We start from the raw sequence: 572166 nt of genomic DNA, 5'->3' as shown, positions 1-572166 counted from the left end.
TATATGCAACGGAGCTTGTGCTTCAACACCACCAAGCTGTGTGACAGCATGAAGGTATTGGATGGGCGCAGACTCTACAGGGATTACATCCTTAATGTCAGCTTCACAGGTAAGAGAGCTGGAGCAGGTAAAGAGAAGGTTTTCAAGGTGGATGGAGAGTGAAAAGAAGTCAATTTTGGAGAGGAAGCTGTGGAGAAAAGAGGCAAAGATAGCAAGAAACAGGCAGGAGTGTGAGTGCTGTGCCTAGTTAACAGTCATCTCAGGGATGTTGTCCTTTTCCTCAGCCAAAGCAGGCAAACCACAGAACATAAAACGTACTGAGACAAATCCGCTTAATTGCAATGTATTGTCAGAGCCAGCCATGCTATTGACACCTATTACCCATGCGTAATTGATACGACACTACAAAGTTGCTTTGAGGAATTTGAGGAGCTGCAGTTAATCCTTCAGCCATATTCTTCTCTCTTGAACTAATGAGATTGTGTGTGTTATAATAGCTCCTATAGCAGGCTGCCTATCTGTCTGTCAGTCCACGTAGAGTTAGGAGAGAAGAGACAGGGGATTGGCTTGACTGACAGATGGCGTACAAAGGAAGCGTTATAAATAAACTGCTGTGTCTCGGGGACTGACACAGGTTTAGGGGTGCTTATTCCTCCACCAACCGTGACCAGGAGCAGACATCAAAACAGCCTAACAAACAGCGCTAACACGGCAGCTTTGCCTCAAGACGCTGGGGAGAGAGCATGAGGGATGGATGGAGGACGAAAGAATAGCATGGCATATGGAGGGAGGGGAAAGGAAGCTTACAGATAAGACTAACAGGCAGACTAGAATGAGAACAGAGAGTTTGGGGTAAGGTAAAACGGAGTAAGACAGAAAAAGAGATAAGGAGGGAAGGAACAAGGGAGCACTGAGGCAATGCTGGAGTGGGAGAGCGTGCGTCAGCAGAAGAAGAGGATTCTCTTTGAAATTCCCCATCTTCACTTCTGCTACAAATCAAAGGACTTCGAGCGATTCTGCATGAGAGGAGGGAGACAGAAAGAAGGAAAGCGAGAGAAAGAGTGCAAGTAAGCTAGAGAGGAAAGGAGAGAGAGGAAATAGTCGAGGCGATTGCAGTCGCAGCCTCCGGTTGGCACAGATGATAGCCACTCTCTTATAGGAAGCATACAGAGAGGGATGGAATAGATACGCAGATTCACACAAAGACACAAGTTTAAAAATGTGTGGAGTAAGTTGGAGAAGAGAGAAGGTGTAAATCCCACTGTGACTATCCTACATCTCTATGTCTGATCATCTTTCCCCCTTGCATTCCCCCTCCCTTCCTTTCACTACTGATGTACGTCCATGAGGCGCATGTCTTTACTCCGCAAAGTGAGTAACAACATGTAAAAGGATCTTTACAGCTCAGTGGCGATGGTGTCAGCATGGCAAACAGCTTTATGGGTTAAAAAAAATACATTCAAAGAATCTGATCGATGAGGATGTTGAATGCGGTGGTACAGTTAAACTGGGGGAACTGTTGCAGAGTTAATCCCCAGAATGACGCACTTACACTGCTGTACATATACATCTTTCCATCTACAGTATATAAGAAAAGGAGCTGAGGTGAGTTGAGGTTGAATGTGGGGTATAAATACTGCAGTATCACCATCCGCAGTGCTCTCAGTCTGAACTGTCGCAGACGGAAAACCAACACTGTTCCGCACTCTCTATCTCTCTTCCATCTCCTTCTCTCACACACACATACGTGTTCATTATACACACTGACAGCGTATGTGGTGCACTGAGGTAGTATGTTGTGTGGTTAGGAGTGTGTTTTTATGCCGCTCTCTTTATCTAGTCTCATCTTGCTAGTTGCTATGGTAATGAAGCCGACACTATTGCCAATTGTTGAAGTGATCTAGTAGATCATGGGAACTGTTCCCTACCATCCAGTAATAGACACATGGGCTCATTTGTGCATTTTTATGAGGCCTCACTACATACTTTGAACACAAAACACACATGTACGCACACGCAAGACACACAAATGCTGCAAAATAGTCTGCTTTTTTTTTTACAAAGAGGCAGCTTGAAACGCTTGTTTTTTACCATCATGAAATTGCAGACACCCCCAACCCACACACTTCTTAAAGCCATCATTCAACTCCCACCCACCCACCTCCCAGATCTGCAGCAACCATATCAGTATATACACACATGCACGCAGTCTTCTGTTCAAATAGGAGTGATATTCCCCCTTCTCTCTGTGCTTTTCTGTGCTTTTCTGTGTGTGGTGTGTGTGTTGTGTTGTGTGTGTGTGTGTGTGTGTGGTGTGTGGTGTGGGTGTGGTGTGTGTGTGTGTTTGTGTGTGTGTGTGTGGTGTGATATGTCTAGATATGTCTGTGTTAGCAGAGGCGGTGTGCCTTCAGGGTCATATTGAGCAGCGAGCTACTGCAACGTTTAGATGCAAGAGAACATCCTTCACTCGCTCATTTTCTCTTCACACTCTTTTCTTTCTCTCTGCCTCTGTCACTATCTGTTGCTCTCTGTCTTTCTGTCTCTCTTTCTCTAACTCTTCATCACTCTGTCTGATTCTCTATTTTCTTTCTCAACTAGAAAGTGTCCCACTCTCTCTTTCTCTACATTTAAAAACAGCACATCCCACTCAGACTTCACAAGGTTTCTCTCCTGCCTCCACCACCTCTCTATGCCGGTCTGTTCCTCAAGTCCTACACTTTGCTCATCCCTTCATCCATCCATCCTTCACCTTTTCTCTATTGATTCATCTGTCTAAAGGCTTTCCTCCGTCTACCTATATCTCTGCTGCCGCCACACCAGTTTCTTGCTGTTCTCTCGTGCTATCTCCTCTCTGTTTCCTCGTATTCTTCTCCCTCTTCTCCCTTGTCACTTCCCTCCTTTCTTTACCCTTATCTTGTCTCTCGGCTCAGCCTTCCTTGCAGCACCTCTTGCTTTTGGCCTGCCGTTTATTTCTTTTGTCTCCTTTATCTCACCACCTTTCTTTCAGTCAAGCCTCAGCTCTCTGCTGCTGCATGTGTCCTCCTATACATTTCTCCCCCCGTTGTTATAGACTTCCTTCTCTCCACCCTATCTGTCCTATGTTCCCTTGATGCCTGTTGGTCCGTGGCCCAGGCAGCGCCTTCGTCCCAAGCGACCAAATCTGCAGGGAGAACAAATATTGCTAATTTGATCTGTCTGTGTGTGCGTTTGTGACATGTGAACGCATCCCTGTGTCCATATCTGTAAAAGCTCAGGGATGTGTGTTTGTGTCTCTGTGGGGCACAGATGTGTAAGGTCAACATCCTTCTGGAAGAAGAAAAAGAGGGAAAAGAAAGGTTGCTCACACCATTAGTATGCAGAGCCGTTCTTAATATTATATCTTAATATTTTACGTGGAACAGGTGTGCGTTTGTGCACGGACCTACAGTATGTGCAGTGTTTACTTTGTCAAGAACGAATCAGTTTTAATTCAGGGATTCAGGTGAATTGATGCTTTGAAATACAATTATATATTCCCTAGCCAACAACTAATCAACAGCCACCTTTTGAAATTTTAGTCACACACTCACACAAAAAAGATTTGCTCTCTCTCTTTCTCGCTCTCACACTCTCTCTCTCTCTCTCTCTCTCTCTCTCTCTCTCTCCACTTTCAGATTACTTATTCCTACTTATTCCTCCCAAGCCCCTTTGCCTCCTCTCTCTCCCTGCTTTTAATACCCACAATCCCCCTTGGGCTTCGCTTTAGCCCGACATGGCCGAGAACATAATTAATTTCACAGCATCTGAATGAAAAGCCTTTTCACAATGCTTCTAATTAAGCAAGAATAATAAGGTGTTTCTCGAGTTAGCAGGAATGCTAAAAAAGTGTCTAACAAAAATTAGGTATCTTGTAGTGCTGTCGAATGATTAAAATATTTAATCACGATTAATCGCATTAATGTCACAGTTAACTCGCAATTAATTGTGATTAATCACACATTTTTATTTATTCAAAATGTTATAGCTATATATTCAACAACAACAAAACAGATACATGAGATAAAACTGTTTTCACGCATACGGGTAATTCACTTGTTTCTCGCTAAAAGTTCAAGTCATTTTAACATTATTGTGTAACCTTGCCTCTGTTTTCACCTGTTGCAGATTAACGTACATTAACATCCCATCGTCTCTTGAAAGTAGCATACCTGTAGCAAGCTTCTTTGTAGTAACTACCGATAAAAACAAACTTTGAAGAGGAGCTCCGTGCTACAGAGTGGCAATTGCTAGTTGTTGAAGCCGAGCAGACCTCTGTCAAAGCTTGGTCGTGTCAGCGGCATTTAGTAGATGTGTTGAGCCGCAAAACAGCTCCTCAACAACGCCTCCAGTGCCCCGCATGGTGCTTCTTCAGGTCAGTGGTAGCTGGTGGTTCAGTTATCCGAGAATACTGTAGGTGACTCTCAGCCGGGGCCAGAGCACCGCGAGCTGCCGGTCATTTCGGCGGAGATTACATGAAACGAGTAGTGTGCAGCGTGCCTGTTGTTTTGTTTCCGGTCTAGCTAGATCCGGTGTGATGTTGTAGTTTACTTACGTTACTAGTTGTTGTGAAAAACTACAAAGTTTGCTAGGCAAAAAAAACATTAATCTCATGATAAAAAAAATTATTCTGTTAAAATGGGTTTGCGTCAACGCCGTTAATAACGCGTTTAACTGACAGCACTATTATTTGGTAAGGCTGCGTAACAACCGCAGTTGTCATACCTAACTTTATTTGCTTTTTTGTACTGTTATTTCTTTTACATTCTGTGGCTCCAGCTGTTTGATTAATTGCATTTTGGATGAGAATGCTATAAATTCTCTTAGAACAGCAGTATATTCACAGTTGGCCTGTGCAAAGGGCACTTTGTTTTGCTGAGTATAAAAACTCCATTATTCATTGTATCTAGTGCACCTCAGCTACATAACGTGAAGGATTTGAGGAGAATGTCACTGAGAAGGCATGGTCCACCTTTGGACTTTGGTGACACCTCGCATGCATGGAAAGTCACATAAAGCTGCGAGTAGTGCTGAGGGCCAAGCCTGCTGTGGGTCTCAGCTGGACTGGACTGGGCCAGAGGGATGTACTGTCTGCACAAGGTCACACAGAATCATCAATCATCACTGTTTAAGGGCTGAGGTTGGGTTATAGTATGTGTTAATAAACCGCAAGAAAGCCCATAAGCTTCTGTTGGGAAGCAGTCACCATGTTCAATTCTTCAAATGATCAAATTGGTTCAGTTCACGGTTCATCAAAGTTACATCACACAGAAACGCGCTGTAGAAAGGTGGCTGAGGGAAAAACTTCCTTTCAGCTGCTCTACCTACAACTTGTGTGAAGAAATTCAAATGCTTTTTGCCTCCATAAGGTCAAATTGTTCACTTGTCCTGTAAAATAGCTTCACATCTACCCAATGGATTGGCACCAAATTTTGTACAGAAGTACTTTATACCCAGAGGATGAAGCCTATGACTTTGGTAGTCTTCTGAGTTTTCCTCTTGCGCCAACTATTGAATAATTTGTCGTGAAATGTTGTGATCCCCTAACTTTTAAGTTCACCTAGCACAATCATGTTTTCAAATTTTCAATATGCCCAACTACCTATTGACATTCCCATCATCCTCAGCTGTACTTTGTGTTGTGCAAATGTTCAAATGCTAACAAGCTTAGCTAAGATGGTGAAGATGTCAAACTTTATAACCGCTAAATTAAACATCAGCATGTTAGAATTGTCATTGTGGGCATGTTAGCATGCTCAAGTACAGCCTGAAATTGCTACATGCTTGTAGACACTTAGGGCCCTATCTTGCACCCACCGCAGCGCAGTGCAAAGTGTCTTTGCAAGTTTAAGGTCGACGCAGTTGTCAATTCTCCGTCCAGCACCCACGTTGTTTGAATAGCAAATGCACCTGCGCCCATCTGTGCGCCCATGGCTGGTGTGGAGGTGTGTTCAGGTGCATTCTTGGCGTATTGCTATGTTGAGGCAGCGGAAAGTTATTGCGCCACTGACCAACAAAAATCTGGTCTAAAGTCAGTAACGTAGCATTTCATTGTTATTTTACAGTGCGTTAGTAAAATGTGCCTAAGCTAGTGCACAGTGTGTGCACACTATGCTTGTTACACACACACAGGGACGTGCAGAAGCACACACACATGCAAAAGATCTAAAAAAAAATATGGAAAATGTGAAATAGTATTGTGATATGATCTGCTCACGCGCTTTCCCTTCATGTACAAGCAGATCAGTTTCTTCTCCTGAAAATCTCTTCTAGCTACCTAGCAAATCTACCATACTAGCAATGCAGCAAGGTACAAACGCTTTTAAAGTGAATGGGAGATGATACTCTGATTGGTTTATTGCATGTTACATCAATGATTAATTAAGACACTAAGTGTACAACCCTTTCCAACCATGCGACTGGCGCACAGACTCTTTTTTCTGCCTTTAAACTAGCAAAAGCGATTCCCGCCCTGAACTGAGATCATTAAAATAGGGCCCCTAGTCTTGTTTAGTCTGAACCAAAAATCTTTTGCTAAGGTTTTTAAATTGAACTCAGTGGACAGTGCTGAGGGGAGAGAGTGATGTCAATCAGCCAAGGACCTGGGCTGCCTGTCTCAGCTCTCTGCAGTTCCCCGAGGAGTCTTGGTGGCCTTCGTCGGCTCTAACTTGCACCCTCATACACTTTTCCTGATAAGCTGCTCTGTCACGTCAGCAAGGTTGCTGGTGTTGGTTATAGGGAGGAATCACCAGTCCTCTGAGTCTATTGCTTTCAAATATGATCTGTTACAGTGAAGTCAAGGACAATACAACGCCTTCAAATAGGTCTGTAGGCTAATGCCGTTAACTCTTTAGTCTGTACTACACGTAATTACCACATACAGCTAATTAGGCTTCAGCACACATCTAAGGTCCTAATAAGGTGCAGTTATGATAAATAGCTTGCGGCAAAGGGTTTCTGTGAGTGTGTATGGGTGTCTAAGAGGAGGAGGCTCGGCTTGTCTTATTGCTCACTGTTATTGGTCGACTTTATTATCTGCCAAATAGCAATATAATGGATTCATATCTCTTCTTCGTCTGAAGATATTATCACCATCTTATTGAAATCCTTTTAATTTAGCTGTCACCTAAACATTTAGGCCCAAAATCTAAAGAAGACTTGACACTTAAAATTACCTGTGACAAAGAGAGGAGAAAGATAGAGCGTTGTGCTGTCTCTGTGATTTATGGATTTCATAAACCCTAACCCCCTCTGCTGCCATCTGACACGCTATTCTTCTCTGAACACACAGAGCCTTCACAACAATAGCACAGCTATGGCCCTTGTCAGTGTAGCATGCACACACACACACACACACGCACACACGCCACTAACAGCAGGGTCAGAGCTTTGGTTCTGTCAGCACAGCCTCCCACAGCGCTCAGAGCAATACATTAACCATCCCACTGTAAAGTAAAACCTAATGGAGCTTCCACAGGCGTGTATGTGTGCGCACGTCCTCACACAAACATATCCAATCTGTATTTTTATTCCTTCCAGTGGTCCCAAGCTGTACATGTGGCCCGTGAATTCTTCAGTTACCCATTGACACAGATCTATGGAGAAGACAGCACAGTATCATCAATGTTGCTGTGCACTGAAGACCGAGAGCCTTGTTAAACGTTAAAGAGTGATACTTCATAAACCCTGTGTACGCTGCATTATCCCCAGCCACATCATCATTTGACAGGGGAGGCAGCAGCGTGTAACACTCAGCTCTGTACAGTGTGTCAGCAGCACAGAGTTGATTGCTCCACTGTAAGGACAGACGTGGTACAGTAGGAATAACGTATGCTTTGTCTGTGTCAGAACATCCAAGTGTCAGCACTGTCAGGTCCATCGCTGTCTGCAACACATCAAGAAGTTACTATTTTCCCCAGTACATAGCCACTTTTCTACTTTTTTTTTTTTCGTGGTTTCAGCATCCTGCCAATTTTTCAATCTCTTCTGTTCCCACATCCTCAGGGTAGATGGTAATCCTTTCACAACAACTTGTATACAAACCAATTTGGCAGTTTCAGCAGTGCACCTCCCTCACATAAGAGACCCAGAGGCTAATTCTATCAATGTGTGGGTAGCTATAGCACTGCCCAGAGATTCAGTCCTCTGCCTTCATGTCTATATGAGCAGTTTGTTAATGATACATTTGGTAATAAATGTTGTCAGATCAGAATTTAGAGCAGTGTTTTTGTCCTGATGTGACCTCAGGGAAGAATGGGAGGCCATTGCTGCACACAGACACGACTGAGCTTACCAGGCATTTATAGCCTCTTAGCAAATACGTTGGTAACTGGTTGGTCTTCAGTAATGAAAACACAGTTGTAATGCCCTTCACTGTCAGTTCTGGACTTTGAAGGCTTAACTGACCATGGCTTATTGTCTCTGTCCTCGCTGTTGTGTCTAAGAGGCATCAATGAGACATCAATGGGTTGATTGTTTGTGATTGTTTAGCTTTAATCTCCTCATTCCACTCGTCTTATCTCTCTCTTTTCCACTCTTTGTCTTCTCTCACCCCCTGTAGCCCCTTTCTCTCCTCCAGGCAGTGAGACAGTAGTGAAGTTTGATTCCCAAGGGGATGGCGTGGGCCGATACAACATCTTCAGCTACCAGCGCTCTGCCGATCGTTACGGTTATGTGCCAGTAGGTGATTGGGCAGAAAGTCTAACTCTGAGCAACGATCTGATTCACTGGCCCAGAGAAGTGGTGCCCACCTCGCAGTGCAGTGACCCTTGTGAACGCAATGAGATGAAGAAAATGCAGGCAGGTAGGAAACTGAATATTCAAAAAAGTTCTTTTTATCACAGTCACATACCATACCAAGCAGCAGTGCATTTTGAAAAATCTCAGACTGTCACATTCTGCTGGTCATAGGTAACTATGCATCTGAGCATGAAAATATGATGTGCGGAATTCCCCAAGGCTCCATTCTGGGCCTCTTTTGTTTAACATCTACATGCTTCCACTTACTCAGATTATGGAAAACAACAAAATAAATGACTATAGTTATGCGGATGACACACAAATTTACATGACCTTATCGCCAGGGGATTATAGTCCAATACAAAAACAGACTAAGTGCATTGAACAAATTAATGACTGGATGTGCCAGAACTTTCTTAAATTAAATGAAGAAAAAACTAAAGTGGTTGTTTTTGGAAAAAAAGAGGAACAATTAAAAGTGAGCGCTGTTCAAACAGCAATGTTAAAAACAGCAGACAAAGCCAGAAATGTTGGTGTAGTCATGGGCTCCAACTTGAATTTTACATTAAGACAATTACAAAGTCAGCCTATTACCACCTTAAGAATATATTAATGGTTAAAGGACTTATGGGTCAACAGGATTTGGAAAAACTTGTCCATGCTTTTATCTTCAGTAGACTTGACTACTGTAACGGTGTCTTTACAGGTCTCCCTAAAACATCAATCAGACAGCTGCAGCTGATTCAGAACGCTGCTGCTTGTGTCCACACTAAGACCAAGACAGTGGATCACATCACTTCAGTTCTGAAGTCTTTACACTGGCTTCCTATGATTCAAAGAATTGATTCCAAAATACTTCGGATGGTTCATAAATCACTAAACGGTTTAGGGCCAGCATACATTTCTGATCTTCTACTACACTACAAATCCCCCAGACCTCTCAGGTCATCTGGGACAGGTCTGCTTTCTGTCCCCAGAGTCAGAACCAAACAGGGGGAAGCAGCATTCAGTTTCTAAGCTCCACATCTCTTGAACAAACTACCAGAAAACTGCAGGTCCGCCGCAACTCTCAGTTCTTTTAAATCAAGACTGAAGACCTTTCTTTTTTATGTTGCCTTTCTTTTAAATGTTTGTTGACTTCTTTAATGTTTAATTTCTTATGCTGCACTGTAACTTTTATTCTTGTGTTTCATCTGTTTTTATTTTTTTAATTGTTTTATGTAAAACACTTTGAATTACCCTGTTGCTGAAATGTGCTACACAAATAAAGTTGCCTTGCCTTCATATTCTTGTTTCCCAGGTGAGTACTGCTGCTGGATCTGTACAGCCTGCGAGCCTCATGAATACCTGGCTGATGAGTTCACCTGCTCGCCGTGTGCTCCTGGCCAGTGGCCTACTGATGACCTGACAGCCTGTTACGACCTTCCTGAAGACTATATAATGTGGGAAGATGCCTGGGCCATTGGTCCAATTACCATCGCCTGTGTAGGGTGAGTGATAAAAGGTCATCAACATGATGTCTGTTTGTGACTTGTCCTGAGGGTGTGTGTGTGTGTGTGTGTGTGGTGTGTGTGTGTGTGTGTGTGTGTGTGTGTGTGTGTGTGTGTGTGTGTGTGTGTGTGTCTGTGTGTCTGTGTTTGTGTGTTGTGATGCTAATCTGCTAATGGGTATTGTTGCTTCCCGGCCCCGGCGAGTTTGAAGAAGGAAACATGGAGGACTACACATGTTTAAAATCAAAATTTTAGAAACAGGAGTCTTCTTCTTCACCCAATAAAAGAAAAATAATATTGAAAAGAGCAAAAGACTGGCTTTTTGAAGCGTGAAGGTTACCGTAGCTGTAATATATACTTGGAACTGCGTGGCGTGAGAGAGTTGATTGCAATAAATGATCTCAACGGTGGATGGGAGAAACTGCTACACATTGGACCTTTAAATAAAGTGTAAACACAAGAGTCCACAGTCTGAATTCTATTTATTTACTCTTTTTTTCCAGTAGTAAGCATGAAGCAAGGTCATGGTTAAAATTCTGGGTTTAATGCATTCAGACCAACTGTTTATGACAGCTAACATAGGCCGTGTATGTGTGTATGTATGACCTATTACGCCCCTAACACCATAATAGGCAGGATATTGAAGGTTACACAATTAGCATTTACTTTAAACATCTGTTTAACTATAACCACACACACACACACACACACACACTTTCCAAACCAACCATATCAAAGGAAATTTTCCGCTGAGAGCTGATCAATAACCAGTTGTCAACAACACACTTCCGTTTTCGGTTATGCATTTGTGATGTAGCTTTTGCATTTGTGTTGTAGCTTTTGTATTCGTGATTAACCGTCTCTACCACCATAGATTTGGGGATTTTTACACTCCAAGGACCTCTAGATACACATTTACAGTTTATTTACTTGAATACGAGAACTATGCTGCTTCCTTACTTACATGTCTTCTACATGGAGTGTCAATGGTGAGGATGCTGACTTTTTGCGTTTCTTGTTATAAAACTAGTCAACTGAAAATGTTATAAATTCAGCTTTTTCAAACAACTCATGGAACTAACAGTGGCTTACTTAGCTAGCTAGACACAGCTGATGAAATCGGCCAGTTGTTATTTCAGCAAAATCAACGGTCAATCTGCTTTTGCCTACCTTAGTCTGAAATCAAGGACCCATAGTTTAGAAAATAACTACGAAATTTGAAAGGTAAATCTGCTGCTATTAAACATAGCAGCCCATCCATCCATCCATCTTCCGCCGCTTATCCGGTATTGGGTCGCGGGGGCAACAGCTCCAGCAGGGGACCCCAAACTTCCCTTTCTTTTCCATAAAGAAAGCTTTTCCATACTTTAGCATGCACAAACTGTAACTAATATTAATGGGCCTATACTGATAATGGAAGATTTTGTGATTATTGTGATACCGGTACATTGTGTTATATTAAAAGCTGATCCTGTGACTGCTTGTCTGCTTTGCTGAATAACTTCCTCTTGTCCACAGGTTCATGTGCACCGGTCTGGTGTTCTGGGTGTTTATCCGACACAACCACACACCGTTGGTAAAAGCTTCAGGCAGAGAGCTATGTTACATCCTCCTCTTGGGAGTCTTCATGTCCTACGCCATGACTTTCCTCTTCTTGGCCAAACCATCTCCTGCCATCTGTGCCCTCCGGCGCCTTGGCCTGGGCACGTCATTCGCTGTCTGCTACTCCGCCCTGCTCACCAAAACGAACAGAATCGCCAGGATTTTTAATGGCGTGAAAGACGGAGCTGGTGCAGTGAGGCCACGCTTCATTAGCCCGTCTTCTCAGGTGAGTGATTGCAGCACCATGTCCATCCATCTGACTGATGCAGATGGATGCATAGACAGACAAACAGATCTTGATTACCTTACCTTCTTCTTTTCTCTTCTTATTCAGGTGTTCATCTGTCTGAGTTTAATCTCTGTCCAGTTAGTGATGGTGTCAGTTTGGCTGCTGCTGGAAGTTCCTGGGACACGGCGCTTCACGTTGCCAGAGCGACGACAGACTGTCATCTTAAAGTGTAACGTACGCGACTCCAGCATGCTGCTGTCACTGGGATATGACGTGCTTCTGGTCATCCTGTGTACTGTGTAAGTGTAGATAACTGGTTTGATTTGCCATGATAGTATATTTACAGTATGTTCTCCACCCCGGTGCACTATGTTTTCATGCACACTATGAAAAAAACATATCACATTTTGCTGATTTAAAATTATGCAGGGATGAATTAAGAAATAATCACAAATCAGTTTTTCATTTCAGTTTCAGAAGTTTTGTTTACATAGCAATAATCTTTTCAGTAAAGTATTTATTAGTTTTTCCTCTCTAGATGGTGTCTACCTGATCAGAAATATGATTCTCTCCCTCTAGGTATGCCTTCAAGACCAGGAAGTGCCCCGAGAACTTCAACGAGGCCAAGTTTATTGGATTCACCATGTACACCACCTGTATAATTTGGCTGGCCTTTCTTCCCATCTTCTATGTTACATCCAGTGACTACAGGGTATCTTCTTGAACACACACACGCACAATACTTGACTCTGTCTTTAAAGAGGACGTTTCATTGACCTACTTTCAGAGTCAGATTCAGATTGTCATTTCAATACATTAAAACGTGAAGGAACAAAATTCATTACCCAGGTCCAGCAGTGTACACAATACTTAACTGGCAATGTTTTAGCTAAATTAGACACTTTAATAATAAATAAAACCTAAAACCTATAACAAATAAAAATGATCAACAGAACAATATTTCCTGTTACGTAACCCTTATCCTGACCATGACTGCTATATGACTAACCTCAACCCAAAAAAATGTAATCCTAAACTCAATTGAAGTTCAACATGTAGGCAAATGTGCTCATTCACTTTCATTTCAAGAGTTAGATGAGAAGATTGATACCACTCTCATGTCCGTACTCTAACCAGAAGCTAGCTTATTTAGCTTAGCATAAAGACAGAAAAAGGGCGGGGGGGGGGAGCGAGCCAGGCTTTGTCCAAAGATAATAGAATCACCCACCAATATCTCTTAAGATTACTAATTAATATGTTCTATCTCGTTTGTTTAATCCATACAAAACATGAAGTGTACAAATGACAATTAGCCGTTTAGTTGGAGGTTATGTTTCCGCTTTTTTGTGGTTGGTCTGCTAGCTTTGATATTTCTTAAAATATACCTTTTGGGGACCATTTTTTTTGAAAGATTATTTTTTGGGGCTTTTCCCTTTATTTTAGTAACAGTGGATAGACATAAAAGGGGGAGAGAGATGGGGGATGACACGCAGCAAAGGGTTGCAGGTCGGATTTGAACCCAGGATGCTGCAGGACTCAAACTACATGAGGCAAACACTCTAACTGGGTGAGCTAGACACCGCCCCTTCTGGAGACCTTTTTTGTCCTCAAACAAAAAGGGGGGCTCCATAAAATGTAACTGTGTGAGCAGTTTTTTGGCCCCTCATTGTGATGAATACATGCACACTGGTCACAAAACAGTAACAACCCAGGTGTAGTGGCAACTTAAACAATTTCTTATCCTGCTGGCAAATGTCCCGGCTCTGCAGTGTTTGCCTGACATACAGACTCTGGCAAACTGCTGACACCTGTCCAGATTTAAAGGGAGTGAGTGTTCACCTGATCCATACAAACCTTAACACACACACACACATCTTAATCACACGCTTACACAAACACACACACACACACACACACACACACTGTGCACTGTATCAAAGGGCATAAGAGAGGAGTGCTGATGCCAAGGCTGTTCATTTGATCACTATAAAAAACATCTCTCTCTCTCTCTCTCTCTCTCTCTCTCTCTCTCTCTCTCTCTCTCTCTCTCTCTCTCTCTCTCTCTCTCTTCCCTCTCTCTCTCTCTCCCCTCTTCTCTCTGGAAATCTCAGCATTTCCCTGGCCTTGTAATCTGACTTTAAGATTAGTCAGGTAGAGGCACAACATCACCAACATGCACAACCACCCACTAATACATTGTAGACATATCCACACAAACACACTGACACACACACATACACAGAGGAAATGTTGAAGGGTTGATCACTCATGTGCTGTAAAGTGATTCTACTGTGAGTTGTTGTTTTTAACCCTGTTACACTTTTTTCTGCCACACAAAGTTGGACACAAAAATGATATGGCAGCGTCAAAGCTATATATAACACACTCTTCCAGGCCTACCTGAGATTGTATCCCTCTTGTACAACAAACCACAGAGAATTAAGTTAAAGCTACCACTCTGAAAATGTTAAGTCTGGCCTCTGTGGTCTCTGTTGATGAAGTCTTTTATTGATCCATCCTGTAATTGTTATCCTCTGAACTGTTGCAAGGTAACAGAGTCTGCCAGTAAACAGTTAATACTCTCAATTTACAGGCCTCATTGGCTCTGTGTACGTATAGTTATTGGTTAATTACTTTAGGCATTTCAGTGCTTTAAATTTATCCATTCAATTTATTGTTGTTGCATTTTCTGTTAAGCACTTTGTAATGCTCATTCAAATAGTGCCTTTGAAAAATGTTCCTTATTACAGATTATTAGCCTCAAATTAGCTCCTAATGGCAATTGCTTTTGTATTGCATTAGCATAAGATGTATCCATCAAAGTCTGGCTACTAATTACTGTCTCCTCCTCTTCTCTCTGCAGGTTCAGACCACTACCATGTGTATCTCAGTCAGTCTTAGTGGCTTTGTGGTCCTGGGCTGTATGTTTGCTCCCAAGGTCCATATCATCATGTTCCAGCCCCAGAAGAATGTGACCAGCCACAGGCTTAACCTCAATCGCTGCAGTGTCAGTGGGGCTGCCACCACATACGCATCTCATGGTAGGTTACATGCGGTTACCTCATTTTTAAAGAGACAGGGGTTTAGAGCAGCACTCTCTTGCTCTTTTCTTATTATGCCTCTGTCAAATAGGTGTTTTCAGCATTCAATAGTCAGCACAACAGACAGCTCTGCTTTCCACTTTTGCTATAGGGGATACATAATCTTTAATTATAAACTATCAATGTGTTAGTTTTCTGTAGATTTTTGTTTCTTGTTCCTATAGTACAGGTTAGTTATAATGCTATTTCTCCAAACTGTTTCTACAAAGGTTACCATCAGTGTTATCAGTTATCATAGTTATAGCTACAGTTATTATCATCATAGCATTCGCAGAGCTGTAGTGCTGAGTTCAAGGAGAGGCCAACAAAGATGCAGGCCCCTAAGAAATGGCTGGAATCTTTAAAAGATGTTGAAGGTTTTGTGACAACAGCTGATATACAGCATGTGTAACACACATTGCACCTCAAAAAATATAAAACTACAGTATTTAATTGGCTTCACAAAAGAATTCATTAAAGGGTTGGGTGCAATTCCAATTTTTTACAAATGGCATCCCAGCATCATGTATGTGATATTTTTCTTTTCATTTGCCTATAAGGGCAATGCTCTTTCTAGACCTCCATCACAATCATGAATATTTTATGATTTTTGCAACTTTTTTATGTGATTTCATGTCAAATGCAATGGCATACTTTGAGAAATATATATTGATCATTGCTCGGTCCTTCCTACGGGATTTGGCAAAAGTTCAAAATATGTCACATAGTCTGTTGCTCTGATTGGTTGTAGGTCTATCCAATTGAGTGCAGAGGCATTTTCTTTCCTAGTTCGGTTGAAACACGCCCCATAATCACAGCCCAATGGAGCAGTATCAGACGAGTCTGACGACGTCAGGCTAGCAAAAATCATCAACTGAGGAAGACCTTATAAACGATTATATGCACAAATCTAATGTCAAAGAATTAAACTAATTATCTTCTTCTTTCTCATTCTATCTTGTTTTATAGCCTCTGTCAGCGCCCACCCCGTCCCAACCGTGTGCAACGGGAGAGAAATTGTCGACTCCACTACTTCCTCTCTGTGACCACACCCAGTCCACTCATTAATTCTGCCCCAGCGACTGTTAGCCAACCCATGAACATTGTCCCCCTCAACCATCATTCCCCACCTCATTCACACACTATATACACTAAAAAAACACAAACATATACATATGTACACACACACACAAATACAAGCACAAACAAACAAACAACCTTCCTTGTGGACTAGAACTGTATTGTTTCAAAAAATGTAGAAAGTGTGTAACTATAAGTAAATTATTTTCTAGGGATGTACATACATGGAATCAACATTGTTGTAAGTAGAGAAACAAAAGAACAAAAAAAGTTTTTAGGAGGAATTTTTGGAGCCTTTGTTTTTGATAGCTTTGTTATGATGCGGTGTAAATAGACAAGCGCTTAATCATGGTAGGGGGGCGTGTGTCCCTCAGTCTGGATGCACATTTGTGGCTCTGCTTGCCTCACCTGCAATATCCCACAGACTTTTTATTCTCTTGCTTTTTTGTAGGCCTCATTGTAATAACCAATTATGTATGCATTTTTATTGTGTATCTGTACATTTGTACATTATACTACTGATGGTTCAAACAGCACAATGATGACGGTCTTGTAACCCTAAAATGAATGTGGACATAAGCATAAACTGGATGGTAAAGGATGGCTGTAAAGGACATGTACAAAAAAATCCACCCAACTCACAATTTTCTGTTTAAGAGTTCATCTATTCACATCTTAGTTGATTTTCTTTGCATCTTAGATCATTATTAAGAACCTATTGTAGCTGTTTTTGCAGGAAAAAATATGTTTGCTTTTGATACAAATGTTCATTTTTCTATTTCTAATCATGGGATCCCTTTATCTCAACGGCCATAATTCCAGACATATGTTAAGGCAACAGAATGTTCACTCCCACTCTCAAACTGCCTATTTCTTTAGATGATTGCTGTAATGAATTTCTAATAATAACTAGTGACAGGGTTGAATAGATAGAGTACATTAAATTAATTTCTTTTGCTTCAAAACTGTCAACACAGACAGTGCTGCGGTAGTTCTGTCAACACAAACTGGTGTCTTACCTGGTAATTATGAATTTGTGCTCAAATGACTCAAACACGAATGGAGGGACGCTGTCTGCTTTGCTAAACACATGTTGAATTTTTCCAACTACAGGGGAGTGGTAGCTCATGTTTTCATGCCACATAGATACAGTATTTAGTGATGTTTTGAATATGGCTATGTGCCTTACAGTATGTTTGATAGTGTTTGGTAGAGGTTTAAAAGAGGTCAGTTTTATAAATCCTTGTTTGGTAAATGTAAAAGTGACCCCAGTGTAGAGAACGTGTTTCAGGACAACACAATGTCAGTTTTATTCCCTAGCAAGCCTTCTGCCATTGATTGTTTACCTGATGTGTTGCAACAGTGAATCTGAGGAATCATTTGAAATAACTTTCTTTACACCCTCTTCTTTCTCCAGTCTGTGATTTAAAAAAACCCAACCTGAAATAGATTTTTCTGATAGACACATTGCTTAGCGGCTCCAATGAAAGAAGGAAGGAGTGGAGAAAAGCTCATATACCATTAAGATGAAGTCATTGACTCGTTCACTTATTGAAGTGTGCAGTTTACATGTCTGTGTTAAATGTGTTGACGTTGAGAGGCACAGTGGAGCAGCTGGCTATGGCGATCCCAGAGAGGCTTACGAGGGGAAGCAGAGCACACAATGTCAGCTGCTGGCACGTCTAACAAAATAACGTTAGAGTAGAACTCATATGCACAACATACAGAACATTTGTCAAAGCATCCCATCAAACTATCTGTTTGTTGCTGGAATTATCCCATGCTCTCTGCTGTGTGACAGTTATGTAGTGGGGGGAAATAAATGACAAAAAAACATGAATAAAGTTATTATGAAAAACAATTTAAATAGCCTAAATTAGTGGACAAATTTATTACTATACATCATATTCAATTTTAATGAGTGGCCTCTCATGTACGAATGTATTGCATTTAGGATGGTAGTAAATAATGAATGAACTTAACTTAAATGGTTGCATACTATAATATGCTGTTTAAAATAAAGTGTGACTGTTATACTTGATATTTCTAACAAAAGTGTGATCAGAATCACTTATTTGCTTCCCTGGATGAGTTTCTCCATGTTAAAATTAATTTCATAGGTACAAGCAGAACTGTTAGACATACATCTCTTGACCGGTCCACACCTTTGCAGCGCCGTGCTTAACAGCACCCTGAGATTATTACACTAAATGATAGATTGAAAGAATTTTAGAGTATGCGTCAAGACGAGCCGACCTACATTGGGGTGTGTGTGTTAGGTGCAGAGAGCAGGAGGAGAGAGCGATGTGGCAGAGCAGAGGGGAGCTGCTGCTGCTGGATTATGTAAAGCACTCCCACAGCCCAGAAGTCACAGCGCTTCTATGGAAGCTCAAAGCATCTCAGAGATTCTCAGTCTTTGTTAGCAGAAGGCTTAGCCATTCACTCAGTGGTCCTGCTCCCACAAGATACACCCCACATGGCAGGTTGCTATGGACAACCACTGCCACATCCGCTGCCGGAATGTCTATTTGTCTGCATGAAGAGGAGGGTGGGAGGAGGGGTGAGGAGAGGGCGAAAGAAAAGGAATAGAAAGAGGAAAACGGGTTGCTGGTTGTGATTCAAATTGGCAGTGACTGATGAGATTTGGCTCAGCAAGGCCCAGTACTCTACTCCCAGCTTTTAATGGCCACACAAATAGAGCACTTAACCCTGATTCTCCTCTCATTTGGTCCAGGGGACTAGTCTCAGACAATAGTCTCACATTCTTCCTCTGACCCTCTCTCTCTCCAAACACCTCACCCCTTCAACCTTTCCCCTGCCACCTTGTGCCCGCCTCATCTCCACTCTATGTGTGAAACTTGCTGCTGAGTTGCTCTCAGACAAGACCACCTAAAGCCAGACCAACAGATTGGTAGCCCACAATTAAACTAAAGCACACAGAGCTGGGTGCCCAGTGCAGCACATGCCAACGAGGAGGCCTTGAGGAGGTTGGAGAAGGGATAAGGGGAAGGTAGATAAAGGAGTTGGAGAGTGTATGAGGAAATAAAAATGGGACTTGCATCTAAAGAAAATGTATCACTTTTAAATACATCAACCTTCGAGATTATCATCTCATGTACCCACTAACTCTATGTGGAAGCTGATTTAATTGGCTTTACTCATGAATATCCCTTTCAACCAGCGAGCCAACCACTACGGACATTGTTCCTCTATTCAGCCTCTGCCAACTGCCATGTGCTGTATAAAGGTCTCTGTGCTGTGGCCCCCTGCTATACAACAGAATGTGTCCTTGGCCTCTCGGCTTTGAAACAAGACAAGGTGTCTACAGCGAAATTAAGCTGAGTCAAAACTGAACTCTGGAACTGGTCAATGAAAGCAATAGTTCCGTGTTTATGAAACGTGCAATAAAGAGGCTGTAATGACATCATAATAAATAACAACAAGTAAACAGCTGGTGTTGTCTACTCGTCCTTCTGTGTCCAGTCTGTCCTGCTGAGAAAAAGGGGCTCAGCGTGTCTATAAATCTCAGCTAAAATCTATACGTCGAATGCTAGTGTAGATAGATTTTTCTCTACAGCAACAGCTCCTCCACACCTTTCACACACACACGTGCACGCACGCACGCACACATACACACACACACACACACACGCTCTATTCATAGCTATGTTGGCAAATGTTGAAAGACGTCTTTAACACTCCTGCCTAATCTGTTCCCAAAGTGATGGCACTCCAATTAAATCATCTACTGAAGTGCTCACTGCCTTAGGACAATGCACTCCAGTGTGTAGGCTTAGTCTTCTCAAAAAAGACTGAAAGACAAAAATAAACAAATAGAGAGATAAAATAATGGTCTAAAGAAACAAACCGTTTGGGCGACATTTGTCTGCAGTTGTCTGTCTGTAGTTGTCTGTCTGTAGTTTCCTGTACTACGCAATCAGGATGTTGATTCGGTTCATGAAAATATTGCAGTACTCAATGTTCTCAGGTTATCCCTGCCCCTGTTTCTAATTCCTGGCTCCATCATACTGCATATAGTATACTGTAGTGCTACTTTTGCAGAACTACATGTTGATTCTCTTCTTGAACCCAGGCAATGGTTTCCCTCTGGTGGTAGGCTCAGGCCATTACACAATTAACATTCATACACAGGGACAGGGATTTCCATGCCCATTAAACTGTTAAGAAGCATGCATGGTTAATGGGCTAGCATTGTTGGAAGGAGTACTCAAATTCTTTACTCAAGTAAAAGTACCAATGCAACAATGTGAAAATCTCCCAATTCCATGTAAAAATCCTGCATTCATGATCTAATGTAAAAGAACAGACAGAAGTATTGTCAGCAAAACATGCTTTAAGTATCAAAAGTCCTATTTCAGCTGAAAAAAATGACTCTGACAGAGATATTTAGTACCTGAGTAAATGTATTTTTGAATTGTACTTTTCACCACTGTTGGCTATTACCAATTCAGTTAACGCTGGGATTCCTAATGCATGCTTGTAGGGAAGCAAATAACTATTCAAAAATGTGTTTCTCTGTTTTCCACTGCCCTCTACAGGAGAGTCCAATAAAGGCCAGAAAAGAGCTGGACAACAGATGTTTAAATATTCTTATAACAAACTTTTTTCATACATTTATATATAGTTTGAATATTAGAAAAATCCCCAAAACAAGACAATATATATGATTACTTATATACATGGGATTACTTGTTCTTCTCATTTTACTGTTTAGACAAGAAATGTCACATGCACTGAAAACCCATGCTACACTTCTTCACTTAAGCTGTGTAAAGTGATAGAACATGCACCTACTGTATATCAATTACTCAAACTATGACATTGGGTAGCTCAGTCAATGTAATCATAACAAACTGATGGTTCCATCATGCGTGTGGGTATCATAAGGTCATATAGTACCAGAAATACATGAAAACCCTAAAACAAAGTATCGGATTCTGAGCGAGAACTGGTGGTGTGAATTGTGTTTTGATCATTTTGAAAGTAATACATCATTGGACTGGAGTGCCCTCAGCTTGTAGAATATACATGTATCAAGGGCTTGCTCATGTTAGGCCACTGACATACCGCAGCTGTTATGTAAAGACAGGCCAAAGCACTGTACTTCGATAAAATGGTTTAGTAAGCAAAGTGACAGGCTTTTGAAGCATTGAATTATTTTGGACCACACAAGACACATTTGGATAGATAAATGTCTACAAGAGAAGTAAAAACCTCCAACATATACTATTACTCCCACAGTTGTGAATATGACATTTTATCAGGTAATCGTGAGCTCAATCCTGTAATATAAATCAGTTTATTCTGTCTATTTGCTATACAGATCAGAAACCATTGTGATATGTGGGGGTCTTTTTGCAGAGAACTCCATTAAAAATGTGCATCTTATTTATTAGGGAAACACTGTAAGTAAGCAGCGCTCATTACAAGTCAAAATCTTGTAATTATGAAAAATTATTTGAAAGAAAAAAAAAACGGTCAATTTAATTATAAAATATAGTATACAGTACAAAATTGGCTATCAGACTTCACAGCTCAATTGTTGGCCATTTAAATAAGGGGCAACAATATATTTATTCACTAACATTTTCAGGATGGATTACTGGATTTTTAGTTCCAAACAAAAGCCCACATTTTCAGTTCAGATTTTAACATTCAAAATTATTCAGCCATTGAAATAAGTAGCTGAAATCAATTTCTCAACCACAATGTCACTTAGATCCATCTCCAAGCCCTTTAGAGGATTTCTCAAAAGAATTGGTCAATAATCAAACTGGGTCCACATATACATAAATACATCATAATTTATTTGACATAAATGGACAGTCCACACCCCAACCTCATCCACATAACATCTTCATTTTTAATTGGTCAGCAGAATGCTTCTCCTCATTACAACAATTTTAACTAAGCAAAAGAACAAACAGATGAGAAGATAGAGCCTTTATATGGACACAATATAGCAGTTTGTGTAAACATCAGTGGGATATGAACACACACTCACCATGCTGAACCTAATGGCAAATGACACCATGGCTGTCTAAAGAAACATTCAACACTACATAGACTGAAATTAATATAAACAAATAATATCAATCAAATAGGTCCTTGTCTTACCCTGAGCTCTTCTAACAGACCTTCTGACATCAATTTGAATCAGAATATTACCAGGAAGTGTCTATCTCACGCACCTGCTTCACAGTACTATGCTTTGAGTTGGACGGCTCTGTCGTACCAAGCTTTAAGGCCACCATGTTGGTGTGACTTCTCTGAACCTGGCTCTAGGTACATGAAGCGTGGGTGTGTGCGTGTGTGTGTGTGTATATGTACACACAGGTGGTATTCCAGGTACCAGAGCTCATAAAGGGGGTGGTTGGTTAAAGGGGCCATTCAGTGGAAAATCTCTTGAGGGTGCGATCTCTCCCCTCACTTTACCACCTCTCTAGCTCCATACCAACGCTTTCGAATGAGAGGAGTTTAGCTGCACATGTTCGTAATGCTCTCCGTTACCCTAAAAATGAAAGAAAAAAACATTCAATTTTCAATAGCTTAAACAGACTTTTACTATAGTGAGATTTTCTTACTGTAAAAGTAGAGTGATACTGTGACTCGCACCTTGGATGCTATGGCTTTGAGTTTGCCAAGTAGAGAGGGTTTTGTGTACACTATTTCATCCTCCATGTCTCCCTCGTTCTCTCCCTCCATCACAGCACAGCTGTCAGCTCCTGGCATCTCACACTCCTTATTGGCAGACATCACCAACCTGGAGTACTTGTATTCCAACCTAGCAAAGAGACAAGCGGCAAAATCACTTACTGCAGGAAAAGAAACATAATGCTGTCCTTGTGCATGCTGACAAAAACTATTGTTAGAAGAAAAACCAAAACAGGAGGGATGGGATCAAACTGGAGTTTGGAGGAGAGAAAGGGACATAACAGGAAACGCTGGTGGGAAAAGAAAGAAAAGAGAAAAAAAAAAAAAAAAAGATATTCGTAAGGTAGGCATCAAGATAGAAAAGGGGAAGTGATTGGGAGTAGGGAGGGAGAAAAGTGGGAAGGAAGAGTGAGTAAGAGGAGGACGAGAGGGTATAGGGAAGGAGGAAAAAGAGAGGGATAAAGTAAAGAAGGAATACAGAAAGGAAGTAGAGGAGAAGTCAAAAGGAGAAGACAAGTAAGAAAGAAGGAAAAGGGGAAAAAAGCATGCAGGAAGAAAAAAAGAGATTTGTACCTTTTGCTCTTCTTCCAGAAGTAGCAGATGAGGATGATGAGCAGCACTGCGGTGAAAGTGCCCAGCCCTGCACCGAGCCGTACCCAGAACTCCATGCCCTCACATGGCAACGTCTCCTTTTCAGGCAAGGTCACACCTCCTATGCACAGCTTCGGTTCAGTCCACACATACAGCAGGTCCTGAGGAAGGACAGACACACATATAGCATTTAATAACATTTAATAAGCCAGACCACACACTGAATATTGTTCATACAAATATCCCTCACATACAGTGACGTCTAAGTGTTTGGAGACTTGAAAGACTTTCTTTAGACTTTCAGTTTTAAGGGTGTTTGCATTCGTACTGGCTGGAGGGATATAAAATGAGCTCGAAATTCTTTTTCCCAGTACACATGAAATAACTGTCCACACACACCTGCTGTGCTCCCTTGCAGGCTCCTTCTATCTGATGGTAGTCTCTCTCTGTGCATGTAGGACAAGCTCCTGAGCTCTCCCACAAGAAATGAAAGGTGCAGCCATCGCATGTTCCCGCAGGGCACTGACTGTAATAGCCAAAAACAAGCGGTCACTTCTACACCACACCAAAGCATAGGTAATAATTGCATGGGGTATTAGACATGGAATGGCAGAAACAGTGACGGAGATGTGGTACCTGGGAACTGAGAGCTCTCCTTTGGTGTTTTTCTCTGGGTTACAGCGAAGTGTCACCACTGCGCTCCGACCTGACTCACAAGATGAGGTCGCCTCCAGGGACCTTCGCAAATGGGGAAAAAAATAAAATAAAAATAAGACAGAACTTTAGATTACTCGATTTTTTGACAAGAAAAAAAATATCTGAAATAATAGGGGTACCTGTAGTAGAAGTTGACATCAGGGACTTTCTTGGAGGTCTGGGGGTACAACTCTGGTCTCGCCCTTATTCCATCAAGTGTACTCTCTACTGTCACTCCTGGTGATAATATACAGAGAATGATTGATTTGATTTGTGTACAATTAATGTCTTTGGTTTTCTCTTTGAACATACATTTGATATTAAAAGCCCAACCTTTTTCTTGTCATAATACCTGTATCTTTAAAAGCACTGATGGCAGTATAAAACCCACCGAATGCGGCTGTGCGCACCCACAACCACTACCACTGTCTGCATTTTATGCTCACTAACCAAGTAATGTGTCAGCCAGGTTAATGGACTGTGAGGCCAGCGCTGTGTGGAAGCCTCGTCCAGTAGCTGGGATTATTGTTGACTGACAGATGAAGGTCTTGAGAGCGTTGGCTCCCTCGCCGTTCTCCCTCTGGGAGTCCGTGATGGATAGGTCTGTTACATTGTCTGTGCATTCCGCCAAATGGCCCTTAAATGAAGAAGAAAAAAAAAGGGCAAATAGCAAGGACATTGCGTTCATACACAGATTTGTGATTGTATTTTATCTGTGTGTGTGTGTGTGTGTGTGTGTTCTCATCTCTTCACACCTTTCCTCCACACAGGCTGATATTGAAGTGATGGAAGTACTTTGTTCCTTTGGAGGTAAAGCTTGGACCGTTCATCAGTGATCCTACAGACCCAAGGAGGCCAAAGTCATAAGTCAGAGTGACATTGCCCTCTGCGTAGGTGAAGTGACAGTCACTGTAACAAAAACTGTGGTCCTGTAAAAAAAATGAAAAAACAAATACAGGTATATGAAGCTCAGCGTAACTTCTTTCAGGAAGACTTCTAAAGCTTTCTCCTCTCTCTTTTCTAAACCGAGCCGCTGATTCATGGCGTTGACTCTCAAGTTAAACCAAATTGGAATTTGCGATGAATTCCATGACCCAATCACATCATTGCATCCCTGCTTTATTAAAAAAAAAAAGAAAAAAAAGAATCTGCTTCTCTACCCCTTATAAAATTATTTACAACGAAGTCTAATCACCTAAGACGCAGTACATTTCAATCTTGTGCATTATGTGATGAATAAACTTATTTGAACCTGTCAACAAAGTCTCTACTGATTTATATGGTTGTTGTGTCATAAATAATTAAACGTTTCGCCAAAAACAACTGATGAGAATTGGATTTCTTTCCACATCACCAACAAACCTTGTCGCTCTTGCTGGCCGGGCCGCAGGGTTTGCAGGCGTCGGGACCCGGCGTAGTGTGAGGGACGAGGTACGTGTTAGTTGGACACTCTGTGCACTGGCTGGTGCGCGTGTCTATGTAGTGTCCAGGTGGGCATGGCACACACGCAGAACTAGAGGGTTGGGTGCTGAGAGCACAAGCTCGACACTCAGAGGACACCCCATCAACAGCGTTACTCACTGAGATGGAGTAGATTCGCGCCACATCGTTGACATGCCGGCGTACCTGAGAGAGACAAACAGGTAGAGATTGATGCTGCGAATAGGTGCTGTGGAATTTAAAAAGGTGATGGACTGGACATTGAGAACTTTAATATAGCAGCAAACTAATATTTTCTATGTAAATATATAGTAGTATAGTAATGGTGTCCTGCTCAGAGAATTCAGACCCACTTCCTCTGTGTGCGTTGTAATCCGGGTTTATCCAAGTTATTTGTTTGTTAGCCGGTCTAGCTGCGTGTGCATGTTAGTGCATTCGAACCCGGGCCCGCTGCGTTGAGGAGTAAACATCTACATATGGGAGCCCGCTCTCTGATAGGCTTAATTAGCTTTGTATCAAGTCATTTGGCAATGGCTTGAATGTACCGGACGTCCATAATTAGAAAAATAAAAAGTTCTACGTAAAATGTTACGCACTAAAGCTTTAAGAGGTTTATACAAAAAAAATTAAAAACTTTTTCCAGGGACTCCAACACTAACCCCTACACATGATTGGATCATAACACACAGTGCTGAACCATTATACAATATGTAGTTCTGCCCTCACTTGAAATGCCCACATTCCTGCAAAGCAGGTACTTTGAAAGGGCAAGTTAACGATTTAAGCTACACCTACAGTAAGTGAGCACAGTGATGAAGTAGTCTGTTTGATTTGTGGCCGCACCACATCAGATAGTACATTTAATACCAAACAGAAGGGAGTGTTGAGTGTACCAAGTGTGGAGTGAATTTACAAGACTAAAGGTTGTCCCAGCAGTTGTTTGAACTTGCTGAATAAACTCTGAAAACCTGTCAGGAAGTTTTCTTGTTTCTGGACATAAGACAATGAATATGAAGGTTGAACCAACAGGCAGGCCAGTTATATATATTATATATATTCTTTCAGAAATCATGTCAGGTAGGACATTACTGAATAACTGGTTTATAGTGGGTTTTTTTATAAAAAAAACAACAACTAAGAATACAAAAAAAATAAAAACACAAAACAATAATAAAGATAGTTACTAAACAATAAACATTATATTGCCAGCCCTAATGTGAATATAAGTGAAACTGGGCATACTTACATCTGAAGGTTGGTTAGTCCTCTGGAAAGCCCATGTGTAGGACACCGATGCATTCTTTGTCATGACATGTGTGTAGGTCTGTCTTTTTTTCGATTTCTCCCATGATTCCACCACTGTAGTACTCTTCCTGTTTATATCCTGAAAAAAACATGCACACGTTCACTTTCTTCACATCACCTAGAGAACAATGTGTATATAGCAGCAAACATTTGTCAGTAGCTATTCTCACCATCATAAAGTAGAGCTCGCAGTCAGCTACACACACAGTTTCAAACTCAAATTTAATGCGACCAAACTCCGTCGCAGAGTGGCTTGACATGGACGTAGGGAGCCTGGTTTCAGATTCCAACAGAGTAGGGTGGAATTAGTGACAACAAAAAGAAACAGACAGCTGAGTGACGAGAGTGATGGATACTGATAAACATCACAGTACTAACTTGAAGCCAGGAACATGGATGTTGAGGATGAGGTAATCATTATCGGAGCTTCCGGCCCCACTCTGGATATGATCACCTGCCACCTCCCAGCCTAAAAGGACAGGACACATTACTACTTAACTATTTAAAGATATACAGTATATACACTCATCAATGCATTGACTCGTCAATCACATTAAAAGAAATAGATTTAACAACAATGTAAAATGTGATTATTTCTTTTCAAGCAGACAATCAGATGGGAGAATCAATACCACTCACATGTCTTTATGGTAAAAAATAAAGCTAAAGCCAGCAGTTAGTTAGCTTCACTTAGCACAAAGACTGGAAACAGCTACAAATGTAAAACCAATTTTTTTAGTTTTACAGGGTGCTATGTGACAGTTTCTTGGGGATTAACCTCCCGGGGTGTTGTCACAATGTCATATTTACCATACAGACATGACTGGTGTAAATCTTCAACTTTTACTTTTTGCAAAACAAAGCATATAAGCATACTGTATATAGTGACATGTTGCTTTAAGAGAGGCATACACAGAGAGAAAGGCCAAGATAAAGAGAGAGAGCACTGCTAGACGTGTGCTGCCAGAAATACCCACCATTCATAGTGTCACATTTGTTGTTGCCCACATTGAAACAACTTGTCTTCATGTTTGGAGGAAGAATATTCCACCATTTAAACTCGTAACCCAAGGAGGGCTCAGTGCCTGCTGGGCACCGCGTACATGCTGCGGGATGAACACAAATAAAAACACAATGAGGAAAAACTAAAGTAACTGAATAAAAATAACAGGGAGGAATGAAAAACAACAACAAAAAAAAAAAAAAATATATATATATATATATATATATATATATATATATAATATTCTCTCTCTCAACAGAGCAGTCAGTACGTTTCAGCCCATCCGAATAGGTCCCAGGTGGGCATGGGGAGCACGTGGCGGTGTCATTGTTATAGAAACCGGGGTTACAGGGGGGACAGGGCTCCCTTTCTCCACTTGGAGGCAACGACTCAGCTCCAGTCACACCCTCCAGACAGATTTTAGGTTCAATCCACTTATATATGACCTGCGTCTGAAATTACAGAGATGGAGGGTGATGGACTAGAACAGAAACTGTGATCACAGAATGGGATTTCTGAGTATTTAAATCTATCAGTGGCCTTATTTCTCTCACCTTGCCTTCGGGGTCACATTTTGTGTGGAACTGGAAATAGTCCTTCCTGGAACATGGAGGTCTGTCCTTACACATAGCGGATCCCTGGGCTTGGAAAATTGGTGAGAAGGCAAAAATAAAACTACATTAGTAAAAGAAAATATCAATCAGTTATTTAAAAAAGCATCTGCAGATTATATTTTAGAATTTACAAAGAACCCCACAATTATTGTACCACTTTAATGCATAAAGTCAACAACATGCTGTATGATTTTGCTGTATGTATATGTTGCTATATCAAATGCAGTTGAGGAATAAAAGAATAGAACAAATAATGTACTCTTAAAGAAGAGCACTTTGGCAGGAGAGTCTGCTAATAAAACAGCAGTAAAGCAAAGGAGTCAAACAATACGCAAAAAAAGCCATATTAAATAAAATGGAGAATAAAAGATTAGGAAGCATATTGCTTTTATCCTCAGTAGCAGCATATTCCAAAACAAAATGTGTTTAACGCAAGTATTATAGGAGCTTTATAAAAAATACAAGAGAATACTCGCTACATCATTTGCCAAAATCTGCTACTCCCTTGCGATAACACAAGCCTGCCGCATTGAAATAACAAGCATGTTTCATCTTTTGAAGTTTGACTCATGTGGGTAGAAATAGGACGAGCTCCCTTTCTATCCTATGGTTGTGTTTTATGTGCTTCTAAGAGCAGCACTGATTAGGCTACAATGAACATTGCACTGCAGTTACATTGTGTGGTTCCAAAAATTCAACATGTGCACATCTTTTTTCTGTGTCAGAGTGTGTTCCTACCTGCATACTGAGTGGTAGTGTTACAGGGGGTGCAGGAGCTGGCACCGTGGCCAGCATAGGTGTCCCGAAGGCAGGGTTCACATGTGGTGGAGCCTGGGACTCGGCTGAACGTCCCTGGCTTACATGGGAAACACTCTGATGTGTAGGCGACTCCTGGCAGAAGGAAATGACAGATGGAGAAGGAAAAGGAAAATAAAAACTGAATCGTTGATTGAGTTGTCATTGATTACAGCGAGAAGTTTGGGAAAAGAGATTAAAATGTGTTATCGACCTTCTATTTGAACATTTTTCAGCAAAACAGGCTTCAACCCTTTGCTCCCCATCAGGACCCCACGTGTCCTCCAGTACAGGATGTTGGTGCCAGATTTCAGGTTCACCTAGAATACACAGGATTTAATGAAATAGTGGAGAAAAAAGGCTTCAAACTGCAACAGAAAACACTGTAATTGGAATGGTGTATACAGCATGTCAATTAAACCGACACAAAACTATGCTGCCATAACACATGCTAACATATGCTTTTAAGAACCTCCACGTATTGATCTTGCATTACAACTAATTATTTGACATATACGTACATATAGCAGCTCATTTCACAGTGTGACAACAATAAGTGATGCCAGCCTCTTAAGCATGACTTAGGCTTCTGCTTTAAATGTACGCTGTAGATACGTGGAGACCAGGACCCTACAGCGTAGCCTGACGTGCACTTCTCAAAAAATTTAACTGCACATCACGGCAAAGCAGGTTGCTCAGCTATGACTTGGTAGCGTCGCATTTCCCCCTACTCATTTCCTGGTTCTCCTTCTTCATAACATGAAATCAAGGAGAGGGTTTACTTTTCCTGCTACAGATTTCCCACTCTGTGGTCAGAAACACTTTGTTTCTCTCACTGTGACTCTAGAATCAGTACTCACTTCGAAGCTGATCAGTGTCACTCTCTCCACCACCCACCCACACCCACTCTGCTATTCTCTTAAGGAGGCCGAAGCACACACCAATGCACTATAAACTTCAGGCCACTTAAGTAGGCTACGGCAAAAAGCTCTGCGTGGAGCCTCCATGGGACCATAAATCACACTTTACTGTACTAACTGGCTTCCTGCTTGTATACACCCATTTATACCTGCTCCGCCTGAGTTCAACACATTGATTTTGAGAGACCCAGGCCAGCTGCCAAAGATGTTTCCTCCGTGTCTATGGTTTATCTTACGGCATGCAACACTTACCGTATGGGTTGCCCATTCACCATTATTGGTGAGCTTGAGCCACTTTCTATCAGCAGACTGATCCATCTCCTGACATTGGTCATTCTGGATCTAAACGCACACAAATCAGTGTCCATCAGCTGAAACGCTCACCTATTTCAAGGTAGTGTTTTATAACTACAACATACATTATATACACTGATGCACAATACAAAAATATTAACCTCTCTAGACAGAAATGTGTGTCGTTTGTGCCGGCAACTTCATTTAACAATAAAACATCTGTCTTATAAAGACAGATGTTAAATCTAAAATGTCCTTAGTTTACAGCCAAAATTTGATTAACTTTGAATCTTTTTTAGCACACCTACCTTCAATGAAGCACTAATTACAAAACTCGTCATTTAACTTGCCATAGCAAACAAAAGCACAGGTGCAACTAATAATGTTAATTATGGCTCTGTTCTATTTAGGTGCCCCAATCAGTGAGCCAGCACGCACAACACCAGGGCCCTGGAACTGGCACAGCCAAAAATAGTGTTATTGCTTTTCCTGCTATGAAAAAGGTCTATTAACAGATTCTCAAATACAACAATTTAAGTCTAGTGTAGTATAGTATGCTGTCTGATTGATGCATCGAATTAGAATGACAACTATCTGGGGCAATTTGTAATTAAATCTAGCATTTTTTTTTCCATTAGCATTGTAGCCATTACATCCTTAGGGCATTCATGACGAGTAATTTGCTTGAGATTTAACAAAAAAAATACGGAAGAACTCTACAGGCTGTCAGTGCAGTGAACACACAAACACACTATGTACGTACAAACAAACAGCATCCACTTAAACAGACAGATCAACATACAGGAAAAAGATAATCTAATGAAAGTTTAAAAACTTACAAAGAATTCAAACAGCAGATTGTTGTCTGGATACTGGTACTCAAAGCTGACAGAGCCCTTTTTCTTCAGATGAACAGCATAAATGAGGGAGACTGTGCATTCATCCCTGTTGGACTCAAGATAGTTTCCTTGAGGCACCCAGGAAGAACTACAAGGAAGAATATATCAAATTAATTATACACTTCACATCCAAATTTCTGTTTCTCTTGCAGTTTACTCACACACCTGTTGCAGGTGGGCTTGTCATCCCCGTGGGGACTGTTTTCCAGTGAGGTTGCCAGGCTACTGAATCCAGCAGGCATGGAATCCCATTGGTCGAAGCGGATACCACTGCCGAGGGAGTAGCTTCCTGCTGCACACTGGGTACACTCCTGAGCAGACATCTCAAGGAACTCCCCAGCCTTGCATGAGAAGGCTAGAGGACACAGAGAGACAAGGTACACAGGGGTGAAAAGAAGAAGAATATCACACTGAATACATTGTTTCTTAACTGCCTTTGCATTCTGCTGCAAAATTCATACACCTAATATAGAAAACACACAGACTAAGGTGACAGAAAAAAATCACTGCCATATCCTGTAAAATGTAGCCCCTGTGATCAGGGAACTTAATCTTTACATCCTGTTCCACACGGGGGGGGGGTTCTCCCATGGAGCCATAATGTCTTCTATGTTTGCCGATTGTTTGACTGTTTTAACAGTATCAGCTCTACCTGAGCTGGTCAAATGCCATTCATTGTAATGCCTTTATATATACACTTCTAAGCAACCAGTGCAAAAGGTGTGGGATTAGGCTGTGTAGCCCACTGTGTCAATGTGTGCAGCAGAAGACCAATGATAAACTCATCCGAGCAATTAGTGAAGCGGTGTTGTGACAGCAGTTCTAGAAAGGTCTAAAAAAGAACAATTGTATGACCGCCTTGTTGAATATAAGTATGCTTGTCTGCCTTCCTGGCTCTACTGTGATAAGGCACCTTTCACCACAATTGAGATGTCTGTGGGGGGGATTACCCCTCCAATCCAACTCTCAACAAAAACAAGAATTTAACACACCCTTTACTTAGCAGACCCGTTTCCATGGCACAACATTACCACTTACAAATACTAAAATAATTACATTTGTCTGTGAATGACTGTGTCCATTCAAAAGCAACAACTCTGCAGACTTACCTGTTTGGACAGATTTCCTCATAGTGACAGATGTTTGAGGAACACCAACATCTGTCACCAGTTACTGCATCTCATATTAGACACATACAATTATTGTGTGAAACAACATGACCGATTAATGATTGACCAAAAAGTAATTATGTGCCAGTATTTTCTTCAGAGTATTGGCCTGTGGTTTTCTATGTATTTGGTTGGAGGATATCCAAACTCGGTCAGCCATATCCAAACTCAGTCAGCCAGGTTGTGGTGGTGGAAATTCCATGCTACTGATAAGAAGGTGAGATACTACGTCAACATTCACTAACTCACACCACATATACTTACTGCACTCTGTGCCACGTACTGGCTCTGGTAGTCCAGTGCAGGCCCCGGGGCTCTGCGGGATTGCCACTCTCCACCGAGATCCTGTGCTGTCACACTCTGTGTACTCATAGTAGTAGTCCGTCTGACAACACACACACACAACCACACAACCACACACACCCACACCCACACACACACACAAAAATCAGTCGTCATGACAGTCTTAGACCCAAACTATGAGCAAACGTAGGTCAGAGGCAGGTCAGTAAACATCACACCACACGAGGCCTCCATCCACATCAGAGCCTCGACTCATCTCATTCTGGGTGACAATACATCAGAGCAGTCTAAATGGCTGCCGCTACTGCATTAGCAACCAGCACTGAAATTAACTTCCGTATCCAGCTGCTTGGGCCTTACAAAACATGACTGCTTGTTACGCTGCTTTATCTCTTAAGCCACGACCACTCTTCTGCCCTGGATACACAACATACCATCTCCACGGCGATGGGAATTGGGGGATTGGCAGCAGGCAGAGGCGTTTTACCAGCAGCTTTTCAAATTTTCAGCTTCATGAACACTTAAGAATTTGATAATCACACATTATAGTTTTAATCTGTGGTCTAGAGTGAACACCATTTGCTTGATGTTCTCGCCTCCACAGAGCTTTTCTCCATCTTTCTATCTACAGAGGAGGGTGGCCTAATTTCTGACAGTTTACATAATGTTGCTCCTCGAGCAAAACCAGATTTTGACACCGCAGCACATGCAGGCTGTTATTGTTAGAGGAATGAGTTCCACTGGTGTCTGTGGGTCTGGAGATAGAGCTCAGTCACACTGATGATAAGGGGGGAAAAAAGCAGAATCAAGCATAATTGTAGACCAAAGTCAATGATTTAACATTACAGCTGCAGACATAAGAAATGTACTGAGAATAGGATTGTATTGTGAACTATGTTGCACTCATTATCTTTCGGGACTCCTACAAAGAGCTAGTCAATCACTGATTTGGCAGACTTTCAATACTCATCTCAAGCCATGTTTCAGCATGAGAGTTCCACTCCTGAATGAATTTAGAGATTTAAAACAAGGTATCAGCTCTGACGGCATACGTTGTCATCCCAGAAAATGTAGCACCATATAGCACTTCACTGGAGAGCTGCAGTAATCTCTCCGCAAGTGTGAAAAGAGAGATTGAGCCAATAACTCAAAAGGAATGTTGCTCCTCTATCCTGGGACTGTCTGCTGTGTGACTGAGCTGCCAGCCTGGACTGAGGAGGTGTTGAGTTGAGCCAGACCAGAGGGAAGGAAAGGCCAGTCCATGCAGGAAACTGATAACAGCCAGAACAGCACTCAGTGCTGAAGTTCAACATACACCAGACCCCATCAGAGATTCGCGCTCCCCCATGTTATTCAAACTTGTTCTCTTTACAAGGAGAGCAATGTGAATTTTGCCTACTAACCTGCTGCAAAAGATAAGGGAATGAATTTCTAAACATCATAAATTGGCCCGGAAACGTGTCATCAATTTCTAGTCGTAAACTATCTGATATGTGGATTCTCAACTCGCTGTCAGCGTGTGCAGCCTCTGCGCGTTTTTCTTATTGCCATCCCCTGTAGTGAGCTCAATAAACAATAAAATCGGAAGCATTGAAACACGATGAAGCCTTATCGACCGAATATGGCATCTCTCACCTCGCTACACAATCGCTGTCCGTTGGCCCCGTCAATCAACCAGAGCGTGCAGAGGATGAGAGCGCAATTGGCCACAAACCAAGCCGAGGACCGCATTGTAGAGCATCAAGGGGGAGAAAAAACCACAACCTTGATCCAGGATGGATAATTGTATCTTAAACCTGAGCCAGAAATATCTCTGGTTCAGATCGACACCCGCTTCCGTCGCCTCTTGTCGGCAGATTGTAACTCTTACCACCTGCGATTATCCTCAGACGGTGCGCTCCAGGGCGGCCTCATCTTCACAATCACACTGAGCAGAATTAGAGGATTCTTCCGGTTAATCTTTTCAAAGTAAAGTTCGTGACGCATGTGTGAGGGACAGATTTGTCACCAGTTTATTTATTCTCGCCAGTTTTTTTCCCAATAATTGTAATATAATTTAGTTTGTATGTAGTCTACAACAGTGTTCATTGCCTCCAAGTGCACACTATTTTGCCACTTTATTTTGAAGATGAAAATACGTAATACGTCAAATTGTCTGGCTTTCTACTGACTTTACGCTGCTGTGCGTGTGTGCCTTTAACCACCGCTTCTGACGTTACTATGACGTCCCTCAGGAAAAAAATATATACATTTTGTTATCTTGCGCGATGTAATTTGCAAGCTATATTTAGTTGACGTGAAATATAAAAGTAAGCGCTAAAGGCAAGTTAACAACCTCTAATGAGGTCATTGTTGCATATTTGTTTAGGCTAATGTCGCAGTGAGAATAACATTGTCAAAGCACCAAACTGCATTTTGTATTCATCTTCCTCTTGAAAACACCTTCGGATGGATGCACTGTAAAGGCCATTGTTCTCAAACCCCAACCCTTGTAGTCCATGTCACCGACCGCCAGAGGGAAGCAGAGCTCTGCTACAACATCACTGCTAAATAGATGGATCACATACTGTAGCCCAGTGTGTGTTAGCTTATTAATCAGCATATAATGAGAACATTCAGTTTATATTTTCGTGCCTGAAGGGAATGATTTTCATACACATAAATGGCTTGCAACTATGGAGGTCTGGCTTGTGGAGCAGAGTTCACTCAGCTGCAAAGTGCAAAGGCTCTAGTTTTACGCCTGTCGGTAGGGTGTGAATAGATAGTTGAAATGAACGCAGACACAGATGTGCTGATGAGACTTAATTCATCCTACAGAGGAAGAGTGGGAAAGGTTGAAGCAAAAAATGTATTATTGTAAAATAGTGATTAAACTGTAAACCTTCAGAATATGAGGCCCTCTCAAGACACCCTTGCAAACATTTCAATCAAGCTTGCTGCATCAATTTATTGTTTACATCAAATAGAAGGGACTACACTGTACAATGTGCATCTAAACTGTATATTCAGGAATTCCTGTTTTGTCACAGAATACTCTTTGACATTCGAAATATGTATTTCAACATCTAATACCCTATTTATTAATGTAGTGCAGTGGTAGTTCTTTATTAGTGTAATCATGTTTTGGCATCATTGTTCTACTTACTTCTTACAGGGGATCCCACTGAATCCAATGAGTTGCTGTCTTTAAGAGCCAAAGTTCCACAAGAATACAACCAGTAGCTGGTCAGTCATTCTTTTTCTTTTCGTTTTTTGCTGCTGTCATATAAGTAAAATATTATCCAGCTTTTTCTTTTAACCAAGTTCTACCCTCATACTATAAGTTAGCTTTAAGTAGCCTATTCTATCAGAAGTAACATGTTGCAGACAATAGATATCTTCCGTAGCAATACACACAGTTATCAATTGATTTTTATTAAATTCTCTTGAAACTACATCCCTTCTAAGTTTCTAAATAGTTGTTGCAAACTATATCTCTGTTTACATCCTGAGACAAAAGAGCTCATGCATGTTTCATGATCACACCCAGGTTCAATTTGTCAGGGTGTGTTACACTCACAACATGTAGCTGCCTCAAAAAGAGAGTACTCACAAGCCCACTCTTGGACTTTATTTATTAATACATGCAGACTTTGAATGACAACAACTCTGTTACAGCCTAACAAAACTCCATTGCTCACGTTACACAAAGATGCACTCACAACAACCAACGGCTGAAGGTGAACTGGACTCATCATAGACAATAAACTCAGTTTATTTCCCAGCAAAGACTCCATGTCATTTGTAGACACAGAGCACTGTCTGTCACCCCCCCCCCCCCCCCCCCCCCCCCATATCCAAGCATGATCCAACCCATCCTACCAAAATGTTCCACCTGCTTCTCCATGTTAACCGTCTCCAGCAAAACCAACTTACTAGCATCCCACACACTGACTACAAAATCATCTGCCTGACCACTCCCACTGTCTCAGAGCCAGCTCACTTCTAGCACTTAAAATAGCAAATGACACCGATCAACCCCTCAATCAACACGTCACATTATTTCCATCTGGCCGGAGATACAAGGCTCTCAAATGGAGAAGAGCTCGTTTGAGCAGGAGTTTCTTCCCCTCTGCAATAGCAGCCCTGAACAATCTGCCTCGCTGATGATGAATGCATTCACAGAGACTTTATGTACTGACTATATTTGTATGTTGACAGGTGTATATCTGTATGTTACATGATGTGTACTGGCTGTCATTCCTCCACCTGACATGAGTGACATTATCTGATTGTTGATCTTCCCAATGTTCAGGAAGCAATCTCTGCTTTGGAGATGTCTGGTGAGCAAGAGGGTCACATTACCATTGGAAAACAGAAGAGAAATCTAGAGTGGGCAATATTAAAAAATCAATACTGTGGCAATTAATCAATCAATAGTTTATAGTATTCAGTCCTATATTTCTGGGCGCCAATGGTATTTTTCTTAAATCTCAGTCATCTCTGCACTATGACCAAACTGTTGCCTATTCATTTGAACTTGCCACCTAATAAATCAGTTGGACCAAAGGTACACCTGTAATTCATCTTTAAACAAAGTTGAACGTGGTATTTGATTTTTCTGGAAGTATAAATTCCACGCTTTTATTTTGAAATACAAAGCATTCACAAGTGTTGCTCCCCCATATACTTTATGGCCAAGACATACTGTCACATTATATATTGGCCATCCTGGGCGAGTTTAATGACCGGCTATTTAACCCCTGATGAAGCTGAGATGACGGATTGGGCGTTTGCAATGAAGATTTGAGTTTTTCCATAACCCACCTGCTACCACATATGTTGCATTTTATTGGTATATAGGTTTTCAAATAAACATCAAAACATTGTCTGCTGTACTTGTTATATAACCAATCCAAATCCTGTGAAACAATCTGACATAAGATCTGCATTTTTTGTCATAACTCCACGCTTGATGTTGTCTATGAAAAATACAGATTCACCAGTAGACCAGGCTGGATAAACTATTGATGCAAGTCTGCCTTATGTGATTATATGAATATTTGAGTAGTCATTACCCAAGGGCAGCTGGGTTTTCCTGTCTCACACATTCTGTCTGAAGGTCTCTCTCTCTCTCTCTCTCTCTGTCTCTCTCTCTTTCTCTCTGTCCTTTCTCTTTCTCATCTAAGGCCTATCACTTACGTGTTTGCCTGTAACCTGAACTCTCATATTCAACCATCTGTAATGCTCCAATAACCTTTACACTCTAGGCCACTGCTCTGTGATCAGATGGGTTCATTAATTAATGGTAGGGAAGTGTAGAGCAAGTATATTAGTAACTGACCCTAAATCAGATGGTAACCAGAGCCACTGGCACCACCCCTGCCTCCAAACTCACAACAGACCAGGGACTACCTGGTCAAGTAATGAGACACCCACCTCTGACACACTGCAACTCACACACACACACAAACACAAAGAAAACCCTGAGACTCTCACACTCACACAGACAAAGGTTGCAGGGAGGTAGATAAGGGAGTAGGAAGGGCTGAAGGAAAAATGACCCTCGCTTGTAAAGAGTGGTTGAAGAAACCTGGCTAGGGATCTATTTTCTGTGAGCGAAAGAGAGAATGTTGTGCTGACAGATTGCCCTACTGACCGTGAGATGGCCGACACAGACTGGACTTTAAAGGTTAAGTCTGGGATAAACTGATGATCCATTGATACAGCTGCTGCTGCTGCTGCTGCTGCTGCTGCTGGTTAAGTGGACAACAAATGCTGCTATGACACAACAAGACATGCTGAAATGGAGGACAGCTTTTGAGGCTATTTGTTGGAATGGATCAAGCTAAATGTATTGCCAGGATGAAGAGATGTTTTTATTTCATTTGTTACTTCAAAAGTGGGGAATGGTTGTCACATTGTTATATAGTGCATTTGCCTTCTTACCACTTAAAGGAAATTCTGTATATTCCTTACTGGTTGTTGTTCATGCTCTGCTCAAGTGTTTGCTGATGTGCAGAATGCTACTCCAGATTAACTGCCTAATGTTGCCCCACACACTGAATACCCCCAGATCCACCTGCAATTAAGGGTTATTTTACTCTCTGTTTTGGTCATTTCCGAATCCACCGACATGCATGGACTACCTTGTTCCTCTCTGGGCCACTGTTTTGGTAATTCATCTGATGTCAACACTGATCCAGCACCTTCTCAGGAGCAAAACAATTCCAGACAAAGCCCAAATACCCATGGACATCCGGCAGCAGACCCAGTTATTTCCCAACCAGAAGCCCTACCATGCAGCCCACAGGAGCAGCAGCACAAACAGCCTCAGAGGACTGTCAGCTGTATCTCTAACCACTCTACCAGAACCATAAAAGTAAATGGAACCAACTCAAACTCTATCTGCCACATGCAGGACACAGATGATGACCCATGCCTTGAGTCTCCGCCGGACTGCTATAGCCTCTCCCAGAGCTCAGAAGATGAGGAGCTGGATGTAGAGTTTAGTCCGGAGCTGGAGCTGAAATATCCTCAAATACCCAGACCCTCCATAATTATCAGACAACCTGAGGTAAGATGGCTGTGGTCAGTAAATTCTGTTTACAACTGACGCTGTCAATAATAATCAATAACGTAATTCAGTACGACAGCAATAATTTTGACAGGAGGCGATTAAATTATGGAGTAAAAAAAAAAAGAAGCAGTTGATTGTTGATTTCCTGTAATACATTGTATCACCACAAGGTGGGTATAGAAGATAAATGACTGAAATAAGTTCTTCACATGGTGGTGCAAGTAGAGACTGCTCTGTCCAGAATACTACAAAATCTTCTTATCAATAAGATGTAAAGCTCTGAAACACACACATACACACACACACACACACACACACACACACACACACACTCACACAGTTTGCAGTTCCTTAGTTCCTCAGTGACTGTAGATTAGGTGTCAGTGAAATGTGTTCTGAGCTCCTTTGTCTGGGTGTTTATGCTTATATATATGTGTGTGTGTGTGTGTGTGTGTGTGTGTGTGTGTGTGTGTGTGTGTGTGTGTGTGTGTGTGTGTGTGTGAGAGAGAGAGTTACCAGTATTTAGTGTTCACTAAACCCCCCATTCCAAGAAGAGGATGACACATTATGTAAGCTGGGCACCGCAGGCTCTGATCAATAATGCTGATCAGATATGGAAACTGCATGAGAATGAGAGGGAGGAGGGGCTGCTTTTACTAGGAATCCTGGAATTTACACTGTTGATTACTTCATCCAAAGGGAGACATTTCATCAGCAGATGTTTTGACATCTGTTGGCTTGATCGTTTTAAGCCAGAGGATTGTCACTTTTGATACAGTCTAAGTGGAGAAATGTGCAGTGAAAGCTGAACGTACGACAATTCCTCGACCGACTAAAACATTGAGCCAACTGTAACCATTATTTAACGGATTTGTCCTTTAACCTCGCACCTGCCTCACAATAAAACTGCAGCAAGCTGCTCATAGGCCACCAGTACAATACATGTAGAGGACACCTCCCAGGGTTATGAGACTTGGAATGAACACAACTGTGACCTCCTCCAACATAGCTTTTATTGTGCTGTATCAGAATGAGTTGCAAAGGAGTGTTTTTACACAATCCATATTTCGTACTTTCTGTGGAAACAAGCAAGAGGTTTCACAATGTGTACTGAAGCAAAGCAAATATTGAACATGTAAGCTTACACCAAGGGTTGCTTCCGTATTGAACTGTGATCTAGACAGCAGGATCAAAGAATTGATCCAGTGGAGCCCAGGCATGATCTGAGCATGTCTGTTGCCTATCCCTAGACACCCCATCTCCTTCACAGCTGACCCCTCACAAATCACAGCCAAAAGCTTTAGTGATTCCTGCCCTTGTGGCACTAATTAATGTCCTCTCTGTTAAAGAGCTCAAGGGACTGAATGTAAAAACGCTGTCAATTAACGAAAGGAATATTGTCAAATGGCTGTATAGTGTGTCTGAAAAGAGAAATGAGTAGGAGTTTATGAGCATGAGTAACAGAGGGTGACTTTTGGTGTATTATGTGCCAGGCCATCATGTCATTCCACAGTGTGCAATTCCTCTGACTTAATCATTGGTGTTTTTGTTGAGATATATCCAGCTAAGCAACATATGTAATGTAGCTTTGATCTCCTGGGCCTTGAGGCTTTATCTTTGTTTGTGTGTCCATATCAATGTGTGATAATACGGTTGTTGCATTTATCTTTAACCCCTCCCTTAAAGGCAGACATGTTTATGGGACACATCCAATATTCAGAGCAGGAACAGCTTGAACACACACACACACACACACACACACAGGAACAATGATTTTATGATTCAAGAAAGAATGTTTAACTATAAACAATCAAACAGGGTGACAGAGAGCAAAGAACAGGAACATTACCTTAAAGAACATCACTGTCTATCTTACATGTAACACTGGCTTCAAACTGTTTCTGACAGTCATTTCTTGTTGTGTTGCAGGCAGACATTTAGCAGGAGATAAAGGGTGATAAACACTGAATTCCAATCCCTGGGTTATTAATGTTCTTGACCATATATGGCAATATTAAGATACTATTTACATGGATACAATAATGTGTTACATCATGTATGACGAGTGCTAAGATCATTGGCTTTGCCTTTGTATTGCCCCATAATTATACCTTGCTGGGTTCGGCCTCATGCAGGCATGCACACACTGTGATGTCCACTAGATTAATGTGCTTGTTATTCAGATTCAGATGGCCTGACAGTGACTGACAGTATCCCTTTGTGTTCCCTTCCCACACTCCCCTCAGGAATCAGAATTCCAGGAAACGGCGTCTGACAGGTCGGACGGTAGGCAGGCAGAGGATGGAGGGTTATCAGGTACGGAAAACAACACAAGCTTCCTCCTCTCTTCTCTCTACGCTCCCTTCTGCACCTCTGCTGGGCACTGATTTGACAATGGAAAAAGTTCTGGCTGGAGCTGTCCTCCACTGATGGAAAAACAACTTAGATTTTTATGTGGAGGGGAACATATTTGTGAAAAGAATTGCCCTGTGTATGAGGAAATGGTTCACCCCAATGTGTCAACGTGTCTTCATGAAAGAATTTTTGTTCTATAACTTGTCTGGTCACGAGTGATTAGGGAGCCTTCTCTTTGTCGGTCTGAACAGTTATCCAGAGGAAAGGACAGACATTCCATATGTGTGTGCGTGCGTGCGTGCATGGCGTATGTGTGCGCATGTGTGCGTATGTGTTCACTCACCTTGCCAGGATGTCTGGGAGGAGCTCAGTGCTGGCAGTTACCTAGGCGATGAGTCTTGGGGCAAAGCACTGGGAGGGGTGGAGGGCTAAAAATGGGTAAAAGGCTGGAGTCAAGTGGTTGATTAAGAATGTGATTGAGTGTGTACTTTGCGTGTAGCTAAAGTTTGAATTTGAGTGTCAGGAGACTTACGGGAGAGGGGGTGTGCAGCCTTGGCATGCACAAACCAAGGCTGTCCCATCTGCAGTCTGTCTCTCTGTCTTTATTTTCCAACCCCATCTGATAATATTACAAAGAATATTATTAACATCTCTCAAAAAATACAATATAAGGGAAATGCTGCAACTAAAATGTAATTTTCAAAGTTTTACAAAGGTAAATACGCATGTATCCCATGCTTTTTATGAGGTACAGTATATTACATGTATTTAAGCTTGTGAAAGAAGGCTCTCCTCTTCTGTATTGAGGGTGGAACAACAGGCAGAATAGGTTAACCATACTACACTGTCATGAATGCTTTACTGACCCAGCACAGGTCTTTATGTGCTTTTAAAGGATTACCATCTTTAACTATGCCTCTGTTGCCAAAGCCACATGCACAAACACTGACAAAAGAAAACAAGAGAACATCTGCTACATGAGGTTGAGAGTTGTAATATCTAAACAAAGAGCACAGTAAGACTGACAACTATGGTCTCTGGATTCCAATGAGAGATTTTCAGACAATACAAGGCCACTTTTGTCCCCCCCTTCACCAAGGAAAAAATGCGAGAGATTATGATGCACCAGGGGGTAATGTAGGTACAGAACCTCCTCTGTCTCCTCTCTCTCTCTCTGACACACACACACCACACACATGCACACAATTGTCACACTGACCTTGATTTTCTGCGCTTATAGTGTGTGTGGTGTGTGTGTGTGTGTGTGTGCGTGTGCTTGTGCGTGTGCGTGTGTGTGTGTGCGTGTGCGTGTGCGTGTGCATGTGCGTGTGCTGTGTGTTGTGTGTGTGTGTGTCTGTGTGTGTGCGTGTGTGTGTGTGTGTGTGTGTGTGTGTGTGTGGTGTGTGTGTGTGTGTGTGTGTGGTTGTGTGCGTTGTTGGAAGGGCCTTCCTGCTCTCTGTGTTGGAAATCCTGCTTATTCAGCTTATTCACACAGGCGGCAGGCAGGCAGGCAGGCGCAGGCAGGGCAGGCAGGCAGGACGGCAGACCAGGGAGGCAGGCAGACAGACAGGGAGGCAGGCAGACAGGCAGGCAGACAGACAGGGAAGCAGGCAGACAGGGAGGCAGGCAGGCAGACAGACAGGCGGACAGACAGTTTATGATGAACTTGTATGAATGGCACAACCTGTAGTTTATGTCAGAGCTGCGAGGGAGTATTTGCGTTTGTTGGTACTGCATGTGTGCACATTCTCAAGAATAAAAAACTTTTTATGCCTTTTGAAATTATACAGGGAGGGATGAATTACTTGATTTGTGTATCCATGAAAAAAGTGTTCCTAGTTTGAACATGTGTATGTTGTATCAATTCCTAAGTGTCCGGCAAAGATTCATATCCCAGACACGTATAAACTTACTGTGTCTGCGGTCCGAGTGATACAATAGATATGGTATGTATTGGGCACTTTTGTCTAATCTGTGGATATTTCACCCTCACTGTATGGTAACAGAGCCATCTGCTGTCATTCCTGTTGGCAGTCATTAGGCTGAGTGGAAAGGCTCTGTACAGTAAATCTCAATAAATCTGGGTGGCTTGACCAGTAATAACAGTCTCTGCTGCGACAACGTTCAAAGACTGCAGTTAAATGACGGTAGCTTGATCTTTTTGCATATGCTCACATGTGTGACATTCAAACACATGCAAACACGGACAAACACGAAGGCATGCGTTCTGTCATTTTCTCATCTGCTACACTTCAGTGAATCATTTTGTCATTTAAATAGAAGTAATTTGTCATCAAATTCATCAAATGTGGCTGGTAGAGATGTTGTAACAGACAGCCAAGAGGGAGGAACACTGTAAAAAGTAAGAATAAAACAAGTGACAAAACCCTGTCTACTGCCCTCTTTGATTACTGTAAGAAAACAGCAATGCACCACAGAGAATGAGCCCTGTAAATGTGTTAATGTTTAATGAAAATTGAGATTTATTTGTCACAGGAATTATAGTTGCTACAGACTGTGTTGGTCTCTGCGATGTATTCCTGGCAAGGGAAATGTCTGGGTTGGTATTAAAAAGAGACACCAAGAAAGGGAATGCAGACAAGAAAATAGTGAAAGACAAAGGATATCAACAACAGTGAGAATGAAAAAGCATGGCAGTGCATCAGCTGATATAAAACCGAGACGGCTAGTGAACAAGAGATTTTTTCACAAGTGTCCTGAGAGGCTGACGCAGCACTAACCTCACAAACCTCATCCAGCCAGGCATCATGGTGCTGTGTTGTTGTGTGTGTGCGATTGTGTGTGCATCCACGCCTGCGTGCATGTGCATCTGTGCAGAAAGGGACACTGTGGTGTGAGTCATCCAGCAGTGATTGAATTAGCTTAACTTTGGCTGAACACTCACAGGGAGAAGAGGGACAGGCAGGAAAAGCAGAAGGCATTACGTTACCCCAAGAACTGGTGAACACATCTCGGAGACAGACAGGCTGACAGTGGGAGTGTCACCCAGATCGTATTAGAAATCTGCCAGCCTTATTAAGGCTACACAAACAGCCTGCACACACCCTCTTTGTAATGTGCACACTGCTCATAAAGTCACTCACATTGACCTAATTGGCTGTTTCTTCCAAAACACATGTCACAAATGTGGAATATTACTACAGTACAGTGTTTTATCTTGTGGTTTGTCTTGAGGTTACATGCTCTAGCTGTACCTGGGTCAGACATAAGGGAGAAAACAGAGTGGAAAGAATGCATTAAGCCTGTTTAGGGGCAAAGTGAGAAAGTAAAGAAAATGGTGGCTTGATGTTAAAAAAGATTAACTTTCAGCCAGTATCTCAAATTTAAACGAGGGCTCTTGAACGTACATTGCCTCAGCATATGGTGGCTCTACTGCTGCTGTAAACCCCCAGTCATTCAGAAGTAGGTCACACACGTTGGTAGTGTTTATGTACACCACAATTACATGCAATTATTTACCATCTACTCCTTTCCTGTGCCTGTGTGCTGTTAAAATAGAGGATTCTTCACAACAGCAATTAATACATTGCTTGCTTCTTTTGTATTTTCAAATTCAAATTCAATTGTATTTCATTTTGTGTCATTGAGCAACAAAGATTAACAAAAATTGAGCACAAAAATTGCTCTTCCTAAGCTCTTGAGTTAATTTAATGCAAATACCACACTTATCTGATATTTACTTACTCATATTTGCCTAGAAAAGAATACGCCTCAGACCTTATTCAACATAGATTCAACATCGTCAGTTTTAAGTCCTGCCCTCACTTACAGGAAGACCTCTCTGTCACCATGGTTTTCAGATAACTGCCATATCCTGTTTAAAGTGGGAGGCCCTTGGAGGCCTGACAAAGAAAAAAACAAGGGGCCTCACATGCAATCCTACATACACACGTGCACACAAGAACTGTGGGAAACTCTGGGACAATCACAGAAACATCTGTCCCAGATGTTAGACTTCAAATACCAGCAGCGTAAGATAGAAAGGAGGGGGCAGTGAAGCTGTCCACTTCCAGGCAGTGACACTGAGAGAGAACCCCCCCCGCCCCATTTACTGTACACACAGGAAGAGGCAACAACATGACCTTCAGGATCCAAACCTGTCCACTTTACCAAGTCTTTATTTACAGTGAAAGGATGGTTTCAGCACTGTGGACTGTGTCTATATGTTGATATGTGTCCACAGAGGTCAGTCAAGGGACATTTTAATGTTTTGAACTGACATCCCATTGTGTACAGTCACAAACTGGCTCAATGCATGTGACAAGGAGGGGAGACCAGCCAAGTTAAAGTGCCGCAAAGCAGTTTATTAGAAACGAGCACAAATATTTAGAAATTGACATGGGGTGTAGAGATTAAATGCATTAGTGGTGAGCGGAATGTATGGATGAGAGAGGAATGTGCAAGTGTTGCAGGCAGCAAAACGTTCAAACAAACCAAAACCTGGACCAAAAAACCTGTGGATCCTAGGAGAGAGAGGAAGAGACCAAAGGGCCTAGTATTTTTAGGCTTGGGGGAGGCCTAAACAGGCCCTCCTGACTTCAAGCTGCTGCAGGAGGAGACAGGTTAGTCCAGTCAACAGAAAACGTAGGTATTCGGGGTAAAAAAGCACAGTGGTTTTGAGCGGAACTTTGTGTCTTCTCTAGGGGAGTAAAACAAGGTTTCAAAACCACTATTTGGGCGGGTCTCAGCATTGTGACTCTCCTGCTCAATCTCTATAACTCAGATGTGGTTGATGGAAAGAAGAAGTATGAAACTTTAACGGAAACCACTGACAGATGCAGTATATTTTCTGATCACTGCGGAAGGTGTTTCACAAGCAGGCCGGTTGCCATAACAGTAAGGAAGTACTTTCTTCCTGTAGTGGTAAAGGTTTTAAATTTAACATGACTCAAATTGAAATAACAGTGAAAGTGAAAGTTACAAATAATATATATATAATATATATATATATATATATATATATATATAAAACAAATAGTCATGTAGATGAAGTAGTGTCTGTTATTTTGAGTTGAGTTGAGTTTTAAGTTTAAATAATAGTTCCACATTTTTGGAAAATACACTTATTTGCTTTCTTGTCAGATGTTAAATGACAAAAATGTAATTTTTACATTTAGGTTTTATGGGGATTAGAACAAACAAGATATAACATGTAAATTAGTGAGCTTCACAGCAGTGTTGCTGGTCGCCACAGAGCCAGGTTAGGTGTTTTCCCCTGTTTCCATTTTTTCTGCTAAGCGAAGCTAACGTATTCAGCATACAAACAGAGTGGTATCAATCTTCTCATCCCTTGAAAAGAGATTGCACATAAGCATAGTTCCCAAGATGTCAATATATTTCTTCAAGCCATAGAAATACTTGTAAAACATGGTGAGGATGACTGGTAAAGCTAGTGATAGTTCTTGCCCTGACTTTGGGTTTCTCAAACAGCTTTTACTACTTACATACACATCTGTTTCCTGCATGGTGGGAGCTCTAAATGTGTGTTGGTCTCTGGAGGGAGTGTCCTCTCTGTCAGTGTGACCCTCTCGTGACTCATCCTATTGTTCAGCCCAACACTCTTAGTCACCCTTCTCTTATATTATGAGAAGGTCTTTAGGAATGTTTTACTTCTGTGAGACGCACCTCCCACATGTCTTGATTTCAAACCCAATCCTTGGGCCATTTTCTGTTCTTTTTGTCATTTCCAGTAAGCTTGCTCTGGTTGGGGTGACCTCTATCTCACCCAGTAAGAGTGTTCACCCCATGTAGGCGGAGTCTTTTGCAGCAGCCCAGGTTCGAATCCGACCTGCGGCACTTAGCTGCGTCAACCCCCATCTCTCTCCCCTTTACATGTCTATCCACTGCCACTTTAATAAAGGGAACAAAAAAAAAGCTTGCTCCGGTAATTCTACAGCAACTTACCAGACTTACATCTTTATGCGACAGAGCTTGAATCCAGTGGAAGAAGAAGAATGTCCCCCTGAAATAAGCAGTGCAATGCAAACGATAACATGAAACTAGGGGGTTTCAATGTGCCGATTTAACAGAAGGGTGGTGGATAAGCAGATACACTGATCCTTCATCAATAAGCAGATTACTCTTTATCACAAAGAAAGCTTGGGATTGTCAGTCTGCTACAACAACAGACAGCAGCCTGATCTGTTGTAATCAAAGTGAAGAATGAACGATCTTCCTGAGGGAGAGCTGCGAACTTCACCCTTGAGTTTTTGAAGAAAAAGAACCAATAATTTTTGAAGGATACTATAGTACACTTATTAAAGTCCGGCTGAATTTTGGCTCAATGCACATAAAAAAAAGCGCATCTTTTCACTTGATGTCTTTGGTCTGAACATTTCACTATGTTAAAACATTATATTGCTTGAATGTAGACTTGATACTACAGAATATATAAAACATGATATTGATATAATACCTTAAAGTTACTTCAAATTGATGTATTTATTTATTTTAGCCATCTGGGTGTAGCCCAACAAGTCCTAGACATGATACTGACGTCAAGATTTGTTGCCTGTTTACACATCCAGCAGACAAAGATTAACCTTAGCTTTTATTTGTATTTTTCATGGGAAAAAGTCCATTGTCCTTTGATCCCTGTTTTTGTATCCATCAGCTTGGAGAAATAGCTTTTCTTCAGCTATAATTGCTGCACTATGTTCAAGGCAGGGCTTGCTAACTCTGACTTGCTGTTTGGTGCTGGAAACACAGTGGGTTTAACAGAGATGTTTGAATGACAACAGCTGCCACTGGTAATGTGGGTCATGAGAGCAATGAGAGTGATCTTAAAAGTTGTGGGCCATAAAACCAAAACAATGAGCTGAAAGATGCTAAAACACTCTGTAGAGCTGAAGAGGATGGCAGCAGTGTGATAACTATCTGTGGGTTTGCCACAAAGAGAGAAAGCTCTTTCACGTTACACTATATTCAAATGTGTACAGCGCTGCTTTAAGGGAAAGAAAGAGATAACATTTAAGGGGTAAAACCAATAATATGAACGCAATTCAGTTATTTCAGCTTAACCCACATGTCAAAGAAATCATATTAAAGGTTAAAACTCCAGCAACACTTTGTTTATTTAGGGTCGGAAATAAATGATATTGTAATATCACTGGAAATAGCCTCACACAACATATGTTAGCATATAAAGTACATTTATTTAATAAAACAGACAAAATACAAATGTCTTCACAGAGAAAAAAAAAACGCCCCTTGCCACAGAACATTTCAAATCTAGTGTTTATTTGTGTGCGCGTGATTGTGGGCGCGCGAGCCCTTCCATCCACACCCCGCCCAGCGCTCGAGGAGTCCCCACTCATCTACTTCAGTGATCAGATGAAGACAGAGGAGGAGGAGCATTTGCGTGACGTCACACCACCCCTCCCACCCAGCTTCAATTTACATTTTCAATGGGTCCTGGCTGAGTGAACGTGCGTGTGTGCTAGGCACAGCTATTGAGCAGTTTTCAAAATCAGAGTCTCGCAGACACACCTCAAGCATCAAGAAGTGTTCCGGACACGCACTGATGCGGCCTGAACCACTTTGTCATTTTAAACATTAAACCGTTCGAGTTGGAGAAGTCGCGTCGGGGTCGACTTTGAGGTAGGTGTGTGTATGTGTGTGTCTGGAGCTCGTTTTTTTTCTTTTTTCTTTTCGTGAGGTTGTTTCACGAGCGCACTAACAAAAGCAGCACCTCCTAACTGGGCTGTCTGCTTCCGTCGGCAGAAGCAGCAGGTTTGGTTTAAAAATTAAAAAAAAAAAAAATTAAAACCTGGAAAGTAACGAGGAAAAGAAAAGACCCGAGGAAAGAGAGAATGAGATTGCTAAAATACAAACTCTTGTTTCATTGTCTCCTTTTGTTGCGGCGCGTGACTTCAGCCGACGGGACAGTGGAGAACAAACACGTTGAGCTTGGTGTACAGCACGTACAGACCTCAGTTACGTTTTCTTTGGAGCAGATACTATTATTGGCAGTTGGTACTCTGGTAGAAAGATAGTAGAAGAAAATTAAAAAAAAAAAAATGTTATTCCTAGTGTGTCTGAGGTGTACAGAGAACATGGTATGGGTGCTTATGACATATGTGAGATTACAGTTGGCAATGTCTGGACAAAAATTTTCTAAAATATAGAGCCACTCTTGTTTTTAACCAAGTCAAGGTAATTAACGTATCCCAAAATCCCATGTTTGCCTCAGAGGGCTTACAATCTGTACAACATAAGGCTTTCTATGCTCTCATTTGTCCCCATCGTTCCTAATCCATCTAATGTAATCTTAACTCTTGAAATGAGGGCCATTTGTGAGAAAAACAACATCAGAAGAGACCATATTGAATGGATGACCTGTATCTGAGTAATACTTTGTGTATAATAGCCCAGCAATAACTGCTGCCTTCTGTGTCAAAAGCACATGGCTTTCAGTCAGAGCTGACACACTGGCCTGTGTTGTCATGAGGCGCACAGGCCAACTGTCATGTGAAGAGGTGTGAGTGCGTTTGCATGTCTTATTATTTATTTTGACGTGGCAATAAGTCTTAAACTCATGGTATTTCTTTTTTTTAACAGAGCCCTGTGCAAAAGCCTCAGAGTCACTGTCAAACTTTAACAAGACATTAAACAAACAGGGCTCAACTTTAGCCCTTGGGGATGTTTGCTGGGTGGAGGCGGAGAAGCAGCCTGGCAAACACGACTGAGCAGCTTCAACATAGTAGTAGTTTAACTCTGGTTTATCAGATGGGTTCTAGTGATAGGAGAAGTGGCAAAGGCAGGTGGTATGAATGAGTATGTTATACTGTCTAGGTGCAGAGTTTTCAAGAGTGTGTGTGAGTGTATGCAGGGAGGGGAAAGTTTCGTGCACATGTGTTAGTCATTTAGAGGGGAGTTTGCTTACATCTGTCTTCTGATCTTTGAACCCCCTCCTTCTCTCCTCTCTCTCCTGTTTCTCTTACGCTGTGGCTCTTGCTGTCTTCGTTTCCCGTAAAGGCTGAGTGTGAGTGTGAGTGTGTGTGTGTTACAACTGGAAGGCTCTCTGCTCCATTATTATTGCACTCACAGGAATTTAAATATGTGAATGAAATGTCTGAGTTTCCATTCTATAATAGCACGTGTCCATTAGTGGTTCTGGTGTGTTTCTCAGATGTGTCATTATAGCGTCTGTGTCCATGTCAAGGACTCGAGCTGACCTCAAGAAAAGCAAGGTATTTGGGTCATGAATGGGTGTGTGTCCAGGAGGAGTAACCAACCACATGTGTGTTGACAGTATTATCTCCCACAGACCCGCTGGTCTGTCTGTGGGCACAAAACTTCACTACTCAGCAGAACGTACTGATCCTTTAGATCCACACTGCACAAGACACAGTGTTGCTGTGTGTGTGCGCACGCTTGTGTGTTTCATGATCAGGCTCTGATGCTAGACATTTAGTTCAAGAGAGGTGAAAGACTACCTTGTAGTTGTAGCGAATGTTTTTAAGTCTTTTCCCCTGTAATGAGCCATGTAAACATTGAAGGTTTCAGAGGGTCTCTGTACTGAGAGTGGAGTCCTCATGGTTTTAGCAAACACATCCCCTTTCTGTTCAGTTCTAGCCTGCAGGGATACATGAGCTTAAAATTGTGAACCTATAAGGTTAGGTATTGTTTTGATTAAAAAAATAAATAAAATAAAAAAAGTCAATGCTATGGTTGTGTTTTGACACTGATGCCAAAACAGAAGAAGTATTCCATGTTTGTTTTTTTACACAAACTGCCATACAAAGCAAGCCAGTCCATTGCCAAATTAAACAGTGTACAGTTGGAACCATTGCTAACATCATAATTGCTAACATGATAATTAATTTCCTTTTTTTTAAATGAAATATTAACTTTCAGAACATTTTATTTTACACAGCAAGTGTCCTACAGTTGAGTGTGGCTTTTGTTAAAAAATATCATGAATAAAATAGGAACCATGTGGTTACATCGTCTAAACATTTCCTGAGAGGAGACCCTGAAGTCATAAACACTTTAATATTCAGTTGGTATATGCCGTATGTCAGCATGGGCATTACTGGTGGGCATTTATTAATCTTGCTAACATGGACGTGTTTTGACAGGCACTAGATGCTTTACTACCCCTCTTCATGCAGGCTGAATGAAATATTATGATGCTATTAAGACACAAGTGATGCAACAACATCCTACAACAGGACAAAGGATCTGCATACACTGTGCTGTGGTTTTGTTACCATGGTTTTAGATTATGATGTCACAATTCTGGTGTTGAGTTTCACGAGATTGTGTGTGTGTGTTGTGTGTGTGTGTGTGTGTGTGTGTGTGTGTGTGTGTGTGTGTGAAATGTACTCTTCTGAGGACTGTGTGTCTCTGCTCTTGGTTTCATCAGTATAGGAAACCTTTTTATAACAACATAGAAGAGTACCATCTCTGAAGTTATTGAAAGGATTGAGTGTGAATGTGCTGCTCTACTGTCCCTCATGTATGGTCTTCTCTCTGTGTGCTGTGTGACTCATGTAATCTGTGCATTTGTATAATTTGGATCATATAGAGATAATAAACCAGCATGCCAAGCTTTCCATGTTATATTTTTCCTAGAAAGTGTGTGTGTAAGTGGAGTTGTACAGCTCGTATTAAGTAACTGTTGTGAGAAGAAACTATGCATAAAACTACTAATACTGGTAGAAAGAGAGAGAGAGTTGGAGAGTTGATTTCTAGTTGTTGGTAACAGCTTCCAGCGACCAGACAAACTCGCCTGTTGTTCTCCCCATTAGCCTGCACCAACTGTTGATTAAGTTTTAATAGACTCACTAGTTGGTTCACTCCGCTTAGTCTCCTAATAAATGCAAATGACCGCTGAGTACTGCTGCACTGTGAAATCAATAGCCTTGGACTATCAGAGCCTCAAACACTAGCAGATTACTGACAAGCATGATTTGAGGGGTGTGTGTGTATGTGTATGTGTGTGTGTGTGTGTGTTTGTGTGTTAGTTATGAAAGTCAGACATGCACAGGCTTGGTTGTATTTAAGCAGCCTGAGGGCTTGATGTTGATTTAAGATAAGCTATGTGTTCCAAAGGCTAAAACAGAGACATGCATACACACCTACAGAGACTCAGCTTCTCCCATTGATTTTCCTGCTGTTATGCTGGTGCTTCAATCACAATAAAGCACCATTACTGGGCTGACCACTTTGTGTAGTCTTGGAGAATGGATGATACCCACAAATGCACACACTCATACTCTGCCTTCCTCCTGGCAGCTTGTTAGGTTGAAGTATAGAGAGATTTGGAGTCTCAGCGGCATGAATTGGATTAAGCTCTTTGTAAATCAGTATCAAGACATATGATCCTGTCTTATTACAAACGCAAACAGGAACACACGCCCACGGAAGAACAGAGCCACTTCTTTCTGTTACAGCCTGAAGCCGGCAGGACTTTCTGAATGTATACCCATACCGGCTTTGGAAAGTTTCACGAGACAACGAAACCACATGATTGCCTACTACCCCAACTAAAAATATGCATGTATTTTGAGTCATGTTGAGCATAAAGTAAAGAATCAGAGGGAACAAAGACTTTTCATTTTCTCTACACCTGATTACCGTGTGTGTGCGTGTGCGCGTGCGTGTGCATACCTCTGTGTCTGTCTGTCTGGCTAACTGTAGATTGTCTGGTTGCCCAAGGTAACAGTTGTTATTGGGGTTTTCTCTACTAGCATGTAAACAAAGCCAAGGAGAACCTCTCAAATCCTCCCTGGGTGTAACCCCCCTCCCCTGGCCAATGAGAATTGAGCTCCCAGCCGGGCTCAACCAGTAGACTTTGAGGAGGGGCGTGACTCTACTCCATAAGGAAAGAGCAGCAGTAAAGCACAAAGCTTTGAATCTGCAGCCATAACAAAGACTCCTCCTTTATGACTGAACAGCACTTTACACTGCTGCGCCAGACAAAACCGCTGTAGGTTTTCAACTATATGGCTCTTCCAGCACTAAGGGGACCGACTGAAACTTTAAAAGGCTGATATGTGTGTGCAGTAAATGAGCACATGTTTACATCTTAGCAAGGGGGAGCCACATGAAACATGCTTGTGCTCTGCCTATAAATTGTCTTCTTAGGGTGTGTCTATCTGTGGTGGATAAGTTACTAAGTACATTTACTCAAGTACTGTACTTACAGTACAAGTTTTAAAAATTTAAGGTAGTCCAACTTGTTCTTGAGTCTTTTCTTTTCATGCTCCTTTCTATTTCCACTCCACTACATTTCAGAGCGAAACATTGTACTTTTTACTCTACTACATGAATCTGAGAGCTTGAGGTATGTACTAGTTTCTTTACAAATTGATATTTGTGTACACGAAACACATGTTTTATTAAATACAATGTTTTAGTATAAATGAAACTACCCAACAAAATATAGGCCTACAAGTCCAGCTGAAATGATTAGCCGATTAAACAAAGAACTGTTTGGATTGTTTGCAGTTTCTAAAATGTGAGGATTGTTCAGCATCGAGGACTTTTAGTTTTAATAAGAAAAGATAAGATACTTTAGTAATCCCACGCTGGGGAAATTCCTTTGTAACAGCAGCTTAAAAGAAAAGAAATCACACACATCAGAATAACACAAATACACATTAAAAAGACAGAGGAAAAGATATACTTAATACTTTAAAGAATTCTGATGATACTTATATACGTTTACTTAAGTAACATTTTCAATGCAGGACTTTAATTTACTTTACTAACAGGATATTTTTATACAGTGTGGTAGTAGTACTTTTACTTAAGTAAAGGAACTGAATACTTCTTTCACTTCTGGTGCCCAGTGCATATGTCTCAGTCCACCTGTTCTCATCAGGCCTATACATATACATACAGGACCACTTGTCAGTGTCAGCTGTGAGAGAGTATAGACCAGCCTTTTGTATTTGACTGACAGGTGTGACCCCAAACTGTACCCCCTCACCAATTATTCAGGACATCTGTTCAGAATTTGGTGTGAGTAAGCATTTTGATTTTAACCTTTTTATAGAAAAGTGCACGTAGCGTGCACCCAAATGTTTCTGTCACTCGAAGATGTTGAGTGTACAAAAGTAGTTCTCTGGCTATGTGTCCCTACATGTATATGCTGTTGTGTGCCCCAACTAATAATCACTTTGCATGTTCATCACATTCCCACGGCATGACTCAAAAGTGGTGTCTGTGCCCCCCCCCCCCCCCCCCCCCCCCATTCATTCTGTAATCTGCCTCAGGCCCGGGGCTCGCAACAGGACCGTGCATGAGCCACCGCATGACATAACTACAGTCATTGTTGAACACAAACTGTCAACACAGGCATGTTAAAATTCAAAGGGGGAGATCCCAGATTGATATTTGTGTCTGAGTAACATCATTTTAACAATACAAGATGTCACTTACCCTTCATCCAAACACATTAGGGCAAATAAACTAACAGATCTAGATAGTTGTTTTGCAATCAACTCTTAAAAGCCAGATATAGAAGCAGTCAAACTGTCTTTACAATCAGACAAGACCAAATGCAGCCTCTGTTGTTATCCCACAAGTGTAAGACACAAAGAGAGATGGAAAGCAACACAGACAAAGATCTGAGCCATAAGAGATGTTTTCAAGCCAAGATCAGAACACTATGATTCATATCAGATGCCAGGATCACAATAAGATTTTACACATAAGCGTTGCCAAAGTGATACACGTGCTTTTTTTTTCTTCTCACTTTTTTGAAATGAAAATGACAAGAACTTGCTTGTGCAGAACATAGACATGAGAAGTAGAGTTATAAAGGTTCTTCTATTTTGGCCTGTTCTCCAGAATTCCAATGTTAGGTGCACAAAGAAGGCTTTTGTGTGATGGGGTAGTTCACACTTTAAACTTCCAATTCACGGCCTTAAGATCATGAGGAAATGAGTTTAACAAGCTGATTGTGATCGAAAATATAGCCAGAGTGATACAATAACAACAATTTCTTTTACATTAACAAGTAACAGTCAACGTTTTTTGATGATCACTTGGGCGCCTGGGTAGTTAACCTGGTAGAGCGTGCGCCCATATACAGAGACTTAGTCCTTGATGCAGCAGTCCGTGTTCAATTCTGACCTGCTGCCGTCTGCTGCATGTCTTCCACCTCTCTCTCCCCTTTCATGTCTAAAGCTGTCCTATCTAATAAAAAATAAAAAAAAGGATGGCTTAAATTTGTTTTTAAAGAAAACCCTGAATTTGCAACACCGACCATTATAGATTTCTTTTTTTAAGGCCGATTTTCACAACAGAACAGAGGAACATCAAAATATATTAATGTTTTGAGAAATATAATTTATAAAAATACAAATTAAAGATATAAAATTTAAAGTCATTTTGAAGAGAGAAAAATCTGTGTTGCCAACAGGGACATTGTAGAGCACCCTCTGGTGGACAAACTATGCAACGCCAACTCTCATATGTTTGAAGGGTGTTTTGTCCGTTTGTATTGTATTATTTAAATATTCATTTAGCAGAATTTGTCATTATAAAGAATTATGATAATAAAATGAATTTATTGGCTATTATAAATGCCGATACCGATAGTTTGGATAATGCCTAATATTGTCCGATAATATTTATCGGTCGGGCTCTACTGTGTATACACCAACACAGATTTATCTGCAATAATCTAATATCGGCTTGGAGGATTTATCAGTCCAGTTATGATATTGAAAACTTTTTACAGTGAACATTGAGGAGCCAGAGAGATGGGAACTAAGTAAAAAGAGGAGAGTTGCAGTGATAAAGATGTTTGGGTATGACTATTACTTCTGGCTGCCAGATGTATTAATGAGTTTGGGTGTTTACTTTTTTAATCCTGACACTCTAGAGCCGCCTAGTACTCCCTAAATGACATCAGGGTTTTAAACAGACACACAGGCATACAGTACAGCGTAGCTAAAACCTCTCTCACATGATGTACTGTGTTAAATCATCCTTTCATTGTGTGGGTGTTCGTGAATGGGTGCGCATCTGTGCTTTAGGAACCCTAAAACCCTGATTGTAAATTCCCGTACCCCCGCGTCTCCCTAGTGACATCATCATATTGTGGGAGCGGGGTGGGTGCTTTTGGAGGTCAGTACACAATGAGGCCCCAGAATTCCCTAGCTCCTCTTCTCCTTTGCTCCAGACCCCCACTTCAAGGCAGGAAATACAAAACAGATCACAAGCCCCAAATTCCCAGGCATACTTTTGAGGAACGATTTGCCCCCTCTTACTCTCTCTCTTTTTCTCCCTCAGATCCTGTCATAGTTCAGTCCTCTTTTTCCAAATGCTGTCAATGTTGTATTTGTGTACTTCTGTAAATATACTTCATTAAAGAGCACATTTACATTTGCTGCTCACGCTATCTTCTGTAGACCGGTTGTAACTATACATTTGAGCTATTTCCTCATTTGAAACTGAAACTGTTGCTAGCATTGTTTACAGACAGAAATGTGTGTGACCCTGACTGGTTTATGGTGTTCTTTCTTTCTTTGGCTTGCACTGGCAGGTCAGTTTTTCCTAGTGGAACTCACACATTATTTGGCTTACACACACACGCGCACTGAAAACAAATGCTGTGAGTATGTGGGCTTTTTTGTTTGAGTTGATAATTACTTTGAATGTCTTTTGTAGTTGCAAGTGACAGGAAAATGTCTGTTTGTATTGTTTGAATCTGTGCTCTGGAAAAATGTGCACATGTACGTCACTGCGCTGCCCACAGTGATTTATGTGTCGTCGCAGGGGAGGCGTGTAAAGGACCACGTACACGGGGGATGTCCAGGAAATGAGCTCATTGTCACTACTGGCTCTTGACACACTGCTTATTCTTCACTTTATCTGTCACTTTCTCTTACACACACACACACACACACACACGCTTGCCCTCCCCTATCCCCCACCCCACAGCTGTTAGTTAAAAGCTCATCTATCTGTGCTGTGGTGTTTTAATTAGGGCCTCCCCTGTTTATGGCTGAATGGCCAGTTCATTACAACCAAGGCTAGGAGATGCACATTCAAATCTGTCTGGCTTGTAACAGTGTGCGTGCGTGCGTGCGCGCGTGTTTAGTGAGTGAGAACGGGGTGTGGAGGTGGCTTTAGGGGTAATGATGCAATTTCCCCTGAGGGGTGGATCCCCCATCTGTGAATGGAATGGACAAGATCTGCCCCCCCCCCAAAAAAAATAGAGAGTTAACAAGAGGAACTATATGGGACAAGAGGGAGAGATAGGAACAATAGAGTGAATGGTAAGTTTAGTTTCTAAAAATGTTACGTAAGTGTTTCATGAAACTATACTGTGGAGTTGGAATCAAAGCCAGCTGATCTTGTGAGTGTCCATGATCAGCATACATCAAACCGGATGCTAAAATGCTGATCAGTCCTTTTGCAAAACCTGAACCCGGCTTACCTTTGTGCCATATAGTGTGGAAAACAAATCCTGGCTCGCTCATGATGGAGTGGGTGTGGTCAGCCATGTGTTCACACAACCAATGACTGTTAACGGCCCAACCCCACTCTGTGCAGAGCTCTGGTTTGTGCCTGCATCCTGGAGGAGGACAGAGGGGTCAGATGGTGAAACAGGCCACCAGCTGCTCTCCTTGCCTTCATTTTCTCTGTCATCCGAGGCTGTAGCAGGAGGAAGGCCACAGCTGACTTAAGAGAGCTAAACCATGTCATTTCTCAATTGTGTTTTTTTATTACCATCTTGGCACTAATCCCAACACAAAGTTCTCATCCTCCATGTCATTAACAATCCAGTTTTTGTAATTGTTCGTCTTTCCTGTAGTATTTCCAGTATTGCCAATTTGCTTCCTAGCAGTTAAACAAAAGAGAAGCACTGATAATGGCCAATTTAGGTTATCCATCCCAGTCCCCCATCATTAGCCTTTCTGCCCATCTGTGCTCTTCACTGTTGGGTTAGAGGAGGAAGAATGCTTTTCATGCATAGATATCCGGCTCTTTAGCTGCTAAATGCTCCACTGTGTTTAGCAGCTTGTCTGTTGTTTGTTGCAGAGCAGGTAGAAAATAGTTGGTTTATCTGAGCTTTTTTGCTGAAAATAGCTGCCTGCCGCGAAAACACAGCAATTAGCATTGTGAGAGGGAACTAAAACATTAAAGTTGTGGGCAGAAAAACAAAAAGCTTGAGCAGAAAGAAGTTATAATGCTTTGTCAAGCCGTCATTTGATCCATTGCTCCAAAATGAGTGTAAAAGGAGTGTATTTCGGTTGTTGAAAGTCTCTTCAGTGAAGACCATGGGAAGGCTTAAGATGTTAGTATTAGCAGCTCCTTCCTGTTCCTGAATGCTTTGTCACTAAATGCAGTGGGGTTGATGGCAGGACTCCATGGCACCTTAGAGAAGATGACAGTTCAGGGGGAAATTGAGAAATGAGTCAGATTATGAATGCAAGTCTTTGTCCAAGCTCATATAGCAGAGCTGGCTTCGGTGATGCAATAAGTTGGCACCCTTATACTTCTTATCATTCTATCAGCTCTACTGCAACCTGCCACTGTGGAGGTAACTTTAGCACACACACTGCAAACATGCTTATCAGACACATTCATTCAATGACTTCCTTTTTTAAAACCCTTTCCTAAACACACTTCTCGTGAAAAGCAAAGTCTGTGTGTGTGCATGATATATGAGTGCTGTATTATTGAAAAGGTTTGTGGGTAGTTTCAGACTCTATGTGGATTTAACTTTCTGTGCTACTTTTTTTTTTAGCTTTTCTTTTTGTATTTTTCATAGATGATTGATCAGATATTTCCTGTAGCTGGCTGATTAAAAAATGTGACATTTTACAGTATATGAGATCACAGTCATACGGTCATGAGGAAGACAGGGAGAGAGTGAAGGGAACAGAGGACAGCGGTCTTTAACTCCCTCTTCTCTCCTAGACTAAACTCTGACCCAGTTTTTGTCCTTTCTTTTACATTGTTCCACCAACCTTCGTCTTATTTCATCCCTGAGTGCTTGAGCATTTTGAATCCTCTAAATGCGGAACCCTTTCTCTTGGACATCTTGGAGATTCAGGTCTTTTGGAGGCTCATTAATGTGTGCGCGTGTGGTCGGCTGTTGTCTGTGGTCTAACGGTGTGTTTCCAAAACCAATAAACAAACTGTTTTTAATGGGATTCCTGGAACAGCATGCGCTGTTGTACCGAAAACACTGACACGCTTGGAGGGTTGCTTCCATAGTACACATTTTGTTGTACAATGTTGCAAATATCAACACATGCACATCCATTGGAAGTGTTGGAAGTGGCTGTTCATTACACAACTCTATCGTTCTGAATCAACATATGGCAAGACACCTGTAGAAGGACAGATTTTGGGACACAACTATGCATTTAATGCATAGTTGTGTCCCAAACTCTGGAACATGGAACTTGAAGATTGGAACATGTTAACTTCCTCTTTAGGTAGAGGACTTTTAACTGATAGTGAAACATGTTATCTTGAAATAGACTTTCAAGTAAAACCAAGACACCAAGGGACATTGGCTAAAACATGCATAAATACCAGTGATAAAGCAGACTTTAAGGGGCTCCAAGGCTTCAATTTGAGGTTGCAGGTTCCTTTTGAACTCCCTATGTCACTTCCTCTCTCCCTCGGGGCACAGAGGAAGTAGGAGCAGATGTGTTAAGCTAACGGACACTTTGACAACACTGCCAGTCTGTAAATTCCTCTACCCCCTGCTACCGGCATTAACAGAAACCCCTTTGATGTACACAAAGCACGTGTGTGCTCGCACGCAGCCCCTGATTTCAGCCAGACGCTGTTCTGCCCACCTCTGCCACCTCGCATGCACAAACACTGTCACCATGTTCTGGCTGTGTCACAAAATGCACTGTCTGGCATGTTGTGAACAACATTATAGCCAGTGATGTAGTAGCATGTAGATGAAAATGTTAACTAAACTGGCAAAATCTCTTCATTTTTAGCAACTGATTCATGAATATTTTCTTTTCCAAAGTGACCCTCAACTTTTCAAATCTAAGATAATGATTTTATGAATTTACTGTATACATGTTAAGATTTGTGTTGGCCACATGGGTGAGTCCATAAATGCATTGTTTTAAAGGTTACTAATCTGAGATTAGAAGTGATTACATATCACTGTGAGTGTAGATCATAGCCAAAGCAGTGTCTTCATTTGTCAACATATTCCACTATATCCATCAAGCGTATTTATTATGTGGTATTTCTTCCTCTTTGTTCTGCAGTATGCAGCCACAAACCATGTTTATCTTGGGCGTCTTTGTTATGTAACTGACATGGTTTTGTTCTTGGAATGCAAGAATATGGACCTCTAGTGGTCTCTTTAACTCATTACAGCAATCTTCCATGTGTATGTTTTGATTCTGAGGACACACTCCCACCCCTCCTTTGTGTCTAGCACGTGCAGGAAAATGCTTTTTTTTGTACCCTTGATGAACATGGAGTGATGTTCCAAAACATCACTCCATGTTTTTAGTTGCAGGCAGGAGAGACTTGATCACACGCACTTGAGAACATGATTGTTAATAAATCTGAGTATTACTCAGACTGTGGGAGAAGAAGTGCATGTGACTTTGCTATCTGATGTCAGCTAATATGTGTTATTGTGCTATTATACCAATTTAATGCTATTTAAAAAGACCTCTTGTCACCAATTCTATGTGGGTCTATTTTACTGACAAGATAAAATGCCATTAAGCTCCATACCGGGACGTGTGAGAATATTCATTCATCAGTGAAGAATCTTTAGGGAAATATTGGTTATAAACTCTTCTTCGCCTAGAGATGTACATCAAAGGGGAGTGGGAGGGAGCAGAGAGAGAAAGAGAGGGAGGAAGGGAGCGAGACAGTGTGAGCGTAGCTATAAAACAGACATTGAACTCCAACCAGCTCAGTCGCAGACAGTTGTGCTGGACAAAGAACCTCTCCCGTGTAAGGCTTTGCAACATACTGATAAACAGGACAGCAAGTTCTAATAGTTTTTTCTGGAAAATACATTCTGGATCAAAATAGCAGAGATGACAACAATGTTCAGATGCCCCGTCTTTCCTCATCTGCAGGGTGAGTTAAGCAGAGATTGAATGTAGTCCCTTTTTTGTTTTAAGAGTAGACTAGATAAAAAAAAATAGGCTACTCAGCTGTTTTAGACTTTACCAAATATGTGTTAAAATATCTTTTTAATCAAAGATTATTCTGTTCTCAATTCAGTTGGTTAGATAGAAACTTTTATCTCAAGATTTCTGATATTTCATTATAATTAGCATCATAATTATTCATAAATATAATTTAAATGGAGCATATTAACCGTCAGTCAGATGCAAGTTGCAAAATTTTCATAGCGCAAAGCAGACTGGGACACAGTGGCGCTCAACTGCCAAAGTTACTAACTGTGGTGTTATTGAATGTAACCTGTGATAACATGAGGCATTGGTCAGACTTCTGTGTCCCAGTTATTTCTCCGCTTTGAAATGACCCTTTGGTCTGGAGATTTCCACACACGAGCCGGTTTGTATTCTATAAATGGAAGAAATACTGTAAAATACTTGTAAAGTACAGAATACATCCAATGAGTTCATATTGAAGCAGTGTGCCTACATTTGGGGGTCATGGATAGGAGTCGCTGTGACAGAGGTCATGGAAAACAACGGATTGGACCTTTTTGGTTATGTATTAGCAACATGCAAAATATTTACATAACTATGTGCCTGAAAGATATTGACGGTACTGATTCAATTATTCATTATATTGCATACGGTTTCTGAAAGGGGAATGAAATGTTCCTCTTTACTCAGTGTGAACAATTATGTAATTCCAGCGCTGAGTCCTTCTATCACTATAGAGGATTAGGCAGACGCTCATATGACTTTTTGAAATGAGCAGCGGTGAAAGAAGTATTCATATCCTTTCCTTTAGTAAAAATACTAAAACCACACTGTAAAAAATACTCTGTTACAAGTAAAGGTCATGGATTGAAAATGTTACTTAAGTAAAAGTATGTATCATCAGGAAAATGTACTTAAAGTATTAAAAGTAGTACTCAACGCAGAAAACAAAAACAAAACTGGAAACAATTAAAACAGTCCTGTCAGTTAAGTAAGTGTTGGGTAGTTTAATTTATAATAGCATATCCTAATTTTATCAACTGTGTTTTATGTGTAAAAATCACAATTTGTAAAGTAACTAAAGCTGTCAGATGAATGCAGTGGAGAAAAAAGTACAATATTTCTCTCTGAGTAGAAGTAGAAAGTGGCATGAAAAGAAGTGACTCAAGTAAAGTACAAGTACCTCCAATTTGTACTTAAGTACAGTATTTAGGTAAATGTACTTAGTTACATTTACACCATTGGAAAGGAGAAATAATAAAAGATCCCTGAACATGTTTTCTTTGCAACACAGATTTAAATATTTCTTGTATATCTTAGTGACATAGTAGTTAAATGAAAGTGTTTCTGTTGATTCAGATCCGTGTGACCCTGGTCTATCACTCTCACCGGGAAGGCGTGTCATGGCGGAGCCCGAGTACCTGGAGGGAGACTGTGATGAGCTCATCAAACCCAAGAAGTTAAGCAACCCAGTCAAGAGCTCCCGTAACCACCAGGACCTGCACCGAGAGCTGCTCATGAACCAGAAGAGGTCAGGAGACAGACAATAACACCTTCACTACCTTTCTCCCTTTGCCTCTACTTCTTTCTTTTCTTTCCATTTTCTGGAAAAACAATTCCTAGGTTACTATTATGAGAGGGATTCTTATTTTACATTTAGCAACTAAAAGTTTTATCATGGTTTAGAGCACATAAAGAAAATCAGATTGGTGTTCAATTTTCCGCCTACGAGTGGAGAAGTTTGCCCCAATCCAAAACAGTTAGACAGAGGAAAACAACACAGATGCAGGCTAATGTAGTTTACTAATGGCAGGATGACTTAATAAAGTAGCCCTGCTACTTTGTTGTGATTGGTCGGATAGTAACCAGTGGGTCACTGTAGTCGACTTCGCTGAGTGCTGCGGTTTTATACAATATGTAAAGGTTACAGAGAAATACTGTACAGGATAAACCTGGTCTGGCTGCTGATACCGGAACTCTGGATCTGTGTGAGCATCCATGCATCAGTGTGAATGTGCATGCATTCTGGGGCCTGTGATCACCCTTTTGACATTAAATGTTTGTATTTTCTCTCATCAAACGGTGGCAGCAATTTTGTGCCCGAGCTATAAATAGCTATGTAAACACACATGCTGTTGACAGCTGTTACATCACAGCGGCGATGCTCTGTCCTAAACAGGTCAAAGAGTGAGGTTGTTTTGTCGCGTTGGTGACAGTACATTAATAAATGATGGGAGAGAGGACAACGTGGGCAGGATAAGGAGGCCATAGAAAAAATGTAATAAATAAAAAAAAATAAGAAAAAAATTCCATTCCAAATGCTGCAGAATATTGTTTCTAGTTGTCTAGACGGAAAATGTCCCAGAATAATGTGAGATAAATCTAGTCGGAATTTGGGGGTGAGGGTGGGTGGGGGGGGTATACTTGTTATGATTGGGCTTTTTATCATGCACTGAAGTATAGAAAGCTTGTCTGCATAGTGGATTAGTCACCCCGACGAAGGTGGGTGGGAGGATGGATGGATGGGCTGCATGAAGAGAAAAAAAAAATGTGTTATGTAATCAAGATTACAAAACCGTTTGTAGCTGAGGGCCTTTCTCTGCCTTTCCTAACTAAGCTGTGGTGACCCGTCCTATACACACACACACAACACACACACACACACACACACACAGAGAGGTATTTCAGATGCCAAGACTAGTGAAGCAATTAAGCAGATGGTGGTATGGATGTGTGGGATTTTTAACACACGTTCTTCCTAGTCTGCTGGAGGGTACACACACGCACACGGGAGGGGGTTATGGATGGGGGGGGTCAGTGTTTATGTAAACGTTGCCAACAATGAAAGGAGAGTGGAGGAAGCATCTTTATAGCCTGTCTTATTGCTTTCAGTGGCCTTGACCCTCTTCCCTCTGCGCGTGGTGGTGCTCGCAAAACAGCCCGACGCAGTCCTGCCTGTTACCCTCTGCTCTGCTTCAGCACATTAAGTGCTGTCATAAGACCTGCACTGTCAAGAAAATCAGGGCATTTAATTACAGCAGTGACTTGAAATAAAGTAGTGCCTTGTTATGAAATAACTCCCACTCCATCTTGGAACACCATGAACTTGGTTATGCAATCTTCAGGATTTAATAATGTATTTAATTAAGACGTTGTTGCGGAACTGCAGGCAGGTAGGCACGCTGTGTTTTCTTTGAACAGACGCAGCCTGTGCACAGGAAAATGAGTAATCACAAGGAGCGTAATCTGGATAATGTGTTTTTTTTTTTATTGAATTAATAAAGGGCAAGGAGAATGTATTTGACCAAAAGAGCCTCTGTCCTTTTACTGCTCCTGATTATTTATTGTTCTTGTGTGGCACTTTATTGGCTTCTGCCTTTTCTAGCTGCCTTCTTCTGCCTTTTCTAGCTGACTCAACCTTTCTGTTCCCTTTTGTCATAAGTAGCCCTTCTCCCAAACCTCATCCTCAGCCCCCACCCTTCTCTCTCATAATTTGGAGGAGGTTGAAGCATTACGTAATATTAGGTCTTTTCGCTCTTTTTTGCAAGACACGATCACACTTTACTGTCTCTTTTTGAATGCTGCTGCCCAAACCCAGGCAAGTGTGTAACAATCTCTATGGGTTAGTGTATTGGGAGTGTTTTGGTACTTAGGAAGGGAAAGAAATGGAGAAAAAATCAAAACTTTCCTGAAATACGGCCAACACATCTAAGCATCTACTACAGATATATACGTTGGTCATGGTCATCATCTGTTACGCTAGTCTGGCTGTCACCAGACAAAGCCAAGATCAATAGGTTTGAGATAGCGCATTGGTCTGGGGAGTCTGCTCTGTATTTTCTCTGCACAAGAGGCGTGACCAACGGGCCTAGTTCGAAGACTTTGTACGCAATTGGATAGTCCTTCAACCAATAAGACCAACAATCCAGGTGACGTAGAAGCGACAGCGGCATCAACGGGTTGCTGTGCTTCGGTGGCGTTCGGTGGCCGCTATGTTGAATATAAACAAGAAGCTGCTTGGTTGCGTCTCTCTCGTCATTGTGTTAAACACCACGTCAAGTAGATAAGCCAGTTTGTGATTGGTTCTTGCAATATTGAAAACTGATAGGAGAATTAAACGTACAGACCAAGCTGCAGGGCGAAATCAAATCAGAGGCAGAGCTTGCAGGGTTAACTCAGTCTACTGTTATGCATGAATGTGAATGTAAATCTCCCTCTGACTGAAGCCCCGTAGTGTCATCAGAGGTCGTTTATGAAGCTTTATTTTAGTAACATGCTGTCTCACTGATTCTGCACAGGGGTCTGGCTCCTCAGAACAAACCTGAGCTCCAGAAGGTTATGGAGAAGAGAAAGAGGGAGCAAATTCTCAAGGCTCAGAAGGAGGAGCAGGAGGCCCACAAGAAGAGGAGCGACCTAGAGATAGAGCTCATGAAAAGACAACAGAAACTAGAGCAGGTAAATGATTGAAAGCATACGTAGAAACTGTCATTTTAGCAATTCGATGGATGCACATTGTTACTGTATCTGATCACAAGAGGGGAAAAAGGTTATTTTACCTTGGTTTTGGACCTTAAGATTTGCAACAAGATGCGGTTTATAGATGCTATCAACAGATTATTACTTCTATATTTTGTTTAATTTCAATTTGCCAATGTCTGTGTTCTTACAGCTGGAGCTAGATCAACAGAAAAATGAAGAGGAACAAGAGAACACCCCTGAGTTTGTGAAAATGAAGAGCAACCTGCGCAGGACCAAGCAGGAGAGCGATGGGGAGGAACGGACCACCTAAAAACCAGCAGGGGTGTCTGGGTCTGGCTGATTGTGCGCGTGTTTGTTGGAACGGAGACGTCGGGAGTGTGTACAAAAGAGAGAGTGTGTTGTCTGTGGTGCACAGTGCTGACCGGACCGTGGTCCGAGATGAACTTCCTGGCTTCCCCAACCTAGCTGTTCCATCCCGCAGTGAGGAGAGAGACTTTACAGACTAAAGACCCCCCCTCTGTGTGCCTGCCACGGACTGCCAGCACTCGCCTCTGCTACCCACACCCATCCTGCAGCACACAGCACCCCCTGCAGGAGGGACCCAACACAGACATGTTACATGTTAAATGCCTTTGAATGTGGGCAAGCAAGCTTCCAGTGAGCTCTGATGAAGAAACACTCAAACACACACACACACACACACACACACACACACACACACACACACATACACACACGTTTTCATCCCATTTATTTTCCCTCTTCTCTCCTCAGCAAGCTGTCGTTTCTCTTTACTGTTATCAATGTTGTCGTTGTTGTTGTTTTTTGTTCTCATTTTCAGAATCAAATAAGGAAAAGTGAACACTGGACTCTTGAAGCTGTGTAATGTAAAAGCCAAACAAACGTGCTTTTGTTATTTATGTTTGTAGCTTTTAGCCCAAGTATAGGGTAAACACTTTTTAGTCGTTCTGTATTTTAGTTTGTTTTACAGCATAGTTTATGAAGCCAGAACAGGACAAAGGGAGTGTGTGGTTGTATGAAACACTCACGTGTGCTTTATTATAATTTTTTTTAAATTCTAAACATGCCATTTCCTCAGCTAATGCAATTTGGAGCAATAGTAGAACTCCCAGGCATGAGAGTGACCTTTTCTCTATATATTGTTGTTTTTTATAAATAAAAGTGTTACTACTAATTTAAATTTTTGTTAGGTTGGTCAATAAGAAGCCCTGAGCCCTGTCTGATCAGACTTTGTGTACTTTTATGAACAAAAGACTTACAGCTACAGGTAGAAAGCTTACACATGTAGGCAACCTGTCAACAAAATATATAATTGATTAGTAGTTCTTGAGATATTTGTGTGGCTCCTGACACAACTCTGATAAGTGTTATGGAACTTAAGCACATCAGTATTTTGTCTTTACTGACAATGGAGCCATGAATGTGCAGACAGATAACGTTAATCAGTTAATCTGAAATTAAGTGGCCATTATCTGCACAAAAATTGAACTATGTAGCCATTACCATACACACATTCCAAAATGGTTACACAATGTAAGAAACTGTGATAACTTTGGATGTTAATGTGCACATGCAGTGTTTATTTAAATACCACACACAATAGTATTATGGGTCTAACAATCTGGTGTGTGGGTCTCCAAGAGACGATAGCTATTATTCTAAAGGGAAGAATCCGATTTATAACATAACCCTGTGTTCTTCACCAGAATCTTCTTTTAAATAAACATAATGTTAACTTGTTCCATTTATTTTTCTTCATTTTGTGTGCTGCTAGACTCTGAATTTGTGGATTCATTTTCTAAACGGAACGTAAAATAACCACAAAGCAGTGCGCCTATCAATCAGATTTTATTGCTGTGATAAGATCATCTCATTTAGTCCGAAGCAGATGTTGATTTCACTCAAAAACTGCAACAGCCAAGTAGTAAGTAAGCAAGTATTTGGAACAGAAACAGGGTGAGACAGTTTGGTTTGCATTGTGTGCACATAACACACTGTGGGGAAATGATCAAACTGACACCGCCAATAAAATATTTGTTAGATGAGAGGAATATAGTGTGCTCAAATAATTGTAGTAAAACGGATAGATACAGGAAATGAGCCCATGCTTGTTCTTACATTAGTTTCTAATAATATATGTGACTGGAAAGTATATAGAAGGAACTGTAGGTAGTGAGCATTATTCAGTCTTGTGTAAAATAAACATTGATGCATCAGTAACTGAAGTGGACAGAGGTGGAAAAGTTTAAGGGAGCTAGAGATAAATATCTGAATCAGAGTAATGGTTATATGACTACAGAATCTCTTCAAAAAAAAACTAAGAAAGGGTATTAAAACTGCTGCACTCCCTAAGTGTGTCCATCCTAAAATCCATCCCTCAAAGTAAAGGTACATGTGTACATACAGTATATACAGTACTGTGCAAAAGTCTTAGGCAGGTGTGAAAAAATGCTGTAAACTAAGAATGTTTTCAAAAATATAAATTTGTTTATGTTTATTTTTGTCAGTTTACAAAATGCAAAGTGAGCAAACAAAAGAAAAATCTAAAGCACATCAATATTTGGTGGAACTACAATTTGCCTTGAAACCAGCATCCATTCTTACAGGTAAATTTGCAAAAAGTCGGCAACGTTGAGGATCGTAGACGCAGTGGTCGGCCGAGAAAACCTAGTGCAGCGGATGAAAAACACATCAAGCTTATTCCCCTTCAAAATCAGCAGATGTCCAGTAGTGACATCAGCTGAGAACTGCCAGAAACCAGTGGGACCCAGGTACACCCATCTACTGTCCGGAGAAGTCTGGCAAGTTACAGCCAAAAAGCCATGCCTCCGACATGGAAACGAGGCCAAGCAACTCAACTATGCATGAAAACACAATGGAGCTATGGTGCAGGAAAATGGCAGCAGGTGCTCTGGACTGATCTGAGTCAAAATTTGAAATATTTGGCTGTAGCAGAAGGCAGTTTGTTCGCCGAAGGGCTGGAGAGCGGTACAATAATCAATATCTGCAGGTGGAGGTTCCTCGCAAGTTTGGGGCTGCGTTTCTGCAAATGGAATTGGAGATTTCATCAGGAGTAATGGTGTCCTTAATGCTGAGAAATACAGGCAAATACTTTGTGTTGTGGTACCGCCGACTCGGGCATTGTGAACGCAGCCTTAAGTCTGATGTACAGTAAGGAAGTCAGCATCCATCATGCAATACCATCAGGGAGGCATATGATTGGCCCCAAATTTATTCTGCAGCGGGACAATGACCCCAAACATACAGCCAAGGTCATTAAGAATTATCTTCAGTGTAAAGAAGAACAAGAAGTCCTGGAAGTGATGGCATGGCCCCCACAGAGCCCTGACCTCAACATCATCGAGTGTGTCTGGGATTACATGAAGAGACAGAAGGATTTGAGGAAGTCTACACCCTCAGAGGATCTGTGGTTAGTTTTCCAAGATGTTTGGAACAACCTACCAGCCGAGTTCCTTCAAAAACTGTGTGCAAGCATACCGAGAAGAATTGATGCTGTCAGGATTCTTAGTTTACAGCATTTTTCCCTATTTGCCTAAGATTTTTGCACAGTAGTGTATGTAGTAAAGGCCAAAGGTTTGGACACACCTTCTCATTCAATGCGTTTCTTTTATTTTCATGACTATTTACATTGTAGATTCTCACTGAAGGCATCAAAACTATAAATGAACACATATGGAATTATGTACTTAACAAAAAACTGAAAAAATTGAAAACATGTATTATATTCTAGTTTCTTCAAAGTAGCCACCCTTTGCTGTGATTACTGCTTTGCACACTCTTGGCATTCTCTTGATGAGCTTCAAGAGGTAGTCAGCTCTCCCCAAACCATCTCGATTGGGTTCAGGTCCGGTGACTGTGGACCTGAACCCAATCGAGATGGTTTGGGGAGAGCTGGACCGCAGAGTGAAGGCAAAAGGGCCAACAAGTGCTGAGCATCTCTGGGAACTCCTTCAAGACTGTTGGGAAACCATTTCAGGTGACTACCTCTTGAAGCTCATCAAGAGAATGCCAAGAGTGTGCAAAGCAGTAATCACAGCAAAGATATATATATATATATATATATATATATATATATATATATATATATATATATATATATATATATATATATATATATAAATTATTAGTACTGGATAACATGGAAATAAAATTAGATATGAAAGAGTATGATATGCAATGTAACGAGATACTTCAGATATATTGAATGGGAATTGGAGGAATAGGTTTTTTTAAGGGAACTCCAATAATGTATGTGGTAGAAAACTACACTATCTCAATTATGATAAATGATAGGGTATTTTTTATTTGCAGATGGTGGGGCTTTGTGGAAAAGAGGGAAACATTTGGGTCATCAAGAAATTGACAAGGAGAAGTGTGGGGGGAGAAAAGGGGATTTTGTTTTTTCAGGATTAAAAAACAAACAAAGGTAATGTTCTTCACAAGAACAGCATTGAAGAGAATAGCGGACAATGTAGGAGTTAACTAACTCCGGGAGATGGCAGTAATGCAACACTTAGGATGCCAGCTGCGAAGAAGCTCATTGGAGGGCAGTAAAGAGCTAACTGATGCTGCCAATATCCACGAAGAAGAATTCCACCCTTCCCTCATCATCAATAAGCGACAAAAATGGCCGCATGTGGGCTATTCCGCTCCCTTTCTTCCAACTTTTTCACAGTTTTGCCTTTACTCAACCGCTCGGTACCTCTTTCACCGTTGCGGCTGGCATCTAATGCTTACTTTGGAAGAACACTAGCCACTTCAAGTCGATTCACAGCAGGTATTGTCTTGTGGATGTGTTTTAGTGTAGCATGTTAGCTCACCTTTTCGGTAGCTAGAGGGTAACGTTAACTTTAGCTAGCTAAAGAAAAGGACACCAAAGCTCACAACGCTGCTGCATGTCTGTCTGTTCTTCTGGTTGTCACCCTTTACAAAATACTTCAAACTCTTCCAGTGGAAGGCTTTTTGTATTTCTGAGTCTGTTGTGTTATCTTGCAGAACTTAAATTCACAGACAAGCACGAATGGATTCGAGTAGAAGACGACGGAATTGGGACTGTCGGTATCAGCAAGTTTGCGCAAGTAAGTTCCTTTGCCGTGCGCGCACTCACACAGACACGATCACGTACATGCGCAAGCACACAATAAAGTAAACCATTTGCTACTACCTTTTGACCTTGCTTTTTGCCTTTTGCAGGAGGCTCTGGGAGATGTAGTTTACTGTGGTCTGCCAGAGGTGGGAACACAGCTGGCTCAGCAAGGTATGAAGTTCAGGGCAGTGTGGCTCAGGCTTCAACATTACAGTACACACTTGTAAGGTGAATCTTGATCTTGTGCATCTCATTCAATGGCGATGTACAGAAAATTCAAACTGTTAGCTCTATATTTAGTTGGTACTAATAGCCTACAACAAACATGTTTTGATTTGACTCAAGCTTTCTTGATGGCTACAATACAAGGATTTAATATGATTTTCTGAAATTATCTGAGCAAAACAAACAATTATACCTCTACTCTTTTGATCAACATGCTATTGGTTGTCAGATTTTGTCAGTATCATCCCAGTTATTACTTTATAGTCGCTTGTTTATATTGCACAGGCTTAAACTCAATTTACTGCTAGCTTTTAAAATCTAATCTTGTCTCAGTTCTGGGTATTAAAAATGCCACTCAGGATGGGTTTGGGTCATTTTGCCTGTGGGTTTAGGAGAGTAAGTCTGAAAAAAATCTCAACATATTAAAGTTTTTCTAATTCAACAGGCCTTGCAAAGCATGATGTAGTATTAATAATAACCAATCAATCTGCATTTTCTGCCTCCCCCTAGAAACAAGCAACTGTTTAACTACTTTTGATTCTTTCTTTTGCTATACAATCATTATAATCTTTTGCATTTTGTTGTAGCATGCATTTAGCTTGTAGCACCTGTTTTTGGGCAGGACATGTATTGTCATCATGCCACAAAAAAACCTTCATTAATCAAGAACAACATAAGTTAGCAATATCTGTGCCTTCTGTGTAGTTGTCATACTTTAGAAGTTATATAATTTGTATTCACTTTTCTCTAACATCTACTGCCATAGATGAGTTTGGAGCTCTTGAAAGTGTGAAGGCTGCCAGTGAGCTTTATTCCCCTTTGACTGGAGAAGTTGTAGAGGTCAATACACTACTGGCAGACAACCCTGGTCTGGTGAACAAGTCTTGCTACAAAGATGGTAAGCACACATAAAAATACATAATCCAGTCCATGTAGCTCTTTCTGTTATTTGAAGAAGAAATTGGAAAGGGGAAGAAGTCAAATATACATTAGGCTATTGGAAAACTTAAACAGGAACAGAGTTGTAGGTACGGGTGGGAATCTCTGGACACCTCACAAGTCCGATTTAGAGGCCAACAATTCGGTTCTAAACCGATTATCGATGCAACAATTTTTTTTATGTACATTTCAATGGGTACATTGAAACTTCCCCCCGAAGTTTACAAATCAGAAAGCAGTGACTGAAAGAGGATGGGATGCCTGAGCCTCTGACATGGAAGATTACTGTGAGAGAACATGACTTTCATGAGCATGTTTACGGCTTAAGCATGGAATGACCACAAAATAAAAACCCAATAGACTAAAATACAAATACTGTATATATCAAAATCTAACAAATTCAGATTTGTTTATTTTTTGAATCTGAATTTGTTAGATTTTTGACATATACAGTATTTGTAGTATTATTATTATTATGTAACACTTTAAAAAAAAAAAAATCAGAATCGCTCAAATTGTTCTAGAAAGAATCCCAATGCATCTAAGAATTATTTTTTTATTTGTAGGTAGGATTATGTTTGACTATGTTACAAACTCTGTAGAGGCATTTGTGCAGTTTGTACATTGATACCAATCTACAGATTCATTGGACTGTAGACTGGTGTACCCTGTACAACCTTGTATATTTTTTTAGATTTCAAGTTGAACCATCTTTATTCTATACCTAAATAATATGTGGCTTGTGCTAAATTGGCTAAAGTATGCAAAAACACTGATGTGTTAATTTATACCATAACCTGATGTTACCTCTTCAATATAGGCTGGCTGATGAAGATGACCATAGGCAACCCTAAGGAGCTTGATGCTCTAATGGACGAAGCAGCCTATGAGAGATACATCCGCTCCATTGAGGACTAACCCAACACCTCCTAAAAAGTGCAATGCGCCCTCTCTCCTTTTTAAAACACAACTGGCAGGGACATCGACAAGTCGTGCCTGCGTCAGCGACAACTATGCTTAGCATCCACCAGGGGAGCTCAGGAGCTTCAGATTGCGGACTTGCCAGTGTTGTAGAACTGTGAACATTAGGAATCCTTTATCTACTGTTAAAGACTGACTCTAGGGGACCTGTCAATCTGGACTGACTAAACCTTCAATGTTGAGTTGTTCCAGCCTCAAATCCCCAAACAGAAGAGACTGAGACACGGTCACTAGAACGGTTTACACACATTTCAGTCAAAGAAAAACTTGAATTTCTGTTGTAGAACATTGTTAGACTTAAAAAGCACTTTGGACTTTATGGTATTAATCATGTTGGTCTACACTGCATGTATGACCGCTAAACTGTAGACATGAGACCGGTAAAATAGATAATAAACATTTCCTAAGACATTGCGTATTCTCATTTTTTATTTCCCAAAGTTTAGACTTTATATTATAAAAGTAGGTAGTATTTATAAAAAAAAAATTTAAAAAGTGAAATGTAATCCCATCAGCTCCTTCAACTTTTGCTAGGCTCACCACAATGCAGAACGTAACTGCCAGGTCAGTACACAGAAAAACAGCCACCCACACAGGTATTGAACAGGTAATACACCTAGTCAATTGCACCACTGAACAGTTTCAGTCAACTCACACACACTTACAGCCTAAAGTTAGAACCCACTATACAAATATATACAAAAATGTAGCCTCTGAACCTAAATTAAAAACAGTAGATTGAAGCCTGATACAAACTCCATCTTGATGTAAGTAGTTCAATAAATTACTGCTGTTTACATATGTAACAGTTTGTAAACAATGTAAAATAGAAATCTTTTTTTTTTTTTTAATTGACCTGCTAAGATACACCAAATGACCTCAGTTTTGTGTGTTTAAAAATGCAGACTTAAGAAAGAAGGCTGCATTGGCATCAAATATTTTGCTGACCCAGACCAATGTTTTTCACCTAGGCTGGTATAATTTGCCTGATATAAAGACAGAATTGTCTAGTAGTTACACTCTATTTACATATCATGATTTGACTCTGGAGTGGGTGGATTCAAAGGCAAAGGTATACAGTACTACCTGAGATTATACAGAATACTTGATATACAGCATTTTGCCACTCTCTGGTAAACTTGTCTCAAGACAAATGCATGTTTCTCACTCTGTCCACAGCGTTGTCATTTCCCTATCTTTGCACTTAAAGACTATTGTTATGTAACGTTTTGTAATGGTGCATTTTACAGTTAGAAACCGTCAAGTCACTTACAACCTGTAAACCTTCAGTCTTGATCTCTGGTTCACCTGAGGCACCAGGCACTATAGATAGCCTGTCGTTGGATGTTAGAGTTCGTCTGGCCCTGCCCTGAGGTGCAGGAGGCTGGGGGAGTCCATTGATTCTGCGGTGATCCCTCTCCAGCCTCTTCTCTCTCTGAACTCCCTCGTACATTACATTTGCAGTAAAGTCTCTCTCATTAAGGAAAGAAATGGTGTCAACCCTCTTGTGGCTCACGTATCCTTTTAGAACAGCATTGCAAGGATTTAAGGGGGCATCTGGACCTTTTAGCTGCTGTTTGAACTCCATGCAGGTGATAACTGGCAATAGGAACCACTTCCCTTCTGTCTCCACACCGCCACCACAGAGGCAACAAGTCACACCCTGTGCACGTGTCCACATACCGTCCATACTCTTTCCGCACCAGAGCTAAATCTTGCAGGGAACGACTCCTCCGCTCCTCCAGGTCTGTAACTATTCGCTCAGGATATGTCTGACAAAACACCACATCTAAGCATTGAGGACAACAGGGAAAGGAGATAGTATGGACCTGTACAATGCAGGTTTCAAAACAAAAGTTTTATTATTTTTAATTGTTTTTGGATTAAACATGATATATTAGGAAATGGTAGATCTGCAAGTTCAGGACACCATTTCCTAATATAGCTGCTGTAGGGGTCAAAGGTCATTGATGCATCAACGGGGTGCATGACAAAGTTCCAGTGATGCAGTCAGTCAGTAGTACTGAATATGCGGTGTTGCTGCTATATGATATCTATTTGAGTGCATTTTTTGCTTGTGTGCATGCACGTCTCACCTGTAACCAGCAATAGCCTTCTTGCCAGGGCAGGTAGAGCTATGCTATGAGGAAAAGACGCCACCACATGTCTCATGTAGTAGTTCATTCAGCCTGTCAGCCACAGCTGCCTCATGGCTGCGTTCACCAGCGAGTAGCCTGTTCACCCTTGCTGCCAGGCCTTCAGGTGGCCAAAATCACTGTTCAACCGCAGAGCCTGCAAATACCATTGGATGAATCACGCTTTGTAATAAACAGTTTTTCATAGTGTGATGTAAGCTTTTCATTATTGAGGAAGAAAGAGAAGGCTCATTCAACTTTTACATACTTCTTTCTTTTGTTAATAATAATAATAACAATAATAATGTATATTTGAATGTGTTGCAAGATGTCTGTCGTTTTCTACCTTGTATGAAGGTCTGATGGATTCCCAGGGGAGGTCAGCTGCCAGTAAGCCAAATCTCTCCATGCCAGTTTGCGTTGGAACTTTGGGGGTCGACAGTCTGCCTCTTTGGCATCCCACAATAGCCAGCGTGGGCTGAGCTGGCCAAAGTGAAGGTAGGGAGGCAGACAGCTGGTATTTGGGGCATCCGCCCTGTCTGACTCTTTTTCATATCTATACACACCTAGAACACATGGAAGAAATCATAAGATCCTGTTAGATCAATCTCATACTTCCTAACATTCCACTAAACAGTGTGGAATTAAATGTGCACACGATGTGTCTCACCATCATTGAGAAAAGCCTCTAGCCGGGCACATGCGCCTTCCTCACTGAAATCCCATGATTTCTAGATGTTAGTAAATCTGAAAGCCACAATGAACACAAGAAAGTGTTGAGGACTTCATGATGTAAAGGAGAAAAGGCCAATGAGGAGAAACAAGACAATGCTCGATGAAGCCAGTACTTACCTGTTACAAAAGAAAAGACATGTTTTGATAACAGTCAGGAGACTTGCAAATTAGTAGTCATAGGCTTTAGGTCTGTATGAAAAGGTATTTGTAAGTAAAGCCACCTCAAAAAGGCAGTGATGCTGTGTGCTTTGACAAAGATTGCCAATAATTACTCATTTCTCTGTAAACTTACAAGCTCCCTTCATAGCCACGGTGATCCCCGGTCCCTACAGCTGCACCAACTTCCAATGAGAGCGGGGTTTTCCCCAAGGCGCAAGTCCCTCCTGAACCACAGCAGTACCGGTGGTGGTGCTGATGGAGAACAGGGCAAACCTACAACCTGCTGGCCAGCTACTTTACACCGCTGTCACCTCTTCCTAGAGCGCTTTAGTTTCTGTTTGATTTAAATCAACCTCGTCCATCATTTGATCACCTTCTTCAACCGTGTCTTGCTTGGAAAATAAGCCAGACAGTCTGGAGACACAAACAGTCTGACTTGTCCCTAGTGTCTCACTTTTATATTCGTCAACATGTGTGCTTTTCTGAAGCTCTGTTTCTCGGGTTGTCTGTAGTGGGCCTGCCTTGACCCAGGCTCTAGTTTGTGGTAAGTTTTCTACATCTGCTAGCTGGGTGTGGCTGCTTCCCTGAGGCTGAGATACAGAGTTCAGTTGAACAAAGCATCTCTCATTCCGTCTGTCACAGGGTTGCTGTAGTCAGGACTGTTGGCTGGGGGTTGACAGCTAGTGATCTTTAATTTCCAGTAGAAAGAGAGCCAATGCAAGATCCAGTTCATCATCTTCAGTCAACAATTTAATGACAATCTATTATTATTACTACCAATACAATAACAATGGGGTAGAGATGACAACTTTCATTTAAGATATGTTTATACTTATTCAAACGGATTAGACCTCTTCTCAGGACTGTGTGGGTGTGTACAGACTAGGGTTGGGCGGTATACCGCGTGGTCTTAAAAATGGCAACGGTATCAGTTTCAATACTGTCATTAAAAAAATGATATTGGAAACAAGGATTACATATTAAATATAATTTATTTAAAAACAGTACTTATGTGTGGTTGTCAACACATAACAGTGTGGAGGAGAAGGGGGGGGAGATGGCAAGTCGCGCACCGAGTGACCTGGTCTTGAAGAAGAACACGACTTTTGCAGTTTGTTCCGACCTTGTGAGAAAGGAGAGGTGTTTCAGTATCAGTGTTTGGTATTCAGTTTCTGAACGGTATAGGCACAAGACAACAGTTTGGTGACGCCGCCTTCTTTAACTGTCTATGGATGAGAGTCAAGTCAGACCCTTTAACTGTTGTCACTGTCCAATGTGAGGAGAGTGCAGATTTGAGTCGCGCATGCTCTGATATTAACGGTTTACGGCATACCGCGTCATACCCATAGACAGTTAAAGAACACCCGTTGAGAGTCGAGTCAGACCCATAGAGTTACTTGTTTCCATGGGACCACCGGGAAGGAGCTATATAAAGAATATGGTCAGACCGGCTCTGGTCGAGTGCAGATGTTAGTTGCGCATGCTCAGATTTAAATGGTTTACGACATAACTGTCATACTGAAATTTGTGAAATCCATGAAATAATAAACTTTTCTCATTACAAACAATAACAGAAGCTGGGAATCATTTCAAAAACGTTTTAGCTATCTATGATGGATTGATTGCTAACGGTAGCTCAAAAAACGCCATTCAACTGACAGCCTTTGTTGTGTTTGATTGCTAACTTGTAGCCAGCAGTGTAAGAACTTCGTTAAGTACGTACAGTACATTTTTACTGTATTGACATTACAGAAGTCTCTTGTTAACATCTTTTATGCGACTTGTAGCAAAGTCACGCATGCGCAACTCACAGCTTCACTCGTCTCAAAGCGACGCATGCGCGACTCAAATCTGCAATCGACTTACATTGGGAAGAAATTGTATTTATTTGTGTGTGTGTGTGTGTATATATATATATTTCCTTTATCTTTCAAGCTACTCTATAATATTCACTGGATATAAATGAAAAAAAATCTGATGCCAAATTGTTCAATAAATATAAAATGTTTGTAAAGTTTAAAAAGAATTATAAAGAAAATTGAAAAAAAAACATTGGGGAGGGACAGCGAGCTACCTAGCTAATTAGTTAACTTCAGTTCTTTGTAGTTAACACGTTAACCATGACAACTTTGGCTTGGTTATTTAGAGTCTTTTCGCTTCTCGTACTGGTCAATGATGGCTAACAACAGAGTAAATAGGCTAGCCAGCTAGCTAGCTAAGTAAGACACAACAGACCAACTTTAAATTAACGTTAGACAAACGTCTTTTTTTCTAGATAGCTAACTATAGTTATTTCATCAGTAACTTCGAACCGCGCTTATAATTATACTTAGTTATTTAACCAACACGCACTGACCTTAGAGAAATATGCCCTGTAGATGGATGTGAGGATGGAGTGCTGGGAGCTGTTGGCCGTGGGTAGGGGCTGGATGAGGGATAGGAACTGTGTGGCTGTGAGCGGGTCTCCTGGTGCCCCAAAGCGGAAACACACATCCCAAAAGAAACCTCTGGACCCTCTCGACCCACCAGCACTTCCTGTAACGTCTTTCTCACCAAGGTTTTACTATTTTCGGCAACAGCCACTGAATGAGTCATCTTCAACAGTAAGGTGACGATAAATTATAGATACAAAATGTATATCTGGGGTTAAGTAGTAGGCCTAGCCTATATTTGAACTATTTCGCAGATAAGCGCTCCGTGTCCTAACCATAACGTTACCCATGTAGGCCTACCGGTTACCAAACCGCTGATTTTGATTTACACAGGCCATGTGTTTGTGTTTTGTAACCAGCAAAGCTAAATAATTGTAAAGGGTTAATATCGCCAGTAGAGGGTGTACCAGTCCTATAAATCTATGTAGGGAGGCTAGTGACACCCATGGCTCCTTGGCTGTTTCTTCACAGAATATATGTAACAGTTGGGATTCCCTGTTAACATTTCATTAATTTAATAATATGGTAGAGGGATATAGCCTACATATGATACATGCTACAGGAATGTCTATTTGTTTTCCTCCCTTTCTCTTCCTCTGATTCATCTTCTCATCTACAGTGTAATCACTCCTTTACCAAAATGTAGTCTATAGCCTACTAAAACGTGACATGACAAGGGCCCAGACAAGCTAAATCCAATCAAATAGAGATCTTTGGTTCAATTGAATTTATGTAAAAATGATGGTGGGGGGCATCTCCCTTAAGAAAACCATTCTATAATCTTTGGATAGCCTTCATCTTCACAGGAATGTGGTCCTTTTCAAGTCCACCCTGTGATGTGAGACTGAAAAACAAAGCCAGAAAACATTGTACCCAGTGAATTTTAAATAATGGTCTGTATTCAAACTGTAGAGGGGTTGCTAAGTAATTGATTTTTTTAAATGAGAATATATAATTGAATATACTTGGCAGGCAACAATAATGTGTGACACTTGTGGACCAAACTCTAAAATGCTTTTTAGTTGATAAGTTCCATTTTACTAAAAATTACTCAAAGTCTTATTTAGTTATTGCTAAAAATCAGGTATTTGTCTAAAGTGTGACTCAGGGCATAATGTACAAGGACACATAGTCTCAATTAATTAGGCTTTTATCTGAGAAGAAGAGAGTATGAAAGGAAGATGTGTTGAAAGCTGTGGTATGTGGCGAGAACAAGACAGAAAGAGAGAGAGAGAGAGAATCAATAGTGTTTAGACAGAGAAGTGGAGTCTAAGTGTGTGATCAATAGAGAGCAGAGAGGAGAGATTAGCTGCTTTTCTCTCTCAAACTAACACTGACAAATTGGTGAATTGGTGTATCGGCCCTTGGGCTAAACGGATTGACCTGCTGTTTCCATGTTCCAACGTGTACTGTCAATAAAGATCTGTAGTCACTGTGGCTCTCAATGAAGAGAGTGAATGAAGCATCAAAAAAGAGGAAGAAAAGGAAGGGAAATGGGAGAAGTAAAAAGCAAAGTACAGCTCAGGTGCTCAAGTGGCCTCGATCCTCCCAAAATGTCCACACCTTTTGTCTCATTAACACATACGTGCACTCACATGTGCATCCTCGTGGACACTAATATAAAACCAAAAATAACGTCTCCGCGAAAATTAATGGAAAGACAGATTAAAAACTAAGTGAGGAGAAACGGGCCACTGGTGTAGCTATGTGCAACTCATAAATCATTCTGACACACCCACGCGCATGTAGACACATGCATAGGCACACAGACATACGGTGTACACACACACACACACGTACTGTAATTAACCACAGGCTATTTACTCTCTCCTGCTGTAAATTAGACATGCAGACACAGTTATTACATTAGGGGGATCTGCCATGCAGAATACTAACAGGAGGGGGGGGGGGGGGGGGGGCACTGGTCTACACAACAAACTGCTCATACAAACATAAGCGCGCACACACACACACACAAACACACGTATACAAGAAAAAGGGTTTGGAAGAATCATAGACTGACGGGAGTGAAAATGAAGCTGCAGCACAGAGAATAGGGGCCCCCAGCTCTTTGTTCCCTGCTGCATTTCATTATCTGAAACGCCAGCCAAGACACACGACACACACACACAACGCACCTCCCCCTTCCCTAAAGCTGTCTGCCTATACTCCATGCACACAGCACAAAAAGAGAGGAAAATAGAGATACTGCGTCAGTGCAGTTGTTCATTGGCATCTGGACTCGGTCATGACAAGCATGTCTGCATGGTCATCCTGAGCAGATCAGCCCGTTCAGAAGCTGATCTGAGTTGAACACTTCCCTTCAACCTGTGCTGGCAGAAGGCACTTCCCCATATATTCTATTTTAAGCAGGACAATAGGAGATAAGGACTTGATTAAAGCAAGTATCGATACCCTGTAGCTTGTCTCCATTTAGTTCATTTGAAGTTAAGTTTTTTTTCTTCTGGCGGTCCACTTCCCTCTGTTTGTGTGTGTGTCCTCTGGTTCCCCCACCTCCCTCTATGCCCCTTGGTTTTCCCACGGTGATCGATAGCTCATTACAATCATTGACTGTGGCTCATCAGCACCTGTTAAGGTCTGGAGAAAAAGAGAGAAGGTGCATGAGCGTCTCAGAGTGTGTGTTGTTTGATGCATGCCTTTTGATAAATAGAGAAGATTGATCAGGAATAAGTCAACGGTGAAGTTTGACATTTGAATGGTTATTTTCTGATTCACACTAATAGCTGCGGGTGTGTAGTTTGTCGCTGCTTTATGGTCCGTGGTCTTGGAGAACATCTTATTATGCAACTCACGTGGGTACCATGGTTTGTTGCTATGGTGATTGCCAAGGGAGCCAGAGTATTATAGGTGTTTATCCTAGACAGGAGCAAGGCTACTCACCGTCTATCAGGACATTCAATGCTTCAATTTACCACACAGTTTGGACCACACATTGAGATCAACAAAATCACAAAGGGACAAAGAGAAGATGCAGCATAAAACACAGTCTAGAGTGGATGTGATTTAGTGGGTAGATTATTCGTATTCCTGGAAGAAAGACCTTGTTCAAACACTCAGTTGTTGGTTTAATGCGTCACTGCAGGGTTTGTAGAGGACAGTCTGTGAACAGAAAGAAGCAAACAGAGAGACGCTGAAAGATTATAAGAAACTACAAACCATGGTTAAAGGCAAGGAGATGTAGGAGGTGTAAAAAAAACCAACAACCACAAAATAAAAAAAGACAATAGTAAGACCTCAAGAAGTCCCCAGTGGATTCATTCACAGGATGTGGTCTAAGAAAAGAGGAAAATTGGAGTAAGAATGTGTAGTTTTAAGAAAAGGGGATATAAATAGAGTGAATACAATGGAGGACTGAAAGGAGAACAAGTCTCTTAGCCCATGCATAAATTACACACATCATTTACATATTCATTATGTTTTGTGTACTAATGAGAGTATTTGCTTAATAGCTCCACCACCACTGGCAGCTTTTGTTTGACACAAGAGATTTTACAGAGTAGAGAAAAGCAAGGAGGCAAGGGTCATCTTCGTAAAGTGGGTGAGGTCAATGGTACACAATCGATTTTAGTGATAATCGGATCAATCGTACTGCTGTATAGTGTTTCAACAAGCACAACCTGTACAAGGCTCTTAGAGATGTGAAATGAAGCACACATGATGGGGGTTGTAAAAGTTAATTAAAACAACACAAGCTTTATCCAAACTCAGGGCTCTCTTTGTCTTTCCCCTCTTGTCTCGGTGGAATAAGTAACTGCTGCTGTAATTACCTACAGGGCAGTCGCTCAGAGCATTCCTTCAGGTGCCAAAAAAGTCTCCCAATTGACAACAAAGACAGCCGATTTGCGGCACGCATTTAAGAAATGAAAAGTTGTACATGCGTCAATTTACAATTGTTGGAATATACAAACAGCATTTTATACACACAGAGAGGGTAAATGATTCAGAAAGTCAATGAATGAAATGAGGGGAAGAGAGAGGGATGGAAATGTAGAGACAGGGGGAAGGGCAACGGAGGGATGAGCTAGAAATGAGAGGGATGGCGGTGGCAGGTTGGCACAGTGCCATCCAGTCAGGACTTGAGCGGGGGCGGGCATGGGCATGGGCGAAGGGGTGAGGAGAATAAGAATGGAAGAGAAAGAGAAACAGACCTCCATACTGCTACCATGGTGCCACCTTGGCACAGGCACAATGCGGCGAAACGAACAGCAGAGTGGGCAGAGAAAAGGGAGATATCTGCTGACAGCAGAGCATAGAAGTGAGGAAGATGCCAGCAGACACAGGATGACTCGGATGTAGATGGATGAAGGGAAGCATAGAAGTATGTTGAGGACAGAAATGGATTACGCTATGAAATTGTAAGGTGTAACTCGTTGACGACCGTTGATCATACAAAGAAAAGTATCGATAAATCCTGCATTCTATTCATTTTTTAAATTTTCTTTCTCTCGATGCCAGCCTTTGCGTGCCAGCCAGCAGGCGCCATGCCAGCCTGCAGTCGTGGCACACCCGAAGCAATCAAAGTAGTCGGCGGAGAACTGTCTTAGTCAAATCACCTCCTGAGGATTCGCTGCTAATCGCCATTTGTTTGCTTGGACAAAGCCAAGAAGAGGTGCCCAGGCAACGGTTGCCAGCGATTCTGTGATGGCATCTTTTCAGGGGCGGCAAGGGCACGGGGAGAAAGATGGCATGCTGCCAAGCCAACATAATACACATTTGCAAACAGAAACCTCCATACGGTGAGCAGAACATTTTGGATGCCTTAAATGTTTTGGCGATGACATCGCCTCAAGGGAGAGACAAGGAACAGAGATGGCACCATGCCAAGCGCAAACAGGGAAGCATTCATGGGCGCCACCAGAAGCTGAAGAAAAGCGTATTAAATGCGGACACAAAATAGTAGCAGAAGGTCTGAACAAGAGCCAAATGCAAGTATGGTAGGAGTATGGGACAAATACCATTTCCTCGATGCCAACCCTGCTCAGTGCCAACTGCTGCACTGAAAGGAAGCTGCTGCCCATCACAAGGAGCTACAAGGGATCATACCATTCCATTATGAAGAGGAAGAGCATGTGTAAGAAGAGGAATAATGAGCTAAATGAATAAAGTATATAGAAGAAAAAAATGGGGAATTTTGTGCTTCACGAAGAACACGAGGAGTGGGTGGACAAGGATGATGAAGAGCCTCTTTCCTGCACATGCACACCTGGGACATTCTTAAAGGGATATCCCCTCAGCCTGCTGTGTGTGTTAAAGGGAGGGATGTGTTGGCATCAATTCCAGGGTGTCAAGCTGTGTTTCTCTATTGCCAGTCAGGGAGGGGGCTGCAGTCGTCAAGGGCGGGCAACTGTCTGGGCATCTCATATGCAGCTAATTAACAGCCACACACTAATTCTTACAGCCGATCATAATTAGCGATTTAATCGCTCGTCAACGCTTTACTCCCCCCTTAAATTGTGCCTCCTATTTGGACACGTGCGGATAAGCTAAGGAACGCCGGGTCCCCCCTCCCCTCCTCCTCGTCCTTCTTTCCTTCATCCTTGGCTCCAGACTCCAGTGGGATCTTAATTAAGCCTGGGCTTCATTATGCAAATGGAGTACAATAAACGACAGCAGAGGTGGAGCTGAATCCAGATTGAAACGGAACAGTGGGAGGGGAGCACTGGAAGTGGAAAATGAAGAGATGTGGAAGGTTACCAAAATCGTCTATATGATGTTGCTACGTTCCAATAATTATATATTGTTGTAACATGTATGTCTTCGGTGTACCACTACCACATGTGGTGTGTGAACCAACATTTCTTGCTCTGATGCTCCACCTGTGTTGCCTTTGGAAAAAACTCTGAAATAACACTGGATACGCAGAATGTAATTTCTCAAAGCAAATTCATAAGGGAATGGTGACAATGAACCCCTCAATATCACCGGTTGGTCGTTGTCGTGGATATGAAGAAAGATGGTAGAGATAGGAAAAGAGGAAGGAGGTATACAGAAACAGTGACAGTGGCTACAGTATGGCAGCTAATGTCATCTCAGTTTAATCATTGCATGGGATCATGGGGTTCATGAAAATTAATTTGCATATCATTAAATGGAGAGAGGTTATTTGGTGCAAGCAGCCAAAATGTGATTGGATGAAGCAAGAAAAAAAAAGGCAAATGGAGGGAGTCGTTATTAAACAGCAATGTTTTATAGTCTGCCAGCCGATTCATTTAATTTGGGCGTAATTAAAATGTGTCGGACTCAATCAATCATTCCAACTGGGATACTATCAATGTTTCAGTCTGAAAAAAGCGACTAATCAGTAGATGTGCGGTCGGACATTTTCCAATAACAGTTTAAGTGCTTTAGTCTACTGTGAGCTTGACCCATCCACTCTTTTTTTCCAATTTATCTGAAGGAGTTCAAAATATCCATTGTGGCTTCTCTGTATTGTGCCAAGACATGTCTATCGCTTACACGTGGTAGTGCCACCCTGTGTTAGTCAATAACAGGATAGCTCACACTAGTCATGTTTCCATCTCATTTTCAAGTGAATTTTAAGAAAATTAGAAGTGTTTCCCTCAACTGGTTTAGAGCGAATAAACTACACTACGCAAAGGGTAATTTTGTTGACGTTAAGCATGGTTGTAGATTGCAAACTGGCTTGCTAAATCAAAGAGTTTAGAAGCTAAATTATTTTGCTAAAAGGAGAGCGGTAGCATTGTACAAGTTGGCAACCTGTGCAGAATACAAGGTTGAGGCAGAGACATTTGGTCTCAGCGAGACAACCCTTCACCGCTGTGTATACGTGGTGTGCAGGGCCATACGATTCAAGCTGTTGAACCAATTTGTCAATTTACCCGACATGGCTGAGGCACAGGCTATAGCGCACCGCAACTCCACTACGCACCGTGTGCCACAAGTGTACGGCGCACTGGATGGGACCCATATCCCGATCCTTCCGCCATCTGATGGATACCACGACTATAGTCATGTGAGTTACATGTAAGTTACATGTGGTTACATGTGAGTTACATGTTCACTACATCACAACTTATTCGGCAAAGCAGCTTCCATCTTCCATTTTGCACGTTAACTCTTTTTCAAGAAAAAAAAGACAAGCGAGCAGGAAAAACCTTTTTCAAATTTTTCCATTAACATTTTCTGAAGCGATACTTCAAAACGCGCATAAAAATACGTTGATGGATACATGACTACTGTCTTTTTGACCTTAGCAGTAAGCTGTCAATGGTGTGTATGTATGTGCATGCATATGTGCTTTTCTCATTTGCATAAGTGATGAAATTAAACCGCACTTTCACATGCAGATCAGTTTGACAACATGGCAATCACTCCAACACACATTTACAGCCATACACACACAAACAAACGCGACGGCACACGCTTACTGCCGTGACCACCCCCATATCATGGGGAGTCTGTTGTCTGTGAGCAGAGAGTGTAAAGATTAACATAATCCAGCTAATAAGTGTGAGTAATATTCACACAGTGACGCGTGGCGTAGACACTGTCCTGCTGATGCGTATTTGTATCTCATTATAGATGTAAAGCACTGAAGGGGGTCCGACTGGGAGGGTAACAGTGTGGATGGGGGATGGTGAGGGGTCACAAAAAAAAGTGTAGGCCTTCATGTAGAGACACCAAAGAATGACAAAAAACAGAAGTAATTTTGTAAGCTATATCAGCCACCCTTTCTACAGAGGTCTAGTGATATAAAGACAGATTACACAGGGTACCTCATAACTAGGATGCAGGCGATCGGTATAGGAAGTCTTTCTGTTGTTTCCACAAAATCAGAAAGACAATTTCACTCATTTTTTTACTTGTTTACAGTACAAAGAAGGCACAGAGGTTTTGCAGCAGAATGTAGGAATTATAAATAGTGTATTTGCGCTTGCAGGCTAGCTCTGCCACATGATTGATTAGGATGGTGTGACGACCATTAAAAAGTCATTTAAAAGATGGATAGGGACCACATTTCCAAATAAAAACCACTTTATACCTGATGAAGTGCTGAACAAACTCCTTCAAAGACATTTACTGATTACTCTCGGTGTGTGAGTGAGTGTAATGTGGGAAGCACCCATTTTCTGTGTGTAGGTCTGCATCAGCTGGGGAAGATACCAAAGCAATCTTCAGGACACAGTTGAGGAGTGGGTGGTAGTGTCCGCATTTTTAAAACTAAAATTAGATCTCAAAGATTAAAAGAAGCAGCATGATGCTCATTTGGGAACAGATGTAATCTATCTGCATATGCACAATGTCACAAACAGGCCTACACACACACTGATTGAAATTATCTGATAGCACAGCGTTGCTTTGACTAAAGCCTTATCCAAAGAGGCAGAGCTGTGTCTAAATGTGCGAATGTATTTCAGCTCTGTCTCTTTAACTCGGGACTCCACCATAGCAGCATGCTTTGGGATTCATGCATAAACATGAGCTGGCCTTTCAGCTCTCTCCTCACATAACCAATCTAAATCTAAATGAGCCCCCACTACAGATACACCAGCAGGCAATGACATTACACCCCCCCCCCCCCCCAGCCCAACCCCCTACTCTACCCTACTACCCCAGCGACACATATACACCAGCAGGCAATAATTTCACGCCATCTCTCAAAGTCCCCCCCACCCCCCACCTCCTCAGCGCACACACTCGTACCCCCTTTTTGCCGCAACCCCACCAGCTGCACAGTACTCATTTGATTAAGAGGGGGAGGACAGAGAGAAGGAGAAATGGTGGGGGATCACTTTATCGGGATGACTTTCTAAGATGACTATCATCAGCTACGAAGCTATCTTAAGCCCTCTTCTGTGTTTACTTTCTATTGTTCTCCCCATGTATCTGTGTGTCTGTTCCCTACCTTCAACCCCAATCAGAACAGTTTCACAGATACAGTATATTGCCTCAGTTGTCGCATTCATGTGTAAGGGTTAAATGAATGGCTTGCCGCTACGGAACAAGGAGCAGACACCACTCTGTGCTGGAAACTCTTGGTCACATTGGACGACACATTCTTGCATTGTAGTTTTTTCTCTGGCGAGTTGTCACATCAACCACTGGAAGGTTTTACACACAAAAAGTAAATTCAACAAAATAAAATCTGTTCTGCAAACCTATGCTGTGGTCTAAAATGTTGCATATGAATATCTGAGTGTCCTAAATGTGCTGTGGTGCACAATTTTACTCCCCTTTCTCCCAGAGTCGTAAAACACATTATCATCAGAAGCAGCAGTGTAATTCATCCGAGGTCGTTAATATTCATCATATTATTTAGTCACAAAGGAAACTCATCTGGCTGAATGTCACAAATGTAATTAATGAAGTGACCCCAGAGGTCATGGCTCTTTTCACCAAACGCCTTCCACACATTGCTGTTTCTCTCTCTCTCTCACACACAAAAACACAAACACACACACACACACACACACAAAACCTGGAATATGAAACACAGATATAACAGGCAGACACATACCACATCATTCATAAAATGGCTTCTCTTGGTTAGACCAAAGGGATGAGACCAGAGCATGCACCAAAGCAGACTTTATTTAGCTCAGTGGAGTATGGGAAGGGAAAGGAAGAGAAACACACACCAGTAGGGGAAAACTTGGGAAGGAAGAATATAGAGACACACTAAACCACTGGAGCAGGACATAAGGACAGGTGCACATCACAGGTATCTTTTTGGTCATCACTATGGCAACAACATATCCAGAAAAAATAAAAGAATAGTTTTACCTACAGTAAGGATAACAGAGTCCCTTCAGCATAGAGGACCCCAATATGTACATCTTACAGTCACTAAGATCAAGAGAGTACGACAAATTAAATTTAAAATAATCAGTATACAAAAAACTGCCTTTGTGGTATTTGGAATGCACATTTCTGTACAGAAGAAAGCTCATTGGTATTGTCGTAAACATTGGTTAGTTTAAGAACAAAACATGACAAGAGTTAGTCAGTCCACATCCTTTGGAAAGTTGGCTGTGATGTCAGTCTGAGTTTAGCAAAGCTGTTTTAGCTGGACAAATGGACTAGAGACATTGCAACATAGAAAGACTGACACCATACCAGTGAAAGGTTCAGGGCTAAACTCCTTCAAATAGCTATGCAGTAGCTCCATAAGTATTGAGAAGTTAATGCCCCAAGCAGGTTTCTCTAAAACTGGAAGCTTAAAAAATATTTCTGGTATTACGAAAGCCATTTTTTTCATCTTCTGAGTAGGGGTAATTCATAGGATACTGAAAAACAAACCTGATGGAATAGAGCCCCACATGTCCATTTGTTTTCAACATAGGAGCAGTTTATCAACAGCATCACAGTTATCATTACAGTTTGTAGTCATTAAAGCCTAGTGGTAAAGCGATCAGAGCATGCATCTTTCTACAGTATCGTTAGAAACTACAGTACATTAGCAGCAAACTGGACATCCTTAAGGGCTGAAGTTCAACACTATGGTAAAAAAGAAAGAAAATAAACTGCAACATTTCTCAAGAGAAGTAAAACTCTTTAACCGCTATATTACAGACTGCCATGGCTCTAGTTTGGGGTTTTGGTTACAGTCTCCAGTGTGCTTATGAGAGGCAGAAAACAGTAGCTTAGATATAGGGACTCCTTCCTTCTTTAAAAACAGCAATACATCGTCAAGTAAACAGTAGCGCTTATTTTTGTAGGTCATTGGTTAAAGTATCATTACGTCTTTGGATTTTTGTCTTAAAGCATTAATTATTGTTTAGCTATTATTGTTATATTATCATTATTACAGTTAGAATAAGGACTGGTTGCAAATGAACACAGGAAGAAAGGTAGAGAGCAAAAGAGGAAAGGAGGGAGAAAGAGGGAAAATAAATTAAGTGTACAAAAATAACATTGATAACAGCCAAAGTTTTTCTCAGCTTTCCGCAGTAGCTCCCTATCTATAAGTGAAAAAGGGAGCCATGTCTCAATCATCCAATGAAGTCTTGAGTCAACCATACAAAAGCTAAATACTGTACATTTACCCCTCACACTATTAAACACTTTAGTTTCAATAAGGTTTTTGTCACAATCTATTACTCAGTGGTGAAAAGCTCAGATCTTTAAAATACAGATGTTTTGTTGATATCTTTAAATACTTAGTCCAAGGTTAAACCATGCCTGTTCTGTTTTAAAAACAGAAAAATACAGTATTAAGATCACATTTGAAGCAGAGCCATGTTGAGCTGTTGACCTGAGCATAGAAAGCTTTACATTAATCACATAACATTGGTCAGCCATTGGTATATTCAAATAGAACGGAAAGGCAGTAAGTCACCTTGCCAGAACATATCAAAGCTGTCATAATCTTTTCATAATCATGACACTATTATATCGAAGCAAGACAGTTTATCTCAATCCATAAGATTTATATTAAGAAACTATTACTAAACACACACAATGTAAATTTGAGTTTGGTTAAAGTTTTCATTTACAGTATAATGGTTGAGTGCTATAAAAAATAGTTTGCCCCGTTCAGGACAAACTGGCCTTCACGTTCTGTGCTATTTGGGCTGTTATCCACTAAAGGAACATAGATGGTGTACATGTACAACAGAAGACTCATCATTGGCTTGTGGAAGGTGAAGCTGCAGTCTGGCACCGTATCAGTTTATTGGTACTCGGCTTACTTTTGCCAGCTGCAGATCTCACCCATTCGCTGTACAGACGTCAGCTCTGCAGTTTGTTATTGAAAACAAACATGTTGAAACTAAATCCACAGACATGTAAAATTTTGGTTACGAGCTTTGGAATCTGAGTCAGTCTTTACAAAAGCTCTATGTGAATACCTCCATCTATTTTTCTGTCTTTTTTTTTTTCATCCACTGTTAACTGCTTTGTTTTTCTTCAAGTTTATCTTTTGGAGCTCTCTATTTACACTAAAATCTCTTTGACAATTTCTTTTCCAGCCTCTTACAGACTGGCACAACATGCTACACAGCTAGTCATTAAGCACTGTCTGGTGGAGGGCTCACTGTAAGTCTGTCATGCAGACTGAGAGGTAGACTGCAGGTCAAGCTGGGCAGTGAGGTCACATACTTGGAGAATGCTCTTTGGCCTCTGTGGCATCTGGTTGGTTTCTTATCAAGGTGGTGTTTGGTTGTAGTAAGGTGTCTGACGGATAGGGAGAGGGACTCTTTTCAACAAGAAAGAACAGACCAGGAAAGAGTTTAAGAACAATATGAAAAGAGGAAAGCTGTGGTGGAGACAACTTGGTTATGCTCTCTCCTACTTTCAGTTGAGAGTTTCTCTTTGGGCCACTGTGGCTCAGCATCTTTGGGGTGTTTAGGTTACAGGTTTGGCAGCGAAGTGGAAAAGGTATATGGTTGGAGGACAATAGCAGGTACAGGAGAGGTTTTGGGGAGAATGTAGTAGAAGGAAGCAAAGGGACCGCAATCTGCCCCTCTACGCTCTGTCTCTTTCCCCTGCCCCTGCGGACAGCTCCGACTGCTCCCTCTCAGCAGAATCAGAGCTCAGGCTCCTGGCCCTCTTCTCCTTGGCTCTGGCATTCTGGAACCACACCTGCAAAAAAGATTTGTTTGTAAAAATGTGCTATTGGCCTTAAAAGACTTAATTGTTCTGAAACTACTGTTTTTAATCTTTAATACATTCAGATCAAACTGCATTTTATCATTTATGAATATCTGAAATGTACCTGCACCACTCGGTGAGGCAGTCCCAACTCTTGGCCCAGTCTCTCACACTCATGTCTGTTGGGGGTACGGTGGCTCCTGTAGAAGTCTCTGAGTTGGAGTACTTGGTAGTGGCTCATCTGTGTCCTTTGGCGCTGCTGCTGATGTTGGTGCTGTTGCAGACTTTGCGTCTCACCCCAATATGAACTTGGTCCCCCAGATCCCTCAGGACTAGGAGACCCTTGGTAAGCCATACTGGAACCTTCCTCACACTGGTAGTCCTCATCGTCTTCATCGTAGTCATCATCCTCCTCTGGGTTATTTAGATCAGTGGTTGAAGAAAAAGAGGTCACAGGTGTCTTTATAGTTAATTCTTTGTTAGTGATGACATAGCCATGGTTTGGGATGAGGTTGGAGGAGATAGATGGGCCTGGTCTGTCCATGACAGATGACATAGCCATCCCAATCTGTCCATTGGATCCATTACTCATTGATAAGTTGTAGCCTGCTCTTTCAGCTTCTGCCCAATGGCGAGACCTCATATGGGCATCCAAAGCACTTTTCACCTTGAAGAGAGCCCTGCAGAATGGACAGCGTAGGTGGTTCAAACCCAAGCTGAAACTGGATCCTGGCCCCATTGACCGAAACTGCCCTTTTCTCTCTCTGGCTCGTGTATTCTGAAACCAGACCTATAAAAAGGAAAGACCAGCATGTTTTAAAATTTGAGATACACAAAGGCACAAATTCCTTTGCTATGCTTAGATTTCTGTCCCTCTCTCTCAAATAATTTACACATATTCAGACATAACAAACAATCATAAAATACCTGAACCACACGTCTTGTAAGGCCTACATCACGTGCAATCCCTTCCAGGACTCCTCTGGTGGGGTTAGAGTCCATGCTGTAGCGCTGATACAAGACTTCAAGCTGTTCTGGGGTGATGGTGGTTCTCTGACGCTTATCCCTTCGGTGCTCCTCCTCAATCTCTCTACTGCTTCTTTGGCCTTCAAAACTGGTCTCTGACATAAGCTTTGAACTCTGCTTAACAGGTGTCAGGGAACTTTGAGAGAGGCTGCCGAGGGTGTTAGTCGAGTGATCAGAGAGTGTGTTCTTAATTTGCATGCTATTTAAGTGTGAAATCATAGGATGTGTGGTATTAGGGTGCATCTGGGAAATAGCGCCTGAAAGCATTTGGCTGGCCATCAGGGAATGGTTGGCATGGAGCATCATGTAAGGCATAGGTCGGTCTGTGAACCCAGTGTGGAGAAATTGGACCTGGGATTGAGCTGCCAGGAGGTGCCTGGTCTGATGCTCCTGCCACAGCTGGACTGAGGGCAAGGACACTGGGCAGAGACTGCACTGGAACTGAGTCTGGGTTTGGGGTTGGAGATGGTTTTTTGGCTGGGTTTCAGTGGATAGGCCAGAGGTGGCACCAGGCAGCCGAATGTGGCTTGTTTCAGACTCTGGAGCGAGTGATGTATCAGCTGGCTTTTCAACAGCTTGATCAGAAGGAGGGCTGTGCGCATGGCCCTGGCCGGAATGAGCTGTGGGCGCAATGGGTACTGTTTTTTGTGAAGTGGAGGAAGAGCGAGGCTGGGTACTTTCTGGGGTCCCTTTTGGCTGCAGATTGGGCTCTTGTTGTGGAGGGGACCCTATTTTTATGGCCTGAACAATTTCCTTACGTTGGATGTCTGCATCTGCATTTCCATCTTTAGTTTGAACAAGAGCTGAACTCTTGTTAAGCGGTGGAGAGATTGTGTTATCTTCAGGTTTCCTAGTGAGAGGTGTTGGTTCACCTTTGGCTGTTAGATGCTCACTTTCTGTGCAGTGAGAGGAAGAATCAAGGACAGGTGAGTCAGGGTTTGTGTAATACTCATAAGTCAGATCCATGGAGTTTTCATTCTGAGATTCACTTTGTCCTTCATCCCCACAGCTGTTATTATCATCATCATCATCATCATTCTTGTAGCAGCCGTTTCTCGATCTCTGACTGTTGTCAAGCTTGTTCTTCCCCTCTAACCCATTGTCAGCCCCCCGGTCTTGATTTTTGCGGGCTCTTTGCCTAGCATTTTGGAACCATACAACAATTACTCTGTTCGGAAGCGACAACAGAGAAGACAACCTGTCATATTCTTCCTCTCTGGGGTAGGGGGTCCCCTCAAACACCCCCTGCATGGTTTCCAGCTGTTGCTCTGTGAAGCGGGTTCGGGAAGAGCGTCTGCCTCTATGGGGCTCTCCTCTCTGGAGGTCTGCTGTCTGGGCCTGTGGGGAGGGGATGGCTGGAAGGCCCGGAGACACCGAACAAGGGGAAAGTGTCAGAGGCAGGTTTTGTGCTACTTCCTCTCTGGATTCCTCCAGGGCTATGGTTGGGGGGTTATTAAAATTGTAAGGGGAATCCTTGTCCCGCTGGCGCTCTTTAAATAGGGTGTTGCGAAACCAGTGTTTGATGACTTTATGAGGCAAACCAGACAGAGCAGACATCTTGTTGATCTCTTCATCACTGGGTAGGCTGTTAATATCAAAGTGTTTCCTCAGAACAGTCAGTTGCTCCTCTGAGATTCGGGTTCGGGTTCTCTTACCTTGTTGTTCAAGTATTGTTGGGCTAACTTGGGGTTGCTGTCCTGTTTGGATAGGGCTGAGTTGGCATGGTTGACCCAACAGCGCAGGATTGAGCTGTGGAGGCTGACCTTGCAAAGCTGGACTGAGCTGTGGTTGTTGCCCTAGTAGGGCAGGGTTGAGTTGAGATTGGAGTTTTGCCAACTCAGGGTTCACACTTGAGTCTAACCAAGGTTGGGGCTGGAGACCCACAGACTGCAGGACTGGAGAGAGGAGAGGTAGGTCCATGGGAAAAGGAATGTGGGGTAGGGGAAGCTTAGGTAAAGGAAGTTGGGGCAAGGAAAGAGGAAGCATTGGTATTTTAGGCAAGGTACGGGGTATGGAGTTAGCTGTGGATGTGGTTGGAGAAGTAGCTGTAGCAGATGTGCTTGGGATGGGTGCCTCTTGTTCAAATTTGTGCGGTTGAGAAAATGCTGGAGAAGGCGGTGCAGGGGCATTTGGTGTTAGGTCTGTACCTGAAGCACATGTTTTGGTTATGGGATCTGAACAAGAGGAAATAGGTGAGGATGCAAGACTTTTAATTTGAGGCATAACTGGTTCCGGTGCTGGTTCTGATTCTGAGGATGGGACTGGGGCTGCAGCTGAAGCAGTTGAATCCCCAGATTTAGGCTGTGTGAGCGGATACATCTGGTCATACTGCATCCTGTATTCTCTAGAAAACCTCTCCAGTGCCGGAGTGGGAAACAGTATCCTATGAATGTACTCCCGGTGGCTTTTTAAAATCAAGGCATCTGAAAAAAGCTTGCCACAATCGCTACACTTTTCTCCTCTTCCACAACATCCTTTCTCTTTGTTTGCAGATTCCTGATCATTCTTTTTCTTTTGAGGCACCTGTTCTATCTCTCCATTGTCCCTTATTCCTTTGTCGTCCTTTTTACAGCCTTCCATCATTCCATCCTGTAGTCCACTGAACTCAACTTTTTCTGAGCATACCTCCATTTTGTTGGTATCAAAGCACTGTTTATCTGGAACCATACGAGTTGATATCTGCTGCTGGTGTCTGTGTCTACTTTGTATATATTGCAGTGCCAACTCATAGCCATAACTCTGCAGCAGGGCTCGGAGAGGCTCCCCATTCACAGCCGCATAGGGCACTCTGGGGGGAGGACACTGCAATCCAAGAAGTTTAAATGAAGAGGAATCAGTTTCCACCTTCTGATTCTCATTTTTAACAGTAGGAACAGGCATTTCTTCTTTTTCTTCCCCAGGACTAGAATTGCTGTGTTCTCCTTCTGACTGGTTGATGGAGGATCCACTGCAGCCAGCTTTGACCTTGGCTTCACACTGCACATTATCCTTTGGTTGGTTAACAATTGAGTTTGAACTTTGTTTTTGAGGTTGTTTCACCTCTATTTGAGGTTGGGACTCCCTTTTAACTTCTGCCTTAACCTGTTCTTTTAGGATAGAGTTAGCAGATAATAACTGACTAAGTTCTAGGCTCTTAACAGCCAATTCTGGGTTAAGATTCATGTCTCCTGACATGTAAAAGGGAAGAAGAAGTTGCTGATGCAGAGAGAGCAAGTTGTCTGGTGCCAGGGAGAAGTGTTGGTTAAGGAGATTATCTGCCCCAAAGGATAGGTGCTGCATCAATTGGGACTGGAGTAGAGCTGTGTGTTGTAACTGGGCCTGGGCCTGGGCCTGAGCCTGGACTAACTGTTGCTGCTGCTGTATTAGCATTAGCTGGTTTCTTGATGCTATAAGTTCTGCCACTCTCTTTTTAGTATGCTTACTGTCAGTATGGTTGGACAGGGTTGGCTGGGCCTCTGCTGCTAAGCCAGGGCCTAAAAGTAAAGAGGTTGAAGAGCTTACTACATCTGGCCTCTTGGTGAAGGGCGAACTCTTGGATGTTTCTCCTCTGGATGCAGCAACCTGAGTGGCAGTAGTGGAGACTGAGACTGGAGCTGCTACACTAGATGCTGGGCTCTGTGGAGCTATGTTCTGGGCAGCACGAGCTCTAGTCTGATGAAGGACAGAGCGAAGATGTATGTCCAGTGTGGAGCTCTGGCTATAGCCCACTCCACACAATCGGCAGCGGTAGGGCCTAGGATCGGGGCCACGGGGAGACTCAGGGGCAGCAACACCTGTGCCAGAGTCCTGTAGGGCTCGTCTGGCCCGGTGTAGATGGGACACAGAGTTATAGTGGACTAGAAGAATGGTTTTCTGCGTAAAGGATTCAGAGCATATTGTGCATTTATAGGGCCTGGTTGGATCCAGATAGCGATCAATTGTAGGGTTAGAGCTCTTTTTGACAGAAGAGCTGGAAGTAGGTTCAGATAGGATGTCTTTCTCTGTTAAATTCTCTTCACCTCCATCCACTTCCCCAACCGTGTCCATCTCTTTTAATTTTACTTCTTCTTCTTTTTGTTCCTCCTTTCCCTCCATACCAAGTGCCTCTTCCTCTACCTGTTCATCCTCATGCTCTCCTGCTTCTTGACCCACTTGAGGTGATAAGCTAAAATCTTGTTGAACTGAGCTCTTAGTATGCTCCATGTATTGAGTAGTGTGAGGCGGTAAGAGTGTATTCTGCCCCTGTGTGTTGTCAAGCTGTGAGTGTGTGTTCTGCATGTGTCTCTGCAGGGCCTCCTGACTACGGCATTGTCTCGAGCAGAGGGGGCACTCTGTCGCCGCCCTCATGGCATGGTACTGCCAGTGCAGTTGGAGCTTCTCCTGAGTGGGGAACGCTAGGCTGCACCTGCTGCAACGGAAACGGTAACCATGGCGATCAGGAAGGGGAGGGGGGTCACCGAGAGGGGAGGAGGGCGGGGAGGAGGGGGGGGTCTGAGTTGGGGACTGAGGAGCCAGTCTGCCATTGGGAGGGTGAGTGGTGTCTTCCAAGGGTGGGGTGAGTAGAGCTGTGACGTCTTTGGGTGCGGCTACATCTCCCTCAGTGTTCTCTACTGAAATTCCTGCAAAATGCATAAAAAAGTAAATACTAATAGTGCATTTTAAATAAAATTATACCAAGAAGACCATGTGTTTTGAACAAATTACCATGACATGTTTGTTTGGTTTGGCATTTATGATTCTTCAATTAACATCTAAATTGATTATAATTGGTCAGTTTTAATATATTTTATACCAACCTTTGTTTTTCTGTGAATCAACCGAGGCACTGGAATCAGCAGTAGCTGTACAATTTGTATTGTTATTCTTGCTTTTTTTATTTTTCTGACTATCATCTGTATGTGGTTCTGTCTGCAGCTGAGGCCGCGGTTCTTCCATGGATAGTGTGACCTGGAAGAAAGAAAATGTGATAGTCTGTCAATTTTGTTAGTTTTTTTTTTTTATTGCCAGTTACACACCTATTCGAACTGAAAAGAAATATGGGATATTACCATATTTTCTTAATCCCACATTATGAATAAAACATTTAATTGTACAGCATAATAGCAAGCAAATATCAACATGTATAAACATGAGGGCCTGCACACCCAGTCCTAATATCATAAAACATTAAAGTGTGAATCTGTAAGTATATCGTTACATCTTGCACCTGCCTGCACAGCAGTATAGACAGCAAGGCACATCAATTTAGTGTATATGTTTGAGATATGTGTGTGTCTGCCCTTCAGCTCCTGTGACACCCTCCAACATGCCCCAAGGGTTTAATAAAACTTTACTGAGCTGAATAATGAATTTATTTAAAATCATTCTTCATATAGAAAAGCTCCATCTCCACTGCTTCGAGCACTGAGAGCAAATACTATATCTATGCGAACAGCTAGCTACCCTTAGGAAAGGACAGACAGCTAAAGATGAGATTTACATGACAAGAGTTTTCTCTGCGTAACAGCTTCATAAGAGAGAAAGAGAAGAACAACCACACGCACACACACACACACACACACACACACACATACACATACACACACACACAACACACACACACACACACACACTGCAGAGAAAACTGAAGGTCAGGCTTAATCTAGAGAACGTAATTGGAAAGCAAGGTACATAATGGCCATCATCACCTCAGTCTGAATTAATGAACCTCAATTACTATCAGAGAGAGAGTGAGGAAGGGGAGGGAGGGATGCAGGACTATGGTGGGGTGTAAGGGGGGTAGAATATGAAAAAGAGAGCGAGCAGGGAGGGAAAAAGTATTGGGCAATGAACAAAAAAACTGCTTCGGAAAGAGAGAGTGAGTAAGGGAGGGGTAACATAAGAAATTGAGAGAGAGCTTGGGAGAGACAGAAAGGGAGGGGCAAGGACAGAGATTGCTGAATAGGAATGATAGGAGTCGCTGGAGGGGGGAGGGAGGGACAGCAGAGGGGAGAAAGGGTGAAAAGCAGTCAGTCAAGTGGAGGCGAAGAGCGCAAGAGACAAAGGCCACTTAGCATACGGGCCAGGGATATGGAGGATGGTGATGTGGATAGATGACCAGTCTTTGTTAGTTGGAGAGACACAGTAAAAAGCATGGGGGCCCCTTTTTAGCTTGACTGCACTTCTGGTAATAGAGGGCTACTTAAACATGCATTATAGAAAGACTGGCTTTTCCCTCACTCAGTCAAATCCTCTCTCTTCCACTCTAAAAGACGCGCATACACATACACACAGAATGCACGGCTGCATCAAAGATGATAGCGGGGAGCTACTTAAACATGCATTAAAAAAGCGCTGCCTTTCTCTCTGGTGCCTTCTTAATGGAATTGTCTCCCTACATTTCACTCTCCCCCATCCCCCATCGCTTTGCCTTCTCATTTTCTTTTGCTTCCTGACAAACGCAAATACAAACAAATACACACTTGCATACACTTACTGTGCTGATGAGCTTGTCTACACAATCCTGCGCCACACTGTGCACATGTGAGAGATGCTGTCGAAGGTGTGTGTGTGGGAGTAAAACCTGGCACAAAGGGCATTGGACAGTCTAAAAAAGTTAAAAGAAGAAAAGAGAGAGAAGTGAGAAAAAAATGGTTAAAAAGGTGTCAGATTAGAAGGCTTAAAGAAAGCACTGATGTGCTGAGTTTGTGGAATTACACTAGGACAGCATTTAATGTGTCTGTTGTTACATTTTATATTCACCTCAACATACCTAAATTATTAAATAATGATAATGTATACTTTATTAATACCGCAAGGGGAAATTACAATTTAAACTCTGTTGTTATTATTACACACAGGCCTGAATTACACACAAACATGCTCAGTACCTAAACATGCACTAATGGAGAGATGTCAGAGTGAGCGTGTTAACTGCTCACCTGCTGGTTCTCATGTTGCTGGTGTATTCTGGGGCGTTTGGTTGAGATAGCGTTTTCCACTTCCTCACATCCAGAGGATCGACGCTTGACTGAGGGCAATGAGTCCCTCTTTTCTCTTTCCTTGTCACGAGTTTCTTCTTCAAGTAAAAATACACATGAATATGGAAATGAGATTATATTTATGTAATATATTATCATGCTGTCATTTGAGTTAACTATAATATGTTGTACAATGCGTTGAATTGTTTTGCACATTGAAGCAGCCATACCTTTCTCCTCAGAGATCTGCTTCACCCCCAAGTTACAAGTGTCTTTGGTTGTGTCCAAAGGACTAGTGGTGGTCTCACTGGAAGTTTCTATATCCTCGCTGAGCTCTCCTGGGAGTGGACACAACAAATAATTACGTTACACAAACATTGTGCTTCAAACAATATGTTCCTTTAAAACCTTTAAAAAAAACAACAACAATGTCTTTGGTCCAAACTTCATTCTTCTTGCTTGCCTCCATACACTATTGATCAAGTATTGATTCTCCATTAGATTCTCCTCAGGGGTGGAGTAGACATAATATGGACTTACAAACAATCAGTTCACCTCAATAAATCTTAATCCGCACATAGACAAATCACAGGATAGACTTAGTTTACAACTGAAGTGTTGAACTACTAATTTTAGATGTTGTGCCAGTAATTCACACGCTCCAAGTGATGTGTTTTATCTTAAACAGAATGCAGACTGGTGACTAGCCTCCGCCTCCTCCATTCTTATCCAGGAGATTTGTATTGGTCCGTTGATTAGCAGGTGTTAGTTAGCTGTTGTCAGGGGTTATTGGGGATATAACAAGGATGTGTATTGACAAATCAATTTACTTGGTCAATATCTCAGCAACAGCCATTACTCATTTTCTCACTCTTTTCATCTTAATCCCCTGTCTGCTCACTGATGTCAGCAAACACATCAAATCAAATCAAATAAGGCCGCACAGTTCATATTCTCACCTGTGACACCATCAGGGCTTTTCCTGATGGTGAAAATGGCTGCCAGCTCCTCTCCGCCTAGTGGCTGCAGCTGTAGTAGCCCTTCCCTCTGCTGATGGGTTGGGGTTTGACTGTGTTTCAGTACTTGGAGTTTAGAAGAGGAGGAGTGGTTGCATAGGAGACAATGGAACAGCCACGAACCTCCATCAACCTCACCATCATACTGCTGCAAGAACTAAAAATAATGAGGTAGAAAAAGTAAATAAAGTAAAAGTAAATAATAGGTTGGAAAACAGCTTATAAATCTAGTCTGATTATCATGGATTGTTGAATACGTATTTGTTTAAAATGCTGCTTGCATGTCCTAAGACAAAGTTATTATTGAGAGTGTACTGACTCGGTAAACCCGGACGCTGGCCTCGTGGTGTGAGCTGAGGGAATGTCCTCGTAGCTTGTCCAAACTGCTGGTCACGTAGTCACACAAGTTGCATCTCAGCTGGACGGGGTTGCCCTTAGCAATAAGGGATGCCCCCTCCTGACCCCTGTCCCCACCCTCCTGGAGGTGAGAAGCCAGCTGGTACCGGGTGCGGTGTCTGTCAGTCTGGCAGTGCAAGGAGAAGTTAGCCCTCAGCGGGGTGGTGTAGCCGCACAGCATGCAGTGGCAGCCACCAGTGACCAGGGAGCACCACTCAGACTGAGGCAGAGAGCGCGGGGCGTTCAGGTGCTGTTCCACAGACTCTAAGCTGTCGGACGAAAAGCAGGAGCAGACAAGGCATTGAAACATGCCCTGGGAGAGGGGTTCAGTGGGGGACAGAGACAGGGCTGGAGGGGGAGAGGGGGAGGGGGAGGGCGAAGGAGTCAGTGTAGACCCAAGAGTGACCGGCTGATCTGTGACTTGTTGACTGGTCAGTCGCATGTTCAGGGAGAGCTCGGCACCTAAAACACAGAGGGATCTCCTGTAAGAATATCCTAATTTTTTTTTTGTAAAAGTTGGAATACACCGAGAGACACATTACTCACCTGTGTTTTGTAGGTGTTTGAGCTGCGGGCCAAGACTCCTGCAGTGAGACAGATAGTAACCTCTCTGGAGCCGTAGCATATTATGTGTGTGTTTCTCGCTGGTGGTGTGTATGCGCAGGTTGCGGGCAATGCTGGTCTCATAGTCGCACACATCACACCGCCACCGCTTACCATGAGAGTGGGTGTGTGCAGCTGGTGTGAGCTTGGCGGGCTGGGTAGTAGGCGTGGGAATAGAGAGTGGGGGCTTGTATGTGGGCTCATCCGCTGTGTGGCCGTCTGAGGAGCTGCTATTGTTGGTAATGTTGGAAGTGTGCACGTGACCATTAGAGTGTCCCCCATTTTGAACATTATTAAGGTGTTTATCCGACTGCATGTGTATGCTGAGGTTGCCTTTCGATGACGTAGCATAGTCACACACCTCACAGCGGTAGGGCTTGTAGCCACAGGCGTAAGTTTCACCACGGGCCAAGCGAGGATGGGGTTTCCCCGAACTGCAATATCCACACACACCTCGTGTTGAACCGCCACACACACACTTTCCCCCAGAGGCGCCACACACACACTGGCCTCCTGTCTCCGGATGTTTCTCTTTCATGTGGGCTTGCAGTGTATGCTGAGACTTATAGTGCCAGTTACACTTGGGGCATTTCAGTGTCTTGCAGGAGTTGCGTGAGTGCATTATGGTCATGTGACTGGTCAGTGAATTAGGAGAGAGCTCTTGGTTGAGGTTTTTAAGGATAGCTTCTTTCTGTTCTTCTTCTTTGTCTCCCTCGTCATCCACATCAGTGTCTAACTGGCTGTCATTTGGTTCTGGAGCTTTGGCACAATCTCCATTGAAAATGGAAGAGTGAGGAACCCCTGTCGGCCCATCATCCTCAGCAGGTGTACTGGCAGGCTCCGTACCTGCCAGTGGAAAAGCCGGAGTAGACTGCTGGGATTTAAAGCTCTGCGGAAACCCAGAAATCCAGCCCTGATCTCCCTTAATGTCTTTTACCTCTGTCTCGCTCAGCAGGGCAGAAGAAGAGGACGGACAAGTGAAGTGCTTTGGAGATGTGGAAAGAAAAGGGGAGGACTTTGGAGAGGTGGAAGGAGTGGGGGAGGGCTTTGGAGAGGCGGCTATTTTGCTGTCGAGTGTGCCACTGGCCTTCGCAGTGCTGGAAGAAGAGCTGTGCTGGCTCTGTTGAGGTAATAAAGAACATTTGGATTTGGTTTGGCTTTGGTTTGAGATGGCCTCCTCCTCTTCCTTCTCCTCCTCTCCGCCTCTGCTGCTAAGGGTTGCTGGGAGGCCCCCTGTAACTGACGCCTCTCCCACACCTACATGTACCTCCCCTTCTTCCTTCCTTTGCCCTGACAAATGTCCCTCCCCGAAGTTTTCCTTCATCCCCTGCTTTTGACACGCTCCATTCTCCTGCAAATGTAGGCCTCCTTCTTTCTGCTCACCTCCCTGGGTCTCTTCTCTAGCCTGGGACCCCTGTGCGCCCTCCTCCTCCTGCTGAGGCAGAGTAAGGGACTCTTTGGCAGGGGCCATGGCTGAGGTATGAGAGGATGACCCCTGCTCCGGAATGACCGCTAGGGTCTGGAGAGGAAGAGATAAAGCCTGGGGACTGAGGTCAGTATCTCTCTCCTCTCCTCCCCCTCCATCCCCTCCTCCTCCCTCACCGCTGTCCATACCAGAGGCTACAGCTGCCACACATTACTGCCCGACCTGTGTTTCAGAAAAGAGAAGAATAGAGCAGGACAGACAGAGACAGAAGAAAAGTGAAAAAGAAGAAAAAGGACAAAATGAAATACATGAGTCATGTTAATAATATTGCATAACAGTGAAGGCCATTGATTACAGTCCCTGGATAGCGTCTGTTCAATACTGCCCTCACAGTGCGCAATACAGAGGCTGGTTATTCAGGGGTTAGCCTTAGCCCTTAATGGGAAAATCAATAGCATGAGTGCTAAACTAGGTAGAGGAATGCGGGTAAAGGCTACGTAGGAGGTCTATAATATTCCTCAGGGGATAGGATTAAAAAAAGAACTGAATGCTTCTGAGCTAAAGGGCTTCCACTAAATTGCCACACTTAGATAAAAGCGGATAAAAGAACAGTTTTCAAAGCCAGTGTATCGGTCTCTACATCTTTCGTTGTGCATTGGTACAGAGATATTATGAGAGGAGACTGGATCTCTGTTTAGCACAAGCCATTTTACGACATGCAGTGCAAACACAGGGGTGGTCACAATACATTAACATCTGTATAATCTAATTTAGTCCAAAATACAAAATACATGTACGAAGCTTTTTTGAATGAATTAAACTAATTTTTGTCAAGATTTCAGACATGTGTGTTACAGTGCAGTGTATTACATTTCTCGTCTCCCTATTGTATGTGTAGCATTGGGTACACCTCCTGTAAGTCCCATTGTTTGCATACTAAATACACAAACACTGAAGCAATCATGTACATTAAAATAATTAATCTCTTTTTGCAATAAATGGAAACTTTATGTATTATGCATGTACAATCAATAATGGTGGAGTGGTTAAAAAAACAATGTAAAGCAAATTAATCTCTATTTCAAGCTTGCATTTCCTTGGCTTTTGGATACAACATTTTATCATGCATGAATGACCATAAACATTTAAGTTAATCATTAAAAATGTTCCACTACGGAGACTTTCTAAAAGATAAATCGGGCCTCTCCTCCTCCTCCTCTTCTGTTTCTAACTGACAGATGGATGCCAGATGAGACAGATACATCTCTCTTACTCTGTGTGTCCCACAATCTCATTACTGACCTTTTTTTTTTTTTTTTTTTTTTTTTAATCAAGGAGAGACCTTAATGTACCCTTTCACCTTCTCCTTCAACCACCAAACCAACCCCCTCCTGCTGAAACACCCTCTCTCTCCTGCAGCCACCCCCTCTCTGCACCTTAAAGATATATGGCTCATATCGGCACTCTGATTGTACTTTAATGTACTGTGTTTATGTCACAGGCCACAGACCCTTGCCCACTGCAGCTGTCCACTGTCCCGCTGGATAGTGCTGAGGGGCTAGCCTGCCTGCCAGCAGCTGAGAACAGTCTCTAATCTGATAAAGATTTTCATTTACACTGCAATCAATACCCTGTGTCTATCGGCAATGTAACTATTTATACAAACATTCCTGGCTCTCTATCGATCACAAGTGCAGGAAACCATCATTTTACAGCGTGTGTGGACATCTACTGTATGTGTGTTAATGTGAGTAAATCCTCTTGTGCACTGCAAACTAATTCTCATAATCTTCACCTGAAATCGTACATTTGATTTATAGAAATATGAATCCACAAAACATATTTTTTATAATCAATACAACAAAACATCCAACAACAAAGTGTGTCCCCTGAATCTCTATGTTAGGGTGTGTGTGTGTGTGTGTGTGTGTGTGTGTGTGTGTGTGTGTGTGTTGTGTGTGTTTAGAATAGAGAGAAAGGAGTGACAGGGGTGTGAGGGGGAGAGAGAAAGACACATAGAGAAGAGTTGTGTGGCTATACTTTAGGAAAATGCATTTTGTTTGTCTTTCTAGGGACCTGGACAAATAGCCTACAGTTGGACATGGACAAATACTGTTATGAACGCAACTGCTTTGCGTGAGGACCACGCATACAGCCTACGACACCAGTCTCAAGGTAATATCACTAAGTTGTATTTTGCAATATTCTGGGAACCATAATAACGGGACTACTGGAGAATACCAGACGGGCAGCGAGTTGAAGTTCACTCCCTGTCTCTGTCTGTGTTGTCAAGCCACTGACCAACACTCAGCCTCCACACTACTTCAGCCTTTGTTTACAGTGGACCGCACCGTACCACACTCCGATTTAGCGAAACCAAGATAGATCGCGTTCAGTATCCAGTAACAGGTGACTCGATGCACAAGCAGATTAACAAAAGCTCGATTTGTGCGATTTACAGGCTGCGCTAACCAAACACCCATTCCTCTCCACCGCTGGGTTGCTTCCTCCCGTGCCTTTAATATCGTAAACAAATGGAAGACTTACATTTCTGCAGCGGCTCTGGTACAAAGCTCCGTACGCTGAATAAGTAGTAGTCCAGAAAGCAATCGTATAGAGAGCCCACTCATTCCTTATGAATGATCCTCTGCGTTTTTACGGAGCCAGGAGGAAAAATGGGGAGAGGGAGAGAGCAGCGGAGTCCAAGTTGTTACCAAACAACGCTGTAATTAAAGCTACATGTAGGCTGTAGTAAACAGAAGATGGGGGACGGAGGGGTTTGTGCGAGCTCCAGAGGTAGAATGAGTTCTGATCACTGTGGGGGGAAAACACTTGGCTCTTTATTCCTGCTAATTAGTTTCCTTCAAAAAATGGCTGAGATTACGCCCAGTGCGCATGTGCGTAATTGCGCAGACACCGCTAATTAGCCCGTTTGGATCAATAGGATTCCGCGAGAGAGGGTGGGAGGGAGGAGGGAGGGGGAGAGGCTACAGGGCACCTATAGAGAGGACAAGGAGGAGAAGAAAATATTTAAAAAGTATGAGAAATCTAAGCTAAAACGTGGAATTGTTATTATAAATACAATAGTTTCGCTGTAAAAGCCCAGTTATACATTTTAGTCGGATGTTAAGACAAATCCCATGCAGCATTATCTAAAAAATGTAGAGATGAGATATCGCAGAAAAATCTCTAGTTGCACCAAAATACGGGATAATATACCACGAAGTGCACTAATGTCAAAAAAAGCAATATTCACCAAAAAGACACAAAAGGCTTTTTAGTAGAATATTGTGATGCCAGAAAATCTGCTACAAAATGCGACACTGTCACCACAAGCACATTGCAAGGCCCTGGAGGATTATTTTCGGAATGTTATATTGACATTTTGTTTGGGATAAAGCAGCCGTTAGACGCTCACATGTAAGCATTATGTCCCATACTTAAATAATATTTTTTTCATAAAATGTTCAAATTTCCGTGTGATAGCCCACTTGCTTTGAAAAAGTTATAACCATAACCGCAGGTTTTTGGCAGACACTCACGTCTAACAAAGAGATACAAAAAAAATAATGTTTAAAACAAAAGGGGGGGGGGGGGTCTACTAAATATTTTTGAATATACACATATGCATACATAAACATTGCACCATTGGCTGTCTTTGGACTGATGGTTGCAGGTCTGGGTTTTGGGCATTGGTTTGCAGGTTCATTTTCTCAGTTTGGAAAACAAAAACAATATTTAAGCATAAACTGATGTGTTTAGGTCATCACAGAAGACCTTTGGGGTTTTTCTGCTCTGGCCGTCATCCTCGCCACTCGAGTCTATTGTTATGATAATACTATTGTGAATTTCACGCTGGATGTGCAATCTGTCGATCGTCCATATTTTAGAAGGTGAAAACGGCATTTATTTGCAATATCAAATGGTATCTTTTAACTTTATGTTGATTGCCAAAGCTGACTTTTATAAATATAAATTTAGAAAGGTGTGGCCTACAATGTTAAAAAAGAATCCTATGGAAAAGCAATAAAGGAATATTATAACACAGAATATAAAATAGGCTGCAGTAGGGTTACTATCAGCTCACTGTTGCGTGAAACAACCGCATTACAAGGCCACATCGGAATAGTACATGAATATTGATGACATTTCGTTGTGTTCGTTTTGTGAAAGCTACTGGCATTTTGATTTTGTTTTGTTTTTCTTGGTTTGGTCTGATTATATTCCTTGCATTTGTGCAACTGTAAATATAGAATCGATGCATTGGCGATTAGTTACAGTATAATGTTTGTAGAACATCCAATAATTATGTTACGATTTGAAAACGTTTAAAATAATTGTCTGTCTGGCCCATGCCAAGCAAAGATTGCAGGTTATCACAAACATATATCAAGCACTGTATTGTTCTATTTATGCATTCATGGATATTTTTCTTTTGTTGTTTTGATGGCTGCAGTCAGAACGGTGACAGTCATTTTATGAGCAAAAGACAATGACAGTGATTGGTGATATAAATGTAACGTTGGTCCTAGGTGTGTGTGTGTGTGTGTGTGTGTGTGTGTGTGTGTGTGTGTGTGGTGTGGTGTGTGTGTGTGTGTAAGAGAGAGACAGAGACAATTTACCTGCTGTGCCTTTATGGGTTTGAATAATAAGAAAAATGTTAAATGTTAATTGAAGCTAAGGCAATATCTGCTGTTTATGTTTATCCTTACATGTGCATATGATTTAACACTGCAGTGTATTTTAACATATTACATTTGTGCCTTTTTGTGTAAAAAAGATACCTGTAAACAGATGTGAAGCCAGAGGAAAAAACATGATGATGAAGATGTGGTATCAATAATTGGAAACCGCCATTCATTCAGTATTCATATATTCATCATAAACAAATCATCTCAAATTTTACACTATAGTGCTGTGACGCAACAATAAAATTATTTAAAATGATCCATGATTATTTGCATCGCTGGTTCTTATACATTTTTATCTGTATTTGCAATTGCATTTTTTGGCCCCATTTAAAACAATGAAAAGGAATGTGAACACTTATCTGATATCTGCCTTCACGTGGGAGGAATGCGTCATAGACTCATATACACCGAAATACACAATCCTTTCTAAAGCAGTCCTCACATAAAGTCACATTTTTACTGAAAAGAATAGAATGCAATAACTCTCCTGAATAATCTAAATGTACGCTTTAAAAAAATCCAGCACAGATATGAGAGACGTTCTCCATTATGGACACTGCACGTTCATTTCCGTAGTGATGAATATAGATTATTTAACCAATATTAAAGTTCTCAAGTGAGTGTACATTTACATTTACAGATTACACACTTCTTGCATACACACTCCAACAATCACAGGCCGTACTGTAAAACACGCCATGCCCTCAGGTGTATGCCAGGGGTTGTTGTTTTCACTATAATATATAGTTAGCCCTTCCACCAATTTACCCTGTCAGTGTTAATGGGACAATTAGCCACCATGATACCCCCCAGGCAGAACGAGAGCCAAAAGCTCCCCAACTCCAAACTTGTCTTTATGACATTTATATGACAAAATATGGGGGAAGCTTGGGACCCATCTGACACCTTGGAGGGTCCTTAATGTCACTCCTTCCTTTGCCCCCACCCCTTTCTGCCCCAGGGTACGGCACTGAGCGTGAAGTGTAATACATCATGTACAGGAGAGGCTCGTCCAGAAGCAGGAAACTTAGTACTCTGCATCCAAAGCTTCAATGGGGCAACTCTGATTTACACACTATGTCCACTTCAGCGTGACTTAGAATGTAAACTGGCCTTTAGTAGGCCACACAAACACACGTCCAGCTGACATATTCTAACTTGACCTCTCCCTTCATTTAAACCCTTTTTGGTGTCTATAAGTCCCTCTATCTTTGTCTCTGCTTACATTCCCCCTGTCCTTCTTACATCCCCAAGGAGGCAATAACCTCCCTAGCAAGTGTTTCCCCTTGAGCCGTTGTCATAGTAACTTGTGGACTGGTCGACATGACAACCCCACCATGGTCCAGAGATAGATGATAGGCCAGAAATGGGGAGGCAAAAGGCACATGGGGGATTTGCACCCCCTTTAATTTGGTTTGCCTGAATCTAATTCAAAAAAAAAAAATCTCTTTCCAAGGGAGAGGCTTATTCAGCGTCAATCCGTGTTGCATTTATACAGGTATTTACAGACACTGCCGGCATCCAAGCGACTCCACGACTGTTACCTGGCTTTCTCTACGGCACCTGGATGGACCTTTTTTAAAAATTGTAATATTAAAAATATGAATGCCCTATGTTCACAATTCAATTTTTTAAAGAAAATTAATATACATTGTAAATGCACGAAACCTGTATGTTTTTACATTGTGCTTTTTTTTTGGCATTAAATCCAGTCTGCTATTTACGGTTACCATCAAATTCATGAAGAGCAAATGCAGATATCTGAAAAACCATGCAGCATAAAAATATCTACCTATTAAGCCCTCATTTAGACTCCATTTCCTAAATCTGAGGAAAAGAACTGTAGCCGTCCCAGCACCAATTTAGTGTCTTTGTTATCCCTCGAGTTAAACAGGTTCAGTGTTACTGCAGTTCCCTCCATCAGTCTATTACGAAACGGGCTGTCGGTGGAAGAAAATTGAAAGCTTTAATCTCCAACACAATGCAAAATTCCTAGAATATTTACTGAGTACCAAACTGTACATGTGTTAAAAGCACAAGCAAAGTTAATAGTTGACCTATTATATGCACAAATACATTTTTATTTATCCCAACTGTGCTGTTTTTATAATAGGCCCGGATGGTCAGCGCTCAGTGAGAAAAACCGTCCTTATCTCAGAATTCCTGAGCGAGATGATGAATCCCAACGAGCTCCGGGGGTGCTGCCCCTCAGCTGACCCTGATCTCTGACCCCAGTGTAGAGGGTACCAAATTAAAAGAGATACGTCCTATTACAATCGTTATGTACAATTATTAATCAGGACTATTAAATAAATATTATGTTTCAAATATATCAACTGTTTGGAGGTGCCATTGTTTTCTGTTTTCATTCTGTACAAGTGATACGGTCATGTAATTTGCTTATATATGTATATATATATATATTTATATATATATATATATATATATATAAGCAAATTATATAAATATTAAAATATATATGTAAAATATAGGTCTATATACATATTAAATGTTTATTATACATATCAAATATACATGTACATAACAATATGCATTGAGTCTAGTCAAGTATTTTAAGGTAAAAAAATATAAACATTAAATCAAGACAACTGAACGATAAATAAGTTTAAAACATTTCACTTTTCATCCTATGGACTTTATTATTATATTTGTGAAGAATCCTGTTTTAAACTTTGTTCACCAAAAACTGCAATACAACAAGTGTTTGATTAAAAATAAACATGTGTTGTTTGCCAAAATTCAATGGCATTTAACAATTTAATTACCAGAGAATTTCCTACCCCTTAACAACTGCTGAAGACTGTGTTAATGAATCACAAAACGTCTTTAGCCCATAAATTAGATTACATGTCCATAAGATTTCATTATTTTACACTTTACCTCCTAACATAATGATAGAAATACATTTGTAATTACAGACTCCTCAAGTGTGTGTATCAGGAATTTGCTCCGGCTCTGGCCTACCTCATGCCTGTTACAAAGACCTCCAAATTCACTTATGTTCAATAAATGCAATCCTGACAAACAAAACTGTTTTTTGTTTTTTTTTACCTAGTGTGCACTTTGATTATGAATTAGTCATACTTCATATCTGGATTTTTTGTTTTGGATACGTTTGATGTGTGAGCTTGTTTTTGTTGGCTGTGCCTTTTGAAAGATGAATTTCTCCTTGGGGATCAATAAAGTGTACCGTCTCATTTCATCTCATTTCATCTCATCACCTCCGCTTTGGCCTCCTGCAGGAGAACATTAATAACATTAATGTTAGATGTGGATGAGTGTACCTACAGGTAGCCAATATTTAGATCCAGTCATACTCAACCATGAGTAGAACAGACAGACAGACAGATAGACAGATAGATAGATAGTAGATAGATAGATGGACAGATAGATAGATAGACAGATATATAGGGTGGGTCGGAGGGAGGTAGATTTAATTGTTATTTATTCTATTTACAGTTCACTTTAAATGGCTTTGCAAAAAAACATGATGCCACAAAAGAACTGAGCACCAGCGCCCCTCGTTGTTCAGGGCCTGTAACTGAATGTGTGCCAAGCAGAAGAGAAAAAACAAACACAGACGGCTTCACGGGCACCGTACATTCGCGGAAGTTGGAAAAAAAATAAAAAATGATGGGCGATTTCTGTATGTGATGTAAACCCGTAGGATATTGTATTTACGTTAATTGCTATCATTTATCTTTATTCCAGGACTTTCAACATGGAAGATGAATGGGAAGAGGAGGTACGAAATACCACCAGCGTTACGTTACTGGCTTTTCCAGCGTAGCAACATTAGCTTCATGTGGCTAGCATGTTATCGTTAGTTACCGTTAGCCTGGGGGTCCTGATGGGATGAGGACTACCACTGGTTAAATTTCGCCATTATGGTAACTTTAACCTTCCAAGTAAGAGCTTCGGGGACAAACTTCCCCGCTAAACATTGGTTTGGGTTGTAGAGTTAAACTACGTGTGTGGGACTCCCTGAGATATTCATTATCTGGTCCAAATATGGTGTAAGACCCCTGGCGATGTAAAATGTTAACTACATTGTAATTACTTTATTTTATGTTTTCTTCTCTATGCTGTTTTGACTGTTGAAAAATGTAAATTACGTATTATTTGTCGGGAGTGTCGTTGTGTTGGCCTACAATCCCTCTTTTTGTCTTTTCGCTTGTTTAGGAGCAGCTTGTTGTGGTGGAGCTCTCTGGTATAATCAACAATGACTTCCTGTCCAAGTGTCGGGGCACATGCAAGATTCTTGTGAGTATCGGAAAGTAGTGCTTTGTGGTAAAGAAAGAGAAGAAGCCTGGCCATCACGCATTACATCAATAGCTGGTCCCCATCCGCAGCAGTGACTAAATAGCTTTTGTCCATGTGTTCTAGGACATTGACAGCGAGAAGCCCATGATGCAGGTTGGACAATATGTGTTTGCAGGAGAATATGAAGGTAAGACCGCAGCTAAAAATCTAAGGAAAAGCATACAGACTATGGTGTAGCTTAACTTACTTGTGCCTGCTGTTAAAACCAATTTCACTCTCCTGCTCCTTTCTCTCTTCTAAAAATAAGTGGTCATGTTGGAAACATGTCCCTTTACACCACCTCCAAAGAGTTATTTTCTAACCTGAAATGCTGACTTTTGTGGTTTCAGTAATAACGAATTGCCCAACTGCACCCTCAAATCTGCTTATTATAGAGTCAAGAACATTACTAATACCTAATTTTGCAATAGAATGTATGGAAAGAGAGGCATATTTGTTTTAATAAACATGGTTAGTCATAAGGCTGCTGACTATTTTTACCACCTCAAAAGGCCTCCGTGAACTGCTATAATAAATGTTATCATATAAAGGATGTTAAACACACATTTGACTTGCTGTCCTTGCCTCTTGTAAGATGCCTTGGGAACGTGTGTGCTGTTCGAGGAGGGACCACAGAAAGGTAAGGTTCTACATATATTTTCAATGTTTATATAAATTTTTTTCTTTCTTTCACGTATTGTCCATTATGATTTTGACACATGTCTGCAGGAAAAGAAGACAGTGTTCCAGAGCTCAAGTACATGTGCCACACTGTGAAGAAACTTATGATGCAACGAATCTTCCTCGTTGAGAAGAAAGACGGAGAAACCAGCACAGGTCAGCAAGAACAGCGACACTCCCCATGGTGCAAAATCTGTTGTGATCTAGCTCGTCTACTACAGTTATTTAACTTGTGTCTTGTGAAACCCATTCTTATACAATGTTGCTGTTTAGGAGTAGCCTGATCCAACTCTCTTTATATTATGCAGCTTTACAAATAATCCACTTTTCACAACATTGTTAAAAATCTGAAAATGGCCTTTTTGTGTTGTCCCAGCAGGAAGTGGTGATAGTGGTGAACAGATGAACACAACTTATCAGTCCGATGAAGAAGAAAATGCCAAACAACAGGGAGAGACAGAAGATGATATGGGCAACACAGATTTGGAAAACTCAGCAGTGGGCTGAGAAATGGAGGCCTTGGCATATTATGACCTCCCTATACAAGTGCAGAGACACACAAGCATTTGCAAGGCTGTAGGGGACTCCCATGTCTGAAACAGGGAAGTGTCTGTGTTAATGAAAACATCGTGTCGCCATCCTTTTCCAAAAACATGTATTGCGTCTTCTTTACCAGACCTCAAAATAAGTGAATTTCATATTTGATGTGCAACAAAATATGGCTAAATGACACCTAAAGGGAAAACAGTCTTGTACAAATTATAATTTAAATCTTTTCTTTCCACATAGGAAGGGTCTTGGGAAGGACAGTCACAGAAATGTGGCCGCAGACCTCAGCTTAGAAGCTGGACGTCCTTTCATTGTGTTTTTATGATATCATCAGTTTTTGTTTCCTGTGAAAATCATTATGCTGTTTAACCAGCAGAGGGAGAGAAATCTGCTTGAGCTGCAGGGTTATAGTCAGTCAGTTATACATTCAAAGAAGTGAATGAGGAGTACCTGACTTAAAAATACAAAGTCCCTATTTATCTGATTTATGATAAATGTACTTTGATTTGCTATGTTAAAGCCAACAAAAATAAAGTTTTTTTTTATTTTGTGAGTGGCCTCAGTCTTATTGTGTTGTTTTTGTTGTTGATGTTTTGCTTTTGTGGAATTTCTGCCAGAGATGTAGATTTGGCATTTGGTTACAGAGCAAAAGGCTGTCAATCAGGCAATCTATTTTTGTTTTAGCTTTCAAGACTGTAAATAAAATTCTACTGTAGTTTATGGGGTTTGCCTTTTGTTTATTTGAATAATACGTGACAAAGTTCTAGTTTAGGGCTGCTTCCTTGGAGCTTACCTGTCACATATACTGTGGCGTTTGTATTATGAATGAGCGAAGTTTTGTTGACTTTGAGGACGTGGCGGTTCTCGGCCAATCCAATCACCGATGCTCCCTTAAAGTGGACCAGTGAGCGAGCGACATCGCACTCGCCTTCTCAATGCCTGATTGGTCAGCTGGCGTTTTAGCACAGGAAGTGCATGGGTGTGTTTCCGAGGGGGCGGATCTTGTACTGCATCGAAGAAGTTCCCTCAAGACGCCGGTGAGTTCTCTTTATAAATTGTGGTTTAGAATACAAAAAGTAACTAAAATGTGTCTCATATAGCTGGTGTTTAAAAATACGCAATACGAAAATTACATAGTTGCTTATTTGCTTTCACTGGACGAGTGAAATTGCAGCTCAGCAGGTAAAACTAACGGGACGCTAGGTTAGCCAGTCGAATGTTAGATCCCAACCTTTGATTTCGGATGGTAACGGTAGCTAACTAATTGCAAATAACGGTCACAAACTGTTGCTACTGACTCGTTATACAAAAACGATGGCAAGATTTAGCTAAGCTGTCGCGACGTTCAAAAGTGAGACTGCAGATACTGTGCTGTGTCCTGTGTCACACGAAAGCAGCCACGTTAGCGATGGACGTCTTCAAGTTACATTGAGAGGGGCAAGGGAGAGATTTTTAAATAGTCAAAAAATAATATTTCCCTTCTAAATACTGCATTCAATTTCCTGCTCTCATAGTAACAATATCGTTACAGTCTATTTATAACAACTTGGATTGCTAGCAGGTGTTTTTTTTTGAATATTTTCTTGTGAATCACTCTAAACAAACAACAAACGAACAAACTTAGACATATCGTTAAGAATAACATTATGTTGTGAATGTTGGTTTACATTGCAAGGCAGTTGTATTATACTGCATTGGTTTTAGCTATGCTAGTTGTACCTAATGATAGATTTAAAATTTTGAAATGTTAGTTTAATAATGCATACATTGTTGCACATGAATGATAATATTTTTGAGAATTGTTGAGTTGGTGTTAATACACTAATGGGATGTGAACTTCTACAGCATACCAGAGGGTGGGACAAATAAGGGATTGCATCAGCTAGAACATATTAGCCAACAATTACCCTCTCACATTTGCTTGCACTGAGTCATGCACTTTCAACTTGTATGCACAGGGTTAAGTAGTACAGAAAAGTGCATGATAAACTAAGATAGACCTGCAATACAATGTTTTAACCAGAATGCACTGTTTGAGCAATAACCACAGCATCCTGGTGTCTTCTTTTTACTCCTAGTTCAGACAGCGTTTGCACATACTCAGGATGGAGCTGCGGCCACTTGTAATGTGCTTTGCTCTCTGTGTGGTTTACGCCACCAGCAAACCCACAGAGAAGAAGGACCGTGTTCACCATGATGAACCCCTTAGCAACCGAGAGCATGATGATGTGGAGAACTTTGACTATGACCATGAAGCCTTTCTGGGACAAGAGGAGGCAAAGACCTTTGATCAGCTCACACCAGAGGAGAGCAAGGAGAGGCTCGGGTAAGAATGCATGTCAGAAAGACTGTTCAAATCTGTTCTTATAATACCGAGAATAAACGAAGTCACTGTAGTAATGACCTAGTTTCTCCTGAAGGAGCAGTCAAGTTCATCTGAGGTGGCAAACCACCTGGATGATATAAGGGAACAAACTAATTGCCTGCCAAATTTCTTTTGTTTATCCACAGCATGTTGGTTGAACGAATAGATGAGGATAAGGATGGCTATGTGACAGCTGAGGAGATGAAGAAGTGGATCAAGCACGCTCAGAAGAGGTGGATCTATGATGACGTGGATCGACAGTGGAAGAGTCATGACCTCAATGGGGATGAGGTGGTGTCCTGGGAGGAGTACAAGAACGCCACATACGGATACATTCTTGGTATGGCTGCAGGCAATCTTCTTTTTTTTTTTATACTTGATGTATCACCTTTGTTCTGCATGGGCACGAATTTACTTTGTCACACATGCACACTCTATACAAAGTTGTGACCTCCGACTTGCAGATGATCCCGACCCCGATGATGGCTTCAGTTACAGGCAGATGATGAATCGCGATGAGAGGAGATTCAAAATGGCCGACCAAGACAATGATATGAAAGCCAACAAGGAGGAGTTTACAGCCTTCCTTCACCCTGAGGAGTACGACCACATGAAAGACATTGTAGTGCTGGTGAGTGACGGTGATACACAGGTGGGAAACAATGACACTAACACTGTTTAAAATCCCTTCTCACGGCCCTGTGGTCTCTTTTCTATCTATAGGAAACTATGGAAGACATTGACAAAAATGGAGATGGTTTAATAGACTTAGACGAGTACATAGGTAAGTTCTAGTTCATTGTCATATAAGCATCATCAATTTGTACCACACCATTTTGGGTTGCTATTGGTGGAAAACCAATGCAAATAGACAATACAAAGTTAAGGTATTGGTCAATGTTTGAGGAGCCCCTATTTAATGAGCATTTTCAACATCATCAATGCCATCTTTCTTTGTTGAAGGTGACATGTACAGCCAGGAGGGAGACTCCACAGAACCTGAGTGGGTGAAGACAGAGAAGGAACAGTTTACTGAATTCAGAGACAAAAACAAAGATGGAAAGATGGACAAGGAGGAGACCAGAGACTGGATCCTGCCCAGTGACTACGACCATGCTGACGCCGAGGCCAAGCATCTGGTCTATGAGTCGGATACAGACAAAGTACGTACTGTAGAACCGTAAATTATTTCAAATTTCATCAGAAATGCACAAGTTGAACTGCGTATGTGAAACCACAGTTTATTATTTTTAAGTTTGCTTTTGCAATGACAATATGACACTCAATGAAAGATTCATACAAATATTGCGTAATGTAAACAGTCAAATTTTAGTTTTGTGCATTTTTTTTTTTTTTTTTGTTAATTTTTTTTTTTTTACATTTTATCACAGTCAGTTAAAAACATTGCAAAGGGGATCTTAACAAAGCATGATAAATGCAAGATACAGGCTTTCATCTCAGTCATGTCTGTAGCACTTTGGGATTTGTTTTTATTTAGTAACTAAGATGAGAACATATCTTATTGTTTGCACCCAGTAACATAAGTGCAAATCACACAAGACATACCAAATTCATATGGTAACACATAATGACAACAGGTACCTCCATGTTCTTTTTCTGAATAGTCTCTTTGTACTGACCCAAATACAAGGTTTATCATGTGTTATTCTCCCTCCATCAGGATGGCCGCCTGACTAAAGCAGAAATCGTGGATAAGTACGACCTGTTCGTGGGCAGCCAGGCGACTGACTTCGGAGAGGCTCTGACTCGACACGACGAGTTCTAACATCCACCTGCCTCCAAAGACTCTGTGTTCATTTAGTGTACCGCCTTAGTCCTCCAACTGTCGATGGAGTATTTAAAAACGAGATGAGCTCGCTTAATCCAACGCCTCGGACAGTAATTTATTTGATTTGGTGAAGTGTCCCAGTGTACACACACTAACATTGCACACTAACAGTGTGTCGTCATGCTCAGTTGTGTGTAAGATTGGGATATATCGTCAGCCTTTGCTCTGCTTCCACACACCACTCTTCCCATTTTCTAGGTCAGGCAAAGAACAAACAGTGTTAGATAATCATTTGTTTTTCTTTGAAAGAATAATTTTAAGAAATAGCCATGTTTTGTTATGAAACCCTAAAAAGAACAAGTTTAAGTTTGCGGTATACAGAGTACTTTGTCGTTACGTTTCTTTTTACAATGCACTGGACTGTGAAGAGTAAAGCTGATGTCTAGCTAGTTTTGTTGTATTACAGAATTTGTTCTACTCTTGTCTAATCATGTAATCGGACCCATTCCGGAAAAGTAGTTTCTCATTCTCTTGTGCTTTGTTTTCATGGCTTTATTGATCATAATGCTGGAGTATAGGGTGTTTGGAACAAGCAGTAAATATTAAATTCCAGTGACAATAAATACTATTTGGACTAGTGCAATACAGTCAGACCAGTGGGTCCACGCTGTGTTTGCTATACCGGTCCCCAAACCATCCATGTTAACACAAGCCGTGGGTCCCACATAACGGCAGGTTGAGTGTTAGTTGAAGGAATCAAGAATTTCTGATGTAATGACTGATGGATGCTTTGTCCTCCAAGCTGCCTCCTTTTCTTTTTTTTCTCATCACCTCAATAGTGTGTGTGCGTGTGAATCTGTGTGTACATATATTACTTGTATTCTAAATGACTGATTTTCCCTTTTTTGTTTTTGTTTTCAGCTGAACAAACTAATTTGTGTGCCAAGCAAAAAACCTTTGTCCTGTTTTTTTAAGCGGTATAAAAAAAAAGCTCTTTCGTTTCAAACACGTCCCCCTTCTAAATATGTTTGTTATGCTTGTATTATCACTTCAACCATTTATAACCACTGAGAATTTTTATGGTATACTATAATGTATATGATAATGTTTTTTTACAGGCTCACTGCAGCGACCACCCTTTCACTAGTGACTTTACTGTAAATAAGTTGTTGGTCAGCAAACTGAGCACTCTAACAATCAGGTCCAGTTTTTGTGATTGAGAAGAACGTCTCAATAAAAACAAATAAAATTGGAGCTTTTAGCCTGTTGTATTTTTTTGACTTAAAGTAATGGTATCAGGTATTTTTAATAGTATCAGTTGCTATTACACGTGCTAGGGTGTTAAATCCCATTCTGTAGCCAAGCTTTTCTCATAAAGTTGTTTCTGTGGAAAGCAAAACGTACCAATACATATGTTTCTCTGTCACCCTAAAAACAATAACCAATAACTAAAATTATCTCATGTAGTAACTGTGGAAGTTAAAATTTGCCTGTGTTGCATTAGATTCCCTGTTTTTCCCAGGCTTTTTTCTTTTCAGGGAATGTTTGTTTCCTGCTTTCCTCCCATAATCAATCAAACATCGGCTATTTCCATCTACAGTATCACAACTGAATACATCTGTAGTGCTTGTCTATAGTTTTCATATCAAACAAATGATGCTTGAAGGAGCTTTTTCTTAGTCATTTACATCTCAGCATGTACGTCAGACATATTTACCATACATACCAAATAAGGTTTGATGAACCTTTATATTTTCGGCAGCTCTTCCTTTTTAATTTTCCATTTGGGAGCTTCAATGGAGCAGTTTAACTTATCCTTACTCTCCACCAAAACTTTAGACAATAACTGCTCATGTTGAAAGAAAAAAAAAACTGAGGCATCTTGTAGAGTAGGCATAACAAAACAATTATATAAAAGAAGTACACCATGTGAGAGTTTTAAACATACAGTTGTACTCCGCAGCTATTAAAGTAATTAATGCGATGACAGTGGTCAGATATTCTGCCTGCATGGAAGTTTAATCTCATAGATAGAAGTACAACAGTTTTCATTTCAAGTACATTTACTTTTTTTTAAAAATGCACAAAATCTCAGAATTTGTAGACATTCACAGACAATGTGTTTGATTCATTCAGGCTGTTCTACTTATACTAACTTTGCAGTTAATGATGTATTCTTGATGAATCCTTTCATAATTTATAAAAAAACGGACAAGTTTGATTTAAAAGAGTGTTTTTCAAATTGCATTGTGCATTTGAGGTCCCTCATTCCTTTCATATACGCAGTCTAACAACATGTGTTCTAATTGTGTAAATGTCTATGTTTACATATAGATATGTATTCTGCCTTTGCTTCATTAGTTCCTACAGCACAGCAGAACCACACTGTAGTTTTTCTTTCAATGACGTATCTGGTGTCTGTCATCCATCTTCAGTTTACCTTCTCATCGTCTGCCCCATCCCTCTCAGTTCACACAATATTATAGTGACATCACTTAGTAGTAAATGTGATAAACATAGGATTACAACGAGCCATCACCCTCAGCAGCTCTTCTTCGTCTGATGCTAAATCATCCTCCTCCTCATTGTTCTTGTCTGCATCTTCATCACCCAGAAAACCATCATCATCCACACCCCCGGCCCTGCAACCGTCCTGCTCATTTCCTGAGTTCGTCGAGGGCCTCCTGTCCCCAAATGGACTTTCGGTGTCTGCAGCCCCACCCGGCAGCTCCGATTGCTCTGTTTGGTCCAGTGATGTAGAGGGTTGGTCTACGTCTGTGCTTTGGGTCATAGATGTTCGCTCTGGTGTTACTGGAGGTGTATCTAAAGGAGAAGTATCTATAAGTACAAGTGTGGCCTTCAAAGACACATGCTCTGGGGTGGGTGGGGGCGAGGGCAGTAGGGGTGAATATGGGGGTGTCTTCACACGAGGTTTGCGGAAGGGTTTGTCAATTTCTGCTGAAGAAATTCGCGTATGACTGCATGGAATACTGGATTGAGAGGAGGGGCTGGTCACAGGGTCAGCAGGGTCATCGTTGGTGGTTGTTTCTGAAGTTTGAAAATCAGGAAAGGTGAATGGTGGAGTGTCAGTCTCACCAGGAGAACCAGGGCTAGGACTGGTGTTAGGTTGTGCCTCAGTATGGTCAAGGGATGTATCATTTGGTGAGTCAGGGTTTTCTTCGGGTGGAGCACTATTTTGAACCTTTCGTGTGGGGCTCATCTTCACAGTGGCTGGCTGAGAACTGGAGGAGATTTTGATTGGTGCAGAAACATTATTGTTGAAGATCACAGGGCTGGGCACAGTTTCATTGGGGATGAAGCTGGTGTCGGGTGCAGCGGTTGTTCTGGGTGGAAGGGGTCCTCGGCAGGGGGGGAGGTTTTGGTGGGTGTAGATCCCAGGATTGTCTGAGAAGCTGAAGGAAGGATTGCAGTTTCCATATTCTTCATTGTTGTATGGTGCTTCCTCCATGTTTGTCATGCTGCTATTGTGACTGCCCTGGAGAGCAACAACAGTCAAACAAAAAGTCAACTACTATTGTATAGCAGAGTAAAGGGGAGTGAATGATCCCGGTTTAGTGTGACATGTGTCGAAATTGCCAGGCCTTCTATCAACCTTGCAGTCTAACCTTGTAATGAGTTGGAGTAAGTTGATTACTTACAATGTGAGTAATTTACTTTCCACACTTACACTATGAGTGTATGATGAGCTTGAAGGTAGTTTTGGACCTTAAAAACAGTTTGGTAAGAAAATCCTCAAAACAAAGTCCAACTTACTTGTCGCTTTTTACCACGCGCATCTTGTGGCCTTTATCAGCGGATAGCGTTGCTCAGTTGTCATGAAGATGGTTTAGTTGTTGTCATGTGATATTCCATACTTAGGTCAGGTTACAAGAACGGAATCATCTCCATGACAACTGAGAAACTCCATCCGGTGATGAAGGTGAGGAAATGTGGTCGAAAGCATCAGAAATAGCTAATAAACGGGACCTTGTGGGGAGAATGTTTTTTCGAACTGTGTATGAACTGATCATTTACTTTCTTTAGAATTTGGACAGTTCAGACATGGGCTAATTAGGAAACCATAAGTACTTGTGAAATTGAGATCATGACTAGTGGACTGTACAGAGTTTATTAAGGACAGGACATATAAGACAATGAATGATGACTATTATAAAAGGACGAATATTAGCTTACATAGTAAACAATATACTCACCAGTTGGAACCACCGTAAACTCTGAAGGGAGAATATGCAGTAGAAAATATTTTAGAAACTTAAATTTACAGACCAACAAATTTTGGTGAGTGTAATTCTGGATTACAGAGCTTAAAAATCTCACCACATTGGGGTGTTTGCCCTGGGCCACACAGCCTCTCTGCAGTGGGTCCCTCTTTCCTTTTTGTTTCTTCTTCAGCCACATCACCATGGACAGGATACATCCAAGTGCAGTCATGAACACCATGCTCAAAAACATCGCTTTGCCCACAGTGCAGCTTATTGGATTATCTCCCAGTGGACTATTAGGGACTGCAGTGCACACAGACAGACACACAGATACATTGTTTCATTCTGCAGGCTCATCAGTTGTGAATGCCAGTGTGTGTAAAAGTGTGTCCTTACTTGATTGTCCTTCAAATAACACCTCCACCATTACAGTAGCAAAGGTGGCATCACCTGAGTCCTGGTCTATAGCCCTTACCTGCAAAGTATTTTCACTTTTTATCACATCATCACCATCTTATTGCTTTCATGCTACATAGGAAATATTTCTAAACCCTTAAAGAGAAAAAAGGGATACCAAACTTAAGCTTACATAATGTTGTTTTGTTGTGACCTACGATATGAAAAATCCCTGGTATCGTCTTTTCAATCAAACTAAATGAAAAAAAAATCGAATAATAACAAAAGGTTTTCACTGAGTCTCACCTTTAGAATGTGTTTCTGTTTTGCTTTAAGTTTATTGGTCCTAGCGATCAGAATACCCTCCTGTGTGATTTGGTAGATGTCTGTGTGATTGGATGTAGGACTGAAGGTGAAGTGGATCATGGGATTGAAACCCTGTCAATTTGTGGAGTAAAAGGAGGTGGGTAGGTGACAATGTAAATCACATACAGAACTGCTTTGAGAATTTTTGATCTGTGATTGTTTATGGCTTGTGTGTTGAGTAAAGCGTAGTGCGTACATGGGTAAAGTCTTGATCTTGTACGTGTAACATCAGCGCTTTGCTGCCATAGGTATAGACCACAGAGGCGGGGCTATTTCCGGCAGATACAAAGCCTTGATATTCAACCCTGTCAAACCGTGGATAAAACTTGTTCACAGCCAGAACTCTGACCAACACTGTAGCAACAGAATATTTTCTGGGGTCGTCGTCCTGATATGCCTGGGTGCAAGACACAGAGAGACACAAAACAGATCAGTGAGATTGGTATTGGGAGTAATCAAAGTGTGGAGTGGGTGTTTTTCAAACCTACCACGAAAATTGAGTCTTACCATGATCTGCAGATGCAGCTCTGGAGTTGTGAGTCTGTCTCCAACCCCCCGAATCAGTTTCATCACCCCTGTTTCTGCGTCCATTAGGAAACGCCCATCATCGTCTCCTAGAATGAACACAAACATAGTTACTATAGTTACAGATGTAAGCACAGCACATTTGAATAAATGCTAACTTGCGTTGATGTATGGTACCTGAGAGAATGGCGTAGCTGAGTGAAGAGTTGAGGCCTCTGTCTCCATCCACTGCATGAATGGGACCAGGAGAGAAGTCCAACACAATGTCCTGCAACATGTCACACAAACGTCGGCCCTACTTCTTGGTTGTGTTGTTAAGTTTAGCAAGAGCAAGTCAGGGGATAATATAAGGACATTATTAATGACCATTACAATAAAACACTAGTCAGTGTTGGGTGGGGCAAAGGTCATTGCCCCCTCTCAGAATGTCCCTAAAATATGTGATTGAGTGAGAAAAACTGCCCCAAGTATATATATGTATATATATATATATATATATATATATATATATATATATATATATATAATATATATATATATATATATATATATATTCGCCAATATAGGCTAATAATAAAAATTCTGTCTATAACATAAACTCACACAAACAGCGCTGTAACACACAGTAAATGCACTGATAATGGCAACACTATGCTTTTTTATTTACTCATCTTGGCACAAGGTGGTGATCATGGTATGCATTAATCTGGGCTCATTTCACATTTAAACAGCAGCTTTATGCACTAATTCATTTTTTTTTAAGTGCCCCCAAAATTTCATAAACACCCCGACTTTTTGGGCAGTGAAAGTTACCACAAAAATAATTTCCTACACTGTCACAAGGGATATGTTTGTGATCTGATATAGGGACGGTTTAGCAACTGACCTCTTCCCCCTCTGTGACTTTGACTGTGTACACAGGGCTGGTGCAGATGTGAGTATTCTCATCCTGAAAAAGTAGCATGCAGGGCAGGAACTGTGGGTACTGGTCATCTCCATCCAGAACGGTGATGGTGATGTTGCTGCTGGTATTAAAGCGCTCAGCAGTGCTCATTTCCTGAAATAATGACAAGTCAAGATTTCTTTAGAGGATAAAACCCTGGTCTGGAAGTTTGATGTAAAAACAAATAAATGCATGAACTGCCACTTCTTTTTATTACTTATTTTCATCTTCCTTTTATTGTTATTACTATTTTCTGTAAGGCATGTGCATGTATGTGTGTATGTGGTGTATGCGAGTGTGCGAGAATCTATTGAATATTTAATGTACCGTTTCAGGAGATGCAGAGCAAGTGTCTTTGTACAATGTGCAATGGCAATGAAGGCATTCTATAATATGAGGTTTGGTTCTAATATGGCTTTAGTAATCGTAAAGAGCACCAGGGAATCAAATATTTGCTTTTTTTTCTTGGGAAGGATGACAGAAACGGATTTAATAAGATAACTTTGTGGATACATTTACACTAAAACAGTTAGAAATGTAATATTTATTGCTCACAGAGGCATGGATGATGATATTAAGCAGGGTTTTGGTCTCATAGTCCAGAGGCTTGGACAGGATCACCTCTCCGCTGTTGGGGAGATCAATCTTGAAGTATTCTGCATCAGGCTGCAGAACACACACAAATACATTAACAATGGTGCTTTTTGTGGACGTGTTTTTTTCTAGTGTAAAGAGTCAAAGAGTAGAACTCACGGATGCCTGGTCAATAGAGTAAATGATCTTGTCGTTATCTGCATCTGTGGCCTGGATAGTTAACACCACAGTGTTCACTGGAGTTAGCTAGAAAACACACCGAAATTCAGGCGGAGGAACACTTTAGCACTTTATTCTTGTATGTTTGATTTATGCGTATGTGTGCTTGTGTTTGTGAGCGTGCCATACCTCGCTGATAATGAGAGACTGCACGGTGTCTTCTGCAAACACAGGAGAATTATCATTCTCATTGAGAATCTCCACCATGATCCTGTAGACACTCTACAACAACGTAAGAAAGACACTGAGGTTTGAATGTGGGATGACACACTGAAGAGTTATGGGTAAGATGAATGGAGAAATGGGTACCTGAAGTGTGTCATCCTCATAACATGACAAGTCAGCCATTAGAACAGGACCCTGAGTCTGAGAGATGTAGGAACAAAACATATGAAGATACAAAGAAGACCTTCATTCAACATGATCACCTATTTTAACACAAATCCTAAACCATGATGACCAACAGGATAACTTTGTGAACAGGCTATTACCAAGACATTGACTCAGGAAAACATCCAATTTATAATGCTTAATTCCATTTTTAAGGACATAAGGTGTAAATATGTTTGATCTGTTTCCAAAAAAGAACATAGTCTTCAAAGGCTTTTGTAATCGTTGTGCACTCCCACATTTGCCTACTCTAGAAATGTTTAACTAAGTGCCCAAAAAATAATATTGTAACATGCATCTTCTCTCATTTTATGTTAATCATTAATCTATCATTCATGTACACCAAAACATATAAAAGGCCACATAACACACTTTATATACACTTGGTGTGTCTAATAAGTGAAATTGTACATGTGGATCCTCTTGGTCACGCAAAGCTTAGTATACTTGATAAAGATGTAATGTTGAAACTATATAGCTGTACTAATGTTTTCTTTTTAAGGATAGAATGACAGAAGTAGATCAGTTGAGAGAAAGAAAGAGAGAGAGGGAGCGAGAGAAAGAGAGAGAGAGAGAGAGAGAGAATGCTAATCAGGTTGACCCTTTAATAGCTGCCATGATTTAAGTCAGCTGGCTGGGAAGAGGATGACGGTAAGAGAGATTGTGTTCGGTCCAAGAACAAGGCGGTTCATCCCTGATAGTTTGCTCTAAACTTAGATACAACTTCCTCATTGCAGCCCCAAAGTTTAACAAGCATTCCTACAGATTCAGCGAAATGGAATTGCACATATGAAATCTCTAATCCTTGCATTATATTCACATCTTTCTGATTATGAGAAAGCTCTAACACTCAGATCAGTGTTTAAGAGGGCATATCCCGAGTCCCGAATCAGTTACCTCAAAGTCAAGGACCTTTTCGGCTGATGACTTCAGCCGGATGCTTCTACCCTCCAAGAAGAACCAATCAGCATCCTTTCCAGCAAGGCTCCAGTTAACCCCCTCCATTGTGGTCTCAGCCATGAGTTCAGCAACAACTTCTCCCGAGTGGCTGTTTTCTCTGATTGTCGCATATACATCCTGACCGTCCAAACATCCACCCCACCCTGACATTCCTGTGTCAAGGCAAACATAATGCAAGGTGTAAGAAACTGTAAGAAATTTAAGTTCAATTCAACAAGTCAAACTCTGATGGGTCCAAATGTGACATGGCTGTACCTGTGGCTGTGTGCAGACACAGGACGACCAAAAGTGAGCAGACTAGAGCCCTGGCCTGAAACACACTCCATTTAAGTTCAGTGAGGGCCATTCCTGGGCTCAGTCAGACCTCAGGGATCAGTTCTTTCAAAGTAAAGAGAGAGGAATAACAAACAGGATTAGCTAAACATGGTCATCTTTTCACTTCTGCAGTATGAATGAGTGGGCTAGGCTTAGTTTTCTTCTGTGCCTTGATGACAACACGTCTTAAGAAGCATCATTAGGTTAAGACCCTCTCCTAATGTATTAATAAAGCATTGCGTGTGCCCACACACACACACACACACACACAGACAACACACACACACACACACACTGCTCTGTCCTATAATTCCTTCAAATCCCCTTAAAGTGTGTTTCTGCTTGGCTTTCCCTCGTCTGAGAGAGCAAACCAGCTGAATAGCAGCCTGCTATTCTTCTTCTCTTCATGTTTCTCTCTGGCCTGGAAACACTTAGTGTAAACCCTCTGACTTATATTCTTCCTGCATCTGCGGCTTTTTAAAGGTTGCATTTCCTACAAGCAGCAATAAGAGTTATAGGGTTACAATGACTCTCTTTGGAAGTATGTCAGTCAGTATATCAGAAACTTAGCCAAATGTGTTCACCACCAAATTCAACTTCAGTTATATTTCAAGTAAATTAAGGTGTGTGACTTAATGTCTATCATGCTCTTGTAAGTCACAGTGCACCCAGCACTGGCGTGTTTGTTTGTGTAAGTGTTTGAATGGGGTGAGGGGCCTTAATGGGATCTGGGGTCACATCCTAACAGTAACTCTGCTACAAATGTGAGGAAAATAAACACACATAACTCATATTGTGGATATATGAACACATATTGCCTATGCTGTTGACTGACCTTTGTTTGTCAAATCCTCTGCAGCTTGTCTGTCAGTCTCCATATCCTCCTGACTTGTGATGAAAGCAGCATATCTGATTCCCAAAGCCCTGAAAAGCCACAAAACGCCACTTAAAAGGCAAACTGAGGCTTTTAGGACAAAACAATAGTTGCAACAATAGATACCGTCGGCCACACACACACTAACCCCCCCACATACATTAAAAAGCAGATTTGCACCTTATGGTGTGTATCCTGGGATCAACGTCAGCTCAGAGGCTAATGCCTGAGGGCGGAGTTTACCTCGACAGGGACGAAGACTGAGCCAACCAGATTGGAGATGGAAAGAAGCCGCCGGTAAGATAAGAAACCAGGGTCACAAGTGAAATTAAGAGATTTGTCTGGTAAAAAGACAAAGCCATTTTGTCATGGAATCAAAGTACTTCAAGCTTTAGTTGCTTTATTACAAAGCAACATGAAATGTCTTTTCCTCAGTAAATTAGGTCTTCAAAGCTTGAAATATACTTTAAGTATATAGATATATGTCAGTGTATTGTTTAGGCTGGAACTTACTAAAAGAGTATGAGTATTTACTTCAGCCACAAAGCTTGTGCCTATTGGATTTGATGAATTAGCGACATGTGACAACTAATGGGCCTGACAAGGGATTACCCATCAAACATCATCTGTTCACCTTCTGAAGATTAACTTACATCCCTTCTCACACTTGTCCCAGCATGCATAGGCGCGCGCACACACACACACACACACACACACACACACACACAGTTAAAGGAGTGTGTCTAGTCTGAACATATCTTTAGGGCTTCTGTGATGAAAGCTATCGTTTGCAGAAATGTTTTGGTTAGAGCAGACTTGTCAGTGGTTTATATTGTCAGAGAAATACACAGGAGGAGCAGAAGTGTAATGTTAGCCTCAGGGGAAAGTTAACTACTGAACAGTCTGTATCTCTGAGAGAGAGAGAAAGAGAGAGAGATAGAGAGAGAGAGAGAATAGAGAAAACAAGCACTTCTCAGGTCATATTTTTAGGTTTAAAGACGGTGTTTCAAGCAGCATTTAGAGTTCTGAATTCAGAGGATGACACAATTTTTTAAAGGTTTTTATGTTGATGTAATAAGATGAACAATAGCTAAATGGATTAACATAGATTAACAGACTTGTTGAGGCTGTATTATATTGCTGCGATTGGACATGACCACTGGATGTCAGCAGAGATGTGGTTGAAAAGAAGATAGGGAATGGTTGACATATAATAGTTGGATTGTTGTGTGTGTTTTGCTTTTTCTTGTAATAATGTTACCTGAAATGGCAATCATTAGAAACTTAGCTGAACTTTTGTCAAGAACTGTTAACTGTTGTTAATTAATTAATTCTACTGAAGAAAGACATCTCACTATAGACAAATTGATTGCAGCAGGAGTAGTTTGAAGTCTAACTGTGATGAAGCGCATGGCTGTCGTCATGGTAGCAAAGCACCACCTATTTTAGTTTTTTTTAGCGTGTTCATATGCTCTGTTAATGATCACAATGTTTAAATCATCTGTTAACCTAGCCAATCCTCAAAATGGTAATGTGAATCATATATATGATATTCTGTAAATTTCTAGTTTAATAGATACAGTCATTCTGGCTGTATGGAGCCTTTTTTACTGTCTAGTCACCTGAGCCACCCCTGCATTGTAGTGTTGGTATGTCCCAAATTTGAGGGGGCTTCAGGCCTATATAGACTGACAGTTGCATTGCTTGAGATGGAGAGCTTGAGGAATACCTGAGGGAGCAAGACATAAGTCTGTTGGATGCCCTCAGTAATGACTTGTTTAAAGGTCAATAGGAAACACTTTTTATAATGTGATCGTCTTGACCCTCACGTTAGTTTTCTTTATTTTCATGAAAGTGTTTTTTTTGCTTTCCTTAAGTTAATTAAGATTTGTATCACTATTTTGCCTCATCGGCCTTGCTTGGAGTGAACAATAAATATCCCATCTTCATCACCTCATCTCGTGTTATAATAAGTGTTTACACCTGCTCACGACAGCTCAGCGACAACTACACTAACTCAGGCTTTGCTGTTTATACTCAGATGATGTAAAATATGTAGACACATATGTGCTCATATCAAACTCTCACACCGTCACACAAACATTTTTCAGTGTATTTTGTGTAATTTGACTGTGATTATGCGCGTGAATATGTAAATATTTTCATGGCCAGAAAGCAAAGTTTGCATTACCTCTCAAATATACAGTAGCAATACCAAGTAAATAAATTGAATAATGAAACACTGATTTGTGAACAAATGTCGCATTACTGTTGTGAAATTTCATAGATTCAATATGTCGTATGCTAAGGCTCTAAAGATGGTAATGTTTTCCATTTTAAGTCCACAACTTTGGTAAAGTAAAAAAAAAACTATTTGACGGATGATTGATTTTAAACAGACATTCATTGTGCCCAGAGGATGAATCCTATAATAACTTGGGTGATCCCCTGACTTTTTTTTGACTGAACATGGTTCATACAATTTTACATATGTTGTTATGAGCATGTTAGCATGCTTAGGATTCAGCTCAAAGCTCTAATGTGCCTACAGCCTCACGGAGCCTCTTCCATGGCTGCAGATGTCTTTATCTTGTTCTGAGTTGCTCAATTTGTCCTGCACATCGAACCAACCTTCTTCCACTCAAGAGCACGGCCCACTGGCTATGAAGTGGGTGTGGGAGCAACATTGTGTTCCTGTTAGTGTTTCTCTGAAAGACAATTTAACAGTAAATGGCCTCCTTCATAAAGCTTGATTCTACATCAAAAACTAAATCCCTGAACAAACATTTGCTGCATTCTTTAAGTCTATACTGCTTTATCACTGTCTTCAATCAGCCCTCTCGGCTTGGAAGTGCAATACCATCCAGAGGGATTGAGTATATGCTGAAAAACCACTGAACTGAACAGAGCAAGTCCTGTGGGAAAACTTTTAATAGTGATTATTACAGACTAACTGGCATGATTCACGGATAAGGTTTGGTAAGTGGACAGAGTGTGGGAAGACCTCAGTTAAAATCATGTGTTTAAAAATGTGTTTCCTTTAAGCCTGCATCTCAATCTGTATAGAAAACAATCCAAAGTGCCTATCCCCACCGCTTCATGCATTAGGAAACACCTAGGTGTCCTATCATCACTTTAAAAATACTTCAACAAGACAGAGAGGCATGTCTTTCTTTCTAGAACTGTCTGTGTAGCCTAGTCTTAGAGCTATTGCTTATCACTGTGGGATGCACACTGGGACTGATTCCAAAGCAGTGAAACATGACTACTTGTGTTTACACCCTCCCTCTGTCTCTTCTGTCTTCCTGTCACCCTCTGTCTCTCTTTGTCTCTCTCTGTACACACACACACACACACACACACACACACACACACACGCACACACACGCACACACAGTGCGTCTCACTATCTTTGTGGGGACCCATCATTGACACAATGCTTAACCTAATTCTAACCCTAATCCTAAAACCAAGACTTGACCTGCAAACAGCCCTTTGAATTTGTAGAGTCCAGCATTTTGGCCCCACAAAGCTGTCCAGAACCCATAAGTACTGTTTTACCAGACCCCATAGTTAAACAGGACCACACACACACACACACACACACACATATATTTGGTTGCTTCAGGATGGCTCCTCTCCAGTGTCTCCAGACCAGGTTTTAGCTAATTCCCTAAACGGGGATCTTTGGGAATCAACAACAACACTGAACAGTGATGGGTGGAGAGATGTTCCTTTTTTTTGCCTGACAAATGATGAAAAACAGGGGAAGAAAATACTTCACTCACAGCTATCCTTCAGGGACTGAAGACAGAGACAAGAGCCGGTGACCTTACGCGCGCACTGCACACTTTTCTGCATGCGTGTCTTTTCTCTCTCGCTCTCTCTCTCTCTCTCTCTCTCTCTCTCTCTCTCATTAGAAATAACAAGCATCTCAAGCAATCCTAGTCACAATCATCAAACTCTTCGCCTTTGTGATCATTGAGTAAAAGTGTTTTGTAGATATGGCCCCAGGGGGGATTCTAACTGTGTGACTGCAGAGAAGTGACGCCCTGCCTGCATCCAGATGTTTCATGTTTCCCCCGCGCGCTCTTTGGAAAAGGTCTGCTCGCAGAGGAAAGACATCTTAAACGTACAGTTCAAGGTCCATGTTACCAGATTGAGGTTAAAAAGACGACGAACACTATGTCTTTTGCGTAAAGTGGTTGGATTTTAATCCAGGCTTCCCATTGTTTTCCGTCTGGAGAATGGAGAGCAGCAAACTGAGGACGCTCATGCTGCTGGAGCTACATTTGCTCTGGGTCTTTGCGCTTTCTGTGCACGGGGACTCCAGTCCACAGCACGAGAATGGTGAGTTAGAAGACTAAACTCGTTGTTTAGTTTACACTTTAATAGTGGTGTTTATTTAGATTTTTTGATTTGATATTAGTATGGGCTACTTGAAAACAACTGAGACTTTACTTAAAAGTAGCAATAATACAAAGTGAAAGCATTGTCTAGAAATAAAAATTGGTCTCCAGCAAAAGTAGGCTGTAAGTAAAAAATGTTGCAGAACAAAGTATTACAGTAGGCAATTTAATTATTATTACAAATTAGATGTGTGCAAGCAACATTTTAACATGTTTTAACATTTTTAACAATGCAATTTATTTTAAAGATGGTCATATGTTTGTATTTAAAATATTTCTTTGAAAAGTAACTATAGCCTAATTCAGATAAATTTAGTAAAAAGGGCAAGATTTCCCTCTGTAATTTAGTGGCATAGAAGAAGACAAGTGGGCTACTCAATATTAACTGACTTTTTTTTTATATTTTGGTTTGGGGCTGTTCCCTTTTATTAAAGTGACAGTGGATAGACATGAAAGGGAGAGAGAGATGGAGGGATGACACACACCAAAAGGCCCCAGGTCGGATTTGAATCCGCGCCGCTGCAGGACTCAGCCTTCATGGGGCGAATGCTCTTACTGAGTGAGCTAGAGGCCGCACCGCAGTACTTGTGTACATGTAATTAGCTGCTTTCCACCATGATGGACTCTATACATTTATCCCATAAACAAAACTTTCTAACAGTGTAAGCTTTTAGCAGTGAAGAGCTATTTCCAGATGTATGAAGAGGCAGAGAGATCTGACTGACTGTACCATCCTGTCCTGTTGGTGTTGTGTTTGAGGTCAGTTAGGCAGCCATGTGTGGTGATGAACGGCTTCATTGGGTTGTTGTGCCTCAGTGGTAGAGCGGTTGCCTGCCAAGTGGAAGGTTGGTGTTTCGATTTCTGGCCCTCCAGTCCAATGTCAATCGGAGTGTAAATGTGTGTGAGTGTTTACCTTGTCCAGCAGCCTCGGCTACAGTTGGTGAATGGTTCCTGTACTATGCAGAAGTGCTTTGAATAGTTGTTAAACTAGAAAAGCGCTATATATATCCGTTTACAGACTCAAACTCCTCACAACCCAGAGACCGCAGTGTCATCCTCCATTAGATAGAGAAGGACCTCATGCAGAATGATGTTGATGAATACAAGTTTTTCACAAGTCTGTTTTGTCTCTATCCTAGTGATCGACCTTCTGGCAGCTCTAAACATGTCCCACCACATAAGCGGTGTGGCCAGACTGCAGAGTCCCAGCAGTGTCGTATACAAGATACGTCCCAGAGCAACCTTCCTGACTCTTCCTCGTGAATATTCCCACTTCTTGCACTCCAACCTTAAGGGCAGCATGGGGGTGCATCTGGTGGGGCATCAGGCGTCTGGCTCCAGTGCCACTCTTTTTTCTATCTCCTCTGCATCCTCACCCGTTCTCCAAATCATCTCTTCCACCCTCGATAACACTCTGCGTTTGGACTATCAGGCTGGAGGAGGAGCTCAGAGCCTTGCCAGCTTTTACTTCCCCAGGAGAAACCCTTTCTCCAGGGAGGAGTGGGTACAGTTGGCTGTGGGCCTAGAGACTAACAGGCTGGCATTTTTTGTGGACTGTCAAGAAGCTGTGGTTATACCGTTAAAAAGTGAAGAGAGAATCAACCTGAAACTACCTCAAGATGCTTTTTTCACTCTTGCCAGCACACCAGGGAAGAAAGACAGCAAATTTAGTGTAAGTTTCTTGCACATACTGCATACTTGTACATACGTACAACATATTAACACATTAACCATGTCCTTTACTAATTGACTTACTATTTGCAGTATCCTTTTAAAGAAACAATTGCAGTTACTTTAAACTCCAGTTGATATGCATTCTGTATACAACAACATTTAGAATGTGAGCATTTCTGTGTTTCTTTATGAATGCAGGGGTATTTGAAGACAGCTGAGATTTCAATGAAAGCATATCTAAGGAGGCCGTGGCTCTGTGACAATGTTACAGGTAAAGAAAGAATATCTATATCGAAACTGAGTGTTTCGATATCTAGTATATAATTATTTTCTTTGCTTGGAGGGACGAATGAAAGAAAATAATCTGAAATCTGAATCCATCTGAGCACATAAAAAGAATAAATATATAAGGACATTGCCAAAAAATACCCAAAGACCCCACAAGCACACATTTTAAAAATAAACATTTCAAAAGGTCACTGGAAGGCTATGATCAATTTCCTTTTTTCTAAATATGTGTATGCATGTTTGTGTGTCTGTACACGTGCATCCATATATCAGTTTGTATCATCATGCTGAAAAGCAGAAACTGCAGAATAGGCTACCGGGTTATTCCCTCCTTGTTTTCTTTTGCTTTGTTCTTTCATTTCATTACTGACCCTAATAATTTCTTATATTTTGAGTACTCTGGAAGACATTTTTTGTCAGTGAAGAGTTTTCCTGTCATAACTGGTTATATAAACTATGAAATAACTGATAAAAATGTATTTTGCAATGCTGTCTATAATTCCAAACATAGATACGCCTAAAAGTAGTGGGACCACTGTGCAATAGATCATATCTTTTTGCCCTCAGGCAGAACTTTCCCCAAACAGTCTGATTATTATTCCTCAGTGTGGGTCTTCATTTTGACATAATTTCCCCAGGATGTTTGTTTAGGCTGGACATTTGCTCTTTTATTTATTCAAGAATTATTCAGGAATCTTTTCTCCCACCAACTGCTACTGTCCTCCTCCAGATGTTCTGCCTCCGTCTAAGTATGCAGATAGCCATAGCTCAGATTCTCGGACTGACAGCAATCGAATGTTGCAGCAGGATGCATCCCCCAGTAAACCTGAAACAAGCCGCAGGCCAACGGACCAAACCAACCATTATCCACAGGACGTCCAGAGTGACCAGCTGCAGAGAGGTATGGTGTTGGGGCCCCCGGGATCTCCTCAAGGGGTGAAGTCTGTTTCTCAAGCACAGAAAGATGACAGGCTAAAGAAGCTGGATAAGAGGCTGGAGGAGCTGGCTCGTATACTGGACATAGTCAAAACTCAGGTACGTATTTCACTCTGATTACAGTACATGACTTTCCACAATAAAACAAGAATGTCAAGTTGTGCTTTTGTTTTTCTACAGAATGCAGACCTACAGTCTCGCGTACAGTACCTAGAAGGATGTGAGTGCGTGAGGCAGCGATGTTTGTGGGAGGGCCGTGAAGTGGAGGATGGCCAGCACTGGCAGATTGACCTCAACACTGTGTGTACGTGCACATCTGGAAAGGTCACATGCCAAGCTAACATCAAAGGTAAAACTGATTCAGATTCTGACAGAAACTTTCAATTCAGAAACAGCTTAGACAGGTATTTTTGTGCCAGGATTAGTGGAGTAGAGTATAAAAAAAAAAAAAAACACGTCCTTGTTGGTACCGAACTTGTCTGTCCATGTTGTGAAAATATCAGTTCAAGCCTTTTTTAGCCGTGCTGGCAGCAATGTCCAGGAGTGGCGATGCCAATCCACTTCAGTCCAAGTATAACGTCCCTTTGTTTCAAAAAATAAACCCTCTGCTCAGACATCCCATTGTTCGGACCATAAAGGCTTTATTATATATGTTAGGATAGCCGATTGGTTGGGGTTAGGCATTTGACCTTAATTAGTTTAGCTTAAGATAGCCAATTGGTCAGGGGATGTGACCTACACAAATGGGGTTACGGTACAGGGAATTTGGGACACTAAACTGCACGCAAACCGGTGTAGAGATTGTGTGAATTAGGCTAGATAAACATTTAAATGGGATAATAAGCTAGAGAAAAGTAATTTTGCTTGCTATTGTTGATTCATATTTTAGATTATGGGAGGTGATCTACAAAAGCCTAGCTATATGGTCGGAACATTGGGATGTCCGAGCACAGGGTTTATTTTTTTTAAACAAAGGGACATCGGACTAGTGGGCTGTAGGACCAAAGGGAATTTTTTGGGTTGTTGAAAAGGTCCGAACAATGGAGCATCGGAGAAATGACATGGCACTGTATATGCTATGCTACTTGTATTGCTGAGCATGTAGCCTTGTGTGCTTTTCCAGTTTTGTCTAATGTGTTTGATTGTTTTAGATTTAAAGGTTTGCTTATTGTATATTTGGTTACCCGACAGTTCTTCAGAACTTTTGAAATGCTTGAGGTGGGTCAATCACAAACTTCTTATAATGTTATGTTACTGTAGTTTTCTTATGGTTTCTTATAGCCTAACACTTATTGGCCTCTGTACTTTGCTAAATTTGACACAGGTAGACATTTTGGGAAATACACTTTTTTCATGAGGTCAGTACAAACTCATAGTTGCATAGTTGCATTGATATGGATGGATATGATGTATCTGGCATCAATTGCAATGGTTTCAACCGTTCTAATTTCACCAGGTTTGGCATGCAGAAGGATGAGGTGTTTGTAAATGAGAAGAAGAAAGAGCATGAAGAGATGAAGAGGAGAGTGCTAATAAGTCACATGATAATGTCTGAGCTTTTCAGGGACAAAGGCCACAGTATCTTGGGGTTTTATCCATTTGGTTTGGATCGCAGCGGGTTTGATGCATTCGGCTTTCGAACAGATGGTTACGACACGGAAAGTTGCAACTAGTACTCCAATAGGCCGCACTACCTGCGGTTCAACTTTCACACGCACTTTCAGCTTTCAATCAGTGACCGAGCTTTAAAACGCATCACCCGTACCTGCCCTCCAATCACCTCCCTGCCCCAGCACTGGGTCAAGCAGGACTGGATGACTTTTAATTTGGACACAAGCAGTTCTCTGAATGGTTAGCAGGAATGGACGGGACAAATTGTATTGATAAGTGATGATACTGTTACAAGAGCTATTCAAAATAGGAGCAACATATGGCTTCCAATCACACCAGATCATAAGTATCAACATTACAAAAAAGAAAGTAGTTATAGTCTTGCAAAGCCAGCTCACAATTTGTTGTTTAGTTGCTTATTGTGGTATGACACAGCTCAGTGGGTTTTTGCTTTCGAGCCATCATTTGATGCAGGTTGATTAATGACTAGTGTTTCCTTACCCTAGACATTAACATGATCCCTACAGCTTACTGGACAGACACACTAATTGCGGGTGGTCAGTTTTCAATTTCTATCTATTAGTATCGGTTTCTCAAAAACTTTGATGTGAAAACAAAGCTACACCTACAACAGTGAGTTAATAAGTTATATAGTCATATGGTTTCCAGAGCCAGTGAATCACATGATCATCTAATGGTGTTTTTACATTTATGGCACCTGCTCGACTCGGCTCAACTCGACGTGGCTGTGGTGCCTTGTCCTCCTTTTTCCTTTGCAGATTAGTACCGCCACATGCGTTGGGCGAGCATGGCTGGTTGTCTTAGCAGGAAACTGCCGTGACCTAGCACGATACACACACAGAACGTTAAAGGTGTGTTGCTTTTGATTCTCAACATGTGGGTGTGTCCACAGCCAGAAGACAAATTTAGTTTTAAAGAAGCTTGAGGCAGCAAAAAAAAAAACGCTGGCTAAACTATTTAAACACGGCTGGTCACTGGCAGGTCACCGTCTGTCACTAGAAATGATGACGCGTTAATAGTGACGAATCTCTCCAACTAATCAGTAGTCTGCAGGTTTTCACGTCACCTTTTGGTAATGCGTCAGCTCGCTTGGAACCTCAACTGAGGTGATATTGAAAAAAGTACCTGTTAGAAGGTACCAGGGACTTTTTGGCTGGCTTTACGAGACAATAGTCATATTATAAATAAGTTGAGAAAGTTAAATCTTTTCTGAGTAGGATTCAAACCAAGGTTGTTTTCCGCTTTTTCTCGCAACACTGTCTGTAGGTTTTGTTTCAAGCTCCATTGGTTCAGCGGCTGTCCCCTTGGCTCTGCGCCCATCAGCTGTCTTGACCTCTGCCATCAGGCCTGTTGCCAAGTGTACCTCAAGGCTGTCTGCCATATGCACAGTTGTGGTTCCTGCTTCACAGAGTGGCGGGATTTTGCTACTGGAAACCATGTAATATGCCATGGCTGGTAAACACTGGACCTTTTCCTTTACTGGACAAGAAGAATAGAGGAACAAAGTACTGTCAGTGAAAAGAGATTGGATCATCGTTCGCTACCTACATCGTCTCTGTGAGCTCAGAAAGACAAGGATGACCGTTTAAAAGGACTGATACTGGAATAAAATAGGACAAATACTTAATTACCATATCAAAATAGGCTCTGAAATATTTATACTTCCAAACCCAAAATTTCTGCAGAGCTAGATACAACCAGAAGTCAGTAAAACACAGAGCTTTAAGCTGCTCTAGTCAATATTATATATTAACGATGGATCAAACGAAAACTTGTAATGTAAAAGGGTGTAATGAGTAGTGATGAACCAAACATTGCAATCATGTTAGCTCTATGGAGCATTTTAGCATCTTTCAGCTCACTGTTTTGGCTCAACTTTCCTGTTGGTTCACTTTCACCACTCTCATCAACTTTGTTTCCAAATGCAGGAGGCAATTGTTTTTGGCAAAGAAAAAAAGAAAAAACATAAAAAAACTATTTTGCAGGTAGCGGACGGACAAAGTTCAACTAGCTGGTCATCGTAGTGAAGCAATCAGTTGCGGAAGAGCCAGAAATTTCCCTCAGACATTGGTAGAAAGCTAAAAAAGAGTGAGCATTGGACTAACATTGATCAAGTGATCAGAAACAGAACTTGCTGCTGGATCTGTAAATAGGCAAGGTTTGCTAAAACGTTCACCATATCAACTTTATAAGGGGATAGTTTGTCACTGTTGCGTCAACAGGTTCAAAGTATCATCCTGGTAGTTTTACATGTTTTCGCCAATGTATTTTATACTACTACGATTTGCCAAAGCTAAGTTTTAGAGTACTTCAGTAATACATTTGTGATAAACTTCCTGGTTGGTGCATTTGAGGTGACTGTGAACAACATCCTGTCATAATGGAGTGAAACAAACATATGGGACTTTACTTGAGGCTTCATTATGTTTTTTAAATGGCTTCTGGAGTAAATGACTTCATTAGGATCTATTCTCCAGTAGTTCACTCTATAGAGTAATGTAAACATTGTTTTGTTTTGCTTATTGTGCACATATTTGCAATCCATGTAACACACACATGCCCAATCAGCCCTCTGTCCTCTTTCTCTCCCCCCTTGACTACTCTCTACTGTCAATTTATCTGCCTTTTCATCCATCTTCCCCTTAATTTTTTTCTGCATGTAGGCCGGAAGACTCCAATGGCACCCACAAACTAACACTTTGATCTCATGCATGCTTGACTTGCTTGAGGAAATGCCTTTTGGCTGCTTACACAGTAGGCAGCCTCATAGTCTCTCTCACACTCTGTGATTATTGCCCTCTCTCACACACAAACACATTGTCTCTGTCCTTTGGAGAGTTGTCATTAAAATAATTGTCTGTTGAAATGTCCAAGCTAAGCAAAAAAATATTTGATGAGTTTCCTAAAAGCCTTTGATGAAACAAATTGAGTGATGTTGCTCTTCAGTGTTTGGTATGTGCTGTACTGTAAGCGATTTTCTTTTTCATCTAAATAACTTAAACAGCCACAAAACAGGGCAAATTGTTAGGGCCATGATCTGATCTGTTTCTCTTACAGTAAATCTCTTCCAGTGTTAATTGACTTGCCGGTGGTAGTGTTTAACGGCTGGAAGCCCACAGGCATTTCTGGTTATAGTTACAGCCCATAAAGTATAGTGTGTGTGAGAGCCAGCTCCAGTCATCACTGGAGAGAGAGCAGAGCCAGATGTTCCTCAGTGACATAGAGTAGAGAAAATGTGAAGCAAATCTGCATTGATAGACGAAGATGGACCATCTGTAAAGTTATTTCCACATTCCTCTTTTCTTACTTAAATTATCAGTATACACTCTATTTCATCACTCGGGAAACGCAGACACACACCCACAAACGCAAAAATGTGTGTGCAGTTAAACTTTTGTCTCGTCTTCAGGGTGTGAGCTGGATGGTACAGTTCATAATGTGTCCTACAGTATAGATGGCTGTCAGACATGCATGTGTAAGGTGAGTAGCTTCATTGTGACATACACCTACACTAACACAAACATATTTATTGAGCCTGAACAATTGCTCTGTCTTCCATTGTTCATTATTTTCTCTCACCTCTGTTTCCCTTCATGCCAGCAGGGGGGTAACAGGGAATGCTTTCCCCAACCCTGCCCTTCACTGGATTGCACACAAAAGGAGACTGCACCTGGGGACTGCTGCCAGCGGTGCAGAGGTAAGGAAAATAAAATAAAACATTACAAGTGCCTCAGTATACTACATTAAAAACTGTTTTGAGATCCATCAATTTATCAATATTATCATTTCACTTATATGCGCTCATCTTTGGTAGTCTCTCCTTATTAGGTCTTTTTTACATTTTTAAGATTTACATTTTGGTTCAAACAAATGGAATAATTTTCATTTGATGCCCCCCTAAATTAAAACTACGTTCCCAAAAGCATAAATTGTTCTTTAAATAAAAATTAAAAAAAATATTCTTTTATTCCAATAATGTTCCAGGAATACGCCAAAACATTGAACTGTGGTGAACTGGAAGAATTATTTACACAGCAAGATCTTAACCCTCATGTTGCCTTCAATAGGGGTTTCCTTTAATCAAATTGCCCAAAAAAATTGGATGCATGCATGTACGTGTATGGAATCCATACAACATTTCTCACAGATTAAAGTAATGTTTACTTCCGTTACATTTTAGGGGTTTTATTCTATAGCATTTGAATATATTTTAAAAGGTTATCCTAACTAAACTTTGACACTGGGATTCACTCAACGTCCTCTGATCTTAACTATTACTTAAAATATTTCACCATTTCTGCTTTGTTAAACTCAAAAAAAAAGGTATAATGTAACTTAAATTAGTAGAAGACACAAGGCCTAACACATCTTTATGCAGCCATTAAATGCTCTTGTTGGTTTCCGTCAGTGAGAACCAAGACAAGAGTTGTGGCAAAGTTATTATTACTCAGACTTCTTTATTTTACATGTAATACAATGTGAAAAATCTCTCTCAGACAGAAGGGGGTGCAAAAGTCCTTCCAGAGCTGAGGGATGACATTGGTCCATTTGTCTTAGCTAAGATAAGATTGATTTGCAGGTAAAGGGTTGAAAGTATGGTCCTGCAGTTAGAGACATTTTTCTTTCTTGTGTGTTCTGGTGTTGAATTAACTTTTAACCATTTCACTGCCTGTAATGCCATAACAGTAAAGCAATCTGATGAAGATGTGTTTGCAGGCTGTATCCATTCTGGTGTCCAGTATGACCACAAAGCCAAGTGGAGGCCGCTAGAGAATCCCTGTGATGTCTGCTATTGTTTGGTGGGTCTGATACTGATTGACAGTTTAACACTCCATCTTTTCAATCATCTTCATCTTTGTTAATATGGTTCCCTCCTTTCACCAGGAGGGTCACGTTCGCTGTGAGAGGGAGCGGTGTAACACCCTATGTAAATTCCCATCTGCTCCTCCACCCAATACATGCTGTCCAGCTTGTCATGGTGGGTTTCTTCAATTCACTGAAATGGTGTCCACAGATAGTGGGCTTGTTAAACTGCAGAGACAGAGTATAGTGTGTGTTTGTGTGTATTGTAGGTTGTGGTGTGAACGGACATGATTTTCCTAATGGAGCTGTGATCCCTACTGGAGACCGTTGTCAAGAGTGCACATGTGTGGTATGTCAATCATCATCATGTTCATCATTAAGTGTAATATGTGTGTGTGTATGAATCAAGTTTATCTTTATTATATCTTTCACCTCTAGAATGGAAATCTGGCTTGTTCGCCCCTTCCCTGTCCAGCCTTGTCTTGTCGAAACCCTGTACATCGGACCGGAGACTGTTGCCCACGGTAACCAACCTGCCTAACTTCATCCATATCACTTTCAAACCTGCATCTATCCACCATATTAATCTCTCTCTGCTTTCAAGACAACTGAAGCATTTCCAAAAGTTTTAAATGTTTAAGGTTTATTTGTGTGCGTGCGTGCGTGTGTGACCTGTAGGTGTGAGCAGTGTGAATATGAGTCTAAGGTGTATGTGGATGGACAGAAGTTCCCCTCCAGGCGAGACCCCTGTCTTCACTGCCACTGCTCTGTGAGTTCATTCCGGCAAAGTTCTTTTTATTATTTTCATGTCACTGGACTCAGAATTTGTTGGCACGTTTCATGAGCCAGGGGTTTAAAGAAATCCTGTCAAACCCTTTTGCATTTTCATAAATTAATGTGATTGGTTTGTGGGGGTGTGCACGATCACGGGAGGCTTGCGTCATGTGGATGCACCGACAGTGTTGTTGCCATTACTTAGAATTCCTCACAGACGCTACACACTATTGTTTAAGCAGTTTTTTGAAAATGACAGAGGCTGATATATCTGCAACAGCCAATATGTAGTTTGTCTAGGTTTGTATCCGACAACCACTGAATGTTAAAATTCTCTATCAGAGTGACATATTAAATACCTTCTTGTGTCTATCTATCAAGGCAGGTGAAATTTCTTGTGAGCGTATGGATTCATCATGTCCCACACTGAGCTGCAGTCATCCAGCTAAGCGCAAAGGAGAGTGTTGTCCCACATGCGATGGTCAGAATTTCCTCATATACTTGTCAATTTCTTTTGCCTATTGCATGCAATTTTCCTAATTTGACTTTTACTGTCTAAACGCAAACAAACATAGTCAGAGTTTATATTTGTTTCCACAGAATGTGAGTATGACAGGAGGGTGTATGCTGATGGAAAGGTGTTCACCCCTGCTGGAAATGGACCCTGCTTGCAGTGCAAGTGTAAGGCAAGTCTGTGCGGTATTTGCAATAAAAAAGTGGTGAAACTTTAAGGAATTTTGTACAAAACATGTTAAATTTAATGAGCAAGTGTGTATTATCTTCATTCAGTGGTTTTTTTCTACCTTTGTCTCATGTTTAAAAACTTTTTAGAGCACCTGATGGCACATAATAGCTGTTATGTTTCTGTATGCTCTTATAAACTAAAACACGCTGTAGTCACAATGACTTCATTCCATGTATCTGTTATAGGGTGGGAATGTAATTTGCCGTGAAGAGAAATGTCCTCCTGTTCAGTGCTCCAACCCCATTATTGACCCACATCTATGCTGTCCAATCTGCAAAAGTAATAATGCGCTCACACACACACACACACACACACACAGACACACACACACAGCTCTTTAATTAATATGACAACTCTGCTTTTCTCATTGTAGCGTGTGTGTTGGAGGGTGTAGAATATGAGGAAGGTTCCAACTGGCAGCCAGAGGGTCTCTGCTCCATCTGCACTTGTGTGAATGGAGAAACGCTGTGTGCACACACACACTGCCCCCCCACCGAGTGCCTGCATCCCAGCAAGATCCCTGGTAGGAGTGTGTGACTGCCTGAGTTTTGTTTATGTGCAGGTGACTGTGTAAATTCATTGCACTCTTTTCTTTCCCTAGGCTCCTGTTGCGCAGTGTGTGAAAGCTGCACCTATAACCATCGTATCTATAGCAACGGCCAGAGATTTATAACCCCTGACCACCCCTGTCACATCTGCACATGTGAGGTGAGCGTGTATCCATTCACACACACACACACTACACATGACTGTTTACTTTCAAACCTGCTGATACAGCCTGACCTTTTTCTCAGCGTGGCAGCGTAGAGTGTGAGAGGAGACCTTGTCCTCCACTCAACTGTTCCAACTCATATACACCACCTGGAGAGTGCTGCCCTAAATGTCCAGGTACTTAAATTCAGAAACAGAAATGGTCATGACTCAATGTATGCATGACCATTGAATTTTCTTTTAGTTTATTGTCAGTCAGCTCACTATAACAACTGTGTTTGCATCTTTTCCAGACTGCTCCTTTGAAAACCGCATATTTGTTGATGGAGAGGCTTTTCATAACCCTGTGAGTGTGTGTGAGGAGTGTAAGTGTGTGAGCGGCCAGATTGACTGCCACCAAGCACAATGCCCTCATCCTCACTGTAATGCACCTCGACCTGGAATGTGTTGTCAGAACAACTGCAATGGTGAGGAAATAGGAATTTTATGTCAACAATACAAATAAATTGAACAAGTTAAAATGTACACAACATCCTTTTGCATTAGGCTGCAGCTATGCTGGGAAAGAGTATCCCAATGGAGAGGAGTTTCCCCATCCTACTGACACATGCAGGACATGCAGCTGCATAGTAAGAATAAGGAGCATCACAGCATTACTCACCCTACTGTGTTGATCACCAGTGGTCTTCTTGAAGCAAGCTTTTACTTCACTCTGTGTTGTGTTTGTTGCAGAATGGGAATGTCCAGTGTCTGATGAAGAGGTGTCCACCGCTGCCGTGCTCCAACCCAAACGTGCTGCCTGGAGACTGCTGCCCCCAGTGTCCTGGTAAGGATGTGCACGAGAGAAAAGTTCAGAAGGGTGAGAAATAAAAGTTAAAGGTGGAGTGTGGTGGGAAAGACATGAGGTAAAGATATTGCTTGAGGTAAAAGGGACAAGTATTTTTAGTTTGGCACCCTAATTTGGCCCATTTATTAACATGGTCAGCAGTTAGAGCTCATCATAGAGGCATTAGGTTTGCGTCAAAAAGCGTACATTTGTTGAGTCAAATCTGAACACACAGACATGATACATATATTTTTAGATTGACTGTTTCATATGCTTAGTCAGCTATTTAAAAACCAGCTATTATTCCCCTTTTACACACCTATTTTTGATTGGTATTTCATCTTTATATGCAAAATGATGGCTTCTTATGGTCTTCGTCTGATCCTTATTTGGAAAAGAGAAAGCTAAACATGGACCATTATGAAAATCTGTTTCAAATTATTTGCCATTAAGGATTTTCAGTTTGAAGGTTTTCCTTTCAGACAAATCTTAATTTCACTGTCTGGTACTCCTTCTGTAGTTGATGGAATGTTGATTTGTGAGAAAATCTACTGTTGAGTTTGTTTCTTGGCTCTTGATGATCAAACACAACATCAATTAGGAAGTTTTATAGTGGAAGCATACCATTGATTCTTTCCACTTATATTCCCTCAGCTCCTCCATCGGATTGTGTGTACGAACAACAACCTTACAGACACACTGAGCGTTTCTACCACCCAACTGACAACTGTCGATCATGTACCTGCACCAATGGGACAGTTCACTGTCAGCGCAAGCCCTGCTCCTTTGCTCCATGTTCTCACCCCATCACACAGCAGTGCTGCCGCACCTGCGAAGGTACAATTTTTTAGTCCTGCCAAGATGTTGTAACATAAGGACAAAGCAATTTGTATATGTGGATCAAGCACATTGTGTCATACATTGCAACAAAAGATCTTTGCATTGTAAGTGAAACTTCAATTTTTCTAGTTTAATCATGTTTACTATTTGTCGCATTTCTCTTGCAGGCTGTCTATATGAGGGTCGGGAGCGAGCTAATGGGGAGACGTGGGATGACGCATCAGACCCATGTGCAGTATGTGTTTGCCGTGAGGGCTCTGTCCGGTGTGAGAGGAAGCGCTGTCCACTGTCCAACTGTAACAACCCTGTCCAGAGACAGTGCTGCATGTCCTGTGATGGTGAGTGATCGAAAAAGCTAACCGCATGTCCCAGAAGATGATCCACAGACATTTCTGTCAACAGTTTTCATTGGAAACTATTTTTCCAAGAATGTTACAAAATTATCTTAAGCTCCAGTTTTCAACTTGCAGGCTGCCTGTTTCATGGTAAAGAATACTCTGATGGCACTGAGTTTGGTGATGACAAAGACCCGTGTGGCGTATGTTACTGTTACGGAGGCGAAGTAATCTGCACCAAAATACCCTGTTATGGAGAGTGCAGCCACCCATACAAACCACCCGGACAATGCTGTGGAGAATGTGAACGTATGTAAACTCAAAATCAAACTCAAATCCTAGTTGAGGTTCATTGACTTTTAATTGTGTTTGTTCATCATTCACATGATTACAAACTGACAAAATAAACCTGTCCTTATTTGATAGGCTGTTTCTACAATAGCGCAGTCCTCGCAAATGGACAGTCAATCCCTGATCCAGGAAACCTCTGCTCTGAATGTACCTGCCAGGTAGCATCAACACACACATCCACATACACATTTCTGATGGATAATCTATTTTAATCTGCTTATTCTCATGTTTATTCTCTTACAGAGTGGTTCAGTGCGATGTATGAAAAAGTTGTGTCCAGCAGCTCGCTGTCCTCACCCGGTCACCAATCCATGTGGCTGCCCTGTCTGTGATGGTAACCAGCTAATAACATGTCACAGTTCATGTTATGTAGAGTAAGTAAATAAGTGGTGTTTCACTCTGTGTGTAGGTTGTCAGTTCCAAGGTGTGACCTATGTTGACAGCCAGATCCTTCCAGGAGGAGAGGGAGGGTGCCAGGACTGCACATGCTCAGTGAGAGGGTGAAGGGCTGCATTTAGTTTGGGGACCTCCTGAACCCTCACAGCTACTGTATTAATTATCTTTTTTTCTACAGAGAGGTGAAGTTGTGTGTGCACACAGGAAATGCCCTGCTGTGTCATGTCCACACCCAGCTCTGGATGGCTGTGCATGTGGAGTGTGTGACGGATGCAACTTTAATGGACGAGGCTGTTTCAATGGAGAACGATTTCCACACCCTACAGACCACTGCCAGCTCTGCTCTTGTCTGGTACTACCACGCGCATATATATATATATATATATATATATATATATATATATATATAATTTAATATATATATTAAATTTATAAATCTTTATCAGATTTATAAATTTAAACCTAAAAACCATCAGTTAACTGGAAGCAAGGTGGTCTACCCTTGTCAAAAGATGATCAACATGTTACACATTAACATTGTATTAAAGGAATAGTTCAACGCGAGTCTCTGAAAAGTTTGTAGTTTGCTTCTTCACGGAGAATGGCAGCTGTAATTTGTAATACAGCAGTTACAAAAGATTCTGGTGGCAACTGGTCACAGCAAAAAAATACATGTGATCATATAAAGATCACTTTTCAGTATGTTACAAAAATCAGTGCTGTAGAAATTGTACTTATGGTGGCACTTTGAAGATACAAGGAGGTAACATAAGTAATGTTTTTGTGAAGAAACTATGAGTGTTTAAAACAAGCTAGTTACAATTCTTTTGGTGGAGTTTTTTTCAATCCCATCACCCTGGCCTTGTGATGAGCACTTCCTTTTATTTATTGTACATGGAGCGTGAATAAACCTCGCTACCACTCCATCATCTGTTGTACGTAAGGAATGTAACTGACTATGTAAAGGAAATAGTGTCAACTTCATTTGTGTGTGTGTGTGTGTGTGTGTGTGTGTGTGTGTGTGTGTGTGTGTGTGTGTAGAACGGTGGTGTGGTGTGTACACATCTATCTTGTCCAAGTGTTGCCTGTGTGCGTCCAGTGACTCCTCCTGGGGAGTGCTGCCCTGTCTGCAGAGGGATTTGTCTTTATCAGGGGAACGAGTATCAGTCCGGCTCCTCCTTCACTTCTCCCTCTGATCCCTGCTCGTCATGCTCCTGTGTGGTCAGTCTGACAATTCCTACCAAATAAAAAAAAAATGTATCTGACCATGCATTGATCATAATTCAAACTTTCCGATTAATTCCATCTCTTCTCTTTTTCTGTGTGTCCAACGTGTCCCTTCATCCCCTCCTCTGATCAGAATGAGGTGGTGAACTGTCAGAAGAGACCTTGTCCAGTCCGATGCACCCACCCGGTCCCTTCAGACACCTGCTGCCCCGTCTGTGACTCCTGTCTTTATGAGGGTGTTGTCCAGTCTCACAGTCACGCCTTCTCACCCTCCTCCAACCCATGCAAGCGCTGTACTTGTGTCAAAGGCACCGTCACCTGTGTGCCCCTGGTTTGCCCACCAACACCATGTGTCCGACCAATTACCAAGCCAGGACAGTGCTGTCCTGAGTGCACAGGTACGTCCTGAACTGTTTGTGAAAAGGATATGTGAAGGCCTACATGTTTCTACCGATTCCTGTAATATGTTGAACTGTGGCAAATTAGCGGCCTTTATATTTATTTTAAATGAACCCAGTCTCTACAATAAAACAAGAATTATAATTTTCCAGCATGAGATGGACACATTATTGTGTTTTTTTGCTCTTTGTTTTACAGCTAAGTTCCATTAACAAATCTTCCGTGTATGGTATTTCAAGCCTTGGTCTGTATACTGTTTGACAGAAAAACCTGTATTTAAAAGTCTTATTCAAACAAAAACTTGTACTTTTGAAATAAATACATAGTTTTATAATCCACAACTTGACAGAGTTTAGGGTGCGCTTATTGTGCTAATCTTAGGAGAATGAACCTTTAACTTTTGTATTCAGAAATCATTTTTCTATTGTTTATTTCATTTTGAATTTAATCTTAGAAAGCACTTAAAAATATTTATGTGAAATTGATTAAAGCCAATGCAAATTAGAGCACATGATCAACAAAATCCCATGTGCAGAAACTTACACACATAAAAAACATGAAACATTCAAACAAATCATATCTCTCTAAAACGACCAAATTGAGAAATTAATATGTCTCCTATCTATCTCTGTTCTCAGTGTGTAGGCTTGATGGACAGGAGTTCAATGACGGGCAGACATGGACCCTGAGTTCAAACCACTGCTCCACCTGTACTTGCCAGGTCTGATTCCTCCATCTCTTGTCTTTTCCCTCCAAATTTGCACGTTCCTTGTGTTTAAATGCTAATCCATCTGAGTCTTGCAGGCAGGTGAGGTGCAGTGTGCTTCTCCCGAGTGTCCCAAGCTGCCTTGTATGCATCAGGTGACTGATCCAGGAGCCTGTTGTCCTCGCTGTAGAGGTAAATAGATTGCTGAAAAAATATTATCACAGAAAGAAATAGTTTCTACCAGTGATTTTTAATTTTCCTTCTCAGGTTGTGTGTATGGAGGAGAGGTGCATACCGAGGGCAGCAGCTGGTTTGCAGACTCCACTCCCTGCATGCGTGTATGTGTGTGGATGGGGTGACCACCTGCTCTGAAGTACGCTGTCTATCTCCCTGCATCAACTTCATCAGCGTGCCTGGGGAGTGCTGCCCTGTGTGTGCTGGTGAGCAAAAGAAGGATAAGGCACAAACGTTTCGTGTTTCATATCCGGATTTTCTTTTGTTTTGATGCTTGATAATCTTGTATGATTGTTTGTTGAGTAGACTGTGTATTGGATGGCAGAGTGTATGGTCCAGGTGACAGTTTCCATCCAGCCGATGACCCCTGTCAAATTTGCACTTGCGAGGTACGATGCATACACACCTGACAACTGGAAACCTGTTTGTGACATTTCTATGTTTAACCTGTTAACTTATTGATCATATTGTTTGTTTGTTTTTTGATGTATTGATTGAAGCAGTGAATTGTTATCCATTGGTGTTAAATGGATGACTAAAACGATTAATAAATTGTCAATCAATGTATAGAAGAATCAAGTAATTGTTGAGGTACAAGCAGTAGTAATATAAATAGACGTGGAAGATCCAAAGGTGATAGTGGTAGGGTAGTAGTAGTGAAATAGAAGTAGTATTAGTAATAGTGGTTGTTGTAATCCAACCTGTGTGTCTCCCAGGTGATGCCGGACGGAGAGCAACACCTGAGGTGTTACAGAAAGCAGTGTCCCAGTCTGGTTGACTGTCCTAAGAGCAACATCCTGTTTTCTGGGCCAGACTCCTGCTGTCCTGTCTGTGCACGTCAGTACTAAACCACCTTTTGTGATACACTGTGTATTATCTATGCACCATCACTGAGATCTGTAACATGTGTGTGTATGTTTAGAGCCTCTAAGTAACTGCACCGCTGCGCTGATTGGCAACGAGGTATTGGCGTCAGATGACCCTTGTTTTACCTGCCAGTGCCAGGTACCGCAGCAACGACACTTTTCTTATGCTCTGTTCTGCATACAGTATGTCAGCAAAAATTTGTATTAAGTGATCGGTGATTCAAACTGCAGCTAGGGAAGAGAATGACACTGACATGTCTTGTTTTAACCTGTATTGGACACATATTTAACAGTGACATTTTCACAGTAGATCAATTACAATTAGAATAACTAGAATATCGTCTGTCAGAAATCCTATAAAAAAAAAGATATTTGCCATTTCATTGGCTTAAAGATGATGGGAAGTCTGAGAGGGAAGTGAGTTTTATTTGACATGAGGCACCTTGAGATCTATATTGTTACTGTACTGATCAATCTACAGTCAACCTTCCATGCAATTCTGTGCAGTACAGTGATACTGTTTTTGTGATTTAGGACCTGACATGGACCTGTTTACACCAAAACTGCCTCCCACTTACGTGTCCTCTTAATGAACAGTTTGTTTCTCCACACTCATGCTGCCCTGTGTGTAAAGGTGAGATAGCACTATCTTTCTTCCTGTTTGTCTGATCCCTGTGCCTTTGTAAATTTTCAGTAAGTCTTATTGGCATTGAACATTCATTATTGTGACGGTTCTCCTATGTTTCATACAGATTGTGTGATTGAGGGCCAGAACAGACGTGTGGCCAACGGCAGTAGCTGGACAGACAGCGATGACGACTGTGTCACATGTACCTGTAACGTAAGTCTTACAGAAATACTTAGACTGCTCATGTAATGCTTACACTAACATATAATGATTGCACAATGTATATCACTTAAGTGGATGGGTGGAATGCAAATGACACCTAAATTAGACCTTATTAGAGACCTCAAAAACCTCTAAATTTTACATAAGTAAAAGAGAAGAATTATAAGCAACGAAATGTACTGAAAGAATCAAAACTAGTGAAGTATCATATTTTTATGAAATGATCACGTTTTATATGTAAATCAGTAAAGTAATGTTGTGGATTAAAAGTGCAAAGTTCTCTCTGAAATGGAGTAAAGTCGGAGAATAAATCAGCATAAAATGGAAATACTCAAGAATTTCAAAATTGTACTTAAGTGTAGTACGTGAGAAAATGTACTCAGACCCTCTTCCTCTAAAGTAATCTGTTGTTTCTGTGTGTAATGCTTAGATGGGCCATATTGAGTGCAGCATTGAAGAGTGTTTACCTGCAGTTTGTCAGAGTGGGCAGAAACAAGTGAAGATTCCAGGGAGATGCTGCAGTGAATGCCAAGGTATCACAGTCAGCCAATACAGTGAGCATCCATTACTGAAGTATTCTGCCTAACACTTACAAGTTTTGTGTGTGTGTGTGTGTGTGTGTGTGTGTGTGTGTGTGTGTGTGTGTGTGTGTGTGTGTGTGTGTGTGTAGACTCAGGGGCGTCATGTTTGCACCAGGGAACAGTGTATAACTCTAACGAACAGTGGGAGGTGGATGAGTGCACGAGCTGTACGTGTGTGTCTGGAGATGTACACTGTCACAGTGAACGCTGCCCTCCACTCACCTGTGCAACAGTCAGTATAGCAAACAAAACACACACTCTTTCTCTGGGTTTCATCATAGTCTAAAATGTTGCCAGGATGCCTCACTGTTTGAACCTTCAGTCTGTAGAGAAAGATTAAATATCTGAAATTTCTCATCCGTGTATACGCTCTGGCTGGCTCCTGTGTGTGTGTGTGTGTGTGTGTGCGTGTGCGTGTGTGCGTTCTCTTAGGATGAAATGCCGGCCATTGTCCCAGGTTTGTGTTGCCCTCATTGCCTGCCTCGACCAGCAACCTGCATTGCTTTTGGCGACCCTCATTATCGCACCTTCGATGGCCGCATGCTGCATTTCCAAGGAGCGTGCACATACGTCCTGGCACAGGACTGTGAGGGTGGAGACTTTAGGTACCCAAACAAATACTGTAGACATGTTGTAGACTACTTCTCCATTTGTTAGACCTGTAAAAAATCATATCAATAATGAGCGATGGGGGATTTGCCTGAAAACTAAATATTCTGCCAAAGGTTTGAACGGATTTGGTTATTTCACATGAAACACATCTGAGCTCTTCTTACTGGTTTGACATGGGCATGAGTTAGAAAAAGTTGATGCCACTTACTTACATGCACCCATCAGGATTTAGCAATATTTTAATCAAACTTTAAATGCAGCTGAGGAGTTGTTTGCTTATGTTGCAAGGCCACTGTTGATCAAAACGGACGAAACCAAACCCACACAGTCCTGATGAAGCAAATTAGCACAGTTTCTAAGTGTTCTATTTTATGAATAATAACTGAATAATAATAACTTTAACATTGATTGTTATGTATTTAGCTATGTATATAGTAATGTATATTTAATATTGGGGACAAACACTTGGCCACAAGCCAAAAGATTTGGGAGCTAGTGTCCTAACACACCCTTTGCTGACAAAATTAACTAGAATTAGCGGTGGCCGAATGGATTGAATGTCTATGTGTCAATTTGCAAAAACATCCACTTTTCAAGATACTTTGCTTTTAAAACCTGCTGTAGAAAAGACTCGCAACAACTTTGGAATTCAAGTCCTTCACAATGTTAAAAAAAATGCCAAGAAAAGAAAACAACAATCAACATGCCGTTTCACATGCCCTTTCATTAAGTTTAATTTTGTATAAAATGTTACTGCTCTATGCCCCAATGATTCCTTTTTGTTTGTACAGTATTCATGCCACTAACGATGATCGTGGGCGTAAAGGAGTGTCCTGGACCAAAGAGGTGACTGTGTTTATAGGAGACATCACAGTGCAGCTACTCCAGGACTGGGTTGTGAAGGTTTGTGTGTGTACAAATACTGCAAATGATTTTCGAACACTCATATTTGTGTTATGAATCCACTCAGCCATTTTTGCACTCTTTAGGTGAATGAGGAGGTTGTGACTTTGCCGTTCCTCAGAGAACCGTACATCTATGTAGAACGACAAACTAACACCATCTTACTCAACACTAACATCGGGCTAAAGGTACAGTCTTTTTTATCAGTCATTGTCTTTGTGAATTACGTATGATTGGAAAGAGTTTGGACACCCAATTCTCTTACACCCACTGGTACACCTTTAGGTACTGTGGAGTGGGCGTTCACATTTGGAAGTGAGTGTGCCAGGCTCCTATAAGGGCCATACATGTGGCCTCTGTGGAAACTTCAACAACTACTACCAGGATGACCTGCGAATGCCCAGTGGACAACTCAGCCTATCCGAGTCTGACTTTGGCAACAGCTGGAGGGTAAAATACTGTATAGACAAAGAAGAAATGGAGAGACAGAATAAAATACACACAGTGGGAAACAAGTCTGTCAACTGCACAAAATCAAAGAACTGTTTGTCATTCTAGGTCACAAATGGTAGCCACTCCCTCTCATCCTGTCGCCCCGGTGAGGATGTCGACCCTTGTAAAGACGCAGGCTACCAGGCCAAGAAGGGGGCTAACGCTCGCTGTAAGCTCCTGAAGTCTGCTGTCTTTAAGCCCTGCCATTATGTGGTGCCTCCTGAACCGTGGTACGGAGCCTGTGTTTACGACCTCTGTGCCTGCGGGGCCAACAGTGATGAGTGTCTGTGTGACACACTGGAGGCCTACGCCAGTCAGTGCAGAGAGGCTGGAGTTATCCTGCAATGGAGGAGCTCATCCCTCTGTGGTGAGTAAAACCCACACTACCCTGGTGTCTCCGTGACCTGAAAAGTTCTCGCTTACTGCATATTTGTCCTTATTGGGCCTTTTTAATTTTTCCAAGTTGTGTATTTAATTGATTTAGCTTATCAAAGGCATTTTATGTGAGTACTTTGATAAACCATTAAATGTCCAAAATTGTATTCAACATTGAGTTAAGGTACAAACATTTATTATTATATTATTATTATTATTCAAACCCATTGCCACTCTTAAGGACTATGGGGAGCACATTCTACAATAGCATATGTTCTTACTTATCAGCTTTTTATTATGAGCATTATGAGTATTGCATGTGGGAAATAATCAGCATCACTCAATAGTTAACTTTGTAGTGAGCAGCAAATTGAGACTTATGAATCATCATAATTTTGGATAATCACTGACAAACAGAGATCAGTTTTGCATATGTAAAATATCACGCATTGCATTGGGGGATTGTTAGCAGAAAGTAGTGTATGTGCCATGGACAACTTTTTTTGTTTTATTTCTAGGGCACTTCATAATACATATATGGCATAGAAATATAGTGTATTATATAGTAAATAGGGAGGGATTTCACATACAGACTGAGTTTTCCAGTGTCAAACTCTACAAACGCTCTTGAAATTTTAATTATGTTTTTTTTTTTCAAAACTAACTTTTGATTGTTGCCTATTTTGTCAGGAATATATAAGGAAAAGCATTAGATATGAAAACAAGTTTTCAGGCGCTTTAAAGGGGCCCTGCCACACAAACCCGCTTTTACTTGCATTTTTTGAAATATGTTAGGTTCATGTGTGTTTGTGTTATGTTGTGAATGTGAAAATGAACTGGTACCTCCTCTGTCAGTTTTAGCCATTGAAAAAGAAATTACAAAAGCTGGTCAGTCTGACGTCAAGTTGCCTGAGCTCATTACTATTCATGAGCTCTCCCAGTGGCGCCGGGTAAAGGATGCCGATAGCCAGACTCTCATTGGCTAGCTGTTAGCCAGTCAGAGTCAAGCAGCTAAGCTCATTAAATATTGATGAGAACTGGCACAAATTGAGCTGAGTCTTCCTGCAGGCTTTCTATACCACACTAGAATGGCTTGAAACAAGGTAACCAAGGCCTTGTTTTCCACAAAAAATTTCAGCCATTACCACAAAGCCATTAACGTTAAGTAATTAAATACGGTAGCAGGGCACTTTTAAACACTGATTGTGACGCAAAAAGAAACATATGGGGTTATAAGTGAGAATTCTACTGAACTACATTTAAAAATGATCATATATAAGCACTATAAGCACTTGCAGTAAAATAATTGTCATAATACTTGAGTTTTTATTTCTGGAACTCAAAACGCACCTTGTCAGACTCACCAAAGTCCACCTGCTCCTATTGTTAACTGACCAGTGTTTTGTTTTTTTACAGTGCTACAAGAAAGTCATTCACAACAATTTAGCCTCAAATGAAAATGAAAAGAGTTTTCTCTTGAAAAAGTTATTATAATGTTGAGACCTGCTAATTCCCACTGATCACCCTTGACGCCATAGTGGTCACAGTGTTCTTAGTCTTTTTTTTTTTTTCTCTGCCACTGTCATCCACAGCTGTGGGATGTCCAGTGGAGAGGGGCTTTGTGTTTGACGAGTGCGGACCCCCGTGCCCCGTAACCTGCTTTAACGTTGACGTACCGCTGGGGGTTGTAGAGAGTCACTGCTTCAAGCCCTGTGTCCCAGGCTGCCAGTGTCCTGCTGGTCTGGTTCTACACAACAACTACTGCATACAGCCAGAAAAGTGCCCCAAGATCATTCATGAAAACCCCCTATAATTCTTGGATTGCTCACTTTCAAGTGGGCACTTAGTTGTATGCACACACATGCACTGCCCCCTCTAATAATCTTCAATTCACTCAAAGACTGCATAAACCTTCTGTTACTGTATGTTTAAAGTTAGAAATGGAAACAAACAGATGAACCTCCATGAGCTGTGGATTTAACACTGAAAGAAGTGAAATACTGCATTTTAGTGTTTTTATCAATATTGTTATATGTAGCACTGAATATTTATACTACACAAAGGTTTTTTTCAATAGTGGTATTGTCTCTACCTGTTTTGTTTTACACATTTATGATAATGTCCACAGCTTTTGGAGTATTGTGCCAGTATTATTTACTACCAAAAGAGCATTTGTTTATTACAGGTTTATTTCAGCACTGTGCGATGTCTAACTGTAAATGCAGTAAGCCACATTATCTCAGGTACTCTTTTTTTTTTTGCTCTCCATTGTACAAATAAACAAAAGCTTCACTAACATTTGTGGTATTTCATTTTCTGTGATCAAAACTTGAGTATGATCGTGGCAACACTTTCTTTTACTATTTTACATGTCTGTAGTTTCTGAATAATTTTCCAGGGAGTTACGATAATATGCAAAAATGTGAAATCATTTTTTTTTAACATACATGAAGAATAAAGTTTCAATTAAATGAATAAGGGATGCATATTTACTTGGGTTTTAATGTAGTGCTTTGTCAGCTAAATTCCTCTTAGTCAACGAATCATTATAAACTCAACAAACTACTGTATTCTAACTTCGTTTCACATCGTGCAACGTAATATACAATTTACACACTGGGATCCATTAACTTTCGCTAGTAGTTCAATGTCACAGCCCACTTTTCATACAAGTGTAATATGTCACATGGTCATGTATCACATTTCTCCCTCTGACAGATACACTGTCACTTTTGTTGCTTGGTAACCTGATCCAGCTGTTGTCCAGTGTACTGCTGTAACCATAGTAGCAGCCTGTATAATTTAGCAGTCCACAGTGGTGAAAACATGGAGCAGGTAAGATGAATTGATGTTGGGTGAGAAGCGTATTTGTTTTCTGTTTGTATGTGTAAACTACATCTCATATCCTTGCATCTTCCTTAAGGATTGTGTCGCCGGTCTGTACCGGTCCCTGGGTATGTCTGTCGGAGCAGAGTTTTCCTCTGAAGATGTGAGTCTTCTCTACCGCAAAGTTCTGTTTCATGTTTCCTCAAACGCACACGAAGCACATGTGGCAATGAAGAAGGTAAAAACTGAGACATGTCTTAAACAACAAAGCAGCTATTTAGTTTGATCAAATATCCATTCTTCATTATGAAATACTTCTCTGTACCTGTGTGTTGTGAATTTGTTATTCCTTTCTGTGAAAACCCTGAACAAAGCATCTTTCATCTGTTCGAATTGGTATCATAAACTGTGACACTGTTTTCCTCCCTGAAGATTTATCTGTGTGCACCACCTATCTTGGACCAATCCTCCTTTCTTCTGTTGCTCTACTCTCACATCATCAAAGTGAATGGAGTGATTTTTAGAAAATGCATATATTCATGTGTCTCACTAAACCTTTAGAACTTTGATGACTGAACCTTACCTAGGGTCACTTTGTTCTCTAAGTGTTTGTAAGTCAACTCTGTCAACCAGGGTTAAGCCAGTATGTGAAAGGCAACAAACCACAAAACAATCGTGATCAGATTGTATCATAAAAGTGTCTGTTTCAGATTGCAGGAGGTGACAGTAGTTGGTCCTGTGTTGGTGACAATGTGTTGGATGTTCTCCTTGAAATGGAAAGGGAGAGGGAAAACAAGGAAAAGGTAGTCAGTGATTTTGTTTTCTTTCTTCTGAATTTCAAACAACAGTGTCTAAAATATTATTTTGTCATCCCTACTAAGAGTCAATATTGTTCTCTGCAGCTCTACTGGGACATCCAGCTGCTAAATGTTGGAAATCTTAACACTCTCTACATGACGGACAAACCAGTTAACGTCAATCCTCATGAGCTCATTGGCATTAATCAAAGCACAGACCAAAATACTTTCAAAAATGTGGAGGGAAAAAAAGAGCTGCATGGGAGTGTGAGAGGTGTGACGAGGCTCAAGAAAGCAGCCAGGCAGTGCTGGGCCAGGTGAGCAATCCCTAAAGTAAAGTCCCCATTGGTTTAAGAAGTTGAAATGTTACTCAAATACAACGTAAAGGCACTTTACTCAACTTTTTCCTTTTTATAATACATTACTTGATACTTCGACTCTACCACAGCGGGAAATTCATATCATTTTACTCTACTACTTAATGCTTATATGAAGGATGGAACCTTGTTGATTGAGGCTATACCTGCAAAACATACAGTACGATCTGCTCAAAACATGATGATTAAACATGATGATTTAATTTAAAGCAAGCCTATGTAACTTCTGCTGAACAGCGGCTGCTGTGGCCACAAGTGACATATGAAGTAATGTTAAATGCTGTTACACGTTGTAATATATTGATTATTTTGTGAATGGCAGCTATAATCTCGCAAAGGATATTGTGAAGCCAAAAGTGAAGGATGATGTAGGTGAAGATAACATCAACACACATGCCAAAACCATCTTTCTGAAGAGATTTGAGGAAGAGGAGATAACTGAGGTAGTAAATTAATTTAAAAAAAAATCGCCTGATTCTGATGATATTGATATGACAATAATACTAACTAGTAAATATTGTAGAGAATATAGCAAAAACATTAACCTATATCTGTAACCAATCACTCCAAACGGGTATATTTCCCAACAAAATGAAAATAGCAAAGATCGTGTCCATCTACAATGAAGACATGCACTCCTTTTCAAATTATAGGCCTAGCTTTCTTCTTCCTCAGTTCTCTAAGATATTAGAAAAACTTTTTGTTCTATGAATGGACAACTTCATTGAAACCCACACATTATTGAGTGATCACCAATATGGTTTTAGATACAACAAAATAGCAGTTATGGAATGAGTAGAGGTGATATCAACAGCAATAGAAAATAAGAATTTACAGTAGAGTACTAGAGTACTTAAAAAAGCATTTGACACTATAGATCATGCAATATTAATGACAAAACTAGAACAATATGGCATAAGAAGTGGAGCATACACATGGCTTAGTAACTATCTGGACAACAGACAGCAGTATGCACAAATAAGTAATGATAAATCTGATTTAAAGAAAGTAACGTGGGGTGCCACAAGGTACAGTACTTGGTCCAAAGCTGTTCACATTGTACATAAATTATATCTGTAATTGTTGAAACATGTGTGGTTTGCCAATGATACAAATTTATTTTGCTCGTCTTTGAATTTAAATAAAAGTTTATATTTGGAAATAAAAATTCTTATATATAATAATTCTTAATAGCAAATTCTTGGAGTGATTATAGACCACAAATTATGCTGGAAACCACATATGAAACAAGTGAAAACAGAAGTATCAAAGTCCATTGGGATATTACATAAAACCAAAGATGTGTTTAATTCAAATTCACTATTGTACAAACAGATTATTTATAAACACACACACTTAAATTTAGAGACTTGGTGGAAGCCAAAACAATGCCAATAATGTATAAAGTCAAAAATAGGATGGTTCCACAGTCTATCCAGAAGCAGTTTCTGATTAGAGAGGGCAGGTATGATCTAAGGGGAATGTGCATGTTAGCAAAAAAAAGATTAGAACAAATGTAAAACAAAGATGTATATCAGTAAAAGGAGTAAACATGTGGAATCTTTTAGATGAGGAAGTAAAAATGTGTTACACGCTACAAAGATTTTTTTTTTTTTAAATACAAAAAAGTAGGATGATTAACAAATATAAAAGTGAGATATCAATGGAAATGTATACGTATATGAATGGGAATGTACTTTGTTTTGTTTATTTTTTTCTTCTGCACATATGTGTGTTAATATGTATATAAAATACAGAAATTGGTGATAATACATTTTATAAGATTGATAACATCCTAAGGGACCTAAGCACAAAATAAGAATCAAATAGAATGTAAAAATGCTAGGTGTAATAAGCAAATGCTTCAACCTACACCTTTTTGATCAGTATTGATGAACTAAGGTGACACTTTTCTTTTTTTTTTATCAGTTATGTCATGCATGTGATGTTGTGTGTTTATTTGATTGATTGATTGATTGATTGAAATAAACCAAACAACAAAGTAAACAGTAGCACAAGTTTTGTTCTAAAGTCGGGGACCTGACTCAGTTATATGTGTTATGCATGATTCACATTATGCATCCAAAGTCTGCTTGCTTAAACCATCAGCTAATGTAAGCCATCATACGATACTGGTGATACCAGAGCAAGTAACTTAGCAACAATGCATTTTATTACAAATTAATTCAATTTTGAATTTGTTTGAGGGAGGCTGTTTCTTAACCACTAGAAGCAAGTAACGCCTTTATTTAACCCTTGTGTTGTCTTCCCGCAACTTTTAGTTTTTCCGGGTCAAAATTTAAAATTAAAACCTAAAGACACTTTTACTGTCTTCCCCGGTGTTTTTGTCACTTTTTCCAATATTTTGGTCAATTATTTTCTGTGCTTTTTGGGACATTTTTGTTGTTTTTTCAGACATTTTTCTCACTTTTCTTAACGTTCTTTTCTAAAAAAAAGAATTCTTCAAATGCTATAAAATTGAATAAACACCCAAATTGAATAAATGTAGTGAAGTGATCAATTATATTACTCCTGAAGGACGTTGTGTAGAACCATTCACGTTATTTTATGGGGCAATTTGTTTGAAAGAAATCAAAATTTCTGATGTAAAAACTTTTTGAAAATGGATCAAATTTGACCCAAAGACAACAGGAAGGTTACAAGCCACCCATTATACATTGACGTGCCTGTTTACTATAATTATGATGTTGATACGTGTTTATCTTCATAGGCTGGCGTCAGAGAGTGTGCCAGGCATGTTGCCCTCTCCCTGGCAGGGCCAAAGCCTAGGGGTTAGGGGTCAGGCCTGGGGCTGTGTGTCCCTGTCAGACGTCCTCCTCTTGGTGGAAGTGAAATATGACGTGGTGACCCACTTGCTTTATACAGAAATGCTCCAGGAGCACTACAGTAAGGAAACGTTTCTCTGAACTTTAGTCGCAATACAAAACAGAAACCAATCTCCTTACTCAGCGTCATATAGCCTGGATCAGGTGCTTCACATTCATGCTTGTCTTCCCTCTCTCTCTTCTTTTTTGTGTGATACCACAGCTCTGAGTATCTGGGAGAACCTGCTGCCATGGCAACAACGTGAGGAAGAGGAGGGGCTGGGGGATCTTGCAGATGAGGCTTTAGAGTCAGGTGACATGCTTCAGTTGGCTGAGCTGCCTGGGGCATTCAGGATGTACAGGTAACACACAACAACAAGGTTATTATTATGAATGTAGGATGAATTGAAACTAAATTAATTGAAACTTCTTAAGTTGAAAAGACAACAACAACCAAACTACAATACAATATTCTGTGGTTCCACAACAAACAAAACCGAAGTAAATATACAATGTGTACTGTTGAGAGAGCAATCATTATGATCCCAACAATGAAAATCACCGTCAGTTATGCTCCTTTAATGGGCATCAAATAAAAGCCAAATAATAAAAATGATAATTCATCTGCAGGGCCTGCCTGCGAAGCCATCCTGAGTCCAGGGAACAGTCGTGGTCTGCCGTCTCACTCCTGTATGAGTTACACACATTTCGTCAACAAGAAAGGGACACACTAGCAGTCCTGGGCGAGAGGTAAATACTTTTGATCAAGTGCAGATCAAACAAATTCCTACCTAAGTAAGTCTATACATCAATGAAATCTGAATAATGTGGGATGACCCACATGAATCCACATGCTTGACTTTAGATTGCTCTTATAATAATCTTATTAATCTTAATAATGTAACACCTTGCTCACCTTGTACCCAACGTATGTTAACCATGAATTGTTTGCAAATTACAGATTTGACACACATTGATTTATATATGGCACTAAGAAGGTCCTGATAAGTTCATTCATTCATCTTTTGCCTTCCAGGCTGGACAGGGAGAGCCTGAGACTGTTGTGTCTATACATTAATTTAGCAACTCTCAGAGCTCAGAGAGAAAACATGTCCTACACTGCTCTTCTGGCAGCTCAGCAGTCCTGGGAGACATGGTGAGACAACCCAAGTGAAAATGGAAATGTACTAACTATCATCAATACTTACATTATGCCTTTTGCACACCTGGTTTTAGCTGTATGCGGTCTGTCACCCATGTATCTGTTCAGGCCACATGTAAAAAGTCCCTGCAGAGCAGAGCTGGCGGCCCTGTGGCTACATGGGGAAGAGGAAGAGCAAAAGAAAGACTTTATCTCAGAATCACCCCAGCAGGTATTGTAAATCTGCTTGTAGGCCACTGATTCTGAGACACACTGTAGGCAGCACATCATGTCATAACAGAATTTTTGAATTATGTTATTTCGTGCAAAAGATGTTTGTCAAATAATGGCTGCAAGGAAAACCACTGCAGTAGTTTTATCAGCCGCAGAACAACGTTGGCCCTGTTACAGCAGGCAGTGTTGCAGTTGCTGGTGCTGACTCAGGAGCAGGAGAGGAAGTACCTGATCAAGTTGGCACGAGATGTCTCCATGGAGGATTTGCAAGAGCCAGGTTGCACAGTGTCTCCAAAAGAGAGTAAATCATTATTTTCTTCTTTTTCTGCTGCATGCTTGTCAGAATTACTGGTCTTTTGTATGCCCTTCATTTCTATAATCTATCTTTCTTGTTTCCTGTTTCCTATGTAGATAGTCATCAGCACACTGCTTTAGGAAATTACTGTATAAAAAGGCTGAGACAAATCCATGCTGGCCTACAGATGCCCAATGAGACTCAGATGTCCTTAAAGCAAACAGACCTTCAGCCCCAGCCCCACAAAAGCAGTAACTCGGCAATATGGCACAAAGGCCAGCTGGAGGATTGCTTCCTTCTCCTCTTGACCCATTTGATGGAGCTCCAGGAAGTCCAAGCTTCTGCATTACTGACAGCACTGACGGACAAGGTGAGTCAAGACAACCACAGCCTCCATTCCAAAGATTCCACAATACAGGCTCTTTATAATAAAGCACAGACTGTTAAAATAATGATGTGTGTCTGTTAGAGTGTGCAGCGTGTCCAAGCTCTGCGAGATGACTATGAATCTGAACTTCAAGCACAGCGCTACACCAACCTACTCCAACTAATCTCAGACGCCCCTCTTACTTCAGGCTCTGTACTTACTTCTTATCCAAACTCAAACGAAAATAGCAGCAACAAGCAACACAAAGCTCAGTCAGGCTGCATTGGACCGGTCGAAGCTCAGAACAGCAGTGGTGGCCCAGCTGAAGCTCCCACGGTGGATTCAATCAGAAGAGGCAGCAGAGAACTAAATGTGGTGCAACTTGCAGAAGGGAATGACAAACATGACATCTGTACAGGTACAGCAAACAGGCAAACATAGATCACTGTACAATTACAGCTACAGTTACAATATGTTGTTGTCCCCCCAGGTTGTCAAGCGGTCATGGAGGACCTGCCCTACTTGGAGATCTTGTGTGTATCAGATACAACAAGTAATGCTCATCAGAGTCTCGAGGCAGACGGACCAGCCCAGGAAGAAGTGGGCAGTGCGACAAACAGCCCCAACAGTTATGAGAAACAGGGCTCACTGATCGCCCTTGCATGGAGCAAACCACCAGAGGATGACACTGACTACGAGGCGGCGGCTGCAGTTGGAGACACAGGACTTGTACCGTCAAGTGACACAAGCAGCACAGCTGAACACACACAATGTGACGAGACTTCTGGAGAGAGTGACAGAGAAGAGCTGAAACCCACTCGGTTCCACTCTGATTCCACAGGTCTTCATGATGGGCAGTCTGCAGACCAGCAGTGCAACACAGTAAGACAAGTACTGTGTCAAGCAGACCATAAAACGTTGTATTACTGTCATGCATCTGATTTTTATCATTTTATATTCTCATTAGTTGACATTGGAGGAGAGAGCAGTAGCAGAGAAGGGAGAATGTGACCTGCAAACACAAGCTTTGGAAACAGAGAGCCTGCAGGCTACACAACCACATCTCTTGGTTAACCCTTCTGAGATTGAGCGGCATGCTGGTGACTTCTGCTTTGAACCGACCAATGAGACAGCTAATGTGGACAGAGGAGTGCTTCAGGTGGAAATGTGTCCCACTGCAACAGAGTCAGAGCTGTGGGACCTGGGAGGGCCGGAACCCGTGCTTGCTGAGGACCAGAATTGTAATTCACAAGCCACAGTAAGTCAGCTAGTTACATCTTTGTGCAGCCAGTGCTCATGATTTGTGCTAAACATGTTCACACTGTTCACAACCATGCGCTGTTTCCCGTGTAAAGGTTTACTGTAGCCTTGCAGAGAGTGAGGCAATAAGGGAACCCACACTGATGGAGAAGGAGCGAGCAAGAGAGCCAGTCTCTGCAACGGAGAGAGAAAGGACAATGCGCAACCTGGTGGACATGCAAAGAAAGGTCGAACAGAGGCAGCAGAGAGATAGAGAGAGACAACTACTGAGGGTGAGAAAATGGTGTAGAAGCACAGTAAGGATTTCACCCACTACAGACAGGTGTAGAGTGGCACTGAAAGAGTATTCAGATTGTTTGTGAGAGGCAGAGGTGACATGTCACTTTGACACTATCTTTCAGGTTCAGGAGCGTCTGTCGATTATCCAGAACAGAAAGGCAGAGGAAGACCTGCTCGGCCTGAAACACACAGACAGGCTTAGACACCTCACACAAGATCTGCCACAGGTAAAATACAGAATTTTGAGGAACTCAGTGTGCATAATTGTTTTGTTTTTTATCATCATTATTACATTGTGTTTTAGGAGGATAAGAACCAGCAGAAGACAGTTGTCAGAGAGCGACTGGAGCAACTGAGAAGAGAGCGCTCCTATGTCATGCAGTCCAGACGAGACAGGTAAGGGACACCACTTTAAACTAAACAGGGAACACCAAATAAAGGTCAACCAACGACCCCTTTATTTCCTTTCTTATCCTCTAGGAATACTGCAGGATTTAAAGAACTCCTGGGTCCAGTAGCTCTCCACATGAGAGAAACTGATGATGGAGCAGACTGAGAAACTACAGCTGCTTAAATTCTTGTCTAGTCATTTTCAGTTCATAATTGTTGTCAACACTTTCCAACAATGTTTTTCTAATCATTTAAAATGTATTGAGCTACATTGTTAATCAGACAACAAATGCGTGCAAGTGTAATGCACATTTTGTATCTGCAGCGGCTCTCCGCTTTGTTATATGCACACTTAACAAAAGATATGAATGCAGGCTGTTCATTTGAAATAAGACAGATCTCAAATTTGAAGTCAATGTTTATTATACAGTTAATTATATTGACCAACATAAGCATTGACAGTAATGTCATTTATCAATGACCCCCCCTTTAATTGTGCCCACATTATCCCCGTGGCCTAAATTACATACACAATGAGTCACAGAGGTGCATGTTACAAGTCTACAGAGGTACCATCAACTTTCCTTTATGTGAACATAACATTTATATTGACACTATTGGCCAATACTTGTGTAAGAAATAATGTGAGGAGACAAAGGACACTGCTGTAGACTTTGAATGCACCTATGGACTGAGGTTACATTTATTTACAGGTCTATGGTGATGGGAATATTGGAACATGTCAAAGTATATAAGTTTGTCTAACAACTCTACGATGGGGAGATATGTAATACGAAGTCTGGTGTGGGCCCAGTGGTTTTACTGTGAGAGAGGATCTCTCAGTCCTGGTGAGTAGAGGGAAATGTCTACATGGGAGAGATTCTCAGCAAATAAACATTCTGTTTTTTCCTCTTAAATCATCCACTTACACCGCAGTCCACCACAAAGCAGGAATACCTTTCACTAATAAGCCAGAACATTCTACAGCAGCTCACACACACACACTGAGCCACTGCATTACACACAAAGTACACAAGTGTGTCCTCAAATCAAATGAACACAATTTAGGTTGAAGTTCTGTGGTCTCGGACACACTAACATTCAAATCAACAAAGACAAACAAGTTTGAATTCCAAACTAAGAAAATATGGCGTCTGGCTGGCAGCTACTTTACTCAAGGCTTTATAATTTCAGCATTGGGCCAACTGGGGACTAAACAGAAAAAGTCCCATTTTCAAAATATGACAGTTTGCCTTTAAAGGATGAGGTGGATTAAACGTGCGGTTCTGAGCAGGCTGTGCAGAGGACACACTTTTAGGGCTGTAATCTGGTCAGCTTTTATGAAAGCAGGGCACTTTGATAGCAGTGACACACTAAAATTTAAAAGGATGTGGTGTCAGATTTCTCTGTAGTGTCCTGACCAGAACCTGGACCTACATGTGCAAGATCTTCAGCAAAAAAGCAGCATGCGCATGTGTGTGATAGACTAAACTACACCTTATACAAGATAGTCAACAATATTTGCATTTTATACACTAGACGGCTGTTTCCCACAGTGAACGGTAAAAGCCTAGGATGAAAACAGGGCGGTCCCAGTCAAGTTCATTCAGCGAATCTTCTTGCTGGAGTCTTAGATGAGCACTACTGTCCATAAACACAAAATGGTCAAAACGTCCAGCATTTCTATGACTTATGGGCACCATGAAACTGAGGAGGGTGGACTAACGTGTATCTGTATTGGTGTATATCTCTTTTTCATGCGAATCATGAAAGGAGAGAAATCTGCATGTATGTGCGTCAAGTCTTGAATGGTGTTAGCAAAGGGACTCAAGGGATATTCATGTATTTATGCATTTATGTGTGTGCATGTCTTAATGTAGGAGTCTTTCTATTGGTGTGCGCACTGCACCCCTGGGCCATGATGGCCCCCTTCCTCATCCGAACTATCATTGTAGGCCTCTCTCCTGGCTCCACTACCTGACCCTTGACTCTTGTCAAATTCTGTCAGGTCAACTTCCTCTGCATCGGCTGCAATAACAGGATTCTCAGTACGAGCAGGCAGCAAGCACTCAAGTTCCTAAAAAAATTAGAATTGAATTAAAGAAAAGACATCATGACAGCACAATCATTCGGCTTACTGGAGTTAAAATTGGCCAAGACAGGATGTTTGAAGATTTTGACTCACATTTAGTTTTTCGGGGCTAATCCAGTTGTTTTCAGGAAACTGGACGTCAAACTTGACATAAAGGTCTCCCTTCTCAAACGGGTTTCTGTACTGAGGCATTCCCTCTCCCTTCACCATTCGAATAGAACCTGTCACACAAACACACCAACAAAAGGGTGTACTGTAAAGAGGCAATAAGAATCTTTGATATTGCAATTTACAAGATATGTACTACATGTTGTTAAATAAGCTAACAGAAGTGTCAGGCAACTATACTTTAAATTTGAACATCACTTTGCTTTTGCCATGTTATGTGTGCTACAATGACAATTTAAAATCCTCCAATTTGTTTTGTTTTTTTATTTACACACTTAAAAAAAACTATTACATTCTACTTTCATTTATAAGTTTTCACTGTCATAAAAACGTATGTGTATGCCTAAGACCTGGGGTAAAGACATAACATGTTTGCATAAAACATAGTTAATGGTGTATGACAGACACCTTTAGGATTATAGATTTTTATAAAATCATAAAATGGCTTGTAATCTGCTGCAAGTGGCTAGTGGAGAAAATTAAACTGGCTGCAAAAAACCTTAATAGATGCAGTAACCAGTAAATATAAGAGCAATCTTATTTTGCACCATAGAATGTCCATCAGAACAAAAAAGCAGGAATCTCATGAACGAAATAAAATAAACATACAGTATGTGGTATGAAAACATGTTTACCTGGCTCGATGACCTTGCCAGGTGGATATTTGACAAGCAACTGACGTCCATCAAGGTGTGCAACCGTCATCTGGAAGCCACACAGAGCCTCAACCAGGCCAATACGTTGGACCATGTGAAGGTCACTGCCATCACGGCGGAATTCCTGATTTAGATTGAAATTTAAAAAATGTTGTCAAATAAATGTAGAAACAGCCCCTTAATAAAAAAGTATAATCTTAGCCATGATAACAAAATAAATTCAGCTAAACAACCAATATCAGAAGCCAATTATTTTTTACCTCATGTTCTTTCTCCTGCAGCACAAGGACTATATCTCCTGGTTCGATGCCTGGTGCTTGGTCAGCTTCCCCAGAGAATGTAATCTTCTGTCCATGTCTCATGCCTTTGTCCACATGTACTTCCAGAAGCTTAGTTTCCTTACTCACCTTATGACCTTCACACTTTCTGCAGCGGTCCTTCTCATTTATCACCTCACCTGTACAAGCACACATACAGTGATTGGACATATTCAGAGTGGCCTTGTGCTCGTTATTGTACAATATCCGTGTCTTTATAAAAGTATAGTCAGAGAATGGGTGTTTTCAGACATATTACCTTCTCCATTGCAGTCTGTGCAGACTGACTGCATCTGTTGAACCATTCCAGGGGCCAGCTGTCTAATCATGATTCTCATACCTCGTCCTCTGCAAGCCACACACTTCTGCACTGCTCCTGCCTTACCGCCCTGACTAAAAGGCAAACAAAGAAGCATCAGCCTTGTTAACAAAGATTTCTATTGAAACAAAATTAATTATCTTGCGTCAGGTTTTTTTAAACAATTAATGTGAGATATTCAAAGTAAACTCACCCATTACATGCAGCACAGAGCACATTCTTACTGAGCTGCAGTTTGGTGGTTTTGCCATTGTAGAGGTCTTCAAGAGAAACTCTGTGACAAAAGAGTTATGAGATGTGTGCCACAACACATTATATTTAAACCGCCCAAACTGTATTTATGTAACACTTACTTCAAGGGGTGTACCATATCATCTCCTCTCCTCCTGCCTCCATTGCGTCCTCTGCCCTGTCCCCCCATGAACCCAAAAAGTCCTCCACCAAAAATATGAGAGAAGATATCGTCCATGCCAGGCCCGCCGCCTCCTCCCTCCCGTAGCCCCTGTTCTCCATAGCGATCATAAAGCTCCTTCTTTTCTGGGTTTGTCAGTACCTCATATGCAAAACTGATCTCTTTAAACTGGAAAATAAAAAAGGAACATTCAGACAGCTTGACACCAAGTGGGAGACAAACAAATCAGTACAGTACAGCAAAAAAATGGCCAACAAGTTTTGTCTTTGATGAGCCTGTTAAAAAGTAAAAAATAAATAAAAATGACAGTCTAGTCTCTTGTGTCACATTCTTGCAGAATCTGAGAAATTAAGTCATACAGCAGTACAAACACAGATGTGAATTTTTCTGTTTTATATTCTGTACTCTGATCTTTCCTGTGTCTTAATTCTCAATGAGTTGGGCTGTGCGATCATGAAAAAACAAGTTGACAGAATTTCCTGGTCCCAATTGTTGAATTATGAGCTGCTGTTAGCGCTGTGGCTCATTATGGTGTCGCTGCTGTCAACCATAACATGCTTTGGTGCATCATACCTTATCTCCAGCATCTGGGTTCTTGTCAGGATGGTACTCTTTGGCCAACTTGCGGTAGGCCTGTAATAAACCAAAATTCAAAGTGAACCAAGCTGTGTTTGCACACTGTGTCAAATAGTTCTGGTAGCAAATCCCGAAGTGTCTGCGGTCAAACGTATCAGGACACTAGCAAGAGCATCGTTGCCTTTGACGTATTCAGACAATACTCAAGTGTGAAGAAGGCGTCAACAAAACTAGCTACATCCGAAAATCTTTTGTTTTACCTGCTGTACGTTAAATAACTGTCATGGTCTTCTGCCAAATCCACTAACAAATCTAAAAACACTTCATTAGACATAAAAAAGGTGAATCACAATGTCGTCGTTTTGGTAGGAAAAAGAGCTGGGATATTGTTTGTCCGTTTGCTACATTAACTCCCGTTAATTTGGTGTTACAGAATGTGGCAGACGACTATACAGGCGGTCACAAACATACCGGTATATGGTAAAAAGTGTTTGACAATGGCCGTGGGTTTGTGGATTATAAACAATCCCATAAACTGACTGGTGTTTGAATGTTTGAGTTTGGGGTAACGTTACAGAGACATAACGTTAGCTAGCTACATATTGGCTAAGTAAGTACATGACGGGTGATATTTAACGTTTACGAACTAGCTAGCTAGTTACCAACACACAAGTTTATCTGTTAATGTAAGCTAGCTGACTAACTCAAAAGGCAAAGATTAATTTCTAGCCAAGTTTAGCGTTAGCAGAAGTTACACACAAGCAGGGAACACACAAGCGGGTTTCTTTTTTTTGTAAAGTTATTCATTTGTTTCCATGTAGCTAACGTTAAGCTGTTAAGTCGATACTTACTTCATTACTGCTCGAATTGGTGTAGACTATTTGCTGGAATATAGCTATCATCTAACGTCATTCGCCGGCATGCTATTAACGTTACACTCGTGGTTCCCAGTGTATTTCTTGGGCAAGCTATCTCCATCCTTCAAATTTATGTAGCTAGCTAGCTAACAGTAGAAACGATGAAAAACCCAATCATTGCCACACAATGTTCACAAACACAAATTAATAGCTTTAATTGTCTTCAAAAACGTCGTGCCATAAAGTAGCAAGCTACTGATTAGTTATCTATCTCACTTAGCATACTGGCTAACGTTCGGCTAGCAAGCTGCTGCTGAGAATCCTCAGCTAGCGTTCACGTTAGCTTGTTTCTAGGCCAAATTTCACCGGTGGCTTCTCTTATTTTTTTTATGTGTCCTTACTAACCACTTTTCCTTTTCGTTTGAAAGGGTAATTCACCTACCTTTTTTAGTTCATTTTCAGAGGCAGACGGTGAAACCCCGAGAATGTCGTATAGCTTAGTGTCCACAACGTTCGCCATGATGCTAACCGGCGGCGGCTACACAGAAAGACCTTCTGCGGAGGTTCAGCTGAACGAGGAATCCGACGAGGCAACAATCACCGGCTGTGACTGTCCAGGGTTGCCAGATCTTGCGACATAAACACCCACTCACAAACAGATGCCACACAACAGCAACCCTCTTATTCCAAAAACAGTAACAGGGCTTATGTATGTACGTTGAATGTATCATTAAAATTGTATGTTTTTAATACGGTACGTTTAATTCATACTGACATGAACGCTGTTAAAATGAGAGTTCCAACATTAGGTTGAAATGGCTGTGACGTTATTCATTTAGACTGGATGAATAGAATGCATGCAGAAAAACACCTGCTACAAACCTATTTTCAAATTTGTCCTCTGACCGCCATAAATTTGTGTATGTATCAAAATGGGAAAGTATGTGAGAGAAAGGCAATCAGGAGCTTAAGAAGTTTAAATTTAAGAAAAAGAAGAAGACTTTATATCCCCTGGGGTGAAATTACATTTTTACACTTGTTATAGGCTTACATATTACACACAGAACCGAAATACAAACATGTGCTTAAACAGGACCTATATGCATGCATTAATGGAGAGATGTCAGAGTGAAAAGAAAGTCAGTGGCAGAGTTAAAGTTCACTATGAGTGATTTTTTTTTTTTTTATATCCTTGAGTTTTGGAGTTTCCACATGGAGAACAGCAAGTGAGGTAGGTAAATTGGAAAGCCTACTCCATAGAGAGCACTGAAATAAATGGTCTGAATTCACTGGAGATTTTTCTTCAGAAAAATGGTGGCCCAATTTTGGTTATATATGGGTTCAGTCAGACTCGTACAGTGCATCACACCATAAAGCCCCTTTTTTCTGCTTGTGTCTATAACAGAATATAGCAACCTAACGATTTGAGTCACTAAAACGTGCAGCTGTCAAAGCCAATGTCTCCTGCTGGTTATACATCATATTTTTCAAATAGCACATTGGTATAAGGATTAACAATTTTCTACGGATACTTAAGGGCTAAGTAACCACATAAGCCTACAGTAGTGGTGGGAAGTAACAACATACCTTAACTCAAGAAGGCTACTGTTCTTAAGTAGGCTAAAATAGAAGTAGGCTACTTGTACATTACACTATTTCCATTTTATGTGACTTCATACTACTCCACTTTATTTCAGAGGGAAATATTGCACTTTTTACTCCACAACATACTTTACAGCTATAGTATGTAGTTACTTTTCATATTAAGCATTTACATACCAAACATTTATATAAATTTATAAAATATTGTTCATTGTTTTAATTACCCTACCCCAAAGTATTGGCCAAAGCAGTTGAAATGAAATTAGATACACTTCAACTAACAATATTAAAATACAGAGTCATTAAATGTTTTTTTTTTGCCCAGCATGTTTCCTTGGATTAGGGTGGCACAAAATCATGGTTGCAGCTGTCGCCGTGGTACTGCTACGCATCCTGCTATGCCCTGTTACACCCTGCTAATAATAATAATAATAATATATTTTATTTATAATGCACTTTTCATTCCAAAGAATCTCAAAGTGCTACACAGGAGAATAATAACAATAAAAACAATCAGCACAAAAATGCCTTTCTGAATAAAAAAGTCTTCAGTTCAGCTTTGAAAGTGTCCAGGTTCTGTACTGCTCTCAGGTCACTCGGGAGCTGGTTCCAGAGCCGTGGTGCAGCTGAACAAAAAGCTCGGTCACCCATAGTACAAAGCCTTGTGGTGGGGACCTGAAGAAGCAATTGTCCTGTTGATCTGAGGGTGCGGGGGGAGGGTTTCAAGGTGATGAGTTCTTGTAGATATGATGGTGCATGTCCAGTGATACATTTTTGTGTAAGCATGAGGATTTTGTAGTCAATCCGGAATGAAACAGGGAGCCAGTGCAACGAGTATAGAATGGGAGTTATGTGATCATATTTTCGGACTCTCATTAGGACTCTGGCAGCACTATTCTGAATGTATTGAAGCTTCTGGATATTTCTGCCAGACATCCCAGCGAAGAGTCCGTTACAGTAGTCCAACCTTGTGGAAATAAAGGCATGAACAAGTTTCTCTGCATCTGGAAGAGTTAGAAGGGGGCGGAGTTTGGAGATGTTTCGAAGATGGTGGAAGGAGGTTTTACAACAATGTGTTTAATGTGATCATTGAAGGTCAGCTGGGGGTCAAACCAAACCCCTAGGTTTATGACTGAGGAGGAGGAAATGATGACCTGATTGTCGAAGATGAACTGAGAAATGGGAGAAATGGGAGCTACGCTGTACGGTGCTCTGCTATGTCTTTCTATGCTCTACTGGGCCCTGTCAGTGCCTTGTTATGCCATGAAGTACCACAACTAGTATTTCTATTCACTGCTCCATTATCTTTTATTGTGACTGTTATTGCCTCTATTCATTACACCCCCAAGCGGCGCTGTCAAACACTGCCTATCAAGAGTCTGTGTCTGTCCGAGAGTTCTTCCTAAAAGGGAGTTTTTCCTTGCCTCTCACCAAATGCTTGCTCTGGGGAATTACTAGAATTGATGGGTCCTTGTAAATTATAGCGTGTGGTCTTGACCCACGCTACTTGTAAAGTTTCTTAAGATAATCTTATGATTTGATACTATAAATACAATTGAATTGAATTGGATTAACCTGACACAGTCCTATTCAGGGGCAGCACGACAGCTTGGGGGGACCAGAGTCATTGCAGAAGGGGGCCTCATTACACAAACTTGTTTGAGTCACAACATAAATTTCTTTTATCTGCCTTCTTTTTTCATGTTGCAAATATTTTTGTATTCAACATTAAGATTGGTTTCTGGGCCTTTTGGAAAATGTTGAGGTAAGAAAGTGAGGGACAGTCCCTCAACACTGTTGCACTGCAGTCTATGGAAAGACCAAATTAAGCAATTTATGTGCGTTCACGCATATCTTATTGCATCTTTTTTCTAAATCTGAATATACTGCATCAGCCTACTTGATGCTGTACCACCGAGCAGCATTTCTTCAGGATGACCGCAAATAAATCAGGCCTGGTTATACACTTTATCATGAACATTAATATTACAAAACAAGAATGGGACAATGTAATCATCACATATAACAAATAATATAAACCCATAACAGTAACTAAACTTACATTAACATAACCAAAATTACAGGTGGCATTTGATTAAGCACACTATGAAAAATTAAACACAGTTGATGGACAGCTGAACTTTTGATTACGCTACGTTTTAAGTATCCGCCATTTTGATTTCCAAATCTGACAGATTTGTTGTTGACTGCCTGCTGAAGTACAATTTGGACAGTGTTAACACACTATAGTTCAACCACAGCCGCTCGGCAGGCATCCACCGTGCGACGGCAGTGTGTCAATGAGATTGCAAACGGGGAAGGGTAGCATCTTCCAGCTAACAACGCACTTCATGTGAGCCAGCTATATGGGCCTCCGGATGACCTGACAGCCAAAGTCGACGAGTTGCCTTTCAGCGTGTAGATGACGACCGATAGAAATGATGGATAAAAGGTAACAGTCGCTTGTCTTTCGGGGGGAAAACATATGTGAACTAACGTAAACTCTGTTCGAGCAGCATCTCTGTCAAGTGGTCGGAAAGACGGCAACTTACTGCTAACGTTAGGTCTGAATCATCGTCCCACCTAGCTAGCCACGCAGCCGTGATAAACAACGGACCAAGGATAGCTTTTGATCTAACGCTAGCTAATATCAACATCGTTTGCCACCGGTCCAGTATTGAAAAGAATTTGGGAACGTTAGAAACATGATGAAGACATTGCTAGCGAGCTGACAGGAGGTAACGTCAAACTAATTTAGCGTGAAGTTAAGATACCTGTCCGGATAAGGAACCTTAATTCACGCTGATATGGCTGTTCCTCTGTTATAACTAAACGTTGCTAGCTAACAGTAACCGCTACCAGCTGATCTTAGGACGCTAGAAAGGCCTGTCTCAAAGCTGACTGGGCTGTTGTATGGAATTGAAAACCCTTATCTAGCTATGGGGAATGAGCTTTGAAAAACAGTTTGTTTTATTTAGCCGTACAATCTTTATTGAGGAATTGGGTACACTAGGGCATGCAATTCATTCAAATGGAACTTGGAAATGAACCTATGTTCAACCCACATTTATTTATCAAGTGTTTGAATGCTGACTTGCTGTATGCGAGATCCTATCCATTTTAATGCAGGGCCTTTCTCACAATTTAGGCAAACACATGCTGGATAAGCAGCATGTTTAGCATGATAATCCACTGTTTAATCCAATGGATGATGGTCTGAATCATAAGTCATTTTAGTTAATTGGATGCTTTGCTGTATCTGTGGTCTGCTTTAGTTCAGGGGGGTAAAGTGAAGAACCCTCCATTAAAAGCCATTGACCAGTGACAACTCCTATCTGCATTAAACAGTGGTCAACTGTCATTATCACCAAAAACACCTGGTCTCAAGTTGGCACTTTGTAGGAACAGAGGAAAACTCAATAGTCCTCACCCAATTCACTCGGATAAATTTATTTTATGTAAACAACAGTTTACAAAGTATTCAAATTGCACACTGTTAAGTGTCTTTCTGCAGAGGGTTTGTTTTGTTCAGCATTATTTTCACTCCAGTCATTACTTGCTGATGTAACTGTACGTGTGAGGCCATTCTCAAAGCAAGCTGGGTAATGTCAATACACAGATGTGCTGCACTAACTCAATTACAGATGCATTGCTTCCTGCTCTCTCCAGAGAGGAGTGCAAGCCTAGTCTCTGCACTTGCTTACTGACTTTAACTCCTCTTGTGGATCTAAGGAAAGCAGAGAAAGTCTTCCTGTAAATGATTCTGTAACATTTCTTGTTTCTTATTTTCTCATTACCAGACTGCAGCCAATCTCTCCTGGGTTTGTGCGTCTGTTGTTAGTATGAATGAAGTGGGTGTGTTTGTGTTTTCATTGTGTGAATTTGCCAATGCTGATTGATGTCCAGGGTATGCAATGTCAATAAGACAAATGGCTGTTTAGCAAGGTCTGACTGAGGATCCTACTCCTTGTCCAAATGTAAGAGCATACATACATAATGTATCACAACATGAATTGATGTTGAGCACACAATTGAAAATTGTCATTAATTTGGATATGCTTGCCACACGGTCATAATAGTGATCACCATGCCACATCCTCTTTTTGTCAACAGCTAAGTGTAGGTGTCTGTGACGTCAGCCATGTTTTGGAAGTTTGACTTGCACACATCTTCCCACCTGGAGGCTTTACTGGACAAGGAGGATGTCACGCTCATTGAGCTCATGAACGAGGAAGATGTGTTGCAGGAGTGCAAGGCCCAGAACAGGAGGTCTGTTTATTGTTAGCTTAAGCATATGTACAGCACATGATATTATTACATAATAATAGTTTTCAATTATTCCTGCTGGTGCTAACTGGTGCATTGTTTTTTTTCCCATCATTATGGATTTTTAGACTTCTTCTGTTCCTGTGCCAGAACCAGTGCATGCAGGACCTGGTCCGCATGATTACTACAGAGCCCCCTGCTGGTGTAGAGGAGACAAAGCGCTTCAAGTAGGTGGTTGTGTAGAATGTGCTGATGGTGGTATATTGTATCCAGGGAAAGATGTGTTGTTGCTGGTTCTGCACTAGATCATGTCTCTTACCTTAATTTAGTAGCCCTGAGAGCTTCAGTGGGCTCAGATTTGTGAAATCAAATTTTTTGGGCCAACTATTTAACCAAACCATTGATAATGAATTTCAAATGTAAAACGACTTAATTGCAGCTTTTGACTTATCAACCTGTGAAATGCAGGACACTCCTGTTCTCATAGATATATATACATTTTTTTTTTAAATGTATTTATTTACTTTTGCACTTCTAAGGTAGAAAATGAGAATTAGTTTTATTTGTGCTTGGTTTTACTGCCAGGTGTGTTCTCTTTATTAAATACAGGTATCCAAATATAGCATGTGAGTTGTTGACATGTGATGTGGGAGTGATCAATGATAAGCTGGGTAATGAGGAGCCTCTGCTGGAAACTCTTTATGCCTTCCTGGAGCAACCATCCCCACTTAACCCCCTCCTGGCATCTTTCTTCAGCAAGACAATTGGGAACCTCATCACACGGAAGACTGAGCAGGTAACACGCACAGACTCACGCACATTTGCACACAGCTAAATCAAAGGGCATACTCTGAGACGATGACAGCTATGTTATTCTGTTGTCGTGATTTAATTCATGAAGTCCGAGTTGTGCTTTCAGCAAGAAAATGGAAACTGCTCACACTGAGAATAACTCTCAGCCAAGATAGCTGTAAAGTTTCATTTATCTTCAGCTAGTTGGTCCAGAACAACATATCTTGAAAACTGTTCTGAAAGCTGTGCCATTCTGAATGGATATTTATGTTCCAGATTCCAGTGTCCTTCATAACCTTGACCATCACTTTGGTCCATGATACTCTTTGCAGAAACAACATCCCACTTACTCACAATAATGTTTTTCTATCCAAGAAATAATCCAATGACAACTGTTGACAGCTAGGTTCTTGTCCATGTCCTTTTCTTAATTTAAGTCTGGACACATATTTTCAGTTTTGTATCATGTTTGTGTCATGGTGTTTCTTCTGCTCTCTGTTGTGTTCAGGTGATTAGTTTTCTGCGACAGAAGGATGGCTTCCTTTCCTTGGTCCTGAAGCATATTGATACATCAGCCATGATGGATGTTCTCCTAAGACTTATCAGCTGTGTGGAGCCACCCCCTCTTCGGCTTGAGACACTTATTGTATGAAACAAATGGACCCACATTCATACTTTTACACAATACAAACTGATATTGTTTGCAGTTATAATGTGCATTTTCTCAACAGTGGCTGAATGAAGAGAAGCTGGCCCAGAGACTCGTAGAGCTCATTCACCCTGAGAGAGATGAAGAGGTAGACAGGCATTTCAGTGTTCTTATATTAATGACTAGCTCATTTCTCTACTAAAACATACTATCACCTTCACTCAGACTTTTGAATAGACAATTTACAGGACTGAATGTTCATATGTGTATTTGTTTCTTCTCTTACAGAGGCAGTCCAATGCATCGCAGACGTTGTGCGATATCATTCGTCTAAGCCGAGACCAGGCCAATCAGCTCCAAGAGATTTCACAGCCTGACCCTTTGCTGACTGTGCTGGAGTCGTAAGTCAGACACACACACACACACACACACACAAACAAACACACACATACGTGTTCGCACTTCTCTTTACAGGATGTAGAGGCAATCACGTACTCCATTGTGTTCCACAGGCAAGAGTGTGTGGAGCAGTTGTTGCAGAACATGTTCTCAGCAGATAGTACTGAGAGCTGTATCATCAATGGAATTCAAGTTCTTCTCACATTACTGGAAATCAGGAGGCCTGTGTGAGTGTGAGACTTCAAAGCACTTTTATACTGTCTATAGATAATACTATCTAGTCTTACTTTGTGAGGGTCGCTAATGTCATTTTTACCATCTCTCTTGTGTGACCATTTATTTTGTGTTCTATCCATTCGTTTCCTTTTTTGATATGTGTTGGGACTGTTTTTATGACAGGGTGGATGGTGTTATGATGCTCAGGGATTTGAGAAAAGTTACACTGTTAACAGCAGCATTTTGTTGGCCATCCAACCACACCTAATACACTTCCACCAGCTACTTCTGAAGCCACCCAGGTATGTAAATCATACACATACATAATATTATATATATCTATAATATATATATTATATATTTATATATATTCACACACCCACAACACACACACACACATATATATATATATATATTATAATATATATATATTAATATATATATAATAAAATCATCTATTAGCTCTTAGTTATCAATAAAATGATCAGGTCCCCTGCACAGCAATATACTATCCGGCGTCTAGTCCCAGGCAAAAATAACATTTGCTGTGCAGCTGTATCACATTTATAACAAAACTGCTGAAACTTCAGACTGTTTTCCCAATTCCTCTATGTCCTCCATTTGTCTTACTTGTAGCGAAATCCCATGCTGACTACTCTCGGTGTGCTGGAGGAACCATTAGGGAACACGCGTCTGCATGTAGCCAGACTGGTGGCCTCTCTGCTGTATACCAGCTCTGCTAGCCACGCGGTTGTAGCACAGGAACTCTGCCGACTCAATACAATGGACCTGCTGCTGGTGAGATAAGCAATGGATTGTCAGAGTGCAATGTTGAGAAAGTGATTCATGTTAAATGTCACCAAAAAATATTTTTTCAGGACTTGTTCTTCAAGTATACATGGAACAACTTTCTGCACCTTCAAGTGGAGCTTTGTGTTGCTGCCATCCTCCGGCCCTGTGCACATGAAATGAGACTTCAGCCTGGCTTGGGATCCCAGGAAAATGTTGAGCCTCATCAATATGCTTCACAAGAGCCGGCTTTGACTGAAACCCCTTCTGAACCTTCAGCCACCCCTGAAAACTCTGCACACAATCTAATGGTGACTCATGTAGGTGTCTCTGCTTGTGTCTGAAGCAAGAGGCTTAAATGGCATTGCATCTACTGAAAAAGCCACTGTGGTGGTTCATTATGATTATTATTTGTCTCCCTAAAGTTGTTCCAGCACTGCCATCTTGTCCAGAGGATTCTGGAGGCTTGGGAAGAGAATGAAAAAATACAGTAAGGAACTTAATGGCTTGCTGTTGTTTTTGCTAACAGACTGTAGCCTATGGGGTAAGTGTGGTACTTCTGTTTCAGGTCAGAAGGTGGGATGAGAAGAGGGTACATGGGACATCTGACCAGGATTGCCAACACAGTAGTCCACAACCTGGAGAAGGGCCCGGTTCACACACAGATTAGTAGCCTCATCACAGGTGTGTGTGAATTCCCATTCCTATGTGAAAGAAAGAAGGAATTTACAAAATAGCCAATCAACTGACATATTGCTTTCTTAATGCTGCTGTTTCTTTTTTTTATGTAGGGCTGCCAGAGGACTACAGAGGGCGCTGGGAAACCTTTGTAGACCAGACCCTGTCGGAGACTAATAGAAAGAACACCATAGACCTGGTAAACACATACACATATGCTCATATACATTATTTAATAGTTGTTTGTTATACAAAAGCACTTAAACGTCCTTTGCAATGGTTTTTCCACGTCCAGATTGGCACTGGAAGCCCACGCCCTTCCTCAGAGGATGATATGGAGAGCCCCTTCCCTAAAGAACTGACACTACAGCAGGTACACATACATAAGCACACACAGACACACAAAATATTGAAGGCTTCTGTTATCAGAAATGGTTCTCTAATTCCAGTGTGTTTTAGGCGTTTTCAGACTACCAGATCCAACAGATGACTGCTAACTTTGTGGATCAGTTTGGCTTTAACGATGAGGAGTTTACTGATCATGACGACAGCATTGGGTAAATGAACTGACATTCCTCTCTGTATGACAGTGAAGTGAACTATTGTTATTTGAGTTATTTGAGTGATTTCTACTACCATGGCAGGGCAACGTTTGACCGAATTGCAGAGATCAATATCAATATCGATGCAGGCCAGGACACTGTGAGTTCATTTAGATTATTTACACAAATTTATTTGCGCATTTGTGCCATGAAGTGTGTCTGTAATGCCTTGGGGCTGTAAATGTCTTTGTCATTAGGAATGTCAATGTATACTGACTAAACTTCATTAAACACATTTTCTATGTCCACCTGTCCTTTGCAGGCTAATACAGCTGTGTTTGAGGCCTGTTCCAAGGAGAGGATTCATCCCTTTGATGATGATGAAGAGGACATTTGGGAGGAGAAAGAGATAAACTTTGCAACACAAACCAAGTCCCGTAACAGGTAGGTGCACAACAGTAAATACAGATGCTATCAATGCTCTTGATTTTATTTCAGCACTATGCTTGAAGTTGGGAATAATGTAGGTTACTTAATTGCCCTTGCTCACCCAAACGTACTAAAACGTTTTGTTTTATTCAAGGTTTGGTGGGTCACGATCATCCAGTTCAGCAGCCAATAAAGATAGTGATAGGACAGCAGCTTCTGGCACTGAGGTGTCTGACAGAGCAGCAGACTCAGACTCTGAGGAAGGAGAGGATCCTAAAGATTACCTGGATCCTTTCTCAAACCAGGGCCAGACCGAGGCAACAAAGAGTGAGACATATTATATTCTACAGTAATGCATAATTGTTTTGCCCTATATGTTAGGGCTAAAGCAAGTTTTAAGCATGTGTGTGGTGCTTTTCACACTCAGGCACTGGCTGGATAGCAGACTTTGGGGATGTGAACTCAAAGGCTCCTGCACCAGGAGTGGGCTTTTCTGCCTGGGACACACCAGCCTCCCAACCAGCTGCCACAGAGGCAGAGGAGAAAGGATGGGCCAAGTTCACCGACTTCCAGCCTTTCTGTTGGTGAGTCTGATTGTGGTCTAACATGAGGAGCTTATTTTGAAAATTGCATCTCAAAGCTTTGTTTTAATAAACTGCCGATATGATGTACAGTACATACAACTTTGAGTTACTAAATTAAAGCATACAAAAAAAGAATTGTGTGGGCCTGTTGTTTCTCTCCCTTCTCAATGAAATATTTTTTCCCTCAGAAAGCATTGGCAATTTTGTAATAATAGTCACAAATCTTGTGGGGGGCATAATGCAGGTTTGCATCAATATCTGGCATTTCTTTACAGAAAATTAAAACAAATAGAAGTTTTGAACCTTGTTGGACCCATTGTCCCCAAAAGCATTCCTATAGCTGTTTTTGTTAAAGAATTAAACTTTTCTGCACAGGCAACCATAGACACACTATAACAGGGATAAATTTACCCTTAAATTAAAATGGCTGTGTGTCTGTAGTATTAGCTGTGCTGGATTTTCTGCAAGTTTAATTATTTGTGTAACTTATGTCCCCAGCTCTGAAACAGGCCCAAGATGCAGCTCACCTGTGGACTCGGAGCTCAGCGGATCTGGCAACACCAAATCAAACCAGAACCGTAAGTTGCTGCAGCATGGCACAATCAACTACATAGTCAATGGGCTTTAAAAAAAGAATATTCAGTCACATGTTTATTTTTTTAACTTTTTAATTATTTCAAAATTGACAATCGCAAATACAGACTTTATACCACAATACAATTTTCATTCTTTTATTCATATTTAATAAAAGAAAATGATAAACAGTCAAAGAGTAGTAAGTGTACTTTTTGATTAAAGAGTAAACTTACTTCAAACACATCATTCATGAAAAGTCACAATTTTGGAACAAATTTATTTCCTCTGAATTAGAAAACAAAAATCTTTTAGTTGGCCAACTGCTGAGATAAAGGGATGAAGTGAGATAAGGTCATAGAGTCACACAGTATATGCATTTGGCAGCTCATTACTGCTGCCTCTTAATCTCTTATTTCTGAGATGAGTTGACCTTAAGGGAAATGAGTGTACATCCACGTTCAAGTCAGATGATTTCTTCTCCCTCGCTCTCCGCAGCATGTGTGTGGAGTGTGTGCGTGGCAAGAAAAGCTCCACTGGTGGCATCAGACAGCTCTTCCTCCAGCAGCTCAGAGAGCGATGAGGAAGAAGGAAAGAAAAAGTCTGCAGCAGGCGAAATGGTCACCAAAGAGACCATCACCACAGGGGCTGGCAAGGAGACAATTCGGCTCACAGTGGACGCAAAAAATGAAAGGGCAGTCTTCAGCAGGTAGACAGCCTCCCATACAAATGATGTGCAGCTGCTCTGTCTTGATTGGTTCAGCGTGTCCCCCTTCTCCTATTGTAGTGTTGTAAGTGCTTTTACAGAGCCCTTCTTCCCCTTTCCTACCCACAAAACCTTTCCCCCACAATTTTACTTCCACCTCTCTGTTTTTCTTCTGATATTGCCCTCCTCCTGTCTGTTCCCTCCTTTCTCATGTCCCCTTGACTCCAGAGTATTCAGACCAGCAGTCAGACGGTATGTTGTGCTTGAGGTCCTTTTCTATGGAGTGCGGAATGCGTTCCTGAAATTGTAAAAGGATTTAAAGAGCCATCATAAGCACAGATGTGCCACATGTTTTTGTTTGCTCGTTGCATTTAACAGGATGTGATATAACAATTCCTTGCCATAATTTGTGACAAGCCTAATTTATCACAAAAAATACACTAAAGCACAACTAGTAGCTTGTAGAGAACCTACCTCTGTTTGGATGCAAGAATTCTCCTTTATTCCAGACGACGACCTCTGGCATTAAACAGTCCACTCAGCATTTTAACAATGGCCTGTTATCTTATGAAATTAAACTTAAAGATGACAGCAGTGTATAACTATTCACTGTGGTTTTATGATACAGATCATGCTTGTCTCAGTCATTACATTAATAAAGTCAAAGTTTATATGATTTTTTTTCTTTCAGAGCACCCACTCTACTAACAGAATGTCAGATGGCATGCTTTGAACAGAAGTTGCTACCAATCCAGCATATCAACATTCTAACAAATCAACACATTAGCAAGTTACTAACAAACCGTGCATCTACAAGTATTATACAATTAAATAGATCCTACTTGGAATCTTGAGAGTAACTACCTGAGCACAAACCTTAGTAGCTGTGTGCCTTACTCACTTTGATTTTGGTCAGTCCCAGCCAGCTATATTTTGGCAGTAATAGAAGAGTGGATTCACATGCTGCTGTACCCACTGGGCTTGGTAATGGCCAGTGTGGACAGCTGAAAGCAGACAACTGTGGTAACATTTTGCCAATAGCAGAAAATATCATCTGCAGTTTGTTCTTTACGTTGGGAGTTAAGTTGACAATCCCTGGCTAATCCCACTAGTTAGTTACAGCTTTATTTGTTGTTGTTTTTGCAGCGAAGCAGATAAGGTACCGGTAGAGGGACTCTCCATCAAGGACAAGAAGAAAGGCAATGAAAAAGAAAGCGAAAAGGGAAAGAAACATGAAGACTGTCCCAATCCATCTACCACCAGTCCAACTAAGCAGTCGGCTGCTGTCACACAGTAAGTGTGTGTTTGTATACAGCTGAATAAAGCAGGCGTGAGATCACCATATAAAAACAAATATTTCAAATCCTTGGTCAAACACCTCCCAAGAATGAATTTGGGTGGTGCCAGAAGTCTTAGTGGAAAATATATCAAAAACCTTGACACATAAAATTAAACTTGTTTGAATTTTCTTTATCCTGTGTATCTTAAAAACAAAATTTTGTAATGTTTTCTTTTTTTTTCTTTAACCTTACAGAGAGACGCAGCCCTCTGCTAATGGACCAGCTTAACGATGCAGCACAGGCACATACACACACACACACACACACACACACACACACACACACACACACACACACACACACACACACACACACACGCGTGTGCGCTACATACCTGTCCATTCGACACACAGCAATCCCACCCTTGCTTCCTGTTAGCAGCCCTCCAATGCTCTTTTTTGTGTCAAAAGAATGGAAGGTGAAACAGCCCTTAACACTATGAATGCTGGATAACACATAACTACACATAAGTACATTGATCTCTCCTGCCCCTTCATGACATAATTACAAGAGAACCACTTCTAAAAGAAATGTGTGTTTTGAAGAACATTTCATAGTACCAGACCCCAAAGCCACATTCTGTATGATTTTCCCATTGGACTTAGGAGAGTGAGGACACTCTTACCTGTCGTGATGAGCAGAGGTTACACTAAGAGTTGCAGTGCCAGCTGTTGCACTTTAAGAAAACAAATACAGAGGTCTGAAATTTTACCTTTATTAAATTCAGCATCACATTTCAGATTGTTTAAGCATGTCTGGGCACTAAATCACTGTCCAGTGATTTTTTTTTTTTCTTCTTCTATTAGAGCTTTTGACTGTTTACACTTTAGTAAAGAAGACTGTATTCAAATAATCAGCCAAGATTACAGAAGCCAAGATGCTTGTAAAACTAGCCGCCAGTTTTTCAGCATTTCAATGTACTTTGCCAGGCAGACATTTCATTAGTGCAAATGTGTGAGTGATAAAAATGTTGCTTTTTTTCATACATGCTATTGGAAAAAAATCTCAGTCCAAGTAAGATTTCTTTGCTATGATCATGTGGAACATAAATGCTCTCTTTTTGTTAGTTTGGAGTATCAGATTTTAGAGCATTATGTGTCACTTCCTCCTCAAACTTCTGACAGATTCCGGCAGTTTAGAGGTGTGTGTGTGTGCTGGTGTATACATGTGTGTAGAGATGTGTGTGTGTGTGTGTGTATGTGTGTTTTAAGCTCTGTCTAAGATACAGCGATGACCTGAAGATGCACTTCAGGTCAAAGGAGAGGTATACAGCTACAAAGAAAGCACACGTGTAATAAACAGACACACACGCACACACACACACACACACACACACACACACACAGTGTTATACACACATGCAAAAAAACAACAACACATTGATGTGCACATACTAATTCATATCACCCTCAGAGCTGTTTAATGTAATATTTGTGAAATTTAAACCTGTATTAGGTTGTGGCTATTCTTGGTAATATGTAAACGTAATATAAATGTATACAGTATATATAAACATTATATCTATTTTTGGAATAAATCCAATGTATGGAAAGGTGGTTGTTTTGCAGGTTGCAACGTGTATATTGTATGTGTGTGTTGTACTGTTGAAATGAGGCAATAATGATGTCTGTGTTTCGGTTAATACCCCAGCATCAGTTCCTGTTCCTTTGCTACATGCTTCCTACATGGAGGTTTGGGAGTGAGTCAGTAGTCTGCGGTGTGTCTTCTGTATTACTTACTTAAAGGATCATACCTGTTTATTAAAACTTGGGTCTTTTTTTCCATTCATCAGTTTTAAACAAAATACCAATCTTACCAGTCTAACCAGTCTTATTAGAAATAGTAATAATAAAAAAAAAAAAAAGTTGAATATTAAAATAAAACCAAAACTACTGCTTCAATTTATACGCTTTATCATATAACGTATGTGCACATACCTTTCTCATGTAGTGAGGGATTATCGTCATCTAGAGTTGATTAATCCAGTAGTTGATCGACACAAACATATTAGGTAACTATTTTTGATAATGAATTAGGGAAAAAACAAAACATGAACCTGTTTCATTTTCTCAATTAACAATGTCTTTGGACTGTTAATCAAACATAAAGAATGTAATAGCATAACTTTTGACTGGACCTTTTTTACTATTTCAAGACAGTTTTTAGACCAAACAATTGTTTAATCAGTAAAATGCTTGTCAGATTAACCAATAAAATAATCATACATGGGAGCCATGCTATCAACACTTGGATGAGCACACATTCATGTTTGCCTCACAGTAAATTTGTTTAGGTAATCTGATTAAACAGTGGGCTTGTTTAAAACCAGTTTGATGGCCTCTCTGGCCAAAACTATAAAAACAAGACCCAAGTTGTAATAAACCAGAATGATCCTTTTAAGTTAGCATGTGCCAGACAGTCATGCTTTACTATATCCTTCTCCTCGGCTCTCTTTCTCAGGGCAGTAGTTGACTTTAATTGCATATATGCCTGTGGAACGATTAACATATAGATTGTTGTATTTGTTTTAAAAGCACTTTTTCAAAAAGCACTTTTGGTTTGTATTTGGTGGTGCCAAGGGCCACCACCTTATTCCCCACTCAAAGAGGTGGGAACGTTTGACTTGAACGAGTGAATTATGTAGATACTTTTTCTTCAATGCTTTCTGCCAAAGTGTGTCTTCCCACCAGTGTTGCAACTGGGTTTCATATCTGTGAAGTAGCCTCCTTTCTTGCAATGGTGTCATAGGTCTAGATTTATCTAAAGCAGTCTTTGTTTGATTCCTTTCATGTTTTTTTTTTTGTGATGTGATATAGTTATTAGCAGTAGGAGAGGATACCGCATGTCAAAGAAAGACTTTGAAGATTCATCAGATATTTTTCTTTTTTCCGTTCAGCACTTTGAGCTGTTTGAAGTACAGCTGCACAGAGAGTAAACGTTGGTTTAAGTCAGGGTTAGAGGAGAAAAACAGAGCTGTTTTTCTGTCAGGGTTTATGCAGGATGCCAGCTGAATTTAGCCCCGCCCACAACATCCAACTTGATCCGCTGTGGAGCAACTATGCTCGGCCCAGAACTGTTCGGACCAGTCAAATTGTCAGGGCGGGCTGTATACTATGAAGGACAGATGATCAACACTAACTTAATCAATCACGTCACCAAAGTCACGTTTACAACAGAGACGGCTGCCGCTGGACAATTGAGATGTGTAGATTCTGCCATCCCGTCTGTTATAGAAGATATTGAAAGTGCATTCATTTTAAAAGATAAACAGAACAGGCACTTGTCGATCGGAAAGTTGTTTTTTCCGTCCTTCCCACGGGATTGAGGGATTTGGCAAAAGTTCAACATACGTCACGTACTCCGTTGCTCTGATTGGTTGTAGGTTTTCTTTCCTGGTTTGGTTGAAAAATGCCCCATAATCACAGCCCAATGGAGCAGTGTCACACTCCTATTCTGACTAGAATCTTGTCTAGTCTAGTCAATTTAGTCATCCTGTCTTTCACCAAACCTAAGCACTGCGTCTGATAACAATGGCATGAGGTACAATACAGTCATCTTTAAGTGCCAAGAAGTTTGCACATTATCCTCATACACCTCGTTTGGCATGTGCTGTATTGTACAGTGTATGCCCAAAACTTTAATTGGGAGACAGTGGGTGTTAAATTGTTAATTAATCCTATTATATGTTACTTTACATTGAGGCCATTTTAAAGTATAAATCTTTCTAGCATCATAGCTGAGTGAGTGTGTGTGTGTGTGTGTGTGTTGTGTGTGTGTGTGTGTGTGTGTGTGTGTGTGTGTGTGTGCGCAAAAGAAAGTCATGTTGTGAAATGCCTTTTTGTAAAGTGGACTGATGCTGGTGGGGGTTTTGTTTTTCCTTTCTTTTTTTTCATTTACAGTAATGTATCTGTTTCCTGTTGTCAATTTAGCTTGTACATTCAAATATGAACCTAATAAATATGTCAGACCAAGAAGAAGCATGAGCCTGTGTTTGTCTCACTGTAACAGCCTGCTGTAAGACACACACATACAGTACAAAAAGAGAAAGTAGGACTTAAATGCAAAAAAAACCTTTTACCTTAGGGTGAGCTAGTGGATTATGTTGCCTCCTGCTCCTTACTGACTCCTACAAGTGATGCTACACCATCTCCCCACAGTGCAAACATAAACCTGCCTGTCACATCAATCTGACTGTGCTGAGAGCTCAAATTAATTATGTGAAAATAGTTTGTGTTCATACACTTCACATTTACTATTCAGCTTGGATCACTAACTTTATATCATTGCCTTTTCACTGAGGGTGTGTTGGCATTCCTTGGCTCCAATATACAGTGTCTTATATGTCATCACATTCCTCTATAGTTTGAATAGTTTACAAGTGGAGTGCAGATACCGAACACACCTGCTGTTGCGCCAGCTTCTCTTTCTACTCCTCTTTCTACTCCTCTCTCCCTGACCTCTCCTTTTCTATCTCTTCCAATCAAAAGAGAAAAAAAAACACCTTTAGTTTGTCATCCGTACCTGCCTGCTCTCTCTGTAGTGTGCATACATGTGGAAAAGAAAATGTGGGCAGAGGGTGGAAAGGGGAAGAAGGCGGAGTTGTTTTGCACTTTAATGGGTTGTGGAGAAACCTGACTGTCCGCTTGGAGCTGAGAGAGGAGGAGTCTGGGGTGTGGGACTTCAGACAAAGGAGACACATACTCAGTGACACTGGAGCAAAAGGAGAGGCACAGAAGACAATTCTCAACTCCTGGACTACGTTATTTTGTGTTTTGGAAAACTTTGTGTTATGTGTTTGTCATCTGTATGGATTCATTTTTGAGCTGAGAGATGTTTGTGCTGGAGCAGTTGTTCCCATATGCTGCCTGTAGTGTGTAGGAGTGTGTGGGTTAGTATGTTTGGGATGGAAAAGTGGGGCTGGCACGACCAACAGCTCTGCTCTTAGTTTTACGCCATGGGGGGTTGCCATAGTTACCCCTCGGCTACGAAGGAAGACCGCAAGACTCTTCATCCTTCTGACATCAGCAGTGAAAAACTGTAAGTTGTATTTCTTTTCTCTTAACTTTCTTCATCAGCGTTACACGTATACTCATGTTTCAGGTTCCTAACAGGAAAGAAGTTTTGCATTTGCTGTTCGATTTTTCCATAGTCACCTTTGTACACTATTGTACTCTGAAAAAACAAATTAACATACAGAAAAGGAACATGTTGTTATAGTAATGGAAAGTGTGGAGGAAATATGCCTAGAAAGCTGGCTGCACATGGTTTACTCAGGAATGTTCCCCAGATAAATTTTGTGTGTGTGTGTGTGTGTGTGTGTGTGTGTGTGTGTGTGTGTGTGTGTGTGTGTGTGTGTGTGTGTGTGTGTGTGTGTGTGTGTGGTGTTACATATTTGTCTGATAGCATCAGTAAAGGTGGATTTCTCTAACAGCGGGAACACATGTTGAGAAGTAGTTTAAACCAAGATGCTGTATGTGTTTTTAGCATAGTTTCTGTTCTCTTTAGCATGAATCTTTTAGAGCCAGGTGGCTGCGCTAAAGAGGTGTGTTTTTTTCACCCCTACAGCAGTGGTGAAGGTAAACAGATGGCTGGAGCAGAGCGCACAGAGGAGTGTGTTTACACACAAACACAACATTACTCAAGTAGCTCCAGGTTCATTGTGTTTGTGTGCTGACAACGGGTAGCAAAGAGGCATTACATGTGTTAATGCCATGAAGCTGTAACAGAACAGGATGTTAACAAAAGGAGTTCCTGTGGACATTAGAGATGTTAGGCTAGGGTTGGCACTACTTTACCTTTTGTACAGCTGTTTACATTCTTCTCTGTCACTATTCCTCCCTCTCTACCTCCTGTGACCTTTAGTTTGGACAAAGACCTGCTGTGTAGACCATTAAACTAACTAACACACACACACCAGGGAGAGTGAAGCACTGTTTCCCTTATCACAGTAGACAAGGTCATACTGAGTAAACCCTCAGCTGCTGTGTGTGGACATGGCAGCTGCCTGATTCCACCACACTTTATTATTCACCTAAATCCAAAGTGCCATCTTAAAAACACTGGCTATCAGAGTAAAGTGCTCATCAGTATCACAACACACTACCTGTGTCACTTCCCAGTCCCTGTTTGAATTTATTCAAATCATGCTTTGACTTTCCAGTATACATTAGCATTTGCGAACAACCTTCTTCTCCAACACTCGCACTCTATAGTTATCACAAGTTCCCAAGCTGCCAGTCCTGTGTGACTGATTAGAAATCACTACCTGTGGCTTATCAGTAGGTATAAACTGATGTACTAAAGCCAGCAGGCTTCAAGCACTTAGCTCAGTACATTATCATGCACAATGCTAGTCTTTTCAGTCATTTGCTATGTGGCACTTACCACTGCAGCAGTGAGCTTCAACCAACAGTAATTACTCTGGCTCTGAATTGACTGCCAGCATTAAATTAACTGCTGGTTTATTGGACTTTCAGCTCTGCAGTTACAGCACTGTTTGTGTGTGTGTGTGTGTGTGTGTGTGTGTGTGTGTGTGTGTGTGTGTGTGTGTGTGTGTGTGTGTGTGTGTGTGTCTGTGCGTGTGTGTGTGCGTGTGTGTGTGTGTGTTTGCCAGCCACAGAGGGCGGACAGATGAGCGAGCGTAAAACGTGTTATCCACTGACAGCAGCAGGAGTAATTAATCCACTGAACTATTGATTGTTTTATGAACAATATTTTCTGTCTCCCTGTCTTTCTCTTTCTGTCTCTGCTTTATTAACTCTGCACTGTCTTCCCCCAAGGGGAATTAATAACAATAATCTGGAGAAGCGTCCATATCTGCAGCAGCAGTATGTGTGCCAGCGGATCACACACATAGACATGGTCGCCCTCACGGCGCTGCCACCTGGTGTCGACAAGGCAGAGTGGCTTGCCAGCAACAGTGAGTAGACCCCATCAAAAACAGCAAACTTTTCTTTGTTCCCCTTTTCTCCTGTTCCTTATCCTCCCCCACACTGCAAAAAACAGACATGGAAATATGTGCAAAGTGTAATTTTCTTATTATCAATTTCTTTCAGCGGTGGCGTTTTTCAAGCATATAAATCTGTTCTCTAGTGCCCTTTCCGATATCTGCACTCCCAGTTCCTGCCCAACTGCCTGTGGACCAGGCAACACGTAAGTTACTGAGTTACTGAGTAAGTTAGTGCTCATATTCTTTCATTTTCTCACATTGTCTTGATGGTATCTTGTCATGCATTTACTTAATTAACTAAATTTTATTTCCAGAGGTTCTGCGATATCTACTGTGAATTCTTTTTATGGGAACTACTTTCTACCAAAGATATCATCCCAAAACCATGAAAACTGTTGACATTGCAGTTTGGGTATTATCCTGGGTAATACCCGGGAGGCTGTTTCTGGAAAGACAACTTGCTGTTGAATTTTGTTTTGGGGAGCACAAATAAAATTCCACAGCATTCAACTCCATTGTTAGAGGAGCACCACTACTTTTCATATAAAAGTCTGTTAGGTCTTAGGAAGTAGGCCTACTACTGCATATGTGGGTTAAAACAGTTATATAAAGCCTTTGGTGACAGCAGAGGGAGCTTTGTGATAGGATGTCTGATACAATCCTCAAGTGATGTCACTTGAGTCAGCGTCGGTTGCGGCTGAAGACAAGTTTGAAACTGAAAAAAAAAAAATCTGGGTGTGTGGAGTTAGAATAAAGTGCGATTACCAGACCCATGTAGCTTGCTCAATCGAATCTCCAACAGAAGTGCTGGCAGTTGACTCGCATTGTGGGTAATGTAGGTGCCAGGTTTTGACAAGGAAGAAGAATATGTGGAATAAAAAAGTTGGTTCTGCCGCATCGATTATGCTACTTTTTAAAACTCTCCATCGTGGGTCCTACAATGTTAGGGGTGCAATGATAAATGGGATGGTTGGAGAAGTTTCACTAGGGTTGAAATAGAAACGCATAAAGTTCCTTTGTAAGGCCAAACATCCAGCGTGTTGTGTCTTAATGACCATGTGTGTTGATGTTTTCAGGGTTTATGTTTGGACCGATGACCATGGCAGGAAGCTGAAGTGCTCTGCCCCACTTTACTTTGACTATGCCATGTCATACATTCAGGAGCTACTGACTGATGAAGACGTGTTCCCCACGAAAGCAGGTAAATGGCATGTTATTTATGTTGCATGGTTGTGAATTTTATTCCACATTCCCAAAGCCATTATCTCTTTCCTCTTTTCCAGGTTCGAGATTTCCGACAGGCTTTGTCTTTCTGGTCCAGAAGGTGTTTTTGCTGTTTTTCAGGACTCTGGCTCACATTTACGGGTCTCACTACAGAGAAACATTGGCCCTGGGCCTCCACCCACACCTTAACACACTCTTCACACACCTCACACTTTTCTGCCGGCAGCACGCCCTGTTGGAGCCGGAGGACACTGAGCCATTACAGGACCTTATCACTGCTCTAGGACGATAAGGCTGAACCTAGTCTCGCATTGCCAGACACCTCCTCCACAGCGCTGCGGAGTAGGGTCTGGCTAGTCCACAGAGTGTAAAATTCCAGCAGAAAGAAAGCGAAGCCCGGAAGTGGAATGTTGTGGATATAGACTAGGCAGAACCTAAAGAGCAAACACACATATTCTACACTTATATTTTCATCACACATTTATACACTTATTATATCTTGTTATAAAGCTATTTAGTGTCTCCCACCACTCTGGGCCAACCTCAAACTGATTGCTTGTTTTCAAGGTCTGGAAGTTGTAAAGTAGAAAATAACATACTGTTAATGAACAGTAGCCTATATCAGTCGAGAAAAGGAGTATTTTCCTCTTGTTGTAAATAGTTGCCATCAGTTATTGTGATACTGTGTGAAACTGTAGTATTGCATGTTAGTGTATTTTAACATAATGATGCATTTTTTTTATTTTTTGTTAAGCTCTTCAAGGCCATTTATGTCTTCCCCATAGGCTTTAACCCTGTTATAAAAAAAAACATTGATTCACCTAGTTCACAGTCAATAGACAAAATTTGCTATCCTTATATTTGGAGCATTTGCAAAAACCCATGAAAAAGATGTGTTAATAAACATGTGATTACACTATAATTACTGCATCTGTATGGAATGACACAACTATCTTTGCATCTGCATTGTGAATGAATGTAATAAACATTTATGACAGAACATTTTATGGGGGATCTTAAGAAGAAATTACCATACCATACTTTCTGAATCATCGAGAAGCAAATAGCTAAATTTAAGGGATTGTTCAAGGACTAGTGGAATTTTTATTTCATTTATTTTTGTCAGACTCACTACATTTAGTTCAGTATCCTGCAACTATCTCATGTGTATTTATCTGGATCCTGTAAAAAACTGCTGGGCTTGCTGCTGGTGCTGTAATATCAGCATGTCTCCAGATCTTTAGTTTGAGAGCAGCACCGCCCGCTGCCAGCACAGGACCTCAGCATGTATCATTTTTTAACCTTCGCTGTCAGCTGCAGAACACTGCAGTCTCTAAAGACTTGTTTTGTTGGCTGCAGCATGTTGGATTTGAAATGAAACAATGACAATGAGGGCAAAGTGCTGAATTTCAGCTTTAATGTGCAGGTGTTCCCATCCAGATAGTGAAACGGCGTGGTAACTGCATTTAGAAAAATCAGTCCGTCCGTTTCAAAGTGCTAAGAATCCTACACCAATCACTGATATGAACACCCTTAAAGCTGGAAAGTCAGCACTCACTGTATTCCTTTGTTATGGTTTCATTTCAAATCTTAGAGTGAAGCCAAAAGAAATGTATCATACTTACAGACTGCAATGTACATCTTCACAGAATTATTATTAATTATAGCTCAATGCTTCCTTTCACTTCAGCATCCATTAGGTAGGTGTATAGGGATTACCTGCCAGATCCACAAATTCCTGTTCCCATTTTGACAAATTACGCCCCATAAATGTGTCCTTGAGTAAGTAGACCTAAAAGTACTGAATCCCCCAAGTCACTCTAACCTTCCTCTGGATTGGTACTATCTACTGTAAGCACTGAGGTTTTCAAACTAAGAAAGAGGCACGAGGAAAAGATAAAGAGAGATGCACGTCGGTGCTCTAAAAGCACGACTTTCTGTAGGCTACTTAGCATTACTTATTTTAGTTTGGCCCATTCCTTTAGTCCGTTTATCAAAACAGTCAGCAGTTGTGTCACAACTCGTCATATCGGAACACACAGTCACAAAACTTATATTTTTGGATTCACTGCGACTTACACTTTCCGAGGATACCATTATATCCAATGTCCATCGGGGATAAATGGTCATACATCCGCTTAGAAATAATAGGGAAAAGACGCCCCTTTGTAGCCCAAGAACTTGCATGCGAATCATCACGTTTTTATGTTTTCTTCAGTCTGAAAATAATCCGGTGATACTTGTCTGCACATTCATGTGTCAACTGCAAACAATAGCTATGAATAGCTTATTAAGCATACTTTTTGCCAAATTGAGAATTTGCCAAAATGCTTAAAAGACATTTTAAAAAACTTTTAAAAAAGAGGCAGAGTCCATGGCAACGTACTTCCGGTTTACATCCCTCAAGCATTATGGGAACCGAAGTTTCAAAACGTAGAACAATTATTCCCCAAACAAGATAAAAAAAATACTAATAAGAGTGACTATTATATTTTTCATGTTCCACTATTAATATATACTACTATAATTTCAGTAATAACAGACACCCCAGACTTTGTGGATAAACAAAGCATGTATATCAATGCATTTCCAAAGCAGGAAATATGAGAGCAAAGTTGATTTACTAATGGAATCAAGAGACAAATTCTGGATGTACATTGCTACCAGAGAACATCTTTGTATGACCAAGCAGCCCTGTGGGCAATCTGACTGACACAAGATTAAAGCTGCATTTGTTTTTTGCTGTAAGTCACAAAACAGGAAGAATATCCGAATAGTGAGACTATGAAGTCATTCTCAGTTGAGTCTCAATTTCATTGTCAGTGGAGCATCATGCTGTACTCACATTAGTGGCTCATGTTGAGATGCAGGAGTTGCGTCTCTCTGGGAGAGAGTGAGTGCATTTGTACAAATGAGAACTTGCAGATTTGACACTGCAGCAAAGGAAAGTGAATCATATATTGAGATATGTTTTACAGTATACCAGAACAGTTTTTAGTCTCCCTGCCCACTCACCCCTAAATAGGATAAAATGGGAAAAATATAGTCAAAGAATCAATGATCAGGACTGTGTGAGCCTGTAGTTCCACATTTCACCACAGAGAGGCATCAAAACACCATCACATTGTTATAAAAGATGTCTTTAAGATGTAGATTTTCTTTCTTTCTTTTTTTAGCATTGACCAGTTTTGTAATATTAGAATGTGTCCAACCTAAAAGAGATTTAACTATTCCATTAAAATAGCAATATTTGCACAAGGAATAGACTGTCCATACTTATATATGGACGACCTATTATACTTATAATGGAATAGGAGACTAATTTAAAATTGCCTTAAGTAGTAAAATGATATTGCTAACAAGACAGTAATATGATGTCTATGTCAACAATTTTAGCATTAAGCAACTATTAGGAAGTAACGCTTCACAGAAATTCTTACTGCTTTTCTGACTGAGTACTGAAATGACTGATGCCTACTGAAAACACATGAAACAGTTTGTATGGCAAAAAAATGTATTTAATGTCATTTAAATGCCAAAAAAAGTGTGTATCTCTTTCGTCTCTACACTTCTCTGCTGCACTCACTGTACCTGACTGTGAAGAGACGCTAAGAGATCAGACAGAGAATGTTTGAGACTGGATAGTGTGGACACACACACAGACACACACACACACAGACACACACAGAAACCGGTTTGTTCTTAGGACAGATAGGAGATGCAGTGTTAATGCACATGTTGGACTGAGTTGAGGTTCACGGTGTAGGAAACTGAGCTTACACGGTATTACTGCAAACTGCTGAGTCACAGAAAAGTACACACACACTCAGCCCTTTAATTAAGACCTAAAGCCACCTCCACATAGAGGGCATTCTTTTAATCAGGTTCAGATGGTGAGCTTCTCATCTGTGTCCTTCACAAAAAAGAATAGTCATTATAAATGGAAAGCTAGGAGAACAGGAGCTCTGCGACCAAAGCGGAGCCAGATTACTTCACATCATTTTCTTTACTTCTTTGGACGTTTGCAGATCAAGGGACATCATGACAAGTACAGCCTGGCTGGCTGTGCTGAACCCAGTTACACAATTAGAATTATGTTGCATACTTTACGTCTGATATAAGATCTTTCTCCGTATTGTAACGTATGCCACAGGATCCAGTAGTAGTAGTGGATGGCAGATACACACAACTGGACCACTATACAAATATATTAATAATAACATATACTGCGGAGTGCCCGGAGGTTAACGAGATTGAATCTTGTGTTGGGTTGTAAAGATAAATGTCACTTTTGCAGTTAACTTTACAAATGTCACAAGAATATATTCTGCTCAGGAGGCATATCATTTGAAAAGGGCACATGGGCATAAATACACAGGCTGACAAAGCTGGACAAGAGTCTTTAATGCCAAAAACAGTTTTTCAGTTTCCATTCAATCATCCATACACTTCAAGGTCTCACTAATACCTGCAGGCTTTCATTTTTTTTATTTAAAGATATTTTTGGGGCATTTTAGCTATTACAGTAATAGACAAGACAGGCTGTAGACAGGATAGGGGGGGGGGGGCATGCGGCAAGCGGCCACAGGTTGGACTCAAACCCTGAGCCTCTGCATACGGGTGCCCGCTCGACCAGGCGAGCTTCCCATGCCCAGGCTTTAATTTTTAAACTTCTAGCCATGGCACTGTTGTTGCTCTTCTATAATGGCTTTGCTTGTCCAGGTTGGAGTTTTGTCTTGTTTAGCACTTTTTAAACTGTCCTTACCCAACATGCATGATCAAGGGTTTCTCTTATATTGCAAGCCTGGTGGCCCACTAAATTTTGGTCCTTGAATCGGTATTAGCCAGATTATTTTTTACTTCCATAATTCTGTCATCACAGCAACTATTGGGCTCTTCATTAGGCCAATGCTGCCATTATCTGTGACTGGCCCCAGTCGGCCCCTCGTCAAAAAAAAGACACCAGGCTAATCAACTTTTCTGGTAGAAACCCTGTGATCTACAACTGGTTCTCAGCTTCTCTTTACATGATAGGCGTTGTAGCCTATATGAAGTTATGTTACTGTAAATTAAAGCAAACAAGCTCAATATGACCTCAGTGTGCTAATGATGGGTTCAGCAGTTCATTTCGGGGGTCTTTAACAAGAAGAAAAAACCTGTAAACCTGTAAACGCGCTCTATTGTGGCCATAAATAAAAGTCCATTTTGTAAAAAAAAAACAAAAAACAACTAGAACAATTATGGCGAAATGCTACTTTACCTTTATGTTCATGCGGTTCACAGAGGACAGGCAATGAGCCTCCCTCCTCCCTCCTCCTATCCTCCTCTTCATCTTCCTCCTCCCTCAATCAGGCTTCACATTAGAGAACTCAGGACTTCAGTTGCTCTCGATGTGAGTGAGCTCCAATGAGCTCCTGAGTTGTCACGTCTTTTTTCAACGGATTTTCTTATTCAAAGCGAGAAGGCCAATGTGCAGAGAGGGTGCAGCAGACAGGACTCATGATGCTGTCACTCATTCATAGGCTACGGGACAATTTACTTCTTAAAAAATAACCTAAAGTTCGACAACTCCGAAAGAGTTTTCACTGGATTTTTTATTTTTGTCTAAATTATCATATTTTGGTCTTCTGAGATCCGCCTGGCCCCGGACAGTTCGTCTCCACTGCGCCGCCATGTGTGCGCTGTTGCCGGCGTGGATGTGCCTGGTGCTCGGCCTCTTGCCTCTGGAGATCCAGTCCCGGGCTTTGACTCTGCAGAGCCTCACTCACAGACATAGGTAGCCCACCGACGCATAACTCAACATTTACACACGTAACGAAACGTCTGTCAAAGATGTAATGTCGCTTGCTTTGGCAAAGTGTGACTTTTGGAGGTTATTTTCTACAGTGAAACAAAAATTAAACTGAAATGTTTTTATCTTTGGTTATTATTAAGCAATGAATGGATGAAATTATAGGAAGGAAAATATTCCTAACAAAATATCAAGATATTGATATTGTAAACCCATTAGAGACTTGTAGCCTATATCACCTAATGGTAAGTAATAATAACTTCATCTTATTAGTTCTATTACTTTATTGGCCCTCAATTGTCCAGTCATATCCACACAACAGTTTGGCTAAGTTCTTTTTTTCTTTTTCTATCTTTTTTGTAAAGATAGAAAAATAAACTGTGGAGCATTGTTAAAAGTTGTCAAGCCAAGTAAGTCAATTTAATTTTTTAGATATCATATAGCCCCAAATCACATATTTGTCTGCTTTTACAATCTGAATTATGTCCTCTTTAAACATTTTGTCAAAAATGAGTCACAAAACCTCCACCAAATCATAAAGCCTTTATTTCACAACGTAGTTTTTTTTTTTTTTAGATCTGTTTAGTGCTGAAACAATTAGTTAAAAAAATAATTATTCAATCAACACAAAGAATTTGGATAAGTAATTTATCCAAAAACACAGAACCTCTCCAATGTAACAATTCACTTTTATGTTATCTTAAATTGAATGTCTTTGGGTTTTGGACTTTTGGTCGAAAAAAACATCATGGGCTATGTGGGAACCTGCAATAGGCATTTGTCACTATTTCTAGACTAAATTAACAATTGATTACTTAAAGGACGATTCCAGTCGATTCCAACACGTAGCTCTGTTGTTTGGAGTGCTGTCAGTATAGAGAAAAAACGGAAACAATCGGTGTTATCCTCCTGCAAGAGTTAGGACCCAACAGGCTTAAACGTTTTAAACGTGTTTTAGCCTATAAACATGTTCAAAATGTCATTAAAAGTGCCTACCCATGTAAAGTGATTCCTTCTGAGGGAACACAGTGAATCTGACTGCTGTAAATGTGATAGAACTGCATGAAAGCTAATGCTAATTTAGCTGTGTTTAGTTCCGGTGTTGATAGTGCAAGAAGTGCTTCGCGACCGTCTAAAAAGTACAACACCGAAAAGAGATACAAACATATTTTCAAAAATAAGTATTTGCTTATTTTTTTAAAGTAAGTGCTGTAGTAAAACTAGCAAGATACAAGGTATACAAGGTAAGTTTGGAGACACTACCTTATTTAATCCTTAAATTGATAGCCTACATATTATTTTTTTGTGTTGTAGTTTGTAGACGGTCCCTAAACACTCTAACTGCCTTCTCAACGCAGGAACTAAACACAGCTGAATCAGCAGACCTTTCATGCCTTTCTGTCTGATCTGCTGCAGTCAGATTCACAGTGTTCACTCAGAAGGAATGGGTAGGCATTTTTGATGAAAATCACATTTTGAACATGTTTATAGGCTAAAAACATGTTTAAAACGTGCCCTGTTTAAGCCTGTAGGTGCTCATGCTAACAGGAGGATAACATGGTGTAGGCAGCACTGATTGTTTTCGTTTTTCTCTCTGCTGACAGCACTCCAAATTTACAAATAACAGAGCTACGTGTTGGAATTGACCGAAATTCTCCTTTAGTAAAGACAATAATTAACAGGTTGATCAATTATATTTAAAAAAAGAACAAAAAAGCATTTAATGTCTGTGTCTTGCCTTCTGGCAGTCATTAATGTGAGAAAAAGTCCCAACAACCGAATGAGGCAATTCAGCAGCAGGAGGTGGGACAGAGGTGAGGGTGATTTAGTGGGACAAGAACATATGTAGGCTAAGCTAAGGTGCCAAGCAGCAAACAAGCCACACTCTGAGTAAGGTAAACTACAACAACACACTCAACAGCAGTGTGTAGGTTGTGACAGTTGTGGTTGTCTTCTTGTGACCTATAGTGCTTTAAGTTATCCCGGGCTAAAGAGGAGAGGGGATCTCAGTGATTCAACACTGATGGATGTAACATAATACTGCTGCTGGCACTTAACAAAATGCCTTGTGAGAAAAAAGATAAAAGGGCAAAGAAAGACAAATGAAAGGATCCTATTTTAGTTTAGAAAAGAGAGAGAAAACGAGGAGGAATAAATAATGAGTAGAACCAGTAACAATAACTGTTAGTGAAACAGTGGGGATCTGGGAGGGACAAAAAGCTTTCTTTGCACAAAGTATTTTAGAGGAGTTACGACAGGAAAGTGTAAGAGTGTGTGTGTGTGTTTGTGTGTGTGTGTTTGTGTTTGTGTGCGCGCGCGTGTGTGTGGGCGTGCGTGTGGGCATGCGTGCATGCGTGCGTGCGTGCGTGCGTTCAGGTCCTCTGTGAATAACCCCCTGCTGCGCTCTAACTTGGAAGGAATGTTGGAGAAGCTCCTTTTGCCCTCAGACTCTCTACAGGTTCACAACATGGACCACTGTATAACACACAAGAGAGAAAAAGTACAGATAGAAAAGTACAGAAACAAACGCACGTTCACCTGAACTCACACTGTGCTGTTATCATGCAGTGTTGTGAAAAATGTATAACCTTAAACCTTAAAACAGACATTTTCTAGCCATGCTAGCTGATGGCAACGTTGACCTGTCGGTACATCCATCCCTTTGGGTTCATCAACAACTATTGGATGTATGGGCACAAAGGTTTGCATACAGTATACGGTGTTCTCCTGACTTTGTATATCTCAAGGTATATTGCCATACCTTTAATAAAGACATATATCTTTGTTAGTTCATTGTTTTATGTTGGTGTAGATGTTTATACCTGTATTGTATGTGTCACCTTTGGCAAGCAGTTCTGTAGCATACATTTCCCGTACTGGTAGATAGTGTGTGTTTGTGTGTGTGTGTGTGTGTGTGTGTGTGTGTGTGTGTGTGTGTGTGTGTGTGTGTGTGTGTGTGTGTGTGTGTGTGTGTGTGTGTGTGTGTGCACTTTTGTCCAATACTGCCAGAATTCAGCATTCATTAGAGACAATTCAAAGTTAATAGAGTTGGGCGACACAAATCAGTCTGTGTGTGTGTGTGCGTACATGCGTGCGTGCGTGCATGCATGTGTTGAAAGTCCAAGGTGTCCGGCCAGAAGAGGGAGCAGAATACCAGTCAGGATTACTTACAGGATAAAGATCATATGTTATTCTGGCCCACTTTTAACACCAAACAAACACAAACATTATCCGCTCCAGCCGTCCCTCTCACTTTATTCTTCTCATCTCATGAATAGCCAACACTGTGTGTGTGTGTGTGTGTGTGTGTGTGTGTGTGTGTGTGTGTGTGTGTGTGTGTGTGTGTGTGTGTGTGTGTACACACGATGGACATGCTTCCATATAAGAAGAAGATGAAGAAGCAGAAACTAAATTCAGTGTTTTTCAAGACTTGATTAACATGACCTTCAACTACTACATATGTAACTACATGACTAACACAGTTATGGTAAGCTGTTGTCTACAGAGTTTTATGTCCTTAGGTACAGTATGTCCCAAATTCCTGTGTTGATTCAATCACTTATTTCTGTCAGCATTGAAAAAGGGCAACAGAGTGTACAGATTACTGTGTTATAATTCTGTTTTTTTTAACAATCCTACACTAGGTGAAAGCGGCGCACCAAGTGCTCTTTGTCTCGTAGCCTACTACTTTACATGATTTATACTAAGTATTGCGTAATTTCTAACTCTCAAGCAGCTGAACTTTTGAACGTCTGAGAAAGAGCAAGGAAGGAATGAAAAAGAAAAAGAAAAAAAAGGTATTTAATGACGTCAGACAAAAACACTCAGGAGAAGTGGTGGTGTAGGAGCCTCTTAGCACCATCTACATAGTGCTCTGTCGCTTTTCACTTTCCTGGACTCACCCTTCCTCAGATACTGTTACATATTATCTTTTAGGGGGCATTTTAAACTGTTGGTTGAACTTTTTAATGATTGACTGAGAGACATGTAAAAGAATTAACTTGTTGCCCTACAACTGTATTTGCGGGTGAAGATGAGTAAGCAGTACTTAGTTGTCTAAAGGACCACTTACAAGTGATGATTTAGCACATATGCTTGTTGTCAGATGAGAGGATCAATGTCAATTTTTATTTTTGTGTCAGTGTGATATTCTGAAGGTGAACGCTGGGGGTGTGGCCTTAACCAACTGCCACTTTGCTCGTTTGAAAGTCTCTCGCTCATGCTTTGGGTGGGTAGAGCAGAGAAAGGGGAGATAACCTTGCTCATTATGACCTCATAAGGGGCAAGATTCCAGATCGGCCCATCTGAGCTTTCATTTTCTCAAAGGCAGAGCTAGATACCCAGGGCTCGGTTTACGCCTGTTGCCATTTCTAGCCACTGGGGGACCATAGGCAGGCTGGGGGAACTCATATTATTGTTAAAAAAAAATCATAAAGTGACATATTTCATGCCACAGGACCTTTACGTTTTATTTGTTTTTTTATTGAAGCAGATTAACGTTAGCCAGTGTTTTTCCAGGTACACTTTAACAGTTATTTCACGGATACACAACATGGCAAACACACACAAACCAAAAACACATATTCTTATACTTCCGGCCGCTGCTCCTGTGGCAGACCATGCTACCCTCCCCGTCTAGTTCTTATATTCACTTTTATATCTTTAGACTTTTGGTATCTGTGATGAACGTCAAAAAGTGCTGGTTGTTGCTATTTTTTACGTACCTCTTGCAGTCGGTGGAAGACCGAGGGTGTTGTGCCGCAAGAGTTTGTTATTTGTTTGCCGAATTGAAAGGGCTGATTTGGATCAATGGCGGAGGGGGTAAGTGGCTACCTTGGTGGATTTCCAAGACTTCCCAAAAGAGATAACAAGACTCAAGAGAAGAAAAGCTGGCGGAGTTTTAAAGAGTCTTATATCACAGAGATGTCAGCCCTACATTCCATCTAGGATCATGGGAAATGTGCAGTCGATTGGGAACAAAATGGATGAACGGAGAGCTAATGCTCCGTTTCTCCACGAATATAGTACATAAGTTTAATGTTTTTTAATTTATTTTTCTAATCAACCACACATCCTTGTAAATAAGCTTTTGATGATGAAGGTTTCAGGTGTTTTTATCTTGTTCATTTTAATTTCATTAGAAAACAGGTTTCAATTTGTTAAGTTGAACTCAAAAGTTAAGTCAGACAGTGTCATGTCAAACACAGGGTCACCTCAGGGAACTGTTTTATCACACTGGCTACTATCAAAATGAGATAAAAGCCTTTGTTGATTATTGTGATACGCATTTCATGGAACTCAACGTTAAGAAAACCAAAGAATTAGTCATAGATTACAGGAGAAATAAGATCACAGCTGAGGCAGTGGAAATCAAAGGTGTAGAAATAGAAAGAGTGAACACATACAAGTATTTGGGCAATGTTTTTAATGACAGGCCTACATGGTCTGATCATGTTGACTCATAGATGAAAAAATTAAGCCCACGTGTATACTGTATGAGGAAGTTGCAATCCTTTAAGGTGAATACGGATATGGTGAGAATGTTTTTTTATGTCAGTCATGTGAAGTGTTTGGAGTTACTGTGTGGTGGGTTGAGGGGGAATGCTGGGGAAACTGAGAAGGCCAGGATTGATGGAGTGACTAAAAGGGCTTGGAAAATGGTGGGAGAGTTAAATACAGTGGATCAGGTATATGATGATCATCTAGTAAAAATGACAGAAAATATCAAGGGACCCGGGTCACCCTCTTCATGGTAATGTGACTGGCAGGGTTATGGAGCGTAGTGGTAGGCTAAAACCTCCTGAAACACAAACTAAACGGTATGCTCTCTCTTTTATAACTCAGGCTATTAGACAGCACAACAAGCACTTTAAAAGTAAATTTGTATAAGTTTTTTTTTGTATGTATATATATTAATATATATGTATATATATATATATATATATATATATATATATACTATGTATACATATATATATATATATATATATATATATATATATATATATATATATATTATATATATATATATATATACTATGTATGTTGTAGTGTATTTGTTGTATTTATTCTCCAGCTTTTATGGGGATGATGGCAGGTGTGAGCACTGTAATTTCCATTTTTATGGGTGAAATAAACTTGACTTGACTTGATATGCACAAACAGGAACTGTTCACATGCATTATGTATTATGGAGAGATGCAAAGCAGTTTGGGGTTGTGCCTTGTTCAAGGGCCCCTCGGCAATGCCCAGGAGGCAAACCCTCTCCAGCTACCAGTCCACGCTCTGCACTTACACCATGCAGGTATTTGAACTTGCGACCCAAGCCATCTCCCCACGAACTGAGCTTCTGCCGCCCCAGATACAGAGGTCGTGCGACTGGATAAGCGAGCTATAGAAGTTGACTTCCACCTGTTCACCACCCTCTGTCAATCTCTCCTTCTATCTTTCCCTCTCAATTTCTCTTTCAATCCACTCTTTCTCTGTTCCATTCCTTGAAAAAAGAGACCACAGGTTGAGTACAGTGGACATTCCTACAGTACAAGCCTGACTTCCTGTGAGGCATTTCATCTTGTTGAAGCGATTCAGTTTCAGACAGAAACACAAGCCGGCGATATGCGCATGCCTGCCCTGCAACACCATATGTACACACACTGTGTGTGTGTGTGTGTGTGTGTGTGTGTGTGTGTGTGTGTGTGTGTGTGTGTGTGTGTGTGTGTGTTGTGTGTGTGTGTGTGTGTGTGTTTTGTACTGCTTGTGCATTGCATCTAAACATGTTCTCTCCTTGTCTCTGTATCTCAGGTTGAGTTTACCCAGAACCGCTAAATACCCAAAGTCTTCTAACACCGCCATCATGCCCACTGCATCTGATGTCTCTGTTGCTGTTGACAACCACATCACAGAGGGAGACAGACATTTCATATGGAGGGCCCTGCTGCACAAAGAGCCCCCGCAAAGGTTGTCTGACCCGTTGCCTGACCAGAGAGACAGTGTGCCATGGGAAGCGCCAATGTGGCAGCGTGGGTCACGGGGTCGTCGACATGCTAACAGTGGCGGTGGAAGGGGTCACAGCCATTTGATGAGGGTGGGGTGTGTCCTTGGCACCTGTCAAGTTCAGAATCTCAGCCACCGTCTGTACCAGCTGATTGGACAAAGCGGGAGGGAAGACTCCTCCCCCATTAACCCTCGCAGTCCTCACAGCTACGGCTAACAACTCACCTTGAGGTCACAGCTAACCTTGACGAGTTTATCGTCAAAGTTAGGCAGGTCCTTTGTTTCATTAGCGATGCAATTAGGACCCAAAATAAGCCTTCGATATAAGTCTTTGCAACCCTGTCTCGTAGAAACAATTCAGCTCAGTGATGAAAAACGTAATCGCTGTCTGGATTATGTTAAAAGGAACGCGTTTTTAAATATATGAAGCAGGTATACAATATCTGCTTGCCAGATGGTACATTATGGCAGAAAAAAATTAAGTACACTGTCATAAAGCATTTTATTGGCATGTTAACTAACAACATGTTCTCATTATGTCAATAGAAAAGTAATCCGCGCTGCAATGTTGTTCTCCCAAAACATATTTGCAAAGTAGTAATATATACAGGTCATTTCAAGGAGACAGGGTTAGTCCTTGATGTGTCATCTAAACTCAGCTGCTTAGTAGATATAAAAGCGCCACTATGGTTTATTTATATCAGTTATTGTCATATTTTTGTAGTTTTGACCGTCACTTTCATTTGTAACAATAATTTGCACCAATAAAATACATCGCTGAGATCTGGGAATGCGGCAACATTACCAAAAAGAAGTCTGGTTGCCTCAACAGTCTCGCCACAGTTTATAGGGCAACGTCCTGGTTCAGTCTTTTTTTTTATTACCAACAACATTTCAAGTGTGCTCACTTTTGGGTTTATGAGCAAATAAAGTGGTTTAGAGAATCTGACTATACTTTTCACTCGTTTGATTATTTGACTGAGAAAGGACATTGAGTTTCTTGCCCCATTAGACTCAGATGTAGGGATGTTACCATGGTCCCAGATCTAAGCATTTATTCTGGTGAGCATGTTGTTATAAGATTTCCGGCTTATCAGCCATCATCACCAGTTTACTGCAATGAAACTAGAGTTTTAGGTGTTTTGGCATGTAGGCTATGCAAAAACAACCATGTGGGCCTGATTTGACCCTTTGGCGGGCTGGTTTTGGCTCACGGGCTGTTTGATGTTTAACACCCCTGATGTAGACACTGTGCAAAACTGAATGAGAGAAGCCTCTTCCAAACTGCCCTTACTGACTAATGTCTACTATCGTCATCACTGGTGATCCTGCTGGTCTTAATTCACTTGAGCTCAGAGCTAATCCACCTTGTCTCTCAAAAGCACTTTCATGTCCTCTGCGAACAAGCAGCTTTACTTCAGTGAGAACATAAACCAAGAATAACCCCAAATCAGACCTTGTTAACCCTTCACCCAAAAACCTAGTAGCCAAAATAACCACAAACCCTAATCCATGATCTGTTGTGACGCTTCTTGACAAATAGCTGTTTCTTAACAAAGACAACTATACTGTAGTGTTTTTTTAACTGTAAACTGTAAATCAACGATGCATCATTTTAATTGTCACTGTAAAGTCTGTTTTTGTGAGCCTTAACTGCTTTCATTTTTTGTAAAGGCCTTATAATGTTTTGCCTTTCACTTATCCAAATTAAGCGTCACTGTGAATGTTGACTATCAAAGTGTTATTAAAAGCTTTATAGTCTTTTGCTTTTCTATTTGTGTTAGTTCAGCGTAACAGTGTCAGTAGTTCAATTTTAGGAAAGCATGAGAGCACTTTATTCATCTTTACATTCAGTATGACTTGAATTTTTAAAATGTGTTATTTAACTTAAACTCAATGAGACCATTTTGCTGTAAATATCCCACTTTACCGAATCGAAATGTTCATGTGAGCGCCCCTTCAAGTTACAAGTGTCCTTTTGTAAACCATCTGTGTTGGTTCCAGCTAATATTTCTTTCTCACTGTCTTTACAATAGCATCAATGTGTAATAAAACTCCAGTCCAACCTGCACATGCATTTCTGTGTGAGTGTGGCTTTTAATTAATACCATTTTTTGGTTTACGATTGAAAAATGTTAGTGATGATGAACACACACACACACACACACACACCAATCACACACTCACTCACACTCTCTCTCTCTCACGCACACGCACACACACACACACACACACACACACACACACACACACACCAATAACACACTCACTCACACTCTCTCTCTCTCTCACACACACACACACACACACACAACACATTAGAAAGAGAGTGCATGGATAGGTAAAATAAAAAGTCCAAACCACTGCCACTGAAAAGAGTGGATCAAGTACCGTTATATAACACCCTCTTCATGAACAGGTGGAACTCATCAGGAACACAAATTATCAAACTCAGGTTCATGGCATCATAAATGAGAAAAAAAAAATAAAAGAAAGAAGAAGAAAAGCAGTAGAGGCCAAGAAATGCGATCTCTCAGTCCCTAGTATGGGACAAGCTCCAAAAACACTAGATCCTATATTTCCCACAATGCCACTTGATAGCATATTTTATTAAATACAGTATTTCAAACTCCACACCTGCAGTTTGTTTCACAGGCTTTTCTGTTATAAATGGCTGCGTTTCAGTAGTTCAACATGCCCTCGTTCACGTCCCCTGCTGCCATCAGAAGTGTCATTTGTCTGAAAAGTGAAGTAAAATTTGTGAGATCAACCCTCGGAGGGCTGAGGGAGTGAGTGAAAGATGGTCATTCCAGAAGTATCACCCACAATATTATTGCAATTAATGTTGCAATTTAGCATTTGTTGTAAGACAATACATCCATGGTTGTGGCAGTAATGTACAGTAAACCAGTAAACCAGTAAAACTCTGGTTGATGATCACCAAAGAAGAAGATACATAAATTGAATGAATAAATCTTGATTTGTTGGCAGAAAGTTTCTTCAGAAAACCTAATTGACAGCTTGATATTATACTAAAAAATGTAAGAAGAACATAAACCAAGAATAACCTCAAATTAGACCTTGTTAACCCTTCACCCAAAAACTAATACCATATAAATGGCACCACTGCTAGAGACACCCCTGTTTAAGAATAAAATAAGTAGAAAATTTGGGTAAACACTAGGGGTGTGCAAAAAATCCATTCACATTCATGAATCGACTCAAGCTCTACCGATTCAAAATCGCTTCCTATTTTATTTTAATTTTATTTATTTGTTTCATTTTGTAATGGCGTGTATACTGTCACATGGGAAAATTAACTACATTTACACACTGTGAATCATTTTTTTAATTGAGATTCGTTTTTGAATCAAAAATTAATTTTGAATTGAATCTTGAGCCCAAAAATCAATATTGAATCGATTTGTGACATTTTGTGAATTGTCCACCCCTAGTACACACATTAGTAATGTTTAACTAGGTAGAGCTCGATCTTACATGTTACAGAACACTTTTTCTATGACACTATAAGTGTGTCAGAGGGACAGGACTGACGCCAGACAGCGCGTCTGAGGGCTACGGCTGGCAGGAATCAACACATTTGTGCGTACTGACTGTCGACTGAGGCTTATTTGAACACTCAGGTCAACTTTACCTCGGGTACAACAAACAGAACAGATTTCTTCCTAATCGGTCACAACCACTGCAGAGGTCTATGTGTTTGGTCTAACTTACGCAGAACCAGGACATTTGATACTGAGAAATAATCCCCATCACGGTCAGCCCCTGTTGTCTGTGTGATGTAATGTGATCAATAACCAGAAATAAAAAGGTATCAATGAAAGCTTATCTGGTTTCTTCTTTCTATGTGTGGATACAGGTAAATGACAGATGTGTTGTATAAACTGCCACAAGAATGCAGGTTTAAATAGATCTGTACATTTCGGTAAATGTGCTTTCTTTTAAATAATAAATATATAATACGATTAGAGATAAACAACTTATCTGTGGAACAAAGAACTACTGAGTCATGCCACATCAGCCCAAACAGGTAACCCGCTGACTATCAAAAAACTCTTCCTGTGATGGACACACACACACACACACACACACACACACACATGCACGTACAAACAAACACACACTCACACAAGGCCAAGGTTCAATACAGGGTAGCCCATTAGGTGAGGTTTGGTTAAAATGTGACTGGACATTGGTGTGCACTATATGCAGGCTCACAGTGTAGGTCAAAAGCATTACATTATAAACCGGCAGTATATATACAGGCAGGAGGAAGGAAACACCACAACACTCAGACATTCATCTGTCAGCCATGCGTGTCATCAACCTTGTACGTGTGGCCTTAATAAATACCGTGGCTATGCTTTCAATATTATCCTTTTTACTTTTTTAATCTATGTTAACTACTTTTAATACGTAATTTTTTATTTATTTTTTTTGTCAAACCTAAAAGTATTGTCTGCAATGTCTGTTATTTCAAACACAGGGTCCAGACCCATCTCTGGCATATCGGCCAAATTTGGAGGTGGATAAAACCAAAGAAAAGGAAGACTACAGAAACTTCAAGGTAGGCATTCAAAGCTCTCCTTCTGATGATGACACTTATTTATTGCTGCATTCTTTTATGGCCAGAGGGGTGAATTCAGATGTGAGAAAGACACTGTTGTTACACCTATGGGAGGGTTATAATTATGCAAAAACACTATTGGCCACATATGTTATTAAAAAAAAAAAAAATCTCATTTAGAAGTGTTTTAAAAAGGATAAAACTGTGCATTAGGGTTTGAGAAAATTCATAAAATGTTCCTGATATCTGGACTAGAGACTGACTGATAGGCTATATCTTCTGCTAAGTAGAGGAGGAAAGAAGGAAGGAATCTGATTTACAATTAAATGCAGTATATGAATAAGTTTGTCAAAAACAGTGTATCTCAGAGGTTATCTATGATTATTTCTCCCAGTTCTCTCAGTCATAATGAGGGTTGGAGCAGGAGTGCAAAGCTGTGTCTGTTTCAATCAGCAGAGCGCTATCCCCTATTTGCCCTTTACCAGTGCTATAGGTCAATAAATCTCTCATTTTCACTGATTATATATTCAACAGTGGTGGATTTTTTAACATCCAGTTTTCCTTCATTCCTATCATAGTTTGTAATAACAAAATGCATGAAAATCCAGTTTGTATTTACAAAACTTCCGGACTGCTTTTCTGCAAATTACTTGCAAATGGGCTAAATTATTGGTGGGTCAGCATAAAGGGTGAGTGTAGTCGGATGTTTCATGAATTTTACACTTTAAACCCTAGTTCATTGCCAAAATACATTTCTGCCATAAACAATTTCATGCAGTTCCTCAATAGCATTTTATAAACCTGAGATGGTGTAAATCTATTGTTGTGTTGCGTACGTGTGTTTCAGAGTGGAAATCTAATTGACCGTGTGTTCAACACATACAAGCTGATGCACACCAATCAGACGCTGGACTTTGTGAAACAAAAAGTGAGTAAATACAGGGGGGACATGTGGTGGACTTGGTGGAACTTGTCTTGCACTAATGCAGCGGTGTAAAACAGTGCGGCCCGTGGGCCAGAACCAGCACGCCAAAGGTTTCAATCAGGCCCACTGGATGACTTGTGTGCAAATTTCAGAGAATTAATTCTTTCCAATTCCAAATTTACCAATTTAATCTCAGAAAATATGTCAGAGTTCTTTTTCCGTAAATTTACAACTTACATTTTGAAAAATTCTGTAGTTTTACCTCTTTGACCCGGGTCCGTAACATTATTTTTTTCCCCTACTAGTGCCTTAGAACTCAGAAGTAGCAGAAGCGACTTGTGTTTGCCAACATCAAGCTGACAAAAAACTCTTTCTGGAGTGATGTCTATTAATCTGGCCCAATAGAGATCAAATTAGGGATATGTGGCCCATGAAGTAAAATGAGTTTGACACCCCTACGCTAAATCATTCTGATTTTGTTTTTTCTTTGAATTTTTGTGAGTGTCTGTTTTGCTCTGGATGACCAAGTCATCATGTCCAACTGAGCAAACACACCAAAGGCAAAGAGCCACAACATGTTGCCTGGACCAAAGGTTGTTTGATTAACCTCGTTTTCACTTCTCCCAAAGGTAACACACAGACACTGTCCTGTTTAATGTATGTGACCCCGCTACAAAAGCTTTACATGACAGGTCATGGAAAGCTTTCCCTTTGTGTCTACAAAATGCAACAAGAAAGCAATATTTGGAAAAAGTTGTTATGCCCAGAGGTGTTCAGGGCCTTTCTTAGCAAGTTTGAGAAAGAAAGCCTCCTCAGTAATGCTGTGACTCGTACCTTTATGCAGCACTCTGTATGGGCCGGCTGCAACCATGATCATAAGAGGATGATGGACGCCATCATGTCTCTAGACCAGCTGGTGGACGAGTCTGATCCTGATGTGGACTTCCCCAACTCCTTCCACGCCTTCCAGACTGCTGAGGGCATCCGGCAAGCACACCCGGACAAAGGTACCATACAGGGAGAGAGACACAAATACACACACTTTGTACAAGTGCATACATACATAAATATCTGCATTCACTATCTCTCTAAGACTGGTTCCAGTTGGTGGGTCTGATCCATGATGTTGGAAAGACAATGGCTTTTTGGGATGAACCCCAGGTACGACACATTGTCTGGTATTACAGTTCCATCAAGGTTGCTGAACTTTGAACTGGGTTCAATTTCCTACCTTAAAGTGACTATATGTAATTTATAATGTGTCTGAAGCTCTGTCATTTTTCATACAATGGTCTTGAATGACTTGTAACAGCAAACAAAACTAACAGTGAAAAGAACACCATTTTTATATAGTGTTTAGTAAGGCCTCTGCCCGGGTTCGATTGTTTCCCAGCACAGAACAGAATGATTTGCAGCAGGTAGACGCTGCTACAGACACACACTCTGATGGGTCACAGATTAGACCTAGACCTTAACGACACCATGTGTGGTAACAACACTAGCTGCCGCTTCTGTCCAAAGCAGCCTCTAGAATCAACACAAACTCAAAATTACATATAGCCACTGTAATGTCATACTTTTTCAGATTTCATTTCCCTCAAACTGATTTTAAATTAATTTTGTGTTCTTCCCAGTTTTAGTTTTTGTCTTTTCAGTACTGTCATTGCTATTACTATGATCCTTTTTGTCTTTTCACTCAAGGCATGCTTGAACTCTGTTTTGATAAGAGATTATCATTATTACAGGAATAATTGATCCATTACATATTTCATAATATTATTATTTATTATTTATTTTTTATTATAATTTGTTTATTATTTATCATTTTATATAATACACAATGCAATACAATTCATTCTTATAGCAGGTTTTGTGTATGTGTGCTCGCAGTGGGCTGTAGTTGGTGACACCTTCCCAGTGGGCTGCAAGTTTCAAAACTCCATTGTCTTCAGAGACAATACCTTTATGGATAACCCAGATGAGAAAACTTTCAGCTACAAGTTGGTATTTTCATGTTACATTAGCAAAATAGTTGATTGAAGGTCTACCCCTAACTCTGAGGAGATGTACTTGTACTTGATGTACTTTTTTTGTCAGTTTTTCGCCATTACAATGTAAAAATACCTCTGATTTGTTTGCATTTAAAACATTTAAATTGTCCTCTCAGTACATCTAGGCTACAGTCCATCAATTTTAATAAACGGAACAAAAATACTTTAGGTTTACTTACTTTACTTTTACTTTTACTTTACTTTAGGTCGACACTTTAGGCTAGTTGTTTGATGTACTGGCAATTTGTCCCGTTATATAATGACTTTTTTTTTCTCTAGTACGGAAAACGGGATCTATGAATCAAACTGTGGACTTGACAAAGTCCTCATGTCCTGGGGCCATGACGGTAAGAGACATCATCACATTCATCCACACACAAAGTGCCTGTTTATCTACAATACTGTACCTGAACGCTTGCATTGTTGTCTTCAGAGTATCTCTACAGAGTTATGAAGTTTAACAACTGTTCCATCCCAGAGCAGGTCAGTAAATTTGTACATTAAATGATTGTTTAAGGTATGGCAATTACAAAATGAGAGCACTAAATGTGCAAGGATTGTCTCTCCTCACCTGCTCAGTTATGGATCTACTCTTTTTCTGTCTGTCTTCAGGGGTTGTACATGATTCGCTTTCATTCGTTCTACCCCTGGCACTCCCACGGAGACTACATGCACCTGTGCAATGACAAAGACCTGCGCATGTTGCCCTGGGTCCAAGAGTTCAAGTGAGCATTTTCCTCTCTTCATGTGCACATTATCCCACTCGCTGCTTTGACCTGAAGCTCCATCTTCCACCCTTTCCACAGCAAATTTGACCTGTACACAAAGAGCACCGAGCTCCCCGACGTGGACAAGCTGAAGCCGTACTACCAGTCTCTGATCGACAAGTACTGTCCTGGAGTACTGAAGTGGTGAAACAAACAACGTTGAATTCAACTGCAACACTATATAGTACAGGGTGACTACATATGTGGAGAAATATAGAATGATTTCTCATGTTGTTGCTTTATAATGACACTAAAGCTGGATTTAGTCTCTCCTGTACACATATTTCTTACACGTATTGATCTATACTGACTGAATTCAAATTACATAAGGTATAAACTGTAAAACAGTAACAATTTTTACACAATTTCAGATTAAAATGTACAGAAAGGTGTTTATTTTATTATACTTTATTATATGAAAAAAGAAAACATTTTTAAAATACATTTTGTGATGTTTCATTTTTAACACTGACAGAAACAAAAGACATTTGTGGGGGGAAAAAAAGAAAAAAGTGCACTTGTTTTAGTTCAGTAGATACAGCAACAGGCAGACCACAGTAATCTAACACAAACACATACAGGCACGCACATTGTCTTATATTTTAAATGTATATTTCTCTATTCTCTCCACATATTTGATTTGATTGAATGTTCAACGTAAGTTGGAAGCCGCCATTTATTTGAACATCTGATAAGATTTGCTCAATGAAGCAATTGGTTTCTGACCACTGATTTATGAAACATGTATACTGCAGTGAGGTGTAGATGGGTTATATTTCCATAATTGGCTGATCCAAAATTACAACTTTGCACAGAACAGCTTCTTTGGTCATTTTGTTACATTATATGAAGGCAGGTGGTGATAACAGTCTATGACGGGATTGCCTTCATTTTTTTCAAAACTTCTCATCATTTCTGTCTTCCTCCTCCTCCTCTTTTACTTAGTCCTCTTCGTCATCACCAGAATCTTCTTTCTCCTCTCCTCCACCCTCCTCCACCTCATCTTCACTGTCCTGTCCATCTTCTGTCTTGTCCCCCTCCTCCTTCTCCTCCTCCCCCTTTGCTGCCTGTTGTTCATCTGACTTCCCACAGTGGTCTGAAGAGTTGTCATGTACGTTATCTGTTTGATCATTCCCAGCGGCCATATTAGTGAGTGGGGTCCTTTCTGTGCGTTTATTCTTGTTTTGCAATCCCTGGAGCAGACAGAGGGTGGCGCTGGAGGCAATGAGAGTCCAGATAAGTATGTGGGTAGGAACACCTCTGACCTGAGAGCGCACCCACCTCACCACTTGGGCAACAGTGGTGTTAGACATACGACGTTGAGGCGATTTGTCCTACAAGTATAGATGAATGTTAATCAGTATTCAACAGAAGAATGAAAAGGCATTTCCTACCCACATCCTTCTCTTGTTTTCCATAATTTCTAATATTATGTTTTTACATTAATTTACCTTGAGTCCATGCCGACTGAGCATGCTCTCCAGGAAAGTGCTGCCCAGGTGCACGGTGGGATAAAATTCCTCATCATAGACCCTCCTCCACCAATGCTTTGGGTAGGAACTGCCAACAAAAAACAGCCAAACAGTAAATATCCTGATGTTTTGAGGACATGGTTGCACAGGAAAAATTAAGTGAACTTCTAAATGCCTACCTTAAACTCACTTAACTAAAAATTGTTTTTGAAAATAGTGACAAAATTGCAGAAAAATGTAATAAATCATGTTGTTGCTGCAGTGATGTTATTAGCTGTTTATTGAGTTTGAATTTGAGAGAGAGAGAGAGAGAGAGAGAGAGAGAGAGAGAACTGACCCGTCAGCCGTCGGTTCAGTAAACCAGTATCTGTAGCGGTGGGCACGGAGGTAGGTGGGAGGCTGCTGGTAGAACGGATACTGTGATACATCGGTCTGGATCAACTCTATCACTGCAGGACATAAAACAAAGCTTTCAGAGATCTGCTCGTTCTTATAAAAAAAAAAAAAAATAAACACTGCTTTCTTTTCATAATTCAACATTGAAACATGTTCTGCTCTGTGCTCTATGAGTTGAAACATTTAGGTCCCTGTAGCCCTGGTCCAAGATTGTAACAAGTTTGTTCTGTGTCCCAAACTAACACCCCATCAGAGATACTGTAAGTTGCTTTTGTCAAAGTAAAGAAGGCGCAGCAGTGTTTTGATAGGACCACTGGAGGGCACTAAAGAGATGTTTTTAAATTCTACGCATAGTTGCTTTTAGAAACAATGAGAAACATGTATTTAAAACGACTGACCAGACATCAGTGAGAGCACCACTGCAATGATCTGGGGCTGGATTCATTTCTTATCAAATGAAGGCCTTTTCAATGAGCTGACTAAGCGGTAAAACACCTTCTTTGATATCACTATTTTGTGTGTGGCTAGAAGTGCAGCATCCTTAAAAGTTTTAAACCAATACAAAGCAGTACAGTGGTAGTTTGAATCTGTGTTGAAATGTCCTTTAGGGAGATAAAAGGGTGACAGGAACCACAGCTAGAAAATAAATTGTTGACACTCTTGAGGATGCATACCATCTCTTCTGCCCTGCAGCAGGCTGTATATGAGGCTGGTGAACCATGGAGCCTGTGTTTGATCACCGAGGGCAGCAAACCACATTTGCCAGTCCAACCTGGGCTGGTGAGGTATCACCACAGCAGGTGCTGCACTTAGGTTGCCTGGCTTATACATAAACTCAATCTCCTAAAAGAAGAAGAAAAAACATATTGATAGGAATAACTTACTACAGTGTAGCAGGACAGTCAGTCTTAACAATTAATAATAAAATTGTTTAGTAGTGCCTCCACGGTATTAGGGTACAGTTACAGAAGCGCCTGGAATTTAGGGGTTTTACAGCATGCTCAGAGAACATTAGCTTAGCATGCCCATCATCATTAACAGCCATATTACATCAGATCCTGTTCAAACCATCGTCCATTATAACTCTTTTCTCTTACCGTCCACGAGACTCCATCGATGCTTCCCTCGATGACAACCTCTGGCCGTCCACTGACCCCGGTCATCCTTCTGAACAGGCCGTATGAGTTGACCAGTTGGTAGCGATCCACCATATCATAGGCCTGACGCACTCCCGGCCACAACCTGGCATGAGAGTCAAACTCTATATAAGTGAATGGCACCTGCAACATAAATAAACATAGTCATCATAAAGAGTGATAGCAACCAGGTTTGAAGATATATTTCTGATCAATTAAGGTTGATTTACAAGACTCATTAGCTTTATGATATGAAGTTCAATCATTCTTGTATTTCCAACAGCACCCACCAGACTTATAGTGAACATAGCAACGGTGGCAGCAGCAAACACAGTCCACTGGAGAGTTCCCCAAAACCTCTTCAGGAAACCGGAGACACACGCACACCTAGAAAAACACATTACGTATGTTGCTTGTACAACATGCAATACAGAAAATGCAACATAATCACTCACTCACACACACACCTACCTGAACATGGCTGTGACCATCTCCCAGGTGAGAGAGAGGACACCAATCCATATAGAGGGGATAGTGACTGTCTTCAGAAACTGGTTAAACTGGTGGAATGTGAATGCTGCAAGGACAAAAATGTATTTTAAAAATTGAACTGCAATATGCAATTGTTCCCATGGAATATGGAAAAATACATGTACACACACCTGTCCTGGAGGAGATGCTTTTCTTCGTTGTATCCAGATTCAGGTCAAAGCATACAATTGATCCAAAGATCATGAGAGCCCAGACTGCCAGCTCCAGCAGGTAACACAGCCACAACTGCAACTTGGAGTCTGACCACATCCAAGAGAGAGCATGATGATAATCTGGTAAGTATACTTTGGCATAATGGACAAACCACTTGGGTCCAACTATAAGCTTTCACTGTGTGTTACTCCGTAGGCAGGATTTGGGTTTCTTTTATTTAAAAAATGAAAAACATGTTCCAATCATGCGTCAGCTGATTTTGAAGGTGATGGTGGGTGTTTAATATGCTGGCGTACGCAACACTGAGCCTATAGCTGTGCAAAATTACTTTAAAATAAAATGTGTATCTGGATGATTACCTGCATAATTTTATTATTCAAGCTATTTTTTTTTTAGACTTTACAAAGTATAGCCTACATATGTATGCTGTAGTTATGTTTTTATCATACCATTTTTGCTGAGCTTGTCTGCCTTGCGTAGCCAGAAGTGTACATGCTGATCATCCAGAAGTGACAGACACAGGGCCAAAGTCAGCAGGTTAAAGAAATTGTAGTTGCCAGTCAAAATGATGAACACTTGAAGCAGCACCTACACAAGACAAAGAAAAACAAATTAACCAATCATTTATTCTACTGCATAAACCAAGCAGCTACTTGAGTGGGGTGAAAAATTATTATATTATTTTTTACCAAAGCAAAATGCTTCACTCTAACTATTATAATTGATAACTGTATACCTCAGAGCCAGTCTGTAGAGATCACTTGAATTTTTACCCACCTGCATGTAAAAAGCCCCAAGCCGGAGTCTGCGCAGTGGGCTAAAGAAAAGCAAGGGTGCAGCGATCTCTATGACGAAGGTCCCTACCACACTCAACTTATGCCACCACACCGGCAACTGTAGGGCAAACCAGGCCAGCGGGGTGGGGATACACTGAGTCTCGTAGTGATACGTCAGAGCTGTAACACACAGTAAAAAAAAAAAAAAAAAAAAAATGAATGTACTCAACTCAAAAATAGGATATGATACCGACAAAAAGAAATTCAAAATCGTTATTTTAAATGTGCTGATGTCAGTTAGAGCAGCCATGATGTCAAAAAAAAGTCAAATTGCAGTTTTCAAATTGTAGTAATGTCCTTTCTTAAGGGATGTACACCCTCAACTAGGGCTGGGCAATATATCCTTAAAACATTGATATTGTGATGCAATATCAGATATCGTCTTAGACTTTGGATACTGTAATATGGCAAAAGTGTTTCCTTTTCATGGTTTTACAGGCTGCGTTACAGTAAAGTAATGTCATTTTCTAAACTTACCAGACTGTTCTAGCCGTTTTATTATTTGCCTTTACCCAATTAGTCATGATATTCATGGTACTGATGATTATTTGGCAAAAATCTCATTGGGTAAATATTTTGTGAAGGCATCAATAGTCAACTCTAAAGTGTTGTTGCAACATTGAGGTATTTGGTTCAAAATATTGTGATATATTCGATTTTTTTCTACCCTCAACACATACACACTACAATACACTTTAAAAAGGCATGACCTAAAGACACTGAAGCATACCTGTAAGGCCCCACCATGTGGGACAACGAGATGTGAGTTTCACCACACCCGAGGCAAACATGAGCCTAAAGAGCAACCAGCGGATCAGCCAGAAGGTCACGCTATCATGCGCTCTTACCCCTCGCGAACCTCGGATTAATGTCAGTGGAGCAACAAGAATACAGAGGAACCCTGTCTCCAGAAGCAAGTTGTCCCTGAACAGTGGTAACAGGAAACAATGAAATAGAAATATTTACAAGTAAGGGACAGACAGAGAGGACAAGAGAACTAGTTTGTTGATGTCTACAGTGTTGTTGCACATTAGCTGAGACAAACAGTACTACAATGTTACAAACAGTGGACTGAGGATGACATAAACCTATGGGCCAACCGCCAAAACTATCTTGGGATTTTTTAACCAGCTGCTATTCATGACACTATTGTGTTAATTACAAAACATTAAATATAAAAATCCACAGATCATTACTCACCATTGGAAGTAGAGAAAAACCTGGCCCACCTGAAATGTGAAACAAAAATGGCCAGTGAGAGAAGAGACACCATGACAGCAACCTGTGAAGGAAAACTAAGGGCAGTCGACACTGTAGACTCACCTGGTACATGGACAGGTACAAGGCCCACAGGCAGAAAAACACCAAGCTGTCTCGCAGAGCCTCTACCAGCGTGGCAGCGAGACTCAGGGCAGCACCAATGAGACACAGCAGCTCCATAGTGGTGTGAGTGTCCAAGCCGAGCCGAGGTCCCAGCCACAGCAGGGTGGGAGAGGACAGCAGCTGTTCCCCTAGTGACTTACCGCTGTAACGCAGCTGCCAACGAGCAGGCAACAGCCCATCATTACCATAGAGACCTAGAAATAGACACAATAGATAGAACTAAAAACCAACATGAACAGCATAATGTTTAACATCCATTTTAATACGCATCAAACAATTAGTGATTTTTTGTGGACTGTATGGGAGCATCTTCATTGGTAAGCAACCGACCCCCACTCAGAGTCGCCAAAGCTTAAATTTAAATTTTTTTTTTTTTTAAAAAAAGGTCCCATGGCATGAAAATTTCCCTTTATGAGTTTAAAAAAAAAAAAAGTGCTCTGAGAAGTGTCACATGTGCTATAGGCTACATTTGTTGTCACACACATCAAACGTTTCCTCACTATCCGCGAGCTGCCTGTCCCCAGAACACACTGTAAAAAAACACGGTCTGTAGTCAGCCCAGGGTCTACAAATGGTAACAAACACAAACTGTGCCCACCTGCATCACGAAGCATACACAAACAGTGATCTAGCGTTCCAGCCAATAACCAACAAGAAAGATTTGGGGGTGGGGGCTCGGGGGGTTAGTGCGAGGAAGAACAGAAGGGAGGGGACGGGATGAGGAGGAGGGAGGGGCAAGCTAGTCTTGTTTTGTAATACTTTGAACGTCAACAACAAGTAATGTCACCCAACATCGCTTAGAGCACCTTTAACATTAAAATGAGTTCCCCCAGCCTGCATCTGGTGCCCTAGAGGCTAGACATGGCAATAGGTGTAAACCGAGCCCTGCTTATCCTGCTCTGCCTTTGAGAAAATGAAAGCTTAGAGGGGCCGATCTGGAAAAAGATTACCTCCCCTTTCTCTGCGTTGTCCACCCAGAGAATTTGGCCTGCACGTGAGAAAGAGACATCATGGCTTTCAGAGCAAAGTGGCACTTTGTCAAGGCCACACCCCCACTCTCCACCTTGCCCTCCCTCTCTCCTCCTCAATAGCTACAGACTCAGAAATGGCACATACTAAGGAAAGCTCATTGTGGGATTGGCTCTAGTGGCTGGAATTCTGCACCAAGGCCGAATTTTGGGAAAGAGACTTCAGATATGGTATTAGGGGACCGCTAAGGTCTATATAAAAGCATCCAAAAAGCACCATGTCATGGGTCCTTTAAAACACAGCAGGACTTTACCTCAGCATTTCAATCTTTTCTGTGAAGAAAACAAGTTTTAAAGTTTTGGTGTATCATGTTACCATATTATAATTTTACAACAGGATAGGGCACAGTGAAAACCTGAACACTGAAGCTATATTTACAGAGCCTTCCCATCTCTGCTAAACAGTCTCGTGGTGCAGTAAAAAAGTATGCAGTAAAATATCCAAATTGCTATTGCCAATGAACAATTCCCAAGCTGAATTTGTCAAAAATAAGCATATTAAAAAGGCTATGTTGAAAAAACACAATACATGGCATTAAAAGTTAATCTCTGATGCATTATTTACAGAAAGATAGCTTGCTCAAAATGTATCCAAATTACTTGTTTTATTAATTTTGTGGGTTAATTAAAGAGTGTATCAGTTGTTCTGTAGCCTGTTGTTATATGCATTGAATATAATGAAACATCCATAAATTGGTCAGGGGCTGTCAGTTTACTCAATGATAGAAAAGGCCGGGGTCCTTGAAGAAAAAAAAGGTTGGAACCATTGCTGTAGAGTATTAAAATAGTAAAGCAGCCTCCTAGAAAGAAAAATACCAGACACACAATGTGATGTGTTTAAACATCCATCCATCCATCTTCATCCGATTATCCGGTATCGGGTCGCGGGGGCAGCAGCTCCAGCATGTTTCAACATGTACCGTATATTTTAAAAAGTCTGTTTGCGATTTATATCTTGATGTGACCCAGTTTCTGTGTTTGCATTCAACTAAATATATTCTGAATATGCCATTCATTGGCAAGTGCATATTCAAAGTTTAAAAATGTCTATAAACATCTTTTTTTTTTTTTTAATACATTAAATTGTGGAAACCATGCTCTGGAAATTTCTGTTGGCACTCTGACGTCGCGTGGGCGAGGTCTTTTAGACTTCTGTTGGGCTACTTAAAGAAAGCGTCCTTAACGTTAACTGTCCTCTGTGCATCTCTACAACAGGCTGGGTCTCTCTCCGCTGCTGATAGCTCGTAAAGTCAGACAGGAGCAGGTAAACCTTTCTGACTGCAGCCCACATAAACTTCTGCTTCGCCGCGGAAAGTTCCCAGCTAGTGGTAAGATAAGTTAGCTAGCTTCTACAGAGTTAGCAGAGTCGTGTTCTCACCTGGTATCTGCATATAGAGGGACACAAAAGCAGCCAGATAGATGACCGCCATGCTCCAGAGGAACATGCGCCGTGGCAGGATTTCGCTCATGTCTAGGCCAAGCTGCTGGATGGGATAGCCGGTGCTTTCACTGCCGAGTCGCCGCTGTCTGCTCCAGTAGCAGCTGGGAGAAGCAGGGACAGGATGGATTTAACTTAGCCTGGGGCCGGGCCACGTCACGTAGCGATGGTGGTTGATGAGACATTCACCCAAACGGCCTCGAGATGCCGCTGTAGTTTGTTTTGAACGTTATGCTGCGTTCAGGTAGCATCGGATAAAACATGTAGCCTACAGTATGTGTACAATTTTTAAATGCTGGTTGCCTTGTTGAAGTCCGCTTACTGTAACACATATTGGGTTCATTTAGAGTGCATTGGTGTACGTTCCCATTGTATATTCCCGTGGTTCAAATACAGCTGACAAAACCTAAACTGGGCTTTGAATATCAGTTGGCCTACAGTATTACATCAAATTCTACTTTATTCCCGAAAGAAGAGTATGCTCACTTATCAAAGATGATGATCAAACACATCCATCTTGGTTTGACTTGAGTTTATTTTGCAAGACATGCCAGACATGCATACAGAGTCATAGCAATAAAAACTGGGTCTGCATGCTACTAGCAAAAGCATCTATGTACATTCAAGTTTTAGACACAAATATAGTAAACTGATCACAAACAGATTAGAGTACCACTAATTCTCAGACACAGTGAGTCAAAATATCAGGAATCCATTGCGCAGGCAAGATGAGCAGGTTCCATACATTTTATGTTACAAAAATACTAAAATCTGATTTTAAAGAACATTAATACAGTGTTTCTTTAAGCATTGGACATGAATGTCAAGATGGACAGATTAGTAGATCAGAATAGAGTGCCAAAGCAACAGTGATGAAGCTTGACAACGGTATGTGAAATCTGACACTGACAGCAAGAAGCATCAACAAGAGGAACTGATCCTAGAGCTGCAAGTGAAGCAAAAGTTGCTTTAGTACAAACTGCAAATTCAGCCAGAAGGAGCCCAAGTACCTTATCCTATAAAATATCCCTTATGTTAGACGGGGCCACATTAGACCAATCACAGTAAATAACAAGACATTCAAATGATTTTTGATTTGATAATTTTAAGATGAAGCCATTACAATTCTAATAGTTTTAATTGATAAATTGGTCACAGGAATAGAGGGTAATCACTGTTCTGAAAGGAAAATTCTTGCCCTACAAAAATACTTGCACAAGCCAGTAATCCTGGCCAGTTATTTATTTTTTATTATAGATGACACCATTATTTGACACTATGAAGAAATTTAATTATATGTAGGAAACTGATTGTGAGCAATACTGTGACAGTAATTAGGAAGGTTATCCCCCCCCAAAAAAATCTAATTTAGACATAAAACTAGACACCAACTAACAGCTAATTTTAACAAAATGGCATCACAGGATTGTTTCAATTCTAGTTTCAAAATGTCCATTCGAGTGAGAATTTTCTATTTACCAGCTCTGGAAATTTAAATACTTGCTTAACTCCACGGTCATTATGTGGCCACTCCAAAATGAGCAGGTGGGCCTTTAAACTGCAAGTTACTCACAACAGAGCCTAACACTGAATGAGAATCTGACTGTTTAGAAATTATCTGATGGTATACAACTGTGTCCCTTTTCGCATGGCCATTTAATGAGCTGAGCTGTGAGCTATGGATGGACAAATTAGTCAAAGCTGCCTCGAGCATCACTTGTGCCCACACAAAAGGAATGGCCAACTTACTGTAGCTCTGGTTGACCCCAAATATGGACGGATGTAACACATAGGCAAAAGTTAGATGCAGATGGGTCCTTTGACGTTGAGCTACATTAGTATCCCCTGCACAAATGCTCTCTTTAAACATAGAAAAACACAGAGACACATCCTGTACTTCCATATTAATCCAGACTGCATACTTTTGAGTGCGTGAGTACTTGTTCTTTATTACCTGTGTCCAAACCTTTGGATCTTTTACAGAGTTTTAAGGCAGACATAAATGACTCAAATTTGGACGGCTAGACTTAGCGAGCATATTTACTTAGATAGTGTGTCCGGCAGACAAAGTGAAGCTCTGTGTTTCACTGTCACGTAGCTACATCTGTTCCGCTAGCGCAGGTCTGTCCGATATTAGCCATTGAGGGATTGGGCTCCTGGTCCGTTTCCCTGACACAGATGACGGCATCACCACTCACATTAATGAGACACTGAGCCTTGAGAAGGAACAAAGACAAGAAGATTAAACCATAAGGATCATAACTGTAAAGATCTAAGGATGCAGAGGGTAGTTCATTGTGCTTTTATGTAAACATGGACTGTTACAGGTAAATACTTCAAGTATGTGTGTACCTGGTTCTTGTTTGGATTTTCCATTAACATACACTCTTTCATGCTGTAGGACACCACTGCATTGCCACCCAGAGCTGCTACATGGGCTCGAACCATTGCAAACACCTCTGCTATGAATGTATGAAGGAAGCCACTGACACCACCTTCCTGCAGAGGACAAACACATTTCATGTGTACAAGCATGTCTTCACTTTGCCTAAGAACCTGGAGCCTGTGCATATGTTCTTGCTGTTGTACCTCCCGTAATGATGTTGTCTCTCTGATAAAAAACATGTTGATGATCCCAAGGTATTTAATGATGCGTGTCCCAGGGAGAAAGGACAGCGGCGTCATCTTCACCACCGTGACCGGACTACCCCTGAACGATCGGTTGGAGCGCAACGAGCGGGAACGTCCCTCAGGCAGCGGACTGCAGTTCCCCGAAGATGAGACTGGAGGTTCAGAGAGAGCAAGTGGAGGTCCAAAAGAGCGGGACATGAAAAGAAAACAAGTGGTGCGGAGGTGGAAAAAAAGACAAAAGGGAATGGAAATACCAGAAAACACTCAAAAATAGTGGAAAAATAAAAGCAGATATGAACTTTAAAGCAGAAAGAAATGTGAATGTGAAATGAACATGCAAAAATGCAACCCTGATAGTGTTTTTGCAGCAGGAGTAATACGTGTGCTCTTTTCTGCGAGTATGTCAGTTGTCTGTGTGTGTTAGAAACATGTGACTTGACATGCCATGGTGTGGATGTGTGGTGCCGAGACAATCACTTAGAAAGCGTGCGCTGCCATGCACATCATGCAGTTGAAGCAAACAGACAAGACAGTTAAACAGTGTCTGCAGACAGACAAACAGACCTGGGCATAGCTGTGTATGTTTACAAGTGTGAATACATTATTTGCAGTACAGTGAAGTACATGAGATAATACTGATCGGTTGAATCTGTTTGCATTTGTGAAAGAGGCTTGAGAAATGGAGACGGACAGAGACAGCTATGAGCTAAGCTGGGCACATGTACATGAGCCAGAGTGTGAAAGAAGCTCCATTATCGTCTGCAAATTTACCTGATGTGGCTTACATCCATCAAACCAGGAACCTTCAGAGCCATACATTAGATTGTAGCTTACTATTATTGTGCACAGGACTGAAAATCACACCAGATCTAGCAGAAAAGCATTGTCCCCCGCCCTCCCCACCTTGATTTCTACCACATTATGTTTAAATTTGTATGTGTACAGTATATCCTCAAATCATAGGATGTCTTGTCAGCTTAAGTACATTCAAGATTCATCAGATTACTGCAACCCATCTAACCCTTTTAGATCTTTTTTTCATCCTATTAATTTGTCATCATGGTTGCCATGGCTACAGGCATTTCAAAGCCAAGCTGCTGATTGTGGATCCCTCTGAGGGGCGGGGCTTCAACGTTCACACTCTAGCTAAAAAGCTGGTGCTTGATTTACGATGCTCCGCCCCCCAGCGGCATGCATGGAGGGGTGTGTGAGCATATGCGAGCATGGGTGTGTGTGTATGTGGGATCGCTTGTGAAACTGTGTTCTGTATTTGTGGGTATGATCACCAGAGTGTGCTAGAGACTGTGTCCTCCTACTTGTCTTAACTGATCCTCGTCTTATGGTGTGAGCTTTCAGCCTAAGCAGCTCTAGCCAGGTGCTGCATCTGTCTGCAAAGGAACCGTAATCAACGGAGGCAGCTGGAGAGAACACACACACACACACACACACACACACACACCACACACACACACACACACACACACACACACACACACACACACACACACACACACACACACACACACACACACACACACACACACACACACACACACACACACACACACACACACACACACACACACACACACACACACACACGAGAGAGAGGAAGAAAAAAAAAAAAAAAAGAAAAACAAACAGTACACCAAAAAAAAAAAAATGAACAAACGAACAGAAAAGAACAGAAGTGGGTGAGGTTTGGAAGTGGTGCAGGATAACTCTGTCCGCAACAAAAGGATGGAAAGTCAAAACAGGGAAGTGTAGTAGTTTTGGGAGCAGGGAGAGATGGTTAAGGGGAAGGAGGCTCACCTCTGGATGAGACGTTGGTACTCTCTGGGACACCTGTCACACACATACAGACACAAATCTACCTTTGTACTTGTTCACGATCAATCCTTTTCCCTTGCCACAAGGCTTACATAGCATGTGTTACTTAGGTTTCACCTCCCAATCTAAATGTTTGTACATCAAAATGCTATCCATCTATAGTCAGAACTTGCTATAGATGGAGCCAGCTGCTTGCTCTTGTTACGGTGTTCATTTCATGTGAACAAAAAGTAAGCCACGCTACTTTAGGAGCTTGACATTTCATCTAAACACCACACGGTCATCTAGTCTCAAGTTCACATCAAAACAGAACACACTGGGCTATGACACATCACTGTTTCTTTACCTGATGAAAGGCTGACAACAGTTTGTGAAACCATAACCAGCTGATTTTGGTGGAGTTTTGCAGCTGGTGTAAGTAAAGAGACTGTACCTAAAGTTGTTAGTGGAGGAGATGGGCAATGCCCGTTAGTGAAGCAGGGAAGAGGAGGAGGTTAGGGAACAATTTAAAAAAGGTTAAAAGCTACCTGAGATTTTGGATAATGGCTGAGTGATGGCGGATGACGCATCTCCACATAACTCCATGGAAAACTGCAGCTGCTCTTCAGTCTCACTGCCTCCTGCAAAGAAGCACATAGAATCACTCATGGACTTTTGCCTGATCATAAGTGTTATTTCTTAAATGTGTACACTGTTTAGAGTACTGTGGTCTTTAAATGGATAGTTCTGTTTTCCTACTTCACTGCTACTAAGACAAACTCTTAAAATCCTTTTTATGTTTTTGCAAGCAGTTTGTTGGAACGCTGGAGGTGGACAAGTTTATTTAAATGTGGCCTAATTGGTTCAGCTGTGTTGCGCACAGCAAGGTCACCGATTTTTTGACTTAATGTTGGCGCACATTTGTTCCTTTATTTGGTCGGTAATTAGCGTGTGGTTAAGTGTATGATAACATGGTAAAATTAAAAGAAGAGATTTTTTTTGTTTGAATAGTTTTATATATTTTAAATAAACCGATTGTCATATCCAAAGAGAAGTTTAAAGTCTTGGACAACAAGTTATTCATTGGCAATTGTTAGTACAAAGACACGCATTTACACCAATGCCACGCGTTAATTACCGACCAAACAAAGGCACAAATGTGCGCCAACACAGTTCATTCGCCTATCTTAGCTCAGAAGTTATGTGACTGAGGGATCAAGTAGCAGCTCTGCTCAAAGATACAGCTTTAAATTTCTCCAAAGAGACAGTCGATGGCTTATCTAGTTAAACTATATTTTGTAAATGATACATCACTCAAATCTGACTAGCAACTAACACAACACATTGCTTAAAAAAGTTGGTAACATTAGACCAATAAGTTTAATAAAATAAAACCTCAGTGCTGTCAAATATGTGATTCCCTACATTTGAGCAGAGCTGCAACTGGAGCCACAGATCCAGAAGATGAGCGAAGGTATAGTGAATTTAATACTGAGCTTCTGACTTTGGGTCAGTAGAAAAATTTGCCCAAAAGCCAAAATAATCTCCTTTAACCACACAGACCTTTGGTGGTGGGCTTGTCTGCTGGCTTTTCCTGAGCCTGGTCTTTGTCAAACGTCATGGCAACTGCTGTCACAGCGACCTGGGAAGCCAACAGGCAGAGGTACAATAGTAGATATGACAAACTTTTTCAATTGACTCATCAATTCTGTTTTGTTTGCAGTGTCACAAATCATAGCTGGCCCCAAACCTCTCACCTGTATAAGTTCTTCTTCCGGCACTGCTACAGTGAAGTTCAGCTGACACAGACAGCAGGGGATCATAGAGCGCAACTTGAAGTAGAAACTCTGTAACAAACACAAGGAATTAACTTGTAACTCCTTTAAAACACAACCACTGCAAGAACCATTATAAACAGTGTGTAACATTCCCATTGCAAAGGATAAGCATTGCAATACATATAGGGTAATTACCAACAGTAGTGTAAGTACTCCATAATGGCTTCTTACCTTTAGCAGATTCTCACATAGGTCAGTGAAGATCTTGTTCAAGCCTTGGTTAGTAAGATTGGCATTACTCAACCTAAAGACCCTCACCGATGTAAACATCTGCAAGACCGTAACAGAAACACAGCATAAACAAACAAAAAAGGGGTTTCATATCTTAAAAGGTCCCATGGCATGAACATTTCACTTAATTGTTTTTTAACATTAATATGAGTTCCCCCAGCCTGCCTATGGTCTCCCAGTGGCTAGAAATGGCGATACATGTAAACCGAGCCCTGGGCATCCTGCTCTGCTTTTGAGAAAATAAAAGCTTAGATGGGCCAATCTGGAATCTTGCCCCTCATGAGGTCATAAGGAGCAAGGTTACCTTCCCTTTCTCTTTGTCTGCCCTGAGAATTTGGCTCACCCATGAGAGAAAGACATAATGGCTTTCAAACGAGCAAAGTGGCAGTTGGTCAAGGCCACACCCCCAGCCTCCACCTAGCCCCCTCTCTCCTCCTCAAAAGCTACAGACACAGAAATGGCACATAGGCTACTAGTGAAAGCTCATTGTGGGACTAGCTCTAGTGGCTGTAATTCTGCACCAAAACTGAATTTTGGGAAAGAGACTTCAGATATGGTATTAGGAGACCACTAAGGTCTATATAAAAGCATCCAAAGAGCACCATGTCATGGGTCATTTAAAGTACAGTACTCTGCCTTACTGGCAGATTTTTAGATATTTATGTTAAAATTGTAGTTGGAAATGTAGATGCCTCTACTTGTTAAAAAATACCATGTATGCACAGTGGCACTATGTACGTGCATGAAAAAAGCACCCCAAAATTGCGTTTGGTGAAGAAAACAGAAAGTTTGCTGTAAACTGTGAAGGACGTAACACTGAATTATGAAGAGTAACCTGAACTCCTGACGTCCAGCTGTAAATCCCAGGCATGATCTCAGTGTTGCAGCTGTAGAAACCTGAAGATATGAAAGTGGAAATGGCAACACGGATAATGAAGCAGAGAAACAATGAAATTTGTAACAGCCTCAACCCAATCAGGAGACTGAGCATGTGCTGTGCATAATCATTGCTGTGGAGTGAGTAGATACAGTATACCTGTGGGGGTAGGGGCATCAGTGAGGAGGGAGTGAATGTCTTCCACAGCATCAGTGTCATCAATCTATGGAAATGACTGTAAATGGTTACACTTGTCCATGGAAACAGATGCATATCAATGGTTTCTTTTTTACACACCTCCAGGACAAAAGCATCCTTCTTCCCATGGGAGAGGTCCAGTTCTGACAGCTCATCTGAGCTTTCTGAGTGGGAGCGGAAAAGTCTGGATCGTTGCCTTGGCTCAGGAATCGGAGAACCCACCACTTCCTCTGTCAGCTCCTGCAAGCAAAACGACACAAGTCCTGAGCAGATGGGATGTCAAAGTGCATACCAGAACACCACAGCAGCCCACATCTGCATCTCCCATGTGCCCAGACAACAGCCAGTAGAAAGTCTATGTTAATAACACATCACATGCTCACACTCACTCAAGTACCCAATGAATTGCAGCATCACACACACATATGGTTGATGTTAATTTCAATATGGATCTGGAAGAGTAAGGAGTGGCAAAAACACACACACCCACACCATAAAAACATAAGAGTACATTAACACAGATAAAATGAGTCTACAGTGAGTTGCCCTCAAGAGGTGACTCTGAAGTGGGTTACATATCCACCTGCTCCAAAACGTCCCCAGTTAAGAGCGGTTATACAGATATAGTAAAAGTGGTATAACATTGTGATTAATATAGTGAAATATTTGTCATGCTTTGCTGTGTCTCACAGCTAAAAGTTGCCGTGCTCAGTACCATGTTTATGCCGCAGAACACCTCAGGGTCCAGGGCAAATAATTTCTTTATGACCAGAGAGAGACAAGAGGGGTAAGTTTATCATGATTCACAAGAACAGACTATATATAATATGTGATTACATACATGATATTAACACTATAAAGAGATAATCATAGCAACAATCTGTGTAAAACCATCACTCCACTTATTGTTTAAAATAAAGCTTTATTAACTTGACGTAACTCTGTATGTGCCAGGCACAATTGTTATTTAATGTATTATTAAATGTATTAAAGTATTTAATGACCATAAACTGTAGAAATGATTCTGACATCAAAGCCTTAAAAACACATACAATTGACCTAAAATATAGGTAAATTAATGCTAAGTTTCCAACACATCTGAACACTATTTTAAACTTTTAGTTGAAACACGTTCCCAAAGCTTACTACACTGAACAAAATTATAAACGCAACACTTTGGTTTTTGCCCCCATTTTTCATGAGCAGAATTTAAAGATCTAAGACTTTTTCTATGTACACAAAAGGCTTATTTCTCTCAAATATTGTTCACAAATTTGTCTAAATCTGTGTTAGTGAGCACTTCTCCTTTGCCAAGATAATCCATCCACCTCACAGGTGTGGCATATAAAGATGCTTATTACACATACACAGATTATTGCAGAGGTGTACCTTAGGCTGGCCACAATAAAAGGCCACTCTAAAATGTGCAGTTTTACTGGGGGGGGGGGCAGTATCTGGTGTTAGGGTAAACCTTTTGTGTACAAAGAAAAAGTCTCAGATCTTTGCATTCAGCTCATGAAAAATGGGGGCAAAAACAAAAGTGTTGCGTTTATAATTTTGTTAAGTATATTTACTTTTGTGTTAAAGGTTTTCACATTGACTATGCCTTGGGCTGTAGGCTACAACCCACATAACACGCTGGCTACTGTAGTATTGAAATTAAACACTGCAAAAACCTGCTTAGCAGTGGAAACCTGGCATGCTAGGGGATAATTTGCAGAAGTAATCACAAAGACGGTCTTCCATGGATTCATTTACTGTCCATGCATGTATGTATCTCACCGGAGGTTTTATTTGATAGAGCTCTTTGTTCTTGGCTATGGTGTCATTAATCCTTTTCTGGATGGTGAGGATGTGGTGCTCATTGCTCAGGTCACCAGGAGTCTTCCCTGCAATCTGGATGCCCCCTGGTGCCGGCAAGGCTGTGAGGTACACTCCTGTAGCAGACTGAACACACACACACACACACACACGTTTTAAGATGTGGCAGCAAGCACATGTATGGTTGATTAAGCTGTTAACCTAAAATGTAAAAAATGTCAACCTACTGCCAGACCCAGGAGCATGTTCTCTCCGACACTGATCTGTATGTGTAAGCCAAACAGAGCGTTCATGCTCCGCAGCTTCAGCTTGTTCATCAGTTGAGTGTGCAGCTCGTACTCCATGAAAGGCAGCAGGTTGGAGATGGCCGTCGCATTCACTTCACCCTGGGCCTTCTTTTTTAGACGACACAGCCTAGAAGACATTAAACACTTGCATTAACTCACTTTGATCAATGTCTTTGACGTGAGGCTCCATTTTGGTACGAGTGTTGGTTTAGCCAAGACGCTTCCACAGGGGAAATATTTTCAGACAACAAAATCGAATCTATATTATTGTATAAATCCTGTTACTGTTGAAATGTCTCTGTTGCTATTGAACTAGAGCTACATTACTTTATGATCCGATTTGACTTGATTTGTTGTGTTTCTTCTCAGTGTTGGCAATCATTTCAAAAGTGCTTGAAGCCATTTAACTGTGAGGGGTTTTACCTGGCCTGGATAAGGCAGCCCTTCCCTGTGACAGCTGCTTCTTGTGGCAGGTTGATTGTTGTAAACAGCACATCAGGAACCTTGAAAACAACATAATTAGTATGATAAATTCACACTAAACTGCATTCATACTTTTGGACAACCAAATATATGTTTAACATGTAGGAATCTTTGATTAGTCAAACAAGATCATATATTTAAGACCTTTTGTCGCCTGCAGTGGAAACAGTAGGTGAGCTGGGCCGGAAAGGGCATGTTGAGCTCATCATACGGGATGTGGCAGAAGCCACAGCTCGGGGGAGACGGCTCCTCAAACCTGGCGAACAACACACACCATCTGATATCAGCTTCCATAGCTCAATCTAATCTGTGCTTACATAAACTGGACACATACAAGGATCTATCAATCTAACCCTAACAGTCACTGAATCATAAAAACCTGTGGTCTGTGATTCCGATGTCTAGGCAGCCTTCACGCATATACCGAGGATTCAGGATGGCTGCTGTACCTGATGCTGACAGGATACACACCTCCTCACTGTGTTTTGGGTTGGAGATGGACAGATCAAGAGAGAAAGGAAGGGGAAAGGACGAGATCAGGATTATAAACATGGCATTTATGGCGGTTGGCAGGCAGCAAAAGATGAAAAGTTTCATATTTTATGTGTGTATGTAAGGGCTCCACAATAAATCAAATTTGAATCACAATCACGATTTTGGCTTCCCACGATCTTATTTGCGTAATCAAGCAATATATTAAACGCGTCATTCCGTTCATAGAACAAGTTTTTTTTTAGAGTTTTTTTGCAAAGCCCATCTACCGCTCTGTAAACCACTGTCTGATCATGGGCCAGTCAGAGTTGTTCCCTGCACCACGCAGCTTAGTTTCTAGATGTAGACAGTTACAGAGGACAGTGTAACGTGAGGAAATTCCATAACAGATAGCAGTCGATTATACGTCGGTCACAAGTTTTACCAGTTTACCAGTAAACGCGACATTTTGTCACGTCTGTGTTGTTTTTCAAGCAATAGCAGTGACTTGTGCTAGTCAGTGCTAGTTAGGATCTGCTAGCTCACAGGGTTGTAGGGTGCGACTAACATTTTTCCTCTAGGTCGCACCGGTGCACCTAATTTCAACGCATCCGCTGCCTCTCCACAAACGAAGCAAACTGCTTCACTGCTGACACAGTTTTAATTATCATTAACACAGCTGTATATTGTTAAGCAGGAGAGGCAAACCTGTATTTGTACCAGTGTTTCCGCTGGTAACCCGGCTGTTGTGGCGGCCACCATGAAAAACACAGAAGAAGTTATTGAATGCAACTAACTTCAGTTTGTCGAGTAATAGCCTGCTGGACCCATTCATAATGAGACAGCCGTCTCTCTGTGAGTACGTCCATCGCATTCCCCCTCTCTCCCTAGCTCTTTTAATAAGTTATTGTTGAAAACAAGGTAAGGAACTTTCACAGAGATACAGCTTTTGTTATATATATATATATATATATAATATATATATATATATATATGTGTTGCAGCTGTATGTATGTACAACATAACACTTCAGCATAAGAGGAATGGAGCAAAATATGGATGTGAAAGCAGTTATAAATAGCCTATGTGATTATAAATTTGTTTTGGTAAAAATCAACAAATAATCGTGACAATTAATTGTGATCTCAGTTTTGATCAAAATAATCGTGATTATCATTTTGGCCATAATTGTGCAGCCCTAGTGTATGTCCTACTACATACCAGATGCTAGTGCTCTCGCTGTACCCCACAACACCATGGCAACCAAGAGCTTTGGCATGAGATTTGATCTCTTGGCGAATCTCCTCCCACCAGGCGTCACGAGTCTCTGGCTCATCTGGAAAACACAAAATTCTGAATCGGACAGCATTCACAAAATATTCTAATTGGCTAAATTATTTATCAAAGCCCTCAGTGAACACTGACGTCTAGCTAATGATGAGTTAATGCTAACCCTAACAAACTGTCATTTAAAAAAAGATTGCCTGACAAGTACAACCACTCTAACATGAAATCTGATTGCTTTGATTTACCAGGAAACAAACAGACATCAAACAGTCCACTTTGTATTTGCTGATGATACATGAATTAAATGGTGTATCAAAGCAAGCCAAAACCAACTATCAGTTTGTGAAACAAAGTAACAATTAGAATGATGAAAGGAGAGTTTGAGGATGATGATGAAGGCAAAGTCAATGGATGGTTTAAAATTTTGGGGTTCTCATGGCTTTCCTTAAAGCACTTTATATAAAAGCTAATTTCTTTTTTACGTTTCATTCGTAGCAACCAACAGAAGGACACAGGTGAGAGACCCCGGTCACCAGCGTTAGGTTTTTTTGGCTGGGGGGGTTTATAGAGAAAAAATTTTGCGGTAAAGGAAATTATAGAAGACCTGACCCGAGGTTTAAGTGGTCCCCCCTGGTGACAAAGGTTTTAAATTCAAAGGGATTGAGCCTTCATCATACCTACTGTAGGCTAAACCATGGGTGTGTTTCAATAGTCTCATGAGGCATTGCTGCAATACCACATCTGTTTTATTAACATTGTTCATGAGAGCCTAATCGCTGCCAGTTGTGAGAGTTTATTTCTCACTCATTTCTGGATCGCCGAGCAAAGAACGTGATGGAAGCTACATTAGAGTATTGAGTCGCACCCCATGACTCCTTAAACAGGGCCACATGCTGATGGAACCCCCCACACACACACAAAAAAAAGAAAAGAAACTCAGCTTCTGAGTGAGGGGATGAGAATGGGAGATCAACTGAAGAGATGATGAATAATGACCAGGCATCAGGGCCACAAGGTGGGTTCCTTAAAACCAGAAGCAGCATGTCACACAGGCACAGGCTCACCACGTGCACGTTCATGACCAATGTGCACGCTCATGGGCAGAGAAGGGCCATATTCATCCACCAGAGTCCATCAAATCTAGTCTAGTTTTTTAAGTAAGAGAATACTGAGTGATATCAAACGTCTTCCATTCCCCAAGCTCATATCTTTCCCTATTAACCATCCCAAATCCATTTTTTAATTTTCCTCAACTGCCACCCATCAAATCAACCTGCCTTCCATTCATCCATTCATCCATCCCTCCTTCTCTCTGTCTCTCTCTCTCTTTCTCTCAGTATGAATACGGCCCAGTGAGTCAGGGATGCACATGCCCGGTCAATGGCTCTTTTTCACAGAGTAAACCTCCTAAACCTCCTCTGGTCTAGACAGGTTTGACCACAATGCTGATTCAAGAAGCGTTAGAACAGCGCTGGGCAGGGTTTACGATAGCCGGCATATGCCAACTTTTACTTACACATCTTACTCTGTGAATTAAGAAGATATTTTAGCCAAAAAGATTAGGTGATTGTTTGAAAAGCGGGCGAGTTTTATTTGAGTTTAACTAAAGTGTGATTTACCATGAGTTAACAAGGCCTAGTTTGGTCAGTCCTGGGTGCATTCACACCTGTACTTAGAGCAGTCTACTTGTAATCCTATCACTCAGATCAGGTGAAAACGGGGCTATAGAAACTTGAAATTAGAAGGTGTAAAGCTGTATTATTATTGTAAGGTTGTATTTTTCTGTTTCATAAGGAAAAAGGTGTAGGAATACATTGTTTTTTGGCAGTTTGCGAGTTTATAGACTCTTATAGACTAGACAAGCCGCTTGGACACGTGTTGCAGCTGACAGAGGAGGGGGGTTGTTGATGCCACCATCACCACAAACACACCTGAGCAAATATATTGGCGGTCCCGGCTGCTGGGCTTATGGTGGCCAGTTGAAAAAATTAACATATCACCCAAACCTAATAGCAAGGCTTTTTGTTTTATTTTATTGTTGTACAGTAGCCTATATACTGTGCACAAAGTTTGTGAAGAGACCATTCTGCTGACTTCTTATAATACACTTGTAGTTGGAACTTGGATCATATGGTTTGTATTTTTTGTGTGTCATTGATGTTTAAAAGTATATGGCTATTTAAAACGTGTCCGTTAGTTGATCTACCGGTATATGGCAGTAATTCTGGAATATGAACTACTATGTTGTAAAAAATTATCGTAAACCCTGGCGCTGGGACAATGTTAGGGAAGAGCTGTAGCGCTTCTCTGCAGCGGGATGAGCGGGGGTTGGGGGAAGGCCAGGCTGGATGGGGTGGGGTGGGGACACAGCGCATGCTCAACTCAGCACACACTCACACAGATTAGAGAGGAGGAGAATGGCAGCTCACCGAACTGATCAATTTTCACCAATACACTATCCAGCTAATGTTGAATTTGTTTGCGGATATTTAGGCTAGCTGGTCTATATTGGTTTAATTTCAGTGTTGGGTGCATGCTAAGAGAGCACAGGATTAACTTCATTGAGCTGCCATCACTCCTGTGGGTGAGAGCAGTAAAAGGGGGGAAATACCTGCAGTGACACTATTCCAGTCTAGCAGTTTGTATGAGCGTGTGTTACCCAAGGCTGGGCCAGAACACACCGTTAGTACAGGAAAGAGAGAAAAAGAAAAGAAGAGACAGTCTAACAAACAAGCACAGCACAAGAGCAGCACTCCGCAGTCACTATGCAAAAACAGACAGCACTTCACAATCGCTATGCAAAACAGACAGCACTTCACAGTCGCTATGCAAAGACAAACTATATTCAGGCCTACTAACACAATCTCGAAAGAAGAAGACTGACGAGGAAAAAAGAAGAATAGAGATGAGTAGAAGCTACAGATTGAGCCAAAATTTAAGAATAAGAGAAGCTATAATAATACAAAAAGGGAGCATGCATTTGAAGTCTAGTATACTTTCTAAATTTAAAACGGTGCCCTGTGGGGTTTTCTTGTAAACAATTGAGTTGTATGTATATTGTGTGTCCAGTAGGTCTAACACACCTTCCTCATAAAAGCCTTAAAAGTTTTAACATTTTAAATTGTTACCTAATGGTCAACATATCGCATTTTACGCATGCTAGCGCATGTGCGCCACTGTCCACAATATAAACAGAACATGGACAAACTTGTAAAAACATTCTTCCATAATGCTACTTGCGGTCAAAGGTTCCACAGGGTACCTTTAATGTTGCTCTGTAGTTGATACAGTCAAGGCATAGCAACAGTGAACAGGGTTCTTTTCAGAATGATTTTACGAGTTAAACCTGCAATTTGGATCAGGGAAAACTGTTTGAAAACAAAGTGAAAACTATTCCAATTATATTAGTTCAGACATGAATTTTAACCATTGCATGTCTAGACCTTTTTAGCAGATTTTTACTATAATCATTTTTGGGGTCCTGTCCATCTCTGAAAAGAACCCTGCTTGTCCTAACCCAGCCATCATCATCAGCACTCCCCTCTTCCTAAATTCTCAGACATCCTTGAGTCAAAGCAGTCAAAGAGAATTAATACACCTTTAACAGACAGGTACTCATTTAAAGAGCAAATGTCTTACTATCATCAATATAAATCTCATTAAATAAAGTTTACAAAATGAAATAAAACATAAGGATTTCAACCCAGAGATGGAAAAAGCCTTTTGGAAAACTCAAGAGTATATATGAAACACCCCAGAACCTCACCACAGCAGCACCACCTGCAGCCATAAACACCAGACAACAAAAGCAGCAGGCAACAGACTGGAGCCATGCACTACTATAGCACCTGACCTCCATGAGGCAGCACCACAGCACAGTTACACAGTGACTAGGGCACACGCACACGCACGCACACACATACACACACAAAGCCATGTCCGGCACAGACCATCCATTACACAAAGCCAGTCAAACCACAAGATGAAAGTTGCCCCTATTCATGAAATGTTTTCACAAAGCTGGTCACAGCCTATCCCAACTTTATTTTCATCAAAAAGCTTCAAAGCTGCAATCTGTAACAAAGTGTGACCAGGAACAGCTTTCACCTGCTTTAGGACTTTGTACATTACTGAAGACTTTCAACAGGATTTCTCTAAACAATCAAACAGTTTTGGAACATACATGGGAAAACTGTTCAACACAAATGGATAATGGGCAGCATTAACCAACAGCCAGTTTCAACAAGACCAGACACTCACGCAACATTGTAAGTCAATAGAGGAGCTCGCTTATATCGTTCACTCACCAGGGTTGTGTATACGGTCTAGTAGTTTGACAGAGCGGGCGCTGACCACTCCACCAACATGAAGCAGAAAACCAGGTGGAAAGACGTCAAGGTGAAGAAGGGGAACTCCTGCCAGTAGAAAACAGCTGGGTCACTAACAGTAAGGGAAAACACACTCTGGAATTTTCCAATGGATTTTTGCTAATCATATTAAGTGGCTTCTCAATGACTCCTGTATTTTATTAGATTTTATGGTATTTTTCTTGACTTAAGGGCTAACATCAGTGTTGTCCCATGTCCTGTTTTTGCTAGGCGGAAAACGTGTTGCAAAATATTTAATATTATTAAACACTCAATATTATTTTAAGAACTCAACACTTTGTAATACAATCTTTTTAATATGGCTTCAAAAACAACAACTAATATGTAAAAACAGAGAAGTCTAATTTTTTTAACAGCGGCTACAGGCACAATAATGAATATCTTCAATACATATTAAAACTACACACTTTAGATTAAATTGTCTCTCTCTGGGCATATTGTAAAAATGTGTTGATTAAAGACACCTGTTTTTCTATGTACTGTATCTTTAACTGACATGTGTAGACTTGGGTTATAATACTGCTACGGTTTTACTCGGAAAAGTGGCAGCATGCAGCAAGGATTGACTGTGATGGTGCCCCCCCATGCAAAGTTTACCCCTGAGGAGTCCCCACTTGGTGCATTCCAGCCTACACTTGTAGACACAAACGTGAGAGCATTTCAAATAGATCTGGAAGTGATTGGGAAAATGTGTTTCAATAAAGCCTACATATTTTGTGTCACTGATTTAGTGATTAATTCAATCCTTACAAATCTATACAAATGCATTAATTAGGTGTGGAGTTGAAAGTGAAGAACACACACACACAAACACACACACAAGGCCCCGGCTGAGGACCAGGCCTCTGTTTTACATGCTTTTGTGTCAACTAACAATTAGCTGGTCCTCTGCTTACAGTCAAAACATGTTAATGCAAATCCATGCAGTCACTCACAAGAGGAGCTGGAAATACTTAGACTTCTCTTTATTGATCCTTTTGGGATGACTCCCGCAAGGATATTGAAATTTCCAGCAGCAGTTTTCAGCAGCTTACAAAAAAAAGGTATAAAAATACAGTGCAGAGAGATGCACTGCCTGCTAGCATCTTGGTATTCATCCTGTGATGAAGTGATGACCAGTGACCTACAGAAAATCTGAGCGACGTTGTGATTTCCAACCATGCAGGTACAGTATATGTGATGAATGGCTTTCATAGGGAAAAAAAATCCGGTGGGACTACTGATACGTTTCTTTCTTGTCAAGTACTCCAGCAAGAAAGATAGCTACTAATTTGACTGACAGCTCCTCCCACTCGGAGCAAGGAGGAAAGAATGAGGTGATGAGGTGAGCGTGCTCATTCCCGTTGTTGACGCAGGGAAATCAATTCAGACTAAAGTCAGAAAGGAAGGAGGTGTTTAACATGAGTATCCAGATGGCACACACACGCATAGTCACACACCCCTTCAAACTTGAGGAGAACACAACTCCTAACTTCCTGCCCTCCGCCTAACATGTCTGAACCTTTTAGAGTGTGGTGGGTGCCAAGCAAACACACAACAGGGGTCACACAAGGACCCACTGCCATGTTGCTAAGCCCAGCCTGCCCCACTGAAATCTACAAACAGTAGAGGAGGGACTGGTTAGGAGTTGATTCAGACAGAGAAAGAGAGAGAGAGTGTGAGTGTGTCACACTGATGGAACATACCCTGGCGTTTAACAATAACCCAGAGGAGGACGCTCCCTGAGTAGCACAAATGGTCAAGAGGACAGAGAAAGGGAACATTACTTGCTCTTACACAGACCCACTCCCCATTAAACCCTTAAGTGTAAATTGGTGATCTTTCACAAAGAATGCAGCTGTGTGAATATTGTGTGACACAGAGTTACTGTCTGAGCCTATGTCCAGACATCTGAGGCTGATACGCAACGCAAACTGGATGTAAAAGCATTAACTGTCAAAAATGACATGCCTAGCTTGCTGCTTGGACTTGTGTTGCCGCTTAATGGTAGAAAGAGAAATATGTTATGACCTTTTTTATATTTTTCTTCTTCTGTGTTTCATTGTAGTAATACAGCAAGTAAATGAATTCTCAGCCTGAAACAAAACACCATGTATGTGTATGTGAAATTCAGTGAAACTGCACACTTTGACTTTTGCAGTGCATTTCAGTCTCAAATGTCTGCATATAGCGTGAGTAGGGAAACATATTTCTAAGCATATGTGAGCATTAAGTCATCATACCCTCTGCTCAAGAGCCGTCTGCGTCTGCTGTCTGAGCAAGGTCTTCAGAGGCCCTGCTTCCTTCCCGGCGCTGCCCCCACTGCCCATTCCTGACCACAGAGAAGAGTTTTGTCACTTTCAACACACAGGTCTCTGGACTAAAGAGCCAGTCAAGCAGTCAAGTGATTATTACATTTCAGGGTTAATGTTATTATGACAAACCAAGTAAAAGCAACAGCTGGAATTGCACACAACAGTCAATAGTCAGTTAATAAACCTGCTTTATCCTCATGCTAACACTAGCCTACTCTTAACATTTTTTTCTTATTCGGGCATAAATACTGGACCTAGAATAAGTTTTTAACTATGCGTGAGAAACAAACCACATGCTGGAGTAGGAGAATCCAGAGTAGGACTCAAGACTTTCAGTAAGTAATGTTGCCTCACAACGAGCTCTAGGCAGATGCACCATGCATGTTGAGTTATTTGTTTTCAATAACACCAGTCAAGTCAATATGAACAGTCCTGCTGTTGACCCAATATACAAGAAAGGCTCCAACACTACAGTATTGGAAGGTTCTGTTACTTGATGACACACAGCAGGCCTACTATACCAGAGGCTGCCAGCAGCAGGTCCTCAGTGAAGGACACACTCTTTCTCAGCAAGACAGTGTCTGAGGGGATGGAGGAGGGAGGGGGCGGGGTGGTGGCTCTAGGGGCAGAGCCATGACCACAGCCCACTGAGCCAGAGCCAGAAAGGGACAGTGTGTCTGTGGAGAGGGTGGGAAAGCTGGGACAGAGGAAGATCCCAGGTCTGCTTCTCACTGTATCCACTATCCAGCAGAAAAAAATGAAGGGTGAAAAGAGAGAAACAGATATATTGAGAATGGACAGGCAATGCAATGAGGAGATTGGTCAGAAGCACAAAGACCAGAGGAAGAAGGACGCGATGGGGAGAAAGTGGACAGTAACGTAGAGGGAGAGATTGAATTGCCATTTTGTTTCACTTCATTTATTCCTTAATTCACGACACTGAGTTCATGTTGGCCGTTATGTTGTTCATGTTTTGTTTTGAAGTTAACCGCTCATTCTGCAACCTCTAAAACAATTGTTGGCATTTACCATGGATTTAACTAGCAAGCTTACAAAGTTCTGATTGGGTGACTGCTTCTACAGTGGGCACAACACCAGACCCATTTCAATCGCCAAACAAATCGAAAACAAAGATCTGGAAACGAGCTACAGAAAAGAAGTATGCAAAGGATAAGGATAGTCAAGTTAAAACAAATGAGGATATCCTAGGCAAAATGAGGGGCATAGGAAATGGAGAGAATGAGAAGAGATGAGAGAGAAGAGGAAATGCAAAAAAGAAATGTGGAGGAGTGGATGCAAAGAGGAGTGAGGCAGGCTTAGGGGACTGCTGGTTCCCTCCTGAGGGGTCAAGGGAGTGGCAGGTTCTTCATGCTGTACAGTGTTTATAGCTGAACTTCGTTAAAATGTGCTCAACTTGTCCAGGCAACTGACTAAACTTACCTTTTCCTCAATGATTGACCATAATGGATGCTAATGAAGAAGTGACCTTAGATCAACAACAGCACCCTTATGAGACACAATGCTTCTATTAAAGACCACAACAACAGGGGGGCCAAACTAATTCAGAGATCTGGTGTGTCTTCACACAATTAAGCACATTGTATACAAACTCATGGCTCTCTTGAATATCTTTTTATAATAGTGTGAAAAATGAAGACACATCAGGCCACTGAGGACAAAGAGGATGAGACACAGCAAAAAATATATATATTTACAACATAATTTATAATAATGTTAAACTCAACCATGAAAGAAATGTATTAAATAATTAATAATAAAAAATAAAAATAAAACACCACCAGACTAGCACCACAATGAGGTGAGGGAGAAGGGAGGGATGAGAATGGGAGAGGGGGATGGGGCCAAGTGTTCTTACCCGTCTTGGGCGTCAAACTGAGGTCTGTGTCTGATGATGAGGACTGGCGGCTGCATGGCTTGGAGGGAGAGAAGGGGGGAGGAGAGGAGGAGGTGGTGGGAAGGGCTCTGAAAGGGGTTGGCGGGCCGGAGGACGAGGTCATGTCCTCACCAAATACCGGCCTGCCAGGAGAACATGACACACACACACACACACACACACACACGTCAGTCGCCCAACTCACCCTCTGAGTGTGAGTGTGAGTGTTTGTGCGTGTGCGTGTGCGTGTGTGTGTGTGTGTGTGTGTGTGTGTGTGCGCGCGCACGTATATGTGGGACCTGTTTAAGCAATGCCTGCCATTAAGTGGGAAGGTGCTTGTTTTAATGTGCTTTTTTAAAGCGCTTTGGGTGAGGTGTGTTTGAGGTGCTACGGATGGCTGGAGAACAACAAAGCAAGAGTGGAAAGCAAAAATCAGATAAACACAAATGAAATGCACACACACACACACACACACACACACACACACACACACACACAAACGCACACTAAACTGAAAAAAGCAACATGCCAAAACACAAGAAGGTCAGATTTAACTTAGGATGACGAGCAGAAGCATGTGTCCCACTAGAGTGAAGCAAAGGTCAGAGGACTGTACAGAGATCACAGGCCATTGCAGAAGGATGCAACTGGGAACCTAACTGCCCAACCTCTAGTTGGAAAAAGACATGACAGGTGGAGGGATTTGAGGCTAGTATCAAAGTTGGAGCTTTCTCTGACAAAAAGTACAAGGGTCTGCCATCCTTCTTTGTTTTGATGCCTCTTTTTACGCTATGGCTTTATTGCCAATACTTGGTTGTCAACCAACCAGACTTCAGCAAATGTATATTCACTTTTCTCATTCCATATAAACATCACTCTCTACTTCTTTTCTTTCTCTTGTATCTATTTCCTTCCCTGCCTCTGCGTACCAGTGAAGATGAGTGTGGGAACAGAGACAGAGAAGTTCTGGGACAGTCTCTGGGAGCTGCAGGCCAAATGCACTGGGCTGTTGTGGGTGGAGCGGCATCCGTGGGTAAGGGGGGACCTGGGCCAGTCAGCACGCAGAGGGAAGAAGACAGATGACCGTTTGGACACAAGAAGTGAGAAAAGCCCCAATCCGAATGTAGCCAGAGAGCCAGAGAGGGAGAAAGACACGCACACAAGAACCAACACTACAACATTGCAATAGAGTGTAATAGGATAAAAAAAAGGAAAAAGAAGTTTGTTTTACACTCTCTCTATGTCCCTGTTTTCCTTTTAAAAAAGCATGTGAAAGCAACAGGAAACTCATGCATAGCTCTCTGCTAAAGAGCTCAGTCTCACAAAAACATGCACAACAGGGATGCAAAATAAGATAAAGGCCTAAACAGGCACAGGGACAAGCTAACCTCAAGAGAGATTTTTAAAAATGTATATGAACAATAACCATCGACATAAGATGTGAAGGAGGAAGCATTACAAAAATCACAAAAAGGTGTTTATATCCCTGATACACACAATCTCACACACACTGACACACAGATACACTGCATGAATGCAAAAAAGGAGGCACACATGCACTCAGCTGTAGGTATGCTTCCAGTATTTGGATGAAAACACAAGCTCAATAGCCAGGGTGGGGACAAGAGAACAAAGTGAAGGAGCACAGTTTTAGAGGGTGAGCAGAACACGTGCTAAATATTCACTAAAAGACGCAGTACTAAAACATGCAAAAGCAGAACAGAAAGCCATGCAAGAGCGGTCAAAAAGAGCAGACAAGGGAGAACGGGGACTGAGGATGGCTGTGTGTGTACTGTACATGTGTGTGTCTCAGGATATGTTGTGTGTGGTTAGTTTTATGATGCAATGCATGTGACATAATAGACACAAACTACAAAGGGTGAATCAAAGATTCTGAGACACACACACAGGAGTAACGGCTAGACTGCACACAGACTAACATTCAGTACATTTGGTCCACACGCTCTCCATATTATGGGCACACCGATCATCTTTCCCCATTCTCACATACTAGATTTACAGTGAAACTTGCACATAAAAAGAGGCAGGGTCCATGCTTGTGTTGTTGGTTCATACTTACTCTTTTCCATCCTTAGAAGGGGAATTGCAGGCATTGGAAGCAGGCGCTGTGTTAGGGTGCATATGTGTGTTGGTGTTGGGAGCGCTTCCAGTGCTGAGTTTGTCCAGTGTGCAGGCAGTACCTATGGCCCGGACCACCAGGCCCGATTCTCCCTCCAGGTCAAAACACTGCAAGTAGCCCACCACCGCATTCCCGCCCATCTCCAGTACCTTAAGCCCTATTTTCCTCTGCAGCTCTCCTAAATAGGGGGTAACACACAGCCACATGAACAAGAGAGGGGGAAAACAGGGAGGACTAAATTCCTCTTCCTCCACAATGACATGAAAAGAGGATCACTGTGAATTTTCTTACCAGACATGAGAGAGATGAGCCTCTGACGGGCCTCATTGGAGGCCCGAGGACTTCTTATTCTGTCAATCCACTGGTACTCTGGATCTTCATTCACCACAAGTTCCTCCACAAACCCATGCACCATTGCTGCCCTGTAGCACCGTGGAATGGATGTGGCTAACATACACAATTAGACAAACACCACAGAGTGAAACTATTTTAGATTAAATGGGGAAAGACTCTTCTAAACCTTGATTCAGCCGTTATTCCATTCTTCTAAACCTCGCTTCAGCGGTAATTCCATTCTTCTAAACCTCGCTTCAGTTGTTATTCCATTTTTAGCACATTCTTAAGTGACAATTCTCTGTTTACAGATCGCAGACACTATCGGCACAGAGGCAGCTTGTAATCCTATTGATCTTGGAAATGACACACTTGTTGTTGGTGCACATGAGACTGAATAGGAGCAAGACCTTTGTGCCTAAAACATCAACATTATGTCCTCAAATTAAACATCATTCATGCATTGCTTCATAGGTAAGTGCCCTATATACTGTTGATGCATTTTATGCACACACATTGTGTCTTGTGATGCATGTTTAATCTGCAAACAAACTGTGAATCAAAAGTCAAGTCAGACATACTGCAGAAGAACTTGACCCCACAGGAGGACTGTCTGAAGCGGTTCAAATCGTTGAAAAGTTCCACTTTGACTAGGACATTGATCTCCCCTCGAATACCTAATCAATAATAGAGAGAGAGAGAGATACATAATAGTAAGGAATGATACATAACAAGGGGGAAAAGTGTTTATTATGGTCAGAAAAATGTATTCTTGTACCATGGATGGTATCATAGATGGGAAACCAGCCAGAGATGACAGAAGCAGCCTCACTGCACAGCAGCGGGTCAATGTCAATGTAAACTTTCCCTATGGCATCGTTAGCACTGTAAGTGTCGTGGTCCAACACTGTGACCTGCAATGGCTCATCCTGCAAGTCCTCATCATCAACCTACACAGCAAGAGTAGAAGGCAAGATGACAAAAGAGGGCAGAGACAAGAATGTAAGTAAGGTTGGGAAAACTGAAATTCAATTAATTCAATTAAAATAATACTGCCACAGCCTGACATGTTTAAAGAGAAGCTCACAGCCATTTTACCTCAAATTTGAACCATTCAGAGTTCCACTGTGGATTGAGGGATTTGGGAAAAACATCGGTTTTGAAAGTTGTGTTTCCAAACTTAACCTGGAAAATAAAAGGCATAAGACACATCTTTTAAAGGCCTCATTTGAGTGATAATGATGTACCAACCATACTGAAACATCATGTAAAATGTATGTCGTTATAGATGTGAAGAAAGACTTGCTTTTCAAGCTTCACTTACCTCTACAAAAGCATCAGTAAGGTCACTGGCTCTGTCCATCACAGGCAAGTGGCGCCCTGCCACAATTTTTACCTTAAGTTTCCCAGGCATGATTCACTTTTAGGTGGATCTGTGAAAAAGTCAATAACAATAATAATGTATCAATAACTTTTTAACTGACACCTGATGTAATCAACACTAACAGTGAAGACTGATGAGTGGGCCACTTAACGTTAGCTAACTACATGGACATATGTTGCTGACAGTGTGGAGAGCCCCCTCCCTAATTTAACTTACGTTACATGTTCATTGTTGTTAGCTATTACGCTAGCTTCCCTCAGCTAAACTAGAATGTAACGCTTATAGCTTAACTATACATAGCCTATCGCTTTGGTTCAAAGTTATGCTTTACGTACACGACAACAACTGTCAGTTAGCTAGATTATGTTAGCAAAGCAAGGCTAGCAAGCAAAGCCACTTAGGTTAACTGCATTGCAGTCAATCTCTTTAGCTGCACCTGATCGGCCATGTTTTTACAATGATAACGCAAAACCAACGCCTGTGTAACAACAATATTATCGTGATGCTTTCAGTGCAAAAAGCATCATCCTTACCACTGCTACAATATCAACAAACAGCTGTCAAAGCGGCAGCGGGACACTAACGTTTCTACTTTACTGTTGAGTCGACAGCCCACAGCTCGTCTGACCTCCGTGTATCTCCCATAACACGACACGTTAACGTTGGTTTTCAGTACACCAGACAGGAAAGTGTCGCTCAGTTTAGAAATATTAATCAGCAGATATTACGGCTAAACAGATACGACTGTTTGAGTCACGTTAGGACAGACACATGTCACTGTTTAGTGCGTAAAGCTAACGACTAGCCTGCCTGCTACAGTTCATGATGAATGAGTTTTCACGGGTTAGTATGTGCTGCCTTAAAGTACACCTAGTAAACTAGGGCTTTGATGTGAAAGTCTACACTAACGTTCCTATAAGAAAAAATAACTACATAAACCTTTTTACAACTACCCTCACTGGAAAAATTAAAACAATATATACATATAAATAAAATAAGAACCGAGAGAAGTATTTGATCTGTTTCTCTGTATTTTACGTAGCTACGTACACACAAAAATAAAGTATTCCGAAATTAAATAAAGGCAACATTAGGGTTGTCTTCGACATGCGCAATGTTAACAACTGGGCCTGTTGCACGAAACTAGGATAAGGGATTAAGCCGGGATATTCAAGTTATCCTGGATGAATTTAGCTTCGACTCGGTTGCACGAAACCAGATTGATTAAGCCCAGCCAAGTAACCATGGAGATTATTCTTGGGCTAGCCTGGTCCAGAGCAGGCTAACAGCCAGGCTAAGTTTAATCCTGGAGTCTCATGTGTCAAATCAGCTGCCGCTCTGATCCGACATAAACGTGTTTAACAGTTATTCCGTCTTCTGCATGTGTTCTGCTTTATTTTTATTAACATGCATTAGCTACTTGTCTCTATTGTTGTCGCGAGTTGATTTAACCCTACTACAGCTGTTTAGATGTTAGAAATGGTTGCACTGGCACCCAGATGCGGAGTGGGACTTTTCCCGGTGGGACGGTAGTGTGTCGAGGCCCCCTGGCGTGCGGCCGCTGCCCGGTGGCCGCCGCCCGGGGCTGCTGCCCGGTGCTCGGGGCCGGTCCCCGGGGGCCGGTGGCTATGCCTGCCAGTAGACCTGCGAGTCGCGTCAGTGTCACTCTCTCGTAAAAGTAGAGATGAGCAGCGCAGCGTCCGTGGTCTCAGCTTCAGGTTTCTACAGGACGCGCTCCGGAGATTAAGTGTGACGATATTAATGTAGCGATATTCCCAGATGATATGGCAGACTGGTCCCGAGACCAATACATTCATGATTTCATTTTCTTGTTGCTTGTCCTTCTCTAATGAAGGGTAGTTTGTGTTACTCCTTAATAAGTGGGCCCATTGTTTTTTGTTATAGCTTACATTGGTTTCATAACCTTCTCAATAGGTCTCACATCCCTGGACCAATAACGTGGTCTATATACAGCACGTATGTAGTGGAGTTATCATTCATCACAATGGGAACACCACAAAGCTTCTTAATCTTTTTATTTTGGTGCGGTCACTTGTAGAAGAAAAAAAAAACATGAGCGTGTTTTGAAGATTTACTTTTTTTTTGTTGTTGCCCCTTTCTGTTGTTTTTTAAAACTTTAAATTGTAAAAAAGAATTAGATATAGCTTATAGAGATTTTGGGGGTTGTAACCATGTTCTACGTTTAAAAAGGTTTTTGAAAGAGCCTAAAGCCCTTTGGTCCTTTTTCCCAGGAACATTAGTCCCCTGTCTTTTGAGGAAAGTAATATTTTAAACCCCCCACATTCTGGGCCCCGCTAGGGTCGGGCTTTTTTATCCTTTTGAAAAAGGCCCGATTTCCCTTTTGCATTTTCTTCCCCCCCTCTTTTTCCTTTAGAAGTGCTGCCTTTTGGGTGAAAATTTGGCGCAGGTCTTCCCTGCATCAGTAAAGTGTCGTACGTGGTTTTTGAGAAACCCGTGAACGTGATTATTGGCTAACACCTGGCTTGACATAGTAAACCTTTTCCCCCGGCCGGAAAGTGAAAACCGTTAAGCCGCGATGAGCAGGCACACTAAGTCAAGCTGCGCTTAATCATTACCTGGTATTTTTATCTATTCGTGCAAAGGCCTGGTCCATATTCCAGGTGACACTGGTTGGAGGAAGCAAGTATCACCTTATGTTCTAAATAAATGTCTTTATGTTATGTAATGTTAGTTATTTTAGTTTATGTTGTTATTTTAATGTAATGTTATGTTATGTTATGTTATGTTATGTAATGTTTTGTTCTATTGGTCAATAATGCTATTGTTTACTTTCCGTTTCACTTGACTTTTTAATTACACTGTAACAGAAATGGATAAGTATGTTGTTGTTGTTGTTGTTGTTGTTGTTGCTGTTGTTTTTTTTACATTTTTCTTATTTTCAAAAAATCCCACAATTACACTTGCTGTATTGTTTTAATGCTTTCTACTGGTGAGGCTTATTTGTCATGAAATACTCCAATGCTGAATTATGCGCGAGGTGGATTCTAAATTAAATCACAAAGTAAACAGCTTGTCACCTCTATCCAGTGAGGGAAGTCAGCCCATAGATTGGTATTTTGGTCTATATCTATAAAGACAAATGTCTGTGTCATGTCATCCCCCTAACTATTAAGAGAGGGAGCCATCGCTCAAGATTGGGTTACAAATGGATGACCGTCTATGTGTTAATATAATTATGTCCTCTCACCTGGACCCATTTAAAAAGTTAGAATTTTCCTTAAATAGTTACAATACGTGAAATAATTACAGAGGGTCAGGAGGATGACAGTGGAGTTGTGTTCCAAAATAAATGCTTGCTGTCTCATGCACCAGGAGACTACACTGAACCTGCCTCTATTTAAAACACAACATGCTTTTGTTCATGTAGGCCCACAAAACATATCATCACTCCCATAGAAGAGAAGCATGCCAGAGGAGGTTGACACCATCAAGGTCAACACTTTCCTACCCTTAAAGGATGGTAACAACTATGTGAAATAAAGACAAAAAAGATACAATAAACATTGAACCAATACTTTATTTTTCTATTATATGCACGTACACAAGCAGGCACACACACACACACACAGACACACAAGCTATGGCCCAAAGTGATTTAGCCCTATGTAAATTTAATCCATTTTCAGTGCAAGCCCAAGAGATAGAAAAGAAAACTTGTCCACCTTGCAAATGATGACAGAGCCGACATGCTGTCCTGGTAATCCCACATAAACCTGTAAACATCCTGTGAGAAATAAGATAAATATTGGTAACATGGTTAGTATTGTCACGTTACGTCAAAGAAATGTCCTTGGTTTGAATCTCAGCTCTGTTGTTTGTTTACATGTGTTCCTACAGTCCTGCCTTCCCTATGTGCATGCTGGGACTCCAACCTGTCTGTGACCCTGAAATACAATGTACAGGTATGAAGAATGGAACCAGTGAACCGGAGGGTCACTGGTTCAAGTCCCCGTATGGACCAAAAAGAAGGGAGTGTGGATTGGTGGCTGGAGAGATGCCACTTCACCTCCTGGGCACTGCCAGGTGCTGTTGAGCAAGGCACCGTACCCCCCCACCCGCTCAGGGTGCTGGTTCGGCTGGCAGCCCACTCACTCTGACATCTCTCCATTAGTGCATGTATAGATCCTGAGCATGTGTGTAGTTCAGGACTGTGTGTGACTATTAACAAGTGTGGACACAGAGTGTAAATTGTAATTTCCCCATTGGAGATTAATAAACAGATAAAAAAAAAAAAAAATGAGTGAATGTTGCAGGTTGAACCTTTGATGTTGTCACTCAAGTCTGTGCAGTGGTCATATTACACAGCTAGTGCACTTGTAGTAATTCATTTAGACCAAACTGAAGCAGTGCTCTTCACAGTAGCACTTATTGACTCTTGCTCTTCTTGGCCTGAATTTTAGCAGATTATCAGATGCACACATATTGCAATACTTATTAAAATTGATACTCCTATTAATACCAATCAAAGAGGATACAGGTGTTCCAAAAACATGGTCATCAGATGGGACACTAGCATCTAAAAGTTTTCACTTATCCTATAAAATATTGTAACATCTACGGGATAGATTGACACACAATTTGGTACATACATTAATGGTTCCCAGATGCGTGCACTATGCTTGGGGGACTTTTCTTTGCACCCTTGGCCTCTTACAAGAAGAGTTTCATAGTGACTGAGTGGTTGCACCACATTGTGGATGACAGACATAACAGCACCTGAAAGGATATTGAATATAGCAACGTGACCTCTGCTGTGGAGTAACACAAACAAAAAAGAACAATCAAGCTATTTGCGTATAGAGCTATAGATACTCATGTATGTAGCCTAGATCCTGAAGCATATAAACATGACCACACAATTGCAAATGTGTTGCATACTAAAAACACTGTAAATATTGTAGAGAACAAGTGTTTTCGGTTATTTCTCTCACAGTCCAGGATTTGAATGACTAGGCAAATGTTTCATTTTAGTTTGAGACTAAGGACATCATCTTTTCCGTCAGAGGTGATAATCTTGTCAATCTGTACAGTTGTTGAGTTAGCAAAGTGTAGATTCCCCGTTTATCGTGGCGATGGACCAATACTTTCTAAATGAAAGGTAGGCATTGTCACAAGGCTAGACAGCAGAGTAGTTTGAAAAAAAGAAGACGTCTCACTTCCTCCTTTTTTCATGGCACCACATATGTCTTCCTGACAAGATAACCACTGCTGACTTGAGTCTTCTAGAGCAGGGGTTCCCAAAACTTTCAGCCCACGACCCCCAAAGTAAGGGTGCAAGTGACTTGCAACCCCCCCACTATAAACGTATACAAACATTGCGCGCAACCGCGCACGCACTATAGGCGTGAAAATCAAAAGAGCTGTTCCCTTTTTATTTATTTGCTTGGTTTTATTTTAAACATAGCCACTAGTTTTATCTTGTGTTAAAATCATGGCTAACATGTGCTATTTCTAATCGTTTTTAAATTTTTGTTTTATTTCTGGAAATCAACTTGCGACCCCCCCTCTCTGGCTCGCGACCCCCCTGTGGGTCCCGACCCCCACTTTGGGAATCACTGTTCTAGAGTGAAGGTGACATGTTGCATTTTTGTGATGAACAGGATTTTATGATTATTATTTTAAAATCCAACCCAGATTTTTATGTAAGCAGAATGTGATTGTGCATGCCACTGTGTTACAAGTGGAAAAGGAAGTGCTTAATTGAGGGGAAAAGGCCAAAGAAGATCTAAAAAGCTGCAAAGAGACAAGAAGCAGCTTGATGTCATTGTCAATAGAAACCCATAGAAACCTGCTACACAACGAGGGTGCTATTGTTTTCTTTTTTCTTTTTAACCAGAAAATGTAATGGGGTGATTCTTCTTGTTAATAGAAGATCTTTGGTGCAGCCCGACATATATCAGCCAACTGCTGTTAAGGCCATTCTGATTTCTAACTATTGATGCATGTTCCGTTACTGGAGGTGGCATCTTCATTTTTTATTACTGGACTATTTTTTTCTTTTTCAAATCTAACAACATCTTACTTGTTTCTTTCTCAAAGGAGCAACAATGTCTGATGAGTAAGTTCTGTCATCACACATTTTGAAAGTACATTTTACAGAGTGTTTATTGGCATATGAAGCATTTTATGTTTGAGAATAATAACATTGTCTCTTTTTTGCTTGTGTCTCTCTGATTTCTCTGGTCCAACACATTCCACATGGCCATCCCAGTGATGTAAGTTACAGACTGCATGTTGCACTATGTTTTCTAACAGTGTGTATTGTTTAATGTAATTTAAACCCCTTGTCTTTATTCCTTTTCTCCTCAGTACACGCCAGAACTCATGCCTCCCCCGGCAGTGACAAAGGTAGTAATACCTATTTTAACTAACAAGGTGTTTATGAATAATAGTTCCTTTGTGCCAATCTGTCGAGTAGTTATGAGTATGCATGTTTGAATGACTGAATCTTGTCACTCAGCTTAACAGCTTCCCTGGAAGATAACAATATTACAAAGGAAATGGGTTATGATAACATTGGTTGCAAAGTTTTAAAACACAAGTTGAATTGTATACAATCATGTTAACTATATCATATAAGCACTGACTCACACATTACAATTTCATTCTTTCCAAAGATCACTAATACAAACAAATTATGATACTAATGATTCAACTTTGACCTCAAAAATGATTTCATGGTGTATGAAGCATTGACTTTACAACTTTCTTGCTCATTCAATTTTAATTGATGTGTTGCTTTTGCTCTGATCTTACTCGGTTTTAAAGTACATATGATTAAATATTGTAGCCTAAATGACAAGGAAACCAAAGGTTTGTAGTGCTGTTTTGTCCAGTGTCATGAGCAAATGTATTTATGGATTTACAGGTTAAGGAGACATTTTTGATGACATAACATAGAGCCAGCACACATTTCGACAAGAAAATGACTCTTTTCATAGTTAAATACTGGGCATTGTAAGCTGCTGTTGTTAGGGAGATGCTAAGGTACGTAGTCAGTCAAAGTTACATTGTCAAGTCACATAAATAAGTGAGCAGCTACTCCAAAAAAAGGGACCAATATTTGCACAAAACTAGGAACCTATACTAACTATTTCAGGAATTTGCAATTTATCTGACAAAATGTATATATGAGTTGCACCATTAAAGCTACAAGATCAGTTGTAATATATCATTATTTCTGAATTATTTTCAGCCCAAATGCAAGATTTCAGCCTCCCGCAAGTTATCACTGAAGGTAAATGTGTTAACTTATTCATTTACACTATACACTCTATATCAATCTATTAATATAAGAGAGCATTTTTCTTTCATGTAACAACTAAAAAGAAAAGGATAAGCCCTGATTATTTTATATCTGTTTATTGATTGTTCTTCTTTCCATGTTGACTTTGACTCATCCAGATCCTCTTGCTGGCTCGTCCAACAGAAGAGCTGGAGGCAGAGAAGGGTGCAAGAGAGGAAGAAAAGGTCCGCTACCTGGGAGAAAAACTTCCACCGCTGAAGCTTGTTGGTTTAAACATGGATGAACTGCAGGTGAGAGGGCTTATGTCCCTAAGACAGACAATGCAAGACTGATTTTGCAAAAACAATAAGCATGTGTCTCACTTAAATTTAATGTAGATATTTGTTTGCTGTCGTTTTGTAGAATGTCTGTTAGGAGATGCATGAAAAGATGGATATTGTGGATGAGGAGCGTTACGACTGTGAGGCCAAAGTCATCAAGAACAACAAAGATGTATGTCATGCGCCATGAAACACCAGATTCACATGAAAAACATTGAAGTAGAAGTACGTCAAGAAAAAGAGTTCTGTCTTTATTAACAAAAAGTCACCAGCAAAGCTTTTCACAATCACCAGATCTACGATTTGAATCTGAAGATTCAGGACCTCGGAGGGAAGTTCAAGAAGCCAGCACTGAGGAAAGTGAGAGTGTCAGCAGATGAGATGCTGAAAGCTCTCTTTGGATCCAAAAACAAGGGCTCCATGGACCTAAGGGCAAACCTCAAGTCTGTAAAGAAGGAGGACATCAAGCAAGAGAAGGTAAGGCTCCTCAAGCAGACACAGAAATATCCCCAAAAAATTGAATGAAAAAAGAAACTGCAAAAAGCTTAAGGATTTGTGTGTGTGTGTTTGTTTATTTTGATACCGTATAGGAGCTGAACATGGAGGTGGGTGACTGGCGTGAGAAACTAGAGGGTATGTCTGGTATGGAAGGCAGGAAGAAGATGTTTGATGCATGATGTTAGGGAGTAAGAACAGAACAAAAATGGGTATTATAAATAAAATGAATACATAATGTTACAAAGAAATGCTGCAACTGTTTTGGCAGAAGTGTAATCATACACAACTTTCAAGACACTGCTGTTCTGATTCTTTTCTTAAGTACACCGTTTGTAAAATAACATTGTGAATACACAGTATATTTCTGCCTGATAATGCTGTTATGTAAAATAATACAATAAATCTGTACATATTGCCTCTCCTTTGTTTCCCTCACACAGTGAGTAAGCCTCTGATCTAATACTCACAGCACAAAAAATGTATGCAGCCAGTTGTTTTTATTTAATTTTCATTATAAACAATCTTCGGGTACAATTTTGAAATTCATTTGTTATTGTAATGGGTTTGACAGAGTGCTTTGACACAGTTATGAAAAGGGTATTGTAGCTGTTTTTTATGCACAGTGTCTCTGCTAAGCTATGCCAAGCTGCAGTATGAGATATTTTGTCACAGTCAGGATATACTTAGCCTTTCCCCTTGACTGGAATTAATTCCTTTACAATAATAAACCGTAAACACCATTATGCACGCAGTCCTTGAACCGAGAGTGTCAGTAAGATGATGGAGGGGTGACTGGATGGAGTTGACAGCTTCTGAGGAATTTATGAGCACTCGTGAGCATCTGTGAAAATGCAGTATGTGCCTGGAGTGTGGACGCCAGTGTACAGTACATTCAGACTATTATTCCCACGGTCCTAGAGAAAAAGATGAAATGGTCCTCGTGCACCACAGCTGTAGTCTCTCCACAAGTCTCTCTTAACCTGTTTTGTTGAGATAGAGGTGGTGAAATGTGGTAGGTGTGTTAGCGTAATTATCCCTAAACACACCTTTAGGGAGGCAAATTATCTGCCATACATCAACTTAACACACCTTTCTTAACTTTGACAACATCTGCACGTTCTATTCTTATTATAATGAACACATACTGTGATGGAAATGAAGGTAAGAGATTTATTCTTTAGATTTTTCAAGGCAGTGTCAGATGGGGGAAAAAAAACTCGAGAGAAGGTACAGAAGCAAAGAGAGGGATCAGGTGTATCTAAAAACAACAAAGTAAGAGATGACGGAGTAGTATAAGAGGAAACACCAAACATTCTGGCCAAACCGAAAAAACACATTTACAAAGCTTCAATGCTTTGTTACTAAAAAAACAACAAGAAATGAAGGAGGGTGACATCACACATTTCTTGGCAGTGTTACAAATCAAAACCACCAGCAAAGTCTGGCGTCAGACCAGAATTGTGTTGGGTTTATAGCACCCTGAATGACAAGTGAAACAAGTCAACATGTATTAACTTCAAAAGGCTAAGAAATGCACAACTTTGTCAAACCGGAATGTGAACAATCAAAAAAAAAAGCTGCCATTAGTCTTGTCTTAAATAACAATAAAACAATGGTATATATATATATATATAAAAAAAAAAAAAAAATAGAACTATGATAAATACACAAGGTAATTCTCAAACCATTGTTTCCTATCTGTATCCCACTGTTAGAATGGGAAGCTTCATAGACTGAGCCCAAAACAGGTTTTGAGCTATAGCAATAACAAACAATTATTCTTCTGGAAAATGATTCAATTCAGCAGGTAGAACAATAACAATGACAGCTGTCTGCCCGGACATTCTTGCCCTTAATGCTATACTGTAGCATCATTTACACATACATTTTCAATAGCTTGTCATGTCAAAAACAACATCTATTTTTTCAACTTTTCTACACAGGAATAATGTAGAGGTCATTCTACTCAACTTTCAACTATTATCTTTGGTAAGAGGCAGGGCTAGAATAGGCAGAAATTCTCATTGTTTTAGTTTTTTGATATTAGATCATTATTTCATATGCCAAACTATCTGTGATGCAAAACACAAACATACTTGTCCAACCTGAATTTGATTGTCTGTCCTTCTCTGACTAAAGGATATGATCAAGAAAATCGTTTTAATATATAATTATTTTTCCAGTTTAAGGCTTTTCATGACTGTGTAGAAACAGCACTATGTAGCCCCAGCACCTGAATAACCGTCACAACAGAAGGCACATTTAATATTTAATACAACAAATAGGGACGGGCACTCAACTAAGGTACAGTTTCTGAAATGTCATCATCTCTAGAAATAACATTGAACTCAAATGAAAAAATAATCCTACAAACATTGATAAAATAAATATAAAGTTTTTCATAAGTTACAATGTGACAAATAAGGCTGTGTTTTCCACATACATAATCTGCAGTGAAACACATATATTGTCACAAACCGTTAGGTCTCATGTGCAAGACTTGTGATCTTTTATTAGGACACTTGTGTGTATACACCCTTGGAGTGTGTCAATAAATGTGTGTTTTGTCTTTGGATCAGGTCAGGTCCTTGCAGCCAGTATTGCAGATCATCAGCACCATGATGCACTGCACAGCTGTATCTTCATTTGCAATATTATTTGTCAATGAAAATTACACTCATCGACCAGTACCCTCACAGTAGTCAACAGTACATTCAGTGAAATAAACTCTGAGCATATCAGTAGTATCTCCTTAGCAACGATCTTCACTGCTACCACTTTTTTTTCTTCACAGAGATGACGTGAATGAAGACAGTATCCAATCCTATGTTACCGCCTCTGTCAGTCAACAGGTATTACAGTTATGTAGTAGGAATCAGGCCCGGACCTTAAAGTGCTCTGGTTGCCGTGGTTGTGACCGTGGCGACCGTGGTCATATTGCAGCGGGCAGGTAACAAGGTCAACTGTGGCTGGACCTCACCTGCCGGTTCCACATGCCACGTTTGGAGTGATAGTGGTGGAAGAAGTTCCTCAAGTAGATCCTCTCCACTTCCAGTCCGGCCTGAAGAATCCTGGAGCAGAGATCAGAGGAGAATTTGTTTACTTACATTTCCTTTTGTTGTGGTCACAAATGTTTTAAATGTACAATATCGTCACCTTCCTAAAATAATCGCCTAAGTCATTTTTTCACGTTTTTCAGAAAACACAAAAAACTGAACCAAATACTGAACATATTTTGACTTAGGCAGTTATACAAAGGCGTAGAATCACATGACCTGTTCAACTGAGAATGTAGGAAATGTTACCAGAGGTGGCCAGCACCATGAGGAGATGATTTAGGCAAGAAAATACGTTTTGTCAAAAAATGACTTAGGCGATTATTTTAGGAAGGTGACGATATGTAACTTTTTGCCGCTAGCGGTTTCTCATTGTAAACATAGACTTTATATGATGTTGGGAAGTTGCGTGGAATTCTGGGAGTTGTAGTTTTTATTGTTAAACATCATCACTGGTTAGAATGCATTCAAGTTCATTCATGGTACGTTTAGTAACGTTTATTCATGTCATTCTAATACAATAGCTGCATTTACCCCAACATGATTACGTTTTTCTTGATTCAATCTGTATTGGTAGCTGACCACTTAGCTAGTAAGCCAATAAGCTAACATTAGACAGCAACTGAAACCACACTATCACAATATATTTCACATGTCAATGTCACTTTTTGGATGGTTTTAACACTGAGCGGATAGGATTTGTTGTAACGCTAGCTAGTTACTCGACAAGGCTGAGAGACGAGTATTGGTGGGGATTGCCGAGGGAATCTCTGGAACGGCGAGGACGTTTGATGGCCGCTAGCTGGTTGGGGGCTAACGGTAACTAGCTACTGGTACATGTCCTGGGGCTGTTGTCAGTAGTGATGGCCGAATGATGCTTTGTGAACCAGTGTCATTATTTTCTGAGCCCACTAGACGGCACTCTCTGTTCAACAATTGGTTGAAAATATACTGAATTACAATGCCTTAGGCCTTTCTCTCAAAACCAAGAGCGCCATCTAGTGGGCTTAAAAATAAAAGACTGGTTCACAAAGCTTCATTTGGCCATCACTAGTTGTCAGCTCTCATCCCGAATGAAATCTCTTTGCGCCGGGGGAGTGAGGTAGACAAACTGGGGTGTGCTAGCTGGCACACCACTGCTAGTTAGCTCAGTGCTGTTAACCGTGGTCAAAACAATCATACTACTAATAACTTTATGAGCGTGTTGAACGGGAAGAAAAATACAATGTTTTGGTCTTAGACCTTCATCAAGTAAATTTACCCAATGTAATTAATCCCAAAATGCTGCCTTGTGGCAGAAAAACAGCATTACAGTTACGAATATGTTTTTCTGTAACGTATGATTTACAATTACTCTCGAACGTATAATCTGGGTTTTACTCCGGTGTAACACCGGCAGCGCCGCCACTAGTTAGCTTAGCGTAGTCAATGGAATCCTTTTTTGTCGGTTAGCATGTTGTGAGTAAAAGTGAGCCAAAATAAACCTAACAACAACCTAATTACTTTTTGTGGCCTGCGTATTCACAACAAGTAAAAATAGCAATGCAGATTAAGACTAAACGATTTTCTAGGCAGATATTGATTTGGGACTACATAGGGTAGAAGCACAGCCGAAGCACTGCTACATGGGCGCAGAGATCACGCAGAACCTTAAACCCCCCCAACTTACGTCAACACACCCGCGTGAATAACTGGCTATTTTTCCTACAGTAGACAGTGAATGGCAATAAACATGGCGGATTTTGTGAGAGATGAAGAGGATGACTTCTCAGACAGTCAAGATCCAGAAGCATACCTCTACGAACCAAAGTTTTCAGAAGAGGACCTGCATGCTTTGGAAACAGAACGAGAGGAGGAAGAGGTTGCGATCACTTAACAGCCCGAGGACATGAGGCATCCTGCAGTCCTCGACTTTTTTTTCAGTGTGATAAAGTCAACTGGGAGAAATGCAGAATGGACCCAATAAACAGCTGCCCACAGAGTAAGTGATTACTGTAAACATGACACATGGTTATTTACGGGATAGATCGACCCATATTAGACCTGATATCTCGGCGCCCATATAGCAGTGCTTCCACCCAATATGGTCCCAAATCAAAATCTGCCTGGGAAATCATCTAGTCTTGATCTGCATTGTTATTTGTACTCCATGTGAATACACAGGCCACAAAAAGTAATTAGTTTTTTTTTTTGTTGGCTTACTTTTACTAACAACATGCTAACCGGCAACAAGGGATTCCATTCACTACGCTAAGCTAACTAGCAACGGCGCTGCTGGTGTTGCATCGCACTAATACAAAGCATGCACTGAGACAAAAAAATGCATCGGCCCACCTATCTACAGCTAGGGGAGTTGGTGATAAGTTCTATTTCAACAAACGGTGCCGTATTCCTTTGTGATACCCACTTCGGAATCCACTGCTTTAGGGAAATAAAAAACAACCCAAGTATACTCTCACATTGTTAAGCAGCATATGTCTGTCATGTTAATGCGTTCCAGAGCTTATTTTTTAATGTCTCCATCTACTACAGTCAGTGTTTACCCACGCTTCCCAGAGTTATTTAAAACAATTAAGAACATGCATTAACTTGTTACACTCAGTCCGTGCAAGTGGAGAAACCATTATCACATGTCAGTAACAACAGCTACTTTAAAATGTTTTCGAAACTTTTTTTTACAAAAATTTAATGAAAACAGAAATTACAAGTAACAAACAAGTCTATCCATTAAGTAACAATTCAAAAGGGAGGACAAACCTGTCGAGAAGCTCCCAGTCTTCTCCCCCCCAGCGGTCCGTGAATTCCCTTGTGTTCATTCCTCCCACTGCGTCCAGATCGGACTTGTAGATCCCCAGCAGGCCAAAGCCATTGACCTCCCAGTAACCTGCAACACAGAAGGTATGGCCACATTTTCATTAAAATGTCATGTCGGTAACATCCACACTTCTCCTGAAAATGCAAAAACTGCATTAATTTTAGTGGTTTACCATGACCAATGCCTTTGTTTTAATATCATATCATCTCAATGTCAGAAAAACATTATTTCTTTTAAAAATCTACACCTGCCACTTGTTAAAACGTGGCAAATCTGAGTGTGTGTGGCTGTAGGCAATAAACCAATCCGACATGTCAAGGCAAGAACAAAGACATTAACTCGAAGGTTTTTGCGTCGATTCCCCCCTACCGCTGGGGTCACATCTAGCTTTTCTAATGACTGAATCTCCGAATTGACAAAGAAGCAGTGGAAGAGTGAGCTTCCTAAGACGGGTTAGTAGTAACACAAAGAAAAAAGAAGGGTAGTGACAAAAATTTGCAATAATCATCATGTATAATCAGCATTAAAAGGCATGTGCAGGCAAAAACAACATAAATTGGCTCGAAATGGTAACTAAACTGGTTACTAAACTGGTTAAACCAAACCAAGTATTGAATGGTTCCTTCCTTTCCACTTTAAGACTAAATTAGCTGTCTTCTGTTGTGTCTTCACTGTCTGTCACCCTTTTTGTTGTACATCTAACAGGGATCCTACACTCCTACACAATAATTTCTCACTGATTTAACATCTTCTTTGTCATGTTAAAGAACTTAAAATTGTCAATTTTGGAGTAAATTACAACTTTGTTTTAAGCATCAAACTACTGCTATAAAAACATTCCATTAAAGGATTTTTGATAAATATGACTCAAGTATTAAAGTTTTAGCTCTACTAAAAAAATGTTTATAGGGTTAAGGTTAGTAACAACCTTAAAATGAACTATGGTCACATTAAAATAGAACTAATGATGTGTGTATCTGCGCCTACCTCTGGCATCTAATGGCGTAGCTCCGCAGTCCAGCCTCAGGACTATTGGAGCAAAGGCCATGTATCCCTCCACGCAGTGCTTCCTGATTGAATCGATGATAGAGGGAGGGAAATGGATGTGGAGATCACAAAGAAACACAATGCTGTGGTCATCCTGAGGGAGAATGAGGGGGGAAATGTATATGTGAGATGTACGATAGTATTACTGTCTTTTCACACATCTGTCACTTCATCTTGTAGCTTTATTGCCAAATGATGTAACAATACTCACATTTATAAGGTCAACACCTGCTTGCAGACCGGCAGAGCGCTCAAAGTTCCCGCTTAGCTTTACATACTGGTACCTGATGAATTTCACAGGCATATTTATAGTACATACATATCCTGTGTGATGAGCTTCAGTGTAAAAGTGTAATACACACACACACACACACACACACACACACACACACACACACACACACACACACACACACACACACACACACACACACACACACACACACACACACACACACACACACACACACACACACACACAACACACACACACACACACACACACACCTGGGGAGTGAGGATTTCTGTAGAGCCTTCCTCACATCCATGTCAGTGCTGTTGAAGTCAGCGATGATGAGTTCAAAGTTGGCGTCTCTAGTTTTTCTGAACAGTTGTTCCATGTCCACAATCAGCTGCTGCACCCACCGGGCCTGGTTTTTCACTGAGAATTGTGCAGACGAATGATCAGTTATTGAGGTAATGCATAAATAGACAAAAGGGGAAAAAACATCAAGAAAAATGCACTGTCAAACTGAATGGATGCTCCAAAAAAAAAGAAAAGGATTTACTAAGTAGAACTATGACATTCCCACATTACAGTTTAATCAACTATTGTCCAATATTACATCTGATGAAGACATAATCTAGAAAGTAATTGCTCTACTCAATCTTTATTTATTTTTGTTGGTGAATGTAATGGCTGTGTTGGGCATGGTTAAAGGTGGTGGCTACTATTATTATCATTATTATTATTATTATTATTACTACTACTTTTCACTATTGCAATTCCTTAATTATGTTAATTATGTGAATACTGTATAATAACATTCCTTTAACTATGTAAATACCATACATATTCACACTCCTTATATTTCTTTTTTTATAGTTCTACTCTGATATTTCTATTTGTGCAACTGCAACACAGAGTTTCCCTTCGAGGATCAATAAAGTATTTCTGATTCTGACTCTGATGTACCCGGTACTATGAAGTGGACGGTGGCAACAGGATTCCAGCGAAAGCCCACCGGGTTACACAGCACCAGCTGAGGTTTCGGCCGTTGGAAACTGCTGCGTTGCCTGCTGTGGCGAATCAGAGTGTAGATGTAGTATGACAGGCGCAGCAGCTGGCCGTTCACATCTTTCAGCTCCAGCTCCAGAAGGTAGCGGCTGCCCTGAACCCCGTCCATGCGCTTCACTATGTTAACCACACGGGACAACGTAAACCGCCTGCAGGAGAGAGAAAATCAAAAAACACAGTGAAATTTGCTTCAAAACAATGATGCAATCTATGCACATGATTGTACTTGCTAATAAATTATATTGGAAGGGGTATTGGTTCCAAGATGTGACATACTTAATCAATAACTAGTGCAAAACTTTCATGACTGACATGTCGGCATTCGTTTCTCACTTAGGTCAGGGGTTTCCAACCTAAAATTATTCAAATGTATAAATTTGAGAAGGGCAGGTCACAACTCGCAGACATAAATCTTGCCGAGGATAACCAGAGAATTATGTTTGACTTTTTACCCATTTTAGATATTATGGAGAAAGAAAAAAAAGTTAAAATCAGGCTGATTCCTGCTATAAATGCATTTCATGATTCAAGTGATAAGTCATGGATGCATACAAATACAGTACTTACCCATGGTGCTTTTCATTGAGCTGGTCCATAAAAGCGTTGACCAAGGGCAGAGCATCACTGGAGTGGAGAAGCAGGTTGCCTGAGATGTTGCAGCGCAGCTCGATCCAATCTGATCGATGTGCTTGAAGGTCCAGGTGGCTGATCTGGAAGGTCTGGCTCCAGTTGACCTCAGTGTCAAACACCGGCGCAGGGGTAAAGTCCTCATCATCCGCACCTTCAAAGTCTACGCCTGGTCCCCACAGAGAGTCTCTTGCACTCTCCCGCCTGTAATGAACCTTGTCATCTTCCCTCGCTTGGTCCTCCACTTCTTTCATATCCGACTGCTTTTTGTCCATTTTGCCCTTAGCACTCAACTTTTCTCTGTAGATGCTATTTCCTAGACCCTGTCGAGGCATTTTCATCCTAATCTCCTCATCCCTGAAGTCTTTGCTGGTATCTCTGTCCCTCTGATTTAGCCTCCCTACAGGGCGGCTCGTGTCTCTCTTGGGAGTGGCAGAACGCTTTGTGGTGGCTGGCTCGAGCTCTCCGATTACAAACCTCCATTGCTTGGCAACTGCGGGTTTTTCAAGCAGAGCAGTATCCCTCTCTAGAGAATGACGCTTTGAGTCTTTGTGTCTCTGGATTTGGGTATGGTTAATTCCACGGGACCTCTGGATATTATGCTGTTTAGAATTGAGCTGCTCTGACAGGACTGCTGGTCGTTCCTTTGCTTTAAGCTGCTCCCTGTCCACTGGTCTCAAATCGGCCTTTACTGATTTGGGCATTTGTCTCTTTGCTGGTCTTAACCTTCCTTTTGGTTTTATCTGTTCTGCTTTTTTAACCTGACTCTCTGGCTTCATCTCTATCAGGTTTTGTTGCAGGGGCGGGTGATGTTTTGAGACTTGTGTTGACTGCAGAGGCTCAGCTTGTTTCTGTGGCTCTGGCTGAGGCTGTGGGACACTGTCTTTCCCTTGCCTCCTCTGCAACTCCTCTGTATGAGGCTGCAACTCATTTATGTGCAGTCTTGTGTCCGAGCTGTTCTTCAGCATGTTGTTAGTTTCTTGCATGACTAAGGAGAAGAGTTTGCGCCTGCGTCTCTGAGCATAATCATCATAATCATCACCATAATCTGGGAAAAGGGCGTTATCCACCTGGTCCGGCCTGGCTTCCTTTTCTCTTTGATAGGCTTCATTGTCAAACACATCCTCTTCATCGAGCATTGATTTCCTCCTCTTGAAACCAAAATCTAACAGAAAAGGAGAGTGTTATGGAATGACTATAGAAGTAACTTAATTTATTTTTAATTAAAAGCAAAGGACAAAATACCTCGTCCTGTATTTCCTTTTCCCTGCATATCAGGACGATCTAATCTCATGTATCTAGAGAAACCAAACCTAAAGACAAGAGGACAAAACACACAATTATGCAAAGATTTAGAAGAAGTGAATTAGCCGGATGTTACAATAATATCAAAAATCAGATTCCAGATGGGACTCTCTCTCAAAAATAAAAAGAAAACATTTTCATCTTCCGCTGTGAAAATATTCTCAGTAGATTGAAGGGTACAGCGCCCTCTGATGGTAGTATTGTAAACATACTTCTAATTCTAGTCTGGCCTACAGTATGCAATTTCATTTAGTAGAGAATGTCACAATAAGTGTAAGGACATATGGACCTATAATGTATTTGTCACATTTATCCCTGGTGTCTTACATCTTCATGTAGTAGGGGCTTTCGGGGTAGAAGCAGCTGCTCTCTGTCTCCATGTGTGTAAGTCGGGTGTAGTCTTTGGGGTGGATGTAGGACATGTGGACCTGGGGAGATGAAATGAAAGGCTGGTAAAGCTACAAGCTAGCTGATGAATCATGAGACCTTGTATAATATCCGACCCCCCATGCACAGGGATCCAACAGGTGTGTGCAGAGCTGAGATTTAAAAAAAAAAGAAAATCATGCATGTTTTTTTTGGACGTATACCAGATTTCAGAAGTGATGTGAAGTAAGATGGATACTCATACTAAAATAGTCTAACGGCCTACTACCTTAGCTTAACATAAATATTTGAAACACGGTGAAACAACTAGCCTAGCTGTGTCCAAAGGTAGAAAAATCTTTTATCTTCTAAAGGTCACTAATAAACACTTTATAACTCTTTGTGGTTATTTAATCCACACAAAAAGCAATGTGCAAAAAACAACATGTCGTCTTGAGGGGAGTTATATGCAGACATGTGTGACATCCTGGAGTTTTGTTGTCACTAGGACGTTGCTGGGAAACCAACACTTCAGGTAGTCAGCACAAAGTTACAAATAATGAGATTGAGATTGTATATTTAACTAAGTGAAGTCAGAAGCTGTGCTACTAAATGTTTTAATGACTGGTGCAGAATGTCTTGATCCTCTTTAAATTGGTCCTCAGAGGACATTATGTACGCAGGCATAATTTAGATTCTTGCTGATTAGAACACTGCTCAGCACAACAAGCCCACATTTAAAAACAAAATAATAGAGGTCCATGAAAGATGGAAAAGCTTCTTGTGTCACTCTGGAGCAACATAAACAAGAACAATTGCTTCCACAGTGTTATCCCAACACTATTCAGAGCCTGTTGTGTGTGAATGATGAGCTCTGAAGAATAATGTGGGCTGGAGCTTAACCAGCAAAAATGTAAGTGAAATTAACAAATTACATAAATACATACAAACTGCAGTCCTTGGTAGCGGAGGAGAGGAAAGTCTTTTATTGTGTAGCTGGGTTTATACGAGCAGTCAGGCAGGACATCTTGTAGAAACTTGCTGTTTATCAAAGGCACTGCAAACAAACACACAGATGTGAGATAAGATTAGATGTACATTGATTGGAAGGAAATAAGTTACACAATACTTGCAGACGATGGTAAGAAACAGAGGATGAGGTGATTCATCTGCTGTGTCACAAAGAAATAGGGCAACAGAGAGATATCTCTCACATTGGTACAGAGTGTCTCGCGGGTCATCCCTCAGCATGTCTGCTGCAACATTCTGCTGTTTTGTGGGGGTGTGCTGGTGGCTTGCAGTCGTCTGTGGTATGTGGGCTACGTCACTCATTAACAAAGCTGACTCGTCTGTGGGAAAAAGCCACAGGACATTAGTAATGCAGCGCTTTGTATTTATTGTTCAACAACAATAACTATTGTTCCACTGACTTGATATGCATATTTGAGCATCTTTGCAGAAAAATAACGGCAAACCATTTTGGATTATGAAACACTGTGATGTTGATTCACCCTGAACTCTAGACTAATAAAGATTCACTGAGGGATGTTTTTTTTAAGCAGCAGGAATGATGTGTGGGTTTTTGTGTACTTACTAACATAGAGGGAGATGTGATTGGATTCAATAACCTGGAAACTAAAGCCTTGGTCCAGGAGCTGCCACTGTGTGAAAACCAACACAAAGAACTGCATGTCTCTTTCACTTTATCACTCACATTGCACATGAACACGAGCACAGACCTGACATGAGAGTTGGAACCAATGAAGCAAGACAAAGAATACAGAAGGGGACTTGTCTTTGACGGCTGAGTCCAACTACTTACTGCCACCTCCACATGGTCAGTCCCTCTGTCGTTTTGCTTGTGAATGACTTCGAAAAAGTACCTCCTTTGAGCAGATAGCCTGTCAGACAGTAAAAAAAATAGAAATACAAATATGTGGCTTTAAGCACAGGATCTGTGTAGGTTGTGGCTTGCTTCACTGATCTTCCATTTTCCCCCCTTTAAATGTTTTTCTTGGTGAAGTTTTTCCTCATCCAAATCAAATTTGTGATATTGGGTTATTTAAATAAAATTGACTTGACCACATACAGTATAGGCTGCAGCAGCTCCCACTGTTAGCTAAAAATCTGTGCATCAGACTCTTTGTTCTAAATTTTAAAAAAGATATTGCGTGATCAACCTCAAAAGCTCCCCTCTTGCGGTTGATCCAGCAGATATGTTTTTTTTTTTTATTAGTTTCATTGCTGGTAATATGCTGTTTTTTAATCTGAATATATTCCTGCAAATATTGACTCATTTCATTGAAACTGAAACTATTGGCAACATACAATATTTCAACAACTATTCAAACACACTTTTTAAAATCCAAACAAATCAGTACAAACTAGGCTGACAGTCATTTAAAACTAAACTAACCGTTGAACAGAATTGCTGATATTTACATTTTCTCGTGTTCGTGTCAACTGTGGTCTACATTATGTACCCAACTAAACTTCCTGCCAAGTTACAGTAAACCGTAGCCCACACATAATTTTATAGCTAGAACTGGTAGTCATTTTTTCCAGCACCTGAGCCATAACAGAAATTTAGATTTTACCGTATTAAAAACTCTGTCTCTCACATACATGTTTACATTGAAATGCTCATGCTTGGGTTCTTAGTTTAGACGTGCCTATGTTTATGCATTGGTTTCATGTGATTAAAAAGGTATTCCTGGAATTACGTTGTGCACTTGTATAAAACGTAGGGGACTTGCAACAATAATGATGCAGCAGAGGTTGCGATATCCTGACTTTTATTTCCTTGTATGAGCTTTTCAAGTTGGTCCAACAACTGAGTTTTTTTCCACCAGGAAAAGAGACTGGGTTAATTACTGAGCTTTACCCAGTAAGATTTAATATTTATTTATTTGACCAATACACATTTATCAACATGTCTGAAAATCTACCAGTGTTAGCCAGTCAGCTAAATGTCAACTGTACGAATACTCTGTTACTAATAACAGCCAGATATATATATATATATATATATATATTCTCTCTCACACACACACACACACACACACACACACACACACACACACACACACACACACAACACACACACACACACACACACACACACACACACACACCACACACACACACACACACACACACACACACACACACACACACACACACACACACACACACACACACACACACACACACACACACACACACACACACACACACACACACACAGTCTACCCACATAGTGGACAGCAGATGTGAACTCACCAAACTGGTTTAGAGATCTGACTGGCATACTTCTCAAACTCTCCCGGGGCTGTCCATTCTGTGCCAGTCTAGAAAAAGAAAGCCCACATGTAAACACATATTACAGAGAGTATTATGTATAAGGTCATGCAACTTGAGAAGATGACAGATGTGCGAACCTTTCCAACCCATGCCAATATGTGCAAGTTAAGGGGAGAGTCATCTGTGCTGAGCCACAATTCAGAGTTGTCATCAGAGCTCAAAGCAAACACAAACTCTCCTGAGAGACAAGCAGAAAAAAGGAGACATGAGATAAAGAGACCGATTGAGTGAGATGTATTGCATGCGTGCACTCAGTAACAGACAGGTAAAACGTATTTGCTGTACCGTCAGCATATGGATGTAGATATCCAAATATCCTGAGCCCGTAGTTTGTCCACTGAGGAGAGATAGCCAGCTTCTGCACTGTAGTCCTGGACTGAAAGAGCGAGGAAGGGAAACACCGAGAATCAGTTATAATGTTTACTCAAAGTAAGACTACATCTTGAGCCCAAGGACATGAGGATCTAGCACGTGGATGTAGAATGCACCTCTGAGTGACAACCGTGTGTGTGTGTGTGTGTGTGTGTGTGTGTGTGTGTGTGTGTGTGTTTGACTGCGGTTGTGTCAGAGTGTGTGGTGGAATGTCTTTGCACCACGAATGCCTGAACAAAATTTCATGGCAATCCATCCAATAGTTGCTGGGAAAAGAAATGGTGGACCGACCAACATTACCATTCCTAGAGCCATCAGTTAACCATGATTAACGGAAACTGAGTGAACTGAGAACATTCGGGTTTGACTCACATGAGGATACAGCGGGTAGTGCAGGTTTTTGTAGAGGTCAGCTGTACAACTGCCACACCAGTCCTCAAAGACGTGCAGATTGGCCTGTCCCTTGTACTGCAGGAAGAAAAGAGAGTGAGGACAATGTTAGGAACACACTGGTATTTTTGCTGCAGTCAGTCAGCAGCGGGACAATTCAGCATCTAGCCTTAGTACTATGCAAACTAAAACCAACAAATACAGACCTCCTTAAATACCACTTGACAAGACAATGACAGGACTACTGGTTTCAACTGTCACCCAATTCCAACAATCCACTCCACTTCCTGTGTACAGACACGTCTTATTTAAAGAGTCGGTTCAAATCGGTATCTAGCCAGGAACCTAGTTTTGGTTTTATATATTTGCTCAGGTTTTAAAATACCCAGCTCCAAGATTTCTGGCCTTACCCCAATTATATGGAGGTGAATTGAATTTCATTTGTGGTGCTCAAGCTTTATCAAATTACATTAAAAAAAGTTACAAATCACATCACAGAAATCCAGTATTCTGGAATAATCCACAGATTTGATTGTGATGGAAGTTTATTAATGCAATTTTTCAGTTTGTTTGAATTAGGGTGGTGACAAAAACCTCAAATATCTCACAATCTCTGCAAATGACAAAACCAAAACTATTTGCAAAGCTGTAAAACACTAGAGACATATCATGCTCAGTCTAAGGTTCATACTTTTAGTAGATTGTGTTTACATGCTTTAATGTTCACAAAACACTATTTTTTCTTAATTGTCTGTCAGAATATATACCTGTGTTCACTCTTCACCTTCTGTCTGAAACGCTCCGTTTTAGCGCCTGTCTCTTTAAAGCCCCCTCCTGAAAACCCCCAGTCTGCTCGATTGATTTGCAAGACAAATATGGAGCACCTTTGCAAAGATAGTTCTCAAGCCCTGGGTGAGATACTCAGATGGGGGGGCGGTATATTCCAATGAGCCTGCCTGTGACATAGGAAAGGGACCCAAATCGGATTTTTCTGATCTAGGCATCTAGCATCAAAACTGACTGGGTTGTCTTATTTCACAGTTTGTGGGTTGTAAGGCACTCCAGATAGCAAAATGTATGTGCAAATGCACTGAAAAAGGTAGTTTTTCATGATATGTCCCCTTTAATTGAGTAATTATGTTTCATTTGTTATTTGGGTAAGTTGATCTTTTAAGTAAGATATATTTATACAGAGGTAAAAGGGGTGGATCACAGGAATTGTTTGAAAATGGAAATAGCTGTGAAATTGCTTTTCCCCCACCTCCAATCACTTCGATGAAAGTCTGCAGGAAACACACACGTAAAAAAAGAAGCAGTCGAGTTTCAGGAGAGGCCCAAATGTCCTGTAAACATACACCTCTATGACATCTGTCAAAGAGCCATGTTATCGGATATGTGTGTACCGATGCAGCACAGAGGCAAAATGATGCAGGTAAAGAGCCAAAGCCTTTGGTATTACCAGTCCAATAGTTCATCAAATTTCATTAGTGGTCAAGCTAAACGCTCTGCTGTCATCAGCAGTTTAGTTAAAGGTTGGCGAGACCCAGGCTTCGAAGGCTCAGTGCTGCAATTATTCACCAAGCCTCTTTCCCTCGGTTTTCATGTCTGTGATCAGAGGCCACTTGACTAGGAGTCCGAGGAGCCCATATGCTGTCAAACTAAAAATAATAATAATAATAATTCAAGCATGGCTTGGCTGCACCCTTTCCTTCCAAACAGCATGTAATGGTCCTTTAAACTGTTATTGCTGTACCCCCTGGTTACAGCTTCACAACTGTGAAGAATGGGTGCTCAGATGCTGTTGGTAGAGCGGGCGCCCATATATAGAGGATTACTCCTCGACGCAGTAGGCCTGGGTTTGACTCCGACCTGCAGCCCTTCGCTGCATGTCATTCCCTGTCTCTCTCTCCACTTTCATTTCTTCAGTTGTCCTGTCAATAAAGGCCTAAAAATTTCCCAAAAAATAATCTTTACAAAGAAAAACAATTGTGAAGTTGAGCTTTTCTTTTAAAACTGAGTATCTGTAGGTTTAGGATTTGGAAATTTGAAGACTTTGAAAAACTGTGATGGTATTTCCAACTTTTCTGGAAATTAAAGTAAAAAAAACATTTATAGTAGAGCCAGACACACAAGAGCTTTCCCCAAACATGAAACGTTGGGTACAAGCAACTGGCCAAAGCACAGCACTGCTTAAAGGTGCCCTGCCACACAAATCCATTTTTACTTGCATTTTTTAAAATATGTTAGGTTCATATGTGTTTGTGTTATGTTGTGAATGTGAAAATGAACTGCTACCTCCTCTGTCAACTCTAGCCACTGAAAAGAAATAAGCGGAGAATTCAGGCCAATAACAAAAGCCGGTCAGTCTGACGTCATGTTGCCTGAGCTCGTTATTATTCATCAGTTCTCCCAGTGGTGCTGGGTAGAGGATGCTGATAGCCAGACTCTCATTGACTAGCTGTTACCCAATCAGAGTCAAGCAGCTCTTTGAATATTAATGAGAACTGGCACAAATTGAGCTGAGTCTTCCTGCATGCTTTCTATGCCACACTACAATGGCTTGAGGCAAATGGCGTTTTTCCACCGCTGGTAACAGCTCGACTCGACTCAAGTCGCCTCTACTCGACTCGACGCATTCTGCGTCCGTTTTCCGTCGCAGATTGAGTAACGGCTCAGCGTGGCTGGTCACCATAGCTACGCGTGATGATGTCATTTTCAACGCGACTTACAACAGCACGTCGGCTACTGGCCACAGCCAAAAGAAATGTTTTGTTTCAAAAGCTGAAGGAAGCAACAAAAATCACAGCTAAAAAAAAAAGGAGTTTGGGAATTCCGACGGAGTTCAGACGTCGACATGGCGGTTGTTCGCCGACACAAAAGGGTGAGTTAAGTTTCCTGGTAACGTTAGCTAAAATTTGCATGTGTTAGGGGCCCCGGTCAGTATTTACTATACGCTATATAAAGTACATGAACTTTAGCAACCGTGATTACACACCAACATGTCTGCTGTGTACTGTTTGTGTTTCAGAGCATTCACGCTTTGCAAAATCGCCGCCGCAGACCGTCTGGTGGGCGTTCGATGTCCGACCGGTGAAATCTCTGCTTCAGACCTGCTGTGCTTCGTATAATCTTTATGATAGTCATGGAGAGGCTTATGACTGGGATGCATGTGGGACAGCAGAGCCGGGGGGGACACTGTCACAGGGTGCAGAGGAAGAAGGCCGGGATGTAAGGGAGGGTTTGATGCGCTACTTAAAAAGCTTAATAAAAACTTTTCTTTGATATATTGTCTTGTTTTTTTTAAAGTAACAGTGTGCAATCTTGGAAACGACATAAAGCCCCTAATAGCTCCTAATATTGAACAGTTGATAAGTGAGAATAGTGCAGAGAGTAGATAATCTGTCGGTGTCTGGCTAGATTTTTTTTTAAATGTCCCGTTTGTTCCGGACACACACTCCGCACTCTTGTTTGCTAAAAACGCAGTCATAAGTGACGATTCTCTCCGACCAACCAGCAGTCTGCAGGTTTCCACGTCACCTTTTGGCATCGCCTTAGCTCGCTTGGAACCTCAACTGAGGTAGTACTAAAAACAGTACCTGGTAGCAGGTCCCAGGGAATTTTTTTCGTCATGGAAAACCAAAAAAGGCGAGTAGAGTCGAGGCGAGTCGAGTAGATACCACGCAGTGGAAAACCGCCAAAAGTAACCAAGGCACTACACCCATTTACACAAAAAATGTTACAAAGTCCATGGTACTTCAGACATTACCACACAGTAATGAAATACGTGTGGCAAGGCACCTTTAATAAAGGGAAAACATGATGACAGAGCAATAGAGGAGCTGCAGAAGCAGACTGCTGCAGGAAACATACCGTACACACAGGAAAATAAACAGAGGTGGGAGGGATTTGGGCAGGCCTGGGCAGGTTATTCAAAGTTCAAAAGAGGTGAGACAGAGTGTTTAGGCATATGGGAACTGTGAACACACACAAACACACCTCTGCTTTCCAGGTTTGTGGAGTGAAGCTGGACCTCCAATTAACTGAATCCTCCACAGGGTTTGGTTGATGGTCCCTTCTGACCTATAAAACACAAAGTCTTATCATGGTTTGCTCCGCCCCCACCTGCATAACCACACACCCTTGTATTGCCATATTTTCTATCACCACTTCTTTTTCCATGTAGCATCCTTACCCTGTCGTCAAGCACGGCTCTCCTCCAGCTGCTACCGTCAGCGTTAGGATTCATACCTGAGGAAGTAGTTGAAAACAAATCAGCTGACAGGCAAATATGCCTCAATAGTGACAGATGAGACTACATTCTCACAAGGTCTCTTCTGTTGATTCAAATGTATTCTAATCGAGTAACAGCATGTGGCTCAATCACTTGATAACAATTCATGTACTTCTGGTGCTACTAGATCTCCAGATTTTCTTATACATGCTTTTTTATCCATTTCTTGTTGGCTTGTGTTGCACAAACAATGGAGCCCAGTGTCCCAACGGGGTCCAACCCACCACCTGTTCCAATTCAATGCTGATAACCACGAATGTAACTCATTTTACTCACAGCTTTCAATGCTATGGCACTCGTGTGTTGGCAAACGTCTCTGGCACTCTGGCAGAGCAGATGCAGAAATGTTATTCCTTCTAACCTCTTCTGTCCTCTTTCAAATTATAGGGTAGTGTCAGTGTGTCTTTTAAAAGGAATAGTGTTGTTTTTTTTATGACCTTGTGGTGTCAGCGAGTAAATTAGGATTACAGTCCCTGTGGACTCTGCATCTGTCATTATCACCAGGGTGGAGATCTCCAAAGACACACCCTTGAAACATGTGGCAGCACACGTAACTCTAGAGTGGCGGTTAAGAAAAGCAAGAGAGGAATATTTTTTTTCTTCATCTGCACTCATCCAGTCTTCCTACCTTCCCTTCTCCTTCTAATGTTGTTGCCTTTTTGTCAGAATATTCACCACCGCATTTGTTTGATTCAATTTTTTCTTATTCTGTCATCAAATTCAATCATTTCAAAATGACAGTTGGTGCATTGTAAGGTGAAATGCAAAGCTCAAATGTTTCAGTTAATACAAAGAAATTGCTGCAGGGCTTTACAGGCTTTCAGCCTTCAAAAGGGGAACAAAAATGTCACTCTAAATAACAAAGAGACTAAAGATTTTTTCTGTGGCTATTGTATTAATTTGACATTTTGGTGTATTCTGTCTATTTTGGCAGAGCTAATCTTCTGAAGCAGTCACACAGATATTTCTACTGGACAATTTGTTTGAGTTAGAAGGATTTTAGACAAACACTGTTGCACTTGTATGTAGATTGCAATGTAATTGTAATGCCAAAGATTTTTCACAGGAAGCATTAGAGACAGGCTGGCGTAAAGTACTTATTAAACTTAACTCAACTACTATGGTTTCTTCTACAACAAAGGATTATTCAAAAACATGGGAGACGTGCCCAGTAGAACGGATCACCACATAAAAATGTCACTTGCCCATCCAGGCAGCCATTTTTCTATTGGGACATTTATTAACTGAAGCTCTTCAGACGTTATCTACTGTATGTTCTTAAGTGCCTGTGTGACCTACATGTGGGAAAAACAAGCGGTCCCTTAAAGGCCCATCTGCAGAGCCGAGCCTAACAGCACTCCTGTGGTAACCTGTGCCAACAGTGTTAATCTTTCCGTTTCTTCTCTTCTTCTTCTCTTTCTTCTTTGCAGTTTGTAGGTGATGAACGTGTTTCTGCTCTGCAGCACAGGAGGAAACCGGAACAACTGGACTCACTGAGTCCAAGAGAACGGAATAAAGACTAGGAATTATGTCCTTTTTTAAACTGTAGTGTTATGACGGACCTATGTATTTACTTTGACTCCCTTTTATGCTCTTTTTGAGTTTTGTGTCTCGTGTTTGTATAAAAAGATTCACACAGGCCAATTGTAGGATATCATTAAAAATAATCTTATGTCACCTTATTGACTATGCGTAATCCAACTAGCTTTCACACTTGATATAGAGACATGCCTAATTTACTTTTTGACACATTTGTCACCACAAACACTTGGAACATGCTGACAGTATATTCTTACGTGTCCAATGTGTCATACTTCTACTACACGTTTAGCTCTTCACATTGCTCTTTCAGCTCTGAGTGAAGGCTATATGGGGTTCTTCCCTTGACAGAAGTCCCCACTGTGTTGAGGGGGCTACAGCCCAGGAATGTGTAGATAGACGAGCCCTCCCTGTAATGTAGCTCTCTTTAGGCATGCATTTACACGTCAGGCTTTGTTAAAAGTGTCTAGTTCATGTGTTGTTACTTCTCTCTTGTAGCCAGACACCAACCTGACTATTTTCACTGTTTTCATCTCTATCCATGCCAGGGTGATGACACCCTGATGTTATACTTGGGTGTGAGTGCAATACAACAGAAGGTAGTAAGCTGAGGTGTAAATAATGCAAAGGGCAGGAAGTTTGATTACCCAGTGTGAGGCGGGCTTCCTTCTGAGTGTAAACCTACAATTTGACCTCCCCATCCCCCATATTACATTTGCAGTTATCTAAAAACATTCTACTTTACGCAATTCAACATACAATTAGTGAAGAATTATTAAATTGTAATCCACCAAAACATTCCAGCAATAAATAAGGCTAGTACTTTTGTGTAATTTCAAATATTAACAACTTTATTGTCCACATAATAAAAAAAATTGTCTTGGCAACACCACACAGCATTTATGACACTGCATTTTGTTGTGTGGAAATTACCAGCATTTTTTGGTATGTATTTTTTTTAACTGGTGCTCCTTAGAAATGAATTGGAAAAATATCAGAAAACAGGTTCGTAAATAATGCAGTCCACAACACTGCTATAAAATCGCTTCAAAAAATAAGTCAAGGAAATGAGTGACAGCAATGTTGTGTCAACAATAAGTGAACATCTTAAGTAACATAAGGAAGTTATTGTTACCGTTTCTTTGGATGTGTCACAAATTTAACCTACAGGCCTAATCCTACTGCATCCTTATATCATGCTTTTTACTTGTAGGCTAGTTACAGGTTGTTTATTAGATCTAAGCACACAGTCTATCTAAATGATGCATTACTTTAACATATGTGTGTATCACTTAAAACAGTGAGTATCAGTTTTCGGACTGGCAACCACAGACTTACTGGTATCACTGCTCCATGCTTTTGCAGCAGCCATCTCATGATAGACGGCCACAACTCCGACCAGCACAATCGCCGCGAACAGAAGATATTTGCTATTGCGCCTCAGCTTCTTCAAAGGGAAAAACGCCACAATCATCTTGGCTCTCGGGCGAAAGCTCCTCCCGAGTAATTCATCGGTCGGGTCACCCACTTTGTCATCAGGAGGGGACCGACCCTACCGCGAGTCCGTCCGTCCGCCTGCCACCCACCGGTGCTCCAGTGGGTGCGCACTACCGGCGCCTTGGATATCCCCAGTGCGCGCAGCCCCTGGTGACTCTCATGCCGTGAAAAATCCCACCGTGACTTGGGTTAGCCGGTCATCTACACTGAGCACTCTCGGTCATCTAAAACGTTCAAGGGAAGACTTCGTGCTGCTGCTTCTTGCGTAGCGCTGGCGTCCTAACCTTTGCTCCGGCTAGTTCAGCATTTTAGTGAACACGAAAGCCGCACAAACAACGACGCGAACTGTGAAATCTCACACCAACTTTCCACCACACAACTTCATGAGGGCAGACCAGAATGTATACAGTCGCTGGGGCAGACAAAAGACGCCTGAAAAGATCGGAACCGAGACCGTTGTACCTTCAAAATAAAAGCACGATTGTGTTACAGTGGCGAAAAAGAAATCATTGATGCGTGCACGCGCGTAAAGTCATGATGCAAAATCATTAGTTCACTGTATATTACCAATAATGTGTCTAATTTTATAAATTGTTTAGTTCCCTGTTCAACACCTTAACATGCGTGTCACTGGTGGTTTATTTTGAAATATCATACCGGAAACACTTTTCGTTTGTCAATACATTGACACCACTCGCTTTGAGAGGGGAGTGAACATGGGCACTGCCATCACCCATCGTGTCTCGTAGGATTTACCTGTGCCAGGTAGTAGTCAGATTTACAAATAATTCCTTTAGTGATTTTTCCTTTAAAATTTTTACCAACACGTTCTATAGCCTACCAACAGTAAGAAGCATTACATTCGTTAAAGTTGTATGTAGTTGACAAAAGGTGGATAAAATGACAATAAGATTCAATGACAATCAATACAATTTAAAATAAAACGTGATATTTAAATAAAATATAACACCATAACGTCATATTTATGGAAATGAGGGCTGTGCGTGAAAGGAAGAGGCAAGATTATTCCACAGTATTGTACACGTCACAAGAGTTAGATTGGGATGTGAGATAATGGAGTGAGCTAAATATTAATGCATATAGGGCGATGGAGGAATTGGGAGCTTTGAATGACATGCGCCGACATGCATGAAAAAGAAGATTGTGTGTGGCTTAATAACAGCAGTCATGTGGGTAAGGTAAGTTGTAGCCTAAACAGCAGGTAAGCAGTTATGTGATGTGGAAAATATAGTATATGAGCCTGATGATAAAAACTGAAGTCTGGTGGTACTTCAATTCAATTCAATTTTATTTATAGTCTCAAACTATAACAAGAGTTATCTCAAGACACAGGTCTAGACAACCCAATAATTTACAAAGACCCAATAATTCTAGTAATTTCCCCAAGAGCAAGCAGTTAGTGTGACAGTGGTGAGGAAAACTCCCTTTTAGGAACAAACCTCGGACAGACCTGTGGTGTGATGAACAATGGCTATAATAGTAACAATAAAGATTTATTAACAGGGACAATGCACGCTAATATTACATATAAAATGTAAAATGTGCCAGAATTACCCAAAAGGCTATTTGACAACTGCTGTCCCTGGACAGGTCGTACAATGTCACACCTAAAATGATAAAAGGATTATAATAGTACATATAGGTTTAACCCAAGACAAGTAAAAATAACTATAATTGTAAAAAAGAAACACCCCATAGCTAGGACAACAAACAAGTTTAACCTTTCTAAACAAAAAAATGTGCTTGGCGACCACATAGGCATAGCAGAAGTGGCACAAACAGGCAGGACAGGAAAGACATGATAGAAGGGCACTGCTGGGCGATACAGGACATAGCGTTGCACAGCAGAGCATAGCAGCACGTAGCAGCACGTAGCAGTACGTAGCAGGGCACAGCAGAGCATAGCAGCACGTAGCAGTATGTAGCAGGGCACAGCAGAGCATAGCACCACGTAGCAGTACGTAGCAGGGCACAGCAGAGCATAGCAGCACGTAGCAGGACGTAGCAGGGCACAGCAGAGCATAGCAGCACGTAGCAGTACGTAGCAGGGCACAGCAGAGCATAGCAGCACGTAGCAGGACGTAGCAGGGCACAGCAGAGCATAGCAGCACGTAGCAGGACGTAGCAGGGCACAGCAGAGCATAGCAGCACGTAGCAGGACGTAGCAGGGCACAGCAGAGCATAGCAGCACGTAGCAGGACGTAGCAGGGCACAGCAGAGCATAGCAGCACGTAGCAGGACGTAGCAGGGCACAGCAGAGCATAGCAGCACGTAGCAGGACGTAGCAGGGCACAGCAGAGCATAGCAGCACGTAGCAGGACACAGCAGGGAGTAGCGGGGTGTAACCGGGTGCGGAGCAGGGTGCGGAGCATCGGGATAGCTGCAACCATGATTTAGGTGCCACCCTAATCCAAGGAAACACGCTGGGCGAAAAAATACATAAGGATTGCGGGGAATAAGCTAAGTTAGTAACAAGCATTTCTAGGACAAGGATGCACACAAATGGAAAGAGAAAGGAGAGAGAAGCTTAGTTTGTCAAAGGAAGGAAGTCCCCCGGCAGTCTAAAACTGTAACAGAATAATTAAGAGAGAAAGGTTAAGATATCCCAGAAATGCTAGTTACTAACCTAGCTCTGGGGAGTCATTCCCTGGAGTCCTTATGTTCTTTTTCACCCAGCATGTTTCCTTGGATCAGGGAGGCTCCAAAATCATGGTAGCAGCTGTCGCCCTGGTCCCGCTCCACGTTCTGCGATGCCATGTTACATCCTGCCACGATCTGCGGTGCCCAGCTACGTCCTGCTGTGCCTTGTAATGCCGCACAGTGCCCTGCTATGCCATGAACTACTACAAAGAACTGCTACAAACTATTATTTTTTGTGACCGTTATTGCCACTCTTCATTTTAACCCCAACCGGTCGTCAGACACCGCCTACCAAGAGCCTGGGTCTGTCCGAGGTTCTCCTCCTAAAAGGGTTTTTCCTTGCCACTGTCACACTGTTGCTTGCTCTGGAGGAAACTACTAGAACTGTTGGGTCCTTGTAAATTCTGGAGTATGGTCTAGACCTTCTCTATCTGTAAAGTGTCTTGAGATAACTCTTGTTATGAATTGATACTATAAATAAAATTGAATTGAAATTGAATTAAGGAGAGGAGCCTGGTCAGGCTAGAACTCTCCCCTTCTGGATTGGGCTGTACTGGTCTGCCTCCCTTTGTACTCAACACAAAACGGCAGTGAATAAAAGTCTTGAATCCAAAGTCCTTACAAGTTACATTCTCCAAATGTAAGCGTTCTCGAAGAGGAGAGTTTTTAAGTTTACTCTTAAATGTGGCAACGGTGTCTGCCTCCCAAACCCCGACCGGGAGCTGGTTCCACAGGAGAGGAGCCTGAAGGGGCGACTGTGGCTCAGTGGTAGAGCGGTTGCCTGCCAATTAGAAAGTTGGTGGTTTGATCCCTGGCCCTGCAGTCCCATGTCAAAGTGTCCTTGGGCAAGACACTGAACGAGTTGCTGCGCATCGGAGTGTGAAAGTGTGTGTTTATCTGATGAGCAGGTGGCACCTTGTACGGCAGCCTCTGCCACAGTGTATGAATGTGTGTGAATGGTGAATGTTTCCTGTATGATGTAAAAGCGCTTTGAGTAGTCGTTTTAGAAAAGCGCTATATAAATACAGCACATTTACATGATAGCTCTGGCTCCCGTTCTACTTCTAGAAACTCTAGGATCGACAAGTAACTCTGAATTCTAGGGGAATAGTGCTCCAGTGGGACAATAAGGTATTATGAGCTCTTCAACTTATGATGGTGCTTGATCATTTAGAGCTTTGTAAGTCAGAAGAAGGATTTTAAATTCAACCCTGTATTTTACAGAAAGCCAGAGCAGAGAAGCTAATCCAGGAGAAATATGATCTCTTTACTTAGTTCTTGTCAGAACACGTGCCACAGCATTCTGGATCAGCCCTGCTACTGTATCTTCTGCCAGATGGTAACAGGGAGACTAGTCTGCATGCTTGGTTGCTGTGGTGGTCCTTGGTGATGCTGTGTGTCTTTTGCAGGCACGGCAGGTTGAAAAGGTCCTTAATGGCCAGGAGACGGTTGCCAGTAATGAGCTGGGCTGCTTTAATCACTCTCTGTTGTGAGTTGTTGTGGGCAGAACAGTTTCTGTACCAGACTGTGATGCAGTCCATCAGCAAGCTCTATGTGGTGCACCTGCTGGTGTTCATGCCAAAGTTCCTCGGTTTTCTCTGGAAATAGAGCCACTGGCGAGCTTTCTTGGTCACTGCGTGTAAAATGTTGTCATAATTAGCCTAAGAAAAGAAACAAAAATGTGTTTAGTGAAGTCAAAATCACCTTTGATCACCAAAATCTAATCAATTCATCTGGAGTCTATGCAAACTTCCCACCAGAGGTTCCTGAGATGTTGCGTTCACAAGACTGTGGTGAGCAGACAGACAGATGGACAACCTGAAAACATATCATCCATGTGATTAAATAATTAGGCAAATAAATAATTACAGAACAGATGGCTCACAAATAAGCTCTAAAGGGATATAATGGTAATTTGTTGGCAGTTGTTTAAACCTGTTGGGTACCTCGGTGGAAATCCCTTGTTTTTTTCCATAATCACACTGAAACATCTCTAATAAAAATCCCATTTTGGATTCACCTTTTAAGGATTGTGTGTCCACTTTCTTGTGGTGTATTTGTCTACGGTCACAAAAGCAAACAAAGAACAAAGACGGCTCTTGCTGCTCTGGGGCGGAACAAAACATACCCTCAGGGGAGTCCTCCCTTTGTAGTCGTCTATATCACAAAGCAAAGTATAGAAGCAGCAAAAGTAAGCATTTCCAATAAGCAAACATCTAGCCTACAATCATATTGTAAATAAAAAATGAATAGCTCCTTCACTTTGTTTTATCATTTACCTGTGGAGAACAAGAGGTGCTGGGCAGTAATCACACCGGAGATTACATCCGTAAACCGACACCGGTGTCCCTGTGAGAGAGCTGGAGGATAAGAGATCAGATGCGGTCTGTCCTTGGAAAAGAAGACTGTGACATCCTGACTGCCGCAGGTACACACTGGGTCCAAAACTTATTAATTCACATGTGAAAACACATTTCACACAAGGGTCATTTTTAAAAGGCACAAAAGCCTCTAAAATATAATACCTTACATTATGAGGACATTTACTTTGTCCAATTTACTGTTCATGAAAAAGATTTCACCTTAGCAGTCTTGCTTGAAACATAACTTTATTATCAAAATTGTTAGTAAATACATTTCTTTTGATCGACTATTCAATTAATCATTAACCAATTGTTCAATCATTCAACCTACCCAAAATGTCTAAAATAACTATTGCAAGTTTGCTCTCATTTCAAAACTAAGTATGTAAGGTTATCAGGCTGAGCTTATACACCAAATTCATTATATTATTATTTACTTTAACCAGCAATCAAAACAAGTGCACGACAATGTGCATAACAATGTGAATAAGTACCAGATCATGGAGTAAAAGTGTAGCTGAATTATTTGCCATCAGGTGGTTACTTATATTTGACAAGTTCCCACATTTCATCATATAAGCAAAGAAACATTTTTGTCCTAAACACATTTGATTTATGAGCAGGCGACAGGACAGGGGTAAAAAATAACTGCATGGTAACTGGAAACCTTGAGGAACAGAAGAGTCACACACCACCATGTTGTAGCTATGTTTATTATATCCCTCTGTAAGGGCAGACTAAGCAGTGGCCCTTCCAAAAGACAAAGACAAACTCAACACACGGCCTGGTTTTAAATTAGCCCCCTAGTTAAGTTTCTGCCCCTCTACAGGTGCTGTTGACTGACAATGTAGAAGGCTCACATTCTGGCGTACCGTCTGATACGCCATATACGCACATGTTCATACATGTACTTTTTACAGTAAATTAAGACTAAAATTGAATTGTAACTTGACTGTCTCCAGGATAACCTCATTAATGTCCTTTATAGCTGCTTAAATGCACATATTCCAGTTAAGTAATTGGTTGTATTCATCATTTTGAGAATACAGAAGTCACAAGCACAACACTGAAAAGAAAAGAAGAAAACGTACAAAGTCAATATTTTCAAAATAAAAGGTGAACAGTCCTGTACCCTGTGGGCAAGTGGGGAGCTCCATCTGATTGAGAGAGAAACTCCAAGTTTGACAGCTATTCCAGGCTAAGGTCTTATTACGTCACCTATCCAGTGCTGCTACATACGTACTTTGGGACACAGTCACTCTAACGTTCAGACACATATCTATGCACACAGCTATCACAAATCCAGAAATTGATCAGTAGGCCCGTGAGAGGAGTGTAAGATGGATAGCATGAAACGTGAGGAGGTTTAAAGGACAGAGGGTAGTGCAAGGTGAATGGTCTAGCCCTTGACGGGTGAAATTCTACACTAAACACTTGGATTCACTTTTTCCCTACCCAAAACGCTGTGAAAAACACATGCACAGTTCAAAGCTGGGGGTTGAAAGGGTTCAGGGGTGGGGTTGGTGCTGTCAGCTGGAGAAGTCCCACCCGCTCGGGAAGCTGCCACAGCAAAAAGCCCAGACACAAAGAAAGCCAGCAAAGACGCTCCCAAAGTCAGTGCTCTCATTCTCTCTCTCTCTCTCTCTCTCACTCACAAACACACACACACACACATGGCTGAAGTTACAAGAGTCTGAAGTTCAGATAAACCGTAATAGTCACATCTTGATCTATGCTTTTGCGTCGCACGCAACTTCCTTTTCTTCATTCTCAACATCCATCTCATTGATGTTCTCCTTGCTCTCACTCTTCACCTTCTTGGCTTCTTTCTGTTGATGAGGAGAGAAAAAGAACAAATTTACTTTTCAGTTAGTCCCTTTGACAATCTAAAAGCATGCATCTCCTCCCCTCGTGTGGTGGTTTTAGAAAACACAATCCTTCACCTTTGAATCCCTCTCTGCAAATTTCTGGAACATGTTGGCGTAGATGCGTTTGTCCTTCTCATGCTGCTCCTTAATACATTTCTGACAAAGACCCACCTGACAGAACATAATGAAGGAGTGGTCAGACAACAATAACACAGATACAGTCACAAGATATGTCTTAAGATTATTATTATTATTTTTTTTTTAAAGATGATCTTTTGGGGCTTTAAAGTCCCTTTATTTTTTTAGTGACAGTGGATAGACATGAAAAGGGGAAGAGGGATGGGGGGATGACACGCAGCAAAGGAACGCAGATCGGATTCAAACCCGGGCCGCTGCAGGACTCAGCCAACATGGAGCGAACGCTCTTACTGGGTGAGCTAGAGGCCGCACCATGTCTTAACACATATATCATAGAGCTGGGTGATATGACCTAACATTTAATCACGGTATTACAAAGTAAAAAGGGAAATTCCACTCAAAACATTATTCTACCTCTTTTCACTTGTAAACACTTACCATGTAAAGGAACATATCTTATAGAAAGAAAATAATATTTGAAAATAAATTATGAATGAAAATTAGGTTGTAGGCCTACATGTGTACTGGGAGAAGTAGCTTGTCCCATGATATAAGTTAATTAGTAAATGCAATGTGTTTTATTCTCAGAGTTATCAGAAGTTGTTTTAAGTTGTGAGTGAACTGTATTGCTGAGTAACCTGGATCTGAGCAATAAAGAATATTTGGATTTTTTTAAGTTTACAGTTTTATTATTTAAAATTGTTTTTCCCCATCTTGAACAAAGGCGCCATGTCTTTTGTGATCTGACACAAATGTACCAGCCAAACTGGGAATTCCATTACACTTGAAGAATATACATCTTTGAAGAAACCCAAAGCTGACATAACCTTTTACATCTTAACCCACATGAGGAAAATAACACTTTCCTTCTAGATGTTTTGTCTTGTAACTGTAGGTTATCCCACTGCAGAAGAATGTCAATCCTTGAGCAAGCAGGAGCCTGTCTGTTCACAATTATATAAATATTCAAAAATCAATAAAGGATAACTAGGAATAGTTTCACATTAGCCTTTATTACTGTCTGAAATATTCCCACCCACTTAGTATTTGCGACCCAGCAAATGAATGCAGCAGCAACAGTTGATTTGCCAAATAAGCTATGCCCGATATAGTAATGCCTCTAAAGCTGTTTTCACATATGAAATTCAGACAATGTCAGGAAAATCAGGTGTGGACATTGCAGAGTTTCCCCTTTCACACATGAAGCACACACCAGGAGATTCTCTGTGTCAAATTCTCTCTTACCGGAAATACTCTGTTTGGTTCAGACAATGGGCAGCGCCTGGGTAGATCGCGCAGGAGACAACTAGGTCAAAGCCTGTTCGTAATTTGGTCATAAAGAGTCTCTTGCCGTTCCTAAAATCTGATGATTTCAGAGTCAGCTATTACCAAAAGAAGTTCCCTGAAACTTCAACATTTCGTCAGTTGTTTGCAGTCTTTGTGTAAGTTACCCTTCTCTCTGATATTGTTTTCCTCCAGTTTAGCAAGCTGCATTATAAAAACATCATCAACGCGCCTACTCGCTTGTTGTGAGTACTCCGCACAATGACTGGCTACATTTACACATCGAGTAAGTCTCGGTACCACAGCTCCGGAGAACCCGCTGGAAAAGCCACGCAGGCACAGAGGCCACCCAGCTCACCGTCCGACACCTGAGCACTGGCTAGCAGAATGGCCAGTAGAGAAGACCTCAATCGGTGTTCAATTAGTTCAAGCTGATGTTTACAAACTTCAACTGGCTATGCAGTCCTGCAGGGTCAGCAGGAGACTGGTAAAATGATTTCCCTGTCCGGATGAGCTACTCGGTAGTCATGAAATGGTCTTGTTAGATTGACCTCATCTTTTCCACCTTTTCCTTGATGTTTACATCCAAAAACGTGACCGGCCAGCTGACTAGCTAGTAGTGATGCAAATTTAGAGTTTTTTCTTACCGAAAGCCAACCCTCATTAACTGTTAACCGTCAAGCAGGGAACAGAGTCCCAGTTCACCCATCTGGGAGGCTTTGGCATGAGCAAACATTTGCATCAACAAGTGTAACTAGCAGTTAAAAAGTAGACTGCCTTTTTCTAGCTTTCTAGCTAGCACAGGCTATTAGAGTTGGCAAAAGACTGGCAAGTGGATTTTTGTAAAATAGACAATTTAGCATAAATTTTGCATAGCTGCCGGAGACGTGACTGGGGAGGTCTGCGTCTTCTAGAACGATATGGGCTTGATCTGAGATTATTCAATCTAAGATCATACATCAGTCTTTGTACTAGGGAGCTGGCAAGCCATTTGATGTCCGATCCAACTGATTGCGTTCTCACATACAGCTCCGACAGGTGATGTCTAGATAATCTTTTAACAGGTTTGAAGTGCATGTGTGAAAGGGGCTTAAGACGGCAACATGTGCCTGTTTCATTGTTGATGATAGCACAATACATATAGCTAGATCTCACAGCAAAATTAGTCTTGACCGTATAAAAAGGACATTAATTTTGTTATTAACCTTTTTAGGATTTGTAACGAACTTGTTATGAAAGTAGTTAAAATGATCCTTAAAGACACGTACCTGGGTCTTGGCAGCCTTGTTGGCAGGATACAGTTGAACAACCTGCTGGAAGTCATCTCTTGCTCTGTCATATTCCTTCATACCAAACAGTGCCTCTCCTCTTCTGAACAAAGCCTTCTCATTAGATGCATCCAACTCCAGAGCCTATAATTAAGAACAGAGTATAGTCATAGGTTTACAGTATGGCACGCACACTCAGCAGAGGTGGGAAATGTTTTGGTTTTTGAAAATTGTTCTCCCAAGTCTTGGCAATCACGGAAAACAAAAAATGAACAATGTTACTAACTAAAATAAAAAAATATTTAGATTTCCCCCTCCACCCCAGATATTCTTTTATCCAAAAAGTTAGTTGGGCCATCTCCAATACACCTCCTTCAATCCACTATCCAAATGCGCAAATAAGAATCTACACATTATTTATTACATTTAGGCTGTTATTTCATTAGTTATCATTCTTTTTTGTTTAGCAAATGCAGTAGCAAAGTAACAGTCAGGAAAGCAGCAGCATCTGCAACGTTGCACATGCTAGCTGCTGTAAAACACCAAAGAAAAAGAAGATTGTCAGAGACAGCCTTCTGATTTGTGGACACGCTCACCCCACAACATTCTGGGAGTCAACACGACCGGGGCTAAAAGTAAAACGATACTTTTTCATACAAAAAGATGAATAAATCACCGTTCAGTGGTGGATTTGGAGATTGGAGACCAAAAGTGTTCATTCTGAAAGCTACTTTGATGCTTCAAATATTCAAGTTTACAATGCAACATCTTTGTCTTCATCTCTTCTTCAACGTACTGCAGTGAGAGAGAGAGAGAGCGAGCTGTACCCATCACGCTGTCTGTTACCGTGGGGTAACAGTTAATGGGTAAGGCTAATAAGTATGAATTGAAGGATAGACAGACAGAGACTCCTTCCATTTTGGTTAGATATGTAAAAAACAGATACTAAATACCTTGTCACAATTTTCTAGGGCTTGGCTTGGCTCCTGTAGCTTAATGAAGCACATGGCCAAGTTCAGATGAGCCGCTAGCCGCAATGCTTTTGCGTTCTTCTCGTCCTCCTCTGTCAAACCAGATTCATGTTCCAGCCATGACACAATCCTTTTGTACTGCACTGAAGCCTGCTTGTATTTTCCCTCCTGAAGCATATGAAATCAGTACATTAGAAAATATGAAAAAGTATGTCTTAAAAAGTCTCTTTATAGCTATGTGCTTTATCAATACCCCACTGCTCACCTTGAAATACTGTGTTCCCTTCTCTTTGACAAGGCTGCTCTGTTCCAGCTTCTCTACCGTGTTCATCTCCCATGATTCCTTAGCCTAAAGAAAACCAAACACACAATCACTTCTTAAAAGGGGAAAACGTTGCTGTACACAACTTACATGTTATTGGCCAAATAAAGCCAAGTTGTGTTTGCAACTCAGCAGCAAGATTTGTTTACCTTCTCAAAGGCTGTCAGCTTGATTTTGTACTGCAGTGTGGCTCCGGCAGGAATGTTATACTTTGCATTGCCTGCATTCCCAAAGCCATATCTACAAATCAAAGACACATAACATTAATAATCTCAAGTGTAAAATAAATGCTGCAATATTGGTTGCAGTTACAACAGCATTGGATTGTGATATTGTATTTTTGAGGAAATTGGATGATTGTGTAGCAGAAGCTCTTTCATTTTTTGTCATATCACAGCGTAGAACTTTTGTAGCTTGTAGGCCAAATTTCAGTCAATGAGTCTAAACACGTAATTTGTCTGAACAAAACAGTTTGAGAGATGATCTGATGATGATCTGATAAAAGAAAAAACAGAAAAAACTATCACAACACAAAACTTCAAGTATAGGTCTCAGTAGATGTGATCATACTTAGGCTTAATATTGAAGAGTGCCTCCTCTCCCTGCTCCATAGCCATTATAGCTTTCTCCACTCCAACTGGCAAGCCAAGACCCTCTCCATCTCCAATCTCAAACTTCAATTCTCTCTCGTCAAATACACGTCCCTCACAGATACCCTCCATAGTTACTGAAAGGGGTTGAAAAATGCTGGGGTTAGCTTGTGTTACAAATCAGACCAAATCAGACTAATTTAGCCACAAAGGTGCTATAATGCATTAGATAGACAGTTGAGGGAAAGTGACAGCCGAGGACAAGTGATGCAATTTCAAATCTAGTTTATATTGAAATCATTATTATAAATGTAGCAACATCTTATAAGCAGGTACATTTCTTCAATTTTAGCAAAGAAAAAGCCATGTCTGGATGTGTTACCGTCAACAGTAGCTCCTTCATTAGGCTTGGAATATCCCTGCCCTTTAGTGATAATGCGACGGATGATTCCTCCATCTTCTTCATCAGTTATGTCCTCACCTCGAAATTCAAACAGTTCCACCTACAAGTGCGCAGACGTGTAAATTAAAATCTTAACACCCATAAAGGGTCATAGTTTACAGTATTTTAACCATACATACACCAGGAAATACAGTTTAAAGTAGGGCCAGGCGATATGGGGAAATTCAAATATCACAATATTTTTGACCAAATACCTCAATATCAATACCGCAAGGATATTTTAGTGCTGACTATTGGTACTTTCACAAAATATTTACACAATGAGATATTTGATAAGTAATCATAAGTAATGTGGATCTAATGACTAAGTGGGTAAAGGCAAATAATAGAACAGTTACAACAGTCTGGTAAGTTCAGATGAATGACATCACTTTACTGTAATGCAGCCTTTAAAACCAGGAAAAGACACCAGTTACACCATATCTGATATCCAAAATCTTAGACGATATCTAGTCTCATATCACGATATTAATATAATATCAATATATGGCCCAGCTCTAGTTTAAATTACCAGTTATCACTGATGCTTACCTCAAAAACAAGAGTGGCATTGGGGGGTATCTTGGGTGGACTGCCTGCAGATCCATAAGCATACTCCGGCTTACAGATGAGCTGGCACAACTCCCCCACTTTCATTGTGGCTACGCCAATGTCCCATGCCTTTATTACTTGACCTAAACACAAAGAAGACTGATTACCAACGCTGGAACAATGACAGATGAATGCTTATGGTCTGCAAGATATGAAACCAACCTTTGCCCAACTCGAAGGAAAACTTCTCTCCTCTATCCCTACTTGAGTCAAAATGAGAACCATCAAGAAGTGTGCCCACATAATGTACAAACACTTTGTCACCGGTCATAGGCAACTCTGTGCCTGTGCCTTCCCTTTTCACCAGCTGGAAGAAAAGACAGTATGAGGAAAATTTATCAGAAAACAGTCAGAGATTTAAAAAAAAGTAATTTTGACAAAAGAAAAGCAAAGCCAGCTCCATACATTTCTGCAGTCTGGTGCTTTGCATCATAAGCGGTAATTAAAGCTGTCAAATATTTCTGAATTAAGGTGAGTGTTTGAGTGACAGAGAGTGAATGTGTGTGTGTGTGTGTGTGGTGTGTGTGTGTGTGTCCATCCATGACTCCAGAGCCTTCTATAAATGTGTGTGATTGTTTGAGAGAGAGAGAGAGAGAGAGAGAGAGAGAGAGTGTGGTGTGTGTGCGCGTGTGTGTAAGTCTGTCCATTGCTCCAGAGCCTTCTAGAAATGTGTGTGTTTGTGTGACAGAGAGAGAGAGAGAGAGAGAGAGAGAGAGAGAGAGAGAGAGAGAGAGAGAGAAAAAGAGTATGTGTGTGTGTGTGTGTGTGTGAGAGAGAGTGAGTGAGTCCATTGCTCCAGAGCCTTCTAGAAATGTGGACGGTTGAAATGGCTAATTACCCATGTTTTTGACACTCTGGCAAGAAGTTAACGTTAGCTATGAAACCAATGGTAGGAACAAGATAAATAGCGTTACGGAGTTGTCTACAGCTTACATTCACTGTTTTTAATAACGGTGAACGCGACAGGCTATTGACAACAGCTAACGTTAGCCTATCCGAATGCGTAGCTAGATAAACAACAATCCGCCAGCTAGCTAACCACTCAGCTAGCTGGATTAATATAGCTACAATGCCAAAACATAACTTAACGTTACCTTTAAAACACCCCCGTCTTTCTTTGGTGTAATGTCCTCTCCCTCCATTGGGATGGTGTGTTGTCCTTCACCTGTCTGCTCCTCTGCAGTCATTGTAATGTAGCAGATATCAGCTCCTACTTTTCTGAACTGCACCACAATTCCAACTAACACTGGCTAATAGTAGTGGTGGCTAAGCTAACTAAATACTTCTCAAGTCACGCAAAGTGCAGCAATAAACTGATTAACGTCAAGGCTAGCAGGATAACTAACGTTGGTTTAAGCTTTCGTTAGCCTTACTTAACGTAAATGCTACCGTCAATAAAATACACGTTAACTTCACAGCTTACAACTAGCTGCGCTGAGACTGTGCTACCGTTGTGCACCGGACACGCTTTTATACGAGCAAAATATAAGATTTCGGTTGGGTTACTTCAAGTCCACGTTGTCTTGCAGTCTGGCATCTGACAAGCGCTTAAAGAAGGGCAGAGAATTTTCCAGACATCGAGGACGAACTAGGGGATGAACCCGCGTTGATGGCGTTGGTTATACTAAATACGCATCTCCCGGAAAGGCGGTGCACTTACAAAGAGCAGAGCATCAAATGCATTATTTCCAACATAGTGTGCCGTCGCATAAATAATTAAAAGTGTACTTTGTTCAAATATTCTGTAATAACATTATAATCCAGTTCAAGACAAAACCACGCATTATTTGCACATAGCCCCGTCAACGCAACCACACCATTATATCAAAACATGCACTCCTTGTTTTATCTTGCTCGCTATTGGTCAGATTTGGTCCCCACTGCTGTCTGTTGGCGCGGTTGTTGAATAGCCAAGAGTTAAACGTAAAACTCCCTTTATAAGGAGATCTAGAGGTAAGAAGCTGTCATATAGCTATCGTCTCTTTAAAGATTTAAAGACAGCAACTAATAAGGTGATAGGTTATAGTTAGCTAGCTATAGCTATACATTCGAGACAGCTAACGTTAGCGATACAGTTTTCGTTTTAAGACATACATTGACAACCTTTAATGTTAGCTAGCTTCTTGACAGAACATGTAGTTGACGAACTGGAAAGCTCTTAAGTGAAATGATGAGTTACTCGTGGTAAATTGAGGTAACGTTGAGGCCAACTGAATCAGAAATTCGTCAGGACTTTTGGGTAAGATGGATTGATCATTCTGCACGAAAGCAGAATCCAATCAGAAAGCAGAATTTGGCGCCTGTCTGCGTTCTTAGTGATAGACACAACATCACTATCAGGAGTTAAGGCTTGTAGCTAAAGTTAATACAGTCCAGTCTAAACACTGTGTGGGCTGCTCAGCAGATGCTCACGATAAACATGTCTGAACTGAAATGTTATTTTTGAGTTAACCCTTGTGTCAGCTTCCAGGAGAGGTTCACGACCATGGAGAAGGGCAGAGCCCAGTTTCCATTTCCCTACCAACCCTATGACATCCAGGAGCAGTTTATGAAAGCCTTGTACAGGGCACTTGACCAGGGCAAAGTTGGAATTTTTGAAAGTCCTACTGGAACGGTGTGTATGTATGGATAAGAGAAAGTACAGCAGAAGCTATTAGATTTTATTGCTAATTTTGTGTATGTGCTTTAATCCAGGGTAAATCTCTGAGTCTGATTTGTGGAGCGCTGAGCTGGCTCACAGACTATGAAGAGAAGAGGAAACAGGAGGCAGCTGCTCTGCTGCATGATGGAGAAGCAATTATTTCCACTTCTACTGCTCAGTCCTCCACCAGCAGCTCCTCAGCAGAGCCTGACTGGATCACTGATTTTGTTCAAAAAAAGGCAGAACGTGATTTGGTGTCAAAGTTAAAGGTAAGGAGGTCAATGTATTTCAGATGTGACCTTGGTGTGGATCTCTGGGAATTTTGGCTTCACACTTGCTCTGCCTTTGAATAATATTGGATGTTTTTTGTGTGTCAGGAGGAGGAATCAAAAAGAAAGAAGAGGGAAGAACGATTAGAAATGATCAGGAACAACGTTCAACTAAAGTATGCAATGAAAAGAAAAGTAAGTAATCTTACACAGTGGCACTTTCAAGAAGCCATGTATCAGAAATGTACGAAAAAATGTACAAACCCTGTAAGTCAAGTCTACAACTCAGTATATGAAAGTAATTGTGTATGTCTCCTGTAGAGCTGTGAAGATGAAGAGGCATCCAAATTACTCCAGCTCAGTAAAGAGGAACAAACGGAGACACAAGGAGATCAAGAGGATGAGGAGCTTATCATCACAGAATATGAGAGCGATGACGAGTCAAAGACCAGGAGCAGGTGAGGGCGGCCATTGATTGGTTACCAATCGTATCAAATGATACATCACTGTAGAGCTGGGAGATATGGAGAATATCAAATATCACAATATCTTTGACCAAATACATTTCTACCAATATCACGGTTTGACTGTTGGTGCTTTCACAACATATTTACACAATGAGATATTTGATAAATAATCATCAATAGCGTGGCTATAATGACTATGTAGGTAAAGGCAAATAATAGAACACATAGAACAGTCTGGTAAGTTTAGAAAATCACATCACTTTACTCAAATATTATCTTTAAAACCAGAAAAAGACAACGCTGTGTCATTTTGCGATATTACGATATCCAAAATTTCAGATGATATCTAACCTCATATATCGATATATTGCCAATCCTTACATCACAGTGGCAGACAATGACAGAAGGGTGCATTTGCTCTCATGCTCAGATTTTGTGGTGCTGAAGATGACTCAGACGACGACCTGGTTGAAGAACATATTACCAAGGTGTGTACTGAGAGTAGGGCTGGGTACCGAATTCAATACTTTTTAAGGCAACGGCCGAATTGCCTCGGATGTTTTGAGAATTGCATCGTCATTCAGTACACAATTTCAATACTTAAGAAGTAAGTCTCATTAGCGTCAGTGAGCCAATAAGCACACAGCATGCTTCTACCAAGATCTAATGATGTTTGTGATTGGCTGTCTAACATTAAATGTCGTAGAGACACACAGGGGAAACTCTACATTACACACACAGGCTTGCATAGTATGTTTCTGGAGAATAAATACAAAGATTTGTGCTGTAATGTGTAATGTAATTTATTTTTGTTTTATACATTTTGTAACAAACAAAGTGTTTTTTAGGAACCGGTATCAAATATTTTTGAATGATACCCAGCCCTAACTAAGAGAGACATTTCACATTGTAACTGTAAGGACGAGTGTCCCACCGATATAAAACATAATAATGGGCACCCAGATGGCTAAGTTGGTAGATCGGGCTCCCATAAATAGAGGGTCTTTTATTTTATATATATATATACAGTATATATATGTATATATATATATATATAGGGCCGCAGGTCCGAGTTGAACCCGGGCTTTATTTATATATGAACCCGGGTTCAACTCGGACCTGCGGCCCTATGCTGCATGTCATTCCCCTCTTTCTCTCCCCTTTTGTGTCTTCTGCTGTCCTGTCAAAATAAAGGCTGAAAATGTCCAAAAAGTAAATAAATAAATATAATAATAATAATAATGAGTGTCACACATTACCCTGAAGTGAGGTTTTATACATATACTATGTTCTCAGATTTACTACTGCAGTCGCACTCACTCCCAGCTAGCCCAATTTGTCCATGAGGTTCAAAAGAGTCCCTTCAGCAAGGACATCAGTCTGGTCACCCTTGGCTCACGGCAGGTATGTGACACACACACACACACACACACACACACGTAATTACAAGGCTCAAGATTTTAATTAAAATGCTAATATAAAGGGTGTTCAAAAACAGTACATTACAACTAAATTTAGATCCACCCTACACAAGACTAGGCGTTAAACAGGAAGTGTTACTTGTATTCAGTCAGTAAAATCATGATTATTAAACATGACATCTGACAGTATAACATAAAACTGTGCTTTTCAGAATCTTTGTATCAACGAGGAGGTGCGTCGGTTGGGCAGCATCCAGCGCATTAACGACCGCTGCATTGAGATGCAGAAAAACAAACATGGTGAGAGCCCCTCACACTCTAGCTCCAGAACTACTGATCTTACAGAAGATTTCACAGATAACTTCAAGCTTGTAAGAGATTTGCAATTTTCAAAATTCCATTTAACCTTGTTATTTGAATTAGGAAAGCTTCATCAATTAAAAACCTATTTTCAGGAGTGTCTTGATCAAAGATAGGCAGAATAACATTAAGGCTCTGATACACCAACCTGACAACCGACCAATTCAATCTGTATTGTCGCCCAAAAAATTAAAACCGGAAGTGACGGAATATCCCCCTAGGTTTGCGGTTTTAATTTTTAGGGCCTAGATCTAGTAAACATAGAGCACGCTGTTTTAAGTCCATGTTTTCATCAGAGAGTGTTAATAGTAGTCAAGAAGGATCGTTGTTGTCATTACTTGCTGAACGGAAGAAAACACAATGGCTAGTAATAAGAAGATACTGGCGTCGTCAGCTCCAGATTCGCTAGTCAAGTGCTAGCACTCCACCAATCAGATTGGTCAATGAGTCTGACTGCCCACTGGCCGATTCAACAAGTCAAAGCAACCACAATGGATGCCGATTGCACAGAACACACCAAACAAACTCGAGTCACCGACCTCGCCATACTGTCCGACGGCCGATAATTGTGTTGGTGTGTCAGAGCCCTAGGACAGACCACACAAAACATGCCACAAATCAGAATTAAACAGAAATGCCATTATAGAATTATGAATCACATTTCTATAAGATAACTGTAAAAGATAGCTGTCTAAAAGCATAAAAATAAATGGGACCAGTTTTGCTTACAACGCTGCCTTTTCTGCCATTTTGTAGAAAAGCCGCATCAGGAAGAGGGTGTAAAACGTAAGCGAGTCCAAGCAAAGACTGTGTGTCCCTATTATAAAGCTTCGGCACTGCAGCAGATGAGGGACGACATTCTTGGGACAGTCCATGATATAGAACAGATGCTGAAGCTGGGTAGAGAGACGCATTCATGTCCTTACTACGCCACACGGCTCGCTGTTCCCCCTGCACAGGTAACACCCTCTTTGTACTCAGTTCATCCATTCCTGTGTCTCATGGAAGAACATTTTTCCTAAATGTCTTTTTAAAGTATTTTTATTTAGTCATTAACTTTTTTATAAGCCAATTTTGAGTTTTTAGTGTCATCTGTATGACCTATGTTTATTGTGTCTGCATAGTTGGTGGTGTTGCCCTATCAGATGTTGCTTCATGCAGCTACAAGGAAGGCAGCAGGGATCCAGCTGAAGGGGCAGGTAGGATTAGATGCTATCATGCTATCTTTGGTTTTTCTGTTCAGTAATCACTGTCATGGAAATCAAAAAGAATAATAATATTTAATATTTGAAATGCGTAAAATACAACTAGCACTGCAGTTAAACTTTAGCACTGAAGCCCAAAAAAACCCAGGTGACTAGATGAAGCAAACAAATATGTTATCACTTTCGCAATGAAAACTACCATATAAGTTCACAATATAGTAATCAATAAATGATATAAATGAGACCATAAACAACATACAATATGTGCCTTCTACAGCCGTATTACTAAAAAAAACTATGTTTCATGAGTAGTTTAACCTCTTTAACCTTTGGCATGCAGCAATAATATTTCCCGGAAGCCGAAGCTGGGAATGTCACACCTGATTTGAATGCATTTACAAGTCGGATTTTCTTTGTTTTCATCATCCAGCCAGGTTAGCCATTGTTGGTGTAACTATGTAAATGATGATTGTGTGGTCAGTTTCAGCAACTTGAAGTGGAATTGATTTGTCATATTACTGAAATGTTTTTTGATTATATACAGTATGTATTCTATTTTTAATTTTTTTTTTTTACAGGTGGTGATCATAGATGAAGCTCACAATCTTAGTGACACACTTTCCTGTATACACAGTGCAGAGCTCAATGGAGCTCAGGTAAACAAATTCATACACAACTTGTTCAAAATGTGGATTTAAACTATGCATGTTCTCTGCAGTATACTGAATTGTGAATCTTCTACAGCTTTGCCGTGTCCACTCGCAGCTCACCCAGTATGCTGACCGCTATAAGTGAGTATATACGCAGGGTCACACAATGCACTCAATCAGAAATTCAGTATTGTCCTCCACCCTCTTCACTCTTGTTGTTTATGTTTTCACAACATCAGGAGCAGACTGAAGGCAAAAAACCTGATGTACATCAAACAGATTCTGTTTGTGATTGAGGGGCTTGTCCGGGTGCTGGGAGGTGAGTGTGTTTCGTTTTTGATTATTATTGCCAGTCTGCATGATGGGTAGGAAGGGAAATGGCTGGACAATTCCAATTATGATGTAAATGTTGTCCTTGCAGGAAAGGTGGGGCAGAATCCACAGAGCCAGACTACACAAACAGGTTAGTAAATACAGTGATACACACACATAAACACACACTAATACACATCTTAAAAAAAACAATTGTTTCTCTATCTTTAGGAACTGAAATGCTCTCCATCAACAACTTCCTCTTCAATGCTCAGATCGACAATATCAACTTGTTTAAGGTAGTTCAAAAAATGCTGTTTTAAAATTGCTTCTAAACGCCATATCCATCCTGCAAACTCTGATTTTTTTTTCAATTTCATTTCACGTTAGTTACAGAGATACTTTGAGAAGAGCCTGATCAGCAGAAAAGTAAGCGTTTAATATATATACGCATTGATTTATGCCTCGTATGAATATTGAGTGATCCACTGTAAAATCTAATAAATCGTACACATGAATTCACTCTGCAGCTTGGTGGCTTCGTGGAGAAGTACGCAGGATCAGGTGTGAGTCTGCACACTCCGAGCTGCTCCAACAAGGAAAACCGACGCACTGAGGGCTTAAATCGCTACCTTCAAACACTGCAGAGCAACCAGAGCACTTTGCCAGGTCAGAGGGCCAATTTATTTATGGCTACATATTAAAATAACTATTGCAAACATGTGACATTATGGTAGCAACATGACATATTATTGAAAGAAACGGGATCCTGTTCAGAAAAAAGACAAATTAACTTAATTTCAGAAGAATTTGGTTATCATGGAACTACAAGGTGGGATGTGTGGAAATACTCTTCCCCCTGAATAGACATTTTACTACTTTACACAGACTAAGCCCTTTTGCAGGCAGTACCCACAATATAACTACATATACTATAAACATCTCCCACATGTCCTTGTTTGTAAAGTGCACAGGCAAGAGAATAGATATCTTTATATATATTTGATAACTATAATATAGTTATCAAACTGGAAGATTAGCATGTTCAGAGAGTTTATGGTTAAGCTTGATCTAAGTTGCATGTGCAGATATGATGTTCTTTTAAAACCACACCCATGCCCCTCACATCCAGTCTTTTCTTACACTTTGGCATTTTGCAGTCAACACACACTGAACAATGTAGCATCCCTCTGGTTTTCTACCATGATTTATCTATTCCGTAATGCTCCCATGTGTGCAGTTTCTTCAGCAGACCAGCAGGGGTCAGAGACAGAGAAAGTGCTGTCTGCATCTCCCATGATGCAGGTGGAAGGTTTCTTCATGGCTCTCACCAACAGCAACACTGACGGCAGAGTGGTGGTGCACAGACAAGGTACAGTTTAAAAAAGAAAGAAAAAAGAACAGCACTGAAATAAAAGTGATTATAAAATACCACTTACTTTTAATGTCCAGGTACTTTGTCGGAGAGCAGTGTCAAGTTCCTGCTTTTGAATCCAGCGGTGCACTTTGCTCAGGTGCTGAAGCAGTGCAGAGCAGTCATCATCGCAGGAGGAACCATGCAGCCTGTAAGTTATATTAAATCCACTAAAAATAAACTAAGGCTTTGTTGTGGAAGAGTTGTATCATTCTGAAAGATGTGATATGTAGGTTTCAGACTTCAAACAAGAGCTACTGTTTTCTGCCGGAGTGGGAGAGGAGCGCATCACGGAGTTTTCCTGTGGTGAGTGGTGCTTTATGGAGTTTCTCTTTTTGTGCTTTTATAATGCACTCTCTCTTGATGTGTTTATCAATATTTCTGTGTGTGGGAATTTTTTTTAATTAATAATATACTGTATGTCTTGACAAAAAAATCCAACAACAGATTTTTAGTATGTGTGCTAATTTTCTGTTGGGTTATGCATGCAGATTGACTAGATATAAGAATAATGTTAGTAAACTTGCAACTGTTTCCAGTGATTGAGGTCACAGATTATTTCAGAACTGATAAAAATGATGCTATCTTGTGAACTAAACAATGTATTAATTGTCCATCCACTGTATACAAGCATTAAATCCGATACTAAGGATCAGTTAAACATTACATTTGCTGCCTGTCATCGCACAGGCTGCATTTTTACTTATTGAAATATGAAGATTGTTGTATCAAAAGCCACCTGAACAACACAGGCACACAAAATGAAATACTTGTACTATAAATATGTTCTCAGATTTACAAGATCTGTGAAATTTGAACACAACTCAAATGATTGGTCCTTGATGATCCAATGTTCACTATTAATATGCATAGACAAGAAAGTCTTAGTTGTGTTTCATACTGCATAATGTGCTGTCAGAACAATTTTTTATATGAAATAGTTTTTATTTGGTCATGTAAAATGATTTATGGTTTGGGTTGTTATATTTAAATCAATATAACTTGTTCCCCGGTAACGTTGTCCGTAGGACATGTTATTCCTCCCGAGAACATTCTTCCCCTCGTCTTGTGCAGCGGTCCATCCGGTCAGGAGCTAGATTTTACTTTCCAAAACAGAGACTCTCCACGCATGGTAAGAGACTCACACATGCTGTTTTGTTAAGTACTTGCTGTAATATCTTTGAACGTAGCTACAAGCACTCCTGCTACTGTGTGCCTGTTGACAGATGGACGAGACAGGGCGCATTCTCTCCAACATTTGTAACGTGGTCCCAGGCGGGGTTGTGTGCTTCTTTCCTTCGTATGAGTACCTGAGGCGGATTGTTTCTCACTGGGAGGCCAGCGGTGCGCTGACTCGACTGGCTAACAAAAAGAAGGTACATCACCACACTAAAAAGCTGTCTTTACCCCACCTTAACTCAAGGGTGGCACATTTCAAGGGAATCAGTCTTAGTTAATTTTCCCGACTGTCTATAAGCTATCGCAATTACTTTCTCAGATCTTCCACGAGCCAAAGAAAGCCAACCAGGTTGAGCAGGTGCTGAGCGAGTTCTCCCGCTGTATCCAGGTGAGACTTATTGCTCAAACATCAGCCCTCATCACCAACATTAATAATCCGTTGCCTCTTCGAATGAAACTCACACGTGTTACTATGTGCACGTCTCTTCCTTTTTGTTAGAGGTGTGCTGTGGATGCCGGCGGGTTCTCAGGCGCGTTGCTATTCTCTGTGGTCGGAGGAAAGATGAGTGAGGGCATCAATTTCTCTGATGACCTGGGCAGGTGTGTGTAATTTGTGAGCACATTGACAGCCAACAGTTACATATGTCTGGCGAACACTTTGTTTGTAAAGGCTTATTTGAAAACACATCGTGGTGCTATTTAACTCAGACAAAGTCAGGCGGTTTAAATATTTGTAAAACCCACAGACATATAGGGTGACCACTAGCATTGATTTATGAAAAACAAGAAAAAAGACAGAATGTGTAGATACAAGGTTTCTGCCTGACAGTAAAGATATGGTACTTAATTCTCTTTTCTGTGTGCATATGGTGGCAGGTGTGTGGTGATGGTGGGAATGCCATATCCCAACATCAAATCGCCAGAGCTGCAGGAAAAGATGTCCTATCTGGACAAACACCTGGTGAGACTCCTAACTGTCAACATAGGTTTCACTGAATCCACAAACCTGGCAAAACAAATAAAGTCACAGGAGTCTCAATTTTTTTTTCACATTTGTTTGTTAGATTCACAGTGGAGGGAAGAGCCCTGGCCAAGCACTAATAGAAAACCTCTGCATGAAGGCTGTCAATCAATCCATAGGTAATGATGCAATATTCTTGACTACAGATATGATTTAAAAAAACAAAAAAACATTAACAATTATTGATTACATAGCCAGTAAGATAATATGATCGTTGTTAATATATATATTTGACTAAATTTGCCCAAAGGAAGAGCTATCCGTCACCGTGGTGACTATTCCTCCATTGTTCTGTGTGACAGACGTTACTCTCGACCTGCTACGCTCTCTAAACTTCCCGTGTGGATCAAAGATCGCACCAGCACACACACCACTTTTGGCCCTGCTTTTGCTGCCTTACGGAAGGTGAGAAGCAAGTATTCACGTACCCACACTCAAACCATGGTATCATGACTAAATCATATTTATCTGTTGTCTGTATATTCTTCTTTCCTAGTTCTTCCTGGAGAAGAAGCAGAAACAGGTGTAGTGTCACTTGCAATGGGCTCAACGGACATTTCCAACAACAGAAGTTAGGAAGAACTTCTGGGAAACTCAGTGCAACAGCGGCCACTGTGAAAGTGTAATGGGTTCTAATTACTGAAAATTATTAGAATGCCTCTGTAATACGTTCCTTATCACAAGAATGCCACAGCCCTTTATATGCTGCTTTGTGTTTACATTTTGAAGCCATCAAACCTTTGACTGCTCCTGGCTGGAGTTCAACCAGGGAGATAGTTTTTTTTTTTTTTTCTGTATGTCGTTTTACATTTCAACTTTCATATCTTGTCTATTTCTTGTGTTCTGTTTTGGCTTGAAAATCTCTGGTTTAGAGACGTGAAGATGAATAAGAGAATAATGAATAAGTATATGATGGCACAATGCAGACAAAGCCCGCTAGGGGCATTTATCAGATTGACTCAGATGTATCAGTCCTGCAATGTCTTCAAATTCAGTCTGGAACCTGTTATAGATGTTTAAATTCAGTATGTTGAGATGAATTACTGAAGCAGATACTACACAGATATCAGACACAGCACCATTTTAGGAATTGATGTGACTGATTTACCCTTGAAGAAGATATTAAATATATAAAGGAGTCAATGTTGTGTAATTTAAAAATTACTTTTATTTAATGGAAAGTGGTTAGTGAAATGAAATTGAGTGTTCTAATAATATTATGAAAATGTTTTACAATGAATATGATTATCAATAAATTGTTTTATGCATTGTTTTGTATTAATGATGTTTAGTTTAACTAGTGCCAAAACCAATGCACTTATTATGAAGCCAATTATTGGCCATTTTACACAGCAAGAGAACTTACCACTTGTTATAATATTGTGAAGCGATTGGAGGAAAATGTAAGTCCTTTGTACACAAAACTATCGAATGCTTTCATTATCAATGCTTTGTTTTCATTGTCCATCATGTTATGCTTCCCAGTCATCATCGTCTGTTGTTGCATGTGGCACAGGAAGTGGTGGGATGACATCTGATATTCTGGCAAATGCACCGCTGGTACCAGCGGGAGCATCACCTGGCTCGCCCCCTGCTGGACCCTTACCAGATATGCCTACAACAAGGGAACAGGACACATCATTTTCTGTTGCAACCACCTATTTCAGTATTTTCAATCTCATTTGACATGAAAGGTTTTCCTCACCTTTCCTTCGCATGGCAAGTTTATTGAAAAGATCGGCCATAAAGTCTCCACCACTAGATGCCGCTCCCACTGCTGTGAGACAAAGGCGGACAGTTACTAAATAATCACACAATCAGTATTTTTTTTAATTTAGTAATGGGAGCAGTGAAACTGTATTACTCATTCCCCAGTGCTGTGCTACAAAATGGAGCACACAATTACAACAAGACTTGTCATCTAGTTAGTCAGGGTAAGCTGCTCTCCAAATATGAAATGTTAGGTTGTGACCTGGCCAGTCAACCGGAAATGAAGGCAAAGCTGTGCCGACTGATAATAAGGTCACACAATTTAAAATATAATTAACCAAGTCAACCTTTTAATGAGGATGGGGATTATAAAACAAAGGTAACAAAGCCAAGGACTGTGATGAGAACCATATGAGATACATCCTCAAACCCTGACATGTGATGCATTGTATAAACCTATGGGTGAATGCTAACTAGGGACTGGTGACGAGCTCTGACTGCATGACTTTCTCATCATTGGTAAGGCTGCACTGTGTTACAGTTTATCATGAGCAGAACCGCATCTCCACTCAAACAATCTGGCACCTTGCTCTTGCTCCTTCTGTTTCTTCTTCTCCATCTTGCGTTTTTTAACGTTGCGTAACTTTGCTTTGCCAATGCCTCCGGCGTTGCGGATGGACTCCAGGAGACTGGCACGGCCGTCTGACGGCTCAACCACCTTGTTGGGAGTACCAGACGCAGGGCCTGCAGACAGAGGAGACAGGCAGGGGTGGCAGGGTAATTTAGGTTTAAGCCCATTAATGTCAATCTTCAAGGTAGGAGCAGGTTTTCACCACTTTAATACACTGTCAAGCCTGATCATATTCCTCCAGTCTGTAGTGTGACAGTACGACAGTAAGATTTGAATTGCACATATGCCACAAACCTGAACTTGGCACTTGAGAGACTTCTGTGGGGCTGTCAACAGGAGGAGGGGGTGGAGGAGGCGGAGGAGGGGGAGCTCCTGCAGGAATGGCAGGAGGGAGGGCCGGCTCAGGAGGAGGGGGAGGGGGAGGTGGTGGAGGAGGTGGAATGTTAGGCTGGAGTGGAGATCCTGAAAGAGAAAGATGAAAAGTCTACAAACAGCTTCCAACACACCATAATGTGTGTGTGTGTGTGTGTGTGTGTGTGTGCGTGTGCGTGTGCGTGTGCGTGTGTACCATGTGCATTGCTCTCCTCAGTGAATGACGGCAGGTCGGGGATGTTGTGTGTGGGTCCTGACGGGGCGAAGCCGGGCCCGAGGTCTGCACTGTAGGACAGATCATCTGCGATGCCTGGCAGGTCAGGCAGGAAAGATGGCACATCTATCTCAGGCACCTGGCCCAGGTCTGGCACATAGAAATAAGACTCTGCCGTCTGTTAGAGAGAAAAGATTAGCAACAAGCAATCATGTAAATAGTAAATGTAAATGTGCTGTATTTATATAGCGCTTTTCCAGTCTTAACAACTGCTCAAAGCGCTTTTACATCTACAGGATACATTCACCATTCACACACATTCATACACTGTGGCCGGGGCTGCCGTACAAGGTCCCACCTGCTCATCAGATAAACATTTATACACATTCACACTTCGATGCGCAGCACCGGGGGCAACTCGGGGTTCAGTGTCTTGCCCAAGGACACTTCAACAATGACTGCAGGGGCGGGGATCGAACCACCAACCTTCCGATTGGCAGGCAACCGCTCTACCACTGAGCCACAGTGTCAAAATAACAATGTGTTTTTGTTGGAAAACGGTGTTTGAGGTACCTGTCTGTCTAGGTGCTCTCTCTTCGTGATGGACAACGGTGCGTCAAATGGCTTCTCTTCTTTTTCGGTCTCTAGTGTTGTGTGTGTTTTTGTCACTGCTCCCGCCAGAGGATCAAGGAACACGTACTTCTTATAACTTTGAAAGCACACAAATACAAAAATATTAAGAAAGATTGCAATCCTAATCCTAATCACAGCTATCATCTGTGTCTATTTGTGTGTGGACTCACAGGTTCTCTGTAGTATTAAAGAGCAACAGGGAGCTGACAGATGAGATGTTGCGTGGCAGACTGCCCAGCCCCTCCTCTGTCTCATCCTCAGATTTCTTCTTCTTGCTCACACACACTGGGAAATACATTAACCTCTCCTGAAAGAAAGACATACAGACATGGAGTGAGAGGCAGATCGGTAAAATGTCAACTAAATCTTGAATAACGCATTTCACAAATGCCACCAAAGCACGCAAATGCACAAGCACGAACACACTACAATACCAAATTACATGGCTGGAGACATTTCTTCTGTGAGATATTGAATTATGCATTTCTGCACCAGAGAAAACTGCCAGCAGTGTTTTCATTTCTCCCCGTTTTCCCTTTCTGACAAATACACAGCTATACACACAAAAAAACAACACATTTGCACATGCCGGTTTTCGTAAATTTTTCTAAGATGGTAATGACAAAAACTGTGGTGTTCACTATAAATAATGCAGGAGCCTGCTGAGCCCCCCCCCCCCCCCCCCCCCCCCCCACACACACCACTTTCATTAAGTAGATGTCAGTTGGTTATTTAAATCGTAGGTGTGAAAAGGGAGACTGACATGGGTGAAAGCTTATCAGCGCTCGTGGAGTGATGAATGACTTTTAATATGGATGCTGCTAATCATGAGAAAACAGCTGTTCATGTAAGAAAATGATTAGTTAGAATAACAACAAAACAGTAGAACATTTGGCATTTAGGAACATAAACATTTGAAGCATACTTTATTACAGGCTTGTGTCATATTTTTCCACTTAAAAATGTTTATCCAAATCAGGCCAAATAATTATTTGAAATACCAGTTTTAGTCTTTGTCAACCTGGAGGTCCGATGGGGAGGCTTTACCTGTTTTGATATTAAAGGCCGGCAGGTATTTATTTACATTCATTTGTTTGTTTGTTTTTAATATTCAGATATCAGATCAGAAGCACCTGGCCCGTTGATAATTATTATGCTGGGACCAAAACCTGGCTCTCAAAGCATGTGTGTGAATTCTGTGCAGTTTAGGGTAACATTTGGTTGAAAACGTTTTTTTTTTTTTTTTAAAAGAGCCATCAATCTTTCTCCTCTAATCTAAACAGCCCAGATGTCCTTCCCTGCCTCCCTGAAGGATCCTGATATGGTTCCATATCAGACAGAATATATATTACCTCAGGGAGGCATCCAGGAGACATCAGGTTCTCCAATTACCCCTTTCCAAAATGAAGGAGAAGCCCTTCCTATTCTCCTTCTGGATATCTGAGCGTTTAACCCTGCCCCTAAGAGTGAGCCCAAGCACCCTGCAAGGAGCCATGTAGATTACCTCCATCAGGCTCAGCCAATGCTTCACACCTACATCACTGTGGATGCCACAGTGACAGTGATTCTAGAGGAGCGAGGTGTACTCTGTCCTGGTCATGGGACAGAAGACACAATGATGGGGTCATGGGAGTTTGCTCCTACAGTATATGGAGGGGTTGAGCCTTAAGCTCCAAGTCCTCCTTTCCTCGTATGACGGGGTGAGAGCCGTATCATAATAATCAGCAGTAAGATAAAAGCTATGTAAATGAAAATTGATAATGACTCTATTTATCCCTGTTTTGAACCTGCAGTTTTAGCAGTGTCAGCTGTATAAAGCGGCCCTCTATCCGGCTAGCACACACTTTCTTCTCTTTTATATTAGTTATAGAACTATTACTTGTGGGCTTCAAAACATTGGTTGTACAACAATTTGTGAAACCATGGCTCTCTTAAAAAGTCCAATGTCTTACTGTTGCATTAATTTCTTGTATAATCAGCATTTTAATGTATTTATCTCACCTGCAAGGCATTCTCATCAAAGGGTCGAAGTTTATTCTGTATCCTGTGTCGGGGGCGAGTTTGTGAGGAGGGGTCTGTAGCCTCAATAAAGATAGATGAGTAATCCCGAAGTCGATCTGGGGCCGGGTACTTAGCACTGGAGAAAACCTATTGACACAGAAAAGAGCTGATATTACTGACAGAATGATTTTGTCACCTTATTGTGACTCTATTGTGTATCATGGGTTCAACAATATAAAGCTGCCTGCCAAAGTGGAGGTGCTGCGTTACCTTGGTGGCCTTCTTACTGCCTTTGATCTTGTCGACACGGGCCTGGGCTAGTCTAATCCGGTCAGTGACGCTCTGCAGCTGGCGGCGGTTCTTCTCGACACTGTCAGACACCCTGGAAGCAACGCACACATACACACCAACGTGAAAATGGACGTACACACATCCACACACAGACGAAAACATGTCTGAGACTGTATTACACACTTCAATATAGAGGAGGGTGTAATGGGTGGACATAGGCAACCATTACACCTGAGACACCTATTCCACATTTCCTTCAGATGCACTCTGCAGGGGGCTGGGTTCCTGCACTCTATTCATTATTTGATACCAATAATCTAATTACTACCACATCATCTTTCAAAAGGTTGTATTGGCAAAACAAGTCTGTTAATAAATGTCCCTCATTTTATGTAGTTACAGGAGACAGTTCCTCTATTTTCAGAGTTCCAGAAAGATCAAATTTGGCTTTTTTTCTTTTTTCCTTTTTTTTTAAACTAGAGGGGATCGATCATTCCAAGCAGTGGCTCCCAGGCAGTGGAATCACTTGCCTCCCTCTCTACGTTGTTGAATTGTTGTTCAAGCAGGCTTTTAATTAGGCGAGGAGTTTTTATGGTTATTGTGTTTTCTATTTTGTATTTAAATGTTCTTGTGTTTTAATTTGTTGTATTGTATCAGATTTTATTGTGAAGCACTTTGTGATTTTTATCTGTGAAAGGTGCTACACAAATATATTTGACTTACTTACTTACTTACAAAATGGATTTGACTGTGCAGACCATTAAATATATCAACATTATCTTTATTTCCATCAATGCTGTGTTATCAACAACTGTTTTGATTGCTGTTTTGTGGTTAAAAATTGTGTTAACCCTTGTGTTGTCTTCCCGTCAACCATGAAAAAAAAGTTATCACTTTTTTTGATATTTTTGTCACTTTTTCTATGTTGTGGGTTTTTTTTTCTGATGTTTTTTCCAAAGTTATTTGATCTTTCTAATGTTGACATTTTCAGCCTATTTCTGAAGAGCCATTTTTTGTGATGAAAAACCTGAAAATGGGAGGACAACATGAGGGTTAAATAACTGACCTTGTAAGTTGCGTCAACACTCACATTACCTTCTGGCATTTTTGACTTTATGCTCTATAGAAAATGGATGAATGGGAAAATTATTGTTACAACAACTGGACGTACCCTATTCATTAAATACAGTATTTAATTCATCTTTCAATTAGAGTTTGGCCTATCCAAATTTTGACACCGTCAAACTTCCTCTCTATTTTACCGCAGTATACGGTATTACCATGACTAATTCAAAATTATGACGTAAGGCACAGACGGCGTCACCAAGATGTTGGCTGGTTGGAACCTGAAATGCTGCCAAACTGCAGAAGGTGTGTTCTTCTTCGAGACCAGGTCACTCGGTTCCTTGCCATATTTAATATTTAATCCTTGTCTCCTATATAAGTTCATTGCATTTTTTTTTAATGACTGGATTGAAAGTGATACCGTTGCAAATTTTAAGACCCCCAAGTATAACATAATACCGCCCAACCCTACTTTCAATGATTCATTTTTGTTGGGCAGTTATTTAGTAAAATGTCAAAATGAATAACAAATAGTTAACCTTTAAGAAGTGCAATAAATCACAGAAATGCAAGCAAAACTACTAAATTAATTTCTGGGCTTGCCTTGCCTTCTGAAAATATCTGTAGAAATAGTCTCCAAATAGAGTAATGCATCTGCTATCTGATGGACAGCCTCCTCTCTCCTCAAGTCTGGCTGGATGAGAGGCACGGAGTACACCTGGCCCTCCAGGCACTGCTTCTGGGTCATCCTAAACGGTAACAACACAGAAAAAAAGTTTTTAATCCAAAACAAGGCTGATGAAGAGAAACTGGAAGAGAACGTCTGTTCATTTTGATAGTCAAAGGTTCAGTCAACTCTTTCAAAGTGATGCTTGTTGTTGGATCCAACACCATATAATAATGGCATAATGGTATTTAGAGCCAGTACTGTCTTAGCCTTAGCTCTTTATCAAACAACGCTCCCTGGACCTCTTTTTTAATTAAATATTAAACATTTCAGACACATATCCACTATAATAATACAGAGAAACAAGAATTAAAAAAATCTAATTAAATTTGTTTTAATAAAAAAATTAAACTGGGGATTAATAAACTTCAATAATACAAAGTTAAACAGTATATAAAAGAAGAAAAAAAAACATTATTCTTCTAGAAAAGAGTAGGCCTACACCTTACAATTAAACAGTTTGGTAAAACTCCTCGTTGCAAAAACTATGTATAATTTAATTTGTTTTTGATATCTAATATTTGGAGAAATATGGTTTTGTAGGATATATACTGTGTAAAATGTTGATGTGTACTTCACTTAACTTATTGGCGATACAGAATTGATATAGCCATGTCCTCTGCCAGTCAGTATGATTAAAAATGTTTTCCCAAAAATATTTTCCCTTTAGGAGTAATTTTTCTCCTTTCACAAAACGTATTACATGTTTATTGTTAGATTTTAATGTCAATAGCATTTCTCATCAAAAAAGATTCTATTCCTAGTGCTTCTTGAAATTGCAGATGACTTCACATTACATGGTTAACCTAGGTAGCTAAGTTATAACTTTAATTACTAAATTAAATCACCTGCTTGTTACAGAAAAGGATTTAGCAAAGAGGAATCGCCCATGTAACAATCCTCAACCTCATCTGACTCTCACATGACAAGGCTGGAGAGGTATGTAGGTTTTGGTTTCAATGTGTACATTGGCTAAGTTGACCCTGTAGCTGTAACGTTATATGGTCATATCAACATCTAAAAGCTAATAAACCCTCACTAAAGCTGTTTAGCTACAACAAAGATATTCTAAATGAATAATCTGTATAGTGTGATGTTAACTTGAGAGTCAGAAGAAAGCGGCTGTGCCCATGCTAAAGATAGAATCGCGGTGAGCCTTTAAACCGAACAACACACATTTAAAAATATGTTATACTGAAAAATGTAGTCTTACTAAAATGTTAGTCTTACCTGACCATGGGTGTTGTTTACTTGGTAACGGTTACCGAGAAGAATTAGCTCGGCTATCTTCTGATTAGCAAAACAACGGTTCTGTACTTCCGCATCCCTGTGACACGCACGTAGCACGTGACCATGCCGAAGGTAGTGTTGCCTTCATGTTCTCTCAGAAAGGTCTGGATGAACTGAGGTACTGGCTAACTTTAACTTTCAAAGGCATACAATTATTTTATTTTCAAAAACAAAACAAAACAAAATGGCATGATTTAACAAATATTATTGTTACTATTATAATTACATCTTACTTCGCATGGGTCATTTAAATGCAACTTTAATCAGTGTAGTATTTTATACAGCCAGCTGCTCAATTGTCATTGAATTGCAGGAGTCAACAACTTGGTAACTGCTGAGGAAGCAGTTATGTATATATATATATATATATATATATATACTATATATTAATATTATATATTATGTATAATGTCATTACAGATAATAAATGACTATTTTAATCGCTTTAATGTAAACACTGAACTGTATTTTAGGTGAAAGGTGCTAGGCTATAGAAATGTTTGTTGTTATTATTTTATTACGATTTTTATTATTAGCCTATCTGGGCTTTATAACCACACTTGCTATTTAAACACAGACATCTGCAGTTAGACTATTCCGGTTGCCTATAATAGCTTACACTACTATAAAATAAGTCGGTTATACCTAGAAAATAAAAATGATACTATTGTCTGATTTGTTTATTAGTCATCTGCAGATTTGATGTAGAGTTTACCAGGCACAACAGAGAGTGGAGTGGCTCAGATGTTGAACCTCCTTGTACCGCCTATAGGGTGTATGCTTGCTCTGTAGTTTTCACATTGATGTGCGTAGTGACGCATCCGTCCTCCAGCGCCCCCCCTCCCCTCCCCCTCCCTCCTGTCACATCTGGATCTGGCTCTACTCATCAGCACCACTCAGCGCAGTGGGTGAGACAACGAGAGAGAGAGAGAGAGAGAGAGAGGGAGGGAGGGAAACGACCGGAGAAGCGGAGGGTAGCTCGGTCGATGCAGCTTCATCCACAGCCGAGCCGGATCAAGGAGAGGAGAGCGAGAGCACATCTCACCTTCCCATCCGCACTCACGGATATTTTAGCATCTCCTCTGTCCTCCATCCGTCAGTCCAGCTTCTTGTTTTTCTTCTGCTGGTCTTCCCTCCTTTTCTGAGTATGATGATGAGCTCCAGCCTGCTGGAAAACCCGGTGCAGGCGATTCTGTACCTGCGGGAGCTCACCACCATCGTCCAGAACCAGCAGAGTCTCATTCAGACTCAGCGCTCCCGGATAGAGGAGCTGGACAGGCGGGTGGACGAGCTCATCGGCGAGAACCAGGCACCTGCGGGACATCAGGGTACAAGAGCAGCATCCGTACCATCACCACCTCCACCATCATCCCGACCCCAGCTGCTTTCATCAACACCACCCACCTCAGGACCCCCAGCTCAAGACTAGTGCAGGATCTCTACCAGACCATGCGGCTGCACCAGCACAGGTCGACGCGGCTCCGGAGGTTCAGCCGTTGCCGCCCCAACCTATGGACCCGGGGGACATGCAGCTGGTCCCGGCAGACCCGTCCACTGTTTCCCCGGTTGAAAGTGAACCAGAAAACGGCGGAAGTTGCCAAAGCTGCCGCTCTTTGGTTCCGATGACCCCTACAACCCTTTGTCGATCCCTGGCTAAGAAATCAGAGTGAGTAAAGATTATGTGGTTGTTTGCATATTTGTGGTGTCTGTCCTAAAATAGCCCTAGAAATAGAGAATATATAGGCTACGGTAGGTTATTCGAAAGGGTTGGTATTTACACATTTTTAAAACCTCCTGATTTTTCTGCAGTAGCCTAACTATCGATCTATAGCGTAAATCAATTCCCTACCTTGGTTACAAGCAGCCTGTCTTGAATCCTTCACATATTGTGTGTAGCATCCCTCAATGCAACTGTATAATTTGGAGCGTGCACGCGTGCGTGTGCGGGTCCTGCAGATTGAGAAGCGTTTAATTAATGAAGGCGCTTGTAAATTTCCAATTTTCAGCTGTGTGTGTCGGCTAAGGACTGTGCCAGAAGATGAAGAGGTGGATTATTTAAATGAGAAACTGGATCACGACCACTGGATGATTACATAACAAACAGCTGTAGGCCTGTGTGTGTGTGTGTGTGTGTGTGTGTGTGTGTATGTGTATGTGTGTGTATGTGTGTATGTGTGTAGTGTGTGTGTGTGTGTGGTGTTTGTGTATGTGTGTGTGTGTGGTGGTGGTGTGTGTGTGTGTGTGTGTGGAAAACACTCTACGTCACAGCTCGAGACAGGAGCAGCGATGATGACACACCGCGAGTCGCTGTCCGCGGTGCTGCTGGTTTCTCTATTAATTACTGCACGGGATCTGTGAACTCTCACGGGACCTCTGGGCCTCTGATGTTGCTGTGTTAGTTGAGACACACGCACACACACACACACACACACACACACACACACACACCACACACACACACACCACACCACACGCACAGACACACACCAGCACCCCCTGCTTGGCACCAGAGCCTCATAGTACCTCAGCACATCATCTAATGAGAGAAAACCCATCTTTCTCTATTTCTCCTTCTGTGTGTGTATGTGTATGTGTGTGTGTGTGTGTGTGTGTGTGTTCAGTTCCTATGTCGAATCCCAGCAGGAGTCCTGATTAGTCTCTCTGGGACTCCACGCCCACTGATGGGAGCAACTCAGAACAGAGGAGGAGTTGAGAGGAGCAGGGGAGTGCAAAAGGGGCTACATGTACTGTATATTAAAAAAGAGTTGTTGATATTGATCCAACAATGAATGATTCACCTACCACACCTTACATTTTCTGCTCTTGAGTTGTGTGTGTTGGCATGCCTGTTGCTCTCTTCTATAGCCTTATCTGGAACAGGAGTTGTAGCTTCTGGAGAGTTTACCCTGTGGCAACTGGAGTATTTGTTATTAATTAAAAGGAATCAGTTGTCCCACTGTTTCGTAATTGAAATTAGTTTATTGGTGAGGAAGAACTTACAATAAAGTAATTGTCATTATTTTATTGTAAGCCATCTATTTGATCAGACAGTAGAGTTTTGTAATAAATGGTCTCCCTGTCCTTACAGTTGTGGATTGTCTGTCCTTTAATACAATCTTACATCCTCACCTGGCCATTGATTTTAAGTCGCTCAGGGTAAGACCAGTAGCTTAACACCTCATTTTTGCTTCCAGCCAGACAAGTGAGGGGGAGTTCAGTCAGTTTTCTTTTCCCTGCAGATTAATGATTTTTGGGCTGCATACGGTTGGCTGTGAGTATGTTTGTGTATCTTTGCATTTTTGTCAGTGTTGTCACTGCACATGTATGTGTCCCTTTTAGAGAAGAGACAGGCTCCTCTCCTCTGCTCATTCTCTGTCTCTCTCCAGCTGAGGCTTCTATCTGCCCCACTTAGCCCATGGAGCGAACAGTAATCAGCCATTCTCAGGAGAGAGAAAGGCAGAGAGATGGAAAGCGGGAGAGATGCATGCTCAGTCGTTGTCTTTGATGGATCCCTTGGAGGTGTCTAGAGGAAGGAGCTTGAGGCTGATATAGGAGTGGACCACTGAAAGAGAAGAGAGGGCAGTGAAAGTGACGAAAAAGAAAAGGGGGATTTCAGTCACCCAGAGAGTGAGACAGGTATACAGGGAGAGACCAAAACAGAGATGATATAAAGGGTGCATTTGAGGTAGCTGGCTCCTCAGTTTCTATCTTGCTGGCAGACAAATAGATAGGTTGGACATCAGAGGGACAGGCTGTGGCATCCTGTGGTGCAGTGGAAGGTGCACAAAATGTACTCGTAACGTTTTGAGTCCAAATGGAGTGATCTATTCTGTCAACAGTCTCCTTACATTTACAGGAGACGACAGAGTGAAAAGTTGCATTTAAAGTGGCTCTTCTATCAGGCAGAAATAGATAGGTGGTAGAGGGACGGCGGGACTGGGGCAGGGAAGGGAAAAATGTGCCGACAGCATGGAGCTATCTTATTTCATGTAACTCTCTTTCTTACCTTTCTACTGGAACTGATTGAAAGCTTGTTGAAGTCTCTTACAAAATGTTGAAAGAGTGGGGTGGAGGGAGACGGCACAGGGAGAGTGATTGGGTGCAGCAGTGGTGATGGTTTGTTGAATATGTCCTGTGTTTGTTGTAAGCGTTGTTGGAGCTCCTGTGTGTCTTGAAACAGTGGAGACCTAGTGTTTGTGTTTGTGAGTGTGTGTGTGTTTGTGTGTGTGTGTGTGTGTGTGTGTGTGTGCGCGCGCGCTTGCTCAGGGACCAAAGCAACCTGGCCTTTTCCTCAGGGCTGAACTGTTTTGTATCAGCCTGACAAAATAATTTAGATCTTACACAGGTGGTGTATTTAATTTGATTTGTTATCTGGCTCTGGTCCTGGTGTTTGAGAATTGGAGAAGGAAAGCACAGAAAAAAATAGTGTGCTAAAAAACCACAACATGTTAGAGATTGTTGAACCCCTGGGAGCTGGTAAAATAAGGCAATAGTGTATCTAGTAAGAGAAGAATTGCAAAATTCTTTAAAAAAAAAAGTAATCCAAATATACAGTATAAATAATTAAGTCAATAAAGGCAGGTACTGCACTCAAGACCCCATTTGGGGCTCCCAGGAGGCTCTTAAAGTTCTTACACCAGGGTCAAGAACCACAGCAGAAGTGCTGCTAAATGGAGAACAAATGAGTCATGTATGTACAGTATGTATGCGTGTTAGACCATAAGAGGTGTCAGTGGTGGGGTAGGTGTTACAGATGGACAAGTATTATTCATAGAAACCAACTGTGAGGAGTATTGATCAGATATAATTAAAAACAATCTATAAAAAAACATCAATGTCCCTTTAAGTCTGTGAAAGTTGCCGTGAAAACATGGCTTTTTATAGCTCAGACTGTCACACCGAGCCTTGCACCGACTCTGACTGCCTGTCACTGTGGGTCTGTGTCACGAGCAATATGCTGAGCCCAGGTCAGAAGACTTGCTGTAGTGTAGGCACGAAAATTCCCTGTCAACTGAATGCTTGCAGCCAATTGTGAAAGGATCTAAAGTGACTTGCACTCACACCCACTAAAATAAGAAATGCAAAATATATTTTTTCAAGTCATGATCATGGTTATTTTTAAGTTTCTGGTGGTGGAGGGTGTCCTGCATCCAGAAGATCAAAGGGTCCATCAATGCAACAACTTAAACACGATGTGATGTTTTTGTTCTTTTCACTCTAAATTGCTTCAGATAAGAGCACCAGCTTAATGCCTAAAATATGAATGTAAATGTAAAATGTATGAGAGAGACGAACTTTATAAGAGACAGAGCCGGAAACAGAGCTGGTGTTACCATCTGTCCAGATTGGGTTTAGGAATTCTGCTTAATCACTACAGATCTGATGAGTTGGATGCGAGGAGGTATAAACAAGCACATCCAGACACACAAAATATACTTTAAATACTCACACTAAATCTAAATGTTTTTCAGCCTTGAATTGACCTATATAGGGTATTAACGCTGGGATCAGTGCCAAATTGTAAACTGAATCCATGGAAATAATCCAGAAGAGTTTAATGGGAGCCTTTTCAGCGTCTTTTGGGATGTTGGACGAAAAATAAACATATGGAGGAATATGGAAACAAGGCAAACATCCAGCAATGGCCAATAATAGCTGAATGACATGCTGTCCTTCCGATTCTGTCTGCTTCTCCTCTTTCCTCCCCCCGTTTGCTTACCTCTAGTCCTCTCTTGTCTGCCCTTCAGGAGCGAGACCGTGCTGCATCAGTTTTGCTGCCCCGCCCCTGAACATCCAGAGGCTGACACCACTGGCTCATCTGGGTAAGACGAGTCACACACCAATCACAGACACTTTTAGGCCCAAGTTTGCTCCTACTGGTCCTAAAGTGTGCTCTTTCAACCATTGAAAACTTCCTGTCTCTGTATGCACACACACCCAATCTGTACATGTGCGTCATCTAACTGAGTCATGTCCACTCCCGTGCTTTTAATCATGCTCGTAAGCGTGCACAATTACTGTAGGCCAGTGTGAGTTGGGGTATTTATGGACATCTGAAGCCTGGAGTTACAGTGAGAGAGTTGAATACTCCGTCACAACCTATAGATCTTCCAGCCTCAGGGGTGATTCATATATATATTGAGAAAGAGAGAGTAAAAGAGCCCATGGCAACAGTAATGATGCAAGGGCTCCCACTACCATAGTAACTGGAGAATAGAACTTTGAGAATCTACTGTTGCCACTTTTGCCGTCTGTTTCTGTGTGGGCAGCTTGTCTGTTTGTTGTATGTGTTTGTTCATAATTCTTTTTTGCGTGGGGTGTGTGAGAAAGCATAACTTTTTACTTGGGGATGTTTGTATGAGCAAAGCTCTGTTGTAAAAATTGTTTCTCAATGATTGCTTTTTTCCCTCTCTCCTCTGGAATTTCTCCCATTAGTCCTCTGTTCTGTTTCTAAATCCAGTCTTTTCTCAGTTTTGTCTACTGTTTCTTCATCTACTGTTGTATCTTTACCCCCTTGTGTTGTTTGTTTTTGTATGCATCACCACTCATTATCTATCTGTCTGTTTATTTCTCATCCCTCCTCATCAAGTCTCTCATCCAGTGTTTAGTAATATCTGGAATCCCTCTTTTTTCTCTGATCTGATGATTTAACTACAATCATCTACACCCATAGTCCTGATTGGATGAACTAATGGCACAGCAGCAGTGGACGATCACCTGAGATAATGGGATTTAGAGGAGCCGTGTAACACTGTAGCTCATCATTATTGTGTGTGTCTGTCAGAGTCCGTCAGAGCATGGGAGGGTGGTGATGCAGTGGATGTGACACATGCCTTTGGTGTGGGAGACCCGGGTTCAATTCCCTATTAAATTACATCAACCAGAGTATCCCTGAGGAACGCGCTTAACCCCTAGTTGCGACCTCTGATATATACTGTATATATATATATATATATATATATATATATATATATATATATATATATATATATATCGATTGTAAATCACTTTGGATAAGAGTGTCAGTTGAATTATATGTAATGTAAAGCACGTGAAACTCCCAGATATGTTACAAAATCTGCCTCTACCCTAACCAGCTGTGTGTGTGTGTGGGGTGTGTGATTTCTGGCTGTACAGTATTATAAGTCCCTGAGGTACCTTGAGAGATGCGATTTGACAGATGTTCATTTCTCTTCCACTATGACGTCACATCACACATGCTGGCAGAGCAGGAGTGTGTGCTTGGTATGTTTGTTGCCACCCCGTATGTGAGCATGTGTGGGGGGTGTTTTTGTGATATATAGAGAGAGAGATAGAGATGGTAAAGCGTCCATATCATTATGGAGGCTTTGTGCTGTCCAGATGCATTTATAGCTCAACTCTTGCTTTTAAATCCTCTAATGTATTCTAATGTACTCTAATGTATTTTGATGCCGGGCAGGGGCTTGGCAGTGTTTTCATAGAGTTTTTGATGGAGACAGCCTCCAGCATTCACACACCAACACAGTCTCCGTACTGTATATCTTCCTGTTTCCTCTATGTTTCCTTCTCAGCCTCTGGTTCCCCTCCCCCTTTTTTCTCTTTCTATTTTTGCTAACTTTATCTCATTTAAAGATATGACCAAGCTTCTCTAGCTTTATCTCTGACTTTTAGCTGGGGAACGCAGAATGTTTGCTCAAATCAAAGAAAACAAAGAGGAACTTTAGTGATGCACTCATTATTTAACCATGAGCAGGCGTTTTAGTCCCCCCAGTCCTGTTTAGCACTAGTCCCCTTCATGTAAAAATGATTTGAGTAAGCACTATCTGGGAGGAGAAAGATTGCACAAGCACACAACATCTCATACACACACACACACACACACACCATTATGACCCTTTTAGGGTGTAATTATACCTCAATGCTTATATCAGGCTAGTCTGGCTATGTAAAAGGTGCTGAATGGCAGTGTTTTGTATCTTTTAGAAGCGGTGTAAAGCCAGGATGTTGGCCACTACACTTTTTATACCTCAAAATAAACAAAGGTTAAGTTGTCCATAACAGATGTTTGGTAGTCATTTGCTTAGGTACGCCTTACATGGCATTCACAAATAATGCTGTCATGTAATAGAATATTGTTCCCTCTGTGGTAGGACCAAGGATTATAAGTGAAGGATAGGACGCTCTACCAGGGGCATTGGGCACTGGGAGACAGCCTCCACAGTTGACTTTGTTGAGTTTTGAGTCAGATTCAGGCCGTATTCAAACATATTTTTTTATTTTGTTTCCGGCTGCTGTAGAAATGATCGTTTATTAAATATATGTTGAGTAAGATTTGTTTGTTTTATTACCCTATCATTTCTCAAAGCCATGTTTGACTTTGAGGATATGATAGTCTGTCTGTTATTGTCTCTGCTGTGAGTGTTGTCAGTGTTACTGACTTATTCTCCTTTCGTACTGTAATGATCAGCAGTAGAACATAGAAAATTGTATAAAATAGTATTCCATTTCTAAGTAGGAAACTCAAAGTTATACATTTCCACTGAAATGTTCACCATGGAAACACATCAGCTTTCGGATTCTCTTGCACAAAATCAACACTGGATTTCCAACATTTTTTGATCTGCCAAGAGTGCAGTGTACCGCTTTGGTGCTGTGAAGTTGGCAATGCTTAACGAAGATCTCTTTGACATCAAAGCATTGCTCTATGAATTAAGCTTGTTGGGAATGTGCATTGCACTATAAAGTGCCCTCAAAAATCGCAGGATGAATCTCAAGGTTTGCAAGCTGATCACCGAAGTAGAAAATAAGAAAAAAAATTCAATACTGCCACGCATAACCGTGCTTATATTTGAATCTTTTCTCCAATCTTTACTTCTTTTTGTGTGAGATACAACACAGCTTTTCATCCACAGGCCTTTTATTCATTCATTATTCAAATGAAACCTGAGAAAAAAAGATTCAATCTTTAACTAAACTGCTCTAAACTTATAGACAGGAAACCTGTAACGAGGGATCAAAAGAAGAAATTGCTTTGTATTAAGGGGACACGAGAAAAAGAAGGTTGGGAACCACTGGACCATTTGATTACTATAATATTAATCTCTGTTTCATATCTCTGGACATTGAACACCTTAAAATGTACAGACTGTTGGTTTGCCAAAACAAGTTTTTTTGAACATGCAACTTTCACTGGTGATGAAAATGTTAATGCTTGCAGTCCCACTTTATAGTAAACTAGTACGTTTTAGTATGTAAGAAATAGTGAAGGAGTGACAGAGGGAGGGATTTTTAGAAATAAACTAAAAATAAGTTATTTTCACACTGGTCATACTCACTCCTGCAACCACAAATCTAATCGGACAGGACAACAGACAAGTAAATGCTTTACCACTCACCTGCTGCTTACCTCGTTAACCACTTCACATCCTGCTTAGTTGATGACCTGCCACTGCGATGATGGCAGAGTTTTGAAGGTTATGGGATTAGGGCTGATAGCTTTCTGTTCTTATTTCCGTGGTAGTGGACAGATGCTGAGCCTGGAGGATGGGACGTCCTCTGGTGGTGGACAGAAAGTGGAGGGCTCCAAGAGAGAGGGACCCAGTGAGTACGAGATCAGCCTGGAGAATAAGAACAAACAGGTATGTCTTTTATTTTCCCAAATGTGTGTGGGCCAATGAGTAAGCCCATTGTGAGACATAATAAATGCTGACTCTTCTACCTGTTTAAGCATGAGGACGTTTGTAAAGGATGATCATTTGACGTGTCCTGCGTGACAATAAAGATTCCCAATCAGATCTATTTCTGTCTGTGTTGACAAGAAAAAAAACACCAGCAATTTCACTGCCACAGAAACAGGAATGTGAAAAATGCTAGGTTGTCATGGTAACAGCTAATAACTGCTTTTGGCGGCTGGAGATGTCTTTATTTCTGATAGTAAATTGGAAGTTCAAGTGTGTGTGTGTTTTCTCTGTGTGAAGTGCGTGTGTGTGTGTGTGTATTTGTGCACATGTGCTTGTGTGCGTGCGTGCGTGCGTGCGTGTGTGTGTGTGTGTGTGTGTGTGTGTGTGTGGTGTGTGTGTGTGTGTGTGTGTGTGTGTGCATGTACTTTTTGTGGGCGTGCTTGTGTGAGCAGACACACACAGACATACCCAGGCACATGTGTGGCTGTCCTCCTTTTTCTCCATCTCTGTCTCTTCTTCCCTCATCTTCCACTCCCCCTCCTCCGTCTCCCTTTTGCTGAAAATATAGAAGGGCAAAATTTCAGAGAAAAAAAGAGACTGAGATTTTGGGATGAGCTGCTTTGCCAACAAACAGAACAGAAATAGGCTTGTGCGGGTGTTTACTTTCTATTCATGTTCTCAAAATCACCTTTGTCACAGTCCATCCATCCTCCTTACCATGGCCCTTCAGCCAGTATTAGCAGTTGAATGATGATAGATGATGTTTACTTCGGTTCATAAACCCTCACCGGTTTTAAAAGAGTGGACAGACAAGTAAGAAGGATACTAAGAAAAAAAGTGTGAGTGTGCATTTCCTGACTCAGACAATTCTTTTGAACTTTTGTAGACATCAGCACAAAATGGCATCATGATAGTTGCCTCCTGGATGAATAAATATTTTTCAGCGATTGCCGTGTGCTTTGCAATATGACTCTTGCAGTGTCTTTAGTGAGTTTCAGAGCCTTGTAAACATGTTTGATATTTAAACTCACTCCCCCTCACTCTTTCCCTATCCCCAGATAGAAGAGTTGGAGCAAAAATATGGAGGCCATCTCATAGCGAGGCGGGCAGCCCGTCGTATCCAGACGGCCTTCCGTCAGTACCAGCTCAGCAAAAACTTCCAGAAGATCCGTAACTCTCTGTCGGAGAGCAAATTGCCCCGTCGGATCTCACTTCGCCATCCCAGCCCTTCAGGCCGAAACAGGAGCACAGCCCAGAGACACAGTTACAGTCTGCATCCTGGAGGAGGACAAATACCTTTACGCTCTAAAACTCCTCCTCCTCCTCCCTGTCGCTCCACCTCTCTGCCACCTTCTCCCGCATCTGCCACAGCAGCTGGTCGCTCTCCTGCCCCAGATCCAGCCACACCTCAAACCCCTGGTCAAACACTCACACAGCTGGAGGACTGCTTCTCTGAACAGGTGAGTGTTTTCATTTCATGTTACAGCTCCCATAAGTTGATAATAAGTAGGAAGCATAATGGTCAAATCAAGAAATATGGTTTCATTAACTTCCTATAGTTTTTAGCCAAGCCAGCAGCATGGTTTTCGAAATGGCAAAGTCAGTCAGCCGTCCCACCATTGTGATCCAGACTGAACAATCTCAAAATTTTCCACGAGAAAATAGAAGTTGGCTGTTTTTGAACTGAGAAGCACCTTGTTCGTCTGCACACTGAAGAGTGATTTAAGTGATCAGTGGATTGCCATGAAATTCTGTTTAGGGGTTCAGGGTGCCCAGAGGACATATCCTAATGAAATTGATGATCCATGCTGTTTCATCCAGGGGCCAGGGGTCAGACTCAAACAGTTGCTAAAATCTCAGCCTTGTACATGGGGTGCAAGCTCTACCAGATGAGCAACTGGGGCGTCCCTGTTAAAGTGTAATTTTTATCATCATATTTGTAGCTTCATTCCTTGGCCCAGTCAATTGATGACGCCCTTCATGGTTGGAGATTGTCGGAAGGTGGAGATGGGAAGGGACTACTTATGGACCCCGGGGCCCTTCGTGCAGCTGCTGAGAGTGCTTGTCTGCCCCGCAGTGCCAGCTCACTGCTCATGGCCTTCAGGGATGTCACTGTTCACATTGACAGCAATAGTTCCTACACCATCTCCACCGCTACCACCACAACCACCACCTCTCTGGGCAATGCAGGCGGGGGAGAGCTGGGCAGCAGGAAGACTTCTGTGAGCGGGATGGCTGGGGGAGGAGATAGCCAATTAGCAGAGGAGCCAGAGTTTCCTGCACCTCCTCCCAGTGAGGAGCTGGAGATGGCTGATCAAGGATCCAGGAGGGGCTCAGCAGTGACAGCTCTAGGAGGAGGAATGGAGGGGGAGAGCGGCTCAGACAGACTGGGGTCCACATCAACTTCCACCTCCACCTCAGCTCAGTCTAACCAGCAACCCGCTCAAATTTACACCCAGTACCAGCAGTACCATTACGCTCATCCTCAGCAGATTCCTGGGGGGCCGAGCCCCGAGGCCCTGCAGGCTCTTGTCGTCTCTCTGCCCAGGGACCGCTGCCAGGATCCAACCTCTTGCCGTTCGCCAACTCTGTCCACAGACACACACCGCAAACGCCTCTACCGTATAGGACTCAACCTCTTCAATGTGTGAGTGGGCCAGCAGCACAACACATACACACACACACGCAAACGCACGCACACTGACACACACAGTAAATTGGAAAATATTTATGCACCCTCTGGCTCAGGGTCCAAAGAACACTTATTCCTGTTTATGTCTAACAAATCTCCAACAGCCCTGAAAAACTGCTCTAAGCAGCTGCTCATTAGTGTTTGTGATTGTTGGGTGGAGCTGCATGTTCAGTGCCATCTTGTGATGTCAATGAAAAACAAAATAGATAGAGAGATGGGAGAGGGACAAAGAAAGGAAGAGACAGAAAGATGGGAAAGAGGTGAAATGCAGTTGAAGAGGAGAGGCAGTCAAGGAGATCATGAACAATGTGAGAGCCTCTCAATTTCTATAAATAAAGCCCACGGTAGGCCTGCACTTATTATTAGTTAATACAAATTAAAGCAAATTAATTCATATGCATCAGTGGCAGAAGGTCTGATCCACAAGTCCAGAGCTAACAGCTTTTGGGCATGAATGTACTTTTCCTTTCCCTCCTCGTTGTGCACCACACACACACATTAGCACTGCTTTATTTATTCACTCAACTGTTTGCTCACATATGCACAATCCATGCACATGTTCACATGCATAAACCCTCACATAAAGTAGATCTTGCCTTGCTTGAATGCAGTGTTACATATTTTCTTTCTCACTCAGGCCCACACACCTATCTGCTTGAATGCACAAACACATTGCACAAGCAATGTTTAACTCTTAACACTATCTGTTGGATATTTTTGGGCAGGAACCCAGAGAGAGGCATCCACTTCCTGATCACGCGTGGTTTCGTCCCGGACACGGCCATTGGTGTGGCTCACTTTCTGCTGCAGAGGAAGGGCCTGAGCAGACAGATGATTGGAGAGTTCTTAGGAAACAGCAAGCTGCAATTCAACAGAGATGTCCTTGAGTGAGTCTTCATTATTTATATATGCTGAAATATACGCATCACACACAGACAGATACACGTTTGGGTTTCCTGTAATGAATCCAGTTGACTCTAAATCCCTTTGAATTCCCTATTGAATCTTTTCAGGTTTTACAAAATGATTGTTAATCAAGATGTAATGCTGTTTCAAAACTCAGGCTTTCTATTATAACTTCATAGATTCCAAACTCATGCCGAGATGACCCTGATGACATCATTAGTGTTATTTTCTCAGACTTTAGAAATCTTCTCCAGAGCCACAGAAGTCATTATGCAAAACCTTTTACCAGCTGACTGGTAGTCCTCATGAAAAGTAAACTGTCCTTAATATGTAAAGTTGGTGGAGTGCCCCTTTATTAAGAACAACTTTTGAGTTGCCGGTAATGAAAACTCCCTCATCTCTTTGACCGCTTAGCCCATGAAAAAGTATCTGAACCAAAATCCATTTATTTACATCTTATTAACATTTATAACTGTAGACTTGATTGATTGTAGTAAGTTTATTAATTACCTTTTTTTGATTACTTATTACAAAATGAGAAACTTTATTAACAGATTTAAAACCAGTTTTGTGTCATCTTTGTGTGGGTAGTGTGTTAAAATGAGGAAGTGTTTGTCTTCACTCCGTGGTGCCAGTATTTGAAGGAGCAGATCTCGGCAGACTGTCTGCCCACACCAAGATGACACAGAGCTGGATTAAAATCAACAAAGTATCCTTTTCACTTCATGACTCCCTGGATTTTACTTAACAACCTCACTTCGAGGTCCATTTAGTAGCTGTTGACATGAAATGGTCCTCATCAGCTGAGAGCTGAGAGCAGAGTTTGCTTCATTGCCAAAGATGTTCCTACAAGACATCTCATCAATATTGACTATAAAAGTTTATGGTCAAATTTTCTTCATGACCTTGGAAACAGCAGTGGAGAAAACAATCCTACCTCAATGTTCATTTAATAGTGGTTCTGGATATGTAAAAGTCTGTACAAGATTAAATAAGAGATTTGTTTGACTCTGACTTTTATGAATAGAACTAGCTATTGGAACCTAACCCCTCACTTACACATAACAATACACACACACACACACACACACAACATGTAGTACTTGTGTACATAAATGCAACACATCCATGACAACACGCATTTACCTAATGCCTTCACACTCTCCCTTTCACCCTTTTTGCATCCAACCAGTGTAGACAGAGATCCAGGATAGAAAGGCTTTTTGCTGAGGTTGTTGCAGAGACTGTAGAAATAGGTCACTGCACACACACACAAGCACAAGCACACACCCTTGCTTTCTTTCACTCTGACACAGACACACATGTATGAACACAAATATGCACACTCACTTCTTCCATTGCTACAGCCTGCCCTCAGCCTTTCATGTACCTCTCTCTTGCCCCCTCGCTCTTTGCATTTCATTATTTTGCCCTCTCATCCCTCTTTTTTATCCTCTTATCCTCCACTGTCATCAGACCCTGTCTTCCCCATTGATGTTTGCACGAAGTGTGTGTGTGTGTGTGTGTGTATGTGAGTGTGGAAACACGTTGTCTTTATGTGCGTCTTCCAGGTCAGTGGTTCCATAATGGAGGTATGACTGTAAGAGGAAGATTTGCCATCAGCACTCGGGTATTCATAGTTTGCTGCACATGCACTCGCACGCATTTGCCGCACACTCACACACACTCGCAACTCACCTTCTCATTACAGTGACACACTACAAATAAACCCAGTCTCTCTCTCTCTCTCCTTTCTCTTTTGCTTTATTTTTCTCTCTCTGTCTGTCCCTTAATAGTTGTGTTGTGGATGAGATGGATTTCTCAGGCATGGAGCTTGACGAAGCCCTAAGAAAGTTCCAGGCTCATGTTCGTGTTCAGGGAGAAGCACAGAAAGTGGAGAGACTCATCGAAGCCTTTAGGTGAGACTGTCAACTCACTCACAACCAGGCCTCACTGACTTAACAGGTTCTGGCTTCACTTTTTAACACAATTCAACACAAGAGTCCATCACATGACTAAGCAGGGCTGGTAAGGGCACTCTGAACTTTTTGAAATAAATAGACTTTTTTCCTGAGGCCACCTATGCAAAAATAAAAAAATAAATATTTTGCAATAGAGTACAAATTACTTTCTGATCTCATCTCGCAGCCTCAGGGTAACAGACATATCCAGAATGGCCCACTATATAGGGAGACTGTATAGTGTTTAACTGGTTCTGCCAGCTCACTGTGGAAGGCTCTAATGAAACTAAAGCTGTTATCATTAATATACTACACTGATTGCCTGTAACCTTTGACTAAACTCAGCAGTATGTGATTTTCAGGCATTCATAGCTGTGATCTGAATTGCAGGCAATCAGTGTGCATTCCATTGGGACAAAAGTAGATGCTCTATTTCATGACTTTTTCTCCTGGATGACACTTTCTGGCCAAATCTTCAGCTTCTCTGGGCTGTTTGTATGTGCACGACAATTGGGTGTCCATTTCCATCCAAAATTACAGTTAAATATGTAAAAGTGCATGTTACATACTGGTACATGGCTGGTTTTAGCCTGAGCTGCTTTTCTGCTTATTTTATCAGTGCTGCCTCTTGCCCTACAGTCACTAAAATGCATGAGCATATCTGCTGAAAAATACTCATTTAAAAACTAAGAGGACCTTGAGACACCTACTGTAGCTTGCACATTCCCTTTGCAGTCCTTTGTGTCTTTAAGTGGACTATTTAGTTTTGCCTCTAACAAACTCCTAAACAGACAAAATAGAAGCTGCAATTGGTGCCTTTTCCCCTGGCTGGCACTGTCCTTGAAATGTCCAGATAATATCCAAAGTTTGCTTCCAGGACTAAAAATGCAATAAAAAATGCCATCATTGCTTTTAATTTTGGAATGATTGGTTGCATTGCCGTGTACATTTAATCTTCCTCTGCTGATGGTCTGCTCTTTGCCCCAGTATGACCAACAATGTCACCACATGAGTTAAGCCACTGTCTCTTTGAACTTAACAACCAAGATCTTCTTCTGAATTAAACTAAGTTGGCTTGTATAATTCGATGTCCCCATACAGAATGTACTGCATATTAATTGTCAATTTTCTGAGCTTTGTCTAAGCTTCTGATTGATTTCAAACTGGCATTATTATTATTGAAAAACAAAGCCTGAAATATGTATCTTTTGTACTTTCCAAATGTCTTCCACTGTCTGTGGTACACTGCCCCAAGACCAATGGCTCCTACTGAAGACCTTTAACATTAACGTTAAGTTGCGTTATCACCAAGCAGGCTGTTCAGTTTCGCATTTCCATTAGCAAAAGTTGTGGGTGGTATCTGGCGCTTTTTTTTGGTACCACCTCTGTTAGAAAAGGTGGAGTTAAAACACTTCACCACTAATTGACACAGGACATCCTGCAAAAAACAACCAATTTTTACATTTTTAATAGCCAAGCTACCGTGAATAGCGACATTTTTTTAATTCACTCAATCTAGATCTAGTTTGGGACTAATTTCAGCCGCGGATCAATATACATTTTGTGCTCTAGTGAGTATTTACAGTAGCAGGAGAGATTACGTAGGATTGACTCAAAATGAACTCCAGGCCCATAATAATGTTCATAAAGGAATCACTTAATGCAAAAGTGTGGCTCACTGATGTGTTTTTATAGCTAAATATATAGACTGTCACCAACTCATCTATTACGTAAGGGTGTGTGTATGTGTGTTATTATTCCAAGCAAAAAGTGTTGAGAGAAGAGAGGAAAAGGAGCAGTCATTATGACACTTCCCCTCTCTGCTTCTGATTTGAGGGCCAATCAGAACACCCACTGCGGCCATCAGTTAATCACATCTCACTTAATCATATGTGCCGAGCCCCTGGGTGCAGATTACAAATTCATCAGCGATCAGAGACAACGCTCTCTGTATCTGGAGCTGCGAGTATAGATCAGAAACCAGTGGGCTTTTATTGGGACAGCCAGACATCCGATGCCACGGCTGTTATGTAACAGTTGTTATGTCATCTGTTTGAAGCGTGTTGTACTCCTGTCATGAGTAGGTTTTTTTTTATATACAAAGCGGTATTTGTGCCAGCTGGCATGCAATTTTCATATGCAGATATGACGATAAGAGATCGGGAGCTAGTGTTTAAATAAACTTATTACATAAGACGGAGATCCACGCTTGAAAATGTGTGAATGAAGCGCAACAAACACACACACACAGTATCACTGCTTTATTTATTCACTCAACTGTTTACATATGCACAATCCATGCACATGTTCACATACATACACACTCACATACAGTAGATCTTGCCTTGCTTTCAGTCTTTGATGAATTTGCCGCAGAATTACATCAAGATGGAAAATCAGGAGGCTCATTTGTGCCTCTGTGTTTCTGTGTGTTTATGTGAGTGCATGTGCATATTATATCTGTAGCACTGTGTTTGTGCTGAGCAGGATATTTTCTCCCGTCAAACAAAGGCATTTCTACTGAACTAGGCTGCAGTCAATTGATACCCTACGCGCACGCTGGCCTTAGATCTTGTGTGGGGTCTGGGAAAAGACTCTCTGGTTGTGCAGGTCTCAGATGTGGCCTCTCGCTTGCATATGATCTGACAAGTACATAGTTTTCTGGAGCAGAGTAGCCCTCTGCATGTTTGCATCTTGCCTGGCTACAGAGATAAAAGCCTCCCACCAATGAAACGGCCCACTTTGTAAGTGAAAGTGACAGTAAGAAAGATAGGGAGGATGCTGTGGGGGAAGGAGGGGTGGAAGGGAGAGTTTGTGAAGCCTGTGGGCAGCGATGGAGCAAAGTCAAGTCTAAATGTGGCATCTCTGGTTCCAAAGCAGACTGGGTAGCGTTACCTCACGTAAGGCATAGCCATTCTTTTTAAATGTCTACTGTCTCCTGTCAGTTTCATTTATGATTCACTGACTGCTCCTCACATCTGAGTAGAAATTACAGTCAGTCAGTCTTTGAGTCAACCAGTCAGATCAGAAAATACTGCGGCTTGTATGCTGAGATATCAGCATTAATATAAGTGTATAATCAACTTTTTAAAGGTCATTCTCTTAATTGCTTTTTAGAACTTGAACAGTTTGTTCTGATCTGTTTGTACGATGCTCTCCCTGATTTTGTTAGTTCAAGCTGAGAAGACATGCTTTGGGTTTTGGTATTGGTTCTGTGAGCCTGAAGACACAAGGCTGTTAAGAGGTGTTTCTAATATTCGAGATGCCCTCATTGATTATAAATGGGGTGAACATAATATTAGAAACACCTCTTGGTAAAAAGCGATGCAATTTAACAGTATATTAGATACTATTGACATTTAAAGCTACACAAAGGTATGCTTTATTTTAGGACTATTGTATTAGACTGCATTAGTTTTAGCTGGTGTAGCCTACTTGAAAAACTGGCAACTGAATGTGTTTTATGTCAGTCCAGCAGTGAAATCCAAATGTTTAAAAAAAAAAATCACGGTCTTTAGTTTATTAACATATTCACTCAAATTATGTTCATTTATTTGTGTATTGCTGGAAAGTTTCCCCACACAAGTCTGTGTCTACTGATTATGGGTCCTAACAATAACCTGGCTGGATTGCTTGTTGTGATGATTTTGTAAAAGTGTGTAGATAAGGCCAAACAATATGATTTTTCATGAATGCATTAAATCCACAACCTGGCCTGTGGTGACCTGGCAAATACTTTGCAATCTTATTTAGTTTGTGACATATTTTATTTCTTTGTGTCACTCAAGTAAACGTTTTAGCTCGTATGTGTGCGGTTATCATGTAAATGCAATAAAACTCCTCAGGATATTAATGAAATTTGAAAACTTGAATGATTGGGATTTTACAGCATACTTTGTCTACAATAGTGGTATAATGGCCAAGAATCCAGACCAATATTGAGAAGTAATAGAGAAATGTTGCACTTACGATATATAGCTCTGATGTCCTCTTTTTCCTTCACAGTCAGAGGTACTGTATGTGTAATCCTGATGTGGTGCAGCAGTTTCACAACCCAGACACCATCTTTATCCTGGCCTTCGCTGTGGTGCTTCTCAACACTGACATGTACTCGCCCAACATCAAACCCCAGCGCAAAATGGGCCTTGATGACTTCATACGCAACCTACGAGGTTAGTGAGTCCAAAAACATGTATTATCATGTACAGAATGAGAGAGGTAGTGAATGTGTGTTTTTATGTGGACAGAGGTGGTAGAATGTCTTGTAGACATTCAACATTCGACATGGCAAGTGATTTCTGAGCAGAGGGTTTGAACATTGGTTATATATAGCAACCACATTGAACACACACCTCTCCAACCTTTTACTGCAGATCATGAGGAGAGCCATCAGATTGATATGCTAGAATGATAAGGAGGATAAAAAAGAGAGCAGACGGGAGGGAAAGTCAAAGTTTTACAACAAGCACTCTCTCATCAATCTCACTTTAACCTCACTATCTTTCTCAACCTCACTGTCTTTTGAGTGACAGCTTCTTGAAGTGAAGTAAATTACACAAAGAGGCGGTGGGTGCTTGCTTCCTCTCGCTACCATCAAGAAAACCATCAGCTAAGCAGGGTGAGATTTCTGATATCCTTGACTCAGAGCTCTGCTCCAGAGACCGTGGCATTGACCCATTTAATAGAGGCTCACTTCAGCATTAGATTTAACGATTTGAGCTCAGGTTTCCGGAGGAATTTCATCACCTAAGGCTCTCAACAAAGTCTCTGTCCAGCGGTAGAACAGATACATACATTTACTCCAACCAAAGCTTAAAGAATATAAGTTTGCCTTTTATTTGCACCTTCAGTTAATGGAGACAAAACCCCCACCATAAAACAAATTTCAATTTATTTTTTCATATGATGTCACACAAGTCAGTTATAAATTGTGACAGGTTTCTCCCTCCATGATTTCTAAGTGGGAGAACTTGCAAAATAGCAGGGTGTTCAAATACTTATTTTTATCACTGTATGTGTCTGTGTGTTGCTCCACAGTGACACAACGACAGCACACACTACTGAGATAAAAGCACAAGTTCTCATTTACATCATTTTATTGCATTTACATGATAACCTACATTGAAATAAAACAAATTTGCCTATAACATCTAAAAAAAAAAATTATATATTTGACAATCAACAATTTCGAATAATAAGCGTTCATAAAATAAATGTTAATTTTAATAGTTTCTGGCACGGTTTGGAATCACTAGGCCACATTATATGGAAACATTCAATTATTTTGTAGTTATTTTTAATTATTTTCAATTGAAATATGCAGGCCTATGCAAAAACAAATGAAAAAAAAACACTGGTGTTGTGTCATTTAGACAGGAATCGATAATAGTATTATCGGTAGTACCTGAATCAAACTCCAGCCATTGATCTCCAGGATGTGTGCTAACTGTCTTCCTACCGCTAACACTGGGTCAAAACTGATTTATGCTTGACACATCAGCATGGGCGGTGAGTGTCCACATGATAAGACATGCTCCTTCACTGGGTTCCTGTGCTTATAATACATCCATTGACCGGTGCCGCAGGTTTTTGCCTTTAAGTGCACGTCCAACATTTTCTTACTATGCAGGGATGGATGGGCGGTGTGTCTTGCAAGAGTTTTCTCAAGTCTAGAGTTACCATCTAGACACGACCATCACAGATTCAAACGCCTCATCACGGTTCTGTGTCAACTCATGTCCGTGCAGAAAGCATAACTAGGGCTTAAGCAGACTTTGCAGGATCTGGAGTAAATGTCTGTCAAATATCCAACTTAACAGTTGTTTTAAAACATATCAGCTAGAAACATTAAAAAGTCAGCCAGAGATGTTTTCAAGCAACTCATTGAGCTAACATTAGCTTAATCAACAGCCGCTGTCTGAAGTCAAGGTCACGTTGTTTTAAAATATACTATGAATTTCCACTGATATATGTGCTACCGTTATTGTGAACTGCATGTGCAGTGTGAGAATGGAAAGCTTGACAGGCTGGTAAATGAGAGGGGCGGGGCTTACCTAGATAATGACCACTTCTACATCTTTTGACCCTCAGGTGTGGATGATGGAGCAGACATCCCAAGAGAGATGGTTGCAGGCATTTATGAAAGGATCCAGCAAAGAGAGCTCCGCTCCAACGAAGACCACGTCACCTATGTGAGCCGTGTGGAACAGTCCATCCTGGGCCTAAAAACTGTGAGTGACATTTGCCTTTATGTGCAAGTCATTCGCTTATATCTCCTTTCAGTGAGCTGCACTTGTTTGTACTGTCTCCCTTTCTCTTGTCTCCCTTTTCTCATGTATTTCTTCTGTCCTCTGTACTATCTGTCATCTCCATCTCTTTAATCTCGCTTCTGTAGATCCTCGCTGTGCCCCACAGACGTCTTGTGTGCTGCTGTCGTCTGTTTGAGGTGCCTGACGCCAACAAGCCTCATAAACAGAAACTGTCCCAGCTCCAGAGAGAGGTCTTCCTCTTCAATGACCTGCTGCTGGTGAGAAACCTTTATTGTGACTCAATACTCAATAGGGGTACTCAATGGGGGAGCAGTACGGAATAAAGTACGGCACTGAACCCCCAACCATCCATGGGCAGCTACTCTTACATCTCTCCATTAGTGCATGTATGGATCCTAAGCATGTGTGTAATGTGTGTAAAAACAAACAAACTGTACCAACTGAAAAAAAAGAAAAGAATTTCCCCTTGCAGGTAAAGGCATGTCTAATACATTAAGCTACTTGAAAAATGCAACTGCAACCACATTTTATTGCCATTTTATAGATAATCATATATTTTAATTCATTCCATGTTCTGTGTTGTGTGTCTCCACTGTAGATCCTGAAGCTGTGTCCCAAGAAGAAAAGCTCGGCCTCATACACCTTCTGTAAAGCTATGGGTCTTCTGGGAATGCAGTTTCACCTCTTCAGCAATGAATGTGAGATGCTATTCAGCTCTGCTGCAGTTTATTCTCAATACAGTTCCACCCTGGTGCTGGAAAAATGCTGAGCACCAAATTTGAGTCAAAAGAATAAAGTATACGTACAGAAATCAATAGAGCTTACAAATGTGGATGACCTTGTATACAGTATCTTCCATCTGTATTTAGGCATATTGGTGGTTCAAGCGAAATGCTAACACCTGCGTGTCAGGATGCTTGCAATACCAATGGTAATGGCGGCGGAGAAAGATGTGAGCAAAGCCATTCGTTCTGTTGTGGCAAAGCTGCCGAATATTCAGAAGTTAAAGCCCAAGAAACAATCTTTGCTGAGTTTTGTTAGTGGCCAGGATGTTGCGGCCCTCCGCCCCACGTGGTTCGGGAAAAGTTTGATTTTCCAGCTTGCTCTGTCAGTGGTGAAGGAGTTAGCTAAGGCTAACTCTAGTGATGCTAAGCTGACTTCACAACCAAATGTCAACGATTGGTTATGGCAAATCCAGGGTGGCTCTGGGTAGATCCAATAGTTTTAAACTTCAACAGAGTACCCAAGTTATTGTGAAAGGGCTTTCTTTTTTTCTCTTTGACACGTTGTCTGGGTTTCTCATCAGACTACGCCCATGGCATCACCATGCTGAGCCCGTTTACCTCAGAGAAGAAGCAGCTGGTGAGTTTCTGCTCCCCGAGCGGAGAAGAGCTCAGGAAGTTTGCAGAGGAGCTTCGAGAGGCTATCACAGAGGTCAACGAGATGGAGCAGATACACATTCAGTGTAAGTGAAGAACACACACTTCAACATCATGCAAGTTCAACACACACTGTACCTTAGCTGGCTGGTTGCAAATTTATTTATTTTTTATTGTAGGGGAATTGGAGAGGCAACAAGGCATTCAGCCACACGGCATGCACACCAATGGCGGGCAAGTGGACACACACACAGGACACGGATCTCCCTCAGGTGCTGGTTTTGTTCGTGCAGCATAAAATGCATAATACAGCATACATTAACTTATAACAATGCATACATTACTCAAGGCAATGTAGAAAATAGGACAACTTCATGGAAGAATGATGCATAAAAAAGCCCACAACAGTGAATAACAAAATAAAAAAAGGAGTGGATGATAGTCAGAGGGCTTAAGGTTTCTGTAGTTTTTATTATTAATGGGTTAGTTAGTTCTATCAAGTATCTTCCCCTAAAACCACAAATTATAGTTTTTGAGTTTCTCCATGTCCCCAGGTTAGGGTAAGGGTTATTGTATGGAGTAAAACACACAAGACACATGTCAAATAGTGAGCTTATAAGTGCTCATATTATGCTTTTTGGCTTTTCCCCTTTCTTTTATTGTGTTATATATCTTTTTGTGCTTGTTATTGGTTTACAAAGTGAAGTCCGCCTCTAAGGGACTTATCATCTTCCCTCATACTCTGCTTCTGATTAGCTAGTAGTCCTTACCCAGGTACTGTGCATGTGCAACTCCCAACAAAGATGGAACAGAAGTGAGATGCCTCACTCTGTAGTTAAAACAGAGAGCTCAACACACAGGGTGAAAAGAGCAGCTGCAGTAATGTGCAGTACAACAAAAATATGGTGATTTTTGAAAATTAAACCACATGAACCTATTCTGATACAACCTCTAAATACAGTTATGAAACTAAAATATTAGCATAATATGAGCACTTTAAAGCTGCTGGTAGATTTTGTAACCTTTGACAGATACAGGCTAGCTGTCGATTAGCATCTTACTTTCATTCCCAAAATACTGAATATTATTTTAACAAATAACAGATCCTTGTGAAGAACTGATTCTGTTTTTAAGATCCTGTATAAAAAGCCTAAATCTTCCTGTTGACTTACAAATAGACCTGTTTTCTCCCCACAGGCCAACAGGATGTGTACGATAAAACCGGCAACAACAACACACTAGAGGTAAGTGCAAAACCCACTCTTGCCTCCCTCAGGTAAGTGCTTGCATCATGCTTTGTGGGTGTGGTTTTGTATGTGAGTATGTGTGCGCGGTTAGATAGGGACTGTGCCTCATCGGGAAAATTAACTTTGCTTTATGCCTTGCTTAAAAAGAGCTCTGCCTTAGGCACATCCCCACTTTGCAGCCAAGGATACAAAGGCTGCATAGAGGAGTCTGCTGTAGTGGCGCTACAAACAGTCTCTTTCTGTGCCTCATGAGTGAATCAGCAGCCACTATGCTCGCCATTCAGCATCCTTTTATCAGCTGCTGCTTGCCAGCCGCACTGTATAAGCCTTTGCAAGCCACCATAAGCCTGGCTGGCTCCTAGAATACCATCCACAAAGCCAGATAAGCTTGATACTGTTAACAGTCTGTTGAGTTTGTGTGGGTGGGTGTGCATCTGTAAAACCAGCCCTTCCTTTTAACTAAGCATAGATGATAGAGACTGTTTTTCCCTTTCCAGTTTTGTCTCTGTATTATTCCGTTACCCATTCTTTTCCCTCTCTCCTGCCTCTCAGTAAGTCTTTCAGAGTTGTAAATAAATGTGTTAGGGAGACACCACGCCCTCGGTGTCACTTCTCTCCTCTCCTGACACTCCCTTTAACTTTTAGCTTCTCATTCTGACAATTATTGACCATGTTTGCACGTGCACACACATAAAATCCAAAATGTTCCCACCATGATCTCTGACCAAAATCTCTTCTTATTCCACTCTCATTTTCTCTTTTTGGGCTGGTGTGTGATTTCATGATTGAAAGTGTAAATCATGTAATAACACGATTGAGAGAAAAAGAGAGAGAGTGTGTGTATTTTGCATGCGCTCGCTCTGCATACTATCTACCTGCATGCCTGCATGCCCATGTGCGTAACACACCAGAGGGCTGCGTAGAGGCTGCGTTCAGGCTGGTAACTCCTCATGCGTTCTCTGACTGTTCCTAAACTAGGTGTCAATTCACAACAGGCTGCAGACCTATCAACTGAGCCAGCCCAGCATTGAGTCATCGCCCCTGGCCCTGGCTGCGCCACCCACCCTGCTCAGCCCCATCCATCCCAGAGAACTTCGCCCAGAAACACTCATCCAATGCCAACAGATTGTCAAGGTGATTGTTGTGGACCAGAGCGGGCGAGGGCGGATGGAGGCCTTCCTTAGCCAAGGCCCTGCTACGCATCAACTTATCCAGTCGGCCATGTCCACACCTGTTCGCGTCAGAGAGGGCGACGGTCCTCAGCCTCCTCTGCCGCCTCCCCCTCCACCTTACAACCACCCTCACCAGTTTTGTCCCCCTGACTCACCCATGCCCCTCCACCACACCATGCCTCTAACCCGCAGGCGCAACTCCAGCGGCTCCCGCAGCATTGTCTGAGTCGTCGGCTACTCTAGGAACCCTGGGCGCCAGACATAAGCCTCACATTCACACACAGCAAAACACACAAGCTGGAGTAGCAGACAACTCACTTTGAATGGTGAAATTAAAGTATTGCTAAAAAAAAAACATGAGGACAAATAAAGGGACAAAGGAAAAGGAAACCAACAGGACTCTATTCATAGTCTTGACTGAGTGGTGTTGATTTTGAACATAGAGTAGTTTTGATGCCATTTCTAAAAGACAACTTTTTTCTCTTTCTTTTGTCTCCAACATTTCACCCGGTAGTTGATGGTGTTGTCTGTCTAGATTTCACACTCTTTAAGAGATCTTGTGATTTTGCGTCTTTCGGGATGTTGATGTTAAGTTCACACCTGTTTGTTTGGTCCAGGGTTTATAGTATTATTTACCACATTCAGTGAGGAATCCTTTTAGCAGAGCTTATCCTCACTGCAATCTATTGTGTCATCATCTCTGCATAATGTGAAGAAACAAGAGTAGCAGCTCATTTGATTTCTTCATTTTTTAGGGAACAGATTCTCAGTATGTGAGGAAGAAGACTAAGAAAAAAGGTAAAAGGCTCTAGGATATTTACCCTGTCATGTGCAGCATAGTGTTGTAAGCAAAGATGTTGCTACTCACTAAACTAACCTATTCCCACCGTCTGACGACAATCATATTTTTTTGTGCTTCATTGTTGTGTGTTTTGCTAAACTTGTGTGAGCAGATATCTTCACAGTAGTATGTGACTGGCGTTTTGCTCTCACAAAGCTCAGGAAAGGATTTGCTGCACTGTAACATATATCTGAGTTGTACTGAGAGCAGCAGGCTTGTGTAATGTGTGTTCAGTCTGCTTACTCACGGGCAGCAGGGAGTAGGGCCAGTAATCCAAAACAAGGTGAAAACAGCCAGATGGAGCCTTTCTCTTCCTGTACATTTACTCCTAATGGGTTACCTAGTGTGACTATTGCTGTTACCTTTGGATTTAGGAAACATCTGTGCGCAGAAAACATTTTGCTTTTAGTTTAACAATGAATATAAATTGGTTGGCACAGGGTAGACCAAGGTCACCTCTCACAAACATCACTCCCCTCTCACCAATTATATTTTTCCTTGCAGACTGGAAATTATATAAGCAGAGATGGATTCCTATACTGAATGTTAATCAGGGGAAAACTGAAGTTGCCATGGATAATTATTGATTTCATCATTGTGTAGTTGATGGTTCGAGATTGAGCCTGTTTGTACAACAGATCATCCGACTGAGACACACGGAACACGTCTTATACCTTTTGCACCACAGAATATATTGGATATATTGTAAATAGATGATATAGATTTATTCTGAAAAAGTGATTGGTTTGCCCAGTGTGTGTATCTACCTATGTATTTGTACAGAGAATAATCTAGTTAAAAAAAAGGAAATTATAGTTATTATAGCTATTATTATTATTATTATTATTATTATTATTATTATTATTATTATATCAGGGGGTGTTCTAAATCCTACTGCTACGAGAGACTGGAAACAGGCAGCTTTTATAGAATACACTCCAGTTACCATGGTAACACACTGATATTAATACAGATCTACATTCTTCATGGAATTATACCATGTCATATTATCATAGGATTATTAAGAGATGGCTGTGTCACCTGCTAAGGTGTGTAAAGGGCTATGCTGTATTGGTGAATACGTGCATTAAATCACAGGTCATGCACACACGCACACATTGCATACCACACACACTGACATGCACATAGTTGCCAAAGCAACAACAAGTCCAGCTTCGATTCCCCTTACAAACTGCTTGATTTCTCAAGTCAGCAACCTCACTTTGTTTACTGTAAACTCTGACTGACTTGTACTCTACAGCATGATATAGTTTTGTTTTTTTCATTTACAGTACACGGGGGGAGTTTGATTATATGTTTGTATCATTACTGACAGGGCATGTTGGGTTGATTGATGTCATTTTCTCCCCTCTCTCTACTTCCTCCTTTTTGCCCAACCCCTTACCCGCCCCATTCTCCTTGGTTGTCATGGAGATGCACCAATCTGCATCCTCACTGTGGAGCACTGTCATTAATCTTTGCACCCTCACCGTGTTTGTATAAGGGAGATTTCTTAAAGATCAACATGTTTACTAATGGAATATTTCTAATTTTTTCTGTTCAAAGAGAATGAAAGAATAAAGTAGTTTTTACTCTCGGTTCTGGACTGTGTGTCTGTGTGTCTTGACGCCAGATTCGTCTCCACAATGTCTGCGTCTGTAGCACTCCCAGCCTGTCTAACGAATGTGCTCCAGGTGTGTGAGGAGGACGGTGGAATGAAGGAGCTTATGGGAAATCAGTCAACACAGGTGTTCCTGTGTCCTCCCAGCACAGCCGGTCTGAACTTATTCATTAACGGACAAAAAAACAATATTGAATTTGACTTGTACTTGTGTTGTAGTGAGTCTGTGTGTGTGTGTATGTGTGTGTGTGAGCGCGCACATGCACAGGATTAAGAGTGCCTAATTTACCACGAGTGCTGAGTCTTTCCTCTAAACAATGAAAGGACAAAGTTGATCATTTATAATTTCATATTGCAATGACAAAATGACTACATTTGATGCAAGAAAGTCTCATAGGGAAGTGTTTTAGCTTAAGGCCATAAAAAATGCAAGCTTCTTTTATTTCGCAAATCACTCTTGAGAAAGGATAAACAAAAAGGAAATGCTGTCAACACTTTGACATAGTCAAAATTGCAAAGAGATTGAAAAAAAACAACATTTTGGCAGAATAAATTATCTTAAAAAAACATAAATGATATCAACGTAATACAATTAATACAATACACAGTGACATCTATTTGTGCAAAGTACCTGTAGGCTTACAGATAGGATAGAGCTCTCACAGTCAGCTCATTGCCTCGTTGTTTTCTTCCTGTTGTTTCTGAAATTCTTTCTCCCTGTCTCCCTTTTGTTTCTCTCACTCTCTTTGAAAACAAGTGGACAAGAGGTTCATTAAAGGGATGACTGTGCTGAGAAGTGGGTTGAAATGGAGCAACAGAGTCTTAGTCTAACTGTGCTGTTTGCTTCCTGTTTCTCCTGCTTCTCCCTCTGACCTTGTGTGGTGGAGGCGGTCCAGTCCAGAGTCTGTGCACAGGTCGCCTCCTAACAAGTGTCCCTTACCACCAGGCAAAGGTGTTCTTCAGTCAGTCTTTACATAGTGGTTTCTTCCCATTCCAGCTCAACATCACCTGAAGACCAGTACAAATGTGTGTAGTCAGCACTGTGCTGTGGGGAGTGTGTTTATTTGAGTGTGTTTATATGTTGTTGTCTACCTTCCATGGCTTCCAGGGAGTCCATCTTCTCCAGAGCAGAATAGCTAACAAACCAGATTGACTGGCTGTTGCCTTTGTTGTTTAGAAGTTCCAGCGTACTTTGGTGCAGGAAGATATACTGGGCCTGAAGCGAAGTGACACACACACACACACACACACAAACACACACACACACACACACACACACACACACACACACACACACCACACACAATAATCCGTCAGCTCTCTACCGTATTCTGTCTGATAAAGACAAAAAAATTAAATAAAAATGACAAATGCCTATGTTCTTTTTACATAATAAAAAAACACGTGTGGTTTGGAATGTGGATCTCTTAAATGCAAATCAAAATGATGTCACTTGATGCAAGGCTTTTTTTTCTCACTTTCAGGACACAAACCTACCAGAGCTGATGTGCAGATTTATTTCCAACTTGCTTAAACAGAAGACCTGAAACCTAAACTACATACCAGTAGTAACAACGCAGCCACAGCTGCCACAACAATGGATATGCAGTATTACAGTAAAAAAAACAACTGAATACCATGTTTCAAGATAACTTTCCAGTCATTCAAATAAAGGTTGCTCTCTGGTGAATATGCTGAAAAAGGCTTTCCTGGCCCTTAAAGCATGCTCATTAGTGTGCTTCTCTGGCTGAGTGGAGCCATATGGATGCTTGGGAGTGACAGCTTTGCTTCAGATGAATGCAAAGAGCAACCCTTAAGACCTTGGTGGACAATAAATAATAACCTTTATCCCTGAAGGACTTTGGTTTGGTTTCTACGTTCCATGTTAAACTAAATGAACTGAAACCAACCGAGCTTAGTGCACGGCTGTTGACTCGAGAAGAGGACCTGAGCAGACATGACCTTGCTAGCCCAACCACGCAGTCGAGTGACTTATTTGCCTTTGTTTCACTTCAACAGAAGTGTTATAGGATTAAAATATGAGCTTGTTTAAAGGCGCCTGCAATGGCACTGTGCTCCAATATCTCAGCAATGACATTTGTGAGGTTATAAAATAATTGAGCTGAATAATGGCCTCTTTAAGCTGAGGCTCTGAACTGAACACTGCTGTCTCAAAGAATCAAGCAGCAGGCACCGCAGGCTCAAACTTTACTGCCAAAAGAGTATCTAGAAATAATAGAACCCATAATACTGAGGAGGAGAACAGGCACTAGGCAGAGGGTCCCTGCTGACACTGACACACACCATTGCTCCATAAGTAATAATGGAATAGGGTAATTTTAGGATAGGTTCATGCTGTTTCAAGAGGGGAGATCCTGCTCAGCATATGCCTTTAATCCACTGCTAGAAGAATTTCCTAAATGTTTCCTCAGGGGGATGAGATCACAGCAGAACATGAAGTAAAAAAGTAGGACTACACTGCCATTAGTGAGTCTTTGATGAGACTTAAGTCTACTGGAACAACTTAAGATAACATGCCGTATAATACCACTTTATTGTCATTTGTTTATTCTCTCTGGGTTGTATGGAGAAATCTAACCACAGGAATAAAATACACTGTTGTATTTGATGTGAACTCACCAGATTCTGTACCATACACATCCTCTCGCTTCGCAGTTCAGCCACCAGACCATAAATATCCACAAAGTCATGATCTCTGACGTGCTGAATGAGGTGGTCGAGAGCAATAAACACACCTGTTCTGCCCACACCAGCACTGAGGAACAAGGACAGATGGATTTTGTTGATGAAACTCCATTTAGTCAGCAAAAACAGAAGAAAGTACTAAGTGCACTTTAATTGTAAGGACCTCGCTATAGTGTACGCAGTGCCACAGTACCTGCAGTGGACCACTATGGTGGTGTTGTCGTGTCTGTGGGCTCGGACAGCTTTGACAAACTTAATGAGAGTGCTGCAGGACTCTGGGACTCCGTGCTCAGGCCACGATGTGTAGTTGAAGTGGCGAACGAGAATATAGTGTCCGTGCTACAAGGAGGAATTTTGAAAAAAGTTAAATTACTTTAAATATAGATAAAAATGTACTCAGCAAAAGGTTTTTCGTTTTCCAGAGTTGGAACATATAACTCTCTACACAACAGTTCCTAAAGGAACAGTTCAGCACTATGAGAAAATACACTAACGGCGAATTTGATGATAAGATTGATACCCTGTGGTACCCCTGTCTGTGGTAGCAATCTTCTAACTCTCGATAAGAGAGCATAAAAGTGAATTTGTCAAAATGCTGAACTACTCCTTTAAGTGGTTTGCCTGTAAAACATCTGGTAGCCCATTTCCTTCAGAATAAAGGCCACCTACAGTAACTCACATTTTATTTGGTTTACATCATTCAGTTAGATGGAAATATGGCAAATTAGTCTTTCTGGTGTTTCACAGTTTACAATATGCACACATACAGTGTGTGTGTGTGTGTGTGTGTGTGTGTGTGTGTGTGTGTGTGTGTGTGTGTGTGTGTGTGTGTGTGTGTTTGTTGTGAGAAAGTTACCTTTTCTACTTTTAGGGTTCGGACAGTCCAGTCGGGAAGGACTTCCTCTGACACTTTTGAGATGAGAATGTCGCTAAACACTGACATTGGCTTATTGTCCTCTGGCCAGTACTTGTGACACCGAATCTGAAATGACACACACACACACACACACACACACACACACACACACACACACACATCAGATCTTTGCGGCAGATATACTGTAACCTTCCTTGTGACAGGGTTGTAAGGGAGCCCTAAATGAGCCCTCTGGACTGTCCTCTGAATGCTGTTTTACAACATTGGCAAATCTCTAATGACGCACTCTGCCTTTCTCGTAACACTGCGTGAGCATGGCAATGGTGTGTGTTCCCGTTTCCCAGATCATCCTCCAAAAGTCAGCCACTGTGCCAGGCAGAGGACCCTGGGTGGCTATGAACTCATTGGGACAAAGGTAGCCCTAAAAAACAGAAAAAGAAAGGCAGAGGTTTAAATCTGCAAGCACAAAAATCACTCCAGGAGCATACAGACCTCCTGGAATTATAACAACAACATTATTCACTCACTCACAAATGAATACGCTTGCTTGTTATCTATTTATCTGACAGAATCAAAAAAGGACAGGGAAATATCTAGAACAAACTCCTCTAATTGCAACAAGTGTGCCTCATGCCTGCATAACTACTTTCATAACCTGATTATGACTCAAGTGAGCTCGACCTTCCATGTTGATGACTGGGCTTATAGCAGCTGGTAGCTGGTACTCACTGAGACAAAGCTGGCGTTGATGTAGTCAGAGCCCGCTGTGCCCGGTTCTGACAGCAGTTTCACCCGGTTGTTGTTGTCTAGACATGATTTAGTGAGAAGAGTATGGTAGAAACATATGAAATGCAGCTGTGTATGTGGTTGTAAAATCCATATGCAGTTAATGTTAGAGATAACATACATCATTTTGGCACACTGACAATATCGTCCGCCTGACCACTTACAAGGTTTGATGTTAGGGAAGCGGTTTTTTGATTTGTTCCAGGGCAGGTCAGCATCTGTGGTGGCCAGGTCCTGCAGCAGTTTTGGAAGCTCCTGAAGAGACAATATCTAATATATCAGTATTCACACAAACACACATACATTAGTTTAAGGGTAAGGGCCCGTATTTTTAAAAATACATACATTTTGGATTTAAGTGAAATATAAATGTAAAATGTCTCTGTTACACCTACTTTAAAGTTATCACATTTCTTCTGACCTTAAATTTACTATTAAAATTAAGAAGTCTCTAAGTTGGTTAACCTGTTGTATTAACCTGTTGTGGTCCTAGATGGCTGCAGTACAGAGACAGAGGCATGCACCGTCTGACATGTGTTTTTCATGACCATATCTCATTGGTCATGAATTATGAAAAATAAAGCAGAATGTATTATTTTGAATAGGGTAGTTTTAGCTAACTATTTACAGCCCTTGTAAGATTTATCTCTAAATGCTTATTCAATGGAATGTTATACATCTTTTTTTGCAAAAAAACAGGAAAAAGGTTAAAAATGCAATGCAATCATTTTCCATGCATCTTCACTGTCTGCACTACATTTTTTCTTATCTTTTTTTTCAAACAGCAGACTGTCATTCGTGCTCATCCTTTTTCCAGGTGATTTATTATTCTTTCATCCCAAATGATATATTTCTACACTCTTCGAAGTTTGATAAACACAGCTCCAGGTTGTAGGCAAACACTTACAGCGAACTCCTCTTGGAACTTGGAATTGTCATTGGCACACAGATCCTCTACGTGCTGCAGAAAAGACTTTTTGTTGACAGGCCTGACAGAAAGGTAAGAAGGTAGGTAAGGTAAGGTAAGGGAAGGTAAGAAGAGAAATACACTGAACGTAAAGAACGGAGAAAACCTCTCTCAAAAACTCAACAATATGCTACTTTTTGTAAGTTTATTTTAGGATAAAAACATACTTAACACTGAGCCACATAAAACATGTTGATTTATGCGGCAACTATGGTGTGTATATTCACATATTTATGCAGGATGACTTACTTGAGTGATTTCCTGTAGCTGAGCAGCCTGGATAAAAATAGACAGCAAATATCAACCAAAATAAACAAATTAACTAAAGAATCACAACCCACACTGTGGTATTTCTGTCCATGACAGCTGAACTGATCCTCAGTTCAGAGAGTATGTATGCATGTTTAATTGCTCATATTATGCTCATTTTCAGGTTCATAATTGTATTTGGAGGTTGTACCAGAATAGGTTTAAGTGGTTTAATTTTCAGAAAAGTCCATGCATTTGTTGTACTGCACATTGCTGCAGCTCCTCTTTTCACCCTGTGTGTTGAGCTCTCTGTTTTAGCTACAGAGTGAGGCATCACACTTCTGTACCATCTATGTTGTGAGTCGCACATGCGCAGTAAGTATTGCTATCTTGTCAGTTGCAGAGCATGAGGGAGTGCCACGCTAGCAGCTAGGCGAGCATCACAACGTGTGTTACAAAGTGATGCACGTTCGTCACGGAAGTAAAGGCTGGACTACAACAACAGTGTTTTCTCTGGAAGATGGTAAGTCCCTTTGGGGTGGACTTAAGGCTTTTTCACTTTGTAAACCTATAACGTGCACAAAAAAGATGTATCACACAATAAAGAAAAGGGAAAAGGCCAAAAAACCTAATATGAGCACTTTAAAGAAAATGAGGTTTTGCCATTTTTAATCAAATTCACTTTGGTTAAACACTGACTTTGATGTTTCATTCTAAAGAAATATGTGAACATCAGTAAACTTGAATGAAGCGAGTGGTTATTCCCCTGTGGCTGATGTTTCTTTGCATTACTGAAGACTTGTAGCTGTGCTTTTCTAGTCTTAACAACTACAAATTAATACACTGTGGCCGAGGCTGCCGTACAAGGTGCCACCTGCTCTTTAGATAAACATTCATACACATTTACACTCCGATGGCACAGCATCAGGAGCAATTTGGGGTTCAGTTTCTTGCCCAAGGACACTTCGGCATGGAACTGCAGGGCCAGGGATCGAACACCAACCTTCCGATCAGTAACCTGAGCCACAGCTGCCCCATGTAAATGAAAGATAGAGTACACCATGCAAACAAAGCACAACACCAAAATACGGCACACTGATCACAACTTACTGGATTACATAAATCTCTTTCCGCCTAAAGAAGAAGGAAGAATACCTGGTGAGAGAAAAGCGCTCAGTGAGAGAAAAACAAAGCCAAGGTGAGTCAATGCAAGTGTGCGTGCAAGGAACATTATTTGTGCCATAGATGTGACAATTAACATGAAAGATTGTGTTAATATAACATAAACTGAGCATAAAAGGAGGTGTTTGTACAGATCTCAGCTTCATCAAAGCAGAACGGCACGCTGTCCTGATGACGGCAGTTTGAATTTACAATCCAGCTGGAGCAGATTAGCAGTGACCACTAGCAGTGACCACAACATGCAGCTGTGAAAAATCTACAATCTTTGCTTTTTTGACATCTAAAATGAGAGGACAGCAACATAAGAAAGTAAGGTGTTTAGAAAGCATATACCTAATGGTTGTTTCAATGCTGATGTCTTTATTTACTGGCAAATAAAAATATCAAAACAAGTATGGGTACTACTCATGCAAAAAGCTTTCCTATGCTGTAGTTTCTCGCCTAATTTTAGCCATCAGTGACCTTGATACCAAAACTAACAGTGAGTTTGACTTTCTTTCCCACCAGCGTGCAGCACTTATCGTCAGTGCACTTGTTTGTGTCAAAGAAGAAAAACAAAAGGGCTTGACGCTGAATTTGTATGAGAGGATGGTTGGAGAGATGCAGACAGGATGACTCGGCAGAGAACTGAAGGTAAACTATAAAGTCACAAGGATGCTGTGTTGTTTCATAGTGCTGCTGCTTCTATTTTCTGCACAAACTCTACAACACTAGAAGATTTCGTGCTGACAGGAGCGTATGTCAAGTTGGCTGCAGTAAAGACATTTTGTTGACTTAAATTTAAAATCTCGTCTGGAGCAGCTAACTCAAGCCTGAACTCCTTTAGTGTGCACTCTGTTTCAGTTGCCAAAAATGCGTGTTATATTTGGGGAAGTGACACTTTTGGATTAACACTAAACACACTGACTAACCGGTTGAGTTTTTCTTGCTTCAGCTCCAGATCTGCCACAGCAATCAGCTGATCCAGTTTACACTTAGTCTCTATGATCTCTGCCTCTCTGGGTGAATAAGTCCCGCCCTCCTTTTTGCGCTGATGGATCCTGACATGTCAATCAAAGACATTTGTTAATAACAAGGTAAATACAGAATTCAAATTAATAAAAAAGGAAACTGATTTATTAGTTATTATTTACAACATTTAAACAGGCATTTGCACAGAGTATTATTTGTGCATTAATATTAAATTCCAATCAATGCAGAGTTTTGGTAAATGTATGAATGTTGGCAAATGATTGAGTGCCTGCTGCCATCTTACTTGACGGAGCCACAGATGATGACGATAAGCAACACAGCCAAGAAGAAGGACAGCACAACACCCAGAATGATCTGCTCATCTCTGGTCAACAGCCCGTCCACTACAGAGAGAGGCAGAGGAGACAGAGGTGACATCATTACACAAAAACAACACAAACAGAATTATACAGGATTTCTGTTTATTATTTTTTATTAAGACAAATACGGGGATGAATATAGATACCTGCAGTTCTGATATGCTCCGAGTACTCAGAGTCTGTGTACTGGCCATTGATGTTAGTGGCTCTGAACCTAAACCTGGTAAATATGGAACAGTCCAGTGTCAGCATTAGATTATTATTTTATAGTTACACACAAAAATGTTGAAGTTGTTCTTTGTGTGTGTTTGTGTGCGTGCGTGCGTGAGTGCGTGCGTGCGTGCGTGCGTGCATGCGAGCAAGCGTGCGTGTGTGTGGTGCACTCACACATAGACTGTTTTTGGCTTCAGAGGTCCATTGCAGAAATTATCAGTGTTGTTCTCCGTTAAACAGTCATCGTTCTCTCCGATCACGTACGTAGTTGTAGTTTTCCTCACCGAGGGCCGGCCACCTCTAGACACACTGCGACCACCTCTGACATGTGCGTCTGGGGGCAATGCCCCGCCTCCCAAATCACATGGTGGGTTGGGGAACCCCTTGTCCGTCAGGTAAGGGGCAGGACGATCAAAAAATGCATTCTTCCAGTTGGTCAGGTTCTGTATGTCCTTCACTGTGACAGGATGAGTAAGTCAGTTAGAGGGCAAAGGGATTTTAAGGGGACTGAGTCAAATTTCTGCTGACGTTAAGCCCTTTGGCTTTTGCATATATTTCGTCTTTTGTAAGCTTAGGACAGACTGACATAGTGTCAAACAAGATTCTACTTTAAGCTTAAAGCACAAACAAGACTGATACCCAAGTGTATTCAACTAAAAGTGACGGCTGTCAATGTTTTTGAAGAGTCATACCCCCTGTCTCGGCCACGATGACCTGAATTTTTGTGATTGGTCCATTGTCATCACTATAGAAACAAGCAGGCATGCGGATGGTGATACTCCTGTGGGTTACCATGGCAACCCCTCCTTGGCCCAGTATTGCTTGGGGTCTTTGGGTTGGCTTGGCTGGGGCTGGAATACACACACATACACACACACACACGCACACACGCACACAGGTTGTTGTAATGAATACAGTGTCTTTACAGTGTGTAAAGGTTTTGTTTTAGACTGTTGCATTTACATAGAAATCATGATAAACAGGCCACTACTCAGTCCTCTACAATCATCAATCCACAATATTGCTGAGGTCCATTTGCTGTGTCAGAGCAGGCAATGATACTGTGCAGTGGCAATTCTCTGTCTTGCGTCCATGCTGCACTGCTGCAACAAGGAAGGGAGAAACACTATAGAGCAGTGCAGAGCACTCACAAACAGAGGAACTTGTACCTTTGATCCCTGTAGTTATCTGGACACGGGGGCTGGGTGGGCTCCTTCCAGCCCCATTCTTTGCTGAAATCTACAAACCAACAAAAAGAAGAACGGAGGTGACACAGCAGAAAGATGGACAAGCACAGAATGAGTTAAAGAAAACAAAAATTTGAACAAGGTTAAACTGGCTATTGACTGATTTACATATTCGGGGAAGTTTCACTGAGAGGAAGCCTCTCTTTTGCAGGAATACCCTGATCACATTCGCACAGTTAAACACATTCACACCTGGAAGCTGTGAGTGTGAGTTGTGTTTGTTCTTCACCTGTATGCTGTAGTTATGTCCTCCTTTTAGGCCCTCTATGACAGCACTCAGCATGTCTTGGTTTCTTTGGGTAATATTAAGGCTGATGTTCTTGATCAGTTGTTCCTTTTCATAAACATATACAAAGTATGCAGTAATGTTTCCATTGGGCTCCTCTGGAGGGGTAAAAGTCACCTTCACACGGTTCACTTCCTCTGGAATAACTGATACAACCACATTCTTGGGAGGGTCTTTGGGCTCTGGGGATAGAATAAAAATGATATAAGCGATAACTGATAATAGATATGTTGTTATATTTACAGCAGCATTTCCACATACCCTCCTCCAGAGTTTGAAATTCAATAGGCCCGATGGCTTTCCCCTGGCTGGCAGCGTGCGTCAATGGACCAATGAAGGCAGTGATAGTCACCAAGTAACGAGTGAAAGCAGTCAAGTTAGTCACGACGACAGTCGTCAACTCTCCTGGAGCTCGGACTGTTGATACGTTCAAACCAGGACCATCCACCTGGTTCAACAGGACAGTTCATGGAAAGATTAAATGCTTGTTTGTGGATGAGCAGAGTTGGAGTAACTTCATATAATTTCATATTTTACCACACCATTATGTTAAAAAATATGACAAACATAACACAGTGTTGAGCTGTTCTGAGAACATCTTAGTAACATGTTCATATTTTTGTGTCTGTAAAACTTAAACTCAATAAGGCTTGACCTGCACAAGATATGACGTCGGTCCAGAGAGAACAGCTGGAGCGTCCCATGCAATGTGAAGGCCTTTGGAGGTAGGGGTCACTTTCAGGTCACGGGGAGGGTCATCAGGGTCTGAGGGAGGAGATAAGAGAAACACAGAATGCTTACGATGTGCTACTTAATTAAAAATCAAAAAGCGTATAAAAAAAAAAAGCTTGTTAAATGTTGAATGTTGCTTGTTGATTGATGCTACCCTGCCATTGGCTGGAACCTCTTTGAATGTAAGCCTGGGCCGTATTTTCACTTTTCCATATACGTAGTCTTGTGGCCTCTAAAATATTATGCCTCTTTTGCCTCTCTTCAAATATCTGTCTACAGTTGCGGATGTGCTTGTACTGTTAATTAGTTTTGAAGTACTGTATTGTTGTAGACAGGGTGGGTGATTTGCAGCCTGCTTTATTTTAGTATGTTTTTAACTGAAATCATAAATCATGTAATTCCCTACTGATTTACTATCAAACCAATTCATGTAATCGGTTTCCCCCTGTCATTCATTGCACATTCTATATTTTTATCTATGCATTATGCTAACAGTTTTGTATTGTAAGAATACAGCTACTACTATTCATACAAATAATAAAAGGGCTCAACAAGAGAAAAAGCTGCATAATGCTATGACAATGTGAACCTCTGAAAAACTCAAAACACCAGGTTATTATACAATCATTATTATGATGCTATAACCGGCCATAATACTATAGCCTGTGAAGACTTAAAGATCTTCTATGATAACAAGAAAATTTAAGTTTTTATAGGTCTTGTAAAGGACGAGCCACACCCCAAAGTTAATAAATAAACACAAGACTTTTACTAGAATACCTGGGGGGGAAAAAAATCACAGATTTATTAGTCAAATATTAATCCTGAGGTCCTGACTAATTGCCAGGTCTCCCGTGGCAACACAAAAATGTCATCTCATCACTGTGACCTTCTTACTTCCAGCCAGGGTCCGGGCGTAATTCCAGTGTGTATATTCTCCAACTCCAGCATTGGTCACAGCAGCCACTTTGAAGCGGTAGTATCTATACTTAGCCAGGGATTGGAGTGTGACGCTGTGGTTCTCTTCAATGCCGTCCGAAGCATTCACTGACACTGTGACATTAGAGTCCACGCAGTCTGAGGTCAGTTCATCCTCTGGGGGCGGCTGTGCAGTAGTTAGTGGGTTTGGTTCACAAGTAGTTGACAGCAGCTGTGCAACGACGTGGTATTCTTTCAGCAGGCCTGGAATGGAAAGCGGTGGAGCCCACTGTAGTATCACATTGTTAGGTGTGACCTGAGAGATGGTAAGGAAGCGAGGGGCAGCTGGGGCTGTTAAGGGAAACAACGAGGATATGATTAAGCATTAATTCTGTATTACTGCATATTATTAGCAATTGCAAGCCAAAATGTGACACAATACAAGTAGACTGACTACCTGATTCAGAAAGAGTGGAAGCAGTACAATTCAGGCTCTCTCCGGCTCCTGCAGAGTTGACTGCGGCCACAGTGAGTGTGTATTCCTGGTCTGGAGACAGCCCAGTCACTGTGTACTCTGTGGTCTGAGCCTGGTGTGTGTAGGACTGCGAGTCTACCTTCACTAGAATCTCATAAAAAATGATCTGTCCATTGGGATTGGCTGGCAGTTCCCAAACCAGCTGAATTGAATCCCAGCTCACTCCTGAGCAAGACAGGTTATCAACAGCATCAGCCACTGCAGACAAAGAAGTGAGACAATGGCATTGTTATACTAGCACTAGCTTTATTCTTCACTGGCCACTGCAAGAGGAAAGAACCCGATTCAATTTCAGTATTAGCCTTTGGTTATTTCATTGCACATGCTGAAAAAAAGTCTTTGCACAGGACTACATTTATGGAAACTACAAATGTGCACTCTGCAGATAAACTCTACAGATTTGTCATTAGAAATCCTGGTGCATCATTTATGTAAAAGAAAAAAATCTGCTTTATCTTAAACTTATAATACATAAAATAATATTTATTTTACTAACAACCAAGACACCTTTTTTTCCATTTATTATTGGTCCATTGCCTAGACAAACAAATTCTTGTTGGAGTATAAATACTGACAATGTTTTATACAGTACTTATAATCTACAGATACGATATTCCAATTTAATTGAACACATTGAACAAATCAATGTGAAAGAAGAAACTGTGAGCAGTATACTAAATCAGCGTAACATCCCTTGTGTGTAGAGAGTTTGCACTTTACCTGACTCATTAGTCGTGAAGGTCACAGGGCTGCTGAACTGATTCCCGTGGCCCACTCTGGTGTAACTGTAAACACTAATCTCATAGGAGCTATGAGGTCTGAAGCCCGATAGATACTCTGTGGTCGACGAACCAGAGGAATTCTACACACACACACACACACACACACACACATACACACACACACACACACACACGCACACGCACACATAAAAAAAGGACACATTACAGATTATATCATATATTCCTGTTTGCTGGAGTGGTTAATATTTTATTGTATCTGCACACATATGTGTGCAAGTATAATGTTACTGCTTAGTGATATCTGGAGTGTGAAATTAGAGCAACCGGAAGTGTGACAGTGTGTACTTTTACCGAGTGGCTCTCTGGAGTGTGTAAGTGTGAGTGTTGTTGTTATGGTGAGGTAGCTTTCGGTGTGTGAAATTAACGGTACCTTGTGTGTGACAGTGTATGTGATGAGGTCTCGGATCCTGAAGCCGTATTGTATCACAACTCCATTGGGCTCCAGAGGAGGCTCCCAGCTCAGAAGCACAGAGACTGCGGTGTGGTTATATATAGTTAGGTTACGGGGAGGGGACATGGGGCCTGAAACATAAAGTAAGATAGATAGAGAAGAAGATAGACTGAAACAGACAGTAGATAAACGTGCATAGTTTCATGAATGAATATCATCTAATTAGGATTTTAGAGAAATTTTAAAATAATCATAGCTTTCAAAATAACCTCCTTCATCAGTGTGCAGCTGCAGCAGCAGATAAGGCCCTGAGCCTTTACGCGTTGCAGCCGTAACAGTGAGGTTGTAAGCGGTGTATGGAAGTAGGTTGGTGAGGGTGAATGAGGTGTTTGGGGTATGAGATGTGCTAGAGCCCCCTGGGCCAAACACAGTCAGGGTATACTCTGTTATCTCCCCGTTGGCTTCCAGAGGGCGCTGCCAGACTATTGCGATAGAGGAGGACGACAGATTCCGGGTGGACAACAGCAATGGAGCAGAACTAGGAACTAAGGAGAAACAGTTACACAATAAATACATTAACCATACTTCAGAAGTGAATGTTTGTGACGATAAACTCACTATCATCATCCGTTCTCAGATACATTGTGCTGGTATGGTTGTAGGCTGCGCCAGCACGAGTTGCCGGAGTAACAGTCAACACATAAGGGAAATACTTCTTGAGTCTAGTGAATAAGAAGACAGTGTCAGTTGTGTTACGACTGATGGTCTTGTTAACAGCTGGAGCCGCTTGGTTGGATCCGTCTTGGGGGGCGCCGGCCTCCTGTAAGGTGAGCAGGTAGGTGGGACGGCCGTTTGGCTCCATTGGAGGGTCCCAGCTCACAATGATGGCTGTGGAACTGAAGATCTGAGCCGTCAGGTTTTGGACCGAGTCACTTGGCACTGAAGAAGGAAACAAGAAGAATAGTGTTACTATTTTTGAATACCAGTGACAACAGTGGTTGAAAACTGTGAGCATTTTGATGTGCGTTTACAGTACTATGAGGCTGTAAATTAGGACATCAATCAACGAAACACACTCCGACACTTGACGGAAAATGAACAGCACACCAGTCATCATCATCATAATCATTATCATCATCTGTCAAAAGCACAGTCATAATCATTGGCAGCACTGTGGCAATTAACAAAATCAACAACAGCACATCAAATAGAACAATACCACATGACATTCCTTTAACAATGCAGAAACACAGCAAAATAAAACAGCACAGTTAACAGACACAACAACAGTATCCTACAATAAAAACAGCTAATCCAGAGACATACAGAGGCATTTAAGAGAGAACCAAGCACATTGGAAACCTTGAGAAAGAAAGGGGTTGAGGAGTAAATACTCATCCTGTTCATCGTCTCCGTCCCTCCGAAAAAAAAGCATGGTACACAGAAAAGAAAAAAAGGGAGATGAAGGGGAAAGGGGAGATAACACTTGAGAGATCCATAAGATGAATGAGTGGATGTGAGGGGCCAGGTGTGTGTGGGGGTCTGAGCCCAGCAGGGGGCTTGGCTGTGCGGGAGAGACAAGGTGCCCTGGAGATCCGGTGCTTGGCTGAGAGTGGAGCGGCTAGAGCACAGGCAGAGATACAGAGTCAGTATGAGCACTAATCATTCAGAGACAGAGAATTCTATGTTAATAAGAAAAAATATGAAATATGAACTGGATATGACAAAGTCTGTGGCAGCTGTCTGCACCATTTTTCCCAAAATAACATAAAAACTTTATTTACACTTCACTTTTTACATTTAAATTATATTTATATTGTTTATTGATCCCCAGTGGGGAAATTACAATTTACACTATATTAGTAATCTCTACACACAGGCCTGAAATACACTCACATGCTCAGGACCTAATCATGCACAAATAGAGAGATGTCAGAGTGAGTGGGCTGCCAGCTGGACCAGCGCCCTGAGCAATTGGGGGGGTATGGTGCCTTGCTCAAGGGCACCTGGCAGTGCCCAGGAGGTGAAGTGGCATCTCGTCCAGCTACCAATCAACACTCCGTACAGGGACTTGAACCAACGACCCTCCGGTTCCCCACCCAACTTTCCAAGAACCGAGCTACTGCCACCCCAATACATTGATGCTATCAAAAAGAAAGTGCAACTGAATAATATATCTAAATGTTGGTTTCCGTGGCTCAAATGCAATTGTACCATTTGCACAAAACACATCATATTGAAATGGTTCTGCCCTCTCGTTCCCTTTTACTCTCTTACTACTTTCGTCATACTTAGCAAAAGGAAACACAAACTGGTTGTTGTCAAGGCACAGTGTCAGAGGCGGACAAAAATAGAGCCAGTTTGCCAGACAGACTGTTATCCCCTTTTACTGAAAGGCTGAAAGTCACATCTTCAATCACAGAGTTTTTATGTAATTTTTTGAGCTAAAGAGTTTTGAAAAAAGTGTGCAGACTCACCCTCCAGTAAGACTTTGAATCATTATATGCAATAATTATCTGCCATTATGTGTAGTATTTCATGTTCATTTATTTTTTTTATGTTTTTTAACCTATATACATATTCATATATACTGTATTAGTGTATGTGGGATTGTGTTAGTCTGACTGACCGTCCTCCGGTAAGAACAGGGTAAGTGGCTCGCTCTTAACCCCTCCGTCCCCCTGCACTGTGCTGGAGGTCATCCACAGGGTGTAGATTGTGCCCCCAATCAGCCGAGTTAGAGTGTAGGACAGGGCGGAATCAGGAGAAGCAGGGGCACGTAAGTCTGAAATAGGAACCCTCTGTGGAGAAAAAAATAGCATTATATTTTTATTCACACACTGAAACAGGCTTTTAAATAAGATCAAAAGTTGTGGATACATACAGATGGGTCACAAATGAAAGGAAAGTCCAACATTAAGTGGCTTGATCAGTTGTTGATCCACAACAAGTCATCAGGAAACATCTGAATTTATTTCTATGTTCTATGTTTCTCCACTTTTTTATTTAGATTTTCCCTTTAGAGCAGTGTTTTTTTTTGGGCCACTTGGGGGCAACAGAACAAGCTATAAATGCAACACTGATATATTATGGAAATATAACGTTTTTTTTGTGCATGTCTTGGCAATTACCTATGAGTAAGTATCATTGAGCTACGTATTAACGCATCCCGCACATGTATAAATAGATTTGGAGTCATGTTTGTGTCCTGACAAATCCAACATTGTCTCTCTTTTTTGGTCAACTGGTCTTAGTTTTGGTCTACACCAACTCCTGAGAGAAATATTTGCATCTTCATCTACTAACAGCTTCACTATGTTCACCAGCTAGTCACTTTTTTTCTGTTAGGCGTTGTGGAGGTAGCATACACTGAGTCCAGCTAAAAACAGTTGCCTGTTGCTGGAAGGTTAATGAGATCACTGCCAAGGAACCTACAGCATAAACAGTAAGTATCTCACCTGCTCAGCCACAGTGTTGTTATCCGAGTAGTAAATGGTATAGTGTACAATAATTCCATTAGGTTCAGCAGGTGGGTGCCACAGCAAGGTCACGGATGAGGTGGTCACATTTCCAAAAGTCACATTCCGCGGGGGGTCAAATGGTTCTGAGACCCAGGGAGCATAGACACAAAAGACACACAGACAAACATTTAGAAGACAGAAACGTCTTACTTAAATGCATAGCAAAAATATATTTTGTAGGAGAGGATGATAGAGTTATTTGTCAAAAAATTAATTAACAATCATCCAGCACCTGCATTGATGGTGTTAAAGCTGATGTAGATCAGCACTCCTCCATCTCCCAGTCTGTTCCAGCTGGAGACAGAAGCGTTGTAGCGACTCTCTGAGTCTACATTAATAACCACTGATGTCCCTGTCACATTCTGCCACAGCTCAGTCGTTTCATTCCTAACAAAGAGAGCCAGGCAACCATTTGTTGTTTTCTTTTTAAACCTTTTTCAACAGAGAGTCAAACAGACAGAGAGAAGTAGATCAAAAAACTCACCAAACTCTGACAATGTAGTAGAGAATGTCTGAATTTGCTTCAAGTGGTGGTTTCCATGACAACTCTACCTCATAGTCTGACAACTTCTTGGCATGAAGGAACTGAGGAGGTGTGTCTGGAGCTGAGATGCAGGGGAAAGACTTTCCAATAACATAACACAAACAGGAGTATGGCTTATCATCAATACAGAAACTGATGAGTGGTAAAAATATATTTGCACTGGGCAAATAAGAACCTCTGACAGCCCATCAGGAACGTGCCAGCCAGAGAGAAAGAGAATATTGCCCTGAAATTAAAAACTGAGTTAGTTGTGATGACTGTTGTTTGTGCTCCTCAGTTCTGATGGGAGACACGAGTGTCACGTGGCATCAGATACCTGTGATGTAACATCATTAGCATGAACTGAAACAGAGAGATGTAACTGAGGAGGAAAAAACGAGAGGAAAGTCAGATTTAATCAGATGCCCGTCAAACTCAGCCCTGATGTATTCGTGCAGTGCCCTGGAACTGAAAACAACCCCTCCTCCTCTCTCCCATCCCTCTCACCATCCTCCAGTGTGGTGATGTTGAGTGGCTCGCTGCTGTAGTTTCCGGGCCCAACGCGCGTGTGTGCTTGCACCATTATGCGGTAGCGTGCATACTTCCTCAAATGCGTGATGTGGATTTTGTTCGTTGGGGAGGTGAGGTTCAGGTAATGACTGGAATTCCACAGCTCCAGGCTGTAGTGGGTGATGACCCCATTAGGCAGCAGAGGAGGCTGCCAGGTCACGTTCACCTCGCTGGGACTGACCGATTCATAAGTAACGCCATACGGAGGACTGCCTGGGACTAAAGAGACAACACAAGAAGATTCACCTTTACTAAAATCTGAACAGTTGATATTGTTACTAAAGGTTTTTATATGTGTGTATTCGCGTAGGTGGATGCATCCATCAACACACCGTCCTCTCCAGAAAGCAGGTTTAAAGCATCTGACATTTGGTTGCCGTGACCATAACGCGTGTATGCCCTCACAGACACGGTGTAGTAGGAGAATGGTTTTAGGTTCATCAGAGTGATTGTGTTAGAGGAAGTGTTCATCAGCGCAGAAAAGGACTCATTCTCATATAGGACCTCATAGTGTTGAATCATCCCATTGGCCTGTTCTGGTGCAGACCAGGCCAATGTGGTAGTGGAGGGACTGGTGTCAACCACAGTGAGGTTCACAGGGGGGGAGTCGGGCTCTGTGGAAGAAAGTCCCAGAGTGTTCTTTCATTGGATAAAATGGGATTGAATTGATAGGTCAACACAATAATATCAAACAATCAAATACTATAGCTGATCAAGCATCACATTAAATATTGGTCATGCAATAATTAAATTGTAAATTTGATAAATAAATCAACTTAAATTATTTTCAACAACAGATTCAACTTTTATCATCTAATTTGTTGTTACTTTTACCACTTCTATTCAAACCCATGTTTGACCACTTGTGTTTGTTTGTGTTCAGTACATACCGTCCTCTAAGGTGACAACAAAGATGTCATCTTCCTCAGACAGAGAGCTCTCTCCCACAGCTGTAGATGCAGCTACACGTAGTTTATAACCAGTGTACTTGTCCAAATCTATACATCAGAACAGAGACATTTAGCAACAGATCTGTATTATTATGGTTATGATGACTGCATAGAGTTGTTTAGAAAAGGCAATGAATCTACCTGTTATCAATATGCTGGTAGCGTTAGTAACCCATTTCAGGGCTTGATTACTGTGCAGTTTGAGGCCATAGACAGTGTAATGTGTGATCCGCCCATTGGGGTTGAGTGGTGGGATCCAGCTCACTAGTATGGAGGTGGAGCTGATGTTTTTATAGGACACTTCGAGTACTGAGCTGGGGACTAAACAACACATACAGTAGAAGACATTATTTTGAATTAAGATTTTTTTTTTAAGGTTTTGCAGACCTTATCATTTGTAGTAACATAGTTATCATTTGTAGTAACATAGTTATAAAAAATGCTTTGTCTATTTCCAATTGTCTCTGAATATAGCACTTGAAGCAGTTCATCATATTAGATGAAGTTGATGTACGTCCATGATTCTTGCATTTTTTAGGGTTGTACACACATGGTTGAATAAACTCATTGTAGGTCACTTTGGATAAAAGCGTGAGGTAAATGAAGGTAATGTAATGTAACGTGTGAGCACTCACCCTGCTCCCTGGTCTTCTCAGTGATATTTGTTGCAGGACCCTCTCCCATTGTTGTGGAAGCAGTGACCCTGAACGTGTACTCGGTGAAGGGGTTCAGATCTGACACCAGGTAAGACAACTCCTCAGACAAAACATCCATCACCTCCTCTCTCACTGTTACACCTGTGGTATGCATGCAGACATAGATGGATACACAAGACAACACGCACACACAGGATTGATGAGCACAGATAAAAATCCTTGTATTAAGGGCTGCAGGAAGTTAAGTGAAGCAGTATTTATGGTTAGTGCTGTCCCACCTGTAGTGCCAGTAACTGCTGCACTGCGTGTTAAAAAGTGTCCTGTAACTGACGCATCATGTGTAGACAGGCGGAGCTGGCCTGGGGTCAGGGCCAAGGGGGAGGAATCTGAGGTGATATCCCTAGCATGTGATTGCCTTGTCAGCCAGGGTGGAAGTGTAGCTGGTGGTACAGAGGTAAGAGACAATGCAGAGGTCCCAGAGACTGCAGAATCAGAAGATTGACTACTTGTGCTGTATGAAACAGAAACGTAGCTGGTGCTTGACTTCTCAGTGACCATGGAGTGAGCAGTCAATTGAGCATTGGTGTTAGTGATGGGGTCAGTGCTTCTTTGTCCAGAGTATGTGAGGCTGGAAGCAGTCGCACCCGTGGGCAGTGTGCGATCAGAAATAGTGGCCGTGAAAGTTGGTGGTGAAGTAATCAGACTGAGCTCAGCAGTTCTCTTACGCCGTTGTGGATTTTTATTGACATCTGGGGGAAGTGTCTTAACTTTATGCAAACCAGTTGTATTCTGAAGGAAGAAAAAGTACATTATATAGTCTGACTGTAGTTTTTGATTTCTGGTGATTACAGTGGACATGGCTTACAGGTTGCATGTGAGTATGTTTTCTAATAATAGTCACACTGATTATAGAAATTTGTCAATTTACAGAGAAACATGTAGATTGCAAATCAATTGCAATCTTATATAAAGCTTATAAACTTTATATAAACTGTTGATGAAAAAATGCTATAGAAAAATATGTTAATATATTATGTTAGTGGTGTTTTTTAAGTTTGAATATGAAATTAATATATCATATAATCATGGCTATAAAAACATTTGCTTTAAAATGTAGAATATGTACATGAAAAAATAAGCAGTTACATTTCATCTAACTTCTTTTACTGAACAGGCTCTGATTTTAACACTGAATCTATTTTGGTAATACATAGCTGTCACATCTGGCCTACCATTTCTGCAGTAAGGGTGATGTCTTGCAGCAGAATTTCGGCAACCAGAACCTGCAGTTTGTACTGGGTGATTGGACCGTTGGGCTGGGCAGGCATTCTCCAACTCACACGGATTGAAACTGAATCCTCAGCTTCTGCCATCAAGTCTTGCACTGCACTGGGTGCTATTCACGCAAACAAAAATTAGAGCCAGAGAGAATCAAACACAGACAGAAGTACATAAAACACACCTCTACCATAAGAATATTTATTGGACTTTATTCTGTTATCTTGACTTTTTTGTAGATGTGTTGTGTTTTCATGTCCACCTTCTCCTACCAAAAAAAAACAACTAAAAACTAAATATAAATTGTTAAGATTGTTTTTATAATCTAAGTGAATTCATGAAGATTCATCTAAATGCAATATGTTAGTCCATTAGTTTATGAGTGGTCTCACCTTCGGCAGGTGTTATTATGACATCCTGAGCTGCTGGACCCACTTCTCCAGCAGCTTTGGCTCGGACAGCCACCGTGTACCTTGTGTAGGGGGTCAAACCACTCAGAGAAAACCGTGTGTCTCCTGTGCTGTTCTCATACAAATATCCTGGAATTAAGAAGAAATAGAAAATTGTATGAATTTCAATCAATTTAGAGATTAAATCTGTCTATCCATTCATGCAAGTGTATTCAAGAGTTATTATTTATTGACCTGTAGGTCCATAGAGGTAGAGTACATAGGTAAATTTTCCTGTGATTATTCCGGGAGAGCTCCAGGACAAAGAGACTGATCTAGACGTCATATTCAATATAAGGACGTTCTGTGGCGGGTCTTCTGGGGCTGCCATACACAAACAAACACAAATAATATTTTTCATTTTGCTGCAGTAAATATTGTATAGGCTAATAACAGTCAAATTCACAAATAAACAAAAGTTACGGCCTGGTTTGCCTTCACCCCCACACCTGATTCTGGCATGCGGACCATAGTTGAGGCTATCTGCCCCTCTCCATCTGAAGTGAAGGCAGACACCTCGAATAGATATGCAGTGTAAGGTCGTAGCTGATCAACTCCTACTGATATGGGCACACTCCAGGAGGCTGCAGGGGGCACGGCAGAGAGGGTGATGGGTGAAGACGATGCTGTTATCCCCAAAGGACTGAGAGTTGCACGGGACAGGATATCGGCTGCATCCTATACGTACAAAATCATATAGGACAAACACAGATTTTTATTTTTAGCCCTGTGTTGTTCACATGGTCCTATATACAATCCTGACAGAAACATTTCACAATAACAGTTCAGTCAAAAAGACAGAGGGTGACAGCGTAATGCAGTACATTGCAGTGAGGCAACGCGCCGGTCATAATGTCCTCTGCATTGACCTCCAGCATGCGGACCGTCTGCCCAGTCCGGGCATGTTTAGCCTTGACAGCGAATTTTGTAATGAGGCCATTGATGCGGTGCGGCAAGAACCAGGTAACCATGACAAAGGTGTGGTTCTGGGCAAACGCAGTCAAGTTGGTCACCAGGCCAGGGGCTGCAGGAAAATGCACACAGACATGAGTGTACACATACTCATAGACATACAATACTGTATATACACATTTACTATTTTAGATTTTGAGATGTGTGTGTGTGTGTGTGTGTGAGTGAACACCCACGGGACTCAGAGGTCTTTATGTATAAAGATTTGCTGAAGGCTCCTATTCCAGCTGGAGATATGGCTGCTACCTAAAGGGACAGAGAGAGAGAGAGAGAGAGGTTGGTTACTATTAATGATTCATTCATGTTCCTTTCAATAGGGCAGTCATCAGATCACGATTAGGTGCTAATCTTATTCAGTGATCACAACAGGAACAACACTCTGTTAGAGGTGATTCAGTGATCCCAGTAACACATGAACATCAATGATACAACATTATACACCAGGTTAACATGTTCTCAGTATGTAAACAGACCATAGCCTCTGGATTGCTGCATACATTTTAGATCTTCTCAAATGTTAAAACCGAATAAATTAAAATTAATGAAAAATAAATAAAAAATTATAGCTGCTCCGCAGCAATGGTCAGGGCCAAGCATTTTAAACTCACAGGGAAGGTGTTCAAAGCACAATGATTAATTTTGTATAAAACATGGCATTGTAACTATTGAGCTTTCAACTCTCAATCTTCCAGTCCAAAGCCAAACGCTGATCTCAGTGAGCTATTGTCCAGGTGATGACTCCTCTAGCTATTTGGGCTATATTTTATTGAGTCAGCCTGGGTTGACTCAATAACATGACTTTCCTTAACTGGAACTGGGCTGGATAAATCAACAAATTTGAATGGTAAATTTGTGGAGGACAGTCGGAAGATGAAGTCGCCTGAATTTAGTGTCAATTGAAACAAACATGTGGGATGAGATAGGTTTAAGATGTTTTGCATTTTTTGCAAAAAGTAGAATCACGGACTTCAAAATTGCTACAAGGTAACATCAGAGCATAATTTCTGCTCTACTGGGGCTACAGTTTGGCATAAGTTGCGACGTTGTAGCATATATACGGCTGATTTGGTATTGGCTATTATATCGCTACCATCAGGACAGTTAGGACACAACTCGCACTATATAAGTTTAGTGTAGGACTGGACTTATGTGCAAAGTTGTTGTGCATGGGAACATGGATTTCTTAGGAAGAAGAATAATAACAATACAGACAAATACAATAGTGTCCACCCTAATGACATGACAATAAAAAGCCAATTTAAGTTTGATTATCAGGCTAATAGAGAATTCATCTAAATTGGACAATGAGGAATGCCACCTCCAAAACTTCATCTTGAAACATCCATCTTTAGCTTTCATTTTCTATACATTTATACAAGTGTCAAGTTATTTATTGTCAGGGACACAACAATTCCAGTCACTGAAAATATTGGGTCTCAGGCTCCCTCCAACAATGCAAATTAAATTTGTATTTAAAAAATACCAACTAAAAACTAAATTAGAATCTAAGACTTAAAATATTAATTAATTAATTAATATTAAAATATAGGGACAGATAACTTAATATGGAATAAGGTAATATAAATATGTGGAAGACATTAATTGCAAATGAATAAGCGGAATGTAAACATGAATGTAGTAAATGTATAGGCATAATGAGAAGTAATTACTGTATAAATATATATGCATATATTTATAAATACAGAAATGAAAAAGTTGTAACACAGAACATACAATTAAATAAAGATAACGTCCCAGATTTAGGGTAAAGCTCAGAGGTCAAGAGTTCAAAAGTTCAAAAGTCTTATTGGACTTACTGAAGCACAATGAAAAACACTGCATCTTTAACAAAAATGTCAACTGATCAAAGAAGAAGAAAAATGTCAGTGTTTCAGATTTGTCATTAGATTAGACAGGGAATTGTCTTCTTTTTTTTTAATTGATATAAAAATGTTTCTTAATGCAAATACTGACAATTGGTAGAAAACCAAAAAATCAAGCCCAAGACCTGCATAGTACAGTCTAATGCAAAATAACATCATTGAAAACTACAGTCTAAAAAGTTCATATCTCTGCGATCAGACATTTTAAAGTGCACCATTGGAAAACCACTGTAAAGAATGGGACTGTTCATGATATTGTCTCTATTGCCTAAAATTTGTTATGGTTTTTGTAAATTACACTGTAAAAGGTGTAAATACTTAAATACAAAACAAAAAGATGTATTAAGAGAGCAATTTGTAGTGGCTTACAATGTTTATGATTTTTACCGCTCAGGTAATATTAACATGAATATAACTTTCCTAGCCTGTCAGCTCAGCTTTGTGCAGAGCTTACTGGGCCAATACACTGAAATGTAGTAATAAGATCCATGCACACACACACACAAATGCAGTATGTGCAGGTACAATCACAATGTGTGTCAGTCTCTCAGAGTCCCTTTGTATGAAGGTCACTGTAGGTTAATGAATGCTGAAAACTAATAAGCATGATCACATTCAAGCTCAGTGACAACAGACAGTGGAAATAGCCATGGTGGACCCATAGATCTGTTTACCGGATTAATAATGCAGTCAGGATCAATTACCAGTATTCAGCCAGATCAAGAGAATAGTCTGTTACAATGGGATCTGTCCACGAGATTATACGGGAGGACGGTTTATAGAATCATGCTTGTTATGAGATATACTAAGATTGTTGGTGCTTGGGTGTGGGTCTACTAAATATAAATATTTAATTGCATATATATCCAACAATAAGATCCATGGGATTTGGTCCTGTATGTTTAGGAATGCTTTAATATTTATTTTATGATGATGATTTGGTTTCACTTCTTTTATGTCTTGTTGTGTGTTATGTGTTGTTTATGTGATATGAGTTAACCAAAGTAGATTCCTATCAGCTACACCTATTTATTGGTTTCCTACCTGAATGTGGTATGTAGAACCTGAGGTGAATTCAGTAAGCAGGGTCTCGGGTACGTCCAGGTACTTGGTCACCTGTGTAAAGATGGGGTCGGGGTAGGGACACACCTCCTTGTACCTACAAGGAGAACTCAGTTTATAAGATCATAATCTTTCAGCTAACATTATACATTTATGAACAATACAAAGCTGGATGAGGGCTCTGAGCAACAGTAAGAGATTTACATTAGATTCAGGTGCAAAACTGCTGCTTGTTGAAAGAACAGTAAAATGTAAGAGACGTTAAGAACAATTACTCAAGTACTGTATTTAGGCACAGTTTTAAGGTACAGTTCCATTACCATTTTATGCTACTTCTACTCCATTATACTTTAGAGGGAAATATTGTACTTTTTGCATATTTGCTGATATTTTCATAATAATAATAATAATAATTATTATTATTATTGTTATTAGCGTACACAATAAGACTGTAGGATTTATGTTATACAAAAAATTAATCACTTAATAGGTAAGTAAAACCTCCCCCTAGATCCACTAAGACAAAATGCTTCTCATGTATTAATGTATCGGCGTTAATAAGACATAATGAAAGGGACCATTTGGCATTGCAATTATTTTTGTTACTTTAAATTCATTTAATACTTCTGTATATTTAATTAAGTAAGACTTTGAATGTAGGACTTTACCTTGCAATGGAGTATTTTTAAACGTAGTGTTACTCAAGTAAATTCCTTTATGTACATAGAAACCAAGAGCATTTTACACTAAATTTATATTCCACAAATGATACAGTATGATATTTAGTATTTTAAAATTGATATGTATCTTTGTGGTACTTCCTCTTTTTCTTAAATTTGATTTGGACATTTTGTAATTCTATCTATTCATGATCTTTTGATAACTCAGCATCTCATTGGCAGTTGCAACTGCCATTTTGTCTTGTCATAGATAAACACAACAAAGCTCTCCTAGTTTGTGAATTTGAGACTCACAACCTGTGTGGATCCACGCCAATAGACCAAAGTAAATCTGGAATCACAGTTTTCCAAGAAGCCAAACAATTACCTTATGACGTATCCGTCAATATTGTTGTCATAATGTGGCATAGTCCAGGAGAGAAGAATACCATTAGAGCCCACAGCCTCTCCTTCTAGGCTTAAAGGTGGACCAGGAACTGGAAGACAAGAATGGACGTATGTGAAAGAGAGAAAGAGAACAGAGCCTTTTCACATCCTATATTCACTCCATCTACTGTGTTTATTACCAGCAATGCAGCAAACATCCAAATCAGATAGTTTGTAATCACAACTTCTGCATATGAGAACTCAACAGGGACACAGTAAAGATCTAGAATAATAGTGTTGTTGTCTGTGGGGGACTGATCCTCTGAGTGTGTGTGTGTGTGTGTGTGTGTGACATAGAGAGAGAGAGAGAGAGAGAGAGAGAGAGAGAGAGAGTTAGGCCAAACTGATGAATGAGGCCTCACACAGCAGTGGCATTTTCCTGACATTCACTACAGATCCATTCATCTCTGGGTTCAAAAGCCTGGGCTTAAGTTACCTACGAGGAATTAAACAGGAAAGAGAGTATAGCCCCCCACACACACAGTCACACAGTTACTGTACTAATTCCTTTCCCTCAGTGTGCGTGTGTGCGTGTGTGTGTGTGTGTGTGTGTGTGTGTGTGTGTGTGTGTGTGTGTGTGTGTGCTATACAGAGACTGAATTGAACACCAGAGGGCAGACGAGAGCTTGATGGCACTTAACACCCAAAAACAAAACTAATCAAAACAACAACAAACAGTGTTTGCATGTGCACGTCTCACCACTCTCATTAGTAGTGATCATGCGGCTGACTCCAGGGCTGATGTTGGAGGAGGAGGCTGCTGTGACCGTTACACTGTATTGTGTCCTTGGACTAACATTTACCACATCGGCCTGTGAAAACAGAAAAACACATAATGAGTATAATATTATTGATCAGTGGTTCCCTAGTCTCTATCCTTAGCGTTCCACTTCCGGGATTGCCCCGGTGCTGCAGGAAATTCTGCCGAGTGCATGTATATTCCGTTTACTTCCACTTTCTTTGTGTTGGAATTTTAAATCAGTGGATTTATGAGGACTATTGTTGACTCTTCAGATCTCTGCATGGTAAATTGAGACTGATAACTAGACTATCTGTCCAATCAGAGTTTTCTCTCGCACAACTATTTTGCAACAGCTCTGTGCAGAGTTTAGCACCGCCCATGATGATTCTGATTGGTTTAAAGAAATGCCATGCTATATCCCCGAATGCTATGTGGAGTAGCCAGACCTTCCTTCAGAGCGCTTTGGAGGAGGGTCTGGCAAAGCGAGACTAGTGGTTCCGCTACAGCTGAAGTATCACTTCAACAAAACCACCCTGTAAAGTTTCAAATGTGTTTTTGTATAATTGATTTTAAACTGGATGCCACTTAACACTGTTTATTATAATGTTGCGAGCTGGGTAAACAATAAAAAGTGTATACTGCTCAATAAAATATAAGAGAATGGGAAAAATGAAAAAAATCACAATTTCCTAAAGGTGATATCTTCTCATTACTTGTTTTGGCAATTGTCATTTGTTATTGCAGGTTTTACAGCATTCATCTTTAAATCTCCCCAAATAGAAGCAAGAATAAATCTAACAAAATTTGTAAAAATATGCATTAACGCTAAGGGCACTCATCCTTCTGGAAATGCATTTTATTATGTAGCCTATGAAAGAATCACCACAAATCTATTTGAAGAGAAACCTTAAATCCTCAGCCATCTTTATCAATATGAAGGTGGGTGGTTGTGAATGGATAACAGCTTGTTTCTGCTCACAGTTGCACTTGTTTGTATCTTTTTTAGTTTATGTCTGCGTGACAGTAGAACAGTGTTGCCTGTGTTGCAGTCTTCTGCTTTACTGTGTGTTGCAACCAATATTTGAACCCCTGACATTAGTATGTTTCTATGGCAATGAGTAATACTAATACCTTATGTTATCTCCCAGAAATATGACCAAGCATTTTAACAGTCTAACAGTCTGTAAGTGTGAAATGTTCTGTATAACTGAGTGGAAAAAACATCTATGTGCACAGCAATCCCGGATATTGAGTGTTGAATTCCTACCTGTGAGTGTACCTGTCCCAAACAGAGTATGAGCGAGAAGAAGGCCATACTGTGTAGCAGAGTTAGCTTTATATTATACAGAGCAGGTTAAAGGCCTCTCCAGTAGAGCTGCATCCAGTGTTAGTTCACAATCTTTAGCAGTAGTCTACAGGTAATCCACTGAGCTGAACAGGAATAACTCCAGGTCTAGACGTCTGTTAGTGTCATGAGTAAAGTTCACTTGGTTAGTTGTCCAGGTATTGGATATTAACGGCTCTTGGTCTTGAGGTATTCCAAAAATCTTTTAGTTAACCGGGAAAAGGGAGTGGGTCCTCTCATTAGCACGAGGCTAACGTTTTCCCTCTGGTCTGTTTCTCAAGGGAGAGCTGCTTAAGCAAATGAATGATTCAGGGTTGAGCTCATGAGGCCAACTTAATAAATAATGAGATAAATTACTCAACTCTGTGCTCTGTGTGCTCTGTGTTTGTGGTGTGTAAGGTTACATTTTGGGGGGTATCTGACACCTGGCAGTCGGAGACGGTATGGGGCAGGACTTGAATGTTGAATGGGAGGAGAGATGTTTTTGTGTGTGTGTGTGTGTGTGTGTAGTTTGTACATTCAGTATCATAACTCATCTGCAAGTCTATAGCTCTACAATGCCAGGCCTTTTCCCTTTTTACTGCTCTTCATAAAACTGCATTGATTGTACTAAGGTGAACTGTACTGTCCTGTTGTCCAAGGGTAGGAGAAGTGTAAATTCAGAAATGCCCTTGTTACTGCATTTAAGCAGTGTGTGTTTCATTGTGTATGTGTGTGTACCTGAATGTATCCGTCACGTGCAGGGTGCACTGTGACTTTTCCCTGGTTTGGTAGCAGGTTGACTTTGTAATGATCCACACACCCCGCCGCCTGCTCCCAACGTAGCGAGAATGCACGTGCAGACACACTCACGACACTCACTCCGTGCACACGGTCTGGCACTCAAAAAGCACAGGAAAGGGAGATATGGAGTCAGAAAGGTGGAGAAAGTTCAGTAATTTAACGAAAAGGCGACCAGGGCAGGTGATAATAAGTGGGTGTTGACAGGTGAAGCCCTTTAATTATGGTCTACCTGTAGTCACAGTCAGAAAGGCAGCGCTCCCTGCTGTCACTCCTCTCACTCTCTCAGCGCTCATGTTGTAGCTGCAGCCATCCACCAGCCCTGTAACCACGGCAACTCGCTCCTCCTTGGCTACGGTGAGTGTGTTTGTGATTGAGGTGTTGGCCACAGTGACTTTGTGAAAGTCAAACTCTCCAAACGCACTGTCCCAGCTCACAGAAACAGAAGAAGAGTTCATGTTGTCTAAATGAAGGGCGCATATTCCTGCCGGGCCTGGAAAACATTTTTTGCAATTTTCCACCTTTAGTGTGCATCGCTTAGGCCACAATTCAATTATTTATTTGTATGTGTTACGAGTACAGAAGGCTCTAACTGCTTTTTCTATCCTGACAGTCCAGTGCTTTCAGAAACACTGTACAGAATTTAAACCTGTGTGTTTGTGTGTGTCTCTTACGTGTGCTGAACTCTCTGTGGACTGCCTGACTGGTGTCTGAGCCCAGCACACTATGAATGCTGACCCCGTAGTCTGATCCCGGGATCAAATCCCTGATCTCATAACTTGCCCCTTGAACAAGCACCTCAATCCATGATTTCCTGTCCAAAGACCGCAGGCCAAAAACAAGCTGAGAAAAAAAGAGACATCTTTAGAGTCCTTTTCTGGGCTTGGAAAAAAAACAATTCAAGTTTTCATGACTGGCTATGAAAACATGACACTTTTTGGTTTGACCAATTCTGAATGTATACTATGTCTTTCATTTATTTCTGTTGGTTTGTATTGTGCATGCATGTAATGTGCTTGGTCATTCTTCCTGGCTGTGGCACTACAGAGGTCATACATCTTTAAAGGGGTTGGTAACCAAATCTGTGGTGTGCTGACAATGGCTGCTAAGTAACCGGTAACAGGTGAGTGCAGAACCTTATGCAGGTGGCCTTCTTTTACCTTGAAAAAAAAAACCATTTTAGGTAATGTGTGTGTATGACAAATGACAAGGAAGGCTGCGCATCATTACGCACATCTGTCTGAAAGTTACTGCAGCGTACCAGCCAATAATACCTGTCTCTATTTCTGCGATTGTTACTTGGAACAGGTGCAGCGGTATACATGTCTTACCTTGTACCCGTCCACCTGTCCTGGTGGTGGTCTCCAGGTGACAAACACAGACGTCACTACTTGCTCTGAAAGAGCCACTTCCTGTGGCACATCTGGGACTGGAGACAACATTCCCATTAGCACGTGAGGCCACGTACTCACACATTATCATCGTCATCTGTCACTCTGGGTAATACACATGTGAATACAGCTGTGAGGTTAACTTTTTACATACTTTATAGGTTCACTTTGAACAACCAGGGAAAGATACTGGGGGCAAACTTTTAGAATAATATAAATTATTTATTTGGTATATGTAATATGTGGAAGTATAATATGCATTATCCTTGTAAAATCACTGTTCAACAGCATTAAAAGCAAAGCTTGAAGCACACGCTTTATCTTTTAGCTTGTCCCTCTATGCTTCACAGCTTGTGCCCTAATTTGTATTTTGACAGTGATTTATTTCAAACGGCCATCCTACTTTGGCACAATATTGCAATACAATGTTGTCAGTGAAGCAAACTAAGGCTGAAAACAAGTACAGAAATAATTTCCCTTATTGCCTATCATGGTTTATATTGGAACCTGCACTCCTTACAGAAATATATATTTCCTTTATACTCTTACTGTCTTAATCTATTATGTATTTTAGGTTGTATTTGCATATTTCTGCTCTCTTCTGACCGGCTACATTCCTTTTGAAATTTCTACATTATCTCTTCCTCCTACACACAAACGGGTACTGCATATGTCTTAAACTCTTGAACTTACGAGTATGGAGAATCATAGCAACCGGTTTACTCCTTCTTTCCCCGCAGGTGCTAATCACTTCAATTGTATATTGACTTCCGTAAGCGAGTCCTTCAAAGCTGTAAGATCTGTGAACACATACACGTCTAGCAGTCAGTGTTTTTAAGCACAAGCTTAAATCAATCCATGTTGCACTTGCAAAGTTTTGATCTGGTTGTTGTAATTCCAGTCTCATAAAACTGTAATAATGTGTGCACTTGTTGACAAAAGTGAGACTGACCTGGCCTCTTGAGGAGAAATGATCAGCTCTTGGCTGTATGTTTTGTTTTTGATTGACAGGATGAGTCCACTCGTAACTCCCCTGACCACACTCCAAGAAATGTGTATGGATGACATGGTTTTATTGACAAGAGACAGCTCCACTGGGCTGGGAGCTGGTGTATAAAAAACATTACATGGAGTTACAAGTTAGAATGGAATGACTGAGTAGTGGGTGGATGTGTGTAGGGTTACCTGCAGTGATGTTGATGGTGACAGGGGAACTGTCTGTGAAGGACTCCTTCTCTGTTCGTACTGCAAAGTGGTAGAATCTGCCTGGAGTCAGATTAGAAAACGTTGCACTCTGACTAAACACCTTCTGCACCTGTAGCATGACGATATAACCAAAGAGCCTTATTATTATTCTTACAGCATTAGTTAGAATGGAAGAGGGGAGGTTCATGTTTGACAGATAAAACCATGCTAACTACTGGTCACGATGAATCTCAGGGAGAAAACATGTTTTTGTTTTTCTTTTTACCATGTGTGAATGGTCACAGTTCAGGCAGATGACCTCGTAGCTGAGAGCCTGACCTTGTGCTGGATCCCAAAGCAGCTCTATAGATGAATCTGTCACCACACCTTCCCTCACTCTGATAGGAGGAGCCAGGCCTAAAATCACAAACCATATCCCACAACACATACTGTAAATATTTCTGTAACATGCTGAAAATACTTGTTAACTTTGTTTGGGGATATTTTAAAAACCTCGGAATTATGTGATGATGCCTATTCATATTTTTTAAAGATCTGAATCATTGCAGTATAAATGAAATGAATTTGTCTTCACGTTTTACAAATGCAAACATAACACTCATTAAATATACTAATAACTTATAATAACACAATAGGCTAATGTAACTTTTTTTTTAAGATGATATTGATTCTTCTCTCTTGGCCACATATCCTATTTTAATTTAGGAACATAAACAGAAGAAAATGTTACTGGCTCAAAACAAGATACAATATCTATCATACAATATAACATCTGTCTTATAGTATGAGGCCTGACCTACATGGTGTTGATTTGTGTGATCACTAATTGTTGAGTTATCAAGAAAAATCTTTAAACAAATACCAAATAGTTAACCAGTGAAGTGATGCCAGTATTATGGTGGAATCTAATCTAATTTATCTACTAATCCAAAAAAGATGTGAAAAAGTACTTTGAATCGATGCCAAATGAGGACCCCTACAGTAGTGCAATTTTTAACAGAAAAAGTGAGGAAAGTCCTTCTTCAGGTTACAATACAATAACATGACCCACTAATTTGCGAGATCATTACAGTGGCCCAATGTTTTGAAGCTGACACATTTAAGTTAGAAGCATTCCTAATGTGTCTTCTGCCACTGGCGATTTGCCCAGTGTGTGCATTGTTATGGGCTAGTATTTGCAGATGTAACTCACTTGTTCTAACGGGGCGGGTGTAGTAAGGTGGTCCTATCTTCTCTCGGCTTGTGCTATACACTCGGAGCTGGTGCTCTGATCCTGGTATGAGGTTGCTAAGGGTAACAATATGAACACCAGCAGGGAGGGAGTACCAGTCACATGTGTCCCCACACAATCCCTCACACAAACTGTCACACATTCCTGGACAAACACACACTTTCACCCCATCAATTAGACCCAGCGGTGGATGCTGGATGTACAGTTCTGCAGAGTCCGTGCCCACTGAAAGAGAGACTGCTACCTGAACTGGCATTGGATCTACAATGAAATAGGGAGAGACAGAGACAAAGATAGTTTACTAAATGACTAGTATGGTAGAAATGACTGTCTACATTGTTGTACGTTGTACGTTATGCTCACACATAACAATATCAGGCACCCATAAGAACAATGAAACATGTTTTGCTTACAGTATGAAGCTTCGGCTTTCCAAATTAGTCAAATAAAGTTACAGCCTTTTAGTAAAAAAAAAAAAAAAATCCTCTTTTTATTTCTATCTTCCCACTGCAACATAACAGGGAAACACAAAGAAGGAATTTTATTTTGATAATGCTGCAACTTTTCTTGATACCCGCTGGCTACCTCAGACGACTGAGGCCGCATTTTAGCTTTAGATACAGTTTTGAACACATTTGTGCACATTTGATTTTGTCCCGCAACACATACATTTAAAATACATTTGGAGGGAACATTTTACTGTTCAATATGAACAGGAAGACTGATTACAGCAACCAAACTGCTATCAATGTTCATATGGGCCTGACAATTGTTTTAAGACTGACTAGAAAATTGTGAACCTACCTTTTAAAGGCAAAATTGTTGTTTCTCTTACCTGTGGTGTGTATAATACAGGTCCTCTTGCTCCTGTCTTTTCCCCTTAAAGAGACTACTCCAACTTCATATGTCTGACCTGGCGTAAATGTACCCAAATTAACACACACAGACTCATTCACCCAGTGAGCACCAGAACTGGACTGGTTTATCCACAGTGAGGTTTGAGCAGAGTTGATGAGTGGGTGGGATGTGATATAATAACCATCTGGTAGGTCATCAGGTGAACTGGTCCAGCAGACTGTCAGATTTCCTGTCGTGCTCAACACCTCCAGTCCATGAGGGGCCCTCACCGCTAAGAAGCACAACAGAAGAACGTTATTTAGTTGTCAGCTACTATAACGTGGGTCAAAGTAAAGTTATCTGCATAACACAATTATGCATGCTTTTTGTTTGGACAATTACTGAGATCATACTGTACATTAAAACATCTCCAATTCATCTACTTTGGTTGACAAAATAAATCAGCAAAGTTCCATATACTCACAATAGACACAATGCAAAAAATCTAAAAAGGGAAATGTTATCCTCTCAATAACAGTGACACAAATAAGTGTGTAATTGACACTTTTGATCACAGACGCATCACATAAAATGTCCATTACAGCAAGGATCAAGCAAATAATAACAAATGAGTTGATCTGATCCGGACAATTTACTAAGTAAAAGAAAGTTCTACTAAACCCACTGGCTGGTCCTTTGGGGTGAATATTAAGATGTTTAGCTTCTTACTCAAATCACAATTTCCAATTACAGTAAATCTGCCGTATTTATCTTGAGAGGATGTCACCTCACTTTTGACACCTTGTAATAAGTTGGTGTTGCCACCCAGAATTGAAGATACTAGTTAAAATGGCCAAAATGGCCCTAATTTTCAAATGTCATTAAAGCTTTCATCTAAAAACACTGGATTATAAATATAAAATACAAGACGTTACAGTGTTCATCCAAACACCTTCATCAGTTGTTTAGTGTGCACAGGAAGTAACTCTGGTCTTAATTCACAAGGCAGTCACATGATCTCATGACATGAAGTCACATGACTGCTAAAATGTAGTCCATTTCTGTTTTAAATAATACCTTCCTAGATTTCCCAGAAATTGAAATGAATCATTAACATTTTTACATAAACGGGTAGGAATATCACAGGTGTAAATAAGAATTATAGCAATAACAGCTAAATGTAATTTAATTTCCTGTTTCGGTATCATTCATACTTGACTCACTGTCCTGTTGCCATGGCTGCTGTGAAAAAGGCCTGTTACTGTACATGCTTACCTGTCGGTACAGTCACAGGTGCCTGTCCACAGCTCTCTATCCCATGCTGGGTGACTGTGTAAACTTCCACCCTGTATTCCCTGTAAGACTCCAGCCCTCCAATCACAGCAGAGTATGACTGCAGCCCACCAGTCTCAGATAACCTGGAGATATTGGTCATTCCAACTATTCTCTCTTGTCTTGAAGACATATCCACATAGCGCACAACAAATGTCCATCCAACCCTGAACTGTGCATCCATCATCATCCAGTGGACACTAATCTGACTGACGCCAACAGAGCCAACAGTGATATTTTGAGGAGGAAGAGGCCCTGAAAGAAAGAGAACATAAATATTTTAATTCTTATCCTTAAGCACTAGATGTTGTTTGTCCAACTTATGTGTGTCACAGGATGTTAGCAGACTCACTAGTGTATGCTGTCCGTGTTTGTCCCAAGCTCCAGGCGGAGCCAGCAGGATGAGAGGCTCGAAGGGTGAAAGTGTAGATGCTCCCAGGGGACAGACCTGCCACAGTTACCCCTCGGGAGGAGAGGGAAATGGGAACCCTGACAATTTTTGTAATACTGCTCTGACTCTGTGTCCTCTTTTTGTCCGTTGACTTCCTGCTTCTATCTTCTTCACTCTGACCTGACTCTCCATTTGTCTCCTCCTGGTACTGGAGGAATATCTCAAAAGATGAAAGATTAAGAGAGTTCAAGGGTGAGAGGTCACTCCAATGAAGCTCTACATGTTGCTCTGTCACCTGAACCAGGTCAAAGGAAAATGAGACAGGGTTTGGAGGGGCTGTGAAAGAGGGAGAAGCAGAGTAAAAATCATCGCAACTTGAGAAGGAATGAGGGAAGTGCTCACATGTTATATAGTTTATGTTAACTAGTATTTTGCATTAGTTATTTACCCTGAGATTGAGCAATATCATGGGTAAAGGGGCTGTGGTGTTGCGAAATGTTATAAAAGTGCGTTGATCATTTTAACTAGTGATATTTTAAGAACAACTCTTCAAAATGGCCAAACAATGTGTGTGCATTAAATGCAGTGGTCAATAAAGGTATATTACACAAGTTATTTACTCTGGCAATGGCAGATGAAGGGTAAGGGGATGTTACAGAAGAATGGAGTAAGAAAGTATCCTGGCCCTGTGGTATTCCTCTGAAGGGCAAAACAGTCTGTCTGATTGGCTGGCAGTAATGACATCCTGGTGTTTGTCAGGTTATAGACCGAGCCATCAGACCAGCGAAATTGTCCCTCCTCCTGTAGGGCGACAAATGAGAGATATTATGCACTGTGGCGCATACATGTGACAGACATCACCAGCTCACTGTCATTAAAGTATCAAAAACAAAACTCCTCTTTAGGGAGTAAATGCTGCCATGGAGCTTTTTCTGGTATTTTATTTTCAGATATACTCCAACATGTGATGACCTTACTGCAGGCTTTGGTCTAGACAGCCCAAGAGAAAACTGTCATATTGTTAGTTTGACTTGGATAGGCTGGCTTTTTAAATGTTATTTGTATTTATAAGACCTGTATTTTCTTCTTTTGTATCTTCTTTTTGTATTTTCAATTTCTGTATTTCTTTCTTATTTTCTTTCTATTCTACACAATCATACCTCGCAAAGAGAATTCACATTTTACACCTCATTTTTGAAGTAAATTCACAATACATTTAAAACAATTTGGGCCATTTTCTTAAAACGTCTTCAAACAAAGACTTCATCATTTTCTTTGTCATTTCCTTTGTAAAGGTTCCTCTACACAAAATGTATTTACATTTTTTTTATTTTCTTACAATGTGCACGCTATAGAAGTGTTCTTTAGTGTTGACAAAATGTTATGCAAGGAAGTTTAATTTTACTGAAGGATATTTTCAAATCTAATGTCCTGCGGTTAACTTTCCACATATTGCTCCAAAACCAATAACTGCTGAATTGCTACAGGATGTATAAAAAAAGCATGCACTGTTTTGTAAATACTTAATCACAAGGTTTTCTTGACAATTCCCTATTTAGATTAGTAGCTACAAGGTAATTTATGAATATTCATAAACATTGTCAAATGTGATCCGTTGTGAGAAAAAGTAATTAAATAAAACATTATGCACATTTTCAAAAAAAACATTAGCTATTGTGACAATGGAACTGGAAAGTGACAGTACAAAGTAATTATTTATGAAGGCTCAAAAATCACTTTCACCAGAAAGCTACCTTCTGGTCATTGAGTCCGGTCCATAGCAGCAGCAGGTTGTTGTGTCTCCGCAGGTGAGAAGAAATGAAAAGCAGATCTTCCAGGGTCTGCAGGTCGGCCAGGTGACTTCCAGCTGCCAGGCCACTGCAGTGGTGCTGGGCATCGCTCCAGGTCAAACCCTTCCTTCTCACAGTGTAGCAGCTTCTCCCATCCGCCAACCAGTCAGGGGGGCACTGAGCTGGAGACAGAAGTACTCATCATCAACTAATACAATCATTTTTAGGGCAAATTGTGGTCATATGATGGATTGATTGTTGCAAAGCAAATGTGTACCTGTTTCCATGCCACTGCTGAAACTCTGCTTTAAGGTCATATTAAGGTGTTTAAGGAATGTAGTCACCACAACTTTGGCCTTGAAGCGTGTGCCAGGCTGGAGACCTTTCACTGACCAAGAGTTTGCCTCTGACGAGTTTACGTTGAAGATGTGTGTGACAGATTGTGTTTGAGTGTTGTATAGACTCAAGGTGGATACACTTTGTTGTCTGTGAAGTCTCCAAGTCAAGAGAGCAGTAGTCGTCGTGCTGTATACCTGAAGGGACGACGGGGAGACTGGAACTGAACACACATACAAAAGCGGAGTAGAGAAAAGATGAGAGATGTTAACATCAATACACATTATACTGTATAGTACCAAACACAAATCAATGAACATTATACAGTACCAAACACTAATCAAGTATGTTACTTTTCTCCATCTACACTGGTATTCACAGTTCACAGACACTCACTGAAGTGAAAAGCCTTTGCCTCGAGAGTAGTATCCTTTCTGCTGGCTCTCAGGGTGATGTTATATCCTCCCGGGTCCTCAACCAATCGCAGGGACATTTTGCAGTCAGGGGAGCATGCTGAATGATTAAAGGGCTCCATATACATCTGCAGAGACGTGGCAATTAGTTTAGTTCTCGAAATAAATAAGCTCAAACTAATGAAACTAAACCAGAGTTGTATATGTGCATTATCGCCTGTAGCCTACTAATGTTCTTACCAGCTGGTTACTTGCAGTCCTGCAGGTGACTGTGTAGGTGTCTGAATCTTTAGTGGAAGGGAAGGAGTGAAATACAACTTCAACCTCAACAGGATTTAAATGCTGTTCACAGGTCAGCAGGACCACCTGAGGAGGAGGAAAGTAGTGTCACAGGAAGCCAAACATCCTATGTAGCCTACCTTCAATACAAATTCAACACATTTGGCAAGTTAGATAAGCATGATGCACATTGAATATAAACTGCTTTATGTACAGGACTGAAAGTTGTGCAGGCCTTTCTCTTACCTGGCATAAACTCGCAAGTAACCACAGACGCTCTGTTCCACCCATTGGAAATGTCACTCATCTCATCAAACAGTCCTTCAAGCAGTCACTGATCCACGTGGATACATACGGTCACTTCCAACGCGAGAGACAGCTGATCATGGGTGTGCTTTCAGTCATTGGTCGGCTCATAAATAAACCCGAGACACTTCCCCTGTGCGTAAACATCGCTTGTGGAAAGTCCCAAACTATTTGGCTCGCTGACGTACAGCTGAACGTCAAAAACTTAACTGTTTGAAACTTCTTAAGACTCGAAAATGCTTTGAAAGTAAATTACATAATCCTGGCTATCTCAAATCATGGGGGAAGCTCCATTTGTTTGGACCTTGTTTTAAAGTTGAGCGTGAACTTTGAATTTAGCGCGCATTAAAAGTCAACGTTCAGTGGCTGTTTCCTCGAGAAGCAAACCCTTATGTGAAGGAGACAGTCTGCGTGTATGTATGTAGAGAGAGAGAGAGAGGAGAGAGAGAGAGAGAGAGAGAGAGAGAGATTGTGGATGTATGAGTACAACCCAATTTGTTCTGGCTCTTTGTTGGGATAAGAGCAGTTCACCATGGCAACCACGGGCACACGGCCACTCCAGAGCTATAGGCTCCTGATGAGAGAGGTGGGGGAGGATGGGGATGTGGGACATACTGAGGGGAGACGTGGTGGGGCTTTGTGGGAAATTGAGATGTGCTCAGTTGGCAAAGCCACCAGCCAAACGCCCCTGTGTGACCAACCGTCAGTCACAGCAGACATGTCTAAGATTATGTTTCCAAAACTCCTAAAATAAGCATGTGCTCCACATTTTTCATAACAGCCCAGTGGTGAGAATGGTTGTGGTGTTTCAGGGTGTGGTGAAAGTGCTGGCTCATGTGGAATGACAGGAATGTGAAAGGGAGAAATGATTGACGGACAGAAAGCTGAGTCCGCTAAGGGGGTTCTGTTTTGACGAGGTGACTCCCACACAACAATAAGCTCTCAGAGGTCAAACACACACACACATGTCAGCACTACAGATGCTGAGTGTGTGCGTTTAATAAGGGTTTGAGAAGAAACTGGAAGGGAGTGTGAAAAAGTCACATTGCAGGTTATAAGGTCTCGCAATAAGTCGGACAAAGACACTGTTAAATCTTTTACTCCCCTACTTTATTTCAAAATATGGAAACTACAAAGAGCCCAAAAGGTCACATTTTAGAAACTCAAAAACATTTTTCGAAGGAAACAAAGCTTTGCATTACATTTTTATTTGTACAAAGGCTAAATTTATCTCCTAAGACAAACCAAAATATCCCAACAGTGGATATAAAATATGCAACATTTGTATCAACATAATCAATTGTTAATATACAGTAGGACAAGAGGCTAATGGCATTGTACCATCACTTGAATGCACTAGAAAGCTGACTGGGTTGGCACAGCAGATCTTGAAGAAAATAAAAACTAATGTGAAGACAAAACGACTTGAAAACAATCTCCAATTTCATCAGTTTTTTCGGTTACAACTACAACTAGGACAAATAAAATGAAACATGGCTGGTTTTCATGCTCTGCCTGGACCCTGAATTGTACCTTATATGATTACATGTGACAAATCAAATGAACTGATCGATAGATAGATTTAGTTCCATTGGCAGGAACAGTCCAGAGGCTCTTGAAAGTTGTACTCCACGACTGTGGCGTTGCGAGAGCAGTAGAGTGTGACGGAGCGGGTTTGTAGTCCACTCTCGCGGCAGCACTTACAGAATCGGGCGTGACTGTTGATGTTAAAGTTGAATATGGTGGCAGACGGGCATTTCCCATCACAAGAATAGACTGTTACCTGTAAGAGGGAGACAAGATGATGACAGAAGAAGGCAGAAGGCAAGGCATAATTTAAGTTATTTTCATAATCCTACTAATAATTATGTTTTAGCCTCGTTATGTAGTCAGCATGTATCTCTTCTCTCACCGGTGCGTTGCTCCTGCAGTCATCTTTTCTAATGGTAGTCCGAATGGCCACACGTTTGCATGTCTTACCATCCTCTTTACCTGCACACACACGTTCACACAGACATCAGATGCATACTCAAAGTAACACCAGAAGTAACTCCAGAGACACAGTACTACCTGAGAAATAACTAACACAGCTTACCATTTAACAGTAGAAAACACGTTAGTTGAAACATACAAAAAAATGTGCGCACCCACCCACACACACACACACACAAACACAGACACACACACACACACACACACACACAGGTAAACATATGCTCACGGAAACACACAGACACACTCTTTGATCATTTTACCGCAGAGATCTGTCACTCATACAACCCTCAAAGGCCTATTGAGCTGGGCTCTTTGTTGCCCAGCAGTAGGAGATTGCTTTGATTGACAGTTAGGGGGGGGTTCCTCAAAGCAGAGATCAGGCTCTCCTATTGGCTACTGACCTAAATTTAACCTTACTTTTAAGCCAATCAAAGCTGGTCAAAAGGATTCTGTCTAGGGCTGGAATGTGTAAAAAGAGTAGATGAACTCCAGCTTGTTCTTAATGGATGACTGTAACACTGGAGCTTGTTTCACAACTGGCGTTAACCCTTTGTTATAACAAAGCCTTTTCTATTATATTTAACATTGCATATTTTCTGATGAATGGTTTTGCACTAGAGATTTATGCAAGGTTAGATTTTGTTAATGTTGTAAGAAAAGTTATGTTTGCTATAGTCTTTTCTTCATTTTAGTGTTACACCATTTGCATGAAGTCTGTGTGCAACTATTTCTGCCTCTCATGAAATAATCATGAGAGGCAAAGAACTTGTGAAAAGCAAAGAATGCCCCCGAGGGCAGAACACATGTGGAGGAGATGCCGGGCCTGACCACAGATAATTAGACAGTAGGTCCTTTGTAATACACTCTCTGATTATCATAAAAAGACACTGCTGTGAACAGATAGATCATTTTTCTGTACATACTGGGTGCTGTGAAATTGACTCTGCTTGTGCAAGTGAAAACAAACTTTAAGACAACCCCAGTGATTTTTTTCCATTCTTTGATAAATAATTATCCCAGCAGTTGTATGTTAATACAGTGAGAGAAAAAAAAGAAAAGACAAGACACACAAACAAACATAAAAATAGACTCACACCGCACACATTCACACAAGGCTTAAAAGTGCAAGTGAATGAGTCACTGAGTGTCAGGATGCCAGAATCATTGTAAGTGGGATAGTGCAAGATGGTGGTACCTGTGTCACAGTTAGTACTACCAGTGGGGGTTATGGGATTAACGGTAAATGGTAAAACACCCACTCCAGAACCTGGGAGCATCGTCAGGATCGCAGCCATCGGGTTCAAAGAACGTTGTGAGAACACACACAAGGTTACGTTCGGTTCAGAATACACAATTAAGCGTCACAACAAAAACACACAGAGGATGGAATCAGTGCAGCTGGCATGCACATGGATTTCACTTGTTTTTTGGGCGCTCCAGGCACACAGCCAAGGAACTCATTTGATGTACTACAAAAAGCAGCTCAGCAGGGCAAACTCTAACCCCAGAACCATCTCACGTCCTCATTGGTAAAACGCTCACTGTGGAGCACCCTGATTGGCCAACCGGCAGGGCCACTGCAAAAGCAGGCAAGCGGGCGAGGCTGCAATGCCGAATCCACAGAGAGAGAAAAGGTCACCACTGCATGTTTATTTAAGCTTTAATCCACACAACTTAGAAATGTCTTATTACATAATATCATTTTGTAAAGTAGACATCAAGGACAGTCAACAGGTCTTAAAAGCACAAGTTCAGGAAGTTGTATTTTGACTTAGTAATTATATTAAATGTCATAATTCATCATTCTATTTACATTATTATTATTATTATTATTATTTTCTTAAGTTTTCCCACCAAATTTCTCTTCTGTTTGAGCTGTGCTGGCTCTTGAATATGTCAACAGAAGATTTGAGGACAAACTGGTAAAGCCAGGTATTGTGGGAAACAACAGGATTTATCTCCACCCTCTACAAAAGGCCACACCCCCAACCACTCAGCCAATAAGCCCATCCACTGCCAGGCAACAAGGCGCTCACCCCTCTGATTGACAGCATTGAAGCATTACCAGAAGCATTGAATAAATTTGGAGACTCACATGTCCTGCAGCAACCGTCCACATAGCTCTGAACCACCCCGCCATTCTGCAAGAGAGTACGAGACACAAAACCAGAGTTAATGGGAAACACACTTCAAAGGACACCAAAGAGTCCAAAATAAACATTTTAATAAAAGGTTGCACCAATAAGGTAGCTTCCGGTCATAACTGGCAGATAGTTGAGAGCTGATATATGAGTACTTGTCAATTGCTCCAACCATCAAAGTAAAAAAAGGCTGTATGATTGTAATGTATGTTACATAAAGTGTGAGCAGGAATTCAGATAAATAGTACATTTAGAAGTCCGGACCTGAATACACTCTGTGTCATTGAAAGGCGGGCAAACCACTCCAGAGGCAAGTATCACCGCTCCCACTGCTGTTTCCATGCAGTCGTAACGTGTACAGTTCTCCACCCAGGAGCTCCCTGCCTGCACACACACAATTAGAATCAGTACTGCTCAAAAAGCAGCGCACTGAACACATGCGGATGGGTTTGTCCTTACAGCGAAGAGCTCTGTTGTCCCGTTTTCATTGGTAAATGTACAGGAGACATTTTTACAGGAGCCGCAGCACACCTGAGGGTCTATGGAGGTTACATACACCTGGTGCTAAAAAGATGAGACAAACACACAGGTGAAGGATGAGTACAAGATGCAGAAGGTAAGAGAAGTGAATGAGGCCTGGTGTTAAAGCTATGTAAGAGTTAGAGTTGAAATCAGAAAAATGCTTCTCACAATGATTATGTCATCTATCAAAATGTGCGAAATGTTGTAAATGTGTTGGATACATACTGGCCCACATTTTTGGGAGCAGTTGACAGAAGTAATTTCCATTGCGTAGAAGCCAGAGTCTGGATCTCTTTGATGCAGGCAGTGGACAGTGTAACACAGCTCTCCTTCCAAGTACTGAACCAGAGACTGGCCAGGGCTGAGCACTGTTACTCCTTGGAAAAGACAAACCTCTGCCTTCTCTACACACACACACACACACACACACACACACACACAATGAATAAATCATACCATACTGTAAGTGACAAATACAAAACCTTTTTTTATGCTAAATATGACAAGGCAGCCTGGAAGTCAAAGCAGTGGATGAAACAATGTTTACAGCACGTCAATTGCCACCCTAGTGTCAGGTGTGTGTCTGTGAGCTCTCATGCATGTTACACATACGGCATGTATGCTGAAGACAGCCACAGTTGGTGCTGCCGTCTGGAACCTCGACCAGCACTTCCCCCTGAGAGAAAAACAGAGTGCTGACTTAACTGAATTTTCTTACTTTTCCTTCCTTCCCACAAAGACCTTATTAGACAAGGACTTGTGATGCAGCTTTTTGCTGACTTACCACCTGGCAGATGGGAAGAGAGCTGTCCTCACATTGGCATTCTGGGAGTGACAGGGAGAGAGTTAAAGTGAGAGGTGTTAGAAGTTTACGCAAGTACGAGACAGGCATAACAATGTCCAAAACGAATCCAGTCATAAACTCAACACACACCAGCAAAAAATAGGATGTATACATTATGCGAGTGTTTTTGAGTGTGTACCACAGTGGTGCTGCGGGCAGCAATGTCCGGGGACAGCAGTTTGAACCAAAGAGAGACCAGGTGTACAGGTCACAGATGATTCAGGGCACAGGTTGGCATCACACACTGCAACGCATTGGAGCAAGTAGAAACATTACCTTGAAAAAACAGACACTAAAACACACATTTACAGTACACACACTCTCACACACTTACCACAATGGTACTGGGGGCAGCAACTGTTAGTGGTGTTTAGATCCACGGCCAGAATTTCTCCATGTGAACAAGTTGGAATGGGTTCAAGACATGACTCACACACTGCTCAGACAGAAAGCATAAACAACACATTCAGTTTTGTTGCTGTAATTGATGGAGGTGCCAAAGATGGAGACAAAGCAGATGGCCAACCTCATACTAAAGACTTCTGTTTTTAGTTTATACTGTAACTCACAAAGAAAACTTACAACACAGGTAAGAGTAGCAGCAGGATTTCCCCCCCCTGACCTCCACTAGGAACTGATCTTCCCTGCAGTTCGGGGCAGGCACAGGAGGGCATGCCATGGGGTCGCACTCTGAGGAAGGCAAGTCACAGGAAAGTGTTTAGTGAACATAAAGGTTCAGGCCAAATATTACATTAAACAAATATTTTACAACATGTCTAAAAAATTTGGAAAGAGTAGAGAAATTAAATAGTTTGTTTTCACCACATCTGTACTCTGGGCAGCAGGACAGAGCGCTGTAACCAATCACTAGCCGGTTCCCATTATCACAAGGTGGAGCTTCACTGTCACAGATGGTCATGTTGCACTCTGACAAGTAGTGAAGGAGCAAAGAAGACAAGGAGGAAATATCACTTAAATGGTCATATGTTCATTAAAACAATTTTTGGTCTCTGAAATTAAATTATTTGGGGATACTGGTTAGCTACGGAACTGGTGAACCATTATCCTCAAGGGTGAGACTTAAAAGCAGAAAGATGGGAAAAGATTAAACCACCATCTCTCGGATGCAGTCTCAAGAAGTTTGTATTTGGATCAGATTATTTGCTTAGCAAAGAAGAACCTGATCTTTAAACTCACCACATATCTTCTTAGGGCAGCAGGCTCCTTCTTCCAACACATCCAGTACATACTCTCCTTCCCTCTCACACAGCGGTGTAGGGACAGAGTTGCAGTCTGGCTCCACAGCCACCACAGAGCCATTCTCCATACACTTGTACAGACAGCAGCCGCGAGCAGAGCCATTCCACACCTCGCCCGGGGACCGAGGATTACCCTCATTATCTGTACACACTGGATACATCAGAACCAAGTAAATGCCCTGTATGTGAGTCTAGGAGTGGTATAAAGCAGTCCAAAACTGCAATAGGGGACTGTTACACTCAATATAGGAAGACTACATTTGGTCAATCAGCTTTTTAATTTACAGCAGTAGAACAGTGGAACGTCACATCAGAGATTGTGCTAGTCTCAGCAGTTTTAAAATGTCTTTAAAGACTTTGCTGAAGGCTAAACAACTATGTGATCATTGATCTTTCTATAATATGGAATATATATATATTTTGCATACTGGTTTATACGTTATGTAATGCTTGTTATAAGTTGTTTGTTTGTTCTGTTTGATAGTATTGTCTGTATTGTCTATACTGTCCTTTTATCTCCCTTGCCCAGGGACCACAGATGTAAATTAGCTGAATAGCTAACTCTGGCACAGGCCTTGAACTGTACATGGTCAAACTGAGACTCTCTGACAGTGCAGTATTCATCACAAAGGCATGTAATTACTCTGTCACTCACCACAACGATCCTCAGTCACACAGTAAGGGGAGTCAGCGCGGTGCAGGATGGTTCCACTGCGGCACACACACTCCTCTCTGATGAAGGAGCAGGTGGTTTCTTCGTAGTACTCTGTGTTCAGACAGGTGCGGCTGGCGCAGGTGCTCACACATGGCTGATACTCCTTACCAGGGGGACACCGCAATGCTACCGGGTGACAGGCACTTAGAAATGCATGTGCAAATGAAAAACATTAATGAGTACAAACACGTTTTTTTTTGCCTGGGTCTCCTTACGGCAGAAATTGTGTCTTCTCCAGCTGATGCAGACTTGATGTGTGTAGCAGACCGCCACGTATGCCGCCAGAAAGTCACACTGGTGATCCTTGTAGTGCAGGTCCCCCGCCCACATGATGTCGCAGAACTGCTCCGGAGGGACCTACAAATCAGACCAGCCAAGATTATTTCTGGGGGGCTTTTCCCTTTATTGTGTAGAGACAGTGGATAGACATGAAAGGGGGAAAGAGATGGGGGATGACACGCAGCGAAGGGGAACAGGTTGGTCTCAATCCCACGCCGTTGCATGACAGCCAAAAACGCTCCCACTGGGTGAGTTAATGGCCGCCCCATGTTTGGCATTTTTGCTTGCTAAATTGCTTAAATGATAAATCACATGTCAGAATTGTTGTAGATTAACTTTCATTACATTGACTTGTGAAATAATCAACTTATCTTTTCTGTACTGAAGTCATGGCAAAGTAGCTATAGACATTTACACCTGTAAAATGCTGTGTAAATCCAGTAGCTACCTTGCTGTGGCATGGCATGAAGGCTCTCTGGCGGAGCATGGAGAGACAGGTGGAGCAATCCTCGATGGTGCAGTTGTCTCCGACTCTGCGTGTGTGTTCGGTTTCATCAGTGGTGTGGACTCTCCAGGCCTGCAGGAAGAGCACCATATCTCCCACCTCTCTGACCACAGTACCATTGGGCAGCTTCAGGTCGTCTTCTGGGTTGCCATCACAACAACCTGACATAATGGACAGACAGATGTTTGGTTTGTTTGTGACATGTGAGTGTAAGGTTAAGGTTAAGTGTGAGTGTGTGTGTGAGTGTGTGTGAGAATGTGTGTTATACTGCTGCATTTTCATTGAGCAATATATATGTGGAGTAAGATTATGTATGTGAAACTGCCTAATTAAACCAAATGGCTCTCAACATCTCAAATTGTCATATCCCATAATCACTCAAGTCAAAGTGATACTGCTGTTTAGACTTTAAGCCTTTGGGTGTTGATAGCTGGTCCTTACATACGTCAGTACTTAGGCCACTGTTGATGTAGACAACGCTGGTGTGTGTTTGTGTGTGTGTGTGTTGTGTGTGTGTGTGTATGTGTGGACTCACCACACAAGCCTCGAGTGGGCACAGATGCATTATAAGGAGTGATGTACTGCAGTACCATAATGCCAGTGCTGTGATACCACTGTATGCTGACCCCACCAGGTGTCTGGATCAGGTACATGCTGCCTGTGTCTTCCACATAAAGAGAATGCCGGGAGAATGGAAGTCTAGCAGGTCTGTAGTTTACTGTCACCTAGAGACAGATGGACACACAGCCACAGAGGAACCACATTATTTGCGTGGAAAAAGTTCAACTCCTGGCAGTAAAATAGGCAAAAGACTCACCTTGCGATCCAGTCGGTTGATAATGATTCTGTAGGAAGAGGTAGTAATGTTCAGCTTTCTAAAACACAGACCAGATGTTCCACCTGTAGGACTCTGTAGGGGAATGAAATTAGAGAAATACAAGATAATATGTATTGAATGATTAAAATCATTTGATTTAGATGCAAACACAATTTAGAGACTGTACTCACAGTTCGTCTGATGGAGTTTACACTCTGCAAAGTAAAAAACAAAAATATTTTACAGTAAAATATATAGTTTTCAGATGTCTTGTGAGTTTATTTTTTATTCTGGATGTTACCTGGCTGGTTGGACATTTCTCCACGGCGCCAATAATAGTCTCTCTGGGCAGATTAACCAGGATGTAGGAGCCGTTATCATACAGGGCAACATTGTTGCCATCGAATGTAATAACACGCAGGTCTGACATCACAGTGCATCGACCTGGCAAAAGCAAATTGTATCATTAAAATCAAACACACTACAACCTGCTTAAACTGAATCACTGGGAAATTCAGATTTTTCAAACAACCAAATCTTACAGGGGCACTGCCACTGTGGACAGCAGGGGTCTGTGTTGATGAGGATGGGCAGGCCCAACAGACTGCACTGGGGCTTGGTGGTGTTGTAGCGACAGTGTAGAGAGGAGTTGTGAAGCAGCAGCTCTCCATTAAAACAGATCAGCTCAGCACACTCATCAATGCGGTAGGAGTACGGAGGCTGAGGAGACAAAGACACATTTTGTTTTACAAAGTGTGTTTATATGTCACAAGAGTCCTTCATAGCCATCAGCAGACTTTTGTTGCATCACTAAACTCAAACATTTGCATTCCTATACATCTGTTCTGTCCCCAGTCTCCATATCCGTAGGATACTTGTACAGATACAGATAGATTATGGATTCATACTATGCATATTGAGAATGTAAAAATGTTTAGTGTTTCTACTACTATTTCTGTAAGTAGCACATAAAGCATGTTATGTACTACATATCTCAGAATAGAATAGGTCCTATTTCCCTATTTTAATGAAAATCTAATGAATGCTGACCAAATTTCATTTAGCTGCTCAGGGCTATGCTGGCTCACAGTCACGGCTTACTGGGACAGATGTATAGAACCAAGGCATTGTTAATGTTATTAGTAACACCTGCACATTTCAAGCAAGTCAAAATGCCTGCTGTGAAAAAGGCCTATAATAGAGAAATAATCACTTTAATAGTGAATTCATTCATGTAAGTAATCACTTACATAGCACACCTAGCATAACTGTACAGATTTATCAAGTTCAATACACACAAAATTATCATTTACAGGCTTGTGAAAAATGTCTTTGCGAGTGTGTATTGAACTTGAACTGTTTCACTGTTAACTTACTGTGCAGGGAGAAGTGGGCAAGAGGAATGGATGCGTGGTTGATGCTTCCTCTGTTATCAGAGAGGTGTCAGGGCTTGGGATTATTTCCGTAGTACTTGGCTCAGTAGTGGGCTCGAAGGTTGTATGAAATGGTGCTGTGGTTGTCGCAGCAACTGGTGAAGTGTATGTTGGCGTGGTGGTCTCTATGGCGATGGTTGTATCCGCAGGTGTAGGCTGAGGAGTGGTTGTGGTTTCGGTAGGGGTTTCAGGTACAGAGGTGGTAGAGGTGGGGGCAGTTGTGACGGCTGTGGTGGGTGATGGCTGAGTGGAGACGGAGGTTAGAGGAGGTGGGGTGGAAGTTGCTGGTAATGTCGGCGATGGTGCTGACGGTGTGGTAATGGTGGGGGAGGTAGGAGTGGAGGGTGAGGAGGTGGAAGAAAGAGTAGTAGGGGATGGAGGAGTAGAAGTCGGGGTGACTGTAGTGGCCTCAGTGGATTCAATGGAGGGTGTTGTTGTGCTGGTGGTTGTAGTGACCCCTGTGGTTACCGTAGTTTGAGTGGGGGTCATCTCAGTTGTGCTGAGAGTAGTTGTCTCTGGCGGGGTTGATGGAGTGAGTGTAGCAGAAACAATAGTGGTGGGAGGAGCAGCAGGAGATGTAGATGAAGTAGGGGTGACACGCTCAGTGGCTGATGTTGTACTGGGAGTAGTGGGAGTGGTAGTGGGGGTTGTGGGCCTTACAGTTGTGGAGGAGGTAGTTGTTGCCCTTGTGGTGGTGGTGGTGATGGTTGTGGTTCTTGGCCTTGTAGTAGTAGTTGTAATGGTTGTAGTTGGAGTTATTGTTGGTGCTGTCGTAGTTCTGTTGGACTGCGTCACATATGCAAAGGGTGTCGGAGTTGGGGGAAGAGACACACCTAGTAGAGATGATTAATACTACATATTTTGTATTGATTATAAAAAAATACATTAAAATAAATATTTACAATAAATATATGTACTGCATATAAAAACTTTTCTATGGCATTTTTAAGACAAAACACTCATCCAGTGTACTCACAGTCCTCTTTGTAGACACATCTTCGAGTAACTTCATCAAGTACCATGTTCTTGGGACAACGTGGGAAGCAGCCTTCCACACTGCAATACACAGAAACTATTTCAGCACCTGAGCTCAGCATTGATTAGGTTAGTTGTATAAGTGCTTTTAATGAACCACGCCTCTTACGGAGGCAGGAAGTGGCACCGGGTGGCATCTGGGTCACTGCACGCATGGACACAAGGACTTGCACAGGCCTGGTAGCGCCACTCACACATCATACGATAAGGTATCACAAAACTGCTCTCTGCCAGAGGAGAGGAAAAAAACACCTGATTTGTTAGTTTTTGTGTGGTGTGTGTGTAAACACATGTGTGTATGTGTGTTGGGTACATGTATGTGTTTCTGACCCTCCAGTTTGAAGCTGCTGCTGGCTTTGAAGCCCTCTGAGGTGTCATATCTCTGAGCTCGTGCAGCAGTGCGTGTCAGTGTAAGAAAGATTCCAGGTTGGCCGACAAGCTCGAATGAGGCGTGCCCTGTCAGAAACAGTCCCTGGTGCTGGATAAAGGTTGCCCTGCGATTAAACTCCGGCCCTCGACTCCAGCGCTCCAAATGAAGGCGGCTGCGTCCCGACACGACAAGGAAATAATTTGGTCTCTCTGCAGACTCCAGTGACACCACAGGGACACCTGTGAAAGTTTGCAAACAGGGGGTTAATTTACACAACAAAACAAAGAGTAGTAATGTTTCATTGTGTGAATGTGGATGCTCACGTGATGTTCTGTCCTTCTGCAAGCCTGCTGTAACCATGAAGTTGAAGAGTAAGCCTGGGGCGGGCAACTGCCCTGGTCTCTCTCTCACCAGAGGAAACACTGAGCTGCTGGTGCGATTCACTCCAAACATGGTGTCATTATAAACAGCGCTAACCAAGGAAAATGGGCCATCGCCTAGCTCTGTGGGGAAGCAAGAGAAAGAGAGGAAATTAGAGTGGTGGCAAGCTAGCAGGGAATCAGAGTGTAAGGTTTGAAAACGAGACACTTCACAAAATAGCTTTTTGAAAACGACTTACGCTCGCTCATACATACCTTGATTATAGTATTCACAATCATAGGCTGAAAGAGACCAAAACAGTTCAGAAGTTAGAAAGCATTTCAATAGCTCTGTATGACTGAGTTCAAAAAGATTGGTGTTGGCAAAGAAGTACTGGTAAAAGTGGGTCAAAGAGGTAAGCAGGGCTCACCTCTCTGACCAACATAGAGTAGGTCTAAGCATGATGAGCATGTATGTGTACTCACGACAGACAGAGGGTGATCTCCAGTGTATTGTGACCCCCTGTTGACAGCATTTGTGTGCATATGCAGCGATGGATGTACAGAGACACTCACAGTCTCCCCCACGGTTACAATTGCAAGTGTCTGTCAGGCAGTTCCTATAAAACCAGGCCACATCCACCTGAAGGGTGTGGACAACATGGTCATACAAATACACAAACAGGCAGGCAGGCAGGCAGGCAGGCAGGCGCACGCACACACACACACACACACACACACACACACCCGATCTCACTGGGGGAAACTGTTTAGGAGGTGAGTATTTGTTAATAATTCAGACAGGGAAGGAGTGATGAGATATCAGGACAAAGAAATGTGGGTCAACCTTGGGAGCAGAGGGGATCAGATGAGCTCTATGACACACAGACAAAATGTGTCAGCAATGAGCTGGTGTGTCCAAAGGCAAAATTAACCGGGCCATTGTGTTTTTGACACTGGCTAGTGTAATGCACAAAAACAGCACAATTCATCCCATCAAAACTTTAATCTGTATTATTATCTTTTTAGATGTGAGAAGAAGCTCAGATTGTGATTAGGTTGGGTGCTGCATCCTGAGTTGCAATTAGACAAAGACGTTAAGGAAGAGGTAGTCTGGAGTAATTCAGACATGTTCTTCTTTTCAAAAATGGTTATGAACAATCCAAAGACTCATGTTAATACAATCTGTGAAATGTGGGCCGCATCATACTGCTTTTGATCCTAATTAATCCTATTTTATCCTCAATAAAAAATGTATTTTAAACTAATACAATAATAACAGTTACTGTAAGTTACTTTTACAACAGCATGTCATCAACTGCCAATAAGAACCAAGTTCCTGTATAGCAGGATGTCTGAATTGTGTTCTGCAGTAAAGTACAGTTTGTTTAATTTCTTAATTTTTTTTCTTTCACACCATGAATCTGATGTTTTAGTAAACACATTTGCGTCCAAAGATGTCTTATCCTGCAGATTAACCGACTAACCAGACAAACTTTTTTCTCAAGAAGGCAAGCTTTAGAAGTGGCTTTCCTTGGGTGGGTACATTTCTCTCCAATTAGAATATGAAGAAAACTCCAGCAAAGTCACCTAAACTGGGATGGTTGTTTCTGAGCGGATAAAAATGGATTGCAAAGCCACAGGATACCACAGGATTCAATTACTCTATGTTACTTTTTTTAACAAGGTGCTAAAAAACAATGTTTTCATGTGCAATGTGTCTGTATGAACAATTAACAACAATATTCAAATTATAAAAAGACAAATTAAATGCATAACACGTGGGAACAAAGGCATTGTTAAAGAAATATGCAAGGATTAGTTACTAACATAGCCATTGTGCTTATCTTTACTGAGAGTGTTAGTGACATGCACATTGTTAAAAAAAGTCAAGTAAGTAGGTTTTCATGAGGTGGCCCCTTTACATGTGTATATACATAGCCCCATCTGCTGGCCACATACAGAAATGCAATATTGTAGTTAAACACAAAGGTGTGTGTCTGTGTGAGTAGCCTTGGATTTGGTGTGGGATTTGGTATTTTTCTCTCAGGAACAGTGTATTCACTGGGATCAGTTAGTGGTTGTTCCCATAACCCCTCACAAACCCCGAGTCCCCTGCTGCAAGCAAGATAACCTTTCTACAGCTCACTCTGTACGGACGTTTGTGAGTATGTGTGTACATCAGTTCACCACTCACCACGTTGTGACAGGGTGCAAAGACATCGCTGTAGAGGAGAGCACACTCCCTCTTGGCGTATGGCTGTCTGCCTAAATCGCCTTCACATGGTCGCTCAACTATGTAGTCACTTTGACACTGAAACACACAAAACACACACATTGAATGTGATCCGAGTGTCTGATTACTCTTAAATATCACACTGGACTCAAGGGAGACAAGCGCACATAAATTACAGAAACAATACAGAGCTAGAAAGGAGTGAAAGAGTGAGTGAGTGGGAGATACACAAAGACAGAAAAGGAACGAGGGTCAGGGGAGAATCGAGCTGGGCTGACTCATACCTGTCCCAGGGCCCAGCTGTCACCAAAGGTCTGTGCATTATTGACTTCCATGTGGCTGGAGGTGGTCATATCATTCACTGTCACACTGTCAAAATTTCCACATAACCCACTGAGAAGGCCCTAAATAAGAAAAAATGACACTGAGCCTGTTTTCTGATTAATTTCATGACGCACGCACGCACGCACCCTCACCCACCGCACACACACCCACACACTTACACACACCCACACACATCCAAGGACACTAAAAGCTCTTGGTCTAGACCTTCCACTGAGGTCCAGCTCTAATGTGTACAGTCGTCTTGCGGTCCCAGAGGATGGTCAGGTCCTGATTAGAGAAGTAGACCACAGTGTAGTAGCCGGCTTTCCAAAGCTCAAACTCTGATCCTCGACCTACAACAGTGGACGGGCTCTGAGGCAAGACAAAAAAAGTAGACTGATATTTACAGAAATCTGTGGATTTTTATTAATATATTTCACTTATATATTTTTGAGAGGACAAGGGACACAGGTATGTAGCTAGATGGGTAAAGAGAGAGTGGATTGTGTGTGTAGTCCATACAGGGTTGCCAGAGTTGTCTGTGAAGTAGATCTTGGTAAGTCCCACGTGAATGACCAGTACTTTCATGCACACAATGCCGCTCTCATAGCAGTCCTTGTTTTGGGCAACAATGGACACCTCGGTTTCTCCTGCACTCTGGTGAGAGGGGAAGACAAAATATTACTCCTGCGAGGGAAGGAAGCCTTGTCAGCCTCTCATCTCTGTCCATCCACACAACACAATGTTTTTGTTTGTTTGTTCACAATTTCCATTTTACTATAGCCACAGCAGCCGGAAATGCAATATCTGAATACCACATGATAGATCGTAAAGTGTGTCATTCTGGATTCGTGAGAGGTGACAAGAAGAGGAAGCAATTCCAAGCTATTAAGACTGAGCTCTGACCAGCATCCCCATCCTTTTCAGGTCTGCATGGTGGCCGGCAGCCTGTTAGGTCTGAATTGGAATGTCTGTTCTGCTAATTCTAATTCTATATCCCTGGGAGCGTAGGAGTCCTGGGGTTTAAAATGAACACTGGTCTCTTTGTGTCGCTACAGCTTTGCACAACGTCTGCTAGCATTACCATGGTGCAAACCCACCAGCACGCACACAAGCACGCACACAAGCACGCACACAAGCAAGCAAGCACGCACCTTAATGTGCTGCTCTAATTAAAAAAACACTCTCTTTTCCAAGGTTAGAAACAAGCTTGGCTCTTCTTTACCAGATCCGAATCCACCTTGGCCAGGAAACGTGGCAATTGCTCCTCTTTTGCACTTAAACACACCCCATCTTTCACACACTTCTCTTCACACGCACTTTGACACTACCTTATTAGCATTTGTGGTAGAAATATGTGATTTTTGATTACACACTCCATACATTTGCACATGTAACACTGTACTTACAGAGATCCACATACACACACACACAGAATATACTCACTTTAAGCAGGTAGACCTGACAGTCAGAGTGGTAGTCATACTCAAGGCCATCGAAGGTGTGGTAGTGTCTGTCGCTGTAGACAGTACACACAGCTGGACATGGTGAGTGGCTGCAGTTGAAATAGCCCCGGTGACAGACACTGAGAAGACGGACAGGTGGATGCACATGAGAAAAGTTAAGAGAAACTAACAATTATATGTTCTGAGATACAGTTTGGTAGAAATGTGTTCCAATCCTACGTGGAAACTTGCACATACTAAATGCAGTAAAATGTTAATTTGGAAATGATATTGTTGTATTACTGCTCAGTAAATGAAGAGTACAGTAAAGGTGAATACCATTTGTAGCATGATGTTTCCACAGTTTCTCCAGGCAGGTATTCAAGGCCCAGCCAGGCACATGGACAGTTCTCTGGAAAGTAACACTCACTATGGTGCAGCACCAGCCTTTATAGATAAAACAGACTCAAGTAGGAGGTACAGAACTTGCAAACACCTGATATAAAACCCATATTGCATTGTGTTACAATGCACAAAGTGACCTGAAGTGTAGATGTTGGATACTGTTAAGACATTGTAGGTGGGGAAAGAAAATAAGATAAACCTCCACTGTATATTGTCAAGCACACACAACTTTAAACGCTCTGCCAGTCTTCCTTGAATAAATACACCTTCACAAGACTAAACATGGTTTTGCCCATTGATTAAGGATGACTACTTACTGGCTTCTAGGCAGCCACTGGTTTTAGCTGCTTTCATTACAGTATGAAAATCCACTTGCAGAAAATTGATTTTGCTAATCATTGCAATTAACATGTTTCTTCCTTAAGCTGATGCTTTGTTTTTGTGCCAAAGTCACATAATCATCGCATGGTAACTGCAAGCACATTTGGATTAAATTAACAGAAAGACATGACTTCCTGGGAGGTAGGAAATCACTCAGTCCAAGTGGACTGGAATCATGACTTTATGATCTTTGAAAAACAAATACATAACAATATTAGAAAGCAGTAGGTTATTATTTTACCCAGGAGGGCAGACACAGCCAGGGATGCATGGTGTGCTGGGAGGGCAGGTAAGGTTCAACATCAGGTTACGGCAGGTCGGTGCACAGGCTAAGCCTCCTCTCTGCTCGGTGCAGCTGTGGTACACTTTCCCCTCTGGACACTCCCCGACCTCTACACTATCTGGCTCTACAATGTAGGCGCATGCATGCGCGCGCACACACACACACACACACACACACACACCACACACGTGCACACACACACACACACACACACACACATGTGCACGCACACACACACACACACACAAGAAAATCAATGCCTTGGTCGCCTTAAACATCAAACGTAACAGCAAGTCATGGGAAACAAGCTACAACCGCAGACATAAGGCTCTTGATTTCAGCAAGGGGGACACAGCTTGAAACGGCACTTTGTTGTTGGAAAGAAGGAGAGCTAAAGGGAGGGGGGAATGCGGCGAGGTTACCTTTTTCCTCTGGCACACACTCCATCTTCCCATTTCTGCACAGGCTGATGGAAGAGACAGGAAGGGAGAGAAAACGAGGTGAGTGTTTGGGAAAGAGAGTAATGTTATCAAACACAAGGTTAGTGCTCTAAGTCTCACTTAAGCTTTTATTGCTTTGTCAAACGTATCAGAAGTGTGAGGATGTTACACTGTGTGCAGTCAGGAGAGCAGCCAAAGTGAGTTTTCACTTTTCAGTGAAGGTCAAAGACCGCTGTGACTCACCAGGGGCCAGAGGCGCTGAAGCTCACTTCTCCTGGCTGTGACACACCACCCATGGAGTAACAGTGACACTGAGACCTGAGGAGAAACTCATGACATGACATTCTAATTACATTAACTAGTGACCATGCTTTTTTTGCTGGTGTCAGCCTGTATGTGTGTTTCTGCCAAATAGCAATTGATGACTTAGTTAGGGTGATATATGTAGGTGGCGAAGTCTTACAGTTGCACACAGCGCTGGCGCACATTGTCATGGTAACTGCCGTCTGGACAGCCACACCCCTCGGCACAGTCGTCGGGGTTACACGTCTCCGTGCTAGACAGAGCACGACAGGAACGCCCGCAAGACGACACACAAGAGTGGTACAGCATGCCTCCAAGACACACCACTCCTGTGTAGAGTAAATACACAAACACAAAGTAATATACATTTGATATACTGTTTCCCTAAGTCAATGTAATCCCTCAAACTCTTTGAATATGTTTTTACTCTTCTGAAACAAACACATATACTCAATCTACACATATAGCACAGTTATAATCTGAGACCATTTTGGGTCGTACATGTAAAAGTATTTTAAACACAACACAGCATGGTTAAAATCAACAAAGAAGCCAAGTCCTCACCACATTCAGAGACGTGTGATCTGAAATTAACGTTGACTCCGTGTTTGGAGCAGAGATAAGCATAGTGAGCCAGTGCTGTGCACAAACAGCTGCTCCCGCAACGACAGGCCTGGTAGCGGCACTGCTGCTGGTAGATGTTTGGACTGATGTAGCCATGACACGGGGCAAACACACTCCCCAAAAGCACCTCACACTGGGAGGCATAGAACACTAGAATATATACAGACACACAAACACACAACCCGGTTTAACACATTGGAAAATTTAGTCTGAACAAACTAAGATACCCTGCAACTAAAAGCTGTACAACTCCTAGTATCATAATCATATTTAGGATGGGAGGATGTTCAGTGCAGTCTGTAGAGCTGCTGGCATTTAAGCCCATCAAGTAAATTCCCCTATTGTGAGGCATTCTCTGGCTTAATTTGATTTCAGGCCACCTTTCACTCTTTCCATTTTCCTAATATTATAGCAAGATAGAAAATAGTAAGTACACCCAAAATAATAATTAAAAAAACAACAGAAAAATAGATGAAGCCATTATTACCATTGTGCTGGTTCATCTCACATGGGTCTATGATGGGCAGGTTGACTGGAGCGACACAAGCAGATGAAACCTTCCAAGCGTTGGCATGAAGCTGAGGAGTGCCCTCTATCATACCTGCTGGGGACCTACACACACAAACATAGTCAGGTAAAGGGACATTTTCAACATTGATCTATAAGTGGGAAGTGCATGCTCACAGAAAGTCATCCCGTAGATTTCCATTGAAGGTTCCACAAAGACCCAGCGTCTGTCCGCGCCACTGGCTATCTAGCTGCAGATAGACCCGCCCCCCTTGGCCATCATAATGCAGCCTCAGACCAATCCCTGCCTTCAGCTGTGTAAACACAGAGGTCAGCTTCCGCACTTCTACTGCATCTATATACCCAGAAACAAACAACAAAACCCATGATCAAAGATGACATTTCTATAAAAAAAAACCTTGGTAGGTTTAATAATTATTTTTTTTAATTACAGTACATAGAGGAATTATGTTATTGTGATCTGACTGCTTTTGATAATGCAGTTGGTAGCATACATTAAACCTGTGGTGTATCAAAGAGCTTTTTTTAATTACTACCATCAACATAGGGAAGGACAGGCGCCGGGTTTACACCAATTATCACGTCCCCTTCTCTGGTCAAAGTAATTTGATGAGTCACATCTTCATCCAACACCACTGTCACCGACTGAATACACACCTGCTGCAGTAGGAACACAGACCATACAGAAGGACAGGTTATATTTATGTAGAAAGGAAACTGCATGATTGGTTAATGTGTGCTCATGTGTGTATGCAAGTAATCATGCACGCTACCTCTGCACAGGTAGTATATTGCAGTGTGACGGTGAATCGGCTGTTGCGGCTCTTTGCCAGCACGTACTGACACGCCCCCGGCTGGAGAAACATCCTACCGTCAAATGTCGTCACAAACACGTCACCTATCACCGAACACTCCACTAGAAGGGGGAAGAGGAACAGTAATTAATCTGAATTCACAGCTTCTCCTTTAGTAACTTTCCAAAAACACAAACTTACCTGTGCAGTTGTTCTCAGTGCAGTTCCACACTCCTCCCATGCACACACTAACAAATAATATACAGATAGGTTAACAGCAAAGCAACAGTATATGCTCACTCATGAATACATGTTCACACTTACCAAACACTACATCCTTGTTGAAGCACATGTCCTTGTAAATATGATGCACCATGGTAAACACATGGACACTGAGAAACAGCAATACATGTTCCATTTTGTAGGATAAGACCTGTGGGAAAGAGGATTGCAAAGTTTAGAGCTAGTTTGGAGGTCAATCAACTAAACATAACTTATGAAATGATGAAGATAATGAAATACCATCAGGGCAGTAGCAGCCGTCCAGACAATGCAAGTTGGTTCCCAGACACTCTTTCTCAAATGTACAAGTGGGTGGACAACAACTGATACAGTCTCTATAGACAAAACTCTCCTCACAGCCATCGTCTACATACAAACACACACACTTGAGTTTTAGGCAAAGGCAGATTACAGAACATTGAATAAATGTTGACCTAATATAAATGTAGGTTGAGCTGCATTGGTAACTTACTACAAGAAGGGAAGCTGTCTCTCCACTCTCTTACTGGATATCCAACATGTGAACAGGCTCGAGTGTACTCAACCAAGGCTCGACAAAACGTTTCCTCGTCATCGGATCTGGAGAAAAATAATTAAATGAATAAATGTATTAAATGTGTTTGGGAAACTGCATTTATTTATTTATTTGAAGATTCTCCACAACTGCAGCCAATATGGGAGCTAGTGGTGGTTTATGTGAAGGTTTATTCTGTATCTTGGCTTTCACTAATAACAACACAGTGTAGAAAAAGTTGAATGTAACAATAATCAATAGCAAGTTATTTTTACTTACACACAGAGGTCAGACACACAGCTGGCCACAAAGGGATTTGGGTCAATGTTTTCATGACAGGACAGAAACGGGAAGAAGAGAAGTGCGCTGCATTTCTCTATGGCATCCTGCACACAGTCACAATGAATATCGTATGGTATAAATACAATCCACATAATATAGAATAAAGAGAGGAACAGCAAAAAAAAAACACTGCTGTAGTCATTTAACACACAAGGATCATTCACTAAAAACTTTATGAGTTTTTTTTCCATTAATATGCGTTCCCCCAGCCTGCCTACGGTACCCCAGTGGCTAGAAATTGCGATAGGTGTTAACCAAGCCCTGGGTATCCTGCTCTGCCTTTGAGAAAATGAAAGCTCAGATGGGCCGATCTGTTACCCCTCTTTTCTCTGCTTTGCCCGCCCGGAGAATTAGGCCCACCCATGAGAGACAGACATCATGGATTTCAAACAAGCAAAGAGGCAGTTGGTCAAAGCCACCCTCCCTCCCCCCTTCAGATACTTCAGACTTCACATATGGTATTAGGGGACCACTAAGGTCTATATAAAAGCATCCAAAGAGCACCATGTCATAGAACCTTTAATATTTAAATTCTGAAAAAGCTAACTTCACTAGTTTTATTTTCTGCCAAGCAGAAAAAGATAGTTATGTGGTGTTCTATGTGACATACAATTGAGATTACACCAATAGTTATACTAAGAGTGTGGTTCTTACATCCATGTCTGATTCAGAATGGCAGGGCCCATTGAAGTCGAGGTCTACTGATGGACAGGCTCTCTCATGAGGCAGGTCCACTGCCCAGCTGTTAGCAAACAATACAGGCTCATCTGTCCGAATACCTAAAACACACAACCAACACGCATACATTGTGTATGTACACCCCGCACACAAGCCACAAGAAACATATAGAAAATGAATAGTTAAGCATATACACAGGGAAAAGATAATGTACAGTTGATGTACCATTCAAACAGGTAGATTACAAATTTGCTTCTTTATTGCCAATGTCAATGCCAACATAAAATGAAATGATGAAATATAATTAAACTGGGCATTTAGAGGAGATCGGATTAAAACTGTGTGTTTATAAATGTACTATGTCCATTTTAGCTTTATAGTCGGAGCCTTGTCACTTGTTTATGCTCTTTCTCTGAGCTCATCCTTACTCTACTGGACAGCCCTCTGCTCAAACAAGTAGGGAACAGCAGTTCATATTACTGTTAATCTGAGGAAGGATTCTTGCTCCTTGCAGCCATTCAAACCCAAACTATCAGTTCTCCCCTATCCTTCCACTGTAGTCTCTTCAGGTCCCACTGCTACTATAAATGGCCAGAATCAGTGTTGAGTGTATAATAATAATAATTGAGGTGAGTGGGTGCTGAGAGAAGGGGTAGAAGAAAGGGGGGGGGGGGGGCTCAGACCGGTCTTACCACGGGAGGTGGTGAGGTCATCGCCAGCAAGGTGGTTGAAATTTCCACAAAGGCCACAGGGGGCACCCTGGTGCTCCTCGCTCATCTTCAGGTAGACGCCCGAGCCTCCATCCCAGGCCAAAGAGAAGCCAAACACACTCTTCACCAGCAGGTAATCAGCCAGTCGTTCAATAAACAGACCGCCTACTGTCTGAGGCAGACTTAACCTGATATTTTAGAGACAGACACAGATTGTAACAGAGAAAAGTTCCCTTTCCCTTTCTGTTCTTAGAGTTTTGTAGCAAGATGCTTTATTGAAACCTCTTAAAATCTATTTTTCTATATTCTATTCATCTTTTTCTTTCTACTGCAGAAACAAACACACATGCATGCATGCAGGCACGCACACATGCAGGCACACACCTTCGGCCTCCCTGGTGGACCTGATATCCAGAGATGTGGATCTCCTCCTCATTTGGGAAGAACAAACTGAGAGCTCTTGGGCATGAATACACACTCCCATCACACAATCTGCTGTTGTGGACCTGAGAAGGCAGGAAAAACAATGGAAGAGAACATAAGAAACTTTAGGGTCACAGTAGCATGGAAAGCACGGAAATGTATTACTGTAACAAGGATTAGCCACGACCTGTAACATGAGCAGCTAGCATTCTAAAGACCACAGTCACCTGTCGGGTAATGATGCTGCCACCAACTGCCACATACTAAATTTACAGAGACTATGATTGATCATCTAACAATGTATGACAAAGGATGTGAGGGATGGACAGAGTTTAATTTTGAAGTAACGTTATTAGCAATTAAAAACAACGTTACAAATGTTCGAATGTTGAATGCTGCTAGGATTATTTGTCTGCTTAATGGATAAAGATGATGAAATCCTATGTTTGTTAAAGTTAAAACAAATGGCAGAAAAAGACCAAAACCAGTAGAGAAACAAGTAGAGAAAATGGTGCATTTGGAGGGGACTCAAAAAAAATAACCAACAGGGTCCATTTTATGGTAGTGAAAATGAAAAAAATGTCACCCAGTACAACAGTTTGGCTTCCTGATGTCTTTTAGAAAAACAATGGCGGTGTATTGCAGAGTGGACTTAGCTATATCATGGTTTGACTAAATAATGCTCGTTAGTAGGACAGATTTATTGTTTTGACCTTTTCGTGGAATTTGTAGGCAACACACATATTGAATACAACCTTCACTGTAAATGAGGTCTGTTACATATGGGTTTTAAATGCAACATGAAATAACTAAGAGAACTCATAAAGGCCTAAGTCTTCCGTACCCAAATTTAAATTGCAAAAATGATATAATAGATCAAGAGAAACATACTGTATGCCAGTTAAAGACAAATTGGTTAGTTTAAGTAGTAAAACACCACAGTATTATAGCTTCTTAACATGACTTGTGTATTTTTTTATTTTAGTTTCAAGAAATGAAAAAGCCAGACTACCCTGTATACATACTGGTTGAATTCTGTTTAAATATTTAAGTGGGTAATTTCAATGCTCTTACCCACACTGTGTACTGTGGTGCAGCTGAGTGGCAGTCCTGGGCCAGAATATAAGAGCAGGTTCCAGGGAAGTAGAAGTAGATTCCATCAAATGTTTCGTAGTGGTTCTGACCCCACGACCTGCAGATGCCGTCCCTATCCTTGCCCTGGTTAGGTACTGCAGGAGAAACGGCCAATTCACTCAGACAACATTCCCATAATGATGAAGTAGATCGGTTTCATGTGGTTACACAAATTAATTTCAGCAGAAATTGATACTTTGTTAAACTAAAAGGGTAAGTCATACATCTCTTTTATCATATTTATATATTTCACTTTATTTCATTAAACTCAGTCAGTGGAAAATGAATACCTGAATTTTTTAAAAAAGCCCTTTGTTAGAGGAAATCCCCAGCTAGTGATGCCAAGATGCTGCCTAAGACCCTCCCCAAAATCTGAGGGGGTGGGGGCTGGTGGCAGTGAGTCACATCCTCTAATCTTATCAAAGAGTGGCTTGTCATGCTGATGGGAATTGGAAATTTCACATTTTGAAAATGATTCTTTACATATGTTAATTACAAGACACCCATATTTCAATCAATAACATTTCCTAATCTTATTTAATATTTTTTAGAATGAGCTCTGTTATCATGATCTTCAAAATTGACATCATTGCTGGGAGGCTTGATCATATTTCTTAGATGAGGCTTTAGGGATTTTTTTGAGAAACCTTGTTTTATGTGGCCCACTTTGATGCTACGATTTTTTTTACTTGATTGTGCTAAATATGTGTATTATTTATCCTCTTGTAAATAGTTTATTTGAGGATTTAATTTCAAGCCTTAGTTCAGTTACAGGTCCCTTCAAAAATTATTTTGACCTCAGATCTCCTGATATTATTTTATGAGGAGTCTGTTCAGAGTATAGAAACTGGAAACTCTATCACTCAACTCTTACCCTATTACCTTAGCGCAAGTGATTTTATATTTGCTGCTGTAGGGAGTAAAATCTGTGTGTGTGTGTGGTGTGTGTGTGTGTGTGTGTGTGTGTGTGTGTGTGTGTGTGTGTGTGTGTAGGTGGATTGATTAGAGGCTGATGGACTTGTATCAACAAAGAGAGAGAGAGAGAGAGAGAGAGAGAGAGAGAGAGGATTTGGGGAAATATGATAATTAATACTGGAGTATGTGCATTTAATTAACATTTGATGAATGATTGGTGAGTCTTATGCGCACACAGGAACAACCTCATACACATTCCTGTATAACTGAGAATGTAACTGTATACTGTATGCTGTTAATAAAAAAGTTGTAAGCCTGCTAACCAGCTAGTCTGCTGCATACCAGAAATGATGCTTGTCAATCAACAATGGGTTGCAATGTGGATGATTTTCTGAAAATACTGATTTGACACCAAAGGAATAAATGTAGGTGCATTGCTGTTTGCGTGTCCTACTCACTGATCTGGCAGCGGTCTCCCAGTGCCTGGAACTGAGCACAGTCACACACACCGCCCTCCTGACACCAGCCACCATTGAGGCAGCCGCAATATTCTGGGAAAAAAAACCCAGAACAAACTCAAGTTCACTTACCCCAGTTTATCTGGATAACGATAGTTTTAAGCTTCTGTGAATGTACTTAGGGTCACCTCAAAAGTAACGTATTTACCTGAAGAGGCATCTCTGGCTGTGTAGTTGTGTAAAATGCTGCGTGACAGAGTACCCTCCGACAGCAGCGGTCTGTATGTCTTGGAAAACAATGAGCAATAAACACTTAGAGTAGTACCTTAAATAATTCTCATGGTTTAACAGTATCAGTGACACAATGCTGTACCGTTGGTGACCTGCTGCTGTAAGTTAAAAGTTGCGTCAGGTTGAGTGGGAGAAAGTGAATGTGTTAGTGAGTGTGTCTCATTTTTTACAAAGACAGCTTTGTGCCGGTTAGGGTGTTGTGCGCATGTGGGTGCCCTGACCTCCTCTGGTTCTCTTAGGTGTAGTGTACCAACCTCCTCCCCAAGGAGATCCCGTTTCCTCCGAAGTGCATTAGCCCTTCTGCACACACACAAACATGCACATTAGTGGGAAGGAACAGTCGGAGGGAGACTTAAGTGCACTTTACACCACTTGAATTCGGACCCCAAACTACTCTTTTCTGAAACCTCACATGCACAAGTGCACATTGTCACAAACTCTAGTGACAGAAACAGAAAGTGCAAATGCATTCATCCTCGTCAGCCTATACAGCTGTGTTAGAACAATCTTTAAAAATCATAGTGCTAATTTTCTTTTCTTTACCAAATATTATTTATATTTGGGGCACACAATTAATGAGAGAAAATCATTTATTTCTTTTGACGTACCTCTGTAGTCTTCCTTCTGCCACTGAAAGTCGGCTCTGAGCTCCTAAACACAAAGTTATAAAATTAACATTACATTTTTAAAATAGGTATCAGTTATTTGTCTAGTATAAATAAATAAAATAGCTAAATGTAGATCCAGAAGTGTCCAATCAGAAACATTTTACCAATTCACATCTGTGTCATTTGTAATGATTTAGCATGCAGATAGATGCCATGTTGAGACACAATATGAAGGGGCAGTGCGGAGAGTAATCTTTATAAAAGCAACTAACCTATGACGGATAATAGAGATAACAGGTTACTTGATTACTATTCTAAAAGAACTTGTAATATAAGGGTAGTGTGACTTAATAATGTAAAGAATTTTTTATAGTAGACCTATGTCCATCTGTGTTGTTCAATGTAGTGCACATTCATATGTGTAGCAAACTTTTTTGAAAGACTAATATAACATTTTGGAGAAGTAAAACTGTCAGACTTACCCTCATGTAACAGCAAGTGGGAGATTGAAAACGACATAAGAAGAAATCGTTTTACTGTCCACTTTAAGTTCATCTCAGAGTCCGAAAGGAAGTCCCACCGAAACGTTAACGGTGCATCTCAATGGTCCCGGGAGGAAAGGGTTTAGGATGGTAGCACCGGGACGATGCTCGGATGTACCTGTTAAAACCTACCTGGTGGCGACAGCCCCCTCTGAGAAGATGACGAGTAGCCTACACCTGTGTGGGCAGGTAAACCTGCAGTGCTCTATCACTCCAACATTCTCCTCATTCAGCGGAACGGCTTGGTTCTTCGGCTCTGTGGTCTGTGAGCCCGCAGTTCTGTCGCTCCATCACGGAGGATTTCACCTCTAAAGTTACGGTTACATGTTTGGCTGACCACATGATCTAGGTGTGACACTTTTGACGTAGACACAAGTGGTGGTAAACGGTGGTGCCATTGGGCAGAACAAAGGTCAGGGAAGGGAATTACCTTTTAGTCGCATGTTGTGAAAAATTTGGCAGAAACCTATCAACGGTTTCAAAGGTTCTTGGGACACCATCCCGAAATACCGTTAACAGTATGTTATGTTATGTTACTCTAAGTTATGAATGTTATAACATCATGTCAAATTGGTCATCATTACTGACTTTATAAAGTGTCAGGTTTAGTTCAAAGTTCAAAACGTAAAAAACGTTAGCTGATGTTGTTCAGTAGCTAGCTCAGAGATTATCAGATAATGAAATTACTGATTTAGCAGGGGATGTTAACCCTTTTGCAAGGCACGGTAACTGATGGGTGATAGGATGGGTGACACTTTACTGCTTATTTCCTATTTGATTAAATACACTTAAAAAGCAGTCATAATAGCAGTCATATGAGGATGTCATTTCATTAGTCTTTTGATTGTCTCCCTCTGCAGGTTAATCATGTTCATATCAGGTGTAGTGTACAGTTTTTGAACAGTGCAGAAGAGAGGGAACACTCAAAGGTTTGAAAAATCCCCTGGTTTAATAGCACTGTACATAGTGATACATTGCTTAAAACTCTTTGTAGCAGTTTAGGTAGAAGCAGGAGGGAATTACTGAAGCAAAAAGATTTAAAGTCCAAGAGTAACTTGGATAGGGTAAAGGGTAAAACAGGGTGTTATTGGGTAGATCTACATAGTTAAGATGTATTTAGGGGAGAGGTAAGAACATATTTTGGAAGAACAGTAGTTGAGGTAAATGCTGCAAGGTCATAGCCCACTGAGGTCACAGTTTCATTTCTTGTTTGAAAGTAGCGCGTTGATTTCTTCCTGTGGTTTGAGGCTATGCCACTGGGCTATTGGTCTCCGGGGGTTTGCCAGCATGTCTTCCCAATGGCGTTGCTCAGTCCCAGTGCTGTTACCGCCCAGCAGCACCTTCCCGATGGCATCATTCTTCCCAATCTTATCATAGTCCAACACAGTCACTGCTATCTGCACCTTCTATAAATTAAAATACACACACATGCAAGTTAATTAATTTCTAATTGTGTGTGTGTGTGTGTGTGTGTGTGTGTGTGTGTTGTGTATGGACAAATATATGTACCTCTAGCTGTTCACATGCCACTTCAAAGCTGAAAGACTCGTTGTAGTAAGGGTTTAAAGTGTTCTTCTTTATCGTTGTTTTCTTTTTCTTGAGTCTTTTCCCATTCTGCATTAAGTGGATCTTTACATAAGGGTCTGACAGAGAGAACAGAAGTTTAATGTCCGAGTAACAGACCAACGACTCTGGCACAAAGGCGCTGATGCAGTAACTCCATCAGTGAAACACAACATCTACTGCAGTAGCTCCTGACAGTTTCCCTGAATTAAAAAAAAAAAAATCTTGAAAGTGGACACACCACTAAAAATAGTTGTTATAACATATTTGTGTCTAACAGAGCTAACAAATCGAGGCCATTTAGGGTGCGCTTGTCATATTATAAAAAGTGCTGAGACATAATTGTATTTCTCAATACTTAAAGAAATTGTTTAAAATGATTAAAAAAAAACTTTATTAGGGCACTGAAGTTGTCTATACTGAAAGCCCCAAGCTCATTAGTAACATGGAGCTCTAACTTAAATCTGTGAATCCAGTTTGTTTTGCTGCTTGACTCGCCTGATAATCCACCCACATCCATTTTCTTCAGGTTTTTGGCCTCCAAAACCACCACCGTCAGCTTCCCTGCAGTTGGCACATACCTCAAAGACAAACATATGTCTCCAAGCCGCTCACTCTAATGCAGAGAAAAAGAAGTGAGCATGTTGTTGAGGAATTGTCTAAAAACTTAAGTATGGCTTCACAATTATAACAAAAAAACACTGAAGCTGAAATATCACATCACAACAGACTGCAGTCTTCTTCAGAGACAGAGGTGACTATTCTGTGCAGTACTCCCGGCTTTGAAATATGGCGTGAATACGGTGTGAATACCAAAAGGAGAAAGTATCTGATTTTAGTCAAGCCAAAGAAACGTCAAGCATCAGTAACCTTTTTTACCTAAACACACGGAAACACATCATTGAATAAAAGAAAACTAATTTGACAAATTATCCTTTTTGACTTTGAGCATCCCTTTTTTCAAGTTCAACTCCTCTCCTCCTCTCACGGTGTGCTCCCACCTCCTCCTTCTCTGCCTTCTGCAGATCGCTCCACTCCTGCAGAGACTGGCTGAAGTCCATACGGCTCATCGGTATCTTCACAGCTCCGATGGCATCGTGTTTTGAGAAACGGTCAAAGTCGTACACAGTCATCACCAGTGTCTTCCCACCCAGCTCAGTGTACGGTACCTACACAACACACGTCAAAGACTATCATTTGAAACATATCATGCACTATGTGCTGATGGTGTACTTACTCAGGATAAATTATTGATTTATCTAGGCTGTTCAATTTACCTTAAATGTGAACGTCTCATTAAAGTTGGGTTCAAGGGTCTTCCTATGAACTTTGGTTTCAAACTTTTTCTTTTTGTCCGGTAGCAGATAGAGTTTAACATAAGGGTCAGAACTACCACCCACATCCATTGCAGGGAGTTCAGCAGCCTGCAAGATGCCGACTATCAGCTAGAATGTGATAGCAAAGGAAAGTAATAACAATAAATAAGGGTTCTGGTTAATTCACAGAACAAGGAGAAGTATTCAATATGTGACATTTTACAGTTGGTGGGCAAAAATATGCCATAGGGAATAGCAGCATCTCACCGTATTATCCGTGAAGTTGTAGTCTAATGTGTAATGTAGCCTGCCCAGCTTCTCCTCCTCTTTGGGATCATCATCTGACAGCTCTGTTTCTTTATTACGTTCCTCTTTCAGTGGCTGCTCACACACAGATCACATGAAGGTAAAAATATAGCTTTACAAGTGATCAAATGATATTTGTGCTGTGTTACAGTGTATTGGATAGCGTTACACAGACAGAAACAATTCAACAAAGATAATGTTACCATCTAAAGTTGCTTTACTGTTTGAATGTGACCTGCATCCTTAAAGACGAAACATTTCATCTTAGACCTCAGCCTTTACTACAATATGAGCAACGTGCAAAACATCCATTAGTCCAAACTCACACTGACAGTTTTACTGGTCCTGACCCAGCGTCAGGACTGTGATACATGGCAAGGACAATGTGTGTGTGTGTGTGTGTGTGTGTGTGTGTGTGTGTGTGTGTGTGTGTTCTGTGTGTGTGTGTGTGTGTGTGTGTGTGTGTCCTACCCTGCTGTAACCTCCATCCATTTCAGTGTCAAAGCCTCCGTTGCTCTTCTCTTTTTCTTTTTTCTTGTCCTTTTCTTTGTCCTTCTTTTTCATGCACTTCTTCCACACACACACAGCACACGACAGCACCACGCACAAACCCACGATGCAAAGGGCAGCAACAGCCCATGATGGCACTGCCAATCCACAGGCACACACGGACACACACACGGACACACAGTGTGAAAACACATTATAATCAAAGATATAGGGGGTGATCGGGTGCTGGACATTTTTAGGCCATATTTTGTGGTGGCGATATACAGTATAAAAATATGTGGTAAGGTGTCATTATTTGTCCATCTCTTGTTCTGAAGCATCATTGAAGCAATATATGACTATGATATCAAGTGACATATTCAATATACTAGAGCATTTAAAGCCATAATTTGTAGCGAGAATTACTGTTTGTTGTCACCTCCTCCTCAACAGCCAGAAAGAGAGAGAGCCCAGCAGGGGTTGAGCGAGGTAGAGAGTAAAGTGAAGAGAAGGGGGGCCGAGCAAAGTAGTAATCATAGGGATAAAACGCTCTTTTCTTATTTCTTGCATCAGTTGTGTTCCAAAGTACAAATAAGCACACACCTCATTCTGTCTGTGTGTGTGCGTGTGCACCAGTCAGACTTGTATGTTGGTATTAGACGCGAGGGGCAATGGGCTTGTTGGGAATGAGACCAGGTTACACAACGTAACAACGGTTGTTGGCTAGGGGTTATACACCCACTTTGGGCCAAAAGGCTCTCTGCTGGCACCTTAAAAACACAAAAAAATAAAAAGTAAAGCACACTTACTGTATAGTGGATCATAAGTGATGATTGTGAGGGACTGCTTTAGTATTAGTCTATACATTATTTATGTTTTAAATCCAAAAATCCATTACCTATTATACCTTTGACTTGCAGTTTAGATTTTTCAATTTATATTCACACAGCTTTACAGTAAAACAGTATACAATAACAACTTTGGCATGTCTAAACTAATGCATAACTCCCATAAACACAGGTAATGCACTTCAAGCAGGGAGACAACTGTCCTGTATGCGTATTAGTATATAAGTAACCTACCTAATGTATATATATATGTCCAATTTGAGTAATGCTTCTCTGGTGATTTCATATGCAGTGTGACCCTTCCTCTTTCAGTCACACATTCCTGAAAACAAAGACACTGCCTGCACCTTATACTTCCTGAGAATAATTTGCCAACCAATTATTTTAGCTGTCTGAGGCCAGTCCTCCAATGATAACAGGAAAACAGATCATTATATTCTACAAACAAGACCAAGCTACTGCACTTATTGTCCCAAATTGCAATAATATATTACACTTTGGTGTTCATGTGCTTTACCAAAAACCTCCATGATTATAAACTTAACTTTGATGCTTGGATGTTATATCTTTCAAGAAGCAATTTCTAATGGCTGCAGCATAATAGTATAAAAGCTGATTGTATACATTTTTGGAAAACCAGACCTGCCTAAAGGTCCTCTGGGATGGAGAATGAGTTAGGTGTCTAACTCACTGTGGATGCTGTGCAGTTCACTCATGAACTTGTTGGGACTGTGGCCTCCAGATTTGTTTTGGCCTGGGGTGGTTGTTGCCTTTGGCAAGTGCGTTGGGGCAGCGGGGGTGCCCAGTGCAGCCGGGGCAGCTCGGCGGTTCCCAGTCATTATTTGAGGAGTGACAACAGACCCAGAATTGAACTGGCAGAGAAACAGAGATTCAAAAAAATATCATCTCAGCCCTTAAATAACAACACTCCAGCAAAACAGAAATAGGAACCAATCTAATTTGAGGAATCATCCAGACAGATCACATAAACACACACAGAGTTTCCATAAATGCTACTGATCAGATGTATTTGTAGCAATAATCTGCGTATAGACGCTGCATGACCATTAGTGTCAAATAACTTCTCCTGTTTCTGCTGGCCTGGCACTAACACTCGAACACAGGATATGCAAGCAGCTGTGTCTGCAAAAACCTGCTGACATGAGGGGAGAGGGGCATAGGAGAGGAAAGGGACAATTAAAGTTGAAGCGTCACACGTGGACCACTGCTGTTCGACAGTGAGCTGCCCGGAGTGTGAATCATGGGCCAAGGTCATGCTCAGTAGATGAGAGAAAAGTCCCACTACTGAGACTACTGAGAAAAATGTTTTGATGTTATTTTTTATTCTGCAGAAAGCACAGGTGTTGAGTATCTGGGTTTGAGTCAGCAGATGTGATCTCACACCCAAGCAGACACTGAGCTCTGTTTATGTCTGTTTTGTTTGAAAAGACAGGCACACAAAATGTTTAAATCGCGTCTTTCTCCCATGTTTGCTGCAGAGTGATAATAAATGACTCCGTATACGCATCATATGGTCCCCCAACTTCAGCTGTTAATGCAGCTAAAACTCTTTCTACAACTGATCTTAAAAGGTTGCAAATTAATGACAGTATTTAATATATAATGTCACTGCAACATTTCAGCTCTATACCTTAAAAACAATCTTTAGAGAGCCTTGTTTTTAGCTTGACATCGAACGTTTTCTCAACCCTCAGAAACAGCAAATATTTCAGTAAAAAGCGGAAAAAAATCACTGAAATTAGAGTTACAAACTAATTGATCATCCATGATAATTTCGTTGTACCCCTGCCTGTATCCGATAAACCACAGAATGACCGTCACAGACCGGGTTAATATTATTTCCTTGCGTTCATAGGTTTACACCGTTACTTTTCACACAGCACAGTCGAGAGAGAAATAAATCAAAGTACTTTTGATTGACGAAACAAAGAAGGAAAGCAAAAGGACCCAGAGACATACCTGTACTCAGTCGTCCCCCCAGCAATGTCTAGAATCACAGGTACTCCTTTTCCTTACAGAGGTGGAGGAGGAGGAGAAACGATGACAGGACCAGAGAGGGCACGAGAGGCGGAGGAATATGGTGAGGTAGTGAAGAGTTTTTGTACCACTAGTTCTTAGACATCGAGAAGAAGCGTGCATATGTGTGAAAGATGGAGCAACAGAGAGGGAGGGGAGAACAGGTTGGGGTTGGTGGAAATAGCAGCTCGGTTATCTTGTGTTGCTTCCTTCTGTGTGTGTTTGTGTGTGCTCCTTGTGAATGTGTTCTTTTCTGTCCATTCAGGTCTCATAGGAGCATGGGTTGGGTGCTTATCCCCCCCCCGGTGACCTCTGTCCCATCCCTACAGGTCACCCTCACCGGGCCACTGATGCATATTCATCAGTGTAGTGACATGGCTTTTTAAAAGGCTCGTTAGCATAGTGAGAGTTCAGCAATGGAGGACATTTACATTCAGAGTGGACAGCTCTGTTGGTGTGTGTGCATCTGTACATCTGGCAGTAGCTGCAGAACTGTCTCATATTGTCTAAGTATAGATGATGTTGCCTGATTTAGAAACTTAGGATGTGGTTTCTGCAGCAACACAGCGATCAAGTTCCGGCCCACCCTGTTCACCTTGAGGTACCAGAGATGCACAGAGATACTGTTTAGAAGGAGGGAATAGACAGAGGGAAAGAGAGGGGTTGGGGGATGGGCTAGGGAGTGGAAGCTTGACATATTCTGTGTCTATGACATGTAAAAATATACATTATACATATGTATTTTTATGCTTATGACAAACATTTGAGATCAATTATGATCTTAACTTATTTTAGGGTGCTATTTTATTATTTGTATGGCACAGTCTGGAGGCCAGCTGACTCAAGCCCATGTTGGAATCTTTAGCTGACATGAAAGAAATCCCTCTTTTGTGTATAGAAAATTCAACTTTGTTTATTTTTTGAGAAAGTCCCATTGAGATAAAGATCTCTTTTACAGAGGAGACCCGGGAACAAATTCCTGTACATATAAAAATCATCACAACAATCAGTCAGACAAAGCAGTCATCACATCTAGAGACACTATTTTCAACAGTTACAAATATATAAATAAAAATCTGGTGTTGTGGTTATTAGCTCAACTAAGGATGCTAAATATCTATGAAATTAAATTAAAGAATGTATTGAATATAAAGTAATTTATTAAAAATAAACTGATTTCAATTTGCATTAAAACATAGCACATTGCTGCATACTACATGTGATAGTGACAGAGGATGTAAATAGTGGAATGTAAAGCTGCTTTGAAGACATTTGGACTTGTCATTGTAGGAAATACACTGGTGTTAATAATAATATAAATGATGGCTTTGTTCTTAGAGTTTCCCAGCAAGCCATAACAATGTGACAGTTTTCCAGCCAGTCCAGCCAGTTTTAGCCTTTTACTGTGACATGTGTTGGAGCTAAATCCTGCTCCATCTCAGGGTTCATTCAATTAGTATCAAAATCTCAGATGTGGATGTGTGAATCCATTTTATTACATAGGATATCCTAGAGACAAAAACAGAGTCAACCTAACAAGGCTCTCCCCCAAATTTGTCTGACTCTCTGCTCCTGGACCCCCTGGTCTTATTCACAAAGGGTGGGGTCTCTTAGCCACAGTGGTGTGTGTGTGTGCCTATTCATTATCTTTCAATTGGAATGTGACTCGAAGTTTATGACCCTCAGTTCAGGACTGGCAAAGCAAAAGATCAGTGGGCCATAAAGAGAGACTGGAACCAGAGACAGGATGTGTCTCTCTAACAATCAATTCAATCAATTCATCAATTCAACTTCTGACACATTTGTAGAGCTGGATTATAACAAAATGTAGCAGAACATCTTATTATAAAACAGAAGTATTGCAAAACATCTTAATGTAACAAACAACAAACAACAAACTATATACTTATGACAACAAACTTAATGCATGACCAACATGTCTTCATTTATGCTGAAATAATGCTTTTACCTTTTGACTTGAATGTATAATGCAAATCACACACAATGTTTAAGCACACATAACATTTTAAATTCCAACACATGTCAAAGGCATATGTGCTGCAAATATGCTTTCGTAATTGTCTACACCTAGAACCACTATTATCAACTCTGTAAAGTTATATTATCAGATCATGAAAGGATGTCTACAGATGAATGTTAACATCCAAACTAGCATTTAAATTAACTCCCATGTGTAGTGAGCATTTGTTCTTTATAGGTTTTGTAATACTTTCGCACATGCACGTAAAAAGTGAAAATCCCTGCACAGGTACATTATACAGTGTAAATCGTTGAATAACAGTGATATTGGTTGAAGGGATAGAAAACAACTCATACTTCAACTCGCTAGGTGGCAATAGTCGTTTCTGATCTAAATAGCATCTACTCAACAAACCACAGAAGAAGCCTCGTCTCTAGGATACAGAGAAAGCGTACCCGTTGGACTGTGGCGTTAGGTGAGTTATCTCGGATCAAAGCATTAACGTTATTTTCTTGGCAAGGAATTGGTTGTTTTTGTTTTTCTAGCAGCTAGGAAGTTGTGCTTTTGAGTCATTCATAGGCTTTATAATAAAATAAGCTCAGCCGCTGACGAGTTTATCACATTGACTTCGCTAGCTAGCAAGCTAGCATATGCTAACGTCAACGATAGAGAAGTTACCTTAGCGCAAGTTATCGTTATCATTAACGTTAATCAGAAAAGAGTTCGCCGAGTGTATCAACGCCTACCAAGTAAACCAGTACGTCTATAACAAACGCTGTGTATTCACGTTTGTGAAAACGTAGCTAAGACACAGTGGGCCCTTTAACATTGGAGCAGCTCTCTGGTTGTAGAGTTGTATTCATGGTTGGTGGACATTGTGGTAACGTTACATTGCAGAAGCCACAGAGTCCAAATGTTTTTGGGTCTTGTGTAGTAGCGTTAACGCAGTATGGTTACAGGCAATCTCCCGGTTAATAAAAACCTCCAGGTGGTTAAATGTATACTTTACTGTGCAACAGCTAAGTATGCCCCAATTTGTAGATCTTAAGGTAACAAAAAGTCTAATCCATTTATCTTCATTCAGAAGATACTCGGACGATTTACATTGCACGCTTGCAAGTTTATTCAAACTATACTGCATAATATATTACAGTATGATAAATCACTGTTTAGGTTGTATACAGTGGATACATATTGTGAACACAGATAATAGAAATTATTAAGCAATTATTTATTATGGGTAAGGCATACTTTTGTGAACTGCATTTTAAAGTGAGACTATCTTAATTTATACACAAAGCCCCGTAATTGACATCTGCCATGTGTCAAATAAAGTACAGCTCTGCTGCATACATATATTTATTTCCTTCTGTTGCTTTTCATGGCTGGCCAAAAACGTGTAGCTAAACACTGCCTGTGATGCTAAATCCAAAGAAAAGATCTTTTAAAACGATAAATCCTGTGTCCGTTACCTGTTTCTGAAACATACATTTATTTAATGCAAGTGATACTTGCAATTGCAAGCAACCCCTTGCATATTCTCTTTCAAACCTCAGCCTGTGTGCCTTTCAGAGCGTGGGGATGCTGCCATGGAGCATCTTCACCTGGAACATGTTCTGCAGACTGTGTGTGTGTTGGAATCCGTTGTCCTCCGCTGTTTTGGCCCTGAAGGAGGACAGGTGTTGTTCACCCGAGACACAGGACAGGCGATGTTGAGCCGTAGTGGGACTCACATTCTCACTGCGCTACGTCTGGAGCATCCACTGGCCAGGTAACACACACTACTCTTTCACTATGATAGTGTTTGTCTGGTGACATTTTCTCTTTTTTGATGTATTTGTGTTTTTATTTTATTTTAGGATGGTGGTGGAGTGTGTCTTGAAACACAGCACTGTAACAGGCGATGGATCCAAGACTTTTATCCTACTGCTGGCGTCATTACTACGGATGATTCATAAAACAGCCTGCAAGGAGCCTAATGTGTCTTACGCCTATAACTCCAGGGATACAGCAGAGGCTTCTACTGCCAGGCACTTGGCTGACAAAATGCTGGCATTGGCATTGGAGGAGTTGGATGATATCATTGCCATGGGAGTGGTCCCGTATGGATGCTGTCTTTCATGGGAGGATTTCACCTCAAAAACAAAATTACCAGCAGGCACAATCAATCACTCTGTCCAAAAGCTGCTGGAAACATTCTTTCATTCACGTCTGGGTCACACTCACTGTGACTTTATTAGCAACCTCACCTGTGAAATGCTCACTCACTGGAAGTTCAAAAGTGACCTACCGTCGTCACTACTTCAGTTTGTAAATGACAACTTTGCTGCCTTGCATACACCTGTATCAGGCTTCCCTGTTAGTTGTTCACGTTTGATTGAAGGGCAGGTCATTCACAGGGACTTTGCTACGCCCTGCCCTCAGACTAAAAACCAGCCAGTTAAAGCTGTAGTTTTCACTGGGTGCCTGCAGCCAAAATTGCTCAGTGCAGGAGAGGTGCTGGTGCTGGAATGTGGAGAGCAAGGGAGGGAGGAGAATTCAAGGAAGGAGAGTAGTGTTGTGCAGTTTACTGCCTGGTCAGAAAGATCACTAGGGTGTGTCATTGCAAAGCTGCAGAGTTTGGGTGTCTCTGTGCTCCTGTCTGCAGTGAAACAGTCTGCTGCTGTCCTGGCTTTAGCTGCACAGGCAGAGATGTGCATTGTGGAATGTGTCAGTGTAGATGAGCTGTCTCTCTTTGCCCAGTTAAGTGCGGCCACACCTGTCTCAGACTGCTGGAAGATTGAACCAGAGCACGTTGCTACACTGACCTTTTGCAGACCAATACTGCTGGGAGCCCATAGGTAAAAGGTCTTTCTTTCTTTCTCATATACTGCACATATGCAAAGTAACACACATAAATACAAATAATTATGATTATTGGATTACAGATACGTGTATAAGGATTTTCTTAATCTGGTTTGATTCATGAAATCTTTTTCTCTTCTGCAGGTATGTCCATGTGGCTTTCCATGATTCAGAGGAAAGGGTCACAGTCAAACCCTGTAGTCTGGTCATTTGTGGCCCAGGGGAAGGGCAAACTGACCAGTATGCATGTGCATTTCAAGATGCAATCCACATGCTACTTTCAACTTGGGAGCCTATTGGTATAACTGCCACTACAGCATCAAAGAAGACCTTGCAGCCAAACAAAAGAACATGTTTACATGTGGACAATCGCATCATCAAGGCATCTCCCTTCCAGCCGTGTGTGTTGGAGCCAGGCTGTGTTATACCTGCAGGTGGGACATTTGAATTTCTCTTAAACCATGCCCTCCTACAACATGGCAGCAGTTGCTCAATTTCTGATAACACAATTATGGGTGTCCCTGCGGTTTCCCAGCTCTTGGCAAATGCTCTACTAAGCGTGCCCCGACATATTTACTCCTACAGTCTGCAACGTTTCCTGCTGACTCAAACCAGGCTCCTGAGTTTTATTCGAAATCATTCCTACCCTTTTGGCCACATAAACAAACAAGGACACAACACAGTCCTCATACAGGGTCGGGGTAAAAGTGAAAGTCCTCTAGAGGAGAGTAAAGTAATAAATCATTGTTGTGGAGAAACTGACATATCACAAGTTTTTATGTCGGACTCGGGCCTTGAATCTATCTCCTGTAAATACCAGCTGCTTGTGGCTGTGCTGCAGTGTGTCTCAAGTCTTCTCCATGTGGACACCGTGCTGCACACGCACACAGCCATACACACTTCGTCACGCAGACTTGCAAACATTTCCTGGGAGGGCACAGAGGACGAGGCTGAAGACTGAGCTTTTATTGTGCCCCAAGGTGAAAGCCGTAAACATTCTTTCTCAGTACTTACTCGGGTATCATTCAATAGTTGGAGGAAATCATTTTCACTTTAATGCAGATTGCATGTATGGCCACAGTATTTTTTCTATTTGCCTCAACACAATATATTTGTGATGCATATATTTGTAATGAAAGCTTATGGTTCCACTGAGATATTAAATTACATTTTATGTCAGTGCTTTTGTGTTGTGCAGTTAATAGGCCAATCAAATGCTACGGTGGTCCTAAACTGTCTTGAATTAAGGCTAAGTTTGGCAATAACATTAAAAAGAAAACATCAAACAACTTAGTGTTATTCTCTGTATTGGACAGAATGTACAGTTAACAAATCATTTAGTCTGTATCAACTGTTTTAATGTGAAGTAGTGTGAGTGAGTAAATATTGACATTGGCCTCTTTCCTCTTTGAGTTCTCATCACGGTTTCTATTTTCCTATTTCTCTTCCTTATCTCAACTTTTCTTCCTTCTTCCCTTGGCCAGTGCGCATTCTGTTATATAAAAGGCATACACACAGTACAACATGAAGACACCGTCTTGCATATATACACACTCCTTTTTATAATCAGCGTTATCTCAATAGTGGGGGTGGGGTGTTTGAGAGGGCTACACCCGGCTGTCAACAACCAAATCAAAGTGTACTTCCTTTTGCTATAATCAGAGGAACACTGATCACCTCTTTTTGGTGAAATAGTGAGTCATTAGAAATAGCTTGACTGACTCACTGACGTGCATAATTGTGCAGCATTTACTTTAATCAGTGTGCGCCCCTAGTTTTGATCATACATTTTCCGTAAATGTATCGTGATGGCATGACTCATGGTCGCAAATATCAAAGAGGGAAGAGCTGGGGGGAGAATTCAGAATGTTTTTTTCCACTGCACACATGGAAAAGAGCCTGGATGTTTTCAGTCTTATCAAGGCGCCTACACCCTTCTAACCCTTACATGCCCCCTATATCCTGCACAGCTAAATCTAACATTCTGAGCCGAGTCAATTTGAAAATGTGTCAATTTAATAGTTTTGCTATCTAGTTAATGAACTTTACTCTATGTCTGAGATTAGGCTTAATAAAAGAATTACAGCTCTTTTGACTTTTACTGTGTGTACGTGAGTGATCGCATGCCATAATGTAAAACCCTCAGACGGAACTCAGTCAGTACATTTTGGTTTAATAGGCTGTCATTAATTTTTGTCTCAGTGAAACAAATAGTGCATATGGTGTAAATCAACCCAATCTATAAAATGAAAACTTTATAAAATACATTATCAAACCACATGTACAACACAACCACCTAAATGTATAAATCTGTTACAAATAAAAATAGAAGACATTTACAAAACGTGCCAAAAATTAAAGGCGATTTTAGAGAGGGACAGTTAGGAGATGGAGAAAGGAAGGAACAAATGAAATGTAACAACGAAGGAACCGAGATGCTACTCTAATACCAAGCTGGAAGAAACTTCAATCACAGCAGTTCACAGCTCGGCATTGCATTGGCTACTAGTCGCCATGGTTTGACTTCGGTGTAGGGAAGAGGACTGTAGAAATTCATTGGCTACTGCTGTATTGTGCTGAAGTGGTGGTGGTTGCCATTTTTATGGCCCTGATTTTATGACTCTTCTTGTCAGTAGGTGACCCCAAGTAATAGCAGTAGAAATGTGATCAGTATACTATAATATATAATAATAATATGATCTTTTGTTTAGATAATTAGCAGTTCACAAACACTAATATCAATCAAATGACCACAAAATTACACATTTCTGTACTACATCGCCACTAAAGCAAAGATGACACATATTCTATAGTTGGGCTTAATAACCACATCGCGTCTATCTAGTCCAGGAAGGTGAGCCTAGTGAGCAGTACAGTTAAAACCGATGTATTATGCAATAATCAGAAATATCTGCACCCAGGCTAGCTTAGATTATCCCTCTTGAACAAGCAGTGTTTCTATTGGCAGTGGAGAGTCAACTGACTCTAGGAATGACATCATGCAACATTAACAAGAATTTGAGGATGTGGTGGTGGGTGTCACACCACCTCCCGAGACTTCCTGATGGCACAGCACAGGAGCATGCTAAAGATCATCCCAAACACCTGTAAGAAAGAGGTAGATGTACTTTTGTTTGTGTAGGCTTTTCTCTGCACTGAGTTCATCAAGGGCAGCAGAAACTGGAATTTGATGAGTTACAGTTAATCACACTCTTACCATAACAACACCGACGGTGATGCCAGCTCCTCCGATGATATGTAGCTTGGAGTCAAACACCTCATCAATGGCATCAGGGCAGCTCTGCAAAACACAAGCAGGATTCCTTTAAACCTTTGCTGAACATAGCTTGTGGTATGGCACACATAACGGACAGCCTTAGAGCATGTAGGCTCCAGTAAGCCATCGTTGCCATGGTAACATTGCAAGGAGGCTGAGAGAATTAGTCTGCAAAGGGAAGACTGATTAACTCATGACACATGTCAGTCCATCATTATGTATGTGACATACAGTAATTGCCCCAGCTCTCACAGAGCTGAAACATGTCTGACAACAGGTTAGATTAGATCTTTCTTTAGCTCTTGACAGAAGTACCTTGCTGTGTTGTCTTTCTATCTATGCACACATTTATGGTAGTTGTACCTTAGTAATGAGTTCCTCGAGTAGCTCTCCCCGGGGACACGTGTCTTTGGCAGTATCTAGTACAGTACCAGTCGGCCCGCAACACTTTAGCTGTAAACATACACAAAGTCAGAGATCAAGGAATGGTAGAAGGAAAAACACGTATCTATCTCTAAGTGTTTTAAAGTGTTTTAAACATTTTGTTTCAATTTTTAGTTCCCAAAATCTTGTTGTCCCAATTAAGTAACTTTTACATAAGAACTGCATGTATAAAATCCCAGAAATAGTTAGGGCACATACCTCTGTCTAAAACAACCTTTTTTACATAACTATTTGTGCACAAATTAAACAAGATACAATGTGTCAATTTAATAGTTTAGCTTTAGAGGTGCAGGTAGTTGACCTTTGGAGTCTAGCTGTGTCCCCCTCCTTCCAGTCTTTATAGGCTAATCACACTAAAAAAAGAAAGTGAATGAGCTTATTTCCTAAAATGTGGAACTTTTCCTTTGAGGTAGTTTGCTACATGCTACTTGTACTGTAGTCATCTAACATTATTAAAAATACTTGATGTGGGCAGTTTTGCTAAGCATTGCTAAGTGACAAAGACAACTTCTCATGGGAATACATTGCATTTGCTTGAAAATACCTTTTTTTGCCAAATTCCTTTTAAGATAAGCTCTAATTCAATCTGAATTGGTAGAAAGCAGCGAAAAGGAAGCATATGTGGCTCACCCCGGTTTGAATCACCCGCAGAGTCTCTTTAAAGCGCTCATCTCCTGTCGTCTTAAAGTTATTGTAGGTCTGCATGTAGAATGTTGTTATGTCATTCACCACCTGCAACACAGCAGCAAGACGGGAGAAAATATTTTACATACATGCATCACTCACAGTTTTTTCCATTGCCGTACCTTTGTGATTTATTTTAGGTTTTGGCTGCTGTATTTCTTTATCTATGAACAGTGCATTGTAACATTCTTTGAACTTGCACGTTACCTTGCTTTGGTTGGAAAATACCCAGATTCCAGCCGCAACCTCAATAGCAAATATGATGAGCAGGAAAAAGAAAAACTGCAAAAAGGAGAGACAAAAATAAACTCAACTGATCGTGTGAAGGTGTGCCTCCATGCATGCATGCATGTGCGCATGTCTTTTGTGTGCATGTGTGAACATGTAAGGTCAGTGTAGCTAAACCCAATTTACATAGGCTCCTCCTCTTGAGAGATTAGTACAAGAAGATTAGAGGAGGGAAGGGGAACAAGCGCAGGGAAGTTGAGAGACTCTTTTCTAGCCTCGATACTGTTCAGTAAACAATGACAAATGTAGTCGATATTTCCCAGTGAGCCCAAGGCTAGTCTCCAATCTACACTTGCTCAAGTGGAATAGGATAATAAGTCCAAGTGCTGGTGAGTGAGATCACTACAAAATTAACTCAGACAGAGAGAAATGAACTGTTAAAGATTCAACGTTTTATATTAGTCAAACGAAGCATATAAAAGTGTTACAAACCAGTCCCAGCATACAGGGTGACTCCTGGATGGCCCCACAACATCCCAGGAAACCCACCACCATCATCAGAGCTCCAGCTCCTATCAGGATATACACACCTACACACAGAATATCCAACACATACAAGCATATTTAAGGATTTGCAGAGCTGACATAATACAAAATTTTACTTAACCTTTGCTTAAATGATAATGGTTAATTTTCCAGCTGAAGGACTGAAAGCATCTTACCTGTGTAAAACACATATGGAGAGTCTGGTCCTTCAAACAGACCTTTGGTCTTTGGGTCTAACCTTAGCCACAGGCCTATAGCAAAGACAGCAGTGCCTGCAAGCTGAAACACCAGAAAACATACATACATTGTCACATACAGTACTGCAATTAGTTATAGCACTAAATACCTTACCTGTCTGGCTGTACAGTAAAATCCTAAATCAGATAAATCTTACTATAGGGTATAAGTGAGAAATTAAATTAAAGCTTAATACTTTTTTGTACATGTGTCATCTTCATGTTTATGCATATTTTCCACTTGTCAACTCATTTAGCTGATTAAGATTTCACCACACCACTTAATATCTATCTTGTTGCTGTCTGAATTTTATAGACATTTTCTCTTCTTTTCTCAGTTGCGTTGGTTGTCATCTTTGAGTTTGCACTGACCATCTGGAAGCCTTCTCCAGGTTTCATCCTTACAGTTTTTTTCTGTTTCAGTTTTCAGTCCAGAAAGAGATTTCCACAGTCCTTATTTCATATCTAACTATTCAACAACACCAGTGTGTCGTCTACACTGGGTTCATGGGGGCTACCCATCAAGTGACAGTGGATAGGTTAATTTTTCGGGCATTTTAGGCCTTTAATTAAGAGGACAGCTGAAGACACCAAAGGGGTGAGAGAGGGGGAATGAAATGCAGCAAAGAGCCACAGGTCGGAATCAAACCCCAGGCCGCTGCCCTTGTACATGAGGCGCGCGCTCAACCAGGTGAGCTAGCAGGGTGCCTTAATAAACTGATGATATATTAACGGTGCCCAATCACTGCGCACTCTTATCAATACTTCCACAAAAATTGTGCCTAACTAGGAAACAAGACCAGTTTTACAATCAGAGAGGTGAGAGAAAAAACAAGGTTATTTATCTTTTTTAATGTTCACGCATTCCCTTCTTCATCAACATATTTATTTAATGTCACAAAGCATGGGAATCCATTAACACATAGGTGGAAATCCCCGGCATGATGCCATATTGTGTCACTACAGTGCTTACAGAGCTTGTCAGCATAGGAAGCTCTGTGCATTTTTTACTTTGAAAGCCTAACTGAAAGATAGCAATCTGTCTTATTCAGATGGTGTGTGTGTATCTGTGTATATACTACTGTGCTTTAGTTTTTCACTGTGTATACTTTGTTTGTATATTTTCTTTTTAAATGTTCCATCGAATGAAGAAAAGGGCAGATTAGAGCAACCACAAAAGTGTAAATGTATATGAAAGTCTCGTTTCTATGTCTCTCACAGACACACACACACACACACACACACACACACACAACTACTACAATATGACACAATAAAAAGGATAAAAAGGAAACACCTACCCAGAAGAAAAAGTTGAATACAAACATGAGATATTTCACACACTTGATTCCCCCAGCGACAGCCATGTTGATTCAGTCTACACAATGCACCGCTTTGAGTATTTAATAACTAACCTCTTCCCAAGAGGAAGTGACACATAATGGTGTCAGTTGAAAAAGGTGGTGCAAAGAGAATGCATTTTCATTACCACGCCTTCGTCCAATCACATGATTATTCAGTTAGGGAGTGGCAAGAGTTACCTGAAAAACTGACCTCCATTGTGTATGCTATTTGAATTCCTGCCAGTGTTCCTTCTTCTTTTTGTCCCATTCTCATGGATGTGCAGTTTGTGTCTGTAACTACTGCATTTGTGCAGGTTGTGTCGGCATAGAGGGTTTTATGAACTGGGTGGTAGCAGCACAGAGGTCTCTGTCGAGGCATGTTGACATAAAATGCTGCCTAGCAGCATATATACTGCTCTGGTGTCTGAACTGTGTAATTACAATCAATGGACTGCTTTCACATATGACCACTTCCCATTTCTGTTCCCTGTAGCTGTTTTACTGAAAGCAAGGTCCATGAACCCTGCTCTTGATGCAGTGACACAAAGCTGCGCATGGGGTGAGATCAGATATCTGTGTCATGTAGTTTATGGCTGCATGAACAGGGTTATGACCAGAGTACTGTATGTGTTGACTCTTAATGACAGACATGTTACAGAGTTACACTGTATAGTCACCTTCCTGCTTGCTTAAATTGATGTTCCGCACTGACACTGTTGATCAACTTAGTGAGATTCTGCATCTTTCAATCTTTTGAATACCCAAAATTGGTTCTGTTGCTTGGATTATTTTGTATCTCTCTCTCTCTGTCTCTCTGTCTCTCTCTCTCTCTCTCACTCTCTCACACACAGACACACACACGCACACATTGGGAAAGCCCTGTAGTTAATGGTTATCCTTGGCTCTATCTATAGCTGCACATAAATATAAACGTTTATAGAAGGTCAAAGCATTCATCTGATACCACATACACGGCAAACAAACGGACACAACAAGACACACCCTGCAGGCTTAGGAGGACACAAATAGCCTATGGGATATCCAGGATTCACTCACACATACACACAGTCTGGCTCACCGACATCCGCAACTTTTCACATCACGTGAGGGAGCAGAAGTCTTAATTATTATATCAGTCACATGCTACACCACAAAAAGCGTCCCCTCCCCCCATTACAATTATTAGAATGCCGTGCGCGCAAACTCCAGAGTGTAGTCTGCTCGTTGGATCTGGGTCACTTGGCCACTGGGGATTATTCTTCCTGCTCGCTTGGTCTCTGCGCGTGCACTCTGTGTTTAGTGGTGGCCAGTGCCACAAAGAATTCTGGGGGTTCCTGGGAATATACAGTGATAAGTAACCGAGGCTGTGAACGCTTGGTATGATTCTGCATCTGGGACGCCGTATAATTTCATTCACTATCCTGCTCACACACGAATGCGCATGCACGCAAAGCTCTCTCTCACTCACTCACTCACTCACTCACACACACACACACACACACACACACACACGTACATATATATATTTATCTATGAAACACAGACAGGATGTATATATTTTTCTATGATAACAACACATTGCCTCGCTTCAAACTCACCCAGAATACCAGGTTGAAGGCAAACATCAGGTATTTGATGCACATCTCTCCTCCCGACAGTGCAGCCATGGCGTTACTTGAGCTTTAGATCTCACTATTTCTGGTATCACCTCAAACCCACGGTGGAATAGAAGACCTTCTAAATAACAGCCAGTATGCAGAATGAGGTTATTTGCAGACGCGCCGGCACTGATACGCGCGCCGTGCTGTGCGCGCCTATAGTGGACCGCCCCCACACAGAACTGCAAAGGCAAAACCTCCTGTAGATTTTCTCTTTATTTCTTACAAATTCTTACTTTATTTAGTTTCCCCTCTGCTTTCTAAAATATCTCTAAATTTAAAAAACAAAATCTAAAGCCTGTTCCTCCTGCAGATAAGGTTTCAAATGACTTTCATTGAATGGTAGCTCTCATCGGGAACCTATCATCTGTGCTCAGCGTGTGTCTTTTTCCTGCATACAACGGTACAACAATGCCCTGAAAAGCAGCCTAAGGTGTTTTTTTTACCGCGAATTCCTGCAGCACCCTGGGATGTGCAATGACGTAATTTTGCCAGTATAAGAAAGGCGCGTTCACGGATTGAATATACTGTACATGAATGAACACGGTGCACGAGCTACTCTCTCCCAGACAGGCAGCACACACAGACATACATACACAAAGTGGCCAACCCTCTTATTATTCAAAACATTCATTTTGACTATTTGATTATTCGAATCTATTTTAGTATGTGTATTGTGTGCATGTTGGTTTTGCTGTCTGAATCAAGCTTTCTATCCATTACTGCTGAAGTGTGGGCTACATCACATTTTACATCCACAGACAGTTAAATTAAACTGGCACTACTTTCTGCTAATAATACCTATAATAAAGGCTTTATAAGTTGTACCTAATAGCTTTATTAATGATGAAAACAAGATTAGTTATTAATAGTTCAGGTCATTATTAAGAATTTCACCAGAAAGAACAGTCCTTTAACCCCTTATCTCTTGAAAAAGAGTTGCAAATGATCTGGACCAAATATCCATTATCCAAAATGTAATAAAATTTAAAACTGCCGTCTTGATAGAATTGTAAATTTAAAAAATGAGACTTATTAGTACTAGAGACCATGTTGCGATGGGATCTTACCAGCCATGATGCAAAATCAGACCATGGGTGTACAATGGTTGTGCCATTGGCCCCTTCCCTACTTCCTACCCCCCAACTTCTTTGCCCTTGCTTGGACCCCACCCATCTTCGAACTCAGCCTTCATTTTGGTCTAAACTACACACCTGTAAAACTTTCTTAACTGTATCTTGCACAGTTATCGGACCAGGGGCGTAAAGTTGGGGGGCCCAAGGCCCCTTTCCTAATCTATCTCCCTACTTCCAGGGTCCTTGCTTGGACCCCACCCAACTTTTAATTCAACCTTCGTTTTAATCTAAACGACACACCTGTGAAGTTTTATCTTCACAGTGCATCACAGTGCATCTTTCACAGTTGTGGTGTTATTACAGTGAGAAAATCTGGTCACAGACAAAGAAACACCTTTGATTACTTAAAACTGCCTCTGTGGTAGTCCTGCTAATGTAGGTGTCTCCAGGAACACGTTGTTCCATAGTGACACACACAGGCTCTCAAGGTAAAAACAATACCAGCATCACTGTTGCTGTAAAAAACAACTTTATTCTATTTAGGTGAGCTAGTTCCAGGGTCTTGGTATCTTGCGTACTGGCTCTCTGGCATCTGCTACTGGGACATTTAATGGAACTGAGCCATCGTCCCCTTTTCTTTTCTTGCTATTACAAGTTAAATTTCTGCTGTGCAAAAGGTCTACACATAGACTATATATATATATATATATTTGATATTAACGGTCTATGGGTCTACAAGGCTTTTCATAGAAGATATGGTGACATGTCACAGTAGGAAAACTGCTGAATTCATATACAGTACACAGTTGCTTCAGTTCCAGGGTCCTGGTATTGTGCATGCTGACTCACTGTCAAACTGTCATGGCTTATTGGGACACTTGAATAAAGACTGTTAATGTTATTAATAACACCTACCCACAAGCAGCTATACACCCGTGGCCCACCCCCACAGGTGTTTTCATGTAACATGCCTGACTAGACCCTTAGGACTATGTGGACGTGTACAGTGCGCTGACCTGACCGCTTAGTTATCAGAATACCAAGTCCATTTCAAGCACAGCTGCTGCATTCAACATCAACCTGAAGAAAGGTCTAATGAAAACACCTGTGAGGGTATACAGGGCTTTAAAAAACATTTTAAAACAGAGTACAGTGTTGTAAAGTGGTACCAGCATTGCCTAGGCGTATATTTAGATGCACAATACTGTATTTTTGCCAGATGATAGGGGAAGTTTGCACCTGGGAGTGTTGATCCATACACGTTCCCAGAGTGTGTGGTGTGTGTGTGTGTGTGTGTGTGTGTGTGTGTGTGGTGTGTGTGTTGTGTGTGTTTGATTTGGGGCAGCTTAGTCTTATGTTATTGCGTGTGATAGCTCCAGTAAATGTGTTTTCCACAAAAGTTGTTTGGGTTGGCGCCGATACAGATACGTTTGTGTAGACCTATCACTCAGCCAGGCGATCAGTGGGCATATCCTGGTATTGTCCTGCTGAGTGTGTTTGACGGTGTTAGTCTGCTGGCACTGAGCTTTGGACAGATTGATATTCTGCCGTTTTTGACATAACCTGGCAAGGGGAGGGGTCTCAAAGAGAAGCCAGTGGCAGCTAGGTGGGGTTACATTCTTTGCTATAAAATAGATTCCAGGGTGGTTGAGCATTTTACCAACTTCTCAGTTGAGCCTATGTTTTACACAGACCAACACACTGCATCATTATGCCTTGACTGTGTGAGGTCTAAAAGTGCGACATTTGGATTTTCTGATTTTGGTTTGCCTTTTCCTTGCAACTCTTTGGATTAACTGGAACCATGGAGGTAGGACTAACTGCAATTTTAGAACTAAATAAAGATTTGTTTTTTAAACAGGCAGTGCACAGCACACAGCAATGTGATATTTAGATATGAGAGGATGATGCTGGTGAAGGTTATCGTGATGATAATGGAGGGAATATTATTCTGTTTCAGGTGTGTATGTGGAGGTACTTGCGAGAAATTTGGGTTCTCCTGCATCTGACATGTAAGGGTGACATCAGAGGATGTGCAAATTATTTTTAGTACTCAAAAGTGACACCGTCTCATAGACATTTAACATGTAAAATGTTTCGCATAAGATCCCCACTTCTCCTACAGTCAAATCTTATAGGTGTAATATGCGTGTGTCCAGCTTGTGTGGCAGGTATGACCGGGAGATGCAGTCTATTCGGACGACACCACGTACACACGTTTGACGGTGTTCTGTATGAGTTTCCTGGAGACTGCAGCTACATGCTGGCTGGAGACTGCAACCATCACTCCTTCACACTGATGGGTGAGTCACACTCAGACAATTCTATAAAGAAACATACAGATTTGAATTCTAATTACATCTAATGCTCATCCAGTGCAGCTTAGTGGCTTGTACATAGCCACTGCCTTGGGTTAATGAATAATAACATTTTATGTACTTGTACTGATGTTTGAAATAGCTCAAACATCAGTACTCATTTGTCCCCCCTTTTAATTTTCTTAAGATTCAAAGACAATTATTGTTAATTCGGACATAATTGCCAGTCTAAGATTTGATAATTAAATAAATGTGTGATTCTATCCCCAGCTGATTTTGTCAATGGCAAAAGAACTGGAGTCACTCTGTTTCTGGGGGACGCCTTTGAGCTGCACCTGTCTGTGGACGGACGGCTTTCACAAGGAGGAAATAGGTTGAGTAACACAATTAAGATGGCATGCAATAATCATAATGTATGTGTGTATTAATTTTGACTTGTTGTAGAAAAACTCACCCCGTAGTTTGATTATGATCTTATCTCCATTTTTGCAGACTATCTGTTCCCTATGCATCTCATGCTGTGTTTGTGGGCTCAGAGCTTGGCTTTTATAAGCTCTGGAGTGAGGAGTTTGGCTTTACTGTTACCATTGATAATGCTGCCAACATCGCCTTGACACTGACCAAACACCATGCAAACCGCACCTGTGGCCTCTGTGGCAACTTCAACTCTGTAACAGCTGATGAATATACTGCTCAAGAGGGTAAGCTCAGGCAGGCAAATGGTGTCAAAGTCTATTACTGTGTGCGTATGTTGGATATGTGTATGTTGGAGAGTGAAACAAGGGAGAGTTCATTATTAGTGGAATCTAGAAAATGATTGGAGTCACCAGCACTCACAACAGGAAGCGTAGCAGGTCAGTACAGGAAAAGATAACAAGGTAAAAGAAAGCAAGAGGAACAGTAGTGGTAGGATGAGATTAAGGAGAAATCCTTCAACTCGTTTATGTGTGTGTTTTCAGGATTTCCGACAGAGGACAGTTATGATTTTGCGAATTCGTGGGCAGTGAAGGGAGCTGATCAGTCATGTCGACGTGTCTCAAGTCCCAACCAGTCCTGTAACAGCACAAAAGAGACTACAGCGGTGAGAGGACAATTTACACACACATATGCATGCTCACATACATGTATAAGGACATCTGTAAGGATTTCACGGGCTGCCCTGGTGGCCCCGGGGTTAAGGTGCCAACTATGGACCACAACGTCCCCGGTTCACACATACATAAATAGTATATGATGAAATATTTCCTCTGTCTCTGAAGGAAATGGGTGCTCTTTCAGTGCGTAACTGGGCTTTGTGCAGTAACACCCAAAGTCTGACTGAGTTAGAATATTAGTTTAAGAGTTTAATATATCTTCCTCAATATGTTGCGTAAGTATTTTGTTTTATAATTTCAACTGGTACTTAGTGACTTCAATCTCTTTGTTTGTCTAACTCAGTGGCTACTTTTACTGCAGGACCCCCCTTTTGTAACATTTAAAATATTTTTAGTCATGATAACACTAGTAGCTCATCTGTAAATGTACCCAGTGTCATTGTTGGAACCTATTGCCCCTTTTTTACTGCTGACAAGGCACAACAGCGCATGCATGACAAGACAAGAATAATAATGTTTTCAGTCACAAAGAACTGGGGTCCTGGAAGTCCCCTTTATTTAACCACAGCACTCCTTTGAACTTTATTTTGCGTGTGTGTGTGTGTGTGAAGATTTTGTCCAGTTGCAGCGTGTTGCGGACATCTGGCGTGTTTCTGCACTGCGCCCACCTGGTCTCTCCTGAGGCGTTCCTTTTGCTGTGTCAGAAGGAGGCATGCCACTGTGACCAGAGGGAGGAGGAGGACTGTTACTGTCCGTTCCTGTTGGAATACGCTCGCACGTGCCACGCCCACGGGATACTCCTTCGTGGCTGGCTGGAGGAGAGTCAGTGCTGTAAGTTTTTGTCAGGACAGCACAACTCATTTTACATACTTGAAGAAGGTTCGGGAGACTTTGATGAATTACATTAATTACAGGAGCATAAAATGAATTCTCAATTGAGGAGAGTTTAGGATTACAAAGTACAGTGAAGGTGCCATCCCTACTTTAGAAGTTCCTGTCTTCTTGAAGGTGTTTTGTTTTGGTCATTTTTAGGCCTTTATTTGACAGGATAGCTGAAGACATGAAAGAGAGAGGGTAACGACATGCAGCAATGGGCCATGGGTCGGAGTCGAACCCCGGCCTGCTGCGTCGAGGAGTAAACCTCCAGCTCTACCTACTGAGCTATCCAGGCTCCCCCTGAAGTTGTTTTTAAACTCTTTTTTTAAAATTAAGTTTAGCTGAACCTTCAATGTAAACAAAGATATTGCAGGCACCTAAAACACAGATGCTAAAGCCTTGTTTAGTCTACCTCTCTCTGTTATGGAAGTATCCAAAAGTGTGGCAGTCCCGCCGAGCTCCATAAGGATATCTGAAACAAAACATTAATTTATCATTTAGGAATCTCTACCTGCAAAGGTTATGAGATTGTACATTGGACACTGACCTGAATGAGACCTGGGGTCTCAACTTACAGAGCATGAGGTCATAAGCTGGAAATTCTACCACAAGAAAGTAATTGCAAGCTACGAAGTCACATTAATGATTTCAATGTGTGTGCTTGTGTTTTCAGTCCCCAGATGTCCAATTGGGATGCAGTACAGTGAATGTACCAAGTCCTGCTCTACAACATGCCATAGTCTTAACATCCAGGAGGTCTGCAAGGAAGAGTGTGTGGATGGCTGTACATGCCCTGGTAACGTCCCACTCACTGGATCGCCTTGTTTCACTCTCTTTTGCTCTATTACTAGTAGTTGTAACTTGCTTTGTGTTTGTTTCTCAGTGGGTAAGGTTTTGGATGGTATTCGCTGTGTGGAGGTATCTCAGTGTTCCTGTGTGCACATGGGACGACATTTTCCACCAGGATCCACTATCTCTCAGGACTGCAACACCTGGTAAGGGAATAATATGCATGCTGGAACACGTAAACAGTTAATACACTAATACAGAAATACTGCTATATAAAAAAAAATACAAAGCTCCTTGACTAAATTGTCTCTTTCCTGCAGTGTGTGCCGTCACGGTTCCTGGGAATGCACCAATGAAGGCTGCCCTGGTGAGAGAGATGTACAGTAGTAGTCAATGCACCGACTCACACATTCTACTGGTAAATGAAGTCCCAGGTTGCTTATTTCTGGTGTTATGTCTTCATTGTTTGTGTGTAGGTGAGTGCTTGGTGGTGGGCCAATCTCACTTCAAGACCTTTGACAACAAGTTCTTCACTTTCACTGGTCACTGTCAGTATCTGCTGGCAAGAGATTGCACAGATAATGGGTTTTCTGTCATTATTGAGAACGTACAGGTAATGGATGTTTCAGATTTATTTACTGTCACTTTCATGCCTCTAGCTGCTTATAATCTACAGTATTTGGGTTGTTTGTATTGTGTTTCAGTGTGCAGATGATCAAGATGCTGTGTGCACGCGCTCAGTGACGCTTAGCCTGTCCTCTCTGGAGGACATGACAGTGAAGCTGAAGCATGGAGGAATTGTTTCTGTCAACAGCATGGACATCCAGACCCCAATGCATCATGGTATGCTGCTTTGCTACTTACAAAAAGGCCTGAAGTAGATCAGAGAAAGTACTGAAAATATTGCACTTTAACCTGTTATATTCTGAAGAGGACAAAACATTGGCTCAAATATGCAACAAACACTACAATTTCCATTCTGAAGAGAGAGAAGACATCCGGTCAACACCAGCATATAATCATCGAATAGCAATTAATTCATCTTTGTCGACCTGATTTCTGGAGATTGGTTAACTTTGTGATCATTATTATCATCAAAATAATTTTTAGTTATTGAAAGGAATGTTAATTGTTTATCATCATATTGATTTCAACTAGTCAGGTCCCTGTTTGTGCAATTTTACAGGCCGTCTGCATATCCAGAGATCCGTGCAGTCTTCTGTGCGTGTACAGTTTGGAGATGACCTTCATCTGGACTGGGATGGGCGAGGACGTGTGCTTTTAAAGGTAGAACAATTTAAATGGAAACTTTTTTTTTTTTTTTTTGGCAATGGTACATATGGAACAAAAAGATTAGCAAACAACTTAACTGAATTCTGTCCACCTCCCCCCCAGCTTGGACCACGATGGGCAGGGCAGACTTGCGGTCTCTGTGGTAACTTTAATGGGAACCAAGGTGATGACTTTTTGTCTGGATCTGGTCTAGTCGAGGCAGGTCCTCAGGCGTTTGGCCAGTCATGGAGGATCAACGGAGACTGTGAATCTACCCACAAACATGAGACTGATCCATGTGCTATTAACCCCAAAAGAGGTACACACTTCTTTATATATGCACACATACACACATCAGCACAAAAAGCCACAAAATCATTAACTTCTACTCCCTCCAACACTTTTTAGTCCGTTTTGCAGAAGAGGCATGTTCGGTGATGATGTCAGACGTGTTCAGTCCATGCCACTATCTGGTGAACCCAGGTCCGTTTCAGCGGTTCTGTCGGTATGATGTGTGTGCGTGTGTAAACGGTGAGGAGTGCCTTTGCTCTGCTCTGTCTGCCTACGCAGCTGCCTGCACGGCCCGAGGAGTGCTGCTGAACTGGAGGTCTCCTTCACTCTGTGGTAACTCTCACACTGAACCCATTCACAGCTCATCATTCATATGCACAAACACTAGTAACACACTTGTAACTATATAAATGCTTAATTCTATTTTTAGACAGAAAACAGCATTGTAGATCAAAAGCCAAAGATCAGGATGTCAGCACCACATTTGAATATTTGTAGAGCACTGCAACAATCATTACAAACAACAAAGATCTATCATAATTCTGGGAAGTTGGGTACACTGTTTCTTAGAAATGAAAACAGTTTAACTGAGACTATATCCCTAACCCTACCCGGATTTGATTTTGTCAGAGCTGGAGTGCACTGGAGGCCAGGTATATAAGGCCTGTGGGAGTGTGTGCGACCGGACGTGCCGTGCTCTGTCTGGCGCTGAGGCTGGATGTGAGGGGGAGAGGGTGTGTGAGGAGGGCTGCTTTTGTCCTGCTGGAAAGTACCTGAGCGACTCCGGAGAATGTGTGACAGCTGACCTGTGCACCTGTCTGCATGATGGACAGCTTTACCAGCCTAGTGATGTCTACGCAGATCACAGCAGCATCTGGTCAGTGACTGTCAATGTGTGTATTCACAGACTATACCAATCATGATGTGCTAATGATTATAACAGATGCACGTTTACTTTTTGTGTTGTTCTTGTGTGCCTGTGTGTGTAGCTACTGTGAGAATGGCACCATGCGCTGTAGCTCCCCTGAATTGAGTACTTCACTGTCTGACCTCTTCTATGACGATGACACGGCACCATCCAGAGGTACAATTTACAGGGGCTCTGTTTGATGTCCATGTATTTTGTCACTTGTATAATTCACTATTAATATGGTGTTTTTTCATTCGACCATTTGTTTTTACCATGATACTTTGCCGCCCTTACATGCAGCAAACAACTGGGCCAATATAGTATCTCTCTGGTCTGATCACTGTAAATAATCCTGTTAGTTTTACTTGGCAATTAAAGTTAAACTGCTTTATTATCTTTCCTGAGTTCCTAATTCATTTTACATTTTACTGAACTGACTTGTAACATTGATGTTTATTTTTGTGTATAAAGAGCGCCGGTCAGCCCAGTGCACTCCTCCCTTAGTCCGTACAGAGTGTGATGCAGGAAAAAAAGGCCTTGAGTGTGCCAGAACATGCCAGAATCTGGATCTGCCTTGTGTCAGCCTCGCCTGCATCCCTGGCTGCCTCTGTCCTCCCGGCACAGTAGGTGGTGGTGTCTTATCTTTGTGTGTGTGTTTTAGATAAAGCACCAAACCTCTAAAATAGAACATGCTGATTGATAAGCGGATTGATTTCAGGTACGTCACCGCAGAGACTGCATTGCACCGGAAAAGTGTCCCTGTTACCATAACAACAGGCCATATGCATCAGGACAGGCCATCTCTGTGGACTGCAACACCTGGTATACTACTTGTTTGCATACATGGTTATAAAGGAGAATACCTGCAATGTGCTAGATTAACAGACCTTCTCGTTTACAGTGTGTGTGAGAACAGGAAGTGGCGCTGCACAGAGAAGGCGTGCAATGGTGTGTGCCGCACTGTGGGGGAAGGGCATTACATCACTTTTGATGGCTTCAAATATTCTTTCCCCGGCCTCTGCCAATATGTCCTGGTCCAAGTAAGAGATAGAGATTCAAAAATATCTCCAGGGTTGATTGAACAATATACTGCTGTCAAAACAGGAAAATACAACATGCATTTATTTCATTTAATCTCTCTATCCTTTCCCTACTTTTGTCTTTTATACTTTCACTAACAATAGGATATGTGTAATGGAGAAGAGGGTTCATTCAGAGTGCTTGTGGAGAATGAGGCCTGTGGAATTGTGGGACATCGCTGTGCAAAAGCTATCACGATCTTCTACCAGGGAGGTTTGATCGTAATGCAACATGGAGAGGTAACTCACTCACAAACACACACATACCCATACTCACTATCACACACACACACACACACACACACACACGTAGTCAGTTATGTGATTTAGTGTGTCATGCAAACAAAGTGCCTATAGGAACTTCAAAAAAACAATCCAAAATTATCCCAAATAACATCTGTTACAATTCTTTTTTGGGAATCATACAACCAGAAGGACTCATAAGAAATGAAAAACATTTTACTAAAAAGTGTAGTCCTTAAATCATCGTATAAAAAACAATGGACTTTGTCTCTAATCACAGCTAAATCACACAGTAAACAACATGTTTTCTTTTTCCGGAGAGCATTGCACCTGCCTGTTTCTATCGCCCTATTGTTGTTTTACATGAAACAATATATTTGTAATTTAGGTTTATATATATATATATATATATATATATATATATATGTATATATAATAGTGTTTACAGATGAGAGGAATTTGTGTCTAAAATAAATAAGGCCCTAAGTCATGTCAAATCTGAATCTAATTATCTATACACTCTAATTCCCCCACGTTCTTTGATGCGGCTTGTGGTAGCAGAACCCAGGGATCAAAACTGAGACAATAGATTAAAGTCAAGTAGGTTACAAAGTTACTGTTGTACAATTATGGTTTCACTGATACCAAATGTCAAAATTATAAACCCCCTAACCATTTTTCCTAAACTTTTATATCTTGCTTGGAGGCGTCTCTCCTCTCTCCCTCCTATCTTCCGGGCAGATGATCCAGCTCTTTACACACACATGAGATCCTGTGTTACCACTGTAGCGCCGGTCCTGCCCAACACTGCTCCCAATACAAGTTAGATTTAGGGCCGTGACATTGTCGGCACAGGTTGCTGATTTTTACATGTATATTAAATCAGGTTAATAACTCTAATGCAGGGACAAGCATGGTGCTTTTTGTATTACATTTTGATATAAACCATACAAAATTGTAAATTTGCTATTTGTAAAACAGCCAACTTTATCAGACACAACCAAATATCAGATTGTTAACACATTAATAACTTATATTCAGCTTTACTCAGTCTCAGTCAAACAAACTTTTTAGATGCAACCTGTGAGTTTACATGGCTGGAATCTTTCTCTCTTATAGGTGAAGATGAAGAGGCCGGTGCTACAGAGCTCACAGGTGGAGATTTTGCAATCTGGTCAGTTTTACACCGTGCTGCTGGGGAAACACATTTCCCTCAGCTGGGACAAGGGAACTCGCCTCCTGGTTCACATCTCAGCCACATACAGGGTACCTATGTGTTATAACACTACTTTTGACCGATTGGACCTTGTTGGTTTTATTTACATTTATTATTGGTTTCATTTTATTTATATTAAACAGGTTCTTTTTGTTATGTATACATTTTATTACGTGTAGGGCCGGGTGTGTGGCCTGTGTGGTAACTTTGATGGGAACGTCAACAACGACTTGGTGAGCAGTAACAACCAGCTGGAGGTGGACTCCTCACACTTTGGGAACTCATGGAAGGTCATTCCCAGCTGTGCCGATGTAAGAGAGGTAAAGTCTGGTCTTAGATTAAAGTGTCAGTTTGCTCAAATTACAAAATAACATACTTCCTCTCTAGCTTTGGTTTCAGGACAATTTAGGAACACCGCTTTTAATATGACTGGCTTAGAAGTGGCTGTATACAACAAAGATCCAAACATGGTCCGGTTTTCGCAGCCAGAAATGGGGCACTTTAGGTCCATGGAATTTTGTTGTTTATGGGCAAGTATAAGTACCGTATACCAGATGGGCTGTCAATGGGCAGACTACATGTTTACCTTGATGGATGGCTTACTTTAGGCAAGTCTGTGCGAGATGAGTTTTGTACCATACTGACTGACTAAAATGTAATGGTTGCCTGGAAGGTTTGAAATGCATGATTTGTAGTTAATGTTCTGAAAAATACTAAAACACTAGTTTGATTCTTGAATGGATATCTACCACATTCCTAGTATAGGATAAGATATAGATACTGTCACACTAAAACTGTGTGTTCTTCTGTCTATAGATACCCGTGCCTTGCAGCGACAACATTGTCAGGCTGGTAACGGTGGAGCAGTCATGTCGTGTGATCACTGGTCCTCTCTTCAGAGAATGTAACAGCCAGGTGAGTGTATTTACAGACACACATTGCTCGGTTCATGCACATCTTTCTTAACATTTGTATTGTTTACATGTGTTTCTAGGTGGATGCAGAGCCCTATGTGGAGATGTGTGTGGAGGCAGCATGCTCTTGTCCCTCAGTGGGCGACTGTGCGTGTTTCTGTGATGTCATTGCGGCCTACACTCAGGCCTGTTCAGAGATGGGTGTATCCATCAGCTGGAGATCCAATGATCTTTGCCGTGAGTGTGAAGAATTTCTCCATTGCTCCAGATATTTCTCCTTATTTTCTGTCTGAAGTTATACTTTGTTGTCAGAAAAATACATCGTGGCTGCTTGAGCAAGCTAAACAAGTTAGCAGTGTCTTCTAAGCTGTCAAAATAAAGTGGCAGAAAAACAAAACAAAATAATAATTTAAGAATTTTGTCTAAGACACAAGTTAACTCCCATGCAGATCTTCTCCTTTTTTAGATCAACTTAACAACATACCACAGTCACAACACCACCACTTTTCAGTACAGCTATTGTTCCCCCACAACACCTTTTGTATTATTTTTTTTTTAAAGATTATTATTTAATTTTTTTCATCTTTAATAGACAGGACAGCTAGGTGAGAAAGGAGAGAGAGAGGGGAAGACATGCACCCCCTGTCATAGTTATTTCATCTGAATGGGGAGTTAACCTGACTTTATTTAGGAATTTTGTCAGATAAGGATTTGTATTCTAACATTAGATGTTATGTAACTATCTTGTTTTTCTACATTACTGAATACTTTATTATGCTGGTCAGATATCATATTTATCTTGAAGATAGAGACCTGTGTAGTTAGAAATGGTCAAAAGCAGAGGCCACATTATGCCGCATGGTTAATAAAACTCTATAATTGAATTATTTGTCATCTTAGCCTTAAGCTGTGAGGAGCTGAACCCCAAGAGCCCAGGTGTAGGGGAGGAGTTATGCCAGTGGAGGTATAACACTTGTGGCCCTGCCTGTCCAATCACCTGCCAGCACCCAGATCCCCTGCACTGTTCACTCTCATGTGTGGAAGGTTGCCATGCCTACTGCCCGCCAGGTGCCAAAATACTCACTGGACATACAACTCTTACAAATGCAAATACATTTTAAGCATGCAAAATGTTAATGCAATATACAAATAATTGGATATATTCTGGTACAAATATGCAAATAGTGTTGGTGAGTTTCAGCTTTTTTTCTTGTAGGCCAACTACTGGATGAGGTGGCTATGCGTTGTGTAGATCCCTCTCAGTGTCAGGTGTGTATTCATGAGGGTCAGAGAATTTCCCACGGCAACAAGGTCATCCTGAACCACAATGACCCCGACCACTGCAAGATATGGTAATCCTGCGATAGAACACTCTGCAACAAGTCTGCAAATTTTCTGGTAATTATTGCTTTGTAATTTGATTCTTTGTACATTTTAAGATGCTTTGTTTTCCTTTTCTAAAGTCAATGTGACAACAACACACTGAGCTGTGAAGTTTGTGCCTCATCTGCCATGTTCACGACTCCCACTCCAACACCTGCCTATGCCACCTACACAACCCTGCCTTTCACCACCTTAATGCCCGAGGGCACGTGTGATCGCGCCATGGATCTGGCATTCCTATTGGATGGTTCAGAAGCCCTGAGTGAAGATGAATTTCAGGCAACTAAAGAGTTTATACTGGGAGTGGTTGAACGATTCCGCATGGGCTCAGCTCACACCCGAGCCACAGTGTTGCTATACCACTCTGGAGTCAAAACATATGACCTGCAGGTAGATAAACATATATTGAACATATGTGACACAGCAAAAAAGGGTATATCTGCACAAATATGCAATGCTGGATTGAGAATTCTGGATTAAGAATATCAACTGGTTTGCTGACTCACGGAAACAGAATGTCATCATAAAAAAATAAGCCTGGTTGCTTGAACTTCCTATTTATTTTATTTTTCCATTTATACCCGTAGGTTCAGAAGTGGCTGTTTAAGAAGACTGTGCATGATCTGCATTACACAGGGGGAGATGTAGCCTTCTTGGATGAGGCTGTCAAGTATCTGGTTATCAACATCTATGACAAAAACAAGCGTGACAATGCCGGCCGCATTGCCATCATCTTGACTGCTAGTGCCAACCCTCGCCCCGTCCGTGCCCTTGTCAAGATGCTCCGCAGGAAAGCTATCACCACCCTGACAGTGGCGCTGGGTCCAGGGGTAAATATGGGGCAGATTAATGACATCACCAATACCAACCCAGAAAACAGGGCCTATGTGCTGAGTAGCACAGGTGAGCTGCCTGATCGTCTGTTAGAGTTGACTGATTACCTCTGCACCTTGGGGATGGAACCTGAGGTGGTGAAACCTCCAACGCCAAAGTCCCCTTCGGGTAAAGCTCGACAGGGCACCACCATCACAACACTGGCTCCTCGCCTGGAGCCCAACCCCACACAACATCTCCCCAACACTCCTACATCTACCTCCCCCTCTGGCCTGTCTCCCCTCACCACATTACCATCTTCCATCTCTCCAGCCAAAGATGTGACTTTCATCCTGGAAGGCTCTGATGCAGTCGGCGAGGTCAACTTTACCAAGTCTCTCCTCTTCCTGGAGGAAGTTATCTCACAGCTGACGGAGGACGAGGAGGTCATTCGTATTACTGTGATCCAGTACTCAGTAACGGTCATTGTGGAGATTCATCGGTGGGAGTTGAGGGGGCAGAGGACCCTGCTGCGGCAAAGACTGAGGGAGATCCGTTGGAGGGGTGGAAGTAAGACGAACACAGGCGCAGCTGTCACTACGACTTTTCAAGAAATGGCTACGGTCCAGCCTTCACCTGGCCCCACCCCTCCTCAACTGGTCTTCCTTGTGACAGAAAACCCGCCAACTGACACGGTAACTCGCCCGCCATCTACGAGCACCCACACACAAGTGTATCCAATTGGTGTTGGATCAAAAATACGGGAGATTGACCTGCTACCGTTAAGCTTCCCTCAACCCCCGCTGATTGTTGATGACTACGACCGTCTGACGACCCTGGTACATCGTGTAGTCAATATCACACGAACCACAGTCAGGCCCCATTCTCCTACACTGCCACCCCTGGTCCTCCCCACACTCTCTAGCCTTCCAACCTCAGGTACAAAAGACACATTTGTTTCAATCATTCACTCCATAAGGAGTCCTTAGCTTGTGTTAATTTGTGAGCATATCTTTACACAGTGCCATGTAAGAAGCCTGTGGATCTGTTGTTCCTGTTGAAGGCTGGAGTGCAGTTTGAGGACATGAAGACATTTGTCAAAGCTTTTATCAATAATGCTGACTTAGGTAAGTGTGACCCAGCCCCCAAATACCCTATATACTACATTTTTTATGTAATGTGCACTGCATTTCACTGATGTTTGGTTTTGTTATTATGTCTACCTGTCTTCAATTTTGTCTGTCTTATCTAAATCTTGCAAGTTTTCATGACATTTAGGGAACAGATGAGCTTTGCAAAAAGAACGCTGCATAATGTTATATGGTCACCCAGTGTCATTTATTTAGATAGTGGGAAACCAATGAGGGACACAGAGAAGAGGAGACATGTTTATATGAGCTAACATGTTTTAAATGTGTGCACTTCAGAACATTTTGAGGATTTCTATAAAACTATAACTAATCATTAAGGTGCATGTCAATCACATGTGTATTTAAGTAACCAGGTTGTAGATCTCCCTCCAGTGCATTTCTACCGTGATTTAACTTTTTTTATTTATGCAGGGCTGAACGGCACTCAGGTCAGTGTGATACAGTATGGAGACACCAACACAGCAGATCTCACCTGGAAGGATGAACAGAGCAAATCCCACCTGATAAACCTGGTGGAGGATATACCAAGCAGGACTACTGCTGCCTCTGCACTAGGTATTGGATATTTAAACTAACATGTGCACACACATTAAAGCAGACACACTCACACCCTCACTGCTCTGTCTGTCTACAGGGTCTGCACTGCGATTTGCTGTGCAGACGGCCATCTCGCCAGTCAGTGGTGGAAGAGTCGGTGTAGCCAAGGCTGTGGTGATGCTGGTGACTGACAAATCAGCTGATGATGTCAAAGAAGCAGCTAACGAGGCACTGGCAGCAAGTAATTAAATCAATGTTTCCATTCTTTAGCTTCCTCTGTCACAGTTCTGGTTTAGTTTCACTGATCAGAGTCTCTTCCCGCAGGTGTGTCAGTGTTCCCTATCGGGGTGGGACCAGGCTATGACAGGAGTGAGCTTAGCGTGCTTGGTCACCACGGCAACCAAGACAACACTCTGCACTTGAACAGCATGGATCAATTACTGATGTTGCTGACTCTAGATCATGGTTACACAGAGAGAATCTGCAGAGGTGATCTCTCTGTCACACAAACACACACGCACACACACACACACACACACACACACACAAATTTGTTACATTTTCCAGGTAAAAAAAATAAAATACTACTAAATACTAAAGAACAGTATAATTTTATTAACAATACAATTTATTGATAACTGATCATAATGATGATATATTATTTTCTTTGGTTCTCAGCTGGTCCACCAGGACTGTGTGTTGATGATAATGGAAATGAGAGAAAGGTGAGTATGGTCTGCTGAGGTTGAAAATAAATGAGAACAGTACAGCGACCTTTTACAGCCATTACAACACTACTAGTAATGTGTTTCAGCCTGGAGAGTCATGGCTGCTGGAGGACGGCTGCCACTCTCTCCTGTGCCACCCCAGTGGAGCAGTGACAGTACAAAACCACAAAGTCAGTTGTGACAGACTGGAGCCGCCGGCCTGCAGAAACAACATGCCACCTGTCCGAGTTCAGGAGACCTGTGGCTGCCACTGGGAATGCCCTTGTATGTGCATCACATGTGACATCTATTTAAAGTGTACTTTATTTTCCACATGGGCTGTTAACAATGAGTGCTGGAGACTTGCATTCCAGTCTATTTATACTGACTGTTAAAGGATCACGTGTCTGGCTACCATACAATCACTCTTCTTCCTGCCTGTGTGTGTGTGAAATGTGTGTGATATGAGTGTGATATGTGTGTGTGTGTGTGTGTGTGTGTGTGTGTGTGTGTGTGTGTGTGTTGTTGTGTGTGTGTGTGTGTGTGTGTTGACAGGCATGTGTATGGGCAGCTCCACCAATCATGTGGTTAGGTTTGACGGCTTGGCACTGAGGCTGGACGGGGAGGGTTTGTGCTCCTATACACTTCTCACTGTCAGCAGAGGCACCAAGGAAGGGTCAGAGGTCAAACTCCACACTGGGCCTTGTCAAGACTCAGTGAATTACAACCAGGTCTGCATGAAAGCCATGGAGGTTAACCACGGAGCGCGTAAAGTGCTGCTGAAGGATGATATGACTGTAAGTTATGTGATTGTTGCCTCCACTCTGAAAGTGATGATTATATGTGAGTCTGTGAAGGGTTATTTATTAACTATGTGTTTGTTCGAGCAGGCAGTGATCGATAGGGAAGAACTTGCACTGCCGTGGCGGTTCGCTGGCCTAGAGCTGGTGCGTTATGGAGGAGTGATGCTTCAGCTTAAGTCAGACCATGGCTACGTCCTGACTTTCACTCCTCAGAGCAACGAGTTTACCATTAGACTGCTCAGCTCCACCACCACAGGTCACACCGCTGGACTCTGCGGTAAATTTATTCAAAAGTGTAAAAAAAGTCAGCCCTGTTTGTCTATCTTTATTAGCTTCTAGAGCAACAGTAACACATTGCTCTGACCACTATTTTTTCTCTGTACAGGTGCCTGTGGGGAGGAAAAGTTTAACGTCCTATCTTTGCGAAATGGCAGCTCAACTGCTGACCAGCCGGCATTTATCTCAGACTGGACTGTGGCTGTAGATGATGCCGTGTGTCTGCCAAAGCGGAAGGCAGTGTGTGTGTCTGGAGCAGCAATGGGATGTCAGGCCCTACGTTCTGAGGTGTTTGAACCGTGCCATGAGCATATTCCTGTCCAGGTCTTCCTTGCCAAGTGTGAGGAGCAGACATGTGAGGAGTCAGATGTGTGTGAGCTCATTTCTGCCTATGCACGCCTCTGTAGACAGAGAGGTGTGTGTGTGGACTGGAGGAGCCCCCATCTCTGCCGTAAGTTAGTTTTTAATATGTGGAAGTGTGCATGTTTCAATATAGAGGATGAAGTTTAATACCCAGTCTGAGCCTTAGCCTAAACTTCAGCTTGATCTGTGTGTTACAGCATTACAGTGTCCCAACTCCATGGAGTATAATGCATGTCGGACAGGGTGTGTAGAGGATTGTGGTAGCACAAAGATGTTGCGAGGGGACTGGTCGGTTGCCAGGGGTAACGAATCCTCCTGTATGGACACACCTACTGAGGGCTGTTTCTGTACTGGAGGGACAGTTTTGAATCACGGACGGTGTGTATCACCAGAAGCATGCAGTCAGTGTGTTGACCATCATGGACACACGTATACGGTAAGACACATGGGAAGATAAGAAAAATATGAGTAAAAGTGTGAGGGAATGATACAAACCCCAGTTTAACTTCTCAATTACAGAAATACATGCTGATAGAATTGGATAGGGGCAACATTGGAGAATTCACCAATCATATATTTGGTGGGCGCCCTCTAGTGTTTATTTCATATACAACCAATAAAAATGAACATGTTTTGGTTTGTTTGTACAGTACATGCAGAGTTGGGTACCAGATGAGAACCCATGTTTGATTTGCATGTGTTTGGACCAACAACACATCAACTGCACTGCCCGGCCCTGCAATGACATCAAAGGCAAGCACCCCTTCTGTTACTGCGGTTTATGCTTATACTGTAGAATCTGGTTTTGCTAAAAGAAAAAAACACATTCTATACACAGTATTACCAATAGTGTATGGCTGGTTTAGATGTAACATTTTAATAATGATTCATCTATATGTGTGTGCAGCTCCAGTATGTGGCCCCTGTGAGATCCTGAGAGAGAAGAGAGAGACTAAGTGCTGCCCAGAGTACGAGTGTGGTATGTTAAAAACAACGAGTAGCATAACATTTCTATTTTGACATCCAGTATTATAGTAGCCTCATCAAATGAGATTGGGCAGAACAGACTTGTCCGTATTTAATATAATATAATATAGTATGTATGTATGAAACTAGGTCTGATTTGCACTAAGAAGAGATATTGGAAGGTTGGTGCTGAACACCAGAATATATTATTCACACAGCAGAGCCCTAATGCAACATGAAATTCAATGTAACTTATTGCGACAAACGAATACACCTCTACCACCTTTATGTTAAAAAGCTAATAAAATAAACATCATAAATCATTAATTCAAATTTGGCTAAACAGTTAGTCTGTATTTATCAGGCAATTGCATTTGAGAGTGTATATCTCGCCCGACTTTAACAGACTCCCTCACTCTGTGACTTTTCAGTGTGTGACCTGGTGACTTGCGACCTGCCTGAAGTGCCCCGCTGTGAGGACGGTCAGACTGTGGTTCTGAAAAATCCCGGGGAATGTCAACCTATTCACCAGTGTGGTATGTCACGTGTACATTCTTTGTTATGTTAACGCTCATGCTTTTCTCTGGCACACATACAGACATGAAACAAGAGCACACATACGTACATGGGATCTCTTTTACATGTTTTTCTTAATTTCTTTTCCCACTTGCAGTCTGCAAAAAGGAAGACTGTGCTCTTCAAGCTCCCCCCGCTTGTCCCTCACATCGGGAACTGTTAGTTAAAGACACTAAGTGCTGCGACGTGTTTGAATGTGTGTGCAACTGCCACAACTCAACCCGCACCTGCCCTGCTGGGTTCATCACATCTTCCTCTACCAACGACTGTGGTTGCACAGAAATCAACTGCCTGCCAGACAAGGTCTGTTTTTTTAATTGCTTTGTTGTTAAGCGACTTTGAGCTTGGGAAAAGCGCTGTACAAATTCAATTTATTATTATTATTATTATAAATGCATAATTTTCCATTTCTGTGAGTATTTAAATCATCCTGTTTTAATATTGTGGATCTCTCCAGGTGTGTGTGGTTGGTGGGATGGTTCACCCAGTGGGGAGTGAATGGGAGGAAAGATGCGAGAAGTGCAGTTGCACCCAGCTACAGGACAAAGACACATCACTGCACATTGCTCAATGTACACCGCCTGTGTGTGATCGAACCTGCCCTCAGGTGGGACACACACACACACACACACACACACACACACACACACACACACACACACACACACACACACACACACTCACCAAACATACACATTTGCATTATGCTTCTATAACAATTCATCTATATACATGTATTATTATATATTTCAGGGCTCCATATACACTCCATCAAAAGGAGAGTGCTGTGGAAAGTGCACACCGAACCGCTGTGTGGAATCAACAGAAGAGATGCGAGGGGACACACTGATTAGAGGAAATCTCAGACGTGTATGTGTGTAGATAAATTATCAATAGCACTCTTTTTAGGGTATAATGTGTGGAATTTCATATACAGCGTAATGTATTTTTATTTTTTTTTATTTTTTATAACCTCTTGCTTATGAAATACATTTCTGGCTGTATGTACAGAAAAGGTGTATATTGTTGATGCAGCTCTTTCTCTCCCCTCTTATATGATTTTCAGTCTAATCTCTGTGTGTTTATAGGTGGGAGAGGTATGGCAGTCTCCACATGATAAATGTGTGTTACATCAGTGTGTGAAAGTGAAAGACGAGGTGTTTGTCTCTGCAACAAATGTAAGCTGCTCTGTTATGGACACTCCATCCTGCCCGCTGGGAACCGAGTTACGCTGCAACACCCAGGATTGCTGCCCCCGCTGCCACTGCGGTAAACACACATTCATACGCAATTACACACTTAAAACATAAACAGACAAACCATTTGGTACAGGAGAGTGACATTATGAATTAGGAGACCACCCTTCAACTAGCAAGCATGATTTTAAATGATTGAATTATCAAGCTTTTCACCCCTAAAGCAGTACATACTAAGTTGCAGTCGCAGTGTCAGTCCAGCAGATGGCTCTCTCACATTGGTGTCTACCCAGACCTCACTCAAAGACTTCTGTTTAATGAATGCCAATTACTATTTTTGTGCTTTTCTCTCCACAGCGCCGATGGATGCCTGTGTCATCAACAACACTGTGATAGGAGTAAGTCGGCCAGAAAAGTAGCAATTTTCTATCATAATAGAATGTTTTGAATAGTTCCTTCAGTACTCCATCTGTGTGCTTGTGCAGGCAGGGGAGAGGCTGATGGTGGACGTGTGTACACGCTGTGAGTGTATGGTGGAGGACGGTGCTGTGAAGAAATACAGACTGTCCTGCAGGAGAATCAGCTGCCCCACTTGCCCAATGGTAATTGTCATCCCATTATTATTTTTTTTATCATCACCACTATCATTTGCCATCATTATCATCATCATCATGACCAACCAATAACTTCCAACGTCCATCATTTTCATCAAAGATGTTCTAATCCACTGACCACATTCCATCCCTACTCATTAAATTGTGGCCACATTGTTTTCCGTTATTCATTCTCTTCACAGAGGTAAGTACGGTAGTGCAATATTTATTTGCACAAAAGGGTCCAGGCAAATTTATGTCTTTGACATACTGTCCTTCTGATGTTTTCCTAAAAGAACTAATATGCAGTACTATTAACCACAATGTTTTCAGGGATACACTTTGCAGAAGGAGGAAGGTGCTTGCTGTGGTCGATGTGTTCCCACTGCCTGCTTTATGCAAAGGCCAGATGGAAAACTGATCAGTCTGCAGGTAGGGGCTTAGCAGAAAAAACAATGCTTTGCTCATAAACCCTGTCACACACACATTTGCTGTTGCAGAGAAACTTAGTAATGATGTTATTTATATATTTTGACTTTTTTTTAAACTATTTTTTACTATACTATAAAAATAGTATAATATATAATAATATATATATATATAATAGCATAATACTATGCTATAAAATATTGTTCTATGTAATGATATGATATGCTATACCAAACAAATCTACAAAAAAATTCAGTTCTTACTCCTCTGTATATAGATGAGGTGTTTATAGTGTACATATGACTATTATTACTCCTATTCTTATTTTTTAGTTCCTATTATATTTTTACTATATACCTTACTATACTTCTATACTAAACTTAAGTATATTATGTTATGTTATATCACACTATACTATACTAGTTTATCTTATAATTTACTATGGTGTGCCAAAATAAAAAAAAACAGACTAATAAAGTTTGTCTATATTAGAAATGTAATATGTTGTCTTCATTTCTTTACTAAAGTACATTTTTTTCAGCAGCATAAACCCTGTATGTACACTGTACGTGTGTCCCTGTCTCCCTCTAGGTGAACACTACTAGCGAGGATGGTTGCAACCTGTATACCTGTGGTGTAAACAATAAAGGGGATCTTGTCCTGCAAACCAAAGTGACCACCTGCCCTCCTTTTAACCGCCAAACTTGTCTGGACCATGGGGTACGGCAACTACACAATCTGCTCTTCTTCCGTCTCCTAGTATTCCCACTCCTGTGTCTGCCATTAATTTGTATTGAATGTTTCTCTCCTGATTGCTTTAAGGGAAAAGTCAGCCGGATTGGAAAAACCTGCTGTGAGATGTGTAAGTAGAGTTATGCCATCTGCAAGATTGTTACACTATTCTGAAAAATATGGATGCTTTGATTTTAATAAGAGTGCGATGTGTGAAGGTACGGAGCCAGAGTGTCGGAGGACAGTAGGAACGCTTAACTTCATCAAAGTGGATGATTGCCAATCCGAAAACCAGATAGAATTGCACTACTGTGAGGTAATAGACCACACACACACACACACACACACACACACACACACATACACATACACACACACACACACACACACAGGATGATTAATACTTTCGCTTCCTAGGATTAGCCTGCAAAGTTCAATGAAATCATACTGTAACACCGTCCCTCACCATTCCAACCTTTCTGTCTCTCCCGTGGTGCTTTCCGTCTGTCTGTCTGTCTGTCTGTCTGTCTGTCTGTCGTCTGTCTGTCTGTCTGTCTGCCTACCAGGGCAAATGTCGCAGTAAGTCCATGTACTCACTGGAGAGGGATGCTGTGGAGCAGGAGTGTGTGTGCTGTGCGGCTGTGGAGACGGAGCCTCTCAGTGTTCCAATCCTGTGTGCCAACGGCACTCGTAGCCACCAGACTGTCCTGTCTGTCACTGCATGCGACTGTCTGTCCAAACATTGTACCTAGAGAAAAAGAGAGAGTGAGAGAGAACGAGAGAGAGAGAGTTTATAAATGTAGATGGTATGTGTGTATTCAAGTAAAATGTACCCATTTAAAAAATAACAACACAAATAACAATAAAACAAACCTGCTAGTTTCTGTAAGCCCTACTTTTTTTTATTCTGCGTTTTGGTATAATGTGAATATTCTTATTGGAATGTATGGGTTTGTTGAGATTGATGTATGTTGTTTAGATGTTTGAATAATTTAAAAGTGATGACAGATTTTCTTCTGGGTTTAAAGATTGCTAACAATTATAAAAAAAAAAGCTTGATCAATCAATCAATTTTTTCACATTTTTATCAAGTAAATCATCAGAAATACCAGTGGTGGAATGTAACTTGGTATAGTTTCTCAAACCTTAGTACAACTTTAAAGTACATGTACTTACGTATTTTCATTTCATAGTACTTTTTTACTTCCAATCCACTACAATTCAGAGGGAAATGTTGTACCTTTACGTAGCTACATTTTGCATACTACATAATACATTAGTGATTTTAGATGCTTTTTAGGGGGGCTCAAGCCCCACAAAATGTATTCTCAGCCCCCCTAAACATGAGAATAATAAAAACTTATTTTTTTAAATCAATTTTAGGGCTTTAAGTTAGTGTTTGCAAATGTGTCTGTTAGTGACAGAGGACAAACAATTACAGTTTCAAAGGGCTAGAAACCATACAGGTTTAATAGCCTGTGTTGCTGTCGGCGGTGCCAAGCACCTGTAACCTGTATTTTTGGCCAATTAGTGGCTGTGCCAGACTCCTGCCTCAGGCTGAGTCTTGGTCTATCTAATCTGTCAGAGGAAGAGCAAGAGTGCCGTTGTGAAGTTTAATGTTGCTAGTCCCCAGAGAATAAAGTAGTAATTGCATGGCGCAGATTAGAACCCAAATTGAAACGTACATTGTGTAGAACATTGTGTTAAATTGGTTGTTATTACTGTGACTTCATAAAGTGTCAGGTTTAGTTCCATCGTAGTGTAAATAAAAAGTCAAAAACGTTATTTTACGATGTTGTTCAGTAGCTAGCTCAGAGATTATCGGCTAATGAAATTACTGATTTAGCAGGGGGGGGCACTCTATCTGTGTCACATTCTCATGAGGGGCTCGAGTCCCCCTAAAAGTCTGAATCTTGCCCCTCTCGACGTAATACATACTTATTACACTACATTTTCACAGTTGCAAAAAATCAAAGGGTTGCTGATACAAGTTGCTGTTCTATGTTTCAAGTAATTATAATTAAAAGCTTTGTTATTTTTTTTTTTTGCTGTCATCTGAGATGCGTGCCTGCAGAGTGTAGGCGAGGTTTAATATCACGTCTAGTCACCAGCAAACTCTTTCTTCTCTCACACACACACACACACACATACACACACACACACACACACAACACACACACACACACACACACACACACACACACACACACAACACACACACACCTTTCATCGGTAATGCCTCACAGCTACTTTCCCTCCCGTACAAAATGGTCAGAGAATTAGCTGCCCTGTGTGCGCGCGCGTGTTAAGCCAGGGGTTCCGGGAACGCGCGCGGATTGTCCGCCATCTCAGCCCATCGCCAGGCTGTGCACCTCGCGCGTCTTATCATCCACCTCCACTGCGAAGCTTTGATCCTCCACGAGCACTGGTGAGTCCAGTTTTTCACTTTTCTTTTGTGAAGTGTGATAAATAGTGCGCCCTTGACCTTTATCATTTTTACTGTCATTTATATCCCATGTTGTCGTCTTTGACAGGGTCTTTTTTTAAACTTGTTCACTCATTTGTTTGAACTCTAGCTAGCTGCTTGTGTGTAAAGTACCTAGTCCTTAAACAAAGCTTGACCTGCTTCAGGGGCGCGTGCCAAGGTGCTGTTTTTTTCTCTCTCCATCTGACCATCTGTTTGCCAACTGCTGCGTCCACGAGCGTTTAATTAAATATGTGTTGAATAAGCAGCTCCTGACAACTGCTCGTGGATTAATTAGTCAAAATGGAAATGAATTACGGTGGTGTTTTGTAGGCTGCTCTGCATCACAGCTTCTTCAGGTGTAGCCTACTGGTTAAAATAAAAGTTTGATGCAACATTTGATTTGCACTTCGATTTATCACATAATTTCAAACTAAAATCTTTGTTTTGAGTTGTTTGTTTCCTGTTGCAATAGAAAGGAAGCAAGCAGCTGTTAAATTTAGCCAATTGTAATCTGCTGTATTACAGGAGAGGCAGTAATAGACCGCTCCCCTGTTGCTCTTTGCCACATGAGGGTGCAGCTGACTCTCTTGCCTCAGCTGTCGGAGAGCTTACAGGCCTTTAAGCCCCGCGCAGGAACGCACACTTGCATGCATTTGCGCATTCCTCTATTGGGCTATTTTCTACAGGGTGAACAGGCAGGAAGGATGTACAAAATACCATGAGTTAGGCCTTAAAACAAAGGTAGGTAAGGTAGGACATCTAAGTAAAAATTATTAACAAGAAAATATAATAATACACAACATGGTCTATTTATTACCACAGACTAATATGGGACCTCTAGTAAACTTCTATTACAAGAGAGCCAGTTTGGTAGCATTGAATGGAAAAACTCTCATATTTGTCTTGCCATGCAAACTCCTGGCCTCAAATAATATAATAAATGTGGTTTTTCCATTCACATAATGACTACATTGAATAATTTGTTTGGGGCAGAGGTTATGTCCAATTTAACTATAGTTCTCTCATTTCTTATGAAAAATATGTTCACTAAAAGTAACAGGAAATAGAAACATTATTGTAAGCTGCAAGATTGGGAGAAAAGGTATCATGACTAATCATTGAGTGACCACACATGTAGCATGTGGCTAACAGCATATGAGATAAACAAACTCAGTCCAATCAAAGCTTCTCTAAAAACAACCACAGTAGCACTTATGCCCTAACTGTATAGAACTATAACGCTGTCATTTTGTGATGAACAATAAATCAGAGCAATCATATAATTGATAAGAAACAAAAATGCATCATTTTGTGTGCACAGAAGAACTTTTTATTTTTTTGTGTAAAATAATTGATACTTTTACCTCCTCATGTCTTTAAAAATATTCCATTCAAGCAGTCTGATAAACACGAATTCTTTGGTTGAACTGTTGAAAAATGATGCCCATATTAAGTCCATAACATGTGAAGATGGATTGCAAGTAGACCTCACTTTGTTTTACAAGGGATACAAGCCAAAAAGTTTGGAGCCACCAATCTAAGTGTCCTGATGGATTTATTACCTAACATCTTTTTGACCTGCTGAACTCTGAGAGAAATGTTTTCCATTTCCATCTTAACTCTGTGTTTGCTAACTCTCGGTCAAACTAGGATTATCGTAGATGTAAGGGGATTGACGATTGAAGCCTGCTGTATGTGTGTGTACCCTGGGCATTTTTATGTCTCACGCCTTTCCCCCCAGTGTCTTGGGCGGTTAGAACATGTAGTTCAAACTGTCCTGAAACCACTGCTGAAAGCATTCAACTTTCTCTTTCACCTGGAATAACACAGAATGTTGGAATCTGAATGGTGCCTTTACCACCAGGTATCAAGATAACCAGTAAGCTATATGCCCTAAATAAGGTGTAAAGCTGTCAAATACTATGTGTCGCTTTCACTTTTTACCACCTGATCCCAATTGACTCAAACTTCAAACTGTATGATTACTAAGATTGACAACACTGCATACATTAATACTGTAATTCAAACATAGCAGCATACATGGGCACTACTTGTTTCAAGTCAATGAATTACCCGCATTAAAACTGGAGTGCATAGTTTCTGTCTCCCCCATGAGGAATTCTAAGTAATGACAACATCATTGCGTCCACATGATACAGCCTTCTGTGACTGCGCACCACCCCCACCCCTCCTAACCACAGTTGCTAGTAGCCAAGGAGGACACGGGGGATTAAAAAAACATGATGGACTCTTCAGAAGAGGTAGTAATCTTCACTCGAGCTTCTGCCTGGGAAAAGTCACTGGACGCTGGATTTGGCAATGGCTTGAATTTAACAGTCAAAGGTGAGAGGTGTGGATGTCAGTGTCACTGATGACAGCCTGTGACAAACATTAGAAGATTTCACAAAAGATGAATGTGTGACGGAATATGCAACTTTTGAATGACTGAGGCTCAATCAAAACATGTCACAAAGCTCTCCCACATCAAATGGGACCTTTTATGTCTGTGGATTCAAGCCTGCGGATGTGCTTCTATTCGTGTGAGACTTAACTACTCGGTTTCCTCTTAACACTTCCCTTTTTATCTCGAAAGAATGAGCCCTGCGACAAAATTACCCCAACAGATTGTAAACGGTGCCGCTTGGATTGCAGTGTAAGCTTAATCTGAGCCTACAGCTTCAATTGGGTAAAAAAGAAATGAGACAGCTTAACTTTGGCTCTCAGTCAGTCAGTCTCAAACAGCTACTACTGTGTGTGATTTCAAACACAATATTTGAAAGTAAAATCAAACTAAAAATGCAATTTTACTTCTCTCATTCACCGGTAAGCAAACACCTAAGATGATCATACCAAATGTTTAAAACAAACATGACTAGCAATGCGGCAACAACGCGCGTTAGGCTCAGGATGGAACACAGGAGGGGTAGAGTATGCGCAGCAGAGCAGGAAGGCATTTCATTGGTTCTTTTCAAGCGGGCCATGAGGCAGTGATTGGTTGGCGTTTTTACAGGATTAAAGCAGCTACAGATTGAATATCTTTTTTGCTCTTTCTTCATTTATTGCTGTCGTGGTGGAAAGGTAATTTCAAACAATATATAAGAAAGTATATATTGGAAATAGTACCAATCCTGCCTCTAATGGAACATTACGTTTTGTTTTTTTGTCAATTACAGCCAGAGCTGCCAGGTCATCCCAACTACTAAATACTGAACTCTTGTTTTTCTTTTCATGTACCAACAGTGATGAAACGGAAAAGAACGTATGCCTGTCACCAAAGAAATGAGTGAGTCGTCGTCCTTTCACTCAGCGACACTTGTGTCATTGGCCCGATCGCTGTCCGGGCTTGGGCTTGATGCCGCCAATGGAGGCCCTATCACCCCTCTTGACATGATTCCCCTCAACCGGTAATTGAGTCAATCAAACTAAACGCAATTTAATTCTCATCAACCGGCAAGCAATACAGCTAAGATATCACTCCATGTTAAACACAAGCATGACTAGTGCCTTTTGTAGCTAACAACCGCGTTAGGCTCAGTGAACACGAGGTGTCAGTAGTTATGCGCAGCTTGGCTGGAAGGATTTGCATGGTTCTTTCAGGGCCTAGGATGCTTTGTTTGGTGGGATAAGTTTAAAAGGATAAGCCTCTACAATTGAAAAAGTTTTGCGTCTTTCTCATATTTCTGCGTGTGAAGGTAATTCCAACATATATACGAAAGTATACTTGGAATAGTACCAATCCTGCCTTAATGAACATTCGTTTGTTTTTTTGTCAATTACGCCAGAGCGCCAGGTATCCCATACAATATGAACTTGTTTTTCTTGAGCTGTACAACAGTAGAAACGAAAATGAAGTATGCCTGTCACAAAGAAAATAGTTTCGTCGTCCTTTCACTACAGCGCCTTGTATTGCCCGATCGCTGTCCTGGGCTTGGGTTGATGCCAAATGGAGGCACTACACCTCTTGACATGATGACCTACCCGGTAATGGTTACTGAGAATGCTAACGCTCAAATCTAAGTTTAAAATGCGCAATATTCGCTTCGTTTCCACTCCGCTATAACACACAGACAGCTACCTATGTAGCCAATTTTATATACCCCGAAATTCTCAACTTTAACCCTTATTAACCTCATAGTTACCAAGGGACTTTTGGTGTTTGTGAGGAGTCCTGGCATCGACTAGCCCTGGGCTTTTTTTTGCGATGAAATGAGAAAAGTGGACTACGTCCTTGTAAAGTGAAAAAAGGTCGGCATCCAAGGCACGCCTTTCCATACTCCATGGAAGTATACCCTTTGCATGCCGGGTCGTTGGTGAAGCGTGTGAGTAAGTGCTGTGGATCAGGTGACCTGCCGGAGTGAGGAGTCAAAGTGTGAGGAGCAAAGGCATATAATGAGGCTTTTGAAGCAGGTCTACTGGAAGCTGGACTACAGCTAGAGCATGATAAAATTGTGTGTATCTGCTTTTACAGTGCTTTCACAATGATTATTTTCCTTTCATTCTTTCAAGTACAGTATTAAGTTTTGTGGATCAAGGTACAAAAAGGCCCTGTTGTGTTGCTTGTTTGGGCTTCATGTGAGTAAATTGAGTGAGTACAGTTACTTTAAAACATGTATGTTTATTTTGTATAATCTCATGTTGAAGCCAAACTGTGGAAATCATCTTCTTTATAGTGGTAAAAACTTTGCATATTTTAATCAAAATTCATCTTCTCAGGGATCTTGATCTGATTTTGTTTTTATTTATGTTTTCCATATACTTTTCATAACTTCTGATCAGAATAAGAGTTGCTCCACAAAGTCTGGCAATAGATTGTAATGGTACCACCAGAAAATAGCTGGAAAACACCCAGCATTAGAGGTGTGGCAGTTGTTGTTTTAGCCCGTGCAGTTGTATCTGCCTTCCACAAAAATCATTACACTAATTGTAATGGGCAGGTTGTAATTCAGTGTTTTAGAAGCTCACTGGTAGCTTGTCACTTTTTACATGATCAAAATTGATGACATCAGGTACCATTCCTAACATAATCTTTGCTAAGTTTCAGTACTTTGGAGGATTTGTAGGTTCTAGGCTTGAACTAATGGGATTCCCTACAAAACAGCCTCATTATAACACAAAGTAGCATACTTACAGGTTTAGGAAAGGCTCATCTGGCTGCCTCAGGACAAGTAGCAGGAGCACTTGCATGCAAAGACAAATGGAAGTGAAGAAGACAGATACAGTTTATCTATCCATAGGCCTGTAATCCAAATCTAATTTGACAGGTTGTGTTATGTAGTCACGGATATAGTGTTTATTTCTGTTCAAATTTCACATTAATCTGTGTGTTAATGTGTGTGTTTATGTGCAGAGGGCAAATTGCATGGGGGTTATTCGGCTGCACATCCCATGGCCAACACTCAGTCGAGAAGCAGAGCTTCAGAAGATCAAAGTTGCTGTGAAAAAGGTCAGCAGCAATACACACACCCTGGTTCTTAATATTCTAATTTTATGTAACATGTTTGCAGAAGATTAATTTGGGTGCACATCAAAATCCCATTTTAAGTCTATGGAGTTCAAAAGATTGTGACGGGATAGGTGGGTATATATCTATAGTGATATGACAGATATGTGTAAGGTGTTGGATACAACCTAGTGTATTGTATTTCATTTGACTGTTTCCATGTATGTTTTCATCAAACAGAAGTGTGAATTGCGGAAACGTATGGGCATTGCTGGGATGTGGGATTCCATTATTGGCAAAGTCAACATACCGTTTCAGCCAGGCGTCCCTGACTTTGACATCCACAGAGACTCAAAGACACGCGTCCACTTCAAAACCCTCAAACATCCTTTTATCAGAGACAAGCTCCACCTGTGAGTACCCAGACTGTCACGCTCACATGCACACATGTACTGTTGTGGAATGGTATCAAAAAACTAACCCACTTTAGAAGTCGCCCTTGGCTGGGGACACACATGCCTTTCAGACATGGTCAGTGATTTAGATAACACCCTACTATCTAAATCACCTGGAGGCTGTCTGCTTTCATCATCCTTATCATAACATGGTGGAGCTTTCACATAAATTACAATTTTACTGTTTACACTACTGAAATGCTACTGGGACACAACAAGTGAGAAGATAAGCTTACCAGTAACAGTAACTTCTTTAGGTTGACCGAATTATTTCATTTAACAAACAAAAAAAGACTTTAAAAAAAAATAGTGTGTGAACACTGATTCCACTACTCATTCATCCATAACTTTGGTGAACAAGTCTATTGTTAATATTAAATGCTCACGTTAGCTCTGTGACTTCTTCTTGCCATTTAATGCAGGTATGACATCAAGTCAACAGACACTGTATTCGACAACGCAACTCGCAGCAGAATAGTGAGTCCAGAAAAAAATATCTTCTAAATGTATATTATGAGGAATATTTTGGATATGTATTGAGCTCACACACAATTTGGACTATGCTTTGTGTCTAGGTGGCTGAGATTATTTCACGCACTATCTGCAGACAAACTTGCCAAACCACTGGTGAGGTCTTAACTTTTGCATTGGTTTTATTGTCCTTTTTCATACGATTCATATGCATGCTATTAGTCAAATGTCATGCTGCCGGTTTCCGTATGCTATCAGTCACAAAACTATATGTGTCCATGACACTGTGTTGCACTTTGTGTCATAAGGCATCAGCTCATTATTGGCTCGGGGTGTCTACGACTCTGCCTTCCCTCTGCATGATGTGAGTATTACAGAAATAACACTGGATAATGTGAAAATAAATTTGCGTGAGCTATATCTACTGTACACAAAGGTCTTTATTGTGTCGTAGAGGACAGTCAGGTCAATATATTTACAGTATGAACGTTTATGGAAATGGGACTTCTGAACAATGTGAAAAATGTGGCTTACTGTTAAGCAGTGTATCTCTATAGAAAGAGCTGGTAACTTTTTTTCTTTAGGGGTCGTTCACAAGGAGAGGACGAAAGGATCAGCGAAATGACAGACAGGTGAGTTGAGTGGCCTCTAATAGGTCTTTGACAAAGTGATAGCAAACTGCCTAGCAATCAGGTCACGACTATTCTGTATTTCATGATCTTTAATTTGTCATCTACTAGCATGACCTTTGTGTGTTGATTTTGAAAGCACTCTGGCACAAAGCAGGGTTCAGTTCAACAATGTTCTGAAGTTTAATGAAACACAAAGAGTATTAGGGGTGGGAATCACCAGACGCCTCTTGATACAATATCATCACGATACTCATACCACAATACAATATTATTGCAATTTTAAACATATTGCAATATTCTGCGACATATTGGAGTTTACAACCTTTTTTCAAACTTATGAATTTTCAAATGATGTCCCCAAAAGGAAACTTTGTCAACATCTGTTTTATAAAAATAAAAAAAGATACATTTCTCTGTTTGTTCATCTCACTTCAGTTTTATTGCTGCAAAATGGGATTGTCAAGCAGACAAACTGACCAACACATTTATAAGAACAGATCGATACTTGTTGCATGTGTATTGATACAGTACTGCCACTGAAAATATCGCAATACTATGCTGTATCGATTTTTCCCCCACCCCTAAAGAGTATATATTGTCAGTCACATATTGCTCCAGGCATTTTGATGATGTGAGAGTAGATGTGAGAGACGTATGAAGAAAGGGGGATGGTTTAAGGGTGGATTCACACAGATCAATTGTGCCAGGTAGTAAAGTAGGTGCTACAAAGTTTGAGACAAAGCCAGATGAAAAACGGTAGGTTCAGCACATCATCTTGTAGTATATTTGACAGTTTTGGATACCAATCTCTGGCATGACAGTTGAGCCTTAGACCTGTCACACTGTGCATTGTGCTTCTTGGGAAGTTTAATCTGCAGACATAAGCAAGTACTACTAAATGTGTGACAAAAGTTGTATAAAGTATTTTGTGGCTCCTAAGGGGAGCTACTGAAAAATCTGAAAGAAATGCCTCAAGTGATTCACTTGGGGGGAAAAAATCTGATTGTGCATTGTCAAATTAAAATGTAATTGTAGAACTGGTGTACATTTATGTGACTAAATCAACCTAGCTCCTACAGTACATTAATAATCTAAAGTACCTGTCATTAACTTGTGTTACTCTTGTGGCGTGTGCTCGGATGTCTTTCAGCTCCTCCATGAAGAATGGGCTAACTATGGAGTCATGCATAAATACCAGCCTGTGGACCTGATCAGGTAAAGCAGTTAGTGCCAACACAAATAAAAGTCTAGCTATAGCTATAGTTTGAGAATGCAATGTTCATTACAGCCACTAACACCAAACTGACCAGACTGAACAAATATACCGATGGTTTTGCTTTTAGTACCAGTGTGGCTAAATATGTAAAAGAATTCCTGAAGGTGATGCCTGAGAAAATGCTATGGTGTTATTACAACACTTTGGTCTGAGAGTAGTTAAAGATGAACGCTTATAGAGGGTCTAAAATGGAAAGAATCAACAAGCCACTATTTTGGCAAGGCCATATTATGGACTAAAAAGTTAGTTAGGTGAAGGGTTTGACATGATGGTGACACTAGACTTTATTGGGATAATTTGGCCTGTAGCTGGGAAGATAGTGTACCAGAATTTGACTGTAGACCCTGTAGCTAGTGGGGCAAAAATGTAAGCTGTAAACCTGCAAACCCAGGCAGCTAGTTGATACATTGGCCTTTTCTTAACAGGAAGTACTTTGGAGAGCAGATTGGTTTGTATTTTGCCTGGCTGGGTGTTTATACTCAGCTCCTCATCCCTCCCTCTGTACTGGGAATCATTGTCTTCCTGTACGGCATATTCACTGTGGATGACAATGTGCCAAGGTAGGCAGACAAAAAAAACTCTTCAAACTAATGTATGCTCATTAAAAGCACATTATAGTATTACCATACATGTGCTTTTCTTTACGTTGTTCAGCAAGGAGACATGTGATGACAACCTGAACATCACCATGTGTCCACTGTGTGATGTAGTGTGTGACTACTGGCGTCTGAGTACAGTGTGCTCACTGGCCCGAGCGTCATACCTGTTCGACAATGGAGCCACTGTTCTCTTTGCCATTTTCATGTCTCTGTGGGGTAGGTATACATTCTAATGTGCTTTTCTGATCACGTTACGGCGGGTTTATGTCAATAGACCAGTTCCCAGACACTGACAGGAGAAGTGACAGGGAGAGTATGCTTGATTGGAGTGAAACTACTATTTATGTACATGTATTCCTGCTGTTTCTTGTGTGTTTTCCAGTGATCATTTTTTATTTTTCTAAAGCCAGTTATTTTAGGAATATTTGAATATTCCTTCTGTGTGTCTTCTTGTAGCTGCTTGTTTCCTTGAGCACTGGAAAAGGCGACAGATGTGTCTGAAACATACGTGGGACCTGACAAGCTTGGAGGATGAAGAGGTACAAAAATACAATCAATAATTCTGTACGGTGCAGTAAACATACAATATTTTTGAATAAACTCAGTTAGAGCCTTTTACTGCTTTGCCATTATAAGTATGAATCTTTGAGTCTATCTTTTTAACTTTCTGTTTTCATAACTCCTGTGTGTTAAAGTGCTAAGGGAATAAGGAGGAAGGTGTCTCGTGGCCCAGGTCAATCATGACGACAGTTGTGGTTTGCCTTGCAGATTATCATTTGTTTCAGAACAGTGCCCTCCCCTTAATACACACATGCACCCACACACATAGCTACCAATGCATCAACGCCACTCTATACCCTGTAAAAGGCTGTAATGGGATTGGTCTCTTCTTAAAACAGTGCACTTGCTGATGACACAGCAGGGAAACAACATAAACAATCACATAACTCTCCCTCTCCTTCTCCCTCTCCCTCTCCCTCTCTCTTTCTCTCCCTCTCTCTCTCTCTCTCTCTCTCTCTCTCTCTCTCTCTCTCTCTCTCTTTCTTTCATGTATTTCTGTCTCTGCTGCCTGAAGGAGCGAGTCCAGGTGGGCAAGTTTCTATGCGTATTAAACATACCCACAATCCGGTTTAAAAAGCTGTATCATTAATGTCTTTCATTTCATAAATTCAAAAATGTCTTGGCTATTTATTGGAATATAAACAGTATAAGCAGTTGAAAATCAGATACATTCTGTAGTTGTAACTGCTGTCTGAAGCCACCATACTGTAAAGTTGTGATATAAGGATTTTTGTCTCTGCAGTTGTGAGCCGTTTTTTTTTCTGATATCCCATGTGTTTTAACAAGTGCATGTGTGTGCTGCAGGAGGAGCTGAGGCCTGAATATGAAGAAGCTTTACAGGAAAAAAAAGATAAGGTTAAAGCAGCGTCTAAGAAGAAGGTATTGTACCTGATTCTGTGTTGTTGTGTGTTTCAGATACAATTTCTATGACTTTTGACACTAAATTGACAAGTTTTTAAATTACAAAGTTTTCTTATTTTGTTTTTTTTACTCTTTTGCAGTTAATTCATGCTGGGGAGGGCATAGATGGAGAAAAAGACCAGATGCTGGCCTCGCAGGTAGGTTTTACTGCACCAACACATCCTCATACCTAATGAAAGAACATTATGTGGACAGAGTTGATTGGAGGAGAGGGCGGGGCTGTTACACTGAGGTGATTTACACTTGCTTCATCTGAATGCTAACACAGATCTCCCTTATTCGATTCCATTACACTCAGTGAACGTAAACAACGTTATAAATACAAGCAAATATTATTACTCGTTTACATTTTTCATCTCCAGTAATGTTATTACAAACTAACTCTGTATGTATGAGTTTATGTCAGTGCACAGAAAGGAAACTCAACTTCACCTACAGTGGGTGGTTGAGTCCAAAGCTGCTTACCTGCCTGAGATTAGCCCAGATTACTGATGGAGAGAAAAAAACAGAGGAGGGAGAGGAAGAAGGGGAGGGGATTTCTGCACCTGCCAGACCGAAAACATAGTTCTGTGTGCAGAACGTGTATTACTGCATATCACAGACAACTTTAAAGGGCTGTTTGAGGGTTAAGACTTGGTTTTAGGATTAAGGTTAGAATTAGGTTATGGTTAAGGTGAGGGTAAGGGTTAAGGTTAGGCATTTAGTTGTGATGGTTAAGGTTAGGATGAGGGGCTAGGGAATAATGTCAATTGTTAATTGGCATTATGTCAATGATGGTACCCCACAAAGATAGTGAGACGCACCTGAGTGTGTGTGTGTGTGTGTGTGTGTGTGTGTGTGCGTGTGTGTGTGTGTGTGTGTGTGTGTGTGTGTGTGTGTGATTTGGGGCAGCTTAGTCTTATGTTATTGCGAGTGATGTAATATGCATGTTTTTCTTGACAGCAGGAACCAGACTCCCTTGACATTGAGGATCACCTGTCAGGTTTTCTCATCAATGTGTCTACCTTACTACTACTGGTACTGCTTTCACATCCCACAATATTCTATGATCACTGTCTATTTTTGTGAGGCATCAGGCATTTAACAGAAATCAGCAGTTTTAACCTTTCATCATATTTGTGAATTTATCCACATAAATTCTTCCCTGTTTCCCAAATTATATCCATTCCTGTCTCATTAATTTAGTGTCAATAGTAGTGACCCTAAATTTGTGCTAGCAACGTTTTTTATTGTGTGAAACGATTCACTTTACTCCACACATTAAATACCAAAATAAAAATTGAAAATTGAAAATAACATAAAGATAAAACAACGATAAGAGGAAGAAAAAGATAAATAAATAAATGAAAATAAATATTTACACGTGCCAAATGTTAAAAAAGATACTGTCACGATAAAGAATTGTCATGAAAGAAAACAAATATTCTTCAGTACCAGAGTCTTGTCATCTAACTTTTTAATGTTGTGGGCGTGTGTGTTGTGTGTGTTCAGATCTTTGTAACCTTCTCGGCAGTGTTTGGGGTGGCTGTTTATCGCATCTGCATGTTAAGTGTGTGGTCCATGAACCCTGATGCTGAAGCCAAGGCCAGCGTGAGGATGACCGTCACCACCACAGGCATAATTCTAAATATGCTGGTCGTCCTGGTGTTGGAAGAAGTCTATGGAGCCATCGCTGTCTGGCTTACTGAACTGGGTATTGAATATATTGCTGTTACAGAGTAAAGGGTTAAATATGGAAGCCTTACAACTCACAGCTAGCTTAGCTCTGCAGTGTTATAGCTGGAAAAACAGTTTGTAGAGTAAAAAGATTTCAGCTTGTAACCCCGTGTTACTTAGGATGCACGCTTACTACGACGCTTACTGCGATTGAAACATAGCATTTTGAGCAAATGTGCCTAACATGATGTCTTTACATTGTGTCTCCTATCCAATAGAACTTCCTAAGACAAAGGAAGAGTTTGAAGAAAAGCTGATCTTTAAGTCTTTCTTCCTCAAGTCCATGAATGCCTTTGCACCTATTTTCTATGTGGCCTTCTTTAAGGGCAGGTGTGTAAATCATAAAATCTTACTTCTCTTACTTACCATTGTCTTTCTTTATTACTTATCATGTGACTTGGTCCTCTCTTTACACAGGTTTGGTGGGCGTCCTGGAGATTATGTTTACGTCTTTGGAGACTATCGCATGGAGGAGGTATGTTCATTTACACACATTAGTGGTAAGGGTTCATTTGTATGTATATGTACTGTAAATGTGTATCTGTGTCTTGAGTAAATGTGTGATTTCTTCCCACAGTGTGCTCCACCAGGCTGCCTCATCGAGTTGTGCATTCAGCTAAGCATGATCATGCTTGGAAAGCAGCTTATCCAAAACAATGTGTTCGAGGTTCTCATACCGTATGTATATACAGAGATTTTTTTTACTTCTGCATACATACAGTTCTTACATTTACTGAATTTCTAATCTTTGCTATCTTTGCTCTGACTTTATAATCTGTTTTCTTTTGCAGTAAGCTAAAAAAGATGTACAGAACAATACAGGAGGAAAAAGTAAAAAAGAGAGCAGCGGAAAATGAAGAGAACAACACAGAAGAGAAGAGACCAAAGCAACAATATGACAAAGATTACACCCTTGAACCCTTTGAAGGCGTGACCCCAGAGTACATGGAAATGAGTGAGTTTCTTGCTTACTCTTTTGATCATTGAATCACTCACTGCTGCAAACTAATTATTTAACTGTGTGTGTGTGTGTGTGTGTGTGTGTGGTGTGTGTGTGTGTGTGTGTGTGTGTGTATTAATATTTACAGTAATCCAGTATGGGTTTGTGTCTCTGTTCGTGGCCTCCTTCCCGCTGGCGCCAGCATTCGCTCTCCTTAACAACGTCATAGAGATTCGCCTCGATGCTGCAAAATTTGTCACTGAGATCCGACGTCCTGATGCTGTGAGGTGTAAAGACATAGGTACAGATGATGCATGAGAGCATGTCCACTCTGTCAGGCTCTGTGTGAATGATAAACAAGCTATCCTGGAACTTTTAATCACTTTCTTTTCCTTTACTCCATTCTGCCCCTCCATGTCTGTCTGTCTGTCTGTCTGTCTGTCTGTCTGTCTGTCTGTCTGTCTGTCACTTTTATACAATAACATACACCATACACACACGCACATTTCCCTTTACCTCTTTGTCTCTTTTCATGCACATGCTATCTCCAGGGATTTGGTACAACATTCTCTGTGGAATCAGCAAGTTTTCTGTCATTACCAATGTAAGTGAGTGTGTGTGTGTGTGTGTGTGTGTGTGTGTGTGGTGTGTGTGTGTGTGTGTGTGTGTGTCTGTGTGTGTCTGTGTGTGTGAATGTGTCTACTGTGCCCATAACATTTGACCTCTGGTAGAGAGTGTCTTAATAAAGTGAACTACTCACTAAAGTGATGTGTTGTACAAGAATTTAAGCAGCTTTTTGAATAGTTTGTGTGAGTGCATTTATGGGGGTTTCCTATTGGCCCTTTTGGTTGAGCCAAACCATGCCTTAGTGATTTGTGATTCTATTACTCATGTTAGCGTGTTGAGCCACACCTGAGATGGACCTTCTCGGAGTTCCAAAACTCGCTGACTCAGAAAACACACCTGCGGGTGGCACTGTTGTTTGGAAATACAAATCCCAGCCGTGCTGTGCTGATGCACCGAGCTAAGTCAAGCAAAGCCAAGCTGAGCCAGCACATGTGTAAAGAAAATTTCATGTTTCATATTTCTTTCATGTTTGCTAGCTGGCAGTCTTCTTCTTGCCTTGACTTTGTTGGTTCATTGCTACACATCTTTACACATTGCCGCTGCCAACTGTCTATCAGTGGAGTAGCAGAAAACAGGTGGGAGGAATGTGTATTGCATCATAAAACTGGAACTACTCGTTAAAACACTTCTCTGTAGCACTACTAATGGTCAGAAATCTCCTAGGGTAGCTTTAAGAGAATTCACAATAAATATTCAATTAATGTAGGTGTTGTTGGGGGTAGTATAATATCATTGATATAAAGATATGTAATATTATAAAATATTTCATTTTTAGGAAGTTTTAATCAATATTGTTGAGAGTAGCTGATAACCACTCGATGTGTCAGCAGTAACTGGTACATGATGACATATCATAATACAGTATTGTCATCACACTCTTTTGTCTTCTCAGGCATTTGTCATCTCCTTCACGTCAGAGTTTGTTCCACGAATGGTTTACCAGTACATGTACAGTGTAAACGGCACCATGAATGGCTACACAGAGCACTCCCTGTCCTACTTTAATATCAGTAACTTCTCACCGGGCAGTGCGCCCACCACCACCCTGATCACCGGAGTCTCTATGTGCAGGTTAGACTCTTTTAACCTTGACCTGTATGGATCTGTTCTCTTTAAATCCTTGAGCCCAGCAGCTTAACTCTTACTTTACCTAAATCTTAACTTGAGTTTTCAGAAAATGTCAACTGTGGGTTTTGCTGAGGAAAATTTCTTCCAGAATTACCAAATATTTTTCTCTTATTTTTAACTATGTTTACTCATGTTGCTCTAGGTTCCTCCTTGCAATCACACTGTCTGTGTTTTTCAGGTATAAGGACTACAGAGACCCACCGTGGGACCCAGATGCCTACACCTTTTCTAAACAGTATTGGTCTGTCCTGGCTGCAAAATTGGCTTTTGTAATATTCTTCCAGGTATGAAAATGTTAAATTTCAGTCAACAAAGTAGTGTCTGATCTTCAAGTCTTTCTTTCTCAAATCCATTGCACCTTATAGCCGAAGCCTTTTTTCTTGCTTTACTAATTTTTCACCATTCATCTTGTCTTTATTGCTGGCACATACATAATATTATAGATAATTAGGGATGTGCCATACCCCTTTTTCTCTCCTCATACTGATTATGATACGTCAACTACTGTAAGAACTCATTGAGAACATTTTTATTAGGTAACACAAGGCCAGAGATTGCCATGGCGCTAGTCTGAAGCCCACTGGTACTGAATCTAATCAGCTTATTTCAGTCAGTATCACCCATACCAAGCCAACGGAGCGGCCTACATCTGTAGATTGTCTGATTGTAAAGACCATGAACTTTCTTCATGCAGTCAATTAAACCTATAAAATCTAGAAATATTTTATAATAAAAAATATTATTTAGTAAGACTAGTTAAGCAACATTAACTCCAAGCATAAATGTAAAAATGTTTTCCTTTCTTTTCCCCAACAGAACCTTGCCATGTTCCTCAGCATGTTGGTGGCTTGGATGATCCCAGATGTACCACGATCTCTGCGGGAACAGCTGAAGAAAGAGAACATGATGCTGATGGAGTTTCTGCTAAATCAAGACCAAGAAGCACGTGCCAAAATTCACCCCTCAAAACGCTCCAATTCCTGCTTTCCCGCCATCATTGTGATGGAGGCACCACAGGAAGAACAAGAAGAGGAGCAGATAGAGGAAGAGGAAGAAAGAGTTGAGATCGATCTGGATGGACCAAGAAGGAGCAGTGACAGTGATTCAGACCTTAGGAAGTCATTTGAAGAAGTTGAAGAAAATAGACAGTTAGAGCGAGGAGGTGAAGAACAAGATGAGGGTGGAGAGGTAGAAGAGGAAGAAAAGGAAAAAGATGTAGAAGTGAATGAAGAGGTTGGAATGGGGGATAATGAGCAAGAGGTAGGAGAAGAAAAAGATGAAGCAGAACAAAGAAAAGAAGAAGAAAAGAAAGTTGAAGAGAAGGCAGTTGAGAAGGAGAACTTTACTGTTGATCTGGATGCCTTCATGAGCGAGCTGGGCCTGTTAGGTGAGAAGAGAATTTGTAATGTATACGTTGTCTACTTTCTGTTTTTGGCTTTGGATCTTCAGTTTGCACTACATGTTTTATCATGTGTCATCTTTCCTCCAAGTTAAGTAATGTTATCTTGTTTGTGTTATGTGAAACATTGTTCTGTTTCTTGTCACGTAGGTGAGGAATCCTCATCGAGCACAGCTAGAGATACAGAGCTTCCCCGCTCAAAGTCCGAACAGGAGTACCAGAAGGACCACGAGCCTCATTCTCGTAGATCATCTAATGGAGGCTCATCCCAGAATCTGAAAGGCTCCAGAGCAGAAATGACGACGTCAGAAATTGACACTAGGCCCTTCTCACTAATTGCTCCTCCACCCAGAGAGCCAGGCTCAAGGGCGAAGGCCCGCTGCTCCACCCTGCCTTCTTCCTACAAAGGGGCTGAGGCTTGTTACAGTCTGCCACGGCCCAGCCACTCCACCAGCCTCACCAGGTTCCAGCAGGCAGCCACACTTATCCCCCTGCTTCCACTGGGCTCTTCATTATCAACCTCATCCAATCCACTCTCCGCCCCTCACACACCTGTGTCACCATCCTCTCCGCATCCCACAGAGTCCCCACCAGCCCAAGAGCCCATAGCCCCCAGTGAACTATTTGCGCTGAAAGGTCCTCCGGCTCAACAGCCCCGCTCCAGGGTCAAAACACGGTGCTCCACGCTGCCTCCACGACAAAGAACCCCTGGCCCTGAAGAGCACTCCACCAAGCCTAGCCATTCCACCAGCTTTACTAAGCTGGAGGATGGCATCCCCCCTTCCCCCAGTGAACTGAAGCGCAACATGCCAATATGAGGGGAGCTGGGTGGCAAAGGAAAGGGACAGAGGTTGGCAGAGGGAGGGGGAGGACTATCCAGATTAGCCTCTCCCGTCTGTGCCTGGAACCTCACCTCCATCTGTCCTCCCTGTCTGGATATATAATACCTGTGGTCTCAAGGAGACCAACCAGATAAACTGAATGTCCTTTTTATCCTCTTAATCTTCATTGAGGTGTTTTTACCACTGGGGGGTTTAGGGCTGACCCTGACAAGGGGCGTGCTGGACAATTCAGAGAAAGACTGCTCTGAAACCCTCCCTGCCATGCCCGAAAACAATACCACTGGAACTTTAACTCGTTCTATTCCTGATTTCTTTTTTTTGGGGTTGTTTTTTTCGTTGGTTTGTTTTTACAGCTCAATAGCCACTGCTCCTTTGTTATTGTCAGTCCCACACATGTATATGTATATACAGCACAGCTAGTATCAACACTTATAGATTTACTGTTTTTTTTAGAAGTTTTGATATATATTAATAGATATATATATAAATATAATGATTTATTTATATTCAAAATAAATGACAATAAAATGACATGTTTTTGATATCTGTTTTTCCTTCTGAAGTTTTTTTTTTTTGCATTTCAGTCTTGTTATCTTTGCCACAAGGGCTACGATTAATGACAGTAAAGTTGACAATTGTATTATATTATATTAGTTGTATTAAGTAAATTTAGGTTTATTTGAATAAATTACACATATATTCAGCTTATAAAAGAGATGTCAAATAACATCATCTCTTTTTTAGAGATGGCAAGCTGAACAAAGTTGTTAACACAAGACTAACAACACATAACACAACATTCATAACATGTCACTAGTAAATCCTAAATGGAAGCTGATGGCAGCATCAACACTGATAGGCCTATTGTGTTGTCTCTGTTGCTCCCCGCTGGTGTATGATGAAACACTGTGGAGAAAATATTCAGTGTCTTGCATTTTAATAGGGATGCACAGTGTTGCTTTACTTTCATATCACTCTGAAATCTGACATTTTTAATGTTCTGCTGCAAAAGTATTAAAAAAAACGTTCTAATTGGAAATTCTATTTTTTCTCATGAAAAATGAGAAGGGAAAAAGTTAGTTGTAAGGTCTCTTAATTTGTATTGATATGTTTGTCATTAACAAAGGCAGTTATTTATGCAGAGTGATGTTTTACTCTCTTTCTTTGTGTGTGAAAGTTCCTTTTTAACCTGCACTGACTCCTCCTCGTCTGCCCCACCACTGAATAGAGCCTTTGTGGGGGCTTTGCAGCATTCCACGGGAATTCTTGCAGGTTAGGGTACGCAAACTATTTCACACTGAAATGACTGCTGCAGGTTAACATTTACAGCTAGTGTTAGGGGTGTCCAGTGCTGAGCTAACATTACCTAGCTAACAAGGACTTGCTGCAACTTCCAGGGTGTGATAACAAGAGCAGACACAGTGGAAAGGAAGGATCCCATTGTTTCTATCCAGGTGAGCAATTACACGCATGCTCAAAAAAAAAAACATGCTCACCAGAGCCTTGTCAGTCCACACACAATGAGGTGCATTGTACAAATTAGGTACAACATTTACTCATAAGTAAATGTCTTTGGTTTGTTGTTTGTTTTGTTTTTTTTACTTTTTATACTGTCTTTAAAGAATGGGTCCATAAAGAGTGAACATATAGGATCTATTTAAGCCTGTTATCTGACTAGGATAAGTGCAGTACACAAACCTTGTTAGTTACAGACTGGCTTCACACAGACAGGGGGCTGTACTTCTCACAGTGGGCATACTGAAGATTACAGTGTGTGTGCATTTGCATGTGTGTGTGTGTGTGTAGGTATGTGCATTAAATGGATGTATTCTGTAAAGATGCAACAAAGGATTGAAAATGCAATCCCTTTGTAGGCATGGAAATGGTTTCGGTTTTACACAATGTTTTACTTTATTGGACTTTGTCACATGCACGTCTGTGTCTTTCTGTATCCACCTTCTGCCTCAGCTCCCCCCTCTTCTGTTGGTAAGACCAAACTGCCTGCAGGTATTTGCGCTTGTTTTGCCATGCTGAGTTATTAACTAACATTGAAGTTCAGGCCAGGGACGCCAATATGAGTTATACTGTGTCCCGGTGAGTAAATCAGGTTGCTACAGAATATATTTATAATTATTTATGACCATAATTTCACATGATGAAGGTAGTTTTTTTTACTGCTTAAAGAACGTGTTTTTCCGGTATATTAAATATGGTTTGGCTGCTATTGAACTACATTGAATGCGCAAAACTTTGGCCAGCTGACATTGTTTTGTGCTATGATTAATCCCATAGTCTTAATAAAAAAAAAAGTCTAAAATTAGTCTTTAAATCAAACATTTGTTAAAGGCAGATGACATTTTTTTACAGACATCAATTTGTTTGTATAAAGTGTCAAATACAATTTCTTTGAAATCAGTGAACTCATGTTCTGCCTTGGAAACAAGTAGACTCTGCCTACTTTTTTTTTTTTTACACTCTGTGTACATTGTAATTTTCCCACTGGGGATTTTAAAAAACGTTCATAATTTTAGATTCAAGAATAAACCGGAATATGAAACTAAATGTTTTTGTATCATGTTTTTTTTTTCCCATGGATGTATTCTGTGTTTCCCAGCAGCATGTTGCAGACAGTCAGTGAGTGGCTGTGGTGGGAGTGTCTGTGGCTGCCAGCAAATGTCTCCTGGTCCAATCTGGAGGACAGTGATGGCCGTGTCTATGCTAAAGCCTCTCATCTCTACACTGCTCTGCCCTGCGCCCTTGGCCTGCTCCTCGTCAGATACTTGTTTGAAAGGTAAGAATATCCAATCGTCTGTCGACTAATGACATGTTGCACAAGCTGTGTGGAGCAACATTACATATGGAGCCCACTTTTGTTTAGAAAGAAGAAAGCTGTGCTGTGCCAGATAATGTGTTACACAGTATGATATACTGACACACATTTACTGTAATGTTGCTTGTGTGCTGTTGCAGGTTCCTGGCCACACCACTGGCTAATGTTTGGGGAGTCAGGAACAGTGTACGTCTCACAGCAGAACCAAGCCCCATCCTAGAAAACTACTTCTGCAGCCAAGCACGGGCTCCATCACAGGTACTGGATGTTAAAATGGGAATTTCACTGAAAGGCAAAGGTGATTGTTGTTCACATACAGTAATCTCAATCAACAGTCACACATATGGCATATAGCATAACATAGCATTGTGTGTGTGTGTGTGTGTGTGTATGTGTGTGTGGTAAGAATAAAGTTCTCTTGGTGAGGAAACAAGCGTTGCTCATCAGATATTACGTAAAACGTAATTTAGAGAGTTTGTTTGCATCCTGGGGTGGAAAGAGTGTAACAATATGATTGTTTCCTTTGTGTCTCAGGCTGATGTGAGGTATTTGTGTAAGAAGACCAGCTGGCCAGAAAAGAGAGTTCAAGTGTGGTTCAAGAGGAGGAGGAATCAGGAGCGTCCAGGGCTTCGCAAGAGGTTCTGCGAGGCCAGGTGTGTGTGTGTGTGTGTGTGTGTGTGTGTGTGTGTGTGTGTGTGTGTGGGGTGTGAATATTCACTGATGAGTGTACATTTAAATATGTGACATTACTGTTCTTGTCTGTCAACAGTTGGAGATGTGTGTTTTATTTCTTTGCATTTGCCTGTGGAGTCCTAGCTCTCTATGATGTAAGTAGTTTTGGCTTGTTGGCATGTTTTATCACTGTTTTTAATACAGGATTTATCTTTAGTGTCTGTATCTTTAGATTTATTTTTCAACTGTACAAATATGCTCTTCTGCATGCTGTGGGGCATTTCTCTTTCTTTATTATCTCTTTCTCTCTCTCTGTCTCCCTATTTGGGTGTACCACTCTGATTTCATTGTAATATACTGTATGTGTAGCTTATTGTATCTATTCTCACACACACACACACACACACACACACACACACACACACACACACACCTCTCCCTCTCTGATTTTGTTGGCTGTAGAAACCTTGGCTTTATAATATGAAGGAGGTTTGGGCAGGCTTCCCTAAACAGGTAAGTCTTTTTGCCATTGCTATCAGGATGGCTTGTACAATATTATAGTATGCAGTATGAAATACATTTGTATGTATGTGCTATGTGCCCATGCAGTCCATGCTGCCATCTCAGTACTGGTATTATCTCTTGGAAATGGGCTTCTACCTTTCTCTGCTCCTCAGCCTCACATTTGATGTAAAACGGAAGGTGAGTGTGCTGATGTGTGCAGATGTACAGTATAAAATCAAAGTTTTCCAATATTAATTTTAAAACCAAACCTGTATTTTCCCTTTGTGTTATAAAGTCGGAATATATTGGAGATGTCTTTGTGTCATATACACACACATGTCTTGTGTATGTGTGTAGGACTTCAAAGAGCAGGTGATTCATCACATAGCCACACTGACTCTTCTAAGTTTCTCCTGGATTTCAAACTACATCCGTATCGGAACCCTTGTGATGGCAGTCCATGACTCCGCTGACATACTGCTAGAGGTCATCGCTGTTTTTTACATCAGTGCATGTACAAGCTAATCTACGTAATACCTGTTGTCATATACTGTGTCATACTGTACAGTGTTAGCAGATAACTGTGCATTGCATTGTCACAGTTCTGCAGCAACAGATTAACTTAAAGGTCCCAAACGTTAAAAGTGAGATACACTGTATTTTATTGTTATTACAGAGCAGGTTGAGGTGTTGACCTCCCATGTAAGCATAGGAAAACATATACCTTGTATATGGGAAATATTTTGTGACTCAAACTAATTGTCAAAAGAAAAAAATGCTTGCAGCCAGCAACTTTATGACGGACTATGACCTATTCCTTCAAAAAAAAGAAGATTGTTTTCTCTGTTTTTATGTCACAGGGTGCAAAGGTATTCAACTACGCAAAGTGGCACCAGACTGCTAAAGTCATGTTTGTGGTGTTTACAGTTCTCTTTATGGTGACAAGACTTGTCATTTTTCCTTTCTGGTAAGTGTGTAAAGTAGAAGGAGGCAGCATGATGCATGATGTGGATATTGCTGTAATGTGGGGTAAAAATATTATGAGTCCATATCTCCTACAGGTTGATTCACTGTACATGGGTGTACCCAGTGGAGAAGTTTGCTCCCTTCTTTGGCTACTACTTCTTCAATGTGATGTTATTGGTTCTTCAGATGCTCCACCTCTACTGGGCTGTTCTTATATCACGAATGGTTTGCAAGGTTATCTTCAGCAAGGTTTGTTTGCAGGTGTTTCTATGTGTACATTTATTTAGGTTAAGGAAATAAATATATGCAAATTATGCAAATTCTAAAAGTTTTGAGGTCACCCTCATTTTCTACCTCTTCTCTTGGGCTCATTTTCATCCTGCAGCTGGAAGGCGACGACCGGAGCGATGAAGAGGAAAATGACAGTGACTCACCAGAGGAAGGTTACCACAAATGGAGTCAAACAAACAGCTCTGGAGCCAGAGGAAGGGCCAGTGGCCACTGACACATAGACAGAAACAGAGACACAGTAACACATTCAGCCTCAATTTCTGAATCTCATTACATTAAAAAAAAAAAAAAAAAAAAAGTAAACACACCAATATTATTTTAACGGAATTGTGAATGACTATTTTAGGCTACAAAAACTGATTGAAGCTGCAGGGATTTCGGAATTCACTAAATTCAGAACTTTTAACAACTCGTCTTATACTACTACTCGTAATTAAAAATAGAGGAACACCACTTTAGTATGTTGTTTTTGTATTTGTGTATGTTGTGAATAATTATGATGATAATGACATAATAATCCCACATGTATGGGGGTGTAGGCTATGTGCTTCTGCGTGTGTGCTTGGTGGGGCACATAATGCACAGCTAAAGCACTACGGGAAATGTTTTTAGACTGACTTAGGTTACTGCATGTGTGTTGTATTTAAAACTGTATGTGTCAGTATTTTTTTTAGCTCGTTCTGTATGCGTGGGAGGCAGAGTAAGCAGAAATATCAAGAGATCTGACTGACTCTGCATATCAGGTCCTACTGCCAGCTAGACGGATCGGGGCTGCCCAGCACGCCCTCGCGACAATCAGCTGACAGAAGATGAGCCGTCAGTAGGGCCTTCAACAACAGTTACCATAGAAACCACCACACAAACCATGCTTAAGCTACGTTTCTAACATTGTAGTTATATGCGTTTATCAGGTCACCGCCAAAAGTAGTCTAACGTATTTGCTAGCTAGTTATAACATTAGTACACACTTTGGCAGTAGCTAGTATTGCCAGAATGGCTCATACAAGAACTTATCGCACAAATGTGAGAATTGGAAACTGGAATGAGGACCTGCACTTAGAGGAGGTTTGTTTAAAAAAAAAGCCCTCAACTTTTACGGTTAGCGATAGCTAATTTATAATGGAAATCGGACAGACAGCTAGCTAAGATGTAGCTAAACACAAGTTTACAAGTGAACGTGTTTGCACATGCTTACATCTGTTAGTTAGCTGGATAACTAGCTAGCTTGATGATGAAAGGGATTTGTAATAGCAATTTATTCTGATCAAGGTAACGTTAACATTAATGTTAACCATATCCCGGTTATTAAAACACTAAAATAGCAAGTTGGCTAACGTTACTGGCTATTACTGTAAAGTCTTCATTAACGTTAGCTAGTTAGCTAGCTAGCTGTTTAGTAACAGCCTACAAAAATAAACAATAGAAGGGGTGATAATAAGGCTGGTTAATTATTCACTAAACTGTTTTTGTTTGGCAACATTGTATCAGACTTTTTTGGAACAGTTAACAGGAAGAGTCGCCAAAGGCCAAACGTAGTCTAGTTTACATCGTTCAAGTAATAACAATAATAGATATAGCGTTGACTTGGAATAAAGTTGTTCACTTAAAAAATAAAAATAACTTTGATGTAGGCTAGTAAACTGCTGCTTCTGTGTTACTCTAGCTTAGCTTGCTACATGTCTCTGTGGGTAGCTTCAGTGAAGTGAAGCATAATTTAATGTACAATAAATGGCAGCTTAGTTCACTCTCTAAACTTTCCAAATAGCTTGCCTTACACTGCTTACATACATTGGTTGACTTATGTGTTTGTACTGCGTTGTTTTTGTGAAGAAAGCGCCATCTCATGGTGAAACCCTGCAAGTGAATGAATGTGTGCGTGTGTGTTTTCCTCATGTACCCCTGACTGCAGACCCGCAGACACGTTGAGGGGCGGGGTCAAACGTTTAACTCCGCCCAGTCTCCAACCGTCCACTACCCAACTCATTTAATACATGTGGGACTAGAAACCTTACTGGATGTGGCGAAATGCAACGATTTAAACATAATGAACTTAATCTTTGGTTTTACTAATTATGAAATACAATATTGACACATTTCACAAAACATTAAATACTTCAATATTAAATTAAATGATAAAAAAGTAGAATATTTGAATGTATGTTTATCATAATCAATTGCAACCTGATACTTTCTTAATGTTATCAAAATCAAACGATCATGAGACTATAATATATATCAGATATTATATAATGTATATAGTATGTGTATATTTATATATATACACTATAAATATATATATATATATATATAATATATATATATATATATATATATATATATATATATATAATATAACACCAATAATTATGAAAATAAGTTTAATAACATATATACAACCATAATAACAACAACAATAATTAGATTAGATACTTTATTCATCCCACAGCGGGGGAATTTCCTTGTTACAGCAGCAAAAAAGCAAAACAAACAGATAAGTAAACACAAAAGAAAATTATTTTAATCCATATATCTCATATAACGGCAGATCGCCTTCACACAGATCGCCTTCACACACCTGTTATCCTCTGGCGGTCTTACACAATAAAACTCGCTTAAGAAGGAGACCACTGGTTGAGTTGTGGGCTCATTCACTGAAGACATATCTACACTGAAGACATATCTACACTAAAGACAGATCTACAGGCTGTCATCCACACGCGAGTCATGGGCGCTAGCCCCTGCACTGGTCGCGCTAACCGCGCTATGCCAGGGGGGACAGAGACAAAGATGTGCTGGGTGTTGTGGATCTGAGCTCTCCTTCATCTCCTGGTTGCAGACGATTCAGAGACCGTCCATGCACACAACGACTGGAACATTGTCCTTCAATGGAAATAATTTCCACACTTTCAGATTACTTGGAGCTAGCAGTTAAAGAAGGGAGTTAGCCTTCCAATCCGAACCTCAGCCTGCTCAACTTGTGCAGAAACATTAAAATAGACATAACAAGCTTTTTTTATTTGTTTTTGAAAACCAAACAACTATAAAAGTCACACTTACTTCCATTATTTATTGACTAAAAAGGGCTGTCCGAAGCGTGGGTGCATACTGCTAAATTCACTCTGATATTGCGATGAAATGACAGGGTCAAATGCTGGAGAGTTTAAAGGGGTTAAACGTTGAGGGGCGGGGTTAAACGTTTAACCCCGCCCCTCAACGTGTCTGCGGGTCTGCAGTCAGGGGCTTCTCGTTTTCCTTGCCTGGAAGATGGCTGGAGATTGGGAGGGGACATTCCAGGTGGCTTTATCTGTAAATTGTAAATTTCTTTTTACACATGCAATAAGCAAGACAAACGAAGATTCAACGTTCATCATACTGCTATATTTAAGGAGTTTAGAGCACAAGCAATGACTGAAAATGAACCTATGATACCGTGGCATTGTTAACATTCCTTTAAGATCTAGCCGCGTCCCCTTTTCTGTTTTCACCCTGGTGTCGTCTTCCCGTAGACCAGCATTTAGTTTTGCTGGGTCAAGATTTTAAGTTAAAACTTCCTTAAGACACTTTTGTCACTTAACCCAAAGTTCTTTGTTGATTTTTTGGACATTTTTTGTTTTTGTTTTGACCAGGTTTTTGAAGCTTTCTCCGACATTTGTTGTCACTTTTTGACGTTTTCTTTTAACTTTTGGCGAAGTTCTTTCTCACTTTTTACAATGTCTTGTGTCGATTATTTATGCGTTTTTTGGACGTTTTTGTTGTTTTTTCCGTACATTTCTATCACTTTTTTCAGTGTTCTTAAATCTTTTTTTCCCCTAAAAAGCTGTGAAATTAAATAAACCACCCAAATTCATTAAAAATAGTGAACTGATCAGTTATTAAACTTGTGAGGAGCGTTGTATGGAACCACCCACATTATTATTATTGTTTACACTTTGGTTGAAGGAGACCCAAATTTCAGATTTAGAAACTTTTTGAAAATTGGTCAAATTTGACCCCAGGACAATATGAAGGTTGAAAATGTATTCATATTTCACATTGTCTGCCAGTAGCCTATGCTATAGATTCTGTATTGGCTTGTTCCAACACTTTATTGAAGATTTTTTGACTTATAGCTAGCAGTGGATTGGTTTTGGGGACATATTCAAGAATGAAGATTGTATCTGTTGATGTTTTTTCAGGATGCAATGAAAGAGTATCTGGAGAAAAAAGAGAGGGGTGAGCTTACTGCCCAGAAAGTAGACTTCCTCAAACAGAACATTTTGACACCGGTAAAAAAGAGTTTAAACAAATTAAGGACTCCATTAATAACAATAATATCACAATGATGATGGGGATGGCAATAATAATGACAACCGTGTTTTGTTACCATTGTGCAGGTGAATCTTACTCTGACAAATGATGGAATGTTGCACTTTGGGGATGTTGTGATGTTGGTGAACATGGGAGGAAAAAAGAGGGCGTGCAGTGCACTGAGCATTAACGCAGACATCAACAGTTTGACGAGGATTCCTGCGCCTAGCATTCAAGCCCCATGTGGAGTCAGTGCAGGGAAAGGCATTCAGGCCTGCAAGCGCACTGCCTTCGTCGTTACCAGGTACATACACAAACACGCTTAACTACATCAACATACACCTCAACACACATGGTAACACTTCCAGATGTAGAAGTGTAATGCTGCTTGTGTGACTACAGTGTAGATGGCAGTCCTGAAGGATCAACTCTGCATTTTGAGCAGAGTTTTGCCCTGAAAACAACAAGTGGCGTTGCTGGGGGAGTAAGTAAACTAACACACACACACACACACACACACACACACACACACACACACACACACACACACACACACACACACACACACACACACACAAAAACTATAAATACATATGGAGTTGAGTTTGTATGTTTGTTGAGTACTACGCAGCCAGTGAAAATGTTTGAGTAACATCCTGAGGGGAGCTTTTTAAAGTTTAAGACAATAGCTCTAATTCTGAAACTTGTTTATCATGGATCAAGGTTATCTCTGTTCTGGACTTGGAGGCTATGTTTTGCTAATTTAGTTTTTTGAACACGTTTTACTCATTCGATCAAACACAACGAGCGAGAGATAGTGTTTTTAAACAGCAAGTAGGGTTTACTTTACATTGTGCCTTTCTTCTGAAAAAAACATGAACCTCATCATGAACCTTTAGCGTGTCACTTGTGTTTACATATTTTCTCTTCTTTTCTTTCCTCAGCTTTACTTGACAAGTGACCTGCGAAGTTTTCAAAAGGTAAATTCAGTTTTAACATGAATTATTTATTAGATACTAAGACCATCAATACATTATACAGAACAACCACCAACAGACTTCAAACAAAGCAGAGTTGGAGAAATCTTACATGCACAACTAAATAAAATACAGAATGCAGCAGTTATGTTTGTTCTTTCCAATGAATTTCTACAGTAGTCGGTCTCATATTATTGTGACTTCATTTGAAGTGTGCGAAGATGTCCCGGTTACAAGAAGTAAACCTGGACAACGGCAGTTCCTTCCTGTCGTGGTGGAAGATAATTCACTTTGACCCCCAGGAGAGGCTTGAATATGAGGGTCAGCCTGTCCCTGTAAGTCTTTATCATATCTTCATGGTTAACTATTACATCACAACATCAGTATTTTCTGTGTTCTGTTAAATCTGTAACTGTAACTTTCCTTCACCTATGTTGCACTAAGAATTTCCATGCAATCATTAATATTTTTATTTTATTCATATTTTTTTTTACAGGCTAATGTGAGTGTGTTGATAATACACTGCAAGACAAACCAGGCTCTTGCTGTTCTGGGTGATCACATCCTTTGGTAATTTCCATTTTCCTTTCTAATGTAACCACAAACCCTAATCTGCTGTGTTAAATGCAATATTAAGGCTTTTCATGTTAATGTCTGATGGAGGTCCACTGCTGAGTTGGCACAAATAATAGCCAAATATGTGATTAACAAAAAGATATACATCAAAAGAAGAAAATTACAATGTGGACTTAAGTGAGCTAACTATAAGTGCAAGTGAACAGCCTAATAAGGCTTTTGTTTTTACAGTGACATTAAAAAACACATTTCTACTCCCTTTATTGTGGGTTTTAGCTTGAGACAAATCAGCGTTCCTAACCCAAAAGATCTGATGTACAGTATCTTAAAAAAATAATCAGTGTCCTGTCAAAATGTGGCAGAAATACACCATGTAGATTCACTTCTGTTGACACAGTCAAGTTGCAGTCAGCTCCTTACAGCCACTCAAAAGATAAGGGACTACAATATGGCAGCTAAAAGTCATGTTACAATGCCTACATGCCCACTGTTCTGTATGTAACAGTTGTTTCCCTGCAGGACCACTTATGGCAAAGAGTATGAGATGACGGCTCACACTTTCCTGGACTCCCACAAAGCCGAGCAGGACAACAACCACTGGATACTGAGCACCTGTGACCCTGCAGGCAACGGGATCGTACTTCCCAACCCACCACAGTCAGCATTCAACAACAAGGAGCTCACACAGGCAAACCCTGATATCTAAATCTAACACTATCCACTATCATGCTATAACATGTACAATTAGGGCAGAAAGATACCACATCATTTACAACACCTAACCTTTTTTTTTTTTAAATAAAGATTTTTTTTTCTTCTTTTGTTTGGGTCACTGAGTTTTTCTTCTTGTGCAAAGAGATTTTAGGATGGACTCCAACAAGGACGTTAGGTTATAGGATACAGCCAGCGGAGCCACCAGGAGGCTCTGTAGAAAGATGCATTTGATATATTTCTCCAAATAACATATCCATTATTTTAGTTGGGCAGTAGCAAATACTGGGTAGTTGGAGGAATTGGGACAATTTCTCATGCACTTGGGAGAGACATCGATGAGATAAAGGGATAAAGTAGGGCGCTCTCATAAAAGGAGCAATACTTTCAAGAAAATAGGATCCAAACACTCCTTACAATCATATGACTTAGTGCATCCCCCTTTCAACTGTTTAGTATGTTAAAAAAACACTATACAGGGTGAAAGGATAGATGTTTCTCTACTTGTGCTACATCATGTTACATGTATACTATCTATGGTTTAATTACAAAAGTAAAACAGGAAGGGAGCTCATAGTACATCACTATACACTGCTTGATGTTTCCTGCTTGTGGTCCCATCTCTGTCTTGCACTTGACATGATATCCTTTTCATATTATCTTGAGTTAAAGATTTACTCCAGACAGCCTGCATGGTTACAAACAGGTGCTGTGCTGGATCTGGGATTGCTGTGCTGGATCTGGGATTGTTCTCCTGTTGATCAGTTCTGGAACAATATTGCATCCAAAATATCTGCCCTGTACCTGCTACTGTCAGCGTCTTGGTTCTGAATAATCTGTCAGCCCTTCGCCTCAATAAAACTCAAAAACGTGAAGTTTTTTATGGACTTACAGCGGCCAAGAGAATGATAGCTTCCCGTTGGAAACCACCTCATCACTTTTCTATTCACACTTGGACACTTTCCTTTCTGGATGTTGCCGTATTTCCTCTCTTTGTTCTCTCTCTTTGGAGAAAACATTTGATCGCAAGGAAGGATTGTGGAAAAGGTGCACTGTGCCTTCTTCGGTGTCTGTAATGTACTTTGCTGTATGTTGTCTTCTGGACCAATATTTTGCATTTTTGGTTTGGCTGTTTAAATAAAAAAACATTTGATCACAAAAAAAAACTATTAGTGTTGTGCTGGAAGTGTGACCTTACTAACTCCGTGTTTCTGCACCCTAGTAAACACAAATATCTTGTAGGGTTTTAACTATAGACTGTAGGTGACCATGTTGGACGTTTTAGCATCGCTATGGCAACATGTTCACTGCAACACTACTTCCTGCTTTGGTCACTGATATTTTGTGGGTTGTCTTCATCCTTGTTGCTCTGGGTAAGTAACACTTTGTCATAATGCATCAGATTGCATTTTTGTATACAGTCTCTGATTTCTGATGTCCCGTGTTGTCACGTGCAACACTGAATTACACCCCGAAACAGTGTTTGCTTTTAGAGTACTGATATGACTGTACAGTGTGTTCCAGTAGTGTTGTTCAACCTACAATCCAACTGCAATGTCACTTTCGTAGCAGCAGAGGGCGACACGTAAACAGAAAGCACCTAACCAAATGGTGCTTCCCAAAATAAATCCCTAAAAACGGAGCTTTGCAAAAAGAAAAAGCCATATTTGGCACGTGCAGCATTTACGTCCATTTTTTTTTTTTTTTTTCCATCGAGGGGAGATTTTAGTTGTTTTTTACACTTTCACCACTCACTTCACCTCAACACCATATAGCCTATCTATCAGAAGAGCACATGTTCGCTGTTTTATGACTTTATAAAGTAAATAGGCTATTACCGAACCCGACGTAAACTAAAATGATTGTATTTTTACCACATAAATGTTGTCTCAAGTATCGGATATTCGCTCCTCGTACACGCTACTTCCGCTTTGCACAAATTAGATTTAGTATCAAAAGCGTTATACTGTATGAAGTAGACTAGCTACTGTTTAAAAAATATATATATATCTTCTGGTAATATTTTAAACGAAAGCAAAAAGTAACACATCTCAACATTTCTTATTAAATGTTTTTTAAAAGCATTGATTTACTAATGTAAAGAATGTTAGGAGTATTCACCAAGTGATTCGTTTTTTTTAATTATAGCCTATTTTTAATTATAGCCTACTATATTTTTAACATTTTTAAATTATTAGTATTTTAAATGGCCATTAAAGGGGTAGTCTGATAATCAGACTACCCATTTAATTCCCCGTTTTAAATGATAATGATTCAAATCTGTTAATAATAAAACTGTAAAGGGAAATTCACACAATAGGCCTACAGTAAATATTCATGTGAGTTGCAGTCCACCAAACAGCAACTGATGTTTTGTGAAATGGGGTTAAATACCGGTTCTGAATTCCTCATTGTCTCCAAATGGACCTTCATGCCAGCTGATTTTTGATCGACATTACAAACCTGCATCCAGCATCAAACGTGCTTCGGAACGAGTGCAGCGACGCCCATCGCACACCGTGTCGTCACTGCTGCATGTAGGCTATAGGATGAATGAAGGATCGAAATTTGGTCCTAGTCCTCTCTTGAATGGGGGCTCCATGTCAGATTTTGCTTTGGACCTGTGATGATGATGTGCACTGTAACCTGTGGTATAGCTCCAATGTACAAAATATACACTTCATGGTACTACAGGTTTGAACTTAGTCCTATTCAATCCAGAGTCAAGAAGTTCAATTAATTTAAAAAATAAAATAAAACTAAAACCACTCACTTTATTCTTTAAATTGATTTAAAAAAAATGCTCCACCGTGGAATAAAAAACAACGCAATCGCTCAGCTATACACTGCACGAATAAATGAGGGAACAATTCATACAAATCTTTGTGGTTGTTAAACATTGACTAATAATGGTTGTTATCATTTTCTTAATACTGCAGTAACTCAATAGTTATGTTATTGTTGGAGAAAACAACATTACGTTAATAGAATACTACAACATATCTTTCTGGTGAACCCTACATAAACTATTTTACACTTTGTGTCGATGCATAGTCTAATCAACCAGTCCTAAGCTTAGATAGTGTAAACACTGATTTCATAATCCCATGCATATTCAAGTTAAAGACTATTAATGGAACAAGACAAATCTTTTATTTTAAAAATAATGTTGTAATAATAATGTAGCCCAGTCCTCACATATTTTGTGGGGAAAATCTTATTAGATAGATGCTGACTGTGCTGTTGACCCAGAAACATACACATGCCATACACATACAGTATGAAATCCAAATTGCCATCACCAACTGAATCCAACTCTTTTTTTTTTTTTTTTTTACAAAACAAAACTATGGTCAATGACAATTATTCAGTCCAAACCACACTGAAACTGTATAATTGATCCCCCTGAGAACCACCAGAGGTAAATATTACTCCCTACAACAATAACAACAGATAAATGCTATAATAGTCCTTATTCTTTCAAAGGATTCATTAACCCACCGCCTTTGTCACCTTGTCACTTTTATGGCCAGTTATCTGCATAAAGTCTCATAAAATATTGTCATATGCCGCACTTTGGGCATTTTTGTTTCTTGATGGTTACCTTGCACATCATTTTCTTGACAAAAAGGTTATCAAAACTGAGCTCACTGTATGTGGACAACAAATCAAGCAGCAATGAAAACTCTCACTTGCAAAATCATTTCATTGTGAACAATGATATCACTCAATGGAAGCAGCTGAATTTTGCAAGCGCATAACATTACATTACATGTTGAACATAAATAATACACTCGCAAAATAAGAATTGCGTTTGAGCAAACAAAAACTTTTGCTGTGCTCAATAAATGTATTTGGATGTGTGCTAGATAGCATGGTCTGGGTACAGCTGACCCACTTACAGTTGAAATAACACTGTTATATTTGAACTCAACGAGCATTGCTGCAGCAGGACAGGATGTAGCCTAACATCTCCCCATCGTTGTCAAATACATGAATCCTGATAAGCAAACCCTCTAAGACAGTTTTGTAAGACCCTGGACAAATTAATGCAGGTTTAGTAAATGAAAATACCTGAAGACTTCTCCCACCACTGCCCAGAGACACCCAGTTGGGAGTGTACGGTTCATCTACCCGGCCCTGTGCGTCTTGTTTGGGGTGTAGAGTGGAATTTGGGAAATCCCCGGGTCCTAGTCCACCCCGGGTTTTCCGCCATGCTCCCGGCCACCTTATCCGTAGCACTAGTGTTTCTGTGTGAGAGAAGCCGACTCTTGTTTACAGCAGAGATTCCACAGAGCAGCGGAGACCCACAGCCTACGCTAACCGAGGGCGAACCGTAGGATTTCAGCCTCTGGATATACGTGCAACGGGAATTTTTGTTTTCTCCCTTTTTATGAGGATAAAGGCAAAAAAAAAAAACACTCGCAAAGGGCAACTCCTTGTGGACACATTCTCCCTCCCACCCCAGCCGAGGTCGTCTAGCTGGAGACCCATTCTCTTGCGTGGCACAAGTCTGGTATTTTCTTTCCGCTGCAAATCCCGACTGACGACAGAGATAGGTCCGGTTCTAAAAAGCGACTTCTCCCCGCGGGCCAGGACTGCTTGGTGGCGATCGAGAGCCTACAGCGGGTTGAATGGCATAAGCAAAAAAAGAAAAGGGTTTTCATTCATTTTCAACCTCGCAGCCACCACCCCTGTGTATCTGGACGTGTTTTTTGCCCCACTCCTCCCCTCGTACACAGTCATTCACACGGGGGTTCTTGTGAGCAACACTGGCGTTAATTTATTATGATGGTGAAGGCTTCTAATAACAACATTTAGTCTGTTTTTTTTTTTTGTTTTTTTTGTAATTGTTATTACCAGGCCTGATCGCACTGTAGCTCTACGCGCACTGCTGTTTTTTAAGAGATGGAGACTGAAGATGGGGATTACCATCATTTATCCAGTCAAATCACTGGCTTGTGTGCCATACCAGCCGACGTCAAAGTATCCTGTGATTGGCAAAAATAGCAGACTGTTTTTTTCTTCTTCAAAGGAAATCCCCGTTATAACGATTTGTACACATTTATTTATGTATATATATATATTTTCTTAGAGCAAATCCTGGAAGCCACGCATTTTCAGGCTACAGAGGAGCTTTTTTTGGGCTCCAGACACATTCACTCACCCCTCCCCTCTTTTCATATTCTTCTATGAGGAGCTGGTGTGTGCAACCTTCGTAATTTTATTTCAATTTTATCCCTGCCTTAAGGGTTTTGAGAGGTGAATAATGTTAAGGAACATGAGGACTGGCACACTGATGGGTAGCCCGACCTTGTTTTGGGGTCTGATGCTGTCTGTCTCCACTATCTGCATCTGGTCCACACATGGAGAGAGTAAGTATTTTTTATTTTTTATTAATATTTAGTTAGTTGTTTTTGGTTAAATAGTGGATGGCCTTAATACATACGTTTTGTAGCCAATTTAACCTCTTGTAAAGCAGCAGATGCTAAATGGTGGGACATAAATGTGTTAATGTAGGCTATTTATGAAATGAAAAAAAAGGAGAATACATTTTATATTAGGACTTAGTCGATACAACAAACCTAGTCAGCATATAGCTCACCGAGGTGTGCCTTTTGCTTACATAGAGCTATTAGCTGTGGACCATGTGGTAGGCTGTAGTTGCCCGTCAGTAGGTGAACATATTTAAGCAGAATCATCTGTTGTTTTTTGTGTGCGTAATGATCACCACCCATAATGAAGCGGTTTTTTGTTCATTTAGAAACAGGCAGAGCTATTAGTACACGTCGCCGTAATGTTCACGCAAGACATCTAGAGAGCAGAGGATGAATCTAGGGACCAGAGCTGAAGGTTACTACGACAATGTGGCCATTTTGCATTTCGTGGTGTGGCGTCGCTGCGCATGGAAAACCTGAATCAGACACAAACCTTTGCTTCTTAAAAGACTACACAACCCAAAACACACTTACACAATGATATACTTCACCCCACTTCCTTTATAAACAGTCATGATGGGGAAAAAAGATCGTCGGAAGTAGGCCTATCATGTTTTTTTAAATCTCCAGACCCCATTCTCGGCTGCCTAAACTACTGTGTAAAGCTATGTAGTGTTAATTAATGCAAGCCGTAACATAGAGGAGCACCTGAGTTCAGGCGCGTTTCCAATCCAGTCCCGTAACACCGTGCTTTCACACTGATGAAACACTACAGGTCTTCGATGGCACTTTGCGTGAGAAACGTGTAAACACTTTACATTTTAGTCTGGGAACAATTAAAAAAAAAGAAGAAAAAAAAAGGAGTTGGTGGATTTTTTTTCTTTCAATTTTAAAAATAGTATTTTTTTGTGGTGTCATATTGGGTGCTTTAACAACAAATAAGATTGTCATTAGCTTTAAAAAAAAAAATGTAGACACTTTTCATAGTAGCCTACTCACTGTCATGTAAAAGGTATTGAACTTAACCCATTTCAGTGCCCTTGCTGCGATTTCAATGTTTTGTTTTGTGGTTTAAAATGTAGAATGCACAATGCTTTGGTGAGCACATTGTTACATTTTCTCATCTAATCTAAAGTAATCTTATCTATGTTCTGTGTATATAGCAGCTGGAGTCAAGGCTGATTTTTGCTGGGAATGTCAATGAGGGTTACTTCTCTTTTCATTGCTTAGTGTATGTATATATATATATATATATATAATATATATTCAACCGTTATTATATTTATAATTTTCTGTAAATGCTTGCTGATGATACACTATTAGGAATATCAGTGGAATCTCTTTCATGGTGGGCAAAGCTAACGCCTAATCTGTCTAAAATAATATTTTTGACAAAACTAATGATTATAGAGATGATTTAGCCAACTCCGGTAGAAATAGCTAATCTGTCTTTTTTGTCTCTTTATTTTGTTTGTGAACTAAATATTTATCATAAATGGTAAAAAAAAAAAAAAAGTCCAATATTAAGTTTAAGACTATAAACAGGGACAAGCGTGTGATTTGTGTAACTAAAAAAGTGAGTTTAAAAAAACATGTTTGTGATTTATCTGGTTGCATTTCTGTCAATCAACATTTTTACTTTTTTACTTTTACATTTATGGTTATTTGTCTCATACAATTTACAGTACATTGTAGTGAAATTCAATTACTGCCTTTAACCCATCCTAAGCATCAGGAGCAGTGGACAGCTATACACACAGTGTCCGGGGAGCAACTTGGGGTTCAGTGTCTTGCTCAGGGACACTTTGACATGTGGCTGGAGGAGCATGGGATCGAACAGCCAATCTTGTGGTTGAGGAGCTAACACTATACCCTTACTACGGCTATGCTTAAAAAAAACTTGGGTGGCATGGCATTGTGTTTTTGTGTGTGTGTTTATATTACATCCCTTCCATACTAATTTGTCTGTTTCCTGAGAGGATATGTGGGATGGTGGAGAAAACTTGCCATGGGGAGGAGACATGTAGACTGACCTCTATTAACATTCAAATAGAAAAGAAAAACTTTTTTTAGTCTTATTGACTAGTGATTCGACCACAGCCGTATGGGGGTGCGTTTCTGTGCACCCTCATGAGCCAGTGAGACACCCATGAACGCAGCAAGGACCTGGGAGACAAGTGGTTGCTCTCAGATCTTAACGCTCTGTGGTGTATAATACATCAGGCTTTCCAGAACAAATCGTTCAGAGACAAGGACTATGGTGACTATCAAGACAGGGATGGAACTTACCAGTATATTGCTCAGGGTTGATGTTTACTTCACTGGGCTGCAGATGGTCAGAATTTCCAGCTTCTATCATCACTTAGTGGAAAATCACAGCTATCCCAGAGTTTTTTTTTTCTCTGTTCATTTTGATCTGTCCACACCAATAAAATGTAATTAAGATCCCTTTTAACTCTCAACACAGTAAACTTTCCATGCAATGGTATCCAAGTATGCAGCAAACAAGTCTCTTAAAGGGCGAGAGAGCGTGAGGGAGATAGAGACTTGGTGTTTGGAAATAGAATGTGCAAAAATACACTTGCAAGAGAAACAGACTTGGTTTTGTTGATTGGAAAAGTAGAGAGTTTGTGAACTGTTTTATTGGCTTTTGCTGTTCACACGGAGTGGTCCCCTGTATAGACCAATGTGCTTAACTTCATCACATGGCACCACTACTATTGGGATTATAAATGGATATGTCACCATCAACATTGGCCCAGGGGTTGTGTGAGTACAGGCACCCTCTGTCCCGTTCCATGAGGGCACACCAGCGTTCTTGTTCAGTTATTTATAAAGGGACATGTTGCTTCAAAAAACTTGAATGGCGGCATAAATAATCAAATGTCAGCAAGCATTGTGTTTGACAGGCACCCCTCCCACCACTCCTTCTTGGGTATGTTGCAGTATAGCTCTACTTGTCGTTATGGGGCAAGTGGCTCAGATATGACTGCTGCCACTCTAGTCCAAGGTGCCCCACTCCATCTTGTGATCGGGGCTACATGGTTACATACACTCCCCCCACTCCTCCAACATATGTTCCCTTCCCCCACTCTTGGCTTTGCTGGATGCAGGAATGCCTTGTCCCGACCCCCGCGAGAAGGTGTAGTGAGTGTTCATAGCCCCACGATGTGTGTATGAGTGTGTTTGTGTGCATGGATGCATGTGAGTTTATTGTTAAGCTCTCTGTGTGTACTGCAGCAGGACTCAGCGTGACAGCCTGAGTCAGTGGCGTGCCCCTGTGTAAGGATGTGAAAGTGTGTCACTGGGCTAGTTTGTGAGAGTGCAGTCAAATGCTGTCCTGCAGATCCTCTAGGCTGCCAGCTGAGGTTTACAATGCTTAATTAAACACTTTATTTCAAGTGGCCTGCCATTGGATTTGCTCAAACGCAGTCTCTGGCCAACCGCACATACATCATCATGGGTTGGCGGTTTAATGGCCCGTGGAGTATTGTACCATTTGTGAGATGATTACAAATGTTAGCGCTTCTAATTGATGACACTCGCTGCATCAGTTGAAAGCTGTTCATCAAGAACATCAGCCGAAGATTATTCTCAGAGCTGTTTTTTGAATCTTAGTGAGAAACTTTTCATTGTTTCATGTTAATTGTAACTACTTATTGTTGTAACGAAGAATAAAGGTAGCTGCAAACGCCGACGTGCAAGTTGCATATGCATGTGACTTTACAGCACAGGTGCATATAAATGCAGTTAACTGTCATAAAAGGCTACAGCTTCAGATTAAATCTGATGTTAAGATCACAATCAATGCAGTAGAACACCTACACCTAACCTAACACCTTATTATGCTTGATTATTTACTTTACTTTGTTTTTTTTATGGATTTCATTACACCAGAGAGACCATGGAGGAAACTTGATAGAAACTTGTGTTTCTGTTCACGGCTGCATCTCAAGCAGTGGTAGGCAAAAAATCTTTTTGGGTGACTCCCAAAAAAAAACTACAACATATGAATAGACACAATAAATTCATCATACCTTAAATTACATACTAATAAAGTCCATTTACGTATTCGTGTCTTATTTTGTAAGTTTCCTGTAGGCTTCCACACATCCTTACAAACGTTTACCCTTTAAAAAAGTCACAGAAAAAAAACATTTTACTATAGTTGATCAGTAAATTAAATGTGGTGGTTTATGATCAAGTTAAAGTGTGCATGTAAACAGAGTATTTTACTTCCTGCCCTTTCCCCTCATTTTGGACGAGGGTCTTTGTGCAAAAAGTTGTTATGATGGGGAGTGTAGTGTTACTGTTTGGGGTTTTGGTGAAATCTGAGCCCCCGGTGTTTGAAGTAAGGTCCACTGAGGGGAAGTGACCCAACGGACCGCTGGTCAGATGACTTCCAGTATGCTGGGGATTAGGGCCAGTTGATGTGGCAGGTGTGAGGAGATATGACACAGTAACCAGCGTGCTGCATGAATTACAACAGCATTTTAGTGGGGAACTGTTGATGCTGGGAGTTCATTCTCTGCTGTGTAACATTTGTTAATGCCCTTGTATGCATCCATACCTCCAATTAGTAAACAATTGTGATTGCTGAACTAGAGCTAAATGTTAAATTGAAAAAATCCAATCAAATGTAATATAAATAGAAACAATGTATATATATTTTCACATCTTTATTGTTCATATAATAATCATAATGCCACAATATTAAGCATTGAACTAAATATATTGTTTAAGGAAGATGATACCAAACCCAATAGGCCTATATAACATTTTAACACTTTCTTTTTCAAAAGAGCCATACTTTCACACTACTACTTAAATACTACTACTACATACGTTTTCAGATACATATCTATAATAATCCTAAACAAGAAATCCATCTTGGGTCAGTTTTCAGTCAAGCTGAAGGAAAATTTGTTTGATATGTTTTATCTGACTAGAAATGGTTAAAACATAGCACTTTTTCAATATATGCAAATGGACGGAGCTCTATCAATGCTTCAGAATGCAACTATAACCCGCTTAAATCTAGTGCTAAATAGTAGAAATAATAGTGGTTTTACTAATTTGTAAAATAAATAGTGTGATACTTTATTGTTTTTCTAATCAAAAATGAATATAATTGCAGTCCTGCTTATTGCAGATTCACATAACACCTCTTCAAATGAATCTTCCTAATTACCTTCCTGAAGTTTACTGCTGGATATCTGGAAAAATACACTATCGTGTGCTTTTCCCACAATGCATGCCTGTGGCCTTTTGATAAATAACACAACATGTGGTCTGAAAGTCATGTTTCTGTCAGCCAAAACTAAGGTTAAGTTTATTTACATACAGGATATGTTTACTGAATCCGAATCACAGTTTATGTGAAGGTACGATAAACAATGACCAGTAGATTTGGCTTAATTTGACGGACTTAAAAAGGTGTGTGTGTGTGTGTTGTGTGTGTGTGTGTGTGTGTGTGTGTGTGGTGTGTGTGTGTGTGTGTGTGTGTGTGTGTGTGTGTGTGGTGTGTGTGTGTGTTGTGTGGTGTGTGTGTGTGTGTGTGTGTGTGTGTGTGTTGTGTGTGTGTGGTGTGGTGTGGTTTTGTGTGTGGGTGTTATGGTGTGTGTGTGTGTGTGTGTGTGTGTGTGTGTGGGGGACATTTTCATGGAGGGCTAGGGCAAGGTTTATCATCATAAACTGAGCGATGGATCCCATTACGCTGTGGAGATAGGTGTGTTTACTCAGTAGTGTGAAGAGCAAAGAGAGACAGGAGGCAGAGACAGACGCGCATATTCCTCTCTGTGGACACTGGTGCTAAAATATCCACATCACTCTGTGGTCATTATTACAGAGTGACCCCCCCACCACCACCACCACCACATATCCACATTTTATTTAAGTATTGTTGTCTTCACAACACATGGATTGACTGGCAAGAATAAGAGAAGCCTGGAGGCTTAGTTTGAGGCGACATCCTACTCAATCCTTTTCAAAGGAAATAATTGGAATTCCTCGTACTTAACATGCCAAATTAATACAACAAGAGAATCACAAAGAGGAGGTTTTTATTTCATTCTTCATTCTTTTTTTCCATTCTTCTCTCTTTCTATTCAACATTTATTTAAGTATAAGTCGATTTAAAGTAATGATAAAAGACTATCTGACCCCCAAAAATACATTTAATGCATTTAGCGGCTTTTGCAGGTCGGGTTTTTACACCACGAGGATAGCCTCCTATAGCTACGCATGACAGGATCCTTATCTCTCCTTTGTCACAGTATCTCTTCACTCCCCCTCCCATTCTCTGGCCAGACGCCCCCTGGTTTTATTAATGCCCTCATCAGGAAGTGGGGCCTAGAGTTTCTCTTTACTAACAAACAAATTAGTCTTTGTGTTTGAGTGGCTCCACCCCTCCTCCCTCTCTCTCTGGCTGCTGGAAGAAAATTCTCAATGAAACAAAGAAGACATGCAGCTTGATGGCTCACAAGTGGATCCCAGGGGCATTGGTGATGATTGAAGAAAGCAAATACTATTTTCTTGTAGAGTAATTGTTTCCGTTCTAAATTTTGAGAAGTGAAACACTGGCAGGAACAAATATAGCCCATTCATCCCCATAAACAACGTGCCTTCTATTTTTGGCCGAATAGTTTGAACAAAGAACATCAAACACAGCCTTTTTGTCTCTACTGAAGTGAAGTGAATTTACTCAGAGGGACATTTTGAAAGCATGTAAATATCCTATGGTTGAATATACAGTATGTGCCAACTATAAGTCATTTCTGAATGATTTCCACAACCATTTTACCACTTTAGAAAGGCAATCTGGTGACACCGTGTTTATTTTGGAACTAGAAACAGTTTAGCTTGCTTTATCCCGACTGTTTTGACAAGAGTCAAAGACTCTTATTGAAAACATTGCTGTTTGTTTCTTTGGACAGGCGCTGTGACAGTGTCGCCCACTGCGACGGAGTCCTAAGCCTCTGTAAGAACATAACAGGTTTAACCAAGGAGCTCATATGGCAAGGCATTTCCTGTGCTGACTGTTGAACCTTCTTTTAGACAGTTTAAAATATTATGCAACCTGTTACCTGCTGTATGTGCCAATTCTGTAATTTTTGTTTCATAAATAATTAACACATTGCATTGTTAGGGAGTTTAGAGGTTTTAATCTGTTTTACAAATTAACTTTAGTGTGTTATCATTTTATAATAATGGACGTTTGTTACATTCAAGCCATTGGCAAACCAGTTGCTACAAAGGTAATTAAGACTATCAGCTCCACACAACTCTCTCTGTATCACTTTGGCTATGTTTAGAAAATGGTGTAGTTTGGCGACTTTTGCGTGCAGAAGCTTGAGTGAAGATCATTACCTCTTCTAAAGAGTCCATCGTGTTTTTTTTAATCCTCAGTGTCCTCCTTGGGTACAAGTAACTGCGTGGAGGAGGGGTGGGGGTGGTGCGTGATCACGGAGGGCTTGCGGAAGGCCTGCGGTATGTGGATGCCACGACTGTTGTTACTTAGAATTCCTCATTGGGGGAAACAGAAACTATGCACTATAGCTTAAAATTGTTGGTAGATAGCTAAATGGTTGAAAGAGATATCTAAAAGAATGGATCCATTTTTTAAATATCCAAAAGTATGGATATATGTTTAAAATTAGTAATGTTAGCCATGAGCAATGAATAAATTGTTTAAATAGTTAGCTAAAAGTAACATAATGGTTAAATAGCTCAAAGTAAATAGTTAGCCTGTCTCAATAATAATGGCTAAATGGTTAAAATGGTGAGCTAAAAGTAATGGATAAACTTCAAACTTCCACCACTCCAAGTAGTCAAATGCAAACTTGACCAGAGTGACCTAAATATTGTTCTTTCACTTGTGTGAAAAAGATAAAAATATATCTACTTTTACATAATTAATAGTGTAAAATAAGATACACAATTGGAACATCACAGGTGGTGTTGATAAAGGCACACTTGAGCTCATTTTATTTGACAGGGCTGTGAGTACATAAGGTAAAGAAGGTAATGAAACCACTGCATCCGAGCACAATAACATTATGAGAATATCATCTACCATCAATTCCCAGGTGTAGTAACTGATAGGCATAATTAAAGAGAGAGCTGATTGTCATCAATAATAAATGGTGTCTTTGTTGTGTGTGTGTGTGTGTGTGTGTGTGTGTGTGTGTGTGTGTGTGTGTGTGTGTGTGTGTGTGTGTGTGTGTGTGTGTGTGTGTGTGTGTGTGTGTGTGTGTTCAGGCACTGTGGTTTCAAGTGTTGATTTCTCAGCACAGAGGAATGGCTTATTCTAACACTGGGGTTATCTGAGGTAACAGGAAATTGTTAGCATCCCATATAGGGTATCAGAAGGTGTATCAACAACACATTGTCTGTTTTCAGAGCTCTGTATTATTTGTATGCATGACATGTTGCCAGCAAAGTACGGGCCCTACCATCATGACTAACAGGATTATATGCTTTAAGAAGATTATTATAATTAAAATCTTTTGGCAAAAGTAATCAACATGCTAATCTATATGTAGCATTGCTGTATTCCCCACCAAACACTTTTTGTTACATTCATTTCTGATACAAAAAGAAATCTGTAATACTCTCTATTGAATAAGCCTTCTTGATGACGTTTCTTGGTTAGGAGAATAAAGATGCACCTTCATGTGTCATCTGTTTTATGTATTCCAGTTTGTGGTCCAAGTATCGACATCCGAAATGAGATCGGCGAGTTCAAGCGGCTGGAAAACTGTACGGTGGTGGAGGGCTACCTGCGGATCCTCCTCATCAACGACAAGACCAACAACTTCCACCAGGAGGCCTTCCGCTCCCTCAGCTTCCCAAAGCTGACCGTCATCACCGACTACCTGCTGCTGTTTCGCGTCTCGGGCTTGGACAGCCTCAGCATGCTCTTCCCTAACCTGAGTGTCATCCGGGGGCGCAATCTCTTCTACAACTACGCCCTTGTGATCTACGAGATGACCAGTCTGAAGGACATTGGCCTGTACAACCTGAGGAACATCACCCGCGGAGCCGTGCGGGTTGAAAAGAACCCTGAGCTCTGCTACCTGGACTCGGTAGACTGGTCTCTTATTATGGATGCTGGAACCAACAACGTTATCAATGGGAATAAGAAGCCAAAGGAGTGTGACAATGTCTGCCCAGGAATCATGGAGGAAAACCCTCTTTGTCAGCGGACGTTGTTAAAAGACAAGTACAACTACCGCTGTTGGACCTCCAACCAGTGCCAGAAAGGTAAAGGTTCTATGGTGTTTTATTTTTTACCCTTTATCCCAGCAGATAATGTCGAGAAAGAATACAGTAAAGCAGCTTCAGATGGAAAGTTTGCTACAGAAGTTTTGATAACGGCAGTGTGCAACATTTTGTGGTACAAGTACAGTTAATGCAGATGTGACTTTGATCTAGTTAGGAGGTTTCCCATCTTATAAACATTCTGAAATTGTGCATTCTTTAACCTCGGAACAAATCCCATGAATCTATGCAGTGTTTTTCCTTCATTTCCGTCAGGCTGCAGGATTGTCCACGGGCCAGTGCAAACATTTCCTCTCTGTTCATTATAGAGACCTTGTCTTTAGATCAGGCTATTTGTGGAGTGAAGGATGGCTGTAATATAGAGCACCAGGTATTAGAAAGGCATGCTCAGTTGAGGTTAAAGTTGCTCTGCCAAGAAATGAGCTAGTCTACCTGTCTGGACCATGTCAGTTAAATATTTGCCTTAGGGATTTTTTGCAATTTATGAAAAGGGGTATATTGAAGAATTTGTTGGAGGGTCATTCTTGTTTAACTTCGGCCCCATGGTAGGGTCATGCATTTTTAAAAACAGTTCAGAGGAGGGTCATATCATTTATTTATATATATAAATTAATTTAAATTTCTCTCAATCTGCAGGTTTGAATTAATTCAGCTATGTGTATTTGTTTGTGCAGTTTGTCTCACTGAGTTACACAGCTCTCAAGGGTGTAGCAGCTTGCAGCAACATTACATATTGTCACCTTTTTTTCTCTCTCCGATTTCAGAGTGAGAGACGGCTTGTGCTTTTTTGTTTAGAAAATAGGAGAACCAGATTAGCTGTCTCAAGTCTATTCAAAACTCCTGTAAGAGACCGTTTAAGCCTTTTGTAATATGCTCCTGCAGCCTGTTTGACACACAGACTAAGCTGAGCTGATGAAATTTTCCGTTCTTTCTGACACAAAATCGGAATTGTTTTATTGACGTTATTTTTAAGATATAAAGCTCCTAGTTGTTTCCTTTGGGCATCTAGGCTTTTATTTTTTTTTATATTTTCCGAGGGTACAGAGGGTTTGCAGAGGTTGTTTTCATCACAGGTTACAATTCCTTCACAGACTGAACTTAAAAATAACACACAATGCCCAACAGTGGGTAAAGGGTAATCACAAAATTATTATTATTGCATGATGTCTAGACATAGTTACTGAAAGACCTTTTCAGATGTTAATAACAACATAAAATGGGAAAGGTTATGGCCTTCCATTTTTCTGCCGCTTTGCTTTGATAGAAGATGTTGTTTATGTGTGGTTTAGAGGGTAAATCAATACCACAGCTTTGGTGTTGTGTACTATTTCCCTTTTATTTGCTTATTTTACATAGACTATTAACACATTTGTTAGGGAAGACTGGCCACTGGTATTTCCCTCACTCTGGAGTCTAAAGATCCACACTGTACCAAAACTCAGTGGAGTAAAAGATTTACAGATAAATGTTTATTTCTTGTTGAAAAGGATTGTGTCCAATTAACTTTTGTTTTGCCGTAAAACTCTGTGCCAAACTATCTCATCTGTGTGAAATAATGGTGGGAAATTTCCTCCAGGCCTTTTCTTTTAAAGACCTGTGTACAGCTCCCATGGTCAGTTGGGAGGCTCAAACACCACCCTCCTTTGCCCCCGGAGACCCTCAGAACAAATAGTGGAAATCAAGCGTGCGTCCTTCCCCTAGTGACCACGTCTGTCTCTATAGAAAAGCTATGGCCTTTATTGTTGTGCCTCTGTTTACTCTTGCATGCACTTTCCTGTCGGAGCTCGCTGCATCTTGTTATCCATTCCATAATCCATATACAGTCGGCTATGTGAATTTAAAAAAAATAGTTTTTGGCTTTATATGCATATCTTTGTTTAAAAAAAAAAAAAAAGCCACCTAAATTTGCTTTATTTACAAAATGCTACATTGTGATTGACCTTCAAGTCACCTCTGCTCTTCCCACAGTAGATGCTGTGTAGTGTTTTTGTGGTGAAACTCCCCTTTTGTTCTCTCATGTCCAACTGAAAGGCAGAGCAGGAGTATTGTTTCAACCAGTTCACTTCTCTGTGAGGCCCAGGCCGATGTCAGGGTAAATGCATTCATCCAGAGGGCCCTGAGGTCTCAAGGCTGTAGATAAAGGCTCCGGGGAGCTACACAGTGGAGAAAAAAGGAGGAGTTAATGAAGCAATAATAGGACAGAATGAAGCTAGAGCAGGTCTATGAGAGCTGTTAATATTCAAGGCTTCATGCACAGATAACATATCTCACCATCTTTTAGGAGGCTAGGCTTGATGTGTCTACCTCTCTCCTTCCTGTTTAAGATTCCTCCCTCCATCCCTCCACATACAGTAATTGTCTTGTTTTTCTCCAGTACAGATGTTCCTTCAAGGGCATTCAGTGGTTTTGTAGTCAATATGGCCCGGTCTCCTCTTTAATTACACTACATGAGGAGGGACTGCTGTCTGCCTAGCACACTACTTTAGCCTCTGGGCTTTCTAGTGCTTCACAGAGCAACAACAAAACTCCTCTTTCCACATGTTTGTCCACCTACCAGATACTGTTTCCCACAGTAGTTTGGGGACTTTTAGATGAGAGGTGAATGTGTGTATATGATGCTGGGCAGAATGAGCCAGGTTAATGCTGTTCTTGGGGCTGGATGGAAGGGAGTGGGAGCAGAGGTTCTGCATGCTTTTTAGTGGCAGGCAGCGATGTGTAGAGAGGTGGAGGGGTGCTGAGGGGAAATGTCAGACAAATGTCAAGTATACACGCTAAACAGCAAGCTCTCGCTATAGCGCAGTGCTTGGAGGGTTGAAAAATGCCACTGTCACTCCCTTTTTTTTTGTCCCTCCTCTTTCTTCAACCCCCCCATGCTTCCTCATAAATCCTCCCTGCCTTCCCTGCCGCTGCTTTCCCCTCTTCCTACACGCTGTCTGTCCGTTTTTTTTGCTCACTAGTGTTCTCCACTTTGCTTAGCCTCAGCCTGGATTTCATCTCTGATTTTCCTTGTCAGTTGTTCTGCTGGTGTTTCCTCCTCTATTTTCACCTCGCTCTTTTCTGCAGAGCTTATCAGAGGGCTGTTAACAGCTATGGCTGTCACATATCTCTCCACTGTTTACTTGTCGGGAGACATTCTCTCATCACTGCAGTGGTCACAGCCAACCGGCTTGTTTGGCCATGCCCTGAGTCCTTTGACACCACATGCTGTTTGCTTTGAGTTTTGAAGGATCCTGTGACTGAAAACTGTCTGGCCTGCTTCAAGTAGCCTCCTCAGGTCTCTGTGTTTGCTGCAGACAAGCCTTCCTTCGTCCCCTGAATCTGAGCCAAAGCTAGATAGACAAGATGCTTTTAAAATTAGGCTGATGAGCAGGGAGGCACACCCTCTCTCGCTCACTAGTCCTCATATACATCACTTCTTCTTTATGTAATAAAATATCAACTGACAATGTGCTGTCTGATTTTAAAGGAACATCATGTACTGAATGTTTTATTTTGATAGTGATAAATAATTGTCACAAGTCAAGTCTGCCTGTCAATGTTTAATGAATCAAAATGTCCACATGTCATTTGCATTTTAGCCATTGGGATGTAAGGTGAAATTTGACATAAGGAGACCTGCTGTCCTGTTATGGCACAGACAGTCTGTGCTCTATGTGTCCTTGTACTGAACCCAGAATTAACGCAGCAGAGCAAAAGCATTTTGTTGCCCTGGCAGTTGGGAGAGCTCTCCCCCGGCCTGGGAGACTTTTGCATTTGATAATGTTTACTCCCTCCTTGCCAGAGACCCACTTGATATCTCTAGTCTGAGTGCTCTGACCCAAGGCCACTTCACAGTGGAAAACAGTTTCTTTTAGACGATGTAGGGTAACATGTTCAGACTTGCGTTAAAAAAATATTTTTTAACTTATTAACTTATAACTATAACTTAATCATTTTTATTTTCTACTTTTTTTGCAGTTTATTTTGTGCAATTTTTACAGTTTGATATCTTTTGATAGAGTTAATAGAGCAATATTTTGCTTTGTTTTTCCTATTGTCGGCAAATCCAATGAAAGAACCAAAACCAACAATCTGTCTCTTGATGCCTTCTGACTTCCCTTCTCTGTCTGTGGCACTGTAGCCCCAAGCCCATTGGTTCCAACTATCAATGTGAATCTTCAAAGACGGGTCCCAAATAAATAGTGTCATTTACAAAACATATATAACTACTTTTCTTTTAAATTTAGGCACTGTAGGTTTTAGCAAACTTTACTCAATGTGATTTTTTTTTAAAAATAGTTTTTAATGTGTTTTCTGGACCTTATGCCACAAATAAGCTACTAGATACTATAGGATCAATTGTTGGGAATTATTGACAATAAGAAACCTACACAATATCACAAGGCTTATCTTTTAAAAGAGTTACATCCAACTGATTGTTAACAGACATTTTTCTTTGTTTCTCTTTTCACTTATTTCATTCATTTTTTGCTCTCTGTGCTAATACACTTAACACATCACTGACAAGAAAATATAAATGAATCAGTGAGAAAACAATGTGAATCCTCCTTATTCCTCAGAGGCTTTTGTAAATTGATTTCTGGAGCTACTACATAACTCATATGTCTTGTTGTCCAAATTTGTTGCAGAAATATTGAAGTGAGCAGAAATTATGCTCCGTTTGTACTGGCAAAGAGCTAGATTAATTGATACTTTAGGCTTTAGGTATGTATGTCCAGTTGGGTCGAATAAGTCTGTCCCTTTAAGTATATAAGGTAGAAATTCCTGCTGGCTTACTCATTGCAGTTGTGAGGGGATAAAGAGGGGGAAATACACAGCACAGGCTGTATGTGCAGACTACATGTGCATGTCCATACAGAGACTATTTGTTGGCAATGAAAAGGAGCTAATCTGATCTTGGTGCTGATATTGATGTAGGTCTACTTTGTGTTTGTCTGAGGGTGCCAAGGCAGGCCAAGTTCTTATGTTTATGTGTCAGTCGTTTTTTTTGTTTAGCCAACATGCAACAGCAGATACAAGGAAGCTTTTAAATTTTTTATGACTTTTCTGGAGCTTACTGAAGTCCTAAGGGTTGTAAGGACAGGATGCCGAAAAGGGCTCAAATTCCAGTGTTGACAGTTTGGTGCTTTCCTGGGGGCACACTCAGCACCATGACTCAGTACCCATACATCTGATGTTTCCATCAGGCTTGAGCTACTCTCCTGCGCCCTGCTCCATTTTGTACAAAGCTTGGGCAGCGTGCCAGTGTTAGTGCCAAAGAGATGGCACTCATGTCGATTGGACTCATTCATTTCTGAACTCTCACAACCACCAGATGAAAAAATGGAAAAATCAGATCCAACATGTTCTCTACTAGTGATAGACCGATTTTATCGGCCAGCCGATATATCGGGCCATTATTTGTGTTGTTACGTGTATCGGCATTGGCCGATATGAGGCTGCTGCGTTCGCCAATAGTTTTTTCATGGCATTATTTACATTATTTACAGTGTTGCTGGAGTCGCTGCAGTGCATGTGCAGAACATGTACTGCCCCTCCACCACTAGCACCACGGCAGTCTTAAATTACAAATCAAGCACTTTATTTCAATGGCTAATTTTCAAGTTAATTATTTTCTTAAATTATTTAAATGTGTTGAAAAAGAACATTTTGTGTTGACCTGATTCATATCTGTCTTATAATTTGTCAGCAAGCAATGCATCATCAAGGCTGTGTTGTAGATGTTGATGAAACTATTTTACCCTTGCACAGTTAACCATATGCAGTGCACACATCCGTATGATGCACATTGCACACATAATTTGGGTGAAATGAATGTAAGATGACTGCAAAAGTGACTCGGAGCTGTTTTTTTGGTTATTATTATTTTTTAAATGGCAGCACAGATTTTGAAAATAAATCCAGTGTGGCAGGGTTTACATTTTTATGATGTAAATTGAGGGAGCAAAAACAGTAATGGCTCCAAATATCAGCTCAAGAAAATCGGCAGCCCGTAACAGTCATTGACCAAGGCTGATGGAAAATATTGGCATCAGGACTAAAAATCGGTCAATCCCTATTCTCCACTAGCCTGCTCTGTTTTTTTTTCTTTCTGTTCACCAGGTCAGCGCAGCGTCCTGGTAGGGGGGGAAACTGGGCTTGTGCTTGCTAAATGCCCAGCATTTCAACACATTAGTGTAGACGGCCCTTGTAGGTAACTTCAGGAGTATGTATTAAACATGTGAGACTCATTCGTCCTGTTCAGTTAACTCTGGCCCTGCTGGCACTGTTTGTGTGTGCGACCGCCCTTGTCTGTATTATTTCCACTAACGACTGGGGACCTATTGATTCACAGGGTTACAACTCCATGGTGTGAAATAAATACATTGCAGAAAGCAGACAAAGCTCCCTTCACGGCAGCCCTCCATTCTCTTTGTGTTCTTAGGCGCTTATGTTTTTTTAAACAGTGGTACAAGGGCAAGAGAAGTAACAACAGGCTTTAAATAGGGTTGTGTGTGTGTGTGTTGGAGAGAGAGCCCGGACACAACAGATTCTTTTGTTATTCCTATACTGCTGCTCCTTCTGCTGTGGTATTCACTGTACCTCAATGGGAAAATCTCTGATTTGAATCCAATCATCTTATCTTTTTTAAAGATTTTTTTGGGGCTGTTTCCTTTATTTCAGAGTGAGTGGATAGGCAGGAAAAGTGGGAGAGAACTGGGGGAAGACACGCAGCAAAGGGCCGCAGGTTGGAATCCAAACCAGGCCGCTGCAAAGGCCTCTGCCTACATGGGGCGCACACTCTTACTGGGTGAGGTAGAGGCCGCCCCAAGTCATCTTATCAGTTATTGATTGCCACAATATCCCCTACACGTGTTGAAATTCAGATTTAAGCCAGTTAGCGTATCAGTAAATGTATAAGTGGAAAGTAAGAAAAACGTTGGTACTATAATTAAAATGAGCAAATTTGAGTTATAGTAGCAAATTTAGTAGTCATGTCAGCAAATTCTAGTTATCTTCTGTTATGTTATAATGTTAACAGAAAGTAGGCATTTTTGTGTGTGTGTGTGTGTGTGTGTGTGTGTGTGTGTGTGTGTGTGTGTGTGTGTGTTTTATGTCTCAGTACATTCCATCTACATCCCTGCACCCTCCCTCCCCCCTTCTCCTTCCCTCCTGGCCTTTGCCACATTTTCTCCCATCTAGGTCACATTCATAAATGTCATTCTTGGGAAGTGTTACCAGCCGATGTTAGTACATTCACCCAAAACAGAGACCTTCTTCTCTGAGTACCAGGAACCTGAACCCTCTTAAAGCAAGGGGAAAAACTCTGTTTGGTTACAAATAGTTGTTCTGCTCAATTGGTTTTATTGGTTGCCTTTGGACTTCCAGGAGGCCTGGAGCACGAGTGGCGAGTGTGATTGGTCAGAATGGAATCCTTTTTGCCTCACACTTTAATTTGTTTTGAGTTTCTCCCAAACACAAAATTGTAACATATATTTGCCTCACTGCTTGAGCAAAATGTGGGGAAACTCATAAAAAGCCACAGACACGTGTCGACTGCTATTGCTTACTTTTAATTTCAACAACAGTGTCTTTCCCTGCATTTCATTTTGATTATTGCAAATTAATGAAGTTCATTGATGACACGGTTAGACAGTGTGTTATTGTCAATGTATAAACAGCAGGGCTTATTGTCCATTGATGGCCGGCGCGTGAGTTTATCCGACTCTTGTCCTCTGTGGCTTACAGAGGACTCCTCTTAAAGCACTGTCAGACTGGCCTCTTTTCCTAGGTTTCCTCTCATATGCTTGATTGACCAAAATAAGACCTTTGTGTCATGCTGCAAGCACACAAACACACAGACACTCGAGCACGCACATACACATAAACCCTATCTCCTCACTCACGTGCCATCCCTCTTCGTTTACACATTTTCCTCAACTCTACCCAGGTTGCTTGTGTCCACTGTGACTGCGGCTTCGGTGTTCATCAATGTGTGTGTGTGTGTGTGTGTGTGTGTCTGTGTGTCTGTGTGTGTGTCTGTCTGTCCGTCTGTGTTTGTCTGTGTGTGTGTCTGTGTGTCTGTGTGTGTGTCTGTGTGTGTGTGTGTGTGTGTGTGTCTGTCTGTCTGTGTGTGTGTGTGTGTGTTTGTCTGTGTGTCTGTCTGTCTGTTGTGTGTTGTGTGTCTGTGTGTCTGTGGTGTCTGTCTCTGTGTGTGTCTGTCTGTCCGTCTGTGTGTGTGGTGTCTGTCTGCTCTGTCTGTCTGTCTGTCTGTCTGTGTCTGTCGTCTGTCTGTCGTGTTGTGTGTGTGTGTGGTGTGTGTGTGTGTGTGTGTGTGTGTGTGTGTGTGTGTGTGTGTGTGTGTGTGGTGTGTGTGTGTGTTTGTATAAGTGTGTGTCACTCCCAGAGTAAAGTGTGTGGTTCTAGCCTGTTTGATGCCTATTTGAGCCACACAGTGCCTCTGGCGAAAGGCTGCTTGCTGCCTTCTGGTTGTACAGCTCTGAAGCTGTGACTCATCTTTTGCTCTCTCATCACTCATTGATAAATCTGCGTGAATAGTATAACTGCCTCTCAAAGAGCCGTGGGGCAACCTGGCTCTGTGGTAGGATCCCTTCACTCCTGCTCTAAATGACAGGAAGGATGAGGGTCATCTCCACCTTTTAGTGACGCCTCTCAGAGAGGTGAGAGAGATGTTTGCCCCACGCCTGCTGCCTGTGCCTGCCTTTAGTGCCCGAGCCGCGCCTCCGTCTGCAGCTCTATCCCTCTATATAGTGCAGACAAGACCAGCCATTTACTCACTGCTAGGCTGGCTTGGCAGTGCTTCCTGGGAGATAATGTGCTATGCCTGCAAGTAAGCTCTGAGAGCACGGATTAATACCACAGCGGAAAAGAAAAAAATCTACTGCTGACAAATCTCTCCTGCAGAGGTGAGGATGTACGCTGGCATACAGGAGAGAGAGGGGAGTACCCTGCTTTGCCAGAATAGTTAGTCAGGTTCACTGAGGTCAACAAAACACTGCTCCTCTATTTTCTTCCCATGTGTGTGTCAGTGTTATAGTAGAGTCACCAACTGTCGAGTCTCCAGTCCCCAGTGTTCGAGTCCGAGTTGAGTCACCATTACCTGAGTTCAAGTCTGAGTTGAGTCCCAATTCCCACATTTATCCACTTTGGCACCTTTTAAAGAGCTGATATACTAATAATAGGGTCTACATTAACCAAACACAATACAAAAAGAGTTTATTTACTGACTTTTTTCTATACAACATTTAGCGGTGCTCTTTCCAGCATTGGATGTAAAATCGGTGTAGGCGACCTTCACGATCCAGGTCGCATCTCTCTGCACTTTCCAAATATGAACATGTTGTAGGGAGCCTGCAAATCATGCACTACGGTTGCATACATATCAATATCAATTCCTTTGTTAAAAGTAGTGAAATTAAGAGCAAGAATGCAGCGTTAAGTGAGTGACATCATTGAGTGTGTTGTCAAGCAAGGAGAGCAAGGGCTAGCGGTGTCCAACTGAGAAGCATATGTGTGGCTGTGAGAGAAAAAAAGAGATCCCAAAGATGATGTAAAGTGAGTTAACAGTTAACAATAAACAAGCTTCTCAAGACATGGTGGCTTCACCTTTTGTTAATACTGTCGATGAAGTAAAGGGTGTTGGCCCCAAAAGAACATCAACCCTGGATGGAATGTCTCCCCAGCGGCTTTCCGGCCGATCTTGGAGCCCGAAACATGACAAGTGTAACATCTTACATCAAATTTTTATAACCTATTTAGTCAGGAACTTCATCCAACGTCTGAGTCCTTTTTCATGAATGCTCAAGTCCGATTTTATATATCCTTCAGTCCAAGACATCCGTCCGCGAGGTCACGTCACAAGCCTGAAGTCGGACTCATGTCCGAGTCCAGGACTCGAGTACTTCATCCCTGGTGAGTAGTAAGGAGATGAGGGGGGTGGTGGATTGGATTTACTCTCTCTACCTTTCCCCCCACACATTACTGAAATGTGTCTTTCTTTGAAAACAGATCCAAGGGCGTGTCCATGTCCTTGTTTTAAACCTTTGCGACCAAATAGCTTTGGTACTAAAGAAGCTGGCAGGTACACACGTTTCAATAGAGATATATTGTATAATCAAATCTAGAATAAGTAAATGTACAATGAGTAAAGAATAGTTTTTGCATCCTGCAGCTGTTTAGCTCACGATGAGTCATGGATATAATGTGTGTTTGTGTGTGTGTGTGTGTGTGTGTGTGTGTGTGTGTGTGTGTGTGTGTGTATACTATCTATAAAGGAGATAAAGCAGGCCTCAGCGGGCCAGCCGTGTTTTGCCGTCTGTTCTTTTTTGTAGCATGTGGACAATGAGGAGATGAAAGAACATCATAAAATTACAAAGGAAATCTCATGAATTACACAGCCAAATAAAATGCCTGTGACAACACACTTCCCCTCAAACCCTTTCTTCAAGTTCCCTGTTAGTCAGCATAAGGATTGCCTTTATAGTAGCTCCAAATAATGTTTTGATCATATCAGCTCTTTACAAATCTTCCCCCATGTATCTTTTAATGTCAACAATCCATTAAGCAGCCTGGCTTTTCTAATGTCATTAGCCTTCTTTCTCTCAATGACGGAAAAATAACCTTGAAAAATAACTTTGACCCTATCTGTTGCCTCCCCTTCCTCGCTCTCCTTAGCTTGTTTGGGTGGGATCCCCAGGGCCTAGTGCAGTTGTCAGCACACAGCCTAATAGGCACAGGTGGCTGGGGCTCCTCTGCCTTCTCCAGCTCTCTTGGCATGATATTCTTGGCAGAACGGGAGGTCCTTGGCCGGCCGCCTCAATGGGCCACTCCAACACAGCAATCACCAGTTAGTGCTTTGTCAGTATTGGGGTGGCCCAAGATGAAATATGGCTCACAACTTTGAAATATGGCTCTCCTTGTAGAGAAATCCAGTAGCATGTGAAATGCCGTCGTTGAGATATACACTGTCAGAATTCTTTGTATTTCTTCCTCTTGTGGACACTGATATAAATGTGATTTTATTCATGAAGACTCTTAAAGTGATGACATGTTGCTGGGTCATTCCTGGTTCCCTCGCCACTGGTCACAGTGGAGCAGAGTCAAAAGAAGGATTGGGAGGGCGGGGTTTGGTTGAAGAGAAACTGTACAGCTGGTGTACTGCACCACACAGCAGTCAGACAGTAGTTTGTTACTGTGTCAGATAAATATAGAGGTCTCTGGAGCTCCCCACTGCAGCTTTATCTCTGCTTGGAGGGAGGGAAAGGCCGCGTCACCTGGGAGCTGCCACTATCCTCATTCATCCTCACTAAATTGGCTTGAGACTCACAGGACATTAAAGATTATTCTGACTCTATAATGGCAAATGGGGTAAGGTGACAGGAAAATGTTGTAGCTGTTTTTCTTGTAACCCCACAGGACACCAGCAAGATAACACAGTACTAACCCATAATGAGATAATCGGATAGATTTATCCGTAGTCTAGGGCTGGGGGATGTGGTTAAAATACGTATATATATCACAATATAGCAACTGTATGCTGTAACTGTAAGTACTATATACAATAAAATAATAATGGATAAAATAACATTTAGCTGTGAGAACCTCAAACAAAAGTTTAATCCCACACGGCTCTGTTTTTTTTCAGACCTTTAGCTAGATCACAAAATTTTTATAATCAAATGCAGTTAGCTCATCATTTATCATGGAGATGAATCTGTTGACATGCAAGCTTAGTAGCAGTTATGATTTCGTACATAACGCTTTTAGGACTTCCTGTCCTTGTTGACATAAAAGTTAAGAGTTTTTTTTCTTCTTTTAATCATATTGCATGGTCATTATTAGCCCAAAAAAGAAAGGGGTCTTAAAGTAGGTCACTGGTTTAGGATTGTTTGTTGTTGGGGTGAACCAATCCTTTAACTGAAATTGTCATGGTATAATTCATTTTGGCAATATACATTTTCAAAACAATTACACAACATAAACATATCATATGGTAAATGATAATATTAAATAATATCTCAGCCGTAATTTAAGCCTGCTTAAAGTATGCCTGACCTTCCTTGTTGAGGGATCAGCTGTTCAATGATGTGCTTGCTCACAGACTTTAAGAACTCATTGACCCCCACTGCCTGTGTGTGTGTTTTGATACTATGTATCCTCATCTGGCAGCCTGGCTCCTCAGGTCTGCTGCTGATAAAGCAGAATGGATGCTTGATGGGGGTGGAGGTGCATTAGCACTCCTTTCATCTGTTCTGTCCTGTTGTGCCTGATGAGAGCGCATTTGTTGAAGCTTCCAGCAGGCCTTTTGAAGTCCCAGTCTGGACTTGTCCCCCTTCAGTTCCAATGCCACCCCCCCACCACCCTCTCCCATTAGTGCATCAATTACAAAGACAAGGCTTGCGGGGCTTGTTTGCACTTGAGCGTGCGTCAGGAATCGCCTCTCTTTCTGTGACTGTGTGATAAACATGACAGACACTAGCCCACAGCCTGCATGTAAACACCACCCATTCTCATTCATATTTTATTACTCACATATCAGTGTTGGCTTTCCTAGGGTCGCCAGCTTGCTTTAGCTTTTGTTCTGTCACACGTCACTGTTAATTGTGACTTCCTGATGATGTGTATGCCAAAATCCATCATCCCACCATGATACGGTAAAAAAATACAGCTGTGTATTTGCTGGGTTGTGGTCCGTGTCTCAGCCCTTCCCAGCAGTGAGACACTGTTCTGAATTATACGTAGTGTTGTGAGCACTTTTCCAGACCAGACATGTACTTGCTTGTAGAAAGCTTGTTTTTGCATTCCACATACCTCCCTGCATAATATATGGTATTATCTTCCAACCCTTCCTTTTTCTTTCCTTCTCCCTTCCTTTGCCTGTGTGTGGGGTAATGACACCAATGCTCCTATTTAGGAAAACCCCGCAAACTTCATCCTGCTTTGACTTTCTGTGTTGTTTTCTCATCCAGTAACCGTGGGACCGCAACATTTTTGTTTATCTGCTGTTTACGCTCGTAGCTACATTATGGACGCGACAAAAATATCAGTTTTTGGTGGAAAGGAATTATGCCTTGTGGTAGTGAGGCAGAAACACAGAAAAAAGAGGCATGGTTCAATTAAAATACATGTGTTTTTCTGGACATGAAAATGGCCCCATGTAAAGTAGCGAGCCACATTTCTTTTCATGTATCAAAATTTTACATTAGTGGAAGCCCGTCTCTTGTTTTCTTTTGTTACAGTAAAAAAGTAGAAGTCGTGCGATTTTCTTCTTCTTTAATGTCTGCTTTTAAATGCAGCAATATAACTATTTGTTTAGGAATAATACAACAGCTGAATCTGAGTGGTTGTTTTGAAACATTTACATTCCAGACATGCTTTTGACATTTTTCTGTTTATAAAGCTTTATCCAAATCGGATTGGAGGTCACATAACTCGGTTTTCACCATGTTGGCACGCAATTTTTTAAGAGTCTTTAATTAAAACAATAAACTCAGCCTTTGTGTTTAAATTTATTTGGATGTAAATCCCAACTCCAAATGTGTGTCATCCTGAAAATGAATCAGCGGTAGGGAGTTGTGTGAGAAGGGTTGTGTGTCACTGTCTCCTGGCATGCAGGTGGCATGTGCTCCATGTACTGTATGTATGTGTGTGTAGCCAGACACATAAATAAAGCCAGGTAGCCAGCTCAGGCACAAAGTTGCTTTTGTTCAAGGAACCGTAGCATTGTGACGTTTTTGCTCCGCTTATGCGTGTCATTCATCTGCACTGCACAAGGTATAGTTTGATCAGGGCAAGTGGTCCCAAGACCATCTACATTGTCACACCACAACCACACACCACACACACACACACACACACACACACACACACACACACACACACACACACACACACACACACACACACACACACACACACACACACACACACAGTGTCTATTACACTTAAACATTATGCTTGGTGGAAGGTGATCCAGTTGTGGTGGGGAATTTCTGCTCATGTGTGAACCATCAAGTGTGATATTTCAAATATTTTTCATGAGATTTATTTTTTACCTGGTGCAAAAGAAAATGACAAACATTGCACAGCATCAGTATTGACATCGGCCAAATTAAAATTCTACACATCTACATTGGCTATATATATATTAAATGCACCTCCAGATGTGTTCATTTAGTGGAATACATGCAGTCCCCAATGGGAGCAGGCAGAAAGTAAACTAATTAAAAATTTAGCAATATAAAATCTACTTAACATAAACGAATACACCACCTTAAGCCACTTACTTGACCAGTTTCAGGTTACCCTGAAGCTGTAACTGTCCAAAAATGGTGACAAGTTTGACATCCTGGATTCAGCAGCAGTAGCAAATGAAGCCAAATGTCTTTTTTTGGTCTGAATTTCGCCATTTTGTCTGTGACAACACGCCAAATTTGCTCTCATTTGGAGCATACTGCCAGGTTTACTCTTTCATCTAATCCTCAACTGGCCGTAGCCTGCTTCGCTTACACACTATGACTTTGTATGTGCATGAGAGCAATCGAAAGAGTGTGTGGGAAGTGAAGAGAGCATAAGACAGACTTCATTTTATCACTAAGGTGTGGAAAGGTCTGTGAATTGCAACATTAGCATTGGAGAATATGTACTGTAACTGACCTTCAAGTTTGGCGATGAGAGAGGTGGGTTCAATGGGAGCGCTTTGTATCATTATGGATTATCAGTTTCAGGTGATTTCAGAGGCAGGACTCATCTACATGTGCTTAAGGACAGTCCCGGGTGTGCGGCCTGTGTGTATGAGTCAGATTGTGAGACATTAGTTTGGCACCAGTGGCAAGACTGGCACATAGAAAAACAGTTAGATATGCTGGACTTTGGCCTACTCCCTGCAGCCGTGGTATTATTAGCATTCTGTGCCTCTGGAGGCCTCCTGTACATAAAAACACCCCAGCTTCCCCCCTCAGCCTGGTGAGGGGCAGACTATGTAGAATCACAAACCTGGAAGTGTTTACACCTTCTTACCAATGTTTTAATTAAGTGAAAGCCTAAAATGGCTGGGGTAATTACACAAACTGGAAGGCGTAAGAAAAGTAAAGTATAAATCTCAGACTACCAGCAATGTTGACCTTTTCTAGGCTCTGCCTCCACTGTTACTTGAGTTTAAGGATTACTAACATTTTTTGATGTCGTTTTTTGCATATTTTGTGTACAATCTATTTTTTTTTAACGCAACACTTGGCACAGTCACCATCTCTGATCAAAGTTACAAATCTTAACACTGTATATTAAAATCAATAAGGTGTTCCTACTACAGTATTTGTTTCTGTTCAAGCTATATAGCACACACACTAGCCTATTGTGGTCTTTCATTGGAGCTTATGTAAATATCAAAGGAGGTTGCTACTTTCTAGCATCTAAGTACGTGCTCTGCCCAATGTGCTCTTTGGTACTGCCATGAAGGCAGACACCTCTGCATTTAGCGCGTCACTTTGTGCCTGCGGGTGTCAAAAAAATGCTGCACACAAGCATGTGTTTAAACTCTTGGCTCCGCTGCAGTGGGAGGAAGCGGCCTCTCAGGGCAGAGCAAAGAAAGGCAGTGCCGCGGTCCCTTTTTTAAGTGCAGCGACAGAGACGCAGCTCCTGATTTATGAAGTGAGTATGAGCTGGGTGGGTCATGTCCCGCTGGAGAGGCCGGCTACTGGAGGAAGAGAAGGAGTCGAAAGTGAAAAATGATTGAGATTAAAAGAGAAAGGCGGAGGTTCTCATATCCTCACACAGCAGTGAGGTCACATCCACATTGACATCAATTTAAGACAAAGTCAAGATCAAACATGTCTGTCACCCCCTAGTCCCGGAAATACCCCCCACAGCTCTGATCTATTACCAGGCCAAATGGAAAAGATTCCCCTCAACTAATTACCAGCAGACTTGGCTGCTACAACATTGAGTTGAGAAGAAACTGACACGTAAATATAAAAACATCTAACTACCAGCCAGGAAATGTAAAAATCTGTCCTTCAGTCGGCTGCATTGTTGGGGTTGTATTTTTGTATATATTTTTCTTTTTGATTGACTAAACTGTGGAATAGGGCTGTTGCGTGAGGTTGACACATAGAGACGCCAATGAAATGAGCATCTCTGTCGTGTGTCTGTAATTGCAACAGAGGCATTGTGCTAGGAAGTGTGTTTGTCTGTGACATTATTTCTATGGCTCTCCTTTCATTTTTTCTGTCAACTAAGTGACACACCCATTCCAGGAATCTCTGGTGGTTTTTCTGACTTTAACCTTCTCATGTGAATACTTACCCTCCGAATGGCCCAAATTAGGGTTATCATACTGCAGATTGATTCAGGATATTGGCAACAGACCACTGTGGGGATTTGTCTGCAGCATGGCATTTTTTTGACATAGCTCAATGGAAGAGGTCTCGCATGTCTGCCTTTGTGGTGGAGCATAGTGTGTGTGTGTGTGTGTGTGTGTGTTGGTGTGTGTGTGTGGTGTGTGTGTGTGTGTGTGTGGTGTGTGTGTGTGTTGTGTGTGTGTGTGTGGTGTGTGTGTGGGGGGGTGGGGGGGGGGGGGGGGGAGGTAGGTCTTGAAGAAACAACAGTGACTGCTCTTGGGTCTGTCGCCTGTTCCCTGCCTTTTGGCAGTAAACTTGATCAGCGAAGAAAAATACACACTCTAACTTTACAATGCAGGCCTTTGTCTCTGGTCGGCATCGGAACTGTCAACCATTTTGAAAATAGTTTCCAGCTTATTAAAATGCTTCCAGACTGTGACTGTTTAACCAGTGAGTTTTCCAGTTAATTGCTTGGCATCCTTCCCCATCTTAAGTCTGTCCTGGGCATCCTCAGAGAGTAAAAGCTTTTCTGATTGGAATAAAAATGCAGAGGCTGGTGTTGTCATCTCTTCACATGGCACAAGGCATCTCTAATCTTAGACAACGAAAACACATGTGTTTTATTGTTTCAAGTTTCTCTACCTTTCAGTTTTCTCTTCTCCTTATGTCTCAAACCTCCTTGCCGCATGACTTTGATGAAATGTGAAGATCAGTTTGTTAAAGTGTGACCTCATACCCCCATCAGTGTCAAGTGTCATTGTTCTGACTAAGCCAAACTACCAAGCGGAAGTGAATAAGCCATTTTGTGCCAATAGACTCTTACAAATGGCCATTTATGGTCTGTTAGTTTAGTTTGGACTCTTTATCTAAGTCACTTAAATGACAGATTCTATTAGGCAATTCAGTGATCATCTGACACAATGCTACTTGGAGTAACACTAAAGTGAAGATGGCTCATTATTGTTTCTTAAATTGACTGTGGAATTGGGGTTATATCAAGAAATAAATTAGATTTCTTTGTTAGAATATTGGCCCAGTCGTGTTTTATTTAATCCGAGTATTGGTTATCATTGCTGCTATCACTTCTGAATTGATCCCTTAGAGGTAATACGTGCACGGCCCCTGTGTTATTGGATCCAGTGCCTTTCATTGCTTATCTGGGCAGCTTTTACTTGCTGTTAACTGCCCTTCTCTCTTGTCTCAATGACTGTGTGCTTGTGACCATGCGGGCTGAATCATTATAAATCTGCTAATAGATTTTCTTAAAGTATGCTGCTCGATGAAAAAAAAAAAAAATCTTGACCAGGGATAAACAAGAGCATGTTGATGTTATTGAAAAGAAAAGCCTCTCCTTTGAGTTTATAGGGCTAATTTCTTTCCACCCAGAGAAATATTCAGAGCTCGGACCGGTCACTAGTGGCTTCTGATTCCCTGCAATCTGTGTCTTTAGCAGTATCTCTGATTTACAACGTCAGAACCTACCTCAAGCAATTATCGTAGGCAAAGAAAAATCAACTTAATGTGTAAAAAAAAAAAAATATTTTGGCCAGACTTTGAGCTTCACCGTATCTATGTTTTTGTCTGCCCTGCAACATTTTACCTCCTCAGCCAGGGTTACTTAGGTTCTGTCTTGTGGCTGGTCTCACTGCTGGCATTCTTGTTGCATACTGAAGATTCCTCTGTCTATGAGGGAGATAAGGAGAGGAGAAACTACAATAATAAAGAATGGGGGATGCCAAATAGGGCCGACAATGTGCAGATTCTGTTAAACGAGCCAATTGGTATTGACTCAGGCTTACTGCATGTTACATATTGTCACAGTGTTGGTATTATTCCCTCGATGATGTCATGTCTGCCTCATGAAATTGTCTGTTGTTCTTAATGCCCGGTATACGCCTTTAGTTAAAGCTTGTGTAACACAGTGCTTTGCTTTAAATGCTTTTGTAAGGCACAGCATGTGGGGGGGGGTTGTTCTTTTCACTGTCTGAACCTCACAGAGAGAGCTGGAAGAAAGCCTATTGTTTCTTCATCACTTGCTTTGTCTGATAAACTCTATAGCTGAAAGCTGTCTACACTCAATCACCAACTCTCCTCCCCGTGTTGTCACCCATGTCCTATACACTTTCCTCCTCATTTGCCCCTCTCCTTCCTGGTCTCTTCCTCCTCCTCCTCCTCATCCTCCTGCTGATCTTCACCCGAACAGCTGCTGAGCTGGAAGATGTCCTCAGCCTGTGGGCACTGTTGGCCTGCTTACCCAGGATAAACAAAATGCCTTGGTCTGGACAGGGATTACATAAAAGACTACTGTCTTTGCTGTCAGTACAGTTCATTTCCACTGTTACAAAAGGAGAACACCCAGTGCCTTAATGTAATGTCACAGACAGAAAGAGGACATAACCCCTGTCCTTTTTAAAATGTAATTTCTCAATCCACTACCTCTCAGCGTGTTCAGGCCTGTGGCAGCTCAACTGCGTAACTTTCCTCCATGTAACCCCCATTCACTGGATCAGTATGGTTAAACATTGTAAGCCAGCATGCCTAATCGGTGACTTATTACTTTTTCCTTCGTCATTTTTCTCCAGTATACCATCAAGTGGAAAACATGGATGAGTCCTCGAAGGCATGTTGAGTTTTCTTTGTAGGCAAGGCAATGCAAGGCAAGGCGGCTTTATTTGTATAGAACATTTCAGCAACAGTGCAATTCAAAGTGATTTTCCCAAAAACAGTTAAAAAACTAAAAACTGAAAACACAACAATAAAAGTTACAGTGCAGTATAAGAAATTAAACCTTAAAGAAATGAATAACCCTTTAAAGAAAGGCAACATCAAAAAGAAAGGTCTTCAGTCTTGATTTAAAAGAACTGAGAGTTGCGGCGGACCTGCAGATTTCTGGGAGTTTGTTCAAGAGATGTGGAGCTTAGAAACTGAATGCTGCTTCCCCCTGTTGGGTTCTGACTCTGGGGACAGAAAGCAGACCTGTCCCAGATGACCTGAGAGGTCTGGGTGGTTCGTAGTGTAGTACAAAGTCAGAAATGTATGTTGGCCCTAAACCGTTTTGAAATCAATTATTTGAAGCATAGGAAGCCAGTGTGAAGACTTCAGAACTGGAGTGATGTGGTCCACTGTCTTGGTCTTAGTGAGGACTCGAGCAGCAGCGTTCTGAATCCGCTGCAGCTGTCTGATTGATGTCTTAGGGAGACCTGTAAAGACACCATTAAAGTAGTCAAGTCTACTGAAGATAAAAACATGGAAGTTTTTCCAAATCCTGTTGACACATAAGTCCTTTAACCCTTGATATATTCTTAAGGTGATAATAGGCTGACTTTGTAATTGTACTAATGTGGCTGGTGTTGTAGACACCAGATCTAAGGCTTTGTAACAGCAAGCATCTGGCATTTACCAGCATGCACCAGACCAGCGAGGTAAAACAGCTTTTGTTTAGATCTAGCACCACTTTACCCTTATATTCCTCAACATGCTTTTAAGAGGTTACCTAAGGCAATCAAGAGGCACACAGCTCAAATAAAGAATGCATGATGGTAAGTGATCCGCTGAAACGTCACTTGCAATCAACTCAAGTTCTCCAGACTGCAGTTTTTAGCCTCTAAAACCCCAACAAATCAGTTTTTTTTTTTTTGAAAATTCCACTCCTTCTTATTCCTCTTAAAAGTGATTAGCCATTGACAACACAGCTATTATTTTTCTCTACTTAGGCCGTATTATCGAGCTGTATTGTAAAAGGCCATGTTTGATTGCCACACAGATAATGCACAATCTTCATGCTGTTCATTGGTGTCGCTTTCCTCTAAATTAAATGTTGTCTTTTTTCATATTCACCGCTGATGTTGCATTGCCTCAATTTGGGACTGGATCCAAATTGGTATGTCAGACGTAGTGTGTGCAGGCTTGGCTAAGAGCTGTTTAGGCTGCTGTTGTCTTCTAGATGAAGTTCAGCAGTGGGAGTGGTCCAGCTGTATTGCCTTTGTTGCTCTTGACATGGTCATCTACATCTTCCCCAACCTCAGAGATATATACGATCATGGTCTTTGGATGTAATGCCACAACGGCATCTTCTTCTAGGCTAGTTACCGTCTTTCACAGTCAGTGCCAGGTTGCCTCCCTTTATGCTATTCCCCCCAGTGTAAATAAGAATTAATAGATGTGGGTTTCTCTATCTCTCACATGCCTCACAATCCAGGTTTAATTGCTGTGTCTGTTTCTTCACAGGATTTGATTAATGGGCTGGAATTCAGGTCTACTTGCAGATCAGGCGCAATTAAGTATGTTGAATTCCACAAATTTTCACAAACGTTTTAGACTGTTGAACTCCTTGAAGTCTCTGCAGGGTTGAAAAGAAGTTTTTCTGTTATCCTTGTGACACAAGGATAAGTGGGATGGATGCCTTGGAACCATTTCCCTTGTTTAAATCTGTAACTGGATTAGAGGTACCCTCTGGAGAAAGGTTCCATAATGATACAGCACTGCTGCACAACAACACATACAGGCATAGCCTTCCCACACTGTCTGAAGGCTGATGTTTTTAGGGCAAGAGAGAATCTTCCAGATGTGTGGGTAAGGCCATGGATTACAGCTGGACACCTATGGTTGTTTTGACACAGGTGTTCATTGCAACGCACTCATGCTGCGTGTTTTTATCTCGTAGTGTGACCACTTCACAGCCTTAACCCCCTATGGTGAGAAGAAGACAGAGGTAAATGGGTGTGAAAGAGAGAGAGAGAGAGAGAGAGAGAGACATAGGGCTCACCTCTGAAGAGCGGGGAGAGCACGTGACCAGATGCCGCCATGTGTCAATCTGACAAAGTGGGGTTAAGAGCCCACTGCCATGTTCCATTATGAGCTTCATTTAGAGCAGCAGACGGTGGGGGCACAGGGACGAATCACTCATCAAGCATGGTCCAAACTTAGCAATTTTTTTGTTATTCCGTTAACGTGCATGCAAGCACATTTACACACAGGCACAGGCACTTACACAGTTGTACAAAATGACCCTGCCCAGCCCACATTGTTCCCCCCTGTGCACAAAGCATATCCCTGAGCTATCAAAGACAATTAATGTGGTCATTCATCTTGCAACGCTATCTGGTTAACAACAGAGGAAATTTAGGCCGGTGGAGGAGGGAGAGCATGGGAGGCCGGCAGATAGTACACTGATGAGGGAGGTCTAACACACTCTATCCCACTGAGTGAACCTGCTCTTTGCCAACCTTAAATGACAAGAGTGCAGAGGAAAATGCAGTGCTGAGGCAACACACACACACACACACACACACACTCACACACACGCACATGCACATAAACACCCTGCAGGATGCACTCACACCCACTCTTTGCTGAAAGCTTCTCTCTGTCACACCTCAGTGCTGCATATACTCAATGTAATACTGTGATCATGTTTTAAAGTCTAATGAGTTCTTTTTGGTTATGATTTGATTTATTAAGTTGTAAGCAAGACTAGGGCTGCACGATTATGGCCAAAATGATAATCGCGATTATTTTGATCAAAATTTTGATCGCGATTATTCTCACGATTATTTGTTGATTTTAACCAAAACAAATTTTATTGTCACATAGGCTATTTATAACAGCGAGAGGGAGTGTGATGGACGCTACTCACAGAGAGACGGCTGATCATTATGAACAGGTCCAGCACGGGTCAAACGGCGGATACACACGTCGTGTGTATTAAACGTCTGTATCTTCACTGCGCTGCATTTTTATGAACTATGATGTTCTGGCCATGGGTCACATCTCTGGTCCAGGTCCAGGTCCCGGTCTCGGTCCAGCAGCTCCGTCTCCCACGCTGTTACTCTACCAACTGAAGTTAGCTGCATTCAATAACTTCTTCTGTGTTCTTCACCGTAGCGGCCGCAATAACAGAGTTACCCGCGGAAACACTGGTACAAATACAGGTTTGCCCCCTCATACTTAACAATATACAGCTGTGTTAATGAAAAATTAAAACTGTAGACAAATATCAGAAGTGTGGACTGGCCGCCGCTGTGTGGCGGGGCGCGGAGAGTAAGAGGAGAGAGAGTAGGACGAGAGAGCATAGAAAGATCCAACACAGGCACGGCTTTACAGACGAAATGGGTCACGTAACGCAAAATTAAACCATATCCATATAAACAGCATTGCAGCGGATGCGAGGACATTAGCACCGGTGCGTCCTAGAAGAGCTAACTGCTAACAGACGCTACTAGCACCGACTAGCACCGGTCACTGCTGTTGTCTGAAAAACAACAAATGGGACAAAGTGTTGCGTTTACTGGTAAACTGGTAAACCTTGAGACTGACGTATTACCGACTGCTATCTGTTGAGTTTTCCTCACGCTACTCTGTCCTCTGTGACTGTCTACATCTAGAAACTTAGCTGCACGGGGTGCAGTGAACTACTCTGACTGGCTCATGAGCAGACGGCTTTATGGAGCGGGAGATTGGCTTTGCAAAAAACCCGGAGCGTTCTATGAAATGATGCTTTATAAAAAATAATCGCTCGATCACGCAAATTTGATCGTGGGAAGTCCAAATCGTGATCGCGATTAAAATTCGATTAATTGTGCAGCCCTAAGCAAGACACTGCATTCAAGAGATAATATGTTAAAATGAAAACACGTATTTCTATGCCCCCAAAATGTTAAAATCAAGAGAGATAAAAACACACAAGAATTCAACAAAATACAACACTACAAAACTATTTAATGACTCAGGAACCTTTGTAGCTCAGGTAAACTTGCACCATAGTGTGTGTGTGTGTTTTGATTCCCTAAGGTTTTAATGAGGAAAAGCCAAGCACAGGTTCTTTGCTGTTTTTGTGATTTGATTTTGGCAGTTGGTGCAGCAGATGGAAGATGTGAGTGGAAGTTAGAGTGCATTTGGTGCTCCCTCCCTTTAAGTGGGTGGGTGTGTACATGCAAGGTGCTCTCTAGTCTGTTTTTAGGCAGGCAGACAGACAGCTGGTCAAACAGGCTTAGGGGAGCGGTGGGCAGTCTGGGCTTTGACTTAAGCCCATTAGGCCCTCTTTACTCCTCAATGGTCAACAGCCCCAACTTCAAAACTGTTTTGATAGTATTGTGGCAGGGGTGCCAGGGTTCATGTTCAATTGTCCAAAAGGTGGATCGAAATCTTTCTGTGATGCGTTAAGGCAAAAAATACTCCAAAGAGATCAGAATGCATTCACGTTTTCGTGTGAGTGAGTGTGAGTGAGTGTGAGTGAGTGTGAGTGAGTGTGAGTGAGTGTGAGTGAGTGTGTGTGTGTGTGTGTGTGGTGTGTGTGTGTGTGTGTGTGTGTGTGTGTGTGTGTGTGTGTGTGTGTGTGTGTGTGTGGTGTGTGTGTAACAAGTATAGTGTTTTACTAATGCGCTGTTAAAATAACAATGAAATGCTGTGTTACTGACTCCAGACCAGGTTTTTGTTGGTCAATGGTGAGATAACTTTCTGCTGCCGCAAGATAGCAATACGCCAGGAATTTACCTGAACACACCTCCATAAGACCAGCACACCCCTAGGCGCAAAGATGGGCGCAAGGACCTTTAATATGTAAACGATGTAGGCGCAGGATGTGAAATTAACAACTGCGTCAGTCTTAAAATAGCAAAGGCACTTGCATAAGGCTTTGCTCCGCGTTGCACCGGGTGAAAGATAGGGCTCCGTGTGTGTGTGTGCAATTGAGTGTGACGGGTGAGCTGTGAGGGTAGGGGCCCTCCTGTCTGCCCCTCTGTGTGTGCAGTTGTGTCATGTAGCACGTATGCTTTTGGAATGCCGGACTGTTCTCCTGTTTCCCCCGTGGCGGATGGAGCCAGCATAATGGGTACCAGGAGGATGCAGGGGCGACACCGGGATCAATGAAATGTGCTCTGGAGTCAGGTTTGTACATCTGTGTTTGTAAGAAAGGGATTTTTTTCATGGGCAAACCTACTTTTTTTAAACTCATTTTTTACCTTTAAGACATTCCTCCTAGCACATTTTAGTCCAGCCAAACAAGACAACTCAGTTAGCATCAGGATGTCATTTACAAGCTAATGTAATACAGCACCGACCATGGGTATCTTTGTTACCCTGCACTAGACAGAAAAGACAAAACACGAGATTGTATTACACAGAAAACAGAGGAGAATATTGACCTACATAAAGGTCTGATTTTAGTCCAAGAAAACCTGTTGATCCATTTTGACATGACACTGATGTACTCCGAACTAGTGAAATGATTTACGCTTATTACTGTCTCTTTTGCCATCTGTATCACTTCTTTTTAAATACAAGCAAGCAGCCGCTGGTCAACCAGATAGTGCTGTTTTATTTGAAAACTGGCCTTAGTGTGGGCACCAGGAATGCCTCAGAGTTATTTGAGAGCAGACACATAATTATACCATTACACTGACAGTGATGCTCGCTTTGAAATACTGGTGTTTCATTTTGCTTGCTCTAATCAAAGCTGATCTCAATTTCCGTTCTGGGGGGCTGCAAACTGCCGTGACATCCGGATCGTGCTCTCCTTCCTTCCCATCCTATTCTCCTCACTCTACATGAAACCGACTCATTCAGGCGCCTGGTCAAAGCACACATGGGCTGACGTCACGCGGGCTGCTTGTGGGCTGTGGTGTTCAGACTCGAGCCGTATCAGAGGGGCGAATGGGCCCCGGTCAGTGTGGCTGCCGGGTAGCGTTGTACACAATGGCTCCTGTTCAGACCTCAAGTCCCACAACCGCAAACAGCACTTGTGTGTGTGTGTGTGTGTGTGTGTGTGTGTGTGTGTGTGTGTGTGTGTGTGTGTGTGTGTACGCACATGTCTGCGCTACCTCAAGCCAGGCATATCTAATGCAACAACAGATCAAGGGATCAGTATGTAATTTCTAAGAATACTCTTCCCTATCTGTATCCATTTACTATGGAAAAGGCATAAGTGTGGGATGATAGAGCCATATGTGACTAGATTAGCATCTGTCTCAAGCCTCTATTCTCTGCCATGTCATGCCCAGTGGCAATAGTGGTCGGTCATAGTGAGAGAAGCAAAGGGGCTGTAAACTGATGGACAGAAAGATAAGTTCCTCCGCCATTTGAACTTATTTGAGAGAAAGAAACAAGGGCCTTCTTCCCTATCTTCCCTCGCCTAGTCTCCACCTTTACATCTGCGGGAGCTCAACCTAGGGATTGACGATGTGTCATTGAATCCTCTAGTGGATCAATTGACTCGTAGCCCACTGGGGGCCAGCCACTGGCAATCTATCATCAGGGGTCACAACACATTTAGCCATGTCTCACAAGCACTCATTGTCATTCAAGTGCCATGGTCAAGCAGGGGGAGGAGGAGAGAAGTGTTAAGGTATGTTAGTTGGATGGCTGAGAGCTACGTGATTTCATCTTTGAAACTTTGTCCTTTGTCCAGTTTGTCTGATGGGGCTATGACTTTTCAGAAGAATGCTTTCTATCTCAACCATTTCATCCCATGACTCACACACGCAGATTGACCTGGGTTGATGAAATATGTATGTAAAAAATAGTTCCAGAAGCAGATTCAGTCACCACAGTTATTTTATACATATAACTAGATTTGCGTTCCATTATGTGTGAATTTATTAATGTGTTGTTGTTTGTTTTTTTTTACATCTAAAGGTAAAAAATTATAATTTATTTGCCATGTTGTTCCACTAACAGTGAATGTAAACATGTTCTCGTCCATGTGATGGTGGAGTAAAATAGCTGGCTCCTAAATGACAACATAGTAGCTCTGCAATAGCAGAACCTCCGCTGGGTCCAGGCTGCCACCTTTCAGTCGGGCTGCTGTCTGTCCTTCCTCTCACATCTGGATCCAATAGGAGCGGCTTCCTTCTCTGAAGGAGGGACACATAAATAGCCAGGCAGCCGTAACCACACTATGCAGCACAGCCTGGATGTTGGTTCAATCGTTTGCTGCTGTCCCTCTTTTGCACTGCCAACCCAGATATGGCGTATGATGTTGCCACCCCCCTGCACGTCTCTACTGCTGATCCTCCGATCCCTGGGCTGGGGTGTGACTGACGCACGGAATGCTTAACGCACGGAATGCTTAACGCACGGAATGCTTAACGCACGGAATGCTTAACGCACGTCCACCCAGCTCTGTACCCATCTGTGGAAAGTTTGAGTGGAGTGGGGCCAGGATTGAAACACAGGCAGGCAGAGGGTGGGTGGTGGGTGGGCTGAAGGTGGCCTGCGTGGGCTGAAGCCTTTGGGCTGAGGAAGGGAAATGCAATATCCTGGTTATAGTCAAACAACTAAATGCGCTGCCTTTATGAGATGCAAGGCACAGTAACAGTTCCATTACTAGTATATAGAGATTATATAACCGGATCATACCTTTTCTTTTACAGATATTTATATATAGTTAAGCCTGGTGTTCTCATTTAGATGTATGATGTAGACACAAGAGTCATTTGACATTTCATTTGAGAGCAGCTGTATGCAGCCACGAGTAATCTGTGGGGTTGACTCTTTCTCTCTTATCCCAAGACTGACCCTTGTCACTATGTCTGCCTAAAGTGTGTGTGTGTGTGTGTGTGTGTGTGTGTGGTGTGTGTGTGTGTGTGTGTGTGTGTGTGTGTGTGTGTGTGTGTGTGTGTGTGTGTGTGTGTGTGTGTGTGTGTGTGTGTGTGTGTGTATGTATGTATGTGTGTGTGCGTGTGCGTGTGCGTGTTGACTAAACACATGCCCCTTTTGTGTGACACATGTGCATGTCCTACCACAGAAGCTCAGCCCCACCCTTCCAAATTAAAACTCATTCCCGCAAGAGGTGGGTCTGTTCAGCTTCGATGCGGCCCTGGGCCCTTCCTTCCTTCCTTGTCCCCTCATCTGCTTGGGGCTGCAGCAGCAGGAGAGGAGAGGAAGGATGGATGGGGAAGCTTGAGTGAGTTTTAATTTGTGTGCTTATGGCAGAAGACGCTGCAGAGTGGTGTAGTAGGGGGACCAGATGCATTAGTGCTCCTGCACTCATTCACCTCAGACTAGACACACACACACACACACACACACACACACACACACACACACACACACAGACACTTATTATTGCACCCTGTTGTGTTGTCTGAATGGTTCTGGCACTGAAGTCTTTGTTTTCTCTCCTGAACCAAAGCCTGTTGTGCAGTCACTGTCTGATTGATCAGTTTATAAAACTCCGTGGCGGACTGGAATGAGCTGCTCAGGGACACAATCGATTTGCTCTGCCTCATGTTGTCGCTTCTTTCTCATAGATTGCCCATCCTGCACAAATACCACCTTGCAAAATGCTGTATAAAAAGACAAAAAAAATCCTCCTATTTCTGGACTACAAAGAGAGAGCAAGAGAGAAAAAAACGGTATAGCAATGATTCTCATGTTGCTTTGAAAGCCTCGATAGTCTGCATGTGTGTGCGTGTGATGTGGTAAAACTGCAGAAACATGGAGGATGTGTTCCAAGGATGGAACTTGAGAATGTCGTTCCCCTCTCTCTGGCCTCTGAGGAGGAGCCACCAGCGCTTGCTCCTGCCCTCGCTCGGCTCTGCGCCTGCCTTCCCCTACCAGACACATAGCTTCAGTTTCCCTCCCAGGCCATGAGGGTATCAGGTTTGTTTTGGAGAGGAGGGGAGGGGCAGGAGGAAGGGGACAGGGATGAGGAAGGCTGGCATTTGTGATGAGGAGAATTAGGCGGACCAATCTCTGCGTTGGTGCGGAATGGAAACGGTTAGCCAGACAGAGAAAGTCCCATGAAGAGATGGAAGGGAGGGGAAAATAGAACAAACAAGTCCCTCCTGGCCCGTTGCTGCCCCTGACCCCTCATCCTTGAATTCCGTGCCCCCAACTGGAGTTGTGAAGCGGCCATTTAATGAATGAGGGTGGGAAGGAGAGAGCAAGAAACGGGGAGGAATAAGGAAGGAGAGAGAGCGAGAGGGAAGGCGGGTCAGGTTGTGTGTTGTGTGTGTGTGTGGGTGGGTGAGACCCGGCTCAGAGGCGCTTGTGGTGGAGTTGGTTATGTGTATGCGTGTGTGTGTGACTGTTCAGGGTAAGGAGGAGCCAGGGGTAGGCCCACACACATACACTCTTGCCTCTTCACAGGCTTTGTGTGTTTGTGTTTTGTTCATGTCTCTGCTGAGACACTGTGCAGTCTGGAACAAAGGCCCAATTTGGGCTGTGCTTCCGCCTGAGGCTGCTCGCTGGCAGCCACAGCAGATCAGTCATCAGAATAAGGAATAACAGGCACACCTCAACACTTCCATAGAGTCTTCAACAGCTTCAGAGAAGGGACTTTATCTGTGAGGTGTGAATTGTCTGAAAACATCATTTTTATGCTCCCCCTGTTGTCCCAGTCGCACCATGAAATCTACCCCGCTGTTTGTGTTCCCAGGGGCTCACCAGGCAAGTGCACACTGGTTTATTTGCACAATAATTTCATTTAAGTCTTCCAGTAAATACAAACAACAGTTTTTTCTGTTCCAGGTTGGTTTCTTCCCCTGGGAGGGTATACACATTTATTCACATATTTATTTCCAAAACAGTTTGATAGGTAGCAGAGACAGTATTAGTTTTAATTGTGTGGTGAAACAATATCGAGTCAATTTTTTTCTTTCCAGTTTTTTTCTTTGTGTTTGTGTTCTGTTATTTTTCTAAATCTTGAAGAAAACTGTATCTAAGACAGCACAGATACTTTTTGTGAGGAACTGTCACGTTCTTCTTTTTGTTGTCTTTGAGGTAATAGGGTGTGTTCTCCTCTTCTGAGGCAGTACATTACATGGATGCTCATGACATGAGGCATTGAGCTGCCAGGATGTATTGATCCCTTGCTCCCATCGCTAGCCGACTTGTGTCTACTCTTAAACCGCCGGTGCAATGCTGGCACAACCGTCCTCAAGTCTCTGTGTGTGTGGGGGGGGGGGGGGGGTCTTGTGTCAAGGGAGAGGGGTTTAACATTCAGGCCTGCTCCACCCTTTCATTTGTATTTCCCCTACCGCCGTAGTGCTATCCAAATAACTTATGGCTGTTGGTGAATAAGCCGACAGGACCTTTGTGAAGGCAGTGAGGCAGACAAGAATTGCCACAGGGAGACCGGCTGTGGGATGAGATCAAAGTTTGGTTTAGCTTGTCCCCATATTGGCATTTATTTTGTTTAGTTCTCTTGTTTGGTGGCTAATCAAACCATGTCCCTTCATTTCTGCTTTATAAATTATGAATATTTAACGCATCAATAAACAAGACTGAAAGTGGTTTTGTATATATTGTCAATTACTAAACTATGGCTAATATTTCTTTTCGGTCACCTATATAGCAGTAGGTAGCAGGTGCCATTAGCCAGTCAGTCACATCAGTCAGTGCTGGCCATGTAGCGCTGTAGGTAATGTGAGCTGACACAGAGTGACAATGCAGACAGGAGGACATGCTGTCACTGCAGCTCAAGGACAAGAGGACGTCCTCTGGTGTTGTTTACTCCTTACTGTGTACGCAAATTCAGCTGATCCCTGTCTGTGATGCGGGCCGCCTTTTCCTGCTTTTTCGTCTGCTTCTTCGTCTGCTTCTTCTTCTGCTCCCCCCCCCCCCCTCCCGAGGCTACAGAAATGGAGCAGCTCAACCTGGAGATGACTCCAAACTCTGATTATGCGTTGGACGTGCTCTGTGTCTAAGACACATTGGGGACACAGTGTAAGAGCTTAGTTGCTCTCAGGACAACTCAGTGAACTCGTGTTTTTCCCCTTTTGAGGACAGGCGATGCAGTAATAACATGCTTCAGGTGTCCCTGGTGTTGCCTACATGTAGCAGGAATGTGCTCCTGTTGGCAGATTGGGGCTGGGAAGAAATGGTGGAATGTGCGTTTCATCCGAAGGCACTGACTCTCTGATGCTCTTCTTACGTGTTTTGTCAATTATTTGTGTATTTAGAACAACAATAAACTGAATCAATTTAATATTTTAAGTAATTTATAGAGCAACTGATTCATTGTTTGGAAGTGTAGCAGTTGCACATTGTCTCTGTTTACACATTATAGAGTCCTTACTGGAAAACATTTTGAGAGTTATTGTAAAATGATTGTGAAATTATAGACATGTAAAAAAAGGGTTACCAAAGAAGGTAATTACTTAACAATAATAGAACACTAGAAACACAGCATTCTTTCTATGATGTCTTATGTTCACCTGCTCACTCTCCCCATCCTTCCTCCAGGGACCAAATAGACAACAGAGATGTGCTATTCCATGATTTACTGCTGCCTCCTTGCCAGCTTTTTCACAACCCCTTGCTAGCGGAGAGCTCAGCAGAAGACAGTGAGGCCCTGCAGCTGTGGGATAGTTAGGATAGCAACAGACACACAACTCATCTGAGAGGGGTCAGGGCAAAGTAATAGTAGCTCTAATCAAACCACCACAAGACAAAGCAATGCTTAGGAATCTGGCCATGGAAAAGGGCTTGGAGCCGGAGCCAGAGCCAGCGCTTTGAAGGCTTTCTTTTTAGTAGCTAAAGGATATGTCTCCTGTTTCCTGTGTTTGCTCTGTCTCGCTGCGTGTGTGTGTGTGTGGTGTGCGTGTGTGTGTGTGTGTGTGTGTTGGTGTGTGTGTGTTGTGTGTGTGTGTGTGGTTGTGTGTGTGTGTGTGTGGGGTGTGTGTGTGTGTGTGTGTGTGTGTGTGTGTGTGTGTTGTGTGTGTGTGTGTGTGTGTGTGGGGTGTGTGTGTGTGTGGTGTGTGATTGATGGCTTATTGATTAAGTCAGCATGCTCCCATTCGCTCTCACAGCCAGCTCAGCGTCCCCTTGGTCGTCTGTAGCCAGCCGGCCCAGCACTGGCTGTTTGTAAGCATGCAAGTGTATGCACATTCATGTTTGTCTAAGCGCATTCTGGAGGAAATCATTGATCTCGCAGGTGTAGATCCTCTCTCACGCTGGCCACTTGTCAGGACTCAGTGTTTCAAAGCACGGCTTAGGTAATGTGTAACTCGCACATTCAGACTCAGGCAATATTTAACACCAGTTTATGTCACGTAGTTAAGATAACAATGTATTAAGAATTTGAATGTCACAAAAGGGACTTTGTATCATCGTCTTAATGGCTTTTGGTGCAGTAAAACACTAGAATCGCGAGCCTACTCTTATAGGTACTAGGCATAGGGATTTTTTTCTGAACCAGTTCCAGAACTACAGCAGTGCTACTGTGGAAGAGTAAATATAGCCTCAGGCCTTCCATTTGTTACAGTTTATGGTGTGCAATTTGGCTGCTTTCAGACCAATAATAGTTAACTAGACATTTATGAAATAACTGCAACAAATTTCTGCATCTGGGCATACAGTAGTTCTCAAGTAAATATAGATCCAGGGATGCAGTGTGTGCCATTGGTGCAGTGTCCTCTTTCTGCAGGTTAACACACGTATGTCAGAGGAACTGAGTGATCTCTTCAGAATGCCATAAAACGGATGTGAAGTGATTTGTTTGGGGAAACCCTCAGGCTGAATTAAACTGAGCTGGAGGAGGAATGATAACACGCCTGAAATATTTTTATGAGCAAAATATGAGACTGGGAGTTTTGTAGTACTTTGGGGCACATATGCAGCATTTTAGATGTCTTTTCTGTCTGTGTTAAATAGAAGAAGCCTTTGAATTCTGCTATGTCAATCTATGCATTGCTGTACTGTAATCCATTTAAGACTGACATTGCTCACATTGATTATATATCAACAGTTTACGGGATAGATTGTGGGTCATGACAAGAAAAGAAAAGGCTCCCCAGACTGGTGTTTACGTTCTCAGGGGATGTGTCTGCAGTGCAGCGTGCCTTTCTCCCATGGCTAAGGCCCCCTGTTGGTGCTCTAAACTGTTGCAGCCTAGTCCGTTGAGCTGTGTGAGGTCTGTAACAACAGGAAGACAAAGACATATTTTTCTGAGGGGGGGGTGTTCCAAAGTGGGCTGCAGTATTGCGTGGCCCCAATCAATGTCCCAACTGAAGGAGAAAGTTGTCTGTGGCCTTGAGAGGAGGGGGGAAAAAAAGCCCACTATTTTAAAACTGTGTCTTTATGTCCCCCCTGACTGGGAGTGTGCCACAGCATTTCACAATGGAAGCCGTTGTTTGTTTGGGGGAGAAAGCGTGGGTATTTAGTTTCAATCATTTGTTGAAGTCTTCTGTTTGACACGGTGGGGGCTTAGCACTTCCTGTGGTTGGAAGCATGCTTGTTCTCTGTGCCCATTTCCCTGCCTCTCTACTGGCATCTGTCATCTCTGTCATCCTTTGAATAATCCAGTTTACTGAATGTTCACACTTTTTGAACATTCAAAAAGTTTTTTTTGGAGATGAGGTTGCAACTTTTTGGGGAAGGGAGTTTAGAGCTGTTGAGCTCTATCATGGTGGCCTGGGCTGAAGGTGGTTTCACTTCTAGTCTTTGTTGAGTTGAGTAGAGCAGTACAGTACAGTGCAGAGCAGAGCAGTGCCTTCTCCATCTGCCTCAGTGCTAGCAAACCCCTTCGCCCCCATCCATACTCCCCACTGCAGCCCTCTTGTTTCCTCCTCCGGTGCTATGTGGACACTTGACCTCTTCTACATGCACTTACTCCTCCTTAATTCAACTAAGAGTTAATCTCTCATGGAGGGATGTGATCCTGGACTAAACACTGCTTCTGATTGTGGCAGAGCAGAATAACACACACTTCTATCACCCTCCCTCCATCCTTCGCCTCCACCTTCATCAGACATGGAACACCTGTCTGACACAGGGATTGATCCCTGTGATTAAAAACTCCCTCAAAAGTCGCTGAATGTCTGTTATAATACACTGGATAAAGAGATTATCTGATTTCTCTTTTTCTTCCAGTACATCTTTTTATATATCAAACAATTATTTCTATGTGCCTCTTCCTTGGGTCTCTTTCTCTCTGTGTGTCTTTCTCTCCTTCCCCGTTAACATCCTTTTGTTTCATTACTGGAGACATATTACAGTGCAGCCCAGCTGGTAATTTATTGAGCTGTCTGCTTGTGAAAATGTCAAATCTAGACTTTCACAATAATAGCGAGATGCGCCAACCAAAACTCCTCACTTGGCTTGTGTTAATTAAGAAAGGTCCACTTGAGTTTTAGAGCCTGAAAACAATGACAGCATATGTGCAGTGTGTGAGAGCGCATGGCTGTCTAATTTTTCTTTTGTTCTTTTTATGTTTACTTGCTCCTTCTTTCCCTCTTTCCTCACTCCTGAACAAGAGTGGCCATGTAAGCTGCTGAGGTCCCTAAAAGGGGCACATGAAGCGGAGAGTGTGTGTGTGTGTGTGACAGAGAGAGCGAGAGAGAGAGAGAGAGAGAGAGAGAGAGAGAGACGGCTTGGTTGAGTGGATAGAAGCGGAGAGGAGGAGGAGAAGGAGGAGGAGGAGGAGGAGGAAGGACTCAACTCTCCGCCCACCTTGAAAGGAGGAGGTGAAACATGGTGATAGAGTAATGATGTCACTGACAGCCAATTGCAAGTGTGGGCTGGGGACTGTTTATTAAGGCCTGTCAGCTGTCCTGCTCCATCCACATTGGCTGCCCTGTTCTGCTGTTGGTACAGTAATGCCAGGGACAGCTTATCCGTAGTCTGCCCCATCTCTGGCCTTTAGCCTCTGACCTCTGACCCATGTGCCTGTCCTGTGCCCATAAAGCCAAACGCTCTACTCCCAGCCCCCCTTTGCCCTTGAGCCCAGCTCTCTGCAGTTGATACTGTAGCTGATTTGCCACCTAAACCCTGTTCCTAAACCAAATATGGTAAATATTAGAGAAGGGTGTGCAGTTTGTTATTCCTATGGTTCCCACTGTATCATGACTGTACAGCTTGTGTTTGAGATCAAAAGTGAATGTTAGACTTGTATCATGGTAAAATCTGATTAACACAGAAACTTAGCTTGAATCCAAGGAGCTGTGTCTGTGCTGAGCCTGTGAGTGAAACTTACTGAGGGTGATGTAACCCTCAATTTGTTCAGAGACTTGTAAACAGTGAAATTCTTTACTGCACAGGCTTTGTGCAGCTGCCATATTTGGTGCTGTTGTTGCCCAATTGCTAATGAGGAGTTTTACTGTTTACTGCACTGTAATAGCTTTTCAGTGTAATTGGTGCCTTACACTTACATGGTAACCCGAAACGTAATGTTTGATTGTCACCTTCAACCACTTGGAATAAAGGAGATATTTAAGGCAATATAGCCCCTACTTTTGGTATTCAAGCACACCCTTGAATGTAAAAGGATGAAAGAAGAAAGAGAAAATGAAAACCATCACATTGTTAAATGCTGCCAAACATTTCCCATCATTGGTCCTCTTTGGTCTTATCAGTGTGCAAACATGACACAAAGTGAGCATTAAGTGCCTTTATTCTTCAGTGTTGTTCAGCAGTCCATAAACTACCTGCACACTGCAAGCTTTTACCTCCCTTTGCAGATAGGAAATTTGCAAAACAAACATGAGGTAAGTGTATTCATAAGGAAAAGCTAAAGCCCTGACAGGCCTCTTTCATATGAAATGAAGCTTTGTATACGGCAGCAACTGGATCAATATAAAGCCGTTTTACTGTGATACCATCTGGGACTGTGATATCTTATCAGACCATTACACTTGAAAGGACTGGCCTAAAATCTCAGCACAGGCTCTCCAGTCGGAGAGAATAGTCTCAGTGTCCCGTCGTAACAGATGTTAACTCTGGGCACAACTGTCCCTGCTGAACCCGCAGCTTGTAAAGAACGAGTGCAGCCTCACAAAAAGGACACAGGCCCTCATTTATCAACCTAACGTAGCAACCAGCACAGATTTGAGCACCGAAATCCTCTTATGACAGGCTTCACGTAGGATTCATGAAATTTGTTTTTTGATTTTGGAAACGATCGTAATTTAAATATCACGCCCTAATGTATTTTCAACTTTTAGGCCTCGCCCCTACTACTTACGACATGGCGAGATGTAATCCGGCTAAGAGGCAGCACTTTTCAGAGGTGGACATTGAAACCTTGACATCTCAGTTTAATTTGCACTAACATGTATCCTATTTGGCAGCCTAAAAACTAGTATTAAAGGCTGAAGACAATTTATGCTATACTCCTAACAGTAATATATAGGCTTGTATTGCAATCTCTATACCTATGTTTAAATAAACACGGTAGCGGAAACGCAGGGTTTTTTATTTTTTTTATTTTACCCGTGTTTTTTTCGTGAGTCAGAGCCAGGCGACCATAAGCTGTGAGGGAGAGTGCATGTCCTCCGCCCCCGCGTGCTGGACCACCACCCAGACCCTGTCTCCTGACAGCAGAGGGGCTGGAAAAACAAGCCGAAATATGTCAATCAATGTGTGCGTACGCCCGTCCTAGGCCTGTTTTAGGTCATACGCACGTTTCATAAATGAGGGCCACTGTGTCTACCATCAAGAAACTCACTGTGAAAATGTAATTAAGTGGAGGAAAAAGAAAACCCTAAATCCAGATGTCATATTTGATGTGTGTAATAGGTGGCAGACACTGAGGCGTATATTTCAAAGAGAAAAGGGAGATGCACCGGAGAAACAGGATAAGCAACAGCATTTCAATGTAGTCAGTCTGCGTGGGCCAACAACCAGCCACTTTCTTCTGAAAGACAAGACAGACAGACACTAAAATGTAAACTATGCATGAATATAAGTTACATAGTCCTAAATCTGCCCCCCCCCATCCACTTAACCCCACCAATTTTCAACACACACACACACACACACCACACACACACACACACCACACACACACACACACACACACACACACACACACACACACACACACACACATATATATATACATAAAATGTTACCAAACTGAACTGTACAGGATTTACAGCCCACTGGCTATCAGCTTGGAATTGACTAATGGCCTTCTCAGTGTTTGTAAAGCACTTCTTTCTAACCTGGTAGGAATGCTGGCAGGGAACACAAACTTATCCCCATCAGCTTTTTAGCTTAAGGCAAATGTTGGTATGCTTAATCAGGATTAGGGCCTCCTTGAAGTCTATGTGAAATAAAGATGTGTCGTTTTGACTCCAGACGTCGTGCCAGCAGGGAGAATGTATGCCTGACGGCGTGCCAGGACGAAGTCTGGGCACCGTGTGCCGCAAAACTGCAGATGGTCATCTACAGAAATAGGCCTTGGCATTAGAGCCACTACTATTCTGATTTTCTGACGACGATGATAGGCTAAACCAGGTTTGATAGAGTAAAAATGTTACATAACATACTGCACATGCTCGCCTGCAACATTTCAGAGTCACTATTATTCTAAAAACCTAGGCTGTCGAAGTGCTGTCGAGTTTGAATTTGTCGACAATCAACATTGGCCCGTGTGGCCCAGGTTCTTTTTGGGTAGCTGCCTATCTGGGGACAGGTGGGTACACAGCCTAGTGTTAGACTCTGCGTGCAAACATCCAGCACCATCCAGCCAAATGAAGCAGTAAATTGTTCATTTTTATGTACAGTTTGTATTGTTTTTCTCTAGTGTTGCATAGTAAAGCTTGTGCATGATGGATGCCGTTTACAGGTTATATAAGTAACCAAGCATACGTCTTTTGTGATGGTCTTCATGGGTGTCTCTTCTACATTCACAAGAGAGATTAGAGTGTGGAGAGGGATGTGTACGAGGCTGAAGGGATGTGAGGGCTTTCACGCTCTCACTAACCCCAACTAGTCACGCAGCTAGCAAAACAGACAACATATCTCGCCAGCCAGCACAGCAGTGCCAGTAAACACACTGCATTTAATGAAGCTGATCTGCAAAGTCAGTTATTTTTAGAAGCCAGTTTTAGTGAGAGGAAACACCTCAGAATCTGTTGAAAAAAAGCAAGAAAGGAAAACATTGTCTGAGTTCTCTCTGAAATTGCTTTTCCCATACTGATACATATCTTAGCATCTTTCTTAGCTATGCAGCTTTGTACCTGCAACTTATTTCTGTGAATGGCGTTGAGCACAACCAGTGGGGTGAAAACAAAAAACATTAAATTGGCAGCATTTTGATTTGGCCCTGCTGAATGGATTGTAAGTCACACTGATTTAGTTTTCTTCAAATGACGATGCTATTCATTCTGTAAAAAGTGTCACAGAGTAGGCATCCTTATTATTTATATGTGTTGTTCAAAGTGGAGCTGAAATGATTCTGTGCAGTACATTTATATTATGACTTAGTGGGCCCGTTTAAAAAAAAAAAAAAAAAAAAAACTGGGCTTAGTTATGGGGTTTGACCCAACTTATCAGTTCACTACACAAACATTTTGATTCCCTGTGAAGTAGCTCTTTTTCAAACAGACTTAAGCGTCTTTCTGTACATTTAATTTAGAGCATTTAGTTTGGTTATTTATTCATCTGCAGATTAATTTCTTGACTGTTTTGCCTATAAAATGTCGGAAAATAGGGAAACATGCCCATTGCAATTCCTCATAGACCAAGGGGAGCCTCTTTAAATTGCTTTTTTTATCCAACCAACACTTCAAAGCCCAAAGATATTTACTCTTCTATGACAAAGAGAAGCATCAAATCCTTAATTTTTAGAAATTGAAACCCGTAAATATTTAAAATTTTTGCCTGAATAAGTACATAATATTGGTAATGGAATTAGAATGGTTGTCAATTAATTTTCATCAATCATCTCATTAAACAATCGACCAATCCTTTTAGCTATACACGAATTGCCTCAAGGATTACTAGAGTAAGGTAATAGGATATGGTCAGTGGTGTGGCTAATATTAGAGCTTCCCTACCAATCATGTTGCATTTTCTATTAACCAGAATGTGAACCTATGACATCTAATACTTCATTACTTTCAATAAATTGAAAGTAATATAATAATAATATAATAATAATAAAAATAAAAATAAAATAAAATAGTATTCGTGGACATTGTAGTCGTCATTGTTTGGAAAGTGTTTTAACATGTCTTTTAATAGCTTACAGACCATTCTCTACCTCTTTAGTGATAAAAAACACAAAGTGTTTTCACATGTGACTGTGCTCCATACCTGTAAGTGTAAACAACAACAACAGCAAAGTGGGCCGAGGCCTGAGGGTAGAAGGAAGGGGTGTGTGTGTGTGTGTGTGTGTGTGTGTGTGTGTGTGTGGTGACTGAATGCGAGTGAGGGGAAATGCCACGCATGCCTGAACACACAGACCAGCACATAGTTGTCTGAAAAACACATTGCTGGTCTTTAGTGGGCACGGGAGTGGAAGAGACCCAGAAACACTGGGACGGGGAGGAATGGCCTCACACACACACCTTTGTGCACAGAGATTTAGCCAAGCTTTCCTGAGCCAGCTGTCTGCATGAGAAAATCACATAATGACGCTGTGCAATGTTGTCCTCTGATCAGCAGAAAGATTGATCCTGGCAAACATGCACGGCCAGACACACTATGTCTGAAAAGGTGAAAAACGCCACTTTAGATTAGATTAGTCCATCCCGGCACTTGAGACTCTATTGCTGTAGCGGTAAGACAGCACTGGAATCTCTGATGCGGTTTGCCTTTGGCTGTGAGTGGAGGAAGCATCCTCTCCCTGGCCGTCTGGGCTGATGTGGTTTAAACAAGTGTCTGTAGTGATCCACTGGGGGCTCCCAGGGAGGATCGGGTTGCCGGATGAGGATGTGGCCTGATGGAGCTCAGGGAGCTGGGGGCTCGGCCTGCGATCCGGGTTGTAGCAGCCCCTGGTAGGCCTTCCGTCTGCTACTGTGCTCCTGTTCCGTTACCTTACTGTCTGCTACTGCTCTCATCATTGGTAACCTCAGCTCACCAGTCCTGACTCTGCACAGAGTGGGATGCTTTGTATCCCCACAGTGTAGTGTGCAGTAGAGTGAATACTTCTGTAAATGGAGGTGATTTAGATATAAATTTAATCATGTCCTAATGGCCCCTTTTACATTGTGGAGCAAGGACAGGCAGTTTGATTGACACTTAATGTGCAGCTACTACAGTAACCTCCTTCAAAAGCATGCAGTCACAGCAAAGGATGTGTTGGTTATGTTCAAATTTTCTGTGGCAAAATTAAAAAAAAAATGCACCATTTTATCTTTACTATATTTAATATTTTGAATTGAACTAAACTGTCTTTTTAAAATCAAATTCAGTTAAAATGTGTTACTTCCTGCAGAATACATTACTTTTTCATCCCAGCTTCCGAGTCATGTTTTGTTATTTAGCTGACGTTTCAGTTAAGGGTCAGGGACAGGAATAATCTTACCAAGGCTTTGTTGTTGAGTAAGCTAAGTCTATTCAGGTTTTTCCTTAACTTGTGGTTTCTCTGAAACGGTAAAGCGGAAAAGCCATGGCTTATCACTATGGTTACGACTCCCCCAACAAATGCCTGCTCAAGAGAGGACTTGTTTACCATCTCTGCTTCAGCCTCAATAACATGTCAATCATCATGATTAGAACCTCCCCTGCTCACCTGCTATTGGTCCAGCAGATAGCTCTCAGTTTAACCCCTCCCTCCTCATTCCAGACACCCTCCTCCCTGTTGTCCCTCCCCTCGAGACACACTGTGAATAATGAATGATTTCCCAACTGTCCGTCACGCCTTCTACTTATCTTCAATGACGCAGGGAAAACATACTGCACACTCATTTTGTTATATGAAAAATGATTATTAGATAATTTTATGTTTTACAATGGCTGATTCCAATGGTTGGTTTGGGAAAATTACACCAGTTTACCAAATTCCTTATATTTTCACACCATACAACATCTTCAGAGGTAGTGTTGCTGGCAGTGAAAGTGTCATCAGCATCCTGATGTAAACAGTGTAGTAGTTACTTACACAGCGTGCTCTCTAGCAAACGGGACATGACTTGCATTCAGATGAGAAGTACTGCTGCAATGCAATCCTCTTCCTCTCAGGCACCAACGTACTTATTCAGTAAACCCCTTATCCCCACACACAGACACACACACAGACACACACACATATTTAAACACAGACAGTGTTGAAATCTAGCCATCTTGATCAGATTGAAGTTTTTTTTTGTGTGGATATAGACTGGGGAAAGAGGAGGGGTAGGGCATGGTTGTTGGGTTCTGGGTCACATAACCCTGAACCCTCGTTGCATGCACTTTAAGAAGGCAAGGCCTGCCTGACGGAGGAATTCATTTGATGCTTTCCACCTTTTTTGGTCCCAAAATTATACTTACATCCTCGTATGTTATTTTTATTTTCATTTTAAGCTATATGTTCCTCTTTTCTTATCTCACATTAAACCTCCATGATCATGTTTGTTGCCAAAATAGCCTCCTCATCTCAGGTTTCTGTTGCAATTCCTGAAGTTGTCATTGTGTTGTTGCAGCAGAACAAGAAATTAACATTCTCCCCCTTGAATCCTCTGTGGCCTGAAACATTCTGCAGATTGTTCACATAGTCCAGCGACTGCAAAGGACACCTTTAGAACAAAAATCAAACAGTGCTTGTCTGTCTTTCAGTGGTTGGTGATACCTCTTCCCCACACTGCTGCTGTATTAATGTTGGTTGTAGGGATGCACAAGCTGCTCAGAAGGAGACTCCTCAGTGCCTAATGTTGCTTTGTCTACCGTTGACGAAATGGACCCAGCCACTCCATGTGTCGCAGTGTTCTGACAAACAGCAGGGACAGGCTGCTGGTTGGCTAGGGTATCTGACCTGACTGCTCAGGGAAAGAGCAGGAGGGAGGGAGGGGGGGGTTGTATAACTACTGTATGAGAGGAACATCATAAACCTCCCTGCCCCCACTCCCAGCAGTTTGACTTATTTGGCTGTGCAGCCTCAGATCATTGTCAAAGTTTTAGTTTTTATAGTTCAGTACAGTTGTTTCAACAGTTGCTTAATTTGACACCGTGTGTACTTTAAATATGGTCAAATCTCACCCTGCTGATGCTTCTAATTTAATCCGTTTCATATTAAACATCCACTTTGGACTGCAAGGATGATAAGAGGAACCCCTAGTTAGGTGGTCCCTTTCCTTTGAAGTAGTGGAAACCCTCAATGTCCTGCATAGTTATGTGTAGAGAGCAGCAGCATGGAAATAGGGCCACCGCATTAAGAGTATCTATAAATAGAGGATTGTATGCTTGATACCATGGGTTGTTTGGTCACATAGTAAAACCGGGTCGACTTATATGGATTTAAGGCAGCAACTTCCCCTCCCTGCGCTTTCTTCTGGTGGAAGGTATGCATGTTTAGAATTTTTCTTCATTGAGGAATCTGTTAAATGATGCAGAAAGGAAGGGACCTCCTCCAATGAGGCTCATTAGAGTTTGCCTTGGCTGCCCCCTTTTGGTCGGAATCCAAGAAAAATGAAGCCTACCTGATGAAGCCTTTTTTTGTTTTTCTCACTCTGTAAATTTGCAACACTAATCTGCCTCCTTTAAACACTCATTTCAGCATCATATGTCCAAGCTGTTAGGTGGGAACCTGTGTGTGTTGATACTGTAGTTTGAAAACAAAAATTGCCATTTGTTTTGGACCAGATCCAGAGTAGTTAGATACACTATTCTTGAAGTACCACAGAGCCAGTCAACTCCTGGTGTAGCAGAGCATGTAGTGGGAAGCTGTACATAACACAGGAAAGGGGCCTTTCTCTTGCCATCATGAAAATACTCTTACTGCAACTGCTGTGTAATTTCAAGGTCTGTCTTATCAGGAGATAATTATTAGAAATTCCTGAGGTACTGCAGTGTATTGAACAATAAAGTTATTGTTTCAGGTCCACTGAATAAGATTGCATTTTTTTTAGGATGTCTTGGGCTTTTCTTTTGTCATAGAATCCTGAACGAATTTTCCAAACACAGCATTTCACCTCTTCTGCACTTATTAGATTTGACTGAATGTGAGAAAGAATGGCAAGTATTTAAGAAACTGTCAGGAGGGAGAATAATTCCCTTCCCTTGTGAAGCAAAACTGGAGTTGGCACTGTGTGAGTGTGTGTTTGCTCTACTGCATTACTATAGTACACCGTCACATTCTTAACCTACACAGATGTTTTTGTAAAGCAACATGAAATATTCATCAAGAGATTAGCTCAGCAGCCGGCTTCATTTTCTTGACTGATTCACAAGTGACCCTACGGTACTCCGACACTCGCAAATAAACAAGCAGAGTTCCTTTTCGCTCTCTGGCACACACAAATTTTCACTTAACAACATGCACACGCATTCTTCATCATGTGTACTCCTGTAAAAGTATCCGGTATGGGGATGGCTGAAATAATGACTATCATGACAATGAAGTAAAATGTGTAGTATCACTATCTTGTAAATTATAATAACACTCAATGAAAGATATGTACTTTTGTTTGAGCGTGTGTGTGTGTTTGTGTGTGTGTGTGTTTGCACATCACCTTCTATTTTAGCTTTGTACCAAGAGGCGGTTGCTAAGAAACCAGGAGTGCTCTGCCTCTTATTTCAGTTCAGTTTGGCTTTATTGCTGAAATAAAATTTTTGTTGCAGGAATAACATAGAGCATAACAATAAATAAGAAACATTTACTTCTCTAATACAAAAACAACACAAGGGGCAGTTTTTTATAAATGATCATAGATTCCTTATCTATTGGACTTTTCCTCAAAGAAACCTAAACCTTGGACTCAGTCTTTCCCAGAGACTCCTCTACAGTGAACAATCATTAGAAGAAAGCACCTTGTCACCTGGCCTTTCAAAATCACGCACGCACGCACACACACACGCACACACACACACACACAAGGTGCTTTTTTATGAAAAGGACCTGAAACTAGGACACCCTTGCCTGGCCTGCAGTTTCTCCAGATTAGTTAGCAGTTGGAATCATATGCTTTCTAACCATTACATCTGCTTTTCCAGACGTGCTTCTCTAAAAATAGGCTACAGTAAAAATGTTTTTGAACATTGTAAACAGACGCCTTACATTTGCCATTTTCATCTCTGTCACTGTTATTTGTAAAGTGTAAAGCCCATTTAGATTATTATGAGTAGTTGGTAAATCTACAAACAAGCCCTGACCCCATTTTTGCCTTATTACCTGAAATAAGTAACTTTACTTACTTCTGTGTCAAAGTTTGGATTATGAAAGACATATTCTCTAGAGTTGAAGTCTGATATATTATTGGTCATTTTGTAAGCTCTGTCCAATAAATCTGAAAAACTGTAAGGACTGGAGAATGCACAATCCGTCTAATGTCTGTCCCAAGCTACGGGAAAATGCTATCTGTTATTGATAACATATTGTTATGGCTTTTGGTTTCTCAGCAAACAGTGAGGAGCTTCTATTATTCATGTTGCTCAAGCTTAATTTGAAACACCCCACGCAATCATTTTTCTCAGCCTGGAAGGATGTACAGTCGTTCTTTCTTCAAAACTGTAGTGATAGTGAGAGCAAGAGCTTTGTTTGAGGTGCAAATGTATTTTCTTCCATTAATGAAGAATATTAATGAAAAAATAATATACTGTCATTTGTCTACACAATACACTGGTAAACTTTGATTGTAGAAACAATTTGGTTTAAAAACAAGAGGCAAGCATACATATTCTACCAGGAATTGTTTTGTTCAAAGAATGGACCTTTTCACAGCACCTGATGTCCTTTATCAGAGCCCAGTCATGCACACAAATTCCACATTTAAACATTTGAAAGAACATGCATATTTACAAGTTCACACATATAATCAATCAGTATCTAGTGTATTAGGTATAGCTAATGCAGTCTACAGCCCTGCAATAAATCCTACCTTCATGACGGTAATAATGAGATGTGTTGATTCAACTTAATGGTCATTTTGGAGGATGCAGGTTGTTGTACTTTTAAATTGTATTGTGTTGTACTGACAGGTGTTGTATTTTGTCCACCCAACTTATAATTATCAAGGTAGGTTAAAGAACAACATCACAAAAAAACTGAACATTATAACCTTCATGAAAGTAGGATTTATTGCAATATGGTTGTATTAGACTGTATTAATATTAGCTATGTGTACCTACAGTAATAAACTGGCAACTAACTGTATAAATACACTGCGTTCCAAATTATTATGCAAATTGGAATTCAGTGTCATAACCATTAAATATTTAGTTTTGAATCAAACTCATGGCTGGTAACATGTCTCTGGGCTCTTTGGATCACTAAAATCCATCTCAGACACCTGTGATAATTAGTTTGCCAAATGAGCCCAATTAAAAGAAAACTACTTAAGAAGGACGTTCCACATTATTAAGAAGGCCACAGGTTTCAAGCAATATGGGAAGGAAAAAGGATCTCTCTGCTGCGGAAAAGCGTCAAATAGTGCAATGCCTTGGACAAGGTATGAAAACATTAGATATTTCACGGAAACTTTAGCTTGATCATCGTACTGTAAAGAGATTTGTGGCTGATTCAAAGCACAGACGGGTTTGTGCAGATAAAGGCATAATGAGGAAGGTTACTGCCAGACAAATTCATCGGATTAAGAGAGCAGCTGCTAAACTGCCATTACAAAGCAGTAAACAGGTATTTGAAGCTGCTGGTGCCTCTGGAGTCTTGCGAACCTCAAAGTGTAGGATCCTCCAGAGGCTTGCAGTTGTGCATAAACCTACTAATCGGCCACCCCTAACCAATGCTTACAAGCAGAAACAATTGCAATGGGCCCAGAAATACATGAAGGCTAATTTTCAAACAGTCTTGTTTACTGATGAGTACCGTGTAACCCTGGATGGTCACGATGGATGGAGTAGTGGATGGTTGGTGGATGGCCATGTCCCAATAAGGCTGCGATGTTAGCAAGGAAGTGGCGGAGTCATGTTTTGGGCCGGAATCATGGGGAGAGAGCTGTTAGGCTTCTTTAGGGTCCCTGAAGGTGTAAAAATGACCTTGGCAAAGTGTATTGAGTTTCTGACTGACCACTTTGTTCCATGGTACAAAAAGAAGAACCGCGCCTTCCTTAGCAAAATCATCTTCATGCATCACAATGCACCATCTCATGTGTGAAGGTGTTATCAAAGAAGGGGTCCTATGTTAACATGTAACCTGTTAAGATGTGTTTGATTGTAATAGCTTTTGATATCCGTACATATGACCTCCTAATTCTGCAAGTTCAACAAATGACCATTTTCAGTTCTTTACAACCTATACAATGTTTTGCAACTCTGTTGTGCATAATTTGGAACAGCGCATTTTGAGTTTTTTATTGCAAAAGACTGTTTTCATTGGGTGGTTTGTTCAGTGAAATTTGACTTATGCCCTGACGGTTGATAACTTGAAAATTGTACTGACTGTCATTTGCATCCACTATTTAGGAAAATCAGTGTAAAATATCATTTGCATAATAATTTGGCACATGGTGTACATACAAGGATTGTGTATGCACACTGACTCCATACTCCTCTTTAACCTATTTATTGGCTTTCTGGTCTGTAATAACACAAACACATTCTAATAATGATACATTCTAAAGATATTCTACAATCTACATTCATTTAAATCACAATCAGTTATTTATAAGCATTAGTTTTGTATCTTGTTTACCTTTTATGATTGTTTGAATCTGTAATAGTGCTTATCAGTACATACTGTTTACACCACCCTAAAACTGTTCTCTTCATCACCTTTCTCTGTCTCCTCCAGTATGCCCAGACCACTGCAAGTTATCCTGTACAGACAAGGGAGAGTGTTGCCACAGCCAGTGCCTTGGAAGCTGCACTGAACCCAACAACGACATGGCCTGCTCCGGCTGCCTCCACTACTACCACGAGGGTCACTGTGTGCCAGACTGTCCCCCAGACACTTACAAATTCGAGGGCTGGCGATGCATTACCATGGACCTGTGCTCCCAAGTGCACCTGCCTGGCGACACTCACTTTGTCATCCACGGGGGAGAATGTATGCCCGACTGCCCCTCTGGTTTTACACGCAACGAGACTAATCGGTAAAGACGTACCTTTCACTTCTAGTTTTCCTAATGATTTGGAAATGCTATGCCAGGTGAAACTCTGCATGTAAAAAAAACATTAGGAAGCATTTAAAGAGTAGGACAAGTAGGGCTGCACGATTATGGCCAAAATGATAATCACGATTATTTTGATCAAAATTTTGATCGCGATTATTTTCACGATTATTTGTTGATTTTAGCCAAAACAAATTTTATTGTCACATAGGCTATTTATAACTGCGACAGGGAGTGTGATGGACGCTACTCACAGGGAGACGGCTGAATCATCATGAACGGGTCCAGCACAGGTCGAATGGCGGATACACACGACGTGTGTATGAAACGTCTGTGTCGTCACTGCGCTGCATTTTTATGAACTATGATATTCTGGCCATGGGTCACATCTCTGGCCCAGGTTCAGCAGGCTCCGTCTCACACGCTGTTACTTTACCAACTGAAGTTAGTTGCATTCAATAACTTCTTCTGTGTTCTTCGCCGTGGCCCACACTGGTACAAATACAGGTTTGCCCCTCGTATTTAACATATACAGTTGTGTTATAAAAATTAAAACTATAGACAATTGTCAGAAGTGTGGACCTGCGCTGTGTGGCCGGGCGCGGAGTAAGAGGAGAGAGAGGAGAGGAGAGATCCCACACAAGCACTGCTTTACAGACAAAATGGGTCACGTAACGCAAAATTAAACCATATCCATATAAACAGCATTGCAGCGGATGCGAGGACATTAGCACCGGTGCGTCCTAGAGGAGCTAACAGCTAACAGACGCTACTAGCACCGACTAGCACTGCTAACTGCTGTTGTCTGAAAAACAACAGACGGGACAAATGTTGCGTTTACTGGCAAACTGGTAAACCTTGATACCGACGTATAACCGACTGCTATCTGTTGAGTTTTCCTCCCGTTACTCTGTCCTCTGGGACTGTCTACATCTTGAAACTAAACTGCACGGGGTGCAGTGAACTACTCTGACTGACTCATGAGCAGACGGTAGTAGCGGTAGATTGGCTTTGCAAAAAACCCGGAGCGTTCTATGAAATGACGCTTTAAAAAAAATAATCGCTCAATCACGCAAATTTGAACGTGGGAAGTCAAAATCGTGATCGCGATTAAAATTTGATTAATTGTGCAGCCCTTAGGACAAGTATTTTTTGGATATTTTGGATATTTTTTTCCTGGATTGCACAGTTAGTAGAGCGGGCGCCCATATATAGAGGTTTACTCCTTGACGCAGCGGACCTGGGTTCAACTCCAACCTCCAGTCCTTTGCTGCATGTCAAAAATGTAAAGGGGGGGGCCTTACTTTTCTTCAGCTTTCCTGTCAATAAAGGCCTAAAAATGCCCCAAAAAATCTTCTAAGATAAACTTCACCTGGTTCTCAAAGTAGGACTCTAAGCTGGAAGTGTGAATGGTTAAGAGCATGTTAAGGATTCAAGTTTAGACTTCCCAGACTGACTGAGAGTGAAAGGTTGTCAATATAGTGCCTTGTGTTCAACACTCTCCACTACTAGATTTTACAGAATAATACTCAGTTTTGTTTTTAGAAGAGACTCAGCAGAAATGTCCACTTGACAATTCCTTTGTTTGACATTCACTAAGAACAAGAACGTTTCTTTGTATGCAACTTTCCTCCCGGTTTTGTCTCGTCAATTCCCAAACTTCCCATACCGATTATCTGCTGCTGTAAATCTTTTGGCCATATCACTAATGTTTAATCTCTGAGGTCGATACAGTGAGTCACTCGCTCACAAAACAGAGTTCAGACGAGGGCCCATAAAAGATTAAGCTCTCCATGTGAGGGGTGACCTTGTATCATGCAGTAAATGTATTTGCCTGAATCCTTTGAAATGCCTGGGAGTGGACAAATGATTTCAGGGTGAGGTAAAAAAGTTCACATAAGATTTTGCTCATTCTCGGACTGTTCTTTCTTTTCACCCTCATTCGTTCTTTCTTGTCATTCACTCTCTCCCTCTTCTTCTCCTGTAAACAGTATGTTATGCAATGCCTGCAATGGCCCGTGTGATAAGCCCTGCACATCCCCTGTCATCGACTCTGTTGATGCTGCCCAGTCCCTGAAGGACTGCACTGTCATCGAAGGCAACCTGGACATCAACATCCGCCGTGGAAGTGAGTGCAGCTTTGCAGAAATACTGTGATTTTAACATCATATGTCTAAATGTTGCAGTTTAATTAAGCTTAGTAGACCATACTTTTGCTACACTAACCACTATTACAAAGGGTATTTATTAGGCTATCATATAATATGCTATATCAATCCTTTACTGACCACAGTATATAACTTTTCTACACTATGTGGCATTTCCAGCAAATATTATGATTACTGAGACAGATAAAGTTGACGGGCCTGGTGGTCTAAGCTGCTGGGATTGAGGGCCGCAAAATCAACATTACATCCGCTTCCTGCACTCTCTAACCTAATTATCACATTACGTTTTAATGCTGTTTATTTGCTCAGTTGACTGGCCGGCTTTCAAGCTAATCTCCACATATGATAAAGCTTATACAACTTAGGACTCATTGGGAAATTTGCATTAAGAGCTTCCCTGTGGAATTTAATTGTGTGTGTGTGTGTGTGTGTGTGTGTGTGTGTCTGTGTTTATCTCTTGTCCCCAGATAACATAGCGTCTGAGCTGGAGAGCTTCATGGGATTGATTCAGAAAGTGACGGGCTATGTAAAGATTCGACACTCCCACGCACTTGGCTCGCTGTCCTTCCTCAAAAGCCTGCGTTACATCAATGGGCAGGAACTCATCGAAAAGTATGTCTGCGCTGTTTGTCTGCACTTGCTGTCTGTGAATGTGTGCATACTTGTGTGCGGTGACTGAGGGCATGAGCGGTGAAGTTACATAAATGTCAGCGTGACTTCTTGTTAAAGGAGTGTCTACCCTGGATGGTGCATGTGAACATTACAGTGTTCATAGTATGTTTTTGTTGGCTTTTTTTCCTTTCCTTTATTGTGTTATGTATCTTCTTGTGCATGTTACAGATTTACAAAGTGAAAAAGCCCAAAGTCCTTCCCAAAGGGACTTACCATCTCCAACAGAAAACACTGTTCACAAACTGCTCCAAACAGCTCTATTTTAGTCCAGCCTTTACTTCTGTGATGAACGTGCGTCACTTTGTGACACATGTTATAATGCTCGCCTAGCTGCTGGCACGCCCTCATACTCTGCTTCTGACTGGCTAGTAGTCCTTACCTAGGTACTGTGCATGTGCAACTCCCAACAAAAGTGGAACAGACGTGAGACGCCTCACTCTGTAGCTAAAACAGAGAGCTCAACACACAGGGTGAAAAGAGGAGCCACAGCAATTTGCAACAAATGTACAACAAAAATATAAAATATTTTAAACCATGTAAACCTATTCTGGTACAACCTCTTAATGTAAGTATGAACTTGAAAATGAGCATAATATGAGCACTTAAATGTAAATTTATAAATATCATGTCATGCAGACAGGCCAGATTAGTGGGTGTGGCGACACAGCTAAATGAAAAGTCTCAGGTCCATCAGACTGTAATATCAGCAGCAGTCTTATATATTTATATATATATATATATATATTAGGAAAGGTTTTTTTGGTAATGGCCAAAGGGGTCATGAAAAGTCCTGTCGGTCTTCTTGTTGTCATTTCTCCCAGGGTAAAGTTTCACTCAGAGGAATGCTGTTGAGGATGGCAGACATTCCTTTCGCTCTGGAGGTTTTTTGCGTAACTGACTGCTAGAGTTTCTGTTTCACGTCCTCTTCTGCACAAACCCAGACATACACACATACCTGACCTCATGTGCCATCCACCTATTTTAGTGCTTAACGTTGCCACTAGGTGGATTTTTTACTCACATTTCCAACAACTTTAGAATTCATGAAACATGTAAATCATAAAAACACTTTTTATTGATCTACAAGAGATGGTTTTAACCTTTCTTGCTCTATTTTTTATTACCAGCATGTATTCGTTCTTTGCCGTCAACAACCAGCACCTGCAGTACCTTTGGGACTGGAGTCAGCACAACCTGACTATTGGGAATGGACGTATCTTCTTCCGTCGGAACCCCAAACTCTGCATGTCTGAGATCCACAAGATGTGGGAGAAGACGGGCATTGCTGTGAAGCCAGAGGAGGGAGATTTCCGTAACAATGGTGAAAGAGCCAGCTGTAAGTATATTCACTTAAACTTTGACAGATCTACATTTTTGTTGCGAGTGATCTCAAAAGAAGACACAGTGATTTTGTTTTGCAGTCATTCGATACTTGGAGACATTAATAAAAGGCAATGTTATGCCGTTTTAATATTGTATGTGTCTCATTACGGGTCCTGCTCTGTTGCAACAGGTGAAAGCCATATCTTGAAGTTCAAGTCCAACATTACATCAAGTCATATGATCAGGCTTACATGGGAGCGCTACCGGCCGCCGGACTACAGAGACCTTATCAGCTTCATAGTCTACTACAAGGAGTCGTGAGTAAACAACTCGTTAGCCTCTATGTCATATTATAAAATAATTCTACAGTGAGGCAGAGTGGGTATGGATGGATTTAATGCAAAAAATATTTTTATTTTGGACATTCAAGTCAGAACTTAATGTTTCAAACACAAGATTCCATTCAAAATCACAGCTATTTTATGGAAAAACTAAATCTTAGATGATCATATCAGTATGGCTTTTCACATTTTACCCCCATTGTTACTTACTGTGTGCAGTTCACATTACTGACAACCATTTCCCAAAGACATGATTGAGTTTTTTGATTGATTTCCTGCTTTTAAGGCCCCCTGATTTCAGATTACCATCAAGAAACACCAAATTCCATGTCTGCTTATTGTTTGAAAATCTGGGTTTGATTAAGTCAAACTTTGCTCAAAGTGAAACAAATGGCTGCCTTAAAGGCAGTTAATCCATCCAAAAATGTATGGTATGCTTTGGAAAATGGTTGGAAATATGTAAAACCATTGGCAAAGAGGAATCATGTATTCAAACATGACATAGAATGTGTTTTACTTTCATACTAACAATGAAATTTGATTTAATGTTTGTAAAGGAATATTTCATGTTTAAGTGAGGTTCTTTTTTGTCAATGCCATTTTTTTATTTCTTTACCAGCCCTTTCCAGAACATCACAGAGTTTGATGGGCAGGATGGCTGTGGCTCAAACAGCTGGCACATGTTGGATGTGGATTTCCCTCAGGATAAAAACAATGACCCAAATGTCAGTCTTCAACAGCTCAAGCCCTGGACCCAGTATGCTATTTTTGTGAAGGCCATTACCCTGCAGGTAGAGGGCAAACACATTACCGGAGCAAAGAGTGATATAATCTACATACGCACACGCCCATCGCGTAAGTCTGACCAGTCTGTTGGCACCAATACTGTAGTGATTGTAATGCAACCATCTCAGTAATGACTGTAGACTATTTTAATGTAACATACATGTCTTTGTATCTACTGCAGTGCCGTCTATGCCTAAAGATGCCCGTGCATATGCCAACTCTTCAACCAGCCTCATGGTGAAGTGGTCACCTCCAGCCTTTCCCAATGGCAATCTGACCTACTACCTGGTCCGCTGGCAGCAGCAGCCAGAGGACAGGGAGCTCTACCAACATAACTACTGCTCCAAAGGTGTGCATATTATGCACTTATTCTACCAAACAATAATCATATTTTTATTGTACGAGCTCTCCTGCTGATAAGATCTTCCCTGTCAATAAAAAGTCTGACTCTCTGGGAAATACTTTTATTTGCTTTCTTACTGAGAGTTAATTGAGACGATTGATTACAATCTCATTACTAAATTTCTAATTACTTATTTATGCAGCTACAGCCAGCGGCTAGGAAGCTTAGCTTAGCATAAAGACTGGAAACGCTTGAATTTTTGTACATATTGAAAAAACAATATATAATGTAAATGAGCTAAGCTAAAAAGCTGCTGGCTTTAGCTTCATAATGATGTACAGACATGAGAGTGGGATCAATCTTCAGATTTTCTCTCAGCACGACTGTGACTATGTCTACTTCCCTAAAATGTTAAACTATTTCTTTAATATGGAAAAAATAACTGTGCAGGAAAATATTATAAGCAGCTGCTGTGAAAATGTATCCCATTGCTAAACATTCTTGGTTTCTCCTAAAACAGAGCTGAAGATCCCGATCCGTTACCCAGCCACAGGGTTCATGGACATGGAAGAGAACACCAAGCCCACCAATTCAGACTTGGCAGGCGCAGAGAAGGGCACATGCTGTGTTTGCCAGAAGACGCCGGAGGAGAAAGACCGAGAGAAGGATGACCGTGTCTTTTTTAAAATGTTCGAGAACTTCCTTCACAATGCCATTTTTCTGCCAAGGTATAGTAAGCCACAGATCGTAGTGGGGTTATAATATAACCACCCTCACAGTGACCTTGTTAAACTGTTTACAGCTCCTGCTCTGTGCCTCCTTTCATTCTGTGGAGATGGCTTTCAAAAAGCTGAACTTGTTTGTCTTGACGGGTCAAAATGAGGAATGAGGTGGCGGCCTTGGGCGAAATGGCTCCTCTGTGGTGCTGATAGGATCCGAGCACAGGGGCGTAGATGGACCTGACGGGGGTTGAGCTGGCCTGCTGGGCACAGCCCCTTTGTCAGGCGGTGCAGATGAGGAGACATGCTGAGTAGGATTCAAAGCCTTCTTAGCACTCTTGTGGCTTTATGTTGCCTTGGAAACAGTGGCACAGGGGATGTTAGGACCTAGCAGGCAGCAATTTAGGCAGCACAAACAAACCCAGGAGAGAGATGTGATTAAGGAGTCTGAAGGGCCTAGTTTGGCTGCACACTCGTAGCTGCTTAGGCTTTTGTTCCTCACAATAGGGACTGACATCTGTGTTGTGTTATCATTTAACTTGCTCGTGGCTAAGGATGTTTCACTGTTTCAAAGACTCCTGCTCCGTCCTTCTCCCACACTTTTATATGAACAGACCTGGAGACCTTTGATATACTTGTTGCTTCCCAGTAAGAACCAATAAATCCATAATCCATAAATCCATAGCTTTAAATTGTGTCTCTTAAATCTCCAAAGTTCATTCATTCAAACAGCGTTATGATATCCTTCTTTTTTTCCTTTGCAACGCTCTTGTGGAATTGATCAATATGTCTTTGGAGGAAGAATAATAAAGCACAACTTTCTGTTGTAATTGAACTCATACTCTCCCCTCCTCTCCCTTCTCTCTCTGGCTGTGTTGATTTGTTATAGTATAGCTGTCTAGGAAACAGAGCCAGCATTATTACTAAACCACTCCAGGGAAAGGGCTCAAAATCTGGGAGGATTTTTTTTTTCTTTCTCAAAAGTTCAGGGTTTAGACCCAGGGTGAGGGGAAAGAGGGTGGGTGAAAATAGAAACAAAAAGAAGAGGAAATGTTTTCCATTTTGTCCCCCTCCACTTGGCACTCCACTCTCCTCCTCCCCTAGCATGCTCTCTTTGTCTGTGAGTTGTTTTATTTATTTTTTCTGGAGCAAGACAGCTGCCAGGAAATGTACAGTGACTCCATCTGGAATTTAAATGAATGCGGGAAGAGCCCCATCAGCGAAAGAGGACAAACAGAAAGTAAGGAAGGCAGACTGGTTTTGTGAAAGAGAGGGAGGGTGGCTGCACACAGAGGATGGCTGCCAGTGTCTGTTTAGGAGACCTTGTGGTACGATCCAAAACCTGTTATCAGCTGACTGGAGCATGTATTCACTGTAATTGCCTGCGGTTGGTTGAAACTTATGATGAATACATACAAGATGAATTGAAAAGGACTCCCTGGAAGTTATCTCTTTTTTGGTCATATCCAGAGATTTTGAGCCTGCAGTATTTGTTGCTGCAGTTAAGGCCTAGCGCTAATAATGTGCCAGACTGAATGTGTAGTTACAGCTTTTCTCTCTGGAATCCATTGCGTAAGGGTAGATCTTTTTTTAAGGGGGCAAGGTCGGACACTATCTGTAGTAACTCACTAGTTATAAGGTCATTCTTCAGTCAGCTGGGGAGCCATCTCAAAGTGTTAGGATTGCCCTGCTTAACCCTAACTCTCAATGCACATACAGAAATTGAATCCTCAAGTTTTCTTTCATCTGGCCTCTCAGTGGGTCTAGCAATTTCTCTTCCTCTTATTCTATCGCTTTTGATACAGGATGGGTCAATAACTCTGCATCTCTCGCTTTTGTCAGCACTCTCATGTCAGTTTTCATATATGTTTGATGTATTTTCAGTAGTATCATTTTTGAGTGCTGGACTTTGGATTGGACAGTTATAACTGTCAGAGAGGAATGCCGACATGTCAGTGTGACTGGTCTTTCCCACGGATCTGTCTGTGTCTGTACACTCCTTGTGTAGGTGTATGTCTGCTCAGACACAAAAGATGCTTGACTTTAGCTTTGCTCTGTTAGGTCTCTTAGTTTTGTATTTTTTTTATGCCTGGTAGAGCTGAAACGATTAGTTGATAAACAGAAAAATAATCAGCAGTTATTTTAATAATCAAATTATAATTTTACGCATTTTCTTTAAGAAAAACTAGAATTCTCAGCTTACAGCTTCTTAATTGTGATCATTTGCAGCTTGTCTTGTCTTATTTGATAGTAAATTGCAGATTTTTTGGTTTTGGGGTGTTGCCGGACAAAACAATCCCCATTTAGTCTTTATCTTGTGAAAATTGTGATAGGCCATATATATATATAATATATACATACATAGACTAAAAAATGAATCGATTGAGGACAAAATCGTCGGATTAATCAAAAATGAAAACAATTTTTAGTTCCAGCCCTAATTCCCATTATACAGTTTAAATGATGTCTGAGCTGTTTCATATGATGTAATAAAAACCTAGCCACCTGTTCATGCTGTCCTCACTTTGCAAGAACTCTGTCAATGCTCCACATAGCTGTTGTCACCTGCTGTCAATACAGCTTTCATTTTCCAACTCAATCAGGACTCTTTCCTTTGTCCGTCTGCTTTAGCTGACCGCCCTGTAGGCGTCACAGGTAACTACTGTTGGCAAGGTGCCCTGTGGCGTCTGTTGATCCTCTGCTGCTGCTAAAGTCACAGCTGTCAGTGCCTGCTTGCCCTCAATGACGATGTCCAGCTCTAGGCGGCTCCACAGCTTATCTTCTGCACTATGAGACCACGTGTCCGTTCACCGCAAATGACCTCGGTTTGGCCGGTTCACAATGTCAGTGTCACAAAAGTCTAAGCCACATTTTCTGTCGTGTCAGCTTTTCTTCCCTTTTAGACTTTTTAATTGGTGATTGGAATCAATGGACAGAGGTTGTTTTTTTTTCTAACTGGAAAAATTGCTTTGTGTCTGTCTTTTTCTCTCCGTCTGTCCCCCTCGCTATGATCTGTCTGACCTCATCCTTCGACACAGCTCCACAGGGAGTAGTGTGCAGCATCTGGACACATGGCGCACACACGCGCACGCACACACACACACACACACACCTATATTTAAATACGCACATACAAATATGCACTCACTCCACCCGGTTCAGTAACATGCTTCAGCTTTGTGTAAAATGTTTTTGTTATAAACCTACAATTCTTTGTTACAATAGAATTTCCAGGACATACTGTATACCCTTTTTGTCTTTTATTATAATAACAGCGCTCACTATACTTAAATCTACTTTCTTACAGCTGTTGTATTCTCTGTTTTTCAGACCTCCAGATCGTCGACGTAGAGATGTTTTTGGTGTGGCTAACAACACACTGCTGCATGAGGGTGTTGGTAAGGGAAACACCACCCTTGGCCCGGGGGATAACAGTACAGATGGCATTCCTCCTATCAAGGAGTACCCCTTCTCAGATGACAAGAGCACAGCAGAATATTTTGAGATTCCAAACCTGCGGCCCTTCACTGTCTACCGCATTGACATCCATGCATGCAACGAGGAGGTGGGGCGCTGCAGCGCTGGAGCCTTCGTCTTTTCCAGAACCAAACCTGCAGGTTAGAAAGGGGCCTGGATACAACACAGCACAGTATGCTGTAACATCTTCTCTTACGGTGCATTGTAGACACAGGCTTGTTGTAATGTTTTGTAATTGTGCGTGTTTGCCAGTCAAAGCAGATGACATCCCTGGAAAGGTGATCTCTGAGAGGAGTGAGAAGGTTGAAGGTTGTGTGATGCTGCATTGGCCAGAACCCACCATGCCAAACGGACTCATCCTGATGTATGAGATCAAGTTCGGTCTGGGGACTGAGGTGAGTCAGGCTGGGTATAACTAAAGATCCCTTCAGACATGTTTTTAAGAAGTATGAAAATACAAAATATCACAGCACATAAGCAGAAAGATACTTTCCGCCTTCAGCAGATACATGTGAAAATGGCCTTCTAGTGTCAAACTGTGCGCATACAACATTCTGCACAGAAAAGCTTACACATCCAAGTGAAGCAACAACAGGCAAAACACATTTTGTAGCAGCGCAAGACTTTAAAAGGGATAAATCTCCTAGTCCTTAAACATATTTTTTTTTTGTTTAAACAGAATGCACAGTCGACAGTTTTACACTCCTTACCTGACCCAGATTGATCACTGTCTTTTAAACAGTAAACACCATGTTTGTTTCCTTTCAGCCTGAGAAACATGAGTGTGTGTCGCGGCAGCAGTACCGGGAGCACAGAGGAGCTCGGCTGACCAACCTGGGCTCAGGGAACTACTCTGCCCGCGTGCGTGCCACTTCACTAGCGGGGAACGGCTCCTGGACGGAGAGCATGTCCTTCTATGTGCCTCCACCCATACGTAATGCAACTATCGTCACATTAAATACTGTGTATTGAAAACAGCTGTTGACTGATTTAAAGTAGATAAGAAACAACACCTTTAGTCAGTGCTGATCACTGTTATTTCCCTGTTCTATCTGGCAGGAGGCGATGGGGTTACATTCTACTTGGTCATCATAATTCCCATCATTGTGACACTTCTTATTGCCAGCCTCACCACGATTCTCTACTTTGTGAACAAAAAGAGGTAAGTGCCTTCATGAACATGCTTTCCACATTGCCAGACAATGTCTCTTGATAATGTTGTACTAACTTGCTCTGCTAATGAAACTTAATGACCAGTGTAATGTTAATTAGAGTTAATAGGTGATGTTTTCATTAACATTCCCCTGTGGTAAAGAGTTCTTAAAGAGAATTACACATCCCATCCACAATCAGAGCTGCCTGCTGACGAACTTAAGCTTTTGTTGTGTCAACAGGAACAGCGACAGATTGGGGAATGGCGTTCTTTATGCGTCCGTCAACCCCGAGTATTTCAGTGCTGCTGAGAGTAAGAATGTGCTTTATCTTGTCAACTATTTCACAGTTATGTTTGGCTGTGTGTATGTGTTGTTGACCTGCTGTTTACTGTGTTGTGCCAGTGTACGTCCCAGATGAGTGGGAGGTGGCCAGGGAGAAGATCACAATGCACAAGGAGCTAGGCCAGGGCTCCTTTGGCATGGTGTATGAAGGCATTGCCAAGGGAGTGGTGAAGGATGAACCCGAGACACGAGTGGCAATCAAGACGGTCAATGAGTCGGCCAGCATGAGGGAGCGCATTGAGTTCTTGAACGAAGCCTCTGTCATGAAGGAGTTTAACTGTCACCATGTGGTAAGAGGGACACAGCCTAAAATCTATACAGTTAGGCAACTAAATGAAAAAAGTCTGGAATAAATTTAGATAAACCATCACAATATGGCTTAAAGTAAACCAGCATATCGTCGCACTGAACCAAGAAAGTGCTCCGAACTATTATAATTTCCTAATTTATCGGCATAGACGCAGAGAGAAAGGTAACAGCAGGTCACAAGTACTGAGTACACTGTGCTTGTCTTTACTCAGGCAATTCCAGCCTGAGGCAGGGTTTAGCCTCCTGGAGATTGTGTAGATTCTCTCATCAGCGTGATCACAGCCTCATTAACTACGTTAAACGAATGTGTTAAAGATTTTCCCTCTGGAAAGCTGCTGTTACAACCTTTTTATCAAGTCTGGCTCCTAAAAAATCAAACACTCAATTATTAAATCCAATTTGTATTATTTACATTATTTTTTACAGTCTTTAAAGAAAGTTAATGAGAAACTGTTTTTTCTATCCTGAATATAAGATGTGAAATATGAACGGTTGAACAATTTTTGCTTGTAAGCTAAGAGTGTTTCTGAGGGAGGGTAAAGTAGACGGCCTACCTGCCTACCTGCAATCATATTATACATTAAACTATACACCAATCTTTTTTTTTTTTTTGCAGTTAGAATAGTAAAAATCAATCACAGGAAATGATACAATCAATGAAAATTACTTGACTTTCAGTTTTCTAATTTGTTTTCCAAATGCTGTTATAGTAAATTTTAGTTTTCTGAGGTATTCCTGGAGCTGTTTCACCACCATCTGTTTAATATGTCCCAGCTGTGAGCAGCTACTACATTTCCTTTGTGCATTGCATTGTGGGAGAATCATGTCCGTTAACACCACATTTAAAAATGTTGTAGAATGCTCACTGACTGTTATGAGTATACTTTGTAATTTCCCATACAAACACACTATATATTCCCATAACTTGCTTAGATTTAAAGGCACTGACACACCAACCCGATTTTTGGCTGAGAGACACTCTGGCGAGGTCGGTGACTCGAGTCTGTTCGGTGTGTTCCGTACCGTCGTCAGTCAGAGGAGCCATCGGCTTTAATTTGGGCGAATTTGACTTGTTGAATCGGCCAGTGGGCAACTAGCTATTCAGTATACTTATGTTAAAACACTTACCGGAAATTACGAGCGGGATGAGCGTGACAAACGCCTCTCATAATCTGACAAAAATCTTTCAAACTGACCTTTGTCGATAAAAACAAAACAAAAACTTGCTTAAAATGTTTTCAGAAACACGTTTGGGTGAATAATTTTTCCAAAATACGAGATCATATTCCAAACTAGCCGCCATTATGGTCGGCTTTGAAACTCGGGAGAAGCCAGACCCATGTGACGCGTTCGTCATTTTCGATTTTCATTTTTTGGGCGACAACACAGATTACCAACCGCCTGCTGTTATAGGGACGTATTATGTCTCACTCATGCGCAGAATGTACGCTCAAGTCGGCGTTGCTTTGGTGTGTTCCGAGGCACTTTTTGGACTGACGGGAGCTGAATGACTGCCTTTTCTGCAGACGGTTGGGCGTCGGGTTGGTGTGTCAGAACCTTAAGGTGTAGTGTAGATTTGGGACTTTTGACTAATCATATTTAATCTGTGCTGTACTGTGATTGGTGTAGGTGCGGCTGCTGGGCGTGGTCTCCCAAGGACAGCCTACCTTGGTGATTATGGAACTGATGACCCGTGGAGATCTCAAGAGCTACCTGCGCTCTCTGCGCAAAGAAGTAGGCAGCTTTTTATCGCACACACACACACGCACACACACACACACACGCACGCACGCACACACACACACACACACACACACACACACACACACACAGATGCTGTCTCTCTAATAAAAATGAGAATTGTCACATACACGCTAATGTGGTGACACATACATAAATCCTGTCCCCATTTTTTCTTTCTCCAACACCCATGTGCACATTTCCACACCTAGCATCCATCCCTCACTTTGTAACGCTGAACTGTAACCAGGGTCTAGCATTGTGGCTGACTGAACAGTGTTTTTTCATGCTCTTTACACTCTCGCCTTGTCCACAGAACAGCAACAGCCAGGTCCTACCCCCGCTCAAAAAGATGATCCAGATGGCAGGGGAAATTGCCGACGGCATGTCGTACCTAAATGCCAACAAATTTGTCCACAGAGATCTGGCTGCCAGGAACTGCATGGTAGCAGAGGACTTCACTGTGAAGATTGGAGGTAAGTCAAGTTAATACGATGCCTTCAGCCTCCCCTGGTTGTTCAATGCTAAACCCACTCTACCGGCCTTGAAAATAAGTGTTTGGATTTCAGTGAGTGTCTGAGGCAGTGGAGTCTTAATGTACATGGACAGAGGGAGGGAGGAGGTGAGGGAATGGATGAGCTCTCAGGAGCTTCCTCTCACAAACAGAATGAGAGATATTTAGTGACTTAACCAACCTTTGTATTTTTCTTCAGACTTTGGCATGACCAGAGATATATATGAGACGGATTACTATCGAAAAGGAGGAAAGGGCCTGCTGCCTGTCCGCTGGATGTCTCCAGAGTCGCTGAAAGATGGCGTGTTCACTACAACGTCTGATGTCTGGTATGCGAACACACCACTTCTTACATCAATTCTTACACTCTTACACACACTCACAAGCTGGAACCTGCCCTAATCCAGCGGGCTTGAAAAGTATTCCAGAAATGTCTACATATTTGTGTGTGTGGATACACTAAAATATTTTACGCTGTGGAGTCAAAACCATAAAAAACGTATACATATATGACTTCAAGGCCAACATTCTGTACTAACAGTTCAAACATGCATTTCCTGTCACATTTTTCTATCTGGAGCGATATTGTTGTAGAGAAATACAAGTGTTTACCAGCTTCCTTGCAAGTTTTTGTTTCCCAACTCAAATGTCCCACGGGTCAGTCCCTAAGTGTGGGCTTAAACTGCTCCAGATGTTCTCAAATGAGAGGTTGCAGTGCCAGCACAAACCCACCTCCACATTTGCGTTCTCTTTCTTACCTCTTTGATGTTGTAGAGATGAAGTTTAGCGTTAGTCAAACCCATTATGAGCTCCTTTAGGAATCCACGAGTAGGTGACTTTTATTTTGTTGATCGAGAAAAGCTGTCTGAATGTGGCTTTGTCTGTCAGCCACTTATATGCAGTGTTGTGATAATGCTGTTTAAAAGACTGTTGAATGTATTCTCTGAACTTATGCCAGTTGTGAAATTATGATCAGCAAGACTGAACAAAAAATGTGGTCTTTGTTAGTCAAGTTAAGAAGTTTCTTAATGAAAAGTTTCATAGTAATTTCAGTGTAAGGCAGCTTGAGGTTGAACTGAGGTGATGTTTACTGTACTGTACATACTTTAACTGAGGCTGGTGCTGCAGTAATGACATCATTGTAATTCCCTGACTGGTACACTGTTACACAGCTTACATTACTCGTAATACTCAGGCTGCCAGGTTTTAGGTTTAACGTGATTTAGATCAGTGAACGTTGTCAAGTTACTCTTGCTCTGACCATTACAGTGGGGCTTGAAAGTTTGCCCCCCTCAGGTAAAAATTTGTATTAATGTGCATAAAGAAGCCAAGAAAAGATGGAAAAATCTCTAAAAGTGATCAAATGACAAATTAAACATTCGTATAATATGTCACAAAAAGTTAGATTTTATTTCCATCATTTACACTTTTAAAATAACAGAAAACAAAAAAAATGGCGTCTGCAAAAGTTTGGGCACCCTGCAGAGTTTGTAGCATGCACCGCCCCCTTTGGAAAGCTGAGACCTGACAGCATCATGGATTGTTCTCAATCATGTCAATCTTAAGGTTTTAAATGCCCAGACTCCCCAATAATCAGCCCCATGGGTTCTTCTAAGCAATTGTCTAGAAAACTGAAACTGAAAATAGTTGAAGCTCACAAAGCTGGAGAAGGCTATAAGAAGATAGCAAAGCGTTTTCAGATGCCAATATCCTCTGATCGGAATATAATTAAGAATGGCAGTCACCAGGAACAGTGGAAGTTAAACCAAGAAAAATATCAGACAGAACAGCTCGCTGGATTGTGAGAAAAGCAAGTCGAAACCCACGTTTGAGACTTTACTTTAACTGTAAACGCAACACTGACACAATATCACCTTACAAATTGAGAATTGTGGGGCACTGCAGGTGGGTGATTCTTTGAGTGGTTCGTCACTACAAGCGTCACCTAACAATGCAAAGTCAGTTTGATCCAATGACAATATAAAAATATAGTGCAGCTTTAAAAGTTCATACCAGTGTTTTATTGCTTGCTTCAGCATATGGTCTGCTTGTTTTTTTGCTTTCATTAGTTAATTTGTTGCAAATAACACATTTGTACGTTTTCACTTAAAGTTGCATTACCACACAACTGTAATGTAGAATTTAAAACAATTATATTACATATTATATTCACTGTAATGGCAAATAAGCAGATTTTTTGTAAAGCAAATAAATGTGCTGTAATAGACGCATCCTTATTAAAAAATACTAATCTGGTCTTTTAAATAAGGATTTATTTAGAAGTAATTAAACAAAAAAACTGCTGTGCTCGATGGCCTTAACTACAGCAGCCTTTTCTGCCGGTTTCACTAAATGTATGCAGCGCTGATCAGCATCAGATAAGGGGCAAAAATGTAAATCATTTCAACACGATTTCTTTCTCTTTTCTCACCGCAGGTCATTTGGTGTTGTGCTGTGGGAGATCGCCACCTTAGCAGAACAGCCTTACCAGGGCATGTCCAATGAACAAGTGCTGCGCTTTGTCATGGAAGGAGGACTCTTGGACAAACCAGACAACTGCCCAGATATGCTGTAAGCCTCCTCCTACCTGTGATCAATAACTGTAATATTCAAACCTTTTAGGCCTTTCATGTTATGATACAACACCCTTGAAGGATGTATTGTTTTTTTTATCCTCTAATGCCTTGCACAGCCTTCTGTTTCAATATTTTGCCCAGCGTCTATTTTAAGTTGTGGTTTGAAGTGTGTAGGATATCATGTGATGTGGTGCATGCTTAGGTTAGGCCACGATGAGGCCTGATGTTAACGTCACAGGTTAAATGTGGTCCGTTGACGACATGGCCCCTATGGTCAGCTGGCAGTGAGAAGCCTCCTCACCCGCCAGCCTCTGGCCATAGAAGGAATACTATGACCCGTGTGTGAAAGATGTTCCTTCCTTCCTGCCGCCGACTACGGGCATGAGGAGGGAGATGGTGTCTGTCCATCAGCACAGGGAGTGGGAGAGACAGAGAAATAATTCATTCATTTGTTTATAACTCATTAATGAATCACCCCTGCTGGAAGAGAAGATAAATCACAGAACAGTATGCTTGTCAGCATTCAGCGCTGCATATATGCACCTCTCCTGTCCCACTCTGACCGCAATAAGGAAGCATTCAGCCCTCTCCCCTCCCGCCCACTCTCCATGGCTGATTTCACCTTAGAAAGAGAGTGAGAGAGTAGAAACAAAGAGGGCCGAGTGTTGTGCAGACACAAACTCTCTCGTTTCTATGGCAGCCTGACTGTTGTGTCCTGATTACAGGAGTGTGTGGATTGTGTTACAGAGGTGGTGGTGGTGGAGGGTTAGCCTCTCGGTCTATGAGCAACATACGGGAAAGTTAGGCCTTTTGCCCCTGGTCGCCCCTAGTGAAGTGACTTAATGGAGATTTCCAGAAGACTGCTGAAGTGGGGTGAAGCCAGAAGTCCATACAAAGGCTGATTAGAAAGATGCAAGAAGAGAAAGCCAGCAGGATAACAGACAGAGGGATGAGTCATATTTGGAGAGCCTTGGATGTCTCCCCTTGTTCCGTCTTTCCCATGGTCAGGTAGCTCAGGGTCAGTGATTGGATTTCCCATGTTTCTGTCTTGAGTTTCCTAAAGACAAAAGTGCATTCTCTCTCGCAGGGTTTGGCAAAAAATGAAATGCAGACTCCACAATTATATTGAACAACATAATTTATTGTGGAATGTGCAGTATCACTCACAGTGCTATTATACATCAAGGTTTCACCACACTGGGGATGTTGCATGTGTGATGTTTTGGAGTTCTGTTGGAAGAGATTCCCGTTCAGGTTCATTAAAGATTTACCATAGATGTTTGAAGACTGTTCTGCACTCACACTTGGCCTTAAAGTGTGTCTGTTTCTGATTTTATCTGAATGTCAAGGTTCCTTTTGTCCATTTTATATGGTCTGCTGAAGTTTTGGCTGTGTCTAGACTGGTGCAGGTTCTTTTATAAAAGCCTGACTGCGCACAGAACTGAGGCAATCATGTTGGTCACCAAGGTTGCTTACAACTTTACTTATACAGAACATTTGGTTTGTTAAATGGAACTGAATGTACCAAAGGTGCACGGAACAGGTAAACACAAAACTGGTAGCAATATACAAATAAGAAGTGACAAAGATGTTTGACTTTGAGGAGCTCTTTCATGCCAGCTGAAGAACACAGTAAGTACTGTACAGCTCATGCACCACTGTGGGCTTGTATATATTGCTAACAATACTGGTGACAGGTCAAATATAAGTTGATTTAGCTTAATGCCAATAGTATGTGTTTGGCTGTTCTATGATTGGCAGGGTGCCGACAAGAAGTCAGGATTTACTGCAGTGTTTGTTTTCTAAATTTGCATCAACAAGCTTCGTGCGCAGCAACAGATGGTGGGGGAAGAGTTCTCAGCGGGCAGGATTACGCAGACAGGTTACCCCCGAGCGCCGGCCCGACTTCAAGTATTACACGACTTTTCGTGGGAGGTTTCGGCTGCCTTGGTTTTGACATTTGAAAGTCAACTTTAAGACACTTGCTGCACTGCTGAAAGAAAAAAAAGCCAGAGCCGTCCCTCCTGCTGCTTTTAAGTATAAAGCAAGGCGGGTGCTTAGGAAAAGTTTTACCCATAATTCCTCTGTACAGAGAGGAGCAGGCACCCAGCTGCAGAGGCTGTTGTAGACTGCAGAGACCACTGGAAGAGAAAGAAAACAAGAGCGAGGGAACAGCAAGAGCTGAGGAAAGATGACTGAGATGTTTGTCAGCAGGCCTTCGAGAGTATTCTTAGCTTGTTTGTGTATAATTGAAGTTGTGGTGTGTGTTGAAGCACCACGCAAAACTGTAATAATTCTCCCTTTTTATGTTGTTTTGACATTCCCAAAGCTCGGCTGCTGGCCTGGCACAGTTACCTTACGTATGATTTACTGGGCTGCTGGTACATGCTACATTACTGATCTTACTGTACAGTATGTTTTAAAATGTAGCAATAAATAAAACGTATCCAAAATTTAAATATCTTATTTGAACTGGTATGTTCACTAAGAGCACCTGTCCACAACTAACCTGTATGAAATTAATCAGCAGGCCCAAGAAATGGCCCAAGGTATGAGTGATTTCACACATCCTTTTTAGTGTATGAGGTGTTGCCTTCAGGCTAAAGGTACATACAGTGCATACACTTCCCACCCACTAATATAGAAGTACAAACAAAATGTGAAAGAGAAAAAGATGGGCCTGTTTATGTGAATGTAATACTTTTGTTATTTTGTGTCCATTTTAATGTTATGAAAGGCACAGAATGAATTTCCAAAAACACAACAGAAAAGCAGTAATCAGAGTATCTTTGGGATAGTTTACAGTACTATATTCATGTACTGTCTACATAGTTTTTTTTTGTCAAGATCAATATAGAGAACCTTAGTGCAAGTCAGTATTGACATTGGCTTTAACTTCAGTGTCTCCTGCCACCTGCTGGTGAGAAACGCAAAGTTATCCCACGCTAAAGTTTTAAAGGATAGGTTCACATACTTTTCAAATACACAATACTCACATGCCCATGTGTACATTGAAAGAGTTGTCCGCTGCTGTAAACGCTTCCTCATATCCTCCTGGCTCTGAAGTGGCAGAATTACTCAAAATCCATAGTTCTCTTTTTGTTCAGCTAAAACTTACATGAGGCTTCAGCAAGTCCAAGACAATTTACCTTGGTGTCTTCCAAAATTATTTTTTAAGTACAAAAATTATTGTACAAATGCATATGTGATTATTGAATTAGACCTAAAAAAACTGAACATATCTTTTAATGACAAAAATAAATTGACTGTGCAGTACCAACCTTTTTTACCTCTTGCAGGTTTGAGCTGATGAGGATGTGCTGGCAGTATAATCCCAAGATGCGTCCGTCCTTCCTGGAGATCATCAGCAGCATCAAAGAAGAACTGGATCCTCCCTTCAGGGAAGTGAGCTTCTTCTACAGCGAGGAGAACAAGCCGCCGGACACCGAGGAGCTGGACATGGAGGTAGAAAACATGGAGAACATTCCGCTGGACCCTGCATCCACCAGGCAGCCCTCTGCTACTGCCGCCGCCCCCTCATTGGGGTGTACAGGAGGCACGCCGCCTCCATCTGCCCAGCAGTTATCCCCCATGCAAGGCCCGAGTACTCCGTTACTGGGACTTGTGTCTCCCTCGTCCCCGGGCCCAGTTGCCTCAGCGTCTCCAGGCCAAGCCTTGGACAAGCACTCAGGACATGTTTCAGCCAACGGGCCTGTGGTGGTACTCCGGCCCAACTTTGACGAGATACAACCCTATGCACACATGAATGGGGGCAGAAAGAACGAACGGGCGTTGCCACTGCCCCAGTCGTCGGCCTGCTGATATCAGACCAGCCCCTCCTCCTCCTCTTACAGGGTAACACAAACCTTTCCACCATCTCTTAAGGAGGGATGGATGAGGTAAGAAATGACTTTCTTCTACTGTGTACCAGTAGATTGTCTCTCCACTCCTTAAAGGTCAAACAAAGTCCAAAAACTGAAACATTACAGAAACCTGCTAAAGAATATGGAGTTTGGTGGCTCAGACTCTGTGGAACTCCTTCGTGTGCTGCCTGTGTTTCAGTTGTTGTTATATAAGTCCTTGGAGAAGGAAAACTATACAGGCACACATCCTGACTTACAGATTTTTTTAGCATATCTGCCAGCAAATTCAACAGAAGAGCACTTTTTTCCTGATGATTTCAGAGAGGATGTTGTGGATATCGGAGTGTGTATTTATACAAAACACATGATCCTCTCTATACTATGGCATACCCCCATTTCTAAATGACTTTTCATCAAAATGACTTTGTTTGCATCAGCAGACCCGCTCATGTCATGTGAGGATGCCTCAATTAGAATGTTTGGACTAAGATTATTGTTTCATTTTCCTGTTGATATTTCTATGATCCCGTCAACAGCGGGCCAAAATGGAAGAGGAGGGCCTATTGTGTATCTGCCAAACTATTGCCAAAACAAGCTTTTTCTTCAGTTTTATACAGGTCTCCCTTCTTGTTTAAGGCTGTGATTCAGAGTTAAGATAAGTCTGTCTAGGGAACAATACCAACATTGTTTGGTGGTTTTGGTTCAGACGTCATGCTTATCTTTAGTACTGTGTGTGTGTGTGTGTGTGTGTGTGTGTGTGTGTGTGTGTGTGTGTGTGTGTGTGTGTGGTGTGTGTGTGTCACAGGACAGAATACAGTGTCACTGTTGAGAACAACTCTAGGAAAATGTTTTTAGTCTGCATTGGGGATTTATTCAAATTTAAAGTTAATGTTTTTTCATATCAATTGACATAATAGCGGTAAGAAATAATTTTAAGGTGATTATCATCCCCAAACAAAGACTATCAAATAATATTAAATATATTTTAATATTAAAATTCTATTAAGTTGAAACATAAAACTAATTTGGTAGTCGATTAAAGTAATAAAAAAAAAAACCAAATTTAATTGGTTTGCCAGTTCCTAACCTCTGTGTGAGGATTTGCTGCTTGTTGTCTTAAGTGATAGTAAACTGGATATGTTTAGGTATTTTCACAAGCAATTGGCAGATTAATTGAAAATGAAAATAATCATTCATTGCAGCCCTATCTTTTCATATAATCACATTTGAAAAGCCAGCATGCTGTTTGCCTTACCAGAACGTTCTGTTTCAAGTCCATTCAGATCTAACTATAAAGACTAATTAAAACGTTCCCCTTCATCACATCATCACACATCTGGGGAAGGTACACACTGAGTCAGCCAACTCTGAATCACAGCCTCAGTCTTTCTTTGTTTAAATAAAGAAAAAAATCTAAACAAAGAGTCATAAGTCTCACACAGCGAATCACTGAACTTCACAATCAAGGGATACGACTCTGCCTCCCCTTTCATAAATCCAAATAAAGTGTGCATTTCATGTGGGAGGTGAAAATCGTTCTCTCTGATACTGCTGTTCAAATGAAATGGCACCAAATACACCGCAACAAACAGAGTGTAAGACCTGAGACAGAAAACGAGAAGGCGTGGGATGGTATTTTAGTAGCCGAGAGACAACTTTTAAATCACAGCAGGTCTCTTTTAAAATAGTCATTAGTTTCTGTACATTTCAAACACATATACAGTTCTTACAGTTGTATTTCTGACTGCAGGATCGATTTTATACACATCATTGGTTTTGTCACTTTTTTAAACCTTTTTACGGTTCAAAATGTTTGCCTCTATGTCTGTACAGAACAAAGCTGCTATTTTATTCTTTTTCTCTTTTGGATGTGGAAATATATACAGTATGTGTGTGTGTGTGTGTGTATGTGTGTGTGTGTATATGTGTGTGTGTGTGTGTGTATATATATATATATATATATATATATACACACACATTTATATACACACATACATACAGATACACAGTATATTAAAAATTCTTCAGGTTTGATATTTTATGGTCTCCACTACAGTCCATTTCTTATATCTTCAAACTCTGCTTAAAAAACAAAAAAACAAGAAAAAAACTAAGATGATTTAGATATGAAAACATTTGTTTCTGTTACCCCAAAAGGATTTCTGTAACACCATATTTTGTTCATTGCCTTTTATTTTTATGAAATCTTTCCTCCTGTATTGTTTTTTCGTGGATGTCTATAATATTATTATTATTATTATTATTATTAATATTATTTGGAATGGACACCTTAGCTCGATGTGTGAGTGTGTACTTTCTGCACCCTTTTTGTACTTGTTGTCTAGCACTGCGCCTAGCATTGCCCTCTAGGTGCAACTCAATCTCAGGTCAAAGTAAAGGCTTTGCTTTCTCCGCACATTCTCATGATCGTCCTCTACTTGTGTCAGCTTGTATCGCCCCCTTTCCTCCCCCATCCCCCTTTCCTCTCCCATCCCCCCGCCCCCTTTTTGAAGTCAGTGTACGAGATATTTACATTATACCAGATCTGGTATTTTAACCCATCCATTGCTTGCCTCTTCTTGAATCTATAGGGCTAATTGGGCTGTCTTGTAAACCATTCAAAATCAGATTTCTTGTTCTTTTTTTTATTTCTTCAACACTCATGCACAATGTAACGCCACTTCTGCCAATGTTACTTCTTCAAAGTGAAAACAGATCTTATTGTTTGTCTTCATAATCACTGCTTCTGAAAACCAAATAAAGGATGGGTTAAAGTCCAGGGAAGGGGACACATTTCAATGTCATGAATGGAAAAAGGTCTTAAAATGGAGGCTGAATAGTGGAAGTGTTTGAAGGATTTCTCCTCATCTTTTGGAAATGTTGCCTGGTGATTCACCCCCCCCCCCCCTCTCTCTCTCTCTTCGAAGTTTTTTTTATTTTTATTTTCTGTAGGAGTGTTATTTATTTATTTTCCTTTTGTGACATCAGTTTAAATCACTGTATAAATGCCCCATGATTCAGTATAAAGTTTGATTTTTTTGGTATGTATTTTCTTTGGTGTCATGACTGGGGGGGACTTAAAAAGTTTTTTTTTTCCTTCAAGTATATATCTACCTCACTCTTTTGAAATATATGCATGCCTATGGAAAACAAATACATCTTACTCTCTCATCGGTTTGTATAGAAACGTCATCTGGATAAAACCCATAGGGATCTAGATTAACCTCACAAAGGAGATGGAATATCTGTGTTGTAAGTACAGCCCAATGATCGATTGAAAAGTAAGTTTATACCTCTGATAATACAAAGGAGAGGACTTCAGGACAGCGTGCTTAAGTTCTCCCCAGAATCGGTTTAAATTGTTGTTGAGTATTTAGGTGAGAAGATATTAGGTAATTATGTCAACCTACACCTCAATTTGACTGGATACAGTGTGGCGAGGTGCAGTAGAAGTCTAGAGTCAAGACCAGAGACCGGGGCTCAACATCAACATCAGATATCCCATCTCCACTGACTCCCAACATATTGTCACAACCTTAAATCCTCAAAAGACTAAACCTTCATTTTCTCATTTAAAATGCATTTATATAGAAGTCTGAACAGTTATCCTGGGGGAATATTTAAAAAGGGAAAAAAATGTTTTATTGACCTCCAAGAAAAATAGTATTCGCTGTTTACTTGTAGCCTGTAATGCTGCAATGTTACAGCACAATCCAAAAATCCAGATGCCATTCACAATCATTTGTCAGTCAATGTTGGCCTTTTTTTTTTTTACCCTGTAAACTGATTGTTTACGTGAACGCTATCCCTTCCTCTGTCCAAGTCTATCTGCCGAATGCTATGACGTTTATGCCCTAGTGATAGCTAATTGTCACCTTATGCTGTCTTTTCGATCATTTGGAAGTAAACTCAACACAACCTATTTGTACTGCTACACACACTAATGCTGCTGGTTAAAACCGTCACCTCAGTCAATCTTCTCAGAAAAACTTCCGTTCTTCTACTCACAGCGGCTACTTGGAGAGTGCGGTCTCAGTGCAAGGGCTTCTGGGCTGGATGCGTACACCTCTTTGAAAATTCATGTTAAAATTAATACTCAAAAGCAATAAAAAAAAAAAAAATGGGTTCATGAATAGGCCACTGGGTAACTTCTAATGTGAAACCTGGATGCTCAGTTTTCATCTTAACCTTTTTATCTGTGCAGAATATAAGAGAATCAAAGAATGAACAACTGTTTTTGGTTGAAAAACAGTCTGATTACTGCTGAATGTCACATTAGTACAGAAATCACCACTGACAAGCAAACAGCTTGTGTAGTTACTTTACATATCTGTGCATTTATGTTTTTTTCTGTTTGGATGCATGTAATAAGATACAAACTTTTCAGTTTCGGGAGTAGACATTAAATTGACCTGTCGTGAGGTGAATTACTAGTTAAAATTAGATCACAAACCTGTCACAACTACAGCATTTAAATAAACACGTGGATGTTTAGGACAGGGATGTTGCGTAGATTACGGGTAGACATGGTAAACGACATGATTAGAAAAGATCATAGGCCTACGTTTACAGCTTCACACTAGTTGCTTTTTTGCATAACCAGATTTCAGCGTAAACATACAGTAACTAACTAAAAAAAAAAGCATTCTACTTAGTCATCTTCATAATTTTCCATCTTCTGAATGTTCTTCATGCAAACCTCAGGTTTATGGAGGATGCGTCAGTGCATTCAAACTGCAATAATAAGTTTGAGGTTTATCATTATCATGCCTCTGTTTTTATGATTTGCATTCCTATACCTTCTGAGGGGGCCTTGGTTTACTGCTATTGTTTTATAAGAATACTTTCACAAAATCTCTGTTCATTACCTGATTGGTGGAAAGAAATAATCAAAAATCTTCACTAGACTAGTTTGTTTTTCAAGCTCTGTATCTGAGGCCTCAAAGTTTTTTCACACCTATAACTGAGATGGTGTATTTTTGACATGCCATCTCCAAATGTGTATCTGAACAATTCTTGTATTTTCCTTATTTTGCCCTGAAATTTTGAATAATAAATGAATGAGAACTTCTGCTGTTGGCTCTTTTTTAATTCCCTCCAAGGCCACGGGCCCTCCACTAATCCACAGCGTCACCAGTGATCTCTTTGTGTCTTGTGAAATGTCTTCACTAGAAGATCTACCTTGCTGTGACAGCTGGCTTGGAGTCCTCTGTCATCATCTCCTCATGCGGTTTCTGAAGGGTCCTCCAGCTGGTCCAGCATGGTGAGAATGAGGCTCTGCAGCAGAGGTACCAGTCTGTCACCTGCGGTTAAGCTGCCAGATGACGGTACATGGATGAGGGCTGCTCTCCTCTGACCGTGATACAGTGAGAAATAATACGCAAAATCACACAGGTACCTGCGGATGACAGAACGCCTAATATCATACTGTTGAGTGTCTGTTATCAACATGGCAGAACAAGATGCCTACCTGCCAGCATCTCTTGAATAAATGACATCCGTCCCTGCTTGTTTGAACTCTTTCGCGACAGCCCTCATGTTAATGACTGAGTCCAGTTTCTCTGGTCCTCCCTCCACACAGCACTGACTTTCAGGACAGAAGCCACACACATCTTTGTCTCTGTATCCACTGTTCTTTCCCGTTTGCTCCAAAAAGACGACACTGGAACCTCTGGCTACACCCAGATGTACAGCCAACTGGGACACGCACAAATAATTAAGAGTAAAGTGATATATTCACCTTCTCATACCATAATCAGCTTTTAATTGTGTTTCAACATTTTGTATCTCCACCAGGGCCATAGATACCATTCAGGATACTGAGGCTCTCTGTAGGTTGTAACTCTGTAGGTTTCCTAGGTAGTTTAATTCTAATTCAAGTTTGAACTGTTTTGGACGAATTATATCGAAAGGAGGCTGGTTTTAGGCAAATAGGGGAAAATAAATAAATAAATAAAATAAAATTCAAGATATATATATATATATACAAAAAAAAACTATATACAAACATAGTTTGACACTATTTTTGGTGGTGCTCACACGTGAGAGGGACTTCCTACCTCAGTATTTCTAGAAATCAAATGGCTCTGGCCATGGTCTTTACTTGTGAAGACTATATTTTTACCTTTGGGTGAAGAGTTTGCCAAATCTCAGCAATTATTTGCTGAGTTTTAACATAACTCACTGGCACCTCCCTGATGAAAATATCAGTCCGCTCTCCAAATCCGACCAACTTCAAGCCCTTCAATAAAGAAATATTAGACATGTTGAAGTCTTTATGTCTCACAATAGGAATGTAAAAGTGACCCATATTTTGTGTTCCCCATTACCTGGGCTGCTTTCCAGCTGGGGTTCACTAAGAACTGTCGAAAAGGTCCAAAGCCTAATAGACAGTATTACAAATGTAAATCAACACCAGTTTGAAGAGTTTGTGTATGAGCAAACACTTCCTACTTTACCTGTAACCACCACGACTTCGCGTCTATTCATAACGCTGTCACGTTCACAAAGTCACTAGGAAGGATATTTGTTACGCACTTCATGTCGGGACACTGAAAAACAACAAGGCTTATTTTAGCACCCGCAGCTCACCTTTTGTCCGCTTGGAGGAGCTGTTCCCCGGCAAATAAAAGCTGAAAAGCCCATGTAGAAGTGATACATTCAGGTTCCTCCGAGAAACTTCTGACATCCAATTTACAGGTCTAAAAGGTCTAAAAGAAGTCACACATTTAATTAGCATGATAAAAAGACTAAACGTTTATTATTTTCACGCCATTTAAACAAACCAAACGTTTTACTCATATTTACTTCATACTTTTTAATTGGCTTTAATTTTTATTATTATAATTGGCCTACAAGACAATCGTGCCGACCCATTAACGTTTGAATTTAATTCGTACAATTACGCACTTAGTTTTTTCCCTCATTTTAAATTTAATTTGACCGCATTTTCAGAATCTAGCTTTAGTTTTAAATTTAGGGTCTGACAGTTGCTTCCACTGTGATATTGGGGGGGATAATATTTCAGACAGCACTTAAACGCAGCATCACATCTGCAAGGGACGCGCTTGGGGCGATCCTGTGAGGCAGGAGCCGCCCTCCTACTGCTGCACTTGTCAAAGGGCACTGATCGCAAATTACATCCCCGTCGTCCCAGCAGACGCACACACGCAAATGACACCGGGACACCCTGTCTCCTAGAGTATAGCTAATATACAGACAGGACTAATTTTAAACTCACTTTTTTTTCTAATTAGATGCCACTATGTTGCCTTTCAAGAGAACTTTTGAAAGCGAGAAACACCAGCTGCAGGAGCTCAACGGCAGACTTGTCCAGTATCTTTCCAGAACCAAGCAGCTGGAGAAGGAAAATGCGCATCTCATTACTGAAATAAATACACTCAGACAAGCGACGACGGCGGAATGGGAGCCGAAGTACAAGGGTGAGATGCGGGATCTGAGGAGAATGGTGGAGCAGCTGTCGTTTGAAAAGTCCCAGGCGGAGATGGAGAGGGAGAAGCTATGGCGGGAGTTGCAGATGGTCCAGTCTCTGTGCAGCGAGCAGACGGGAGTGTGCAGGGACATCAGTGGCGAGCTAAAGAGCTACGAGAAGGAGCTTCACACCGCTCACAAGACCAACGGTGAACTCCAGCAGCGTTTACTTCAACTAGAGAACGAGTGTAAACGCTTAGATGATGCGCACAGACGAGAAAAGGAGCATCTCCGGCGCCAGGTGGATTCCCGGATGGTACCCATCATCACGCAAACTTATCGCGGGCCTCCGGCGGCCAGCATGGAAGAGGTGCAAGAGTATGCCCGTGGTCTGTCCGAAGGATGGCTTGAGACCTTTGAAATGTACCAACTGAAGGTGGAAGAGATGGAGCAGTCGATTAAAGCGGACCAGGCGAGGTTGAGTGATCTGCAGAGGGAGAAGATGATGTATGCCTCAGAGTTGGACAAATTACGAGCAGACGCGGAAAAACAAGGTCAGATTCAATTTCGCCTTGAAGAACAACTGATGCACATGCAGGAGACATATCGGGTGGACTTCAGCCAATATCAGGTGAGGAAAAGTCCATTATAGGCCAACTAGAGTAGGACAGCCCAGATATATATTTCAGAGAGACAGAAGGGGAAGCCAGAAATAAGGAGATGTACATTTTATTTAAGAAGTGCCAAACTACATATTGTAAATAGAATACAATATTTAAAAATGTACAGGCAGAATAATATCCCCGTTATCACCCTGTAGGCCATGAGAGAGGGGGGAGGCTACTCCCTCTTGTCCCTGCCACACCCACTCTACTTAAAGGCACTGATGCAGCTGTCAGAGGCTGCTACAAATGATTAAACTAAATGATTAATGATATCCTCATCACAATTTAGGCTGACATTTCTAACAGGGATATATATACCCTGTCGTAAAAGCATACAGATGCAATAGATGTTGGTTCTGAAATAAATGCAACTCTCCCCACCCCCAAAAAGCCTACAACTTGCCATGCATCATAACGTGGTGCCTGACATGTTTGTGTTCCCTTAACTGTCTCTCGCGTGTAACATTTGACCTCAGTGTAAAAGGATTGAATAGCTTGAGTAGCTAAAATAATTCTACCTCGCCAGTACTTTATAGCTGCTAGATTACACCAGCCACTTAAACCAATTAGCTGTCAGACTGACAAATCCGTATTAGCCTCCTAAAGATGGAGCCCGAAGCAGGTCAGTCAGTTACTAATGACTACACTGTAGGGATGTTCACAGTAGGGATGCATAGGGATCTTCACAATAATACATTTCTCACACTTACAGTAACATTTAGAAGTGAGCATGACATCTGTCGAAGGATGTCAGAGGTTTTTGGAACAGGCTCATGCACAAATGCAGTCAGGGCCAGGAGAGAAGCAGTCAGGGTCAGGATTAAGTGGTCCACACAATTAGTGCAGTCTGTTAGTGGGATCAGACTTGGTTTAGACAAGTGGCCATCTTTCAGCAAAGTCAACAAAGATAAGAGGAGGGGATTCAAAACAGGAAAAAAAAAACACAGATTGGCAAAGTAAACAACACTATAGGCTGCTGTGAAATAAAATGTGGTCATTTTGGTGGTTAACACAAATTATTACAGAATGTTCAGTTGAAGTGCAGGGATAAACAACAAATAAATATAATACCAAATGGACATATTGCAGACTGTTTAAATGAAACTGTGAAGTGAAAAGTGCAAAGTGAAAACCTGTTTTTTGTTGCTTTTTTCCCCTCCAGATGATTATCCAGAAGCTGGAGCACGATAGGAATATGATGGCTGATGCTATTGCAGAGAAGATGCGAGAGCATCAGCACCTTCTCCAGGTTAAGATGAATCTGGGCAACGAGGTGGCTGCATACAGGTGATGAGCTTATTTATTTTGTCAGCTGTCCAACCAAAACTGATTTTTTTTCTTAAAAATAAAAAATAGACCTTTTCACGGGAGACATTATGTCATAGTATAAAAAGCACAGGTGTTACTAACTTTAGGGATGGCTGCATTCCATTCAAATGTCCCAGTTAGCCATGGCAGTGTGACAGGATCCTAAAACAGAAACAGCTAAATGGAATTCAACCCTCTTTTAATTCTTTCATTGTATTTACTCCTACTTTGGCATGTCCAAATGTCTTCAGTGGAGACAGAAAAAAACATTAATTGTCCACACTTTTTGTGTAGGTTATATAAGGGCTGCACAATTAATCAAATTTTAATCACAATCACGATTTTTGGCTTCCCACGATCAAATTTGGGTAATCGACCGATATTTTCAATACGTCATTCTGTTCATTTTTTGCAAAGCCAATCTACCGCTCCGTAAACCCCTGTCTGATCACGGGCCAGCTTAGTATCTAGATGTAGACAGTCACGGAGGACAGAGTAACGTGAGGGAAATTCAGATAGCAGATAGCAGTCGGTCACAAGGTTTACCGGTTTACCAGTAAACGCGACATTTTGTCCCGTCTGTGTTTTTCAGACAATAGCAGTGACCAGTGCTAGTCGGTGCTAGTTAGCGTCTGTTAGCTCACAGGGTTTTAGGGTACAACTAACATTTTTCCTCTACGTCGCACTGGTGCACCTAATGTCCTCACATCTGCTGCCTCTCCACAAACGAAGCAACATTGTTTATATCGATATGGTTTAATTTTGCGTTACATGACCCATTTCTTCTTTAAAGCCGTACCTGTGGTAGTATCTCTCCTCTACTCTCTCTCCTCTTACTCTACGTGCAGCCCCGCCCCCATTCACTCACACACTGCTCCCAGCAACACGGAGAGACACAGCGGAGGTCCACACTTCTGAGATATGTCCACAGTTTTAATTGTTATTAACACAGCTGTATAAAATTAAGCATTAGAGGCAAACCTGTATTTGTCCCTGTGTTTCCGCTGGTAACTCTGCCGCCACGGCAAAAAACACAGAAGAAGTTATTGAATGCAACTAACTTCCGTCCGTTGACCAATAGTGTGTGAGATGGAGCCTGCTGGACCTGGGCAAGAGATGGCCCATGGCCAGAATATCATAGTTCAAAAAAATACAGCGCAGTGACGATACAGACATTTCATACGTACACAATTTGTGTAACTCTGCTGACCCCGTGCCGGACCCATTTGTAATGAGTCAGCCGTCTCTCTGCGAGTACATCCATCGCACTCCCCCTCTCTCAAGCTCTTTTAATCCGTTATTGTTAAAAACAGGAGCTTTCTCAGAGATACTTTTTTTTTTAAAATATATATCCTATTAAATATATCCTAAATTATTCCCGATAATTTGTGTTGCAGGTGTATGTATGTACAACATACAACTTCAACATAAGAGGAATGGAGCACAATATAGATGGGAAAGCAATTATAAATAGACTATGTGACAATAAAATTTGTTTTGGTTAAAATCAACAATAATAATCATAATAAATAAATACAAAATAATCGTGATAATTAATCGTAATCTCAATTTTAATCAAAATAATCGTGATTATCATTTTGCCCAAAATTGTGCAGCCCTAGGTTATATAATTGTTGCTCTGGTTCGACAAGGGTGAACTTGTTAAATGGTGATGAAACATAAGTATTAGTACATATAATAATACAGTCAGTACACAAGATTACTGTTCAAACCTGCCCCCCCTGCCTGAAGCTACGCTTAATAAGTGATTTCATTAAACAACACAAAAAGAAATCCGCTTATTATTTCCTGCTGGTCTTCAGTAACAGAGTTAAAGTTGTTTTCATTTTCTCTGTGGTTTATTTAAGTATTTATATTGTGCTAATATATGTGTTGATTATATCTGGCATTTCATATCCTGTAATAATAACATGGCATGTCTATTCTTTACATAGGCAGATCACACAGGGTCACATTCTAACTGACTATCTTTACTCAAAGCTATTTATAAAGCAATTAATTAACATACTGTATTGTCATGTTTGAAGGTACAATATCCAGTTTTCTTTTCTTACCTCATATCCAGGACATGTTACACTTTCAAGCAAACTTGAAGTTTTTGAGGGATACTAAAACTGTATTAAGCCAATTCCCAGAAGGTTCTTTAGAATACTTTGTACTCCACTGTGTCTCTATATGGCACATTGTCTCCTGGCACCTCTGGTTTGTTATGATTTTCTGGAATAGACAGAATGTTTTCCCAGAGACGTGGCAGCGACATGTGTTATTGTGTGTCACGAGTCAGCGTTTGCTTTGAGAGTCGTAGGTAAGCGTGGACCGCCCTGCGGAACTTTTATTTTTAGGTCAGTCTTTGCGAAGGAAGTCTCCAGAGAGGTCGTTCCTTTTTGAGCCACGTTTGATTGCTGTTGCATGTTTGTTGAATCATGGCCAAGGAAAGGTGAGCTGCTAAAGCTAAATATTACAAAGTTTTTGTTACATGACACTGGCTTGTTACGTTTTGATTATTACCACCCTATATGGACAGGTCCTAGGTCTAACCATCTTGTAAGCCTGTTGCGTTTAGTTTGAGCGGGTCGAGATGGCAGAGTTGAATAATGTTTACCTAGTTGTGAGGTATTTGTCTTTGCTCTTTCTTTTCTATATATGGTAAAAGTAATTATGTTGAAATAGGAGGATAACCAGTGATTTATAATGACTTATTTGCCCTTGTCTCAAATATATTTTGTCTCCTGTTTGTTTAGGGCTCTCCTGGAAGGTGAGAGAGCGGATCTGCAAGATGGTCATAGGAGGGGAACTCAACATCAAAGAGAAAGAATAATAGGTACTGTGTTTGAAATTATTTAATTAAGCTTAGCATTAGTTCATGCAGGACACGGAAGTCATGCGCCCACCGATTGAATTAGCATTCCTATTAGACGCACACCAATCACAGCCATTCTTACACTAAGGCGGTCCTTTTAAATATGACTCCCTCCTCACTGGTCCCTGCTTCACTCACAGCTGCCACTGGCAACCATTTGCCTCCACCACCGCAGCCTCCACCTTCTTTGCTCAGAGTCCTAACATGACTCACAGTTTAAAATGGTTTTCAATGTCTTTCTTTTGGCTTACTCTTTTTCTTTCTGCATGGTACCCCCTGTTTCAGCTTAGCATGCTGCTTGGCTAGTCCAAGGAGCATTATCAAGCATAACTGTATTTGCATTTGTTGCGATATATGGTTAAATCTATGACAAGAGTGTTCCTGAGTGAAATGCTGTTACATGTTGATCATTAGAGTACATTGTAAAACTAGTTTGAATGAAATACTATGAAATTTTGGCAAATATGCTCATTTGCCTTCTTGCCAAGAGTTAGATGAGAAGATCGATACCACTCTTACAGATGTGAGTGGTATCTTTTCATTGCTTGCAAAGAAAGCGAATAAGCTCATTCACCAAAATGTCAAACTATTCCTTTAAGTATCTACTTGAATATTCATGCATATTAATCTCTGCCTCAGATATAAGGTTGCCTGCCCAGCCCTACACTCCAAGAGCTTCCACCCTAACCACCAGAAAACATATGGATATCAGGTACACACCGCTGACTTCAAACCTGAGAAGATCCCCTGTGCCTCCTTTTGGGTCCATAAGTCCCTCTAGGATCATCCCTATTTCAGTTGCAGGCAGAGCTCGGCATCAGAGTCCTGCATCCAGAAGGGACATGATCTCATTCTCCAAAGCTCAGGCTGCCGCCTCTGCCCCTGCTACCACCACCTCCACCACCACCACCACCACCGCCACTGCCAAAGCTAAACAAACAGGCCAGAGTGAATACCAAATAAGACAACATGTACAGAAAACAGCAGCAGATGAGAAAATTGTTAAAATCCAACCAGTCTCTGAGGTAGAAAACCAAGTCAGTCCCATTGAGTCCTCCACTACTGGGACTAGACCAGTGAGAGTGGTGTCACCAATAATGATGAGCCTCAACAGGAAAACTGAGACTGAAAGCAAAAAGCAAGCATCAGAGGAAAAAGAGAATGATAATGTTTCTGGAAAGGAGTTCAAAGAAAAAGAGAAAACAGAGCATGCGTTGGTCCCATGTGAGCAAAAGATGTTAGATGTGTCTGTAGAGGATATCATCGAGAAAGCGATGAGACCAGCAGGTTTGGGAGCTAAGGTTTGCTCCTCGGGAGAATCGCAGGTAAAGTATCATGTGGAGAAAACTGAGCAGGAGGATGGAACAACTAAGACGCAGATTGTGTTGGAGTCCAAAGTGGAGGAGGAGATGGATTTTTCAGAAGACTCTGCACTGGATGAACTACTGAGTCAAGGGGTTAAGAAGGTGTCACTGCAAGACATCGAGGACACAGCAACAGGAAGCATGATCAAGACCCTGCTAAGTGGCCTGCAGGGAAGCGAGAACTTTAAAAATAAGTCCGTCAATGTGGAAATCACTGAGGAACCGGTGGAGTCTTACAGTGATGAGGAACTTGAGGTTGAGCAGAAGTCCAGATCTAGTTTTTATGATCCCTCCTCAACTTATTTCCAAATTGAGGAGCTGAAGAATTTGAGTGACGGTGATGCCATGAAAACCTCCATGACAGATACAGATGATTGCAAGGGTGGATCTGTACAAGTTCAAGAAGTTTCAAGAGAGAGTGAATTGTCATATTTCTCCCATGACCAAGAGCCTGACGAGTATTTTGTCTCCACTCCAGATGATAATCTTTCTGAACCCGAGGAGGGTGGTGGAATCACCTCATATGGCCATTATGGTATCGTAGATGACCTGTCAGATGAGAGATATTATCAAGATGAAGGTCTTCTCTCGAAAAGAGTGATTGTAGAGGAAAGCGACGAATACAAGTTTAGGTCAGGAGATCACTCGTTTGTGAAGGAGAGTTTCCCAGAGTGCATCATCGAAGAAGAGGTTTGCGTCTCCCCCATAGTGCAGGAGTCAATGCTCGAGTTCCTGAGAGAGGACTCTTTGGAGCCCAAAGAGCAGCTGAAGGGAGCTCTAGAGAAGCTACAAAGCTCAGTGTCGGGTCCACTGAGGGAGGAGTTGGCTTTCCTCACAAAGTTGGGTAGTGAAGATTCACAGAATATGGCCGTCAATGTAAAAAGAATGCAACACACAAGTGACAACGGCACCATGACTATAGTTGCAGAGATGAACGTCTCTCAAAGTCTGGAAGACTCTGGGCTGCTGGAAGCAGAGGATGAACTATCAGAAGAGCAGATCATGGCATCGCTCAGATCATCTAACCTAGGGCTGGAGAAAGTCTTCCAAGGTGGGTCAGGGGGGGGATACAGCTTCAGAGTCACCAAAGAAGAGGATACTGCGTACGGTGACAAGTTTGAAGGCCTCCCTGACGAAGGTGTGTTTGAAATCACAGAGAAACCCGTAAAACTGGGGCCATCAGAAAAGTCTGTCACCTTCCAGATGGACGTACAGGGCAGCCATGCTGAGGCCTCAGAGCAAGAGCTTCAATCTCACATCTTGGAAGCCCCGGTGAAGATTCCTCAAAAGAAAAAAGTTGCAACCGTTTACCTTGAAAGCCCGACAGATTAAGAAAGATTTCGATCAGAAATATTTCAAACTGAGTGCTTGCTAACTTGTTGAAGAGCACATAACAGAGGTTGTTCTGACGCAGCAGTCCACACACACGGCATTAACACGGTTTGACACTTTAATAACGCTAAAAGCTTTGCAGTAAAACATCATATATGCAATTAACTTTGGTGCCCTCTTTCACTGTACCTACTTAAGAGTGTGTCACCTAAAATGGGGTGTAACTTACATGATTCAAGCACAATTTAGTTATTTAGTTTGATTTACTAGATTAAACACGTTTTAATGTTTTAATTGTGGCAGTTCTACTATTAGAAACACTGATGGCCTAACTTAATATGGGCTAGTTTAAGTAACATCTAGATAGTGTAGCAAATTTCCATGCTGGTAAAAAAAAACTGATAGAGTGCTACACTGCATGTGTTAAGCTTTTTACAAATTGCAGTTAATCTTTAAAGAGGTTTGTTTCTTCTCTCTAGAGTTCTCTATTTTTGTACTAACCTACATGTGGTGTTCACCTTAAACAGCCCATTCTGCAGTTTACAAAAACCCATCACATCATGTGTCTGCCATGTTGTTGAATATATTGAAAGCCAACATATGACAGTTAAGAGTTATGAGGTTCTGTAAACGGTTTGCAGATTGGGGCTTTTATTTTTAATTTAGACTTGGGCACCGCTGCCAAATATTGGGTTATTTTCAGATTATTTGACTTTACTCACAAACTAACTAATGCCATATAATACATTTTGATTAATTAGAAAAAAAGAATTGCCTAGTATACAACCAAAGCCAGGTTACGATACATTTCTAACTTCCTAACAGTTCCTAATTATAATCTGAACATGTGAGTAAGAAGCTGAGTATTCAAATTACAGCACTTAGCACCAAAAGGGGGTTGTCGATTTGAAAAGCAAACAGTAAGATGAAAGAAAGAAAACAAGAAGAAGAATTTTAAAGAATTAAAAAGGATTCAGTGATAGTGTTGCTAAAGAAACTATAATCACATCTAGTTTTGATGTACAGTATGTCTTGTCTGGATAATTGTTGCTTGTAGACAGTTGTTGGTCATCACAGTGTTAGCTTGAAGGATTCACCTTTGTTCTCAAACATGAGTGTGTCCATGACTGTGACTATTTTTGGATCATCAGCTTAGTGGCACGGACTGTTAATTAGGGTTTGTTGTGTTGTGTACACGTTGCAGAGTCGGAATGGTCCACTATGATTACAGTTTGGTTACATGTCTTGCACATTTTGTCAAAGTGGTTGCAAAATTTACACTATGTAACTATTAAGTAATGTCTTCACAGATTGGCTCCTTGGCATTGTCGATTATTAAAGAAATAAACAGAAATGCAATGTTTAGCATGAATGCCATGCTCTTATAAATATGT

The 572166-nt window shown here is 41.2% G+C and overlaps 34 protein-coding genes, 3 long non-coding RNA genes and 2 pseudogenes across 68 annotated transcripts in view; 21 read left to right on the top strand and 18 right to left on the bottom strand.

The window, feature by feature from the left end:
* grm3 (glutamate receptor, metabotropic 3) overlaps positions 1–16836 on the top strand; it is a 39602-nt gene extending 22766 nt beyond the window's left edge. For 9 of the 10 annotated variants that reach the window (XM_032524505.1, XM_032524506.1, XM_032524511.1 and 6 more), the window contains 8 exons: positions 1–109; positions 8576–8818; positions 10055–10244; positions 11763–12072; positions 12181–12374; positions 12655–12787; positions 14939–15116; positions 16125–16836. The exon at positions 1–109 is cut by the window's left edge and continues 513 nt beyond it. In XM_032524505.1, the coding sequence (XP_032380396.1) occupies positions 1–109; positions 8576–8818; positions 10055–10244; positions 11763–12072; positions 12181–12374; positions 12655–12787; positions 14939–15116; positions 16125–16201 (1434 nt within the window). In that variant the 3' untranslated portion in view covers positions 16202–16836. The remainder of the gene's footprint in view (positions 110–8575; positions 8819–10054; positions 10245–11762; positions 12073–12180; positions 12375–12654; positions 12788–14938; positions 15117–16124) is intronic. The other variant, XM_032524515.1, reaches the window with a different exon arrangement.
* Positions 16837–22040: 5204 nt separating this feature from the next.
* On the bottom strand, positions 22041–34876 carry elapor2a (endosome-lysosome associated apoptosis and autophagy regulator family member 2a). Its single transcript, XM_032523922.1, has 22 exons — positions 34575–34876; positions 32901–33021; positions 31633–31822; positions 31408–31555; positions 30527–30616; positions 29569–29674; positions 29298–29450; positions 28500–28588; positions 28217–28397; positions 27920–28048; positions 27321–27411; positions 27113–27215; positions 26884–27021; positions 25560–25823; positions 24953–25126; positions 24648–24834; positions 24338–24434; positions 24138–24239; positions 23901–24027; positions 23484–23662; positions 22872–23040; positions 22041–22767 (listed from the first exon to the last, which is right to left on the bottom strand). The coding sequence occupies exons 1-22, from the start codon at positions 34668–34670 to the stop codon at positions 22699–22701; spliced, it is 3003 nt and encodes a 1000-aa protein (XP_032379813.1). The 5' UTR covers positions 34671–34876; the 3' UTR covers positions 22041–22698.
* Positions 34877–49263: 14387 nt separating this feature from the next.
* On the top strand, positions 49264–68208 carry fam107b (family with sequence similarity 107 member B). Of its 3 annotated transcripts, XM_032523832.1 has the most exons (5): positions 61660–61926; positions 63327–63498; positions 66266–66422; positions 66637–66802; positions 66836–68208. In XM_032523832.1, the coding sequence occupies exons 1-4, from the start codon at positions 61884–61886 to the stop codon at positions 66754–66756; spliced, it is 492 nt and encodes a 163-aa protein (XP_032379723.1). In that variant the 5' UTR covers positions 61660–61883; the 3' UTR covers positions 66757–66802; positions 66836–68208. The 3 variants fall into 3 exon arrangements, with proteins under 3 accessions (XP_032379724.1, XP_032379723.1, XP_032379722.1); XM_032523833.1 differs by lacking the exon at positions 61660–61926 and adding an exon at positions 49264–49473 and having other exon boundaries at positions 66637–68208; XM_032523831.1 differs by having other exon boundaries at positions 66637–68208.
* A 2846-nt stretch (positions 68209–71054) lies between these two features.
* On the top strand, positions 71055–74133 carry LOC116694523 (glycine cleavage system H protein, mitochondrial). The gene is made up of 5 exons (XM_032524251.1): positions 71055–71265; positions 71484–71566; positions 71682–71745; positions 72566–72697; positions 73559–74133. The coding sequence occupies exons 1-5, from the start codon at positions 71115–71117 to the stop codon at positions 73654–73656; spliced, it is 528 nt and encodes a 175-aa protein (XP_032380142.1). The 5' UTR covers positions 71055–71114; the 3' UTR covers positions 73657–74133.
* A 986-nt stretch (positions 74134–75119) lies between these two features.
* Positions 75120–76727, bottom strand: LOC116694780 (cryptochrome-1-like; annotated as a pseudogene).
* Positions 76626–79470, bottom strand: LOC116694779 (uncharacterized; annotated as a pseudogene).
* Positions 79471–88735: 9265 nt separating this feature from the next.
* Positions 88736–106031, bottom strand: LOC116694517 (zinc finger homeobox protein 3). The gene is made up of 11 exons (XM_032524242.1): positions 105706–106031; positions 101676–103380; positions 101053–101591; positions 100677–100890; positions 99948–100055; positions 99679–99815; positions 99234–99344; positions 97555–97705; positions 92681–97377; positions 91878–92543; positions 88736–91744 (listed from the first exon to the last, which is right to left on the bottom strand). The coding sequence occupies exons 2-11, from the start codon at positions 103342–103344 to the stop codon at positions 91628–91630; spliced, it is 8409 nt and encodes a 2802-aa protein (XP_032380133.1). The 5' UTR covers positions 103345–103380; positions 105706–106031; the 3' UTR covers positions 88736–91627.
* gtf3c6 (general transcription factor IIIC, polypeptide 6, alpha) lies at positions 105220–114122 on the top strand. 4 transcript variants are annotated; one of them, XM_032524249.1, is made up of 7 exons: positions 105220–105333; positions 111582–111615; positions 112053–112133; positions 112257–112320; positions 112768–112812; positions 112902–113009; positions 113230–114122. In XM_032524249.1, exons 2-7 carry the CDS (start codon positions 111592–111594, stop codon positions 113358–113360), a joined length of 453 nt encoding a protein of 150 aa, XP_032380140.1. In that variant the 5' UTR covers positions 105220–105333; positions 111582–111591; the 3' UTR covers positions 113361–114122. The 4 variants fall into 4 exon arrangements, with proteins under 4 accessions (XP_032380140.1, XP_032380139.1, XP_032380141.1 ...); XM_032524248.1 differs by lacking the exon at positions 105220–105333 and having other exon boundaries at positions 111427–111615; XM_032524250.1 differs by lacking the exon at positions 105220–105333 and having other exon boundaries at positions 111530–111778.
* A 63-nt stretch (positions 114123–114185) lies between these two features.
* calub (calumenin b) lies at positions 114186–118545 on the top strand. Its single transcript, XM_032524246.1, has 7 exons — positions 114186–114439; positions 115481–115728; positions 115914–116107; positions 116232–116398; positions 116491–116551; positions 116731–116930; positions 117449–118545. Exons 1-7 carry the CDS (start codon positions 114338–114340, stop codon positions 117551–117553), a joined length of 1077 nt encoding a protein of 358 aa, XP_032380137.1. The 5' UTR covers positions 114186–114337; the 3' UTR covers positions 117554–118545.
* A 1107-nt stretch (positions 118546–119652) lies between these two features.
* LOC116694519 (cadherin-related family member 5) lies at positions 119653–127584 on the bottom strand. Of its 2 annotated transcripts, none has more exons than XM_032524245.1 (16): positions 127323–127584; positions 126428–126550; positions 126110–126324; positions 125132–125188; positions 124952–125044; positions 124763–124849; positions 124565–124675; positions 123953–124123; positions 123244–123334; positions 123049–123155; positions 122738–122938; positions 122482–122613; positions 122176–122254; positions 121895–122082; positions 121771–121791; positions 119653–121052 (listed from the first exon to the last, which is right to left on the bottom strand). In XM_032524245.1, the coding sequence occupies exons 2-16, from the start codon at positions 126516–126518 to the stop codon at positions 120048–120050; spliced, it is 2649 nt and encodes an 882-aa protein (XP_032380136.1). In that variant the 5' UTR covers positions 126519–126550; positions 127323–127584; the 3' UTR covers positions 119653–120047. The 2 variants fall into 2 exon arrangements, with proteins under 2 accessions (XP_032380136.1, XP_032380135.1); XM_032524244.1 differs by having other exon boundaries at positions 126428–126554; positions 127323–127560.
* A 3456-nt stretch (positions 127585–131040) lies between these two features.
* On the top strand, positions 131041–155624 carry kcp (kielin cysteine rich BMP regulator). The gene is given in 47 exon segments (XM_032524243.1): positions 131041–131711; positions 132910–133442; positions 133643–133715; positions 134463–134767; positions 134849–135017; positions 139710–139780; positions 139904–139997; positions 141017–141099; positions 141185–141278; positions 141373–141452; positions 141542–141627; positions 141782–141872; positions 142259–142358; positions 142478–142563; positions 142808–142901; positions 142996–143145; positions 143224–143330; positions 143417–143510; positions 143627–143800; positions 143880–143962; positions 144066–144159; positions 144814–144996; positions 145167–145337; positions 145470–145643; positions 145761–145843; positions 145929–146019; positions 146095–146177; positions 146260–146433; positions 147123–147302; positions 147442–147706; positions 148346–148428; positions 148512–148605; positions 148681–148746; positions 148749–148853; positions 148954–149036; positions 149364–149484; positions 149570–149652; positions 150048–150147; positions 150266–150354; positions 150794–150896; positions 151034–151176; positions 151377–151549; positions 152348–152459; positions 152546–152647; positions 152745–152909; positions 153018–153318; positions 154919–155624. Coding segments are annotated over 47 exon segments (6312 nt in total). The 5' UTR covers positions 131041–131608; the 3' UTR covers positions 155140–155624.
* Positions 155625–164517: 8893 nt separating this feature from the next.
* On the bottom strand, positions 164518–170226 carry dnaja2b (DnaJ heat shock protein family (Hsp40) member A2b). Its single transcript, XM_032523846.1, has 9 exons — positions 169957–170226; positions 168655–168714; positions 168023–168249; positions 167863–167943; positions 167610–167743; positions 167294–167490; positions 167013–167157; positions 166303–166430; positions 164518–166194 (listed from the first exon to the last, which is right to left on the bottom strand). Exons 1-9 carry the CDS (start codon positions 170032–170034, stop codon positions 166006–166008), a joined length of 1239 nt encoding a protein of 412 aa, XP_032379737.1. The 5' UTR covers positions 170035–170226; the 3' UTR covers positions 164518–166005.
* Positions 170227–173273: 3047 nt separating this feature from the next.
* On the top strand, positions 173274–185114 carry ppp6r2b (protein phosphatase 6, regulatory subunit 2b). Its single transcript, XM_032523664.1, is given in 27 exon segments — positions 173274–173568; positions 175230–175385; positions 175511–175609; positions 175992–176178; positions 176683–176820; positions 176906–176971; positions 177112–177224; positions 177336–177449; positions 177622–177632; positions 177635–177739; positions 178073–178236; positions 178317–178547; positions 178653–178717; positions 178796–178911; positions 179019–179104; positions 179201–179278; positions 179365–179462; positions 179550–179607; positions 179770–179891; positions 180031–180203; positions 180304–180460; positions 180959–181038; positions 181532–181742; positions 181968–181991; positions 182886–183032; positions 183274–183352; positions 183403–185114. Coding segments are annotated over 25 exon segments (2805 nt in total). The 5' UTR covers positions 173274–173568; positions 175230–175257; the 3' UTR covers positions 183308–183352; positions 183403–185114.
* A 168-nt stretch (positions 185115–185282) lies between these two features.
* On the bottom strand, positions 185283–193462 carry LOC116694164 (uncharacterized). Its single transcript, XR_004333079.1, has 3 exons — positions 193452–193462; positions 192555–192559; positions 185283–185421 (listed from the first exon to the last, which is right to left on the bottom strand). It is a non-coding gene; the product is annotated as an uncharacterized LOC116694164 (long non-coding RNA).
* Positions 187718–192251, top strand: LOC116694162 (MOB kinase activator 2). The gene is made up of 5 exons (XM_032523676.1): positions 187718–188116; positions 189859–189998; positions 190135–190231; positions 191105–191229; positions 191312–192251. The coding sequence occupies exons 1-5, from the start codon at positions 188034–188036 to the stop codon at positions 191542–191544; spliced, it is 678 nt and encodes a 225-aa protein (XP_032379567.1). The 5' UTR covers positions 187718–188033; the 3' UTR covers positions 191545–192251.
* Positions 193463–196596: 3134 nt separating the features above from the next.
* adm2b (adrenomedullin 2b) lies at positions 196597–206111 on the top strand. Its single transcript, XM_032523677.1, has 2 exons — positions 196597–197028; positions 203845–206111. Exons 1-2 carry the CDS (start codon positions 196925–196927, stop codon positions 204251–204253), a joined length of 513 nt encoding a protein of 170 aa, XP_032379568.1. The 5' UTR covers positions 196597–196924; the 3' UTR covers positions 204254–206111.
* Positions 206112–208230: 2119 nt separating this feature from the next.
* Positions 208231–212791, top strand: miox (myo-inositol oxygenase). Its single transcript, XM_032523675.1, has 10 exons — positions 208231–208387; positions 208544–208624; positions 209472–209552; positions 210394–210556; positions 210643–210710; positions 211440–211549; positions 211880–211947; positions 212034–212083; positions 212213–212325; positions 212407–212791. The coding sequence occupies exons 1-10, from the start codon at positions 208370–208372 to the stop codon at positions 212513–212515; spliced, it is 861 nt and encodes a 286-aa protein (XP_032379566.1). The 5' UTR covers positions 208231–208369; the 3' UTR covers positions 212516–212791.
* Positions 212792–213050: 259 nt separating this feature from the next.
* On the bottom strand, positions 213051–220963 carry lmf2a (lipase maturation factor 2a). Its single transcript, XM_032523670.1, has 14 exons — positions 220702–220963; positions 218236–218489; positions 218113–218141; positions 217643–217836; positions 216854–217032; positions 216526–216664; positions 216034–216162; positions 215843–215948; positions 215662–215758; positions 215333–215515; positions 214910–215078; positions 214177–214288; positions 213819–213927; positions 213051–213701 (listed from the first exon to the last, which is right to left on the bottom strand). The coding sequence occupies exons 1-14, from the start codon at positions 220790–220792 to the stop codon at positions 213309–213311; spliced, it is 2184 nt and encodes a 727-aa protein (XP_032379561.1). The 5' UTR covers positions 220793–220963; the 3' UTR covers positions 213051–213308.
* Positions 220964–221278: 315 nt separating this feature from the next.
* c2cd5 (C2 calcium dependent domain containing 5) lies at positions 221279–245992 on the bottom strand. Its single transcript, XM_032523663.1, is given in 29 exon segments — positions 221279–222977; positions 223114–223260; positions 223351–223544; positions 224679–224810; positions 225205–225237; positions 225750–225842; positions 226765–226843; positions 226959–227048; positions 227211–227309; positions 228106–228167; positions 228307–228370; positions 228445–228585; positions 230128–230292; positions 230394–230580; positions 230877–230956; positions 231081–231192; positions 231316–231414; positions 232629–232743; positions 237002–237085; positions 237088–237109; positions 239305–239393; positions 241253–241413; positions 243351–243588; positions 243702–243857; positions 244325–244420; positions 244522–244693; positions 244842–244928; positions 245068–245176; positions 245712–245992. Coding segments are annotated over 28 exon segments (3213 nt in total). The 5' UTR covers positions 245158–245176; positions 245712–245992; the 3' UTR covers positions 221279–222851.
* Positions 245993–251367: 5375 nt separating this feature from the next.
* On the top strand, positions 251368–253650 carry LOC116694778 (troponin I, slow skeletal muscle). The gene is given in 6 exon segments (XM_074783869.1): positions 251368–251384; positions 252319–252406; positions 252574–252705; positions 252818–252907; positions 253030–253212; positions 253326–253650. Coding segments are annotated over 6 exon segments (597 nt in total). The 3' UTR covers positions 253413–253650.
* A 732-nt stretch (positions 253651–254382) lies between these two features.
* On the bottom strand, positions 254383–275587 carry b4galnt3b (beta-1,4-N-acetyl-galactosaminyl transferase 3b). The gene is made up of 20 exons (XM_032523661.1): positions 275040–275587; positions 272064–272119; positions 271868–271951; positions 267854–267949; positions 267395–267485; positions 267187–267287; positions 267029–267096; positions 265569–265647; positions 265341–265407; positions 264961–265095; positions 264694–264803; positions 263708–263808; positions 263321–263388; positions 262016–263240; positions 261347–261597; positions 260659–260812; positions 260363–260435; positions 260092–260245; positions 259047–259173; positions 254383–256304 (listed from the first exon to the last, which is right to left on the bottom strand). The coding sequence occupies exons 1-20, from the start codon at positions 275173–275175 to the stop codon at positions 256193–256195; spliced, it is 3288 nt and encodes a 1095-aa protein (XP_032379552.1). The 5' UTR covers positions 275176–275587; the 3' UTR covers positions 254383–256192.
* A 317-nt stretch (positions 275588–275904) lies between these two features.
* On the top strand, positions 275905–299401 carry ddx11 (DEAD/H (Asp-Glu-Ala-Asp/His) box helicase 11). Of its 5 annotated transcripts, none has more exons than XM_032523669.1 (28): positions 275905–275963; positions 290188–290331; positions 290412–290627; positions 290736–290822; positions 290949–291085; positions 291525–291582; positions 292391–292498; positions 292728–292815; positions 293632–293834; positions 294000–294074; positions 294659–294736; positions 294825–294871; positions 294970–295049; positions 295152–295193; positions 295274–295341; positions 295433–295471; positions 295573–295711; positions 296283–296414; positions 296495–296607; positions 296690–296762; positions 297485–297588; positions 297683–297832; positions 297955–298023; positions 298135–298235; positions 298512–298596; positions 298700–298775; positions 298907–299061; positions 299153–299401. In XM_032523669.1, the coding sequence occupies exons 2-28, from the start codon at positions 290203–290205 to the stop codon at positions 299183–299185; spliced, it is 2685 nt and encodes an 894-aa protein (XP_032379560.1). In that variant the 5' UTR covers positions 275905–275963; positions 290188–290202; the 3' UTR covers positions 299186–299401. The 5 variants fall into 5 exon arrangements, with proteins under 5 accessions (XP_032379560.1, XP_032379556.1, XP_032379557.1 ...); XM_032523665.1 differs by lacking the exon at positions 275905–275963 and adding an exon at positions 289562–289670; XM_032523666.1 differs by lacking the exon at positions 275905–275963 and adding an exon at positions 289587–289670 and having other exon boundaries at positions 290181–290331.
* On the bottom strand, positions 280918–289307 carry fkbp4 (FKBP prolyl isomerase 4). The gene is made up of 11 exons (XM_032523674.1): positions 288812–289307; positions 287880–288024; positions 287658–287800; positions 287046–287166; positions 286644–286800; positions 286223–286313; positions 286017–286100; positions 285734–285919; positions 284781–284924; positions 282166–282261; positions 280918–282051 (listed from the first exon to the last, which is right to left on the bottom strand). Exons 1-11 carry the CDS (start codon positions 288902–288904, stop codon positions 281953–281955), a joined length of 1359 nt encoding a protein of 452 aa, XP_032379565.1. The 5' UTR covers positions 288905–289307; the 3' UTR covers positions 280918–281952.
* Positions 299402–299572: 171 nt separating the features above from the next.
* wash1 (WAS protein family homolog 1) lies at positions 299573–326160 on the bottom strand. 2 transcript variants are annotated; one of them, XM_032523673.1, is made up of 13 exons: positions 326148–326160; positions 314258–314265; positions 307531–307590; positions 306182–306322; positions 304488–304599; positions 304218–304364; positions 302387–302523; positions 302157–302292; positions 301566–301761; positions 301292–301459; positions 300952–301110; positions 300362–300433; positions 299573–300271 (listed from the first exon to the last, which is right to left on the bottom strand). In XM_032523673.1, exons 3-13 carry the CDS (start codon positions 307536–307538, stop codon positions 300129–300131), a joined length of 1419 nt encoding a protein of 472 aa, XP_032379564.1. In that variant the 5' UTR covers positions 307539–307590; positions 314258–314265; positions 326148–326160; the 3' UTR covers positions 299573–300128. The 2 variants fall into 2 exon arrangements, with proteins under 2 accessions (XP_032379564.1, XP_032379563.1); XM_032523672.1 differs by lacking the exons at positions 314258–314265; positions 326148–326160 and having other exon boundaries at positions 307531–307691.
* On the top strand, positions 308507–335318 carry iqsec3b (IQ motif and Sec7 domain ArfGEF 3b). The gene is given in 16 exon segments (XM_032523660.1): positions 308507–308896; positions 308898–309256; positions 313338–313412; positions 317093–317210; positions 318311–318712; positions 319196–319899; positions 320670–320831; positions 322647–322769; positions 326817–326983; positions 328902–329041; positions 329206–329337; positions 329679–329778; positions 330387–330545; positions 330639–330731; positions 331657–331703; positions 332685–335318. Coding segments are annotated over 16 exon segments (3360 nt in total). The 5' UTR covers positions 308507–308737; the 3' UTR covers positions 333105–335318.
* A 445-nt stretch (positions 335319–335763) lies between these two features.
* ptprq (protein tyrosine phosphatase receptor type Q) lies at positions 335764–374321 on the bottom strand. Of its 3 annotated transcripts, none has more exons than XM_032523657.1 (59): positions 373853–374321; positions 373568–373693; positions 373311–373455; positions 372856–373137; positions 372543–372760; positions 371409–371589; positions 370750–371124; positions 370341–370652; positions 369064–369357; positions 368190–368489; positions 367263–367393; positions 366977–367106; positions 366744–366897; positions 366485–366591; positions 365732–365829; positions 365075–365243; positions 364633–364893; positions 364341–364501; positions 362234–362345; positions 361475–361583; positions 360410–360524; positions 357659–357728; positions 357335–357534; positions 356960–357188; positions 356706–356834; positions 356454–356600; positions 356016–356179; positions 355062–355572; positions 354763–354924; positions 354269–354448; positions 354068–354175; positions 353510–353791; positions 353115–353396; positions 349182–349502; positions 348833–349108; positions 348543–348694; positions 348090–348231; positions 347292–347567; positions 346814–347185; positions 345840–345949; positions 345446–345632; positions 345128–345366; positions 344821–344890; positions 344344–344502; positions 343826–344108; positions 343585–343658; positions 343363–343462; positions 343019–343147; positions 342036–342080; positions 340926–340952; positions 340617–340698; positions 339874–339964; positions 339653–339729; positions 339210–339344; positions 338903–339028; positions 338240–338385; positions 337981–338116; positions 336433–336556; positions 335764–336348 (listed from the first exon to the last, which is right to left on the bottom strand). In XM_032523657.1, exons 1-59 carry the CDS (start codon positions 373895–373897, stop codon positions 336311–336313), a joined length of 10206 nt encoding a protein of 3401 aa, XP_032379548.1. In that variant the 5' UTR covers positions 373898–374321; the 3' UTR covers positions 335764–336310. The 3 variants fall into 3 exon arrangements, with proteins under 3 accessions (XP_032379548.1, XP_032379550.1, XP_032379549.1); XM_032523659.1 differs by having other exon boundaries at positions 355509–355572; XM_032523658.1 differs by lacking the exon at positions 342036–342080.
* A 674-nt stretch (positions 374322–374995) lies between these two features.
* On the bottom strand, positions 374996–401359 carry otogl (otogelin-like). 5 transcript variants are annotated; one of them, XM_032523423.1, is made up of 58 exons: positions 400787–401358; positions 400305–400347; positions 399951–399996; positions 399614–399692; positions 399406–399498; positions 397973–398127; positions 396860–396981; positions 396458–396663; positions 395742–395866; positions 395025–395131; positions 394704–394810; positions 394472–394597; positions 394274–394382; positions 394151–394197; positions 393929–394071; positions 393692–393818; positions 393312–393489; positions 393115–393239; positions 392568–392777; positions 392164–392332; positions 391944–392018; positions 391683–391726; positions 391219–391384; positions 390531–390638; positions 390193–390331; positions 389269–389403; positions 388972–389118; positions 388707–388826; positions 388384–388500; positions 386673–386829; positions 386463–386489; positions 386151–386330; positions 385788–386066; positions 385567–385684; positions 385399–385478; positions 384366–385255; positions 383532–383709; positions 383291–383433; positions 383181–383204; positions 382990–383082; positions 382708–382897; positions 382116–382333; positions 381604–381745; positions 381329–381514; positions 380612–380824; positions 380237–380341; positions 379997–380104; positions 379749–379850; positions 379554–379658; positions 379355–379395; positions 379183–379246; positions 378796–378974; positions 378508–378612; positions 378313–378432; positions 378003–378048; positions 377103–377174; positions 375825–375904; positions 374996–375695 (listed from the first exon to the last, which is right to left on the bottom strand). In XM_032523423.1, exons 1-58 carry the CDS (start codon positions 400857–400859, stop codon positions 375495–375497), a joined length of 7887 nt encoding a protein of 2628 aa, XP_032379314.1. In that variant the 5' UTR covers positions 400860–401358; the 3' UTR covers positions 374996–375494. The 5 variants fall into 5 exon arrangements, with proteins under 5 accessions (XP_032379314.1, XP_032379315.1, XP_032379316.1 ...); XM_032523424.1 differs by having other exon boundaries at positions 393692–393815; XM_032523425.1 differs by lacking the exon at positions 377103–377174.
* A 417-nt stretch (positions 401360–401776) lies between these two features.
* On the bottom strand, positions 401777–407665 carry syt1b (synaptotagmin Ib). Its single transcript, XM_032523432.1, has 9 exons — positions 407349–407665; positions 406060–406240; positions 404503–404678; positions 403993–404106; positions 403687–403854; positions 403411–403578; positions 402908–403025; positions 402356–402489; positions 401777–402252 (listed from the first exon to the last, which is right to left on the bottom strand). The coding sequence occupies exons 2-9, from the start codon at positions 406205–406207 to the stop codon at positions 402046–402048; spliced, it is 1233 nt and encodes a 410-aa protein (XP_032379323.1). The 5' UTR covers positions 406208–406240; positions 407349–407665; the 3' UTR covers positions 401777–402045.
* Positions 407666–409736: 2071 nt separating this feature from the next.
* Positions 409737–413634, top strand: bbs10 (Bardet-Biedl syndrome 10). The gene is made up of 4 exons (XM_032523429.1): positions 409737–409861; positions 410959–411157; positions 411246–412226; positions 412375–413634. Exons 2-4 carry the CDS (start codon positions 410976–410978, stop codon positions 413189–413191), a joined length of 1980 nt encoding a protein of 659 aa, XP_032379320.1. The 5' UTR covers positions 409737–409861; positions 410959–410975; the 3' UTR covers positions 413192–413634.
* A 508-nt stretch (positions 413635–414142) lies between these two features.
* cd9a (CD9 molecule a) lies at positions 414143–420829 on the bottom strand. Of its 2 annotated transcripts, none has more exons than XM_032523430.1 (8): positions 420587–420829; positions 417586–417688; positions 417356–417453; positions 416843–416917; positions 416582–416683; positions 415871–415960; positions 415448–415531; positions 414143–415335 (listed from the first exon to the last, which is right to left on the bottom strand). In XM_032523430.1, exons 1-8 carry the CDS (start codon positions 420653–420655, stop codon positions 415270–415272), a joined length of 687 nt encoding a protein of 228 aa, XP_032379321.1. In that variant the 5' UTR covers positions 420656–420829; the 3' UTR covers positions 414143–415269. The 2 variants fall into 2 exon arrangements, with proteins under 2 accessions (XP_032379321.1, XP_032379322.1); XM_032523431.1 differs by lacking the exon at positions 420587–420829 and adding an exon at positions 418947–419110.
* A 2429-nt stretch (positions 420830–423258) lies between these two features.
* Positions 423259–444144, top strand: vwf (von Willebrand factor). Its single transcript, XM_032523693.1, has 53 exons — positions 423259–423532; positions 423683–423734; positions 423882–424025; positions 424311–424413; positions 424533–424741; positions 425000–425121; positions 425746–425965; positions 426684–426806; positions 426894–427005; positions 427120–427166; positions 427276–427412; positions 427504–427642; positions 427986–428086; positions 428195–428390; positions 428480–428695; positions 428993–429239; positions 429352–429446; positions 429744–429895; positions 429991–430094; positions 430174–430312; positions 430457–430591; positions 431714–431860; positions 431990–432130; positions 432627–432725; positions 432805–432961; positions 433625–433792; positions 433941–434076; positions 434188–434497; positions 434695–435859; positions 435943–436047; positions 436483–436626; positions 436706–436849; positions 436933–437097; positions 437287–437333; positions 437423–437600; positions 437871–438112; positions 438206–438395; positions 438504–438845; positions 438955–439193; positions 439408–439510; positions 439665–439736; positions 440155–440259; positions 440397–440602; positions 440757–440906; positions 441053–441169; positions 441388–441568; positions 441853–441893; positions 441981–442097; positions 442422–442520; positions 443109–443237; positions 443340–443379; positions 443468–443565; positions 443816–444144. Exons 1-53 carry the CDS (start codon positions 423527–423529, stop codon positions 443999–444001), a joined length of 8562 nt encoding a protein of 2853 aa, XP_032379584.1. The 5' UTR covers positions 423259–423526; the 3' UTR covers positions 444002–444144.
* Positions 444145–445492: 1348 nt separating this feature from the next.
* ano2a (anoctamin 2a) lies at positions 445493–463148 on the top strand. 2 transcript variants are annotated; one of them, XM_032523857.1, is made up of 28 exons: positions 445493–445677; positions 448957–449120; positions 449880–450164; positions 451064–451159; positions 451397–451569; positions 452034–452088; positions 452187–452238; positions 452391–452446; positions 452667–452714; positions 453865–453929; positions 454416–454550; positions 454645–454805; positions 455046–455128; positions 455665–455676; positions 455955–456029; positions 456152–456208; positions 457017–457088; positions 457563–457764; positions 458006–458117; positions 458205–458262; positions 458365–458465; positions 458579–458742; positions 458876–459028; positions 459279–459331; positions 460247–460425; positions 460661–460766; positions 461299–461869; positions 462032–463148. In XM_032523857.1, the coding sequence occupies exons 4-28, from the start codon at positions 451076–451078 to the stop codon at positions 462697–462699; spliced, it is 3495 nt and encodes a 1164-aa protein (XP_032379748.1). In that variant the 5' UTR covers positions 445493–445677; positions 448957–449120; positions 449880–450164; positions 451064–451075; the 3' UTR covers positions 462700–463148. The 2 variants fall into 2 exon arrangements, with proteins under 2 accessions (XP_032379748.1, XP_032379747.1); XM_032523856.1 differs by having other exon boundaries at positions 457014–457088.
* Positions 463149–463334: 186 nt separating this feature from the next.
* cers3b (ceramide synthase 3b) lies at positions 463335–468284 on the top strand. Its single transcript, XM_032523858.1, has 11 exons — positions 463335–464177; positions 465341–465514; positions 465694–465811; positions 466088–466206; positions 466323–466380; positions 466688–466738; positions 466835–466927; positions 467087–467215; positions 467590–467696; positions 467791–467944; positions 468081–468284. Exons 2-11 carry the CDS (start codon positions 465342–465344, stop codon positions 468198–468200), a joined length of 1122 nt encoding a protein of 373 aa, XP_032379749.1. The 5' UTR covers positions 463335–464177; position 465341; the 3' UTR covers positions 468201–468284.
* Positions 468285–468754: 470 nt separating this feature from the next.
* On the top strand, positions 468755–474645 carry cfap161 (cilia and flagella associated protein 161). The gene is made up of 8 exons (XM_032523859.1): positions 468755–469051; positions 472162–472251; positions 472360–472577; positions 472676–472757; positions 473218–473253; positions 473463–473585; positions 473747–473820; positions 474346–474645. Exons 1-8 carry the CDS (start codon positions 468980–468982, stop codon positions 474530–474532), a joined length of 882 nt encoding a protein of 293 aa, XP_032379750.1. The 5' UTR covers positions 468755–468979; the 3' UTR covers positions 474533–474645.
* A 4122-nt stretch (positions 474646–478767) lies between these two features.
* Positions 478768–559418, top strand: igf1ra (insulin-like growth factor 1a receptor). 2 transcript variants are annotated; one of them, XM_032524454.1, is made up of 21 exons: positions 478768–479912; positions 488676–489239; positions 535146–535446; positions 537456–537592; positions 538100–538244; positions 539432–539640; positions 539818–539944; positions 540588–540823; positions 540936–541103; positions 541618–541825; positions 545147–545433; positions 545546–545688; positions 546062–546227; positions 546356–546455; positions 546688–546758; positions 546850–547079; positions 548728–548832; positions 549155–549314; positions 549552–549681; positions 551789–551923; positions 555228–559418. In XM_032524454.1, the coding sequence occupies exons 1-21, from the start codon at positions 479807–479809 to the stop codon at positions 555748–555750; spliced, it is 4251 nt and encodes a 1416-aa protein (XP_032380345.1). In that variant the 5' UTR covers positions 478768–479806; the 3' UTR covers positions 555751–559418. The 2 variants fall into 2 exon arrangements, with proteins under 2 accessions (XP_032380345.1, XP_032380344.1); XM_032524453.1 differs by having other exon boundaries at positions 546353–546455.
* On the top strand, positions 495839–520957 carry LOC116694658 (uncharacterized). Its single transcript, XR_004333239.1, has 3 exons — positions 495839–496068; positions 502427–502442; positions 520946–520957. It is a non-coding gene; the product is annotated as an uncharacterized LOC116694658 (long non-coding RNA).
* On the bottom strand, positions 537133–548306 carry LOC116694659 (uncharacterized). The gene is made up of 3 exons (XR_004333240.1): positions 548078–548306; positions 544851–544854; positions 537133–537143 (listed from the first exon to the last, which is right to left on the bottom strand). It is a non-coding gene; the product is annotated as an uncharacterized LOC116694659 (long non-coding RNA).
* pgpep1l (pyroglutamyl-peptidase I like) lies at positions 555560–562376 on the bottom strand. 3 transcript variants are annotated; one of them, XM_032524459.1, is made up of 6 exons: positions 562250–562376; positions 562121–562173; positions 561916–562032; positions 561262–561488; positions 560973–561189; positions 555560–555680 (listed from the first exon to the last, which is right to left on the bottom strand). In XM_032524459.1, exons 1-5 carry the CDS (start codon positions 562278–562280, stop codon positions 561015–561017), a joined length of 603 nt encoding a protein of 200 aa, XP_032380350.1. In that variant the 5' UTR covers positions 562281–562376; the 3' UTR covers positions 555560–555680; positions 560973–561014. The 3 variants fall into 3 exon arrangements, with proteins under 3 accessions (XP_032380350.1, XP_032380349.1, XP_032380348.1); XM_032524458.1 differs by lacking the exon at positions 555560–555680 and adding an exon at positions 558428–558537; XM_032524457.1 differs by lacking the exon at positions 555560–555680 and having other exon boundaries at positions 558756–561189.
* A 485-nt stretch (positions 562377–562861) lies between these two features.
* On the top strand, positions 562862–571371 carry synm (synemin, intermediate filament protein). Its single transcript, XM_032524455.1, has 4 exons — positions 562862–563853; positions 565050–565174; positions 567958–568037; positions 568716–571371. Exons 1-4 carry the CDS (start codon positions 563056–563058, stop codon positions 570770–570772), a joined length of 3060 nt encoding a protein of 1019 aa, XP_032380346.1. The 5' UTR covers positions 562862–563055; the 3' UTR covers positions 570773–571371.
* The last annotated feature ends 795 nt before the right edge of the window (positions 571372–572166 follow it).

Source organism: Etheostoma spectabile, chromosome 8 (genome assembly GCF_008692095.1).
Source record: "Etheostoma spectabile isolate EspeVRDwgs_2016 chromosome 8, UIUC_Espe_1.0, whole genome shotgun sequence".
In the NCBI taxonomy this organism is placed as follows: domain Eukaryota; kingdom Metazoa; phylum Chordata; class Actinopteri; order Perciformes; family Percidae; genus Etheostoma; species Etheostoma spectabile.
This window is presented reverse-complemented; position numbering and strand designations above follow the sequence as displayed.

Excerpts from the sequence above, each read along its gene's own strand:
- elapor2a (XM_032523922.1), bottom strand. The coding sequence starts at position 34,670 with ATGCGGTCCTCGGCTTGGTTTGTGGCCAATTGCGCTCTCATCCTCTGC. Across the intron at positions 27,412-27,919 it reads CAAATGTGACACTATGAATG|GCTGGGAGGTGGCAGGTGAT; the intron begins GTGGGTATTTCT and ends CTGTCCTTTTAG. Across the intron at positions 27,022-27,112 it reads GCGAGCTCTACTTTATGATG|GATATAAACAGGAAGAGTAC; the intron begins GTGAGAATAGCT and ends TGTTTTTTTCAG.
- fam107b (XM_032523832.1), top strand. The coding sequence starts at position 61,884 with ATGACAACAATGTTCAGATGCCCCGTCTTTCCTCATCTGCAGG. Across the intron at positions 61,927-63,326 it reads CGTCTTTCCTCATCTGCAGG|ATCCGTGTGACCCTGGTCTA; the intron begins GTGAGTTAAGCA and ends CTGTTGATTCAG. Across the intron at positions 66,423-66,636 it reads GACAACAGAAACTAGAGCAG|CTGGAGCTAGATCAACAGAA; the intron begins GTAAATGATTGA and ends GTGTTCTTACAG.
- LOC116694523 (XM_032524251.1), top strand. The coding sequence starts at position 71,115 with ATGGCCGCATGTGGGCTATTCCGCTCCCTTTCTTCCAACTTTTTCACA. Across the intron at positions 71,567-71,681 it reads GTATCAGCAAGTTTGCGCAA|GAGGCTCTGGGAGATGTAGT; the intron begins GTAAGTTCCTTT and ends TGCCTTTTGCAG. Across the intron at positions 71,746-72,565 it reads AACACAGCTGGCTCAGCAAG|ATGAGTTTGGAGCTCTTGAA; the intron begins GTATGAAGTTCA and ends CTACTGCCATAG.
- LOC116694517 (XM_032524242.1), bottom strand. The coding sequence starts at position 103,344 with ATGGACAGCGGTGAGGGAGGAGGAGGGGATGGAGGGGGAGGAGAGGAG. Across the intron at positions 97,706-99,233 it reads TAGACAAGCTCATCAGCACA|GTCACACTATCCATGGAAGA; the intron begins GTAAGTGTATGC and ends TCTTTCTTCCAG. Across the intron at positions 97,378-97,554 it reads TGATTCACAGAAAAACAAAG|GAATTTCAGTAGAGAACACT; the intron begins GTTGGTATAAAA and ends TGCATTTTGCAG.
- gtf3c6 (XM_032524249.1), top strand. The coding sequence starts at position 111,592 with ATGGAAGATGAATGGGAAGAGGAG. Across the intron at positions 111,616-112,052 it reads AAGATGAATGGGAAGAGGAG|GAGCAGCTTGTTGTGGTGGA; the intron begins GTACGAAATACC and ends TCGCTTGTTTAG. Across the intron at positions 112,134-112,256 it reads GGGGCACATGCAAGATTCTT|GACATTGACAGCGAGAAGCC; the intron begins GTGAGTATCGGA and ends CATGTGTTCTAG.
- calub (XM_032524246.1), top strand. The coding sequence starts at position 114,338 with ATGCCTGATTGGTCAGCTGGCGTTTTAGCACAGGAAGTGCATGGGTGT. Across the intron at positions 114,440-115,480 it reads GAAGTTCCCTCAAGACGCCG|TTCAGACAGCGTTTGCACAT; the intron begins GTGAGTTCTCTT and ends TTTTACTCCTAG. Across the intron at positions 116,931-117,448 it reads ATGAGTCGGATACAGACAAA|GATGGCCGCCTGACTAAAGC; the intron begins GTACGTACTGTA and ends TCCCTCCATCAG.
- LOC116694519 (XM_032524245.1), bottom strand. The coding sequence starts at position 126,518 with ATGGCCCTCACTGAACTTAAATGGAGTGTGTTTCAGGCCAGGGCTCTA. Across the intron at positions 124,850-124,951 it reads AGTCTCTCATTATCAGCGAG|CTAACTCCAGTGAACACTGT; the intron begins GTATGGCACGCT and ends TGTGTTTTCTAG. Across the intron at positions 122,083-122,175 it reads GTTATTTGAAGGACAATCAA|TCCCTAATAGTCCACTGGGA; the intron begins GTAAGGACACAC and ends TGTGCACTGCAG.
- dnaja2b (XM_032523846.1), bottom strand. The coding sequence starts at position 170,034 with ATGGCGAACGTTGTGGACACTAAGCTATACGACATTCTCGGGGTTTCA. Across the intron at positions 168,715-169,956 it reads CTGAAAATGAACTAAAAAAG|GCCTACCGCAAGTTGGCCAA; the intron begins GTAGGTGAATTA and ends GGTTTATTACAG. Across the intron at positions 168,250-168,654 it reads ACCCAGATGCTGGAGATAAG|TTTAAAGAGATCAGTTTTGC; the intron begins GTATGATGCACC and ends TTTATTTTCCAG.
- LOC116694162 (XM_032523676.1), top strand. The coding sequence starts at position 188,034 with ATGGGGGGTTGCCATAGTTACCCCTCGGCTACGAAGGAAGACCGCAAG. Across the intron at positions 189,999-190,134 it reads AGAGTGGCTTGCCAGCAACA|CGGTGGCGTTTTTCAAGCAT; the intron begins GTGAGTAGACCC and ends AATTTCTTTCAG. Across the intron at positions 191,230-191,311 it reads CGTGTTCCCCACGAAAGCAG|GTTCGAGATTTCCGACAGGC; the intron begins GTAAATGGCATG and ends CCTCTTTTCCAG.
- adm2b (XM_032523677.1), top strand. The coding sequence starts at position 196,925 with ATGTGTGCGCTGTTGCCGGCGTGGATGTGCCTGGTGCTCGGCCTCTTG. Across the intron at positions 197,029-203,844 it reads AGCCTCACTCACAGACATAG|GTTGAGTTTACCCAGAACCG; the intron begins GTAGCCCACCGA and ends TCTGTATCTCAG.
- miox (XM_032523675.1), top strand. Across the intron at positions 209,553-210,393 it reads TGGACTTTGTGAAACAAAAA|CACTCTGTATGGGCCGGCTG; the intron begins GTGAGTAAATAC and ends ACCTTTATGCAG. Across the intron at positions 210,711-211,439 it reads CTTTTTGGGATGAACCCCAG|TGGGCTGTAGTTGGTGACAC; the intron begins GTACGACACATT and ends GTGTGCTCGCAG.
- lmf2a (XM_032523670.1), bottom strand. The coding sequence starts at position 220,792 with ATGAGCGAAATCCTGCCACGGCGCATGTTCCTCTGGAGCATGGCGGTC. Across the intron at positions 215,949-216,033 it reads AAGCATCTCCTCCAGGACAG|CATTCACATTCCACCAGTTT; the intron begins GTGTGTGTACAT and ends TTGTCCTTGCAG. Across the intron at positions 215,516-215,661 it reads CTATGTTCACTATAAGTCTG|GTGCCATTCACTTATATAGA; the intron begins GTGGGTGCTGTT and ends TTTATGTTGCAG.
- b4galnt3b (XM_032523661.1), bottom strand. The coding sequence starts at position 275,175 with ATGATTGTGGCGTTTTTCCCTTTGAAGAAGCTGAGGCGCAATAGCAAA. Across the intron at positions 272,120-275,039 it reads AGCATGGAGCAGTGATACCA|GTATGAATCCTAACGCTGAC; the intron begins GTAAGTCTGTGG and ends CTACTTCCTCAG. Across the intron at positions 260,436-260,658 it reads CAGAAATCCTCACTCCCCAG|GTACCAGTATGTAAAGCTAA; the intron begins GTGTGTGTGTGT and ends GAAATTCATCAG.
- fkbp4 (XM_032523674.1), bottom strand. The coding sequence starts at position 288,904 with ATGACTGCAGAGGAGCAGACAGGTGAAGGACAACACACCATCCCAATG. Across the intron at positions 286,314-286,643 it reads CTCTTCAATATTAAGCCTAA|ATATGGCTTTGGGAATGCAG; the intron begins GTATGATCACAT and ends TTTGATTTGTAG. Across the intron at positions 286,101-286,222 it reads AGCTGACAGCCTTTGAGAAG|GCTAAGGAATCATGGGAGAT; the intron begins GTAAACAAATCT and ends GGTTTTCTTTAG.
- ddx11 (XM_032523669.1), top strand. The coding sequence starts at position 290,203 with ATGGAGAAGGGCAGAGCCCAGTTTCCATTTCCCTACCAACCCTATGAC. Across the intron at positions 294,075-294,658 it reads GGATCCAGCTGAAGGGGCAG|GTGGTGATCATAGATGAAGC; the intron begins GTAGGATTAGAT and ends TTTTTTTTACAG. Across the intron at positions 295,472-295,572 it reads AGAGCCTGATCAGCAGAAAA|CTTGGTGGCTTCGTGGAGAA; the intron begins GTAAGCGTTTAA and ends TTCACTCTGCAG.
- wash1 (XM_032523673.1), bottom strand. Across the intron at positions 304,600-306,181 it reads TCTACAGATATTTTCAGAAG|GGTGTCTGACAGTGTCGAGA; the intron begins GCAAGGCAAGCC and ends CGTTGCTTCCAG. Across the intron at positions 301,111-301,291 it reads CTCTCAAGTGCCAAGTTCAG|GCCCTGCGTCTGGTACTCCC; the intron begins GTTTGTGGCATA and ends CTCTGTCTGCAG.
- ptprq (XM_032523657.1), bottom strand. The coding sequence starts at position 373,897 with ATGGGTGGAACAGAGCGTCTGTGGTTACTTGCGAGTTTATGCCAG. Across the intron at positions 344,891-345,127 it reads GACATAACTACAGCATACAG|ATTTCAGCAAAGAATGGGGC; the intron begins GTGAAGAACAAA and ends GTTGGTTTGTAG. Across the intron at positions 343,148-343,362 it reads ATCATCTGTGGCTCCGTCAA|GATCCATCAGCGCAAAAAGG; the intron begins GTAAGATGGCAG and ends TTGACATGTCAG.
- otogl (XM_032523423.1), bottom strand. The coding sequence starts at position 400,859 with ATGAACTTAAAGTGGACAGTAAAACGATTTCTTCTTATGTCGTTTTCA. Across the intron at positions 386,830-388,383 it reads TTGCACCCTGTCACAACGTG|GTGGATGTGGCCTGGTTTTA; the intron begins GTGAGTGGTGAA and ends CACACCCTTCAG. Across the intron at positions 381,515-381,603 it reads GAGAAGACACAATTTCTGCC|CATTGCGGTGTCCCCCTGGT; the intron begins GTAAGGAGACCC and ends GTCACCCGGTAG.
- syt1b (XM_032523432.1), bottom strand. The coding sequence starts at position 406,207 with ATGACTGGGAACCGCCGAGCTGCCCCGGCTGCACTGGGCACCCCCGCT. Across the intron at positions 403,026-403,410 it reads AGAAGGCAGAGAAGGAGGAG|AGTGAGCGGCTTGGAGACAT; the intron begins GTGGGAGCACAC and ends TCTCTGCATTAG. Across the intron at positions 402,490-402,907 it reads GGATGTGGGTGGATTATCAG|ACCCTTATGTAAAGATCCAC; the intron begins GCGAGTCAAGCA and ends TCTCTCTGTCAG.
- bbs10 (XM_032523429.1), top strand. The coding sequence starts at position 410,976 with ATGGAGCATCTTCACCTGGAACATGTTCTGCAGACTGTGTGTGTGTTG. Across the intron at positions 411,158-411,245 it reads CTGGAGCATCCACTGGCCAG|GATGGTGGTGGAGTGTGTCT; the intron begins GTAACACACACT and ends ATTTTATTTTAG. Across the intron at positions 412,227-412,374 it reads ATACTGCTGGGAGCCCATAG|GTATGTCCATGTGGCTTTCC; the intron begins GTAAAAGGTCTT and ends TCTCTTCTGCAG.
- cd9a (XM_032523430.1), bottom strand. The coding sequence starts at position 420,655 with ATGGCTGCACTGTCGGGAGGAGAGATGTGCATCAAATACCTGATGTTT. Across the intron at positions 415,961-416,581 it reads TGCGGGTGATTCAAACCGGG|CTAAAGTGTTGCGGGCCGAC; the intron begins GTGAGCCACATA and ends GTATGTTTACAG. Across the intron at positions 415,532-415,870 it reads TCGAGGAACTCATTACTAAG|AGCTGCCCTGATGCCATTGA; the intron begins GTACAACTACCA and ends TGTGTTTTGCAG.
- vwf (XM_032523693.1), top strand. Across the intron at positions 426,807-426,893 it reads GGATGGCTGTACATGCCCTG|TGGGTAAGGTTTTGGATGGT; the intron begins GTAACGTCCCAC and ends TTTGTTTCTCAG. Across the intron at positions 436,048-436,482 it reads TATCAATAATGCTGACTTAG|GGCTGAACGGCACTCAGGTC; the intron begins GTAAGTGTGACC and ends TTATTTATGCAG.
- ano2a (XM_032523856.1), top strand. The coding sequence starts at position 451,076 with ATGGGGGTTATTCGGCTGCACATCCCATGGCCAACACTCAGTCGAGAA. Across the intron at positions 454,551-454,644 it reads GTGGATGACAATGTGCCAAG|CAAGGAGACATGTGATGACA; the intron begins GTAGGCAGACAA and ends TACGTTGTTCAG. Across the intron at positions 456,030-456,151 it reads AAGCAGCGTCTAAGAAGAAG|TTAATTCATGCTGGGGAGGG; the intron begins GTATTGTACCTG and ends ACTCTTTTGCAG.
- cers3b (XM_032523858.1), top strand. The coding sequence starts at position 465,342 with ATGTTGCAGACAGTCAGTGAGTGGCTGTGGTGGGAGTGTCTGTGGCTG. Across the intron at positions 466,207-466,322 it reads AAGAGGTTCTGCGAGGCCAG|TTGGAGATGTGTGTTTTATT; the intron begins GTGTGTGTGTGT and ends GTCTGTCAACAG. Across the intron at positions 466,928-467,086 it reads CATTTGATGTAAAACGGAAG|GACTTCAAAGAGCAGGTGAT; the intron begins GTGAGTGTGCTG and ends GTATGTGTGTAG.
- cfap161 (XM_032523859.1), top strand. The coding sequence starts at position 468,980 with ATGGCTCATACAAGAACTTATCGCACAAATGTGAGAATTGGAAACTGG. Across the intron at positions 473,254-473,462 it reads ACCTGCGAAGTTTTCAAAAG|TGTGCGAAGATGTCCCGGTT; the intron begins GTAAATTCAGTT and ends CTTCATTTGAAG. Across the intron at positions 473,586-473,746 it reads ATGAGGGTCAGCCTGTCCCT|GCTAATGTGAGTGTGTTGAT; the intron begins GTAAGTCTTTAT and ends TTTTTTTTACAG.
- igf1ra (XM_032524453.1), top strand. The coding sequence starts at position 479,807 with ATGTTAAGGAACATGAGGACTGGCACACTGATGGGTAGCCCGACCTTG. Across the intron at positions 538,245-539,431 it reads GGGCAGGAACTCATCGAAAA|CATGTATTCGTTCTTTGCCG; the intron begins GTATGTCTGCGC and ends TTTTATTACCAG. Across the intron at positions 549,315-549,551 it reads CTTCACTGTGAAGATTGGAG|ACTTTGGCATGACCAGAGAT; the intron begins GTAAGTCAAGTT and ends ATTTTTCTTCAG.
- pgpep1l (XM_032524459.1), bottom strand. The coding sequence starts at position 562,280 with ATGAATAGACGCGAAGTCGTGGTGGTTACAG. Across the intron at positions 562,033-562,120 it reads CCAGCTGGAAAGCAGCCCAG|GGCTTGAAGTTGGTCGGATT; the intron begins GTAATGGGGAAC and ends TCTTTATTGAAG. Across the intron at positions 561,190-561,261 it reads TATTCAAGAGATGCTGGCAG|GTACCTGTGTGATTTTGCGT; the intron begins GTAGGCATCTTG and ends TGTCATCCGCAG.
- synm (XM_032524455.1), top strand. The coding sequence starts at position 563,056 with ATGTTGCCTTTCAAGAGAACTTTTGAAAGCGAGAAACACCAGCTGCAG. Across the intron at positions 563,854-565,049 it reads TGGACTTCAGCCAATATCAG|ATGATTATCCAGAAGCTGGA; the intron begins GTGAGGAAAAGT and ends TTTCCCCTCCAG. Across the intron at positions 568,038-568,715 it reads TCAAAGAGAAAGAATAATAG|ATATAAGGTTGCCTGCCCAG; the intron begins GTACTGTGTTTG and ends TCTCTGCCTCAG.